Here is a 576716-nt window from a genome sequence, read left to right as displayed (position 1 = left end):
TTTATGTTACAGAGAAGTGATAAATAGCCAGAGATACATAAAACTCCTTCATTGGCTCCTGTTTCGCCCGCCCTTATTGTGCTATTTATGTTACAGAGGAGTGATAAATAGCTAGAGATACATAAAACTCCTTCATTGGCTCCTGTCTCGCCCGCCCTTATTGTGATATTTATGTTACAGAGGAGTGATAAATAGCCAGAGATACATAAAACTCCTTCATTGGCTCCTGTTTCGCCCACCCTTATTGTGCTATTTATGTTACAGAGGGGTGATAAATAGCTAGTGATACATAAACCTCCTTCATTGACTCCTGTCTCGCCCGCCCTTATTGTGCTATTTATGTTACAGAGGAGTGATAAATAGCTAGAGATACATAAACCTCCTTCATTGACTCCTGTCTCGTCCGCCCTTATTGTGCTATTTATGTTACAGAGGAGTGATAAATAGCCAGAGATACATAAACCTCCTTCATTGACTCCTGTCTCGCCCGCCCTTATTGTGCTATTTATGTTACAGAGGAGTGATAAATAGCCAGAGATACATAAACCTCCTTCATTGACTCCTGTCTCGCCCGCCCTTATTGTGCTATTTATGTTACAGAGGAGTGAGAAATAGCCAGAGATACATAAACCTCCTTCATTGACTCCTGTCTCGCCCGCCCTTATTGTGATATTTATGTTACAGAGAAGTGATAAATAGCCAGAGATACATAAAACTCCTTCATTGGCTCCTGTTTCGCCCGCCCTTATTGTGCTATTTATGTTACAGAGGAGTGATAAATAGCTAGAGATACATAAAACTCCTTCATTGGCTCCTGTCTCGCCCGCCCTTATTGTGATATTTATGTTACAGAGGAGTGATAAATAGCCAGAGATACATAAAACTCCTTCATTGGCTCCTGTTTCGCCCACCCTTATTGTGCTATTTATGTTACAGAGGGGTGATAAATAGCTAGTGATACATAAACCTCCTTCATTGACTCCTGTCTCGCACGCCCTTATTGTGCTATTTATGTTACAGAGAAGTGATAAATAGCCAGAGATACATAAAACTCCTTCATTGACTCCTGTCTCGCCCGCCCTTATTGTGCTATTTATGTTACAGAGAAGTGATAAATAGCCAGAGATATATAAAACTCCTTCATTGACTCCTGTCTCGCCCGCCCTTATTGTGCTATTTATGTTACAGAGGAGTGATAAATAGCCAGAGATACATAATGCTCCATCATTGACTCCTGTCTCGCCCGCCCTTATTGTGCTATTTATGTTACAGAGAAGTGATAAATAGCTAGAGATACATAATGCTCCTACATTGACTCCTGTCTCCCGCCCTTATTGTGATATTTATGTTACAGAGAAGTGATAAATAGCTAGAGATACATAAAACTCCTTCATTGACTCCTGTCTCGCCCGCCCTTATTGTGCTATTTATGTTACAGAGGAGTGATAAATAGCCAGAGATACATAAACCTCCTTCATTGACTCCTGTCTTGCCCGCCCTTATTGTGCTATTTATGTTACAGAGAAGTGATAAATAGCTAGAGATACATAAAACTCCTTCATTGACTCCTGTCTCGCCCGCCCTTATTGTGCTATTTATGTTACAGAGAAGTGATAAATAGCTAGAGATACATAAAACTCCTTCATTGACTCCTGTCTCGCCCGCACTTATTGTGCTATTTATGTTACAGAGAAGTGACAAATAGCCAGAGATACATAAAACTCCTTCATTGACTTCTGTCTCGCCCGCCATTATTGTGCTATTTATGTTACAGAGAAGTGATAAATAGCCAGAGATACATAAAACTCCTTCATTGGCTCCTGTCTCGCCCGCCCTTATTGTGCTATTTATGTTACAGAGGAGTGATAAATAGCCAGAGATACATAAACCTCCTTCATTGACTCCTGTCTCGCCCGCCCTTATTGTGCTATTTATGTTACAGAGGAGTGATAAATAGCTAGAGATACATAAACCTCCTTCATTGACTCCTGTCTCGTCCGCCCTTATTGTGCTATTTATGTTACAGAGGAGTGATAAATAGCCAGAGATACATAAACCTCCTTCATTGACTCCTGTCTCGCCCGCCCTTATTGTGCTATTTATGTTACAGAGGAGTGATAAATAGCCAGAGATACATAAACCTCCTTCATTGACTCCTGTCTCGCCCGCCCTTATTGTGCTATTTATGTTACAGAGGAGTGATAAATAGCCAGAGATACATAAACCTCCTTCATTGACTCCTGTCTCGCCCGCCCTTATTGTGATATTTATGTTACAGAGAAGTGATAAATAGCCAGAGATACATAAAACTCCTTCATTGGCTCCTGTTTCGCCCGCCCTTATTGTGCTATTTATGTTACAGAGGAGTGATAAATAGCTAGAGATACATAAAACTCCTTCATTGGCTCCTGTCTCGCCCGCCCTTATTGTGATATTTATGTTACAGAGGAGTGATAAATAGCCAGAGATACATAAAACTCCTTCATTGGCTCCTGTTTCGCCCACCCTTATTGTGCTATTTATGTTACAGAGGGGTGATAAATAGCTAGTGATACATAAACCTCCTTCATTGACTCCTGTCTCGCACGCCCTTATTGTGCTATTTATGTTACAGAGAAGTGATAAATAGCCAGAGATACATAAAACTCCTTCATTGACTCCTGTCTCGCCCGCCCTTATTGTGCTATTTATGTTACAGAGAAGTGATAAATAGCCAGAGATACATAAACCTTCTTCATTGGCTCCAGTCTCGCCCGCCCTTATTGTGCTATTTATGTTACAGAGGAGTGATAAATAGCTAGAGATACATAAATCTCCTTCATTGACTCCTGTCTCGCCCGCCTTTATTGTGCTATTTATGTTACAGAGGAGTGATAAATAGCTAGAGATACATAGACCTCCTTCATTGACTCCTGTCTCGCCCGCCCTTATTGTGCTATTTATGTTACAGAGAAGTGATAAATAGCTAGAGATACATAAAACTCCTTCATTGACTCCTGTCTCGCCCGCCCTTATTGTGCTATTTATGTTACAGAGAAGTGATAAATAGCTAGAGATGCATAAAACTCCTTCATTGACTCCAGTCTTGCCCACCCTTATTGTGCTATTTATGTTACAGAGAAGTGATAAATAGCTAGAGATACATAAACCTCCTTCATTGACTCCTGTCTCGCCCGCCCTTATTGTGCTATTTATGTTACAGAGGAGTGATAAATAGCTAGAGATACATAAAACTCCGTCATTGACTCCTGTCTCGCCCGCCCTTATTATGCTATTTATGTTACAGAGGAGTGATAAATAGCTAGAGATACATAAACCTCCTTCATTGACTTCTGTCTCGCCCGCCCTTATTGTGCTATTTATGTTACAGAGGAGTGATAAATAGCCAGAGATACATAAAACTCCTTCATTGGCTCCTGTTTCGCCCGCCCTTATTGTGCTATTTATGTTACAGAGAAGTGATAAATAGCCAGAGATATATAAAACTCCTTCATTGTCTCCTGTCTCGCCCGCCCTTATTGTGCTATTTATGTTACAGAGAAGTGATAAATAGCTAGAGATACATAAACCTCCTTCATTGGCTCCTGTCTCGCCCGCCCTTATTGTGCTATTTATGTTACAGAGAAGTGATAAATAGCTAGAGATACATAAAGCTCCTTCATTGACTCCTGTCTCGCCCGCCCTTATTGTGCTATTTATGTTACAGAGAAGTGATAAATAGCCAGAGATACATAAAACTCCTTCATTGACTCCTGTCTCGCCCGCCCTTATTGTGCTATTTATGTTACAGAGAAGTGATAAATAGCTAGAGATACATAAACCTCCTTCATTGACTCCTGTCTCGCCCGCCCTTATTGTGCTATTTATGTTACAGAGAAGTGATAAATAGCTAGAGATACATAATGCTCCTACATTGTCTCCTGTCTCCCGACCTTATTGTGATATTTATGTTACAGAGAAGTGATAAATAGCTAGAGATACATAAAACTCCTTCATTGACTCCTGTCTCGCCCGCCCTTATTGTTCTATTTATGTTACAGAGGAGTGATAAATAGCCAGAGATACATAAACCTCCTTCATTGACTCCTGTCTCGCCCGCCCTTATTGTGCTATTTATGTTACAGAGAAGTGATAAATAGCTAGAGATACATAAAACTCCTTCATTGACTCCTGTCTCGCCCGCCCTTATTGTGCTATTTATGTTACAGAGATGTGATAAATAGCTAGAGATACATAAAACTCCTTCATTGACTCCTGTCTCGTCCGCCCTTATTGTGCTATTTATGTTACAGAGAAGTGATAAATAGCCAGAGATACATAAAACTCCTTCATTGACTTCTGTCTCGCCCGCCCTTATTGTGCTATTTATGTTACAGAGAAGTGATAAATAGCCAGAGATACATAAAACTCCTTCATTGGCTCCTGTCTCGCCCGCCCTTATTGTGCTATTTATGTTACAGAGGAGTGATAAATAGCCAGAGATACATAAACCTCCTTCATTGACTCCTGTCTCGCCCGCCCTTATTGTTCTATTTATGTTACAGAGGAGTGATAAATAGCCAGAGATACATAAACCTCCTTCATTGACTCCTGTCTCGCCCGCCCTTATTGTGCTATTTATGTTACAGAGAAGTGATAAATAGCTAGAGATACATAAAACTCCTTCATTGACTCCTGTCTCGCCCGCCCTTATTGTGCTATTTATGTTACAGAGAAGTGATAAATAGCTAGAGATACATAAAACTCCTTCATTGACTCCTGTCTCGTCCGCCCTTATTGTGCTATTTATGTTACAGAGAAGTGATAAATAGCCAGAGATACATAAAACTCCTTCATTGACTTCTGTCTCGCCCGCCCTTATTGTGCTATTTATGTTACAGAGAAGTGATAAATAGCCAGAGATACATAAAACTCCTTCATTGGCTCCTGTCTCGTCCGCCCTTATTGTGCTATTTATGTTACAGAGGAGTGATAAATAGCCAGAGATACATAAACCTCCTTCATTGACTCCTGTCTCGCCCGCCCTTATTGTGCTATTTATGTTACAGACGAGTGATAAATAGCCAGAGATACATAAACCTCCTTCATTGACTCCTGTTTCGCCCGCCCTTATTGTGCTATTTATGTTACAGAGAAGTGATAAATAGCTAGTGATACATAAACCTACTTCATTGACTTCTGTCTCACCCGCCCTTATTGTGCGATTTATGTTACAGAGGAGTGATAAATAGCCAGAGATACATAAAACTCCTTCATTGGCTCCTGTTTCGCCCGCCCTTATTGTGCTATTTATGTTACAGAGGGGTGATAAATAGCTAGTGATACATAAATCTCCTTCATTGACTCCTGTCTCGCCCGCCTTTATTGTGCTATTTATGTTACAGAGGAGTGATAAATAGCTAGAGATACATAAACCTCCTTTATTGACTCCAGTCTCGCCCGCCCTTATTGTGCTATTTATGTTACAGAGAAGTGATAAATAGCTAGAGATGCATAAAACTCCTTCATTGACTCCTGTCTCGCCCACCCTTATTGTGCTATTTATGTTACAGAGAAGTGATAAATAGCTAGAGATACATAAACCTCCTTCATTGACTCCTGTCTCGCCCGCCCTTATTGTGCTATTTATGTTACAGAGGAGTGATAAATAGCTAGAGATACATAAATCTCCTTCATTGACTCCTGTCTCGCCCGCCCTTATTGTGCTATTTATGTTACAGAGGAGTGATAAATAGCCAGAGATACATAAACCTCCTTCATTGACTCCTGTCTCGCCCGCCCTTATTGTGATATTTATGTTACAGAGAAGTGATAAATAGCCAGAGATACATAAAACTCCTTCATTGGCTCCTGTTTCGCCCGCCCTTATTGTGCTATTTATGTTACAGAGGAGTGATAAATAGCTAGAGATACATAAAACTCTTTCATTGGCTCCTGTCTCGCCCGCCCTTATTGTGATATTTATGTTACAGAGGAGTGATAAATAGCCAGAGATACATAAAACTCCTTCATTGGCTCCTGTTTCGCCCACCCTTATTGTGCTATTTATGTTACAGAGGGGTGATAAATAGCTAGTGATACATAAACCTCCATCATTGACTCCTGTCTCGCACGCCCTTATTGTGCTATTTATGTTACAGAGAAGTGATAAATAGCCAGAGATACATAAAACTCCTTCATTGACTCCTGTCTCGCCCGCCCTTATTGTGCTATTTATGTTACAGAGAAGTGATAAATAGCCAGAGATACATAAACCTTCTTCATTGGCTCCTGTCTCGCCCGCCCTTATTGTGCTATTTATGTTACAGAGGAGTGATAAATAGCTAGAGATACATAAATCTCCTTCATTGACTCCTGTCTCGCCCGCCCTTATTGTGCTATTTATGTTACAGAGAAGTGATAAATAGCTAGAGATACATAAAACTCCTTCATTGACTCCTGTCTCGCCCGCCCTTATTGTGCTATTTATGTTACAGAGAAGTGATAAATAGCTAGAGATGCATAAAACTCCTTCATTGACTCCAGTCTCGCCCACCCTTATTGTGCTATTTATGTTACAGAGAAGTGATAAATAGCTAGAGATACATAAACCTCCTTCATTGACTCCTGTCTCGCCCGCCCTTATTGTGCTATTTATGTTACAGAGGAGTGATAAATAGCTAGAGATACATAAAACTCCTTCATTGGCTCCTGTTTCGCCCGCCCTTATTGTGCTATTTATGTTACAGAGAAGTGATAAACAGCTAGAGATACATAAAACTCTGTCATTGACTCCTGTCTCGCCCGCCCTTATTGTGCTATTTATGTTACAGAGGAGTGATAAATAGCTAGAGATACATAAAACTCCGTCATTGACTCCTGTCTCGCCCGCCCTTATTATGCTATTTATGTTACAGAGGAGTGATAAATAGCTAGAGATACATAAACCTCCTTCATTGACTCCTGTCTCGCCGGCCCTTATTGTGCTATTTATGTTACAGAGGAGTGATAAATAGCCAGAGATACATAAAACTCCTTCATTGGCTCCTGTTTCGCCCGCCCTTATTGTGCTATTTATGTTACAGAGAAGTGATAAATAGCCAGAGATATATAAAACTCCTTCATTGTCTCCTGTCTCGCCCGCCCTTATTGTGCTATTTATGTTACAGAGAAGTGATAAATAGCTAGAGATACATAAACCTCCTTCATTGGCTCCTGTCTCGCCCGCCCTTATTGTGCTATTTATGTTACAGAGAAGTGATAAATAGCTAGAGATACATAAAGCTCCTTCATTGACTCCTGTCTCGCCCGCCCTTATTGTGCTATTTATGTTACAGAGAAGTGATAAATAGCCAGAGATACATAAAACTCCTTCATTGCTCCTGTCTCGCCCGCCCTTATTGTGCTATTTATGTTACAGAGAAGTGATAAATAGCTAGAGATACATAAACCTCCTTCATTGACTCCTGTCTCGCCCGCCCTTATTGTGCTATTTATGTTACAGAGAAGTGATAAATAGCTAGAGATACATAATGCTCCTACATTGTCTCCTGTCTCCCGCCCTTATTGTGATATTTATGTTACAGAGAAGTGATAAATAGCTAGAGATACATAAAACTCCTTCATTGACTCCTGTCTCGCCCGCCCTTATTGTTCTATTTATGTTACAGAGGAGTGATAAATAGCCAGAGATACATAAACCTCCTTCATTGACTCCTGTCTTGCCCGCCCTTATTGTGCTATTTATGTTACAGAGAAGTGATAAATAGCTAGAGATACATAAAACTCCTTCATTGACTCCTGTCTCGCCCGCCCTTATTGTGCTATTTATGTTACAGAGAAGTGATAAATAGCTAGAGATACATAAAACTCCTTCATTGACTCCTGTCTCGTCCGCCCTTATTGTGCTATTTATGTTACAGAGAAGTGATAAATAGCCAGAGATACATAAAACTCCTTCATTGACTTCTGTCTCGCCCGCCCTTATTGTGCTATTTATGTTACAGAGAAGTGATAAATAGCCAGAGATACATAAAACTCCTTCATTGGCTCCTGTCTCGCCCGCCCTTATTGTGCTATTTATGTTACAGAGGAGTGATAAATAGCCAGAGATACATAAACCTCCTTCATTGACTCCTGTCTCGCCCGCCCTTATTGTGCTATTTATGTTACAGAGGAGTGATAAATAGCTAGAGATACATAAACCTCCTTCATTGACTCCTGTCTCGTCCGCCCTTATTGTGCTATTTATGTTACAGAGGAGTGATAAATAGCCAGAGATACATAAACCTCCTTCATTGACTCCTGTCTCGCCCGCCCTTATTGTGCTATTTATGTTACAGACGAGTGATAAATAGCCAGAGATACATAAACCTCCTTCATTGACTCCTGTTTCGCCCGCCCTTATTGTGCTATTTATGTTACAGAGAAGTGATAAATAGCTAGTGATACATAAACCTACTTCATTGACTTCTGTCTCGCCCGCCCTTATTGTGCGATTTATGTTACAGAGGAGTGATAAATAGCCAGAGATACATAAAACTCCTTCATTGGCTCCTGTTTCGCCCGCCCTTATTGTGCTATTTATGTTACAGAGGGGTGATAAATAGCTAGTGATACATAAACCTCCTTCATTGACTCCTGTCTCGCCCGCCCTTATTGTGCTATTTATGTTACAGAGAAGTGATAAATAGCCAGAGATACATAAAACTCCTTCATTGACTCCTGTCTCGCCCGCCCTCATTGTGCTATTTATGTTACAGAGAAGTGATAAATAGCCAGAGATACATAAACCTTCTTCATTGGCTCCTGTCTCGCCCGCCCTTATTGTGCTATTTATGTTACAGAGGAGTGATAAATAGCTAGAGATACATAAATCTCCTTCATTGACTCCTGTCTCGCCCGCCTTTATTGTGCTATTTATGTTACAGAGGAGTGATAAATAGCTAGAGATACATAAACCTCCTTTATTGACTCCTGTCTCACCCGCCCTTATTGTGCTATTTATGTTACAGAGAAGTGATAAATAGCTAGAGATGCATAAAACTCCTTCATTGACTCCTGTCTCGCCCACCCTTATTGTGCTATTTATGTTACAGAGAAGTGATAAATAGCTAGAGATACATAAACCTCCTTCATTGACTCCTGTCTCGCCCGCCCTTATTGTGCTATTTATGTTACAGAGGAGTGATAAATAGCTAGAGATACATAAAACTCCTTCATTGGCTCCTGTTTCGCCCGCCCTTATTGTGCTATTTATGTTACAGAGAAGTGATAAATAGCTAGAGATACATAAAACTCCGTCATTGATTCCTGGCTCGCCCGCCCTTATTGTGCTATTTATGTTACAGGGGAGTGATAAATAGCTAGAGATACATAAAACTCCGTCATTGACTCCTGTCTCGCCCGCCCTTATTATGCTATTTATGTTACAGAGGAGTGATAAATAGCTAGAGATACATAAACCTCCTTCATTGACTCCTGTCTCGCCCGCCCTTATTGTGCTATTTATGTTACAGAGGAGTGATAAATAGCCAGAGATACATAAAACTCCTTCATTGGCTCCTGTTTCGCCCGTCCTTATTGTGCTATTTATGTTACAGAGAAGTGATAATTAGCCAGAGATACATAAAACTCCTTCATTGACTCCTGTCTCGCCCGCCTTTATTGTGCTATTTATGTTACAGAGAAGTGATAAATAGCCACAGATACATAAAACTCCTTCATTGACTCCTGTCTCGCCCGCCCTTATTGTGCTATTTATGTTACAGAGAAGTGATAAATAGCCAGAGATACATAAAACTCCTTCATTGACTCCTGTCTCGCCCGCCCTTATTGTGCTATTTATGTTACAGAGAAGTGATAAATAGCCAGAGATACATAAAACTCCTTCATTGACTCCTGTCTCGCCCGCCCTTATTGTGCTATTTATGTTACAGAGAAGTGATAAATAGCCAGAGATACATAAACCTCCTTTATTGACTCCTGTCTCGCCCGCCCTTATTGTGCTATTTATGTTACAGAGAAGTGATAAATAGCTAGAGATACATAAAACTCCCTCATTGATTCCTGTCTCGCCGCCCTTATTGTGCTATTTATGTTACAGAGAAGTGATAAATAGCCAGAGATACATAAAACTCCTTCATTTACTCCTGTCTCGCCCGCCCTTATTGTGCTATTTATGTTACAGAGGAGTGATAAATAGCTAGAGATACATAAAACTCCTTCATTGGCTCCTGTTTCGCCCGCCCTTATTGTGCTATTTATGTTACAGAGAAGTGATAAATAGCCAGAGATACATAAAACTCCTTCATTGACTCCTGTCTCGCCCGCCCTTATTGTGCTATTTATGTTACAGAGAAGTGATAAATAGCCAGAGATACATAAAACTCCTTCATTGTCTCCTGTCTCGCCCGCCCTTATTGTGCTATTTATGTTACAGAGAAGTGATAAATAGCCAGAGATACATAAAACTCCTTCATTGACTCCTGTCTCGCCCGCCCTTATTGTGCTATTTATGTTACAGAGAAGTGATAAATAGCCAGAGATACATAAACCTCCTTCATTGACTCCTGTCTCGCCCGCCCTTATTGTGCTATTTATGTTACAGAGAAGTGATAAATAGCCAGAGATACATAAACCTCCTTCATTGACTCCTGTCTCGCCCGCCCGCCCTTATTGTGCTATTTATGTTACAGAGAAGTGATAAATAGCCAGAGATACATAAACCTCCTTCATTGACTCCTGTCTCGCCCGCCCTTATTGTGCTATTTATGTTACAGAGAAGTGATAAATAGCCAGAGATACATAAACCTCCTTCATTGACTCCTGTCTCGCCCGCCCTTATTGTGCTATTTATGTTACAGAGGAGTGATAAATAGCCAGAGATACATAAACCTCCTTCATTGACTCCTGTCTCGCCCGCCCTTATTGTGCTATTTATGTTACAGAGAAGTGATAAATAGCCAGAGATACATAAAACTCCCTCATTGACTCCTGTCTCGCCCGCCCTTATTGTGCTATTTATGTTACAGAGAAGTGATAAATAGCCAGAGATACATAAAACTCCTTCATTGACTCCTGTCTCGCCTGCCCTTATTGTGCTATTTATGTTACAGAGGAGTGATAAATAGCTAGTGATACATAAACCTCCTTCATTGACTCCTGTCTCGCCCGCCCTTATTGTGCTATTTATGTTACAGAGAAGTGATAAATAGATAGAGATACATAAATCTCCTTCATTGGCTCCTGTCTCGCCCACCCTTATTGTGCTATTTATGTTACTGAGGAGTGATAAATAGCCAGAGATACATAAAACTCCTTCATTGACTCCTGTTTCGCCCGCCCTTATTGTGCTATTTATGTTACAGAGAAGTGATAAATAGCTAGAGATACATAATGCTCCTACATTGTCTCCTGTCTCCCGCCCTTATTGTGATATTTATGTTACAGAGAAGTGAAAAATAGCTAGAGATACATAAAACTCCTTCATTGACTCCTGTCTCGCCCGCCCTTATTGTGCTATTTATGTTACAGAGGAGTGATAAATAGCCAGAGATACATAAACCTCCTTCATTGACTCCTGTCTCGCCCGCCCTTATTGTGCTATTTATGTTACAGAGAAGTGATAAATAGCTAGAGATACATAAAACTCCTTCATTGACTCCTGTCTCGCCCGCCCTTATTGTGCTATTTATGTTACAGAGAAGTGATAAATAGCTAGAGATACATAAAACTCCTTCATTGACTCCTGTCTCGCCCGCACTTATTGTGCTATTTATGTTAAAGAGAAGTGACAAATAGCCAGAGATACATAAAACTCCTTCATTGACTTCTGTCTCGCCCGCCCTTATTGTGCTATTTATGTTACAGAGAAGTGATAAATAGCCAGAGATACATAAAACTCCTTCATTGGCTCCTGTCTCGCCCGCCCTTATTGTGCTATTTATGTTACAGAGGAGTGATAAATAGCCAGAGATACATAAACCTCCTTCATTGACTCCTGTCTCGCCCGCCCTTATTGTGCTATTTATGTTACAGAGGAGTGATAAATAGCTAGAGATACATAAACTTCCTTCATTGACTCCTGTCTCGTCCGCCCTTATTGTGCTATTTATGTTACAGAGGAGTGATAAATAGCCAGAGATACATAAACCTCCTTCATTGACTCCTGTCTCGCCCGCCCTTATTGTGCTATTTATGTTACAGAGGAGTGATAAATAGCCAGAGATACATAAACCTCCTTCATTGACTCCTGTCTCGCTCGCCCTTATTGTGCTATTTATGTTACAGAGGAGTGATAAATAGCCAGAGATACATAAACCTCCTTCATTGACTCCTGTCTCGCCCGCCCTTATTGTGATATTTATGTTACAGAGAAGTGATAAATAGCCAGAGATACATAAAACTCCTTCATTGGCTCCTGTTTCGCCCGCCCTTATTGTGCTATTTATGTTACAGAGGAGTGATAAATAGCTAGAGATACATAAAACTCCTTCATTGGCTCCTGTCTCGCCCGCCCTTATTGTGATATTTATGTTACAGAGGAGTGATAAATAGCCAGAGATAAATAAAACTCCTTCATTGGCTCCTGTTTCGCCCACCCTTATTGTGCTATTTATGTTACAGAGGGGTGATAAATAGCTAGTGATACATAAACCTCCTTCATTGAATCCTGTCTCGCCCGCCCTTATTGTGCTATTTATGTTACAGAGAAGTGATAAATAGCCAGAGATACATAAAACTCCTTCATTGACTCCTGTCTCGCCCGCCCTTATTGTGCTATTTATGTTACAGAGAAGTGATAAATAGCCAGAGATACATAAACCTTCTTCATTGGCTCCTGTCTCGCCCGCCCTTATTGTGCTATTTATGTTACAGAGGAGTGATAAATAGCTAGAGATACATAAATCTCCTTCATTGACTCCTGTCTCGCCCGCCTTTATTGTGCTATTTATGTTACAGAGGAGTGATAAATAGCTAGAGATACATAAACCTCCTTCATTGACTCCTGTCTCGCCCGCCCTTATTGTGCTATTTATGTTACAGAGAAGTGATAAATAGCTAGAGATACATAAAACTCCTTCATTGACTCCTGTCTCGCCCGCCCTTATTGTGCTATTTATGTTACAGAGAAGTGATAAATAGCTAGAGATGCATAAAACTCCTTCATTGACTCCAGTCTCGCCCACCCTTATTGTGCTATTTATGTTACAGAGAAGTGATAAATAGCTAGAGATACATAAACCTCCTTCATTGACTCCTGTCTCGCCCGCCCTTATTGTGCTATTTATGTTACAGAGGAGTGATAAATAGCTAGAGATACATAAAACTCCTTCATTGGCTCCTGTTTCGCCCGCCCTTATTGTGATATTTATGTTACAGAGAAGTGATAAATAGCCAGAGATACATTAAACTCCTTCATTGGCTCCTGTTTCGCCCGCCCTTATTGTGCTATTTATGTTACAGAGGAGTGATAAATAGCTAGAGATACATAAAACTCCTTCATTGGCTCCTGTCTCGCCCGCCCTTATTGTGATATTTATGTTACAGAGGAGTGATAAATAGCCAGAGATACATAAAACTCCTTCATTGGCTCCTGTTTCGCCCACCCTTATTGTGCTATTTATGTTACAGAGGGGTGATAAATAGCTAGTGATACATAAACCTCCATCATTGACTCCTGTCTCGCACGCCCTTATTGTGCTATTTATGTTACAGAGAAGTGATAAATAGCCAGAGATACATAAAACTCCTTCATTGACTCCTGTCTCGCCCGCCCTTATTGTGCTATTTATGTTACAGAGAAGTGATAAATAGCCAGAGATACATAAACCTTCTTCATTGGCTCCTGTCTCGCCCGCCCTTATTGTGCTATTTATGTTACAGAGGAGTGATAAATAGCTAGAGATACATAAATCTCCTTCATTGACTCCTGTCTCGCCCGCCTTTATTGTGCTATTTATGTTACAGAGGAGTGATAAATAGCTAGAGATACATAAACCTCCTTCATTGGCTCCTGTTTCGCCCGCCCTTATTGTGCTATTTATGTTACAGAGAAGTGATAAACAGCTAGAGATACATAAAACTCTGTCATTGACTCCTGTCTCGCCCGCCCTTATTGTGCTATTTATGTTACAGAGGAGTGATAAATAGCTAGAGATACATAAAACTCTGTCATTGACTCCTGTCTCGCCCGCCCTTATTATGCTATTTATGTTACAGAGGAGTGATAAATAGCTAGAGATACATAAACCTCCTTCATTGACTCCTGTCTCGCCCGCCCTTATTGTGCTATTTATGTTACAGAGGAGTGATAAATAGCCAGAGATACATAAAACTCCTTCATTGGCTCCTGTTTCGCCCGCCCTTATTGTGCTATTTATGTTACAGAGAAGTGATAAATAGCCAGAGATATATAAAACTCCTTCATTGTCTCCTGTCTCGCCCGCCCTTATTGTGCTATTTATGTTACAGAGAAGTGATAAATAGCTAGAGATACATAAACCTCCTTCATTGGCTCCTGTCTCGCCCGCCCTTATTGTGCTATTTATGTTACAGAGAAGTGATAAATAGCTAGAGATACATAAAGCTCCTTCATTGACTCCTGTCTCGCCCGCCCTTATTGTGCTATTTATGTTACAGAGAAGTGATAAATAGCCAGAGATACATAAAACTCCTTCATTGCTCCTGTCTCGCCCGCCCTTATTGTTCTATTTATGTTACAGAGAAGTGATAAATAGCTAGAGATACATAAACCTCCTTCATTGACTCCTGTCTCGCCCGCCCTTATTGTGCTATTTATGTTACAGAGAAGTGATAAATAGCTAGAGATACATAATGCTCCTACATTATCTCCTGTCTCCCGCCCTTATTGTGATATTTATGTTACAGAGAAGTGATAAATAGCTAGAGATACATAAAACTCCTTCATTGACTCCTGTCTCGCCCGCCCTTATTGTTCTATTTATGTTACAGAGGAGTGATAATTAGCCAGAGATACATAAACCTCCTTCATTGACTCCTGTCTCGCCCGCCCTTATTGTGCTATTTATGTTACAGAGAAGTGATAAATAGCTAGAGATACATAAAACTCCTTCATTGACTCCTGTCTCGCCCGCCCTTATTGTGCTATTTATGTTACAGAGAAGTGATAAATAGCTAGAGATACATAAAACTCCTTCATTGACTCCTGTCTCGTCCGCCCTTATTGTGCTATTTATGTTACAGAGAAGTGATAAATAGCCAGAGATACATAAAACTCCTTCATTGACTTCTGTCTCGCCCGCCCTTATTGTGCTATTTATGTTACAGAGAAGTGATAAATAGCCAGAGATACATAAAACTCCTTCATTGGCTCCTGTCTCACCCGCCCTTATTGTGCTATTTATGTTACAGAGGAGTGATAAATAGCCAGAGATACATAAACCTCCTTCATTGACTCCTGTCTCGCCCGCCCTTATTGTGCTATTTATGTTACAGAGGAGTGATAAATAGCTAGAGATACATAAACCTCCTTCATTGACTCCTGTCTCGTCCGCCCTTATTGTGCTATTTATGTTACAGAGGAGTGATAAATAGCCAGAGATACATAAACCTCCTTCATTGACTCCTGTCTCGCCCGCCCTTATTGTGCTATTTATGTTACAGACGAGTGATAAATAGCCAGAGATACATAAACCTCCTTCATTGACTCCTGTTTCGCCCGCCCTTATTGTGCTATTTATGTTACAGAGAAGTGATAAATAGCTAGTGATACATAAACCTACTTCATTGACTTCTGTCTCGCCCGCCCTTATTGTGCGATTTATGTTACAGAGGAGTGATAAATAGCCAGAGATACATAAAACTCCTTCATTGGCTCCTGTCTCGCCCGCCCTTATTATGCTATTTATGTTACAGAGGAGTGATAAATAGCTAGAGATACATAAACCTCCTTCATTGACTCCTGTCTCGCCCGCCCTTATTGTGCTATTTATGTTACAGAGGAGTGATAAATAGCCAGAGATACATAAAACTCCTTCATTGGCTCCTGTTTCGCCCGTCCTTATTGTGCTATTTATGTTACAGAGAAGTGATAATTAGCCAGAGATACATAAAACTCCTTCATTGACTCCTGTCTCGCCCGCCCTTATTGTGCTATTTATGTTACAGAGAAGTGATAAATAGCCACAGATACATAAAACTCCTTCATTGACTCCTGTCTCGCCCGCCCTTATTGTGCTATTTATGTTACAGAGAAGTGATAAATAGCCAGAGATACATAAAACTCCTTCATTGACTCCTGTCTCGCCCGCCCTTATTGTGCTATTTATGTTACAGAGAAGTGATAAATAGCCAGAGATACATAAAACTCCTTCATTGACTCCTGTCTCGCCCGCCCTTATTGTGCTATTTATGTTACAGAGAAGTGATAAATAGCCAGAGATACATAAACCTCCTTTATTGACTCCTGTCTCGCCCGCCCTTATTGTGCTATTTATATTACAGAGAAGTGATAAATAGCTAGAGATACATAAAACTCCCTCATTGATTCCTGTCTCGCCGCCCTTATTGTGCTATTTATGTTACAGAGAAGTGATAAATAGCCAGAGATACATAAAACTCCTTCATTTACTCCTGTCTCGCCCGCCCTGATTGTGCTATTTATGTTACAGAGGAGTGATAAATAGCTAGAGATACATAAAACTCCTTCATTGGCTCCTGTTTCGCCCGCCCTTATTGTGCTATTTATGTTACAGAGAAGTGATAAATAGCCAGAGATACATAAAACTCCTTCATTGACTCCTGTCTCGCCCGCCCTTATTGTGCTATTTATGTTACAGAGAAGTGATAAATAGCCAGAGATACATAAAACTCCTTCATTGTCTCCTGTCTCGCCCGCCCTTATTGTGCTATTTATGTTACAGAGAAGTGATAAATAGCCAGAAATACATAAAACTCCTTCATTGACTCCTGTCTCGCCCGCCCTTATTGTGCTATTTATGTTACAGAGAAGTGATAAATAGCCAGAGATACATAAACCTCCTTCATTGACTCCTGTCTCGCCCGCCCTTATTGTGCTATTTATGTTACAGAGAAGTGATAAATAGCCAGAGATACATAAACCTCCTTCATTGACTCCTGTCTCGCCCGCCCTTATTGTGCTATTTATGTTACAGAGAAGTGATAAATAGCCAGAGATACATAAACCTCCTTCATTGACTCCTGTCTCGCCCGCCCTTATTGTGCTATTTATGTTACAGAGAAGTGATAAATAGCCAGAGATACATAAACCTCCTTCATTGACTCCTGTCTCGCCCGCCCTTATTGTGCTATTTATGTTACAGAGGAGTGATAAATAGCCAGAGATAAATAAACCTCCTTCATTGACTCCTGTCTCGCCCGCCCTTATTGTGCTATTTATGTTACAGAGAAGTGATAAATAGCCAGAGATACATAAAACTCCCTCATTGACTCCTGTCTCGCCCGCCCTTATTGTGCTATTTATGTTACAGAGAAGTGATAAATAGCCAGAGATACATAAAACTCCTTCATTGACTCCTGTCTCGCCTGCCCTTATTGTGCTATTTATGTTACAGAGGAGTGATAAATAGCTAGTGATACATAAACCTCCTTCATTGACTCCTGTCTCGCCCGCCCTTATTGTGCTATTTATGTTACAGAGAAGTGATAAATAGATAGAGATACATAAATCTCCTTCATTGGCTCCTGTCTCGCCCACCCTTATTGTGCTATTTATGTTACTGAGGAGTGATAAATAGCCAGAGATACATAAAACTCCTTCATTGACTCCTGTTTCGCCCGCCCTTATTGTGCTATTTATGTTACAGAGAAGTGATAAATAGCTAGAGATACATAATGCTCCTACATTGTCTCCTGTCTCCCGCCCTTATTGTGATATTTATGTTACAGAGAAGTGATAAATAGCTAGAGATACATAAAACTCCTTCATTGACTCCTGTCTCGCCCGCACTTATTGTGCTATTTATGTTAAAGAGAAGTGACAAATAGCCAGAGATACATAAAACTCCTTCATTGACTTCTGTCTCGCCCGCCCTTATTGTGCTATTTATGTTACAGAGAAGTGATAAATAGCCAGAGATACATAAAACTCCTTCATTGGCTCCTGTCTCGCCCACCCTTATTGTGCTATTTATGTTACAGAGGAGTGATAAATAGCCAGAGATACATAAACCTCCTTCATTGACTCCTGTCTCGCCCGCCCTTATTGTGCTATTTATGTTACAGAGGAGTGATAAATAGCTAGAGATACATAAACCTCCTTCATTGACTCCTGTCTCGTCCGCCCTTATTGTGCTATTTATGTTACAGAGGAGTGATAAATAGCCAGAGATACATAAACCTCCTTCATTGACTCCTGTCTCGCCCGCCCTTATTGTGCTATTTATGTTACAGAGGAGTGATAAATAGCCAGAGATACATAAACCTCCTTCATTGACTCCTGTCTCGCCCGCCCTTATTGTGCTATTTATGTTACAGAGGAGTGATAAATAGCCAGAGATACATAAACCTCCTTCATTGACTCCTGTCTCGCCCGCCCTTATTGTGATATTTATGTTACAGAGAAGTGATAAATAGCCAGAGATACATAAAACTCCTTCATTGGCTCCTGATTCGCCCGCCCTTATTGTGCTATTTATGTTACAGAGGAGTGATAAATAGCTAGAGATACATAAAACTCCTTCATTGGCTCCTGTCTCGCCCGCCCTTATTGTGATATTTATGTTACAGAGGAGTGATAAATAGCCAGAGATACATAAAACTCCTTCATTGGCTCCTGTTTCGCCCACCCTTATTGTGCTATTTATGTTACAGAGGGGTGATAAATAGCTAGTGATACATAAACCTCCTTCATTGACTCCTGTCTCGCCCGCCCTTATTGTGCTATTTATGTTACAGAGAAGTGATAAATAGCCAGAGATACATAAAACTCCTTCATTGACTCCTGTCTCGCCCGCCCTTATTGTGCTATTTATGTTACAGAGAAGTGATAAATAGCCAGAGATACATAAACCTTCTTCATTGGCTCCTGTCTCGCCCGCCCTTATTGTGCGATTTATGTTACAGAGGAGTGATAAATAGCCAGAGATACATAAAACTCCTTCATTGGCTCCTGTTTCGCCCGCCCTTATTGTGCTATTTATGTTACAGAGGGGTGATAAATAGCTAGTGATACATAAACCTCCTTCATTGACTCCTGTCTCGCCCACCCTTATTGTGCTATTTATGTTACAGAGAAGTGATAAATAACCAGAGATACATAAAACTCCTTCATTGACTCCTGTCTCGCCCGCCCTCATTGTGCTATTTATGTTACAGAGAAGTGATAAATAGCCAGAGATACATAAACCTTCTTCATTGGCTCCTGTCTCGCCCGCCCTTATTGTGCTATTTATGTTACAGAGGAGTGATAAATAGCTAGAGATACATAAATCTCCTTCATTGACTCCTGTCTCGCCCGCCTTTATTGTGCTATTTATGTTACAGAGGAGTGATAAATAGCTAGAGATACATAAACCTCCTTTATTGACTCCTGTCTCGCCCGCCCTTATTGTGCTATTTATGTTACAGAGAAGTGATAAATAGCTAGAGATGCATAAAACTCCTTCATTGACTCCTGTCTCGCCCACCCTTATTGTGCTATTTATGTTACAGAGAAGTGATAAATAGCTAGAGATACATAAACCTCCTTCATTGACTCCTGTCTCGCCCGCCCTTATTGTGCTATTTATGTTACAGAGGAGTGATAAATAGCTAGAGATACATAAAACTCCTTCATTGGCTCCTGTTTCGCCCGCCCTTATTGTGCTATTTATGTTACAGAGAAGTGATAAATAGCTAGAGATACATAAAACTCCGTCATTGACTCCTGGCTCGCCCGCCCTTATTGTGCTATTTATGTTACAGAGGAGTGATAAATAGCTAGAGATACATAAAACTCCGTCATTGACTCCTGTCTCGCCCGCCCTTATTATGCTATTTATGTTACAGAGGAGTGATAAATAGCTAGAGATACATAAACCTCCTTCATTGACTCCTGTCTCGCCCGCCCTTATTGTGCTATTTATGTTACAGAGGAGTGATAAATAGCCAGAGATACATAAAACTCCTTCATTGGCTCCTGTTTCGCCCGTCCTTATTGTGCTATTTATGTTACAGAGAAGTGATAATTAGCCAGAGATACATAAAACTCCTTCATTGACTCCTGTCTCGCCCGCCCTTATTGTGCTATTAATGTTACAGAGAAGTGATAAATAGCCACAGATACATAAAACTCCTTCATTGACTCCTGTCTCGCCCGCCCTTATTGTGCTATTTATGTTACAGAGAAGTGATAAATAGCCAGAGATACATAAAACTCCTTCATTGACTCCTGTCTCGCCCGCCCTTATTGTGCTATTTATGTTACAGAGAAGTGATAAATAGCCAGAGATACATAAAACTCCTTCATTGACTCCTGTCTCGCCCGCCCTTATTGTGCTATTTATGTTACAGAGAAGTGATAAATAGCCAGAGATACATAAACCTCCTTTATTGACTCCTGTCTCGCCCGCCCTTATTGTGCTATTTATGTTACAGAGAAGTGATAAATAGCTAGAGATACATAAAACTCCCTCATTGATTCCTGTCTCGCCGCCCTTATTGTGCTATTGATGTTACAGAGAAGTGATAAATAGCCAGAGATACATAAAACTCCTTCATTTACTCCTGTCTCGCCCGCCCTTATTGTGCTATTTATGTTACAGAGGAGTGATAAATAGCTAGAGATACATAAAACTCCTTCATTGGCTCCTGTTTTGCCCGCCCTTATTGTGCTATTTATGTTACAGAGAAGTGATAAATAGCCAGAGATACATAAAACTCCTTCATTGACTCCTGTCTCGCCCGCCCTTATTGTGCTATTTATGTTACAGAGAAGTGATAAATAGCCAGAGATACATAAAACTCCTTCATTGTCTCCTGTCTCGCCCGCCCTTATTGTGCTATTTATGTTACAGAGAAGTGATAAATAGCCAGAGATACATAAAACTCCTTCATTGACTCCTGTCTCGCCCGCCCTTATTGTGCTATTTATGTTACAGAGAAGTGATAAATAGCCAGAGATACATAAACCTCCTTCATTGACTCCTGTCTCGCCCGCCCTTATTGTGCTATTTATGTTACAGAGAAGTGATAAATAGCCAGAGATACATAAACCTCCTTCATTGACTCCTGTCTCGCCCGCCCTTATTGTGCTATTTATGTTACAGAGAAGTGATAAATAGCCAGAGATACATAAACCTCCTTCATTGACTCCTGTCTCGCCCGCCCTTATTGTGCTATTTATGTTACAGAGAAGTGATAAATAGCCAGAGATACATAAACCTCCTTCATTGACTCCTGTCTCGCCCGCCCTTATTGTGCTATTTATGTTACAGAGGAGTGATAAATAGCCAGAGATACATAAACCTCCTTCATTGACTCCTGTCTCGCCCGCCCTTATTGTGCTATTTATGTTACAGAGAAGTGATAAATAGCCAGAGATACATAAAACTCCCTCATTGACTCCTGTCTCGCCCGCCCTTATTGTGCTATTTATGTTACAGAGAAGTGATAAATAGCCAGAGATACATAAAACTCCTTCATTGACTCCTGTCTCGCCTGCCCTTATTGTGCTATTTATGTTACAGAGGAGTGATAAATAGCTAGTGATACATAAACCTCCTTCATTGACTCCTGTCTCGCCCGCCCTTATTGTGCTATTTATGTTACAGAGAAGTGATAAATAGATAGAGATACATAAATCTCCTTCATTGGCTCCTGTCTCGCCCACCCTTATTGTGCTATTTATGTTACTGAGGAGTGCTAAATAGCCAGAGATACATAAAACTCCTTCATTGACTCCTGTTTCGCCCGCCCTTATTGTGCTATTTATGTTACAGAGAAGTGATAAATAGCTAGAGATACATAATGCTCCTACATTGTCTCCTGTCTCCCGCCCTTATTGTGATATTTATGTTACAGAGAAGTGATAAATAGCTAGAGATACATAAAACTCCTTCATTGACTCCTGTCTCGCCCGCCCTTATTGTGCTATTTATGTTACAGAGGAGTGATAAATAGCCAGAGATACATAAACCTCCTTCATTGACTCCTGTCTCGCCCGCCCTTATTGTGCTATTTATGTTACAGAGAAGTGATAAATAGCTAGAGATACATAAAACTCCTTCATTGACTCCTGTCTCGCCCGCCCTTATTGTGCTATTTATGTTACAGAGAAGTGATAAATAGCTAGAGATACATAAAACTCCTTCATTGACTCCTGTCTCGCCCGCACTTATTGTGCTATTTATGTTAAAGAGAAGTGACAAATAGCCAGAGATACATAAAACTCCTTCATTGACTTCTGTCTCGCCCGCCCTTATTGTGCTATTTATGTTACAGAGAAGTGATAAATAGCCAGAGATACATAAAACTCCTTCATTGGCTTCTGTCTCGCCCGCCCTTATTGTGCTATTTATGTTACAGAGGAGTGATAAATAGCCAGAGATACATAAACCTCCTTCATTGACTCCTGTCTCGCCCGCCCTTATTGTTCTATTTATGTTACAGAGGAGTGATAAATAGCTAGAGATACATAAACCTCCTTCATTGACTCCTGTCTCGTCCGCCCTTATTGTGCTATTTATGTTACAGAGGAGTGATAAATAGCCAGAGATACATAAACCTCCTTCATTGACTCCTGTCTCGCCCGCCCTTATTGTGCTATTTATGTTACAGAGGAGTGATAAATAGCCAGAGATACATAAACCTCCTTCATTGACTCCTGTCTCGCCCGCCCTTATTGTGCTATTTATGTTACAGAGGAGTGATAAATAGCCAGAGATACATAAACCTCCTTCATTGACTCCTGTCTCGCCCGCCCTTATTGTGATATTTATGTTACAGAGAAGTGATAAATAGCCAGAGATACATAAAACTCCTTCATTGGCTCCTGTTTCGCCCGCCCTTATTGTGCTATTTATGTTACAGAGGAGTGATAAATAGCTAGAGATACATAAAACTCCTTCATTGGCTCCTGTCTCGCCCGCCCTTATTGTGATATTTATGTTACAGAGGAGTGATAAATAGCCAGAGATACATAAAACTCCTTTATTGGCTCCTGTTTCGCCCACCCTTATTGTGCTATTTATGTTACAGAGGGGTGATAAATAGCTAGTGATACATAAACCTCCTTCATTGACTCCTGTCTCGCCCGCCCTTATTGTGCTATTTATGTTACAGAGAAGTGATAAATAGCCAGAGATACATAAAACTCCTTCATTGACTCCTGTCTCGCCCGCCCTTATTGTGCTATTTATGTTACAGAGAAGTGATAAATAGCCAGAGATACATAAACCTTCTTCATTGGCTCCTGTCTCGCCCGCCCTTATTGTGCTATTTATGTTACAGAGGAGTGATAAATAGCTAGAGATACATAAATCTCCTTCATTGACTCCTGTCTCGCCCGCCTTTATTGTGCTATTTATGTTACAGAGGAGTGATAAATAGCTAGAGATACATAAACCTCCTTCATTGACTCCTGTCTCGCCCGCCCTTATTGTGCTATTTATGTTACAGAGAAGTGATAAATAGCTAGAGATACATAAAACTCCTTCATTGACTCCTGTCTCGCCCGCCCTTATTGTGCTATTTATGTTACAGAGAAGTGATAAATAGCTAGAGATGCATAAAACTCCTTCATTGACTCCAGTCTCGCCCACCCTTATTGTGCTATTTATGTTACAGAGAAGTGATAAATAGCTAGAGATACATAAACCTCCTTCATTGACTCCTGTCTCGCCCGCCCTTATTGTGCTATTTATGTTACAGAGGAGTGATAAATAGCTAGAGATACATAAAACTCCTTCATTGGCTCCTGTTTCGCCCGCCCTTATTGTGCTATTTATGTTACAGAGAAGTGATAAATAGCTAGAGATACATAAAACTCTGTCATTGACACCTGTCTCGCCCGCCCTTTTTGTGCTATTTTTGTTACAGAGGAGTGATAAATAGCTAGAGATACATAAAACTCCGTCATTGACTCCTGTCTCGCCCGCCCTTATTATGCTATTTATGTTACAGAGGAGTGATAAATAGCTAGAGATACATAAACCTCCTTCATTGACTCCTGTCTCGCCCGCCCTTATTGTGCTATTTATGTTACAGAGGAGTGATAAATAGCCAGAGATACATAAAACTCCTTCATTGGCTCCTGTTTCGCCCGCCCTTATTGTGCTATTTATGTTACAGAGAAGTGATAAATAGCCAGAGATATATAAAACTCCTTCATTGTCTCCTGTCTCGCCCGCCCTTATTGTGCTATTTATGTTACAGAGAAGTGATAAATAGCTAGAGATACATAAACCTCCTTCATTGGCTCCTGTCTCGCCCGCCCTTATTGTGCTATTTATGTTACAGAGAAGTGATAAATAGCTAGAGATACATAAAGCTCCTTCATTGACTCCTGTCTCGCCCGCCCTTATTGTGCTATTTATGTTACAGAGAAGTGATAAATAGCCAGAGATACATAAAACTCCTTCATTGACTCCTGTCTCGCCCGCCCTTATTGTGCTATTTATGTTACATTGAAGTGATAAATAGCTAGAGATACATAAACCTCCTTCATTGACTCCTGTCTCGCCCGCCCTTATTGTGCTATTTATGTTACAGAGAAGTGATAAATAGATAGAGATACATAATGCTCCTACATTGTCTCCTGTCTCCCGCCCTTATTGTGATATTTATGTTACAGAGAAGTGATAAATAGATAGAGATACATAAAACTCCTTCATTGACTCCTGTCTCGCCCGCCCTTATTGTTCTATTTATGTTACAGAGGAGTGATAAATAGCCAGAGATACATAAACCTCCTTCATTGACTCCTGTCTCGCCCGCCCTTATTGTGCTATTTATGTTACAGAGAAGTGATAAATAGCTAGAGATACATAAAACTCCTTCATTGACTCCTGTCTCGCCCGCCCTTATTGTGCTATTTATGTTACAGAGAAGTGATAAATAGCTAGAGATACATAAAACTCCTTCATTGACTCCTGTCTCGCCCGCCCTTATTGTGCTATTTATGTTACAGAGAAGTGATAAATAGCCAGAGATACATAAAACTCCTTCATTGACTTCTGTCTCGCCCGCCCTTATTGTGCTATTTATGTTACAGAGAAGTGATAAATAGCCAGAGATACATAAAACTCCTTCATTGGCTCCTGTCTCGCCCGCCCTTATTGTGCTATTTATGTTAAAGAGGAGTGATAAATAGCCAGAGATACATAAACCTCCTTCATTGACTCCTGTCTCGCCCGCCCTTATTGTGCTATTTATGTTACAGAGGAGTGATAAATAGCTAGAGATACATAAACCTCTTTCATTGACTCCTGTCTCGTCCGCCCTTATTGTGCTATTTATGTTACAGAGGAGTGATAAATAGCCAGAGATACATAAACCTCCTTCATTGACTCCTGTCTCGCCCGCCCTTATTGTGCTATTTATGTTACAGACGAGTGATAAATAGCCAGAGATACATAAACCTCCTTCATTGACTCCTGTCTCGCCCGCCCTTATTGTGCTATTTATGTTACAGAGGAGTGATAAATAGCCAGAGATACATAAACCTCCTTCATTGACTCCTGTCTCGCCCGCCCTTATTGTGATATTTATGTTACAGAGAAGTGATAAATAGCCAGAGATACATAAAACTCCTTCATTGGCTCCTGTTTCGCCCGCCCTTATTGTGCTATTTATGTTACAGAGGAGTGATAAATAGCTAGAGATACATAAAACTCCTTCATTGGCTCCTGTCTCGCCCGCCCTTATTGTGCTATTTATGTTACAGAGAAGTGATAAATAGCCAGAGATACATAAAACTCCTTCATTGGCTCCTGTTTCGCCCGCCCTTATTGTGCTATTTATGTTACAGAGAAGTGATAAATAGCTAGTGATACATAAACCTACTTCATTGACTTCTGTCTCGCCCGCCCTTATTGTGCGATTTATGTTACAGAGGAGTGATAAATAGCCAGAGATACATAAAACTCCTTCATTGGCTCCTGTTTCGCCCGCCCTTATTGTGCTATTTATGTTACAGAGGGGTGATAAATAGCTAGTGATACATAAACCTCCTTCATTGACTCCTGTCTCGCCCGCCCTTATTGTGCTATTTATGTTACAGAGAAGTGATAAATAGCCAGAGATACATAAAACTCCTTCATTGACTCCTGTCTCGCCCGCCCTCATTGTGCTATTTATGTTACAGGGAAGTGATAAATAGCCAGAGATACATAAACCTTCTTCATTGGCTCCTGTCTCGCCCGCCCTTATTGTGCTATTTATGTTACAGAGGAGTGATAAATAGCTAGAGATACATAAATCTCCTTCATTGACTCCTGTCTCGCCCGCCTTTATTGTGCTATTTATGTTACAGAGGAGTGATAAATAGCTAGAGATACATAAACCTCCTTTATTGACTCCTGTCTCGCCCGCCCTTATTTTGCTATTTATGTTACAGAGAAGTGATAAATAGCTAGAGATGCATAAAACTCCTTCATTGACTCCTGTCTCGCCCACCCTTATTGTGCTATTTATGTTACAGAGAAGTGATAAATAGCTAGAGATACATAAACCTCCTTCATTGACTCCTGTCTCGCCCGCCCTTATTGTGCTATTTATGTTACAGAGGAGTGATAAATAGCTAGAGATACATAAAACTCCTTCATTGGCTCCTGTTTCGCCCGCCCTTATTGTGCTATTTATGTTACAGAGAAGTGATAAATATCTAGAGATACATAAAACTCCGTCATTGACTCCTGTCTCGCCCGCCCTTATTGTGCTATTTATGTTACAGAGGAGTGATAAATAGCTAGAGATACATAAAACTCCGTCATTGACTCCTGTCTCGCCCGCCCTTATTATGCTATTTATGTTACAGAGGAGTGATAAATAGCTAGAGATACATAAACCTCCTTCATTGACTCCTGTCTCGCCCGCCCTTACTGTGCTATTTATGTTACAGAGGAGTGATAAATAGCCAGAGATACATAAAACTCCTTCATTGGCTCCTGTTTCGCCCGTCCTTATTGTGCTATTTATGTTACAGAGAAGTGATAAATAGCCAGAGATACATAAAACTCCTTCATTGACTCCTGTCTCGCCCGCCCTTATTGTGCTATTTATGTTACAGAGAAGTGATAAATAGCCACAGATACATATAACTCCTTCATTGACTCCTGTCTCGCCCGCCCTTATTGTGCTATTTATGTTACAGAGAAGTGATAAATAGCCAGAGATACATAAAACTCCTTCATTGACTCCTGTCTCGCCCACCCTTATTGTGCTATTTATGTTACATAGAAGTGATAAATAGCCAGAGATACATAAAACTCCTTCATTGACTCCTGTCTCGCCCGCCCTTATTGTGCTATTTATGTTACAGAGAAGTGATAAATAGCCAGAGATACATAAACCTCCTTTATTGACTCCTGTCTCGCCCGCCCTTATTGTGCTATTTATGTTACAGAGAAGTGATAAATAGCTAGAGATACATAAAACTCCCTCATTGATTCCTGTCTCGTCGCCCTTATTGTGCTATTTATGTTACAGAGAAGTGATAAATAGCCAGAGATACATAAAACTCCTTCATTGACTCCTGTCTCGCCCGCCCTTATTGTGCTATTTATGTTACAGAGGAGTGATAAATAGCTAGAGATACATAAAACTCCTTCATTGGCTCCTGTTTCGCCCGCCCTTATTGTGCTATTTATGTTACAGAGAAGTGATAAATAGCCAGAGATACATAAACCTCCTTCATTGACTCCTGTCTCGCCCGCCCTTATTGTGCTATTTATTTTACAGAGAAGTGATAAATAGCCAGAGATACATAAACCTCCTTCATTGACTCCTGTCTCGCCCGCCCTTATTGTGCTATTTATGTTACAGAGAAGTGATAAATAGCCAGAGATACATAAACCTCCTTCATTGACTCCTGTCTCGCCCGCCCTTATTGTGCTATTTATGTTACAGAGGAGTGATAAATAGCCAGAGATACATAAACCTCCTTCATTGACTCCTGTCTCGCCCGCCCTTATTGTGCTATTTATGTTACAGAGAAGTGATAAATAGCCAGAGATACATAAAACTCCCTCATTGACTCCTGTCTCGCCCGCCCTTATTGTGCTATTTATGTTACAGAGAAGTGATAAATAGCCAGAGATACATAAAACTCCTTCATTGACTCCTGTCTCGCCTGCCCTTATTGTGCTATTTATGTTACAGAGGAGTGATAAATAGCTAGTGATACATAAACCTCCTTCATTGACTCCTGTCTCGCCCGCCCTTATTGTGCTATTTATGTTACAGAGAAGTGATAAATAGCTAGAGATACATAAATCTCCTTCATTGGCTCCTGTCTCGCCCACCCTTATTGTGCTATTTATGTTACTGAGGAGTGATAAATAGCCAGAGATACATAAAACTCCTTCATTGACTCCTGTCTCGCCCGCCCTTATTGTGCTATTTATGTTACAGAGAAGTGATAAATAGCTAGAGATACATAAAACTCCTTCATTGGCTCCTGTCTCGCCCGCCCTTATTGTGATATTTATGTTACAGAGAAGTGATAAATAGCCAGAGATACATAAAACTCCTTCATTGGCTCCTGTCTCGCCCGCCCTTATTGTGCTATTTATGTTACAGAGAAGTGATAAATAGCTAGAGATACATAAACCTCCTTCATTGACTCCTGTCTCGCCCGCCCTTATTGTGCTATTTATGTTACAGAGAAGTGATAAATAGCCAGAGATACATAAAACTCCTTCATTGACTCCTGTCTCGCCCGCCCTTATTGTGCTATTTATGTTACAGAGAAGTGATAAATAGCCAGAGATACATAAAACTCCTTCATTGACTCCTGTCTCGCCCGCCCTTATTGTGCTATTTATGTTACAGAGGAGTGATAAATAGCCAGAGATACATAAAACTCCCTCATTGACTCCTGTCTCGCCCGCCCTTATTGTGCTATTTATGTTACAGAGAAGTGATAAATAGCTAGAGATACATAATGCTCCTACATTGTCTCCTGTCTCCTGCCCTTATTGTGCTATTTATGTTACAGAGAAGTGATAAATAGCCAGAGATACATAAAACTCCTTCATTGACTCCTGTATCGCTCGCCCTTATTGTGCTATTTATGTTTCAGAGAAGTGATAAATAGCCAGAGATACATAAACCTCCTTCATTGACTCCTGTCTCGCCCGCCCTTATTGTGCTATTTATGTTACAGAGAAGTGATAAATAGTTAGAGATACATAAAACTCCTTCATTGACTCCTGTCTCGCCCGCCCTTATTGTGCTATTTATGTTACAGAGAAGTGATAAATAGCTAGAGATACATAAAACTCCTTCATTGACTCCTGTCTCGCCCGCCCTTATTGTGCTATTTATGTTACAGAGAAGTGATAAATAGCTAGAGATACATAAAACTCCTTCATTGACTCTGTCACGCCCGCCCTTATTGTGCTATTTATGTTACAGAGGAGTGATAAATAGCCAGAGATACATAAAACTCCTTCATTGACTCCTGTCTCGCCCGCCCTTATTGTGCTATTTATGTTACAGAGAAGTGATAAATAGCTAGAGATACATAAAACTCCTTCATTGACTCCTGTCTCGCCCACCCTTAGTGTGCTATTTATGTTACAGAGAAGTGATAAATAGCTAGAGATACATAAAACTCCTTCATTGGCTCCTGTCTCGCCCGCCCTTATTGTGCTATTTATGTTACAGAGAAGTGATAAATAGCCAGAGATACATAAATCTCCTTCATTGACTCCTGTCTCGCCCGCCCTTATTGTGCTATTTATGTTACAGAGAAGTGATAAATAGCTAGAGATACATAAAACTCCTTCATTGACTCCTGTCTCGCCCGCCCTTATTGTGCTATTTATGTTACAGAGAAGTGATAAATAGCTAGAGATACATAAAACTCCTTCATTGACTCCTGTCTCGCCCGCCCTTATTGTGCTATTTATGTTACAGAGGAGTGATAAATAGCCAGAGATACATAAAACTCCTTCATTGACTCCTGTCTCGCCAGCCCTTATTGTGCTTTTTATGTTACAGAGAAGTGATAAATAGCTAGAGATACATAAAACTCCTTCATTGACTCCTGTCTCGCCCACCCTTATTGTGCTATTTATGTTACAGAGAAGTGATAAATAGCTAGAGATACATAAACCTCCTTCATTGGCTCCTGTCTCGCCCGCCCTTATTGTGCTATTTATGTTACAGAGAAGTGATAAATAGCCAGAGATACATAAATCTCCTTCATTGACTCCTGTCTCGCCCGCCCTTATTGTGCTATTTATGTTACAGAGAAGTGATAAATAGCCAGAGATACATAAATCTCCTTCATTGACTCCTGTCTCGCCCGCCCTTATTGTGCTATTTATGTTACAGAGGAGTGATAAATAGCTAGAGATATATAAAACTCCTTCATTGACTCCTGTTTCACCCGCCCTTATTGTGCTATTTATGTTAGTTTAAGAAACTATTGGTAATACAAGAAGTCATGTTTGAATGTTTCAAAGACATTGAAAACTGACCAATACATGGTGGAAATTAATAAGGATGTCTATATACACAATTGATAGAGAACTTCATCAATTTGTATGTTCATCAAAGAGACATTGGTGTTAGAGGAAAGTGTAACTTTGTTATTCTTGAACACAGTAATGTATATTGGTATATATGCATGTTCCCTAAATGTATGCTGAAAACTATGATGTGTTGCTAATGTGTTTGCTCTCATTCTTTCACATTTGTTAACATAAAATAACAAAAGTCTATAATAACATGTGTTTACTTACCTGGAAGAGCATTAAGAAGGTCCCATTTCATCTGTACCTACAGGATTCAAAAGGGAGAAAGAAGTTGGTGATTTATTGTGATAATTATTGTGTGCACCACATTGCAAAATACACTTAAGTTTAATCAGGCTTACCCAAGCGAGCCTAGGTATTATACACGCATATAATTAAGCTTGGGTGGAGGCACATTTTATTGACCCAGTAAGAAAAGGGGTTACAATAATAATAATAATAATAATAATAATAATGTTATTTATATAGCGCTTTTCTCCTAAAAGACTCAAAGTGCTTTACATTAGCCTTTACAGTACAAATAAGTTTAAACAAGAGACATTAGTGAAATGTTTGGGTGAATAGGTCTTGAGTCTATTTTTGAAGGATTCTAGAGTGGAGGCCTCTCAAACTGTGCGGGGAAGTGAGTTCCATAAGGTTGGAGCCACAAAACTGAAAGCTTGACCCCCAGAGGAATTCTGGGAGATTCTGGTTACTGTTAATAGTCCTTCATTAACAGATCGCAGTAGTCGAGTGGGACGGTAAGGAATCAGAAGCTGCTTCAGGTACTTTGGGCCCTGGGCATGTAGGGCTTTGTAAGTTAGTAAGCCAATCTTGAAAACAAATCTCCATCTGACAGGCAGCCAGTGAAGGGAGTAGAGAGTGGGTGTTATGTGGCTAGAACGGGGCTGGTTGGTTAGTAGCCAGGCAGCTGCGTTTTGTACCATCTGCAAGCTGTGTAATTATTTTGCTGGGAGACCGAGGTAGAGGGTGTTGCAGTAGTCTAGGCGTGATGATATATAAATGCATGTATGACTTTAGGCAGATCTTCTGAGGGAATTAAGTGCTTTATTCTGGCAATGTTCCTCAGATGAAAGACTGAGGATTTGATTGTGGCTGATACCTGATGTTTATGTGTCAGAGGCCACCATCCAGGACAACACCAAGATTCCGCACATGTTCAGTGTTTTGATCCTCCAATAGTAAGTCCTGTTGGTTGGCTATGCTGTAGCCCTGTCTTGTGACCTATCATAAGGACCTCTGTTTTATCAGGGTTCAGTCACAGCCAACTGGCACTCATCCACTCCTGAAGCTCAGCTAGGCAGCCACTTAGGGTTGTTATGGGGTACTTTGTACCTGGAGCAAAGGACAGTTACAGTTCTGTACCATCTGTATAGCAGTGGTAGACCAGGCCATGACATTTCTGAAATATAACGACCTACTCCCCCTGCACTAGTGAGGACACAAGTTGTGATGGGTCAGGAAGTGAGGTGATAACTATTAGTAACAAACCTGGTTTGTCTGGAAATATGGCAGATGACGGCGGACACTGGCTATGTTCTGCATCTGCGGCATATTTCCAGGGGTTCCGCCATTGCCTAATAATAACATCACAGGATTTCCCCTTACTAATGGGAAAGTACAGAGAGCTCGGCACTAGAGACAGACAGCAGTAAGTTACACACCTCTGTGCAGTGTTCTCCAGCAAAAGTATGTTCTATTTTTTGGTTGGTGGATCTAATATAACTTACAGTCCCAGTAAGTGTCTCTTTAGGGGCAATTAGCCCATATAGAAATGTAATCTGGCCAGACACACCTTTGGGGACAGTAACACTCACAATATTCCCCTAATAGGGGGGTTTTCAGCTGCCAGGACTATTGTCCACCTTTCCTGGCTGTGGCTGCGTTTGTTCAGCTGCACCAGAATGCAGCCTGACATCAGACATCTAGTCTCAGTACACAGACTATCTGAGTGCTGGTTATTGTGGTGCTTTCCTGATTTCCGCCATTAAGCTTATTACCGCAGCTGCACTTCAGGTTGTAATAAGGATCCCCATAAGAAGGCTTTAATGCATCCCAAGTAACAACCGTAGGGGCGGAACCAGTGTTACCATCATAGTAACCCGACCATAATGCCCCCAACTCAGATCCTGCCCCCATCTGCAATATCCAAGATGGGTGGAATTTCCAAAAGACCTGTCCCCTATCAGCCTCAGTGTTAGAGTGAGGGACAAGAGGGGAATGGTCAGAGAAAGCTCTAGTGTTGTATTATAGAACAGAAATACAGGGCAGCACATGTCTAGAGACCAGGGGCTAAGTCAGTGCTGGGAAAGGAGCGATATGTGTGAGAAACACAAGAGAACTGTGGTGTAACAGGATCCTTCTAATGCCAAGCATCAGCCCAGTCAGGCCCCATACACATACCGCCAGCCCAGGTCCCATACACATACCGCCAGCCCAGGTCCCATACACATACTGCCAGCCCAGGTCCCATACACATACCGCCAGCCCAGGTCCCATACACATACCGCCAGCCCAGGTCCCATACACATACCGCCAGCCCAGGTCCCATACACATGCCGCCAGCCCAAGTCCCATACACATGCCGCCAGCCCAAGTCCCATACACATGCCGCCAGCCCAAGTCCCATACACATGCCGCCAGCCCAAGTCCCATACACATGCCGCCAGCCCAAGTCCCATACACATGCCGCCAGCCCAAGTCCCATACACATGCCGCCAGCCCAAGTCCCATACACATGCCGCCAGCCCAAGTCCCATACACATGCTGCCAGGCTAAGTCCCATACACATGCCGCCAGACCCTTACTACCTTGCCGGGGGAGAGCTCATGCTTCCCCCCATCTGTACAATGTAGGATCTGATACGTTATTAATATCCCCAAGACACATAACGGGGGTGTCAGGCGAGAGTGAAATGTCCTATAACAAATAGTGACAACAGCGCTAGTAGTTATCCAATATATAATTGATATAATTATAAATCAACGTGATGGCTTGGTTAATATATTGAAGAACACTTTATTTGAAATAAGTACATCTGTACTTGATGTGAAGGAATAAAAATATATTCAATAAGCCCTATAAGAAAGTGGCAATACTGTAGATAGTCTGTATGCGTAGTTAGCTAATGGTAGAATGACCACTATTTCAATCCTGTAAAGTTCTTTTTTGTTTTTCTGTTTATCACGTATTGATCTGTCCTGTGATGAAAAAAAATCAGGTGATGGGGACCCTATCTACCTGGTAATATACAGGGATAAATCCAATCACAGTGTTTCCAACCATTTCATGAGATTTCACGACAGTGATCCTAGAAGTTTGACCATTATTGGTCTTGAACACATCCCCTTCCCACAACGTGGAGGTGATGGATATAAAATCTTTGCCGTCAGGAGGTCTTCTGGATGTTTCAGTTGAATACCTTACATACAGAAGGCCTAAATGAATCTATCGAATTTAATTGTATAATCTAGGGCTGGATTTTTCCCTGTATATTACTAGATAGATAGGGTCCCCATCACCTGGTTATTTTTTTTTTTTTTTACAGGACAGATCAATACGTGATAAACATATACTATTCTGGTTATTAATAATAGTTACTACTCATCATCTGTGATATCATCATTATTATATATGCTGTATTCCTCAATTATGATTAGGTGATTTATCCAATTATTATCTAGATATCAATATATCGTACACTGATCAAACACCTCTATGTGTAGCGATACAAGTTTTAGGGGCCTATTCATTAAAGGTAAAAATTCAATGGAGTTCTAGCTAATTATAGGTGGAATTCATCATTCCACCTCTCCATAAGTATCTATTACGAAAAGCTGTCATTTTTGCGATGACATCTTTTCGGGAAATAGATACTTTTCCTGCCTACACTACCTTATCGCGTCTGGAAACAGTGCTGCGCATGCGCTGTTACATCTGTAAAACCAGCGCATGCGCAGCACTGCCTACAGATGCGGTAAGTTTCGTACCCCCCCCGACCCCCCCCATCCCTCTCCCCCCTCCACTCACCTTCCCCCCCCGACTTACCTGTCCGCGCAGCAGCCTCCGGCTCCGTCCTGCTGGTCTGTCATGTGGTTTCCCTGCAGACCACATGACAGATTAGGAAAAAAATTAAAAATTTTTTTCTTTTTCTAAACTTTCTTGTGCTCTGCTGGGGAGCACACATGACAGACCAGCCTCCGGAGCCTGAGGACGGAGCAGAGCGCCGGAGGGACTCGTCGGGGGACCTGCACACGCTGATACAGGTTAGTGGATTCTGCTATTCGCCACCTTACAGTGGCGAATAGTAACTGCATCAAATTCCGAAAATTGATAATTTTCGGAATTTGATGAATACCATAATTTCCACATCCCCATACTAATGTTCTAATGTACTAATGTCCCCATACTAATGTACTAATGTACTAATGTACTAATGTCCCCATACTAATGTACTAATGTATGGGGAGTGTGGAAATTAATGCAGGGGGACTTAGCAAGGAGATATCTGTGATATCTCCTGTGTTAAGTCTGTTCATGAATACCAAAATAACGCTATTTAAGGAAAATGTCCTTAAAAACGTTATTTTAGTGTTGATGAATAGGCCCCTTATTGTTTAATATATCTCATTCGTTCCTTCTATCCTATCCATAAACATGTGACAGAATTATTTTGCTTATTTGTTATTTCCTGGTATTTGATACTAGATTAACACTATTATTATATATATATATATATATATATTGTTTTTTTTTATGTGTTATACTTACTTGTAATATTAGATCTCCATATATTTAAAACAGACAAGGTGTTTAAGTTATTATGTGAATATATATATTATATGCTCTCTGACAGAAACCATTGCATAATCCATAGGTATGATTACCTCCGCTTATATGCATCATCCAGTTATATGCACCATTTATAGGATTTATGTTTTGTATGTATACGGCTTTGTTAATTGTCAGATTACACCTGACGATAATTTACTCATTAGAGTGGCATAAATACCAGCAACCTCTTCAAGGATGTATTTACTCCTGAGGAAGGAATGGGTATGTTCCATACGGAAACGCGTTGAGCCAGAACTATTGGACCACTTGATCCTGTTTCCTGATCTATCTGGATTGTTCCATATTTATTCCGGACCAGTTTACAAAAGGAAAACTTTGCCCGGTCCTACCAGCTATTGCCATCCACCAATTGTTGCAAGGAGTCCTTGCCAAAAGATGTCATTTGCGGACCTACACATTGGGTAATACAGGGGTCTATTTGCTAAGCAGTGTTAGGAGACAGTGAAAAGTGATAAGGTGCCAGCCAATCAGCTCCCAACTGTCATTTTTCAAACATAGCCTGTGAGATGACAGTTGGGAGCTGATTGGTTGGCACCTTATCACTTTTCACTCTGTCTCCTAACACTGCTTAGTAAATAGACCCCACACTCTCTTATTAGTGGATATTACACCGGAAATTTATGGACTATGTTACATGGACTATAAGAGCTTTGCAGGATTGAAATAGTGGTCATTCTACCATTAGCTAACTACGCATACAGACTATCTATTGCCACTTTTTTATAGTGCTTATTGAATATTTTTTATATTTTGTTATTTCTTCACAGCTAGTACAGATGTACTTATTTAAAAAAAAAGTGTTCTTCAATATATTAACCAAGCCGTCACGTTGATTGATAATTATATCAATTATATATTGGATACCTGCTAGCGCTGTTTTCACTATTTTTTATATTGTATATGATCTGAGAGGCTAACGCTCTCCCACAGATAGCTGCTGTTTGACGAGCGCCATTCCTATTTTTCTTTTTTGAGAACGAAAAGCCCCCCAGCTTCCCCATCCCCCCTCACCCAAGGTCTTATTAGGGAGAGAAGTTACCACCTATGAGATGTCTCAGTCAGGCTGGCAATCGCTGCATGGTGAGGAGGGGGATGGGAAGCAGGGGAAACAAGGATCTAGGTGGCACTAATCACACACTCATACACAATATAAGTATATAACAACAATATTTATTGTAACACAGAAAGAAACAATACCTCCCGGGAGGGGGTAAATAGGTAACAAGTCTGCATATTTGGACACTGTTAAAAAATAGATAAATAATTTAGAAGTGCTTAAAGCAAAGTCCATGCTGGCATTACATTGGTCTCAGAAGTATGCCTCAACCTCACAGACATTCATAGTGCCCCATATGTGCCAGGGAGGCAGCTAAGACAGCAGATAAATGACCGTACACCTCACTCTCATACACAGTCTAGTAAGGTCCAGTATGTATGGTGGTAACAAAGATTCTTTTTTGGAGAACAAATGGACAGAGATCTCCTGCAATGGTAACGGATGTGCATGCAGTCAGTGTACAATAAGATCAGCGCCATCCCAGAGACCGCAATACAGTGGGCAGGCGGGCATGTAAAGGCGCTAGTGATATCCACAAGACAGCTGGCAAGAAGAAGCAGCTTCCATCTTCTACGCGTTTCTCCACCAGCAGGGCAGCTTTCTCAGGAAGAGGAAGTCCTGTTATTTCCACAGATGAAGATAAATTCCTGATTGCTGTAGACATTCCAGAGGGGGATAAGCTCCATGTTCAGCTTTATTATTCTGCCTGGCAGCGCACATAACATGTGTACATCAGCTTCTGCAGCACCAACGCATCCTGCCCTCCGCTGCTGCCAGTCCTCCACAGGGCGGCCCCTGTCACATTGCCACTTAAAGACTCCTGAAGCCCCCAAGCACACCTGTGAGCACCGTGCAGCCAGCACAGGAGAGAGGCGCTAGGTCGCAGGCCCCACAGAAAGGACGAGGACAGGAGACACAGGATGCAGCTGCGGGTCCTATGAATGGAGTGAAGCCAGCGCCGGGTCACGTGGATGGAGGCTTTACAGGCTGCACCTCTGAAGAGTGAATAACAGCTCCGGACCACCATGGAGCCTGCCGCTGGTTCTCTCAGCAGATGCACCGCCAGCCAGGGAACAAGTGCAGGTAGGTTAGAGCCGGGTCCCAGGATCCAGGAGGGGAGAGCAGGATAGTAAGCCGGAGACTACCAGGAACCTGCACCTCCATGCCACCTCTGGTAAGTGATGTTAGATATGTGGGGTCATCGACCATTGGTCTACCCCACACAAGGTGGAATATTATGGTGGTATTTTGGTGGTGTATGAGGGGGTCTCACAGGGTATAGAAGAGGTGAAATATTAGGGAGCTGAACCTGAGAAAGTCTCTTAGCCCCCAGGGGTACACACCACCGAAACCATCTCTCTGTAACTGAAGATGACAAAAAAAAATGAATGTTAAAATGTAAATAGATGTTAAAATAATGTAAATGAGTGAGATTTACTATAACTATATATTTGATAACATGAACTCTGGGACTGATACAGCAGAGGACGCAGCGGGCAAAGTCTTGCAGATTTCCGATGGTTTCAAACCCGTGAATGTGCAGGACCCATACTGAGCATGTGCAGTACAGGACTGTAATTCCGCACACAGTCCAGCAGCAGACTATCAGTGATTGACAGCCGTCTGCAGTTCCTGGGCAGGGGGGGGGTGGCGACAGCCGTCTGCCGTTCCTGGGCAGGGGGGGGGTGGTGACAGCCGTCTGCCGTTCCTGGGCAGGGAGGGGGTGGTGACAGCCATCTGCTGTTCCTGGGCAGGGAGGGGGTGGTGACGGCCTTCTGCCGTTCCTGGGCAGGGAGGGGGTGGTGACCTTATGCCGTTCCTGGGCAGGGAGGGGGTGGTGACCTTCTGCCGTTCCTGGGCAGGGAGGGGGTGGTGACAGCCATCTGCCGTTCCTGGGCAGGGAGGGGGTGGTGACAGCCATCTGCCTTTCCTGGGCAGGGAGGGGGTGGTGACAGCCTTCACTTCCCAAAACAGAGGCGTATCACCACCAATGAGGGGGAAGGAGGATCTCCGTTGCCTGCAGAAATTTCCTGGCTTTTTCCGTGCATCTGGTATCGCAGATGATCCGATGCTGCATCCTAGGACACAGTTTGGATCAGTGACGTACGCTGGAGGCAATGCGCCACCTGCTGCATAACCAATCATATTAGTGCGATCGCAGCTGCTGCCATGTTAGCAGCTGCCATAGCAACTCCGTCCCCTGCTGAATCAGGCCCAGTGTGTCACAGAGCAATATAACAGCATCATAGTTGGTCAGAGAATGCAGAGCGTTGTCCCCACATCTACGGAGCCCCTGAGCAGAGTAACTGTACAGCATAGGAACCAGAAACCTGGGCTCCGCTCTGTACAGTCAGCAGAGATCTGGGCGCTTATGTAATAGTCTGCGAGTTGCAGGAATTGGCGCATTCCCAGCGATTTCACCTGTAGAGTTTGGTTTTTGCTTTTTAAATTATTTACGCTTAAAATCTATGGGCTAAGGGCCTGATTCAGAGCCGCTCGTAAGCGGCCGCTCTGAGCGATGTTCGCACATCTGTGCATGCTTATGGGTCGTAATGCGCATTCGCCAACCAGTCAGTGCGGATGGAAATCGTGTGTTCGCAAAATAGTGAGTGCCTGCTAATTTGAGTGACAGGATGAGGCATTTGTGGGTGGTAACAGGGGAAGGTGCTTGAAAACGGGGAGTGGAGATCCGAACGCAGGCGTGCCAAACGGTCAAAACGGGCATTTTAAGGGTGTGCATAATTAACAAAGCAGCGTCATCGATCACGTCACTTGGTTGTCTCTTAGCCTGAACTGTTCGCGTGATTGCGGTAAGAAAATCCAACCACAAGCACAGCGAGCAGTTCAGACGCCTTTCGATGTACTCGATTAATCTAATAAATAGTGAAGATTACATATGATGCGAACGGGCGTCTTTACAAAATAGCGAGCGCATGTTTCGTTCGCTCGCTCAGACATAGAGGCGTCAACAGACCGCAACGAGCGAGCACTCAATTTAAATGGCCGGCCCCTTTTTCTGAACGAGCGAGCGCAAATAGCGTCCGGCTCTGAATCAGGCCCTAAATCCCCAGAATTGAGCTGGTTCCTGCACCTGGCGGGATATTACATAGGGGCCCTGGGGTCTGCGCTATATGCAAGGATCACCTGGCGGGATATTACATAGGGGCACTGGGGTCTGCGCTATATGCAGGGATCACCTGGTGGGATATTACATAGGGGCCCTGGGGTCTGCGCTATATGCAGGGATCAACTGGTGGGATATTACATAAGGGTCCTGGGGTCTATGCTATGTGCAGGGATCACCTGGTGGGATATTACATAGGGGCCCTCGGGTCTGCGCTATGTCCAGGGATCACCTGGCGCGATATTACATAGGGGCCCTGGGGTCTGCGCTATGTGCAGGGATCACCTGGCGGGATATTACATAGGGGCCCTGGGGTCTGCACTATATGCAGGGATCATCTGGCGGGATATTACATAGGGGCCCTGGGGTCCGCGCTATATGCAGAGATCACCTGGCGGGATATTATATAGGGGCCCTGGGGTCTGCGCTATATGCAGGGATCACCTGGCGGGATATTACATAGGGGTCCTGGGGTCTGCGCTATATGCAGGGATCACCTGGCGGGATATTACATAGGGGCCCTGGGGTCTGTGCTATATGCAGGGATCACCTGGTGGGATATTACATAGGGGCCCTGGGGTCTGCGCTATATGCAGGGATCAACTGGTGGGATATTACATAAGGGTCCTGGGGTCTGTGCTATGTGCAGGGATCACCTGGTGGGATATTACATAGGGGCCCTCGGGTCTGCGCTATGTCCAGGGATCACCTGGCGCGATATTACATAGGGGCCCTGGGGTCTGCGCTATGTGCAGGGATCACCTGGCGGGATATTACATAGGGGCCCTGGGGTCTGCACTATATGCAGGGATCATCTGGCGGGATATTACATAGGGGCCCTGGGGTCCGCGCTATATGCAGAGATCACCTGGCGGGATATTATATAGGGGCCCTGGGGTCTGCGCTATATGCAGGGATCACCTGGCGGGATATTACATAGGGGTCCTGGGGTCTGCGCTATATGCAGGGATCACCTGGCGGGATATTACATAGGGGCCCTGGGGTCTGTGCTATATGCAGGGATCACCTGGCGGGATATTACATAGGGGCCCTGGGGTCTGTGCTATGTGCAGGGATCACCTGGTGGGATATTACATAGGGGCCCTGGGGTCTGCGCAATATGCAGGGAATCACCTGGCGGGATATTACATAGGGGCCCTGAGGTCTGCGCTATATGCAAGGATCACCTGGCGGGATATTACATAAGGGCCCTGGGGTCTGCGCTATGTGCAGGGATCACCTGGTGGGATATTACATAGGGGCCCTGGGGTCTGCACTATTTGCTGGGATCACCTGGCGGGATATTACATAAGGGCTCTGGGGTCTGCGTTATGTGCAGGGATCACCTGGCGGGATATTACATAGGGGCCCTGGGGTCTGCGCTATATGTAGGGATCACCTGGCGGGATATTACATAAGGGCTCTGGGGTCTGCGCTATGTGCAGGGATCACCTGGCGGGATATTACATAGGGGCCCTGGGGTCTGCGCTATATGCAGGGATCACCTGGCGGGATATTACATAGGGGCCCTGGGGTCTGCGCTATATGCAGGGATCACCTGGCGGGATATTACATAGGGGCACTGGGGTCTGCGCTATATGCAGGGATCACCTGGTGGGATATTACATAGGGGCCCTGGGGTCTGCGCTATGTGCAGGGATCACCTGGCGGGATATTACATAGGGGCACTGGGGTCTGCGCTATGTGCAGGGATCACCTGGCGGGATATTACATAGGGGCCCTGGGGTCTGCGCTATATGCAGGGATCACCTGGCGGGATATTACATAGGGGCCCTGGGGTCTGCGCTATATGCAGGGATCACCTGGCGGGATATTACATAGGGGCCCTGGGGTCTGCGCTATGTGCAGGGATCACCTGGCGGGATATTACATAGGGGCCCTGGGGTCTGCGCTATATGCAGGGATCACCTGGTGGGATATTACATAGGGGCCCTGGGGTCTGTGCTATGTGCAGGGATCACCTGGCGGGATATTACATAGGGGCCCTGGGGTCTGTGCTATATGCAGGGATCACCTGGCGGGATATTACATAGGGGCCCTGGGGTCTGTGCTATGTGCAGGGATCACCTGGTGGGATATTACATAGGGGCCCTGGGGTCTGTGCTATGTGCAGGGATCACCTGGTGGGATATTACATAGGGGCCCTGGGGTCTGTGCTATATGCAGGGATCACCTGGTGGGATATTACATAGGGGCCCTGGGGTCTGTGCTATGTGCAGGGATCACCTGGCGGGATATTACATAGGGGCCCTGGGGTCTGTGCTATATGCAGGGATCACCTGGTGGGATATTACATAGGGGCCCTGGGGTCTGTGCTATATGCAGGGATCACCTGGTGGGATATTACATAAGGGCCCTGGGGTCTGCGCTATGTGCAGGGATCACCTGGCTGCATATTACATAGGGGCCCTGGGGTCTGCGCTATGTGCAGGGATCACCTGGTGGGATATTACATAGGGGCCCTGGGGTCTGTGCTATGTGCAGGGATCACCTGGTGGGATATTACATAGGGGCCCTGGGGTCTGCGCTATGTGCAGGGATCACCTGGTGGGATATTACATAGGGGCCCTGGGGTCTGCGCTATATGCAGGGATGGAGCTATGAGTACAGTAGGCACAGTGACAGGACTCTTTGCTTTATGCTGTGTGTTGGTGCCTTATCCTATCAGTAATCTACATTACATACATACTGTTGTGAACACATCACATTATTTTGCCCCTAGAGGATTTGGTCCTAGTGAATAACACATATTATCAGACTGTCATAGCGCTAATCTGTATTCTACATCGTCATCATTTAGGCCTATACACAGCAAATACTGCAGTGACATTGTGGTCAGGCAGATAAGCGCGTAGGACGGACGTGAGAGTTGCGCAGTGAATATGACGTATGATACATGAGTATAATTCCTGTGTATACTACACTTAGCTCTGCTGCTTTATCCCTCACTATTGTGCTTTGCAGCTGTGTTGGGCTCTGGCCCATTAAGGAGCAGCAGACACAACATATTAGGACACGAGGATCTTATATAATAGGCTGCAGGGTGCGAATCTCCCGAGCGAGCCTCGATTATTAGTGCCATAATTAAAATGGCAAAACCAGCCTGGTTTTACTTTTAAATGATTACCACTTTGAGATTACAAGCTAACGCCGGAATTGCGCCCGTGGCTGAAGCTCGCAGGCTGGTAAATAAGAGCGAATGTTTTGGATCAGAGTTTTTGCTGTATTTACGGTCAGCTGGATGGCCTTTAGAGCAGCGATGGGCAGTCTGTTACAGGTCAGAGAGCGCATGTCCGGCCTTATGTACAAGTTATAACCAGTTTATTACTACAGATGTGTCCTTACTCATCTAGCCCCAATACGCCATGAAGCGCGATATACCTGGCGTAAGGACACATCTGTATGTAATAATATATTGTGCTATTGAGTATATTCCTATATCTCTTACCTCCGATCTCTTAAGTTGGGCAGTGACTTTAGTCAGGTAACTGATCTTCATCTGTCAGGTGGATAAATAAAGGAGGACCCATGAGTGGCTCAGTAACACTTACATACAGAATATAATATCACCTTATTCTTATACTTGTAGTAACATAATATATTGCTGTGAGCTCTAATAACATTGTATACAGAACAATACATTGGGCCTGATTCATTATCCATCCAATGGAGACGTACAGTGTATATAATGTATTGGGGGTTCTTGGCAGGGATGTAACTAGGGGTGAGCAAGAGGTTCTGCCACATAAAGCACAGGGCTCTGTGGTTGGCACCGTCACTGCCCCGGCGGTCCCTGGATCTGGCTAGCAGGGTGCCCGGGCATCATGCGCTCAGGGCCGTGGCCGGCACAGGGCGCCATAGAGTCCTGTTACTGCGCTGGTTCTTTGGTGGAACTGGGAGGGGGCTATTCAGATGCACAGAGATTGTGAATACGCTCGTACAGAGGAACCGCTCACAAAGTGAGTGACAGGTAGTCAGCCTTTGGGGGAGGTAATAGGGGAGGGGTGGGGCACGTTCTGTTCATGCGGCCACACAAGGGCGCCAGGGCTGTCAGGTGGATGCTGCACAGTGCCCAGCAGCAGCTGCAACTAAGCCGGCTCAGGGATATTCCCGCCCTCCACCCTTCTGCGGGTGTTACTGGTAAGCTTAGGGGGAGGGAGAGGGAAGGGGCAGAGGGGGAGGGGTGGATGGCTCTGGGTGCCAAGACACCTAGCACCGGCCCTGGTCAGACCGTATAAACGCCAGTTAATTAGCTATTACTACCTCCTTCATAGCATGAGAGCTCTCTGCGTGTCAGGAGAGCTGCAGTGTTTGCGGCTGGTCAGACTTGCCGCCTATGCTGTGTGACTGCCCGATGTGCGTCAATGTTACCGATATTTATGCTGTTGTACGTCATTGGATGGATATGAGAAGGCAGCAGTGGGCGTCCCTGTGCTCGGCTGTGCTTTGGAAGGCATTAGCATATTTTAGCTATTGCAATCTGGCAGCTGCCGAATGTCTAACTGAACATGGCCGCCGGTGTTAGTGGAACTGCACCTTTAGATGCTGGCACCAACACACCCGCGTCTGGTCACCAGCCACCCAGTAAACGCCAATCGAGATTACATAAATCTTCATCTACTGCACATGCCGGGTGACCTCAGTATGGAAGTGTGCGAGGACTAACCTTCCAGCCGTAACTGAGGTCATCGGAATGTACAAAGCAGCAGAGTATGTCAGGGTGTCAGGGAGTCAGTGACCGATTCCCTCATGTGGTTATGTTATGTAGGGCAGTATGTTATGTAGGGCTGGGCTGTATGTGATGTAGGGCAGGGATGTATGTGATGTAGGGCTGTATGTTATGTAGGGCTGGGCTGTATGTGATGTAGGGCTGGGCTGTATGTGATGTAGGGCGGGGCTGTATGTGATGTAGGACGGGGCTGTATGTGATGTAGGGCAGGGCTGTGTGTTATGTAGGGCGGGGCTGTATGTTATGTAGGGCGGGGCTGTGTGTTATATAGGGCGGGGCTGTGTGTTATATAGGGCGGGGCTGTGTGTTATATAGGGCGGGGCTGTGTGTGATGTAGGGCGGGGCTGTGTGTGAAGTGGCGCGGGGCTGTGTGTGATGTAGGTTGGGGCTGTGTGTGATGTAGGGCGGGGCTGTATGTTATGTAGGGCGGGGCTGTATGTTATGTAGGGCGGGGCGGTGTGTTATGTAGGGCGGGGCTGTGTGTTATGTAGGGCGGGGCTGTGTGTTATATAGGGCGGGGCTGTGTGTGATGTAGGGCGGGGCTGTGTGTGATGTAGGGCTGGGCTGTGTGTGATGTAGGGTGGGGCTGTGTGTGATGTAGGGCGGGGCTGTGTGTGATGTAGGGTGGGGCTGTGTGTGATGTAGGGCTGGGCTGTGGGTGATGTATGGCGGGGCTGTATGTTATGTAGGGCAGGGCTGTGTGTGACAGGGACAGCGTCTGTATGTGATGAGGACCACGGGGAAAGAAGAAGATAAGAGGTGGCACCAATGGTGCTTAGAATAAATATACACATTACTAGGATGGGGGAGGTAGATAAGTATAAACCCCCCTCAGTGTGGGCTGAGACAGACTTACTGTATATGAGGCACTTTGGGAATATAATGTCCCTGTCCCTGCACAGAGGTATAAGTCATGGCATTGTATATAGACATCTGAGTGATGACAGGGGGTAACACAGTGAGCTGTGTGTCTTTATGGCCAGATACACTAGTGTCTGTGAGTTACCAGGTAACCAGACCACACAGCAGGAGATTACACTACATCATCTACAAAGCATGAAGCTATCAGCAGCTAATTAGCAGAGGCTTCTCCGTGCACCAGACCGTAGGTGAGCACCGTACACTGAGCAGGATGTATAGGTGCACCAGGGACAAAATGGCTTTCTGTGGCCCCCAGTGTATGTGGTAACTGAGGTCTGGTGGAGGCAGCCATTTTGTGGGCTGATCTAATATTCATGACACTGTAACCCAAGTTACTGGGAACAAGGAACTTATTATTTAACATTTATATCTCCATGGTCAATAAAAGTCATCAACAATTTAGTAGAGATCCCGTCTACTGACAAAGCTTGTACCCAATATACCCAGAGGCGGCCTGAGCTGTACATGGGACCACTAAGGCCTTGGACTCACTGGGAAAAACTTCTGGTCATTTTAATATTTAGTTTAAATAAAACAGCAACTCATCAGCGCTTTCTGAAACCACCAAGTATGAGGATCATTGCTCCCTACAGTATGGTATAAATACAGGTGACCAGTACACACAGCCTCAGTGTACGATGCACAAGAGACTAATATTGACCTGGAGAAACTCCATCTCCCTTTTAGCATTTTCCACCTCTTGCTTCAACCTCAGCAGATGTTCCTAAAAATAAAATGTCAGGTGAAGAGCGGTTACGTTACTGATCAGAACAACACGAAACACTTGGTCATGGAAACATTTCTACAGTCAGTCGCTCGGTGCCACAATTCAGTTCAGCCAATGACACCAGACATCTCTTCTCACACAAGGCCACAGAAGAGAGAATCCCCTTATAAATGACGGGTTCTTATTAGGGATGTGCAGGCTCGGATAGGTTCGAGTTTGCACGTGGAGTTCGGATTTTTCCCTCCAAAAAAACGGAACTCAGAACGAGGCAAAACGTCATCTTACATGGACGAACATCATCATTCCTGGTCTTTTGTCCAGGAATGATGATGTTCGTCCATGTAAGATGACGTTTTGCCTCGTTCTGAGTTCCGTTTTTTTGGAGGGAAAAATCCGAATTCCACGTGCAAACTCGAACCTATCCGAGCCTGCACATCCCTAGTTCTTATAGATATATACGTAATACAATCAACACCAGTTCCACCAGTACAATAAGGTAATACACCCAGTGGCATCACAAGGGGGGTGCAGGCCGCACCCGGGTGTCACCCGCAGAACGGTGACGGCAAGATGCAGACTTCCCCTCAGTGACAGGAGCCGGGTGCTGCACTGTAGTAGTAAGTGCTGCACTCGGCTCCTGAAACTGTGAGGGAGCCGGCACTGCACACAGTACAGTCCGCACCACCTGCACCCCCCCAGTAAAAAACACGGAAGTCGGGACTACAAGGTTCGGGTTATGAGACCACGCTCCCTTCCCATGTGGCCACGCACCCTTTTCATTGGCGCACAGCTATGCCACGAGCACAGCATCCCTCCCCGCACCAGGTGACACCGCGGGGAGGGATGTCACTGAATACACCCACCTAACTGGACCTTTCCTGCAATGCCCGCCATGGTCCTGTGATTACCTCTCTCTGACATCATCCTGTTTATATGACAGATGACCGGCAGGGACAGAGACAGAATGGCCAGAATGGGTCAGAACGTGGGTGATCACAGGACCCCAGGTAGGTAACATTCTGTGTAGCTCAGTTGTAGTGGGATAAGCCTCTAAATCATACTTACCTACTTTAATAAACTCCACTCCGGGAAAAGCCAGGAGAGGAGATACAGGTGTTCAGTGATAGGGGGGAGGGCTACTTGTGTCATTAGACTCTGCGTTACCAAAATGATAGCATAGAATCACGTCACTAGTCCCTTCCTCAGTCTTCTCAGACAGCGATTCCAGGTATTTTTCCCCCCCACCCTGTCCTCTAGTTCCCCCTCTTACAGGAGCCAGTGGGACTACCTGAAAATCTGGAGTCTCCCTTAGGTCCCGGGAGAGTAGATGAGTCTGCTCTAAATGACGCTACACATTAGTTGTCCTCACCAGGGCTCTCACACCTATGACCAGCTCTGTACATATAACTGGGGGATTTATAGGCTTATTATAGATGTACACCAGGATAGCAGGCTACATATATGTGGCTATTTATTTCTTACATGTATGAATGTATTGTGTAACATCTCAGTCACCCTGTATGTATAATTACATCATGCTTTGTTACATGTACAATGAATGTGTGAGTAGCTATGTGTGTTGTCTGTACCAATGAGGCCATGTCAGCACAACACATTGGACCCCTCCCCGGCCACCTGTACTTGCACATACATGACCAGATGGCCAATCAATGCACAGTAGGTATTCAGTCCCTTTCAGTGGTGTAACTAGGGTATTTGTAGCCCAGGGCAAATTAAAAAATGGAGCTGCCCCCAAGTAAGTGCGCAGCGGAGAAGTAGTGCCCCCAGTTGTGTCCCTTATACAGTGCCCCCAGTAGTGCACCCTTATACAGTGCCGCCAGTAATGCCCCTTATACAGTGCCCCTTATACAGTGCCCCCAGTTGTGTACCTTATACAGTGCTGCTAGTAGTAGTCCACCCTATGCAATGCCCCCAGAAGTGCCCCTAATATAGTGCCCCTAGTAGTTGTCCCCCCTATGCAGTGCCCCCAACATTGATTCCCCCCTATGCAGTGCCCTCAGTAGTGCCCCTTATATAGTGCCCCTACTCCACTAGTAGTCCCCTTTATGCAGTGCCTCCAGTAGTGGTCCGCTCTATGCAGTGCCCCTGATATAATGCCCCCAGTAGTAGTCCTCCCTATGCAGTGCCCCTTATATAGTGCCCCTAGTAGCAGTCCCCCTATGCAGTGCCCCTTATATAATGTCCCCAGTAGTAGTCCCCCTATGCAGTGCCCTCAGTAGTGCTCCTTATATAGTGCCCCCTATGCAGTGCCCCTTATATAGTGCCCCTAGTAGTAGTCCCCCCTATGCAGTGCCAGACAAAAACACACACAAAAAAACCCCACTTACCGCTCTGCAGTATGGGAGAGACGTCATAGCGTCATGACGTCTCTCCCATCACCCACTGCCGGAGCCGGAAGATGGAGCTCTTGAATGAGCTCCAGCCCGGCTCTGGCAGTGGGCGCAGCAGTCAGTGAGAGTCTGTCTGACTCTCATTTGCTGCAAAAACAAACACACTTCCCCTGGGTGGTACGCGTTGACTACCCGTCGGTGGTGTTTGTTACTGTGTAGTGTGGATCGCGCTGACCAGTGTCCTGGTCCGTGGCCGGCGACGGCGCACAGAGCATGAGCCCTGCTCAAACCCCCCTATTTACGCCGCTGGTTCCTTTACTTCTCACCCTGTGCCAGTTAGAGCTCTGATCGCAGCCACTCTCCCAGCAAGAGGATCTAAAGATGGAGTTACCCACCAGGTTGATGCATTACGGGGCTTAGTATATATGGGAAATGCAGTAAAAACCCTGAAACCTACAGTTTTGGGGGTTTTACCACTTTTATGAGCTTAGTACATCCCACCAGGGCCGTAACTAGGGTAGTGCGACCAGTGCCATGACACAGGGCACCGCAGGGCAGGGGGCGCTGTTTGGGCCTGTCACTTTTCCTGTTTATTATCATTCTCACTTGTAGCTTCCTCTTCTTTTATCCCCAGCATCTCCTGGCCTCCCCTATCTCTTCCCTGGCCCTTCTCCATGAGGCCATGGCCTTTTTTTTGGTGCAATATAATATGTCCCTATTTAAAAAATGGGGGGGTGCCAATAATCTCTCTATGGCACAGGGCACCAAAAAGTCTAGTTACAGCTCTGCATCCCACCTACAGTGCACGGGGCACACAGTGATAGCCAGGGCTCGCCATGCACGTTAGGTTTGCCACGCGCCACAGAGTGCGACTGAAGAGACAGTATAAAAGGACACAGCTGTAATTACATAATGATGATGATATAATATTTAAAGTGAAATCTAATTAAAAAAAACTCAATTTACCTGACTGAGGGTTGCAGACCAGTAAGCCATGGCTGCCAGCACGAACATTAGAAGGACTAAAAATAAGAGACATAAGAAGATGTGTAAGTGTACAGAGAGTAAGTGACGTGCATTGGGGAGTGTGAGTGACATAAGGGGCTGTGTATTGGGGGCACCGTATATATACACACACAAGGACTTACCACAGAGTACAGCCAGCATAATCATGTTCCTGAAAGACAGAGCAGGAGTTATCAGTATATAAATTTACCGGCACATTCATTGCTTTCCTGGTGTGACACCAATAACAGTGACAGATACTTCATATACAGCAACAAGTAACCCTGAGTGCCTCAATGCCTCCAATACCGAGGTACAGCCACTACCTGGATTGTACACGCCTCACTCTGATGTCTGATCTCTCTCTCTTTCTCCTCCCTCTCCCTCTCTCTCTCCCCCTCTCACCTCTCTCTCTTCCCCTCTCACCTCTCTCTCTCCCTCCCTCCTCCCTCTCTCTCTCTTTCTCCCTCTCTCTCTCTCCCCCTCTCACCTCTCTCTCTCTCCCCCTCTCACCTCTCTCTCTCTCTCCCCTCTCACGTCTCTCTCTCCTCCTCTCACCTCTCTCTCTCTCTCTCTCTCTCACCTCTCTCTCCCCCTCCCACCTCTCTCTCTCTCTCCCCTCTCATGTCTCTCTCTCCCCCTCTCACCTCTCTCTCTCTCACCTCTCTCTCTCTCCCCCTCTCACCTCTCTCTCCCCCTCTCACCTCTCTCTCTCTCCCCCTCTCACCTCTCTCTCTCTCTCCCTCTCTCACCTCTCTCTCTCCCTCTCTCTCTCGTGTCTTACATGCAGACAGTGGGTCTATGATATTTGGAATAAACACTCACCTCCTTATAATCCCTATAAATGCAGACCACACACCTGAGGGGAAAACATACAGTGTAAGCTACATGAGACGCAGTGTGCTGGTGGCTGGCAAGGAAAATACACGGACACACAGAAAGGCCGCCCTGTCCACCACCACATGACAGGACAGGACATAAGGATGACAGATAAGCACAGTTTACTTCATTTAATAATTTTTGCTGATTATCTCAATGAGAACTTTTTGGCCCTGGGGTGCCCTGAAATTAATACTGAGACTATAGGGCGCCGTGATTCAAGAAAGTTTGGGAACCACTGATTTCAGGTATGAGGTTTATGTTGACAGCAAATGACCGGTTACACAGCAGGCGCTGCCTTAATGGTACCTAGAGTGGACGTGTGTAAGGAAAATGGAAAGAGAATATATGTCCCTTAGTTCTCAGGCTGAAGTGTTTTTTTTTTTGGTCGTTCTCCTTTGTTGAATGGATATCTTATCTCCACCGAGTCTCCATATGGTTTTTCCCTATGTATGTCTGTCCATACAGGATATGGATCCTTTCCATGCATAGGCTGTTGTATACCTTATAAAATGTATATTATATGTGTCTAATTTTATATTGACTTACATTCATTTAAAATACATATATTTTAAATAGATGAACCAGCCACTTGCACTTTATATACAGTATAATATTTTATTGTTGGATGATATTAGTGATCTTTGCCTGTATCTTCCGCAGAAATTACAAATCACTTAGATCTGGACACCCACCAGTTTAGAACTACAGCAGAAATCCACAAGGAACTACATCCCCCAAAGTCCCTCTGTGCAAATTACCAGCTTGGTAAAGTGCGGCACAAGAAGGCTACAAATCCCACGAACACCTGCGCCACACTTCCTGCCTTCCTCAACTTCCAGGTTGGAGTCCAGTCCAGCGGCACGGCACAGAAGGAAGCTTTCTTCCCACATGGAACCCCCAAAGCATCGGACATTGCGAGTGAAGAAAACACATTGGGATGCTTCAATGGACCACCTCCGGCCAGCAACAGCCAGAACTAGGGATGGCCATCAGTGGTGTTACCACTGATGGTTCCCATCGATGGCAAAATAGCAAGTAGCCATCAATGGCTACAAACAATTCAGTGGATGACCATCAATGGTTTCACCAACCGATGGTCATCCCTGGTTTGTGACTGACTGGACCAAGATGGTCAATAAATTCATTTATATTTTATATGGTGACAATATCATCATTCTTGTTGGAAATAGTTCTCCAAAAACATCCGTCGAAGACTAAAGATACCTTTACAGACGAGACTCCCCTAGTTGAGGGATACCTAAAGATACCTTTACAGACGAGACTGCACCGCATGAGGGATACCTAAAGATACCTTTACAGACGAGACTCCACTACATGAGGAATACCTAAAAATACCCATAGAAGTTTATAGCTGCCAATTCCACTGTGAGTCAGGGTACCATAACTCTTTTATATATGGAGGCGGTCACTATGTCCTGGTATATCTAAATCTGACCATTTGTGGGTTTTCCATGTTACTGATTTTTATTTTGGACTTACTACACATAAGTCATCTTTTACTCACCCGCTTATTGTGTCCTCACATTGAGACCTTGTTATCCATTCAACAAAGGAGAACCAACAAGAAAACAGAACTGCAGCCTGAGAACTAAGGGACGTATATTGTCTTTCCATTTTCCTACACACATCCACTCTATAGATACCATAAAGGGAGCGCCTGCTGTCTGACCATTCTTCTGTCACTTACTGTTTTTATGGGGTTAGAAGGGGCAGACCCCAGAGTTTAGACAGAAGGCGGCCCCCCGATACGAAGCGTCCAGCCGTTCACCAAGGCATTAGAAACCCTATGAGTTTTATTTTGCAATCAGTTACAAATGTTTCTTAGGGCAAAATTTACTAAGCGGCGAGTTCTAAACCCAAGCGGTTTGGCGGCAGTTTTGCTATCTGCAGATTTACTAAGGCCAAAGCCGCCGTCAAAACACATTTTAGAATAGAATAGAACAGGGCTGTCATTTAGAAACTGCTGCATAACCGCCACCAAACCCCCGGAAGTTTAGATCAGAATAGAACACGCCACCAAACCGCCGGGGTTTAGAAACCGCCATTTAGTAAATTTTGCCCTTAGAATCTAAGAAAACAAATTTAATGAATGTATTTAATATGGAACATAATGTGATCTAAGCCATATGAGGAGAAACGGGCATAGCAGGGCTGTCTGTATGTATGTGTTACGGTATTGAAGTGTCTGTCTCACCATCACGTCTGCTCTCCACAATAAGTGCTGGGGTCCTGCGGGGTCTGAAATGTAAAGGAAGATGTGTAAGGAAATGTAACGGGAACAGTCTCTGAGTCACAAACATTCAGTATGTTACAGTACTGCTGTGCTCTACTAACATACATACACTGGTATATATATATATATATATATATATTATATACACATACATACACACGCACAAACATATATATGTATAATTACAGTACTGCCGTGCTGTGTCCTACTAACATACATAAACTGGCCCAGACTTGTATTGTATAGATTAGGTGAGGTCTACGATGGGCTACTAAGATGACCTAGAGCTGTAACTAGACTTTTTTTTGCTCTGGCCTAAAAACAGCACTGACACATTCCTCCTTAATTTTCAAATAGGGACATGAGGCACACGATGAAAAAAGGGGCGTGGTCCCATGCGGAAGGGGCAAGGCCAATCTGATTTGTCCCATATGATGATGAAGGGGAACTACTGACCCCATTCTATCACTGTTATCCAGGAGTCACTGCCAATTACAGTGTGAGTACAATGGGCTGCAGTGATGATACACAATAGTTATGCAGTATAACTGGCCGGAGGTTGGAGAGCGCTGGTGACGCTGCGCCTGCAGCAGGATTTATCCATCAGATCAGCAGAACACAAGGCTGCAGCCAGCAGTGTAGGTCACCAACTGAAGGTATAGAGAGAGCGCTGCTTGTAGTGTCTATGCAGCAACTATCAGGGAGGTCTGTGTATGTACCCTGCGCTGGCAGCTGGACTCACTGGTGTGCTGGTAACAGCTGGGCTGGGAATCGGTGGCAGTATTCAGATGGGGGGGGTTGTGAATGGATGGAAGGCAGCCAGGTGGAGAGGATTGGGGACAGGAAGGAGATATGAGCGGCCAGGAGATGCTGGGGATGAAAGAAGAGGAAACTACAAGTGATTGATGATTATAAACAGAAAATTGACAGGTGCAGCTGAACAGTGCCCCCAGCCCGGCAGTGCCCTGAGCTGTGGCACCGGTCGCACCACCCTAGTTACGGCCCTGCACAGAGTATAATTATTTTTCACATAGAGCATAGATGTGCAGGTTACACGCACACGTATGTGCACATACATAGCTGCATTCCCGGTTCGGCTGGGAGGCTCCTGAATCTCGGGTGGTGGTAATCCTGGCCTCCCGGGAAAGAGAGGACAAGTCTCCCAGAGGCTGCCCTCTTCCTGAGTGGAATGGGTGGTGAGGCCAACCAATGATACGATTCAGGCTGACTGTGCAGAGGTCTGATGGCAATATATACAGGTAATAAACCTAATAACAATACATTATTTATTTATTTATTACCAGTTATTTATATAGCACACACATATTCCGCAGCACTTTACAGAGACCCCGAAGCAATGAAGCAGGACCCCACATTTTTTAATTACCATCTCAGTGTGATCACTGAAACAAATACGCTGTCCTGTATATACAGCGTCACAGCACGCAGCCGCTCATTCATGATGTCACTGTGATATTTCTGGGGGTCAGATGTCTCTGTCATAAATGACCCCACAGAGTATGGAGCTATTTATCTCATATACTGGCTGCGTTCCTGTAGTCTGCATGCAGTGGTATTCAGCATATGGCTCTCCAGCTGCTATGGAACTACACATCCCAGCATGCCCTGAGACAGATTTATCATGCCCTATTAGCAAAACTGTGGCAGGGCAGGCTGGGATGTGTAGTTCCACAGTAGCTGATGGAGAAGGAACAGGGAGACGCAGGGGTATAAATATTAGGCAATGAGTAAAAGACTCTACATACTGCACTGTGTGGGCGCCATGCAACAAATAACAGTACAGAATATATCTATGTCTATTACTGTTATACTCACACTCAGGGCCAGATTAACAATGGGGCAGATGGGACTACAGCTCCAGGCCTATATATTCCCATGACAGCTGGCCACACTGTGGTAGGGGTAGGAGACGCCCACACTGGCCACACCCATACAGCACTGGCCACACCCACACAGCACCGGTCATCACACCTCCTGCCCTTCTCACAACAAGCTTTTGATCATTTTCAGCCCCAGGCCTATGTGGCCTGTAATCCAGTCCTGCTCAAACTATTTCTGTTACATCAGGAAAAGCATTCTGGGTAAAAGACTTCCATCTGTTGCCATTGGACGCTAGTAACTTGCTCTATTTTCACATTATCCAACATAATCTACTTAGCTAAAATGAATGAAACTTACCGCCTATGGTGGAACAAGGCGCCTCCTGCCCCATAATTACGCCCACTCCTCAAAATCATTATAATTCCACTTCAAACTCACTCAGCTGTCAGAAAACGACTGAATTGCTTCAATCTCACACTGACAATGGCCACTAACCAGTCACAACAGCTAATCAGAACTGTCAGCGATGATGTCACAATGGCAGTTTGCAACCACTGACAGCAGTAAATCAGTGACAGTGATGATGTCACAATGGCTGTATGTTACATTGAAGTGAATAATTGAAGAAGAAATGCTTCTAGCCACGGCTACAGTTGTTTCCAAATAGCAGTGAAACGTATTTAGGGTGCACTTACCCTCTCTATCCCAGGTTCTCTCCATAGTCCTGGAATAATATTCCCTGGGGCCCCGATCCTTCCCATCCCTCGTTTTCTTTATTTTATTTGTTCTTTTTTTAAAATTTATTTTCGGTGCACAGCCGCAGGCATAGAAGCCATGGTCAGAGGGGGAAACTGCACCTGCCATAGAGTTGGTTTAAGTTTTGGTGGTGCATCTAAGGACACACCAATCATATAATGCAGAGAGCACTGAAGTGCCCACTATATAATACAGAGAGCACTGCAGTGCCCACTATATAATACAGAAAGCACTGCAGTGCCCACTATATAATACAGAGAGTAATGCAGTGACCACCATATAATGCAGTGACCGCCATATAATGCATAGAGGTAATGCAGTGCCCGCTATATAATGCAGAGAGCAATGCAGTGACTGCCATATAATGCAGAGAGCAATGCAGTGACCGCCATATAATGCAGAGAGCAATGCATTGACCGCCATATAATGCAGAGAGTAACGCACTGTCCACGCAGTGCCCACCATATAATGCAAAGAACAATGCAGTGACCAGCTTATAATTCAGAGAACAACACAGTGACCACCAAATAATGCAGAGAGCAACACAGTGACCACGATATATTACAGAGCGCAAAGCAGTGACCACGATATAATGCAGAGAGCAATGCAGCAACAACCATGTAATGCAGGGGGCAACATAGTGACTGCCATATAATGCAGAGAGCAATGCAGTGACCACCATATAATGCAAAGAGCAACACAGTGACCACCATATAATGCAGAGAGCAAAGCAGTGACCGCCATTTAATGCAGAGAGCAATGCAGCAACAACCATATAATGCAGAGGGCAACACAGTGACCGCCATATAATGCAGAGAGCAAAGCAGTGATCCACATATAATACAGATAATGTAAATACCCCCCCCCCCACACATACACTCAATATTAATACATACACAGGTAGGTAACCCCTCTAAAGGGAGTTATAACCATTACCAATATACTGGATTTAAGTTATGAGAGTAGAAGGTATTTCCTAAATTAAATGTGAACACAAGCTATACGAGTCCCATTTCGGGCCTTTGGGTAAACTTAAACCCTTGCTAATTAGTGCAATTGTGTGGTATATCTAAAGAAGTAATTAGTTACTATATACCTTTCTATATTTTCTTCTTTGTCTTCCTGCAGGGGCTCATCTTGATTTAATTCCAATTTACAGGTAAGTAAGCAGACAGTGACTCTACATGGACGTTTACACTAGATTCTTCTTTTTTAATTTGATATAACTTAAATAACCCTTCACATAGAATTCTATACGCAATGCATACAGCAGAGGTTCCCAAACGCGGTCCTCAAGGCTCCCCAACAGTCCAGGTTTTGGAGATATCCATGGTTGAGCACAGGTGACTTCATTAGTACCTCAGTCAATTTAACCACCTGTCCTCATCCATGGATAGCTCTAAAACCTAAACTGTTGTTGGGGAGCCTTGAGGACCGCGTTTGGGAACCTCTGGCATACAGTGTTCACAATAGAAATTGGTATTAGAGCTGGCATCCCATAGATCAACCATACATTTAGTTATGACAACCAATGAGAACCTACTGTATTCAACAATTAAATTGCAATCTGATATGATACAATATAGGAAATATCTAGTCCCATTCAAGCCCTTCTGTGTCTAGTGTTAACTATATACTGTTGAGGGTACTTCTCTTTGTTTCCCCTTTTTACCAGAAATAGAAATCACTGTAATGGATCCTCTCAGGTGATTATTTTTAATTATGGGTTCTGAGAAACCCCTGACAGCTCTTGAGCACTGATTACTTGAATAATGATCTTCTATAACTATGTAGATTTTTCATATTTAATAGTCACTCGTTATAAATCCATTGCCATCCTCTGACGATATACTTCCTTTTCTTCTCCGCCCTTGTGTAAACTTTCTCCTATGGATATTTGTAGGTAGTAGCAACTAAAGGTTACCTAGCAACGCTCACCATTGAAGTCATAGGTGGGAACCGCTCAGTAGCTGAGAGAAATGCGGAGGATTGTTTTAAACATATCGTATATGTTTACACAGGAATGAATCATAGATAAATAAAACACAGAAATTATCACCATCCTCACGATCAACATTTCATTTTTATTAAAAAATTTTGTCAGGACAAGGATATTATAAAACAGTCTTACCTTTATACTATACAAAAGTCCCCGATGGTTAGAGAGCTGCTTCCCCCATTTGCCGCCCGCCGGGTCCCGGGGACGTCACTGTCATCGCAACGCTTGCGTTACCCAGGAGTCCCAGCGGATGGTGGCCTGTATAAGAAAACAGGAAAGACACCAAGTGCAGTTAGCCCAAACACCACAAGATGGCGATAAGAAATGGAGATAGATAGACATGCAGTATAATTGAAACAGACAATGTTCAACTATAGCACAGGTTCTCAAACTCAGGGCCAGATTCAGAGTTGGGAATAGAGTGAGATATCTTTCTCAACTGTGATCCTGAACAAACCATATTGCAATGCAAGGGCTGTAAATACATACATTTTTTTACATGTGGGGTAAATACTGGCTGATTTTGCATGTAGAGCACAAATACTGCACAGCTTTATTATTACTCTACAATTTAGATGTCAGTTTGGAAGCACTCCTCCCAAATGGAAATCTCTCTGCACATTTTAAATCTGCCCCACCTGCAGTGCAGCATGGTTTCACCAAGATGATCAGTTGAGAGAGATGTCTCACTCTATTCCCAAGTCTGAATCAGGCCCTCAGTCCTCAGGGCATACTTGCCTACTTTTGAAAAAGCATTTCAGGGAGATTGTGAAAGCAGCACCTATGAGTGCACGGTAAAGTGGGCGTGTACTGCTACATCTGAGAGGCGTGTCTTAAAATTGATTTACATCCACATGTAAATGAGCCCCAAAGCAGTCAGTAAGATCTACTTGTTGATGAAAACACACTGATACTTCTCAGAATATACATGTAGCCATAGGGATCATTGTGCCTTATACCCAATGCAGGGAAATTATACCAATGATCCTATTTGAATGTATATATCTCTGCTTTTTCTTTTATATAACAGTGTCATAATGGGAGTAAGGTGAAATGAGGGAGATTGGTAGACTCTTCAGGGAGACAGGGAGATTGCTGCTATTTCAGGGAGTCTCCCTGACAATGAGGGAGAGTTGGCAAGTATTCCTCAGGGTAGGCCCGCTGAGAGCCGCGGCGGGCCTGGGTAATATGGGGTGTGGCCTAATCATGGGAGGCGTGGCCACGCCCCCTTCCCGAAAAAAAAAAAGATTTGCAGCATCGCAAAGTGGGGGGGCGCTCTGGGCCCCCTCAGCCCTGCTCAAAGCCAGGGGGGCGCGATCAGTGTGATCGCTCCCCCCCACAGGCATAGGAGACTGCTGTGGCTGCTGCTCAACAGCCATGAGCAGTCTCCACTGCAGCTCAGCACACGCTGTGTGCTGGGCTGCTGTGAGGGAGAGGGAGCGACGCCGGACCCGGGCCCCCGCCGCGCCCCTCAGGAAGCCCGGGCCCCGGTAATCTGTACCCGATCCCCCCCCTCTCGGCGCCTCTGCCTCAGGGACCCATACAGGGCCGGATTAACAATGGGGCGGGTGGAGCTTCAGCTCCAGGCCCACCCATAAAAACAGGCCCACAGCATCTGTTGTGCTGCTGTACACAGGAATTGTTTTTCCTACTACAGTAGCTTGCCAGTGGCCGTCTGAAGCCTCGCCCGTTGAATGAGGCACCGCCCCTATACACGGTTTTTATACATATTAAAAGAGATCGCTACCCTAATGAGCCGGCCCCAGCTTACATCTGCTCTACCTGGTGGCTGCCCCTCCCCATGTACCAGCGTCCAACTCTGCAAGAGCTCCTCCAACCTAGAAAAAAGCTGCAGCTTCCGGTTGGAGGAGCTGTGCTGTGGATGTCAGGAGGGATGGGAGGAGCTGTGCTGTGCCTGTGGACATCACTCAGGGGATTCTGCGCTGTGTGGAAGTTACAGGAGGCCGGTGGGCATCGGGACTGGAGCTGCTACTGCTCTATTAGGTCAGTCACTGTCTTTGCTTGCTGGGTGTACACACGCGGATCAGTGGTACAACCCCATGCCCTGCAATATGCTGCTCCCCAGATCTGTCACCTGCTGGCCCCTAACTGCTCCCTATGTCCCTGACTTCTCCCTATGTGGCTGACATACCTCTGGCTACTCCCTATGCCCCTGACACATCTCTAACTGCTCCCTATGTCCCTAACTGCTCCCTATGTCCCTGACGTACCTCTGACTGCTCCCTATGTCCCTGACGTACCTCTGACTGCTCCCTATGCCCCTGACTGCTCCCTATGTCCCTGACTTACCTCTGACTGCTCCCTATGTCCCTAACCGCTCCCTATGTGGCTGACATACCTCTGACTGCTCCCTATGCCCCTGACACATCTCTAACTGCTCCCTATGTCCCTGACTGCTCCCTATGTCCCTGACGTACCTCTGACTGCTCCCTATGTCCCTGACGTACCTCTGACTGCTCCCTATGCCCCTGACTGCTCCCTATGTCCCTGACATACCTCTGACTGCTCCCTATGTCCCTAACCGCTCCCTATGTGGCTGACATACCTCTGACTGCTCCCTATGCCCCTGACACATCTCTAACTGCTCCCTATGTCCCTGACTGCTCCCTATGTCCCTGACGTACCTCTGACTGCTCCCTATGGCCCTGATTCAGACCCGGACGCAAGTGGCCGTTCGTACGTTCGGCGTACGTGCCGAAATATGTAAATTCAAGCACTCGCTCATAATTTCGTACGCAGCTAATCTTCCGCCCCAAAGTCTCCCAACCCCTCCTCTAGCTAACGAGCGAGCCAAATAGCAAGCGTACATCCCCAATGTGGCTTGCAGGGAACTCTCGCACAAGTACAAACCGGAAGTGGGCCTGTCAGATTTCGATTACCTGCTCGTTCATTCTGCCTACCTACTTCAATCGTATCATGCCAATCAATATATCAATTAGCTTAATTGCTCTTCACATGTTTTCCAAACGTTTTTTTTTCTTTTTCAATAAACTTTACTCTTGTCCGTGTTTTTGTTTACCCGCAGAATACGTATGGTTTAAAGTAACAATGGTTTTCTTTATCCAAAATACATGTTTGATCCAATTATCAAATTGTTTTCCGTGTTTTTACCCACGCATATTTTACTTGTTTCATTTCTTTATTTAAATTAGCTTACGCATGTCACTGCATCAAGCCTATCATAACTCACAATAGTTTTTTTTGCCTGTAGAACACATGACTCATACACTAACCAATAGAATGGTTCCTGTTAATTTCCCAACTACATTAGCCAATCAAAATTATTTTCTCGTCTTTATTAATACTGTTTTATTAAAAATACACCATTGCCATCATGAGAGCCTCTGCGTTCACCAGGCAGGAGCTTATTGTCCTGACTGAGGTGATGGACCGGTGTATCACCAGCCAGCCTCCCCCAATCAGCAATAGGGAGAAGCGTTCCGCCTATGCGGAGGTTCGCCGCCGCCTGCGTTCCTTCGGCTCACGCCGACAGATCGGCCAGCTGGAGCGCAGGTGGTCCAACCTTCAACGGCGGACGCCCCGCTTGCTGGCATGTTTTCGCCAGCGTATAGCTGAAAGTAAGTTATATTTTGTTTTGTTTTCATGTTTTTATTTTCGGCCCTATCTGCGTGTGCATGTTTTCTTGCTTGGCCTGTTTCTTTTTTTCACACATATCTGCGTGTGCATGTTTTCCTTTTTGTTTGTTAACCAATTAGCGTTTAGAAAGGTGAAATAAAAAAAAAACCTCAATTTGTTATCCATCATTTAGGGGCCGAGCGAAGAATACGGCGTCATCGCCAGCGAAGACATCGCCCCAGAGGATGGACGCCAGTCTGCTACGGGTTGCTGAGGCCCTGGAGCAAAATGCTGCGGCCAACGTGACCATTGGTCAGGCCCTGGCTGAAAATACCAGGGCCAACATCAGAATCGCCAATGCCCTGGAGCAGCTCGTTTGCCAGCACATGGTGGAGCCGACCTCCCTTCCTGCCGGAACATCTGGATCCTCCACCTCTGGCACAACAACAGCCATTCTTCCAAATGTGCCTAGCCCTGTGCCTAGTCCAGAGGCCACAACATCTGCCTCTGGACAGGCCAGCCAGAGGACATCCCAGACCCGGTCTGGCGCCCACCCTACCCCAGCCAAAAGGGGAAAGAAACGATGACAGCACTGGCTACTTTTCCCACACTCCTTCTGTGCTTGCCCCATATTCCTTAAGGGCCAAAACTTACCTCTCCTTTCTTGTGAATTGTTTTTAATTTGTTGCTTTTTTGGGCCCAAAACTGGCTTTTTTTTAAATACAAATGTAAAAAATATTAGTGGGTAACAATGACCCCAAACTTTTAAGGCAAAATGCACATGATTTGTGCAAAAATGTGTTGAGTAAATAAAAAAAATTATAAATGTTCTCAACTGTATTGTGACATTATTTGAAAAATGGTTTAGAGTTAATCCTGTACCACAAGGCAAAAACGAAATCTTATCTTTAAAAAAAAGCCTTTTAAAAAAAGGTTTAAAAAAAAAATGTAAAAAAAAAAGGTTTAAAAAAAAATATTTCTTTAAGGAACACTTTGAAAAAAAAAAAGCAAAATCTCCAGGCCAATGCAAAAGGTTACAATACACACAAACATGATGACAATATTGTTACAATATCACAAAACCATAAAAAAATTGTAAAGAACATACCTTCAAAAATACGCTAATTAATTGTGTAATCCTGAAATTAGCAGCTGAGATTTTCAGCTGCATACGGTTTTGTGCTAACCCCAAAAAAAACAAAAACAACACATTACAAGCTGGTTTTCAATCCAAAGTTGATTGTTTTTCTGAGAAGCCGTGATAAATCGATGAAACATCGAGGAGGCCCGGACCAGAGGACAAGGCCATCGCCATTGTGGTCGAGGAATCCACACCCCAAGCTGTGCGAGCAGTTTGAACGGAAAGAGGATCAGCCAGTGACGTATGACTTGGTACGAACACATATGACGTTGGCATGAGCTAATTTATGTACGCCCCAAAAACGCCTCGCCACGCCTGCGTTTTCCCATCTCCACCCCCGTCAACGCCCAAAAATGGCCTGGTCTGTCAATCACATTTGACATGTCACTTCCTGTTCGCAATTTGCCGAACGAGTGAAAAAAAGCTTGCAAACTGCCGTACGCACATGCACAGTGTTACACCGACGCATGCGCGGTTTCTCAACATCGGAAAGCAATGAGCGTACTGCTGCTAACGAGCGGCTCTGAATGAGGGCCTATGTCCCTGACTGCTTCCTATGTCCCTAACGTACGTCTGACTGCTCCCTATGTCCCTAACTGCTTCCTATGTGGCTGACATACCTCTGACTGCTCCCTATGCCCCTGACACATCTCTAACTGCTCCCTATGTCCCTAACTGCTCCCTATGTCCCTGACGTACCTCTGACTGCTCCCTATGTCCCTGACGTACCTCTGACTGCTCCCTATGCCCCTGACTGCTCCCTATGTCCCTGACATACCTCTGACTGCTCCCTATGTCCCTAACCGCTCCCTATGTGGCTGACATACCTCTGACTGCTCCCTATGCCCCTGACACATCTCTAACTGCTCCCTATGTCCCTGACTGCTCCCTATGTCCCTGACGTACCTCTGACTGCTCCCTATGGCCCTGATTCAGACCCGGACGCAAGTGGCCGTTCGTACGTTCGGCGTACGTGCCGAAATATGTAAATTCAAGCGCTCGCTCGTAATTTCGTACGCAGCTAATCTTCCGCATCAAAGTATCCCAACTCCTCCTCTAGCTAACAAGCAAGCTAAATAGCGAGCGTACATCCCCAATGTGGCTTGCTTTGAACGCTCGCACAAGTACAAACCGGAAGTGGGCCTGTCAGATTTCGATTACCTGCTCGTTCATTCTGCCTACCTACTTCAATCGTATCATGCCAATCAATATATCAATTAGCTTAATTGCTCTTCACATGTTTTCCAAACGTTTTTTTTTCTTTTTCAATAAACTTTACTCTTGTCCGTGTTTTTGTTTACCCGCAGAATACGTATGGTTTAAAGTAACAATGGTTTTCTTTATCCAAAATACATGTTTGATCCAATTATCAAATTGTTTTCCGTGTTTTTACCCACGCATATTTTACTTGTTTCATTTCTTTATTTAAATTAGCTTACGCATGTCACTGCATCAAGCCTATCATAACTCACAATAGTTTTTTTTGCCTGTAGAACACATGACTCATACACTAACCAATAGAATGGTTCCTGTTAATTTACCAACTACATTAGCCAATCAAAATAATTTTCTGGTCTTTATTAAAACTGTTTTATTAAAAATACACCATTGCCATCATGAGAGCCTCTGCGTTCACCAGGCGGGAGCTTATTGTCCTGACTGAGGTGATGGACCGGCGTATCACCAGCCAGCCTCCCCCCATCAGCAATAGGGAGAAGCGTTCCACCTATGTGGAGGTTCGCCGCCGCCTGCGTTCCTTCGGCTCACGCCGACAGATCGGCCAGCTGGAGCGCAGGTGGTCCGACCTTCAACGGCGGACGCCCCGCTTGCTGGCATGTTTTCGCCAGCGTATAGCTGAAAGTAAGTTATATTTTGTTTTGTTTTCATGTTTTTATTTTCGGCCCTATCTGCGTGTGCATGTTTTCTTGCTTGGCCTGTTTCTTTTTTTCACACATATCTGCGTGTGCATGTTATCTTGTTTGGCCTGTTGTTTTTTTAAAAACATATCTGCGTGTGCATGTTTTCCTTTTTGCTTGTTAACCAATTAGCGTTTAGAAAGGTGAAATAAAAAAACCCCCTCAATTTGTTATCCATCATTTAGGGGCCGAGCGAAGAATACGGCGTCATCGCCAGCGAAGACGTCGCCCCAGAGGATGGACGCCAGTCTGCTACGGGTTGCTGAGGCCCTGGAGCAAAATGCTGCGGCCAATGTGACCATTGGTCAGGCCCTGGCTGAAAATACCAGGGCCAACATCAGAATCGCCAATGCCCTGGAGCAGCTCGTTCGCCAGCACATGGTGGAGCCGACCTCCCTTACTGCCGGAACATCTGGATCCTGCACCTCTGGCACAGCAACAGCCATTCCTCCAAATGTGCCTAGCCCTGTGCCTAGTCCAGAGGCCACAACATCTGCCTCTGGACAGGCCAGCCAGAGGACATCCCAGACCCGGTCTGGCGCCCACCCTACCCCAGCCAAACGGGGAAAGAAACGATGACAGCACTGGCTACTTTTCCCACACTCCTTCTGTGCTTGCCCCATATTCCTTAAGGGCCAAAACTTCCCTCTCCTTTCTTGTGAATTGTTTTTAATTTGTTGTTTTTTTGGGCCCAAAACTGGCTTTTTTTTAAATACAAATGTAAAAAATATTAGTGGGTAACAATGACCCCAAACTTTTAAGGCAAAATGCACATGATTTGTGCAAAAATGTGTTGAGTAAATAAAAAAAATTATAAATGTTCTCAACTGTATTGTGACATTATTTGAAAAATGGTTTAGAGTTAATCCTGTACCACAAGGCAAAAACGAAATCTTATCTTTAAAAAAAAGCCTTTTAAAAAAAGGTTTAAAAAAAAAATGTAAAAAAAAAAGGTTTAAAAAAAAATGTTTCTTTAAGGAACACTTTGAAAAAAAAAAATGCAAAATCTCCAGGCCAATGCAAAAGGTTACAATACACACAAACATGATGACAATATTGTTACAATATCACAAAACCCTAAAAAAATTGTAAAGAACATACCTTCAAAAATACGCTAATTGATTGTGTAATCCTGAAATTAGCAGCTGAGATTTTCAGCTGCATACGGTTTTGTGCTAACCCAAAAAAAAAAAAACCCAACACATTACAAGCTGGTTTTCAATCCAAAGTTGATTGTTTTTCTGAGAAGCCGTGATAAATCGATGAAACATCGAGGAGGCCCGGACCAGAGGACAAGGCCATCGCCATTGTGGTCGAGGAATCCACACCCCAAGCTGTGCGAGCAGTTTGAACGGAAAGAGGATCAGCCAGTGACGTATGACTTGGTACGAACACATTTGACGTTGGCATGAGCTCATTTATGTACGCCCCAAAAACGCCTCGCCATGCCTGCGTTTTCCCATCTCCACCCCCGTCAACGCCCAAAAACGTCCTGTTCTGTCAATCACATTTGACATGTCACTTCCTGTTCGCAATTTGCAGAACGAGTGAAAAAAAGCTCGCAAACTGCTGTACGCACATGCGCAGTGTTACACCGACGCATGCGCGGTTTCTCAACATCGGAAAGCAACGAGCGTACTGCTGCTAATGAGCGTCTCTGAATGAGGGCCTATGTCCCTGACTGCTTCCTATGTCCCTAACGTACCTCTGACTGCTCCCTATGTCCCTGACTGCTTCCTATGTCCCTAACGTACCTCTGACTGCTCCCTATGTCCCTGACTGCTCCCTATGTCCCTGGCGTACCTCTGACTGCACCCTATGTCCCTGACTGCTCCCTATGTCCCTGACATACCTCTGACTGTTCTCTATGTCCCTGATGTACCTCTGACTGCTCCCTATGCCCCAGACTGCTCCCTATGTCCCTGATGTACCTCTGACTGCTCCCTATACCCCTGACTGCTTCCTATGTCTCAGAGGCACTGTCTAACCCAGTGTTTCCCATCATTACTGACCCCCCTCACTGTGCCCATATCACTGCCCCCCCACCTAGAATCCACTCAGCCCCTCCAGTCACAGCGATTCCCCCTCATTCAGCCCAGTGTTCCCCCTACCATCCCTTTCTCACTGCCCCCTTTCCATCCTGCCCAGTGCCCCCCATCCAGCCCAGTGTCCCTAACCCTCTCACTGACTTCCCATCCTAGTGTCTCCCCCCTTCCCCCACAACCAGCCCACTGCCCAATCTAACTACCCCTCAGCAAGAACTCCCCAAGCCAGTCCCCCCTCCCACCACCATCTCACTGCCCCCTTCCCATCCAACTAAGTGATCCTGTATATTTAACCCACTGCCTCACCCCATCACCCACTATCTTTTACCCTGTTACCCACTGCCTGTCACTCATTGCCCCTCCCTGTCACCATCTCCTTGTCACCCACTGATTTCCGTCATTACCCTCTGTCTCTCCCCTATGTCATTATCTCCCGGTCACCCTCTCTCTCCTGTCACCTTCTGCCTCTCCAACACGTACCCCTCTGTTTCTCCCTGTCACCTTCCTGTCACCTTCTCCATGTCTCCCACTGCCTCTACCCATCACCCTTGTATATCATCCACTGCCTCTCCCTGTCACCCTTTTCTGTCACCCTCTGCCTCTCCCCATCACCCTTTTCTGTCACCCTCTGCCTCTCCCTGTCATCCTTGTCTGTCACCCTCTGCCTCTCCCGGTCACTTTTCTGTCACCCTCTGCCTCTCCCCGTCACCCTTTTCTGTTACTCTCTACCTCTCCCCGTCACCCTTTTCTGTGACCCTCTGCCTCTCCCCGTCACCCTTTTCTGTCACCAACTGCCTCTCCCCGTCACCCTTTTCTGTCACCCTCTGCCTCTCCCGGTCACTCTTTTCTGTTACTCTCTGCCTCTCCCCATCACCCTTTTCTGTCACCCTCTGCCTCTCCCCGTCACCCTTTTCTGTCACCCTCTGCCTCTCCCCATCACCATTTTCTGTCACCCTCTGCCTCTCCCCGTCACCCTTTTCTGTCACCCTCTGCCTCTCCCCGTCACCCTTTTCTGTCACCCTCTGCCTCTCCCGGTCACTCTTTTCTGTAACCCTCTGCCTCTCCCCGTCACCCTTTTCTGTCACCCACTGCCTCTCCCCGTCACCCTTTTCTGTCACCCTCTGCCTCTCCCTGTCACCCTTTTTTATCACCCTCTGCCTCTCCCCGTCACCCTTTTCTGTCACCCTCTGCCTCTCCCCGTCACCCTTTTCTGTCACCCTCTGCCTCTCCCCGTCACCCTTTTCTGTTACTCTCTGCCTCCCACTACCTATCCCCATCACCTATCTCTCCCTGTCACCCACTGCCTCTCCCCATCACCCACTGCCTACCTCTGGTATCATCCACTGCCTCCCCGTCACCCTTTCCCAGGCATCACCCACTGCCTCTACAATGAGGGCGTGGCCCGTGGATACGGCATTCAATTTGAGGCCACGACCCTTGTTGCAAGGCCACACCCACTTTTACATGAACACAATTCCCCCTGCTCCTTCCCCTGTCATGGTGCCCCCCCTGTCAATTTATTCTGGATCTGCCCTGGCCTAAAAGGATGAGTGCCGGCTTCCTCAGGTTATATTTATATAAGAACCGGTGAGACAGTTTTCTTCAGTGGGTGCACAACTAATAAATCAGATTGCTTAGCCAGCCTCCTGATGATGTCCGATGACGAAACTCGTAGGGACCTGACTTGGCGATCTGACTGTGTGGAGGTGTTCCAGGAAGAGTTCCTAAAGACGTTAGGGTTACCACCCGGGTACATACCTCCACTATATGCTATATGTGTTATACTTGCGGTGGTTATAACCGCTTGCTTCAGTACGTATGCCCTTGCTAAGTGATGTATGGATTGCAATAAATTGATTTTACGGACTACAGAAGGAGAGGTGCTGTGGATGGAGAGCTGCTGTGTACTGGGAGAAGGGGATACACTGGGTGATGCGCACTGTGGAGGGGATGGGGTGGGTGGGAATGGATGGAGAGGTGCTGTGTACTAGGGGAAGGGGATCTGCTGATGCAATGCATTCTGGGTAGATCCGGTTGCTGGGACACAGCCGGGAGCGTAGCGCTCGTCAGCACAAGATAACAACTGCAGCAGGAATGAGAAATCATGTCCGCTATGCTGCCGGGAGTCCGTTTCCAGCAGTGTCACGGTCATTATTTAGTATGCTGCCACCCTGCCGGTCAGTGGAGAGACCAGAGGCAAGGTAAGGGGCATAGTAGTCACTGCGTAAGGCCGTGGCAATTTTATTGATGGGGCCCCCACAACTTATTTTCCTCGGGGTCCCCACAAACCTTAATCCGGCCCTGGGTATATCTATCTGAATTTTTGTTTGTATCCTGAAGATAGTACTTAAAGTACTGAAACATTGATTAGCTACTTGCTGTTTGTGTGATTATTTTAAGAGAGTGCTGCACCTCGGATTATATTTGTGAAGGCACCTCTGCAAGCTGCTGCGCGTTACTAGGGAGTGCCGGACCTCTTGAATGCTATACAGTATATATATATATATATATATATATATTTGTAAACAAATGTACACTATTTTAGTATTTTGGTAACCAATATTAATACACACAGCATTAAAACACCACCCCCACCACAGACAGTATTATAACAAACACCAAACCCCCAGAAGAGAAAATACACCCCTCATCATTGCATAACTATAAATATAATACATTTATATACTATAAATGTTCACACCACCACCGTCCAATATCTGTCCAGAAGGAGGATTTGTTCTGCCTGGTCCATGCGGAGCTCCTGAGTGCTCTGCAGTGCTCTGTGACAGAAAAGGAATACAGTGATAGGCTAGGAGAGAAAGGGGCAGGGACTTGGGATGAGGGGACAGACTCTCAGACAGGGACAGGAGGGAGTAGAAGAATAGATAGGTTAGAGGAGCAGAGAATGGGGGTCTGGGCCTAATCATGATGAGATAAACTGCTGTGGATACGGCTTCCCCCCAATACTTCTTGTTTAGGCCTGTGACCATTAGCATGGGATGGGATACACATTGTTCTGACGAGGAAGCTCACACAGCAGGTTCTGCCCCTGCTCAACAATGGAGAACAGCAAAGGAAGATGGTGGAGCGCTGGTTAAATTAAGGGACCACACTTATATGTATTAAAGGTTTAATAAAAATATACAAAATAGAACATATGCATGAACCACATAAATGATGATAAACAATGAGCACCAGTTGAATATTGGTGGACCGTAGATCAGGTCCCTTATGTGTAGCAATTCATCAAAGTGACTCTGATTGAATATCCGCTCCTGAATAGCAATATTTCCTCTGTCAGGCTGTGAGCCGTATAATAAGAGCACACAGGTGCACCCACAATATGGAGAGATAATCACCTGTAATCTACAGTCCAGATGTATCATAATGATTCCAATCAGTCGCTATTTAGCGCTACAAGTCGCTTAAGAAAGAATAGCTTTCCAGTCTAATCGTGTGCTTCCAAAGCACAAAAGTTATATATGTAACAGGAGTAAAGGTGCGTACACACCGGGCGATAAAGTGGACGACTGAACAATAACGTTATCGTTATCGTTCAGTCGTCCACTTTATCGTCCATTTTTAACACCAAAACGATGAACGATAACGACGATGCGCGTTCCCGCGGGTCGTTCGTCATTATCGTTCATCGAGTAAACATGCAGGCCGATATCGTCAGGTTGCTGCATGTTGGAGAATGGGGGAGAGAGCCCGACGCTGAACGATATTGTTAATGATATCGTTCAGCGGGTGTGCTCAATGTCATGAACGACATTGAGCACACCCTGCCGGGGACACACTAGCCGATGTCGCTCAGGGAGCATATCATTTAGTGTGTACGCTCCTTAACACGATATAAGTTTAACAATTAGAGTAAAAAGCAATATAATACATAAAAGTACAGCCGATACATAAGCGTGGGTACTGGTCCCAGTATACAGTCATCAGTCCTGAAGTCTGCGGTCGCAAAGAAGATGTGTGTATACTGGGGTCAAGACACAAGTTCATATACCTTACAGGTTACAGAGATAACAAAGGACACAAGTTAGCAGGTCTTCATTGGTTCTTGCTTCTGGTCAATCTGGTACTATACAGGTCATTGGTCAGTTCATACGGTGTCATCAGGAGTATGGATCAGTCTTCCAACGGTCCCATTGTGTATCTTTCCTGCCGAAGAACTGGTTAAAACTGGCTACAACACTGCATACAGAAATTACATTCTACTCAATAACTGCCTATCATCCATAACTAGCGCACGCATGGTGCGATCTCTTTGCCGATAGAAACAGATGTCTGCAAATAAACAGGGATTTAGTATGATACCAAACTTGACTAACCACTGTGTTCTGAACCATAGATCTCTCAACAGTACATATTACATCATAATTATTAGCTAACAATACCTTTAATATATCTGGTTATTATCTATAGTGTGTGGGAATCATTTACATGTGCGCCTGTGTGCATGTGTATATGTACGTGTATCCAGGTATGCGTTTGCATATGTGTGTCCGATTCGCACTTGTGCGCATTGGATTTGCACCGACGCAAAGTAGTGTCCAATTAACATGCCATCAGACTATAGACGACTATATTGTCGGATAATAATTGTAAAGCGATCATACCCAATTATTTGACTTTGACAGTCCACCCTTTGATAGCAAACATAACACTATGATATTCTATTCTTAACCTCTTTAGTCAGACATAATACATTATTATTCAATGTTATAAATGGTGTGACACAATTTGGTCACTGAACCTTCAATAATGCACCTCAAGAAGGGTAAAACAACCCTTATACACCATCTGCGGATTGATACGGGACCATTGGTAGGATGTGAGTGTGAGGTTCTGGTTTTGTTGGTATTAGGAGCAGATACTGAAGCAGGTTTAAAGGAAAATGTGGAACTTTTAATGAGTGGTTTAGTAGACATGAATATGGCAAAATAAAAGTCCAGGTAGTACTAAGGTGCACTAGGAAACTGTAGTGAGGCCATGGGAAAAAGTCCAGGTAGTGACAGGCAGGAGACAATCCAGTATTCCAGGTTGTGAGGTTGAAATGAAGTGTAGACTGAAGAAATAATATCCAGTGGAATGCAAGTGGAGGCAAGGTGCAGGGTAACAGGAGACTCAGGTACTCAGGCAATGGGAGAGGTAATTGGAGGAGGCAGGGGAATCCAGCGGGATTGGAGCAGGTCAGGTGAAGCAGGCTTAGGCAATGACACAAACAGACAGGCGTACGAGTACAGGAACTTTCTCTCAGCTATCGTTGAGAAACACATTGCACTGGCAATGAAAGGGAGCTCTGAACTCCCTTAAATACCCAGTGCCCTGCCGTGACAGGCCAGAGAGAGAGCAAGTGACACACCAGGATTGGGTGACTAGGTCACATGGCCAAAGGCAAGATGGCAGCGCCCATGCCGGAGCGGAACGGAAGCACCGCCAGGCCTAACTAGCCCAGAATGACAACATGTCCACACAGGACCACGCACAGCCAATGCTCCCCGCCAGACACCAGCGCCACTGCCAGACACCCCTCGCCATAGCTTCCTCACAGGTATCACCTGCCAACTGCCATGCTGAGAAACCCTGGTCGTGGCAGTACCCACCAGGCTTCAGGATGGGCAGCATGGAATTTCCTGATGAGTGCGGGAGCATGAATATCCCGGGCATTGGTCCAACAGCGTTCTTCCGGGCCATAACCCCTCCAATCCAGGAGGTACTGTAGTCGACACCTGCGGACATGGGAATCCATAACCTTGGAGATCTCGAATTCCACACCTCTTTCTGTCTGGATATGAGGAGGAACAGGGAGAACTTTGCAAAATTTGTTCAGGATTAAGGGTTTGAGTAGGGAAATATGAAAGGAATTTGGAACTTTTAAGTATGAGGGCAATGAAGGCGACAAGCCACAGGGTTGATTACTTCAGTGATGGAGAAGGGTCCGATGAAATGTGGGGCGAACTTTATTGATGGTACTCTGAGCCAGGGCCAGATTTCCCGCCAGGCATCCTAGGCGCTCGCCTAGGGCCCGGCGGATCCCAAGGGGCCCGTGGATGGGCCCCTTTGCCCAAAGAAATCACCGATTACAGTGATGGGCCCCGCACGGAGCTCTGTCTGAGAGACTGTGTACGCGGCCACCTGCGCTTGGAGAAAGGAGGGTGTGCACCGGGTCCGTGGTCCACTGCCCTGTCATCCGTTACCATCATCTGACTAGCCCCGTCTCCTCTGCCCGCCCCAGAAGCCACTCTCCCAGGCCTGCCACCGCCCACAAGCAGCAGCAGTGCTGCACCCATCAAGGCCAGGTAGGACCTGATGAGCTGCAAATTGCTCTATCACTATGTTATATCTCTCTATCTATCTCTCTCTATATCTCTATATCTATCTTTATATATCTATATCCCTATATCTATCTATATCTCTATCTCTATATCTCTATATATCTATCTCTATCTCTCTATAGATAGCTATCTCTATATCTATCTATCTATCTATCTATCTATCTATCTATCTATCTATCTATCTATCTATCTCTATAGATATATATCTCTATATCTCTATATATCTATAGATATATATGTGCATATTATATGCAAATGTGTATCTCAATGCAGCAGTGCTGTACACAGTAAGGCCACTAACTCTATCACTATCTATATACAGTATATATCTCAATGGGAATAAATATATATACAGTCAGGTGCATAAATATTGGGACATAGACAGAATTTTCATATTTTGGCCTCTATTCACCACCACAATGGCTTTGAAATGAAACAAACAAGATGTGCTTTAACTGCAGACTTTCAGATTTAATTTGAGGGTAATTACATCCAAATCAGGTGAACGGTGTCGGAATTACAACGGTTTCTATATGTGCCTCCCACTTTTTAAGGGGTCAAAAGTAATGGGACTATCAACTCAAAAGCTATTTCATGGACATGTGTGAGCTATTCCCTCCGAATAGAGGCCAAAATATGACAATTCTGTCAATGTCCCAATATTTATGCACCTGACTGTATATATATATATATATATATATATATATATATTCTCAGCTAGTGACATTGTAAAAACTCTGCATCTATACAGTAGGTGTCACTAGGTCAAGACTTGACCTAGTGACACCTACTGGATATATGCACAGTTTTTACAATCTCACTAGATTATATATATATTTTGCTATGGATTGTTTGAGAGAGGGGGGCCCTAAACTGGTATCTTGCCTAGGGCCCCATGAGGTCTAAATCCGTCTCTGGGAGGAACACAAGGTTCCATGGGGCCAGAGGGGCACCAGCCTAACCCAGGTCGACAGCCCTTTCCATCAGATCTTCTTATAAAGCTCCGGAGATCAGAGACCCAAAGTTAAATGATGTAACATTATATACACACACACACTAGTATATGAGATACAGCATATACCACATTACATTTGCCCACCACATCCCTCACTGCTATACTTACCTGTTCCTGGTACAATTGTCCTCTTCTGTCTGTCCCATCACTGTGGTGAGAGCCATTTGGGGGGGTCGTGCATCTGTGGCACATGCCCCGACTCCCACTGTGCATGACAGCTCAACCAGCTTAGAGAAAAATTAAATCTATATAATTGAAAATCACCTGGAGTAACAGGGCAATGGAAAAAAAATTACACTATTAGAACCAGCTCATTGGCAATTGTGAGAGCTGCTGTGGTCTGTAAGACACACAAAGCTGCAATCACTTCCATGTTCTGCCGGATACCTGGACTTAAATTTGTTTTGTGAATATTCCTCTTATATGTTTTGAACAACTTACAACATTTTTTTTTTTTTTAACACCGTAGTTTAACGATTGTAAATTCAAAAAATGTGTATGTTGCAATACATAATTCGATACTAGTGACTTTAGATCATTTTAAAATGAATCAAATAAAAATACTATAGAAAAAAATTTAAAAACCCATTAAATTATTTCTAGGTTTTATCTTTACATATTGTATGTAATTATTTGGTAACCTTATACTTGGGAACACTAGACAAATACATTTTCGAGGATTAATTTTAAATTTATTTTTCTTTATTATAACTTCTTATTCTCATATAATTGTGTCTGTTGTTTTCCCATATAATGCACATAAAATAAAAATGTATTTATTTTACCGTGCTAACAAAAAAGCCACCCTCTGTGTACTGTGAATTTTCTGGGATACACAAAGCAGTCGAAAAAATAAAAAAATAAAATCTATTTACAAACACATGAAAACTGAAATGTGATTGGGGCGCACAGGTATAACTACCTATAAGAAATGTATCTGGTCATGAAGGATTATAAAGGGATTAGGGCATCTAAAAGAAATATATCTGAAATGCATGACAAACCTGATTTCTTTTTTTTTTATATATATATATATATATATATATATACTGTATATACTCTTTTATACCATTCAGTCCTAAAATATTCAGCGTCACATGTGCACTTAGTAATGATTTAGGAAACCGTTTGATGCTAATAATGGTAAAATGTAAATGGATTATTTGTAACATTTGTAACATTTTAAATGTATTGTTTGTTTATTACCTTTTATAAATGATTTTATGCTCAGTGCCTCGTGGTTTCTAGTGATCTTATAGGGGGCGATTCAATCACTGGTGAAGTGTCGCCGATCATCACCGCGACAATCTTCTACGCACATATGAGCCAGTTGCGGTACTCCCCGGTATCACAATGTTTCCCTGCGCACCTCCTTGCGATGTGCACATCACAGTCACTGAATCGCCCCCATACACTGTATTCTCATGGATGTTGGTTCAGTCCACAAAATGTCTGCCTCAGCTTTGTGTAAGTGATAGACACTCAAGGTCATATATATTCTGTTTACTAAAATGTGTGTCTATAGAAGTGGAGATGTTTCCCATAGCAACCCATCAGATTCTAGCTATTCTCTTCTAGATGGTGCTAGATAAATAAGTAGAATCTGATTGGTTGCTATGGGCAACATCTCCACTTCTATAAACCCACACTTTAGTAAATATACCCTTAGATATCTTTACGGTAAATGGACTGCCTCTGCTTTGGAGGTTAAAGTCTGTTTTAAAATAATTGAAATGTATTTTACTCTCTCCACACAGGTAATACTGGCCCCTCTTGTTACAATTGCACTAAATCTTTCGAAATTACAAGAAAGAACAGGCCGCACAGCCCCCACGGTCATTACATAAACAGCCGAGAGCCATCGTACCTCAAAATAATCCATTTTTGTTTAAATCCCTTTAACTGTTCTCTACTGTCCTTGTCTTTCCCAATGTGTCCCAACACCATGTCACTTACCAATATGTATGTACCAGGGATGGAGGCTGAGAGAAGTAAAGACATTTGGAAAGCTGAGTTGTATTTTATTCTATGACGACATCCAATGTAAAATTATAAATACCCTTAATCTTAACAGCCGGCAGTCGTTAATGAAATAAAGATGGTGCTGCAGATTGTAAATGGCGCCATCTAATGGAGAATTAACAATTTATGAAATAATAGTCATTTGAAGATGGGTGAGACATTATAGAGGTAATTTACCCCTAATGGCATCATATGAATTATTTATTACGATGATACGATTTGTGAACGGTCTCTTTCAAAGTTTACCTATTTTATGGCTCATGTTACAGGAGTACAGAATTACCCAATTTTCTTCGGCAGACACTAAAATGAAGACTTTGGCCGAGCTCCAGGCAGTAATGAAAGGCCTTCTCGTTGGACCCAGCTCCTTACTGATGACATCATACGTGCATCTAATAGTGCCGCACTGTAATGCCGTAGACCCTAGTCACTTACAATGTCATGTTCTGAAAAAAGAAATCTTCACATTCAGGCCACCAGTGGAAAACATATTAAACAAGGTCCTATTTAGTAATGGAGAGAGGCCACCTTGTGAGTAAATTGTCCTAATCTGCTCTCTCTGCTTCTACTGGCACTGCTGGGATGCAGAGTCACATATCAGCGTTTTCTCCAGGATTAAGGATTAGCTGGCAGGAAAGATGCCTCTATTAGTAGTGATGCCACTTTCTCTGTTTCTCAAAGCACCAAAAAAAAAAAAAAAAAGTGTAATATTTCTTCTGTAATAATTCCCTGTTTTGATTCGTCCATGAGGGACTGACGAACGTCAATGGGAAATCTTCACGTCAGAGGGGCCTATTGTAAATTTCTGGAGGTGGAGGATGCAATCTAAAAACACATTATTCGTATCGTGAAGGAATATATTTTGTTTAAAGGGAACTGTAATGATCAATCAGATGTTGATTGGGGCTCCTTAATAATGAGGACGGTGGAGAATGGTCAGTGATTACGCCTGCGCCAGAGACAAGCTCCCAAATGACAGCGCAATTCTTATCCTGTGATATAAAGTAGTGTTATTATAAGTGTTTATATCTTAAAAACAAAAGGGGGGGCTGGGCTGCACAACCTAATTTAAACATAATAAGAGGTGCTACCTTGCTGAGACCTGTAGTTCTACAGCCAAAAAAGGGAGGAAATGCAGATGCACACTCAAGTGTTTATATGTTATCAATCACTTTTATTTCAGTATTTCTTTGCTTATCTAATCATAGTTCCGGGATACCAGACGTGACTTAGGAAATGGGTTACGTCTTATCATCACATGGCTAAAACCGGGTTTGGAGTTCTGTAAATGCTACACAGGACCTGACCAGAGAAGCCTCATTTTAGGGGTCAAAGTTGCGTTTTTTTTCTTTTTCATATTATTGTATTGTTTCATTATTATAAAAATGTGACTATTGGCTCAGTCAGAGCTTAATGACTTATGTATACAGGGTGCGGTGCGGGTTGACTGCGCTGGCGGAATCCTTGCGACTGTGTCCTGGTATTTTCACTTAATAATAATAATAAAAATAATAATAATGTTATTTATATAGCACTTTTCTCCTAAAAGACTCAAAGTGCTTTACATTAGCCTTTACAGTACAAATAAGCTTAAACAAGGGACATTAGTGAAATGTTTGGGTGAATAAGTCTTGAGTCTATTTTTGAAGGATTCTAGAGTGGAGGCCTCTCGAACTGTGCGGGGAAGTGAGTTCCATAAGGTTGGAGCCACAAAACTGAACGCTCGACCCCCAGAGGAATTCCGGGAGATTCTGGTTACTGTTAATAGTCCTTCGTCAGCAGATCGCAGTAGTCGAGTGGGACGGTAAGGAATCAGAAGCTGCTTCAGGTACCTTGGGCCCTGGGCATGTAAGGCTTTGTAAGTTAGTAAGCCAATCTTGAAAACAAATCTCCATCTGACAGGCAGCCAGTGAAGGGAGTAGAGAATGGGTGTTATGTGGCTGGAACGGGGCTGGTTGGTTAATAGCCAGGCAGCTGCATTTTGTACCATCTGCAAGCGGTGTAATTTGTTTGATGGGAGACCGAGGTAGAGGACGTTGCTGTAGTCTAGGCGTGATGATATATAAATGCATGTATGACTTTAGGCAGATCTTCTGAGGTAATTAAGTGCTTTATTCTGGCTATGTTCCTCAGATGAAAGAATGAGGATTTGATTGTGGCTGATACCTGATGTTTAAGTGTCAGAGGCCACCATCCAGGACAACACCAAGACTCCGCACATGTTCAGTGTTTTGTCATTCTGATCCTCCAAGAGTAAGTCCTGTTGGTTGGCTATGCTGTAGCCCTGTCTTGTGACCTATCATAAGGACCTCTGTTTTATCAGGGTTCAGTCGCAGCCAACTGGCACTCATCCACTCCTGAAGCTCAGCTAGGCAGCCATTTAGGGTTGTTATGGGGTCCTTTGTACCTGGAGCAAAGGACAGGTACAGTTGCGTACCATCTGCATAGCAGTGGTAGACCAGGCCATGACATTTCTGAAAAATAACGACCTACTCCCCCTGCTCTAGTGAGGATACAGTATGTGATGCGTCAGGAAGTGAGGTGACAACTAATAGTAACAGACCTGATTTGTCTGGAAATATGGCAGATGACGGCGGACTCTGGCTATGTTCTGCATCTGCGGCATATTTCCAGGGGTTCCGCCATTGCCTAATAATAACATCACAGGATTTCCCCTTACTAATGGGAAAAGTGCAGAGAGCTCGGCACTAGAGACAGACAGCAGTAAGTTACACACCTCTGTGCAGTGTTCTCCAGCAAAAGTATGTTCTATTTTTTGGTTGGTGGATCTAATATAACTTACAGTCCCAGTAAGTGTCTCTTTAGGGGTAATTAGCCCATATAGAAATTTAATCTGGCCAGACTTACCTTTGGGGACAGTAACACTCACAATATTCCCCTAATAGGGGGGTTGTCAGAGGGGGGTTTCCAGCTGCCAGGACTATTGCCCACCTTTCCTGGCTGCGGCTGCACTTGTTCAGCTGCACCAGAACGCAGCCTGACATTAGACATCTAGTCTCAGTATTCAGACTACCTAAGTGCTGGTTATTGTGGTGCTTTCCTGATTTCCGCCATTAAGCTAATAACCTCGGCTGCACTTCAGGTGGTAATAAGGATCCCCATAAGAAGGCTTTAATGCATCCCAAGTAACAGCCGTAAAGGCGGAACCAGTGTTACCATCATAGTATCCCAACCATAATGCTCCCAACTCAGATCCCGCCCCCATCTGCAATATCCAAGATGGGTGGAATTTCCAAAAGACCTGTCCCCTATTAGCCTCAGTGTTAGAGTGAGGGACAAGAGGGGAATGGTCAGAGAAAGCTCTAGTGTTGTATTCTAGAACAGAAATACAGGGCAGCACATGTCTACAGACCAGGGGCTAAGTCAGTGCTGGGAAAGGAGCGATATGTGTGAGAAACACAAGAGAACTGTGGTGTAACAGGATCCTTCTCACGCCAAGCATCAGCCCAGTCAGGCCCCATACACATGCCGCCAGCCCAAGTCCCATACACATACCGCCAGCCCAGGCTCCATACACATGCCGCCAGCCCAAGTCCCATACACATACCGCCAGCCCAGGTCCCATACACATACCGCCAGCCCAGGCCCCATACACATGCTGCCAGCCCAGGTCCCATACACTCAATGGCGTCACAAGGGGGGTGCGGGCCGCAAATGGGTGTCAACTGCCGAGTGACAGGCGCTGGGTGCTACACTGTAATATTATAATGCAACACTCTGCTCCTGACACTGTGAGGGAGACGGCACTGCTCTGAGTCTGCACCTTCTGCTCCGACTCCCCGTTAAAAAGCACAGGACAATGGGGTTTGGTCCACGAAGCCACACCCTTCCCCATGAGGCCTTGCCCCCTTTTTGATGGCGCAAGCACAGCATCCCTCCCCGCACCAGGTGATGACACGGGGAGGGACGCCACTGCATACACATGGCGCAGCCCAAGTCCCATACACATGCTGCCAGCCCAAGCCCTATACACATGCTGCCAGCCCAAGTCCCATACACATGCTGCCAGCCCAAGTCCTATACACTTGCTGCCATCCCAACTCCCATACACATGGTGCTAGCCCAAGTCCCATACACATGCTGCCAGCCCAAGTCCCATACACATGCCGCCAGCCCAAGTCCCATACACATGCCGCCAGCCCAAGTCCCATACACATGCCGCCAGCCCAAGTCCCATACATATGCCGCCAGCCCAAGCCTTATACACATGCTGCCAGCCCAAGTCCCATACACATGCTGCCAGCCCAAGTCCCATACACTTGCTGCCATCCCAACTCCCATACACATGCTGCCAGCCCAAGTCCCATACACATGCCACCAGCCCAAGTCCCATACACATGCCGCCAGCCCAAGTCCCATACACATGCCGCCAGCCCAAGTCCCATACACATGCCGCCAGCCCAGGTCCCATACACATGCTGCCAGGCCAAGTCCCATACACATGCCGCCAGCCCAAGTCCCATACACATGCCGCCAGCCCAAGTCCCATACACATGCCACCAGCCCAAGTCCCATACACATGCTGCCAGCACAAGTCCCATACACATGCTGCCAGCCCAAGTCCCATACACATGCTGCCAGCCCATGTCCCATCCACATGGCGCCAGCCCAAGTCCCATACACATGCCGCCAGCCCAAGTCCCATACACATGTCGCCAGCCCAAGTCCCATACACATGCCGCCAGCCCAAGTCCCATACACATGCCGCCAGCCCAAGTCCCATGCACATGCCGCCAGCCCAAGTCCCATGCACATGCCGCCAGCCCAAGTCCCATACACATGCCGCCAGCCCAAGTCCCATACACATGCCACCAGCCCAAGTCCCATACACATGCCGCCAGCCCAAGTCCCATACACATGCCGCCAGCCCAAGTCCCATACACATGCCGCCAGCCCCTTACTACCTTGCCGGGGAAGAGCTGACGTTTAATCTCCATCTGTACAATGGAGGATCTGATACGTTATTAACATCCCCAAGACACATAACGGGGTCTTAGGCGAGAGTGAAATGCCCTATAACAAATAGTGACAACAGCGCTAGTAGGTATCCAATATATAATATATATAATTATAAATCAACGTGATGGCTTGGTTAATATATTGAAGAACACTTTATTTGAAATAATTACATCTGTACTTGTTGTGAAGGAATAAAAATATATTCAATAAGCCCTATAAGAAAGTGGCAATACTGTAGATAGTCTGTATGCGTAGTTAGCTAATGGTAGAGTGACCACTACTTCAATCCTGTAAAGTTATTTTTTGTTTTTCTGTTTATCACGTATTGATCTGTCCTGTAATAACAAAATCAGGTGATGGGGACCCTATCTACCTGGTAATATACAGGGATAAATCCAATCACAGTGTTTCCAACCATTTCATGAGATTTCACGACAGTGATCCTAGAGGTTTGACCATTATTGGTCTTGAACACATCCCCTTCACACAACGTGGAGGTGATGGATATAAAATCTTTGCCGTCAGGAGATCTTCTGGATGTTTCAGTTGAATACCTTACATACAGAAGGCCTAAGTGAATCTATCGAATTGAATTGTATAATCTAGGACTGGATTTTTCCCTGTATATTACTAGATAGATAGGGTCCCCATCACCTGGTTATTTTTTTTTTTTTACAGGACAGATCAATACGTGATAAACATATACTATTCTGGTTATTAATAATAGTTACTACTCATCATCTGTGATATCATCATTATTATATATGCTGTATTCCTCAATTATGATTAGATGATTTATCCAATTATTATCTAGTTATCAATATATCCTACACTGATCAAACACCTCTATGTGTAGCAATACAAGTTTTATTGTTGAATATATCTCATTCGTTCCTTCTATCCTATCCATAAATATGTGACAGAATAATTTTGCTTATTTATTTCCTGGTATTTGATACTAGATTAACACTATTATTATATATATTGTTTTTTTTATGTGTTATACTTACTTGTAATATTAGATCTCCTCCCCCATATATTTAAAACAGAATTTTCATTGTATAGACATTTCCTATTTAGCTCAGAATGCATATATTTGAAAATAACTATGCGGTTTATACTTGCAAAGACAGGGTTAATCTCTATACTGTATGTCCAGATGTAATTATCATATACACTACATTTGAATATACAATTTTATTGTGACACATGAAAACTCTCAATAGGGGTCTCTATAGTTATTACACCTACCGTTATTTTCAACTCATGGATCGAGTAATTTACCTTGGACTAATTAAGTACACAGACAGGTACGTTATACTACTATTAGATGTATGACTCGATCCACCAACGAACAGAAAACAATAACCATTATGTCATAGATCACATGATTGGGACTGCTCACGTGTTTGGGAGTGCACATGTGATAGGGTCTACTCACGTGATCAGATCAACATACCGATCGGATAAGGTATTTAAGTTAGTATATGAATATATATATTATATGCTCTCTGACAGAAACCATTGCATAATCCATAGGTATGATTGCCTCCGCTTACATGCATCATCCAGTTATATGCACCATTTATAAGATTTATGTTTTATAGGTATACGGCTTGGTTAATTGTCATATTACACCTGACGATAATTTACTCATTAGAGTGGCATAGATACCAGCAACCTCTTCAAGGATTTATTTATTTTCTCCTGAGGAAGGTATGGGTATGTTCCATACGGAAACGCGTTGAGCCAGAACTATTGGACCACTTGATCCTGTTTCCTGATCTATTTGGATTGTTCCATATTTATTCCAAACCAGTTTGCAAAAGGAAAACTTTGCCCGGTCCTACCAGCTATTGCCATCCACCAATTGTTGCAAGGAGTCCTTGCCAAGAGATGTCATTTGCGGACCTACACATTGGGTAATATATTCTCTTAGTCCATAAAGTTCCGGTGTATATAGGTAATATGTTACATGGACTATAAGAAGTTTGCAGGATTGAAATAGTGGTCATTCTACCATTAGCTAACTACGCATACAGACTATCTATTGCCACTTTTTCATAGTGCTTATTGAATATTTTTAATATTTTGTTGTTGTGAAGAAATAAGTACAGATGTACTTATTTCAAATAAAGTGTTCTTCAATACATTAACCAAGCCGTCACGTTGATTGATAATTATATATTGGATACCTACTAGCACTGTTTTCACTATTTTTTATATTGTATATGATTTAAGAGGCTAACACTCTCCCACAGATAGCTGCTGATTGACGAGCGCCATTCCTATTTTTCTTTTTTGAGAGCGAAATGCCCCCCATTTCCCCCCCAGCCCCCCTCCCTCAAGGTCTTATTAGGGAGAGAAGTTACCACCTATGAGATGTCTCAGTCAGGCTGGTAATCTATGCATGGTGAGGAGGGGGATGGGAAGGAGGGGGAACAAGGATCTAGGTGGCACTAATCACACACTCATACACAATATAAGTATATAACAATGATATTTATTGTAACACAGAAAGAAACAATACCTCCTGGGAGGGGGTAAATAGGTAACAAGACTGCATATTTGGACACTACATTAATAAATAGATAAATCATTTAAAAGTGCTTAAAGCAAAGTCCATGCCGGCATTACATTGGTCTCAGAAGTATGCCTCAACCTCACAAACATTCATAGTGCCCCATATGTGCCAGGGAGGCAGCTAAGACAGCAGATAAATGACCATACACCTCACTCTCATAGATAGTCTAGTAAGGTCCAGTATGTATGGTGGTAACAAAGATTCTTTTTTGGAGAACAAATGGACAGAGATCTCCTGCAATGGTAACGGATGTGCATGCAGTCAGTGTACAATAAGATCAGCGCCATCCCAGAGACCGCAATACAATGGGCAGGCGGGCATGTAAAGGCGCTAGTGATATCCACAAGACAGCTGGCAAGAAGAAGCAGCTTCCATCTTCTACGCGTTTCTCCACCAGCAGGGCAGCTTTCTCAGGAAGAGGAAGTCCTGTTATTTCCACAGATGTAGATAAATTCCTGATTGCTGTAGACATTACAGAGGGGTATAAGCTCCATGTTCAGCTTTATTATTCTGCCTGGCAGCGCACATAACACGTGTACATCACCTTCTGCAGCACCAACGCATCCAGCCCTCCGCTGCTGCCAGTCCTCCACAGGGCGGCCCCTGTCACATTGCCACCTAAAAGACTCCTGAAGCCCCCAAGCACACCTGTGAGCACTGTGCAGCCAGCACAGGAGAGAGGTGCTAGGTCACAGGCACCACAGAAAGGACGTGGACAGGAGACACAGGATGCAGCTGCGGGTCCTATGAATGGAGTGAAGCCAGCGCCGGGTCACGTGGATGGAGGCTTTTACAGGCTCCACCTCTGAAGAGTGAATAACAGCTCCGGACTATCATGGAGCCTGCCGCTGGTCCTCTCAGCAGATGCACCGCCAGCCAGGGAACAAGTGCAGGCAGGTTAGATCCGGGTCCCAGGAGCCAGGAGGGGAGAGCAGGATAGTAAGCCGGAGACCCCCAGGAACCTGCACCTCCACGCCGCCTCTGGTAAGTGATGTTAGATATGTGGGGTCATCGACCATTGGTCTACCCCACACAAGGTGGAATATTATGGTGGTGTATGAGGGGGTCTCACACGGCATAGAAGAGGCGAATTATTAGGGAGCTGATCCTGAGAAAGTCGTTTAGCCCCCAGGGGTACACACCACCAAAACCGTCTTTCTGTAATTGAAGATGAAAAAAAAATGAATGTTCAAATGTAAATAGATGTTAAAATAATGTAAATGAGTGAGATTTACTATAACTATATATTTGATAACATGAACTCTGGGCCTGATACAGCAGAGGACGCAGCGGGCAAAGTCTTGTAGATTTCCGATGGTTTCAAATCCATGAATGTGCAGGACCCATACTGAGCATGTGCAGTACAGGACTGTAATTCCGCACACAGTCCAGCAGCAGACTATCAGTGATTGACAGCCGTCTGCCGTTCCTGGGCAGGGGGGGGGGGGGTGACAGCCTTCTGCCGTTCCTGGGCAGGGAGGGGGTGGTGACAGCCCTCACTTCCCAAAACAGGCGTATCACCACCAATGAGGGGGAGGGTGGATCTCCGTTGCCTGCAGAAATTTCCTGGCTTTTTCGGTGCATCTGGTATCGCAGATGATCCGATGCTGCGTCCTAGGACACAGTTTGGATCAGTGATGTATGCTGGAGGCAATACGCCACCTGCTGCATTACCAATCATATTGGTGCGATCACAGCTGCTGCCATGTTAGCTGCTGCCATAGCAACTCCGTTCTCTGCTGAATCAGGTCCAGTGTGTCACAGAGCAATATAACAGCGTCATAGTTGGTCAGAGAATGCAGAGCGTTGTCCCCACATCTACAGAGCCCCTGAGCAGAGCAACTGTACTGCATAGGAACCAGAAACTTGGGCTCCGCTCTGTACAGTCAGCAGAGATCTGGGCGCTTATGTAATAGTCTGTGAGTTGCAGGAATTGGCGCATTCCCAGCGATTTCGCCTGTAGAGTTTGGTTTTTGCTTTTTAAATTATTTACGCTTAAAATCTATGGGCTAAATCCCCAGAACTGTGCTGGTTCCTGCACCTGGCGGGATATTACATAGGGGCCCTGGGGTCTGCGCTATGTGCTGGTTCCTGCACCTGGCAGGATATTACATAGGGGCCCTGGGGTCTGCGCTATATGCAGGGATCACCTGGCGGGATATTACATAGGGGCCCTGGGGTCTACGCTATGTGCAGGGATTACCTGGCGGGATATTACATAGGGGCCCTGGGGTCTGCGCTATATGCAGGGATCACATGGCAGGAAATTACATAAGGACCCTGGGGTCTGCGCTATATGCAGGGATCACCTGGCAGGATATTACATAGGGGCCCTGGGGTCTGTGCTATGTGCAGGGATCACCTGGCGGGATATTACATAGGGGCCCTGGGGTCTGCGCTATATGCAGGGATCACCTGGCGGGATATTACATAGGGGCCCTGGGGTCTGCGCTATATGCAGGGATCACCTGGCGGGATATTACATAGGGGCCCTGGTGTCTGTGCTATATGCAGGGATCACCTGGTGGGATATTACATAGGGGCCCTGGGGTCTGTGCTATATGCAGGGATCACCTGGTGGGATATTACATAGGGGCCCTGGGGTCTGTGCTATATGCAGGGATCACCTGGTGGGATATTACATAGTGGCCCTGGGGTCTGTGCTATATGCAGGGATCACCTGGTGGGATATTACATAGGGGCCCTGGGGTCTGTGCTATATGCAGGGATCACCTGGCGGGATATTACATAGGGGCCCTGGGGTCTGTGCTATATGCAGGGATCACCTGGTGGGATATTACATAGGGGCCCTGGGGTCTGTGCTATATGCAGGGATCACCTGGTGGGATATTACATAGGGGCCCTGGGGTCTGTGCTATATGCAGGGATCACCTGGCGGGATATTACATAGGGGCCCTGGGGTCTGTGCTATATGCAGGGATGGAGCTATGAGCACAGTAGGCACAATGACAGGAGTCTTTGCTTTATGCTGTGTGTTGGTGCCTTATCCTATCAGTAATCTACATTACATACATACTGTTGTGAACACATCACATTATTTTGCCCCTAGAGGATTTGGTCCTAGTGAATAACACATATTATCAGACTGTCATAGCGCTAATCTGTATTCTACATCTTCATCATTTAGGCCTATACACAGCAAATACTGCAGTGACATTGTGGTCAGGCAGATAAGCGCGTAGGACGGACGTGAGAGTTGCGCAGTGAATATGACGTATATACATGAGTATAATTCCTGTGTATACTACACTTAGCTCTGCTGCTTTATCCCTCACTATTGTGCTTTGTAGCTGTGTTGGGCTCTGGCCCATTAAGGAGCAGCAGACACAACATATTAGGACACGAGGATCTTATATAATAGCCTGCAGCGTGCGAATCCCCCGAGCGAGCCCCGAGTGGTAAATGATTACCACTTTGAGATTACAAGCTAACGCCGGAATTGCGCCCGTGGCTGAAGCTCGCAGGCTGGTAAATAAGGGCGGATGTTTTGGATCAGACTTTATGCTGTATTTATGGGCAGCTGGATGGCCTTTAGAGCAGCGATGGGCAGCCTGTTATAGGTCAGAGAGCGCATGTCCGGCCCTATGTACAAATTATAACCAGTTTATTACTACACATGTGTCCTTGCTCATCTAGCCCTAATACGCCATGAAGCGTGATATACCTGGCGTGAGGGAGCCGTCACGTCCTGTGCAGCTCTGCTAGCGTCTGGGGTCTTTCTGTCCTGAAAATGCATCTAAGTCACATTGTGATGTCACTAGGAAGCACCAGGACACTGTGCTGAGTAATATGATACGTCACACTTGTATATCTGTGTGCGACTGGGAATGTAAATGGCGCTTGGCGTGGAAAAACGCTGCAGCCGCTGCAGTGTAGCACATCACATGCTGATTGAGAGACTCAGCCGCACACAGATATACAAGTGTCACATATCAGAGTAATCAGCACAGTCTCCTGGTGCGTCCTAGTGACATCACATTGTGACTTAGATGCCCAGCGCTAGCAGAGGGTCACACGACCAGTTGCGCCATGAGGGGCTGTTTGACGTGACTGCAGCAAAGAAGAGTAAGGACACATCTGTATGTAATAATATATTGTGCTATTGAGTATATTCCTATATCTCTTACCTCCGATCTCTTAAGTTGGGCAGTGACTTTAGTCAGGTAACTGATCTTCATCTGTCAGGTGGATAAATAAAGGAGGACCCATGAGTGGCTCAGTAACACTTACATACAGAATATAATATCACCTTATTCTTATACTTGTAGTAACATAATATATTGCTGTGAGCTCTAATAACATTGTATACAGAACAATACATTGGGCCTGATTCATTATCCATCCAATGGGGACGTACAGTGTATATAATGTATTGGGGGTTCTTGGCAGGGATGTAACTAGGGGTGTGCAAGAGGTTCTGCCACATAAAGCACAGGGTTCTGTGGTTGGCACCATCACTGCCCGGCGGACCCTGGATCTGGCTAGCAGGGTGCCCGGGCATCATGCGCTCAGGGCCGTGGCCAGCACAGGGCGCCATAGAGTCCTGTTACTGTGCTGGTTCTTGGGGGGAACTGGGAGGGGGCTATTCAGATGCACAGAGATTGTGAATACGCTCGTACAGAGGAACCGCTCACAAAGTGAGTGACAGGTAGTCAGCCTTTGGGGGAGGTAATAGGGGAGGGGTGGGGCATGTTCTGTTCATGCGGCCACACAAGGGCGCCAGGGCTGTCAGGTGGATGCGGCACAGTGCCCAGCAGCAGCAGCTGCAACTAAGCCGGCTCAGGGATATTCCCACCCTCCACCCTTCTGCGGGTGTTACTGGTAAGCTTAGGGGGAGGAAGCGGGAGAGGGAAGGGGTGGAGGGGGAGGGAAGGACGGCTCTGGGTGCCAAGACACCTAGCACCGGCCCTGGTCAGACCGTATAAACGCCAGTTAATTAGCTATTACTACCTCCTTCATAGCATGAGAGCTCTCTGCGTGTCAGGAGAGCTGCAGTGTTTGCGGCTGGTCAGACTTGCCGCCTATGCTGTGTGACTGCCCGATGTGCGTCAATGTTACCGATATTTATGCTGTTGTACGTCATTGGATGGATATGAGAAGGCAGCAGTGGGCGTCCCTGTGCTCGGCTGTGCTTTGGAAGGCATTAGCATATTTTAGCTATTGCAATCTGGCAGCTGCCGAATGTCTAACTGAACATGGCCGCCGGTGTTAGTGGAACTGCACCTTTAGATGCTGGCACCAACACACCCGCGTCTGGTCACCAGCCACCCAGTAAACGCCAATCGAGATTACATAAATCTTCATCTACTGCACATGCCAGATGACCTCATTATGGAAGTGTGCGAGGACTAACCTTCCAGCCGTAACTGAGGTCATCGGAATGTACAAAGCAGCAGAGTATGTCAGGGTGTCAGGGAGTCAGTGACCTGTTCCCTCATGTGGTTATGTTATGTAGGGCAGGGCTGTATGTGATGTAGGGCTGTATGTTATGTAAGGCTGGGCTGTATGTGATGTAGGGCAGGGATGTATGTGATGTAGGGCTGTATGTTATGTAGGGCTGGGCTGTATGTGATGTAGGGTGGGGCTGTGTGTTATGTAGGGTGGGGCTGTATGTTATGTAGGGCGGGGCTGTGTGTTATGTAGGGCGGGGCTGTGTGTTATATAGGGCGGGGCTGTGTGTGATGTAGGGCGGGGCTGTGTGTGATGTAGGGTGGGGCTGTGTGTGATGTAGGGCGGGGCTGTGTGTGATGTGGTGCGGGGCTGTGTGTGATGTAGGGCTGGGCTGTATGTGATGTAGGGCGGGGCTGTGTGTTATGTAGGGCGGGGCTGTATGTTATGTAGGGCGGGGCTGTGTGTTATGTAGGGCGGGGCTGTGTGTTATGTAGGGCGAGGCTGTGTGTGATGTAGGGCGGGGCTGTGTGTGATGTAGGGCGGGGCTGTGTGTGATGTAGGGCGGGGCTGTGTGTGATGTGGCGCGGGGCTGTGTGTGATGTAGGGCGGGGCTGTGTGTGATGTAGGGCGGGGCTGTGTGTGATGTAGGGTGGGGCTGTGGGTGATGTAGGGCTGGGCTGTGGGTGATGTAGGGCTGGGCTGTGTGTGATGTAGGGCGGGGCTGTATGTTATGTAGGGCAGGGCTGTGTGTGACAGGGACAGCGTCTGTATGTGATGAGGACCACGGGGAAAGAAGAAGACAAGAGGTGGCACCAATGGTGCTTAGAATAAATATACACATTACTAGGATGGGGGAGGTAGATAAGTATAAACCCCCCTCAGTGTGGGCTGAGACAGACTTACTGTATATGAGGCACTTTGGGAATATAATGTCCCTGTCCCTGCACAGAGGTATAAGTCATGGCATTGTATATAGACATCTGAGTGATGACAGGGGGTAACACAGTGAGCTGTGTGTCTCTATGGCCAGATACACTAGTGTCTGTGAGTTACCAGGTAACCAGACCACACAGCAGGAGATTACACTACATCATCTACAAAGCATGAAGCTATCAGCAGCTAATTAGCAGAGGCTTCTCCGTGCACCAGAACGTAGGTGGGCACCGTACACTGAGCAGGACGTATAGGTGCACCAGGGACAAAATGGCTTTCTGTGGCCCCCAGTGTATGTGGTAACTGAGGTCTGGTGGAGGCAGCCATTTTGTGACACTGTAACCCTAGTTACTGGGAACAAGGAACTTATTATGTATCATTTATATGTCCATGGTCAATAAAAGTCATCAACAATTTAGTAGAGATCCCGTCTACTGACAAAGCTTGTACCCAATATACCCAGAGGCGGCCTGAGCTGTATATGGGACCACTAAGGCCTTAGACTCACTGGGAAAAACTTCTGGTCATTTTAATATTTAGTTTAAATAAAACAGCAACTCATCAGCGCTTTCTGAAACCACCAAGTATGAGGATCATTGCTCCCTACAGTATGGTATAAATACAGGTGACCAGTACACACAGCCTCAGTGTAAGATGCACAAGAGTCTAATATTCACCTGGAGAAACTCCGTCTCCCTTTTTGCATTTTCCACCTCTTGCTTCAACCTCAGCAGATGTTCCTAAAAATAAAATGTCAGGTGAAGAGCGCTTACGTTACTGATCAGAACAACACGAAACACTTGGTCATGGAAACATTTCTACAGTCAGTCGCTCGGTGCCACAATTCAGTTCAGCCAATGGCACCAGACGTCTCTTCTCACACAAGGCCACAGAAGAGAGAATCCCCTTATAAATGACGGGTTCTTATAGATATATACGTAATACAATCAACACCAGTTCCACCAGTACAATAAGGTAATACACCCAGTGGCATCACAAGGGGGGTGCAGGCCGCACCCGGGTGTCACCCGCAGAGCGGTGATGGCAAGATGCAGACTTCCCCTCAGTGACAGGAGCCGGGTGCTGCACTGTAGTAGTAAGTGCTGCACTCGGCTCCTGACACTGTGAGGGAGCCGGCACTGCACACAGTACAGTCCGCACCACCTGCACCCCCCCAGTAAAAAACACGGAAGTCGGGACTACAAGGTTCGGGTTATGTGACCACGCTCCCTTCCCATGTGGCCACGCGCCCTTTTCATTGGCGCACAGCTATGCCACGAGCACAGCATCCCTCCCCGCACCAGGTGACACCGCGGGGAGGGATGTCACTGAATACACCCACCTAACTGGACCTTTCCTGCAATGCCCGCCATGGTCCTGTGATTACCTCTCTCTGACATCATCCTGTTTATATGACAGATGACCGGCAGGGACAGAGACAGAATGGCCAGAATGGGTGAGAACGTGGGTGATCACAGGACCCCAGGTAGGTAACATTCTGTGTAGCTCAGTTGTAGTGGGATAAGCCTCTAAATCATACTTACCTACTTTAATAAACTCCACTCCGGGAAACGCCAGGAGAGGAGATACAGGTGTTCAGTGATAGGGGGGAGGGCTACTTGTGTCATTAGACTCTGCATTACCAAAATGATAGCATAGAATCACGTCACTAGTCCCTTCCTCCGTCTTCTCAGACAGCGATTCCAGGTATTTTTCCCCCCCACCCTGTCCTCTAGTTCCCCCTCTTACAGGAGCCAGTGGGACTACCTGAAAATCTGGAGTCTCCTTTGGTCCCGGGAGAGTAGGTGAGTCTGCTCTAAATGACGCTACACATTAGTTGTCCTCACCAGGGCTCTCACACCTATGACCAGCTCTGTACATATAACTGGGGGATTTATAGGCTTATTATAGATGTACACCAGGATAGCAGGCTACATATATGTGGCTATTTATTTCTTACATGTATGAATGTATTGTGTAACATCTCAGTCACCCTGTATGTATAACTGCATCATGCTTTGTTACATTAGACAATGATGTGTACTGAGAATGTACAATGAATGTGTGAGTAGCTATGTGTGTTGTCTGTACCAATGAGGCCATGTCAGCACAACACATTGGACCCCTCCCCGGCCACCTGTACTTGCACATACATGACCAGATGGCCAATCAATGCACAGTAGGTATTCAGTCCCTTTCAGTGGCGTAACTAGGGTATTTGTAGCCCAGGGCAAGTTAAAAAACGGAGCTGCCCCCAAGTAAGTGCGCAGCGGAGAAGTAGTGCCCCCAGTTGTGTCCCTTATACAGTGCCCCCAGTAGTGCACCCTTATACAGTGCCGCCAGTAATGCCCCTTATACAGTGCCCCTTATACAGTGCCCCCAGTTGTGTACCTTATACAGTGCTGCTAGTAGTAGTCCACCCTATGCAATGCCCCCAGAAGTGCCCCTAATATAGTGCCCCTAGTAGTTGTCCCCCCTATGCAGTGCCCCCAACATTGATTCCCCCCTATGCAGTTCCCTCAGTAGTGCCCCTTATATAGTGCCCCTACTCCAGTAGTAGTCCCCTTTATGCAGTGCCTCCAGTAGTGGTCCGCTCTATGCAGTGCCCCTGATATAATGCCCCTAATAGTAGACCCCCTATGCAGTGCCCTCAGTAGTGCTCCTTATACAGTGCCCCTTATGCAGTGCCCCTTATATAGTGCCCCTAGTAGTAGTCCCCCCTATGCAGTGCCAGACAAAAACACACACACAAAAAAAACCCACTTACCGCTCTGCAGTATGGGAGAGACGTCATAGCGTCATGACGTCTCTCCCATCACCCACTGCGGGTGCTGTAATATGGAGCTCATGAATGAGCTCCAGCCCGGCTCTGGCAGTGGGCGCAGCAGTCAGTGAGAGTCTGTCTGACTCTCATTGGCTGCAAAAACAAACACACTTCCCCTGGGTAGTACGCGTTTACTACCCGGCAGTGGTGTTTGTTACTGTGTAGTGTGGATCGCGCTGACCATTGTCCTGGTCTGTGGCCGGCGACGGCGCACAGAGCATGAGCCCTGCTCAAACCCCCCTAGTTACGCTGCTGGTTCCTTTACTTCTCACCCTGTGCCAGTTAGAGCTCTGATCGCAGCCACTCTCCCAGCAAGAGGATCTAAAGATGGAGTTACCCACCAGGTTGATGCATTACGGGGCTTAGTATATATGGGAAATGCAGTAAAAACCCTGAAACCTACATTTTTGGGGGTTTTACCACATTTATGAGCTTAGTACATCCCACCAGGGCCGTAACTAGGGTAGTGCGACCAGTGCCATGGCACAGGGCACCGCAGGGCAGGGGGCGCTGTTTGGGCCTGTCACTTTTCCTGTTTATTATCATTCTCACTTGTAGCTTCCTCTTCTTTTATCCCCAGCATCTCCTGGCCTCCCCTATCTCTTCCCTGGCCCTTCTCCATGAGGCCATGGCCTTTTTTTTGTGCAATATCATATGTCCCTATTTAAAAAATGGGGGGGCGCCAATAATCTCTCTATAGCACAGGGCACCAAAAAGTCTAGTTACAGCTCTGCATCCCACCTACAGTGCACGGCGCACACAGTGATAGCCAGGGCTCGCCATGCACGTTAGGTTTGCCACGCGCCACAGAGTGCGACTGAAGCGATGGTATAAAAGGACACAGCTGTAATTACATAATGATGATGATATAATATTTAAAGTGAAATCTAATTAAAAAAAACTCAATTTACCTGACTGAGGGTTGCAGACCAGTAAGCCATGGCTGCCAGCACGAACATTAGAAGGACTAAAAATAAGAGACATAAGAAGATGTGTAAGTGTACAGAGAGTAAGTGACGTGCATTGGGGAGTGTGAGTGACATAAGGGGCTGTGTATTGGGGGCACCGTATATATACACACACAAGGACTTACCACAGAGTACAGCCAGCATAATCATGTTCCTGAAAGACAGAGCAGGAATTATCAGTATATAAATTTACCGGCACATTCATTGCTTTCCCGGTGTGACACCAATAACAGGGACAGATACTTCATATACAGCAACAAGTAACCCTGAGTGCCTCAATGCCTCCAATACCGAGGTACAGCCACTGCCTGACTTGTACACACCTCACTCTGATCTCTCTCTCTTCTCCTCCCTCTCCCTCTCTCTCTCTCTCTCTCTCTCTCTCTCTCTCTCCCTCTCTCTCTCTCTCTCTCTCTCTCTCTCTCTTTCTCCCTCTCTCTCTCTCTTTCTCCCTCTCTCTCTCTCTCTCTCCCTCCCTCCTCTCTCTCTCTCTCTCTCTCTCTCTCTCTTTCTCCCTCTCTCTCTCTCTTTCTCTCTCTCTCTCTCATGTCTTATATGCAGACAGTGGGTCTATGATATTTGGAATAAACACTCACCTCCTTATAATCCCTATAAATGCAGACCACGCACCTGAGGGGAAAACATACAGTGTAAGCTACATGAGACGCAGTGTGCTGGTGGCTGGCAAGGAAAATACGCGGACACACAGAAAGGCCGCCCTGTCCACCACCACATGACAGGACAGGACATAAGGATGACAGATAAGCACAGTTTACTTCATTTAATAATTTTTGCTGATTATCTCAATGAGAACTTTTTGGCCCTGGGGTGCCCTGAAAGTAATGCTGAGACTATAGGGCGCCGTGATTCAAGAAAGTTTGGGAACCATTGATGTCAGGTATGAGGTTTATGTTGACAGCAAATGACCGGTTACACAGCAGGCGCTGCCTTAATGGTACCTAGAGTGGACGTGTGTAAGGAAAATGGAAAGAGAATATATGTCCCTTAGTTCTCAGGCTGAAGTGTTTTTTTTTTGGTCGTTCTCCTTTGTTGAATGGATATCTTATCTCCACCGGGTCTCCACATGGTTTTTCCCCTATGTATGTCTGTCCATACAGGATAGGGATCCTTCCCATGCATAGGCTGTTGTACACCTTATATAATGTATATTATATGTGTCTAATTTTAGATTGACTTACATTCATTTAAAATACATATATTTTACAAAGATGAACCAGCCACTTGCACTGTATATATAATATTTTATTGTTGGATGATATTAGTGATCTTTGCCTGTATCTTCCGCAGAAATTACAAATCACTTAGATCTGGACACCCACCAGTTTAGAACTACAGCAGAAATCCACAAGGAACTACATCCCCCAAAGTCCCTCTGTGCAAATTACCAGCTTGGTAAAGTGCGGCACAAGAAGGCTACAAATCCCACGAACACCTGCGCCACACTTCCGGCCTTCCGCAACTTCCAGGTTGGAGTCCAGTCCAGCGGCGCGGCACAACAAAAGCTGAGATAGGCACAGGTGGGGATCCAGAAGGAAGCGCTCTTCCCACATGGAACCCCCAAAGCATCGGACATTGCGAGTGAAGAAAACACATTGGGAGGCTTCAATGGACCACTTCCGGTCAGCAACAGCCAGAACTAGGGATGGCCATCAATGGTGTTACCATTGATGGTTCCCATCGATGGCAAACTAGCAAGTAGCCATCAATGGCTACAAACAATTCAGTGGATGACCATCAATGGTTTCACCAACCGATGGTCATCCTTGGTTTGTGACTGACTGGACCAAGATGGTCAATAAATTCATTTATATTTTATATGGTGACAATATCATCATTCCTGTTGGAAAAAGTACTCCAAAAACATCCGTTGCAGACTAAACATACCTTTACAGACGAGACTCCCCCAGGTGAGGGATACCTAAAGATACCTTTACAGATGAGACTTCACCACATGAGGGATACCTAAAGATACCTTTACAGACGAGACTCCACCACATGAGGGATACCTAAAAATACCCATAGAAGTTTATAGCTGCCAATTCCACTGTGAGTCAGGGTACCATAACTCTTTTATATATGGGTGCGGTCACTATGTCCAGGTATATCTAAATCTGGCCATTTGTGGGTCTTCCATGTTACTGATTTTTATTTTGGAACGTACTACACATAAGTCATCTTTTACTCACCCGCTTATTGTGTCCTCACATTGAGACCTTGTTATCCATTCAACAAAGGAGAACCAACAAGAAAACAGAACTGCAGCCTGAGAACTAAGGGACGTATATTGTCTTTCCATTTTCCTACACACATCCACTCTATAGATACCATAAAGGGAGCGCCTGCTGTCTGACCATTCTTCTGTCACTTACTGTTTTTATGGGGTTAGAAGGGGCAGATCCCAGAGTTTAGACAGAAGGCAGCCCCCCGATACGAAGTGTCCAGCCGTTCACCAAGGCATTAGAAACCCTATGAGTTTTATTTTGCAATCAGTTACAAATGTTTCTCAGGGCAAAATTTACTAAGCGGCGAGTTCTAAACCCCGGCGGTTTGGCGGCGGTTTTGCCATCTGCAGATTTACTAAGGCCAAAACCGCTGTCAAAACACATTTTAGAATAGAATAGAACAGGGCTGTCATTTAGAAACTGCTGCAAAACCGCCACCAAACCCCCGGAAGTTTAGATCAGAATAGAACACGCCACCAAACCGCCGGGGTTTAGAAACCGCCGTTTAGTAAATTTTGCCCTTAGAATCTAAGAAAAGAAATTTGATGAATGTGTTTAATATGGAACATAATGTGATCTAAGCCATATGAGGATTAACGGGCATAGTAGGGCTGTCTGTATGTATGTGTTACGGTATTGAAGTGTCTGTCTCACCATCACGTCTGCTCTCCACAATAAGTGCTGGGGTCCTGCGGGGTCTGAAACGTAAAGGAAGATGTGTAAGGAAATGTAACGGGAACTAGTCTCTGAGTCATAAACATTCAGTACGATTATAGTACTGCTATGTCCCACTAACATACATTGGTATATATATATTACATACACACTCACACAACAAACATATATATGTATAATTTACTGCCGTGCTGTGTCCTACTAACATACATAAGCTGATATATATATATATGTATATATAGATTATATATACACACACACAAACATATATATGTATAATTACAGTACTGCCGTGCTGTGTCCTACTAACATACATAAACTGGTATATATATATATATATATATAGATAGATAGATAGATAGATAGATAGATAGATATACACACATACATATATATATATATATATATACAAACATATATATGTATAATTACAGTACTGCCATGCTGTGTCCTACTAACATACATAGACTGGCCCAGACGTGTAATGTATAGATTAGACGAGGTCTACGATGGGCTACTAAGATGACCTAGAGCTGTAACTAGACTTTTTGGTGCCCTGGCCTAAAAACAGCACTGACACATCCCCAGCTTAAATTTTCAATAGGGACATGAGGCACACGCTGGAAAAAGAGGCATGGTCCCGTGCGGCAGGGGCATGGCCAATCTGATTTGTCCCGTACGATGATGAAGGGGAACTACTGATCCCATTCTATCACTGTTATCCAGGAGTCACTGCCAATTACAGTGTGAGTACAATGGGCTGCAGTGATGATACACAATAGTTATGCAGTATAACTGGCCGGAGGTAGGAGAACGCTGGTGACGCTGCACCTGCAGCAGGATTTATCCATCAGATCAGCAGAACACAAGGCTGCAGCCAGCAGTGTAGGTCACCGACTGAAGGTATAGAGAGAGCGCTGCTTGTAGTGTCTATGCAGCAATATCAGGTGCAGGTGCAGCTGAACAGCGCCCCCAGCCTGGCGGTGCCCTGAGCTGTGGCACATCGCACCACCCTAGTTACGGCCCTGCACAGAGTATAATTGTTTTGCACATAGAGCATAGATGTGCAGGTTACATACACGTATGTGCACATACATAGCTGCATTCCTGGTTCGGCTGGGAGGCTCCTGAATCTCGGGTGGTGGTAATCCTGGCCTCCCGGGAAAGAGAGGACGAGTCTCCCAGAGGCTGCCCTCTTCCCGAGTGGAATGGGTGGTGAGGCCAGCCAATGATACGATTCAGGCTGACTGTGCAGAGGTCTGATGGCAATATACAGGTAATAAACCTAATAACAATACATTATGATGAGACCCCGAAGCAATGAAGCAGGACCCCACATTTTTTAAATGATGGGTCCCTGGGACCGACGTAATTACCATCTCAGTGTGATCACTGAAACAGATACGCTGTCCTGTATATACAGCGTCACAGCACGCAGCCGCTCATTCATGATGTCACTGTGACATTTCTGGGGTCAGACGTCCCTGTCATATATAACCCCACAGAGTATGGAGCTATTTATCTCATATACTGGCTGCGTTCCTGTATTCTACAGCAGTGGTATTCAGCATATGGCTCTCCAGCTGCTATGGAACTACACATCCCAGCCTGCCCTGAAACAGGTTTATCATGCCCTAATAGCCTAATAGAACAACTGTGGCAGAGCATGCTGGGATGTGTAGTTCCACAGCAGCTGAATGTAGCTGATGGAGAAGGAACAGGGAGACGCAGGGGCGTAAATATTAGGCAATGAGAAAAATACTCTACATACTGCTCTGTGTGGCCGCCATGCAACAAATAATAATACAGAATATATCTATGTCTATTACTGTTATACTCACACTCAGGGCCAGATTAACAATGGGGCAGATGGGACTGCAGCTCCAGGCCTATATATTCCCATGACAGTATGATGATGTCCAGCCACCCAGCTGGCCACACTGCGGTAGGGGTAGGAGACGCCCACATGGCACTGGCCACACCCACACAGCACTGGCCACACCCACACACCCCCGTTCATCACACCTCCTGCCCTTCTCACAACAGGTTCTTGATCATTTTCAGCCCCAGGCCTATGTGGCCTGTAATCCAGTCCTGCTCAAACTATTTCTGTTACATCAGGGAAAGCATTCTTGGTAAAAGACTTCCATCTGTTGCCATTGGACGCTACTAACTTGCTCTATTTTCACATTATCCAACATAATCTACTTAGCTAAAATTAATGAAACTTACCGCCTATGGTGGAACAAGGCGCCTTCTGCCCCATAATTACGCCCACTCCTCAAAATCATTATAAATCCACTTCAAACTCGCTCAGCTGTCAGAAAACGACTGAATTGCTTCAATCTCACACTGACAATGACCACTAACCAGTCACAACAGCTAATCAGAACTGTCAGCGATGATGTCACAATGGCTGTATGTGACCACTGACAGCAGTAACTCTGATGTGGCAGCGATGATGTCACAATGGCTGTATGTTACATTGAAGTGAATAATTGAAGGAGAAATACTACTAGACACAGCTACTGTTGTTTCCCAATAGCAGTGAAATGTGTTTAGGGTTCACTTACCCTCTCTATCCCAGAATGACCGGGAGACTCCTGAAATAGTGGGTTCTCTCCCCAGTAATGGTATAATATACCCTGGGGCCCCGATCCTCCCCATCCCTCATTTTCTTTATTTTTCTTTTATTTATTTTTATTTATTTCCGGTGCACAGCCGCAGGCATAGAGGCCATGGTCAGTGGGGGAAACTGCACCTGTCATAGAGTTGGTGCAAGTTTTGGTGGTGCATCTAAGGACACACCAATCATATAATGCAGAGAGCAATGCAGGCCCACTATATAAATATACTGAAGTAGGATCGCTTGTTTGTGAAGAAAAAACACAATAGCTACTATAAAAAATATTTAATAACAAACAATACAAAATGACAATATGAAAGCAGTAGCGATGCTAAAATAGACTTAAAGCTCTTAATTCTGTATCAGATATTCTCTTCCTATGCACTAGAATATGCAAAAATTAGGTTGGTGGCTGTGTTAATACAGATAGTCCAAGCAATTAAGGAAAGAATGTCCTGCTATTTCCAAATAGAAGAAACAAATGTATCTTCCTATTGTGTAATTGTTGCTGAAATTGCCATAAGAGTTATTATGTGACCATTGCAGGGAGCTGTATACATTAAAGCACAATACCTGTCTGGTACACGCAAACCCCAATCAATGTGTCTGTGGGTTAATGTACTTCACCGCCCAACAGTGGGAGTGTATACTCTGCGTGTGTGGGTTAATAGTTACCATCTTGATCTCCAGTGGTCGATGACCCGCACAAAGATATTGATGTGATGCAGTCTGTAAAGACGGTAGGGTTCCACTGCTCGTCAGCGGGAGAGTAAGTTCTAGATGAATTACCGCCAACTGATCCGTCTCCGCTTCAGACTTGGTGGACACCTACTGATCGCAATGCACGCTCCCTTGCGTTCCCCAGGAGTCCCAGCGGACAGTGGCCTGTATAAGAAAAAAGGAAAGAAAGCAAGAGCAGTTAGCCCAAACACCACAAGATGGCGATAAGAAATGGAGATAGATAGACATGCTGTATAATTGAAACAGACAATGTTCAACTATAGCACAGGTTCTCAAACTCGGTCATCAGGACTCCATACATTGCATGTTATTTTAGGTCTTCTCACAGAATTGCAAGTGAAATAATTAGCTCCACCTGTGGATGTATTAAAATGTGTCAGTGAGTAATTAATACACCTGTGCTCCTGCTGGGTGACCTGGAAAATGTGACCTGTATGGGGTCCTGAGGACCGAGTTTGAGAACCACTGAACTAAAGTAATGGTCCAAAGGTATATACATCATCGAATTAAATAATGCACACATTGTGATAAATGTATAAATACATCAGAAGAATAAATTCTATTAATAATATCTATGTCTTAGAATTTGTCTGACCAAATTTTTTAATAAAAATTAAAATTTGATAGCACGAAGGATACCTCCCGTGGTTAGGTGTGTCACACCTGTTTATAAAAGTCCTGTGAGTGCCACTATCTATTTATTGCTGTATGTTTAACATGGTTTGGCAGCACCCTGGCAAGATGGAATTTTTAAAAGGATGAGTGCCGGCTTCCTCAGGTTGTTATATATATATATATATATATAAGAACCGTTGAGACAGTTTTCTGCAATGGGTGCACAACTAATAAATCAGATTGCCTGGCCAGCCTCCTGATGATGTCCGATGATGAAACGCGTAGGGGCGTGGCTTGGCTTGGCGATCTGACTGTGTGGAGGTGTTCCTGGAAGAGTTCCTAAAGACGTTCGGGTTACCACCCGGGTACATACCTCCACTATATGCTATATGTGTTATACTTGTGGTGGTTTTATATATATATATATATATATATCTACTATATAAAAATGAAAATTTGTCCTTCTGTCCTTCTGTCATCCTGTCTTTCTATACAAATCCGCAGTTTACAAGCCAAGATCGTAAAATTTTACATACGAGCGTATTAAAACACGGCAGAGGCAACTAAAAATTTTTTAAATCGAAATTGATTACTGTTAATTTTTAAATAATTAAAACCCACAATTTTTGCATAGCATTCGCCCCTTACAGGTCAGGTACAGAATTAGAAAATGGATTTAGCCCACAGTTTACAAGCCAAGATCTCTCATGTAAAACACCAAAGAAGAATAAAACCATTGTCCTGTTTGCTTTATTGTTAGATGCAGATTTGGACACCATTCTTCTTGGGCCATCTGCAAGGTCAATAATAAAAATATTAAAATTTTATTTTTATTTCATTTCATAATTTGATTTTATAACATGCATTTTGCTACATACTAAGGAATTATGGAATTTTATTGTGCAGCATATAATCTAAGTCTCTGAACATCATTTACTATGGCTCTCGCATGGAATTTACAGTACCTTTTAAATGCTGTATGAATTTATTAGGGATGAGCGGGTTCGGTTCTCAGAGAACCAAACCCACGCGAATTTCGATCCCTCACCCGAGGCAAAACCTTTCGATGCCGCTGTAGGCTCACAAGGTTTTGTATTGAGCGGACTTAACGCTGATTGGCTGAGAGAGCCGTCTGTCACGGCTCTCAGCCAATCAGCGTTAAGCCCATTTAATATGCACACAGGAAGCAAAAGAAGATGGCACCCGCCATCCCTCGCTGCCTGACACCGCCAGCACCTCCACTGGCAGCATCCCCCGCTGCGGACACCACCGCTGCCGACACTGCCGGTACCCCTGCAATGCTGCCCCACATACTCAGGACACCCTTAGCGACCCCCACACTGCTGCCACTCCCACACTGAGGACACCACCAGCACCCCTGCACTGCCGACACTGTCAGCACACATGCACTGAGGACACCGCTGGCACCCCCGCTCTGCCGACACCACTGGCACCCTGCATTGAGAACTCCCTTGCACTGCCAACACAGTTAGCAAACCTGCACTGAGGACACTGCTGCATACTTGCCTACTTTTGAAAAAGCATATCAGGGAGATTGTGAAAGCAGCACCTATGAGCGCGTTACAGTGGGCGTGTACTGATAAATCTGAGAGGCGTGTCCTAAACCTGACTTACATCCAAATGTAACCAGCCCAAAAGCAGTTAGTAAGATCTGTTTGTTGATGAAAACAGTAAACACACTAATACTTTTCAGAAATTCATAGGGATCATTGTGCCTTATAATAGCAATGCAAGGAAATGACACTAATGATCCCATTGGAATGTATATATCTCTGTTTTTAATATAACAGCTTCATAATTGGGGTAAGGATGAAATGAGGGAGATTGCTAGACTCTTCAGGGAGACAGGGAGATTGCTACTATTTCAGGGAGTCTCCCTGACAATGAGGGAGAGTTGGCAAGTATGCACTGCTGGCACCCCCGCACTGCTGACATCGCCGGCACCCTGCATTGAGAACACCCTTGCACTGCCGACACAGTCAGCAAACCTGCACTGAGGAACCACTATTGATATTAAGCCAGGCTTATTATGCATCTGATTATGGTAAAAATTGCTATCTGCATCCATGAGGAGAGATCCATCTGATTTACAGTCAGGCCCATAAAGATGGCAACTATACTGGGATGCAAAAACGCAGCTCTGCAACACAAATTTTTATTTATACTTGCTCATGCATGAGCTTACACAACTAGATGGTGTCAACAGGATGACCAAACGTTTTTGTCTACCTCCTTGGTTACTGGACCGCACTATGGAACACACAGAGGCTACTTCCAGTTCATTCCTTTGTCAGCCCCTGAAGGGTAAAACCGATTGGATGAATTTTATACACCGTGGAGACCCTGAATGCCGGAAACAGCTGCACAAGGAACTGGAAGTAGTTGCGGAATGGGTATGAAATCCCGATCGTGGATAGGTAAGTATCCACTAACCTAACCTAACCCCCCTAACCCTCCTTAGGGGTGCCTAACCCTAACTTCCCCAAGTGCCTAACCCTAATCCCCCCCTGCCTAACCCTAACCACCCCCTTCCCCGCTACCTAAACCTAAGTCCCCCGGGGGAGTGCCTACCCCTAAGTCCCTCCCAGGGGTGCCTAGCCCTAACCCTCCCTCCCCCTAGCCTAACCCTAACCCTCCCGGGGGGGGGTGCCTAACCCTAAGTCCCCCCCGGGAGCCCTAAACCTAACCCCCCCCCCGCGGCTGTCCGCTCGCGGCGCCCGGTATTACTATGATCGTGATGCCGGGCGCCGGTCTCCAGGCATCGGGGAAATGCAGGCGTCTACATCTAGACGCCCGGCATTTCACCCTTGCCGGGATAAGACAGTCGGGACGCCGGCTGCCGGTATATAGGCAGTCGGCTTCCCGATTGCTTCCCGTAGTTGCTGTGCATTTCATAGTGCGATCCAGCAACCAGGAAGTACACAGTCATCCTGGTATCAGAGCAACAGAGGCTCTTGGCCGTGTTTACACTGTACATCCGACAAATTTTGAATGCTTCTATCTCTGAAGTTTGCTTTACACCGTTACAGGTCCTACTTCCTTCACAGACCTTAGGACTGTGGATGGGGATGTTTGTCACACTTTTCGTGAGGCCTGCCTAAGGAGAGGTTTGTTGGAGGATGATGTGTAAACAAACATACTTAAAATCCCGGGCAACGTCGGGTACTCCAGCTAGTATATCTATGGAGCCTTGATGTGTGGATGCTCGTACTTGCTGTAATGTATGATATGCTGAATAAGATGAATCTGCTGTTTACCACAGTGTTGCTATAAAGCCTTCCTCATGGATTAAATTCATGATACTAATTGAGTGCTGGCCTCGTCTCTGGTTGAGCCCCTGGTGGATCTACAAGTGGACGGTTTGCTATATTGACATTCATTTGGCCTTGCACCTGTTATCAGAACTTCAGGTGTTGTTGTTCAGGTTTTTTGCTTTTTATATATATATATATATATATATATATATATATATATATATTTATTTACTTATTTTTTTATTTTTTTTTTATTGTAACCATATGTACACTATTTTGGTAACAGATATTAATATACACACAGCATTAAAATACCACCCCCACCACTGACAGTATTATAACAAACACCAAACTCCCAGTTGAAAAAATACAACCCTCACCATTGCATAACTATACCACCACTAGATAACATTAGAACATTTTCACACCTCCACCGCCCTTTATCTGTCCAGAAGGAGGAATTGTTCTGCCTGGTCCATGCAGAGCTCCAGAGTGCTCTGTGACTTAAAAGGTATACAGTGATAGGCAAGGAGAGGAAGGGGCATGGACTTGCGATGAGGGGACAAGGTCTCGGACAGGGACAGGAGGGAGTAGAAGAATAGATAGGGTAGAGGAGCAGAGAAGGGGGGTCTGGGCCCAATCATGATTAGATAAACTGCTGTGGATACGGCTTCCCCCAATACTTCTTGTTTAGGCCTGTGACCGTTAGCATGGACTGGGATACACATTGTTCTGATGTGTACCTTAACTTAGTCACCAACATTCCTGTGACCATCCGTATCTGTAGCTTGTGAATACTGTCATATCCATCTTCTATGTCAGAGTTTCAGTGACTGTGACTCTTGTCAATATTGCATAACAGTGCTGTGTCAAGGAAGTATAATTGCTGACATCTTGTGCCTGTAGCTATGATGGTCCCTCTTTGATTTCTCACAGTGCACTTTCTTTTAGCGAATTGAACTCTGTGGCCTTTCTGTTCTAGGACACTGATAGCGATAAGATTTGTTCCCATTTCAGGTACATAAAGCACATCTTTAGTAGCTGAAAGGACTTGATTGTCATTTCCTTTGGTATTGATAGGGTCTCATTTGGTGAACCATTCCTCATTGCATCCGAAATGCCTTGCCCTGAATCAATATACCAGTAATCCCTTTCTGCAGCTATCTGTATCACTTAGGGCTGACCTATGAATTCCTATTAATCTTTATACCCTAAAGTCGCTATTTAGCGTTGCAAGTCGCACAAGAAATAATTGCTTTCCAGACTTTGAGTGTGGTTCCAAAGCACAAAAACGTATTATTATATAAAAAGCATTCAGTTACACACCTTGATCTAAACACAATTTAGTGCAAAAGATTATACATATACCAGGTACAGTCAATACATATGCATGCGCTCTGGATCCAGATTTCCCGGCATCAAATGTGAAGCCTCCGCCAACCAAAAGAAAATGATGACTAACTACCAGATATAGAGCGCTTGTATATATACCCTTACAGAGAATTGCAATACAATAGAACGAGTTGGCATAATCCCATTGGTTCTTGCTCATGGATCTTCCCTTACGAGACAGCACATTGGTCAGTTTGTATTATAGTAGTTCAGCCCTCCAATGGCTCTTTGTGTGTATCTTCCCGCCGAAGAACAAGTCTAAAATGGCTAATAAACATTACATTACAGAGTACACTTCAATAACTTGCAGACGGATGTTGTGATCTCCTTGCCGATGGGACCGGAAATCTGCAAATAAACAGTGGTTTAGAATGGCACCAAACATGGTCTGCTTATTATGTACTAAACCTTAAATACCAAATATATATATTTCACAATAGAATTGATAACGAATAAAACCTTTAATATTAACCTTAATGCTAGGGAACCTTTTGCGTGAGTATGCAATGTGTCAGTGTGGGGATATTAATTAAAGACGCTAGTATGCGTTGTGCGTCTATGTGTTTGTGGAGTACACCGTGGTACGTGCTTTGCGGGGTTGTTCATATTATGTGTAATCGATAAATGTACGTATTGTTTTTGTCAGGACTTTTAACAGTGTTCTATTGCGTGGGAAATGCACAATGCTAAATAACGACATAGCGCCGTATATTACTGATACTGTGTGGAAAATGCAAAATAGCCATTTGCAAAATGGGGTCTTGTAGCCATTCACAAAATTGTGTAGATTTTGATTTTACAATTTAAGTCTCAGCCAACCATCCGGCTTCGATACCCATCTCTGCCATTGCATTTCTTGCTTTGTATAGGATTCACATTCTTTTGTCTACACTCAATTGGTTTGTGACCTATCTTGTGAAACTTGCATTTCAATTTTCTGATTTTTTGTCCCAGCATTCAAATCACAGTGCACACATTCCTGAAACTGTAATAACTTTGATCTGACTGTGTCTATTGTTAACTTTGCTGTGTTCATCACAATCAAGAAGTCAAACTCAGGCGTGAAGTTCTGCAGCATTGCTGTAGCAATCTCTTACTCCAACAGATGTTAGTTAATGTTAGACACACATGATTCTGTCTACTGTATGTATTCACTCATACTGATGTACCACTGATTGTACATGTGTACATGTATTCCTAATTGTACATGTGTATCACTTCATTCAACTTAGTGTTATACAATACACATCTCAAATTTATCCTGCTCTTGAGTATTTCATCTTGACACACTGCCTGCAGTGCTGTCCACATGTCTTTGCTGATTCTTTGCCAGGTATTATAGAGTACACATATTGCTTTACACTTTAGCCTAAGGTTCCCATGGCTCTCTCTATATCATCTGGGCTTCAATCTGCATCTGGTTCTACAGTGACCTTCCACAACCTTTTGCTGTTTAATTGCATTTTCATACCAAGCTTCCAGGCAGTATAACTTTCTACACCTTTTAGCTTGATAAGCCCCAGTATGGGTGTAGCTTCTGTATTTATACTTTATAAGACATTATTATACAACTGCTCTTCTTTAATCAGCTTCACTGCTAATATGCTGCGCTGAAAACACTCTATGCTGTTTTCATTCTGTCTTCTTATGCAGTCTGCATACAGATGTGCTTAAGATGATGTCTGTGCGCTGCTCTGAGCATCTCTAATAGTTTGTATGTCTGGGTACGTGAGCCCATAACGTGTTGGAGAGTATGGGCTCTATTTATTAGCATTATTTTTACTAAAATAAAGTGAAAAAGGGTGTTTTCACACCCTTTTCACATTATTTTTGTTTCACCTAAATTGACTAAAGGGCAATTGGAGTAGAATTCGTAAAATTCTACTCCAAGCCATAATTATTACATATTTTTAGTAAACATGTCGCATTTCCCATAATTGTAATGGGAAATGCGATCTGCCTGAGATTTACTAAATATAAATTGTGAAAAAATACCGGGGGAAGCCCTGTGATAATAACCCCACCTGAAGGTGGCGTTATACATGGTCTTCCCCGGTTACTGGACTCCTGCTCTGCTCTAACAGGCAGAGCAGAGCCCGGAGCCGGCCCCAGTGATCAGCTGTGTGGTCTAAACAGACCACACACTGATCACTGCTAAAATAGAAAAAAAAAGTCCCTGAGTCCAGGGCCGGTGATCGGTACTCCGGTGATGTCCTCCGTGGCTCCGGTCAGCTGGTCTCCCATCCTGCACTGTGACCCGGTCAGCTGATAAGTGAAATTAAGGGGGGGGACAGTTGCGGCTTGTAGTAAATAGAGCCCTATGTGTGTGCAGGTGTTTTTATTGTAGAGTTATGCAGGCACTAGAGATTAATGGTTCCGTTTTTGAGAAAAACAAACTCACCTGAATTTAGGGGGTTCCGAGTGACTACGAGTCCCAGTTTGGGTCTTTCTTCCTATGTGGAGCCATCTTTCTGAAGATATCACTGGAAAGATGGCATTGTCCGATGTGTATAGAGGGGGTCACTGCATGGGCATCTCCAGTGGTCGCTCCTGCAACCATGATAGATACAACACTGACTGTACATGGGTATCTCTCCCTCTTACAGAGGTGCTTTAATGTCACACAAACTAAGGGGCAGATTTATCAAAACTTCTGAAGAGGACAAGCGGATGTGTTCTGCAAAAGGAGCCAATCAGCTTCTCTGTAACATTTATCTAGTACAGGTTTAGACAACCTGAGGCACTCCAGCCTGGTGTGGAACTACAGATCCCAGCATGCCTTGCCATAATTTTCACATGCCCTAACAGAAAAACAGTGTCAGGGTATGCTGGGATGTGTAGTCCTCCAGCAGGTGAAGTGCCATAGGTTGCCTACCCCTGACCTAGTATATTCTATAAAATGACAGCTGGTTGATTGCCAAGCGTACACAACTGTGAGCGACTAGACGTACAAACATATACTGAGGGAATGTCGTGGGCATGTGGGTGGAAAGATGTAACATCGGATCCACTGCGTGATTATCGGGTGGCCATTGGACATCTGAGTAACCCTTTGGGTTACTAAGGATGTCCTGCAAAACCGGCTTCAGCATGCCCAGAAAATGGAGTCAACATTGCAGGACCTGGTCTGCACAAACGCAGAAACAAAGAAAGCTCAGATTTGCAAAAACATCAAAACTACAGTAAATTTCTGAATCAGCCCACAAGACTTCCATAGAACCAGTTCTAATGGGTACACACGGAACAATGTAGGTAACGATACGGTCTCGTTAATGATTTCCCTTGTACTCCTGAACACTCCCGGGCAAACGATATTGTGCCCACACACGGAACGATTGTACAAACGACCAAACGATATAGATGGGTCGTTAACAACTGTAATTCGTTAATGATATATTGTTTGGCAGCAAACAACTTCACGATGCATCTTCTGTTTCCCCGTTGGCTGGCACAAAAATGGTGGAGGGGAGTGGGCAGGAAAAGTGACGACAAGTCGTTCGTCGTACACGAAATCGTTCATCGCGCGTACACACGGAACGATGTGTACCAAATCGTGAAAGTCAGGTCGAGATCTTTCTGATTGTCGAAGAGATCAATGACCACGATCAACGGGAACGCGCATCGCCATCGTCATCGTGCCTGCACTTTTTAAACGATTTGTCGTTCGAAAACGGCAATAACATTTAACAAACCGTACCATGTGTAGGGTCCGTTAGTCCCAATGAACTGTGGAGATTACCTCCGCTCTGCACAGGCCGATACCTGCAACCCAGCAACGCGTTATGCTGCAGGGATAACAGCAGCAAACTGGCCTACTTCTAATTAGCATAGAGGAAGAGGCGTGTGAACATTAACGTCATTCATTTCCATAAAGAACATTATTATAACTAAAGAGCTTATTTTTAGCTATACTTTCCCTATGAATATGTACCGCAGTTAGGACCTCATTCAGAGTCTCTCGCTAGCGCTGTGCGCTCGCAAGCGGCCCGATGGTTTGCGTACGCACATGCGCACGCTTCGTTCTGCGTGTGCGCGAACTACTCTGTGCGATCGCAGGCTGCTCGCTCGCTTAGCAAAGACAGCCCAGTGAAATGAGTGACAGTAAAGACCGTTTGTGGGTGGTAACAGGGGCAGGACACTGATAACGGGGGAGTGGAGGTGCGAACGCAGGCGTGCCAGAGTGTTTCAACACCGTTTTAGAGGCATGCATAAATAACACGCAGTGTCATAGTACACGTCACATGCCTGTTTTTTACACTGAAGCCCTCGCAGTGCTTGCGGTAGGGTAAGACAACCACAAGCGCTGCGATCGCTTCCGATTGTCCTCGATGTACCATTGTTTTAATACACTTCCTGGAGATGACGTGTGTTGGTGGGCGGCTCTGACTGTGTAATTGGGCGTACACTGGCCGCTCGCTAAGACATGGTGGGCGAGCTTATGCCTTGGCGAGCGATCGCTTCCCGTGGCGTCACTTTGACAAATTTGCATACGCCGGGTGCAAGCGATCGCATCTAGCGAGAGACTCTGAATGAGGTCCTTAATGAATGAATGAGATTGAATAGAATTACTGCACCCTTCCCCCAAACCCCCCAAATACATATATCTATAAGCTTTTGTTAACCCCGGAATGACACCTGGAGGGGAGCTATACCAGAAGAGCACAGCGTTCTGGGGGGTGAGCGCAAAGTGTTTGGAGAGAGATGAGCAGATAATTATTTAATTGCGATTTTCTACTTGATGCTGAGGAGATGGGAACTCACATAGAACATTGACGAGTCCACGCCTGGCGGTCACCCACTGCAGCTTTATGCAAATGCCGCTACAAGTCCTTCCCTTTATGCTGAAATACGCCGATTAGATGTTGATTACCGGCGCTGTAACGCAGGGGGGTATGGCTACGATGATGCAATTCAGCATGAATCGCATCATCGGACCTCCCACTTTACTCAGAAGCGAGGCCGGACGCGACTAAGCACCCTGTAGCCTCCAGGAGACTTGAATGCTCTTCCGGTTGGCTGGGAGCAATATCTGAAATTCCGGAGCCTTCCTCCCCTTACCGGGAGAGTAAGTATGGTTCATTCTTGGGCACAGGCCGCAACGTAGAACTCTTCCCTGCACTGTATGTCTTTGCTCTGCAGTGTATAGTGGCACGGAGGCCATATGGCGTTACAGCACAGTGTACAGTACATTAGTACAAGGGATGAGAGAATAAGACAGGTTACAGCAGGCAATAATTGATCTATGTCCCTGGTGCGGATCAGCCCCCTGGCAGTTACACATACAGTAGCTGGGTGTTAGGCTGTTTCCACCCCATCTGTTTACTCTCTTCATACAATAATTTAATTGCATTAGGGGAATCTTCACACCCTGATGTTTACCAGTTAAATATGTATAATTTAGCATTATTTAACTGTCAGGTCTGTAATGAAAAACCTCTTCACATAATGACCTTCCGCACTTTGTTTAATATTTACCCCCGTTCAGCAGGAGACCAGACAAACAGCCGGAGAGTGTATGCTCACCTGACTAGCCCTCGCGCGTCCCTGGTAAACACTGCCCGGGAGTGTACGCTGCTGTAATTAGCAACTGTCACACAATATTCTCTTTTCATTCCCACACACAGTAGATACATCTGGGAAGAGCTGTACTAGCACAAAGGCCTTAATCCTGGGACAAGTTCATGCTAGGTTCACGAACATGAGAGATTGCTGCTCTCCAGCTACTGTCAAACCCAGCCTTTGCTTTTCAGGGCACGCTGGGACTTCTAGTGCCACAGCGACCGGAGACTCAGCTTGCTCTGGGTAGGGGGATAATTTTTTTTTGTATTCCAAAATAATTGCTATCAATAAAAGCACAAATTTAACCAGGGGCCTGTCTGCTCCTAAATTGTGCCCGCCAGGACAACGTGTACTAGGGGCGTGATTCCGATGTGGACGCAATGCCAGTATTTCCCAGATCGCGTGATCTTTAGCCATTGCGCATGCATGTAAGTCGCACTGCGCACACATAGCGATTGGTTTGCGATTACGATCACGCAGAGCATTCATTCGCAAAGTGAGTGACAGGTAGTCAGCGTTTGCGGGATGTAACGGGGGGTGGTTAGAAATAACTCGGGCGCATCTGATCGTCTAAACGGCATTTCATGGGCGTGCATAAATTAGTTATTGCGATCTCCTTCGCAGCACGAGAGCTCTGTGTGTCAGGAGTGTTTAGTCAGACCTGACTAGCAAGCTGCGCGGCGACCGGCATGCAAAGAAATTACCGATGTTTACTCTGGTCTACGCCATTGGATGGATATGAGAAGGCAGCAGTGGGCGTCCCTATTTGGGACTATTTTGGAACCTTTTTCCCCTATGAGGGCTGTCAATACCCCAGGAGAACTAGGCGCTTGCTTGGGGCACCTAAATTATAGTTGCCTATAACAACGAATCAGCTTCTTATCTGTAGAGCTGCTGGCTGCTTCACCATGCTGGTAATGGGCAGCAGAGGGCAATGATGTCACCGCCAGCGCCACACTCCCAAGATTTTGCGGAGTGCGGAGAGGGGAGGGGGCGTGGCCTAATTGTAGTGGCGTGTCCATGCTCCCCTGGGATTAAAAATTAAATCATTTTTGTAACGCCGCACACTGGGGAAGGGGGCGCTGTGAGCCCGGCTCAAAGCCAGGGGGGGGCGCAATCAGTGTTATCGGTTCCTCTCACAGATAGCAGCTGCGAGCAGTCTCCCACTGCAGACCAGCACACAGCAGCGTGTGCTGGGCTGCTGTGCAGTAAGAGGGAGCGGGGGCAGCGCTGGGGCCCTTCAGCAAGCCTGGGCCCGGGTAAATAGCACCCACTCCCCCACCCTCTCGGTGCCCCTGCTTGGTGCTGGGGAATGCCCCAACTGTGTCCCCGTGTACTTATAAACTACAGGAACCTTCCTTCACATTTGGACCCATGGACCTCAGTGTTCCACTAAACTGACTCTGGTAGGGAAAAGTGACAAGTAAAATCGCCATCATTATAGTTGTTTTTAAAACAAAATGTTGACGACCAATTTCCCCGCGATTCTGCTGACTTTCCATTTTATCCATCGCCATCAAAGCATTCAACTTTCAATACTGTTATATGCAGCGGCCCAGAACCTAAATGCCTCTTTGGATCGTGTCCTTATTTCTGTGTAAGAAAGTGAATTATCTGACCCAGAGACAACTTTAGATTTCCGTGATCTCACTGAAGACAATATACATTAGCGTCCGTGTGCGACATTTGTACTGTTTACTATGGAGTGAGGCATACATGCCTACCCTCCCGGTTTTCGCGGGAGGCTCCCGATTTTTTGGGCAACCCCCCGCACCCCCGGAAGGGTAGGCATTTCTCCCGCATTCTGCCCACTTCATAGTGAAGTGGGCAGAATGAGGAGAATTCCCGCGACTATTGCAGGTCTCCGTGTAGGGGGCGGGGCTTAAGATGTGATTCTAAATGAATCACGTCATTCGGCCGCCGCCCCCTATGCAAATTACAGCCAATCGCGACAATTTTGCAGTGAGGGGGCGGGGCTTAATGGCGCGACTCATCAGGCCCCGCCCCCGTTGCCATCCTCCTGCTTCTCTTACCCGGGCTTCTCCCGGGAACAGATTTTAGAAGGTAGGCAACTATGGAGTGAGGTTAGCGGGGCCCATTGTGAGAAATGTGTAAAGGCGCATATCCACTACATGATATAAATGAACAATTGAGCGATAACGCTATTGTTATCGTTCATCATCCGCAATATCGTGCAGTGGATATCCCGGCAACGACCTACGATGCGCGCTCCCGCTGGTCGTTGCCGGTATCTGTCATCACCTGAACCTACTGTCCAACCTGACGATATCGTCAGGTTGTGCATGTTCGGGAACGAAGGAGGGTTCCGGCACTGAACGATGTATCATTCAGCGTGGGCACAATATCCACTGCACAGTATAATGAACGAATGAACGATAACGATGTCGTTATTGTTCAATCACTCATTAATCGTGTAGTGTATATGCCCCATAACATTTTAATTACAGATGTGCAGGGTCATAATTTCTGAAATCCAAACACACCTGAATTTAGGGGCTCCGAGTAGACCTGGGTCAAGGTTCGGATTCACTTTTGTGACCCGGTTCGAACTGAGGGCCCAATTCAGACCCGCTCGCTAGGCTGCGTTCGTACGTAGCCTGCCGATGTTTGCAATGAAGACGCAGTGCACCTGCGCGAACTAGTCCATGCGATCGGGAAGTGCTCGCACACTGCACATAGCCGCCTCACTGGAATGAGTAACAGGACGAGCCGTTTGTGGGTGGTGACAGGGGTTGGTCGATGGTAACGGGGGAGTGGTGGTGGGACGCAGGCATGTCTGAGCGTCTTAGCGCCGTTTCAGAGGCGTGCATAATTAAGACGCAATGTTATAATACACGTCACATGGCTGAATTACACACTGCAGCTCTCGCAGTGCTTGCGGTAGGGTATGGTCAGCCACAAGTGCTGCGTATGGGTCCGATGTTACTCGATGTTACCGATTGTTTAATACACTTCCTGGAGATGATGTGTATCACTAAGGGAAAGTTAGCGTCTTAAGACAGGCTGGTGGGCGACTAAATAGACATCACGATCGCACACCAAGACATAGTGGGCTGTCGCTCCGGGTCTCGCACCAAAGGGGGCGTGCTGTCGATGTTGATTGACAGCGCGCCCCCTTTGGTGGGGGTGCCAGGGACGTGCCTGCCAGACGGAGGCGTTCCCATGGGAACGCCTACCGTCTGAAGCCGGCCCCACTGACATCACTAGTGATGTCAGTGGGAGTGATTTTGGCTCTGACAGAGCCAAAATCACTCCAGGGCTTGCGGCAGCGAGACCCTACCGCAGGGTCTCTGTCGCAAGCCTGATGGTCGCGATGGTCAAGACCATCGCGACTATCATCATGGACGCTCGCTATAGCTGTGGGTGGTAACCCACAGCTATGCGAGCGTCCATGAGGACGCTCCAAAAAAAGGTAGGAGGGCCCTGATTCAGAGCGAGCGCTCTGGTCAGAGCGTTCAGCTCTGAATCAGGCCCCGAGTCCCAATTTGGATCTATTGCCGGTTCAGAACTCCGAATTCAGCTTTGGATTCGGACATTTTAGTTGTTTTTATCGATTTTTATAAAAATTTTATCCGAATACAAAACCAAAACACAAAGATGAATCCAAAACCAAAACATGGGAATCCGCGCACGTCACTAGTTTTAATATACCCAAAACATCTGTGTTTTTCCACCAGCTTTGGGCAAACTGTCTGATGAATTATTTATCTTTGCCTAAAGTATTAGTGAAGTCCTTTCGTGCAGCACAAAGAGTCCCGTGCTCCTGGGGAAATCAGTCAGTGCTCAGCCAGATGGGCCAGGCTGCTTGGGGCTTGTCAACGTTGAGCTACATTACTGAGAAAGATGCAGAGTTCCTGGATTCGTTGCTCCAGAATGTTTGTAGCGATAGTATGTTACACTGACGCTTTTAGTGCTTTATCATTAGTAGTAACTGTCCCTAATGGCTGTACAGCTGCATTTGTGGCTACCTGGAGGGTTCCGTACATAAAGACTTTCTGTATGTTCTATCACACTGCCTCCTACAAACAGCCCATAGGAAGCACCAACATTTCTTTGTGTCTTTCCCGATAATATGAGATATGGTAAGAACTTACCCTTGTTATCTCTATTTCTACGAAGTCCATAGGGTTCCACAGGATACCTTGGGGGTATAGGTGTGACGTCAGTCATCGGGCACCAAAGAGTTAAGCTTTCAGCCTCCCAGGATGCACTAGGTCCCCCTCCTATACCCCGCCCCCGAGCCAAGGCACCTCAGTTAGTTACCAAGCCATAGGCCGGAGGAGGAGAAGGAAGAGAGAGAAAAAAGATCTGGACACACACAAGAATCACATTCTCACCAGAGGGAGACAGAAAAAAACGGTGACCAGAGCAAAGCCCATCTGCAGCACAGGTGCGACAGGGCGGGAGTCCTGTGGAACCCTATGGACTTCGTAGAAATAGAGATAACAAGGGTAAGTTCTTACCATATCTCATATTTTCTACTTCAGGGTCCATAGGGTATCCACAGGATACCTTGGGGATGTCCCAAAGCAGTATCCTTTAAGGGTGGGGACGCTCCTGTGCAGAAAGGAGAATCTGCCGCCCGAAGGAAGCATCCTGAGAGGCGAAGGTGTCAAACCTGCAATTCCTCACGAAGGTATGGACAGAGGACCACGTAGCAGCCTTGCAGATCTGGACTGCAGAGGCACCACGTCGAGCTGCCCACGAAGGACCCACAGACCTAGTGGAATGAGCCTTCAGAGAAGGAGGAACCGGTAGGCCTTCATGAAGATAAGCTTCAGAAATAGCCATACGGATCCAGGCTGCCAAAGTTTGCTTTGAGGCAGGCCGACCCTTTTTACGGAAGCCATAAAGGACAAACAAAGTGTCCGACTTCCTAAACGAAGAAGTGTGGTCAACATAAGTCCTTAAGGCCCGCACAACATCCAAAGAGGCCTCACCCACGGAAAGACCCGGTGAGTTAAAGGCCGGAACAACAATTTCCTCGTTAACATGAAACTGGAAGAAACTCGGGCCGAGTGCGGAGCACTGCCCTGTTCCCATGAAAAACCAAGAAAGGGGGTCTACAAGAAAGAGCCCCTAAATCAGAAACACGTCTGGCCGAAGCAATAGCCAGAAGGAAAACAGTCTTAGCTGTCAGCCATTTAAGATCCACTGAGCCCAGTGGTTCAAACGGCGGTCCTTGGAGAGCCCTCAGGACCACAGCCAAATCCCAAGGCGCCACAGGTGGAACAAAGTGCGGCTGAATGCGGAGAACACCTTGCATAAAGGTGCGCACATCCGGGATTGTAGCAATCCTATGGTGAAACCAGACAGACAGGGCCTAAACCTGTACCTTCAAGAAAGCAAGGCGAAGCCCATGATCTAGTCCCGCTTGTAGGAAGGCGAGAATCTGAGACAGACGAAACTCCCGCGGTGCATAACCTCTCGGTCGACACCACTGGAAGAACGTATGCCACACGCGATGGTATATCCTCGCGGAAGACGGTTTCCGAGCTCGCAACATGGTACGCACAACCGAGCTGGAAAACCCCCGGGACCTCAGCATGGCCGTCTCAACAGCCACGCCGTCAAAGACAGCCGAGTCAGGTCCGGGTGAAGGCAAGGACCCTGAGACAGAAGGTCCGGTCGTATCGGCAACCGCAGAGGACTGTCCACGGACAGACCCTGAAGGTCTGAGAACCAGTGCCGTCTGGGCCACGCGGGAGCTATCAACAGGAGCGTCCCTCCTTCCTGTTTGAATTTCCGGATTACCCGTGGAAGAAGGGAGACCGGAGGGAACAGGTATGCGAACCGGAACGTCCACCGGACGGACAGAGCATCCACCAGAGACGCCCCTTCGTCTCTTGTGCGAGACCCGTACACCGGCAACTTGTTGTTGTGCCGGGACGCCATGAGGTCGATCTCTGGAAGACCCCATCTGTCCATCAGCAGTTGAAAAACGTCCGGGTGCAGGGACCATTCTCCCGGATGAACGTCCTGGCGACTTAGAAAGTCCGCCTCCCAATTTAGCACTCCCGGGATGAAGACCGCTGATATGGCCGGAAGATTGCACTCCACCCATACCAGGATCCGAGAGACCTCCACGAGAGCCGCCCGACTTCGGTTTCCTCCTTGCCTGTTTATGTAGGCCACGGTGGTAGCGTTGTCCGACTGGACCTGTACCGGACGACCCTGGAGAACCCGATGTGCCTGCTGGAGAGCATTGAAGACCGCACGGAGTTCCAAGATATTGATTGGAAGCTCCGCTTCTGTCGGTGTCCACCTGCCCTGGAACAAGTGTGGACCCGAAACTGCTCCCAGCCCCGAAGACTGGCGTCCGTTGTCAACAGGACCCAATTTGGAACCCAGAACGGACATCCCCCGCTGAGATGGGTCGTCTGTAACCACCAGGCAAGGGACAGGCGAACCTCCGGGGTGAGCACAATTGTCTGGGACTTTAGAGACTGCGGCAGCCCGTTCCACTTGGACAGAATCAGGTGTTGCAGAGGTCTGGAGTGAAACTGGGCATATTCCACCATGTCGACCACCGACACCATGCAGCCCAGTAACCTCATCGCCGAGTGTAGAGACACCCGGCGACTGAGCAGACAACTGCGCACCCTTGACTGTAAAGCAGAGATCTTTTCCTCCGTCACAAAGATCCTCTGCTGTTCCGAGTCCAATAAGGCTCCGAGGTGCAGAATCCTCCGAGACGGGATTAGAGTGGACTTCTGCCAGTTGATTATCCAGCCGTGCCGTTGCAGTAGCGCAATGGTCAGGTCCAAGTGGTGTAGAAGGAGCTCTGGAGATCCTGCCACCAATAAAAGGTCGTCCAAGTACGGCAACATGCGGACTCCCTGCAGCCGCAGAGAAGCCGCCATGACCGCCATCACTTTGGTGAAAACACGTGGTGCTGTCGCCAGGCCAAAAGGTAACGCCCGAAACTGGAAGTGGTCGCTGCGGATTGCAAACCTGAGGAACTGTTGATGGCGCAAAAGAATAGGGACATGCAGGTAAGCGTCCTGTATGTCCAATGACACCATGTAGTCCCCAGGTTCCAGCGCCAGAATGATGGACCGTAGGGTCTCCATCCGAAACTTCGGTACCCGCAAAGACCTGTTGAGAGCTTTGAGGTTGAGAATCGGACGATACGACCCATTGGGTTTCTGTACCAAAAAAAGATTTGAATAGAAACCCTGGCCCCTCTGGGAGAATGGAACAGGCACTATAACTCCAGCCTGGAGCATAGTGTGCAATACCTTCCGCAGCTCCGTAGCCTTGTTCCGGTCTGATGGTAGACCCGTGGTGAAGAATCGAGCCGGGGGTCTGTGCCGGAAGGAGAGGGCGTACCCGTGGAACCACCTCGAGAACCCAAGTGTCTGTCGTAGTGACCAACCAACACTGGGCGAACTGCAGCAGGCGGCCTCCCACTTTGGGATCCCCCAATTGGAGGCCCGGACCATCAGGCCGCAGGCTTGTCATCTGACTTGGGGGCCGGACATCTGGTACTCCATGCCTGCTTCCGGGGCTTGGCCGATTTCTTAGGGCCAGCCTGTCGAGGAAAAGACTGTTGTTTGGGCCTGCCCTGGGCCCTAGATGACCGAAAGGACGATGGTCCAGAACCAGAAGGAGCAGCGGCCGACGGGAGACAAGCCGATTTGGCTGCCGCCAGCGTGGCCACAATCTTATCCAGATCCGGACCGAAGAGAACGCCTCCAGAGCCCTTTTGGAATCTGCGTCCGCCTTCCAGGATCGCAGCCACAAGGTGCGACGAGCAGCCACCGCTGCTGAAAAAATTCTAGACACCAGAGTACTAATGTCTAAGGCCACTTCGTTGATATAAGTGGCCGAATCACGGAGATTACCAATCAACTCCGCCTGTTCGGCCGGACAGTCGGATTCAAAAGATGCCTCTAATGAATCCGCCCAGCGCTCCATCGCTCTGGCAACCCAGCAAATGGCCATAGCCAGTCGTGCTGCCCCCCCCGCAAGGGAATAAGCGGACTTCAGGCAGATCTCCACCTTGCGGTCCATAGCATCCTTAAGGGAGGACATGGATGGCATTGGCAATGTGGCACTACGGACCTGTGGAGGGGATTCCCACTTTGCAAAATAATTATCCGCGATCGGATAAGCCACCGCCAGGCGCCTCTGCGGCTGGTATCTTTTGCCAGGCTGTTTCCACGCTTCCTCTAAATGGTCCACTAACTGACCCGAAAGAGGAAAGACTGTGGCATCGCCCTTCACATCTTTAAAAAAGGCGTACTTAGATTTAGCCGCTGGGGGAACTTCGTCCTCAATCACCAAGGCTGTGCGGACTGCCCGAATAAGTCCAGGAATATATACCTTGGACTTAGCGTCAGCGTCCTTAGTATGGAGAGGTTCCTGATCGTAAGGATCCAGAATCTCCCCATCATCAGACGTCCCCTCGTCATCCTCATAAGGAGCCGACAGAGACGCCACCGGCCGTTTATGTGGCCGGATCACAGACTCCCCTTGCAGCACATCCGACAAGTGCTGTACAGAACTCATCAGGGAGTTAACCCACGCCGGCTCCTGAGAAACCGGGAGCGGGGAAATAGGGAGACTGTGGGGTACCACCAATTGTCGTGGGAAACCCTGCATGGGTGACGACACCACTGACTGCTGCGACAAACCCATCGGTGTAAACGCGGGTTGCGGAGCTAACTGGCCCACCAAGGTTGTAAGCGCCTGAGCGAAACAAGCCCAGGGCGGCTCCTGTACCGGTGCTGTAACCGTAAGAGGCCGCGCCATGGACAAACACTGCCAGCAGAGGCCCTCCGCGCTACCCTCCCCCTCCGCTAACGGTACTTTACACGTAGTACACTGTAGTCGGAGAGGAAAATCACTTTCAGACATGATGGCACCAAGTATGTGACCCCTCTCACCAATTATATATCAAATAGGCGAGAGACCACCCTGCAGCACCGCACCGCAAGGGCTTAGCAGAAAGAACAGGGATAGTAATAAAGCTGACAGTTTAGAAGAAAAGTTACAGGCAGCATCGCTAGCACAGTCACATACAATGCAAAGAAATATCAATTCCTGCACTAACAGCGCTGATCAATCAACTACGAAGACACAGGGCCTGGTAGGACACAGCGCAGCATACACAGACCTGACCCAAATCGGAGGAGAGGTATGCGGGGGGACCCAGACCACGATGCTTCCATCCAGGCTTCCAGCAGCGTTCACCATGCGTTCAGAGGAAGATGGCCGCCGAGGAGCAGAAAGGAGGCTGGCCTGGGGGAGGAGCGCTGCCACAGGACCAGTCGGCAGCGTGCAGAGAGGGCTGTGTGCAGCGGGGGAGGGTAGTGGAAGCGCAGGTTGGTCGCCTGGCTCCACGCTGCAGCCAGTCCCCAGGGAGCCCCCTGCCTGGGGACTCAGGACCATGTGATCAGCGGGGACCCACCGCGGGACCCCGCTGCTTACCTTTGTCCCCCTTGAATCCGGCCATGGTCCGGAACATCTGGGGTCACCTCTAGCTGTGACCCCAGATGCTCACCAGCATCCCCGGATCGGTACCGGCGTTCTGGTACTGGCGGGGGTGTAGGGAAGACAGCATGGACGTCAGGACTGACTGTCCATGCTGTACATCCAGATGTGCAGCCACAGCTGCATAGAAGAAAGCTTCAGGGGCTCTTCTAGCCCCCACTCCGACAGGTGCACCCGACTCCGGCCGGGCACCAAACTAAACTGAGGTGCCTTGGCTCGGGGGCGGGGTATAGGAGGGGGACCTAGTGCATCCTGGGAGGCTGAAAGCTTAACTCTTTGGTGCCCGATGACTGACGTCACACCTATACCCCCAAGGTATCCTGTGGATACCCTATGGACCCTGAAGTAGAAATGATTTTTCCTGTATGTGTGAGCTAAGAAGCCCCGCCCACTCCTCCATTCTGTGCCACTCCCCTTGCGCCCTGCAGATCGATGTAGTTTCAGGGCCATCTCTTCCATTGGGCTTGTTGGGCAGTTGCCCAAGGGCCCGAAGTTTGTAGGGGCCCACCAACCTGTCCCTCTGCAGCTGCAGCCAGTTGGTAAATTTGTGATATTTTTATAAGACGGTCGCCGATCTAACCTTCACCACCCCATCCCCCATGACGAGTACTCACCTCAGTCCCAGTTTAATTTCATCCGCCGGCTTCAGACCAGTCAGACAGAGGGCCTCATTTAGAGCCGCATGCAAAATGCGAGCACTCGCTCTGAATGAGGGCGGCCGCATCTAAAAAATGATCCGGCCTCCTGGCCGCTCGCTAGGCTCGCTAGGCTGCGGGTTACCTCCCACAGCTTTAACGAGCGTCCAGGATGATGGTCGCGATGGTCAAGACCTTCGCGACCATCGGGGCTTGCGACGAGACCCTTGTGGTAGGGTCTCGTCTGCCACAAGCCCCAGAGAGCTTTTGGTTCTAATAGAGCTGGAAGCTCTCCCACTGACATCACTGGTGATGTCAGTGGGGCCGCCCACAAACGGCAGGTGTTCGCTTGGGAATGCCTCCGTTTGTGAAGTCACCCCACCACCACACCAACAAAACGGGTCGAGCTGTCGATCAGCCGCCCTTTTTGCAGTGAGCTCCGGCGCGAGAGAATTCCTCTCTCGCTCCGGGGCTTGCGCACGCGCAGTGCGGCTGCTGCGCGTGTGCGCAGCCAAACATCGACCAGCTTGCGAGCGCTCAAGCGCTTGCGAGCCAGTCTGAATGAGGTCCAGAGTCTCTCTGCATGTGTGGGAGGTCTGATGGGCATGCAGGAGAGTTTAAATTTATTGACCATTTCCATTTTTTCCCCCGTGAATGGGTGGGCAGGGGCCCCAGTGCATTGCTTTGCCCTGGGCCCACACTGCTGTTAAGACAACCCTGTGTAGTTTACTCTCTTACCAGGCATGGGTAAGTGGATGGGAGGGAGAAGAAGGGATTACCAGGGAAAGCACAAGGCTGATGCTACTCACTGTCTACAAAATACAGAGAAATATTTTGTGGTTAGTGACCCTTTAACAAACTAGTGGCTCCGATATCATTGCTGGGCAGAGTGTAGCATTACTGGCATGCAGAGCTATGCTGTGTTCGTACTCATGTGTTTTTGTCAGCAAACAAGAGTTTTTGTACTATGGGGAAATAGCAGGATATTTATTATTTATTCATTACTTTAAGATGCATTAGGAGTGGACTGCCCTGTGCTGGGAGCTTTATAGGCCAGGACTCCTTGGATGATAGTAGTCAACCCGCGCCTTTTGTTTCCATCTAACGTACCAGCACAGCCGACACGATATGTCTGTGAACAATGTGGTTCACAGACATATTGCTGGTACACACGGGCCGACGGGCATGTGTGTATCTACATGAGATGTAGATAGATAGATATGAAATAGATAGATATGAGATAGATACTGTAGATAGATAGATAGATAGATAGATAGATAGATAGATAGATAGATAGATAGATATGATATAGATACTGTAGATAGATAGATAGACAGATAGATAGATAGATAGATAGATAGATAGATAGATAGATAGATAGATAGATAGATAGATAGATAGATAGATATGAGATAGATACTATAGATAGATAGATATGAGATAGATAGATAGATAGATAGATAGATATGAGATAGATAGATACTGTAGATAGATAGATAGATAGATAGATAGATAGATAGATAGATAGATAGATAGATAGATAGATAGATAGATACTGTAGATGGATATATATATGAGATAGATAGATACTATAGATATAGATATGAGATAGATAGATAGATAGATAGATAGATAGAAAGATAGATAGATAGATAGATAGATAGATACTATAGATAGATTGATATGAGATAGATACTGTAGATATAGATATGAGATAAATAGATAGATATGAGATAGATAGATAGATAGATAGATAGATAGATAGATAGATAGATAGATAGATAGATAGATAGATAGATATGAGATAGATACTGCAGATAGATAGATATGAGATAAATAGATAGATATGAGATAGATACTGTAGATAGATAGATATGAGATAGATACTACAGATAGATAGATATGGGGAGATGTATCAAACCTTCAAGTGCAGAAGGACATAGCAACTAGGGGTGTGCACCGGCCACTTTTCGTGTTTTGTGTTTTGGTTTTGGATCTGGATCTTTCTTCGTGTTTTGGATCTGGATTGGTTTTGCCAAAACCACCCTTCCGTGTTTTGGGTTCTGGGTTTTGTGTTTTGGATCTGTATTTTTTTTAAAAAAAGCATAAAAACAGCTAAAATCACAGAATTTGTTGGTTTCTCTGCTCCTATGCTATTATTAACCTCAATAACCTTAATTTCCACTCATTTCCAGTCTATTCTGAACACCTCACACCTCACAATAGTGTTTTCATGTCCAAAAGGTTGCACCGAGGTAGCTGGATGACTATGCTAAGCGACACGAGTGGGCGGCACAAACACGTGACCCATCTAGGAGTGACACTGCAGTGGCAGACAGGATGGCAGTTAGAAAAACTAGGCCCCAAACTGTACATAATGCAAAGAAAAAAAAGAAGTGCAAGATGGAATTGTCCTTGGGCCCTCCCACCCACCCTTATGTTGTATAAACAGGACATGCACACTTTAACAAATCAATCATTTCAGCGCCAGGGTCTGCCACACAACTGTGGCTGAAATGATTGGTTCGTTTGGGCCCCCACAAAACAAGCTGGCAATTAATGTGTCCCTGCACAAACTGGCTCTACGGAGGCAAGATGTCATCCTCATCCTCCTCATCCACCGATTCCTCACCCTCTTCAGTGTGTACATCCTCATCCTCACAAAGTATTAACTCGTCCCCACTTGAATCCACCACCACAGGTCCCTCTGTACCTTCTGGAGGCTGGTCTCCCTGGAAGAGCTGATAATTCATTTTGATGAACATCATCTTCTCCACATTCTGTGGAAGCAACCTCCTACGCCTTTCGCTGACAAGGTTCCCGGCTGCACTAAACACTCTTTCGGAGTACACACTGGAGGGGGGGCAACTCAGGTAAAATAGAGCCAGCTTGTACAGGGGCCTCCAAATTGCCTCTTTTTCCTGCCAGTACAGGTATGGACTGTCTGACATGCCTACTTGGATGCTGTCACCGATGTAATCCTCCACCATTCTGTCAATGGTGACAGTATCATATGCAGTGACAGTAGACATGTCAGAAATTGTTGCCAGGTCCTTCAGTCCGGACCAGATGTCCAAACTTGGTCCTGCCTGCCCTGCATCACCGCCAGCGGGTTGCTTAGGATACCTAAGTTTTTTCCTGGCAGCCCCAGTTGCGGGAGAAAATGAAGAAGGAGCTGTTGACGTGTCACGTTCCGCTTCAGCTGACAGTGTGTTCACCAGCAGGTCTTTGCACCTCTGCAGGCTTGTGTCGGCCGGAAAGAGAGACACCACATAGGCTTTAAACCTAGGATCAAGCACGGTGGCCAAAATGTAGTGGTCTGATTTCAACAGATTGACCACCCTGGAATCCTGGCAAAGCGAATGAAGGGCTTCATCCACAAGTCCCACATGCCGAGCGGAATTGCTCCGTCTTAGCTCCTCCTTCACTTTCTCCAGCTGCTTCTGCAAAAGCCTGATGAGGGGAATGACCTGACTCAAGCTGGCTGTGTCTGAACTGACTTCACGTGTGGCAAGTTCGAAGGGCTGGAGAACCTTGCACAACACGGAAATCATTCTCCACTGCGCTTGAGTCAGGTGCATACCCCCTCCTTTGCCTATGTCATAGGTGGATGTATAGGCTTGTATGGCCTTTTGCTGCTCCTCCATCCTCTGAAGCATATAGAGGGTTGAGTTCCACCGCGTCACAACCTCTTGCTTCAGGTGATGGCGGGGTAGGTTCAAGAGTGTTTGCTGGCGCTCCAGTCTTCGGCACGCAGTCGCTGAATGGCGAAAGTGGCCAGAAATTTTTCGGGCCACCCAAAGCGTCTCCTGCACGCCCCTGTCGCTTTTCAGAAAATTCTGCACCACCAAGTTTATTGTGTGAGCAAAACATGGGACGTGCTGGAATTTGCCCAGATGTAATGCCCGCACAATATTGGTGGCGTTGTCAGATATCACAAATCCCCAGGAGAGTCTAAGTGGGGTAAGCCACTGGGCGATGATTTCCCTCAGTTTCTCTAAGAGGTTGTCGGCGGTGTGCCTCTTACTGAAACCGGTGATACACAGCGTAGCCTGCCTTGTAACGAGCTGGCGTTTCTGAGATGCTGCTACTGGTGACGCTGCTGCTGTTGCTGCGTAAGGTGATACATCTACCCAGTGGGCTGTCACAGTCATATAGTCCTTAGTCTGCCCTGTTCCACTTGTCCACATGTCCGTGGTTAAGTGGACATTGTGTACAACGGCATTTTTCAGGACACTGAGGACACTTTTTCTGACGTTTCTGTACAGTCTCGGTATCGCCTGCCTAGTGAAGTGGAATCTAGACGGGATTTGGAACCGGGGACACACTACCTCCATCAATTGTCTAAATCCCACTGCACTAATGGCGGATACCGGACGCACGTCTAACACCAACATAGCAGTCAAGGCCTCAGTTATACGTTTTGCTTCAGGATGACTGCTGTCGTACTTCATCCTCCTCGCTAAGGACTGTTGGAGGGTCAATTGTTTAGTAAAAGTAGTGGTGTTCCTACTTCCTCTCTGGGATGATGAACGACTCCCAGCAGCAGCAACAGCAGCAGCGGCAGCAGTAGGCGTAGCAATGCAGGATCCTCCAGAGGAATCCCGGATAGGAGAGTCAGTCATGCCAGTGACATGGCCTGCAGGACTACTTCCGATCCTGACTAAGGAGGAAATTGACGAGGAGGGAGTTGACGGTGTGGTTTGCAGGCGCTTGGATACAACAGGACAACGGGATTTAGGTGTCCCTGGACTGCTTACGGTCTTAGCCAAAGTTTCTGAACTTGACAGTAACTTTTTATGAACGCGCTGCAGGTGCCGTATAAGGGAGGATGTTCCTAGGTGGTTGACGTCCCTACCCCTACTTATTTCACCTTTACATATGGTACATATGGCAAGACAGTTGTTGTCCGGATTTGGATAGAAATATTGCCAGACCAAAGAGGTGGAATGTTTGGTCTTCTGCCCAGGCATGACCGTGATGGGCTTTTTCATCCCACGGACAACAACTGTCTCCCCCGGAGCCTGATTTAAACAAACCACATCACCATCAGAATCCTCCTCGCCAACTTCCTCCTCAGCGCCAGCTACACCAGTATCCTCATCCTGTTGTACTTCAACAGTGACATCTTCAATTTGCATATCAGCAAGTGGACTGTGGGTGCTCCTTTCAGCACTTGCAGGGGGCGTGCAAATGGTGGAAAGAGCCACCTCTTCCCGTCCAGTGCTGGGAAGGTCAGGCATCGCAACCACCACCACACTTGGACTCTCCTTGGGGATTTGTGATATCTTCTTAGAAAGCACAGTTCTTCGCTGTGCTTTTGCCAGCTTAACTCTTTTGATTTTTTTAGTGGGAGGAGGGCTTCCATCGTCATGTGAAGCTGAACCACTAGTCATGAACATACTAGGGATCGACCTTAACCGTTCCTTGCCACTCCGTGTCGTAAATGGCATATTGGCAAGTTTACGTTTCTCTTCAGCTGATTTAAATGTCTTTTTCAAGGTCATTTTCCTGAACTTTGCCATTTGGGATTGTATGTGCCCTCTACTATGACATTGGGCATCGGCCGTGGCAGACGACGTTGATGGCATGTTATCGTCTATGTCATGACTAGTGGCAGCAGCTTCAGCACTAGGAGGAAGTGGTTCTTGATCTTTCTCTATTTTATTTTTATCGGAGAAAGTTTGGTCCTCCATTTATGTTATATCGATTTGATATATACGTGCGGCTAAACACAGAAAATAATTTTTTTTTTGGTTTGGACTGGAGTGTACTTTCAGGGGTTACAGCACCCTTTAACGGTCAAGCCAGCCTTCCCTTTACTTATGACACAGGCGCACGCTTGGCACTACTTTGTTGATGCACGTGCGGCTACTGCGCACACAATTCACAAACACAGAAAATAATTTTTTTTTTGGTTTGGACTGGAGTGTACTTTGGGGGTTACAGCACCCTTTAACGGTCAAGCCAGCCGGCCCTTTACTTATGACACAGGCGCACTCTTGGCACTACTTTGTTGATGCACGTGCGGCTACTGCGCACACAATTCACAAACACAGAAAATAATTTTTTTTTTGGTTTGGACTGGAGTGTACTTTCGGGGGTTACAGCACCCTTTAACGGTCAAGCCAGCCGGCCCTTTACTTATGACACAGGCGCACGCTTGGCACTACTTTGTTGATGCACGTGCGGCTACTGCGCACACAATTCACAAACACAGAAAATAATTTTTTTTTGGGTTTGGACTGGAGTGTACTTTCGGGGGTTACAGCACCCTTAACGGTCAAGCCAGCCGGCCCTTTACTTATGACACAGGCGCAAGCTTGGCACTACTTTGTTGATGCACGTGCGGCTACTGCGCACACAATTCACAAACACAGAAAATAATTTTTTTTTTGGTTTGGACTGGAGTGTACTTTCGGGGGTTACAGCACCCTTAACGGTCAAGCCAGCCGGCCCTTTACTTATGACACAGGCGCACGCTTGGCACTACTTTGTTGATGCACGTGCGGCTACTGCGCACACAATTCACAAACACAGAAAATAATTTTTTTTTTGGTTTGGACTGGAGTGTACTTTCGGGGGTTACAGCACCCTTAACGGTCAAGCCAGCCGGCCCTTTACTTATGACACAGGCGCACGCTTGGCACTACTTTGTTGATGCACGTGCGGCTACTGCGCACACAATTCACAAACACAGAAAATAATTTTTTTTTTGGTTTGGACTGGAGTGTACTTTCGGGGGTTACAGCACCCTTAATGGTCAAGCCAGCCGGCCCTTTACTTATGACACAGGCGCACGCTTGGCACTACTTTGTTGATGCACGTGCGGCTACTGCGCACACAATTCACAAACACAGAAAATAATTTTTTTTTTGGTTTGGACTGGAGTGTACTTTCGGGGGTTACAGCACCCTTAACGGTCAAGCCAGCCGGCCCTTTACTTATGACACAGGCGCACGCTTGGCACTACTTTGTTGATGCACGTGCGGCTACTGCGCACACAATTCCCAAACACAGAAAATAATTTTTTTTTTGGTTTGGACTGGAGTGTACTTTCGGGGGTTACAGCACCCTTAACGGTCAAGCCAGCCGGCCCTTTACTTATGACACAGGCGCACGCTTGGCACTACTTTGTTGATGCACGTGCGGCTACTGCGCACACAATTCACAAACACAGAAAATAATTTTTTTTTTGGTTTGGACTGGAGTGTACTTTCGGGGGTTACAGCACCCTTAATGGTCAAGCCAGCCGGCCCTTTACTTATGACACAGGCGCACGCTTGGCACTACTTTGTTGATGCACGTGCGGCTACTGCGCACACAATTCACAAACACAGAAAATAATTTTTTTTTTGGTTTGGACTGGAGTGTACTTTCGGGGGTTACAGCACCCTTAACGGTCAAGCCAGCCGGCCCTTTACTTATGACACAGGCGCACGCTTGGCACTACTTTGTTGATGCACGTGCGGCTACTGCGCACACAATTCCCAAACACAGAAAATAATTTTTTTTTTGGTTTGGACTGGAGTGTACTTTCGGGGGTTACAGCACCCTTAACGGTCAAGCCAGCCGGCCCTTTACTTATGACACAGGCGCACGCTTGGCACTACTTTGTTGATGCACGTGCGGCTACTGCGCACACAATTCACAAACACAGAAAATAATTTTTTTTTTGGTTTGGACTGGAGTGTACTTTCGGGGGTTACAGCACCCTTAACGGTCAAGCCAGCCGGCCCTTTACTTATGACACAGGCGCACGCTTGGCACTACTTTGTTGATGCACGTGCGGCTACTGCGCACACAATTCACAAACACAGAAAATAATTTTTTTTTTGGTTTGGACTGGAGTGTACTTTCGGGGGTTACAGCACCCTTAACGGTCAAGCCAGCCGGCCCTTTACTTATGACACAGGCGCACGCTTGGCACTACTTTGTTGATGCACGTGCGGCTACTGCGCACACAATTCACAAACACAGAAAATAATTTTTTTTTTGGTTTGGACTGGAGTGTACTTTCGGGGGTTACAGCACCCTTAACGGTCAAGCCAGCCGGCCCTTTACTTATGACACAGGCGCACGCTTGGCACTACTTTGTTGATGCACGTGCGGCTACTGCGCACACAATTCCCAAACACAGAAAATATTTTTTTTTTTGGTTTGGACTGGAGTGTACTTTCGGGGGTTACAGCACCCTTAACGGTCAAGCCAGCCGGCCCTTTACTTATGACACAGGCGCACGCTTGGCACTACTTTGTTGATGCACGTGCGGCTACTGCGCACACAATTCACAAACACAGAAAATAATTTTTTTTTGGTTTGGACTGGAGTGTACTTTCGGGGGTTACAGCACCCTTTAACGGTCAAGCCAGCCGGCCCTTTACTTATGACACAGGCGCACGCTTGGCACTACTTTGTTGATGCACATGCGGCTACTGCGCACACAATTCACAAACACAGAAAATATATTATTTTTTTAGCACTTGGGGGGAGCACCCCTGATGGACAGAGCACCCCCTGGACAACACTACAGCACTCCTTTAGGACTGGGACACTGCACAGGACTTTGGAGTGGACACAGCCCCTATGGAGAACTGACTGCACAACACAGTCCAGCCAGCCCCTATGGACTTTGAAGTAGTGGACACAGCCCCTATTAACAACAGCAGCACAGCACAACACAGCCAGCCCCTATGGACTTTGAAGTAGTGGACAACAGCAGCACTACACTACACTACACTACACAGCCCTAACTCCCACCCTCCCTCTTCACTGTCCACAGCCGAGTGAGAAAATGGCGCCGACGCGGGTACCTTATATAGGATCCAAAACCCGCGAGACTCGGAAGGCGGGATGATGACGTTTTGCCTCGATTTCAGATCCGAGTCAGGCGGGAAAAGTCGAGCCTGACTCGGATCAGACTCGGATCGGGGGGGTTCGGGGGGGTTCGGATTTCAGAAATCCGAACCCGCTCACCCCTAATAGCAACCAATCACCTTCTAGCTGTCATTTATCCTGTAGAGTCTATTAAACGACAGTTATGCTGGGTACACACCTGGTAGACTTGTCCGCCGACCCACAGATCCGCTGACCGAGTGCCCGATTGCTAAGCCAATACACACTTACCAATCTGCCACTCGATATGTCTTGGCAGACATCACAACTGGGTGGGCATTTACATTTAAATGCCCGCTCAGTTGGGATGTTAGTGTCGGAGGCACTGTGGAGGGTCAGCGGATGTGGGTGGATCTGGGGATTAACAACGTGATATTATCATCGTAGCCCCTCACCCCCACCACTAAGCAATGCAGTGATTACTGCATTGTGGCCGCCTGGGGAAGTGGACGGCCGCGTGGCCCCAGCCTCCGGGAGACTTATCCACCTTTCCCAGGTGGCCAATTTTTGGGAGCCTCCCGGCCGTTCTGGGATGCTAGGCAAGTATGGTGTTATGGTGTATGGACGGGCGGTCTGCAAGATATATATATAAAAAAACACCAGAATTGGTAAGAAATGTAATGTAAGTTAAACTTAGAATGATTGTTGGTGCCAGACAGGTTGGTTTGAGTATCTCAGAAACGACTGATCTCCTGAGAGTCACACAGTCTCTAGAGCTTACATAGAAACAGAAAACATCAGGTGAGCGGCAGTTCTGTGGGTGAAAATGACTTTTTAATGACAGAGTTCAGACGTTAATAACCAGAATGGGTCAAGCTCACAGGACGGTGAGAGTAACTAAAATATCCCTGTGTTGTATGCAGAGCACAGCACATGAAACCTTGCTGTATATGGGCTGCAGCAACAGAACACCACACCAGGTTCCACTCAGGAACGTATTAAAAAGAGGATGGGGCCCGTGTGCATTCCCTATCCCGGGTGTCCTCCTCTCTCCCTGGCGGGCGGCAGCGCACTGACCAAAGCAGTACTAGCATACTTGCCTAGCCTCCCGTTTTGTTCGGGAGCCTCCCGAATATTGGGTGCTGCTCCCGACCCCCGGGAAAGGCGGGCAAGCCTCCCGACTGCTGCCTGCCCCCCCGACTACTAATAGAAACCCCCGCAGCGCGGGGAGGAGGGCGGTGACGCTATTCGCGCTGAATTGCGACATCGTGCCCCCGTCCCCGCTTTGGCACTGTGAAGAGGGGGCGGGGCCACGATTATGCAAGCGCACGGTCCTGCTCCCGCCCCCACCTCCAATGCAGCATAATTACCCGGCCACGCCCCCTGCTTTGCTCAAACATTCAGCTCCCTCCCGGAAGGAGGGAGCTGAATGTCGGCAAGTATGGTACTAGTCTGTGCCCATAGTCTACTACACATGTGCAGGTCACCGGGAAAATGGCGTGGAAGCCATTTCCATTTTCCCAGCGATTTCACTACTGCGCATGCGCAAAACGCTGGGAATTGGCCGTGGCGGCCATTTTCCTGGGGGGGTCTGTGCAACGCTGCTGCAGCTGACACAGGACTTCAAAGAGGTAAGTATTAAAAACTATGGGTGCAGGGTGTGCGTTGTGGGCCTCCCTGGACCCAGGGGCCTGTGTGCACCACACACCTTGCACCCATTATAGATACGCCCCTGGTTCCACTCCCGCCAGCTAATAATAAGGTACTGAGGCTACAGTGGGCACAGGCTCACTAACACTGGGCATTGGAAGATTGGAAACACATCGCCTAATCGTACAACATGCAGATCATAAGGTCAAAAATGTAAACCATCCTGCCTTGTGCCAACGGTACAGACTTATGGTGGTGCAATGGGTGTAGGGCCAAGGGTAGAACTACCGTCGCACCATTGCCCACCGCAATTAAGGGGCCCGCAGCTGACGGCATTATAATGAGTCAGACTGACTCATTATACGTGGCTGTCGCTGTGGGCCGCCATTAACAGAATGAACTGTGTGGATGCAGTCCGGACGGAGGGGGAAAGGGCGCAGGCCCCCCCCTATTCCTCCCCTTATTTCTCTTTGGCCTTGCCCTCTCTGAGGGAGATCTTGCTGCCAGCACTGGGGATCTGATGCCACAATCTTGTGACCGTCCCAAGTGCCAAATGTCTCAGGGAAGAGAGGAGGAGCTGCCCTCACCACACACGGCAGGTATCTGGCATGGCGTGCACTGCATAGGCCCAGGTAAGTTATATCTTTGCTCCGCTGTTTAGGGTATGGTACTGTTTTTAATGGGTTGGTGATAACAGTAATATGGATAGTGTATGGAATTGCATACCTGGGGGCACTATGTTTATAGAAAGAGTATATGACCCTTTTGGGTGAAAGTATTTGCCTAATTTACCTGATATGACCCCTGAAATGCCAACATGTATTAAATATGGTGTATTCAAATTAAATATTGTAGTAATACAATACCAGTATTTTACGTTTGCAGCCTATAGGGCTGAGAGTGGGGCACAAGGGGACTAGGTTCAGCTACCGTTGCCAGCGTTTCTGCTCCGTTACAATGGCAACTCGCCACCTCACTCCTAATTAAATTGACCCCTATGATTATCATCATTAGTATTAGTATTAGTATTATAATTAATTTATTATTACTATAGTACTACTATTATTATGTTAGAGACTACTGTTATCTTTCAATTTTATATTATGTTAATTTTACCCCCCAAAAAAATATATCTTTGATCAAACAACTCACTTTAAAGATAAGTGGTCACCTCTGTGATTTATCAGGTCATCCGAGGACCTCTGGAGACTGCAGAAAAAGTAAATTCAGATCTGTCACAGTGGAGGCCCGTGGCCCAAACGTGGCCATCATAGGCTCTCCGGCAGCCACTACCTGCCCTGACAATCGCAATGCACAAAGCAGTATTACATTCAGCCCTTAAGCATAGAGTTATACATTACATTGTTCATCTGTGTGCTTAATAAACACTGTGTATGATAATAAAGTTAAACTTGTTCAATCCAATCTAGTCTCCGCTGTGCCCCTTGTAGACCGGGTGAAGTGCTCTATTGCCCCTTCATGACAATACCAGCAGTGGCTATACACATGGAATATTCCATAAGAACTAGCAGTCTGTTGCCAAGTAGATACTAGTACCCCTAAACTGTAAATGAGGGTAATTGCTGCCCACATAATGTTTGCTATTGTAACTACACCTAGGGAAAAAAAATCTGTAACTTTAACATAACTTATATTTGCCCGGGGCACCCCTATCATGAAGTGTATTTTATTGAAGAAACACGCGGGGTTTGCCAATTCTAAATGGCAATAAATATTATCTTGCATCGTTGTGCAGTAATAAGGCTAGGGTATTGTCAACATAATTACATTTCAAATCAACCAAATTAAATTCATCTTTGCCTATGATAAATGGCAAGGCAAGTTATTAAAATCTAGAGCCGGGATTAAGGACCCTCAATTGTTTTCACATGATGCAACGCTAAATCCATCTTTTGAACTGTATAAAGTTTCCTCTCCGTTCCCATAAAACTTCAGAAAGTTTGAGTGATCTCACGTTACAGACTGTGACCCAGCGAGTTTGCACTTTTCCCCTCTACCAAGTCTACAGACCTAAAATAATCAAACCCAGACAAGTGAGTGAATATTCTGTGCAGTACACAGAAAAATCCCCCGGGCGGCGAATAAAAAAAAACTTTAGCTAAGAAATCCTTGAAAACATGATGGAAATAAAATAATACGTCTGCAAAGTGACTTCATCGCTGTTATCAGATCTCAGTCAATCCTCAGCCTCTGTTCCTCATCAGTGTAAATAGATTGCAACTTTATTTATTGTACAAATCAGCTCGGGACAAGCAAGCGTTTTCAGTGTTCAAAATAGATTGTCATACATAATGTTGTGTGTATATATAAGGTAAGAGAAATAAACGCTGCATTTCATTCCGTTAGAACAATGCAAAGTTTTGATATAATTTTTTTTATCCAGTTTATTTTTTCTGTGCTGCTCTCCATAGCGAAATGTGTGGAACTGGCCCAATCGGGATTAGGTGAAAGCCGGACCGGACTAGATTCCAGAACGCCGGACTGAGACAGTTCCCTGTAGCGACCTCTACTGCTGAGGAGCTGTCAGCTATATAATGCGCGTCCCCAACACCCCGTCCGGGGGGTGTGTCAGTGACAGGTAGGGATCGATCATTACAGTGGCTCCCTGCCGCACCAGATGCCGGGACGCCGGAACGGAACAGCTCTGCTGTAATGCGCTGTCTGTCCAAGGGAGCCGGCTGTAATCTCTCCCTCCCCCCCGGTGACAGGCTGTCACTACACAACCCCCGGACACAGCTTCTTAGCAGCAGAGCTGGTCCGTTCCGGCGTTCCGGCAGGGAGCCACTATAAAGAACGCTCACTGACACACCTCCCGGATGGGGACTCGGGGACGCGCATTATACAGCTGACAGCTCCTCAGCAGCAGAGGTCGCTGCAGGGAGCTGTCCCAGTCCGGCGTTCCGGAGTCTTGACCGGTCCGGCTCTCACCGATACCCAGCCCAATCTCTTCATTGCCATCACTAGAAAGAGCGACACCTATACGGGCTATAAAACGTACTGCTAAAAATGGGAGGTGAGGAGCGTCATGGCAAACTAGTCAATATGAACAAAATGATGCACTATTTTATTCAAGTGCTGTTGCAAAATATATTTAGAAATCATATTCTGATGCCAACTTCACTATAACCCCCTTGTTGACTACTGGATATCTTTACGCCCTGCATGGACCACAGCTGGATCCAGAGCCGGACCTCATGGGGCCCTACCAAGGCTTTGATTCCTCTCCCCACCATCTCTCTTTGACAAAAAACGCCAACATAAAAACAGGTTACAGTAATCTGAACACCTTGGTGGCCACTGAGACCTAGGCGTATATTTACTGAAGTGCAGGTTTTTAAAAGTGGAGATGTTGCCCATAGCAACCTTGTGGAAGGGTCTCGTCTGCCGCAAGCCCCAGTGAGCTTTCTGCTCTAATAGAGCCGGAAGCTCACTACTGACATCACGAGTGATGTCAGTAGGGAAGGCCTCCAACGGCAGGCGTTCCTTCAGGAACGCCTCCGTTTGACCAGCCAGTCTCGCCTACAAAACGGGGTGAGCTGTCGATCAACATCGACAGCCGCCCCGTTTGTAGTGAGCCACGGAGCGCATAGCGGGTCTGAATCGGGCCCTGTGTTTGCAGAGTTGTCATAGATGCAGGCTGGGGCTTGCAAGGAGGAGCTGGTTTTGCTCTCCAAGTTAACACAGTGAGTCAAAAACACATATTTATTTATTTTTTCAAATACTCCATTAATAGTCTGTATTAGTATACATTGGAGCGCCATTCCCATTTTAAAGGCAAATTGATTTGAAAAATAAACACTATTACTATTTCTAACTAATTTTTAGCATAATGGTGCAGTAGGCGTGGTGTCAGTTTTATCGGTAGCATAGTGGCAAGTGCGGGAGGGAGGATGTCAGTTTTATTGTTGGGAATCCCCACAAATTAGTTGCCCGGGGCCCCCAGAAACCGTAATCCGTCCCTGGGTGTGGCCACATAAGAAATGTGAATTTCGGTGGAATGGCATGATTTGGCCAAAGGAGACTGTCTAGTGTTCCCCAATTCCCTAGTTAGTAATGTTGACAGCTGTGGATACTGTATTAAAGTTAGAAAGAAAAAAAAAATCCAAGGAAATAAATGTATCGCTAGCAGCAATGCTCGGTTTGCCCTCATAAGATGTTTTTGAAAGATTTTCTCTTTCTGTACCAGACAAAAAAAAATGGATGAAATGAATTATTGGAAGAGTGAGCCGGATTCAGAGATGGACGCAAATCCCATCGTGATTGCGATTCTGTACACAGCGGACTTGCAAAAACATGCTAATGACTTAGCACTTACCACCTCTGGCGCCTGACATTCGCTGATTACATACAAAAGTGGAAACATCAGTCGCACATGGAACCTCTGAGTTAACCCTTGTGCGACCGCACTGGTCGAACACCCCTAGAGCCGGCCCTGCGCTCACTGCACATAGAGAGCCCAGCAGAGTGAGTGACAGGGGAAGCCGTTTGTAGAAGATAAAAGGGGCTGGCCATTAAAAACGGCTGGAGTGCAGGTTCAAATGCAGTCGTGCCAGAGCATCTCAACGGCGTTTTAGAGGTGTACATAATTATAAGACAGCATCATAGTACACGTCACCTGGCTGGTTTTACACTGAAGTGCTCGCAGTGCTTACGGCAGGGTATGGTCAACCTCAAGCGCTGCGACAGCATCCGATGTACCGATGGTTGCATACACTTCCTGGACATGACGTGCACAAGTGGGCGTCTTAAGACAGGCTGGTGGGTGTCTGCAAACACTATGTGATCTCGCTCTAAGAAATACTGGGCGTGCTAATGCATTGCACTGCCTACGCAAATTGTATACACATCGTGCGAGCGATCACATCTAGCGAGCTGCTCTGAATCAGCTCCAGAGATCCAAAAAGTGGACCGTGGGAGTCTCTCATCTTCAGAGGAAATGCAGAGAACAGGCTGAATTTGTTACTTTTCGCCCTGAGGATACAACTTCAGAAAAATTTCTTTTATCCTGCTCACTGAAATCATCCACATAGCATCCACCTCATTGTAAGGCAGCGGTACCCGCAGATAGCACCCACCTCATTGTAAGGCAGTAGTACCCACAGATAGCACCTACCTCATTGTAAGGCAGTGGTACCCACAGATAGCACCTACCTCATTGTAAGGCAGTGGTACCCACAGATAGCACCTACCTCATTGTAAGGCAGTGGTACCCGCAGATAGCATCCACCTCATTGTAAGGCAGTGGTACCCGCAGATAGAATCCACCTCATTGTAAGGCAGTGGTACCCACAGATAGCACCTACCTCATTGTAAGGCAGTGGTACCAACAGATAGCACCTACCTCATTGTAAGGCAGTGGTACCCACAGATAGCACCTACCTCATTGTAAGGCAGTGGTACCCGCAGATAGCATCCACCTCATTGTAAGACAGTGGTACCCGCAGATAGCATCCACCTCACTCTAAGGCCGTGGTACCCGCAGATAGCATCCACCTCATTGTAAGGCAGAGGTACCCGCAGATAGCACCCACCTCATTGTAAGACAATGGTTCCCGCAGATAGCATCCACCTCATTGAAAGGCAGCGGTACCCGCAGATAGCATCCACCACATTGTAAGGCAGCGGTACCCGCAGATAGCATCCACCTCATTGTAAGGCAGTGGTACCTCATTGTAAGGCAGTGGTATCCACAGATAGCACCCACCTCATTGTAAGGCAGCGGTACCCGCAGATAGCACCCACCTCATTGTAAAGCAGCGGTACCCGCAGATAGCATCCACCTCATTGTAAGGCAGCGTTACCCGCAGATAGCATCTACCTCATTGTAAGGCAGTGGTACCCGCAGATAGCATCCACCTCATTGTAAGACAGCGGTACCCGCAGATAGCATCCACCTCATTGTAAGGCAGCGGTACCCGCAGATAGCATCCACCTCATTGTAAGGCAGTGGTACCCGCAGATAGCATCCACCTCATTGTAAGGCAGTGGTACCCGCAGATAGCACCCACCTCATTGTAAGGCAGTGGTACCCGCAGATAGCACCCACCTCATTTAAGGCAGTGGTACCCGCAGATAGCACCCACCTCATTGTAAGGCAGTGGTACCCGCAGATAGCACCCACCTCATTGTAAGGCAGTGGTACCCGCAGATAGCATCCACCTCATTGTAAGGCAGTGGTACCCGCAGATAGCACCCACCTCATTGTAAGGCAGTGGTACCCGCAGATAGCACCCACCTCATAGCACCTCATAGCAGATAGCACCACCTCATTGTAAGGCAGCGGTACCCGCAGATAGCACCCACCTCATTGGAGGGCAGCGGTACCCGCAGATAGCATCCACCTCATTGTAAGGCAGTGGTACCCGCAGATAGCATCCACCTCATTGTAGGGCAGCGGTACCCGCAGATACCATCCTCCACATTGTAAGGCAGCGGTACTCACAGATAGCACCCACCTCATTGTAAGGCAGTGGTACCCGCAGATAGCACCCACCTCATTGTAAGGCAGTGGTACCTCATTGTAAGGCAGTGGTATCCACAGATAGCACCCACCTCATTGTAAGGCAGCGGTACCCGCAGATAGCACCCACCTCATTGTAAAGCAGCGGTACCCGCAGATAGCATCCACCTCATTGTAAGGCAGCGTTACCCGCAGATAGCATCTACCTCATTGTAAGGCAGCGGTACCCGCAGATAGCACCCACCTCATTGTAAGGCAGCGGTACCCGCAGATAGCATCCACCTCATTGTAAGGCAGCGGTGCTCGCAGATAGCTTCCACCTCATTGTAAGGCAGCGGTACCCGCAGATAGCACCACCTCATTGTCAGGCAGTGGTACCCGCAGATAGAACCCACCTCATTGTAAGGCAGTGGTACCCGCAGATTGCACCCACCTCATTGTAAGGCAGTGGTACCCGCAGATAGCACCCACCTCATTGTAAGGCAGTGGTACCCGCAGATAGCACCCACCTCATTGTAAGGCAGTGGTACCCGCAGATAGCACCCACCTCATTGTAAGGCAGTGGTACCCTCAGATAGCACCCACCTTATTGTAAGGCAGTGGTACCCGCAGATAGCACCCACCTCATTGTAAGGCAGTGGTACCCGCAGATAGCACCCACCTCATTGTAAGGCAGTGGTACCCGCAGATAGCACCCACCTCATTGTAGGGCAGTGGTAAGCGCAGATAGCACCCACCTCATTGTAAGGCAGTGGTACCCGCAGATAGCACCCACCTCACTGTAAGGCAGTGGTACCCGCAGATAGCACCACCTCATTGTAAGGCAGCAGTACCTGCAGATAGCACCCACCTCACCGTAAGGCAGCGGTACCCGCAGATAGCACCTACCTCACCGTAAGGCAGCGGTACCCGCAGATAGCATCCACCTCACTGTAAGGCAGCGGTACCCAAAGATAGCACCCACCTCATTGTAAGGCAGTGGTGCCCGCAGATAGCATCCACCTCACTGTAAGGCAGTGGTACCCGCAGATAGCATCCACCTCATTGTAAGGCAGTGGTACCCGCAGATAGCATCCACCTCATTGTAAGGCAGTGGTACCCGCAGATAGCATCCACCTCATTGTAAGGCAGTGGTACCCGCAGATAGCACCCACCTCATTGTAAGGCAGTGGTACCCGCAGATAGCACCCACCTCATAGCACCTCATAGCAGATAGCACCACCTCATTGTAAGGCAGCGGTACCCGCAGATAGCACCCACCTCATTGTAAGGCAATGGTACCCGCAGATAACACCCACCTCATTGGAGGGCAGCGGTACCCGCAGATAGCATCCACCTCATTGTAAGGCAGTGGTACCCGCAGATAGCATCCACCTCATTGTAGGGCAGCGGTACCCGCAGATACCATCCACCACATTGTAAGGCAGCGGTACTCACAGATAGCACCCACCTCATTGTAAGGCAGTGGTACCCGCAGATAGCACCCACCTCATTGTAAGGCAGTGGTACCTCATTGTAAGGCAGTGGTACCCGCAGATAGCACCCACCTCATTGTAGGGCAGTGGTAAGCGCAGATAGCACCCACCTCATTGTAAGGCAGTGGTACCCGCAGATAGCATCCACCTCATTGTAAGGCAGTGGTACCCGCAGATAGCATCCACCTCATTGTAGGGCAGTGGTACCCGCAGATAGCATCCACCTCATTGTAAGGCAGCGGTACCCGCAGATAGCATCCACCTCATTGTAAGGCAGCGGTACCCGCAGATAGCATCTACCTCATTGTAAGGCAGCGGTACCTGCAGATAGCATCCACCTCATTGTAAGGCAGCGGTACCCGCAGATAGCACCCACCTCATTGTAAGGCAGCGGTATCCGCAGATAGCATCCACCTCAATGTAAGGCAGCGGTACCCGCAGATAGCATCCACCTCATTGTAAGGCAGCGGTACCCGCAGATAGCATCCACCTCATTGTAAGGCAGCGGTACCCGCAGATAGCACCCACCTCATTGTAAGGCAGCGGTACCCGCAGATAGCATCCACCTCATTGTAAGGCAGCGGTACGCGCAGATAGCATCCACCTCATTGTAAGGCAGCGGTACCCGCAGATAGCATCCACCTCATTGTAAGGCAGCGGTACCCGCAGATAGCACCCACCTCACCGTAAGGCAGCGGTACCCGCAGATAGCACCCACCTCACCGTAAGGCAGCGGTATCCGCAGATAGCATCCACCTCACTGTAAGGCAGCGGTACCCGAAGATAGCACCCAGCTCAGTGTAAGGCAGTGGTGCCCGCAGATAGCATCCACCTCACTGTAAGGCAGTGGTACCCGCAGATAGCATCCACCTCATTGTAGGGCAGTGGTACCCGCAGATAGCATCTACCTCATTGTAAGGCAGTGGTACCCGCAGATAGCATCCACCTCATTGTAAGGCAGTGGTACCCGCAGATAGCAACCACCTCATTGTAAGGCAGTGGTACCCGCAGATAGCGTCCACCTCATTGTAAGGCAGTGGTACCCGCAGATAGTGTCCACCTCATTGTAAGGCAGTGGTACCCGCAGATAGCGTCCACCTCATTGAAAGGCAGTGGTACCCGCAGATAGCGTCCACCTCATTGTAAGGCAGTGGTACCCGCAGATTGCATCCACCTCATTGTAAGGCAGTGGTACCCGCAGATAGCATCCACCTCATTGTAAGGCAGTGGTACCCGCAGATAGCACCCACCTCACTGTAAGGCAGTGGTACCCGCAGATAGCATCCACCTCACTGTAAGGCAGTGGTACCCGCAGATAGCACCCACCTCACTGTAAGGCAGTGGTACCCGCAGATAGCACCCACCTCATTGTAAGTCAGTGGTACCCGCAGATAGCATCCACCTCATTGTAAGGCAGCGGTACTCGCAGATAGCATCCACCTCATTGTAAGGCAGCGGTACTCGCAGATAGCATCCACCTCATTGTAAGGCAGTGGTACCCGCAGATAGCACCAGGATACATGTGTAACTGTGCTGTGTTTTGGGCAGATTCAGGGGCCTATTCATCAAACGATAAATGGCCCAGTAACCATGCGGAAACACTAGCTTCCGCATATTTAAGTTACCGGGCCATTCATCATCAGGGGTCCGATAGGACCCCCTTTGGTATTCAGCAAACTCCGAAAAGTTTTCGGCGTTTGCTGCCGAGAACAATCGCCATCTTCAGACGGCGCTTATTGTCGGATCCCCGCTCCTTCCTATGGGAAGGAGTTCTGGGGATGCGAAGAGGGGATTCCTTTCACCGCCTCATCACCAGCTCCCTGGGGGCTTTGCGCATGCGTGATCAGGACGACGGGGAGCAGGTAAGTAACGCAGCTACTTCTGTAGCTGCGATACTAACCACGGGGACAGCTGCTTTTCGGAGCAGTTGTCCCCTCACAGGAGCAATGATGAATTGCGCCAGTGTCACGTTTCCCCCGCAGCGAGTTCAAAACTTCATCATCGGAGGTCATACGATCTTCGATGATGAATAGGCCCCCCAGTTACTTTGTGTCTTGTGAGTTACAGAGTTTGTACGATGCTGATACTCTCTAAGGGGCCTATTAATCATCACTTCATTTTCACAAAAGCAGGTGAAAAGAAAATGCACATTTACACCTGCAATTGTAAAAATTAAGTTATCGGGCCATTCATCACGAAGGTAAAGCAGGAGATATCACAGATATACACGCCATACACCAGTATCACAGATATCTCCTGCTTACCTTCCTCTCCTGGAATGGCCCGCTGTCCCCATACACTAGTATCACAGATATCTCCTGCTTACCTTCCTCTCTCGGAATGTCCCGCTGTCCCCATACACTAGTATCACAGATATCTCCTGCTTACCTTCCTCTCCTGGAATGGCCCGCTGTCCCCATACACTAGTATCACAGATATCTCCTACTTACCTTCCTCTCCCGGAATGTCCCGCTGTCCCCTTACACTAGTATCACAGATATCTCCTGCTTACCTTCCTCTCCCGGAATGGCCCGCTGTCCCCATACACTAGTATCACAGATATATCCTGCTTACCTTCCTCTCCCGGAATGTCCCGCTGTCCCCATACACTAGTATCACAGATATATCCTGCTTACCTTCCTCTCCCGGAATGTCCCGCTGTCCCCATACACTAATATCACAGATATCTCCTGCTTACCTTCCTCTCCCAGAATGGCCCGCTGTCCCCATACACTAGTATCACAGATATCTCCTACTTACCTTCCTCCCCCGGAATGTCCCGCTGTCCCCATACACTAGTATCACAGATATATCCTGCTTACCTTCCTCTCCCGGAATGTCCCGCTGTCCCCATACACTAATATCACAGATATCTCCTGCTTACCTTCCTCTCCCAGAATGTCCCGCTGTCCCCATACACTAGTATCACAGATATCTCCTGCTTACCTTTCTCTCCCGGAATGGCCCGCTGTCCCCATACACTAGTATCACAGATATCTCATGCTTACCTTTCTCTCCCGGAATGGCCCGCTGTCCCCATACACTAATATCACAGATATCTCCTGCTTACCTTCCTCTCCCAGAATGGCCCGCTGTCCCCATACACTAGTATCACAGATATCTCCTACTTACCTTCCTCTCCCGGAATGTCCCGCTGTCCCCATACACTAATATCACAGATATCTCCTGCTTACCTTCCTCTCCCAGAATGTCCCGCTGTCCCCATACACTAGTATCACAGATATCTCCTGCTTACCTTTCTCTCCCGGAATGGCCCGCTGTCCCCATACACTAGTATCACAGATATCTCCTGCTTACCTTTCTCTCCCGGAATGGCCCGCTGTCCCCATACACTAGTATCACAGACATCTCCTGCTTACCTTCCTCTGGCGGAATGGCCCACTGTCCCCATACACTAGTATCACAGAATCTGCTTACCTACACTAGTATGGGGACAGAATTTATCAAGCTCTGAAAATACAATATTTCTTCAGATGGCGAATGTTCCTGCTCTGGGATCGCAACCCGCTCCTTCCCTATGGGAAGGAGGTCCGGGTTGCGATGAGGGATCCTTTCGGATCCCTCTGCCCCTGTCCAGCTCCTTCCGCCGGACTTTGGGGCTCTTGTACGCATGTGTGACCTGTAGGTCGCACATGCACAGTCCCATCTCTGCTCCGGCAGGGGCTGTGAAAGATTCACTGCTCCGAAAACCGCTCGCAGGGACAGCTGATTTTGCACCAGCTGTCACCGCGCCGGAGCAATGATAAATTGCTCCGGAAGTTGCGGTGAGTTAGAATGTTCATTATTGGGGTCCCCAATAATTAACATTATGAATGGGCCCCTATGCCTGAATCAGAGATGTACGGTAACTCGATGTTAACGCACTTCTCTGATGGTTCGAGATCTGCGCATTCTGCGACATCACTCGCAGTGCCCTGGACACCGCAGCCTGATTGTGGGCGGGGGCAGCGATGGAGAGCATTTGACAAAACGGGGCCATGTCAGCCCTGTTTTGTAGGTGTGCCGTGGCCAGGATTTCACAGTACGTCCTGAGTGACCTAGGGGTTACATAGATGTCCTCGGATGCAGCAGCGGATTGCAGAAGCCGGCAGGAGGCATCTTTTTACACAAGCAGCCTCCTGCAGCAGAGAAACCGAAAGATTGCATAAGAAAAGAGGTGTTTTAAACCTCTAGGATGGGGGCAGGCATGTATGCAAATGACTTGTGGGAGTTAGCCTATGGCAAGCAGGGGCGGGTTTGTAACAGGAACATTATATAGTGGGATAAAAGTGTGGCCAAAGCCTCTTTGTTCCAGATTCCTCCAGGACAGGGAAGTGCATTGTGTCAGTTGTCATTTTCCTTAATAAAACTCTCTTAGTGCTTCTCCTTCTTCTCTTCTTCTCTCCTCCTTTTCCTTATTGTATTTAGTCATTCTTTTCATTTACTTCATATCATTGCTTTTACTTTTCCTTTCTGTCCTCAATCACATTTCTTGTTCTGCTGGGGGTGGGTGTAGCTATGTCCTGCCTAGTAATGAGCCTCCCCAGACCCTGGTCCCTGGCTCCACAGTGCCCCCATGTTATTGGGGGCTGCAGGTGTGGTTCCCCTATTGATAGTTCTATCCCCCCTCAGGCTGCTGCAGCAGCTTTGTGGAAGGTGTGCCAGTGCGGGGGAGGGGTACTTCCCTTCAGTCCTTAATGCCCCTGGTCAATATCATCTTTGTGGCTGCAGTGGCCAGCGCCATAGGCAAATGCAGGAGGGGTTTATGAGTGCCTTGCCTGAACACCCCCTCAGCCCACACCATGATGACTACAATAGAAATAGCCTATAATACTAAAGTTGCATGTTTTTTAGGATCCCCTCAGTGTCACAAATGAAATAACTAGCACTACAGTCCCTGTTGATCTTTTAAATTTGTCAACCAGTAGAAAAAGTTAAAAAGCCAGTAATGAATATTGTTGTGCACCAACTAGATCTGGAAAACATGCACTGTACGGGGTGCACTGATATGGATCACCTATTGGATCAATTATTAATACTGGATAATACACCATCCAGTACATAAGGGGACCAATCTGTGCATCTATGTCCAGGACAGTGCATGGTTTCTTTTTCTGCCCTCTCCCAGATTCCCCAACTTGCTCATATGATCTGTAAAGGAGCCGGCACATGAAATAAAAAGATTCAGCTCAGACAGGATGGCTCTACTTCTACATATAATTGCTTACTGTGTTTGCTGGTCCTGTATATGCCAGAATTATATCATTCAGTACATTCGTATGATGTATTTTATAGCTGGTCTAAGTGCTGATTATGCCTCTTAATGGTAGAAAACAGTTGCAGCAAACAGTGTCAGTATTATGCTGGGCATTGAGGTATCATTGGGGGAATAGAATGCTTTAGTGATGCGTTATCTGACAGTAAGGGGTAATGCCTTTGACACTGCTTTATTTATGTATAGCACCTTAGATCTAGCTTTTATCTCCTTTGAATCATATTATCAGTCAATAGAGGAGATTGTATTATATACTGTATTCTGAGCATTTAACTTACAAAATAGACAGAATACATGTGCTACAGTGAATTTCTACAGGGTGCACAGCTTATTATTGCAATCACTGCCCCAAGCAGCTATCACCGGGAAGCTTCATTCTCAGCTATGCTCCTACTTCGACTAATATACATTGCTGGAGGTCACGCAGCCTTCGCGTCCTGCCTATGAGGGGTACAACGCGAGCAAAGCAGCTAGTTCAGTTCATCAGGGCTAACAGCAGGCGTCTGGGGAAAATGCTTCGCCTTTAATAATTCCACCTGTACGCAGGGACGAAAATGTCGTTTTCGTCACCTCTGCTTGCGATGTGGTGGCAATCACCCAGTTGCCAAGTGTTTCAAGGGGGGTGCCCAGCAGCAGCCTGCACAGCCAGCAAAAGGCACAAGTGCTAAGTAAAGTTCCATCCCCTGTCCGTGTCACAGCGATAGCAAAAACCCGGTTCTGCAGGACGCAGAATTTTCATTAAAAGGCTTCAGTTTTGGTTTTCGTTTACCTATTTGCAGGGATGTCGACTCATATTCGCCTAGAAATTTGAAGTCTGCCTTTGAATTGCCTCACATTCTTAGGGAAAAAGTGGCTGGCGAGGTTAGCGTCAGGCGCATTGCAGGGCCTTTTGCAGAACCCCCATTAGGGATCTTGTGAATTCCCCGGTGGGAGTGGTTCCCAAGAAAATTCCAGGAAAATACAGGCTCATGCAACATCTGTCTTATCCGCCAGGCTCATCAGTAAATTATGCCATACCAGTTGAGGTTTCCTCGGTGGTGTACCAGTCTTTTGACGATGCTTTGGACGTCATTAGGTGTTATGGTCCGGGCGCACTGATGGCTAAGATAGATGTTGAGTCAGCTTTTCGTCTACTTCCTTTGCACCCAGAGTCATTCCAGTTTATGGGTTTTTAGCTTGGACAACGGATATTGCATAGACAAATTCTTGCCTATGGGGTGTTCTGTGTCCTGTGCGTTTTTCGAGCAATTTAGCACCTTCCTACACTGGTGCGCGGAATTTATTTATTTAATTTTTGCGGTAGTCATGGGATAGCCCACTATCTCGATGACTTTCTGTGTGTCGGCCCTTCCGGTTCAGGCAGATGCAGTTATCTTTTGTTTTCTTTACGAGCGCTGTTTTTTCATTTGGAGTTCCCGTTGCTGCGGATGAAACGGAGGGCCCTTCCCCTTGTCATTCCTGGGTATCGAGATCTGTACCTCGGCGGGTTCTTGTCGCATTCCTCTCGATAAGCCTGTCAAGTTGCGTAATGCCATAGCGGAATGCACGGCTTCCAGTAGAATTACCCTGCGGCAGGCGCAATCCCTCCTGGGCCTGTAAAGTAATTCCAATGGGCAGAGCTTTTTCACGTAAATTGGAAAGGGCCACGGCTGGTGTCACTAACCGAGACATTTGCTACGTTTATCCTCAGAGATTAAGCAGGACCTCTCTGTCTGGGTCTCGTTTCTTCGGGATTTTAATGGCGTTCGGTTGTGGATGTCTCCAGCCGCTGACAATTTGCAGCTGCAGCTGTTCACCGACGCAGCAGGCACCACGGGGTTCGGATGTTACCTTGATGGCTCCTGGTGCGTTGTCCGTTGGCTGGAAGAATGGGTGGGAAAGGGTTTGACTAAGGACTTACTCCTTCTCAAACTCTTTCCCATAATGGTTTCCTTGGAAATCTGGGGGGAATGGTTACGCAATCGCAGCATCATTATCAGGTGTGACAACCTGGGCGTGGTCCATGCGATACAATCAGCAGCATGCGGCTTCCCTGCTGGTTTTCCGCTTGCTAGCGCAGCTGTGCTCACATGTTTGCGCTGTAACATCATGTTTAAGGCAAGACACGTTCCTGGGGTGGAGAATGAGATAGACGATGCGTTATCACGTTTCCAGTTGGCTAGGTCCCGATCTGTGGCCCCTGGTGCTGACGTTGTGCTTTGCCCCTCTTATGTTTGGCAGGTGATCGAGCCGGCATGGAGGGCTTAGCAGAACAGTCTCTAGCCCCTCCACGTTGTGAGCATATCGGCAGGCATGGAATGAATGGGAAGATTATTCCCGTAGCAGCAAACAGGCAGGTAAGAGTCAGCATCGTTCGATGCTTTCTTTTATTTGGAGTCTCCGTTTGGCTGGCAGATCCAGGGCTTCTGTTGCACGCTGTTTGGGGGGCATTGCATTTTATTGTAAATTGAAGGGCCAACCTGACTTTACTAAAAGTTTTCTGATTGTGAAGGCTTTAAAGGGTTGGGCACGGGTCTCCCGGCCAGTAGCTGACCGTAGGAGACCTGTGGACGCCCATCTGCTTCCGGCAGTATTAGGGGCGGTTCTCGGAGTGGCTCTTACTGCGTATGAGGCGGTCCTGATTCAATTGGTGTTTTCGGAGGCTTTTCACGGCACCTTGAGGGTATCGGAGCTGGTGGCATCATCCAAATGGGTTGATGCCGCCATGCTCCTCTCGGATATCCTGGTCAGTGAGAGGTCTGTTCTCTGTAGGATTCGGCGGTCGAAGACCGACCAGACTGGTAGGGGTAGGTGGATCTCGTTGGGTCCATCTAGGGACGAACAGATCTGCCCCGTGGCACTAGCTATGCGGTATGAGTTATTGCGGCCGGATGTTCCTGGTTCATGACTCATGCATATGGACAGGACTCCGCTTACCAAATACCAGTTTGGTTGGTTTTTGAAGAGGTGTGTATCAGTTTTAGGCCTCCCGCCTCAAGATTTTGGTACACACTCGTTTCTGATCGGAGCCGCAACTTCGGCGGCAGCTGCGGGTTTCTCGGCATCAGAAATTAAAGCCCTAGGACGTTGGAAATCGGATAGTTATAAAGGTTACATTCGACCTAGGCGTGAAGGCCCTTTGTTTAAAGTCATTTCACAGTCTGTTCCGGTTACGTTTATATTTTATGCTTGCCTGGTTTTTGTCTTGTCTCATGTACTGTCCTGTCTTGTCTGTTACCCCTGTCCGTCCTACTCGGGATTAGCTACTCGCCATTGCTGGCAATGGGAGTCTTGAGGGATTTTACAATTTTTACCTGAACTGACGGATTCAATTCGGCTATTCTCAATCATTTAATTAGGCCATAGTCCATCCCTCAGCAGGTTTTTATTTTACCTCTTGCCGAGTTCACCTGTTTTTTCCCAATTCCCCCCCACCCATTCTTCCCCTTTGTGTCTTCTGTTTGTCAAGCCACTTCAAATAGTAAAGTCGGCGACCAATAGAAAATTTTTCTTTTTGGCAGATACTCACTTATGTTCTATCAGATCCCACTAATACACCATAAAATTTTATTGTTTTATGACAATTACTAATTTTTTATTTACTGCTTTCCTCCACCTTTAGGATTGCTCTTTGACACGCAAGACATTTGGGTTATAGGCCACTCATATATTTTCTGGGCTGCTAGGTTTGAGTTCAGATCAAGCTCCAATTTTTGAATATTCAGCTAGGGTACGTTGGATAGTTTCCAGAGGTATGAGATGGCATTCCTTTTGTCCTAAACTGTTAGAGTATGCAAGGCTTTTTGGTAGGCCGCGTATTTTGGTGGCTTATTTAGGAGGCAATGACTTAGGGCAGAGGTCCACTGTAGAATTACGAGTTGATATTGTCAACGATTTGGCGAGGGTGCTATCGGCCTGGCCCTTGTGTAAATTAATTTGGTCTTGCATTGTACCTCGACAGGTCTGGCGTGGGGTTAGGAGTTTTCCTGCTAATGACGAAGCTAGGAAGAAACTTGATTTCGCAGTTGCCAAATTTGTGATGGCCAATTATGGCCGTGTCATTTACCATAAGAACATTCAATTTCGATTTAGTTATATGTATAGACCTGATGGAGTTCATTTAACAGAGGAGGGTTTGTCATTGTTTATTGGGGATCTTTTTGAGGAGTTGGCGTTATTGGGGTAGTACTTGGTATGGTGGCGGTGCGGCGGTTCTATAAGCAGAACCTTGCTGTGGCGGGAAAGAACGGCAGGTCGCCAGTCCGGGTGCAATTATGATTTAAGGGCGCTCCCTTCGTTGACTGGTAGTTGGCTGTACCAACCTAACGGGGGGCAGTATCACCACCTAAACGGGTGGGAAGTCAAGATGGGGGTGAGCGTTACCTTTTGTTGATGATATGAGTTACATGGTTATGTGTATGCACTCTGGGCGATCTACGCCTGCTATGCCTTTTGTTGTTTGTGTGTGGGCATAGCAGATCTGGCTGATTCCTGGCCGTCCTTTCTTTGCCACCATACATCCTTAAATAAATAATAATTATTATTGCTCCAATAAATCGCCATCAAGTTATCTGCCAAATCCACGTCTCAGTGTCTTTATTTTATGTTAGTATGATAAGTGGTTTGCACACATGACAACACCTCATCCGATAGAAGGTTTATTGCCAAATTTTACACAGCAACTGCGTACAAAGAAGCAATAGCGCACATCTCTGTATCAGGCCCTCTGTCAGGAGGATCAGAGCCAGCCAGTGGCGAATCTTACCTAGGAGCTGCGAGGCTGCAGCCCCCTAGTAAAATCCTCCACGGTTCAGTGAGCCAGTGCAGTCCATGACTGCACTGGCTTCACTGTGACTGGAGGTGGCTTTCTATTGGAAGCACCACCTGCCAGTCACGCTGAAGACAGGCAGCTAGGGGGAGGTGTCTCCTCCCCCTGGGACTGCCAGTCCGGGCTGAGATCAGCAGAGAGCGGCTTCCAGTGGAAGCCGCTGCTCTGCCTTTCTGGCAGCCCTACAGGGCTTCTCGGGGCTGCAAACAATTCAGCCCCGAGAAGCTGGTGTTAGGCGTGCGCATGCGCGGCGCCACCGCCGCTCATGTGCAGGTCCCGATGCCTGCCAGATTCATTGAGCAAGCGCTGGGACCCAGGCCCCCTCAGGTAAGAGGGCAGGAGCCGCTGCTGGAGCCAGCCCTGACCAATTTGTAGCCCAAGATTAGATTTTAACTGATTCCCTTTAAACTATGTGTTTAGGGTCCCAACGTGACAGCTGGGAGCCCCCTGAAGCAATGACACTCTAGGCATTTGCCTCTATGGCTAAAGGACCTTATTCAGCAGTGAATCTGCGCAGGCACTGGACGAGTACTGCGCATGTGAGGTATGGGTCTGCCTGAGCGCACGCAGACTGTCAGTGATTGACAGTCTGCTGCCGTTTGTAGGCGAGGAGTTGGCTTGTCACCACCGTTGGGGGAGGGAAGAGGTCATGATCTTCGTTGGCTGATGGAGATTTCCTAGCCTCTTTTTCTCACTTGTGGTAGCCGGCTTGCATGACCCCATAGGTTACTTAGTCGGCCGATGTTCTCGCAGATTATCCGACGATGCTGCTTTGTACAATGCAGCTCAGATAAGTAATGATGCAGGAAGCGTGATGTCTCCTGCTGCATTACTATAATTGCACGGATGGAATTGCAGAGCTGCTTGCGTGCAGTTTTGCAATTCCATCATAGAGCTGTATTCAATTTGAGCGGACCCGCGATACTTTGCTGCTTCTCAGACTTTTTGCCTACATCGCGTGTTTTGTAGGCGGAAAAGTATCGCGCGCGTGCCCACGTATCCCCGTATTCAATTTGAAAGTATGCGAAAACGGGACCCGGCGAAACTTAAACAAGCGAAAAGCACTGTCAGATTTGGGGAAATCAGCCTGACACCCCCTAAAATATGCTCTGACATGGGGGTTAGGTATGGTACCCCCCAATTTGGCTTGCTGAAGGTATTTTGTGTTTTTAAACGGGCTCAATAGCTGCTAAATAGCATTTTTTGTATAAGTGATGCAGAATAGTATTTCCAGAAAATAACTTATCCCAGCAAATTTGGGGTACTTTAAAATGGGGGTCTGCATATTTAGAAGTTGCTAAAGTTAAGTTGAAAAAATCGTGAAAAATCCACCAGCCGCAAGCACCTGCAATCAAAAAAACACTTGGGGCATATTGAGGACCCCCCAGAGTCAAGTTTGCTAGTTTTAATCTTTGTCCCCCAACTTTTTTTTCTTTCTGTCCCCTTTTTCAAAGTCATTTTTTTGGGTGTCCTTAAGTGTTTTTTTTTCTTAAATTTTGACACAGTTTACCTTTGGGTGACAATCTGAAGGCTGCAGGGGGGTTCCCACAACGTTGCACCCCAAAACCCCAATTCTGCACTTTTTTCCGCTTGCTATTTATAAGCGAAACTTTTTCACCTGGTACATTGCATTGACTCCACCTAGGCGGAAAGTCTTTCAAATTGAACACGGTGTAAAAGCAAAACAGGCGAAAATGACGTCATCGGCCAAAAAGTATCGCGGATCCGGACTTTTCGCCTCAAATTGAATACGGGCCTAAAGCTGAATTAGGCCCAAAGCCCAGGGCTAGCTCTGACGAGGATGCATCCTAGTACTGTTCTGGCAATAAATGCTAATATCTGACATTAGGTACAGGCCTTTGTTTTCAGCTACCTGTGCATTAGTTTTCACATCTCTCTATATTAAATTATACTGTGTCAAAATGATGTCCGATTAAGGTATTGTTACCCGTTACTGGCCATGAATGTTATGTTTAGGGTAAAAAATATTTAACAGGCCGCTAAACCCAAAATGTACATTTCATTACATGAAAGCTTTTTTCAGCAGGGACAAATGAATTTGTAAAAGTTTAAGAGGCTTTGAAATGCCTTGTAATATGTAACTGTATATTATACCAGCCCTGCTGGTCCAGTCAGTATAGTATAAGTGTGTGACAGATTGTCTAATTCACCAGTAGTTTAATAGGTAGCACTTTCTTGGCTCATGTTATAGGTACACGATGTGTCTGTTTTATTTCCTTTGTCTTACTGATGATTTATATGCAGGACAGTCTAATCGCCCAATGCGCCGGTCCTGTTATTAGGAGCACTGGAGAATGTGCTGCTGCTTTTTGCTGTTTCTTTCACTGTTCAGGAAGCAGCAAAAGTGAGGACAACATTGGCCCTCATTCAGAGCCGGACGCTCTGAGCAGAGCGCACGCTCTGAATGAGGGCCGCCCTGCATAAAAATGGAGCGTCCTCCTGGACGCTCGTATAGCTGTGGGTCACCACCCACAGCCTATACGAGCGTGCAGTTTGATGGCCGCGATGGTCTTGACCATCGCGACCATCGAAACTGCGAGCCGGAGCCTGCGGTGGAGGTTTTCAACCGCAAGCTCCGGAGTGATTTTGGCTCTATCAGAGCCAAAATCACTCCCACTGACATCACTAGTGATGTCAGTGGGCCGGCTTCTGACGGGAGGCGTTCCCGTGGGAACGCACCCGTCACGGAGGCACGCCCACCAAAGGGGGCGTGCTGTCAATCAACATCGACAGCACGCCCCCTTTGATCAGACACAACGAGCGAAGGACTTTCCTTCGCTCGTCGCGTCTGGCGCATGCGCACGACGGAGCTCCCTCCGTCGTGCGCATGCTCAGTGCAGAACATAGACCCACTTGGGAGCGGACAGCCGCTCGCGAGTGGGTCTGAATCAGGCCCATTATCTGTAGCTGAAGAGAGGGACACCAAGGGCGGCTCGCGCAAGGACCGGGATCACTGTCTAATTCATGCACACTCACAGGAGAACATAAATACAGGTTTTGGTAAGAGAATATTGGTTTCTAAGGGGCCTATTCATTAAACCTAAAAATTCTCTAGAGATAATTAGGTTTAGAACTCTCATGGAGTTCTACCTAATTATAGGTGGAATTCATCATTCCAGCTCTCCATAAGTATCTATTCCGAAAAGCTGTCATTTTTGCGATGACAGCTTTTCGGGAAATAGATACTTTTCCCTGCCTACACTACCTTATCGCGTCTGGAAACAGTGCTGCGCATGCGCTGTTACATCTGTAAAACCAGCGCATGCGCAGCACTGCCTACAGATGCGTTAAGTTTTGTAGTGTTGATGAATAGGCCCCTGTGTGCTCTATTTATCACAATCCGTATTATCATTGCGGTTGTGATGCGATCGTAACGATTTAACTCGCATTGCGAATTATGCTCTTTTCACATGAATTTATTAAAATTGTGAAGCTGGGACAGAGCTTGCGAATAAGCTGTGTCCCGGCGAATCCCCTCCACAGCCTTATCACTGTATTTTTTGGAAAAAAATTATGTGACAAGTGCCCGCACATGCCCTGACCAGCCACCCACCACCTCCCCTCCCCGCGCGATCGCGACCCCCCCCCCCTTAATTGCACTTACCTCTGGTGATCAGGGATCCGGTGATGTCCTCCATGGCTCTGGTCAGCTGGTCTCCCATCCTGCATTGAGACTCGGACAGCTTGCATGATGGGAGACCAGCTAACTGGAGCAATGGAGGACACCATCGGAGCCCCGATCACAGGCTCTGGACTCAGGTAAGTTTGTTTTTGTTTATTTTGCAGTGATCACACAGCTGATCATTGGGGCCGTCTCCGGGCTCTGCTCTGCCCGTTAGAGCGGAGCAGGAGTCCGGTAACTGGGGGAGACCCTGGATAACGCCACCTCCAGATGTTGTTATTATCACAGGACTTCCCCCGATATTTTTTTAACAATTTGTTTTTAGTAACTTGCAGACAGATCGCATTTCTCATTACAATTATGGGAAATGTGATCTGCTTACTAAAAATCAGGGCTTGGAGGAGAGCTTTCCGAATTCTACTCCAATTGCCCTTTAGTAAATATAGGTGATATTAAAATAATGTGAAAAAGGTGTGAAAACACCCTTTTTCACTTTCTTTTAGTAAAAATAATGTTAATAAATAGAGCCTAAAGTGCTCTGGCTAGGGGGGAATAGAGGAAGAGCATGTTAGTAAAAGAGTTTCAGTATGCGTTAGTGCAGCTTAAGATGCTGGTGTTATTCTTGCGTGTGCAAAGGATTATGGGTTTAAAAGGCATCAGTGTGACAGGAATCTCTCATCACTGCTCTGTGCTGCTGGGGACCCTGCTCCTTCCACTATATAACTTTCAGTCTGTGGTTTCCTGCTGCCTCCATTCCTCTCCTCACATCAGGTCACTGCCCCATCACATGCAGCCCTGTCCTCACTGACACATCACTCATCTCCTGATATACTCTGTGCTGCTGTGGGACACTGCTCTTTCCACTATATAACGCTCAGGCGAATAACGGAGCGCTCGGATAAGCCAGGAGTGACTTAAACCAGAGGGCTGGCTTGGGTGATGATCACATGCTCTCAGTCAACCTATTCCACAGTTAGGGGTGTGGTTTTTGCAGAGTTTATTTAACTGTTGGTTTGCAGGCTTTAGGCCTCTTTGCTGAAAAAAATTTGCCAGGAAGGTGACTAGTGCTCGTGAAATTGTCATATAAGCAGTTTCATCCTTTTTCTACACTAACCCCTTTTCCTGTCTCACATTCCATTCCTGTTCACTCAGCTATTTTCTCTGTACTCTCTTTACCTGCCTGTCCCTTTCTTCAGTGCCTCTGTCCTTTCATACTACTCCTCTCTACACTTGTCCCCCTTTACAGCCGCCATGCCTCACCCCGCCACAATGTGAGATCCCCCCCCCTGCCCGTTTTCTCCCCGGGCTCTTAACTCTGCCTCTGCGGCGAGGAACCTGCGGTAGTGGATGCGACTGCTAAATCCCCCGCTACCCGGAGCTCTCCGGCGGTTGTGGGAGTCGCAGCTTGAGCAAGGTGCCTGATCAGCACTCATGTGTCCAGCGTGGTAGCGCTTTTAGCACCGCTGCTCCCCCAGGAGTTCCCAGCCTATCGGAGGCCAGTAGCGTTGATGGCACTGCCTCTATTAAAAGAGGAGGCAGACGCCATCTTGTAGTTCAGAGGGGGGTGTACCTGGCTGCTTCAGCGGGGCCAGTGTTAACTCCTGCAATGCTGGCACCTGCAGCTGCAGTTCAGGCTTCTTGCAACACCTACATTTAGGGCTTTAAGTACTCCAATGCTTGTGGCTGCTCCTGCACCACAGACTGTGTTTGCCTTATCCACTCCCTTTGAGTGCTCTTGCTCCTCGGGCTGTGGTGGCCTTATCCACTCCCTTTGAGTACTCTTGCTCCTCGGGCTGTGGTGGCCTTATCCACTCCCTTTGAGTGCTCTTGCTCCTCGGGCTGTGGTGGCCTTATCCACTCCCTTTGAGTGCTCTTGCTCCTCGGGCTGTGGTGGCCTTATCCACTCCCTTTGAGTGCTCTTGCTCCTCGGGCTGTGGTGGCCTTATCCACTCCCTTTGAGTGCTCTTGCTCCTCGGGCTGTGGTGGCCTGCACTGTGCCTACACCCCCAGTGCTAGCTGCTCTAATCCCTAATGCCAATGTCCCATAAGTCTGTGCAAGCTGGGCCTCTGACTCCTCCTGTATCTTTGGCTGATAACACTTTGCCTGCTGCGTTGGTGGCCCTTACTGCTGCCGCTTCAACGAGTCCATTATCGCCAACCCGCTTCCTGGGGATTCAGCCCCTCTTTTTCAGTTTCGGACAACGCATCTTGGGAAGCTGGCGAGGAGGCCGCCGGAGGATTACACTTAACATTGTCCAAGGTTCCTTCCGGTGAGGCTTCAGTTTATCTGATTTTCTCTCCAGGTTTCGTGAGGCTACCTCGTCTACATCTGACGATCCGAGCGGCTCTAGTCCTTCTCAGAAGGCACGTCGACGTGCATCATTGTTTTCTAAGTTAGAGGCTGATAAATATGGGCATAGGGAGCAGCGACTTTGCTCTTTTGGCATGTCAGCCTGACACCTACCGATAACGTGTATGCGTGCGTCGTCCTATGTGCTAACGCAGTGGTCTTGCGCGGCCTGACCTCACATTAGGGACAAAATACGTAAAGGACGATATATTGATGTGTTCTCCCTCACCAAAAAAATGAGGAAGGATTTGCGTGCCACGAAGCGCATAGGCGGTGTAGGCCTGGAAGCGTTCCAGTCCTATTCCAATTGGCAGACGGGGATTTTTGTTTTCTTGCATGCAATTTGGAAACTCGCCCACCGAGCACCCAAACATCATCAAATACTTCCACCTCATACATAGCATGTATCGGAGGTAGCTTGGTGGGTGTGTGACGAACAGTTTCTTCCTTTCGATTACAGACTTCGGGTGTAAAGACGTGGAAGTGTGACTCGAGTTTACACAGGGTTCACACTTGTTTTCTGCTGTGGCTAGCCAGCGACGCAAATTGGGCTCATGCCGCTCTGCCCTCTCTAAAGTCAATAGGGGTAAGTGGTTTGCCTTTAACACTTCTTGGTGCCCATTTGGGCAGCTGTGTCGTTTTCGATACCTCTGCATCTAATGTGGATAAGGTCACCCCGCATCTGGCTTCTCAAAACCCGCTGCTGCGTCAGCATCCGGGAAGCCAGCAGGATCCAGGGCTGCTACCTAAAGCCTTTCCCCCAATTACCTTGGACACCATGGTCTAGTGGCTGGCATAGTATCCGAACAGATTGATGCACATTTTCTGAGTGATGGTTTTCAGTTTGTTTTCCATTTACCAGTAAGTTCATTTGTCACAGTCGGTTCTCCAAGGAACCTTAGGTCAGCATGGGAGCTACCGCTTGTAGATAGAGACAAGGGGGTCATTCAGACCCGGTCGTTAGTGCCGATGCGCTCGGACGGGGTCGATGGCCCCCCACAGAGCATGCGCACGACGGCGCCGTCGTGCGCATGCGTGAGACCCGCTACGACCGACAGCGCCGGTCGTAGCGGGTCTCGATCCAAAGGGGGTGAGCTGTCGATGTTGATTGACAGCTCTCCCTGTTTGGAAGGCGGGCCGAGGGGGTGGCAGCCCAAACGGAGGCGTTCCCATGGGAACGTCTGCCGTTTGGGGGAGGCCCCACTGGCATCACTAGTGATGTCAGTGGAGAGCTTCCGGCTCAGACAGAGCCAGAAGCTCTCCGGGGCTTACGACAAGGGAGACCCTACCCTAGGGTCTCGTCGTAAGCCCCGATGGTCGCGATGGTCATCGCGACCATCACCGGAGCGGTCGTTAGAGCTGTGGGTGTTAACCCACAGCCTAACGACCGAAACAGAGGCGGGCGGTCAGGATGCAAGTGGCCGCCCAGTTTCTGAGCGACTGCTTGCATCCTCCGACCGCCTCTGAATGAGGCCCAAGGTCCTTAAGGAAGTGCGGCTGGTTTCGCAGGATTGTACCCTTCTCTGCTCCGCCTCTAGCAGAATTGGTGTTGTCCCCGGTTATTGTAGTCCCTAAGAAGACCCCAGGGTCTTTTAGGCTTATCCGGCATCTATCTTATCCATCTGGGCATTCAGTTAATGATGCCGTCCCTCAAGAGCTTTGCTCAGTGGCCTATCAATCCTTTGAACCGGAGCTCGAGCTTGTCTGGGCCTATGTCCCTGGTGCTTCTATGGGTAGGGTAGATGTCAAATCATTTTTTTTACTGTCCCTGCATCCTGACTCGTTCAGGTACATGGTTTTTTTTTTGCCTGAATGATGGATAGTACATAGACAAGCGCTTGCCTATGGGGTGTTCCGTTTCCTGCTCCTTTTTCGGAAAGATCAGCTCTTTCTCCGCACGGGCGCATTGAGTCTGGGATCGGGGGGCACCGTATCGCGAATTATCTAGAGTCCATCTGATTCCCCCCGCTGCATATACCTGCTGCATTCCATTCAGGCACTGTTTTCCTTTTTGGGGTTCCGATTGCACATGACAAAGCTTTAGACCCTGTTATCTGACTATCCTACTTTGGTATCGAAATCGATACCTTGAATGGTTGCTGCCGCCTGCCAACGGACAGGATCCTCAAGAGATATCATTCAGGTTTGCTTGGCCTCTGGGAAGTTAACGCTGCCTCAGACACAATTTCTTTGGGACTTGCTTCACTTTGCCTGCCGAGTTATCCCCATGGGTAGAGTTTTCTCTCAGAAACTTGAGAGTGCCACTGCGGGTGCCCGTAGGTCGACCATTTTATTTGGCTCTCTACTGAAATCAAAAGGAACCTCTTCATTTGGCTCTCTCTATTCTGACTGACTTTAATGGTGTGATTTTTGTGGTTGCCCCCCAGCTCTCAATTGCAGTTGTTCACCGGCGCCTCTGGCTCCTCTGGGTTTGGATGTTACCTAGAAGGTGCCTGGTGTGCTTCCCCTTGGCCTGCGGAGTGGTCTGCCAGAGACCTTGCTAGTGTTCTTCTGCTCCTGGAACTATTTCCCATTAGGGTGAGGCTGGAACTGCGGGGTTGCAAGTTACATGATAGGAGCATTTTCTTTAGAGGATAACCTAGAAGTGGAGCATGCTATTAGTGGACAATGTGCATCCTCTTTGCCAGCGTGGCGCTTGCTTGCTCAGCTGGTGTTGCGCTGCTTGCAGTTCATCATTGTTGCGCTGCATGTACCAGGTTCTGTAAACGCGATTGCTGCTGCACTCTCACGCTTCCAGTGGGACAGGTTTAGGGTCCTTGCACCCGAGGCTTGTTTGGTTGGTGGGCTTCGTCCTCCTTATGTGGCAGGTCATAGAGCCAGCATGGAGGGCCTAGCTGTGCAATCCCTCGCTCTGGCAATGCTGCGGTCCTATCAGAAAACATGGACGAATTGGGAGACCTACCTCCAGCACCGCAGACACAGAGGTTAGAGCAAGCATAGCTTGAAGCTGTAGTTTCTAATTTTGAGGTTTACCTTTTCCGCACAGCGTTTTCCATGGTGATTTCATGGCGCCTATCCAGTATTGGAGCTAGTTGCTCCTGCTAAATTATCATTTCCCGCCATTCTCTGCTCAGACGTATATGTGTTGGGGAGCATGCAGTGTTGCGCAAAATTAGGCATTCTGAAACTGACCAAATGGGTCGCGGACGTTGGGTCTCCCTGATGGCTTGTGCTAATGGGCATATTTGTCCATTTTCCCTGGCCAAAATGTACTTAGATCTGCGATCAACCATGGGCACTGCATGGTTAATTCATGCTGATGGTTCGCACTTACTAAATATCAGTTGGGTGTCGTTTTAGACGCTGTTTGCTCCACATTGGCCTCTCCCAGAGCAATTTTTATGCTCATTCCTTCGGAATGGGAGCCACCATCTCCGCTGCGTCAGCTGGTTTGTCGGTTCCACAGATCATGGCTCTTGGTCTGTGGAAATCGGCTTGTTATAAACATTAGGTTAGGCCGGTTGCCACTGGTTGAAGTTTTGTCCTCTTGTGCTTAATGGGTCTGATTCAGAGCCGGACGCTATTTGCGCTCGCTCGTTCAGAAAAAAGGGGTGGCTATTCAAATTAACCGTTCGCTCTTTGCGGTCTGTTGACGCCTCTATGTTAGAACGAGCAAACAAAACTTGCGGTCCTAATTTTGCAAAAAACGCCCACTGGCCGCTCGCATCATATGTCATGTCCGCTATTTATTAATTAATCGAGTACATCGAAAGGCGAATGAACTGCTCGCTATTCTTGTGGTTGGTTTTTCCTACCGCAATCTTGCGAGCAGTTCTGACTATAAAATAACCAAGTGACGTGGTCGATGACGCTGCTGTATTAATTATGCACACCTTTAAAACACCCGTTTTGACCTTTTGGCACGCCTGCGTTCGGATCTCCACTCCCCGTTTTCAAGCACCTTCCCCTGTTACCACCCACATACGCCTCATTCTGTCACTCAAAATAGCAGGCATTCGCTATTTAGCGAGCACACAATTTTCGGCCGCACTGACTGGTTCGCGCATGCGTATTACAATCCATACGCATGCGCAGTTGTGCGAACATCGCTCGGAACGAACGAGCGGCCGCTTACGAGCGGCTCTGAATCAGGCCCAATGTCTGTATTGTGGTCCTGTTGGTCTGTCTGCATGTTTGTCTTTATAATTTTTTGTCTCCCCTGTCCATCCTAGTGGGGGTCTTGAGGAATTTTTATTTTTACCTGACTAGATGGACTTAATTAGTCCCAACCATACAGTCCCTCAGCAGGTTTTTGTTTTTAACTATTGCCGAGTTATTGTGTTTTTCCTGAACTACTCTCCCCCCTCCCCTTTTATCCCCCCCATGTACCCCCTCTCCCTCCCTCCCTCCCCTTTATCCCTCCTCTTTCCCCTTTTGTTCTCTATTGCGGTCAGGTTTCTTATTAAAATGACTAATTCGAAGTTTGTTAATTTGGAACAGTTTTTCTGCTTGACTAAAATTAAAATGTTTTACATTTTTATATAATTTCGAATTTAATATAACCTACCTAATAACATTCTTTAGTATAACCTATCTAATAACATTCTTTAATATAACCTACCTAATAACATTCTTTAATATATAACCTACCTAATAACATTCTTTAATATAACCTACCTAATAACATTCTTTAGTATAAGCTACCTAATAACATTCTTTAGTTTAACCTACCTAATAACATTTTTTAATATAACCTACCTAATAACATTCTTTAGTATAACCTGCCTAATAACATTATTTAATATAACCTACCTTATAACATTCTTTAATATAACCTACCTAATAACATTTTTTAATATAACCTACCTAATAACATTCTTTAGTATAACCTGCCTAATAACATTATTTAATATAACCTACCTTATAACATTCTTTAGTATAACCTGCCTAATAACATTATTTAATATAACCTACCTAATAACATTCTTTAGTATAACCTGCCTAATAACATTATTTAATATAACCTACCTAATAACATTCTTTAGTATAACCTGCCTAATAACATTATTTAATATAACCTACCTAATAACATTCTTTAATATAACCTACCTAATAACATTCTTTAGTATAAGCTACCTAATAACATTCTTTAATATAACCTACCTAATAACATTTTTTAATATAACCTACCTAATAACATTCTTTAGTATAACCTGCCTAATAACATTATTTAATATAACCTACCTTATAACATTCTTTAATATAACCTACCTAATAACATTTTTTAATATAACCTACCTAATAACATTCTTTAGTATAACCTGCCTAATAACATTATTTAATATAACCTACCTTATAACATTCTTTAGTATAACCTACCTAATAACATTCTTTATTATAACCTACCTAATAACATTCTTTAGTATAACCTACCTAATAACATTCTTTAATATAACCTACCTAATAACATTCTTTAGTATAACCTACCTAATAACATTCTTTAATATAACCTACCTAATAACATTCTTTAATATAACCTACCTAATAACATTCTTTAATATAACCTACCTAATAACATTCTTTATTATAACCTACCTAATAACATTCTTTAGTATAACCTACCTAATAACATTCTTTAATATAACCTACCTAATAACATTCTTTAGTATAACCTACCTAATAACATTCTTTAATATAACCTACCTAATAACATTCTTTAGTATAACCTACCTAATAACATTCTTTAATATAACCTACCTAATAACATTCTTTAGTATAACCTGCCTAATAACATTCTTTAGTATAACCTACCTAATAACATTCTTTAATATAACCTACCTAATAACATTCTTTAGTATAACCTACCTAATAACATTCTTTAGTATAACCTACCTAATAACATTCTTTAGTATAACCTACCTAATAACATTCTTTAATATAACCTACCTAATAACATTCTTTAGTATAACCTGCCTAATAACATTATTTAATATAACCTACCTAATAACATTCTTTAATATAACCTACCTAATAACATTCTTTAGTATAACCTACCTAATAACATTCTTTAGTATAACCTGCCTAATAACATTATTTAATATAACCTACCTAATAACATTCTTTAATATAACCTACCTAATAACATTCTTTAATATAACCTACCTAATAACATTCTTTAGTATAACCTGCCTAATAACATTATTTAATATAACCTGCCTTATAACATTCTTTAGTATAACCTGCCTAATAACATTATTTAATATAACCTACCTAATAACATTCTTTAGTATAACCTGCCTAATAACATTATTTAATATAACCTACCTAATAACATTCTTTAATATAACCTACCTAATAACATTCTTTAGTATAAGCTACCTAATAACATTCTTTAATATAACCTACCTAATAACATTTTTTAATATAACCTACCTAATAACATTCTTTAGTATAACCTGCCTAATAACATTATTTAATATAACCTACCTTATAACATTCTTTAATATAACCTACCTAATAAAAAATTTTAATATAACCTACCTAATAACATTCTTTAGTATAACCTGCCTAATAACATTATTTAATATAACCTACCTTATAACATTCTTTAGTATAACCTACCTAATAACATTCTTTATTATAACCTACCTAATAACATTCTTTAGTATAACCTACCTAATAACATTCTTTAATATAACCTACCTAATAACATTCTTTAGTATAACCTACCTAATAACATTCTTTAATATAACCTACCTAATAACATTCTTTAATATAACCTACCTAATAACATTCTTTAATATAACCTACCTAATAACATTCTTTATTATAACCTACCTAATAACATTCTTTAGTATAACCTACCTAATAACATTCTTTAATATAACCTACCTAATAACATTCTTTAGTATAACCTACCTAATAACATTCTTTAATATAACCTACCTAATAACATTCTTTAGTATAACCTACCTAATAACATTCTTTAATATAACCTACCTAATAACATTCTTTAGTATAACCTACCTAATAACATTCTTTAATATAACCTACCTAATAACATTCTTTAATATAACCTACCTAATAACATTCTTTAGTATAACCTACCTAATAACATTCTTTAATATAACCTACCTAATAACATTCTTTAGTATAACCTACCTAATAACATTCTTTAGTATAACCTACCTAATAACATTCTTTAGTATAACCTACCTAATAACATTCTTTAATATAACCTACCTAATAACATTCTTTAGTATAACCTACCTAATAACATTCTTTAGTATAACCTACCTAATAACATTCTTTAATATAACCTACCTAATAACATTCTTTAATATAACCTACCTAATAACATTCTTTAGTATAACCTACCTAATAACATTCTTTAGTATAACCTACCTAATAACATTCTTTAGTATAACCTACCTAATAACATTCTTTAGTATAACCTACCTAATAACATTCTTTAATATAACCTACCTAATAACATTCTTTAATACAACCTACCTAATAACATTCTTTAATATAACCTACCTAATAACATTCTTTAATATATAACCTACCTAATAACATTCTTTAATATATAACCTACCTAATAACATTCTTTAATATATAACCTACCTAATAACATTCTTTAATATAACCTACCTAATAACATTCTTTAATGCAATATTGATGTTCTTTCTAATTTCTCCCCTGCCCTCCGTTATAGGTTTGGTTTGTGATGTTAACATACCTCCCAGCATTTGAGTCTATGAGGTCGGGACTTCCATGAAGCGAAGGCGCGTGCTGCTGGGTGTGGTCTGTCCGTAAAGAGGCGTGGACTAACGACACGCCGCGTTTACATCACTAATGGGTGTGCCCAGCATCTCCAAGATGCTGGGTTGCCCACGGGAGTCCTCCCCGCACTGTGAACTGTTCTCTCTCTGCTATGCAGAGCAGCAATGCGTGCTCCTCCCAACTTCCCCCCCACCGCGGGACACTGCGGCCCGCGGGTGGGACAGCGGGACAGTCCCAAAAAAATGGGACTGTCCCGCTGATTGCGGAATAGCTGGAAGGTATGTGTTAAGGATGTGTGGCTTGTGGGTCATTAGTTTGTATTCTGGGCTGCTTGCTGTGGCTGCGATGTCCTTTGTCAGCTAAGACTTGTTGGCTAGGTTTAAGAGGTCTTTGAAACCCAGGTTAGGTAGTTTGGAGTCCCAAAGTGATGGTAATCCATCTAGGTGGGAATGACCTTGGCTCTAGGATAGCTCCTGACTTACGCCTTAACTTCGTGTCTGACCTTCTACTTTTAATGGGTGCTTGGCCGTTCTGTACAATACTGTGGTCTTGCATTACTCCTAGGCAGCAGTGGAAAGCATGCTGGACCAAGGAGTGGCTGCTGCAAAGGGATACTCGCTCTCACATGTCCCGGACGACTACCGCAACTACCTGCGCATGGATGACGCCACCTTCCAGGAGTTGCTGAGTATGGTGACCCCCCACACATCCGGAGGCAGGAGACAAGGCTGCGGAGGGCATTCCCTGCTGAAGAGAGGCTGGTGGCTACCCTGAGGTACATGGCTACAGGAAGGTCAGTGGAAGACCTAAAGTTTGGGACGCTCATCTCCCCTCAGTCCTTGGACGTCATCATCCTGGAGACCTGCAAGGCTATTGTTAAAGTGCTGCAGTACCAGTATTGCAAGGTAAGAAAAAAAAAACACGCTACACATTTGTTTCTTGTGAAAGAAAAACTTTTTATATTTTTGTTTTGTTTTTAACTCTTTTAATAATAGTATTGTCAGCCAATATGGCTGTATTAACAACACTGTGCCTTGTGGATGGGGTACTGGATGGGGGAGTAGCCTCAAACTGGGCTGAGCGGGGGCCTCAAAGAGGCGGTTGGGGCAGGTGATCACATAAGAGAGTCTGCTATATATGTGGAGATATGCAGATTAGAATTCAGAGCCCTAATCAGCAGCTCATAGACCAGCCTCTGGAACTCCCTCTGTGTTTGCCCTATCATTTTCATTATCATTAAAGTCATCAGTATGGTCAGGTTGTCTTGGATGATTCGTTCCGCCTGCTGAAGGAATATGTCCTCTGGCTCGGGGGGTTGCTGTTGCTGCTGCTTTCTCCCCTGGCATTTTTTTTTCTTTGGGGAGGTGCGGAAGATGTTGGGGTGGTTGAATGGTCGGTGGGCATGTGGATGAGGTGTCCACCTCGCTGTCCCCGATCAGACTGATGTCCAGAGTTGTGGACAAATCTGGGTCTTGGGTGGGAGTCTGTATAGGAAAAAAATGGAGAAAAAATATTATGGTCATGTTTTAAACCATTTATTACTATTTTTCTAGTTTCCAATCACCATGAATGAGTGGAAGAGCATTGCTGAAGAGTTTGAACAATGTTGGAATTTCCCTAACTGCAGAGGAGCCATTGATGGAAAACATATACACATCAACCCACCTGCCAACACCGGATCATATTACTACAACTATAAAGGCTTCTTCAGCATTGTTCTCATGGCAGTGGTGAATGTCAACTATGAATTTTTGTTTGTGGATGTTGGCAAGAATGGCTGTGCCTCGGATGGTGGGTCCTTCAAAGAGACGGCTTTCTACCATAGACTCACCAACAAACCCTCAACTTGCCGTCACTGGATGTGACAAATCACGGCCTAAATTACGTTTTCGTCGCAGACGAGGCTTTTGCATTACATGAACATGTGATGAAGCCATTTGCACAGATGGGCCTGACCAGACAGAAGAGGATCTACAACTATCGCCTATCCCGGGCACTGCGCATTGTGGAAAATGAATTTGGAATACTGAGTAACCGGTTCCACATTTTCTACACCACCATAAACCTACGTGTGGACAAGATAGACAGGGTCGTGATGGCGTGCTGTGTGCTGCATAACTTTTTGAGAAGAAAAACTACACAACAGGAGATTGCCCAGTTTACATTAGTGTCTGCACCACCAATTCAAACAACATCGACAGCTTGTGCCAAAGAAGTGAGGGAGGAGTATATGGCCTATTTCAATTAACCAGGTGCTGTGCCATGGGGACTGTCTGAGATAACTGACTAAAGTGGACATTTCGGATTTTTCTAAAATGTTTTGTTTTAAAAAAAAGGTTTTGATGTATGAACTGTGTCTCTACTTACCAAAACCTCCTTAGGTGGTCCACTCACTACTGCCACCTCCTCTTCTTCCTCTCGCTCGGCCATCAAGACCAGAGACTGCTTTTGTTGCTCATGCTCAATTATAAAGGTCTTCAGGTTGTAGTACCACAGTGTGGGCTGACAGAGGTTGTAGGTGTCCGCTCTGGTCTGCTTGGATTCCTCCACTTTCTTCCGTTCCTTTCACGTACACCGTCCTCAAAATTTGCCGCAGTCCGTTTTGATGGTAGCATCCAAACAAAACTTCTTTGTGTACTCGAGCAATTCCTCCAACGCTGCCATTTTTTTGGACTTATTGGAGTATTGTCTACAGCTTATCTGCCATAGACATTCTTTGGACTCCAGGAATCCAGTAACAAATTCTCACTCCTTATCAATAGACAGTCCTAGGAAGAAGAAAAATATGGACATATACAGTTTTAGCAATAATTGTAAATAGTTTTGTGATTTTTAATATTGATATTTTAGGTACATTTTTAAGTGTTTGTTCATGTTATGGTGTTTTAATATGTTTTTTTACAGGGTTTTAATATGTTTGTTATGGTGTTTTAATATGTTTTTTTACAGGGTTTTAAGTAGGGGTGAGCGGGTTCAGTTTTACTCGGATCTTTAAATGGCATTTTATTGGCTGTCGCCTATCATGTGTTTTGGATAGCCAATATAATAAATCCGAATTTGCGGTAAAGTGGCGATAAGAACCGAGTAAATCCGAGTAAAACCGAGCCTGCACATCCCTAGTTTTAATATGTTTGTTATGGTGTTTTAATATGTTTATTACAGGGTTTTAATATGTTTGTTATGGTGTTGTAATAGGTTTGTTATGGTGTGATAATGTTTTTTACAGTGTTTTAATATATTTGGTATGGTGTTTTAATATGTTTGTTATGGTGTTTTCATATTTTCAAGGTATTTAATAGGTGGCCCGTGACATTGGTGGGCAGTGGGTAAGTGGGTGGCTCACATTGGTGGACAGGGTGTATAATGCATGACCCAACCACCGCCCACCTCATATAGGCAGGCGGTGGCTGGGTCATGCTATGTAGGGGGACAGAGGGTGGGTGACATTGGTGGGCACTGGGTAGGTGGGTGGCTCATATTGGTGGATAGGGTGTATAATGCATGACCCAGCCACCACCCGCCTCATATAGGTGGGTGGTGGCTGGGTCATGCTTTATTGGGGGACAGAGGGGTGGGTGACATTGGTGGGCAGTCGGTAGGTGGGTGGTCACATTGGTGGACAGGATGTATAATGCATGACCCAGCCACTGTCCACCTCATATAGGCAGGCGGTGGCTGGGTCATGCATTTGTAGGTGGACAGTGGGTGGCTCACATTAGTGGACATGGGTGGTGCATCAATGCAGCAACAATACTCACCACAACATAGAAGTCCAGACTTGGGTGTGCAGGCTGAATTGCATCCTTTCTTCTCCTTCAAATCACGTTGCTGCACAAGATGGCGATTGGGCGTGTACAGTCAAGTTACGGGACGTACGATAGATCTGCACCACATTGTGTACTAGATCGGCAAATCTGCCCTACAGCACGGCAGATCTGAAGATGCGATGTACGACCTGCGGGGACGCGCATCGGCATCGTGAGTGGACACTCATGATTTGGACATATTTTACATGATTTGTCGTCACGATGCGTCGGAATCGGGCAAATCGTTTAAAATATCGCCAATTGTGTAGGCACCTTTAGAGTTAGGCTATGGGAGGGGATGGTTAGGGTTAGGCTATGAAAGGGGAGAGGCTAGGGTTAGGAGGGATGAGTTAGGGGTAGGGTTAGGGCTAGAATATTCATCATCATGTGTCAGGATGAGTCGGCATTGTGACCGTCAGGATTCTGACCACCGGGATATCGTACCCAACCCAAAGGAAAGATAAAGAGGAAATCAGGGAAAGCTCTAGTAGGGATGGAGGGTAGGGAACGTGAGGGGGGGAAGGGAGGGAATGGGGGGGAAAGAGAACACGGGGGGGAGGGGCAGGTAAGAGGTTTAGGCCATATGTATAGTATATAGCAAAATGGTCAGATAAGTGGTTGTGCTCCTGTTTGTCCACATATTTTCTGATTGGCAGCCACTAACACTGGTTTTGCCTGTCACATGGACCATAAATAATTTGATTTGTTCCTGGACCACCAACCCGTGGCACCACTGCAAGTGCCTCATGTCACCCAGCATGGGAACCACTGCTCCACAGACTCCATATATATGCTCAGAGAACAGAGCTGTGATCTTCTATGGGGTATGTTTACTAAAATGCAGGTTTATAGAAGTGGAGATGTTGCCCATAATAACCAATCAGATTCTAGCTATTATCTTCTAGGAGGTGCTAGATAAATGTTAAGTAGAGTCTGATTGGCTGCTATGGGCAACATCTCCACTTCCAAAAACTCTCACTTTAGTAAATACACCCCTATGACTGGACTATTGGTGAGTGAATGTAAGCTACGATGAGGTCAGCTCTGCATATCACATTGTTTCTGCTTTTAATGAACCATACTGAGGCGTGAGGCTTGGAGAAATCTTATATGATGGGGCGTTACAGCTGTGAATTCAGTAGACATTCATTTTTGGGGGGCATTCTTGTATATCATTACCCCCATTATCATATAAGGCCAATGTTTATTACCCCCGTTATTATATAAGGCCAGTGTTTATTACTGCCATTATTATATAAGTCCAGTGTTTATTATCCCCATTATTATATAAGGCCAGTGTTTATTACCCCCATTATTATATAAGACCAGTGTTTATTATCTCCATTACTATATAAGGCCATTGTTTATTACCCCCCATTATTATATAAGGCCAGTGTTTATTCATTTAAAAAAAATGAACCTCATAATCAGAAAAAAAAAGTTGTCGACACTCGCCTAAGTTAAAGCTGATGCAAGATTTATATTAGTTTCCATACTATGAATGACTTTGCAGATACTTGTTTTATTAATTTCTTAAATTATTTAACTGATCAATTCCTGTTTCTGGAACTAGATATAAGAATTAAAATAAAATAAACACCCCCACCTCCCCAAACAAGGCGCGTACCCCTCAGTACCACCACCAAAAAATGCAATGTATGGGGCAATAAAAAAAGACTGGTCCTTTTGTGATGGAATAAGCCCATTTTCTCTTTAGAGGGGAGCTACAGGAGCGAGAAGCAATTTGACTGCCCCCCCTAAGAGCATAACCTGAAATTCCCCCACTCCTTCCCCCTCCTGCACCTCACAGGAATTTACAATTTGCTGTCATATTTTGAAGATACATTTTAAAGCTGTCCTTTGCGATGTCCCCGGATAGGGGGACTTCCGCGCCTAACACCCAGAAGTCCCTCTGGCATCCTTCTGTATGCGCGGGGGGTGATGGGAGGAATCTTATGGATCCCTCTCAGGAGAGGTGTCCCGAAAAGAAGCCCATACGCCACCTGAAGGTGCTTTTTACATACGTGGTTTGCGGTAAATCCCCCGGAAAGTGCAGTTGCAGGGGTTTTACTGCATTTTCCCCTTTAGTACATCCTGCCCGTATTGAGATATACACTGATTGCTTCTCAAGTCTATCACTTGCGTACAGGGATGCAACCATCGGACGCACATTATAAACCATCTGTGCACCCTTTTGGTTGCGCAGAATGGCCAAGGGTACGAAGATGACAGAGCCGCTTTTACTGCATACGGGATCGCAAATGCAGTGTTCGGCACGCCCCTGATACGGTCGTGGCACACCTGCCTTTGTGCCACCAATCACACCTCACCTCCCACAAATGCTCCCTGACTGTCAATCAAACTGTGTCCAAATCCTCGACATCAGTAATGAAACTTGACGAATGCGCACTGAGACTCATACACTTCCGCAGACCTCCGATAATCGCTCAACCGACATCGACTTTGCGTCCCGCTCTGAATCATGCCCTTAGTGCTGTGATAGCCCATTGATTAACTGAATACAGCGATATTCAGGGACATACAGAGAGCGGTGCAATCATTGCCGCCACCCAGGGCGCGGAGCTGAGGGGACGTCACTGTTGCCTGCTACCTGCCCCAGCGGCACCTGTTCCCAGCTCCTTGAAGAGGGAACAGATGCCCAGTTCTTGGCTCTCAGCGGTGCCGCACATGTGATGTCATGGCGCCATGACACTGTCAGTGTGGTGGAACCAAAGAACGAAAGAACAGCAGCTGAGAGGAGCCCTATGTAAGCCGTAGGTGTCTGAGAGAACTGGGTGGGGGAGGGAGGCCAAAGAGCAACAGAGGGTTGGTGTGGAACCTGGCCTGGCTCGCGTGCGAAAGTGCCTCGGTACGGCCCAGGTGATAGTGCCCCAGTGAATTTATGGGCCGAATATTGATTCTTCCCCCCCCAACCCACAAAACATCTACCTCTGGGGATCTATTTTAATCATAAGATATTTTAGTGCAAATTGTATTTTATTATCGTAAGAAAATTGTCAGAAACAATAAGATAACAGTACAAATACTTAGAGACAATATCAGGGTCATTGTCAAAAGACATAGGGCCTGATTCAGACCCACTCGCAAGCGCACAGCGCTCGCAAGCGGGTCGATGGTCCCCCACTGAGCATGCGCCACATTCAGCATGCGCGAGACCAGTCCAGCAACGGCAGCTCCGTCTACTGGTCTTGTTACAAGATGGGGCGGCTGTCGATGGTGAGTGACAGCTCGCCCCGTTTTTTAGGTGGGTAGGGGGGGGTGGCTGCACAAACGCAGGCGTTCCCTTAGGAACGCCTGCCGTTTTTGGGCGGCCCTACTGACATCACTCGTGATGTCAGTAGTGGACTTCTTGCTCTATTAGAGCAGGAAGTCCACTCGGGCTTGCGGGACCCGAGACCCTACCACAGGGTCTCCTCGCAAGCCCGAGGGTCGCGATAATCGCGATAATCTCCAGGCCGCTTGCACAAGCTGCGGGTGGTCACCTACAGCTTTGCGAGCGGGCTGGAGGAAAAAAAAAAAAAAAAACACGCCCTGATTCAGAGCGAGCGGGCGAGCGGCTCTGAATCAGGCCCATAGTTCAAAAATAGCCATACACTGGAAAAAGTTAAAACTCAATAACAAAAATCGCCAGTGACATCATGAAATATATTTAAAAAAAAAAAAATGGACCCACAAATATAGAAAGATATAAAAAGAAATAAATGAGACACATACAAGAAAAAAACAAAGAAACAACCAGACAATAGGGTGAGGAGAAAAGGGGGGAGGAGGGAAGGAGAGGAATAGATAGAAATAGATCATAAAAAGAGAAAGCAGTTACCTCAAATCAAATAATGTAATCTTGTATTCATCGGTACCCATTAGACAGGGTATAGGGGAAAATAATGCAAGGGCGTAGGTTCTACCACAGGTTGGGTCAGGTCTATCATAAGATATTTTGAGGAGACATTTACCTTTTTATTCAGCCTCCTGACAAGAGCCTCCATACACCGTGTATATTAAAGGCTTCACCACAAATGTACTTAAGGAAGTATAATTAGTACACTTCATCTCCAGCCTGGAACGCTGGGGAACGGACGATAAAAGACGGATTCCTCTTTTATTGCAGTACATATGGTTTTGTTCGACTGTAGAGTTTAGTGATCTCTGGTCCCGAATCCCGGACCTTCCCCCGGGCCAACAGGATTTCTCTCTACGTGTTTGTTCCATCTGTCGGGTAACAAGTTGCACTCGTGCCCAAACATAAGGAGGGCACTGAATGGAAATTCCAGCGGGCTTAGTTAGACAGATGCTACGCAGACCAGGCTGAGCCGCCCCAGACTTTATTTATAGCCCACTATGAACTAATATTTGAAACCTCATTCATCTCGATAAGATCATTGACATGGGAATAATAGGAAAAATCAGGACGGGAAGTCGGTTAAGTGGCTCCGTTGGAAATAAAGAAGAAAAAGAAGAAAGGACGGACGATGTCACAGCTGGGCTGCATTATACAGCAATATGTGTTTTACTTATAACTTGCCGTCGCAGCTAAGAGTTAAAGTGCGCCTGTCGCCTGCACGCAGTGATGGCAGCCATTTTGTGGGCTGGCCCATTATTCGTAAAAAAAATACAATTGGCTAAAAACCAGTGACTCGTGAACCCAGCTGTCTATTAGTGGATCTGGGGGGTCATTCAGACCCACTCGCGAGCGGCTGTCCGCTCGCAAGTGGGTCGATGGTCCCCACTGCGCATGCGCATGACGGAGGGAGCTCCGTCGTGCGCATGCGCGAGACCCGACGAGCGAAGGACTTTCCTTCGCTCGGAGTGTCTCATCAAAGGGGGCGTGCTGTCGATGGTGACTGACAGCACGCCCCCTTTGGTGGGCGTGCCAGGGGCGTGCCTGCCAGACGGAGGCGTTCCCAAGGGAACGCCTACCGTCTGAAGCCGGCCCCACTGACATCACTAGTGATGTCAGTGGGAGTGATTTTGGCTCTGATAGAGCCAAAATCACTCCTGGCCTTGCGGTTGAAAAACCCAACCGCAGACTTTTGCTCACAGTTTCGATGGTCGTTTTGCACGCTCGTATATGCTGTGGGTGGTGACCCACAGCTATACGAGCGTCCAGGAGGACGCTCCATATTAATGGAGGTGGGCCCTGATTCAGAGCGAGCACTCTGGTCAGAGCGTCCGGCTCTGAATCAGGGCCCTGGTTCCTAGCGACTGTATAGGCTGCAGTCTTTATTTGGTCACCAATTGCCGTATTGTATACGACAATTTTTTTAGGCCTCTAACCTGGTTTTGAATACCCCGACAGTTCGAGAACACGAGCACTCATTTAGACAGCTTTGTGGGAGCTTTGGGTGTAACTTTTAAGATTTGTTATGGGTATGTGTCACATTTCACTCAAATGGCAGAAATATGAAAGGGCAAGTGTATATAGATAGCCTGGCTTCCAAACTCCCAAAAGAGCCTGGCAATCTCCTCGCGGGTCGGCCAGACAGACGGAACTCAGGGCCTGATTCAGACCCGCTCATAAGCGCTATGTGCTCGCAAGCGGGACGATGGTGGGGCACTGCGCATGAAATGCGCGTGCGCGAGGCCCGGAGCGAGTTAGAAATTTGCTCGCTACAAACGGGGCGGTTATCGATGTTGATCGACAGCTCGCCCCGTTTTGCCGGTGGGGAGGGGGGGGTGGCTGGTCAAACGGAGGCGTTCCTGAAGGAACACCTGCCGTTTGTGGGCGGCCCTACTGACATCACTCGTGATGTCAGTAGTGACCATCCTGCTCTATTAGAGCAGGAAGCTCACTGGGGGCTTGCGGGAATGAGACCCTACCACATGGGTCTCGTCGCAAACCTGATGGTCGCGACCATCGCGACCTTCACCTGGCCGCTCGCAAGACCTGTGGGTGGCCACCTACAGCTTAGCGAGCAGCCAGGAGGCCGGGCAAAAAAAAAAAGCGGCCGCCCTGATTCAGAGTGAGCGCTCGCTTTCTGCGAGCGCCTCTGAATCAGGCCCTCAGCATGATGACATCATATGTATGCAGCAGTTCCCTGTGTGGGGTAATTTGAATGCCTCCATAGTCTCCTATATTCCAGCTACTAGCATGCTGCATATTCACTTTCATCATTTAGCTTATATTAATAAACAACTGTATAGTTGCATAGCAGTTTCCCTGACTTCCCCCCCCCACACACCCACAGCAGGGGGGGAGGGGCTGATGCGATCTGCCCCATCCCCATGCCAAAAAACACCCCACCTGCTATGACGGCCTGGCTGCCCCGTCCTGGAGCCTCAATGTCGGCAACCCTTGCATAACGTCACCACTTATTATAGCAGGGGCTGGGCCACAATGACGAGATTGCGCGGTCACACCCCCGCTCTGCGCCCCCCCCATGCCGCACAACACCCCACCCGCAATGCCGGCCTGGCTGCACCAACTGTGCTCCCGTCAGGTGTGGTATGAGAACCTGACATTCAGAATGTCAACACCAGCATGTCCACAGGTTCTGAATGTCGACATGGACATTAAATAGACAGGTAATGTGTCGACATTCACAAATGCCAACATATTCCAAATTACCACATTTAACACGTCAATACCAGAATGTGGACAATTGTTTGCATATTTTAGCCTAAACTTAACCCTAAATCTAAACCTTAACCCTAAAAATAACACAAAATGCACTGCAGACATGTTAAGTATCAATATAATGAACCTGTCAACATATTAACCATGTCGACATTTAAGAATGTAGACATTTTTCTTGACTGACAACAATCTGACCGGATCCCCTGCCTTCTCTATTCCTCCGGCCCGCCATCCTCCATCCTCTAACCAAATGTCTACAGAGAAACTATAGTATCTCTATCTGCTGTAGGCAAGACAGTGGTGCATGTAGGGGGGGTAGAATTTGTAGCACACACGTATGAGAGGGCAATGGTGGTGCTTCCAATGACCTGCCAAACCACTTTACTGTGTGTAGCAGGCACAGGCTGTACAGGATATTCTATGACTGCTCCAATAAGACTCTTTACCAGTGAAATTCATGATTTTACTAATAATACAGGTATGGGGATAGAATCTAATGGCACTAACACCTGTGGTTGGGCGTGCCAGTGCAGAGCAGTGTATTTTGGAGTGAGTATTGCCCGCCTAACCAGGGGCGTGTATATAAATGGTGCAGGGTGTGTGGGGCACACGGGCCCCTGGATCCAGGAGGACCCCGCACAGCACACCCTGCACCCATATTTTTATAATTACCTCTATGGAGTCCCACGTCTGCGGTATCAGCGCTGTAAAAATCGCTTAGAAATTGGCCACTGAGGCCATTTTTCCGGTGTTTTGCGCATGCGCAGTAGGGACATCGACGGGAAGATGTCCACGGCGGCCATTTTCCCGGTGACCTATGCATGTACAGTAGACTTTTGGCATGATATACAGCTGCGGTGCTATGCTCAGTGCACTGTCGGCCGCAGGAGAGAGAGGAGGGGGCCCCGGACTGTGGCTGCACACGGGACCCTCCTCTCTTAATGTGTCCCAGTGCCTAACCGTAAGGCGAACGCAGGCTACACGTGTTATCTGAAAGGGAATTCAACTTGCAGTATCATTGGTGTTTTTCTTACACCGCCATTTAAAAGAAATTAATCAGGAAAGCTTTAGAAATTGTGTTACTGTGTCTTTAAGCTGTTTGGTTCTGGCTTTTGATATTCCTATACCTGTTTCTAGATTTGATTACCGCAATTCTGTGTGTATATTCCCCAGAGATCTAATCAGTGCCCGCACTCAGTGACCCTATGAGTTATCTCTCTTGTATGGGATTAAATTAATAGACAGAGAACAGTCAATTTATAATATATATAAACTCTTTGTTACGTTTCGGCTGCCAATCTTCATCCAAAACACATTGCGTGCAGTTACAGCGCCCCCCTACCCCCTTCCTGCACACAAGGGGTACGTTCTGTAGGATTGTACGGGGCAGTAATTACCTGTCATTCCGTCTCCGCGGCCCGTCACTTCATAATGGACATTACCAGACACAATGATTCACTTACTCTTGGAGATATGTTTCTAAAAATTAATTTTTAGTGGCTCCTATTATTTATATGTAGCGTAGAATTGTTTCCAGACAATGTTATAATTATCTCACTGAAGAGATTGATCTGTAAGGTTAGTACTGCTCCCCGAGGGAAAAGTCACTCTTTAAATATCTCAAACCACAAACAAACTGCATGGCGAGTAATAATTGCCCGTTAACCCCGTCACTGCTAGCAGGGTTTTTCTGGCACTCGAAACACGCGGTTTGACAGCGGATTACTAATCCTCAGAACGCCTCGGTCCCCCCTGGGTTCCCATAGTCAGGAAAGATCTCAGTTTGTCATGGTGAATTTACTTTATAGTACACAATTAATGCTATTACACATATAAACTCCTGTGTAGTAAAATAATAATATATGTATAACAGCTGAGATGTCATCACAGTGTTTATTAGAATAATGTATGCATACTTAGAATTGCTCCCCTCCTGCTGTACATTATTAAGGATCTTAGAAGCAGAGGCGTATTACCGCACGTGGAAGCCAGTGTGCAGCACCCTACCCTCCTTACGGGTTGGGTATGATAACCCGGCTGTCAGGATACCGCTGGTCAGAATTCCGACAGCCAGAATCCCGACACCCATAGCAAGCAATGGTAAGTATTTTTCTAGCCCCTACCCTAACCCACCCTCCCCGGTGAAGGACCCTAACCTCCCCCTCTAGTGAATAAACCTAACCTCCCCCTCTCTGCACCCTAAACCTAACACCCCCTCCCCGGTGCCTAAGCCTAACCTCCCCCCAGTTCTTAAACCTAAGCTCCCCCTCCCTCACCCTAATCCTAACACTCCCTGGCCGGGATGTACTAAGGTTGCGGTGACCATTCCACCATATGTACTAACATATGCGATTAGTATTGCAAAGGACAGCTCTTACGATAAGAGCTGCCCTTTGCGAAGCAGCCGACGCCGGGTGACGGGGTCTCCGTGGGACCCCGCCCCCTCCAAGCCCCGGGAGCTTCCTGCTGGTGAGCTGTGCAGGAAGCCCCGGGCTGCTCCTCCTCCTCCTCCACCCTGCACCCGGAAGAAGATTAGGAGGAGGAGGAGGCGGGGAGGACCCAGGAGGAGCGCGGGCTGGCGACCATGGAAAGCAGGTGAGTGGGAGCCAGCGTTGGGTGGCGGCGTCGAATCTTCGGGAGCAGGGTGCGGTAAGAAGCCCATAGGCTTCTATAGGGTAACGCCAGGTTTTTCTGGTGTTACCCTCTGCACCGATAAAAGTGCGGCCGGGTCTTAGTACATATGGAAATGCGGTAAAACCCCCGAAAACGGGGTTTTTAACCGCATTTTTCCTTTAGTACATCCCGGCCCCTACCTGGTGCCTCCCTAACCCTCCCCCTAGTGCCTAACCCTAACACTCCCTACCTGGTGCCTCCCTAACCCTCCCCCTAGTGCCTAACCCTAACACTCCCTACCTGGTGCCTAACCCTAACCCTCTCCCTAGTGCCTAACCCCGCACTATCCCTAACCTTACCCTAAGACCCCGATACTTACCTTCGGGATGCCGGCGGTTGGGATACTGGTGCCGGGATCCTGACCTGTCGGAATATTGGCGCCAGTATTCAGACTGTCAGCATTTCGCACGCCGGGATGCTGACTACATGCCCTCCTTACGGTGAGGCCATCTTTTCAGTTACAGTATATACGGGGCATTGGAGCATGCGCAGAATATAACAAATACTCTGGTAAAAAAGCAGAGTCTTTGCTATCACTGCACGACACCATTTTTGTGAAGATATCAACCAAAAGATGGCGCAGCTGGAACTAGGGAGGTTTGTTACCTGTGCAGGGTATACAAAGCCAGTAGGGCACGCAGGGGGGGTTTCTGAGTACCCAGAACATACTCCCCCCGCCACTAACAGACCTCCCCCCTACAAATCCTACATTTTGCTCTGGGTGTGTGGCCCCCTGGAGCCAAAAGCTTTGCGCTTATTTTTTATGCACTCCTGATTAGTCCACAGATTCCTGACCTGTATACAGCTTTGGGCGGCACTCAATTGATTCCTGTCCCCATCGCGTCCGACGGAGCTATTCAATTCTTGCTCCTGTCGGGCACGATCAGCTGCCAGCGCTACATTTCAGCTCGCAGACCCTGGGGGATGAGAGCTGAAATGTGCGAAAAGTGACATGTTTGGGCGCCCAAACATCACTTTTCGCGATCGCGCCCAGCACTTTGGTCGGGTTTAGCTGCTTTACGCAGCTAAACCCGACCACTTTGGGCGCGATCAGCACGAACATCTGGAACAATTGCGTAGCAGTCTGCGATCTACTGTCACTTTAGACGGGAGATGCGGGCCGCAAAAAAAATTTAAATTTTTCCCAGAGTGCCTTTAAACGGTAATGGGACTCAGAAGTGATTTATAGTATCCTTACCATATGCAGCAAGATATAGTATAGTATCCCATATATCATTTATTTCCAATCTTTAAGTTATGAAGTTGTCAACATAGCGCACACCACATATATATTACACATCAGTCCCTGTCACAATGGAACTTACAATCTGTGGGGTCTATTTACTAAGCCTTGGATGGAGATAAAGTACCAGCCTGTGACAGGGCAGTTAGGAGCTGATTGGCTGGTACTTTATCTCCGTTCACTTTACCTCCATCCAAGGCTTAGTAAATAGACCCCTATATTCCTACATTTTGCAGCAAGCACAGAAGAGTGGAACACTCATTTACTAAGTCAGATTGTACATGTTATATACATCAGATATATACAGAATGTACACACACACACTTACAGTATGTCACCACCCGGTTATAATATACTCCAATCTCTTACCGCTGGTCGTGACTTTACCAAGATCAGCACTCACTTCAGCTTCCGTGATGATAATTATGAGTTAATACACCCCCAACATGACTGGCAATAACCATAATACACATCTATTACACTATATACAGACATAGAACACGACACTCCCAACATGACCTGACCACTGTACATGACCATAATACACATCTATTACACTGTAAACAGACATAGGTCACTACATCCCCAACATGACCTGACCACTGTACATGATCATAATACACATCTATTACACTGTATACAGACATAGGACACTACACCCCCAACATGTCCTGACCACTGTACATGATCATAATACACATCTATTACACTATATACAGACATAGAACACGACACTCCCAACATGACCTGACCACTGTACATGACCATAATACCAGGGTTGCCTACCTTTAATATTCTCTTCCCGGGAGAAGCCCGGGTAAGAGAAGCAGCTGGGGGCCGACGGGGGCGGGGCTTGATGATTTGCGTCATTAAGCCCCGCCCCCTCGCGGTAAAATTGCTGCGATTGGGCACAATTTACATAAGGGGCAGGGCCAAATGCTGTGATTCATGCAGAATCACAGCTTAAGCCCCGCCCCCTTCACGGAGACCCGTGATTGCCGCAGGTATTCTCCTAATTCTGCCCACTTCACTAGGAAGTGGGCAGAATGCGGGAGAAATGCCTACCCTTCCGGGGGTGTGGGGGGTTACCCGAAAAATCAGGAGCCTCCTGCGAAAACCGGGAGGGTAGGCATGTATGCATAATACACATCTATTACACTGTATACAGACATAGGACACTACACCCCCAACATGACCTGACCACTGTACATGACCATAATACACATCTATTACACTGTATACAGACATAGGACACTACACCCCCAACATGACCTGACCACTGTACATGATCATAATACACATCTATTATACTGTATACAGACATAGGACACTACACCCCAACATGACCTGACCACTGTACATGACCATAATACACATCTATTACACTGTATACAGACATAGGACACTACACCCCCAACATGACCTGACCACTGTGCATGACCATAATACACATCTATTACACTGTATACAGACATAGGACACTACACCCCCAACATGACCTGACCACTGTACATGATCATAATACACATCTATTACACTGTATACAGACATAGGACACTACACCCCCAACATGTCCTGACCACTGTACATGACCATAATACACATCTATTACACTGTATACAGACATAGGACACTACACCCCCAACACAGACTTGCCTACCTTTAGGCTGTCCCTTCCGGGAGGGGATAGCCTGGACGACACTCCTCTCACAGCAGGTTGGCGGAGCGGGGGGGGCGTGGTGGCTCAACACGTCATCGTGGCCCCGCCCCCCGCTGTTCAGAGCCCGTAATACAGGCACTGTACTGCGGGGGGCGGGGCTTCGATGACGCGATTTAACGCGAATCGCGTCATCTGATCCCCCGGGCTGCATATTAAGTGGCCGGCAACGGGGGGTGTGGGATGGCTGCGGCTGGTTCCGGGAGACTTGCCTTGCCTTCCGGGTGGTCGGGAGCGGCACCCAATTTTCGGGAGGCTCCCGACCAAATCGGGAGGGTAGGCAAGTATGCCCCAACATGACCTGACCACAGTACATGATCATAATACACATCTATTACACTGTATACATACATAGGACACTACTCCCCCAACATGACCTGACCACTGTACATGACCATAATACACATCTATTACACTGTATACATACATAGGACACTACTCCCCCAACATGACCTGACCACTGTACATGATCATAATACACATCTATTACACCGTATACAGACATAGGACACTACATCCCCAACATGACCTGACCACTGTACATGATCATAATACACATCTATTACACCCTATACAGACATAGGACGCTACACCCCCAACATGTCCTGACCACTGTACATGACCATAATACACATCTATTACACTGTATACAGACATAGGACACTACACCCCCAACATGACCTGACCACTGTACATGACCATATTACACATCTATTACACTGTGTACAGACATAGGACACTACACCCCCAACATGACCTGACCACTGTACATGACCATATTACACATCTATTACACTGTATACAGGCATAGGACACTACACCCCAACATGTCCTGACCACTGTACATGATCATAATACACATCTATTACACTGTATACAAACATAGGACACTACACCACCAACATGACCTGACCACTGTACATGACCATAATACACATCTATTACACTGTATACAGACATAGGACACTACACCCCCCAACATGACCTGACCACTGTACATGATCATAATACACATCTATTACACTGTATACAGACATAGGACACTACACCCCCCAACATGACCTGACCACTGTACATGACCATAATACACATCTATTACACTGTATACAGACATAGGACACTACACCCCCAACATGACCTGACCACAGTACATGATCATAATACACATCTATTACACTGTATAGAGACATAGGACACTACACCCCCAACATGTCCTGACCACTGTACATGACCATATTACACCAGGGTTGCCTACCTTTAATATTCTCTTCCCGGGAGAAGCCCGGGTAAGAGAAGCAGCAGGGGGACGACGGGGGCGGGGCTTGATGATTTGCGTCATTAAGCCCCGCCCCCTCACGGTAAAATTGCTGCGATTGGGCACAATTTACATAAGGGGCAGGGCCAAATGCTGTGATTCATGCAGAATCACAGCTTAAGCCCCGCCCCCTTCACGGAGACCCGTGATTGCCGCAGGTATTCTCCTAATTCTGCCCACTTCACTAGGAAGTGGGCAGAATGCGGGAGAAATGCCTACCCTTCCGGGGGTGTGGGGGGTTACCCGAAAAATCAGGAGCCTCCTGCGAAAACCGGGAGGGTAGGCATGTATGCATAATACACATCTATTACACTGTATACAGACATAGGACACTACACCCCCAACATGACCTGACCACTGTACATGACCATAATACACATCTATTACACTGTATACAGACATAGGACACTACACCCCCAACATGACCTGACCACTGTACATGATCATAATACACATCTATTATACTGTATACAGACATAGGACACTACACCCCAACATGACCTGACCACTGTACATGACCATAATACACATCTATTACACTGTATACAGACATAGGACACTACACCCCCAACATGACCTGACCACTGTGCATGACCATAATACACATCTATTACACTGTATACAGACATAGGACACTACACCCCCAACACAGACTTGCCTACCTTTAGGCTGTCCCTTCCGGGAGGGGATAGCCTGGACGACACTCCTCTCACAGCAGGTTGGCGGAGCGGGGGGGGCGTGGTGGCTCAACACGTCATCGTGGCCCCGCCCCCCGCTGTTCAGAGCCCGTAATACAGGCACTGTACTGCGGGGGGGGGCTTCGATGACGCGATTTAACGCGAATCGCGTCATCTGATCCCCCGGGCTGCATATTAAGTGGCCGGCAACGGGGGGTGTGGGATGGCTGCGGCTGGTTCCGGAAGACTTGCCTTGCCTTCCGGGTGGTCGGGAGCGGCACCCAATTTTCGGGAGGCTCCCGACCAAATCGGGAGGGTAGGCAAGTATGCCCCAACATGACCTGACCACAGTACATGATCATAATACACATCTATTACACTGTATACATACATAGGACACTACTCCCCCAACATGACCTGACCACTGTACATGACCATAATACACATCTATTACACTGTATACATACATAGGACTACTCCCCCAACATGACCTGACCACTGTACATGATCATAATACACATCTATTACACCGTATACAGACATAGGACACTACATCCCCAACATGACCTGACCACTGTACATGATCATAATACACATCTATTACACCCTATACAGACATAGGACGCTACACCCCCAACATGTCCTGACCACTGTACATGACCATAATACACATCTATTACACTGTATACAGACATAGGACACTACACCCCCAACATGACCTGACCACTGTACATGACCATATTACACATCTATTACACTGTGTACAGACATAGGACACTACACCCCCAACATGACCTGACCACTGTACATGACCATATTACACATCTATTACACTGTATACAGGCATAGGACACTACACCCCAACATGTCCTGACCACTGTACATGATCATAATACACATCTATTACACTGTATACAAACATAGGACACTACACCACCAACATGACCTGACCACTGTACATGACCATAATACACATCTATTACACTGTATACAGACATAGGACACTACACCCCCCAACATGACCTGACCACTGTACATGATCATAATACACATCTATTACACTGTATACAGACATAGGACACTACACCCCCCAACATGACCTGACCACTGTACATGACCATAATACACATCTATTACACTGTATACAGACATAGGACACTACACCCCCAACATGACCTGACGACAGTACATGATCATAATACACATCTATTACACTGTATAGAGACATAGGACACTACACCCCCAACATGTCCTGACCACTGTACATGACCATATTACACCAGGGTTGCCTACCTTTAATATTCTCTTCCCGGGAGAAGCCCGGGTAAGAGAAGCAGCAGGGGGCCGACGGGAGGCGGGGCTTGACGATTCGCGTCATTAAGCCCCGCCCCCTCACAGTAAAATTGTCGCGATTGGGCACAATTTACATAGGGGCGGGGCCAAATGCTGTGATTCATGCAGAATCACAGCTTAAGCCCCGCCCCCTTCACGGAGACCCGCGATTGCCGCGGGTAATCTCCTAATTCTGCCCACTTCACTAGGAAGTGGGCAGAATGCGGGAGAAATGCCTACCCTTCCGGGGGTGCGGGGGGTTACCCGAAAAATCGGGAGCCTCCCGCGAAAACCGGGAGGGTAGGCATGTATGTATTACACATCTATTACACTGTATACAGACATAGGACACTATACCCCCAACATGACCTGACCACAGTACATGATCATAATACACATCTATTACACTGTATAGAGACATAGGCCCTCATTCAGAGCCGTTCGCTATTTGCAGTCGTTCGTTTAAAAACAAGGGGTGGCTATTCAAATGATCCGTACGCACATTGCAGTCTGTTCACACCTCTAAGTCTGAACGAACGAGCAAAACATACGCTCGTTTATTTGTTAAAAACGCCCCCTGGCCGCTCGCACCATACGTCATGTCCGCTATTTATTAGATTAATCGAGTACATCGACCAGCGTATGAACTGCTCGCTATTCTTGTGGTTGGTGTTTGCTACCACAAATTTGCGAGCAGTTCTGGCTCTAAAATAACCCAGTGACGTGGGCAATGACGCTGCTGTTTTAAATATACACACCCATAAAACGCCCGTTTTGACCTTTAAGCACGCCTGCGTTCGGATCTCCACTCCCCATTTTCAAGCACCTTCCCCTGTTACCACCCACATACGCCTCATTCTGTCACTCAAAATAGCAGGCACTCGCTATATAGCGTACAAACGATTTTCGGCCGCACTGACTGGTTCGCGCATGCGTACTAAAAAGCGTACGCATGCGCAGATGTGCAAACATCGCTCGGAACGAGCGTACTGCCGCTAACGAGCGGCTCTGAATGAGGGCCATAGTACACTACATCCCCAACATGACCATAATGCACATCTATTACACCGTATACAGACATAGTACACTACATCCCCAACATGACCATAATACACATCTATTACACTGTATACAGACATAGGACACTACACCCCCAACATGACCTGACCACTGTACATGACCATAATACACATCTATTACACTGTATACATACATAGGACACTACACCCCCAACATGTCCTGACCACTGTACATGACCATATTACACATCTATTACACTGTATACAGACATAGGACACTACACCCCCAACATGACCTGACCACTGTACATGATCATAATACACATCTATTACACTGTATACAGACATAGGACACTACATCCCCAACATGACCTGACCGCTGTACATGACCATAATACACATCTATTACACTGTATACAGACATAGGACACTACACCCCCAACATGACCTGACCACTGTACATGACCATAATACACATCTATTACACTGTATACAGACATAGGACACTACATCCCCAACATGACCTGACCGCTGTACATGACCATAATACACATCTATTACACTGTATACAGACATAGGACACTACACCCCAACATGTCCTGACCACTGTACATGATCATAAATTATAATACACATATATTGCACTGTATACAAACATAGGACACTACACCACCAACATGACCTGACCACTGTACATGACCATAATACACATCTATTACACTGTATACATTACATACATAGGACACTACACTCCCAACATGACCTGACCACTGTACATGACCATAATACACATCTATTACACTGTATACAGGCATAGGACACTACACCCCCCACTGGACATGATCATAATACAACCAGGGGTTAAAGTGGGCCGGAACGGGGCGGAAATGCATTCCGTCACTTCTATTTGGAGGCGGAACCAGTTCCACCTCCTCTGTCCCATCTTAGCCCAGCACCGCAGGGAGGCTCCATTTGCCGGGCGCCCGCTGAGATTTTGTTACCAGCGGGCGCCTGGTTCCCTCCCCGCAGCACCAGCCGGAGGCTGGAGCTCACTCCTGAACTCCGGCTTCCGGCTCCCGCAGTGCACTATGAGAGAGACGTCGGCTACCTCAGTGCAGTATGGGAGAGACGTCATGACGTCTTTCCCATAGTTAGAGGAGCAGCCACGCGGACCAGATGGCAGCGGACGCGGGAGCAGGGCTTAAAGTATTAGTGTTTTTATTTTTTATTAAGTGGTTTCACTATAGGGGGCATTACTACTGGGGGCACTACTCATGGCACTCTACTACTGGGGGCATTACTCAGGGGACTTTACTACTGGGGGCACTACTCAGGGAGCAGTACTACTGGGGGCACTACTCAGGGAGCACTACTACTGGGGGAATTACTCATGGCACTCTACTACTGGGAACATTACTCAGGGGACTTTACTATTGGGGGCATTACTCAGGGGGCACTATTACTGTGGGCACTGCAGGGGCACTACAATTACAGGGGGCACTGCATAAGGGGCACCACTGCTGAGGGCACTGCATAAGGGGCACTACTATTGGGGGCACTATTACAGGGGGATTACAGGCACAGCCTCAGGATGACATCAGGAATTACTTCAGGTATGGCATCAGGAAAAGCATCGGGAACGGCATCAGGAATGCGTGCGCTGCATCCATTCACACTCCGGGGGTCCCCAACCTCCCGATTTGACCACCCACGGGCCACTTCGGCCCACAGGTGGAACAGTGGGACAGTATTGTCCCGCTGAAATCAGGATATTGGGGAGGGGTGCACACTTTATGGGTGGCGCCCCTGTGTGACCGCACTGGTCGAAAACTCCTAGAGCCGGCCCTGCCCCCGGAGGGCACATGGACATGTCTTGCATCAGTTTGGACTACGAGTGCCGTTTCATTCTTGTTTTTGTGTGTATATATATATATATATATATATATATATATAATTTTTAAGTGTTTATTTATGATAACATGCATTTTTCCACAGGAAACAAAACCTACGTTATTAACAAGTAAATTACAATATGTGCACTAATATAGAAAATAATTAAATAAACTTTATTGTTTGAGCAAAAGACAGAACCAAAAAAATTATTACCTGAAAAATTCTGTCTAATAGGTTATAAATATTATTGCCCTATTACACCTACTTCTGCTTTGGGTGGCATTAACAATGCCCCGATATCAATGGCGGCTGTTGTTAGTACATAACAGCTGCGAGTAAGCCCATCAGCCGTCTATGGACTAAGGGCCTGATTCAGACCCACTCGCGAGCGGCTGTCCGCTCGCAAGTGGGTCGATGTTATGCACTGAGCATGCGCACGACGGAGGGAGCTCCGTCGTGCGCATGCGCCAGACGCGACGAGCGAAGGAAAGTCCTTCGCTCGTTGTGTCCGATCAAAGGGGGCGTGCTGTCAATGTTGATTGACAGCACGCCCCCTTTGGTGGGCGTGCCGGGGGCGTGCCTCCCTGACGGGGGCGTTCCCACGGGAACGCCTCCCGTCAGAAGCCGGCCCACTGACATCACTAGTGACATCACTAGTGATGTCAGTGGGAGTGATTTTGGCTCTGATAGAGCCAAAATCACTCCGGAGCTTGCGGTTGAAAACCTCAACCGCAGGCTCCGGCTCGCAATTTCGATGGTCGCGATGGTCTCGACCATCGCGGCCATCACAAAGCACGCTCGTATAGCCTGTGGGTGGTGACCCAGGAGGACGCTCCATGAAAATGGAGCCCGGCCCTCATTCAGAGCGTGCGCTCTGCTCAGAGCGTACGGCTCTGAATGAGGGCCTAAGATACCGAGCCGGAAGTCTCGCGTCATTTTGCACTGCGGGGGTTCAGAGATTTTTTTTTTTCAATAAATCTTTATTAGTACATATGCGATCACGTGATCACTGCGGTAGGCTTTAGTACATCCTGGCCAGTGTGAGAGGGGGGATGGGAAAGCACAGTGGGGGATGGGAGAGCACAGTGTGGGATGGGAGAGCACACAAGCCCTAATTCAGACCCAGTCGCAAGCGCTGAGCACTCGCAACTGGGTCGATGTTTAGGCCCGGCGCACGCACAGAGGCCGCACTACGTGCAAGCCCCGGAGCAAGAGAGAAATTCTCTCGCTCCGGAGATCTCTACAAAAGGGGCGGCTGTCGATGTTGATCGACAGCTCGCTCCGTTTTGTAGGCGTGGCGGGGGGGTGGTTTCACAAACGGAGGCGTTCCTTAAGGAACGCTTGCCATTTTGTGGGCGGCCGCACTGACATCAGCAGTGATGTCAGTGAGGAGCTTCCTGCTCGATCAGAGCAGGAAGCTCCCTGGGGCTTGCGGTTGCTGAGACCCAACCTTAGGGTCTCATCGCAAGCCCCGATGGTCGTGATGGTCTTGACCATCGTGACCATCAACCTTGTCGGTCGCTAAAGCTGTGGGTGGTAACCCACAGCTTAGCTAGCGACCAGGAGGCCGCACTTAAAAATACAAGCGGCCGTCCTCATTCAGAACGAGCACTCGCTTCTTGCGAGTACCTCTGAATGAGAGCCACAGTGTGGGATGGGAGGGCACAGTGTGGGATGGGGGATGGGATGGCACAGAGTGGGATGGGGATCGCAGAGGTGAATAGGAGAGCACATTGTGGGATGAGGTAGGTATGAGAGAGTATAGTATCAGATGGTGGAACACAGGGCTTCATTCAGAGGCGGCCGTACGGTCTATGACCGCACGGCCGCCTCGATGTTTGTCCAGTGCGCATGTGCACGAGGGGGCCGGCTCCTTCGTGCGCATGCGTGAGACCCGCTACGACCGACAGCGCCGGTCGTAGCGGGTCTCTTTCCAAAGGGGGCGAGCTGTCGATGTTGATTGACAGCTCGCCCCGTTTGGAAGGTGGGCCGGGGGGGTGGAAGCCCAAACAGAGGCGTTTCCCATGGGAGCGCCTGCCGTTTGGGGGAGGCCCCACTGACATCACTAGTGATGTCAGTGGAGAGCTTCCGGCTCTGACAGAGCCAGAAGCTCTCCGGGGCTTACGACAAGTGAGACCCTACCCTAGGGTCTCGTCGTAAGCCCCGATGGTCGGCATGGTCTATGACCATCGCGACCATCACCCTAGCGGTCGTTAGAGTTGTGGGTGTAAACCCACAGCCTAACGACCGAAACAGAGGCGGCCGGTCAGGATGCAAGCGGGCGCCCAGTTTCTGAGCGACCGCTTGCATCCTCCGACCGCCTCTGAATGAGGCCCACAGTGTGGGATGTATAACAAAATAAATAAAAATTATTTATATAATATACTTATGCAAAGGAGCTAATACTAGCCCCCATGCTGCTTAGGTTAAGTCCTTCGAAAATGAAGTAGTCGGCGAAGTCAAGCCGGCACCGAGAGACGAGAGGGTCCGGCACATGGCGAGCTGAGGAAAAGACACACAAGCAGAGACCGCTGCAGCAGGCATACATACAATGAGGTAAGTGTGGGGCATGGAGGGAAACTGGGGGCTCAGATGTTCCCCAGAAAAACCACACATAGCCATACCCCCCCATCTGTCCCGCTTCTGGCAGCACAGTCCCGCTATTCAGGCACTGTCCCACCCGCGGGCTGCAGTGTCCCACGGTGGGGGGAGTTAGGAGAAATCAATTTCACCGCTGCACAGAGCAGCGGGTAAATAAATGCCGTGCGCATGCGCACTTCATCTCTTCTCTGTGCAGGGAGGGCAGGCTCAAGCAACTGGCCTGTTTCTGCCAGGGACCCTGGAATGGGGGCTCCTAAAAGAATGGCTGTATCGGGCCCCATGATTTCTGTTGCCAGCCCTGGGGAATGATATCAGGAATGGCAACAGGAACGGCAACAGGAACGGTATAAGGAATGATATCAGGAAAGGTAAAACAGCATCAGGAATAGCATCAGTAGGCATCACAACATCAGGAACAGTATAAGGAACAGCATCACAACAACAGGAATGGAATCAGGAACTACATCAAGGACGACATCAAGAACGGCATCAGGGACGACATCAAGAACAGCATCAGGGACGACATCAAGAACAGCATCAGGGACGACATCAAGAACGGCATCAGGGACAACATCAAGAACGGCATCAGGGACGACATCAAGAACGGCATCAGGGACGACATCAAGAACGGCATCAGGGACGACATCAAGAACGGCATCAGGGACGACATCAAGAACGGCATCAGGGACGACATCAGAAACAGCATCAGGGACGACATCAGGAACGGCATCAGGGACGACATCAGGAACGGCATCAGGGACCACATCAAGAACGGCATCAGGGACCACATCAAGAACGGCATCAGGGACCACATCAAGAACGGCATCAGGGACCACATCCAGAACGGCATCAGGGACCACATCAAGAACGGCATCAGGGACCACATCAAGAACGGCATCAGGGACGACATCAAGGACGACATCAGGAACAGCATCTGGGACAACATCAGGAACGGCATCAGGGATGACATCAAGAACGGCATCAGGGACGACATCAGGAACGACATCAGGGACGACATCAAGAACGGCATCAGGGACGACATCAGGAACGGCATCAGGGATGACATCAGGGACATCATCAGGAACGGCATCAGGGACGACATCAGGAACGGCATCTGGGACGACATCAGGAACAGCATCTGGGATGACATCAGGAACGGCATCAGGGACGACATCAAGAACGGCATCAGGGACGACATCAGGAACAGCATCAGGGATGACATCAGGGACAACATCAGGAACGGCATCAGGGACGACATCAGGAACAGCATCAGGGATGACATCAGGAACGGCATCAGGCATTATTGTGCATGTGCTCTATGCACAAATATGGTGAAAACACTGCATGACGAACTACAACTACAATGTATGCTGTGTCCTAAATTGAGCTGCAGTAATTCCACCTTCCAGCTCCAGCCACAAAGGGACAAGACCTTATATATTATATTATACAGCAATATAGTACAAGTTGGTAAATTGAATTTTGAAAAATAAAATGTGTTACAAACCAGAGGTAATGCTGTGATTTGTGGTTTATCCATTGATGAGCTCACACACTCACTGTTACACAGAAATGACCAGACTGATATATGTTGTGGAACCTGCATGCAGACATTGGAAGTGATACCTGACTCTCAGTACAGTCTTGTGTGTAATTTATGCTGCTCTGGGTCATTTAGTACGTGGATCACTAATAATAACATAAAGAAGAACGGGTTGTAGTTAAGAGACGGCCTCCGGTCTCTATACCGACGCTGGAATTCCATCAAGGGAGTTAAGATAGGCATCGAAATACCGACGCCCGGAACCCAGGAGGACGCGTGCCCGAACGAAGGTAAGCCAGTATGCCTGTAGGGTTAGCCGCGGTAGGGGGAGGGTTATGTTGTGGTTAGTTAGCGGGGTTAGCGTTAGGTTTTGGGTGGGGAGGTTAGCATTAGGCACCACTGGGGGGGGGGGGTTGGTTTAGGCACGAAGGGGGTAGACTTAGGTTTAGGAACTAACAGAAGGGAGAGTTAGGGGGAGAAGGGGGCAGGGTAAGTATACTTACCCGACCCCTGTCGGGATACCAACAATTGGTATGCCGCTGTCTGTATTGTGACAGGAGACATCCCGACAGCTGGCATGACATACCCATTCCAGAAGAACAGATAGGACTTTTGTTGGGTTTGAAGATGATCACAAGGACTCATCTCTCTCTCTCTCCTCAAATATTTTCTAGAAATAATCTATAACCCATAGCGCGGATGTAAAACGGAACAGTAGAGAGGAATGCAAATGTGTTAGTACATTTGGATGTTTTTAGGAACAAGCTATCAAAATCTTTTCTTGGAACTCATGAAACCAATAATGAAGACATTTAAAATTCCTCGGATAACCCTTTGCTGGCCATTTAGACTGATCTATGCTTTATGTTGTTGATTACCCTGAGCTGGGCTGTAAAAACGTTACAGTAACGAGGAGATTGGTCTGCAAGAGAAGGTGAGATCCGTCTCCAGGAGAAGGGGGTCTCACAGCAGCCAAATGATCTCATTCTGTATGAGGGATTACTAACAATGCAAAATCCCGGCTATAAAACCCGGCTCTGTCAGCCCTAAAATGTGTTCTCAGGTGGAGCTAAGGGTCCGCTCCGCTGGCTGCACTCATTCCCAGGGATTTCTTTCATGCTGGAATCACTGGAGGAGGAGGAAAGTCGCACATTTCCCGGGTGAGCGTTCAGTATAATCACGAGACGGCCCTGAAACATTTCAGTAACAGCTCATTATTATTATTAGCATTTATTTATAATGTAGCAGAGTATTCTGGAGAACAGTATGATAGAGAGACATGTGGAAATGCAGGGAGCGTACCGCACACCGGATACGCTGCTTCTGGTGAGAGCAGACAGTCCAGATCCCTGAGTCTTACTATAATAATGTCTTTGTGTATCAGCAAGGGGTTGGGTACGGGATCCCAGCGGTCAGAATACCGACAGTGGCATCCCAGCAGTCAGAATCCCGACGCATGCAGGTAAGCAGGGCCGTAGCTAGGGTAGTGCGGCCGGTGCCATGGCTCAGGGCACCACAGGTCAGGGGGCGCTGGTTGGACCTGTCAAATTTCTGTTTAATATCATTTTCACTTGTAGCTTCCTCTTATTTCATCCCCAGCATCTCCTCGCCTCTCCTATCTCTTCCCTGGCACCTTCCCCATGAAGCCATGGCCCTTTTTTGGGTGCATTATGTCCCTTTGAAAAATGAGGGGGGCGCCAATGCTCTTTCTGGCACAGGGCACCAAACAGTCTAGTTACGGCTCTGCAGTTAAGTACCCTAACCCCTCCCCCTAACTCTGACCCACCCCTCCCGCAGGCTAACCCTCCCCTCCCGTAGTCTAACCCTAACTCTCCCCCTAACCCGCCTTTCCTGCAGCCAGGTCAAAGGCAAACGCAGGGGGGGTTTCCGTCTGCCTGGAAACCCACCTCCCCAGCACACACCGTTACCATAATAGAAATATAATAAAATGTTACTAGCGCTGCATGTTCTTCTCAGTATCACATATTAAATGTGTCAGCTAGTAATAAATATAATATTAATTATTAATACTGTATAATAATACACTATCCAGTACATAAGGAGACCAATATCTACATATATATGTCCAGGGCAGTGCTAGGTTCTTCTGCAGCTCCCCCAGGCTCCCAAACTTGCTCCCATGCTCTGGAATGGTTCCCACATCTGAAGAAAAACATTCTGCTCAGACAGGATGGACCTACTGCCGTATCTAATGGCTTCCTGTGATCGCTGGTCCTGTATATGCTGGAATTATGACACACAATACACTTTGTATGTAACATATTAAAGCTGGATAAGTGCTAATTATGCCCTCTTCATGGACTGACCACACACACTCTAAAATCCAGCATTTGGAAACCCCCCTCTAGAAATCCTGCGTTTGCCACTGAGCCTCATCTTAACTCTCCCCTCCCGCAGCCTAACCCTCCCTCCTCCACAACCTAACCCTCCCCCTAGTGGCTAACTGTAACCCCTACCCTAAGCCTAATACTTCTCGCTAGGATGTCAGCAGTCAGGATTCTGGAGCCGGGATTCCAACTGCTGTAGGGATTCCGGCGCCGGGATTCTGACCGCTGACTCCATCCCTCAGCGACATATTCTGCAGCGCGGTACAGTAAGATGACAGCCGGCATGCAATGTAACAACATAGCGACCAACATTGGGAGAGAAGGGGAATAAAGCTAGGTGCACACTATGCAATGATCTGTCCGATTAACCGATTTTCAGATGCTCGGTCCGATAATCTCAGAGTGTATGCACAGGGCCCAGGGCCGATTATCGTTCCAAAAGCAGCCGGATCGGATGATTGGATCTGTCCTGCGCCACACATTTCTCCCACATTATATTGTGCACATTATGTAGTGTCTATACATCCCTAATCATCTCTAGCCCATAGTTCATAAAATAAAAAAAATCACCTTTGTGGCGATTATAGATCAAGTAATTGTTTGGATTGGAACGATAAATCACTAGTGTACAGGGGCATAACTATGGGAGACCATGGAGGTGCCTGCTGCCGGGTGCCAGCTCTGAAGGGGCATCTCCTCCATTGCCCACAACATATTCACCCCACTTAGGGCTGTAACTATGTACCCGCAGTGTACCGTAACGGCTGCCCAATACATGGCACCTCTTCCCCGCACCTGAGAAGCCATTATAGACACTAGTGGAGAGCTCTGTGTCAGACCATCAGCTGCCGCCTCCGTCTATAGTCTGTCCCTGCTCAGCAACTTCTTATATCAGTGTGACACGTCCGGCCCCCCCCTCACTCACAACTCTCTATCTCACTCCTCCCTGGCGGCAGCCTTAGCCTCAGACCCAATGCAGCACTCCCTTACCAACAACTCCCCATCCCACTCCCCCCCAAACGTCAGCCCTAGCCGTGGACCCATGCAACAGTCCCGGAGCTCCCCCTTACTCACAACTCTCCATCCCACTCCTCCCTGGTGGCAGCCTTAGCCTCAGACCCAATGCAGCACTCCCTTACCAACAACTCTCCATCCCACTCCTCCCTGGTGGCAGCTCTAACCACGTAGCCGTGCAGCAGAGTCCTGAGTGACGGGCCCGCGCATAAATGCGGCTGAAGGTCTTCTCTGGATGTCAACAAGGTTGCACTGGATGGAGTAGCAGGTAAGAGGGCACAGGAGGCGGGGGCCTGGGGCACCAGCGACTGTCTGGAAGGCACATCTTTGGTGGAGCAACTTCCTGGCATGTGATGCACTCATCAGTAGACTGGGCATATTGTGATTTGTAGTCCCACCACAGTGGCAGTCTTATAGTATATTGACTTAAACTCAGTCCTCAAAGTCCCCACATCAGGTGGATTTCCCCTCCATCAGGGGTATCAGGAGGGCTCCCCACCCCACATCAGGTATCTTTCATCAGGAGGACTCTAAGGAGCTCATTCAGAGCCGCTCGCAAGCGGTTCGATGTTTGCGCATGCGCCGCGTCCGGCGTGCGTGTGCGCGAGCCCCGCTGAGCGACTAAAGTTCAGTCGCTACGAGACGAGGCGGCTGTCGATGGTGAGTGACAGCTCGCCCCGTTTTGTGGGCGGGTATGGGGGGTGGCTGGACAAACATAGGCTTTCCCTTAGGAACACCTGGCATTTGTTGGGCGGGCAAACTGACATCACTACTGATGTCAGTAGTGGGCTTCCTGCTCTATTAGAGCAGGGGGTCCACTCGGCCTTGCGGCAGCCTAGACCCTACCGCAGGGTCTCGTCGCAAGGCCTATGGTCGCGATTATCGCGATGGTCTCTTGGCCGCTCGCACAAGCTGTGGGTGGTCTCCCACAGCTTTGCGAGCGGCCGGAGAAAAATACAAAATAAAATACAAAACGTCCACAGACCCAGCGAGCGGCCAGCGGCTGCGAGCGGGTCTTAATCAGGGCCTAAGCCTCATGCTCATTGCACCATACAGGTCACATTTATCCTCCATGCGCTACAAGTCGCGTTACACCAAATGTTCTACTTGTCCTCAGCACCACAGCATTGCAGGTACAAAATATAATTACCGGACCTGCACTGGTTATTACCGCCAGTGAGCAGAGGGAGGAGACAAAACGTTACAAGCAGCATTGGGCCAGCCTGATGGTGCCCACATTACCCTACAGAATAAAATCAGAAGTACAGTATCTCCCCCATCCTGGCTCCCACAGATGTGATGACACTCTTGTTTAAGAGGGGAGTCACCTAATTGCTGTGGGTACTGCATTAACAAATTACATTTATTGGTGCTGTAATGTGACCCAAAAAGTGTCAAAATAGGCTCAGTACCGGGGTGAGAAAATCCTACACTTTAAATTACTGGCTTGTACATTACCTCCTGCAACTTTCACTAAATGCACAGATGTATATTCCTTGCTACCTCAGTGCTTTACAGCACAGGCAGAGTTGTTTAATGGTGTTGCCCTTAGATATGACACAGTCCTGCCCTGTCTGGATTTTGAGAGCAGCTTTATGTCATATCCCCGAATACAAAACAGCTCTGCCTTATAAGAAAATGAATGACTAAAAAGCAGAGAAGGCAGCTGGGCAGAAAAGTGATGTATTTAGTTCAAGTTGCAGGAGGAACCATGTAAACGGATAAATTAATGTTATATGAAGGTCGATGAGCCTTTAAATGTCAAAATACACATTTCAGATTTGGTTCGTCATTGATTTGAATAATGCGTAAGTAGATTCTGTTTTCAGCCAGGCGCTCGGTGCTTCTCCAGCTTATTCTAACGCTGCGACCATTCTTTATTTTTAATAATCATTATTTTATCCCATCACTTTAATTGTAACTGTTCTATTAATTGCCTGGGGGCAGTTGTATTATTTGTATTTATTTTATTTACGATGCATGATAGATGTGTGCAAAACAAGGACTGATTTATTTCTCATTCTTCTGGATGAGGCGTCTTTATAAATATTCCCATCTGGGAGCAGCCTCACCATAAGCTAGAAGCATTTGGTAAGAGCTGCTTACTGGCCCAGCAAAGCCTGAGGCTCATTCACACAAGTGCTCCTGCTCTCTGCTCAATTAATGTCCATAACTGAGCCAGTGCCTTAGGCCTCATACCCGCTCAATATTTCCTGAGCCAATAAGTGCTACTACAAGTGTGCGTGATAACTATTGTGCATACCGTGAATTAAATGTGTATTTCATATACAGTTCATGTGCATCTAGGGATAGATTTAATATGTTTATTTACGTGTTGGCCTGAAAAAAACACAAAAAACACGTAAACACTTGTTAAGCGCCTTAAACTGACGAGTTCTGGACCAAGAAGCGGGAGAAAAAACCTGCAACGCAAGGGAATTGAACTTAACGCAGAAGGAAACGCAAATGGGTGTTGTCTCATTGATTTGAATGGATTTAATTTTCACATAAGGCCGGGAATTCGAGCATGCGCACAGGTGCCGTTTCGTGCAGACACGGATTCAGAATGTCCGCAGCTGAGTTGTAATGCGCCCTTAGGTGAGCATTGGAAAGAGGCATGCAATGTTCGCCAACTATTGCAACCTCCGCCATCAAATAATGGAAGAACCATTTCCATAGAGCCGGGAACATTGATGGCAGCTTCCAATGTCCTTTCCTACATCAAATACATTTACATGCTTTGGATTGGCATTAAAAACACCAGTAACCTCGTCAATTCAATGCAAGGGGTCTTGAGGATTTAATCCTCGCTGTCTATATAGACAAAGGCCTGTGCTGTGTCTGCCATTTTCCATCAGGTGATGGGCAAGAAACTAGGTTACCTGATAGAGAAACAGACTATAACAGCTGAGGCAAGCGCCCATATATAGTGGGGTTAACGCGGCATATTAGTAACTGCGATATCGCTCATGTGCTCAGCTCCTAACGCTGGACAGTATGCTTATACATTTTGGGTGCTTCACCTTAACCGTGGGGGTCCTGAGCTCTCTGTTATTCTGTAAAATACTAAAACAAAATCATTATTTTAACTGACTGTGGGGCAGATGTACTAAGCTCTGGAAAGTGATAAATTGGAAAGTGATAAACTGCCGACCAATCAGCTGCTAACTGTCATTTTACAAACACAGGGCCTGATTCAGCAAAGATCGCTAGTCTGCTAATACGCACGCAACGCAGTTGGTAATATCACCGGTGATATGCAAATGATTGTATTCGGATTGCGATCGCAGCCTGCCATAAGGACACCCACTTCCCCTTACTCACATCCGTATACTTTAGCAATATTGCTAAATAATCGGTAACATTGAGTAACATCGGATCCATACGCCCACTTGCACAAGCCCAGACCTTACTCAGAAATTGCTAACAGCCACGCACGCTATGAGGCCTCAGACTTTGTATGGCATCGCAGTGGCTAATTTGTGCATGCCCCTGCAATGGTGTGCGAACGCACTGGCACGCCTGCGTCTCCCCGATCATCCCCCCCGTTACCACCCACAAACGTCACTTCCTGTCAATCGCTCTGCGACGGGTCTGCATAGTCACTGCGATCGCAGTCTCCATCGCAGCGCAGTGTGACACAATCGGCAGATTGCCTGTGTATTCACAGTTGCGTACAATAGTGAGTCAGGCCCACAGTCTGTAACATGACAGTTAGGAGTTGAGTGACTGGTAGTTTACCACTTTCCAATTTATCACTTTCCAGAGCTTAGTACATCTGCCCCTCAGTGCCTGATGCAGAGACGGCTGGTAATGGAGCTGCGGTCGCAGTTGGTCTCGTAATGGCGATTGCATAAATACACAAGTGCTAGTCTGACTCTCAGCCATCCTTATGTGCTCAATGGGGCAATGGCGTTCACGAGTGATGAGACGGACACTTTCAGGCTGCGTGCTCTGTACATTTGCGTAATGAAGATTGTAAACACAACATTGACGCAATATCGGTTGCACTATAGGCATTTGCGGTAGCCTATGGTCTACTCTAGATGCTAACCTCAATCCAACTGAACATGCCCTTGCAGCACTGGATTTGTAAATGGGAACGCAGCAGATTCCCAGACATGGGACATGACACTCCCATAACACGCCCATAACACGCCCATAACATGCCCATGACTCCGCCCCTTTTAGAAATAACTGTAGGTCACCTCCCAGGCTCCACCCTGATACGCCCAGGGATCGCAAAGCCCTTCTCAAGTATTAGCAAAATTGCGTACGGCATAGGACACTTGGGTCATACTTACCTACTCTCCCGGAAATTGCAGGAGGCTCCCGAATTTCGGGTAGCCCCCCCGCGCCCCCTGGAAGAGTGTCCAGATCTCCGGTATCCTGCCCACTTCCTAGTGATGTGGGGAAATAATTGCCGGGAATTGCGGCTCAGTATGGAGGCAGCGGGGCTAAAAGACGTGAAAACATGGGGCCTAATGACATGGGAGCCTGGCCACGCCCCCCGAAGTGGCCGGCTGCGTCTCCTCGCTGCTTATGTATAAATGACATAAAGTCTGATTCAGAAGTGGACACTTATCCCATCCCGCTGTATTGTGTACAGAGGCGCCCACCAGCTGCATCTTTAATCCGACACTTGCTTAGAAAGACGCGTCACACACGACCGTCCGTTGGAACTAAGCCGTCGGGACCAGTGAAGCTAATTACAAAGAAGCAGTCGCTGGCTGCGACGCGCCCACAAAATGGTTCACGACACGCCTGCGTTTGACCAGCCACCCCCGTTACCTTCCATAAACGCACACTGACTGTCAATCACTCTGCGTCCCAATACTCGCTACGACCGCTCGCTGCATGCGCTGTACAAAAAAACATTGGGTACTTGCGCAAACATCGGCAAAGCGTCCACTGGGCCTGATTCAGAGCCGCTCGTAAGCGACCGCTCGTTCGCTCCGAGCGATGTTCGCACATCTGCGCATGCGTATGGATCGTAATGCGCATGCGCCAACCAGTCATTGCGGTCGGAAATCGATCGCTCGCAAAATAGCGAGTGCCTCCTAATTTGAGTGACAGGATGAGGCGTTTGTGGGTGGTAACAGGGGAAGGTGCTTGAAAATGGGGAGTGGTGATCCGAACGCAGGCGTGCCAAACGGTCAAAACTGGTGTTTTAAGGGTGTGCATAATTAACAAAGCAGCGTCATCGACCACGTCACTTGGTTGTTTCTTAGCCTGAACTGTTCGCATGATTGCGGTAGGAAAATCCAACCACAAGCACTGCGAGCAGTTCAGACGCCTTTCGATGTACTCGATTAATCAAATAAATAGCGGAGATGACGTAGGATGCGAGCGGCCAGGGGGCGTCTTTACAAAATAGCAAGCGCATGTTTCGTTCGCTCGCTCAGACATAGAGGCGTCAACAGACCGCAAAGAGCGAGTGCTCAATTTAAATATCCGGCCCCTTTTTCTGAACGAGCGAGCGCAAATAGCGTCCGGCTCTGAATCAGGCCCACTGCTCAATCAGGCCCTTAGATACTGCACATAATAGTTTAAAAGAATAGTAAGAACAACAATAGTACATTTTTGCAGGTTAATGTGGGGCAAACGCGTTCACTGACATCGGAGGTGCAGATAATGTTGATGTCGCATGCAAGCAACGCTTTCAGTCTGCGCATGTGTCCGAGATGCACTACATTAACAAGAGATGAGCAGTAACAAAGTGCATTTCCCAACTGATAATGAGATGATCCGCAATCATCTCTCTCAGCACCTGATCATTGGGCCTCATTCAGAGATGTATGTAATCCCAATGGTTACACACATCTCCGATCTTTTATATCTGCGCAGAAGCCGCACTTCACCTGCGTGTGCAGATCTTGGGCAGCGATGTCAGTCATGCTGCTGGCGTTTGGAGGCAGTGCCAGGAAGCGTTACAGAAAATTGGGGGCGTGCTGAAGCCAGTAGCTGCGTCCCTTGACGCAGCCTCACTGGTGTCGGCTGCGTGCTAAACCCTAATGATGCATCCTCGGAAGCAGCAGCGGATCACAGAGGCCAGCAGGGGGCGTCTTTTACCTCAAGACGCCCCCTGCGTCTTTTGCATATTTTAGCACAGCTGCTGCGTACAAATACGCCGCGGAGGTGCTGATTGCGTCCGTCTCTCGATCAGACCGTATACGCTTGTTCTCTTACGGAAAGCATCAAACACTACTGATTTTCCAACACATGTTAGTTTTCATTCTTCCCAACTATGGCCCATATTCAATTAGAGGCGAAAAGTCGGGAAAGTTTCGCCTGTCCGTCTTTCCGCCTCCTTCACCTGTTTCAGAGGCGGAAAATATCCACGCGCGTCCCCGATTTTCTCCATATTCAATTCCTAAACAGGCAAAAACGGAAAGCGGCGAATGCAGAACAGACGGAAAGTACTGTCAGAATTGGGGAAATCAGTCTGTACCCCCCCAAAAAGATGCAGTAACATAGGGGATCAATGTAGATATGTACTAATAGCCCTAATAACAGTGTTTGGGGTACTTAAGTAGTTTAAATTGCTTCTTATTAGCGCCTTTGAAAAGTGGTGAAGAATGGCATAAAGCTGTATTTTTTTGGTGAAAATAAGTAGTCCTGTCAAATTTGGGGTATCTGACAATGGGTGCCAGCATATTTTTATGCCTGTAAAGTGAACTTTAAAAAAACCCTGAAAAACCACCCTCATACATGCACCCGGAATCCCAAAATCACTTGGCCCCTCCTTACAGCAGCCCAAGAAGTCTTTGTTGCAAGCTTTTATAGTTGTTTCCCCACTTTTTACTCTTTTGCCCCCAAAACGAAAGCACTTTTTTGGGGTGTTCTGAGGTAATTTTTTGGTTGATTAGTCCTACGGGGGGCTGTCCCAAGGATTCTGAGTCGTTTCCCCAAGTTTGCACCCTAAAATAACGATTTTGCACTTTTTTCACCTGCTATTCATAGGAGATACTTTTCCGCCTATTACATTGCAGGGGGCGGGATGTGTTAAAGGAAAACGGGGTTTTTACCGCAGTTCCATATGTACTAAGCCCTGGCCACCCTTTTTTCGGCACGGAGAGTAACGCCAGAAAAACCTGGTGTTACCCTATAGAAGCCTATGGGCTTCTTACCGCACCCCGCTCCCGACGGTTAGCCGTCGCCTCGCCGCCCCGCTGTCGCCCAGTGTTGGCCCCCATTCACCTGTACTCCATTATCGCCGGCCCGCACTCCTCCTAGGTCCTCCGCCTCCTCCTAATCTTCTTCCGGGTGCAGGGAGGAGGAGGATGAACCCGGGGCTTCCTGCACATGTGACCAGCAGGAAGCTCCCAGGGCTCGGAGGGGACGGGGTCCCACGGAGACCCCCTCACCCGGCGTCGGCTGCTTCGCAAAGGGCAGCTCTTATTGCAAGATCTGTCCTTTGCGATACTAATCGCATATGTTAGTACATATGCGATTAGTCAGGTTGCGGTGACTGGCGGAATGGTCACCGCAACCATAGTACATCCTGCCCATTGACTTTCCGCCTAGGCGAAGTCGTCCTAGAATTGAATATGGAGATACTTTGAAAACAGGCGGAAAGTCCGAATCCGCGGAAACTTTTTTCCAAACAGCACTTTTCGCCTCTAATTCAATCCGGGCCTATGGTGGCATCTGCATATTAGAAAACGTGTCCGAAGCAAAAATAAATGTTCCCATCAGATAATATTCTTTTTAAAGGCAGCACTAGGAAGGTGCTGTGAGGATACGTGGCCGCTAGGTGGCGCTGCGCGCACTGCACCTCTCCCCCTGGCTCTGCTGCTGCTGCCGCTTTCCCTGCAGAGAGTTTGGAAAGTGACAAGTGAATGGGGGATGAGAAAGTTGGGAGAGAGGGAGGCAGAGGGAGTCAGAGAGTAAAACCAGCTCCGACCTTTCACAGCCCTCCGGAAAGGAGGAAAATCTTTGGCTCCATAAACCTCATCAGCCAGAGAGACAGAGAAGGAGGCGTGCAGCAGCCCCGGGAACACTGCAGAGACTACCCAGAGGCACAGGGGGGCATCCCAGGGAGAGAGAGGGGACCCTGAATCCAGGCGCTGCGGATGTTTTGTTGCAGATCCACGGGGATGTACCCGGGCACGGAGAGGAGGAGATGCCCTTGGTCATTGTTACTGTCTGCCCTTGTGCTGGACATCAGCCTGGGAGGCTCAAGCACACAAGGTAAGGGGCATCTGGCTGGACAGGGGTTGGTGCTTTGGGGGGCAGGATGCCCTAGGTGACCTGGACCAGACCATATAACATTCACTTACAGGAGGGTCACTCACATAGACAATGATAGGTGCCACCTTTATGCACAATAGATCACTAACATAGACTACATGGGCCAGTCCTGTCCAGGAGGGGCCACTACCAGGCACAGGAACACATCACCCTCCTACTCTCCCCATCCTATGTATGATTCACACAGTGACATGTTTATGAGCAGCTACACTGAATGCTTGTTACAACCTGGGCTCCCAGTCACACAGGGCCCCGGGGCCTCTAACACATCTTTTAATGAGATTTATGTCTGAAATGTATTTTATGCTGGTGCATTTGTCAGCTAACCCCTCTGTGTCATGGCAGTAATCAGATGTGTAGTGTAATTATTGCTAGTTATCAGTTATCACTCTCTTTACATTGTTGTTTGCTGACTGATGAGCTGAAACTTTTGGTGAAGTTGGAGTGTAGGTTGGAGAGTTTGCACCCTGTACAATGATGCATGGGACAGTGGCTGTAGGTTGGAGAGTTTGCACCCTGTACAATGATGCATGGGACGGTAGCTGTAGTTTGGAGAGTTTGCACCCTGTACAATGATGCATGGGACGGTAGCTGTAGTTTGGAGAGTTTGCACCCTGTACAATGATGCATGGGACAGTGGCTGTAGTTTGGAGAGTTTGCACCCTGTACAATGATGCATGGGACAGTGGCTGTAGGTTGGAGAGTTTGCACCCTGTACAATGATGCATGGGACAGTGGCTGTAGGTTGGAGAGTTTGCACCCTGTACAATGATATATGGGACGGTAGCTGTAGGTTGGAGAGTTTGCACCCTGTACAATGATGCATGGGACGGTAGCTGTAGGTTGGAGAGTTTGCACCCTGTACAATGATGTATGGGACAGTGGCTGTAGGTTGGAGAGTTGCACCCTGTACAATGATGCATGGGACGGTAGCTGTAGTTTGGAGAGTTTGCACCCTGTACAATGATGCATGGGACGGTAGCTGTAGTTTGGAGAGTTTGCACCCTGTACAATGATGCATGGGACAGTGGCTGTAGTTTGGAGAGTTTGCACCCTGTACAATGATGCATGGGACAGTGGCTGTAGGTTGGAGAGTTTGCACCCTGTACAATGATGCATGGGGCAGTGGCTGTAGGTTGGAGAGTTTTTGCACCCTGTACAATGATGCCTGGGACGGTAGCTGTAGGTTGGAGAGTTTGCACCCTGTACAATGATGCATGGCACAGTGGCTGTAGGTTGGAGAGTTTGCACCCTGTACAATGATGCATGGGACGGTAGCTGTAGGTTGGAGAGTTTGCTCCCTGTACAATGATGTATGGGACAGTGACTGTAGGTTGGAGAGTTTGCGCCCTGTACAATGATGCATGGGACAGTGGCTGTAGGTTGGAGAGTTTGCTCCCTGTACAATGATGTATGGGACAGTGGCTGTAGGTTGGAGAGTTTGCGCCCTGTACAATGATGCATGGGACAGTGACTGTAGGTTGGAGAGTTTGCTCCCTGTACAATGATGTATGGGACAGTGACTGTAGGTTGGAGAGTTTGCGCCCCGTACAATGATGCATGGGACGGTAGCTGTAGGTTGGAGAGTTTGCACCCTGTACAATGATGCATGGGACAGTGGCTGTAGGTTGGAGAGTTTGCACCCTGTACAATGATGCATGGGACGGTAGCTGTAGGTTGGAGGGTTTGCACCCTGTACAATGATGCATGGGACAGTAGCTGTAGGTTGGAGGGTTTGCACCCTGTACAATGATGCATGGGACGGTAGCTGTAGGTTGGAGAGTTTGCACCCTGTACAATGATGCATGGGACGGTAGCTGTAGGTTGGAGAGTTTGCACCCTGTACAATGATGCATGGGACAGTGGCTGTAGTTTGGAGAGTTTGCACCCTGTACAATGATGCATGGGACAGTGGCTGTAGGTTGGAGAGTTTGCACCCTGTACAATGATGCATGGGGCAGTGGCTGTAGGTTGGAGAGTTTTTGCACCCTGTACAATGATACATGGGACAGTGGCTGTAGGTTGGAGAGTTTGCACCCTGTACAATGATGCATGGGACGGTAGCTGTAGGTTGGAGGGTTTGCACCCTGTACAATGATGCATGGGACGGTAGCTGTAGGTTGGAGGGTTTGCACCCTGTACAATGATGCATGGGACGGTAGCTGTAGGTTGGAGAGTTTGCACCCTGTACAATGATGCATGGGACGGTAGCTGTAGGTTGGAGAGTTTGCACCCTGTACAATGATGCATGGGACAGTGGCTGTAGTTTGGAGAGTTTGCACCCTGTACAATGATGCATGGGACAGTGGCTGTAGGTTGGAGAGTTTGCACCCTGTACAATGATGCATGGGGCAGTGGCTGTAGATTGGAGAGTTTTTGCACCCTGTACAATGATGCATGGGACGGTAGCTGTAGGTTGGAGAGTTTGAACCCTGTACAATGATGCATGGGACGGTAGCTGTAGGTTGGAGAGTTTTTGCACCCTGTACAATGATGCATGGGACGGTAGCTGTAGGTTGGAGAGTTTGCACCCTGTACAATGATGCATGGCACAGTGGCTGTAGGTTGGAGAGTTTGCACCCTGTACAATGATGCATGGGACGGCAGCTGTAGGTTGGAGAGTTTGCTCCTTGTACAATGATGTATGGGACAGTGACTGTAGGTTGGAGAGTTTGCGCCCTGTACAATGATGCATGGGACAGTGGCTGTAGGTTGGAGAGTTTGCTCCATGTACAATGATGTATGGGACAGTGACTGTAGGTTGGAGAGTTTGCTCCCTGTACAATGATGTATGGGACAGTGACTGTAGGTTGGAGAGTTTGCACCCTGTACAATGATGCATGGGACGGTAGCTGTAGGTTGGAGAGTTTGCACCCTGTACAATGATGCATGGGACAGTGGCTGTAGTTTGGAGAGTTTGCACCCTGTACAATGATGCATGGGACAGTTGCTGTAGGTTGGAGAGTTTGCACCCTGTACAATGTTGCATGGGGCAGTGGCTGTAGGTTGGAGAGTTTTTGCACCCTGTACAATGATGCATGGGACGGTAGCTGTAGGTTGGAGAGTTTGCACCCTGTACAATGATGCATGGGACAGTGGCTGTAGGTTGGAGAGTTTGCACCCTGTACAATGATGCATGGGACGGTAGCTGTAGGTTGGAGGGTTTGCACCCTGTACAATGATGCATGGGACGGTAGCTGTAGGTTGGAGAGTTTGCACCCTGTACAATGATGCATGGGACGGTAGCTGTAGGTTGGAGAGTTTGCACCCTGTACAATGATGCATGGGACAGTGGCTGTAGGTTGGAGAGTTTGCACCCTGTACAATGATGCATGGGACAGTGGCTGTAGGTTGGAGAGTTTGCACCCTGTACAATGATGCATGGGACGGTGGCTGTAGGTTGGAGAGTTTGCACCCTGTACAATGATGCATGGGACAGTGGCTGTAGGTTGGAGGGTTTGCACCCTGTACAATAATGCATGGGACAGTAAAGGTGCATACACACTAGACGCTATTTTGCCCGATTTAGACGCATCGGAACGGCAAATCGTGCAAAATATGTGCAAATCATGAGTGTCCACTCACGATAACGATGCCGTTGTGCGTACCCGCGGGTCGTCGTACACGACGCACTGAAATCGTTAAGGACGCACGATAGATCGTTGGTCAGATTGGACACTTTTTAGCAGCATATCGTGTCCTGGAGTGCCGGGGAGCTACCGGGGAGAGTTCAAGGGAAATCGTTCACAACATCGCAGCGTTTGCACATCGTCTAGTGTGTAGGCACCTTAAGGCTACAGCCTGGTGTAACAACTGCTGTGTATTGTCCTCCTGTGATGGTGCTTTCACACTGATGCTGGGTAACCTCGGGGGTCCGTGTGCGCCAGATCATACGTTTTGTTTTATCAGAGACACTGAAAGAGGTCGAATATAGTAACTCCTGATATGTCCAGGGCCCCATCACTACCCGGGGGTGGGGGGCTACAAGCCCACCTGACACCTTTATACACCAGATTTTTCACTCTCCGAGCTTTATCTGCCTTTGTGAAGGCTTGGACGATAGAGATAGATGGAGGTGTCTGTGCATTATATGCAGGCGGAGAGCTGGCTGATTATCAGGGTAAAGGGCCCAGGGATATACACAGTGTCATTTACATTTGTCAATACAGTAATGAGAAGGACAATGAAAGCTTTACACTGTTGTAATGCATAGGTAATGGGGCATTCATAGCTGTGGGATGGTGCAACAGAAAGGCTAATGGGCAGAGTTTGTCATTTGTGTCCTCACTGCGGGGTGCTCAAGCACAATAAGCATTTAAGGCCCCAGCTGAGGTGATCTTTGAAGACCTCTGCATTTATCTGCATGAGCTGACAAGGCATGTCCCTGCTGTTTAGGGCCTTTAAGGTTAAGCACATGATACACTTGCTAACCCATTGAATCAAAGGCAGGCGACCTGTGGCTTTCCAGTTGCTACGGGGTCCCATAACGCCAGTCAGCGGACACCTAAACCTGGACAACGTGAGAAATTACTGGCATGCCAGGCCCCTTAAATCCTTTACTGCCACGGTGATCTCTGGAACCGTATGGAACAACCAGTTTTAGGTTGACGAGGTTCAATGTAGGGTGACAGCGTGCAATATTTATACGAGTCACAAAATAACCGCCAGTGTCATCTGACAGGCCAGTGAGCGAACCCGGTACGCCGAGTATATAGATATATATAGTACAGTCACCGGGCACGTCAAGGGGCATTTATATATCTGTATGGCAAAAGAGTTCTACTGGACGCCATGTTTATAAGGCAGGCTGCGCAGGAAGTGAAAATGTCCTGGGTCCCACGTAATGTGATATAAAGTCAAAGGTTGGAGCATAACAAAGAAGGGGTGGGGCTTATTAGCAAAACGCGCTACGCAATATCAATACAGGGAAACAATTCCAATGATAAAACCGGCACCAGTGCTACGCCAGTTGGTGCGTAGTGTAGCAGAAACACACAGCGCCATTTGGTGGACATTTACGCAAAATTGGCAGCAACGGTTTTACAAATGCTGGACGGCGCAGGCGTTTTTATAAACGTAACACTGTTAGATATTTATTCATGATATTATCGATAGCTCCACAATCTGGCCCAGCGTCCTCGCGCCTACAAGCGCGCGTTCCCAGGCCAATAGCAAAAAAATGCGTGGAATCAGGTGTGCTACGTTGTGTCAGTACACTAGACTCTGTTTATGAAATGTCGTCTTAACGCAAGCAATGAATGATTGATCGCTAACACATTCCGCCCTACGCTTCCCTCCTGCTCTGTATTTAGGGTAAGGAGCAATGTTTTAAAAAAAAAAAAAATCAATTCTGTTCTACTTTACCAGATAAGTTATCTGAACAGATACTGCTTAAATGGGAAAACACAGCGGGGTGAGATTAACTGTCCACTTCTAAATGAATGACCTTTGCTTAAGCCTGATTAATAGTGATATCCTTAGTAATGACTTGCCCCTATGATTTGTGGAATACATTTGAAATAAAACTGGCCTTTAATGGTTGCGGAAGCTGGTAGCGCTGGTGAAATTAGCCAGAGGGATGTAAAATGTTCCTGGCAATAATATTTAAAATAATTTGGGGTAGATTAACAAACGTGGGTCGCAAATGTATTTTTCCTATGTTCGGGTTTTGTTTTGTTTTTGTTTTGTATTTTTTTTTTATTGTAATCCGGCATTAGTGATCTGTTTTGTGTTTTTTTTTTTATTGTAATCCGGCATCAGTGATCTGTTTTGTGTTTTTTTTTTTATTGTAATCCGGCATTAGTGATCTGTTTTGTGTTTTTTTTTTTATTGTAATCCGGCATTAGTGATCTGTTTTGTGTTTTTTTTTTTTATTGTAATCCGGCATTAGTGATCTGTTTTGTGTTTTTTTTTTTTATTGTAATCCGGCATTAGTGATCTGTTTTGTGTTTTTTTTTTTATTGTAATCCGGCATCAGTGATCTGTTTTGTGTTTTTTTTTTTATTGTAATCCGGCATCAGTGATCTGTTTTGTGTTTTTTTTTTTATTGTAATCCGGCATCAGTGATCTGTTTTGTGTTTTTTTTTTTATTGTAATCCGGCATCAGTGATCTGTTTTGTGTTTTTTTTTTTTATTGTAATCCGGCATTAGTGATCTGTTTTGTGTTTTTTTTTTTTATTGTAATCCGGCATTAGTGATCTGTTTTGTGTTTTTTTTTTTATTGTAATCCGGTATCAGTGATCTGTTTTGTGTTTTTTTTTTTATTGTAATCCGGCATTAGTGATCTGTTTTGTGTTTTTTTTTTTATTGTAATCCGGCATCAGTGATCTGTTGTGTGTTTTTTTTTTTATTGTAATCCGGCATCAGTGATCTGTTTTGTGTTTTTTTTTTTATTGTAATCCGGCATCAGTGATCTGTTTTGTGTTTTTTTTTTTTATTGTAATCCGGCATTAGTGATCTGTTTTGTGTTTTTTTTCTTTTCCTGTGTAATTTTAATCACATAAATTGCACGCAGCTTTGAGTGGGTTTAATTATACTGTATAGAAGCTCTTTAATTTGCACGGCGCATTAAGCGTTTCCAAAGATGGTCTCCCAGGGCAGTGATGTGACGTCTGACGGACATCACTTAATATCGCACCTCAGGGTAGGGCCCTTGTCACCTGGATTTGGGTATTTACACTGATGGTGCACTACAAAGAATTCTGCTCTCAGCCTAATCTAATTGACTGAGGTTTAGTTTGAGTAAACCAGGATTTGTGAGCTGTACTATTAAGTACATATCAGGAGCCAGCTGGTACAATCCGGTAGATAAAAGAAACTGTTTAATTATTGCTATTATTCCTGCTGTTAATCCCTTGTGCTCATTTGCTGTGTACATCTCACATAGAAATCTGTCCGTCAGCAGGAGAAGACCATTATATATATCTCTGCTAAGCTGCCAAACCCAAACTGCAATAAAGCAGCTAATTGCAAATGTTGTACATCTGTACATCATATTACTGTCTCTGAGGCTGGAATATGGAAGCAGCCTGAGGCCTTGTTACTAGCCATATTGCAATGAAGTGGGTCGTTTGTGATTTTAAAATAAGTGATCATAGGCCGGATCCTCTTCAGGGTCCACCAAATGAAATGCATGGTGATATAATGGGACATGTTTTATATGTAAGAGTTGCTATACCATGAGATGAGAATGTTATACCCATTGCCTGCTGGGAGTGGAGGCAGCCATCTTGTGGATTAGGATTGATGTGCCTTGTGCCTCAGTCATGAGTACCTAGTGAATTGATATAATAAATATTTGTTTGGCCGGTCCGAATCCACTGTGTGTATGAGCTGGGTGCATGTTACGGCTATTTTCATAGTTTATATATCAGAATATCATCGATAACTTTAGGGGCTTCCATGTGCATGATTCCACAAACCACTTCTTTCTATGAGACTTTTATAAATAGTGATAGATAAGTGACATTATTATATGTATAAACCGACTACAAATAACGTTGATATAATGGATGCTTTGCGATGCTATCGTTATATGTATTATTACATGAATGTACAGAGATGAATTTGTGACATGAAGATTTTACTTACCTGGAGCCAGGTTGTCTGTCTTGCAATAGTGCGAGCAGGGCCTTCCTACCTATATATCTGTCTGTTATTACCCAGTTTTGTTCTATTAATGTATATGCCGTGCTATATAAGAAACTGTTAATAATAATAATAATCCCCCCAAAAATCTGTCACCTGTGTAAACATGTATTTTATTAAGATATATAACTTGGTATACAGTAGTAAAATTAAGAATTCATTAATGAGGAGTTTTTTATTTAACATAATTCATTGTGGTTAGATATAAGAACAACCTTGGTATTTAGCAGATTTTTTTTTTTCTTTCTTCAGGCTGTTAATATTCATTTATATTTCTGCACAGTGTCATGTGACTACCATGACAACCACAGTCACATGATGTATTGAGCTGGGAGGCTTTGGAATGCCCTCTGAGCTCTGTATGCACTGTAAAATCCTCTCCCTCCCCCCTGTGCCATCACATGTGTATGACTGGAAAATATATATTTTTTTGTAACCTCCAGAGACTTAAGGTGGGAACATACTGCAAAGATTTGTCTGCAGATCGAGTGAACGATACGGAACGACCATCATCTTCCAGGCAGCTGCCGGTCCCGCTGGCCCAGGGCAGGTCCACCCCCACCAGACATATTGCTGGTACACACGGGCCGACGGGCACCAGCTATATAGGCTGATCAATTGATCGGCCATATATCTATCAGTGTGTACCCAGCTTTAAACACCAAGTGCAGGGGTGGGGCCTATTGTGGCAGATGTTGAATAATTCAATATCTGTAATGTTAACTATGGCTGCATTCACCATTTGAAGCTGATAGGTGAACCATATCTTCTAAATAAACTAGGGATGTGCAGGCTCGGATAGGTTCGAGTTTGCACGTGGAGTTCGGATTTTTCCCTCCAAAAAAACGGAACTCAGAAAGAGGCAAAACGTCATCTTGCATGGACGAACATCATCATTCCTGGACTTTTGTGCAAGATGACGTTTTGCCTCTTCCTGAGTTCCGTTTTTTTTGAGGGAAAAATCCGAACTCCACGTGCAAACTCAAACCTATCCGAGCCTGCACATCCCTAAAATAAACACGGTGAACTTATCTACTGGAACTTCCCAAATTGCTTCTCTGCCAGCTCTCCAAATATTATGTTGGGACAGCACAGTGGCACAGTAGTTAGCATAGCTGACTGGCAGTAATGGGGTGACGGTTCAGTTCCAACCAGGACTCCATCCTTGTGGAGTTTATATGTTCTCTCTGTGCTCCTTTTCGGGGTGCTCCAGTCTCCTCTTACACCCCATAAACAGACTGGTAGGTTAATTGGCTACTGACAATAATGTATATTAGTGTGTGCATGTACATGTTATAGGGAATATAGATTGCAAGCTCCACTGGAGAAGGGACTGATGTGTGCGCTATATACTGCGTAATATGTGTGCGCTATATACTTAACTGTTAATAGAATAATAATGCTATTCCTGTATCAGTTTTTATGAATTTTAATTTTGTTTAGATCGGTTCTATTATCACTTTTTTCTAGCAAGTTCACTTTGTGTGCTTCCATTTGTATGAGCGTCAACCAGTTATGGTCTAGTTATGTCACCAGCAAGAAATTAAGGGGGAGATTATCAAACCTTGAAGAGAGATAAAGGAGTCTATTCATGAAGCAGTGAAAAGAGTGGAGTAGTGTGCCAGTGGAGAAGTTGCCCATAGCAACCAATCAGCTTTGAGGTTTCATTTATCATGTACATTCTGTAAAATAATAGGTAGGAGCTGATTGCTTGCCATGGGCATCTTCTCCACTGGCACACTTCTCCATTCTTCACTGCTTCATGAATAGACCCCAATGTACCAACCAACAGCCACTCCTAACTGTCACTTTACAGGCTGTGCTAGAAACGTGACAGTTAGAAGCTGATTGGTTGCTATGAGCAACTTCTCCATTTGATCTCTCTCCAAGATGTGCTAAAAAAAAGGAAATAAATCACTTTATGAGTTGTTTTACAGAGGAACGTATCTGCACAAGTTCTGCGTTGACTATTAGCAGAATATGTTACGATGAAGATGCAATCTTGTGTTATGAGTAACGAGTATTGACGTTCAGCAGTTGGTTTGCAGAGGTTGTGCTGAAGACGTTTTGTACTTTGGTGGAAATCCCCCCCAAAAATGTAAAACACTTTTTTATTTTTTTATTCTTAAGACAAAAGTTTTCCAATTACAGAACCATTGATCCGATATTAAAAATTGTTCCATGAGCTGAACACACTTCTATCGGTCATTATTATTGGTCATTATAGCCGTGCACATTCTATAACCTGTGGCCAATTCAGCCTCAAATTGCTTAATTGGTTGCCGGGACCACAGCGGATATGGGCTCCTTAAATTGCAGCAGTCAAGTTGTGCTACGAATAGTTAGTGCTAACAATAGTTAGTGCTACGAATAGTGTTACAAATAGTGCTATGAATAGTGCTACCAATAGTTAGTGCTACCAATAGTTAGTGCTACGAATAGTGCTACGAATAGTTAGTGCTACCAATAGTTAGTGCTACGAATAGTGCTACGAATAGTTAGTGCTATCAATAGTTAGTGCTACGAATAGTGTTACAAATAGTGCTATGATTAGTGTTACATATAGTGCTACAAATAGTGTTACAAGTAGTGCTATGACTAGTGTTACATATAGTGCTACAAATAGTGTTACAAATAGTGCTATGAATAGTTAGTGCTACGAATAGTTAGTGCTACAAATAGTGCTACAAATAGTGCTATGAATAGTTAGTGCTACGAATAGTTAGTGCTACGAATAGTGCTACAAATAGTGCTATGAATAGTGTTAAAAATAGTGCTACGAATAGTGTTAAAAATAGTGCTATGAATAGTGTTACAAATAGTGCTATGATTAGTGCTATGAATAGTGCTACAAATAGTGCTACGAATAGTGCTACAAATAGTGTTACAAATAGTGCTACAAATAGTGTTACAAAAAGTGCTATGAATAGTGCTACGAATAGTGCTATGAATAGTGTTACAAATAGTGCTACGAATAGTGCGCACACAGTGAGTTTAAATGATGATGGGGATGAAAATTAGCGCAGGGTCTTTCGCAGAAATGCGTACAACTCTGGAGATGGGCGAATATGCACATTTAGTTTTGTGCACGCAATGTGGGAGCAATTACGGGCGACTTGAGTTCATATCTACATTAGATGTTATATAAATACTGCAATATAGGCGTTTTTTGTTATCACCAGTCAATGTACAATACGAGAAGTCTGGTGAATTCGGCTTCATCGCCAGCCCCCCCCCCCCCCTCCCTCCCTCCTCGTCATAACGATTATTCTCACTCCGATAATTCCAGAGGTTCTGATAGAAATAAGCCCGGCGTCTGGAGAATGGAGCCTATTTGGCAGATCCTGCTGAATGAAGCTGACGAGTACCATGCTGCTTATATAGACTGATAGAAAGCAACGCGTTTCGTACGCTGCATGTCAAATATTACAAAATAAACAAAGAATCGAGGCAGGACAATTACTCCTTATATGTATGAAGTCAGCCTAATGTTCCCCTGTCTTACTGTACATCGTGTCTTACGCACCAGCAAGCCTGCTCTGTTTTTCCACTTAAGTGGACCTAAAGTGAACAGTAAAAAAAATAAACTGAGGTGTAAAGCTTCAAAATGACATTTGCAGAATAACAAGCACAATAGTTTATTGTGTCCCTACCTCTGTCACCATTTAGTAGCTTGTGTTGGTTGCCTCATGTAGACCTGATTGCTTCAGGCCAGAGGTAAGCAGGGTGTGGCTGTCTGGCTGTTGTGGAACTACAACTACCAGGCTACCTAACTGTATTTCAGGCTGACCTAGTAGCTGGTGTTTAAAACTGATTTGAACATTTTTAGTTTTCCGGGTAAAATAGTTTCATTACACCCATGAGATCTACTTTTGTTCTATAAAGAAAAACAAGCATTCTGCCATTTTCATGATAATTTGGCCACAGGGGGGCGGTGTTTATTTTAACTTGGATGAGAAAGCATTTTGCCGCCTATGCTAATATCACCAGGCAGTTGATTGTTTTTGTTGCCCTCTACACCCTCGGATAAATGGATTCTTCTCCGTAGCCCCATGGCAAAGGGTGGGGGTTCTAGAGACCTCTGCCCCTTATGGGGGATCAGGAATGGTAAATACAGGAGCCTTTTGCCATTTTTTGTGTTTTCTGACCTCCTGTGTATGAAAAACAGCCTAAAAAAAACAAAAAAAACCAAGATTAATTTATTTCTTGTTTATCTGTTCTTATCCAATTGTTTATTAAACAGGTTAAAGGGCGAAAAACATCTGATAACCTTTGGTCGGTTTTCTGGTAACAACATATTTTGCCTTGATACAGACATGAAATACATCTCGTAGTATATATAAAATAGTATCTTAAAAAATGTAAATATTTAATCATCTTGTTTGCAAATTACATGACTCCTTAGAGAAAACAAAAAAAATCACAGAATCAAAATAACCAGTGAAATTTTTTTTTTTTTTTTTTTAGATTTAATAAAAAATAGAGACAATCTTTATATTTGAGTTTTCAATAAGTTTGGTATCTGCGGTCATGCACCGCTGCAGGATGTAGCTGCTGTATAAAGAATTCATAGTAATAATGATATCGAAAATTATTTATTTTCCAAGAACGGCATTTTCTGTATAGAAAAGTGGTGCTTTGTTCAAATGACTGATGCTTAGTAACACAAAGTAACCGTTGTGTAAAATAATGATAAAATGGCCATTAGGTGGCACTCTTCTGTTCCTGCCTGTGAATTATTTTTACCTATTTATTTGTTATAATTTACTTATATAGAGTCAACATACTCTGTTGTACTTTACAATGGGATTTTCAGCCAACATGCTGCAATCATTTCGGTAGGAGAAAATATATACCTAAAGTTCTGTGTGCAGACAATGGCCCTCATTCAGAGCCGTGCGCTCTGAGCAGAGCGCACGCTCTGAATGAGGGCCGCCCTCCATGAAAATGGAGCGTCCTCCTGGACGCTCGTATAGCTGTGGGTCACCACCCACAGCCTATACGAGCGTGCATTGTGATGGCCGCGATGGTCGTGACCATCGCGACCATCGAAACTGCGAGCCGGAGCATGCGGTTGAGGTTTTCAACCGCAAGCTCCGGAGTGATTTTGGCTCTATCAGAGCCAAAATCACTCCCACTGACATCACTAGTGATGTCAGTGGGCCGGCTTCTGACGGGAGGCGTTCCCGTGGGAACGCCCCCGTCAGGGAGGCACACCCCCGGCACGCCCACCAAAGGGGGCGTGCTGTCAATCAACATCGACAGCACGCCCCCTTTGATCAGACACAACGAGCGAAGGACTTTCCTTCGCTCGTCGCGTCTGGCGCATGCGCACGGCGGAGCTCCCTCCGTCGTGCGCATGCTCAGTGCATAACATCGACCCACTTGCGAGCGGACAGCCGCTCGCGAGTGGGTCTGAATCAGGCCCAATGTTTTTTTATTTATGATTAAACCTGGCAAATAATATGAATAAAACACTTAGGGGCATATTCAATTAGTGCGGCTAATTGCTGCGCCAGAACTATTGAATTAGCGGGGATTCTTCACATGCGAGTTCCCGAAACCCAGCGCGCAAGTCCCCGCAGTCAGACTTTACCTTGCAGCTCATGGAGGTGCAAGGTAAAATCCGCGTAAAAACCACCAAATCGGGCTCGCGCGGGGAAAAACCCATTGATTCCTCAGTTTACGCGGAATCAGTGTGTTTTTGTGCGTGGGTCCCGATTTTCGGGGCGGGAAAAAGGCTCTTTAATTGAATAGCTTTTTCCCGAGCCGCTGGAATTTTGCACGGCAATTAGTCGCCCGCGGCTAATTGAATATGCCGCTTAGTTTTCGTGTGAAAACGAAAGGCAATCCCACGCATTTAAGCATAAACCCCCAGTTTTTAAGAAAAGAACTAATCATGAAGGTTAGTATTGTACATTTTATATAATTTTAGAGCTTTATATCAAATTAATCAGCACAGTCTGCTGGCGTGTCCTAGTTACATCGCTATGCGACTTAGACACAGTTTTGGGGGAAAAAAACCGCAAAAAAGACCCCCTGGCGCCAGCAGAGTCTAATGGGACCTTGCACGTCGAGAGGGTCTGTTTGGCGCAAATGCAGAAAAGATGTGTGAGGACGCGTCTTACATTCCCAGTTCACACAGTAAGATCTGGCAGACAGCTTAGCTTATGACTTTGTTGCAACAATGTTACTGCTCTACCCCAATCAGTGGCAGCTGATGCTTTGTACACAAGAGCTTGCACTCACATGCAACATAAAAGCAACCTCTATTAAATGTAAAACCATGTACTTTGTTTTAGCTGAGCATTCAAAGCGCGTACTCGGATCTTCCCTACAGCACAGAGCACAGTGGCCCTCGTTCAGAGGCGGTCGCAAGAAGCGAGCGCTTGTTCTGAAAGAGGGCGGCCACTTGTTTTTTTTAGTGCGGCCTCCTGGTCGCTAGCTAAGCTGTGGGTTATCACCCACAGCTTTAGCGACCGACCAGGTTGATGGTCGCGATGGTCAGGACCATCGCGGCCATCAGGGCTTGCGAAGAGACCCTAAGGTTGGGTCTCGGCAACTGTAAGCCCCAGGGAGCTTCCTGCTCTGATCGAGCAGGAAGCTCCCCACTGACATCATTGCTGATGTCAGTGCGGCCGCCCACAAAACGGCAGGCGTTCCTTAAGGAACGTCTCCGTTTGTGTAGCCACCCCACCCCCACCCCGCCTACAAAACGGGGCGAGCTGTCGATCAACATCGACAGCCGCCCCTTTTGTAGTGAGCTCCGGAGCGAGAGAAGTTCTCTCTCGCTCCGGGGCATGCACACGCGCAGTGCGGCCACTGCGCGTGCGCAGGGTCTTTACATCGACCCGGTTGCGAGCGCTCAGCGCTTGCGACCGGGTCTGAATGAGGCCCAGTGTCCTTACTCAGAGATCGCTGTTGTATTGTATATTATACACATGTGAACACTGCGGGTTAATGCTGACATTGACTTAAAGCGAATGAACGCTTGTCGGTAGGTGTATATGTCATATGTGGCCACGGTAACCATGGAAAACGAGACAACAGTGCTAGGACAGTATCCTTATCTTTAGTGGACAAGCCGAGCTTGAGCCTAAAAGCATCGCTGGTAAGAAAAAGAAAATTACAGGAAGCTCCTAACTACCAAGACACTGGCAGCTTTAGGGATACAGATCCCTTAATGAGTTAATGTCCCAATTAGCCAAAGACACATTTCTTTATCATCAAAAAGTAATTAAATGACTCGGCAGACAGAAATATACTTAGTATTTTTCTAGCTAATGCAGCGCATTTTCCATGCTCTTCCTAAAGGCGTTTCCGCTGTGATGCATTAAAGCGCTGTAGGGTCAGTGCACAGAAAGACCGTCTGGAGGGAAGTATTGTTGGATTTCAATTTACAGCTTGAAAGTGTATAGTATTAGTTGGCTAGCTGTAACTACTCTAGATCAAAGTTAGGTCATATATATTCGTCTACTGTGCATTGCGTCATCATAAGTCCGCCCCCTGCCCACAAATTGAGCGAAAGCTGGCATTTTGCAGTGGGGGAGGGTCCGTGATGATGGGACTCACGGTGCCCCCCCCCCCAGAATTTGACCCTGGGACCAAGTTCACCAGAATCTCCAGGAGGGAAGGTCCAAATGTCAGCAACTATGGTTTAGGTAACCTGGGACTCTACAGTTGTAGAACTACAAATCCCAGCATACTCTGACAGCCTTTAAACAACAGCTAGGGAGCCTTAGGGGTAAATATACTAAAGCGAGAGTTTCTAGCTATTATCTTCTGGAAAGTGCTAGATAAATGTTAAGTGGAATCTGATTGGTTACTACGGGCAACATCTCCACTTCTAAAAACTCTCACTTTAGTAAATTTACCCCTTATAATCCTGGAGCATTTAATTTCCCAATATTGGCCCATGAGCGGTGTGATTTAATTTTAAGTGTTTCAAATATCCCTAATCTGATTCATATATACATATATATGTATATATGAACAAGCAGGAACGGAAGACATTTGCAGTAGAGGCCTGGCAGAGCATCACCAGGGATGAAACCCAGCGTCTGGTGATGTCTATGCGTTCCAGACTTCAGGCTGTAATTGCCTGCAAAGGATTTGCAACAAAGTATTAAAAAGTGAAAGTTAGATTTAGGATTGTTTAGTTTGTCCCATTACTTTTGGCCCCTTAAAAAGTGGGAGGCACATATAGAAACCGTTGTAATTCCTACACCGTTCACCTGATTTGGATGTAATTAGCCTCAAATTAAATCTGAAAGTCTGCAGTTAAATCACATCTTGTTTGTTTCATTTCAAAGCCATTGTGGTGGTGACTAGAGGTCAAAATATGAAAATTCTGTCAATGTCCCAATATTTATGGACCTGACTGTGTATATATATATATATATATATATATATATATATAGCCCTTTCCACAAGTGTTTCAAATATCCCTAATCTGATTCACATATATATAAATATTTGATGTGACACATACTACGTGAAAATGTGCAGAGATAAAGCTAGTCCTGGCTCCGTCTTTATGGCTGCCTGCGTATGATGTATACAGTGATTACACTTTTAGGGGTCTATTTACTAAATTGTGTTAGGAGATAAAGTGAACAGTGTTAAGGTACCAGCCAATCAGCTCCTAACTGCCATGTCACAGGCTGTGTTTGAAAAATGACAGTTAGGAGCTGATTGGCTGGTACCTTATCACCGGTCACTTTATCGCCTAACACAGCTTAGTAAATAGACCCCTAAGTGACACTGGAGAACAACTAGAGTAATATCACAGATGCTGGGTTGGGATAAAACAATGTTACAATTCCCTGACCTCTGTGTCAGGTGTTAGCTGCTTCTTAAGCCAGGTACACGCTGGTGCGATGTCGGTACGATATGACGGTTCCGGCGGAATCGGAACGACATATTGGCCACATCGCTCAGTGTGTATGTCCAATATGCGACCTCCCGCGGACGCTTGCGACATCGTCCGGTTGCTCGTGCTGCACGACTAAGGTATCGTTCCATCGTTCATGACTTCGTTCTAATGTTTACCCAGGATCCAATATGTCGGTCCGGCGGCTGGGTGCTCATCGCTCAGTGTGTACTCAGCATACGTGATGATGATCAATTTATTTTTTTACACCGTCCAGCATTCGCCAGATCCTCCAGCATTATAGGGATTGTTAAAACTCCATGACGTTATAATTATTATGTGTTTTTACTCGTTCCATTTTCTATATTCACATATATAACAGTTTATATGAACCCCCCAGGGTGCTAACAGGTACCATACTGCCAAACGCGCGTTTTATAAGAGAGGTCATGTATGATATCATGTCTGAGTTCTGATGCAGTTATATTTCCAATTTAAAAATCATTACAGTCAAAGGACCAAATCCTCCCACCCCTCCCTCCTTAATTTGGGGAGCTATTAGCTGATAATGCATAGAACGGTGCGGTCTTGAATGTAACCCTTAGGACGTGTCTGCTGTAGCGTAATCGACTTTAAACTCCGATTGCCAGCGCCAATTTCCTGCGAGTTAATCAGGAAACTTTCAGCATATACCAGAGAGGTCTGACCGTCCCGGGCCGGGAGTGAGAGTGGACAGATTAGTATTGGGAAAAAGAGGAAACAGCAAGGGAGAGTTCCAGCAAGATATTACTTACAGAAACTGAGTCATAGGGGTATATTTACTAAAGTGCTGGTTTTTAGAAGTGGAGATGTTGCCCATAGCAACCAATCAGATTCTAGTTACTGTCTTCTAGAAGGTGCTAGTTAAATGTTAAGTAGAATCTGATTGGTTGCTATGGGCAACATCTCCACTTCTAAAAACTCTCACTTTAGTAAATTTACTCCATAGATTACAAATGAGCACAGATATTATATAAGCACATTTTATTGAAAACATTTTTTTTATGCATCCAACAGGGGCTTTGAGCATTTTAAGATGCTCTGTAAAATATAGCTCAGTAGAGAGGCTACTGAGTAAACTATAAATGCGATAAGTATTAGGAGTAAAAGTGAAGTCGGCAATGCAGAAAGGGAATTATTACCTGGTTCTTGGTACAAGTTTATTGGCTGATACATTCAGTAGCTGATTGTCTGTATCTTTCAATGGAATTACTTACAGGAAGTCTGCTGTGTGCAGGAAAATATCTTCCCCATCCAACATCTCAACTTTATTTTAAATATCTTCTATTCTGTTTAGGAATCTCTTTGGTAGCTGATGAATTTATATAAATAAAGTTGTGCGTTAGCATTAGTGAGCCTGTAAGAAATGAAATGTAGATTCCCTGGTTTGGATATAGTGATAGAATATCAATAATAATAGTCTGTATTCCTTATAAAAGTCGTCAAACTGTCTAATAAAGTAAATTGTTATTCTATAAAGTGCTGTATATACTACTGTAGGTAGGAAATGGCCAGGATAGCACATTTTCAGGACACAAAGGGGGTGAGTCAGTTGGTTTGGCTGCCCCCCAATGGGCGTATATACAATTTGGCGCTCGACAGAACAGGTCAATTGTTGGTCTGTACGTATACCCAAAGCGCCTAAAGTGGGTTGGGGGGGAGGGGGGGTGGCACATTTCTTCTCACAGCCTCCTGAGGTGCAAGAAGAAATATGTGCAAAGTCAGTTGTTTGGGCGCCCTAATGGTGATTTGGGCGCTCTAATGGTGGTTTGGGCATCCTGACCACTAGCTTAGACGGGTTTAGCCGCTTTGCGGAGCTAAAACCGGTGCTTTTAAGTGTGATAAATACTAAATGTGCACATGGAGAAACAATGGAATTCCTCCGTTAGGCGCCTGTTCGTTTAGACGCCTAGCTGGGCGCATGCAACACAATTGAACCGCCCCATAGAGCCTGATTGAAATGCCGATGTTTAAGGAATTGAGCAATTTATTTATTTTACTGCGCAGGCGCCTAATTTGCACCGCGCGTGCCTCCTGAATGTAGTTGCGATTTTAGGGGCACGCACGGAAAAGTGCATTGTAAATGTATTGGGACGCTTCATTGCTCACATAGGAGGCCATACTCAGATGAAAAATCTGCACCTGCTGATACAAGTTTCGATGATGCGACCGATGATGGCGTCTAAAGACGTACCAGACGGTAATGCAGCGTCTACAGACGCCAAATCTGTGCGTTTCAGTCCTTGCACATTTGGACGCACTTATGTACACAGGCAAGGACTTTGCAGCGTAATTTGCATAAAGATGCAAACGTGCGATCGGCAAAAGACACGGACATGGCAATCTCCAACTCAGCATCAGGCCCAATATTTGGACAAATTGGACCATGTCCCGAATCTGCCAACTCTACACCCAAATCATTTGTGACACCCCTTTTGGGCGAGATCACACCCCAAATGTGTAATCCTCTTTCCTTTTAGACCTCAAAAATCTGGACAATGGCACAAATTTCGGGACTGCTGACTGGGATGGCGCATTAAATATTGTTTGTTTGTTTTATAATTTACGTTTCTTTCTTTACATTATTCAGTTTTTTTTTTTGCAATACACTTAATGGGGAGGGGGTGTTATATAGGGGGCAGGAGCATGTAGAGCGCACAATTATTATTGGTTTATTGTCATCTTGAATTTTAAGTATTATTCCATTAGAAACATTTATTGATGGCTAGAGACAACCGAAAGCTTCAGAGAGTCAGGCTGGGACGTTGGTTTGATGGATCTGAATGGAGAAGTCATTTTCTGTGTCTGCGGTTGTCCCACCCAGCTGTCAGATTGCATTACATATTGCTGCATTTTACATTCTGTGGTATTATGAGGATATTATTGGATTAGAATTTACCAAATGATAGATATCCTCCTTTAGAGGATTCTCGGCCCTGTGAAGAGTACTTACATGAGCAGCCTCAGCCATGATTGGCGTGTCCTAAGGATGGAACAGCAGCACAGAGCGGCTAAGACCTCAATTACCAGAGGTTTTTTCTTAGTCTGACGCCAAGTGAGATGTGTATCTGTTGCCTACACACAGGAGGCGGCCATTTTGTGGACAGAACCATGAGAGTGTGCGGCCTATCTGTTTTGTATGAACCAGTGACCGCAATGGCACATGAGGGACACATTACATTTTAATGTAGAAAGGGGAGACAGACATGTAGGGCTCTAAAACATTTTCATTTTTTGTCACATTTAGGGAAAAATGCGGTAAAAACCCTGTTTTCGGGGTATTTACCGCATTTCCATATGTACTAACCCCCGGCCACTGTTATCGGTGTGGAGGGTAACGCCAGAAAAACCTGGCGTTACCCTATAGAAGCCTATGGGCTTCTTACCGCATCCGGCACCTGGCGCTTCGCCAGGCCATGTTGTTCTCTGTTGCCATAGCAACCTTAACAGACAGACGCAGCAAGCTTTGGACAGCAGCCATTAGCCAACTAGCCAGAAGTACCAGCCCATGAACCCGTACCTATCGCAGGCTGTAAGAGGTCTCTGGGCAATTCACTTGCGCATTTTGATTCGGTTCCAATATAGTGAAAATTACAATGTTTAAAAAAAGAAAGCAAGAAAGAAGAAAACAAAACCCACAAGTTACCTTAAATTATTATCTATGGTTCTGCTGCCAAGGCAGAGAAACACATAAATACAACGAAGCCATGTCAGCCATATTTATTACAAGTGACCATGATCAGTGAGTAACTATGACTGAATTTCATGTGGTAATTTTTTTTAATTGTAGAACCAGAGATGATTTCTGTAGGAGAGCATTAACCTGACTGAAGTGGCAATCCCTGGGCTAATCCAGTGGTTCCCAAATTTTTTTGAATCACGGCTCCCTAGAGTATCAGCAGTGTTTTCACGGCACCCCTAAGTTTAAGTTTGTTCTTGAGAAATTCATAAAGAAAATGAATAAAATAGTAAAGTGAAGTAAACTGTGCTGACCTGTCATCCTTATGGTCTGTTATGTGGTGATGGACAGGTTTGTGCTACTGTTTGTTCACATATTTACATTACATTGACAATAAATAATTAGATTTGATGCTGAACCACCAACCTGAGGCACCTCTGCAAGTGTCCTAAGGCACCCCAGGGTGCCATGGCGCACAGTTTGGGAACCACTGGCGCTAATCCAGTATCACTAGGAACTGGTGATATATCATTGAGGCATGAGGCATTTTTGCCTCATGCATTGGGCCGAAGGTGAGGTAAGGGGGCTTACATTATGTAGTCGCCTCCACAGTCCCCCCTCCAAGGCTCTGCTCCCCATGAGGGACCTGGAGACTAGAGCGGCATCTCTGGGCCAGGTGACGCTGCCGTTTCTGGCCTCATGCTTCAGAGTTATCACAATTTACTTGTGAATTCATAGTCTGTATTCTCATGAATATTATATCAACTCACACACACAAAAAACTGCTTCTGTTGTGAGTATGGGACAAATACATTTTAATGAGCATCGCCCAGCTCTGGGTGGGGCTGTGGAGGCCGGCGTCAGGGGATGTCTGACTACAGGTCACTGGTTAGAATGTGTAGGTCACTGACTTGCTGCACCGCGTCCTGCAAATCACACAAGGAGCAGCAGAGAGATTAGTTATCCAGCATCCCCGCATGGGGAAAACATTACACGCTTTCCAGGGGGGACATGGAGGGAATGCCTATCTATCTATCTATCTATCTATCTATCTATCTATCTATCTATCTATCTATCTTATCTATCTTTCTATCTCATATCTATCTACAGTCAGGTGCATAAATATTGGGACATTGACAGAATTTTCATATTTTGCCTCTGTTCACCACCACAATGGCTTTGAAATGAAACAAACAAGATGTGCTTTAACTGCAGACTTTCAGATTTAATTTGAGGGTAATTACATCCAAATCAGGTGAACGGTGTAGGAATTACAACGGTTTCTATATGTGCCTCCCACTTTTAAAGGGGCCAAAAGTAATGAGACAAACTAAACATTCCTAAATCTAACTTTCACTTTTTAATACTTTGTTGCAAATCCTTTGCAGGCAATTACAACCTGAGGTCTGGAACGCATAGACATCACCAGACGCTGGGTTTCATCCCTGGTGATGCTCCGCCAGGCCTCTACTGCAAATGTCTTCAGTTCCTGCTTGTTCTTGGGGCATTTTGCCTTCAGTTTTGTCTTCATCAAGTGAAATGCATGCTCAATCAGATTCAGGTCAGGGGATTGACTTGGCCATTGCATAACATTCCACTTTTTAGCCTTAAAAAACTCTTTGGTTGCTTTTGCAGTATGCTTCAGGTCATTGTCAATCTGCACTGTGATGCGCCGTCCAATGAGTTCTGAAGCATTTGACTGAATATGAGCATATAATATTGCCCGAAACACTTCAGAATTCATTCTGCTGCTTTTGTCAGCAGTCACATCATCAATAAATACAAAGGAACCAGTTCCATTGGCAGCCATACATGCCCACGCCGTGACACTACCACCACCATGCTTTACTGATGAGGTGGCATGTTTTGGATAATGAGCAGTTCCTTTCCTTCTCCATACTCTTCTCTTCCCATCACTCTGGTACAAGTTGATCTTTGTCTCATCTGTCCATAGGATGTTGTTCCAGAACTGTAATGGCATTTTTAGATGTTGTTTGGCAAACTCTAATCTGGTCTTTCTGTTTTTGTGGCTCACCAATGGTTTATATCTTGTGGTGAACCCTCTATATTCACTCTGGTCTTGTCTTGATTGTTGACGTTGACACATATACACCTACCTCCTGGAGAGTGTTCTTGATTTGGCCAACTGTTGTGAAGGGGTTTTTCTTCACCAGGGAAATAATTCTTCTGTCATCCACCACAGTTGTTTTCCGTGGTCTTCCGGGTCTTTTGGTGTTGCTGAGTTCTCCGGTGCGTTCTTTCTTTTTAAGAATGTTCCAAAGAGTTGATTTGGCCACACCTAATGTTTTTGCTATCTCTCTGATGGGTTTGTTTTGATTTTTCAGCCTAATGATGGCTTGCTTCACTGATAGTGACAGCTCTTTGGATCTCATATTGAGAGTCGACAGCAACTGATTCCAAATGCAAATGTCACACCTAGAATCAACTCCAGACCTTTTACCTGCTTAATTGATAATGAAATAACGAGGGAATAGCCCACACCTGTCCATGAAATAGCTTTTGAGTTGATAGTCCCATTACTTTTGGCCCCATAAAAAGTGGGAGGCACACATAGAAACCGTTGTAATTCCTACACCGTTCACCTGATTTGGATGTAATTACCCTCAAATTAAATCTGAAAGTCTGTAGTTAAAGCACATCTTGTTTGTTTCATTTCAAAGCCATTGTGGTGGTGAATAGAGGCCAAAATATGAAAATTCTCTCAATGTCCCAATATTTATGCACCTGACATCTCATATCTATCTATCTTTCTCATAGCTATCTATCTATCTATCTATCTATCTATCTATCTATCTATCTATCTATCTATCTATCTATCTTATATCTATCTATCTATCTATCTATCTCATATCTATCTATCTATCTATCTATCTATCTATCTATCTATCTATCTATCTATTTCATGTCCATCCATCCATCCATCTCTCTTCTATTTATCTCATATCTATCTATCTATCTATCTATCTATCTATCTATCTATCTATCTATCTATCTATCTTATATCTACCTATCTCATATCTATCTATCTATCTATCTATCTATCTATCTATTATTATTATTATTATTATTATCCTTTATTTATATGGCGCCACAAGGGTTCCGCAGCGCCTTACACAGTACATAGACAAATAAGCACACAAGAAAACAGAAATTAACAGTACAAACAATACAGGACAGATACATGATGTATATATTGCTGCATAACACTTAGATAAGCAGCATGGTGTCAGCAACCAAGGGTTGGGTGCTGTTGTAAATTAGAGTATAATTAAGTGAAGAATAAGCACATGAGGGAAGAGGGCCCTGCTCGTGAGAGCTTACATTCTAAAGGAGAGGGGGCAGACAAACATGGGTGGCACAGATGGGCTAGATACAAGGGTCACAGTAATCTAACATCTATGGAAAGGTTAGTCTAAACTTAAGAGGAAAAAAACACAGAGAGTACAGAAAACTTGCACCAAGCCTCACTCTATCTATCTATCTATCTATCTATCTATCTATATCATAGCTATCTATCTATCTATCTGTCTATCTATCTATCTATCTATCTATCTATCTATCTATCTATCTATATATCTGTCTGTCTATCTATATCATAGCTATCTATCTATCTATCTATCTATCTATCTATCTATATGTCTATCTATATCATAGCTATCTATCTATCTATCTATCTATCTATCTATCTGTCTATCTATATCATAGCTATCTATCTATCTATCTATCTATCTATCTATCTATCTATCTATCTATCTATCTATCTTATCTATTTCATATCTATCTATCTAATATCTATCTAATCTATTTCATATCTATCTAATATCTATCTATCTATCTATCTATCTATCTATCTATCTATCTATCTTATCTATTTCATATCTATCTATCTAATATCTATCTATCTTATCTATTTCATATCTATCTATCTATCTATCTATCTATCTATCTATCTATCTAATATCTATCTATCTATCTATCTAATATCTATCTATCTATCTATCTATCTATCTATCTATCTATCTATCTATCTATCTATCTATCTATCTATCTATCTATCTATCCTCTTTAAAGCCTATGGAAACAGATTTGCTTCCCATGGCAGTACTGACCTCCATTACCTTTAGTTGATAATCCATTCAGTACAGTCTGTTTAAACGGATTAGACTTTTCCAGCAAGTTACCCAAGTGTTTGTGAATAGTGGGAAAAAGTACATGTTTATTTAGTGCAGTCGGCCCTTTGTCCGCCGGTTCCAGAGCAATGCGGAGCATCAGCCACTGTTTACTTTGCATTGATAAAGTGAGCAGCGATCTTGCAGCTAATTCTATTCACTGTGCATAGAGCCCCGACCTTCCCAGTGTCCCCTTTTATAGCCTGGAGAGGGGACATGGAGAATGTGCTGTTTGCAATGGAAATTTCCAATGCACCATTGAAAGTGCTGTGTACCCAGCGTAACATCATGGAGCACAGGATGAATATGTCAATCAGAGGCTCCTATCTTTAGTGGTTTCTAGGTAACTGCATTAATTACATGCTAGTGGCAATGCTGCTTTATTCATTATCATTATTATATTTATTATTATGATGATGATGATGCTGTATACTAATGGACCTGGTTCTGAGTCACATGCCATATGACATGTTGACATCCACAATATCGACATTGACATAACGCTGCCATTTTCTGAATTTTAGCTTAAAACTAACCCTAATCGCTTGTGCCGACATTGTTACTAAAGGCATGCACTATGTCGGCATTTTGAGTATGTCGACATCATATTGACGATCACATTGTGGATGTCGACATGTTACATATCATCATCTTAAACATGTCGCCACCCCAAGTGTCGACATTCAGACCATGTCGGCATTCAGGTGTCGCCATTTTTATTACCGACATTCTGCATGTCAACATGTTGGCTGGAACCCCCCTTATATGACTTTTACACCCCTACTGGGGACAGACGTATCGTAGTACTTGTAGTTCACTGTAGAAATACGCATCGTTTCTGCGATTTGCTATGAAGACAGTTTGTCTTGTTTGGTAAATCTTTGCGCTTGTCGCTCATCAGCATTACTCATTTACATATAATATGTGCGCAGTGAAAAAGAAATCTATTGAGGTGCATTCATTAAAAATAACAAGGAAATAGAGAACAAAAGCTGGGTGCACACTGGAGCGATGGGCATTAGTTCCGACATCGGAATGAATGCCCTTGAACGGGGATTACCCGTACACACTGGAACGAGTTAATGAAAGACGGAGCAATCACCGTTCCGTCCTTCATTATCTCACCAGAGGTCGCTAGCGATCAAGTCACCACATCAAATCTGGTGATGATCGCTAGGGACTGCGGGAGAAGGTAATCGCCGGTACACACTGAGCGATGTAGATGGTTTGTCATTACGAAACAGCAAATCGGACCGACATCACTCCAGTGTGTACCCAGCTAAAGGCTGTCTGCATATGGAGCTATAGCACACCTTACTGTGCCGTTCACAGGCAAAGGATTAACATTTGTAATAAGGAGCGATCAGTATTAGCAGAACCACCACCAGGGGATGCAGAGGCTTCAGGGGCCTAGGAATGACTGAAATACCATTGGTCCGTGCATGGATGCCCCTCATAATATTGCTATTGGGCCCGGCCATGTATTGTTCTGCCCCTGGGCTGTATTTCCTAAAACCGTGCTGGTTCCCTTCTGTTTCCCACCAGCAGTCTCTCCCTCTCTCTCTCTCTCCTTCCTACACACACTGTTACAATGAGATGCAGCCTCTATATTATACCTGCTCTGCCCTCTCAGTGAATTATCAGCCAGTTGCTAGCTTTTAGCTGTCCCTGCGGAGGTTCTGAAGCGGATAATCACAATAGAATCTGCATCTATTCAGACTGTAGACTTCCTGACAAGTGTCTGACAGTCTAATCTCTGTGAGGGCCACCAGTCACCACTACTGTACTGCGCTAGACTGAGACCTGCTCTTTCTCTCCTGCAACAAGTGGTCCAGCCAATTCTGCACAGCATACTCAGGGGAGACTGCTCTCACTAGAGGTCTTGCAGGTATGCTTTTCCAGCCAGCTATCCATAATGCTTGTCAGAAGGTCTAGGTGGGCCCCCAGGTCGCTCCTGGCCCCAGGAGGAAAATGCCCTCTCAAAACCCTGTCCCCAACGTGGTGTTGTGTAATGCTTAGCACGCCAAGTAGCTTAGACATGCATCTTAGGTTATGTATATCTAAAGAGAGGAAGCCGCGCTTCAGTGATCACAGCGCATATATCTTATAATAAACTACTAGGGGTATATTTACTAAAGTGCAGGGTTTATAGAAGAGATGTTGCCCATAGCAACCAATCAGATTCTGCTTAACATCTAGCACCTTCTAGACCAGGGGTTCCCAACCACGGTCCTCGAGGCACACTAACAGTCCAGGTTTTAAGGATAGCTATGCTTGAGCACAAGTGTGTTAATGAGTACTGCAGTTATTTTGATTTAAGAACCTATGCTCAGGCATGGATATCACTAAAACCTGGACTGTTAGTGTGCCTTGAGGACCGAGGTTGGGAAACACTGTTCTAGAAGATAATAGCTAGAATCTGATTGGTTGCTCTGGGCACCATCTCCACTTCTAAAAACCTGCACTTTAGTAAATACACTCCCTAGAATGTGGTTAATTTGTTTTCATACTCTGTTTTTTTTTTCTTTTTATACATTATTATACATTATTATCACTTTCATTTATTTATGTAACGCCACCATAGTACGCAGCCCTGTACAGGTAATATTTGTCATTCACATCAGTCCCTGTCCCATTGGTAACCCACAGCTTAGCTAGCGACCAGGAGGCCGCACTAAGAAAAAGGAAGCGGCCGCCCTCATTCAGAGAGAGCGATCGCTTTGTAGGACTATTGGACAGATTCACGTAATAAAGCATTGCGGCAAAATCCGTGTTTGCTCTACATGATATTTCTAATTGCAGGGCAACCGCTCCACTGAGATCTGTGAGTAAATACCCTTGTATGTGAAATGTAGTTAACCAATTCATTTCCAGGGCGGATGGAGTTAATTAGGTTTCCACACTCACTCCTCTCCCCTTGTCTCGAAAGCTTTTCTTTGAATAAACTGTGGCTGTGTTTTGGAAAAACTCTGATCTGACCACTACAAATGGATTTATGTTTCCAGCTGGGCAGTTATTTAATTTCCTCTTGGAAGTCTACAAATGTTGGCACCGCTCGCCATCTGGCTGAGCGCCAAACCCACGTAACAGTATCATTAACATGCTATATTCAGGAGTTCAAGACATTTAATAAAAGATCCATCAGGGCTTACTTTTCAGTTCGAACGCTTATTTCTACTATAATCTGCAGTAAAGGCACATGAAAGCCCCGTCTGTTATCGTATCTGCAGATCGCGTTGTAGGCGTCGGATCTGGACGGACATGTTAGGGGCTTATTTCGCATTGCAGATGGGACTTGGGCCCTCATTCAGAGCCGTACGCTCTGAGCAGAGCGCACGCTCTGAATGAGGGCCGCCCTCCATAAAAATGGAGCGTCCTCCTGGACGCTCGTATAGCTGTGGGTCACCACCCACAGCCTATACGAGCGTGCAGTTTGATGGCCGCGATGGTCGTGACCATCGCGACCATCGGAACTGCGAGCCGGAGCCTGCGCTTGAGGTTTTCAACCGCAAGGCCCGGAGTGATTTTGGCCAAAATCACTCCCACTGGGAACGCCCCGTCAGGGAGGCACGCCCCCGGCACGCCCACCAAAGGGAGCGTGCTGTCAATCAACATCGACAGCACGCCCCCCCTTTGATCAGACACAATGAGCGAAGGACTTTCCTTCGCTCGTCGCGTCTGGCGCATGCGCACGACGGAGCTCCCTCCGTCGTGCGCATGCTCAGTGCAGACCATCGGCCCACTTGTGAGCGGACAGCCGCTTGCGAGTGGGTCTGAATCAGGGCCTTGGAGCGGACATGTCACCACCATAGAACATCCAGCTAGTGACGTATGTGTGTGTGAGTATATATATATATATATATATATATATATATATATATATACAGTATATATATATATATATTGATGTATCCACATACATCTTATTTCCTTGTGCGTTAAGCAGCCCTTCTAATTGTACCGTGTCGTGGTGTGACTCGGTAGTGCTAAGCATCTTTTTGTGTGGCTTTTTACCGTTAAATACGTCTTATTCGCACAGTGATGCGAACAGGACGCACAGGCAGCTTCTGCTGATTAAAATGATATGCGGCGTGCCTATATTCTATATTCTGTGTGCGGGTTTATCTGCATGCGAAATGCTACGTTACAGTGTCAGCGGCTGTGATACTGTAACGTAGCATTTCGCATGCAGATACAGTCGCAGTCACACACAGAATATAGGCATGCCGCATATCATTTTAATCAGCAGAAGCTGCCTGTGCGTCCTATTCGCATCGCTGTGTGAGTAAGACGCATTTGAAGGTAAAAAGTTGCACGGCGGAAAGACGCTTGGCCCTGAATTGCGGCTGGGCGGCCTATCACATTGTTCATTTTCCCTCACACCTTATCTGAAGGTGGGAACTGTCTTTAAATCACCATCATCCAAGGGCAGCATGACTGGCTGAGCATGCTGGGGGTTGTAGTTCAATAGCTACAGGTTAATTTAGCCTGCAATTGACCCAGTAACATGCACTCATTTGAGTGAAATCTGCCTCATTACTTAAAAACTAGCCCCTGTGCTTTCCATTAGCCTGGGAGTCAGCGTGATGGCAGGAACATATGCAGCTTCCTATACTCAGGGATTTACCCCCCTCCCACTGCTGTTAGTGAATAAGCGCTGCTGATAATGTTGCGGGGAACAGGAAGCACGGTATGACAAGCTTGTAGCCTGACATTGAGCAGGTTAGGGAAATGGGGACACACTCTGACTCAAACACCAAGACAATGATTGATTACCTCAGGCTGGCTGCAGCTACACCGCCATTCACAACAAATCCCAACAGCTTGAAAATAACAACTTACCTTGGAGAGACTGTGGGAACATGAGGTGGACAATTCGCTCTTTGGTCAAAAAATGAGGAGAAAAGCAAACGAAGGCGCCGAATCTGCGCCTGTAGGGTTTTGTTGGGCATTTTATTCGTAAACCGAATGTAATCCAGATAACGTAGTACTAGCGTGTGCTGAGAGGAGACGTTTCCCTTCCTCCCATGCTTTATAATAACACCCCTCGCCGCTCTTCTCAAGATAATGGCTGCTTTTAAGTCACCTGACCTTGGTATGCGCATTCTACTCAAATGTTACTTATACCCCTTTCACACTGCCATCAAATAACCCGGGTTACTGCCCATGAACGCGCAGCAACCCGGGTTACTGCGCAGTGTGAAGGGACCCAGTTGAAATAACCTAGGACGAGCGACCTGGCATTTCAACTAGGGTAACGATCCAGCTCGCGGTCGAGGCGACCCGGGTCCCGTTCACTGCATAGGGAGAGCAGGCGCTTGGAGCCGCCTTAGCAATAATGCCGGGTCGGGACGCCAGTCTGAAAGGGGTCCTAGGCAGGCACCCAGGATCGACGAATGTGCAAATCCCAGGTGCGACCTGCCAATAGCTATGTGAAAGGGGTATTATTCGTTTTAAAGCACGTTGAGGGAAGTTTATGTACGATAACTCAGAGCAATGGCTTCTTGTACTTGTAGAAAGTAAAAGCAGACCAGACATTGGTTGCTGTGGGTCACAGCAACGTTTTCCTGTGCACCAATATTCAGCAATGTGCCATTATATATAGAGATGTTCTTGTGGAATTAAGGAGATACTTGGTTCAAATGTTGTGAGAGAATTTAAAGCAATTATTTTCTGGTGGCTGCTCATCGAGCCAATGCTCAACTCGCCGGGTATTCAGAACGGGATAGGTACGAGATGATGGCGTTCTGACCACTGCAATCCCATTTGCTGGGATCTTGAACGTATCCCATTCAGAACACAACACAAGTCAGTGCTGAGACAGAATACCACCTATATAAAGACTGTTTTACAAACGTTGAATCTCATTAGTGTAGGATTATCATGGCCACTAGGAGCACTGTTGCTTTGTAGTCTGTGACCGGTCACTCTCTCTAGTAATGTGACTCCTCTGTAAAGTTTGTATTATGACAGTGATGACTCAGCAACAAGAATTGTTGGTGCACAGTGAAATGCGCTTTTCTACTGACTTTCCGGATGTTGCAACGTTTTCTCAGTTCTGTCACTCAAACAAGTGCACTGATTATTTATTTTCCCTTTTTCAGCAATATAAAGACCCCAAATAATTGAATAATGCAAGTGTTGAACTGGTTTAGACAGAAAACAATTCTTATTTATTGACAGTTATTATATAGCGCGCACTTATTCTGCAGCGCTTTACAGAGAATATTTCAGCCATTCCCATTAGTCCCTGCCCCAGTGGATCTTATAATCTATATTCCCTACCACATGGATACACACATACACACATGTACAGGTTAATTTTTGTCAGAAGCCAATTCATTTGCCTATATGATTTTGGAGTGTGGGAAGAAACTCGAGCAAACACACAAACACGGGGACAACATGTAAACTCCACACATATTAGGGCATTGGTGGGTTTAGGGGCTGATTCAGGGTTGCGCACAGCTGCAACAATCCTGCTTGGAGCATCTATAGACGCCGCCATCTGTCGATACTTGCGTGCAAACTCTCTGTCAGAGTTTGGCATCCAATGTGATCTATTAAGCGTCTGATTTTGCAACCTGTTGAGCGACACGCCTGCGACACTCACATAACACACCCCTAAGGCGCACCATCTCCATGCGTCTGATTAGCCCCCTCCTACTCTCCTCCAGCGCATTTCCAATACATTTGTGATACCATGTGTCTCAGTCATTACTGTGCCTCTCTGCGTACACACTATAGGATGTATGTGATACCGTGTGTCTCAGTCATTACTGTGCCTCTCTGTGTACACACTATGGGATGTATGTGATACCGTGTGTCTCAGTCATTACTGTGCCTCTCTGCGTACACACTATGAGATGTATGTGATACCGTGTGTCTCAGTCATTACTGTGCCTCTCTGTGTACACACTATGGGATGTATGTGATACCGTGTGTCTCAGTCATTACCGTGCCTCTCTGCGTACACACTATGGGATGTATGTGATACCGTGTGTCTCAGTCATTACTGTGCCTCTCTGCGTACACACTATTGGATGTATGTGATACCGTGTGTCTCAGTCATTACTGTGCCTCTCTGCATACACACTATGAGATGTATGTGATACCGTGTGTCTCAGTCATTACTGCGCCTCTCTGTGTACACACTATGGGATGTATGTGATACCGTGTGTCTCAGTCATTACTGTGCCTCTCTGCGTACACACTATGGGATGTATGTGATACCGTGTGTCTCAGTCATTACTGCGCCTCTCTGCGTACACACTATGGGATGTATGTGATACCGTGTGTCTCAGTCATTGCTGCGCCTCTCTGCGTACACACTATGGGATGTATGTGATACCGTGTGTCTCAGTCATTACTGCGCCTCTCTGCGTACACACTATGGGATGTATGTGATACCGTGTGTCTCAGTCATTACTGCGCCTCTCTGCGTACACACTATGAGATGTATGTGATACCGTGTGTCTCAGTCATTACTGTGCCTCTCTGCGTACACACTATGGGGTGTATGTGATACCGTGTGTCTCAGTCATTACTGTGCCTCTCTGCATACACACTATGAGATGTATGTGATACCGTGTGTCGCAGTTATTACTGTGCCTCTCTGCGTACACACTATGAGATGTATGTGATACCGTGTGTCTCAGTCATTACTGTGCCTCTCTGCGTACACACTATGGGATGTATGTGATACTGTGTGTCTCAGTCATTACTGCGCCTCTCTGCGTACACACTATGGCATGTATGTGATACCGTGTGTCTCAGTCATTACTGCGCCTCTCTGCGTACACACTATGGGATGTATGTGATACCGTGTGTCTCAGTCATTACTGCGCCTCTCTGCGTACACACTATGGGATGTATGTGATACCGTGTGTCTCAGTCATTACTGCGCCTCTCTGCGTACACACTATGGGATGTATGTGATACCGTGTGTCTCAGTCATTACTGCGCCTCTCTGCATACACACTATGAGATGTATGTGATACCGTGTGTCTCAGTCATTACTGTGCCTCTCTGTGTATACAATATGGGATGTATGTGATACCGTGTGTCTCAGTCATTACTGTGCCTCTCTGCGTACACACTATGAGATGTATGTGATACCGTGTGTCTCAGTCATTTCTGTGCCTCTCTGCGTACACACTATGAGATGTATGTGATACCGTGTGTCTCAGTCATTACTGTGCCTCTCTGCGTACAAACTATGGGATGTATGTGATACCGTGTGTCTCAGTCATTACTGTGCCTCTCTGCGTACACACTATGGGATGTATGTGATACCGTGTGTCTCAGTCATTACTGTGCCTCTCTGTGTACACACTATGGGATGTATGTGATACCGTGTGTCTCAGTCATTTCTGTGCCTCTCTGCGTACACACTATGGGATGTATGTGATACCGTGTGTCTCAGTCATTACTGTACCTCTCTGCGTACACACTATGGGATGTATGTGATACCGTGTGTCTCAGGGCCTGATTCAGAGCCGCTCGTAAGCGGCCGCTCGTTCGCTCCGAGCGATGTTCGCACAACTGCGCATGCGTATGGTTTGTAATACGCATGCGCAAACCATTCATTGCGGTCGGAAATTGTGTTCGCAAAATAACAAATGCCTGCTAATTTGAGTGACAGGATGAGGCGTTTGTGGGTGGTAACAGGGGAAGGTGCTTGAAAACGGGGAGTGGAGATCCGAACGCAGGCGTGCCAAACGGTCAAAACGGGCGTTTTAAGGGTGTGCATAATTAACAAAGCAGCGTCATCGACCACGTCAGTTGGTTGCTTCTTAGCCTGAACTGTTCGCATGATTGCGGTAGGAAAATCCAACCACAAGCACTGCGAGCAGTTCAGACGCCTTTCGATGTACTCGATTAATCTAATAAATAGCGGAGATGACGTAGGATGCGAGCGGCCTGGGGGCGTTTTATATTAAAAATAGCGAGCGCATGTTTCGTTCGCTCGTTCAGACATAGAGGCGTCAACAGACCGCAAAGAGCGAGCGCTCTATTTAAATATCCGGCCCCTTTTTCTGAACGAGCAAGCGCAAATAGCGTCCTGCTCTGAATCAGGCCCTCAGTCATTACTGCGCCTCTCTGCGTACACACTATGGGATGTGTGCGATACCGTGTGTCTCAGTCATTACTGTGCCTCTCTATGGGATCTATGCGCTGCACGCGTTTTTTGGGGAATTATCACGCATGCGCATAATTGCTTATCTCCGTGAAAATTGCGATCGCAGCCTGACTTAAGGACGGCCACTTCCCCTTACTCACATCTGTACACTTGGCCAACATAGCGAAATAATCGGTAACATCGAGTAACATCGGACCCATACGCACAGTTAAGGCAGGTCAGACCTCACTCGGGAATTGCTGACTTCAGCGCACGCTATGAGGCCTCAGGAGGCATCTGGTATCACAGTGGGTAATTTATGCACGCCCCTGCTACGCCATCCCAATGCACTGGCATGCCTGCTTTTGCCTGACCCCTTCCCCTTCACCACCCCAAATGGCACTTCCTGTCAATCACTCCGCCATGGGTCTGCGTATCCTCTGCAATCACAGTCCCGAGCGCAGTGGCCAGTTCGCGCATGCACACTGCGATGCATACGCATGCGCAGTACGCAACAATCGGCCGATTGCGTGCGTATGAGGAACTGTGTTCCCTACTGAATCAGGCCCTCTGGTCTGTATCTCAGCGGTTTGTTGCATGAGCTGAGTGTGCTAGAAGCACCAGAGCAGAGAGTGACACCCCTGGCAGGAAAGAGGAACTGCACGGGTTGTGACAGGTGCAGGGTGCTAGAATGAACACTACCACTTGTTGATAGGTCCTGTTCTGATGTTCAAATTTACCGGCGCAGTTTTATGCAGGGATGTCAGGATCGCAAAACAAATAAATCGCTAGATCAAAAAAAAAGAATAATTCAGCCAGATTCCATACGTGACTTTTTTATTTGGAGAAGACTTAACGTTTCGCCTGTGTATTTTTTTATTCTTAACACAAGCACATGATAAGATCTGTCCGTGTCTACATCTCGGATTCAAAGCTTTCCGGGCTGTACTGTGCTGCCACATGTGTTATCAGTGCAGCAGGTCCGAGCGGGGTGCAGCCTGTGCTAATGCCAACCTTGGCATAGAACACGAATACGCATCACGTGCGACTGGATCTCCACATGTGTGCGGAATGGAGAGCGCCAAACTCCTGCCACGCCTGAACGTTTCCCAGTCCGAGACACCGGCTTCATCACCAGCCGCACTCAATTGGGAAAAGCATTAGCAAAAAAAAAAAATGGAAGAAAATCCAGATTCAGAGCTGGTGGCAGCAGGGGGCTGACGGATGGAAAGTGACTATAATATCCTGCGTAGGAATGTTTTTCATGTAACCTAGATGTATACGGTTTCACAACGTCAGGGAAAAATGTTTTTTTCTTTATTCTAAATGCGTCATGGACAATCTGTACGATAGAAACATTGACAACATTGTAAGTTGTGTTATGAGCGTATTATCACTTTGGCGATTTTTCTGAAGCGATAAGTAAAAGTCACAGCTGAGAATGGGCCTGATTCAGAGCCGCTCGTAAGCGGACGCTCGTTCGTTCTGACCGATGTTCGCTCATCTGCGCATGCGTACGGATTGTAATACGCATGCGCGAACCAGTCAGTGCGGCTGAAAATCGTTTGTTCGCTAAATAGCGAATGCCTGCTATTTTGAGTGACAGGAGGAGGCGTATGTGGGTGGTAACAGGGGAAGGTGCTTGAAAACGGGGAGTGGAGATCAGAACGCAGGCGTGCTTAAAGGTCAAAACGGGCGTTTTATGAGTGTGCATAATTAATACAGCAGCGTCATTAACCATGTCACTTGGTTGTTTTATAGTCAGAACTGCTCGCAATATAGTGGTAGGAAAAACCAACCACAAGAATAGCGAGCAGTTCATACGCTGGTCGATGTACTCGATTAATCTAATAAATAGCGGACATGACGTAGGATGCGAGCGGCCAGGGGGCGTATTTTTCAAAATTTCGACCGCAAGTTTTGTTTGCTCGTTCAGACTTAGAGGCGTGAACAGACCGCAAAGAGCGAACGGTTCATTTGAATAGCCACCCCTTTTTTTTTGAACGAACGACCGCAAATAGCGAGCGGCTCTGAATGAGGTCCAATGTGTAGTATATACAGTATATATATATATATATATATATATATATATATGTGACACTGTTGTTGATGGTGGTCGCATCAGAGATATTCCGCTAGTAAATAAATCTCTGGCCATTGCTGTAAAAAAAAAAATTATTTTGGGCCGACAGTTAAAAAAATGCCATAAGTATAATATTTCTCTGCGTGTGAGATCTCATAAGTAATAGAAAAATGCTCAATATTAAGGGGGAAGATTTATCAATGGACGATGTTGAACATAATTTAAAAATGCTACAAATAAATTCATAATTCACTCTCCAAACTCTCAGATCTTATATATAAAATTCATTGGTTTGTCTGTCTGTCTGGATATGCATTTGGACATCCCTGCACCGATGGGGATGAAATCAACGCGAGGTGGTCCAGTTGGATCCTGGCAAGGGTTTAAGGGGGTTCGACGCATCGGAACGTCAAATCGTGTAAAATATGTCCAAATCGTAAGTGTCCACTCACGATGCCGATGTGCGTAGTTGTGGTTCGTACATCGCATCTGTGCAATAGATAGATTTTGTGCAAGATAGGACACTATTTAGCACCATATCGTGTCCTGGAGTGCCTGCCGGGGAGAGTTCAAGGGAAATTGCTCACGATATCGCATCATGAGCACATCGTCTAGTCTGTTGGCACCTTTAAGGTCCTTGTCGGACCCTCCCATTGGTGTACGCTGGGCAGAACTTTGACCCGGGGACAAATCGTTAAAATCGTCCAGTGTGCACGCACTATGGGCCTGATTCAGAGCCGCTCGATGTTTGTGATCTGCGCATGCGCGAGCCCCGCCGAGCGACTGAAGTTCAGTCGCTGCGGGGCTCATTACAAGACGGGGCGGCTGTCGATGGTGAGTGACAGCTCGCCCAGTTTTGTAGGCGGGTAGGGGGGGTGGTTGGCCAAACGCAGTCGTTGCCTTAGGAACGCCTGGCGTTTGTGGGAGGACCTACTGACATCACAACAGATGTCAGTAGTGGACTTCCTGCTTTATTAGAGCAGGAAGTCCACTCGGCCTTGCGGAAGTCGAGACCCTACCACAGGGTCTCGTCGCAAGGCCGATGGTTGAGATTATCGTGACGGGCTCCTTGCCGCTTGCACAAGCTGTGGGAGTGCTCCCACAGCTTTGCGAGCTGCAGGAGACAAAAAAAAAACCAAAACGCCCACATTACCTGCGAGCGTTGTTCGGCACATCTTCAGATCTTTTTGTACATGCAGGAACGTATGTTAATCTTGTTAACGATTTGCCGCAGATCGTGCAGTGTGTACGCCCTACCAGACAACCTGGCAATATGGCTATATTATATAGTTAATGATCTAACCACCAAATGATGAAAGATATATCGTTTGGACGTTTGCTAGATTGCACAGTGTGTATGCACTAGATCGTTTGCCCGAGAGTTCAAGAGAAATCGTTGACAACATCGCATCGTTTACATTCGTCTAATGTGTACCTAGCTTACCTTATGGATCCTATCATCTACTAAGACGATTGTCAGCCCGTATTGTAAACAAACATATTAATGTTACATTTCAGATACAATGTACATATTTTAAAGCCTTTAGTACAGGAGTTCAAGGCTCTTCCTCTTGTACTGTGTGACATTAGCCTACGTTAATGAAACTTGCAGTCGCATTGTTTGTGTCTTAAACCCTGTACTTCTTGTAACTGAATCCGTGTTGGTGGTCTTGGAGAAAGCCCAAGAGCAGGTTTGCTTGATAATCTATAATATGGCTGCAATTAGCAGCGGTTCTCCTAGATAAAAAGGCAGATAATGAAAGTTAATGGGCCCCACGTCAGGGTCAGCCCTGAATGTTCTCCATCCGTTTTTATCTTCGCTCAAGCAGCCCCAGTGTACGGCTAACCCACAGCTTTACATCCCTTCCTGGAATAAGTAGACGCATTCTCAGCCCACGTTACATTTACAGACACACTTGGGCCAGTTAATTAAACAGATGACATAATCGGACAATTCTAGCGGCTGGGCGTTTTCTGTATATAAGTGTTCAGGTCTGGTAATGATCTAAGATGTGATGTGTATTTTAGGCGATAGACACATTTAGCTGAGATTGTTTGCGGACGTCACAGATTTTAAAGGGACTCTGGGCCTGTTTCAGCAGCGAACGCAACTGCGATTACACATGCAATCGGCCAATTTCTGCGTATGCAGTGCGCTTGCGTGAACACTCCACTGCGATCGGGACTGTGGTGGCAGTGACTACGCAGACCCATCGCAGAGTGATGACAGGGGGTACTGTTTGGGGAAGTTGACCAGGAGGGGGTGGGTAGGCGAAACGTAGGCGTGCCAGTGCGTTTGAACGCTGTTTCAGAGTCGTGCATAAATTATCCACTGTGATGCCATATGCAACTTGGACTTTCACTGCGTGCGATGAGGTTAGCAATTCCTGAGTAAGGTCAGGGCTTGTGCAAGTGTGTGTAAGGCTCCGATGGTACTCGAAGTTACCGATGGTTTTGCAGTCTTGCTAAGCATTACGGATGTGTGTAAGGTAAGGTGGGCGTCCTTATGTTGGCTGCGACGGCATAGCGATCGCAGAGGATTAGTATATCTTCTCAGTGAGACTGTGTGCGTAATCGCTATTGCAATCGCAGTTGCAATCCATACTGAGGGCCTAATTCAGACCCGCTCGCGAACGCTGAGCGCTCGCAAGCGGGTCGAAGTTAGCCCAGTGTGCATGCGCACGACAGAGGCGGCTCCGTCGTGCGCATGCGCTAGACCCGGATAGCGACGGACAAGCCGTCGCTATGGGTCTCGCTACAAAAGGGTGTGCTGTCGATGGTGAGCGACAGCAGGCCCCCTTTGGTGGGCGTGCTGGGGGCGTGGCTGCCCAGACGGAGGCGTTCCCGTGGGAACGCCTACCGTCTGGGGCCGGCCCGACTGATATCAAAAGTGATGTCAGTGGGAGTGCTCTCGGCTCAAATAGAGCCGAAAGCACTCCAGGGCTTGCGGCAATGAGACCCTACCATAAGGGTCTCGTCGCAAGCCCGATGGTCGCGATGGTCTTGACCACCGCGACCATCTTCCTGGCCGCTCGCTATAGCTGTGGGTGGTCACCTGCAGGTTAGACACATTTATACATTTGAACATATCGCAGTGTTTTGTTCTTATTATCATATAGAAATGTCAAAAGGCCGACTATAAACTAAACAACAGCAACGTTACAAGGACTTTATATTGCCCAAGATTATACAGTTTACAGGTGCACCAGCCAGATGTCACAGATCTGAAACTAATTATCATTCAATTGTGGCAGATTTGGCTAAATTTGTTTAAAATACAACACATATGTTTTATACTTCATTTATAATTTGTTGAAATGTCCCTTTCTGTGTTTTGTTTCCGGGTGATGGGATAACTGGATGGTATTTCAGTGTGACAGGTGGCTTAGGACGGTTTCGGCACAATCCCCTCTTTGTGACATGAAGGTTCAAGTGATGATGTCATATTTCTGCAGTAAAATCCACCCCCACTCAGTGTGATCCCCTGGCCCCCTGCATGTGACTAATAGTGGCAGTGGATTCCCATTGGAAGCGCTTTTTGCTAATCACATGCTCTTCTGGCAGTCTCAGGAGGAGGTGTTTTCTGCCCCTGGGACTGCCAGTCCAGACCAGCTAGCAGAGGGCGCATCCAATGGGAAGCCTCTCCCCTGCTATTAGGGCCGCCCTACCTGCAGCTGAAGCAGTCCCTAGAAGCCGGCTCGCTGTTTTGTGCACATGCCCGGGAGCAAGGGGGCGTCTTTGCTTACTTTAGTTTAGTTCCCCTGCAGAAAGAGGTCAAGGGCCACCATTAAATATGACTGTAGAAAAGCAGAGTACTTCCGATATATCCTAAATTGACAATAATAACTGTAGGTGGACAGAGTGTAATAGAATCATAATATTTTGGGGATCATATTATGAAATGACCATTCTATATGTACAAGTGCTGTCCCATATCTAAAAGCAAGCTGATTGCATGAGGTGATGCTATAGGACAGTGGTGAGGAACCTTTTTTTCTGCCGAGGACCATTTTGTGATATATAACACGGAGGAGGGGTCACAATCGCCAGTGATCAGAGCAATGCCATGAGCATCCTGAGGATGCTCCAGGGAGCTGTAAGGGCAGCGATGTGACCGTCTGAAGCATCCTAAGGACGCTCCAGGCGGCACTGCTGCATAGGTTCTGGCTGCAGGGGGCCATTCTAGGCACCCTGCTAGCCAGATGAGGCTTGCAGAAAAAAGCTCCCGAGGGCCAGACTAAATGATTCCGGGGGCTTTATACGGCCTGAGCTTCCCCATCCCTGCTATAGAATGTAAGTTTGCAAGCTGGGCGAGTGCCACTGTCACGGCTTTTGAACACCCTACATGCCCCCTAATTCACCCATAAATCCCCAATACATTGTGCATTAGAGTTTTCAGCCACATACCCACAATTAAGAGCAAACACTGGGCCTGATTCAGAGCTCGCTCTGAATCAGGGCCCTCCTACTTTTTTTGGAGCTATAGTGAGCGTCCATGATGATGGTCGCGATGGTCTTGACCATCGCGACCATCGGGCTTGTGACGGAGACCCTGCGGTAGGGTCTCGCTGCCGCAAGCCCTGGAGTGATTTTGGCTCTGTCAGAGCCAAAATCACTCCCACTGACATCACTAGTGATGTCAGTGGGGCCGGCTTGAGACGGTAGGCGTTCCCATGGGAACGCCTCCGTCTGGCAGGCACAGCCCCGGCACGCCCACTAAAGGGGGCGTGCTGTCAATCAACATCGTCAGCACGCCCCCTTTGGTGCGAGACCCGGAGCGATGGAGAGCCCGTCGCTCGCCGGGTATCGTGCATGCGCACGACGGAGATCCCTCCGTCGCGCGCAAGCGCAGTGGGGGAACATCGACCCTTTTGCGAGCGTACTGCCGCTCATGAGCGGGTCTGAATGACCCCCTCTGTACATAAATCTTTATAAACAAATAAGAAATAAAAAACCTGTTTAGCTATATTTTGCCTCCATACGCTGCTGTATCCCATTGCAGAATACTATCATGTGCAATAATTGGTTTAGGGCTTGTTTGTTAATTACATAGAGGCAGGATTTTCTAAATACAAAAACTAGCAGTGTTTTTTGAATTCATTTATTTTGAAACACTGAGTATAAGGTCGGTACAAGTCGCTGCGCACAGAGTGAGAATAAAACTGGAGGTAAGAATAATATAGGTCAGTATTGTTACCTTGATATCACTACTGTTTGTACGAGAAGTTTCTCTTTTTCTTACTGTGAAAATATGTTGTGGGGCGAAATTCTTGGTAGGGACCGAGGGGCCTTCCCTTGTGTGTAGTGTTTATTAAAGTCCCAGCAAATGGATTTTCCTTCCAGTAAGTTCAAAGCCTGAGGAGAGAGGATTGGAATGATACTTCTGAGAGATCTGAGGAGACCCCGCTGTCCTGGCAGGGGGTAGTTACAGATATAGTGATCAATAGAGAAATGAATTGACGGGTGGGTTTGTTTTGGCTGATTTATTAAAGCTGATTGTGTCACTGTCTTTGCCTGAGCTAGATGTTCCTGCACACACGGCGATCCAGCTGGATCTGTTCCACGTGGACTGAGCCAATCGGACATATTTGGACGTATCTGGTTGTTCGGTAGATTCGCAAAACTAACAAGCCACAATGGCCCTCATTCAGACCCACTCGCGAGCGGCTGTCCGCTCGCAAGTGGGTCGATGGTCTGCACTTCGCATGCGCACGACGGAGGGACTTTCCTTCACTCGGAGTGTCTCATCAAAGGGGGCGTGCTGTCGATTTTGACTGACAGCACGCCCCCTTTGGTGGGCGTACCGGGGGCGTGCTTGCCAGACGGAGGCGTTCCCAAGGGAACGCCTACCGTCTGAAGCCGGCCCCACTGACATCACTAGTGATGTCAGTGGGAGTGATTTTGGCTCTGATAGAGCCAAAATCACTCCTGGCCTTGCGGTTGAAAACCTCAACCGCAGGCTGTTGCTCGCAGTGGCGATGACCATCTTGACCATCGCGACCATCATCCTGCACGCTCGTATATGCTGTGGGTGGTGACCCACAGCTATACGAGCGTCCAGGAGGACGCTCCATATTAATGGAGGAGGGCCCTGATTCAGAGCGAGCGCTCTGGTCAGAGCGTCCGGCTCTGAATCAGGGCCAATGTTTCCTGTATCCCAATAACCACAAACCGGCTGTATTGTTCAATATACACCATGCTTATGCCCAATACAGATGTCTCCTCATAAACTGAGCGTCTTTACGCCAAATGGCTAAAGAGGGCCGGCGCGACCGAGACGAGTAGCGTACCGTATTTGTTCTTTCAACTTTGCATCTTAGTCGCATCGCAGACGCAGCAAAAAGCAGCTTGCAGTGTTCCAGAGCGGCCGGACTGCAACTTTAACTGCGCAGGCATTGGATTTACACACGTACAGATGAAGCACCGGTGATCTTTACGTAAGAAAAAGTTGTGGTCGCTGCATCGGAGCCCTTTACACAGATTCAGACTCAGTCGCACACACAGATGTGCAAATGTCACAAACCTCGGCGTACACTAGCCAAGTACTTTTAATTATGCAAATCATTTTTAGCAAGAAAGACACTGAGCACATGGGTCCTGAGAGGGGATGTAGTTGCCGGCGGTCTCAATACCGACATCGGTATCCCAACAAGGGACTTAAGATAGGCATCAAAATACCGCTGCCTATCTTAATCCCGACGCCGGAACGCCAAAGGACGCCAGTCCGAACTAAGTAAGCCCAGGGCGCCCTTAGCGTTAGCCGTGGGGGGGAGGGACGGTTAGGTTTAGGGCACGTAGCGGGGTTAGGTTTTGGAGGGGGGTTAGGCACCCCTAGGGTGGAAGGTTAGGCACCACTGGGGGGGGGGGTTAGGGCTAGGCACTTAGGTTTAGGCACTAATGGGGAGGTTTAGGGTGCGGGGTAGGGAGGGTTAGGCTACAAAAGGGGACGGTTAGGGGGGAAGGGGGGAGGGGAAGTATACTTACCTGACACCTGTCGGAACAGCAACCATTGGTATGCCGCTGTCGGTATTCTGACAGGAGACATCCTGACAGCGGGCATTACATACCCATTCCGCTGAGAGGAGCTATTTGGCAACACTTGAGCCACAGTATAAAAGGACACATCTGTACCTTCAGATTTTTATTTGATCACCCACATGCTACGATTTCAGGTCATCTCGCTCCAAAACAGCCAGATTGGTCATCAAAATCTCTGCACATTTATTATATATACATGCATTACAGTAGTTGAGTCTCTTATATTTTTCTTTACTGATTTGTTATAAGCAAAGTAAAATAAAAAAACATTTACTAATATATACTTGGCCATACTAAAATGAGCATAGAATTTTGAAGGACCCATTCTAAACTGGGGACTGGCCTCGCTCTTTCCTGACATGGAATTAATTAATAAAAAGTACTTCAGTACAGTTTCTAGAAGTCTCTGTCCTGGATGACCCCCAGTTGTAGGTGATACACATATCAGTCATGGAAAGAATCTCATGTATGAACTAGAGATGTGCAGTTCGTGTTTTCCTGAAAACTGAACACACCAGAACTTTGGGGTTTCGAGTCGATTCAAGTCCCGGCTGGGAGTAGAACCGAGTCTTGGGTGTGCTGTAAGTTCGGAACTCTGATTTAAAAACTGAATTTCGGGTTTGGATTGCATGTAACATGTCCAAATTCCATGATTTTAGCTGTTTTTATCAATATTAATGAAATCCAAAACCAAGCCAAAATACTGGAGGGTGGTTTTACCAAAACTAGAACATTTGAGGGTGGTTTTGCCAAAACTGGGGGTCCGCGCCTGTCTCCAACGGGGGATGGGGAGGTTAGGTTTACGCACCAGGGGGGAAGGTTAGGCTTAAGCCTAACCTTAAGCGGGGTGGGAGAGGGGGAGGGTTAGGATACTGACCGACAAGTGTCTGTCGGAATCCCGAGCACTGGCATCAAGTACCCAACCCAACTGATCAGATGTATCAAATTAACTAGGAGTAAATCTTGTCGACATGTAATGCGCTTATGAAATCTGTAACTCATTGCTCTACTTCTAATATAATTATCCATACGCAATAAAACAAATGGCCCTATTTTCTATTGCACAGTAAAGCATAACAACCAGGTGGTCCTCTGGTAAGCAAGCAGCTTCATCTGTCGAGGTCAGATATTTCCCTGTAGCTTTGCACTCGGAAAAGAAAAAATCCAGGGCCATCTCGCGCAATTCCTAATGCTGCAGGGGCATGCGAATAACTTCTGACCTCATATGAAGGCACTGATTGGCCCAGTGAGCAGGGGAGCCTGCATTGAACAGCCGAACAAAACGGCCTTGTCCTGATTTTCCTGCGGTGCCTCGGATAGAGGGTTTTTTTTTTTTTTTTTTTGCAATTCACAAGGAAAAAGACCCAGTTCTCAAAGGCTGTTGGGTGAGATATTGTTTAGTGAGAAAAAAGCTCTTTTTCCAAAGAAGCCGGGGCCCCCGTTGATTTACTGACCTTGTTGAAAAGGCTAGCGGAGGCAGAATGTCCCTTCGGGTTAAGTGAAGGCAGGTGTTCTAAGCGCATGATAAGCTTTTCCTCAGCAAAGTACAAAAAAATATCTCGTTTCCTGCCTGAGGAGAACTGGGATCTTAGTGTATTCACCAGCTTGTCATGCATTAAAAACAATTAAAGAGCCATTTGGCCAGGGCCTCGCAGTGCATTGTCCTGGTAGCCAAATTTACAGCTGTAAATTATTTAATGGGTAAAAGGACTCAGTAAGTAATTACGTGTGGGTGACACGGCCTATTGTCAGGTACGGAACACAGAGCTCCAATATTAAACACCTCAGTCACGGCAGTGGGGGCTCTGTTAGTGTGTGTGTGGGGAGGGGCGAATGGGGGGATGAGCCATGTTACCCTGTAATTACATCTCTGCACTTTGTTAATATGACTCTCTTAGTGGGACTCCAATTGTTTAGTGGCAGATTATTAACTGACTGGTGGCATAATTATTTTAAGGGCATCTGTCAGTAGATAACATTACAACTGTACTAGAATCCCCAAACAATGTCTAACCTAAAGCCCACACTGCTTTACAATGTTACCTCAGTAAATAGTGAGGCCTAAGGAGTGACACTGATGCAGTAGGGATCATTGATCCCTATGAGTACGCGTCTCTGCAGAATAATGCCTAGTGCAGAGGTTCCCAAACTCGGTCCTCAAGGCACCCTAACACTCTAGGTTTTGAGGATATCCAAGGTTGAGCACAGATGGTTAAATCAAAAGACTGAGGTACTAATTAAGTGACCTGTGCCCAAGCATGGATATCCTTAAAACCTGGACCGTTAGGGTGTCTTGAGGACCAAGTTTAGAAACCTCTGGCCTAGTGGTTCAGCATCTTTTATCCATAAGACAGGATGTGGCATGGGCAGCTTAAAGCAACCCCTGCGTCACGTGCTTAGGCTGCTTTTAGATTTTCCTGCTCACTGTATAGCATACTTGATGACTTTTGGGGATAGCCAATGGGCAAGTGCGGTGCCGATAATTGGTAACGTGATACCTTGACTTGCATCATCACGACTCCGCTCTCCACCTATGTAATTATGTTGCGAATTGCTACATCACACTGCCATGGAGCAGGTCCATTACAGCACTTTTTGCAGTGAATCACATCATCAAGCCTACTTTAGGGCTCCCTCCCCTCATGGGAGTCAGGGAGAGCTTCCCAAAACTCATCAGTTACCTGGACAATCCGGGAGGTTTCAGTATAATTTCACATTTAAGTAGCATAAAATTATTTTACCTCAGACAGGTTTAAAGTGTATTTGTCATTTACACACAGACGGCAGCCATTTTGTGCTCGGAACCGATATTCATTAGATTGTGTTCAATTAATTCAGCAGGCTCCGGTGACATTGATGTTGACGGAGTCTTGCCATTCGCTAGTAATCAGTGATGTCACTGCATCTGAGCGAAGTGATAGGTTGCGTTCTCTCTTACACTGGTTCAACCCAGAAAATGGATGACCCAGCGTGTGAGCTGTTGGTGGTTTATATCAGTCAGTTTTTGCACAGTGTCATCAAGTAGATCAGAACGGATTGGTTTGATATGTTCACTCTGTCATGTGCAAACAAAGCAGATGACGTATGAGTCGCACTACCCATGCATCAAGTTCCGTTACCGTTGTCGTTCGCAGTGATTGACAGGCAGGGACCATTGGTGGTGACCCAAACGCAGACGCGTCGTGACTGTTTTCAGTTTCCCATATGCCCTAAAAAGGGCACCAGCATCTCCGTTCTGGCGGTTGCATTCTGCGCAACCATATGGTTACTCAGAAGGACGATAATCGTCTGATCTGCGACCGAGATGCGCCTCTATACGCAGTTGCTTGGAATTGCGAAACCGCAGGTGGGCGTCTCATTACAAATCCCGAAGGCTGCGACATTGGCATATGATCACCCAGCTGCTGTGTAAATATAGCGTTAGCGTACATCTCTGAATCAGCCCCAAGTTTGCAATCTGTGTGTAGTCTTATTACATGAGAAATCAAGGAGCAACTCAGTGACTGATAGCAGAGGACAACAACTTTATTTTTTTGCCAAATATACATCTTTAGGGATGGTGTTAACAAAACAGCCAATCAGATTCTGTCATTTTGCTAGTAATGAAAGCAAACAATTGGTTGGTTGCTATGGGTTACAGTGAAGCACGGGACAGTTTTCTGATAGAATACCCGAAGCATTTTGAGTTCTGTAGCGATATGTGAAGTTTTTACATACATAGTATTGCACTTTGTGGTATTCGATGGATGATAAATATATCTGTCTCACACCAATAAACGTAAATAAGAAATGTCTGAATATTATATTTATTTTTCATATTGGAGAACAGACTGGAGTATGGATAGCTTTGTCTGCTCCTATTATACCAACATGTTTGTATTTAGAGAGAGTGAGTAAACCTCGGCGCAGGCTGCGGGTCCGGGTGATCTTAAGATGATCTTAAGTGGCCGCCTTGTGTCTCCGAACTCTCCTGACAAAGCCTCTGATGAGAGCTCTTGGCTCAAGGACATTCATACGTTACTTGTTAATCAATTGACCACTAATTTAAAGCAACCCAAAGTCTCTCGTTGGTTCACGTACATACTTCAAGACTATACGAGAGTATAAAAGGTGGGACATAGGACTTGGCCGTGAATCCTCGTGCTACAGAACCTGAGCATTTCTGAGAAATGGTTAATGACGTGTGATCCCCTTGGACTGTTTGGCAGAGGATAATGGGATAAAATCTGAGGGACCAACTCAAACATCTTGTCATATGCCTGGCTTATATAGCGGAGAGGTTACATGGCTTCCGTCCGGCTAACCTGATAGAATGTAGGCCTGGGCCTGTCTGCTGCTTAAAGGGAAGAATTCGACGTGTTGAAATGCAAAACACACCTATCAGTACTGCATGAATGGGGAATTCACAGGAGGAGGGGACAATGGGCCTGATTCAGAGCCGCTCGTAAGCGGCCGCTCGTTCGTTCCGAGCGATGTTTGCACAACTGCGCATGCGTACGGATCGTAATACGCATTTGCGAACCAGTCAGTGCGGCAGAAAATCGTTTGTTCGCTAAATAGCGAATGCCTGCTATTTTGAGTGACATGAGGAGGCGTATGTGGGTGGTAACGGGAAGGTGCTTGAAAACGGGGAGTGGAGATCCAAACGCAGGCGTGCTTAAAGGTCAAAACGGGCGTTTTATGGGTGTGCATAATTAATACCGCAGCGTCATTGACCACGTCACTGGGTTATTTTATAGTCAGAACTGCTCGCAAGATTGTGGTAGGAAAAACCAATTACAAGAATAGCGAGCAGTTCATACGCTGGTCGATGTACTCGATTAATCTAATAAATAGCGGACATGACGTAGGATGCGAGCGGCCAGGGGGCGTAGTTTTCCAAAAAACGACCGCAAGTTTTGTTCGCTCGTTCAGACCTAGAGGCGTGAACAGACCGTAAAGAGCGAATGGTTCACTTGAATAGCCACCCCTTTTTTTGAACGAGCGAGCGCAAATAGCGTCCGGCTCTGAATCAGGCCCAATGATCGGCCACTTTAATGCAGGCATGCGGCCCGTCCCAGGCATGGTGAATGCCTGCCGATCCTGCAAACAGGGCGTAAGTGCAAAGTTTTATTTTAACGGGGGTCTCCACTTTTGATCAACGCTTTCTCCAAAACAACCATGCCTCATATTTTCTGAGTGGAGTGAGAAAAAGTCACGTAATAATATGCGTTTATGTTTAACTTATGAAACTTGTCTTGGGTGGAATTAACTTTTACACCCTTTTATTAATTCCCTCCAATATATTTATGCTTTTCACCTATTTCTGGTGTTGCAAAAGCCACTACTGACGTCCTATTGCATTTAACTTCGGCTACAATTCATGACTCGGGGGTCTCTCTGTCATTGACGCTACGTGGGTGATATCACCTATGATTATGTATCTCTGAATATTGCAACAATAAAATACCGCCACAATTTTCCATGCCAGGGCTCCAAAGAGAACCGTGGCCAAAACTCCCCTCCTCGGCGAGGGAGATTTACCTAACCATGTCGGCCAAAGAGGAAGCACTGGCGCATGTCAGCTGAGGGGACCCAACAAAGCCTTTTTTGGACTCACTGTACCCCCACTGACCGTGTAAGCTAACCCCCATCTGAGATGGCATTGGCTGCAACAAAACGCAAAGCTTTTCGCCATTGGTCAGTCGCGGCCCCCGTAGAGCTGCCTGTAACAAGGGATATGGCAGATAAATCTCTGATTTCTACAGGTTCACCCTTTGCTAAATAGTAAGTCGCATGGATACAGCTATTTGCTGGTATTGTGGCTCTTAACCACTTCTTAAATAGACCCCTAAGCTCTGCATTTCCCTCTCATGTTTGCTGCTGCAGGTTGGAGTTTACGAGGGCCAATGCTGTTTTATATACTGGAGAAACAGATTTATTTGAGAGATGTTTATTACTCGTTGGCTTCCAAGTGCCACGTAATCATTGATTTCATTGGCATTTTATGGAAATCTCACAGGAATTTTACGAGTGGCAAAATAGGACTCTTAAAAGAAGAATATGGATGGCGAACCCCGCGCTAAGGCACTCCTCGGGAAGCGCTCTGGTTTAAATAGGTGTCAGAGCACAGACCGGGATATTTTATTAGTCAACGCGAAATCGTAATTTTACGGCAAGAGCAGAAATGAGTCATTTTACGAGTACAGCGGAGGAGGGTTTCATCCCGGTGTGTTAGCGTGGCTGTTACAGACTCCATTTTCATAGACTTGGATCTGGAACTGCCACGTGAACATGTATCGGAGCCTAACGAATCTCCCGCACAGTGATTAATTGATCAAAGCTCCCAGCACAAGCGCCATACAATCCTATCGCTACATTTATTATACTATAATATCACGTTGCGTCCAGCGGATTATTGTTGCTGGATATAAATACACTGCCTTGTAATCCATGTCTGCAGTCAGTATTCTGCAGTAAAATATCATTCTCTATTAGCCAATTTCTTAATATATTTTATATAAAACCTTCTGTAATGTGTGATTAAGGCGGTAACAATGTTCTGCCAGCTCACTTCCTCTATGGAAACATTTAAGTGAATTTTAGGAGCCAGGAACCTCTAAATCGTATAACTCTGGTACAAGGAGCTTTATGCTTTCTCTCCATTATTCCATACCTTTTATAATAAATATATTTTCCATTACGAATTGGTTAGTTTAGAAGATGCAGCAAGTCCTGGTCTCCTTTGGAGTTACATTGTTTAGTCTCATTACTATGGGTAACAGACAATGCTATGTAGCCTAGGAATAGTCAGGCATGGCTGTTCCCACTTCAGGTTACATTTTGCGTTACCTTCTCTGCGACTGTGCAGCACTGAAACCCTAGTTCAGTGTTTCCCAACGTCGTTCCTTTCATTTTCCCATGCTGAGGTAGAAAGTGTGAACCTGAATACTGAAAATTTGCTCAGCAACTTCGTCTGGTTGCTCATTGCACACTTCCATATTTTTACGAAATGCCAGTGCCACATCACTAGTTGTTAACTGGAAAATAGCAACCTTTAACTTTACGGAGGGGGTTTTCAAACCAAGTAATCCAAGCACCACCAGAGGGGGTGTTGATAAAACCGTGCAACCTTGAATTATCTTATGACCCACGATGCTGGCAGACTTCTACTAGGACACAGCAGCAAGGCCCTTCCTCTATTCCTCTATTGGCTAGACCTGTCCCAACATTATTTTCTGAGTCTGCAACGCTGATTCTTCTACAACACTATCAGCTCCGCAGACTGACATAAATAGTAGCCGGATAGCTGGCCAAAAATAGCCTGTAATAGGTGCATCAAAGGGGAAGATTGTCACGTGCCCCTAGACCAGCCCGTCTCTGCTCTCAACTATCAATAAATTGTCCCATCAGGAGTTATGTTTATAAAATGTGATTTTTATACTTTATATGTCATCCTTTGAAAGCAAAACAGAACAGAGGGCCTGATTCAGAGCCGGACGCTATTTGCGCTCGCTCGTTCAGAAAAAAGGGGCTGGCTATTCAAATGAACCGTTCGCTCTTTGCGGTCTGTTCACGCCTCTAGGTCTGAACGAGCGAACAAAACATGCGGTCGTTTTTTGGAAAACTACGCCCCCTGGCCGCTCGCATCCTACGTCATGTCCGCTATTTATTAGATTAATCGAGTACATCGACCAGGGTATGAACTGCTCACTATTCTTGGGGTTGGTTTTTGCTACCACAATCATGCGAGCAGTTCTGACTATAAAATAACCAAGTGACGTGGTCAATGACGCTGCTGTATTAATTATGCACACCCATAAAACGCCCGTTTTGACCTTTAAGCACGCCTGCCTTCGGATCTCCACTCCCCGTTTTCAAGCACCTTCCCCTGTTACCACCCACATACGCCTCCTCCTGTCACTCAAAATAGCAGGCATTCGCTATTTAGCGAACAAACGATTTTCGGCCGCACTGACTATGCGTATTACGATCCGTACGCATGCGCAGTTGTGCAAACATCGCTCGGAACGAACGAGCGGCCGCTTACGAGCGGCTCTGAATCAGGCCCAGAGACTTTCCAAAAACTCCTCCCCTTGGTTGTACAGTGCAAACCACTCACTTTCAGGCAGAACATCAAGGGAGGTCCCAGGCAGCAAAGGACGAGGGCCTGATTCAGCAAGGATGGCAAGTGCAAAAACTCAAGCACACAGCCGATTGTTGCGTTCTGCGCAGGCGTATGCATTCCAGTCCGTGCGCGCGAAACAGCCACTGTGCTTGGAACTGCAATTGCGGTGACTGCGCAGATCCATCGCAGAGGGATTACTGGAAGTGTCGTTTGGGGGTGGCGACTGGTCGACAGAACACAGGCGTGCCAGTGCGTTTCAACGCTGTTACAGTGACGTGCATAAATAAGCCCCTGTGACGGTATACGCAGCCTGAGCTCTAGACACCGACTGGAAGTTTAGCAGGATGTGAGTGAGGTATGACCTGCCTTATTTGTGCGCGAGGCTTCGATGGTACCGATGTTTTCGCAGACTTGCAAGGTATTACATATGTGAGTAAAGGGAAATGGGCGCATTTATGTTGTGCTGCGGCGACACTGCGATCGCAGTCATTTGCATAATTTAGCAGCAGAACTGCGTACTTGCTTGCTGCACCAATCGCATCAGCGATCCTTGCTGAATCAGGCCCTGAGAATGGTCCAGGAGGGGTAACATTGCTGCCTTGCTGCGCTGGGCCTTGTAAGTTCTCTGCGTGTGCCGTGTGCTGCGCTGGGCCTTGTAAGTGCTCTGCGTGTGCCGTGTGCTGGCTTGCTGCGCTGGGCCTTGTATGTTCTCTGCCTGTGCCGTGTGCTGTCTTGCTGCGCTGGGCCTTATATGTTCTCTGCGTGTGCTGCCTTGCTGTGCTGGGCCTTGTATGTTCTCTGCCTGTGCCGTGCGCTGCCTTGCTGCGCTGGGTCTTGTATGTTCTCTGCCTGTGCCGTGTGCTGCGCTGGGCCTTGTAAGTGCTCTGCGTGTGCCGTGCCGTGTGCTGGCTTGCTGCGCTGGGCCTTGTAAGTTCTCTGCGTGTGCCGTGTGCTGCCTTGCTGCGCTGGGCCTTGTATGTTCTCTGCCTGTGCCGTGTGCTGCCTTGCTGCGCTGGGTCTTGTATGTTCTCTGCCTGTGCCGTGTGCTGCGCTGGGTCTTGTATGTTCTCTGTGTGTGTCGTGTGCTGGCTTGCTGCGCTGGGCCTTGTATGTTCTCTGCGTGTGCCGTGTGCTGGCTTGCTGCGCTGGGCCTTGTATGTTCTCTGCGTGTGCCGTTTGCTTGCTTGCTGCGCTGGGCCTTGTATGTTCTCTGCGTGTGCCGTGTGCTGGCTTGCTGCGCTGGGCCTTGTATGTTCTCTGCGTGTGCCGTGTGCTGCCTTGCTGCGCTGGGCCTTGTATGTTCTCTGCGTGTGCCGTGTGCCGGCTTGCTGCGCTGGGCCTTGTATGTTCTCTGCGTGTGCCGTGTGCTGGCTTGCTGCGCTGGGCCTTGTATGTTCCCTGCCTGTGCCGTGTGCTGGCTTGCTGCGCTGGGCCTTGTATGTTCTCTGTGTGTGCCGTGTGCTGGCTTGCTGCGCTGGGCCTTGTATGTTCTCTGCCTGTGCCGTGTGCTGGCTTGCTGCGCTGGGCCTTGTATGTTCTCTACGTGTGCCGTTTGCTTGCTTGCTGCGCTGGGCCTTGTATGTTCTCTGCCTGTGCCGTGTGCTGGCTTGCTGCGCTGGGCCTCGTATGTTCTCTGCGTGTGCCGTGTGCTGGCTTGCTGCGCTGGGCCTTGTATGTTCTCTGCCTGTGCCGTGTGCTGGCTTGGTGCGCTGGGCCTTGTATGTTCTCTGCCTGTGCCGTGTGCTGGCTTGCTGCGCTGGGCCTTGTATGTTCTCTGCGTGTGCCGTGTGCTGGCTTGCTGCGCTGGGCCTTGTATGTTCTCTGCCTGTGCCGTGTGCTGGCTTGCTGCGCTGGGCCTTGTATGTTCTCTGCGTGTGCCGTGTGCTGGTTTGGGTTTCCTTCGGGTGCAGCGGTTTACTTCCACAGTCCAAACTCTTACTGGTAGGCTTAACTAAAGTGATCCTAGTGTGTGTGTGAGAGCTGGCGGTGGGGGAAATAAGATTGTAAGCTCCGCTGGAGTAGAGCCTGGTTTGAATAACTAAGCAATCCCTGTAAGGCTCAGAGTAATACATAGGTTTATATTTTAACAAATTCCAGATAAAGTGAATTATTTTACCAGTAAAGTCCCTTCAGCAGATTGCCCTGCACAGGCATTAACAGAGTCAGACTGGCTGGTGTATTGCATGGAAATAGCAGGAGATAATATAATGAGTATATGTTAGCTCAGGCCCAGCACGATGTAAATATTCATGTAGGATTGCTGTATGGATGCATGGTACATGAGGAATGCCGGTTGAGTAAACCCCATAATTTGCTGCGACCACAGATAATCATTGATAATGACTGCACAGACCGAGCCTCTGAAATGCAATAACATTCAGGACATGAGGCAGAAAATAGGGAACATTCCTGCACCAAGGAGTCATGGAGAGAGGCAGCGGAGGCTGTGATTTCCAGGAGACACTGCGATAGGGACAATAATATATTCTGGGAAATGTGGGCTGGCAGCACGTACAGTAACCGCTGCACATGGGAGTCCTGGATGTAAACTGCGCCTGGCTGAACCATGGATTTCGCAGGATGGTTTTGACTGTGAATGAGACTTTAGTTTGCCAAAAAAAAATTTTTCTTTTTTTTTTTTTGGTCCATTCTCGGATTCACAAAATAAGTCAGGAACCGTTTGGAAGCCGATGGCTGTCAGCTGATCCCTGTGTCCCAGACTGAGCGACTTTACTCGGATGTCATTGCACATTTCGTACAGACTGATTGTCCACTGCGGCACAATCGTCTCATTGTGAAAGTTTTCATTCAGACGGAACAGTTTCTGGAAACTACATGGGGATCTAAGCACAGAAAAAGTTCTAGCTGGGATGCAATGAAGAAAAGAATGACCCCTTCCCCTCTCTGATTGTTGCGGGTTTGATAATATTTAGTGAGTCTATTAAACTGAAGAGCCAACCAGAATGTTTGCGGGCGAATGTGACAATTAACTGCAAAAGATAAAAAGATAAAGGTGAAGCCTAATTTTGGCTAATTATAGCCTAGCCGAGGTGCATCAGTCACCTACACACTGAGGAGGCAGCCATTTTGTGGGCGTAACTAATGTTAATCCTATGTTTTCACGTAGAGCATTTCCAGAGGGACCAGGCGCACAGTACCCTATGCCTCAGTGAAATCCATAGGTCCTCATGGTGGCATTTATTTTAAATGTATTTCCTTGTTAGTAGTCTGAGTATAAACTTTTATTGATCTAACTTGTTAAATAATATATAAGCACATGCGCAACATTCACAAATCCTCTATATCCGAGCAACCAGACTCCATAACTACTGGCGTATCTATAATGGATGCAGGGCAGGACCCCTGGGTCCAGGGGGGACCACAGTTCACACCCTGCACCCATGTTCTTTAATACCTCTCCGTTGCCCCGCAGCGACAGGGCTGCACAAATCACCGGGAAAATGGCTCAGTGACCATTTTCCCGGAGATCTGTGCATATCATGGCGCCATTTTCTCAAAGACCTGTGCTTGCACAGTAGAATCTGTTACAGCGCCAGAGTCTACTCACTTGTACAGCCGGTTAGAGAGGAGGGGGCCCGGATGAAGGCTGCACATGGCCCCCCTCCTAACTTAATACTCCCTTGCCCCTAAACATCAATAAGGTTGCAGATTATCCTCAGTCTCAGTGAAATATACATTTAACCACAGAAAAAGACACCTCTGTTATTAGGGGGTCTATTTACTAAGCAGTGTTAGGAGACAGAATGAAAAGTGATAAGAAAGTGATAAGGTGCCAGCCAATCAGCTCCCAAATGTCATCTCACAGGCTGTGTTTGAAGAATGACAGTTAGGAGCTGATTGGCTGGCACCTTAGCACTTTCTTATCACTTTTCACTCTGTCTCCTAACACTGCTTAGTAAATAGACCCCCGAGTATTTAAAACAATTTTACCAGCTGTAGCAAACAAATCTGTCAGCAAAGCAGGAAGGGTTTGTAGACCAATATTCCACCATCTCCGTCGGGTACCACAGCGGCCATTTTCTTCACGCCCGGAGAGGCGGGGACCTAGACTTGTCCATGTCTCTGGCTTTGGCGCTGTTCTGTTGCGCTGTTGTATTGATCACCCTGTTTTATGTGGCAGCATTCAGAATGTGGCATGGGGAACCTTTAACATTGCACCCTGGCACCTTAACATTCAAAATACACCCCCCAAATTTCCAGTCACCGCCACTCTTTTAGATTATAGGAAGCCTATTTGACAAGCATGATTGTGGTGTTATTTGTGCATCCAGAAAGTCAGGGAGAACGCAATAACTGACAATGATGTATCATGACTAAGGTGTCAGCTGCTATTGTCCTGGAACAGGTAACGTTGCCTGTATAGTGCCCTAATGCAGCAGAGATGTCACTGATTTCTAGTGAATTGATAGCTATATCCTCACACATAGGGATCAATTCAGGCAGGAGCGAGGAGGCGATTGCGTAGAAACGCGGGCAACGGCAGCTGAACTTGCCCTCACGGCCTGAACTTGCCCTCACGGCCTGATCTCGTCCTGGACTCGTGGATTTTTTAGGGCTAATGTCATCCAAAAAAACATTGATGTTTGAAGCCCAAAAACCATTGATGTTTAGTACCAATGTTTTTAGTTCCCATACCTACCCTCCAGCAGGCCAATGACATTGACGTGTCCATGGTGATAGCAATGCTAACATCCATATTAAGCCATCAGTGTCCCAGCACTAGTGAAGTGTCCAGCCACATCGTACTAACCTACCCGCTGATATACGATGGGTTAAGCAAAAGAATAGGTAGGCAGTCAGCAACAAACTATGGGCCTGATTCAGTGCCGCTCGCGAGCGCATAGCGCTCACAAGCGGCTCGATGTTTCCCCACTGCGCATGCGCGAGCCCCGCTACGGGGCTCGCTACGAGACGGGGCGGCTCTCGATGGTGAGTGACAGCTCGCCCCGTTTTGTAGGCGGGGAGGGGGGGTGGCTGCACAAACGCCTGGCGTTTGTGGGAGGCCCTACTGACATCACTACTGATGTCAGTAGTGGACTTCTTGCTCTATTAGAGCAGGAAGTCCACTCGGCCTTGCGGTAGCCGAGTCCCTACCAAAGGGTCTCGTCGCAAGCCCGATGGTCGCGATTATCGCGACGGCCTCCTGGTTTGAGCAAGTATAAGCTTCAGATCTGTATTTCCTCAATACCTGTCCCGTATCTATGCCCACCAAAATTTTCTCTACCTCTTTTCTATTGCACCAAGGATCCTATAATTTGTAACCATCGATGGTACATAGGTGTGAACGCGCAGTGAGAAGCGGAAGTTTGCGCATGCACAAAGGAACTCTGCTGCAGACATGGCGTCTCTCCTTCCCGGGGTACACAGCAGACTCTTATCCGCCCGTTGGAGTTTAGCGTAAGTGATAGAAAAAGTCCTGCAAAATTAGCACTCACGTAAATTAATTCCGTTTTGTAGCGGCTGGACAGATGCAGAAAATGAATTTCATTTATCCCGTAAATTGCTCCTGTTTGTTTTCCTTGTCGAACAACTGACTACACTGAATGAATAACATTCTAAGCTGATTTTATCAAATATAAGTTTATAAAAACATAAAATCATTCTGAAACTTTGAAACAATTGTCAGTTCCTTCATGAAAAACAGCAGCTTGGCTCCAAATGATTTGTTTAATTTCTTCCGATTTGGAGAGAGGGTAGTAGGAGGGACTGTCAGACAGCCCAAAATGGCTTTTCTGAAGCAGTTTGATCACAGACTTTTTCCTTGTACTTTAGGTGAAATAGCAGCAGGTCGGAGCAACTGAACGTCTGGTGTTTTAAAAACTCTGTGATTAAATTGTACAATAAACAGACAAAAATAAACAAGTTGATCAGAAAAACAAACCGTACATTCCTGGCATATTTAAAAGGGCGCTGTCTATCCAGAGATATCGAAGTTATAATGAAGATAAACATTTAAGAGGTTTTATTTATTTTCTTTTAATAAAAAGTATCCAAACTGGAGCTTTAAAAACTCTCCATAATGGGTAAAATATGATCATCAGATGTACATTTTATTTATTAGTTTTCTACTTTTTGTACAAAAGTTTTGATCCACTTTTTTTTTTTTTTTTTTACAATTTTACCTGTAATTATAAAGGTTTGCACTGGGATTCTGAGGCTCCACCTGTTGGACAATCCAGTTATGTTTTTATAGGACCAGTGTTCAGCTTATGGAGCATACACACAGTCAGACTTGTCAGATGAACGATTTGATCGATTTTACCAAAGTTTTGAACAATTGAACGATTTTTGACTGCATTAAAATGAATGGAATCGTCCAAGTCTGACTGCAAACACATCAGATGTCAGATATCGTTATCTGACAAACGGGAACGCGCATCGTTCATCGTCCATCGTTCAGGCATGTCAGATATGTCAGATTTTCCTTCAGATATGAACGACTGAACGATTTTTAAATCATTATCGTTCAGATCTGAAGGCAAAATCTGACCGTGTGTATGCACCATTAGAGATGAGCAACGTTTTCAAAACTCTCCGCCTTGTTCCGCATTGGATGGTGAAATTTTCCCCAATGGAGTTTGGCCGTCGGTGTTTCCGGTCCTCCCTCAATCTCGCCACACAGCAGAAAGAAATGATCGTTCCTGATCCAGATCTGTTACTGACTATAAGTTCTGTGAAGTGAAAATTTGCACAAAAAAACCCCCTGTGGAACGGCGAGGCAGCACTCAATGGTTTTATTGCACCTCTGCGCAATGGCATGTTGCATAGAGAAACTCAATTTGTGTGACATTTAATCACAACTCCGCTTGTCTCTAATCCTGAGGTACTGACTTCAATGGAAATAATTAACGGTTTAAGCAATAACAGTGGTAGCACCATTGAAGTGTGAAGGAAGCTATATTGAGGCCCAAACCAATGAGCTCGACAATCAATTTTAAGAAGCAAGTGATATTATTTTTTGCCTCATGCGTCAGTGATTTCCCAGTGAATGTTGGTACACCTGCACACACGAAAATGGCACTAAGCAGTGTGGGAAACTGGTACACCTGCAGACGAAAATGGCGCTAAGCATTGTGGGAAACTGGTACACCTGCAGATGAAAATGGCGCTAAGCATTGTGGGAAACTGGTACACCTGCACACGAAAATGGCGCTAAGCAGTGTGGGAAACTGGTACACCTGCACACACGAAAATGGCACTAAGCCTTGTGGGAAACTGGTACACCTGCACATGAAAATGGCGCTAAGCAGTGTGGGAAACTGGTACACCTGCAGACGAATATGGCGCTAAGCATTGTGGGAAACTGGTACACCTGCAGACGAAAATGGCGCTAAGGATTGTGGGAAACTGGTACACCTGCAGATGAAAATGGCGCTAAGCATTGTGGGAAACTGGTACACCTGCACACGAAAATGGCGCTAAGCAGTGTGGGAAACTGGTACACCTGCAGACGAAAATGGCGCTAAGCAGTGTGGGAAACTGGTACACCTGCACACGAAAATGGCGCTAAGCAGTGTGGGAAACTGGTACACCTGCACACACGAAAATGGCACTAAGCCTTGTGGGAAACTGGTACACCTGCACATGAAAATGGCGCTAAGCAGTGTGGGAAACTGGTACACCTGCAGACGAATATGGCGCTAAGCATTGTGGGAAACTGGTACACCTGCAGACGAAAATGGCGCTAAGCATTGTGGGAAACTGGTACACCTGCAGATGAAAATGGCGCTAAGCATTGTGGGAAACTGGTACACCTGCACAAGAAAATGGCGCTAAGCAGTGTGGGAAACTGGTACACCTGCACACACGAAAATGGCACTAAGCCTTGTGGGAAACTGGTACACCTGCACATGAAAATGGCGCTAAGCAGTGTGGGAAACTGGTACACCTGCAGACGAATATGGCGCTAAGCATTGTGGGAAACTGGTACACCTGCAGACGAAAATGGCGCTAAGCATTGTGGGAAACTGGTACACCTGCAGATGAAAATGGCGCTAAGCATTGTGGGAAACTGGTACACCTGCACACGAAAATGGCGCTAAGCAGTGTGGGAAACTGGTACACCTGCACACACGAGAATGGCACTAAGCCTTGTGGGAAACTGGTACACCTGCACATGAAAATGGCGCTAAGCAGTGTGGGAAACTGGTACACCTGCAGACGAATATGGCGCTAAGCATTGTGGGAAACTGGTACACCTGCAGACGAAAATGGCGCTAAGCATTGTGGGAAACTGGTACACCTGCAGATGAAAATGGCGCTAAGCATTGTGGGAAACTGGTACACCTGCACACGAAAATGGCGCTAAGCAGTGTGGGAAACTGGTACACCTGCACACACGAAAATGGCGCTAAGCATTGTGGGAAACTGGTACACCTGCAGACGAATATGGCGCTAAGCATTGTGGGAAACTGGTACACCTGCAGACGAAAATGGCGCTAAGCATTGTGGGAAACTGGTACACCTGCAGATGAAAATGGCGCTAAGCATTGTGGGAAACTGGTACACCTGCACACGAAAATGGCGCTAAGCAGTGTGGGAAACTGGTACACCTGCACACACGAAAATGGCACTAAGCCTTGTGGGAAACTGGTACACCTGCACATGAAAATGGCGCTAAGCAGTGTGGGAAACTGGTACACCTGCAGACGAATATGGCGCTAAGCATTGTGGGAAACTGGTACACCTGCAGACGAAAATGGCGCTAAGCATTGTGGGAAACTGGTACACCTGCAGATGAAAATGGCGCTAAGCATTGTGGGAAACTGGTACACCTGCAGATGAATATGGTGCTAAGCATTGTGGGAAACTGGTACACCTGCAGATGAAAATGGCGCTAAACATTGTGGGAAACTGGTACACCTGCACACGAAAATGGCGCTAAGCCTTGTGGGAAACTGGTACACCTGCAGATGAAAATGGCACTAAGCATTGTGGGAAACTGGTACACCTGCAGATGAAAATGGCGCTAAGCCTTGTGGGAAACTGGTACACCTGCAGATGAAAATGGCACTAAGCATTGTGGGAAACTGGTACATCTGCAGATGAATATGGCGCTAAGCATTGTGGGAAACTGGTACACCTGCAGATGAAAATGGCACTAAGCATTGTGGGAAACTGGTACACCTGCAGAAGAAAATGGCGCTAAGCATTGTGGGAAACTGGTACACCTGCAGAAGAAAATGGCGCTAAGCAGTGTGGGAAACTGGTACACCTGCAGGTGAAAATGGCGCTAAGCATTGTGGGAAACTGGTACACCTGCAGATGAATATGGTGCTAAGCATTGTGGGAAACTGGTACACCTGCAGATGAATATGGTGCTAAGCATTGTGGGAAACTGGTACACCTGCAGATGAATATGGTGCTAAGCATTGTGGGAAACTGGTACACCTGCACACGAAAATGGCGCTAAGCCTTGTGGGAAACTGGTACACCTGCAGATGAAAATGGCACTAAGCATTGTGGGAAACTGGTACATCTGCAGATGAATATGGCGCTAAGCATTGTGGGAAACTGGTACACCTGCAGATGAAAATGGCGCTAAGCATTGTGGGAAACTGGTACACCTGCAGATGAAAATGGCGCTAAGCCTTGTGGGAAACTGGTACACCTGCAGATGAAAATGGCGCTAAGCATTGTGGGAAACTGGTACACCTGCACATGAAAATGGCACTAAGCATTGTGGGAAACTGGTACACCTACAGACCAATATGGCACTAAGCATTGTGGGAAACTGGTACACCTGCAGATGAAAATGGCACTAAGCATTGTGGGAAACTGGTACACCTACAGACCAATATGGCACTAAGCATTGTGGGAAACTGGTACACCTGCACATGAAAATGGCACTAAGCATTGTGGGAAACTGGTACACCTGCAGATGAAAATGGCGCTAAGCCTTATGGGAAACTGGTACACCTACAGACCAATATGGCGCTAAGCATTGTGGGAAACTGGTACACCTGCAGATGAAAATGGCGCTAAGCCTTGTGGGAAACTGGTACACCTGCAGATGAAAATGGCGCTAAGCATTGTGGGAAACTGGTACACCTGCACATGAAAATGGCACTAAGCATTGTGGGAAACTGGTACACCTACAGACCAATATGGCACTAAGCATTGTGGGAAACTGGTACACCTGCACATGAAAATGGCACTAAGCATTGTGGGAAACTGGTACACCTGCAGATGAAAATGGCGCTAAGCCTTATGGGAAACTGGTACACCTACAGACCAATATGGCACTAAGCATTGTGGGAAACTGGTACACCTGCAGATGAAAATGGCACTAAGCATTGTGGGAAACTGGTACACCTACAGACCAATATGGCACTAAGCATTGTGGGAAACTGGTACACCTACACACGAAAATGGCGCTAAGCATTGTGGGAAACTGGTACATCTGCAGATGAAAATGGCACTAAGCATTGTGGGAAACTGGTACACCTACACACGAAAATGGCGCTATGCATTGTGGGAAACTGGTACACCTGCAGATGAAAATGGCGCTAAGCATTGTGGGAAACTGGTACATCTGCAGGCGAAAATGTTGCTAAGCATTGTGGGAAACTGGTACACCTGCAGATGAAAATGGCGCTAAGCCTTGTGGGAAACTGGTACACCTGCAGATGAATATGGCGCTATGCATTGTGGGAAACTGGTACACCTGCAGATGAAAATGGCGCTAAGCATTGTGGAAACTGGTACACCTGCAGATGAAAATGGTGCTAAGCATTGTGGGAAACTGGTACACCTGCAGATGAATATGGTGCTAAGCATTGTGGGAAACTGGTACACCTGCAGATGAAAATGGCGCTAAGCATTGTGGGAAACTGGTACACCTGCAGATGAAAATGGTGCTAAGCATTGTGGGAAACTGGTACACCTGCAGATGAAAATGGCGCTAAGCAGTGTGGGAAACTGGTACACCTGCAGATGAAAATGGCGCTAAGCATTGTGGGAAACTGGTACACCTGCAGATGAAAATGGCGCTAAGCCTTGTGGGAAACTGGTACACCTGCAGATGAAAATGGCGCTCAGCATTGTGGGAAACTGGAGGGCAGCTGTCAAAACATTTTATAGCAAAACCTAACCTAAAAATCAGTTTGAAAGGGTTAAATATGTAATATATACTGATGATTTACCTTGACAGGCAAATGGGATAATATAACTGTGCAATTTTGGTGACCATATCCATTTTCAAATTGAAGGGGCCCCACCCTACATTTAATACTTAAGTTATCCGACGGCGGCCGTCTCACTGGTGAATTAAACCTTGTTTTCTGGAATTAAACAACTTCCAAGACACGTCTCTCCAGTGTAAGACTCCCCGATTCCTCGTCCATCCGACAGACGGGGAGAATTTTTTTGTGTCACGTTTGCTAAGCTGTGGGGGCTTATTGTTTGGCGTGTGGAGCTTCAGCAGACGGCCAAGGCTGTATCAGGGGTGATATTCTGACACATGGGTTTGGAGGGGGGAAATGAATGCAGTTGGTAATGTTCCCAAATTACTCTTTGACTCGTGTTTTCACTGGAAAACAATTAACCGTCCAAGCGCCGGGCAGCTGCAGCCTCCTTGCTACTCATGGTGGGGTCCACTCTATTGAACAAAGTCCCCATGGCCTAGCCGCGTCTTATTAAGGAGTTGGACATGGGATGCTGGCACTCGGCATCCCGACAGGGTTAGGATTCTCAGCCTATTGAGGCGTCTACTGGCAACAGCAACGGAATATTCTATCGCCGCACAAAGACACGCCAACGTGCGCAAAACTGAAGAATGCGCCTACCCAGGTGAAATTTCACCGCCTGAATGCGGCCGCCGGTGCATTTGCACTAGCCGCCAGGCACCCTCAATCGTTACAGCTTGCCCAGGCGTACAGTATATGCGCCTCTTGGCGGGGGCCTGCATCTGCGCACAATTTCAAAAACACCTATTCTGTAGGCAGCCTGTATTACGCTGAGCCCTCCCGCACTCCTTTCCAGTCTCGAGCAGCTTCAAGAGTCGGTGCGTGTAACCGTGCATATGTACATATGTTTGTTGGCTTGCGCAGTAGACATTCGCTAATTGTATGCTATGTATACGTACAATGTAGCGTCAGGCTCAGTATGATTTAGAGATGAGATTGCATGATGAACATTTAATATTGAGTCTATTATTTATGATGTGTGGTGGATCTTGTTATATAAAATAAGGGCACTCCCAGCGCTGGAGAATTGCATTAGAGCTGCCACTCTCTGTGGAGCCTCCAGCCCAGCGGAAGCAGATGACACTGAGTAATGGCACCTTGTACACTGCACACAGTGTCTTCCTAGGCGTGTGCTGGCGGGGAGGGAGAAATAAATTCTGCTTCAAGGTTTCTGCAGTGACAGGGACGCATGGTGCAGCCCTGAACAGCTAATCCGTCTATCTCCCCGGACCTTGGGGCGATGCATTTGATCAGAGAGACTGTTCCTCATGACTTTGTCAGTTCTGTTGACTCACACAAAATATCTTCCAAGGGCCGTCACATCTGATTTATGCAGCTGTCCCCTGCTCCTGCCCCACTATTGTTCCATGAATCAGCGGATATACAGGTGGGCTCTGCCCAAAACGCCTCTGCTGGCCAACTTACTGCCTGGGTGCTTCCACAGAACTGAACAGAGGAACAATGGGCAGCCAATGCCTTACCAGATCTATTATAGCTGTTATTATGCTTTGTTGTTATAGCACCAGCATGCCGATCATTCCTATCCATTACTCCCAGCTCCTATCTAATGGAGACGGACATAAACTGTATATGCACTCACCTAGTCCAATATAGACAGGAACATATATATATATATATATATATACACCAACAAGTAGCAGTAGCTGCGCAATGTGTGATCTAGCTCACAAAAGTTCTTTGTGGAACAACAAGTCCCAGGTTTTGACAGCTAAGTAAATGCGGACGGGTCTTTTGTAGTGAGCTTTCCCTACCGTCCTGCTTGCACTAAGACTATAATAGTCGGCGTCTTCCACTCAGTTCCCGTATTCACTGTTCCGGGTAGTAATACAAGTCTAGAAAACACGATCAAGGGGGCGCCCAATAGTTCATTAAAAGATATAATTTATTAGGCAAGAAGATAAAGCAGAATTCAATTGTGCGTACCGACAGTAAGTCAAGTCAAGACCACCGCAAGTTAATAAAAGCATATCAAGTGTCCGTGGCATACTCAGCTGTTCCACGTCCATTCGTCCATACGCTAGGCCATGCCCCTCCGCGTTTCATCACAAGGTATTCGTCAGAGGGCCCTCTGACGAAGTCCTTGTGACGAAATGCGTAGGGGCGTGGCCTAGTATATGGACGTGGAACAGCTGAGTATGCCACGGACACTTGATATTATGCTTTTTAATTGACTTCTGCTTTATCTTCTTGCCTAATAAATTATATCTTTTAATGCACTATTGGGTGCCCCCTTGATTGTGTTTTCTAGATTTTATATATATATATATATATATATATATATATATATATATATAAAAATGTATAATTGTGATGTCATTATAATTACCTCTCCCCTAAAAAAACCCCCTACTCTTCCCTGCCCTTGTTCATTCAGGCCCACTAATGTATATTTCTGGGGATGGAAACTATCACTCAACAACCCCACAGATTGTCCCTTTTGCCCCCATTTGTACATATTCTTTATTTTTACAAGACTTGTACAATATACCCACTCACGTCCCTTGTTCTTTGTAGGTTTGGGGTTTTTATAGATTAATGTTGCTGCAATAGATAAAACCTCCTGAACCCCATTAGTTGCCATTCTGTATTTTAGCGATTTTGTTTTTTTACATGTAAATAAATATATAGAAAATGTCCTGTTCCTCTCCGTGCCTGGATTCCCGGCTCGCAGGGATCCGTGGGCTGTTTCGGCGTATAAAGGACTATTCTTGCAGGAGATGATTCCTGTGATATGATTTGACATCATAATGATAAGATTGCCAGGCTGAATAGCTTTTGGAGCTCTTTGAAGAAATGAGGATAATTGCAGGTCCCGGTGTGAGAGAGGGACAATGAAACAGTCATATTGGACTATCAATAGTCCCTTTCTTCAGGGAGAGTCTGACACGCTATAGGTTGTACAGTTGTAGTGTTTATTAGAGATTGTAGTCCCATATTAACAGCATAGGGACAGGAGGCAAATACTTGCTGCAAATGACATCCAGGCAACTATATATTCTCCCTATTATTGCTATTTTTTATTGCATTATTATTATTATTATTGCTGTTGATTATTTGTAGACAAAACCGCCTACCCCATAGTTATATAGCTGTTATGGGCTACACGTTAGTGATGCTGAACTGTTTACTTATTTAATAGTAATCGTAGATTTATATATGGAACTGTCGTCTGTTAGCTTTTCAGGAGAACTCTTCCTCTCTAGAGAGGATAAAAGTCTGTAAGTAACGGGGCAATAAAGAGCTGGAAAATGCAATCAACATATATACAAAATGACACTTAGGGGCCAATTCAATTGTTTTGGGTGCCCATAGCGCCCAAACTGGACCTATTCATCTGTTTGCGCGACCAGCCCCACGTTGGTTGCCATGGTTGCATTCTTAGGCCCAAATGAACAGGATTAGCTGGGTAAAGCAGCTTCTTCTCGCGCCCAGGCCCAAAGGACCTACTTTGGGCAGGTTTCTGTTCGCACCTCAGGAGGGAAAATGGTGGTCATTGTAACTAGTCATCATGACGTTAACATTGAGCGATTCTCAGCTGCCGCAGAGGAATTTTACTGGTAAATTGCAGCGACGGGTGATTTTCTGTCGCGTTCAGCCTATTCGCCGCATTTTAATAAATAGGCCTGTTCGTCTTCTGGGAAGCGGATTTTGAGAATTAACGTGGGTAATGGCTCACAAAATGGCTGCCGTTCCTGTGTACGCTCTGACAAAACCTATTTTACATTCCAGACATAACCCGATGTTGATTCTATTTAATCGCTGCATTGCTGTAATTGTCCCGAGACTTCAATACTTTCTACAGGAGTTTAATATGTTTAACATTGTGGGTCACCCTTAATCCCTATGTGAACAGAAAACCCTGGAGTGTCAGGGCCCATAACCTCTGGAGTGTGCTGTGTGTCCCCGAGCTTTAAAGGGAGATTACTGCAATCTACAGTTCTGTGACTAAGGGGAAAGAAAAGACTGACTTTTGGAAGCCAGTGACCCGTAACAGGTAATTTCCTTGCGAGTCCAGTTTCTCACTTTTACCACATTGTGTGTGGATATATAATGTGTGTATCTCTCTCTCTCTACAATACAAGTATAAAAGCATATAGGTACAGATTGAGTCTCACATATCCAAAATGCTTGGGACCAGGGGTATTTTAGATATCAGAATATTCTGTATTTTGGAATATTTGCATACCATGAGATATCTTGGGAATGAGACCCAAATCTAATACAGAATGCATTTATGTGTTATATACACCTTATACACACAGCCTACAGGTCATTATATATACCTTATACACACAGAATGCATTTATGTGTTATATACACCTTATACACACAGCCTACAGGTCATTTTATACAATATTTTCAATCATTTTGTGGCTCAAACAAAGTTTGTGTATATACATCAAATTCATTTATATTTCATTTACACCTTATACAAAAAGCCTGAAGGTCATTTTATACTTTATGTTTTTAATAATTTTACCCCTTAAACAAAGTTTGTGTACATTGAACCATCAAAAAGCAAAGGTTTCACTATCTCAGTCGTGCTAAAAAAATAAATCTGTATTTCGGTATATTTGGATATGGAGGCTCACCCTATACAGGTTGAGTCTCCCATATCCAAATATTCAGAAATACGGAATATTCCAAAATACGGAATTTTTTTAGCATGGCTTGGATAATGAAACCTTTGATTTTTGATGGTTCAATGTACACAAACTTTGTCTAAGGCACAAATTATAAAAATGTTGTATCAAATTACCTTCACGCTGTGTGTATAAGGTGTATATGAAACATAACTGAATTTTATGTATGTACACAAACTTTGTTTGAGCCACAAAATTATTGAAAATATTGTATAAAATGACCTGCAGGCTGTGTGTATAAGGTGTATATAACACATAAATGCATTCTGTTTGTATATTGGGGTCCCATTCCCAAGATATTTCATTATGGTATGCAAATATTCCAAAATACGGAATATCCTGTTATCCAAAATACCCCTGGTCCCAAGCATTTTGGATATCGGAGACTCAACCTGTACTAGTATTCATGCCGTAGCCGGGCACAGAGGCGCCCTGGGCCAGCCCCACCAGTGTATGTGACGTCATGATGTTATAGAACAAGTGCCATGGGCAAAAAGAGATGGGCTGCACCATTATATGTAGCGAGGTGGACCTACAGGCACTGTGCCGCCCTTTCCTAGTGTGCCAGCACGGTTTGCACACCCCTCATTATGGTTCTACTAGTTTTCATGAGCTTACAAAGTTTAACAATACAATTATACAATTATTAGTCCATATAGAAGCACAATGAAGGTGCAAGTACAGCTGTCCTATTTCTGCCTGTTGTTCATTTTTTATATTTTTATGTTTATCTATGTTGACTAATCTATCTTCTATCTATCCATCTCATATCTATCTCATATCTATCTATCTATCTATCTATCTATCTATCTATCTATCTATCTATCTATCTATCTATCTATCTATCTATCTATCTATCTCTATCTATCTATCTCATATCTATCTATCTATCTATCTATCTATCTATCTATCTATCTATCTATCTCATATCTATCTATCTATCTATCTCCTATCTATCTATGTTGACTAATCTATCTTCTATCTATCTATCTCATATCTATCTATCTATCTATCTATCTATCTATCTATCTATCTATCTATCTATCTATCTATCTATCTAATATTTATCTATATATCTTCTATCTATCTATCTATCTATCTATCTATCTATATATCTCATATCTATCTATCTATCTATCTATCTATCTATCTATCTATCTATCTATCTATCTATCTATCTATCTCATATCTATTTCTCTAACTATCTATCTATAGTATCTATCTCATATCTCTCTATCTCTATCTATCTATCTCATATCTATCTATCTATCTATCTATCTATCTATCTATCTATCTATCTATCTATCTATCTATCTCATATGGATCTATCTATCTATCTATCTATCTATCTCATATAGATCTATCTATATAGTTGTTTTGCAGGTATTCTGTGTCACTCCTGTTTGTCTTCCCCTCCCTTAAAGAATGTAAGCTCTTTCGAGCAGGGCCCTCTACCCTCTTGTGCTTCTCCCTACTGTAATCTAATTTATCTCTTACTAGCCACTAGGACAACTAACACCTGGCTGCTAATGCAGGCGTACAGGTTGCTAATATAGCAATGTTTATCCATGTCCTGTACTGTTTTGTAAGTCAATGGGTACTTATTTGTCTATGTACTGTGTAAGGCGCTGCGGAACACTTGTGGCGCCATATATATAAATGATAATAATAATAATAACGATAATAATATTCTGGTTTGAAACACTCTTTATGTAGATAAAAAAAGGAAGCCTGCTGTCCGCGGAAATTTCCTACTATCGCCGTACTTATTATAACACCATGGATCTTGATAAGTCGCCATCCCAACAGAGAAAGCCTTTTTAAGAAACACCTATTTTCGGCAGAAATAGGGATTGTTCCCTTTTTAGTAAATAGAGTCAGAGAGAGAGGGAGAGAGTCAGAGAGAGAGGGAGAGGAGTCAGAGAGAGAGAGGGAGAGAGTCAGAGAGAGAGAGAGGGAGAGAGTCAGAGAGAGGGAGGGAGAGGAGGGAGAGAGTCAGAGAGAGAGAGGGAGAGAGTCAGAGAGAGAGGGAGAGGAGTCAGAGAGAGAGAGGGAGAGGAGTCAGAGAGAGAGGGAGTGAGTCAGAGAGAGAGGGAGTGAGTCAGAGAAAGAGAGGGAGATGAGTCAGAGAGAGAGAGGGAGAGGAGTCAGAGAGAGAGAGAGGGAGTCAGAGAGAGAGGGAGTGAGTCAGAGAGAGAAGGAGAGGAGTCAGAGAGAGAGGGAGAGGAGTCAGAGAGAGAGAGGGAGAGAGTCAGAGAGAGAGGGAGAGGAGTCACAGACAGAGGGAGAGGAGTCAGAGACAGAGGGAGAGGAGTCGGAGAGAGGGGGAGTGAGTCAGAGAGAGAGGGAGTGAGTCAGAGAGGGAAAGAGTCAGAGAGAGAGAGGGAGAGTCAGAGAGAGAGGGAGTGAGTCAGAGAGAGAGGGAGATGAGTCAGAGAGAGAGGGAGTGAGTCAGAGAGAGAGGGAGAGGAGTCAGAGAGAGAGGGAGAGGAGTCAGAGAGAGTGGGAAGGTGGGCGAAAGTGAGGGAGAGAGAATAATAATATGATCATGATAATAAGTGAAACAAATTTCAGGGAAGATCAAGCAAAAAAAAAAAAAGTTGACCCTCTCAAAAAGTGATATTTACAAAAATAATTTTTTTCTTGCTTTGAATAAATTCTAAACCAAAAACGTCTGTTCTGTACGTCCCACCGATAAACTAAATTTACAGTTGCTTATTTATGTTTAGAAATAAAACTATGCAGCTGAACTGGAGATCGGAGATTGATTGTAACTTACATCCGTCTGTTCGCAGATCTGTTTTGGCGAGTGCAGTTCAAGTTTTAATCAGTCCGGTATTTCCTGCTCCTGCGGGCCAGGGGGAACACCTGTGTTTTTCTTTATGGATCTGGGGAGATGGTTGGGGCATCAGTGATTTGTACAGAGACGGTGGAGAAGGGGAATTAATCTTAACCCACCGAATGCATTGTCTTCATAGATGACAGCGATCAAGATTACTCTGCAAATTAAACAGTGAGTTATGGGCTTTGCTAAAATGAATGACTTCTTGGAGTGTATTTGGGGGGAGGAAATTTTCTCCCAATCCTGTATCTTCATTGAGTCCTTCAGAAGAATAAATTTAAGTAAATTCTATTCTATTCTCCATTTTGCTGCACCTAGTTTACAAGGAGTTATACGGCATGAAGACACTAAGGGGCCTATTTATAATGTCTTGCCAAACGTACCTCTAAAATATAATTTCTGATCTCTGCATATCGCGGCAAGAAGACGATCATTCGGCTCTATCTATTAAAAAATTAGATACTATACAACAACTTTACTGCCGTATTTGAACGTGGCATACCTACTGCGCAATGGCGCGTGTGCAAATATAGAACGCCATGTAGGAATCCTAAGATCCCTCTCTGGTGACAATGTAGCCAGCGGCTACAAGGATTGACGCCATGCTTTTGGGGTCAAGCTGTGAAAAGCTTATCTTGGCAAATTGGCCATTTTTGCAGTCCCCATAGAAATCTCTAGGAACTTCTTATGCAAACAAAAACATAGAGCATACTTGCCTACTTGTGATAAAGCATTTCAGGGAGATTGTGAAAGCAGCACTTATGAGCGCGACGGTAAAGTGGGCGTGTACTGCTACATAGGAGGCGTGTCATAAACCTGACTTACATCCAAATGTAAATGAGCCCCAAAGCAGTTAGTGAGATCTACTTGTTGATGAAAACACACTGATACTTTTCAGAAAATGCATGTAACCATAGGGATCATTGTGCCTTATACCCAATGCAGGGAAATGATACTAATGATCCCATTTGAATATACAGTATATATCTTTTTTTTTATACATATAACAGCTACATAATGGGGGTAAGGTGCAATCAGGGAGATTGCTGGACTCTTCAGGGAGTCGGGGAGATTACTACTATTTCAGGGAGTCTCCCTGACAATTCGGGAGAGTTGGCAAGTATGATATAGGGACCCATATGATAAATAGCCCCGATACTTGTGTAGTGCTGTTATCGAAGGATAAGACACAAGAGTGCAATGATAAATAGGCCACTAAAGGAATAAGAAGTTTGCTACGGTTTTGCTACAGTTCTTGATTTTAAACAGTCTAATGTGTGTTAAAGGTGAGGGGGCTTGAGGCTTGTATGACTATTTGTAGAGGCTTTGATGAAAAGTCTTGGGGATTTAAAGGGCGCTTTTACTGTAATAGTATTAATTTAAAAAAAACAGTTCAGTGTACAGCGAGCATGCTCTCAGGTCTGAGATATTTTAACTTAAAGCTATAGCAAGAAGACTACCATGAGGCACAATAACCCAGCCACTAGAGGCGCTGTTCAGCTGCAGTCTGTGAATGGTGTGTCATCTCACCTTACCACTTTAATTAAAAAACTGGCACTGTGACAATCAGTCACGTTGTTTGGCCGCACACCGGACTGGAAGCGCTTTTTTTGTTGTTGTTGTTGTTGTTAATGCTTCTTTTATGATAAACCAGTGTATTAGAGGAGAATTAAGTTATGTATTTTTTTTTGTATTGTGCTGTTCATAGGCCGTGCATGCTTAGCACAGAGAAATCACACTCTGGCGAATTATCGCCATAAGACAAGAACATTATAAAAGTAATATATAACAGCCATTCAGTAGTGAGCGCGGCCCCGGCCTATTTACTGTGTATCCTCCTGTGTCGCCCAGTTATTCCACATCTGCTTTTCATAAATAGGCATTGCCTGACATTGGATCCTCCGTTCTCAAAACATCTCATAAGCGAGAGCAGCCTGCCTGTCTCTGTGATAGCAGCATGCAGCTAGGCCTCTGCTGTTCCCGACATTGTGTCCTTTCAGTCTGCTCTGCATAGTTTACCATCAATACGATACGAAAAAGAAGACAAAAAAAAAAGTCAATGATTGACCAATCGGATGCAAGGCTGAGGAACATCCGCTGGGAGCAGATCCCGGGGCAGCTGCAATGGGCTGGCTCCGAGTTATCTTCTTGGCTGGGGGCTTAGAACAATCTTACAAAGCCACAGAGTGTTTGTCCTGCAAGCATGGACATTGCTAATGTCATATTGCACTACTGCTTAGTCAATTTAAAGTACATTAAGCAGACATAAGAGGCTCGATGAGGAACTGCAAAAAGAATGAGAAAAAACTGCAGACCTGCGCTGCTTTTTATTTGCGCAAAAGGGTAAATTTTTCCGCCAAGAATGGAGATGATGGAAACTGCAGCCACAGTTCGTTAAGTTGAGTTTTGAGCAGAGGTACAAAGTTTGGTGGAGATAAACTTGGTGCGCTGCTTTTGCTGTGCTGTTTTGCAGAACTTATAGGGTCTTCTGTAATAGTGAGATTCAGGCACGGGTGTTTCCTTTTAAATACCACTTTAAAAATATGGCCTAACTCAGCAGAATTGCACCCATGCCTGCATTCTCACAGCCTATAACATAAGGCCCTATAGGGGTCTATTTACTAAGCAGTGTTAGGAGAAGTGAAAAGTGATAAGGTGCCAGCCAATCAGCTCCCAACTGCCATCTCACAGGCTGTGTTTGAAAAATGTCAGTTGGGAGCTGATTGGCTGGCACCTTATCACTTTTCACTCTTCACTTCTCCTAACACTGCTTAGTAAATAGACCCCATAATAGTCCTTAAATCAGGGGTGAGGAACTATTTTTCTGCCGAGGGCCATTTTGTGATATGTAACAATATTCACGGGCCCAGTGCAGGCCATGCCCCTCCGTATGATGTCACACGGAGGCGGGGTTACAATCACCAGTGATTAGGGCAATGCCAGGAGCATCCTGAGGATGCTCCGGGGAGCTGTAAGGCCAGCGGTGTGTGACCGTCTGAAGCGTCCTAAGTACACTTCAGGCAGCACTGCTGTATAGATGCGGGCTGCATGGTGCCATTCTAGGCACCCTGCTAGCCAGATGAGGCTGGCAGAAAAAAGCTCCCGAGGGCCAGACTAAATTATTCCGTGGCCTTATACGGCCCCCGGGCCTGAGGTTCCCCATCCCTGCCCTTAAATAGAACTGGGATGATGTTGATGATGATGGTTAATTCATTTTGCTGCGTGGTGCGGTTTTGGTAGGACCGGGAACATTAGCGGCCGGATTCCACTGGTGGAATGTGCAGGGTCTCACAACGACATACTGCAGAACAGTTCTCTAGCCGAGAGGATTTAAAGGTTCACTCCCACTTCCAGTGCGAACAGGAGATGAGCCCAAATTTGTGTAAAACCTGTTATTGATAATGATGGGACGTCAGGAATGTCGGTCTCATGTGTGTCACTTTTACATGTTTGCTTGTCTCTATTACATTTGTGCTTTTGCCGTGAAAGTACAATAGGAACTTGGAAAATGTGTCGTATTGAAAATAAATGATGAGACCTCTCAGAGGGAATGAAAAAACGAAATGAGTTTGCAGGGAGACGCGAATACCGTGCGTCTGCCCACAGAATATGGGGCATCTCCCGAAATGCTCCCTCTCCACCTTTTTATCTCATGTGGAATGATTTGTCCTGCAGGCCAGTTTTGTGTCTGTGGGTGCATTCCATGGCCTGGAGCACCCACAAACCGTACAGAACATTGGCCCTCATTCAGACCCACTCGCGAGCGGCTGTCCGCTCGCAAGTGGGTCGATGGTCCGCACTGCGCATGCGCACGACGGAAGCATGCGCGAGACCCTACGAGCGAAGGACTTTCCTTCGCTCGGAGTGTCTCATCAAAGGGGGCGTGCTGTCGATGTTGACTGACAGCACGCCCCCTTTGGTGGGCGTGCCGGGGGCGTGCCTGCCAGACGGAGGCGTTCCCAAGGGAACGCCTACCGTCTGAAGCCGGCCCCACTGACATCACTAGTGATGTCAGTGGGAGTGATTTTGGCTCTGATAGAGCCAAAATCACTCCTGGCCTTGCGGTTGAAAAACTCAACCGCAGGTTTCTGCTCGCAGTTTCGATGGTCGCGATGGTCAAGACCATCACGACCATCATCCTGCACGCTCGTATATGCTGTGGGTGGTGACCCACAGCTATACGAGCGTCAAGGAGGACGCTCCATATTCATGGAGGTGGGCCCTGATTCAGAGCGAGCGCTCTGGTCAGAGCGTCCGGCTCTGAATCAGGGCCATTATCCCATTAGAACATGCAAAATCTGGCTCCGCCTTGCACCACGAATCGAGGAGTTTACCAGTAAAGTAAACGTGGGCTCACGACATCATAAAACCGCCTTTACCCCGCGTTTTCGTTAATACGCCTTAGTGCAATGAAACTAAACTAGCGCTAAAGTATATTTTTGTAGCAGCTATCTCACTGAATAGCCATGAGTATACCCCAAGTCAGTGATAAGATTCACTGGGAAGTTAAAGCTTGGTAAGATAAGACATAGGGCCTGATTCAGCAAGGATCGCAAGTGCAAACACGCACGCGCTCGGTCGATTGTTTACGTTCTGTGCATGCGTATGCATCGCAGTGCTAGAAAACAGCAACTGCGATCGGGACTGATATCGCAGTGACTACGCAGACCGATTGCAGAGTGATTGATAGGAAGTACTGTTTGGGGGTGGTGATGGGGGGGTGGTCTGCGAAACGCAGGAGGGTTAGTGCGCTTCAACGCCGTTACAAGGGCGTGCATAATTAAGCCCCTGCGTCGGCATACGCAGCCTGAGCGCTAGATACCGACAGGAAGTTTAGCAGGATGTGAGTGGGGTGTGACCTGCCTTAATTATGCGTGGGGCTCCGATGGTACTCGATGGTACCGATGTTTTCGCAGACTTGCAAGGTATTATGGATGTGAGTAAAGGGAAGTGGGCGTCTTTATGTTGTGCTGCGGCAGCACTGCGATCGCAGTCATTCGCATCATTTCGCAGCAGAACTGCGTACGTGCTTGCTGCCATGATCGCATAAGCGATCAGGCCCATTGTGAAGTAATGTAAGGTAATATAGGACCGACTCATTTCCCATTTGACCACTAGAGGCACTGTTCTCTTCAAAGTATTATTTCATTTGTGGTAAGGAGACTGGATGTCATATTTACATATGCAAATATATTGATTCCTGCCTTTTTGTTTTGGTAAAGATCCATAAAAAAAAAAAAATAATAATAAGTTAAAATCAACCCCTCACGTATAAGATATATTTCCCCAATAATGATAATTTCCTTTCAGGCTTAGCCATATAGTCAGGCTACAAACTCACACATATTTTAGTTTTTGTGTCATGCGGCAACAATGATACTTCACATTACTCGGACATGTATAGACTGCAGCATCGCCTACCCTAAACATCCAGCATCTATACAATGGTTTCCACACTGGGGGGGTAAATTTACCAAGAATCGTGTTCGGGCGAGATTGCATTCTCGTGCCAGTTTAACCTGTTTTCCCAATTCAAAAATTTACTAAGGGCAAACACGTGAGAACTTGAAGGTAATGAACATCAGAACTCGCACAAACTTAAACACAACCAAATACACCATCGGCCAAACTCGCAAGTACTTTCCACCGGAAACAATACAACACGCAAATTTGCCAAGAATCAAGTTTTTGAAACTCGCATGAGAAATGACCAAACTCGCACCAAAACAGACTTTTCAAATAGACGACCTCCTGAGGTGAATGTTTGCATGTGTCCACAGGTATTTCAAGTAGCAATTACTGGGAACGCAATGATGATGCCTATAAAAGGGGCTAAATCGGCTGCATTGATTTGTGTGAGGCAAACATGGCAGAGTATACTACCAGTGCTAGTCACTGCATGTGGCTGGGATTTCAGAGGCTCTACCACCGGGTTGGAAGGACTCAGGGACAAGAAACTGAGCAGGCTCATGAGGTAATGCAGATCCCACAAAGGCTGCGCAGGCCACGTTTGTTTAGGAGGCGTTTGAACCTGAACGCATTGGCAGATGGCGAGGTCATACAGATGTTCCGGCTGAACGGTACCAAAATACTCCATCTGTATGACCAAGTCAAACTGGACCTAGACCCGGACACAGCACGTTCCCACTCTGTCTCAGACCTGTATAAGCTTCTGGCTGTGTTGGACTTTCTGGCTACTGGTAATTTTCAGTCTGTGACTGGTAGAGTTCTCGGGATATCCCAGTCAACATTCTCATGGTACCAAACTCAGGTAATGGCAACATTTCAGCCATTAATGTATAGCTGTGCTGCTTCCCTAGCTTCCCGAGTCACAGTGGCATGCAGTCAGGGTAGCTTTTTATAGCATTGCGGGCATGCCTAATGCCTTGGGCGCTAATGACTGCGCAACCGCCGCCCAGATGGCTTTCTTGCGGCAGGTCCTTTTATTCAAACAGCAGGTGGGGGGATTTCACGACCTCCAACACAGGACCATGTTCTCCTCCACAGAGAATTTCACATCGTGCCCCTTCTTGGTCTTGCCCCTCTGCCTGGGTGCCTCATCACTGCTGCCTGTACTGCTCAACATGGCCTCTTCAGCAGGAACCTCCTCCACCACACTCGCTCCCTGCCTCCCCTCCATATTCCTGACCCCCTCCCTATACAAACACAAAACACACACAAAAAGGCAAACTAACACAAACCTCCTCTCCTACCCACACACACGTGCACACACACACGTGCACACACACACACACAAAACAGTGTCAGAACAAAAGAAAAAAAAACACAATCAAGACAGTGAAATGAGACAAACAGATATATAATAATATATATATATATATATATATATATATATAATATACAATAAATAAGCACAAAACAACTTCCACACACCAAGCAGCAATCGATTCCACTAGCCAAAAACTCTCCTACACCACTAAACACATTCCTCACTGTCCCTCTGCAAATTCCAACCAACTAAACGCTCACAGGTCAGCTGTTTGTGGCAGAACATGTTTCTAGGATGATGCGTGCATGCTCGTGTGTGTTTTATGAACACATCCATTCTCCCACGTGTTTTGACCCAAAAAAAATCGCGCGACAAAACACGTTTGCATCCACCATGGAAAGACACGATTTAGCAAAAGTCACTTCTCAGTAAAGCTGGCCACACATCTAAAGATTATCTGTCCAACCAGCCAACTAGTAGATTGGTTGGAATGAAAATCTGGTAAGGAATACAATCAGCAACTTGCTCCCAGACGCTGAAAAATGGACCAAAACTGTTGTATAAACAAATAGTTTAAATCAAACATTTAACAAACTTGTCTGACGACAATTTTCATCTGTTTTCTGGCGTTTAGGAGTAAATTTCTGATCATCATTTACTCCCATTCCTTACCAGATTTTCATTCCAACCAATCAACAAGTTGGCTGGTTGGATGTAAGTTGTTCTAGTGTGTGGCCAGCTTAAGTCTGCGAGTTTGGTCTGGGAAAACTTGTGCGTGTTTTTGGGAACATGTTTGAGTTCAATCTCGCCCAAATACAATTCTTAGTAAATTTACCCCTGAGTATCTCTTATACATGTAGGGAAGGCTGGAAGCAGGACAGTGCAATCGTGCCTCAGAGCGTCAGCTCTTGTGAATATAATGCAGTGGCTTAATATTAGTAACAAACCAGATAGAACCGCATACTTGCAGTGAACTAGATCACAGATTTATTTATTTGATTTTCCAATCCAGGTAACTTTGCCCTGTGACTGCGATCATTCAGTGCACCTCAATTACCTTGAAAAAAAAAAAAGAATCCTGCATACTGTAGTTCAGAAGTTTTCCCCCAAAAGTCCCCTATGGAGTTTGGGTGTGGATTAAAAGATAGACAGTCAATAGGTCGACTGGGACAAAAGGTCGACAGGGACAAAAAGGTCGACAGACTAAAGATCGACAGGGACAAATAAAGACAGGGTCAAAAGGTTGACAAATAAAATGGTTGACACATTTTTATTAGCCCTAATCTTCACCCTAACTCTCCCTCCTGTTGCCTAACCGTCGGAGTAGGTGCCTCACCCTAAGTGTCCCTTCTAGTGCCTAACCCTCTGGTAAGTGCCAAACCCTAACCCTCCCTCCTGGTGCCTAACTCTAACCGTCAGAGTAGGTGCCTGACCCTAAGTGTCCCTTCTAGTGCCTAGCCCTCTGGTAAGTGCCAAACCCTAACCCTCCCTCCTGGTGCCTAACTCTAACCGTCAGAGTAGGTGCCTGACCCTAAACGTCCCTTCTAGTGCCTAACCCTCTGGTAAGTGTCAAACCCTAACCTTCCCTCCTGGTGCTTAACCCTAAATGTCCCTTCTAGTGCCTAACCCTCTGGTAAGTGCCTAACCCTAACCTTCCCTCCTGGTGCCTAACCCTAACCGTTGCTTCTAGTGCCTGACCCTCTGGTAAGTGCCAAACCATAACCTGCCCTCCTGGTGCCTAACCTTAAACGGCCCTTCTAGAGCCTAACCCTCTGGCAAGTGCCTAACCCTAACCTTCCCTCCTGGTGCCTAACCCTAACCGTTCCTTCTAGTGCCTAACCCTCTGGTAAGTGTCAAACCCTAACCTTCCCTCCTGGTGCTTAACCCTAAATGTCCCTTCTAGTGCCTAACCCTCTGGTAAGTGCCTAACCCTAACCTTCCCTCCTGGTGCCTAACCCTAACCGTTGCTTCTAGTGCCTAACCCTCTGGTAAGTGCCAAACCATAACCTGCCCTCCTGGTGCCTAACCTTAAACGGCCCTTCTAGAGCCTAACCCTCTGGCAAGTGCCTAACCCTAACCTTCCCTCCTGGTGCCTAACCCTAACCGTTCCTTCTAGTGCCTAACCCTCTGGTAAGTGCCAAACCCTAACCTTCCCTCCTGGTGCCTAACCTTAAACGTCCATTCTAGTGCCTAACCCTCTGGCAAGTGCCTAACCCTAACCTTCCCTCCTGGTGCCTAACCCTAACCGTCGGAGTAAGTGCCTAACCCTAACCCTCCAGTAAGTGCCTAACCCTAAACCTAACCCTTAAAATAAAAATAAATCACATGTCGACCATTTTTATGCTGACCATTTTTTGTGTCGACCTGTTGAACAGGTTGACCATTTGTACATGTCGACATTCTTACATGCCGACTTTTAGTGCATCGACCTTTTGTCCCATTCGACATATTGACTGTCTAACATCTGGTGTCTATCTAGACATTGTCGACCTTTTTGCTGTCTATCTATAGTTCGGAACCCGTGGAGTTTGGGGACACATCAGACAGCACCCCTTGCCTACACAAACCACACCCATTTCTGTGGTGGCTGTACGCTATTGGCTACTGTCTCTTGGCTGCTGTATATTTAACATCGGATTGAAAAACTATTAAAAAAAGATAACCGATCCCCCTAGTAGACATGCCATGTCAGTGCATGCTGGCACCATTCTTGAATGCTACATGCACCTGCACTGCTCATGGCCTCAATTTTTGGAAAAGTGTCAGTATGTACTCAAGGGGCCTTTACTATGACCTCTAAATGAAATGGAGGAATGTACTGCAAGAACATAGCATCCCTATGCAAATACCCCTACTATCATCAATTCAAAAACCTTTTTAGCTTCAGGTAGGCTGTCTATATACTCAGAATGGCATGCGGACACTTTATAGGCTGAGCCAGTGACATCACTAGTTCCTAATGAATTGATTGGCTGAACAATGTTTCATCCCACAAAATGGCTGCTGCCACTGTAAGTATGTATATTTTATACAGTAGGGGGCGCAATACTAACATCCTTGACCCCCTTGATGACATATCTCTATAATGCTTATAACACAGGACACTTAGTGCTGATATTTTGTGTGGGAAACTAGATAGTATGCCCTTGTGACTCTCGCCCTGGGGCTAATATTTCAGTTGCACAAATTAGATTTTGCCTTCCCTTTACTTGTGTTCCTTCTCCTGCACTTTATTACAGGCCTTTCAGGGTTTTTTTTTTTTGTCCTCACTTCCAAACAATCTCCAAATTATTAGCAGTGAGGACTCGGAGTCACCTCTGACCTTGCGCAGGAAACGCAGCGTACGGTCCTGCGACGAGTATCTACATCCCCCCTGGCCCAATCTTCAGCAGTGTAACAAAAAGGACAAGCCACATGAAATGAAGTCCTAGCTTACAGCTCCTTGCCTTTGATACTGCTGGGACTTGTGGTACAGGGGGATGAAGTTTCAGTCCCACTACGATTATTTGCCGCCATTTCTGCAGAACTATCCTGGCCTATCCCGGCCCTATTAATAGCATTGGCGCAGAGCGCAGTTTATTAGCCAGTCCGATAAGACACTGGGCAGGTGACGACCCTGACGACCACATGGCGGGGTCTATTTCACATACCCATACAAAGCTCTCATTCCTTCTGTAAATACAGAACATAGAGGGGATGATGCTGATTTGCGCATAATTACGCAATTTGTGGTAATTAAGAAATCTGCTTTTGTACACATATGCGTGCATCCGCTCTCCACGCTCCTGGCCATCCACACAGCCATATCACTTCATGTATGCTACGCCAACTGGAAACGTATCATAATAAATCAATAGGGCTTTATGAATTCATATATAAACGGGGGATTATTGAGGGCTGATTTCTGTGATAGTATTGTGTGAATTGTGTCCTATGTGTTATGTGGCACGTAACATAAAAATCTGATAAGCTGCTTTGCCAGATTTATAGTTAAATATAACTGAGAACACTGTAAGTTGTGTGTTGTGGTGTGCCTGTAGTGACTGGAGGTGTGTGTTCTATCCTGTGTGAATGTATGTTGTGTTTCTTTTCAGCATTATGTGCTCCAGAATGATTTGTGTTGTGGATGGATTTATGTTGTGTGTGCTCCTAGTACATGTGTGCTCTGGGAAGATCCGTGTTGTGTGTGCTCCTAGTACATGTGTGCTCTGGGAAGATCTGTGTTGTGTGTGCTCCTAGTACATGTGTGCTCTGGTAAGATCTGTGTTGTGTGTGCTCCTAGTACATGTGTGCTCTGGGAAGATCCGTGTTGTGTGTTCTCTGGGTACTTGTGTGCTGTGGGATGAATTTATGGTAGTTATGTGACCGGCGGTCAAAATCCCAGTGCTGGAATCTCAATCCGGGGGCCAGAACACCGGCGCTGGAATCCTGACATCAATTGAGATGCCTACGCCAGAATCTCGACAGCCGGCATCCCAAGCGTAAGTATAGCGTCCGGGTTAGCTGTTAGGTGCGGGGTAGGGGGAGGTTAGGTTTAGGCACCACGGGGAGGGGGTTTAGGTTAGGCTGCGGGAGGGGGGAGGTTAGGGATAGTCTGTGGACAGGGGGAGTTAGGTACTAAGGGGGGAGGATTAGGTTTAGGCACTAATAGGGAAGGAAGGGTTAGGGTTGGGGGTGAATTAGGGAGGGTTAGTATACTTACTCAGCCCCAGCGGGATTCTGAGCATCGCAATGCCGCTGTCGGTACTTTGTTACCTGGCATTCCTGACTGCCGGTCTCCCATACCCAACCCGTGTGCTGTATGTACTCCAGGAAGATGAGTGTTGTGTGTGCTTTGGGTACATGTGTGCTGTATGTACTCCAGGAAGATGGGTGTTGTGTGTGTTCTGGAATGTTGTGTGTTGTGTGTGCTTTTGGTACATGTGTGCGCAGGAAGGTGCGTGTTGTGTGCAGGGCCGGCACCAGGGGTCAGAGCACCCTGTGCTGGCCCTCTCCAATGCGCGACCGAAAATGGGGGCGTGGTATAATTACCATAGGCCACGCCCCATATGTGACGTTATTAGGAGGCGTGCCTGCCGCCAAATAACGTCAGGCTGGGGGGAGCCTCATTAGCTAGGGTTCCCCCAGCCCCTCTGCCGTCACTGAATGGATGTTGCGTGCATGCGCGCAGCATCCATTCAGAGTCTCCGGGGTCCGGCACCCCCGCACAGCTGCGAACCTCCTGATTTGACCACCCGCAGGCCACTTCGGCCCACGGGTGGAACAGCGGGACGGTACTGCCCTGCTGAAATCGGGATGTTGGGGAGGGATGCGCCCTATTTGTGTCCTTTGTAGATATGTGTGTGTGTCCTCAGTGGATGTGCGTTTGTGTATTTGGTAGAAGTGTGCTCTGGTTGGTTGTGTTATTTTGTACGTTTGTGGATGTGTGTGCTGTTGTGTGTGCTGTTGGGATTTGTATGTACTTGTCGAATGTGTGTTGCTTGTGCTGGATATTTGTGTGCGGTTGTGTGTGTCCTGGTTGGATGTGTGTTTTGTGGATGTGCGTGTCCTGATTGTATGTTCGTGTGTTTAGTGTGTGTCCTGTGTCGATGGGTGTGTCCTGCTTGTTTGCGTGTCCAGTGGATGTGTGTGTCCTGGCTGGATGTGTGTTTGTGTGTCTAGTGGGTGAATGTGTTGTGTCGTTGGGTGTGTCCTGCTTGTTTGTGTGTCCTGGTTGGATGTGTGTTTGTGTGTCCAGTGGGTGAGTGTGCTGTGTCGATCTGTGTGCCTTGGCCAATGTGTGGTTCCTGTAACTTAGAGCCGCACTGATAGTTCTGCAGGCAGTGTCATTATTACACAGCATCTCTGCTGACTTTTCCATTTGAAACTCTGATCCCTTAAATGTTGTACAAATATAAAGCTCACCCCATCACACCCAGGCGGGCGGCTGTATGTACCACGGCTTCAAGCTGCTTTCATCTCTGTTATTTCTCCAGTACGTCCTCCGCCAGATCACTGAAGTGTGATCCATTTGTTATGTCAGACTTCAGAACTTTCACTCCACAGTCAAACTCTTGTTTAAATAAAGCATATGGAGTCTTTCAGCGCGCGCTGCGGCCGACCGGCCACCTCCTCTGTGTAGCTGACATTTTTTTTTTTTGTGCCACGATGTTGCTGTTACTGCAGGACATAATCTATCGACTGTCAGGGGCCAGACATGGGTTACTGCAAATTTTTGTGGGAATTCATTTAAAATCAGAACGTTCTCTTGCGTTTCACTGACCCGTAGAGAACCTTGTATTGCAGGTATGTATTATCATTCCGTGCTGCCCTCTGACCATGTAAATACATTAATATTTGCTCACGTTGTACTGTGTAAAAAAGTACACTCCTTAATTGTGCCTAAAAACCGTAAAAGTCTGTATATACCCATTCTGGTGCCCTAGTAACACGGCCCCCTCTGACATGCCCTCCATTAAAGATTGAAAGCGCCCTTTGTTCCCCAAGGACGTCTTCAGCATTTATCTGTTATAGCTTCAAATGTAGCAGAGCTTTGTCCAATCCATACAGCCCAGTGTTCCAAAATAAAATAGAACGGGATAAATGGGATTTGTTCTTGATATACCCTCCCTAATCCTGCCAGGTCTATATTACTTAGATGTGTCCGTTCCTACATTATGAAGGGGGGGGGGATTTAATTGTTTGCGCCGGCGGCTGTCAGTGATGGGCGCCTGATGGAGCAATTCATCTGTACCTCCGTTTTGGCGCAAAAGCCGCCAGGGTCGGCATTTCTGAAGTGGCGAGTAGAAGTGTACGATAAGTCAGTGGCTTGGGTGCCCTAACTTGGAATTTAGACGACTTTAGCCGTTTTACAGTGCTAAACCCGGTCTAATTAGGTGCGACAAGCGCAATAATTAATGGGCGGCTAAAAGCAATTGAATTGCTACATTGGGCATCCATTAATTAGCACGGCTAAAAAAAACTATTTCATTGTCCCCTGATTGACCAGATTCTTTTTATTAGAAATAAGGACATAAACTAGGTACACGGATCAGATGAACGATCCTCATTTTTTTTATTTTGTTTTTGCTGACAGCTGAAACGATCAATGGAACATCCGATATCCTCTATACACACTAAGCAGTTATCATTCCTACAAGAAAGATACATTTCCCTATAGATCATTGAGGTGATGTTTTTTACATGTAGTTTGTCAGATGATCTCTGTACACACGGGATGTCGTGCAGCACTCCCCTTGTTGGGAGTTGAGCTGTCAGGTTTATGAACGGCGGCTCCGTCGTGCGCATGCGTGAGACCCGGATAGCGACCGGCAATCCGTCGCTCCGGGTCTCGCACCAAAGGGGGCGTGCTGTCGATGTTGAGTGACAGTATGCCCCCTTTTTTGGGCGGGCCAGGGGGGGTGGCTGCCCAGACAGAGGCGTTCCCATGAGAACACCTCAGTGGGAGAGCTGTTTGAGCCGAAAACTCTCACGGGCTTGCGGCCACGTGACCCTACCACAACGGTCTCGTCACAAGCCCGATGGTCGCGATGGTCTTGACCATCGCGACCATCATCCTGACCGCTCGCATTAGCTGTGGGTGGCAACCCACAGCAATGCGAGCGGCCAGGAGGCCGCTCCATAAAAAAAAAAGGACGTCCTGTTTCAGAGCGAGCGCTCTGTCAGAGCGTCCGGCTCTGAATCAGGGCCAGTGTACCTAGTGAAAATTGGGACTGTTACATTGCATGCAAAAGTAAAAAAAGGGTAAGAACGTCACGCCCTTTAGATGGAAAAATAGCGGCAAGTTTTCATCCACCTGTGGATGACCTGTCTAGCTATTAAAGTGTCGATAAGCCCCTGGGAACTATAATTTGAACTACAATAGTACTTTTTTTACACATTATGGGGCTTATTTTTTCAGGAGCATTTTTTTGCTACTGCCTCTGCGTCTAAGTCGCTCCATACAAAGTTGCAGTTGTGATTTCAGACGCACGCACAGAAAAGGGTACTGAAAATGTAGTAGGGGCGTTCCTGGTCGGTGAGAGGTAGGTGTCTTTGCGCATGGTCTGACTTATGGGCGTGTTGTACACAGATGCTCAATCGCACACATAGGAGGAATTTATTTGGTTGAGAGTAAATTCTGCGCCTATTACATAACATTAGCAGATAATTGATGTAACAGGAATCGTTCTGTATGTAAACTTGTAATGTTTCTGCAGAATCACTTGTTGTAACGTTAAGTGATTGATTGACTGCGAGTCTGTATAGAGGACAGTATCCGATATCCAGGACGATCCGGCACAAGTGCTAAAGAATTCACAGTCTGTTTATGATGGCCGGATCGGATATTAGACCCCGCAGCTTACTGTCTGTGGTTAGAGTTTACTTTTTTTTTTAAATGAAATATACTCAATGGTCATTTATACAACATCCGCTTCCCTGAGCCCCTTTTCCGGCTTCACCTGCTCCTCCTGTAGATAAGAATAATAATCATTGAATAAATTGTGTTTTCAAAGCAGCATATCGCTCACAGTTGCAGCGAGGACACCTGGTATCCCATCCCTGCGACCGACCACGGGGATACAGAGGAGAATGCTGTGTTTGTATTTTGCTAACGGAGTCCAGATGGATACATTGAAGTCTGGAAAGAGGTGTCTTAACTTTCTGAATAGATATTACTCTAATATAGTGGCGTGTTTAAGACAGTGCTTGACACACACACACACACACACACACACACACACACACACACACACACACACACACACACACACACACACACACACACACACACACACACACACACACACACACACTCTCTCTCTCTCTCTCTCTCTCTCTCTCTCTCTCTTTCTCTCTCTCTCTCTCTCTCTCTCTCTCTCATGGCTGTTTAAATTGGCTTAAATATTGAAACAAAAACAATTAGTCTGTTGTGTTTCTCATTAAACAAATAAAGCTCTGCGTAGAAATGATGGGTTCAGGAATTAATGCTCGAATTACGTGTTCAGGAATTGTCGCTCGGTAAATGCACAGATATGATATATTCACTGGTGAACCGCTTTGTCCGTAAAATATATTGGACCTGGTCACCTTATGGGGGGTATCCACTTGTAGATATACAAACGACGGCACGATTACGACATTGCAATCGTGCTGTTGTTTGTATAGCTAGTGATGTGCCTAGACTGAACGTTCACTCAAGATCGTCAGGTTGACCTGCATGTACGGGCGATGTCGGATGTCAGAAGTGACCAGTGGGCACGCGCATCGCTGGTCGCTTCTGACCAAAACATACCCGATGCATGCGCGATTTGTAAGCGATTGCACGATAACGATATCGTGCAATCCCTTGGCTAAATCGCTAAGTGGATACCCCCCCATTATTGTCCCCGTCCCGCTCTATGCTCTGTATGGCCCCAACCCCCTGCTCCACACCCCATTCGCGTGGTGGGTCCTCCTCCTCTCCTGCAGCCGGCTAGGTTCCATCTTCCTCGCCCAGGCTTCCACTGTCCGCTCATTGTGGAGACAGACCTTCTGAATTATATATGTATATATATATAACTGAAGAGTGATAAAAATGATGTCATCATAGTGGAATGTAATGATGGGTGGTCTGAACTCTGACCACTCCCACCAGCACACAGGGATGCTCAGGCCACATACAGTAAGACAAAATAAACACTCAGGAGAACAGGTGAGGACGTCCCAAAGAGTATAGTAGTAAAGATAAAAAGAAAAAAAATAATGCTAAGAATAAGCTATATAATAAAATAAAGGGCTGATAAAAAAAATAGATAAAGGGGAAAAGAGAGATGGAGTAAGAAGGGAAGCTAGAGATAGAGTAACAAGGGGGGGGGGGCTGAAGAGAGAGAGATAAAGAACCTAGGCAGCACCGGAGACAGCTAGTATGCAGAGCCGTAACTAGACTTTTTGGTGCCCTGTGCCAGAAAGAGCATAGGCGCCCCCCCTTCACATTTTTCAAATAGGGACATAAGAAAGTGCACCCAAAAAAGGGCCATGGCCTCATGGGGAAGGGCCAGGGAAGAGATAGGGGAGGCCAGGAGATGCTGGGGATAAATAGGGATATAATATAGTGCACCTGAGAGAGGGCCATGGCCTCATGGGGAAGGGCCAGGGAAGAGATAGGGGAGGCCAGGAGATGCTGGGGATAAATAGGGACTTAATATAGTGCACCTGAGAGAGGGCCATGGCCTCATGGGGAAGGGCCAGGGAAGAGATAGGGGAGGCCAGGAGATGCTGGGGATAAATAGGGACTTAATATAGTGCACCTGAGAGAGGGCCATGGCCTCATGGGGAAGGGCCAGGGAAGAGATAGGGGAGACCAGGAGATGCTGGGGATAAAAGAAGAGGAAGCTACAAGTGAGAACGATAATAAACAGGAAAAGTGACAGGCCCAAACAGCGCCCCCTGCCCTGCGGTGCCCTGTGCCAAGGCACTGGTCGCACTACCCTAGTTACGGCCCTGCTAGTATGCTTATATAAATAACCACATTTGTGAATGGTCTTCATTAATATGTAATGAACGTTGTTGGTAGGCACAGGCTGCCGATCTGGCAATATAGACTTTTTCTATGATCGGCTTGTTTTTTGCTTGTTAAAAATGCTTCTCGAACGTCAGGATCCCAAACAAGATGTTAGAATCAGTCGCAGGCGGCATACACAGGGTGCTATGCAATGATGGCACCAAGCACTAGATAGGTAACAAATGTTAGTTGGTATGGGCATTACCTTTTTATAGAGAGACTGACAGACGTGTTTCCCTCACTAGAACACACTCCGATTACTGCACTGCAGCCAATGACAGTGGTTACCGTTTGGCTAAGTCTCAGTCCGCCGACCTGCAGAAAACCGATGAGCCACAAAGGGCTTTTGGGCAGCCCAAGGAACTCCTGACCGATCCAAATCTTTTATTATATGACAACCTAATTTGTCCAGCCTGCAGACCACCAGGATGTGGTGGCTTTTACACAAACACAGCTGACCGCATGAAAAATGTTGGACCCTGTTGACGTCAATTAAATTGGTTTTAGGTTATTCCTTTTCTTTACCTCATTATTTAATTATTTTTATGAGGGGAAATAATTTTGAAGCTTTCAACATTCACGCTCGAAAAATTAACTTTGTCTTCCTTCAAGACTAAATAATCTCACGTAGCTATGAGTGTACGGCTTGCGCTGAGTTTAATCCACATTGAACTCTCTTTTCTTTATTTTATCTAACTTATTAATGTTATGGCTTTGATTTTCTCCATAGCATACACAAATGTAAAATGCCAAACAAATATATGGAATTCTGTGATAGTCTGCAAAGATGACGGAGTCTTAATAAAATGTTTGTGTTTCTAAGTACAAAGTTACCATATATAGTAATTACTTTCAAACCGTGTATGAGACTATAAAGTGGGCTTGTGAACCTACACACAATGAGAGCAGGGGGGCGCCATGTTTGCGCGCTAAGCTAACATTCTGCAGAAAGCGGTCTATCAATCTACATGGAATATTAGTTTTCCGGTATGCAGTCATTGGACACGATTCAATTCAACGCAAATTGTATAGCGCTGGGAGGGCGCTCCCGGAGCTATTCAATTCAGCGCGCTGTTATGTCAGAGAATGCTCCTTCTCGCTCTTTAAACATGGTGTTTAGTCGCGAGAACAGGCATTCTCCGACTTTACATTCTTCGCGGTCATCGAGAGACGGATATTTTTCACCGAATATCCCGACTTTCGCAGTTTTTTTTTTCACCCTATCCTATTATTTTGGTCGAAATGATAGGATAGTTCTCCCGAAAACACATAGGTGCCGCGATAAGCTTGCGGACCTATGTGTTTTTGCCTTTTTTTCAGGTAAAAAAATGGCAATTATCGTGGATTCTTTTTCGGGACACATCAGGTCCCAGAAAAAAAACCCCGATAAGTGCCGGTCTCAGGCCAACTTCGGAGCTAATTGGATAGCCCCAGGCGAGTTAATTAGCTGTGGTAATTTGCCGCGACTAATTGGATACACCTCTTAACTGCCTGGCGCGATGCTGTTTCCACTGCGCTAAGGGCCGAAAACAGCATCATGTCAGGAGTTTTGTCGGATTTCGTCACAATGTCAACTTTTCTGTGAGGCTCAGGGTCAGCATTAGGGTTACAGACGCCAGCCAGAAGCTGAATTAAGGCGCTGGCCGAGCAGACGTGCAGCCTCGCTCTGAAGCTGTGTCTTGATTAGCCAGCACCATGGTAACAGAGCCCTATCACTAGAGCTCCAAATGCCAGCTAGAATGTGTCCGGACGTTTGACATATATAATTATTACCATACTGTCCATTGTGAACCCAGTGACCCAGACAGGTGCGCACCTTAGGGGATACTCCAGCAGCCTGGTTGAAAACCACTGGAATAAACGAATGCTGGTGGTTAAAGGCCAGTGATGGTTTAAACGCCTTTTAAAGCCAAACTGCAGGTGTATGTATGTTCAAGTTTTAATTCGCCCGAAGTAAACAGATTCATATTATAAATTATATTTCTTGAGACGTTTGTGTTCCAGAAAAACATAATTTCAAAATGTTAAATCAAGCACAATGAATTAAGTGAGGTGAAGTACAGGACAATATTGTACTTACTGTGGTTGAGCCGATCTGTGGGCCTGATTCAGAGCCGCTCGTAAGCGGCCGCCCGTTCGCTCCGAGCGATGTTTGCCCAACTGCGCATGCGTACGGATCGTTATACGCATGCGCGAACCAGTCAGTGCGGTCGAAATTCATGTGCTCGCAAAATAGTGAATGCCTGCTATTTTGAGTGACAGAATGAGGCGTATGTGGGTGGTAACAGGGGAAGGTGTTTGAAAACGGGGAGTGGAGATCAGAACGCAGGCGTGCCAAACGGTCAAAACGGGCGTTTTATGGGTGTGCATAATTAAAACAGCAGCGTCATTGACCACGTCACTTGGTTATTTTATAGCCAGAATTGCTCGCAAGATTGTGGTAGCAAAAATCAACTACAAGAATAGCGAGCAGTTCATACGCTGGTCGATGTACTCGATTAATCTAATAAATAGCGAACATGACGTAGGATGCGAGCGGCCAGGGGGCGTATTTTTCAAAAAAACGACCGCAAGTTTTGTTCGCTCGTTCAGACCTAGAGGTGTGAACAGACCGCAAAGAGCGAACGGTTCATTTGAATAGCCACCCCTATTTTCTCGACGAGCGAGCGCTAATTGCGTCCGGCTCTGAATCAGGCCCTGAGTGCGGCCCCAGCGGCTGTTGTCCCATTCGCTCTCCTGTTTCCTCTTGCATGGCCTGTTTCTAAAAAACAGAGTGGGTCACGATACCCTTACAATGTAATCTGCTATTTGTGTGATTGGGAACGGAGGGGGTGATTGATATCGGGTGCGGATCATTAGGTCTACAATAAAAAAGTAGGCAATGTTTGGGTAAACAATACTAGTTAGACAGGCAATACACAGAGTCTGAAGGTCGACACACTAAAGATCGACTAAGGTTGACAGGGATAGAAGGTAGACGGGGTCATTAAGTCGACACACAAATGGTCAACACAGAAATTGTCGACACATGCTTTTTTTTTTCTAGCCCTGATCTTCATCCTAACCCTAACCCTCCCCTTGGTGCCTAACACTAACCGTCGGGGTAGGTGCCTGACTCTAATCCTCTCTCCTAGTGCCTAACCCTAACCTTCGGAGTAAGTGCCTAACCCTAACCCTCCGTTAAGTGCCTAACTCTAACCAACAAAATAACAATAGCATGTGTCGGCCATTTCTGTGTCGACCTTAAGTGTGTCGACCTAATGACCACGTCGACCTTCTGTCCCTGTCGACCTTCTTACTAGTCGACCTTAATTGTGTCGACCTTCAGACCCTGTCGACCTATTGCCTGTCTAACTAGTATTGTCTACCCAAACATTGTCTACCTTTTTACTCTAGATCTAATGTCCGGATACCATTGATATCCAATGAAATGGGTCTGTAGCAGCCACCAGTGGCCTCCACAAATCCAGAATACGAACCACGAGTTCATATATTAACTCACTGAACACCACCTAAAACAAACTCCGTTGAGATGTTGTATATAATATATTATTTGTGCCTTGGCTAGCCAAAAATAGAGCCATCAGCCCTGCATCCTTTGTTGCCATTTTTATGGAACCACCAAAGAGCGTCTCATCCCTAGTTATATAGTATTGTACGAGCGAACAAAACTTGCGGCCGTTTTTTTGGAAAACTACGCCCCCTGGCCGCTCGCATCCTACGTCATGTCCGCTATTTATTAGATTAATCGAGTACATCGACCAGCGTCTGAACTGCTCGCTATTCTTGTGGTTGGTTTTTCCTACCGCAATCATGCGAGCAGTTCTGACTATAAAATAACCCAGTGACGTGGTCAATGACGCTGCTGTATTAATTATGCACACCCATAAAACGTCCGTTTTGACCTTTAAGCACTCCTGCGTTCGTATCACCACTCCCCGTTTTCAAGCACCTTCCCCTGTTACCACCCACATACGCCTCCTCCTGTCAATCAAAATAGCAGGCATTCGCTATTTAGCGAACAAACGATTTTCGGCCGCACTGACTGGTTCACGCATGCGTATTACGATCCGTACGCATGCGCAGTTGTGCAAACATCACTCGGAACGAACGAGCGGCCGCTTACGAGCGGCTCTGAACCAGGCCCCAAGTTTACACACATAAATACTGTAACAGTATGAATTATAGGGGGACACAGCCCATAAACCAAAGAGATGAGCCCGGTTCTTCCTGCAGGAGATAGCTCACCAAACTTTATGAGATAAATTGCTTTCTCGGACTGGCTTAATAATTGAAGGAACCCCTAATTTGAAAAGCATTTGTCATGCCAGCCATTCACTGTCTCTGGTCACGGAGGAGTGTACGGCCAAGAATTTGACTAATATCAGCTCTCTCTGCTTGAGAGCCTCCTGTGTGATCTGAACATATGTGTCCATGACCTTGCTGAGGCTCTCTATGAAAGTGAAACTTCCCTGGGACACATGATCCCTGTCTTTTGACCTGTGTTTATTCAGCAATCATGAACACACAGGGTACTAGGGGACCGTAAAGTCTTTGAATTCCTCAGTCTTTTTTTTTATTGCTGCTTTGCAGAGATTTATTCCAGCCTTGCTCTAAGCCAGCAGGTCAGAGTATTTGTCAGTGCAGACTTTCACAAGAAACTAGATTGCACAACAGAATGGTCCAATCGCCAATAAGCCTGTGATCTATAGGCGCAAGCTGCCATTTTGCCTTCGTAGGTCATGTTGGGGGTGTAGTGTCCTATGTCTGTATACAGTGTAATAGATGTGTATTATGATCATGTACAGTGATCAGGTCATGTTGGGGGTGTAGTGTCCTTTGTCTGTATACAGTGTAATAGATGTGTATTATGATCATGTACAGTGGTCAGGACATGTTGGGGGTGTAGTGTCCTATGTCTGTATACAGTGTAATAGATGTGTAATATGATCATGTACAGTGGTCAGGTCATGTTGGGGGTGTAGTGTCCTATGTCTGTATACAGTGTAATAGATGTGTATTATGGTCATGTACAGTGGTCAGGACATGTTGGGGGTGTAGTGTCCTATGTCTGTATATAGTGTAATAGATGTGTATTATGATCATGTACAGTGATCAGGTCATGTTGGGGGTGTAGTGTCCTATGTCTCTATACAGTGTAATAGATGTGTAATATGATCATGTACAGTGGTCAGGACATGTTGGGGGTGTAGTGTCCTATGTCTCTATACAGTGTAATAGATGTGTAATATGATCATGTACAGTGGTCAGGTCATGTTGGGGATGTAGTGTCCTAAGTCTGTATAGAGTGTAATAGATGTGTATTATGGTCATGTACAGTGGTCAGGACATGTTGGGGGTGTAGTGTCCTATGTCTGTATACAGTGTAATAGATGTGTATTATGATCATGTACAGTGGTCAGGACATGTTGGGGGTGTAGTGTCCTATGTCTGTATACAGTGTAATAGATGTGTATTATGGTCATGTACAGTGGTCAGGTCATGTTGGGGGTGTAGTGTCCTATGTCTGTATACAGTGTAATAGATGTGTATTATGGTCATGTACAGTGGTCAGGTCATGTTGGGGGTGTAGTGTCCTGTGTCTGTATATAGTGTAATAGATGTGTATTATGATCATGTACAGTGGTCAGGTCATGTTGGGGGTGTAGTGTCCTATGTCCATATACAGTGTAATAGATGTGTATTATGGTCAGGACATGTTGGGGGTGTAGTGTCCTATGTCTCTATACAGTGTAATAGATGTGTAATATGATCATGTACAGTGGTCAGGACATGTTGGGGGTGTAGTGTCCTATGTCTCTATACAGTGTAATAGATGTGTAATATGATCATGTACAGTGGTCAGGTCATGTTGGGGATGTAGTGTCCTAAGTCTGTATAGAGTGTAATAGATGTGTATTATGGTCATGTACAGTGGTCAGGACATGTTGGGGGTGTAGTGTCCTATGTCTGTATACAGTGTAATAGATGTGTATTATGATCATGTACAGTGGTCAGGACATGTTGGGGGTGTAGTGTCCTATGTCTGTATACAGTGTAATAGATGTGTAATATGATCATGTACAGTGGTCAGGTCATGTTGGGGGTGTAGTGTCCTATGTCTGTATACAGTGTAATAGATGTGTATTATGGTCATGTACAGTGGTCAGGTCATGTTGGGGGTGTAGTGTCCTATGTCTGTATACAGTGTAATAGATGTGTATTATGGTCATGTACAGTGGTCAGGTCATGTTGGGGGTGTAGTGTCCTGTGTCTGTATATAGTGTAATAGATGTGTATTATGATCATGTACAGTGGTCAGGTCATGTTGGGGGTGTAGTGTCCTATGTCCATATACAGTGTAATAGATGTGTATTATGGTCAGGACATGTTGGGGGTGTAGTGTTCTATGTCTGTATACAGTGTAATAGATGTGTATTATGATCATGTACAGCGGTCAGGACTTGTTGGGGGTGTAGTGTCCTATGTCTGTATAGAGTGTAATAGATGTGTATTATGATCATGTACAGTGGTCAGGTCATGTTGGGGGTGTAGTGTCCTATGTCTGTATACAGTGTAATAGATGTGTATTATGATCATGTACAGTGGTCAGGTCATGTTGGGGGTGTAGTGTCCTATGTCTGTATACGGTGTAATAGATGTGTATTATGATCATGTACAGTGGTCAGGTCATGTTGGGGGTGTAGTGTCCTATGTCTGTATACAGTGTAATAGATGTGTATTATGATCATGTACAGTGGTCAGGTCATGTTGGGGGTGTAGTGTCCTATGTCTCTATACAGTGTAATAGATGTGTATTATGATCATGTACAGTGGTCAGGTCATGTTGGGGGTGTAGTGTCCTATGTCTGTATACAGTGTAATAGATGTGTATTATGGTCATGTACAGTGGTCAGGTAATGTTGGGGGTGTAGTGTCCTATGTCTGTATACAGTGTAATAGAGGTGTATTATGGTCATGTACAGGGGTCAGGTCATGTTGGGGGTGTAGTGTCCTATGTCTGTATACAGTGTAATAGATGTGTATTATGGTCATGTACAATGGTCAGGACATGTTGGGGATGTAGTGTCCTATGTCTGTATACAGTGTAATAGATGTGTATTATGATCATGTACAGTGGTCAGGTCATGTTGGGGGTGTAGCGTCCTATGTCTGTATACAGTGTAATAGATGTGTATTATGGTCATGTACAGTGGTCAGGACATGTTGGGAGTATAGTGACCTATGTCTGTATAGAGTGTAATAGATGTGTATAATGATCATGTTCATTGGTCAGGACATGTTGGGGGGTGTAGCGTCCTATGTATGTACAAGAGCCCATTATATTGCATTCAAAATGGCTTATCAGTATTTAACTTTTTGTGATAGTATGGATTAAACTGTATGAAAATTGGTTATTTCTTCTAAAATCATTCAGAGATTAAAAAAAAATAAAATAAAATAATTGCATTTGTTTTATAATTGACTTTGAACTGAAATATAGGTTGTAGTTTAACACACTCATACTATTTCCTGCCATGTAACATTTAGCAGAGCTCAGGAGCAGAACTAAACACCATTTAGCATAATTAACAGCATCATTAAGACTAATGATTGTTGAACATAGTGCATACTGTGTGCCCAAACTTAATCCTGCACTTTGTCTTGTGACTGCGGTTTACTAAACACCACGTCAGGATGTATTGCTGCTAATTCAGGATTGTTTCATGACTCTGAATCCTGTTACATTTTTTTTTAAGAAAATCCCATTTGTCCAAACTCTACAGGATTTGGGTTTTGGACATTAATGGACAATGTTGTATATTTTGCAGTAAGATCTCCGCTTGTAAATAATAAATGTCAGTTGCTATGACATCTGTACACATAGGGCCTGATTCGCTCTGAATCAGGGCCCTCCTCCATTAATATGGAGCGTCCTCCTGGACGCTCGTATAGCTGTGGGTCACCACCCACAGCATATACGAGCGTGCAGGATGATGGTCGTGATGGTCTTGACCATCGAAACTGCGAGCAAAAGCCTGCGGTTGAGTTTTTCAACCGCAAGGCCAGGAGTGATTTTGGCTCTATCAGAGCCAAAATCACTCCCACTGACATCACTAGTGATGTCAGTGGGGCCGGCTTCAGACGGTAGGCGTTCCCTTGGGAACGCCTCCGTCTGGCAGGCACGCCCCCGGCACGCCCACCAAAGGGGGCGTGCTGTCAGTCACCATCGACAGCACGACCCCTTTGATGAGACACTCCGAGCGAAGGAAAGTCCTTCGCTCGTCGGGTCTCGCGCATGCGCACGACGGAGCTCCCTCCGTCGTGCGCATGCGCAGTGCGGACCATCGACCCACTTGCGAGCGGACAGCCGCTCGCGAGTGGGTCTGAATGAGGGCCATACTCTGTTGTTCTCTGTAATATAGAGACCATTATAAATGTACCATATTTTGTACAATATCCTCTTATGAGCCTATCTCCGAACCGGTACTAAAACTACAAGTGGTTGGATTGCGCTCTCTTAAGTTTGCGAGCAGGGACCTCTTACCCCTATGTCTGTCTGTTATCTCCCAGTCTTGTTTTATCATTATGTTGTTCCCAATTGTACAACGCAATGGAATATGCCTCCTCTATATAAGTAACTGCTAATACATACATAAATAGTAATTGACGTTTATTACCAGTTATTTATATAGCGCACACATATTCCGCAGCGCTTTACAGAGAATATTTGGCCATTCACATCAGTCCCTGCCCCAGTGGAGCTTACACTCTATATTCCCTAACACATGTGCACACACATACACACTATGGGTAATTTTGTTTATTAGCCAATTAACCTACCAGTATATTTTTGGAGTGTGGGAGGAAAACGGAGTACCCGGGGGAAACCCACGCAAGCACAGGGAGAATATAGAAACTCCACACAGTTAGGGCCGTAGTGGGTATCGAAGTAAGGTGAAGTAATGGGAGGGAGAGCAATCTTCCTGTGCTGCAAGTAAACGAGCATTGGGTCGAAGTTGAGTTACACCTCCTAGCTACCAACTACTAAAGCTGGGTGAGTACATTTTGTTAAAAAAAAACGAATAAAAAATAAACTGTTCCCCTAAGCGTGTGCATGTGAAAAACTCATGGTCATTTTTTAAACAGAAAGGAAACAAACAAAAAAAAATGAATAAAAAAAGAAATAAAACTCGGACTAACGTCAGTTCCCCTTTAAGGCACATAAAAATAAGGAATTTATGCTGCTCAAAAATACAGATTGAAATTTCATTGACCCCTGGAGAATAAGATGAATATATAGAACATTATGCTGCCCCCTGTAGCAGACAAGAATTTAAACATGTGTATGGCTCCCTGAAGACCTTGACGAACGACCCCGGTCTATTTAATGGGAAAGAACAGCAGTTTGCCTTAAGATTCAACTAGTGGCCCTCAGTGCTGCTGCTTTGTGTCCTGACAGCGAGATGTGATCTATCACCAGCCCATCCTCAGCCGCTGAGCTAAGTGTTAGGGGGAAATGAATGGAACAACCAACCAGCCAATTTCTACTGAATTGAGTTCATTGGGTCATGTCTGCTTCACATTTCTCATTTTCACGTTTGGAAGCCCACCACCACCTTATTTTATCATTTTTTAAATATTGATCTGTGTACCGTACAGATGACTGATAAAAGGGAATGTCGCTAGCAGACCGGAGGACGGTATGCCGCCGTTCTGAATCCCGACAGGGGATACCATCGGGATGCCGCTGTCGGTAATTTGATGGGAGGCATCCCGACCACCGGTGTTACATACCTATTGGGATGTAGTTAGCAGACCGGCAGACGGCATGCTACTTGTTTGATACCCAACGGTGGAAGCCTGACACCGCACGAGTATTTCGACGCCTATCTTAATCCCGACGCTGGAATACAGACAGACGCCAGCCCGAACGAGGGAAACCTGGGGCGTCTTAGCTGTTAGCCGCGTTTTATGTTAGGTTTTAGTCAGCATAACGGGGCTAGCGTTAGGATTTTTTTGGGGGGGAGGTTAGGGTTAGACACCCTTAGGGGCAGTTAGGGTTAGGCAGCACTGGGGGGTTAGGGTTAGGCACTAAGGGGGGGGTCAGGATTAGTCACGAAGGGGGAGACTTAGGTTTAGGCACTAGTGGGGAGGTTTAGGGTGGGGGTGGGGAGGGTTAGGCTACAAGAAGGGAGGGTTAGGGGGAGAAGGGGGAGGGTAAGTATACTTACCCAACCCCTGTCGGGATCCCAACCATCGGGATGCAGCTGTTGGTATTTTGGCGGCATCCCGACAGCCGCATTACAAACCCGTTCAGTTAAAAGTAAAGATAGGAGGGACTATGAAGGGTTCCTAATGCCAACGCACAAAGGAGGAAGCCCTGAGGTGTAATTCAGTCCCTGGGCACTAAGCTTGTCCATTCTGTGCCCTCCTCCACCTGATATTGTATTGCAATGTGATGTCGTGATCCTGAGTTTAAACTTGTCATTTTTGCCCCCAGTACTATTACCCCTGTTGTAGTTACTCCTCCGAGGCAGCGATTTAGTTGGCTGAACCAATGTCCGTGATTATGACTGCAGCCTATCAGTGTCCTCATAGGACCTGGTGACATCACTGAGGCTCTTCCTGTGTCAGTGATGTCACTAGTTTCCAATGAATTGATCAGTGCTGTCACTAGCTCCTAGAAAGAACCTGCAGCTAAATTGAGTTTCAGAGCAGTCCATTACCCAGAAATGCAAAGTTCCAGCAATGCAGACTCTGAGTTCCGCCATTCCGTCGCCATGCTGCATGATGTCATTCCGTCACTTCCTGCGAATTCTGACTTCATTGGCTCTTTACTGCATGAACAGAGATGGGATGACAACAGCAAATTAATTCTTTTGTGTGGTGTATATGGGAGCCGGGGAGTCAGGGACACTTCCGGCCATTACACCAGTGATATTTTGCAGTACAGTTTCGGAAATTTCACTCATCCTAGTTGGGTTGAGTCAGTTCATGCGTAATCCCAACCGTGGAAATCCCTAGTTATTTATTGAGTTTATAAACACGATCATCATGAATATTCAACACATAATTTAGAACAAATCCGATTATAATTACGGGATGCAACAATGACCTGTTCTGTTTGGATGAGTGTCCTAAATATTTCCCCCAGTGCCATTAGCTTCTGTTTTACAATTACTTGTAGGAATCTGTTGACTAACTTCAGTTTTGCAGTATCTGTCTGCCTTCCAGATGCTGAACTGATATATGCTGAATATAAAGAGGGTATGGAAGAATTTAGCAAAAATATGGCAGCGTCCACTGAACGACTTCTGAATTATTTCCAGAGTAAACAAAACTTAAGGAGCGTACACACCAGACGATATGCTCCCTGAACGACATCGCCTAGTGTGTCCCCGGCAGGGTGTGCTCAATGTCGTTCATGACATTGAGCACACCCGCTGAACGATATCATTAACGATATCGTTCAGCGCCGGGCTCTCTCCCCCATTCCATAACATGCAGCAACCTGACGACATCATCAGGTTGGCCTGCATGTTAACCCGATGAACGATAATGACGAACGACCCGCGGGAACGTGCGTCGTCGTTACCGTTCATCATTTTTGAGTTAAAAATGGACGATAAAGTGGACGACTGAATGATAATGATATCGTTATCGTTCAGTCGTCCACTTTAATCGCCCGGTGTGTACGCACCTTTATATGGGAACTGTAGTACACAATAGTGTAAGATCTACAAGGTATGAAAGTGTTGTTTTAGCTGATCTTATAGGGGGTACAGCAGGAACAAGTGGAGAATTGTGTGTTTGAAACATATCTAGGATGTGTCTCTAAAGTTAATTTTGATGTGGAGAAATATAAAAGAAACGTTGTATCACACAATCAAATATCTCACTGGATTCCGTTATCCAGGACCAAATACAGTGGAGCGGAGCAGTCTGTAAACACAAAACACCGCCAGAAACAATGTTCAAAGCGAAACGTTTCAAAGCAGTGAGGTCGAACCGATTGACCTTGCTTTAAAGTCCTGTCAATTAATGACATTAGCAATGCTTTAGTTCAAGGCTCAATTAAGCTTTAGAAGCTACAATTACTTGTAAATAGGCAAATTATTTTGTTTGCCTTTCTTTAGATTGTTGTATTTTTTTACTGTCCATGTACTGTTTAAAAAATAGAGATTCATTGTTTATTATCATTATTGATTTGAAATATGTTCCAGTAATCGCAGTATATTTTGTTTATGAAAAGAGCATTTTTCTGACGTCGGCAAAGGAAAATGAGAACTTCTATAAGTATTGTTGAGAATCTGCTGTTCAGTGCCACTCTGCACCATGGGTTTTTCCTAACAAGGACAGTTATTTCCTGGTGCTCTGCATGGACAGGCTTCTCTACAAAGAGGTCTAGCGCTCGCTTCCAGTGCTCCCTCTAATTTATCATTTTGTCTTTGCACTTTTAGATCTGTGCAGGTATGTGAATATGTTTGGAAATACCTTTCACTTTGCTAGAAGTCCAAATTACTTCTAAACATTCCATTTTTTTTCTTACAATACCAGACCTCCGTGAACATGGCTGGTCCTTTCTCCCTCTCGCATAGCAGCTGAGAGACGCACGATAAGAGCCTATTATCTGTATTTTCATATCTGCTGCAATAATACGTTTGACTGAAATGTGAAAATACTGCAGTCTTTAGGACTTCAGATAAATCCTTTGCACTCTTGGAAGATATTAAAACTATGCTTTATCTGGAAGACGTAAGTCAAATCAAAACAGCTCTTCTGTGCACAGCGTCCTGCTCACAGGTCCGACCAGACAAACTGGGAATATTCTTATAATAGGCCCAGTAACAGGTCCTAATACAGCACTGGAATGGGGGGTCCCTCTCGGACATCCTGTTTAGTAGACACTGGGGATTTTGGAGCTCTGAATTCTAATTACAGTGATGTCATCACACAGTGTTACCATTTTAGAAAGGGTCCCAATTTCTGCTCCTGCTCTGCTGCACCTGTTATGTTATTGGCTATAACTTTTTACACAATACGTTGCTTATCTTTGTATCGTCCATCAATGGTATGTATGGTCTTCTGTGTCGTAACCAAGGGACAAAAAAAAATAAATTCTCTGTCCGGTAAAGACATGCCTAAAGTATAGAAGACAGTTTAGTCGAGAAGGCAAAAATGTATTTAGCACATGTTGCAGGAGGGTGTCCTGTACAACTAAATAAATTAATGATATGAAGTGTTACAATAGAACAAACATGATTTATGCTCACATCACATTAAAAAAATAAATGGCTATTATCTGATTCCGCGGGGAAGCACGGCCAGCCTTAGATTTACTAAGTGAGTGTTCTGCTCTGGTTCCATCTTGTTCAGATACAGGGGGGCCGAGGCTTTATAATAATGCATGGTAATGTGTTTGTCTGTGTTTCCTCTCCTAGGAATTAATGGTTTTCCTCTCTATGAATAATATTCCTGCTTGTGATTGCTGAGTATTTAGAAGGGTCTGTCGCTTTCCACTGGCTCTCTCCAAAATGTTTGTTTGGAGGACTTAAAGATTTAAGCGGCGGAGGGGTTAGGTTTCACATCAAATGCCTATCCCAGTAACAGGATTATTTAGACTTTGGCTTGCAGGCCAGAAATGTGGATTTACTCACATTTATTAATATGTTCCTTAATGTGTCCTTAAATAACTCGTAGCCAGGACCAGCAGAGGGGTTAAGGGTTCCATCTTTGTATACTCCTGAACCCACGGTCTTGTATCATAACATCATTAGTAATCTAGGTCTTGTGTTATACAAAACTAATCCCTCTAATTATTTAAGGCTGGCGTTGCTGTGTTTCTGTTCTTGTGAGGCCTGTACAAATTCCTTCTTTATCTACAGCTGGACACCACCCAATAATGTACATCGTGTGCCCTTCCCCTGCCTGCCCTCCACCCCAGTCAGGCAATCATTTGGTGTGATCAAAAATGAAAATCCGATTGATTGGATTTGATTGAGCAGAGCAGAAAGTTGGCCAACCTGGAAGTGGTGGGTGCCTTCCAGACAGGGTCTTTACAATTCGGCCATGCCTATGTGTGACAAAATTGCTCTCAGATCTGGTCATGTAGCAACTGAAAACCTCGACTAGATAAACATTCTGGTCCTATTGAAGATAGTAATATAGCTAAGAGCTTGTAGTCCTGGTGGACGTTGCATTGAGAACCGGCATTGTAGCACCTCCGGTCTTCCGGATTTGTATTACGGGTTTTCTGATGCAGCAATAACTAGTCCCAGAAGAGGGAAGGTACTGATGCGGCAGATGTCCCAGATGAGAGAAGGTACTGATGCGGCAGATGTCCCAGAAGAGGGAAGGTACTGGTGGTGGTACAGGGTGACAATGAGAATTTCCTACAAGTAACTCACATCAATTTAGGGGAAGTGCTGTCTATCATTCCCGAGAGTGAATGATTCTCGGCCACAAGCTAGCAATATTCAGTCCTCCAGTTGGAACTATAAGTTCCGGCAGGCCCAGATTTTCTGTCACTGCTTTTTATTCCCAGGAATATAGTTTATCCATAGGCTCCAATGGGCCTAGTGGCCAATGCATTTCGGTACACGAAAATGCAGGACATATGGTTCGATACAGCAAGTCTAGTTCATTGTAAGTGTCCTTCTTTGACCATTTTACAAGAACCGAGTTATGCATAGAAATATGAACGTCACCTCTTGGAAGATTACAGTCATTATTTATTTTAGAGCCCCCCCCCCCCAGTCCTCCAAATCCCCAGAGTCCACAACGTAATAAGTGCTAAGATTATTTTCCTACAAGACTACATTTCATATTTGACAGCCTTTGTGTTGGGTTTTTGTATGTTCTCAACCATACTGCAGGCACCCAAGAGGTTCTGTCAACACCGTACTTGATGCAGCGAGACCTTAGCCAAGCTAAGTGTAAACAGTCTGTCATGGTTATTTGTCTAGAACTTGCTGAGAGGATTGTAATAGACTAAAACACAAGGGGATGGGAATCGTGAAGAGAATTAGCTCTGGCTGCGTTTAAGGGCTCTAAAATTGTCTGAGAATTAATAAATATTGTCATTTAATAACCAGTTTGGCAAAACAAAAACAAAAATAGCAAAAAGTTTTTTGTCTGTTTTTTTTTTCCAGCAGAATAGTGAGAGAATACTTATGTTTGTTTTTTTCCAGCAGAATAGTGAGAGAATACTTATGTTTGTTTTTTTCCAGCAGAATAGTGAGAGAATACTTATGTTTGTTTTTTTTTTCCAATTATTATTAGGTCTCCTTTTTTAGATAAAATCTGGGAATGGTTTCATATGAATACAGAGGAGGAGGATTCTTTCTCCACACGTAATAAAGAAATTAAATTCAGGAAACTGTCAAAACCACCATAAGACCAACCGTTTTTATGAGACAAAATGCAGGGAGGATGGCCATTGTTAGAATGGTCCCGATAAGATTCAGGGCGGAATATTCCAAACGGAACTCTTTAGAAGTTCTGCAAACAGAGCAGGCACACAAGTGGAAAGACGTGTATTCTTCACAGGCTGTACCCAGTATGTCCAAGGTCTACAGACATTTTTATATGTTCTCTGATAAATTTATCGGAGAATTACTGTGTGTGGCAGTCAGGTAAGCGCCCTAACCCACCCCCTTCCGGGATGCAGTTTATAGACCGGCGGACTAAATGGCACCGGTCTATAGCCCGACACAGGAAGCCCGACGGGGGACTAGAGATAGGCGTCAAAATACGACAACTATCTGAATCCCGACGCCGTAACACCGGACTGCAGCCCGACCGAGGTAAGTCTGGGGCGTCCTTAGCGTTAGCCATGGGCGAGGGGTAGGGTTGGGTTTGGGGAGTGTAGCGGGATTAGGGGAGAGTTAGGATTAGGGTACGGGAAGGAGGGTTAGGTTTAGGCACCCCTGGAGGGGACTTTAGGTTTAGGCACCACCCGGGAGTATAAGGAGTTAGGCACCCCTAAGGGAGGGTTAGGGTTGAGAGGGGAGGGTTAGGGTACTTACCAGCTGGCGTCAGGATCTCCTTCTGTCGGGCTTCTCGTGTCGGCCACCGGTATTACATTACCGATTCCCATCTTGCCCCATGGGATGTTGTTACCCTAATATCTGCACCCATGTCCACTGAGTGCTCGTGAGCGGAACATTGCCGCCCTGGGCCAAAATTCAGGCATTGAATGGGAGGTGAAGGCTGCATTGGATTGGATGAAAAACGGACTTCAGCAGTAAACTGACTGTTATACTTAATCAGATAAAGCAGCCCGTCCAGTTATCCAGCACTTAACTGTGGGTCACATTCGATCACTACCGCTTAGGGCAATAGTGAATACGGCTATGTAGATTTACATGGGTGGAGTAGTTGCAACTTGCGCCAAAGGTAAAATTGACAAAACCCAATTTTCTATTCCTACCCACACTTTAAACTTACCAGATGTGCTGTTTTTTTTTGTCGATGTTCACAATGTCGACATTCATTGTGCCGACATCAGAATGTTGATGTGGTTTTAATATGAACATTGAACATGTCGACACAGATGGAATGTCGACATTGCTAAAACTGTTAACAATGGGCTTGCGCCATGCCTTAACTTAATGGAAATGTTGACATCCTGACAGTGTTAACATTTTACAAGTGCCGACATTGTAACTGTGTTGACAACATTCATGTCGACCTTCTACTGTTGACATTGTGAATGGCGACTTTAACGGAGAAATTCTGACGGCATAGCAGCTCACCACTGCCCCAAACATGATACCAGCATTGTCCCCTGTTATTATTCTCCCATTATACGTCCTATGTACTGATCTTTACGTGTATTGTATTTCATGCTATTCACAGTTATCACTCTCCTGCTGGTGAGCGCGGCATTGTAAACGGGAAGTCTCAAATATTGAGAAAATAGGCACAAAAGCTAGAAAGTGACTTAAAATAGTCATTACTTGTGTGATTTAAGGATTAAAGTTTAAATGAGCTTACGGGAACTTCTCCAATGGAAACAATAAGCTTCAACTGCTGTTAGCTAAATATCGCTTTCCCTGGAATTGTTTGTGAAACTTATTGCAAAGTTATATTTTACTAGACGTGTAACCAGGCCAACCCGTGAAAACCTAGAGAAATCATAGTTTGATTTTAGATGGCCTCTTGTTACTATGACTAGTACATATATTTTACCTAAAGCTTCGTACACACGGTACGATTAAACTGGACGATTTGAACGATAACGATGTGCGGGCATGTATGGACGATATCGTCCATCGCCCGTGCATGCAGGTCAACTTGTTCGATATTGACCAAGTTACTATAGGGGCCCGCGATCGTTGATCGCGAGTCGTTCTAGTCATTGACTTGTTGTGGTGTGCTGGATGATCGATATCGATCGCCCAGCACACCAGGGCGACCAGACGACGATATCGTTATCGTTGTCTGATCGCTCCGTGTGTACGGAATGTAACAATATTCACAGTGATATAATATTGTAGCTTGTTGGCTATTTGTCTGGATTGTTGATGGATTGTTTACTTATTTATTTAGTTCTATTTATTTAGCAGGTGACACTATAAACAAATATATACACAGTACGTCATCTCTCAGTCTCATTATATCACTGCCCCGTTGTGTCATTTTAGTGATTGTACTGGGAAGAGCGAATAATGGAAATCTGGCGACAGCCATGTGTTAAGTGTATTAGGAAGACCCATCGCATATCCTGTAAAACAGAATTAGGGAGAGGAACAACTTCAGTCTCTGAACAGCAGATTGATCATTTAGAGAAGGTGTTTGATGCCTGTGACGCCGTTGGATAAATGTCTCATCTGGTTACTAAGCTGTTCCTTGACGTTTTTTCCTGGAACTAAAATGGAGAGAGAGGGAGACCTCGCTTTAGTTTTGGAAATAGGGTAAAAAGTTTGCCAGCTTTAGGTTTCTCTGAAGATGGGTCACAAGAAGTTCACAAGAAACGAATATAAGGGATATGAACAGTGGCTGTCGCTCCCTGCAGTATAAAATGACATATGAAGATACATATATGCTTTGGAGCAGTCGTCTCTAGTATTCATTTACTTACAGGGACAGAATGGAAAAATATAAATTTGCACAAGCATCAATCCGAACCTAATTTCTAATTTACGTCTTGATGACACAGAAACACACACGTACACTTACTGGTCTTTTTTTTTTTGACCTGCTCTGTCTGTCCCTCAGCATTAATGTATACTAGTAAAGGGCAAATGCATATCACCCCAATCTGCCCCCGCCACCCATTGTCTGCCCCCCCCTGCTCTGACTATTGCTTGTCCCGTCCTCCACTCCCTCCCTCTGCTCCATCCTAACCTACCCTTGCTCCGCTCCATCATAACCGCCCCCTCACTCCGTTGTCCCCTGTTCGCCACCCCCAGTCGTGTTCCCCCCCCCGCCAATGCCCCTCTTCTGCGGCGTTAGGTCTGTCCCTTCTCTCCCTCGCAGTGGGATCTGTTGGAGGGGCACCACTGAGAACGAAGGACAAGCCTTAGGAAACTATTATATACAAGGGTGGTTCAATAAGTAAGGTAACAAGGCCTTTCACGTGTGTAATGTCTTCTTTTCAGGGTTGGACTGGCCTACAGGGGTACAGGGGAAATCCCCAGTGGGCCCCACTGCCTGTGGGCCTACCCTTCTCTCCTAGGTGTCAGGTTCCAGACCTCAAATTATAGATTGTTACTCTAGATTAGTGGTGTCAAACTTGGGCCTTTCAGTTTTTGTGGGACTACATATCCCAGTATGCCCTGCCAAAGTTTTAGCATGCCCTAATAGCAAAACTGTTTCACTGCATGCTGGAATGTGTAGTTCTATTGCAGCTGGAGGGCCCTAGTTTGACACCACTGCTCTAGATGGTCAATTACCTGGAGGAGCAGAACCACTGATAAACATGGGGGCTTGGGTTCCTTCCTTAGAAATTACTGTACGCCAATATTTGATTAATGGATAGACAAGTGTCTGTGGTGGCTGGCCACGCCCCTTAAGCATTGGCCCCTACCAATGCATTTTCCCGGTGGGCTCTTCATGCCCCAGTCTGATACTGCTTCTATTTCATTCTAATTTCCCGCCAGGGCAGGTAGACCGCTGCTTCACCTCACAGCCATTAGACTGTACCTCGTATCAGTCATACTGTCCCAACATCAGTTTTAAGATGGCGGTGCTGGCGGAAACATGGTCACACACTGAGTTGCATAGTTAGGGCCTGATTCAGAGCCGCTCGTAAGCGGCCGCTCGTTCGTTCCGAGCGATGTTTGCACAACTACGCATGCGTACGGATCGTAATACGCATGCGCGAACCAGTCAGTGCAGCCGAAAATCGTTTGTTCGCTAAATAGCGAATGCCTGCTATTTTGAGTGACAGGAGGAGGCGTATGTGGGTGGTAACAGGGGAAGGTGCTTGAAAACGGGGAGTGGAGATCAGAACGCAGGCGTGCTTAAAGGTCAAAACGGGCGTTTTATGGGTGTGCATAATTAATACAGCAGCGTCATTGACCACGTCACTGGGTTATTTTATAGCCAGAACTGCTCGCATGATTGCGGTAGGAAAAACCAACCACAAGAATAGCGAGCAGTTCATACGCTGGTCGATGTACTCGATTAATCTAATAAATGACGTAGGATGCGAGCGGCCAGGGGGCGTAGTTTTCCAAAAAACGACCGCAAGTTTTGTTCGCTCGTTCAGACCTAGAGGCGTGAACAGACCGCAAAGAGCGAACGGTTCATTTCAATAGCCACCCCTTTTTTCTGAACGAGCTAGCGCAAATAGCGTCCGGCTCTGAATCAGGCCCTTAGTTTGTACAGTGCATCATATTTAAGGACAGGGATTCCATTAGTCCCCTTATATACTAAAACATCGGCATTTCTGTAAGGAGTATATTGATCTATTCCTCACTTTTACACCTATTCCGTGGCTGATTAAAAAATACCTCTTATACTTAGTAAAAGTTGCAGCAGGGTGTTACACAAGTCAATGGTCATCTAAACTGGAAACCCCTTTAAACTTGATTAAATTGATTTATTTAAAGTGAGGGTCCACCTGGCGCAGAATGGAAGGTGCCCAAACAATGCAACGCTCGCCGTACAGTCTAATGTACGGAATCGGTATGATTTACCGCTGGACCCATGCCCGACGGTTGGAATCCTGACAGCGGAATCCTGGCAGAGGAGGAAATCCCGATTGTCAAAGGTAAGTGCCTAACCCTAACCTTCACCCCCAGTGCCTAACCCTAATCCCCCCTCTAAGTGCCTAAACCTAACCCCCCCGTCCCCGCCGCCTAAACCTAAGACCACCGTGGGGGTGCCTAACCCTAAGTCCCCCCCGGGGGTGTCTAACGCTAACCCCCCTTCCCCTAGCCTAAACCTAAGACCCCCGGGGGGGGTGCCTAACCCTAAGTCCCCCTACCGGGAACCCTAAACCTAACCCTCCCCCCCCCTACACGGCTATCCGCGCTTGGCGCCCAGCATCCCTTCGATCGGGATGCCGGGTGTCGGGCTCCCGGCGTATGTCTAATGACAGGCGTCAGCATATCGTCGCCTGTCTTTAGACCCTTGCCGGGATATGACAGTCGGGAAGCCGGCTGTCGGGATTAGGTCCACCGGCTTCCCGACTGCATACCTAATGTACAATGTATTTACCAGACATGGCAGAATTTCTGCTAGTCAGCGGTAGGGGATTGGTTTAAACCCCTCACAACACCTTTAACTTAATGGTTACAACCCCTATGCACATAATAACCCATATAACTGATTATTTTATGAAGCTATCCGTTAATTGGGAGTTAAAGGCTAGTTAATATAGGCTTGTGAACGAGTAATGGCTGCAATATAACTGCTTGTTTTAAATTGCCAAGTGAACCTTTCTCAGTAGGAAATGACAGACTGCCCCCAATTACGGCTATAACACTGTTTACTGGTGTTGTTAAACAGAACGGTGTTTGATCTGGATCTCTCCCATATTAGTATTCTTTCATTTAATTACTAATATAATTAAACTGCCCTTAGTACTTTCTTCCAAGAAACACAAAATGAAAAGTGAGACGTCTGTACTTAGGATAATTATTGGTCCTATACAGAAAATTATAGGCCGTTCAGCCCTAACAGGCGGAATCCTTAGGGCACTGTATTTTTTTCCCAGCAGGATCTCGGCGGACTTTCAGGCTTTCAGAGTTTGCGGTTGTTAAGAACCTAGAGAGAGATCACACCTCCCCCCCCAGGAGAATGTATGCTTAAATTTATTGTGCCTGCCATTTGTTTGCGCAGCGTTAATAAATAAGGTTATGAGAGAATCAGCATGCGCTCAGAGATATATGTCTATAATAATATATCTGTGGTTAGGAATGCTGGAAACAGTGGGCCATAAATCTAAGCCATATTTTCTCTTATACATTTTTCTCTTATAATCCGTAAACCCTACTATAAGATGCAGCGGCTATATAATTGTGGCCTTATCCCTCTATTTGAAGGAATTCCATACTGTTAAAGGAAGATTTATTCCAAGTAACATTTTTCAGGAAAATGTAATATAATTAAGCTTTGCAGGCACCCACTTGGCAAATCTTTGCATGTTGCTGAGGGCAGGGGTAGGCACTGTTTTTCTGCGTGGGTGCCAGACGTCCAACATTACAACCCAAAAACATTGCCGGTGTGTCGCCACCGATACAGCATTTATAAACCGTTACAAATAGATTTCCGCCACGAATGTTATTGGCTTCCCTGTACCGACGTACCACACATTAATATCACAGCACAGACTGGGCAGGACAGATAAGAGGGGCAAAGTTAGGGTAACACCCTGAAGCAAGGAGGAGCATACAGGGGCAAGTTGCGTGAATCTATTCAGTACTCTCTGACAGAGGCACAGAGAAGGGGGGGGGGGTACTAATCACCCGGGCTCAGCCTTCCCCCTCCCTCTTACCTGTTAGCAGCCTAGCACACACTGCACAGCAGTCTCCTCTACCTGTGGGGGGGAGCGATCACACTGCTCGCACCACCGCCCTATATTTGCGCCCGGCTTGGGGGCTCAAAGTGCCCCCCTCCGCAGCGCCTCTTTGCGGCACTGCAAAAAGGGTTTTTTTTTCTTAAGAGGCATGACCACGCCTCCAGCGATTAGGCCTTGCCCCCTGCCCTGGGACGGCTCTCTACGGCCCTGATCCCTGATCCTATACCCAAGTTATGGGTGACCAAACAGAGTCAGGGTCACTGAAGGGGAGAAGGGAGCAGAGCGCTGGAGACCTGGATAGTGCAAGAGAGGAACAAGAGGACAGAGGGCCCTGCCCGCATACTTGCCTACTCTTCTAGAAGGTGCGGGTGGATCTCTCGCATCTCGCCCACCTCCCAGTGAGCTGAGCAGGATGGGGAGATAATACCAGGAATCGCGGGTCCGTAGGGAGGGGGCGGGTGAAAATGATGCTAGTTGCGCCGTTTAGTCCTGTCCTCTCCCCGCAACAGTGGCTGGGCCTAAGGTAAAGAGCCCGGCCTCGCCCCCAATGTGGTCAGCTGCATCTCCTCTCTAGGCTTCTGTGCCCCGTGAAGCCAGGTACACACTAGATATGTCGTCTGATACGGCAGTGTGTATCCGCTATGTCACTGACAATGCGCGCTCCCGCGCGTCTTCAGTGGCATCGCCCATCGGACCTGCATGCACGAGACATCGGCTGGGCATACATCGTTGAGTGCGTACCCAACTTAAGAGCTTACCTACTGTACTAAGGGGAACAAAGGGGTAAAGAGCTGGTGGGTGAACTAGGAGTAACAAATGGTGGAGGGGTAGAGGAGAATGGGAAATGCACCCGTATATCACAACTTTCCCGATTTAGGCCACACAGTCCTGATTTTAGGGGATTGTTTTGCTGTCCTGATTACCAGGGATGTGGGCTAGATGTATCAAACCTTCTAAATAGGACAGGTGGAGAAGTTGCCCATAGCAACCAATCAGCTTCTATCATTTAATAGAATGTACTTGATAAATGATAGCTAAAGGCCAATTGGTTGTTCTTGGTTGCTCTACAAAGCTTCTCAAGGCTGTTATTATTATTATTATTATTATTATTATTATCCTTTATTTATATGGCGCCACAAAGGTTCCGCAGCGCCTTACACAGTACATAAATGAGCACACAAGAAAAACAGTTAATAGTAATACAAAACAATGCAGGACAAGGACAAGGTTATAAACTCAGCTGCAAAACACAAGCAGCAGGACATGAGCAACCAGGTGGTAGGTGCCATTGTAGGGAGTTAGGAGTAAATTATACTATAAGTAGGGGGAGGAGAAGCACGTGAGGATGAGGGCCCTGCTCGTGAGAGCTTACATTCTAAAGGGGAAGGGCAGACAGACAGGGGCGACACAGAGGGGTAGATAGTGAAGAAGGAGCATAGAGCAGTGGGTTAGGATATGTGCTGCGGAATGTGTGTGTATAAGACGACCTGTAAGGCTGTGAAGGTGAACTTTCTTATCACAGCTACCCAGCTCTCATCCTAACTCACTGATCCATGCTCCTGGCTCACTGCTCCCCTCTGTGCCACCCCTGCTATGTTTCCCACTCCCCTTTAGGTTGTAAGCTCTGACGAGCAGGGCCCTCTTTCCTCACTTACACCATCATCTCCTCCCCACTGTCAACAGTGGCACCAAACCTTTGTGTTCAGCCGATGCTGCCTATTTGGTTATGTCCTTCAATGTTTTGCACTGTAAGTCGCTTTTTTTCTTATTTTGTTCACCCTTTTTCTATTTATGTACTTGGTAAGGTGCTGCGGACCCCTTGTGGTGCCATAAACAGAAAGGATAATAATATGCACACCATTCTCTACTTGTCCTCTTTAGAAGGATCTATACATTTCCTATTTTGTTACTTTTGGGAGGTATATCCCAATGTTTGATCCCCTTCAACAAATGTTTGGGTCAGCCCAGCCATTTGGAAGAACATGGCGCACCCATGACATGTCCCTGATGGACGTGACCATGCCTTCTATCCTGCTTGCCTTAATTTACATTTTTTTCTGATAGGTGGCACGTGTAACGATGAACTGGTTTTTCTACCCATACTTGCCGGCTTTTTTTTTAATCTTCCCTCCGGGAGATGATATTAGGAAGTTTTTGTAAACAGAAAAGATGTAAGTCCAAGAAGTAAAGTCCAGGCTCTGCTAATCTCATGCATTACAGGTTACCAGCTGCATGGCAGTGTAAATGCCCTCTACATCTAGGCTTGCACTATCATCCCATTAGGGACACATGTGAATTACACGGGTTCTGTGGCTGATTAAAACCAGGTCAAATGGAGGCTTCAAGTCAGCCGGTATCTGGTTGTTTGATCGACCTCAGGGCCTGATTCAGACCCGGTCGCTATGAGCGTACGCTCGCATGATGCGTATGCAAATATTTGAAAGTGACGCGGCGGGGAGTGATCGCTCGCCAAGGCATAAGCAGGCCCATCGTACCTGTACGAGCGTTCGCTTTGTGTATGCAGACTCCCCTTAGCGTATGCAGAGACGCCCACTTCCCCACGTCATCTCCTGGAAGTTCAGGAAAACATTGGTACATCGACCACTATCGGATGTGAACGCAGTGCTTGTGGTAGCTTTTTTTTACCGCAAGCATTGCGAGTAAAACAGAGAACAAAAATGGCTGGTGACGTGTACTATGACGCTGCCTGTTAATTATGCACGCCTCTAAAACGGTGTTAAAACACTCGGGCGCGCCTGCGTTCACATCTCCAACCCACCGTTTTTACTGGCCTGCCCCTGTCACCACCCACAAACGGCCTCTCCTGTCACTCACTCTGCTGGGCTGGCTTTGCTGGGCGAGCGAGGGATCTGTGATCGCACAGTGTAGTTCGCGCATGCGCAGATTAGCAACCAACGGCTATTGCGAACGGACTGCAGATACCGTCCGGGTCTGAATCAGGCCCTCAGTTAGATCGACAATACATACATTGACCACCATACATCGACTCCATCGCGGTCGACAAACCATATATACCGACTGCACCTCTATATCGACAAACACGAGATCGACACGGACATTAGATCGACACTACATATAATCGAAAAAACAAAGCATACTGACAATATGAAGATCGACAACGCATAAGTTAGACATAATAAAAGATCAAAACTAAATAGGTCGTCAGTTAATAGATCGACATATAAATAGATCAACAGTTAATACATCAACAAAGATCGACGAGCCCAAGTTCAACACCAAACAGTTCGACAGTTAATAGATCGACATATCAAAGATCGAGGAGTCCTAGATCGAAACTAAATAGGTCTACAGTTAATAGATCGACAAATAAATTATCGACACGTTACAGTTATACAAAAAGATATACATCCTAGACGCTGCCCCGCTAATAGCGCATCCCCCGCCGCTACTTTCAACCGTGGCACTACAGGTTCCAGCCAGCCCTTTCAATGCAAGCCCCAACATCCACCCTGCAGCCCTTGCCTTCACCCCAACAATAACAACCCGTCTAGCTGAAGACGCTTCCCGCTGCTAGCGCATCCGTGGCACTACACCCTGCAGCCCTTGCCCCTAATTGCTGGGCACCCCAATGCTCTGCAGTGCAGAGACGGGAGGGAATTGATGAAGGGGTGCACTGCAGAGCATGGGGGTGCCCAGCAATTAGGGGCAAGGGCTGCAGGGTGGATGTTGGGGCTTGCAGTGCCAGGAGCGCTTGCAGGGATGAAAGGGCTGGCAGGGACCGGCAGTAGCGGCGGGGGATGCGCTATTAGTGGGCAGCGTCTTAAGCTAGACGGCAGCGCCTTAAACTAGACGGCTTGTTATTGCCGGGGTGAAGATGTGCCCAGGTGCAGGCGTCCAGGAATAGCGGGAACCACAGGGGAGGGGGTTGATGAAAGGGGTGCACTGCAGAGCATGGGGGTGCCCAGCAATTATGAACGAGGGCTGCACGGTGGATGATGGGGCTTGCATTGCCTGGAGCGCTTGCAGGGATGAAAGGGCTGGCTGGGACCTGTAGTGCCACGGTTGAAAATAGCGGCGGGGTGTGCGCTAGTAGCGGGGCAGCGTCTAGGATGTATACCTTTTTGTATTGTCTAACTGTAACGTGTCTATCATTTATTTCTCGATCAATTAACTGTCGACCTATTTAGTTTCGATCTAGGAAGCGTTGATCTATTGTTACTGTCAGACTTTACAATGTCTAACTATTAGTTGTCGATCTCAGTACTGTCGCCCTTTATATATCTGTCTATCTTAGATATTCGATATATTACATATCGACCTATTGTCACATTCGACTATATTACGGTCTAACTAATGCTACTATCGATCTACACACCCTGTCTAACTAGCGTGGTTGACCTATTTATTGTCTATCTATTCACGGCCGATCTAATGATCCACACCCAGCCAGCCAGCCACAGAATCTGTGTAATTCCTATGTGTCCTGCATTACAGGGATGATATGGCACGCCTATACTGTATACTGTATCAGAAAGTCAGTGAAATAATCACAGGTATCTTTTCTCACTTGTTTTGATATTTCAGGTTAAGCAGAATATTTCCAAAGTTAAATATCAATAATCACATTAAACCCTAGATAGGTGTAAAAAACAAAACCTCTTTAGACATCGGTTGGCGCACTGCATTCAGTACTGATCATACCACTGTATGTTTGCCGGTTGTATGTTGTTCCCGTGTTCTTGTGCTCTGACTTCCTACCACAACATAACAATAACAGGTAAGTTAATTTGCTGCTGACAAAATAACACGTGTGTGCGTCCATGTGATAGGGAATATAGGACCTCATTCAGAGCCGGACGCTATTTGCTCTCGCTCGTTCAGGAAAAAGGGGTGGCTATTCAAATGAACCGTTCGCTCTTTGCGGTCTGTTCACGCCTCTAGGTCTGAACGAGCAAACAAAACATGCGGTCGTTTTTTGGAAAACTACGCCCCCTGGCCGCTCGCATCCTACGTCATGTCCGCTATTTATTAGATTAATCGAGTACATCGACCAGCGTATGAACTGCTCGCTATTCTTGTGGTTGGTTTTTCCTACCGCAATCATGCAAGCAGTTCTGACTATAAAATAACCCAGTGACGTGGTCAATGACGCTGCTGTATTATGCACACCCTTAAAACGCTCGTTTTGACCTTTAAGCACGCCTGCGTTCGGATCTCCACTCCCCGTTTTCAAGCACCTTCCCCCGTTACCACCCACATACGCCTCCTCCTGTCACTCAAAATAGCAGGCATGCGCAGTTGTGCAAACATCGCTTGGAACGAACGAGCGGCCGCTTACGAGCGGCTCTGAATCAGGCCCTTAGATTGTAAGCTCCACTGGGACAGGGAGTGAAATATTTTCTGTGCAGCGCTGGGTAGTGTGTGGGCGCTATATAAATAATGGTTAATAAATAAGAATAAACTGCGATTGTACAAGATATTAGGCTGGAAATTGCAGGAGGTATTGGATGTACTATGGGACTGATTCAGCCCCTGGACGCAGTCCCGATTATGTCGCAAATGGACGACGGTATTGGAACCGTGATGCGTCAGGGCCGCAGTGAGCATGTGCCGCGACGTTACTACAACCTCGGTCGTGGTGCGCTCTGCGCTGCAGCTTGATTGACAAGGCGTTTCAGGGAGGAGAAGGGGGCCGTTGCTAAAAACGAAGTGTAAACGCCAAAGCCAGCGGCTGCGTCTTCTGACGCAGATTCACGGGCCTCGGCAGCTCAGATGCAGTGGGCATTCACAGCAACCATAGGATTACTCGGATATCTGATCGTCCGTCCGATGGTGATTCTAAGCTGCATCTTCAGACGCGTGCGGCGGATCTCAGAAGCCACAGGTGCAGGTGGGTGTCCCGTTTCAAAAGACAATACCTGCATCCTTTACATGCCTTCTCGGATCCGCGACTACTGAATGTGCACCACCAATCACTCCTGAGCTCACTTCTGAATCCTATATCCATCTTACACATCGTCTTTCACCCTGAACAACTTAAACACGAGAGGCCATATACAGAGCCGGTATCCGGATACAAAGCACAGGACGGTTTGTCTGGAATACCAGGCTTGTAGTATAAAACAAAGCTGGGCAGCCGGTGAGGCTCTTGTAATAGCTGGCCAAGCTCTGGTCAGCACACAGAGACCAGCAGCCCTGGTATTCCAGCGTGAGGGATGTAAGGGAAGCCAAACGTCCTTGTGTGTCTGTCTTTCCTCATGGCTTTGATCTGCAGATAACACGGGGTGAATCCAAACAGTTACTTATTCATCCAGGATGATTAAAGGGTCCTACAACATCCTGCCAGTGTCAGTAAGAAGCTTCTCCCCTCAGATGATAACCAGAGAGAGCGCATCTTCCATAATTTGCAGCATCAGTCAGAGTATTGGCGCTAATAATCTGATTTATCCGGCTGGGGATGAAAGGAAATGTGCAAAGTTTCTATGGTCTATGAAGATTTAATGGAGAAGAAAGTGTATTAAAAAAGAGAAAATGGACATTTTTAAAGTGAATTTATTACCATGTCATGTGAAAAAGAAAGTATCACTGCATAATATATAATCATCTAGTCCTCACGAATCCTAAAACCGTCTAAATCTAAATCGAATGTGGGATAAAATAAAATCCCCAATTTTTTTGGACTTTGACATTATTTATTCAACTTAAATGAAGCACACCCCTATGGTCCAATATCTTGTAGCACCAATGGCCAGCTCGCTAAACGTCCCATCACAGCATTTCCTTATGTGGACGACTGGACTTTGACGACCATTCAATCTTTACTGTTACAGCTGTTGAGCTGTAGATTTGCTGGTGGGTTTAGGGTCATTGGGCCTCATTCAGAGGCGGTCGGAGGATGCAAGCGGTCGCTCAGAAACTGGGCGGCCGCTTGCATCCTGACCGGCCACCTCTGTTTCGGTCGTTAGGCTGTGGGTTAACACCCACAGCTCTAACGACCGCTAGGGTGATGGTCGCGATGGTCAGAGACCATCGCGACCATCGGGGCTTACGACGAGACCCTAGGGTAGGGTCTCACTTGTCGTAAGCCCCGGAGAGCTTCTGGCTCTGTCAGAGCCGGAAGCTCTCCACTGACATCACTAGTGATGTCAGTGGGGCCTCCCTCAAACGGCAGGCGTTCCCATGGGAACGCCTCCGTTTGGGCTGCCACCCCCCAGGCCCGCCTTCCAAATGGGGCGAGCTGTCAATCAACATCGACAGCTCGCCCCCTTTGGAAAGAGACCCGCTACGACCAGCGCTGTCAGTCGTAGCGGGTCTCACGCATGCGCACGAAGGAGCTAGCTCCCTTCGTGCGCATGCGCACTGGACAAACATCGAGGCGGCCGTGCGGTCGTAGACCATACGGCCGCCTCTGAATACAGCCCATTGTCCTGTTTCTTTATTTGCAGAGGAAAATATAATAATACAAGAACCAGCGTTAAATATACAAAACAATCACAATGGATAAATATAATATAATAAAATAAAATGAACTTCGATGGACAGTTTCATAGCTAAAAATAAAGATATATTTAATGAATCAAAATTATATTAGGCTAAAAACAATACACGCAGTGCCTGATTAAGTATTCACATTCCAATGATGACATACAGAAAACAATTAAAATGCAAAGCTTGCAAATAATAACAACTCCCGAATTAATAATACTGGGATTAGGTCTCCCTCCTAAATGTCCATAGGATAGTATTAAGCAGCACAAGAGATTACCAGTCTGTAGCGTGTATTCCAAAGAGTTAATTTTAGCATCTACTGTGCAGTTCGTACGGTTAATAAGATGGAAACACCCAGGTTTCTATAAGCGCCACAAAGGAACTCTTTGGAATAGACGCTACAGACTGGTAATCTCTTGTGCTCCTTAATACTATCCTATGGACATTTAGGAGGGAGTCCTAATCCCAGTATTATTAATTTGGGAGTTGCTATTATTTGCAAGCTTTGCATTTTAATTGTTTATTATATATCATCAATTAAATGTGAATACTCAATCGCGCACTGCGTGTATTGTTTTTAGTCTATTATTATTTTTATTAATTTAATATATCTTTATTTTTAGCTATGAAACCGTCCATCGAAGTTCATTTTATTTTATTTTATTTATTCATTGTGATTTTTGTGTATATTTAGCGCTGGTTCTTGTATTATTATATTTTTCTATCATCATTGCTGGGACTGACTATCCTTCTACCAGCTGCTTGGTTGACAGCGCGACAGTATCATCTATCTTATTATTGTTTTATTTGCGGAGGTCATGGTGGGCCCTCTAAAACAACCCCAAATCATTACTCCCTCATCCTCCATGCTTAAAGCGTGTTTTGCGGTGATACACTGCGTTTGGTCTTTGCCAAGCGTGGCTTTGTACACGAAGACCACACAATTCCACTTTGGTCTCATCTGTCCATAGGACATTATGGGGAAGATGTGCTAAGCCTTGCAGAGAGAGAAAGTACCAGCCAATCAGCTCCTAACGGTCATTTTTTTAAAACACAGCCTGTAAAGTTACAGTTAGGAGCTGATTGGTTGGTTCTTTATCTCTATCCACGGCTTTAGTAAATCTCCCCCTATGGCAGAAGTCGTGTGCTTCATTCAGATGCAGCTTTGCAAAGCTAAGCTGCACCGCAGGGGTATTCAACATGCGGCCCACCAGCTGCTATGGAACTACTCATCCCAGCATGACTTGCCTCAGTTTTAGCATGCCCTTATAGCAAAACTGGACGGGCATGCTGGGATGTGTACGGCAATGTTTTGTTTTTTTTTGTTGAATTTTGGGGGAGGGATGTTCCCCAGACTACCCATCCATGAAAGCTATACTTGTTCAGTCCTTCTCTAATAGTATAGCCATGAACTTATTTGAGATGTACATGTTTATAGAGGCTTTAAACCCCTTTATGTAGCTTTAGGGTGCGTACACACGGACAGATATATCGTTACGATATGAACGATAATGATATCATTCAACGATATATCGTTCATTTTTATTCAGTGAACGACCAATGATGCGTGTTCCCGCATGAACGATAACCATATCTACGATCGTCCGTACATGCAGGCCAATCTGGGCGATATCGTCAACTTTGCATCTTCAGCGATGTGGCAGGATGAATCACTGAAAGATATCTTTCATGTCGTTGGTGGTACAGATGGTCCCGTGTGTATGCACCTTTAGGGTTCCTGGCAATTTTTTGGAGCACCATAGGGTCTCATTCTGTGTATTTGCTGAGACGCCCTCTCCTGGAGGGAGGCAATCGGGAAGCCGACTGCCTAAATACCGGCAGCCGGCTTCCTGACTGTCTTATCCCGGCAAGGGTGAAATGCCGGGCGTCTAGATGTAGACGCCCGCATTACCCCGACGCCGGGAGACCGGCACCCGGCATCACGATCGTAGTGATGCCGGCGCGAGCGGACAGCCGCGGGGGGGGGGGGGGAGGGTTAGGGTTAGGGCTCCCAGGGGGGACTTAGGGTTAGGCACCCTCCCGGGAGGGTTAGGCTAGGGGGAGGGAGGGTTAGGCACCCCCGGGGGGGAATTAGGGTTAGGCACCCCCCCGGGGGACTTAGGTTTAGGAAGCGGGGTAGGGGGTGGTTATGGTTAGGCACTTAGAGGGGGGATTAGGGTTAGGCACTTGGGGGGGAAGTTAGGGTTAGGCACCCCTAAGGAGGGTTAGGGTTAGGGGGGTTAGGTTAGTGGATACTTACCTATCCACGATCGGGATTTCCAGCGCTGTCGGGCTTCCGCTGCGTCGCACTCTGCTTCTGTCGGGCTGCCGCTGACGGGAATCGAACCACCGGCCATGCGGCCGACGGTATTTCATACAAATTCCCTCCTGGATTGGCAACTGTGCTCTGCAATAATCATTGCTCTAAAATCATAGCATGTGTCTTTTATATTTATCTGTCTATCTGTTATATTTAAAAAAAAAAAACTATTTGTGCATTAGGTGGTATAGAACAGTCAAGTTGTTATTTTTGTATCATTATTATTTATACATTTTGTATATATATTTTCTGTCCTTTGTAAAAAAAACAAATGACACAAACAAGAATATTTAGTATACAAGATTCTACTGACCAGTAAGTATATTGTCATCCAGTTAAAGCGAATTCATAAGCTGATGAGTACTGTAGGACTGACATCCCATGTCTGCTGGAACAGGTGAGGTTCTCCTTGTTTATTTGTGGGGTAGGTTCCTGTGGGAAGTAGTTACAGAGTCGACATTAATGCTGTCGTCCGTCAAAATGGTGGCAGTATTATGTCGAAGGGAGAATGTCGGGACAGACAAAATATTTTACAAAGCATTATAACTGCATCGGCATTGTAGCATTAAACATGATGCCTATTTAAAGTTGTAATGCCGACACGGTTTAAAAGCTTTAAATAGCATTATTATTGCATCTGCATTGTACCCGTCTGCAATGGTGTTGACATTTTGACTGTCGACAAATCTTACGTATGCCCCTTCCTGCGGTTCCCTGATTGAACTATACAGTAGGTAGTCCCAGGTCAGTAGGTTCACCGTTTAAAATATTTTTGATTGGTAAAAGTTGTCAGGCATCCTCTATTTCCCCTCCATAATTTGGGTTTCTGGGGACAGGGCAGAATGGTACTTACCAGGAGCTCCACCCAGCTCATAGTTACATATATGTCTGCTCCCACCTAATTTAATAAAGACAATTGCCAATAAATGTTGTTTTGTGTAAAGTGATATGTACCTCTGTTTAGGGTATATTTTTCCAGCAGATCATTTTTTTTTTGGATACAGAAACTGTATTTGGCCGGAATAGTTTCACAGAGACTGTGGTCTGTGAGCTACACTCAACGTATAATTTGTGTCATGTGGTTTTGTCATTGACAAATCTTCTTAGGTCTTATCAACGTGAAAAGAGGGTATACTATGTCCTTGCAGGGACAACTGCAGAGACTGAGAGAACTATCCCAAAATACGACATAATCCTTGTCTGTCAGTGCCGATCTCCCCACATGATGGTCCAGCGTATATCACATGAGAATATGAGACGAGAGGGATCCAGCAGCATACAAGATCCATCTCCCACGGTCTACCTGATACAATAGTAAATAACAGCTGCGTTATCGATAGCACAGTCCCAACAGGGCACACCGTCCGTGTCGCCCCCATCGTTCCTCTAACCCTGGACATAATCTTGAGGCTGATCGGCAGTTGTTACCACGCTTGTTAGTCTGTCAGCACCCTGGGAAGATGAGAGCGCTTAGTGTCAGATGCATGTCTGTATCATCTTCACCATTGCTGTGGCAAATGTAAGGACAGAAGTACAAAGTTCAGTCTTTCGTCAAGATTTATTCATCTGGAAGTTCCGTCTGTGGGAATCTAGCTTGTGCCTCTAACAAGGCATGAGTCTGTCCTACAGCGCTGATATGAGATCTTACCTGATAACCAATCAGAATTCCTGTTTCCTTATCACAAGCTGAAATAAAGTAGGGCAAGCTCTACTGGCAGTGAGGAGGTACTGCACCCAAACACTGTTTTATTTCTGAATGATGCACTTATTAGGAATAAGAGATCCCTTGTTTTACATGAAAACTGACTAGTGTCACATGACTTTTACAAACTGCGTAGCTCATGTTATTTAGGGATGAAGCTGAAGCTCATATACAGCATCTACAGTATTTGAAATAGTACATAGTATAGTATATACTAGGCAATAAATAGAATTTAAGTTACATTTATTTGGATTTTTGCAAGGATTCAATTGAACAATAAAGGCCACACCTACACACGATAACGCAAACGATCCGACGCATTGGAACGACCAATTGCCAATACCGTTACGTGTGTATGCACTATATCATGCATTGCGTGCTCCCGTGGGGTCGTCAGCCGCGTCGCCTGATCTTTTGAACATGCAGAAGAATCAAGTACAATTTCACACAAGTAGGATTGTGATAGAGTCTGGGTTGCTTACAAATGTCTGTTACAGATAAGAGATTGTTGGTAAAGGGTGCATTGAGAATATGCTGTTTAGGGGCACTCTGCTGCTTAGAATTTTAGGATCATTTCATTGTTTCACATTCTAATCCCCAGAATGCTTATTTTACAGAAGAGTTCTACCCTGTTTTCTGAAGTGTTCTTTGCATTAGGCTATTATTGGTTGGATATCTGCAGAACCTTTGGTTTGTTCCAGCTATACCCTGACAATCGCGTTGCTGTATTTGGCAGAACACCTAATACTTATAGCAGCAATCCCATGAAAAATAAAACAAAAAGTTGCATACTCTTAACGTAAACCACAGGGGCAGACAGTAAGTAGAATGTTGTATTTATTTTCTTTGGTTTCTTTCTTCAGTTTGCTATTATCAGTTTCAAATTCTGCATTGTCATGTGACTACCTTGGCGACCACTGTCATATGGCACATGATGTATTAAGAATATCACTCTAAGGCCCTCATTCAGAGCAGTTCGCTATTTGCGGTCGTTCGTTCAAAATCAAGGGGTGGCTATGCAAATGATCCATTCGCACATTGCAGTCTGTTCACACCTCTAAGTCTGAACGAGCGAGCAAAACATACGCTCTTTTATTTCTTAAAAACGCCCCCTGGCCGCTTGCACCATACGTCATGTCCGCTATTTATTAGATTAATCGAGTACATCGAACAGGATATGAACTGCTCGCTATTCTTGTGGTTGGTTTTTTCAACTGCTATTTTGCGAGCAGTTCTGAGTTAAAAAAAACCAAGTGACGTGGTCATTGACGCTGCTATATTAATTATGCACACCCATAAAACGCCCGTTTTGACCTTTAAGCACGCCTGCGAACGGATCTCCACTCCCCGTTTTCAAGCACCTTCCCCTGTTACCACCCACATACGCCTCATTCTGTCACTCAAAATAGCAGGCACTCACTATATTGCGTACAAATGATTTTCGGCCGCACTGACTGGTTCGCGCATACGTACTAAAAACCGTACGCATGCGCAGATGTGCGAACATCGCTCGGAACGTGCGTACTGCCGATAGCGAGTGGCTCTGAATGAGGGCCTAAGCTCTGTCTGCAGTGTAACATCCTCCCCCTTCTTATCCTACTCTGCTATCACGTGACCTGCTGAGAGCTGTGATCTTGTGAGTGTGCTGGAAGCCATATTTGTCGGCCCTCCAGAGAGATTTTTAAAAAAGAGATAATTTGTAAGAGGACAGCTAAGAAATCTTACTGTTATATGCATGCTGAAAGGTACTTTGACTGTTTATGGGGACATTTTTGATTTTCATTATAGTTGAGCTGGCCTGATTTGTGAACCCAGACAGTGTCATAACCTGCCTGCAAAGTGGACGTGGCTTTGCCAGTATATAGACAATGGCTGAATGGATCTCGTTGGGGTTTGTGCAAGTTGGGGGAGGGGGTGTTGTGGGTGGATTTATGTCCCGATTTTAATTTCTATAGTTCTGAAAAGATAAGTTTAAAACCTGAAACAGTCTAAAAGATGGATTAAATACGTTAACACGTCACTTAATGCACATCTTTCCTTTTTTAAGGAAAGTCTGTTTCTGCGCGTGATTATTTCAGGTGTCGCCCTTATTTGCATCACTTGTTATTCCATTTCATTATATTTATATGTAAAGACCCCGGTGCTCATGCGGAGTTGGATGGAATTTGAGTGTAAGGAAGTGACTTATGGTGGGTACACACTACACGATATGCTCCCTGAGCGCTATCGTGTAGTGTTGTCCCCGGCAGGCTATGCTCAATGTCGTTCATGACATTGAGCACAGCCGCTGAACGATATCATTAACGATATCGCTCAGCGCCGGGCTCTCTCCCCCATTCCCTGACATGCAGCAACCTGACGAGATCGTCAGGTTGGCCTGCATGTCAGCCCGATGAACGATGATGACGAACGACCCGCGGGAACGCGCGTCGTCGTCATCGTTCATGTTTTTGGTGTTAAAAATGGACGATAAAGTGGACGACTGAACGATAACGATATCGTTATCGTTCAGTCGTCCACTTTATCGCCCAGTGTGTACGCACCATCAGAGGCATACGTATTGTTCACGTAGTTCAGCGATTTCTTGCAACTGGGTCGCTTGCGTGGAAATCCCTGAAAAGTTGTACGGCACATGTGTCACACAGAAGCGTACGCATAAATGCGCTGTCGCAGTTGAGATGCGCAGTATTAGACATGTCTTAAAAAAAATGATGGTTATTCCTGGTCGGTGACTGGGAGGTGGCTTACCGCAGGCACAGAGATGATCCATCTTATGGGCGTGTTATCGGCGTGTCTCGGGCGTTTCGCTGATGGCTGTAGTGTACACAGACGCTCAGATGCTCACATGGGGCATACACGGATTGGATTAACTGCACCTGTCATGGAGCCGATGCAAATTTAGATGTCGCAGCTGAAGACGCACCAATGGGATTCATGGAGGCTGACAGTGGACGTCTTGGTACTTGCACATTCGGAGGCACGGATGTACACTGGGGAGGGGCTTTGTAGCGACATTGGCATAAAATCGCAGATGGACAATGACCACCCACCTCTGAATCAGCCCCTAAATTGCAAGTGTAAATGTGTCCTTAAAAAGGTGCAAGATAAAGTGGCTGGAGATAATGAACCAACCAATCACCTCCTAACTGTCATTTTTCAAACACAGCCTGTGAACTGACAGGAGCTGATTGGCTGGTACTTTATCTCTCTCTCAGGCTTTTAGTGCATCTCCTCCCCCCCAGAAAACAGTAGTACATGCCCCTGAGTTGCGTCAGGAGATGCGGCTTCCCAGTGCTAATAGAATAAAAGCTTACGTTACAGTACACAATTCATACATAGTACAGTACATGGCAGGACAAGTGTTGTCACATTTACCATATAAAAGGAAATTAGACCAAGACGCAAAGACAAAATCAAAGTTTGTATTAAGTTCAAATCGCCACGCGCATTACTCCAGTCGCCTTCTTCTGTTATCGGTCGGCATTTTGCGCCAGGGGTCCAACACTGGCATGTGATCCGCATCCTGAAATGTACGACTTTCTTGTAGTCAGCAATGGACGCATTTTACGTTAACGCGCCCTTCCCCCTTAGCGCAAGGAGTCATGGGCAGCACAGACGGTGTCATGGTTAGCGTTACTGCCTCACAGCAATGAGGTCGTGGGTTTGATACCCACTACGGCCCTAACTGTGTGGAGTTTGTATATTCTCCCTGTGCTTGCCTGGGTTTCCTTCGGGTGCTCCGGTTTCCTCCCACACTCCAAAAATATACTGGTAGGTTAATTGGCTCCCAACAAAATGACCCCTAGTGTGTATGTGTGTGAGCATGTGATAGGGAATATTGGGCCTGATTCAGAGCCACTCGTAAGCGGCAGCTCGTTCGCTCCGAGCGATGTTTGCCCAACTGCGCATGCGTACGGATCGTTATACGCATGCGCGAACCAGTCAGTGCGGCCGAAATTCATGTGCTCGCAAAATAGCGAATGCCTGCTTATTTGAGTGACAGGATGAGGCGTATGTGGGTGGTAACAGGGGAAGGTGCTTGAAAACGGGGAGTGGAGATCCGAACGCAGGCGTGCTTAAAGGTCAAAACGGGCGTTTTATGGGTGTGCATAATTAAAACAGCAGCGTCATTGACCACGTCACTGGGTTATTTTATAGCCAGAACTGCTCGCATGATTGTGGTAGGAAAAACCAACCACAAGAATAGCGAGCAGCTCATACCCTGTTCGGTGTACTCGATTAATCTAATAAATAGTGGACATGACGTAGGATGCGAGCGGCCAGGGGGCGTAGTTTCCCAAAAAACGACCGCAAGTTTTGTTCGCTCGTTCAAACCTAGAGGCGGGAACAGACCGCAAAGAGCGAACGGTTCATTTGAATAGCCACCCATATTTTCAGGACAAGCGAGCGCTAATTGCGTCCGGCTCTGAATCAGGCCCATAGAGTGTAAGCTCCACTGGGGCAGGGACTGATGTGAATGACCAAATATTATCTGTAAAGCGCTGCGGAATATCTGTGCGCTATATAAATAACTGGTAATAAATTAAACAGGCGCAAGGTGCGTCTCACTCTGCATGGGAACAGATAACCAGGAATTTTTTGGTGCACAGACGCAGTTAGTAAAAAAAAAAAAAAAAAGGGAATTTGCAGGAGAAAAAAAAAACACCTCAGATCGCGTTTTGCGTCCAACGCTGCATGAGCCCCCTTGTGTGTTCAATCTTCCTGTGTAAGGTAGCACTTGCTGTGTACATTTCAGTGGATACATCCGTACGGCTTGGAGTATATGAGTCCCGTTGCCTGTGACTTGGTTGCTGCCTCGTCATCTATTGATGCCTGTGAAATGTGTCATTCTTCATTGTAACTTTTATTAGCGGCTGTTGAGAAACGGGCAGATGAATAACCCTTTTGTGTACGTTGTACTGTAACGGCCCCTCCTGGGAAACGGGGACAGTGGGAATCTGCATTCTGCAGTAACTTATTATCCCTCCCATCAGTCGTGTGATTGACGGTTATAACCTGTGACAGATACTAACCTCCCTGTGAACTGCTGTGAATTAATCTCTTCATTAAATAGACCCATCGCTGTTATTGAATTACATTACTATTATTTATTTGGTTTTGCTGCACACAAGTCATTGTATTGGTCCATTGTTTGCATCGCAAAGTTCCCGCTGTGAATATGATACCACTGAATGACATGGGATGGATATGAAAATCCTGCTTATGAAATATGCGCGTGATGTGTTTCTCCGTCTGCTCGTTATTAACGGGGAAATGGGTCAGTTGGATGCTTATTAATCCTGGTGGAAGTTTTTCTAAAACTTTTTTACCCACTATAAATATTTGCATATACAGGTATGGGGCCATATTCACTTAGGCTGCGAAAAGCCGTTATCGGCGATACTTTATCGCCCATGACGTCATTTTCGCATTTCTCACTTCTCCCCATATTCAGTTTTTCCGACAATTCTCCGGTGCAGAAAGTCAATGCATCAGACCCTGCGAAAAAATATTACCTACGAACAGGTGGCGAAAAAAAGTGCAGAATTGGGGTTTTGGGGTACAAACGTCCAAAAACCAGTCTGCACCCCTTGGACAGTCCCCCAAAGGTATTCTGTGTAAATTTGTTTTTTTTTAAAAAGTACCACAGGACACCCCAAAAAAGGTACTTTCATTTTGTGGGTGAAAAAAATAAAAGTAGGGGGACAAACTTCTAAACTAGCGAAATAGACTCAGGGGGGATCCCCAAGTAAGCGCCAGGTGTTTTTTTGATTGCAGGTGGTTGCGGCAGGTGGATTTTTCACGATTTTTCAAAGTTCACATTAGCCACTTTAAAATATGTTTGCACCCCTTTTCATGGACCCCAAATTTGCTGGAACTACTTATTTTGCCCCCCAAAAGTTGCTAAATGCTATTCTTCACCACTTTCTAAAAAACGCAAAAACAGCAGCTATTGAGACCGTTTAAAGCCCCCACATACCTTTAGCAGGGCTAATCGGGGGTACCCATAGTGAACCCCCATGTCAGAGCATCTTTTGGGGAGTGTCAGGCTGATTTCCCAAAAAATTACAGAATTTTTCGCAGATTTCCTTTTCGCCGGGTCCCGTTTTCGCCGATTTGAAATTGAATATGGGGAATCATGGGGACGAGTGTGATACTTTTTCGACCTGGAATCCAGCGATGACGGCGAAAAGTCCGGCAATGGACTTTTGGCTCCAAATTGAAAATGCCCCTTAGTCCCCCATATCCGAAATAGGGAATTTTTTGAGCATTACTGAGATAGTGACACCTTTGCTTTTTAATGGTTTAATGTTCACAAACTTTGTTTAAGACACAAAATGATTAAAATATGGTATAAAATGATATTCAGATGTGCATAAGGTGTATATGAAACATAAGTGAAATTAGTGTATGTACACAAATATTGTTTGATGCACAAAATTATGAAAAAATATTGTATAAAATGACCTGCAGGCTGTGGGCCTGATTCAGACCCGCTCGCAAGCGCTGATCGCTCGCAAGCGGGTCGATGTTGGGCCAGTGTACATGCGCACGACGGACCCGGCTCCGTCGTGCGCATGCGCGAGACCCGGATAGCGACGAGCAAGCCGTCCCTATGGGTCTCGCTACAAAGGGGGCGTGCTGTCGATGGTGAGTGACAGCACGCCCCCTTTGGTGGGCGTGCCGGGGGCGTGGCTGGCCAGACGGAGGCGTTCCCATGGGAACGCCTACTGTCTGGGGCCGGCCCCACTGACATCACAAGTGATGTCAGTGGGAGTGCTTTTGGCTTTGATAGAGCCAAAAGTACTCCAGTTCTTGCGGCAGACGAGACCCTACCACAAGGGTCTCGTCGCAAGCCCGATGGTCGCGGTGGTCTTGACCATCGTGACCATCTTTTTGGCCGCTCGCTATAGCTGTGGGTGGTCACCCACAGCTATGCGAGCGGCCAGGAGGCCGCTCTAAAATCAGGAAGGACGGGCCTGATTCAGAGCGAGCGCTCTGTCAGAGCGTCCGGCTCTGAATCAGGGCCTGTGTGTATAAGTAGCACCTGGGGGCACGTCCTACTTACCTACTTATAAGATACACATACTTAATATAAGTGTATTCTGCACTAACATATATCGTGATTTACCTTGCTGAACCAAAAAATAAGTCTTATTTTATTGGCTATGATTTATATGACACCTACATATTACGCAATGTTTTACACAGAATATCAAATCAATCACATCAGTCTTGTTGGCAGGGGCACTTACAATATATATTTCCTACTACACACACAAAATTGGGTTCATTTCATCAAACTTAAGAATTATTTGCCAGTATCTTTTAGACCAGGGGTGGGGATCCTTGTTTTTACCGAGGGTCATTTTGATATATATAACATTATTTGCGAGCCCGGTGCAGGCCACACCCCCTCCCTATGATGTCACATCGCCGGTGGTTACAGCAATGCCCGGAGCATCCTAAGGAAGCTCCAGGGAGCTGTAAGGGCCGCGGTGTGACCGTCTGAAGCGTCCAGGCGGCACTGCTGCATAGATTCTGGCTGCAGGGTGACATTCTAGGCACAGTGCTAGCCAGATGAGGCCAGCAGAAAAAAACTCAGTGGGCCAGACCAAAATGGATCCGAGGGCCTTATACGGCCCCCGTGCCTGAGGTTCCCCATCCCTGTTTTAGAGTCTTGGAGAAAACTGGACCACCCCTGCAAACACGGGGAGAATATACAAACTCCACACAGATAAGGCTACGGTTGGAATCAAACCCATTAGCCATACCTTCAAACCGTTCCGATTTTGGCGGGACAGTCCCGCTTTTTGGACAATGTCCCGTTGACCCACCCATGGGTCGCCGTGTCCCGCAGTAGGGGGGTGGGGAGGTTGGGAGGCCTGGTGAATAGATGCCCTGAACGTGCTACCTATTCTATGGAGAGAGGAACAGGGGTCATGCTTCTGGAGCGCTGGGCGTGCCCCGTGTGACACTCTTGTTTTTAAGCTTAAATTTGTTTATTTTATTCTCTTTACATAAAGATAATTCACTTACAACGTTCTTATTAGCTTTATCAATGCTTATGCTCTGGGAATGCCTCCCCGAGATGGCGAAGTTGAATTATGAAGATAAACTATTTATTGCGGTGAAAAAAAAAAAAAAACATTTTCACAGCTTGATAAATATATTACAATGTACTGCTCCCCTTGGGCTCTATGGGGTCGAATCTGGGCAGCAAGAATTAGGTTATCACTAGTGAAAACAACGTGCGGCTTGTGCAGCAGTAGTGCGACTACAGTTTAGAGGTTGCGACTAGAGTATGAGGGTGATTGCCGGCAGCAGCCCCATTAGAATATGTGATAGAGCAAATGCAAACTGTCATGTCGGCAAAACCACCCATATCTTGTTTTTTATTTTTATGAAGTGACCTGAGGTATAGAGGAGAGGATGCTGCATGTAAGATCTACTTGGTGATGAAAACACACTGATACCTTTCAGAAAATGCCTGTAGCCATAGGGATCGTTGTGCCTTATACCCAATGCAGGGAAATTATACTAATGATCCCATTTGAATGTACAGTATATAGCTCTGTTTTTTTATATAGTAGTTTCATAATGGGGGTAAGGTGCAATCAGGGAGATTACTAGACCCTTCAGGGAGACAGGGAGAATACTACTATTTCAGGGAGTCTCCCTAACAATCAGGGAGAGGTGGCAAGTATGGTGTAATTACTTTCTATTTAGAGGGTACAATATGAGTAGAAATTACTCCCTTATAGCTAGACTTACTGGGCATACATCAGTCACATACTGGGCATACATCAGTCACTTACTGGGTAAACATCAGTCACTTACTGGGCGTACATTGCATACATCAGTCACTTACTGGGCATACATCAGTCACATACTGAGCATACATCAGTCACTTACTGGGCATACATCAGTCACTTACTGGGCATACATCAGTCACTTACTGGGCATACATCAGTCACATACTGGGCAAACATCAGTCACTTACTGGGCATACATCAGTCACATACTGGGCATACATCAGTCACTTACTGGGCATACATCAGTCACATACTGGGCATACATCAGTCACTTACTGGGCATACATCGGTCACTTATTGGGCATACATCGGTCACATACTGGGCATACATCAGTCACTTACTGGGCATACATCAGTCACATACTGGGCAAACATCAGTCACTTACTGGGCATACATCAGTCACATACTGGGCAAACATCAGTCACTTACTGGGCATACATCAGTCACATACTGGGCATACATCAGTCACTTACTGGGCATACATCAGTCACATACTGGGCATACATCAGTCACTTACTGGGCATACATCAGTCACTTATTGGGCATACATCAGTCACATACTGGGCATACATCAGTCACTTACTGGGCATACATCAGTCACATACTGGGCATACATCAGTCACATACTGGGCATACGTCAGTCACTTACTGGGCATACATCAGTCACATACTGGGCATACATCAGTCACTTACTGGGCATACATCAGTCACATACTGGGCAAACATCAGTCACTTACTGGGCATACATCAGTCACTTACTAGGCATACATCGCATACATCAGTCACTTACTGGGCATACATCGGTCACTTACTGGGCATACATCGGTCACTTACCGGGCATACATCAGTCACATACTGGGCATACATCGGTCACTTACTGGGCATACATCAGTCACATACTTGGCATACATCAGTTACTTACTGGGCATACATCAGTCACTTACTGGGCATACGTTGGCCACTTACTGGGCATATATCAGTCACTTACTGGGCATACATCAGTCACTTACTGGGCATACATCAGTTACTTACTGGGCATACATCAGTCACTTACTGGGCATACGTTGGTCACTTACTGGGCATATATCAGTCACTTACTGGGCATACTTCAGTCACTTACTGGGCATACATCAGTCACTTACTGGGCATACGTTGGTCACTTACTGGGCATACATCAGTCACATACTGGGCATACATCAGTTACTTACTGGGCATACATCAGTCACTTACTGAATATACAGGAACCGTATTGATTGTGGGAACAGATAATGGTTAATCATTGTGTATGGTTGGCTACATAAATGTAGTATATTACGTGCCACCGGATTCTTCGTTTTTTTGTAAGTTCCAGCCTCTGTTCTTAGAGGTAAATCTCCTCCACACAGCTCCAAGCTCTCAGTTCATCAATCCACCAGGCAGACCAGACGTCTGTGGAATCTCCGCCCTGACGACGCAAACACTAAACCCCACTGAGGCCGGAATCTTAACCTGCAAAAAAGTCGCTTCTACAGATATAATAGAGTATAATATTGTATTTCTACCCCCCCAGCATGAAGTCATGTGTTTAACTCTTACCAAAAGTTTATGGTCACATTAAACTGTTAATGGAAGTTAGTAATTAGTTACCAATCATGATATTTAAGATTTGCTTTAACTGTTTCACTCATTTGTAAAAGATGAAGTAACAGCCCTATTGTCTGATTGGGAAGAGTATAGAGAAAGCCAAAAAAAACAAAACAACTGCACAACACTTGGTCATGATACATATATTTGTGCCAATTTATGTTCCTGTAAATTGTTTTACTAAGAGCATGGACGAATACATCAAGTGTTTATAAGAGATGTTTTTATTGGATAGAAATTATATTATAATGATATGTTAAGCATTGAATAAGTAATAGACCAATTATGGATCTGTTGGTCTGAATCATAATCGTACGGTTTGCCGATGTTTTTCGCAGTTGAGCGATTGACAATAAGCTGTGCATGCGTCTAGTTGCACTGCATGTGTTATGGTACATTTTCGTAGTCACTCCCAGCGACTATTTACTCGCAGTGTGATTGACAGTGAAGGGTGCACTTGGGGGAGATAACAGCATTTGGCGGCAAGAACGCAGGCGTGTCGCGGGGCATCATTTTAGGGGCGTGTCACATCTTGCGTCTACGATCCAAAAAGAAAAATGGCTCCGGCGTCTCAGTTTCCGCAGCCATTCTGCACGACCATGGAGTTAACCAGGAGATCGATAATCCAATGATCAGGGACCGATGCCGAGTCTTAGTATGCAGATGCTTGGTTCTGCAAAGCCGAAGGTGGGCGTCTCAATACATTCCTCGCCGTCTGCGACATTTGCATATTTTCGCACATCCACTGCATACATAAACACATCAGTAGCGGCATTAGCGTACAGCTCTGAAATGAGGCCCTATTTAAGATGAACAAACGTAAATGTTTCCTTGTTTAAAACGTATCTGTCAAAGTGGGGTCTGACATTTTGCGGGCGGAACTTTGCGCCTCATGCCTCAGTGAGGTCACATGCAGATAATTCATAGGCTGACGGATTGGTTTCGCCCTCTACAGTGTGTAGGCGACGGGTTAAATCCGAATGTACCCAATAATTAATGAGTCATATTTGCACTTACACGGTCTGTAAATGAGCAAGTAATTCCGATGTAATTCAAGTCACTGACTTACTAAACGTCTTCAATATTATTCATATAATCTCATTGCAGGCATGTTATGCCAACGAGCATTAACTGCTGCCTTTCATGCTACGCTAATGGATTTACTTTGGAAATTTGAGCTCCTGGCAGTTTCCCAGCCTCGATAAACAGTAAATATACTATTGTTGCAGAGACTAAAATAAAATTATCACTTTTTACATGTAACCGACAACAAGATTAGTCCATGGAGTCAGCGCGATTGTATAACGCCAAACAGAAATTGTGCCAAAGTAACTTTCTTGTTTCCGAGCGGCAGAATTTAGGCATGTACAGTGACATAGAGAAACCACTGACCCTAATAGGTTTTACAGAGGTGGCTACAAAACACACACACACACACACTAAGAAAAACACACACACACACACTAAGAAAAACACACACACAATAAGAAACACACACACACACACACTAAGAAAAACACACACACAATAAGAAACACACACACACAATAAGAAACACACACACACACTAAGAAAAACACACACACAATAAGAAACACACACACACAATAAGAAACACACACACACACAATAAGAAAAACACACACACACAATAAGAAAAACTCACACACAATAAGAAACACACACACACACACAATAAGAAAAACACACACACAATAAGAAACACACACAATAAGAAAAACACACACACAATAAGAAAAACACACACAATAAGAAACACACACACACAATAAGAAAAACACACACACACAATAAGAAACACACACACACAATAAGAAAAACACACACACACACAATAAGAAACACACACACACAATAAGAAAAACACACACACAATAAGAAACACACACACACAATAAGAAAAACACACACACAATAAGAAAAAAACACACACACACAATAAGAAAAACACACACACACAATAAGAAAAACACACACACACACACAATAAGAAACACACACACACAATAAGAAAAACACACACACAATAAGAAAAACACACACACAATAAGAAACACACACACACAATAAGAAAAACACACACACACACAATAAGAAACACACACACACAATAAGAAAAACACACACACACAATAAGAAAAACACACACACACACAATAAGAAACACACACACACACAATAAGAAAAACACACACACAATAAGAAACACACACACACAATAAGAAAAACACACACACAATAAGAAAAAAACACACACACACAATAAGAAAAACACACACACAATAAGAAAAACACACACACAATAAGAAACACACACACACAATAAGAAAAACACACACACAATAAGAAAAAAACACACACACACAATAAGAAAAACACACACACAATAAGAAAAAAACACACACACACAATAAGAAAAACACACACACAATAAGAAAAACACACACACAATAAGAAACACACACACACAATAAGAAAAACACACACACAATAAGAAAAAAACACACACACACAATAAGAAAAACACACACACAATAAGAAAAACACACACACACACAATAAGAAACACGCACACACAATAAGAAAAACACACACACACAATAAGAAACACACAAGGAAGGAATCCCAGGCGCTGATAAAAACGATCAAATGTATATATTTAGGTTGATTAGAAAATGTATATAAGGTCTGCACTTGCACTTTTATATTGCTTTTTCCCTGATGATGGTTGAGACTGAAACGGCAGTTGGGAACATGCCACCGTAATGGCTATTCAGAACAATATGTAAAGTATGATGTCCTGACAGTCTCTAATATGCTGCTGGAAAAAAAGTTTTGAAATTAGAAATTATTTATGGAGATTAAAAGTTGGTGATATTTTGGGAATAGTGTGTTAGTCTGATCTATGCCTGAGCCCCTTGGATGGATTGTTTGTATATACAGTATATATATATATATATATATATATATATATATATATACAGTATATATATATTTATGGAGATTAAAAGTTGGTGATATTTTGGGAATAGTGTGTTAGTCTGATCTATGCCTGAGCCCCTTGGATGGATTGTTTGTATATACAGTATATATATATATATATATATATATATACAGTATATATATATTTATGGAGATTAAAAGTTGGTGATATTTTGGGAATAGTGTGTTAGTCTGATCTATGCCTGAGCCCCTTGGATGGATTGTTTGTATATACAGTATATATATATATTTATATATATATATATACAGTATATATATATTTATGGGAAGTAGTTAGAGTCCCAACGCACGGGAAGCCGTCTGAAGGAGTCCCGGCATCGAAATCCCGACTTACTAAAGGCAGGCGTGTAAATACCGACGCCTATCTTTAGCCCAACGACGGAATCCCGACAGACAGCTTCCCGAACGAAGGTAAGCAGGAAGGTTTAGCTGTTGGCTACGGGGGGGGGGGAGTTTGGTTTAGGCACCCCCGGGGGGACTTAGGGTCAGGCACCACCCCCCAGTGAGTGTTAGGGTTAGGCTAGGGGAAGGGAGAGTTAGGCACCACCAGGGGGAGGTTAGGGTTAGGCACCCCCCCGGCAGGGTTAGGTTTAAGGTGCGAGAGGGGGGGTTAAGTTTAGACTCCCCGCGGGGGACTTAGGGTTAGGCACCACCCCAGGAGTTTTAGAGTTAGGCACCCCTAAGGGAGGGTTAGGGAGGGAGAAGGGTAGGGTTAGCATACTTACCTGCCCCGTAAGGATTCTGCTGTTTCAGGCTTCCAGCGTCGGCATTTCACCCGGCAGATAATCAGCCGGGATTTCATACCCAACCAGAATATATATATATATATATATATATATGGGATTAGTCATGATCCTGGCTGACGGGACGCCGGCGCTCAGAATGCTGGCGCTGGAATCCCGGCACCAGTCAAAATCCCGGTGCCAGCATCTCGACCGCTGACATCCCGACAGTAAGTATTGAGGTTAGGCTGTGGGGGGTGGGGGGTTAGGTTTGGGCTGCGGGGGAGAGGTTTAGGCTTAGGCTACAGGGGGGGGGGAGGGTCAGGTTTAGGCTGTGGAGAGGGAAGGGTAGGGTTAGTATACTTACCTGCTTGTTTCGGGATTATAACCCTGTCGGGATGGCGGCGTCGAGATAAATAATGTAGAATGAAAGTCAGTATATAGCGATCTTTGATAAAGCTTCTGCAGGAGGCGGCAATACTGGTCACAGGAACTATCGGGGCACTTCTGCTCACTGATTCTATGATCACTTACTGCGGCAGTTGCCTCTTTCTGGACTGAGTGTTGGTGCAGGATACTTTAGCACACCGTTGCCGCAGCTGGCGGTTACAGCTGTTACTGGAGCACTCGCATTACCCCTGTGTGTATTCAACACCAATGTCGGAGGCATCTCCATTTGAGTGCCGCAGTAGGGCTTGTTGGTGTAGGGGCACCTTGCACGTGCATGCCGTGGTCATAGTGGCTTTTCCGTATGCTGAGCAGCGCTGTGTGAGGTGGCCACCATCTTGTATCTGCTGGAACCGAAAAGAGTGGTAACTGGTAACTAAACATCCACTCTAATCGTGTCCGGGAACAGACTGTTTTATTACTACCGGCTACAGCTTCTATTGGGACTAATTAGTTCCTGCTATATACACTGAGAGCAAATTACATTCTCCTCAAAGGGAGAAAATTATATATATATATATAATATTTTTATATACATATGTTCAGAGATGACTTCAATCATAATTTCCTTCAAGGCACCTTATACAAAGAACAGTTTTAGATCATACTTGCCGACGATCTGGATGCCGTCTCCGGGAGGAGGCAGCCAGGTCGGCACAGTGGGGCGTGTGGTGCGTACTTGGGGTCAGAGTAGGGGGCATGATTGTGTCAGCACAGCCCCACCCCCACTACACAATGCCAAAATTACCATCGGCTCCCCCATTGGACCACCCACAATAAGTAGGTGGCAGCGGGGTGGAAGTGGACAGTGGCGGGTGGGTGTGTGGGGGGGGGGGCGGCGGCCGGGAGAGTTGCCCACTCTTCCAGGTGGCCGGAAGCTCCACCCATTCCGGGAGAGTAGGCGATATGTATTAGTTCTATTTCTTTTGTGAAATTCCACTTTTTGATTATAGTTTATCTGGATTACCTACAGTTGCATCTCTTAATCATAAGAGCATGTTTTGCTTTCAGCAGGGGTGTATCACATATGATATAGATATATTCTGTTCCTGAAGTTTCCATGTATTTGTTCAATACACATGTGCATATAATTAGTGTGGATATTATTCGTATATTGCCTTTTATTCTTAAATAAATTTTTATTTTCATCGTATTTTTGTAAATATACTGTGTCCAAAAGATTTAAGTGATCATTAAACTGAAATACAAATTGGCTTATGTAAAAGAGCAGATAAAATTATATATATATATCCCAATGTGACCAGTACTCCACCATCGTCCATGGAAACAGCCGTGACTGACCCGACGTGTGTCATACTTGTGGCGGCGCATCACCAGATAAAGGACAATTCAGACATTCCAGTCGTTTGTAATTATATATGTAAAATATTCATAAATTTGAAAGAAATTATGATTGAATACAGTCACCTCTGATCATATGTATATATATATATATATATATATAATTTTTTCCCTTTGAGGAGAATGTAATTTGCTCTCAGTGACTAATAGTGTCAAAGCAAGAAACCAAACGCAAGCTGCGATTTGTGCAGGAAATGTTAAACAGTTAATTGACAAATTGGAAATGATTCAAAGTCCCAAGCCCCGGGGATAAGTACATATTTTAACTGTGGTAATTTCATCCACCCTTCATGAACTCATCTCATGATGTCATTTGTTGATGCAATATGTTTTATTCCACTGATAAGAAAAATAAGCATCTTTAACTTATTTTGTTATAAAAAATCCTGAAACACAGGAAGAGTGAAGGGGGTCAAAAAGTAATTTTACTGAGAAAAAAAAAAGGAAAAAATCTAAATATATATTTATTTATTTATTTTATTTGCCCCACAATAAATAATTTATTAAAATGTGTACATAATTATAGAGACTTATATCAACGATGAAGAACTTAATAAATCTTGTAATAATGGTTCGACATAATTGTCAATCCCTAATTTAACTTCCAAGGACAGTTCACAATTTTGAGAATTGGTCCCTGAAAATTTCACCGTTGTTTTTTCTTTTTTTTAAACAATGACCAGTTGAACAGTACAATGCAAATGCAATAACTAGGTTCACTAAACATATAATGAAGAGGCTTTTAGAGCACAATGGCCCACTTGTGTCCTGTCCCCTCCCCCATATTATATCATCATTTATATAGATATAGCATTAAATATCTCCTATATTGTGCTCCATCATTCTCCCATATAATTATTAGTTGAGTTATATAATTAATAATCTCTTATATAGTATCCCCCATGAATCCTCAATATCAATAATCCACTTTTTATATTTAATAATCTCTCAAATAATATTCCCATCAATCCCCCATATCATTATTATCAATCCCACTTATATTAGTAATCCACCATATAATGTCCTACTCAATCCCTCATATCATTGTCATCAATTCCATTTATATCATTAACATTCCCCATTATAATGTCCTCATATCACTATCATCAATCTCCATAAAATGTCCCCCATCAATCCCCCATACCATTATTATCAATCTTCCTTATTATACATCCCACTTATATCATTAATAATCCCCCATATAATGTCCCCCTCAGTCCCTCATATCATTATCATCAATTCCATTTATATAAATATTATTAACCCTTTTAATGTTCTCATATCGCTATCATCAATCCCCCATATAATGCCCCCCCTCAATCCCTCATATCATTATTACCAATCTTCATTGTGTCATTATTATCACTCCCACTTATATCATTAATAATCCCCCATATAATGCCCCCCCTCAATCCCTCTTATCATTATCATCAATATTCCTTGTGTTTATTATCAATCCCATTTATATCATTAACAATCCCCCATATAATGTCCCCCTCAATCCCCCATATTTTAATCAATTCCATGTATATCATTAATAATCCCCTTTATAATGTCTTTATATCACTATCATCAATCCCCCATATAACATCCCCCCTCATTCCATTTTTATCATTAATAATCCCCCATATAATGCCCCCCTCAATCCCCCATATTATTATTATTATTATCATCATTTATTTATATGGCGCCACAAATGTTCGGCAGCACCTTACATAGTACATAAACAAGTTGTAGACAAGCGATTTACAGAACAATACACTACAGGACCAGGACAAGGATAATATATATATTGCTACATTAGTGACCATAACACCCAGATAAGCAACAGAACATAAGCAACCAAGTGTTAGGTGCCCTAGTAGGGAGTAAGAAGTAGATGAAAGTAAAGTAGGGAGAAGCACAAGAGGGTAGAGGGCCCTGCTCGTAAGAGCTTACATTCTAAGCATCATTATAATCAATTCCACTTATATCATTAATAATCCCACATGTAATGTCCACATATCACTGTAATCAATCCCCCATATAACATCCCCCATCAATAATTCCATTTATATCATTAATAATCCCACATGTAATGTCCCCCATAGACTCCCCATATTATGACCCACATAAATCCCCCAATACTAACCCAACATGTCTGCCATCATTACCCCATATCATTGCCTCCATTAATACCCGTTATTGTCACGTCCCACATGAATCTCTCACATTATTGTACCGGGACAGCCGCCTGCCCCCTCTTGCTGACTGCATTCCCTGCTCAGTGAGGGAAGAGAACGTCAGAGATCCCGGCCCCTCTGAGCGGAATATCATTTTGGTGCCCTAGAATGCTGACTCACGCACTGCATTCTGGGACATCCATTGCCCTGTGGTGTCTGCTGCCACATCAGGGAGCTCATTAAGCACATACTGCGCAGGGGCCCTGATGGTTCCCTCCTGCTGCCGTGCCCAGTAGCAACGGCTAGTCCTGCAGTTACGCCTACGGTACCAACATAAATCGTCTATGAATAATCATACAAATCATCCAACTTCCAATAACCTACAACAATCAGTGACCAATAACTTAGCACACAGTCATGATAACAAACATCCATTACTCTCATTATATTAGTGTGTATGTGCACATCTGTTAGGAAATATAGGCCCTGATTCAGAGCCGCTCGCTATTTGCGAGCGCTCGCTCTGAATCAGGGCGGGTCGGGTTTTTTTTTAACCCCGGCCTTCAGGCCGCTCGCTAAACTGTGGGTGAGCACCCACAGCTTTAGCGGGCGGCTTGGCGATGGTCGCGATTATCGCGACCATCGGGCTTGCGACGAGACCCTTGTGGTAGGGTCCCGTCCATCGCAAGCCCCAATGAACTTTGGCCCTCATTCAGAGCCACTCGCTAGCGGCAGTACGCTCGTTCCGAGCGATGTTCGCACATCTGCGCATGCGTACGGATCGTTATACGCATGCGCGAACCAGTCAGTGCGGCCGAAATTCATGTGCTCGCAATATAGCGAATGCCTGCTAATTTGAGTGACAGAATGAGGCGTATGTGGGTGGTAACAGGGGAAGGTGCTTGAAAATGGGGAGTGGAGATCCGAACGCAGGCGTGCTTAAAGGTCAAAACGGGCGTTTTAAGGGAGTGCATAATTAATACAGCAGCGTCATTGACCACGTCACTGGGTTATTTAATAGCCAGAACTGCTCGCAAATTTGTGGTAGCAAACACCAACCACAAGAATAGCGAGCAGTTCATACGCTGGTCGATGTACTCGATTAATCTAATAAATAGCGGACATGACGTATGGTGTGTGCGGCCAGGGGGCGTTTTTAACTAATAAACGAGCGTATGTTTTGCTCGCTCATTCAGACTTAGAGGTGTGAACAGACTGCAATTTGCGAACTGATCATTTGAATAGCCACCCCTTGTTTTTGAACGAACGACCGCAAATAGCGAACGGCTCTGAATCAGGCCCTTTGTGCTCTAATAGATGTCAGTAGGGCCGCCTGCAAACTGCAGGCGTTCCTAAGGGAACGCCTCCGTTTGTGCAGCCACCCCCCCGACCCGCCTACAAAAATGGGGCGAGCTGTCGACCAACATTGACAGCCGCCCCGTCTTGTAGTGAGCCCCGAGGCGAGTGATTTCTCACTCGCTCCGGGACTTGCACAGTGCGCACACTGCACGTGCGCACTGCCTGGCCATCGACCCGCTTGCGAGCGCGAGCATGTCTGAATCAGGACCATAGATTGTAAACTCCACAGATATCAGTGGCGCTGCGTAATATGTGCGCTATATACTTATCTGGTAATATATAAATATTACAAAGGCTGTGGTAAAATGCAAATCTTCCCTCATATATCTAACATTATAAAGTAATGCCGTCTCTCCTCACTAATCAGAAACCACAGGTAAAATCAAAGCAATTCCAGATATTTCTGTTTGTGCTTTGTACGATAATGAAGATTCTTTTCCTGTTTAATCTCTTTTATGCCTGGGGGATGATTTTACCCCTCAGCCCTCCTGATGCATTACCTGCGGACATCATATTAGAACCAGCTTCCGCTGTCAGATCCCCGCTGCTGGGTGGTCACGTTTCACTTTAGAAATGGTTCCTAAATATAGATGGAAATCTTCCACGTGGGAATGTAAATTCAAACAACACTCAGCTCATCTAAACAAGCTGGAGCTGCCTATAGACCAAGACAAGTGTGTTCCCATCTCCAAGTACCTCTGCTGTTTACAGTCTGTGAAAGTGACGCAGCCACAGATGTACGATGTCAGCTTCGCTGGCCCTTGTTGTCCAGCTAAAGGCAGGAAACTCTGAGATCACAATCTCGCATGACAAATGATCAACACTTATCATGACATTGTTTTACATTGTAGAGGATAAACTTTGTGTCTCCTTTGTGTCTTGTATCTGCCATCTTTTCATTTTGTTTATTCTGAAAACTGAGCTACAACTGGTAACGTGAAGTCTGCAGTCTATACACGGCACCAATGGCTTGTTCCTGTGCACCGCATACAGGGCCTGATTCAGAGCCGGACGCTCTGACCAGAGCGCTCGCTCTGAATCAGTGCCCTCCTACCTGAAAATGGAGCAGCCTCCTGGCCGCTTGCATAGCTTTGGGTGACCACCGGTAGGGTCTCGCTGCCACAAGCCCAGGAGTGGTTTTGGCTCTATCAGAGCCAAAATCACTCCCACTGACATCATTACTGATGTCAGTGGGACCGGCTTCAGACGGTAGGCGTTCCCATGGGAACGCCTCCGTCTGGCAGCCACGCCCCTGGCACGCCCACCAAAGGGGGCGTGCTGTCAGGCACCATCGACAGCACGCCCCCTTTGGTGCGAGACCCCGAGCCGAGCCGAGCGCATGCGCACGACGGAGCTCCCTCCGTCGTGCGCATGCGCCCAACATCGACCCACTTGCGAGCGTCCTTTGCTCGTGAGTGGGTCTCAATGGCCCCCACAGTAACACAATACCGCTAACTCTGCACCGCATACAGTAACACAATACCAGTAACTCTGTACAGCATACAGTAACACAATACCACTATCTCTGTATCGCATACAGTAACACAATACCACTATCTCTGTATCGCATACAGTAACACAATACCACTATCTCTGTATCGCATACAGTAACACAATACCACTATCTCTGTATCGCATACAGTAACACAATACCACTATCTCTGCACCTCATACAGTAACACAATACCACTATCTCTGTACCTCATACAGTAACACAATACCGCTATCTCTGTACAGCATACAGTAACACAATACCACTATCTCTGTACAGCATACAGTAACACAATACCACTATCTCTGTACAGCATACAGTAACACAATACCACTATCTCTGTACAGCATACAGTAACACAATACCACTATCTCTGCACCACATACAGTAACACAATACCACTATCTCTGTACAGCATACAGTAACACAATACCACTATCTCTGTATCGCATACAGTAACACAATACCACTATCTCTGCACCACATACAGTAACACAATACCACTATCTCTGTACAGCATACAGTAACACAATACCACTATCTCTGTACCGCATACAGTAACACAATACCACTATCTCTGTACAGCATACAGTAAAACGACACCGTTAACTCTGTACTGCATACAGTAACACAATACCACTATCTCTGTACCACATACAGTAACACAATACCACTATCTCTGTACCACATACAGTAACACAATACCACTATCTCTGCACCGCATACAGTAACACAATACCGCTATCTCTCTACCGCATACAGTAAAACAATACCGCTATCTCTGCACCGCATACAGTAACACAATACCACTATCTCTGTACCACATACAGTAACACAATACCGCTATCTCTGTACCGCATACAGTAACACAATACCGCTATCTCTGTACCGCATACAGTAACACAATACTGCTATCTCTGCACCGCATACAGTAACACAATACCACTATCTCTGTACAGCATACAGTAACACAATACCGCTATCTCTGTACAGCATACAGTAAAACAATACCGCTAACTCTGCACCGCATACAGTAACACAATACCGCTAACTCTGTACCGCATACAGTAACACAATACCACTAACTCTGTACAGCATACAGTAACACAATACCACTATCTCTGTACAGCATACAGTAACACAATACCACTAACTCTGTACAGCATACAGTAACACAATACCACTATCTCTGTACAGCATACAGTAACACAATACCACTAACTCTGTACAGCATACAGTAACACAATACCACTATCTCTGTACAGCATACAGTAACACAATACCACTATCTCTGTACCTCATACAGTAACACAATACCACTATCTCTGTACCTCATACAGTAACACAATACCACTATCTCTGTACCTCATACAGTAACACAATACCACTATCTCTGTACAGCATACAGTAACACAATACCACTATCTCTGCACCTCATACAGTAACACAATACCACTATCTCTGTACCTCATACAGTAACACAATACCGCTATCTCTGTACAGCATACAGTAACACAATACCACTATCTCTGTACAGCATACAGTAACACAATACCGCTAACTCTGTACCGCATACAGTAACACAATACCGCTATCTCTGTACAGCATACAGTAACACAATACCACTATCTCTGTACAGCATACAGTAACACAATACCGCTATCTCTGCACCGCATACAGTAACACAATACCACTATCTCTGTACCGCATACAGTAACACAATACCGCTAACTCTGTACTGCATACAGTAACACAATACCACTATCTCTGTACAGCATACAGTAACACAATACCACTATCTCTGCACCTCATACAGTAACACAATACCGCTATCTCTGTACAGCATACAGTAACACAATACCGCTAACTCTGTGCCGCATACAGTAACACAATACCGCTAACTCTGTACCACATACAGTAACACAATACCACTATCTCTGCACCGCATACAGTAACACAATACCGCTATCTCTGTACCTCATACAGTAACACAATACCGCTAACTCTGTACTGCATACAGTAACACAATACCACTATCTCTGTACAGCATACAGTAACACAATACCACTATCTCTGTATCGCATACAGTAACACAATACCGCTAACTCTGTACTGCATACAGTAACACAATAGCATACAGTAACACAATACCACTATCTCTGCACCGCATACAGTAACACAATACCACTATCTCTGCACCGCATACAGTAACACAATACCGCTAACTCTGTACCGCATACAGTAACACAATACCACTATCTCTGTACCACATACAGTAACACAATACCACTATCTCTGTACCACATACAGTAACACAATACCACTATCTCTGTACCACATACAGTAACACAATACCACTATCTCTGCACCGCATACAGTAACACAATACCGCTATCTCCCTACCGCATACAGTAAAACAATACCGCTATCTCTGCACCGCATACAGTAACACAATACCACTATCTCTGTACCGCATACAGTAACACAATACCGCTATCTCTGTACCGCATACAGTAACACAATACCGCTATCTCTGTACCGCATACAGTAACACAATACCGCTATCTCTGCACCGCTTACAGTAACACAATACCGCTAACTCTGTACCACATACAGTAACACAATACCGCTATCTCTGTACAGCATACAGTAACACAATACCGCTATCTCTGTACAGCATACAGTAACACAATACCGCTATCTCTGTACAGCATACAGTAAAACAATACCGCTAACTCTGCACCGCATACAGTAACACAATACCGCTAACTCTGTACCGCATACAGTAACACAATACCGCTAACTCTGTACAGCATACAGTAACACAATACCACTATCTCTGTACAGCATACAGTAACACAATACCACTAACTCTGTACAGCATACAGTAACACAATACCACTATCTCTGTACAGCATACAGTAACACAATACCACTAACTCTGTACAGCATACAGTAACACAATACCACTATCTCTGTACAGCATACAGTAACACAATACCACTATCTCTGTACCTCATACAGTAACACAATACCACTATCTCTGTACCTCATACAGTAACACAATACCACTATCTCTGTACCTCATACAGTAACACAATACCACTATCTCTGTACCTCATACAGTAACACAATACCACTATCTCTGTACAGCATACAGTAACACAATACCACTATCTCTGCACCTCATACAGTAACACAATACCACTAACTCTGCACCGCATACAGTAACACAATACCGCTAACTCTGCACCGCTTACAGTAACACAATACCGGTAACTCTGCACCGCATACAGTAACACAATACCGCTATTTCTGTACCGCATACGGTAAAACAATACCGGTAACTCTTTAGTCTAGGGGCAGAAGGCTTTTGACAGTCAAATTCCATGTCCACACTTTATAAGCAGACAGTCTTGTTCCCCCTTTTGGATCTGATAGGAGTTAGGGGTCACTTAGTTTGGGGAATGTCCATGACAGGTGGGGGGACGACTGAATGAACGGGCTCCTGACTTAGGTGGATCTAGCCGTGCTCTTTTTTGTCCATAGGAATCTTTTGCAGTGTTTTTTTTTTTTTTCTTTTAATCTTTTTACAAATTTCTTAAAAAACTGGGTGAAATTTTGACTATCGGCTATACTGAGCATGCGTTCGTTGGTAAACTGGCACGCACGTACGCACATCTGCAGAGATAGACCATGCAAAGTACATTGGTAAATTGCAACCATTTTTTTTTTTTTATTGTGTGGGAATAAAATCGTGATTGTCACCTCCATCTGGACTGTTAATGATAAATATGCCACGCAACTTTGTTATTTGTCCGAATTACAGGGGTTTTTTTGGTGGGGGAGGAGCAAAGAAAATATCTCCAATCTCGCTATGCGGTGTCCAGGTGTCTATTTAAAAAAAAAGCTTCATAGTGTATTTATTTTGGTTTCAGAGGCCAGGTGCACGGAGCATGTCACAGGCATCATTCCCCACGTGGGAGCACAGCAACGTACATGTTTATGAGCTGATATCCTGAGCTTGACGTTCAGGTGGCTGGGGTTGAAGTGGGACTAACAAGCATATATGAATAGCTGGAACACTGCATGTGCGCTAAGGAACATGTCTGTCCAGGTGCAATCTTACACTAAAATCTCTCTCGTGTTGGAATAACACCAGAATGTGTGAGTTCTCTTCAATATATCACAACCTAGTACATTTCTCCATCTCTGAATATCCTAAACATGAAGAGCATACCCCATCCCCCCAACTTATTTTGGCATGACGATCTCAATTTGCGTAACTCAAAAGGGGTGGAGATTGGTGGAAAATTGGGCAGATAGGGGCAAGGTTTGGGTGAATCGTTGCAGGATTTAAGGCAGATCGATACATAGCTTATTTTTAATTCCAATATCACATTTGTAGTGCCGAGAGGTATGAAATTGCACATATGGGCCCTGATTCAGAGCCGGACGCTCTGACCAGAGCGCTCGCTCTGAATCAGGGCCCACCTCCATAATTATGGAGCGTCCTCCTGGACGCTCGTATAGTTGTGGGTCACCACCCACAGCCTATACGAGCGTGCAGGCTGATGGTCTTGACCATCGCGACCATCGCCACTGCGAGCCGGAGCCTGCGGTTGAGTTTCTCAACCGCAAGGCCCGAAGTGATTTTGGCTCTATCAGAGCCAAAATCACTCCCACTGACATCACTAGTGATGTCAGTGGGGCCGGCTTCTGATGGTAGGCGTTCCCTTGGGAACGCCCCCGTCTGGGAGGCACGCCCCCGGCACGCCCACCAAAGGGGGCGTGCTGTCAATCAACATCGACAGCACGCCCCCATTGATCAGACACAACGAGCGAAGGAAAGTCCTTCGCTCGTCGCGTCTCGCGCATGCGCACGACGGAGCTCCCTCCGTCGTGCGCATGCGCAGTGCACACCATCGACCCACTTGCGAGCGGATAGCCGCTCGCGAGTGGGTCTGAATCAGGCCCATGATCTGGACAACATTTAGTAAGTGAAACATAACTACATCGTGACAATAGCCCAGTAATAGCAGAATAGACGGACTAAACTGCATTTTCGGGGGTTTTACCACATTTTCCCCGTTAGTACATCTCGGCCTTAGAGAGCGATAAAGTTGACAGAGTTAAAATACCAACCAATCAGATACTGTTATTTTTTCAACCACTGGGTCTGATTCAGAGCCGGACGCTCTTTGAGAGCGCTCGCTCTGAAGCAGGGCGTCCCTGTGATTTTTTAAAGACAGCCTCCTGGCCGCTCGCTAAGCTGTGGGTGACCACCCACAGCTTTAGCGAGCGACCAGGTGATGGTCGCGATGGTCACGACCATCGCGGCTTGAGACGAGACCCTTGTGGTAGGGTCTCGTTCCCCGCAAGCCCCAGTGAGCTTTCGGCTCTAAAAGAGCTGGAATCTCACCACTGACATCAATCGTGATGTCAGTGGGGCCGCCCCCAAACGGCAGGCTTTCCTTTGGCGCTGGCCGGGTCTTGCGCATGCGCAGTGGGGGACCATCGACCCGCTTGCAAGCGCTGTGCGCTCGCGAGCGGGTCTGAATCGGGCCCACAGGCCCTGATTCAGAGCTTGACGCTCTTTGAGAGCGCTCGTTCTGAATCAGGTCGTTTTTTTTTTTTACACCCCCTCCCGCCTCCAGGCTGCTTGGTAAGCTGTGAGTGACCACCCACAGCTTTAGCGGGCGGCCTGGCGATGGTTGCAATTATCGCGACCATCGGGCTTGCGACGAGACCCTTGTGGTAGGGTCTCGTCCACCGCAAGCCCCAGTGAACTTCCTGCTCTAATAGAGCAGGAAGCTCACTACTGACATCACGGGTGATGTCAGTAGGGCCGCCCACAAACGGCAGGCATTCCTAGAGGACCACCTCCGTTTGTCCAGCCACCCCCCCCCTCCCCGCCTATAAAACTGGGCGAGGTGTCAATCACAATCGACAGCCTCCCCGTCTTGTAGTGAGTCCCACAGCGAGTGAAAATTCACTCGCTACGGGGCACGTGCAGTGCGCACGCGCGTGCCCGGCCATCGACCCACTTACGAGCGCTATGCGCTCGCGATCGGCTCTGAATCAGGCCCACAGTCTCTACAGTGCCAGTTAGGAGCAGATTGGTTGGTACTTTATCTGCATCAACTTTATCCAAGGCTTAGTAAATTGACCCCTTAATCTGGTAATTAATGCTGCTTTCTGCTACTTGGTCATTAGCATGAGATAGAGGGAAGACACAGAACCCCCATGTGGTCTGTAGTAAATGTTTGTATTATAAAGCACCAACATTTTACTCAGCGATTCGCAGTGAGTCTATAAATTATCTCAGAATGATACTTGCACAGTTATCCGGTATGCCCAGGAGACTCTACAGTTATATGGATCACGCTACTAATTATTGTATAGTGGGCAGGACCTTGATGTCACAGCTTATTCCTTATGTCATGCGTCACATCACGTCACTCCTCCTGCTGTTGCCTCTTGGGTCTATCCTCTGGGAAAGTCCAAAAAGTAGGCAAGTGTGGTATTCTTAATTTATCCATTTGGTATGTAGCGCCTTGAATCTTATTGGAGAAAAGCGCTATAGAAATAAAATAATTTTTATTATTAGTATTCAATCTTTGAACTATTTAAACGTTTTGTTTAGGGGCTTTCCTCTTCCTTCCTTGGCGTATACTTGAGGTGACGTTCTGGACTGAGCTTCAGCTGATACTCCGAGCCTGAGGCAACAGGAGCTGTGAATGAATTAGTTACACCGCACACAGAAGGTTGTCTGAGCTATGTCAAGCATCCAGGCTCCTGTCTTTGAGTTTCAGATGTGACCTGTGAGGTGTATGGGATCAATTGCTTCTAAATCCCTCACCTTTGAAGGCGCAGCTACTTGTCAGCTCTTGCAGAACTTTATTCTCCTAATAAAGATTGATACAGCTGTTTCTCGCTGTTAGTCAAAACCGATGGTTCTTGTGCTCTGACAATCCATCATGTCTCTAAATGTTCACTGTTCAGAAAAACAAACAGGATGAGAAAACAAACAATGGGACTTTATTACATCTAAGTAACCTGCTGTCACTGTGTGCTGCCTGTGTAGTTAGTACATCTCTCCCCATCACTCAGGCCTGCTCATGGGCACGTGTACAAGAGGTCCACACACGTGCTGATGTAATAACACGGTCACAGGTGTCGGTACGATGAATGCAGTGCAGCACAATATGCTGTTGGGATAGGATGGACACCAGACCATCTCTTATCACACAATGATCTCTGTATTCCCCTTCCCCCAGCACTTGACTTTGGTTACATAATAGGACAATACGTATATTCCCTCCTGCACGGTGCTTATCAGAATGTCATTACATGGCCCTTATGACTGCTGAGCATCAGCTCCTTATTCCACCAGCACAGTCTCTCTGCTCTCACTCTGCTGTCCCAGCAGTGACTCCCCCTCCCTGGCTGCTGAGGATATTCTGCAGGGGGCTCTCCCCCTCTTTTGTAGTCTATGGAATTTGGGGACCAGTAACATAGGGCTCTCTGACATGGGCTCTCTCCCCTCTTGTGTAGTCTCTGGGATGTGGGGACTCTACCCCCTTCCCATAACATGAGACTCTCTGATGTGGAGACTATCTCCTCTTTCTCCAGCCTTTATTGATACCACCATTCTGGCATGGGTGGTTCCCTTGTATACTTCTGTGCTGTCTTTAGGGCTCCATGTTGTAGCCACCCCAACCTGCCCAACTCTAGGGGAGTGTAGGAATCATATATATTCTCATAAATATTTTTTCAGCCTCAAACTTGCAGACAACTCGTAGTGCCCCAATGTCCCTTATTTTCATTCTTGCGCACTTTCTTTTCACCAGAGTGGAGGTCAAAGGGGCAAGTGTGACTGGCTTGATGATGCAAAAGTTGCCCCCCACCACATTGTCGCGGTTCATTATGCAGCAGGGTAGGGCTGTCGTGATTCCATTTGCAGTGAAACGCGTTGTTCAGGGTCTGTCCACTTCTCAAGAGATTCAAGGACTTCCTGAAATTCAGGAGTCTCAAGCGAATTCTGAGAGAGTAGGCCCGTATGCTTAATATATTATTTTGGGAATATCATAAACACTGGTCCATGCCACAAAATAGGTTCCTCTAGCAGGGACTCAATTATATCACTGGTACCTGGTAATTGCACAAAACATGACTTATTCCCCTTTTTTCGTGCACGACAGGTCCACATAAATAAATAGAAATATGCAGAATTTGCACAGAACAGCTGCTCTTGCTATAATGAACATATACAGTCAGGTGCATAAATATTGGGACACTGACAGAATTTTCATATTTTCGCCTCTATTCACGACTACAATGGCTTTGAAATGAAACAAACAAGATCTGCTTTACCTGCAGACTTTCAGATTTAATTTAAGAGTAATTACATTCAAATCAGGTGAACGGTGTAGGAATTACAGCGGTTTCTATATGTGCCTCCCAATTTTTAAGGGGCCAAAAGTAATGGGACAAACTAAACAATCCTAAATCTAACTTTCACTTTTTAATACTTTATTGCAAATCCTTTGCAGGCAATTACAGCCTGAAGTCTGGAATGCATAGACATCACCAGACGCTGGGTTTTCATCCCTGGTGATGCTCTGCCAGGCCTCTACTGCAAATGTCTTCAGTTCCTGCTTGCTCTTGGGGCATTTTCCCTTCAGTTTTGTCTTCATCAAGTGAAATGCATGCTCAATCAGATTCAGATCAGGGGATTGACTTTGCCATTGCATAACATTCCACTTTTTAGCCTTGAAAAGTCTTTGGTTGCTTTTGCAGTATGCTTCAGGTCATTGTCCATCTGCACTGTGATGCACCGTCCAATGAGTTCTGAAGCATTTGACTGAATATGAGCATATAATATTGCCCGAAACACTTCAGAATTCATTCTGCTGCTTTTGTCAGCAGTCACATCATCAATAAATACAAGGGAACCAGTTTCATTAGCAGCCATACATGCCCACGCCATGACACTACCACCACCGTGCTTCACTGATGAGATGGTATGGTTTGGATCATGAGCAGTTCCTTTCCTTCTCCATACTCTTCTCTTCCCATCACTCTGGTACAAGTTGATCTTTGTCTCATCTGTTCATAGGATGTTGTTCCTGAACTGTAATGGCTTTTTTAGATGTTGTTTGGCAAACTCTAATCTAGAGATGAGCGGGTTCGGATTTACTCGGTTTTACTCGGATCTCAAAACGGCATTTTATTGGCTATCGGCTATCACGTGTTTTGGATAGCCAATAAAATAAATCCGAACTAATTCGAACTTGCGGTAAAGAGGCGAAAAGAACCGAGTAAATCCGAACCCGCTCATCTCTACTCTAATCTGGTCTTCCTGTTTTTGAGGCTTACCAATGGTTTACATCTTGTGGTTAACCCTCTATATTCACTCGTGTGAAGTCTTCTCTTGATTGTTGACTTTGACACATATACACCTACCTCCTGGAGAGTTTTCTTGATTTGGCCAACTGTTGTGAAGGGGTTTTCTTCACCAGGGAAATAATTCTTCTGTCATCCACCACAGTTGTTTTCCGTGGTCTTCCGGGTCTTTTGGTGTTGCTGAGCTCTCCGGTGCGTTCTCTCTTTTTAAGAATGTTCCAAACAGTTGATTTGACCACACCTAATGTTTTTGCTATCTCTCTGATGGGTTTGTTTTGATTTTGCAGCCTAATGATGGCTTGCTTCACTGATAGTGACAGCTCTTTGGATCTCATATTGAGAGTCGACAGCAACTGATTCCAAATGGTAATGTCACACCTAAAATCAACTCCAGACCTTTTACCTGCTTAATTGATAATGAAATAACGAGAGAATAGCCCACACCTGTCCATGAAATAGCTTTTGAGTTGATAGTCCCATTACTTTTGGCCCCTTAAAAAGTGGGAGGCACATATAGAAACCGTTGTAATTCCTACGCCGTTCACAAGATTTGGATGTAATTACCCTCAAATTAAATCTGAAAGTCTGCAGGTAAAGCACATCTTGTTTGTTTCATTTCAAAGCCATTGTGGTGGTGAATAGAGGCCAAAATATGAAAATTCTGTAAATGTCCCAATATTTATGCACCTGACTGTATGTTGAAAAAGAACACCATTAAACAGCATTATTTCACCTACAAGCCTCTGCCTTAAAGAACAAAAAAAAAGGAAATGGCTGCTGAATACCTGATGACATGATTATCTGCCTCCTTCCTCATGTACAGTAAGTACCTATGAACAAAAACTGGATTTTGTCTTCTTCCCTGAAGACCTAACACATTGATTTAACTATGTAAGCGCCAGATCTGCCACAATGCAGCTATTCAGAGCTAACTCCTGTCTCCTATGCCATAGATCCACATTTTCCGAGAACAGTAATTTCCTCTTTGACCTCCACGGACATTAAACGCGGAGAGTACAGCTATAAAGAAAAAAAAATTGTTGAAATCTCATTGCATTAAATAGTGACACATAAGCCAAGGAAAACAGGGCTGACTTGTGAAGAGCTCTGCACCTGAATACTTAATAAAAAAAAAAATTATGAAATTTAAAAAAAAAACAAAAAAAAAACAGCTCAGAGTATGTATGTATCATGCACATGTAATAAACCACCATTGACGAGACAGGTTTATTAAAACAAGCACAAAAAAAAAGACAATGGCCCTGATTCAGAGCCGTACGCAAGTGGCTGCTCGTTCGCTCCGAGCGATGTTTGCCCAACTGCACATGCGTACGGATCGAAATACGCATGCGCGAACCACTCAGTGCGGCCGAAAATCGTGTGCTCGCAAAATAGCGAATGCCTGCTATTTTGAGTGACAGAATGAGGCGTATGTGGGTGGTAACAGGGGAAGGTGCTTGAAAACGGGGAGTGGAGATCCGATCGCAGGCGTGCTTAAAGGTCAAAACGGGCGTTTTATGGGTGTGCATATTTAAAACAGCAGCGTCATTGACCACGTCACTGGGTTATTTTATAGCCAGAACTGCTCGCAAAATTGTGGTAGCAAAAACCAACCACAAGAATAGCGAGCAACTCTTACCCTGTTCGATGTACTCGATTAATCTAATAAATAGCGGACATGACGTAGGATGCGAGCGGCCAGGGGGCGTATTTTTCAAAAAAACGAACGCAAGTTTTGTTCGCTCGTTCAGACGTAGAGGCGTGAACAGACCGCAAACAGCGAACGGTTCATTTGAATAGCCACCCCTTGTTTTAGAACGAACGACCGCAAATAGCGTCCGGCTCTGAATGAGGGCCAAAGTTGCCAAAACACATTCACACAATGGAAAAAAATAAAACAGTGTAGACCCAACTATTGCCTATTAACACACCTGCTTGTATTATACATAAATATATCCTGTTAACACTACAAAACGGCAACTCAACCCTTTTTTTTTTTGTGTTACGGATTATTTTCAAAAGTTCTTGTTGACGCTCAGTTTTTATTACGGTTTTATACGCTCGGATTTGTACTTGTAATTATCTGAGCATTTCGCAACTTAACATGTCTTCGTTTTTCAGTCTCTAACGGCAAATGCATTGTCATCAGTTTCTCCCCCAAAAAACTGAGAAGGTACCTGGAGCTGCCTGTGAAAAGAATAAATCTCCTAATCCTTCCAGGGTTCTTGAGACAGATTATTACTTGTGGTCTTGGAATGAAAACATTTAATGGAAATTTAATGCCCAGGAAGAACACTACCCAGGAATTCTTGCTCAATGTGTTATTGAAAAAAAAATATAAGAAGGAAAGATTCAACTGAAGTGGTGAAACATGAATTTGGCATATAGGACATGTACCATCACGTAATTAATTCTGCACGAGAATTACGAGAAGTGATCGTTCCGCAGCCTCGCTGTTATTCTATATATGTGTCAGTGCAAATTATGACTTTAATCATCACAAATTGCTTCAAATATTTGGAATTGGCCAGAAATTCTCATGATATCATTTTTTGGGTAGTTTTAAATTAAAGTGGAATGGATGTAAGTAAGTAAGAGATGTAACCTTATCTGTTGATATATGGGAAAGTAATAAACTTATATACCAAATTATTATTATTATTATTATTATTATTATTATTATTATTATTATTATTATTATTATTATTCTAATAGTGCAATTTACTGCTTAAAATCAGTGATTAGTGATGTATGGAATTTCAGAAAATTTGGCATCTTGCATTGGGCAACCTTTAAATTTTGTTTTCATTTTTTGATTAATCAAAGGAATTAATTTGATATGTGGTAGAAAAGCTGAAAATGTTCCTTCTTTTCTACTACATATTAAATTAATTATGTGTAAAGTCGTTTTGAACGACTGAACAATAACGATATTGTTATCGTTCAGTCGTACACTATATCGGCCAGTGTGTACGCTAAAACGATGAATGATAACCAACGATGCACGCTCCTGCGGGTCGTTGGTCATTGTCGTTCATCGCCCGAACATGTAGGCCAACTTGACGATATTGAAAACAATTGACTTCGGCGCTAATCTAGCTTTATTAAAGTCTATATTTGTTCTATTATTTAACTATATCCACAGATTAAATTCTGTAATTAACATACCAGCTGCTAGTCCACATTATCAGGGTGTGTGTACACCCAAAAGAAGATAAACCACAAACTACAGATGGGACTGCGCTTATTTATAGAGCCCAGTTGTGAGATGGCAGAAAAGTAAAATAGCAGTCGGGTTTCCCAATAACATTAATTTAATCACAAATTACAAATTAAAATATACATATATCACAATACACTTCAATAAATATCATTAGTATTTATATTACATAGGGGGAGATGTATCAACGGCGAAAATGCGGTAAAACCCCCAAAAATGCAGTTTTCGGGGTTTTTACCGCATTCCCTGTATGTATTAAGCAGCAGAATGCTTCGCGTTGAAGGTGGCGTTACCCAATAGAAGCCTATGGGCTTCTTAGCGCGATGCTCGGGGGCTGGGAGGGATCCAAACGGATCCCTCCCATGAGCCCCCGCGGCCCACGTCCTTCTGCGCATGCGCAGAAGGACTTCTGGGTGTTAAAGCCGGAAGTCCCTCTGCCCGGCAGCATCGCAAAGGACAGCTCTCATCGAGAGAGCTGTTTTTTGTGATATTCTTAGTATATACTGCGGTAATTAACCGCGGTATGTATGCGAAGTCGGGGGGGATGTACCGCAACGGCGATGTCGCCGATGATACATCTCCCCCATAGATCACAATATGGATAAATCGATCCATGTACTTGCATTCAATATATTGAATAAAAACAGTCCCGAAAAAAAAAAACAGCTGATGGAACAATTAAATATTGCTGATAATTAAGTGGTGCTCCACTTGCATATTTATATGTGGAAAGTATCCCGTGCAGAAAGTTCTGTGGAAATCACACATGCATAAACAGTTCCAAATAGGCAAAAGATGCAGGTATTTGTTTTATATTGCTCTTGATGTCACAAGCTATTGCCGCACTTGGTGTACCTGAACCACGGGGTTGCTCTGGGAGATAGCCTGACTCAGGCAGCCCTGCTCCAGCAATATCATCGGGCTCCTGTGTAATCCAGCTCTAATCCAGCACTAAGTGTCCACCGGGGTCTCTCACTCCAGTGTCTTTAGCTCAGGTCAAAAAGTGCTGTAAACGGGGTCCTCTGACCGGTTTCGCCCCAACATATAGGGCTTTATCAAAGGTATTGTCAGGTTGTTGCATGTTCAGGGATGAGGGAGGGTGCTCGGTACTGAACGATATCATTCATGATATCGTTCGTGTGTGTGCTCAATGTTGTTAACGACATTGAGCACACCCCTGCCGGGGACATGCTAGACGATATCGCTCATGGAGTGAATCGTCTAGTCTGTAGGCACCTTAATGGGCTTATTTCCTCTATAAACTAAGGCTGGGTACACAAGTAAAGATTTTCTGTCCAACCATCCAACTAGTTGATTGGTTGGAATGAAAATCTGGTAATGTATGGGAGTAACTGATGATCAGCAATTTGCTCCTAAATGACAGAAAACAGATGAAAATGGTCGGTCAGACAAGTTTGTTAAATGTTTGATTTAAACAATTTGTTCAAACAACAGTTTTTGTCCATTTTCCGGCATTTGGGAGCAAATTGCTGATTGTCATTTACTTTCATACCTTACCAGATTTTCATTCCAACCAATCAACTAGTTGGCTGGTTGGACAGAAAATCTTTATGTGTGTGTGCGCCATAAGACTTGTTGTTGGAAATAATTTTTCCCTTGAGAGAACCTATGGCTCTATTTTTTTTTTTAGTGGTCCCCAGCTATCCTGATTTTCTCCCGAAAGTCCTCAATTTTTGCACCAAAGAGGACAACTTTTATTCATTTGGATCCAACCTTTTTGTAGTCTTCACTCTCCTTCCGTAAATATGTTATCATTTGTTGCAAATGTTACAAGATTACTTTTTATGTTATATTGTATCACATTCTATTTTGAGTTTAGTGTTCCTCTAAGATAGGTAGTAGTAGAAATTAAGGCTTGCGGCCAAATCTTCTTATGGAACGTCATTAAGGGCGATTGTTGGGATCTGCAACTTGTTACCAGTCACTGTAACAACAAAACCTTTAGATAACCAGCGGCTGAAACACAGAATTTACCAAGGACAGATACCATTATCTCAGCGCTTGGTGCATTGTTAAATGACGATCACAGGGTACAGATATCAGTACATTTGTTACAAGTCCTCCAACTAAAGTCAGATATCAATTCTCAGCAGTATCTGCAGATTGCTTCCTTGGTTTTTCACCAGGGATTGAGAGCGTACGGGGGATGCAGGGTCTGAGGGAGACGGCAGTGATGTTGTTGTAGAAGGTTTCCAGGGAATGTGTTGCTTTAAATATGTGCTACGCATGATTTTGCTTTAGGTGATTAACATTCTCTACAAAGCTTATTGCAAACTAGAGCAGCAGTTCATCGCTGGTCACAGGGGTTTACTGGTGGGACAGATTTACAAAGACATCATCATATGAGTGGCCTGAGATAAACAGGAGATTTTCGGGTCCCAGAATGCATGAATTGCAAAATAAAACTAGATTATAGGTAGAGTTTATTTGTTCTTTATATAGTGTTCACTGTAGCTCCGGCGGCAGGCAGGGCGCCGGAGCTAGAGAGGGCAACCATGTGCGCGCGGCGAAGGAGCGCGCCCGAAAAGGGGGCGTGGTCATGAAAAGGGGGCGTGTCTATAAGACACGTCCCCTTTTTGTTAAACTTGGGGGTGTGCCCGGCACTTACGGAGACGCCGGGCAGCCCCCAAGCGTTGCAGAAAGGGAGAATAGATGCCGGGCGCATGTGCCCGGCGTCTATTCTCCGGCGGTGACCGGGTCACCGCACGTTTCTCCACCCGCGGGGCACTGCGTCCCGCGGGTGAGGACGGCACCCGCAGGCTGTGAGGGCAGGGTGCTTTTTGCCCTCCTCCTGGAGGGCAGGGTGCATTTTGCCCTCCAGAAGGAGGGCAGGGCGCCGCGCCCCGCTAAAACAGCCTAGCGGGAACGCTACTTTATATATGGAGTAATACACTCCCCAGTGTAAGCGATGCGGTTATTGGAAGTCTCAGCAGGCCCTGTTACTCTAGGCAGTATGCTCTACACAGGGCTGGTGCTAATATTAGATGAGCATAGATATTTACCACGGGCTCCAATAGGTAAAGAGTACTTACTATGCTTAATGAGTGACACTAAACTGACTGCCGGCCACTGACATGCACCAGAAGCAGCCAGCAGGATCTTACATGTGATGTTACTGCAGCGGCGGAACTAGTAAGTGATGGGGCCTGGTGTACCCCATTCCCATCCCAACTACTTTACTTATTTACTCCCTCAGTGTATGCACTGCTGCGCCACTATAGGATGCAGTAGGAATGGCCATTGACCATCGATAGTTAGCCATCATCAATGGTTAACTGTTGATGGTTTTGCCATTGATGGCAGAGAGCTAATGGTTCTCTGCCTTCGATGGACGAGTGGGAGGCGATGGTTATTTTTTTATTTATTGATGTAATGGAGCAGTGGTGGCCATCGACTGGTGAAAACCATCGATGGTTCACCATAGATGGGTTTTTGGTGCCATCGATGGTAATCACAGATGAACCCATCGATGGTAGCCATCAATGCACACCCCACTGAGAGCGATCACTAGGGGGCAGAGTAGAATCTATTGCGTAGATGACAGCAGAGCTCAGTGTCAGTGAGCTGCTCTGTGGAGAGTCTGAGTGGTTGTGACCATTCCGATGATCTGATCAGCTGAGTGCGGCTGGCCCAGGGACAAATGCCTCACCTCCCCCCTCCTAATATGGCTCTTGGTGCTACAGCAGGCCCCTGAGTCCTCAGAGGCTCCAGCGCGGTGCACTTGCTGCGCTGCCAGTAGTTCCGCCACTGAGCTGTCCTTCTATGTCATGGTTATGTTGTAAGCATGGCACTTGGCTCTGGTGTCACGACACTTACAGTCTTAGGAGCCGACGATGTTGCCCATGTTGTCCGCACCTGCAAAAGTAAGAAGCGGCGAGGGAGGGTGCACAAGCTATGGGGGTTATCCAGTCCTATCGACTAATCCATTTATATGACATCTCCCAAAATGCCCTGGAGCATATGCCTGAAACTCTGGAGAGAGATAAAGTACAAACCAATCAGCTTCTGTCATATTGCTGGCTGTGTAAGAAGCTGATTGGTTGGTAGTTTATCTCTCTCTAAGGTTTAATAAGTATCCCCCTCTTCTGTGAGAACAGCATCAGTGGGCAAAGACGTCACGCTGTATAAGACAGCGCTATGGATGAATCTATCGTGAAACTAGCAGCTTGTGAGAAGAAACATTACCAAACACAAAGGAGTATGGCCCTGATTCAGACCCACTCGCAAGCGGCTGTCCGCTCGCAAGTGGGTCGATGGTCTGCACTGAGCATGCGTACGACGGAGGGAGCTCCGTCGTGCGCATGCGCCAGACGCGACGAGCGAAGGAAAGTCTGATCAAAGGGGGCGTGCTGTCGATGTTGATTGACAGCACGCCCCCTTTGGTGGGCGTGCCGGGGGTGTGCCTCCCTGACGGGGGCGTTCCCAAGGGAACGCCTCCCGTCAGAAGCCGGCCCACTGACATCACTCCGGCCTTGCGGTTGAAAACCTCAACCGCAGGCTCTGGCTCGCAGTTTCGATGGTCGCAATGGTCACGACCATCGCGGCCATCAAACTGCACGCTCGTATAGGCTGTGGGTGGTGACCCACAGCTATACGAGCGTCCAGGAGGACGCTCCATTTTTATTGAGGGCGGCCCTCATTCAGAGCGTGCGCTCTGCTCAGAGCGTACGGCTCTGAATGAGGGCCTATGTTTATTAAAGCTTCAAAAAGAGACAAGTGGTGGTGTTCCCCATATCAACCAACCAGATTCTGTCTGTCATTTTCTAGGATGCAATAGAGAAATGATAGCTATAATCTGATTGGTTGCTATGGGCAACACTTCCATTTATTCATTTTTAGAAGTCAATGGGGTATATTTAAAAAGGTGCAGGGTTTTTAGAAGTGGTTTTGTTGCCCATAGCAACCAATCAGATTCTAGCTATTACCTTCTAGAAGGTGCTAGATAAATGTTAAGTAGAATCTGATTGGTTGCTATGGGCAACAAAACCACTTCTAAAAACCCGCACCTTAGTAAATATACCCCAATGTACCCAAAACTCTGGAAAGTAGTTCTCTTTACAGCTGGGGTTCCCAACCTTTGCCTCAAACACGTCCCAAAAAAAAGAGAAAAGAAAATCTAAGGCCCACAAATTCCCTCCTGCAACCTCAGTAATAACTGCAATGAAACACATATTTAATCTTGCAGTATAGTTCATTGCAAATATTTGACACCATCCATGGAGGAGATTTTTACAGTATGTACCCCCAACATTGTAACTCAGTTCCTCAGCACAGTGAGATCGGCAGACGCACGGCCGCTTGGAAGACCATGGCCACTAGAGTAGAATAGTCATCTGCAGGTGGGTATCCCATCTCTCCTGCCCCCCCGCCTCAAGCTCTGCTCTGTTGGAGTTGTTTTTAAAGTTCATAGTCTGTCAATCTTCTGTTATTTCCATTGCACAAAGTTTTAGAGACTTTTGAAGTAAATGTAATAACAAGGAGGAGCTGTCACCCAGCTGGGGAACTGCCCCAGGAATTGGCTTGCCTTGGAAACTGTTGTTTCATTTTTTTGATTTTTTTTTACTTTTAATGGAAAATACATTTCATACAGCTTTTGAACAAGATTGTGCTGTAAACAGTTTTTTGTACAAAAAGGCCAGGGAATGGTGTTAGACACCCAGACTAAGGGCATGTGGCCTAAATGCTAAACTTTCCTTCTAAATGCCAGGATTTGCGCATCAAAGCCGGTTAGGTGCAATTAGCCGTTTACACTTTTCCCCTTACAGTATAACCTGGCGTATCACGTTACTGAGAGTGATCAACTCATTCATTCTAAACTCATCCTGTATAGGAGCAATTACCTGAACATATGTTCATATTTACATCACCATCTGCATTAGTTTAGTGGCCAGGCATTTTTTATCATGTGACCTCACTGCCCAATGAGCTGTGTAGATATCCCGTGTCCACTAAATCCTCCAAACTCTTCCATTTTGCCACAGTCTCTGACAGTCCGATGTGATAGAAGAAATGACCCTCTCTGAATTGTCCACTCTCAGAGTAATAAGCAGACAATTCTGCCATGGCGCACTGTGGAGCTTAATGTCTGGTGACAAACTGAAACCAAATATTAGGTTCTGGAAACATGTTATAGACGTGACTGTAGACAGGTGATATGAATCCGTCATCTTGTATCCCTCCCAGATCTTGTTTAAACAGCAGACCCATCAAGGATCGAGCATTTAGGTGCATAAAATACCAATACAATATTAGTCAAATAAACGTAAAATCAGTGCAATTCTTCAGAGAGAGTTTTGTTGCAATCTACAGTCATTATAGTTAAGATAACACAAATATTGGCACACAACTGATGAGTCCATCAATTGCCTACACACAATGGGGACATGAGTTACGTAATGTATAATATAACTAGTTTCTGTTTCAGCCAGTTTGTGCCTCATGCCTCAGTGATGTCACTATCCCCATGCATCAGTGATGTCACTTGTCTCATGCCTCAGTTTTGTCACTAATCCCATGCCTCAAAGTTGTCACTAGTCCCATGCTTCAGTAATGTCACTGGTCGAGTAGCTCAGTAATGTCACTGGTCCCATACCTCAGTGATGTCACTAGTTCCATGCCTCAGTAATATCACTGGTCCAGTAGCTCAGTAATGTCACTGGTCCCGTACCTTAGTGATGTCAGTGGTACCATGCCTCAGTGATGTCACTTGTCCCATGCCTCAGTGATGTCACTTGTCCCATGCCTCAGTGATGTCACTGGTCCCGTGCCTCTGTAATGTCACTGGTGGTCCCATGCCTCAGTGATGTCACTGGTCCCATGCCTCAGTGATATCCCTGGTTCCGTGCCTCAATGATGTCACTGGTGGTCCCATGCCTCAGTGATGTCACTGATCCAGTAGCTCAGTAATGTCACTGGTCTCATGCCTCAGTGATATCACTGGTCCCTTGCCTCTGTAATGTCACTGGTGGTCCCATGCCTCAGTGATATCACTGGTCCCATGCCTCAGTGATATCACTGGTCTCGTGCCTCAGTGATATCACTGGTCCCGTGCCTCAGTGATGTCACTGGTGGTCCCATGCCTCAGTGATATCACTGGTCCCATGCCTCAGTGATATCACTGGTCCCATGCCTCAGTGATGTCCCTAGTCGATTGGCTTACTGATTTGAGAAGTGATGTCATTGTGTTAAGGGCTGTCCACTTTTGTTGACTATTTTAAGGGTTAATCATGCGGAATATCCCCTCGACGGACTTCTATGTGTACTCCTGTGCTATATTCACTATAGTAGTGTACAGTATATGAAAATGATCTATCTTGGAAGTTTCTGCCACTAACATCTAGTACATGATTGGTCCCCCCATACTCTTCTTTATAGCCTCTCTAGAACTTACCAGGTAGCCAAAACTATTGTTACTGCTTTACATTGTTGCCACAATGTTGTACAGTAGTTATCTGCAATGCAGCTTACCCTCAGCGCTACATAGAAGCTGACAGTGTTACATGTCGTTGTTATCTTGTTAGAATAGAAGTAGGACTACAGGAGCAGAGAAACGAATAAACATGGCAAACAAGTCATCTTAGTAACAATTGGAGGATGTGTGTATATTCAGACGTCAGTACGTGTACTTACTGCAGGGGAAATATGAGAGTGTGACCTCAGTGCTCGCTTGCCTGTAGATGTAGCTGACGGCAATATGGCTGCCACCGTAGATGGGTTGTAAGCGTAATAATAAGCTTTTATGTCACGGTAGGTAGCCCTTTGATAACTGAAAGCCCCGGGACACACTCAGTAATTCGGGCATAGCTAATTAGGAATGTTTTGCATCCTGATAATTATGTGCCTTCAAGGATCACTAGTGTTATTCAAATACTAGAGGTACTTATTGGAAAAAAATGTTTCTCATGAAGGTTGATAAATATCTCTGTACTCTAATCCTAAAATATATACTATTATAAGTGATATGAGTATACTAAAATAATAGGGTAAAGGGTGGTGCAGAGGTTTACATTGGCAACGTTTGGGAGAGGATCTAAGTAGGGTGGGGAGGCTTAGAGCAAGGGGGCGGATATGTAAACCAGCAGTCACATGGTTTTAATACAGCAGTAGCACAAATATGCATTTCAAAGGGTGTATGGCATGGCGTGCTAACCTCGCAATGACAAAATGACAACACTTGCATAGAATAATTGAAGATGGGGGAAATTCATCAAAGATTGTCGAGAGATAATGTGGAGAGAGATAATGTACCAACCAATCAGGTTCTAACTGTCATTTTTCAAACACAGCCTGTAACATGAAAGTTTGGAGCTGATTGGTTGGTACTTTATCTCTCGCCACTTGATCTCTCTTCAAGCTTTGATAACAGTGCACACGGAACGCAGGGGTCTATTTATAAAGCAAGATAAAACTTTTTCCATAATTTTCAACAGAAAAAAGGGGGTTACTGCTGTTTCTTGCAAATATGATTTTTTTCATGTGGTCCCTTTAAGTACGGACTCGATGGTGCCCACGCAGTATGCTATGGGACTGTGATCTGCATGCATCCAAAAACTGTAATAAGGCTAGGCTTATTACAGTTTTTGGAGCAAACATAATGTCATCTCACAATAACGTTATACTTAAAGTGCCCATCCACTAGAAGATCAGGGAAAGATGGTACTATTATGACATCGTAATTGTACCGTTGTTCCCCTAGGGCAGGGATGGGGAACCTCAGGCTCGGGGGCCGTATAAGGCCCCCGGAATCATTTGATCTGGCCCTCAGAGACTTTTTCTGCTAGCCTGATCTGGCTTGAAGGGTGCCTAGAATGGCTCCCTGCAACCAGAATCTATGCAGTAGTGCTGTTTGGAGTGTCCTTAGTACGCTTCAGATGGTCACACCGCTGCCCTTACAGCTCCCCGGAGCATTCTCAGGATGCTCTGGGCATTGCTGTAATCACTGGCGATTGTGACCCTGCCCCTGTATGATGTCACACTGAGGGGCGTGGCCTGCACTGGGACCGCAAATAATCTTATATATATATCAATATGGCCCTCGGCAGAAAAAAGGTTTCCCATCCCTGCCCTACACTGAACGATTCACCAATCATCCCCGAACATGGCCAATCTGTCGTTATCGGCAGATTGGACTGCATGTTCGGCCAATGATTGATGTCGGAAATGACCAGCAGGAGCGCGCATCGCTGGTCGTTTCCGACATTTGGATGCACGATTTGCGGTCGATTACTGAGTGATTGCACGATTACGATGTCGATTAGTGGATGGGCACCTTTACTGACCTTAACAGAAGCATGCAGGGGGTCATTCAGACCCGGTCGTTAGCACCGATGCGCTCGGACCGGGTCGAAGGCCCCCCACAGAGCATGGGCACGACGGCGCTGGTCGTAGAGGGTCTCGATCCAAAGGGGGCGAGCTGTCGATGTTGATTGACAGCTCGCCCCGTTTGGAAGGCAGGCCGGGGGGGTGACAGCCCAAACGGAGGCGTTCCCATGGGAACGCCTACCGTTTGGGGGAGGCCCCACTGTGATGTCAGTGGAGAGCTTCCGGCTCAGACAGAGCCAGAAGCTCTCTGGGGCTTACGACAAGGGAGACCCTTCCCTAGGGTCTCGTCGTAAGCCCCGATGGTCGCGATGGTCTCTGACCATCGCGACCATCACCGGAGCGGTCGTTAGAGCTGTGGGTGTTAACCCACAGCCTAACGACCGCAACAGAGGCGGGCGGTCAGGATGCAAGCGGCCGCCCAGTTTCTGAGTGAACGCTTGCATCCTCCGACCGCCTCTGAATGAGGCCCGCAGTGTCTTACAATGTACTACGTGGATGTGCAAGTACAGCAAACAGGGGCAAGCTCTTACTGGGCACGTATCCTTATCAGAGCACGCACACCCAGTATGGAGGTGTGCAGAAAGGGTAAAGCTGGGTACACACTGGACGATGTGTACCCTTCGGGGCCGATATATCGTACTGCGGGTACACATTGGAGCGATATCATGAATGACTGAATGATCACTCGTTGCGTCTTTCATTAAAAAAGAATGGGGGCTCTTGCGATATCGTCAGGTGTAATGTGCAGCGAATCAAACCCGACGACGTCACAAGCGACCGCGTGAGCGAACATATCGTGCATACACACTGCGCGATATGTCGTTACTATTTGGCCAAATCGTACCGACATCGTCCCAGTGTGTACCCGGCTTTAATTCGCACCTGCAAACTCTCCAGTCTGGGTGTACGCAGTTAAGGGGGATAGTTATCAAAGCTTAGAGAGAGATAAATAATCAACCAGTGTGGAAAGAGATAACAGGTGGAGGGGGCACTTCTTCAGGGGTGTGCCATTTGTACTCTGCAAAAGGACTTGAACTTTGCCCCATCCCTCCCTCCAGCGTAACATGGTTTTGCCAAGGTGTAACTTTGCGCCTCTTTTTTTTTTTGCATGTGAATCAACCCCTCCGTGTATACGGAAGATTGTACAGTACCACCTCTCGCCGAGTATGGTGCTTGGTATCTGCTACTCTTTCACGCTATAGGTACAGTTGCAGCAGTTAGCAAAACACGTTATATACACGGATTCCGTGTATGTATATAACGTAAAGAGAATTCCATGTGTTGGGTTGTATGTGCTGCTCGCAGCATCTGGTACAAACTCTGTGTGGTATTTATATTCTTCCCTAACCTGCAGGATCACATCTGCCGTCTCTGAGATTCACAAAGACAGTTTTGTTACTGAGCCTCTCTTGTTACCAGACCTTTGGCAGACATAGATGTTAAGCTAAAAGCAGAGAAACCTATGAGCAGATTTATTTAAAGGGCCACATAATTTTTTATTTTTTTTTAAATATAATTAACTTTAATCAAAATATCTGTAATTGACGTCCACAAATTATACACCTGATTTAATTTCTCTGCCCTAGAATTATAAAAGCTTAAATTCTTATGCTGATAAAAGGGACCTATGCAGAACTGCACAACAGAACAGTGCGTACGCAGGTTAGCCGCTTCCCGTACATCACATCAGTGTGCGTGCGACGTCAGCCGTCTGCCGAACATCACACCAGTGCGTGCGCGACGTCAGCCGCTTGCCGTACATCGCACCGGTGCGTGCGTGAGGTCAGCCGCTTGCCGTACATCACATCAGTGCGTGCGTGAGGTCAGCCGCTTGCCGTACATCGCACCAGTGCGTGCGTGAGGTCAGCCGCTTGCCGTACATCACACCAGTGCGTGCGCGATGTCAGCCGCTTGCCGTACATCACACCAGTGCGTGCGCGACGTCAGCCACTTGCCGTACATCGCACCAGTGCGTGCGTGAGGTCAGCCGCTTGCCGTACATCACATCAGTTTAGAAAACAAATTTGGAACATAAAAATAAGTCCCACCCACAATCCACACAAAAAAACATCCTGCATTGGCCAAACCCCTTCCACATCCATTTGCAAAACATGCTCAAATAGTCACACCCACGTTCTGATAGAACACACCCTTTGAAGTCCAATAAACTGGGCCACCCTGCTTACAGTGGGTCTATTGGGGTTGCAAACTTCTGCAGAAGTATCGAAAAACGTCCTGAGTGTTAATAAGAGGGAGCGTTATATGTATATGGCTGTATCGTGGTCACGGTGTTTCTGGGGGACATTATACAGCTGTGAGAAGCCGGCTGCTGATTGGTCTTCATCGATCACATATCTCAGACAGTGATGGTCAGAATATAAGAGAAGACGAAAGCGGGAGATGAAGGAAACTTTACAGACAAGCACAACATAGGCCAAAATAACCTGTTTCTCAGGCACAATTCTGTGCATTGAGCAAACCTTTAAACCTTATACAGTAGGTATTATTATTTTGTTGTTCCTGTTTTTTATGGCCATATGCACAGAGTAGTGCAGGGAGGTGGCTTCAATCGCTCGGCATTATAGGCCAGTCCATGCTGGGATTAGGTTGCTCCAATATGGGGTTGCCAGGTTCCCCTCTTGCCCCTACATGCAGGAAATGGCCACCGCAGCACTGAAAGAGCTGGGACGTGAATGGGTTAAGACTCCAGGGTTCGAAAATGTACTCAGAATTGGTTTAATGAATGTATATTATTAGTGTCCTCTTTTATAAGGTTCCACAAGGGTTCCGTAGCACAGTACAAAAGAGATAGAACAATAAAACAAACCACAAATAGTATAAGTACAATCTGATACAGACAAATCCACGGCACATAATGACAGTATATTTGTGCTATGTGTGGGCTCTGCAGCATCAGCACCCAATAGGGTGTGCCGGCTGCACAGATGTATATGTGTGTAATTGTAAAATTCAAAAGAATGCTTTTGATATAACCAAATGTATATTAAATAACAATATGTATGATTACTTAACTGAGTGGTCCAGTGGGGATCCAGGGTTTCTTCAGCAGTGTTGATCCCATTCATCGAGATCCGAACATTGTGGGGCCAGTTAAAGGGGCTGTAGAAACCCCTCCTTTTGAGACATAGCTTGCTCCATCTAGGTGCGTTCCCTGGGGGATTCTCTATGACATATATTCGTTCCCTGGGGGATTCCCTATGATATAAAGAAGGGTCACAAAAGTGGTATTTTAAGAAAATTTTAAAACAATGGGGTTGTCCATTTGAGATCGCCACTTTCAGTGAATGTCCTAATTGTTCAGCCAGGAAGTAAAGATGATCGGTTCAGTTTTGTCTCAGATCTTCCCGCCAAGGTTGGATCTCACAATGAGGCCAGAACGAGGCAAAACGTCATCGTATGAGCTCAAAACGCCATCTTTCTTGGTCAGTGCCGAACTTGGCGGTAAGATCCTAGCCAAAAAACGAACCGCTCATCTCTACAAGGAATGTTTCAAACAGACCACAAATCTGCAATGCATTCTGCAAAGTCCTCGTCCCCACTGATCATGATGCCCTCATCCGGTCCCCCCCCCTTCCACCTCCCCTCTTGATCCTATCCCCTCCCACCTCCTCCACTTCCTTTCTCTTTCTGCCAGCTCCCATCTTGCCCATCTCATTAACCTCTCCCTCTCATCACTGTTCCTTCTGCATTCAAGCATGCCCTTGTCTCCCCCATTCTTAAAAAACCTACCCTTGATCCTAACCTTCTTTCTAACTACCGACCCATCTCTCTTCTCCCTTTTGCCTCCAAACTCCTTGAGCGGATTGTCTACAAACTCCTTACCACTTTTCTTTCCTCCCACTCCCTCCTTGACCCTTTACAGTCCGGCTTCCGTTCTCTCCACTCCACTCAAACTGCCCTCACCAAAGTCAGCAACGACCTCCTTGCTGCCAAATCCAAGGGCCACTACTCTCTTCTCATTCTCCTTGATCTCTCTGCTGCTTTGGACACTGTGAACCACCCTCTCCTGCTGCATATCCTTCACTCCCTTGGTCTATGTGACACTGTTCTCTCTTGGCTGTCGTCCTACCTCTGTGACCGATCTTTCTCAGTTTCCTCTCATGACTCCTTTTCCCCCTCACAGCCTCTTACAGTAGGTGTTCCCCAAGGTTTGTTCTGGGACCTCTCCTATTCTCCCTCTATACTTCCTCTCTAGGTGAACTAATCAGCTCTTTTGACCTCCATTATCATCTCTATGCTAATTATACTCAAATCTACCTTTCCTCCCCTGATCTCTCCCCCTCTCTTCTGACCCGTATCTCCAACTGTCTCTCTGCTATCTCTTCCTGGATGTCCCACCGATTTCTTAAACTTAATATGTCTAAGACTGAGCTGATTGTCTTCCCACCCTCCCACATAACCTCACTTCCCACTATTTCTTTATCAATTGATGGAATAACTATCTCATCTAGTCTCAAGATGCGCTGTCTTGGAGTTATCCTGGACTCATCCCTCTCCTTCAAATCACATATCCTGAACCTTTCACAGTCCTGTCGTTTTCATCTCAAAAATATTTCTAAGATCAGACCCTATCTCACCCAGGATGCTCCTAAAACCCTCATACACTCACTGGTCATCTTCAGTTTGAACTACTGTAACCTCCTCCTATCTGGCCTCCCCAAATCCCATCTCTCTCCTCTCCAGTCTATCCTTAATGCTGCTGCTCGGCTCATCTTTCTCTACAAACGCTCTACATCTGCCTCCCCTCTCATACAAGCCCTCCACTGGCTCCCCTTCCCTTTCAGAACCCAATTTAAGGTTCTCACGCTCACTTACAAAGCCCTCACCCAATCTTCTCCCATATACATCTCTGATCTCATCTCCCTTCACTCTCCGCTCGGCTCTCTTCGTTCAGCGAATGCACGCCGCCTTTCATGCCACCTGATTACTTCCTCCCACTCCCGCCTTCAAGTTTTGCCGCACTGCTCCTCACCTCTGGAACTCTCTTCCACTCCCCATCAGACTCTCCACCTCTTTGAAATCCTTCAAACGGGCTCTTAAGACCCATCAAAGCCTTCCAGCTCTCATCCTAACTCCCTGCTACATGCTCCTTCCTCCCCATCTGTGTCACCCGTTTGTCTTCCCCTCCCTTTTAAAATGTAAGCTCTTACGAGCAGGGCCCTCTACCCTCTTGTGCTTCTCCCTACTTTAGTTTCATCTACTTCTTATTCACCACTAGGGCACCTAACACTTGGTTGCTTATGCTCTGTTGCTTATCTGGGTGTTATAGTCGCTATTGTAGCAATATATATTATCCATGCCCTGGTCCTGTAGTGTATTGTTCTGTAAGTCGCTTGTCTACAACTTGTTTATGTGCTTCGTAAGGCGCTGCGGAACATTTGTGGGGTCATATAAATAAATTATAATAATAATCATGAAAATGAGGAATTGCTTCCCTCACCTTTTATGTGGTGCAGTAAATTTGGTGCAATTGCGCATAATTATTACACTGCGGGCCTCAATGTTTATGTCGGGGATGGGGCGGTGTTCTTAAATGACCCCAACTGCTTTTAGGAAATCTGTCTTTGTGGTAATGTATATGTGTAACTTTACAAGAGTTTACAACCAGCGCTGCAGTAAATCATTAGTACAATGTGTAAAGTACCTTTCAATGCACTTAACGTGTTTCTAACTCTCCCCTGAAGCTAGAATGGGGTTTTGCTCCATCCGCTTCAGTGTTTTGACAATACAGGATTGAGCTCATTCCTGTAACACACAACAAGTCTGTTTATATCTTTGCTGCCTCTTTTTACTAAGAAAACATCAACCGCATGAAAGGCCTTCAGGGAAATCTCTTTATTCTCTACATAAAGAAACTTGCACAGTATTTGTGGAATTAGATGTTCCTGCTTCTCACTCCTGCACCTGTACACCACATAGAGGTGCCCATTCTGAGAGCCCATCCAATCTGAGAATGCAGCTCGGGAATTCATTAGGTACCTGCAGCATCTTTGAGGTACACAGTACAAGCCACCATTTTGTAGGCTAAACCCAGTGGTGCAAGTAAGGTTGTACGAGCCGGTACAGCGTACCATCAAGAAGTTAGTAGTAGGTTAACCGGCGAGCTAGTCACTGTGCTCGGTGCCGAGTGGGACTATGGGCCCTGAGTAAACGGTGGCAGCTCATCGGGAGCTGGGCATGACCTCTGACGAGAGACATGTTGTGTGGACACGCCCTTGTGCCATGTGGCCACGCCTGGTTTTGATGCACCCGCCTTCGGCACGCGCGCAGAGTACTCAGGGAAAAAAAATCTTGCATTACTGGCTAAACATAGTAATTAAACACATTTACTTATAAAATGTTTGACAGGAAAAACTGCATTCTGGGTTCTGGGTCAATGAAGACTGCAAAGGAGGCAGACATGTTTTAGGCTAAGACAGAGGTTCCCAAACGCCGCCATTACAGTCCATGCTTGAGTCCAGATGGAAAAATAAAATTGACTGAGGTATTCATTAAGTCACCTGTGTTCAAGCATAGATAGCCTTAATACGTGGACTGTAGAGCTCCGATGGTTAGGGGTGAGCGCCTGCACATGTGCAGAATGGGTCCTGCGATTGCGCTCGCAGATCCCCCCCGCCCAAACTGCAACATGATTGACATGCTGTGGCGTTTCTTTGGGGGGGAGGTGGAGCGGGACCATGCCTGGTCACTGTTCCCGCAAACAGGGACGTGTCTGGGAGGGACGAGGCCAGGGACTGGATCGGCGGACGCAGATTCCTGAGGGTATATTTACTAAAGTGCGGGTTTTTAGAAGTGATGTTGCCCATAGCAACCAATCAGATTCTACTTAACATTTATCTAGCACCTTCTAGAAGATAATGGCTAGAATCTGATTGGTTGCTATGGGCAACAACTCCACTTCTAAAAACCTGCACAGTAGTAAATACAGTGGTGCTTGAAACTTTGTGAACCCTTCAGAATTTTCTATATTTCTGCTGACATTTGGCCTAAAACTACCTCAGATTTTCATACAAGTCCTAAAAGTAGATAAAGAACCAAATTAAACAAATGAGACAAAAAAAATAGACATGCTCATTTTTTTTCATATTTGTAAGTGTCAAAAGTATGTGAACTTTAAAGGTGCGTACACACTGGACGATTAAAGTGGACGACTGAACGATAACGATATCGTTCAGTCGTCCACTTTATCGTTCATTTTTAACATAAAAACGATGAACGATAACGACGATGCGCGTTCCCGCGGGTCGTTCGTCATTATCGTTCATCGGGTTAACATGCAGGCCAACCAGGTTGCTGCATGTTGGGGAATGGGGGAGAGATCCCGGCGCTGAACGATATCGTTAATGATATCGTTCAGCGGCTATGCTCATTGTCATGAACGACATTGAGCACAGCCTGCCGGGGACACACTAGACGATATTGCTCAGGGAGCGTATCGTCTAGTGTGTACGCTCCTTTAGGCTTAGCAGATATTTGGAAGGTGAAATTAGAGTCAGGTATTTTCAATCTATGGGATGACAAGCAGGTGTGCGTGGACAACCTGTCTTTTTAAAAGAACAGGGATCTATCAAAGTCTGATGTTCACAACATGTTTGTGGAAGTGTATCATGCCATGAACAAAGGAGATTTCTGAGGGCCTCAGAAGAGTTGTTGATGCTCATCAGGCTGGAAAAGGTTACAAAACCATCTCTAAAGAGTTTGGACTCCACCAATCAACAGTCAGACAGATTGTGTACAAATGGAGGAAACTCCAGACCATTATTACCCTACCCAGGAGTGGTCGACCAATAAAGATCAAGGCGTCTAATAGTTTGCAAGGTTACAATGGAACCCAAGGTAACCTAAGCAACTGAGGGCCTTTCTCACATTAGGTAATGTTAATGTTCATGAGTCCACCATCAGGAGGACACTGAACAACATTGGTGCATACATGTCTACCCTCCCGGTTTTCGCGGGAGGTTCCCGATTTTTCGGGTAACCCCCCTGCACCCCCAGAAGGGTAGACACTTCCTAGTGAAGTGGGCAGAGTGGGGAGAACTTCCGCGGTGATCACTGGTCCCCTTCCTTATTTATTTGATTTGGTTCTCTTTATCTACTTTTAGGACCTGTTTGAAAATTGGAGGTAGTTTTAGGCCAAATTTCAGCAGAAATATAGAAAATTCTGAATGGTTCACAAACTTTCAAGCACCACTGTATACCCCTGGCCTCTGAAGTGACCAGCACCCCGGTCAAGCGGCGGGAAGCTTCAGCTCTCGCAGTCTGACCAAAGGAGCAACCGGTCGCGATGGTTGTGACGATGATCACAAATGCAGCAAGGAGGTGTCTGCATTAAGATGGACGGAATTGCAAATCTGCTGGTGTGCGGTTCTGTCATTCCGTCCATCTCTGAATCCGCTCCTCAGTCCTCAAGATACCTTAACAGTACAGGCTTTAAAGCTATCCATGCTTGAGCACAGATGGTACAATCCCACTGACTGAGGTACTAATTAAACTACCTGTGCTTAAGTATGGATATCCAGAAAACCTGGACTGTTAGGGTGCCTTGAGGACCGAGTTTGAGAACCACAGGTCCAAGGTCTCTATTCTAGTCATTTCAATGCCCCCATGGCACCCCCTACCGATGGAGCTCTAGCAGGAAGACATGCAGAAGAAGCAGCCAGCAGTTACTTACATGTGAAGCTGTTACAGTGGCTGGCGCGTGACTATGATGCAAAACCCCAAATAAAACAATCCCAGTCTGTTGAGCCAAAAATGCCTCCGCATGCTAAGATAGAGAGCAGTGGTGGGGGTGCTGCTTTCGAGTTAGCGGGCGCCACTTTAGTGTGGGTGTGTGCTGCGTCGGTTAACTCTTGGGTTTGCACTGACCGTGGTTGAACATTATGAACTATGGTGTAAAAAGCAAGTTATGTTATTAAAAAAAAAAATTATAGTCAAATTGGACTCATTTCAAATTGCATTTCATGCGAAATCAGTTACAATAAAAATAAAAATTCCTGTTACTATTATGTTTTGTCTCTTTATAACATCCAACGTTGGGGTGAGATGGATTTTCTAAATATTTAATAACGCCTTAACTGCCAAATCCTGGATTGGGGAATTGCTCAGTATGCACAAACGGTGCCATACTGTCTTTCCAAAGTGCCAAATCAAATTCTGAGAATATTATGTCATCCCCCCGGCTTATTAATGCTGAAGGTAAATATCACTGTACATCTTGCCTGCCCAAAATCACAAAGACAGTGTTGGCTGGGGTTGGAGGATGAAGGAGCTGGGCCTATAAAGAGCGGTGATATATCTGAGGGGTGACTTATACGCATAGGCAAACTCAGGGGGGAGTTCCATCTGCCTGGAAACCCCCGTTCCCAGCCCACACCATGACAACAATAGAAATAGTAATATAATATAATTTTACTAGTGCTGCATGTTCTTCTCAGTATCACAAATGAAATAATTAGCAACACCTGTGGATCTTTTAACATGTATCAGCCAGTAATAAATAACCTGTGCACCAACTAGCAGATCTAGAAACCATGCACTGTTAGGGATGTGCTGTTATAGAGCCCAATATGTACATATATGTCCAGCCCAATATGTACATATATGTCCAGTTTATTCTGCTGCTCCCAGACTCCCGGACTTGCTCCTATGCCATGGAATGGTGCCCACAGCTAAAATAAAAACATTCAGCTCAGGCAGGATGGCCCTACTGCCGCATCTAATGGCTTACTGTGATCGCTGGTCCTCTATATGCTGGAATTATGACACACAATATACTTTGTATGACACATATTAAAGCTGGTTAAGTGCTAAATCTACCCTACTTATGGACTGGCCACACTCACTCTAAAATCAAGCATTTGGAAACCCCCCTCTGCAAATCCTGCGTTTGCCACTGATACTTGTGAGGGAGGATCTGGTAGGGGAGGGGGTTAAGACAGGGACATAAGGGAGACTGGTCATTGGTGCAAGGGGGGAACTGTGTGTCTCTCCTACACTGTTCAGTACATGGGGTTTGGGCAAGCACATTCAGGGCTCCATTACGTAATTATATTACTGTGCAGATGTTTCCTCAGGGATGTGGTGCTATGGATGCATGAGGAGCCAGTGCCCTCTGGTATAGAGTGCTATGGGTGTATGCAAGGGTACTGTGAATAAGCTTGCTGCTGTACATTCGTACCAGGACTGTAACTAGGGCAGTGCGCCCGGAACCATCACACAGAGCGCAGGATGCTCTGGGGGCGGAACTGGCCTCCGCCGTAATCTCCATCTACCGGGCGCCTGCTGGAATGTTTTAGCGGTGCGTCTGGCTTCCTCCCTGCAATCTCCTGAGCTCACTCAGAAACTTAGACTCCTGGCTCCAGCACAATGAGTAGGACGTCTCTCGCACAGTACTGATCAAGGAGCCGTTGGGTGGCGTCTTGCAAAGTGAGAGCCTGCTTCAGAGATACAGACAGTGACATTGAGGCTGAGCTCACAGATTGGCGTCCGGGTGAGTGCTGTATATGGGAGCTAGAGAGATACGCAGGGGGGGGAAATATGCTAAAGCATAATGTGTAAGGGGCATTACTGTGTGGCATAATGTATAAGGGGCATTACCTATGGCACATTGTTTAAGGTGCACTACTGTGTGGCATAATGTGTAAGGGGCATTACTGTGTGGCATAATGTATAAAGGGCATTACTCTGTGGCATAATGTGTAAGGGGCATTACCTGTGGTACAATGTTTAAGGTGCACTACTGTGTGACATAATGTGTATGGGGCATTACTGTGTGGCATATTGTGTAAGGGGCATTACTGTGTGGCATAAGGTATAAAGAACATTACTGTGTGGCATAATGTGTAAGGGGCACTACTGTGGCATAATGTGTATGGGGAATTACATGTGGTACAATATTTAGGGTGCACTACCATGTGGCATAATGTGTAAGGGGCATTACTGTGTGGCATAATGTGTAAGGGACTTTACTGTGTGGCATAATGTGTAAGGTGCACTACTGTGGCATAATGTGTATGGTGCACTACTGTGTGGCATAAAGTGTAAGGTGCATTACTGTGTGCCATAATGTGTAGGGGGCATTACCTGTGGCATAATGTGTAAGGGACATTACCTGTGGTACAATATTTAAGGTGCACTACTGTGTGGAATAATGTGTAAGGAGCATTACTGTGTGGCATAATGTGTAAGGGGCATTACTGTGTGGCATAATGTGTAAGGTGCACTACTGTGTGGCATAATGTGTAAGGTGCACTACTGTGTGGCATAATGTGTAAGGGGCATTACTGTGTGGCATAATGTGTAAGGTGCACTACTGTGTGGCGTAATGTGTAAGAGGTATTACTGTGTGGCATAAAGTGTAAGGGGCATTACTGTGTGGCATAATGTGTAAGGGGCATTACCTGTGGATAATGTATAAGGGGCAGTACCTGTGGTACAATATCTAAGGTGCACTACTGTGTGGCATAATGTGTAAGGGGCATTACTGTGTGGCATAATGTGTAAGGGACATTACTGTGTGGCATAATGTGTAAGGTGCACTACTGTGTGGCATAATGTGCAAGGTGCATTACTTTGTGGCATAATGTGTAAGGGGCATTACCTGGGGCATAATGTGTAAGGTGCACTACTGTGTGGCATAATGTGTAAAGGGCATTACCTGTGGCATAATGTGTAATGGGCATTACCTGTAGCGTAATGAGTAGGGGTACTACTGTGTGGCGTAATGAGTAAGGGGCACTGCTGTGTGAATTAGTTTGAATAAGGGACACTACTGCGTAGCGTAATTTGAATTGGGGGTATTGTTGTGTGGCCACGTACCTTTACTGCGAGACTATGCCCCTTTTTGGGTGAGCTGTCTCTATTGAAAAATAGGGGGGGTTGGGGCACCAATGCTCTTTCTGGCACCGGGCACTAAAATGTCTAGTTACGGCCCTGAATGATGACAACTGCAGACGGAAAAACAATGGGTGACCCAGTATTCCGGATGAAGACAGACGGATAAACGCCATAGACTTGTGATTAATTGACTGGCATAAGGTAGTAAGCAGGCTGCTGTGGCAGGATTGGAAAAGTGGCCGCAAGTAGCACCCCATTCAGAATCAGTCTGAATCAGACAGGCAGTAGTGTGAATATATAGTTTATGTAAAGGCAGTTTCTATAGGATAGTATCTGTGGACTGGGATGTGATAACATGCATGATTGGACTGTTGTCCCATGATTGCCACCTTTACAACCTAAATAGGTGATGAGCGAATGAGCAGTCAGTGTTTATACATTCTTATCTCCCAGTGTACAAAGGGAAAGTAGAGATCTATGTAATGCCTAGCGCTCCCAGTCATTGTGGAGTTATATGTATGCAAGGGGCGAAGCATATGGGATGTAAATGATCTTTCTGCCTCCTTTATCCCCCAGATGGGCTCATTCGCAGGGTCTGTTCTTTTTTCTTTTCTGACAAGACGCGCAGAGATAGGAACGCTCCTCCTGTAAATGTTAGCACCTGTGACCCGGCGTGTATGGGGGGGCACGTGGCCTGCAATTACAGGAAAACTGCAGCTATAGTACAGCAGGGCATATTATGGCTCTTATATAGGAAAATTTCCATACTTAGCAAGAATTTCACTTGCTCGCTTCCTGTATAGGGATTTATATTTTTCCTGACCGGTCCCATATTTGCCAAGCAAAATCTTTGTTAGAGCGTAACAACAGCTCAAGCTCTAAGTATACGTGAGAAACTATACTAGGACAGACAGCAGGTGGCGCTGTGTCTTAAATTGTTGCTGTTGTAGTCTCAGGGCTTGATTCAGTACGGATCGCAACTGCGAGTGCAACAGCGATTACACACGCAGTCCGGGACTTTTCACCGGCAATTGAATACGGCCCTTAAACGTGTATGAGGAAGCAGAGCTTTGTTAAAAATGTACTTGTTGCGTAAACTGGTATTTTCAGTGGGAAGCTGCCGGGATACTTGATTGAAAAGTGGTTGGTGTGCATTACTGATCCGTCTGCTATGTACAAAGCAGCAACATGAACTATCAATATTAACTTTAACAATCCAGCAGAAGTTAATTTACCCCCTTGTTGTAATTGACTTTAATATCACTTTCTGTATGACATGTACAAAAAAACATAGAGCCTGATTCAGAGATGTGCGCTAACGTCATTTCAGCTGCGATCCCGTACGCAGCTGCCGTGCGCAGATAGGCAAATGTTGCAGATGCCGGGGGTTGTACTGAGACCCCCACCTGCAAGCTTTGCAAATCCCAGCATCTGAGTAGAAGACTCAGCATTGGTCGCTGATCCTTCCATTATGGTTCTTTTGGGTAATCCTGCGGTCGCGCAAGAATGGCCGCGGTTCTAAGTCGCTGGAGACAATTTTCTTTTTGCATACGGGATCCTAGATGCAGGATGTGACATGCCCCTGAAAGGGTCGCAACGTGTCTGCGTTCTGTGCCGCCACTAACCGTTACCTCTCACAAATTCCCCTTGACTGTCATTCACACTGCGAGTTAATAGTCGCTGCGAACCACTACGGTAACGTACCTTGACGCACTCACCATGCGACTCGCATGCATGCGCAGATTGCCGATTATCGTTCGCCTGCGTGAATATCAGAATAGCGTACATCTCTGGATCAGGTTCGTAGTCAGTAAAAATAAAATATATATACCTTGTGTGAAATAAAGTCACCTTTTTTTAATTTAATTTTAACAATTATATACACTGTATTTTTTCATTTTGAATGTTTTTTTTTTAATTTTTATATGAGTTCGAGAATTTAGTGGACACAATGGCCCTCATTCAGACCCACTCGCGAGCGGCTGCCCGCTCGCAAGTGGGTCGATGGTCCCCACTGCGCATGCGCACGACGGAGGGAGCTCCGTCGTGCGCATGCGCGAGACCCGATGAGCGAGTGTCTCATCAAAGGGGGCGTGCTGTCGATGGTGACTGACAGCACGCCCCCTTTGGTGGGCGTGCTGGGGGCGTGCCTGCCCGACGTAGGCGTTCCCAAGGGAGCGCCTACCGTCTGAAGCCGGCCCCACTGACATCACTAGTGATGTCAGTGGGAGTGATTTTGGCTCTGATAAAGCCAAAATCACTCCTGGCCTTGCGGTTGAAAAACCCAACCGCAGGCTTTTGCTCGCAGTTTCGATGGTCGCGATGGTCAAGACCCACAGCTATACGAGCGTCCAGGAGGACGCTCCATATTAATGGAGGTGGGCCCTGATTCAGGGCGAGCGCTCTGGTCAGAGCGTCTGGCTCTGAATCAGGGCCAATGTCTCCTATGAGCAGGTGTGCTAATGATTAGTGATTTATAGGCTGTGGAGCACTGAAACCAGGATTCATTATTATACATGTCTTGTACGCCTCCCGCTGCCAGCGCAGTGCTTACAGAACGTTACACAACACAAAGAGAGCGAATGCCTGGGCACACCTCTTCATTTTCAGAACGTCTGACGTCCATACGTATTTAGCTGTAACCACCATTCATTCACGGGGGTTAAACCAGAAGTCATGTATTTACTGTGTGGTTTAAATAGGACCACAACATTTCAAAATACTCTGGTTTCACACATGAAGGAAAGCTTCCAGTGTTATATAAGGGGGTCCCGGAGTTTCCAAACCTATTTTTCTCATTTTAGAAATCAGAATTACACATGCAAATCTTGCCTAAAATAAGCCAATTCCATGGATTAACATATTATTAATACATCTATTACTATAATGAATAACAAAAATGTAGAAACAATTGATATAAGTAAATAATAAAATTGACTGCTGATAAAAATGTCATGTAATGACAATTGGGAAGACCCCTTCCCAGCAGTGTCAGTGATGCACAGGAGAGAGTAAGGGGGCGGTGATAGTGAGAGTCAGTGAGCTGAGGAAGGGGAGAAACTTTTGGGGTAGGCAGGAGAAAAAAAGGGGGGGGGGAGAGACAATGGTGGTGATAAAGTGTATCGGTGAGACAGAGGGCCTGATTCAGAGCCGCTCACAAGCGGCCGCTCGTTCGCTCTGAGCGATGTTCGCACAACTGCGCACGCGTATGGGTCATAATGCGCATGCGCAAACCAGTCATTGCGGTCGGAAATCGTGCGCTCGCAAAACAGCGAGGGGCTGCTAATTTGATTGACAGAATGTACCGTTTGTGGGTGGTAACAGGGGAAGGTGCTTGAAAACGGTGGAGTGGAGATCCGAACGCAGGCGTGCCTAACGGTCAAAAGGGCGTTTAATGGGAGTGCATAATTAGTAAAGGAGCGTCATCGACCACGTCACTTGGTTGTCTTTTAGCCTGAACTGCTCGCAGTGATAGCGGTAGGAAAAGCTACCACAAGCACTGCGAGCATTTCGATGTACCCGATTAATCTAATAAATACCGGAGATGACGTGTGATGTGAACGGCAAAGGGGCGTCTTTACAAAATAGCGAGCGCATTTTTTGGTCGCTCGCTCAGACATAGAGGCGTCAACAAACCGCAAAGAGCGAGCGCTCAATTTAAATAGCTGACCCCTTTTTTGGAACGACCGTCCGCAAATAGCGTCCAGCTCTGAATCAGGCCCAGAGTGTGGGGGGGGGGGGGGGGGCAAAGAGAAAGAGAGAAAGGGGGGTGAAGAGAGAAACAAAAACAAGCATTACAGCTATAGTATATATAACTTTAAAAAAATACAGCGCAAAATGAAAATAAAAAATAGGATATACCTACCGTAAGGATAAACTGACTTTATTTTAATAATAGGAAATGGAAGTGGATCATATACTGTATAATATAATAGATACACATAATTTAGTGATAAATATCCAACATAAATACAGTAAGAAGTAAGATTGTGATATTGGCAGAAGATGCATGGCATCCATTGAATGTATGTTTTTAGATTATACACAAATAATAAGTGGCATGTTCATTATTTGATTATAAACGTGTTTAACAAGTCCAATGTTTGTTTAGTTTTTGATTTTGTACAGCTAATGTAAGTTTGTGTAACGGTGGTTTTCAACTTCTTCTTATTTTGTTGGCCGGGAACCCAAATTATGTCTGGGAGTCAGCTCCAGGACAATTTTGGAATTAATAACATATTTCCTTCTAATTACTGCTGGCTTCGAGTTAAGCATTTGCCTTATAAAATTGTAATTGTTGGGAAATTAGGTACTTGTACTTATCATAGATAATTATATTTTATTAGTTTGTAGTACACAATGTTTTATGAAAATTGATGATGATGGCGACGAGCGGACAGCTGGAGCGTTGCACATAGGTTAATAGGGCGCACTTTTTATTCCCACGCTAAAAACAAGGCAGAAGACACTAAAAATAAAATCCACCGATAGTAAATGCACTGTTAATCCGATGTACAGCATGGATAATTAAGTGTATGCACCATACACATGTAACGATTTTTTGAACAATTTAACTATAGCGACGTCATTTAAACAAATGATACAGATATGAAATAAAAAGTGTCAAAAGTATGTGAACTTTAAAGGTGCATACACACACAACGATTTTTTGAACGATTATCGATAAACAATATCGATTATCGTTCAACATTGAAAAAATCGTTCACTTTCTAAGTTATAACGATGAACGATTATCGTTCATGCGCATTCCCGTTTGTAGTTCATTCTGACTGACCAACTGAACGATTTTCATTAAGGAAAATTACAAAAATCGTTTGTAGTTCAAAAAATCGTTCATTACATTTTAAAAAATCTGATAGATAATCGTTCATAAAATCGTTCATAAAATCGTTGGTAACAGAATCGTTGTGTGTGTATGCAGCTTTACAGTATAATCAAATATATTCATGTGACAATCTATAATCACTGCTGCAGATGTAGCCTTTGGTATCCTATGCGGATATCGCAGACGAGGCCGCAGGGCGCTCAGGACTTTGCATCACGTCGGTGCGGTCTGGGAGATGAAGATCTCATTCCTTCCAGCCGCCCCTCACAGACCAGACACCCTGACACTTGTGTAAACATTCTCCTGCTCTCTCCAGATGGTCTGCTGTCCTGCTGCCCCTCTTACGCTGGACAATATGGCCCTTGTATGGAAATCTTGTGTCACGTCAGATGGTGTAGAAGATAATAGGCGTGCTGCCATCACTCAGGAAATGGGCTAAGTAGCTGATGTGCCCTATATGCAATAAGTGCACTTATCTCTGACAGCAAATGTCATATATTTATTGTGAACACAATTAGGAAAGTTAGATCAGAAAGTGCACAGACCATTATCGGGGGGCAGGTGCAGGCTGGGGTGGGTGGGATTTCAAAGTGTATGGTCATCACAGCACACATCTGTGTGTAACATAGAGGACTGTTTCTCTGCATCACAGAGGCTGGAGACAGCTACCTGTCTATCGGAGACAGCTACGTGTCTATCAGAGTAATCTACGTGTCTATCAGAGACAGCTACGTGTCTATAAGAGTCAGCTACGTGTCTATCGGAGTCAGCCACGTGTCTATCAGAGTAATCTACGTGTCTATCGGAGTCAGCTACGTGTCTATCGGAGTCAGCCACGTGTCAATCGGAGTCAGCCACGTGTCTATCGGAGACAGCCACGTGTCTATCGGAGTCAGCCACGTGTCTATCGGAGACAGCTACGTATCAGTCAGCTACGTGTCTATCAGAGACAGCTACGTGTCTATCGGAGTCAGCCACGTGTCTATCAGAGACAGCCACGTGTCTATCGGAGTCAGCCACGTGTCTATCGGAGACAGCCACGTGTCTATCGGAGTCAGCCACGTGTCTATCGGAGACAGCTACGTATCAGTCAGCTACGTGTCTATCAGAGACAGCTACGTGTCTATCAGAGTCAGCTACGTGTCTATCAGAGACAGCTACGTGTGTCTATCACAGACAGCTACATGTGTCTATCAGAGACAGCTACGGGTGCCTATCAGAGACAGCTACGTATGTCTCGGAAACAGCTACATGTGTCTCGGAGACAGCTACGTGTCTATCGGAGACAGCTACGTGTGTTTATCAGAGACAGATATGTGTGTCTATCAGAGACAGCTACGTGTGTCTATCAGAGACAGCTATGTGTCTATTGGAGACAGCTACGTGTCTATCAGAGACAGCTATATGTGTCTATCGGAGACAGCTATGTGTCTATCAGAGACAGCTATGTGTGTTTATCAGAGACAGATACGTGTCTATCAGAGACAGCTATGTTTGTTTATCAGAAACAGCTACGTGTATCTATCGGAAACATCTATGTCTGTATCAGAAACACAGCTACGTCTGTATCAGAAACAGCTAACTGTGTCTATCAGAGACAGCTACGTGTATTTATCGGAGACAGCTACGCGTGTCTATCGGAGACAGCTACGTGTGTCTATCGGATACAGCTACGTGTCTTTATCGGAGACAGCTACGCGTGTCTATCGGAGACAGCTACGTGTGTCTATCGGATACAGCTACGTGTCTTTATCGGAGACAGCTACGTGTGTCTATCGGATACAGCTACGTGTGTCTATCGGAAACATCTATGTCTGTATCAGAAACACAGCTACGTCTGTATCAGAAACAGCTAACTGTGTCTATCAGAGACAGCTACGTGTATTTATCGGAGACAGCTACGCGTGTCTATCGGAGACAGCTACGTGTGTCTATCGGATACAGCTACGTGTCTTTATCGGAGACAGCTACGCGTGTCTATCGGAGACAGCTACGTGTGTCTATCGGATACAGCTACGTGTCTTTATCGGAGACAGCTACGTGTGTCTATCGGATACAGCTACGTGTCTTTATCGGAGACAGCTATGTGTGACTATCACAGAGACAGCTATTTGTATCTATTAGAAACAGCTGACTTATTAAGGTCAAACCGTCCTACTTATTGACTATAGAATTCAGAACCCACTATTGCCAACTATACAGTCCATATCCTACTATTGTATGCATCTATTATCTACTATAAAGGTCTGAAACTACTATTAACTATACTATTAACTATAGAGGTCAGAACCTACTATGTATCAACTGTAAACTTTGGAACTTACTATGTTGTTATATTATTATTATTATTATTATTATTATTATTATCATCTTTTAGTTATATGACAACACAAGGATTCTGTAGTGCTGTACATAGGGATGGAACATACAGAAGAATTACATGCACTGACGTGCCAAAAGTCATAGGATAGCAGTATGTATAGGTAATGGTAAATGGCGTCACCGTAATGTGACATCTTGGAAATGCCCAGACCTGCATCAGCTCTAATCTGACATCTCATGAGTCAGTTTGAACACCGGCTAGGCTGCTCATGGCAAGGTGATGTGAATACCTACTGTACTAACTATTGACTATAGGGGATGTAGTCAGCATCCCGTTACACGGGTTGCCGACGGTCTATATACCAGCACCGGAACCCGGATGGCAGTCGGGATCCCGGCTCCAGAATAAGGGAGGGTCAGGTTTAGTGTTAGGGGTTAGAGTTAGGCACTAGGGGGAGGGTTAGGCACTAGGGGGAGGGTTAGGTTTAGGATGCGGGGAGGTAGAGATTAGGGTTAGGCACTGGGGGGGGGAGGTTAGGGTAGGGAGAGGGGTAGCATACCGAACAACAAGTGTTGGTATGCTAGCATTGTCGAGAAGCTGGCGTCGGGATTCTGCCAGCCGAGATACCGAGCGGCGGCATCCCATTCCCAACTTAACTATAGAGGCCAGAACCTAATAACTATGGGCCTGATTCAGAGCCGGACGCAATTAGCGCTCGCTCGTCCAGAAAATAGGGGTGGCTATTCAAATGAACCGTTCACTCTCTGTGGTCTGTTCACACCTCTAGGTCTGAACGAGCGAACAAAACTTGCGGTCGTTTTTTTGAAAACTACGCCCCCTGGCCACTCGCATCCTACGTCATGTCCGCTATTTATTAATCGAGTACATCGACCAGGGTATGAACTGCTCGCTATTCTTGGGGTTGGTTTTTGCTACCACAAGTTTGCGAGCAGTTCTGGCTATAAAATAATCCAGTGACGTGGTCAATGACGCTGCTGTTTTAATTATGCACACCCATAAAACGCCCGTTTTGACCTTTAAGCACGCCTGCGTTCTGATCTCCACTCCCCGTTTTCAAGCACCTTCCCCTGTTACCACCCACATACGCCTCCTCCTGTTACTCAAATTAGCAGGCATTCGCTATTTAGCGAACAAACAATTTTCGGCCGCACTGACTGGTTCGCGCATGCGTATTATGATCCGTACGCATGCGCAGTTGGGCAAACATCGCTCGGAGCGAACGAGCGGCCGCTTACGAGCGGCTCTGAATCAGACCCTATTTACTAAAGAGGCCAGAACCTACTAACTATTGACTAGAGAGGTGAGAACCTACTATTGACTAGAGAAGCCAGAATCTACTAACTACAGAAAACAACAGCTACTAGGCATTTGTTATGTGTCTACCAGAAAGACCACTTTTTAATATGTACAGTATGTAGCATAAGGGCCATTGGGGTAGATGTATTATAGCGGCACGTATCGTGCTGCTATAACGCTTCCCGCTTCGCCTCTTTACCGAGGCGAAGCAGGAAGCACTACCGATGAGATGTAAGAACATCTCATCGGCCGGAGAGGGGGAGCGTTAACTCCCCTCTCCGGCGCTACCCGTTAGAGACCGCAGCGCATCAGCCTAGTGCTGATGCGCTGTGTCTCTTCCCGGCCGGCTCCACTGAGCATGCGCGGGATCTCGCAAGTATCGCGAGATCCCCGCGTGGAGCCGGCAGCCGCCGCGGCAGGGACAGCGCTGTCCCTGCTGTGGGGATAGGCTAGCGCCAGGCTGTAGCTGTCGATAACGACAGCTACAGCTGGCCGAACGGTCATGCGTTATGGCGCTGCCGCTTGGCGCTGCTATCTTGTAGATAGCAGCACCGATAATGACAGGGGCGCATAGCGCCCCTGTCATTTACCGCCCAGACCCCCGATCATACATCGGGGAGAAGCGGTATCAGCGCACATAACGTGCACTGATACCGTTTCTGGGCTTCGTACATCTCCCCCATTGTCTATTATTTATGTTATAGTCAAGTTATTAGAGACATGAACTTATGGACTGAATATACTATAGATTCCAGTATCTAACCCTAGAGATCATCACTTACTATGGGTAGTAGTCATGTCTGCTACTTTATGCTAATGCTACTAACAGCCCTTCCCCTGGTGTACAAGCGTGCGTCTGACCGTGCAAGAACTGAGCGCCTGCAGACGCTGTAGCACCACCTGGTGCGTCCATCGGACGCACCATCAAAATATGCACCAGACCTATGGCAGGTGCAAAGTTCCTGTTTCAGTATGGCATCCAGTGTGAGCGATTAAGCATCTGGGTATACAACCACTATCAGCGGCACCCTGTGACCCTCCCATAACACGCCTGTAAGACGGACCATCTCCGGGCATCTAAACAGCCACCTCCCAGAAACGTCCAGCGCCTTTCCAATACGTCTCACTCGCAATTGCGCCTATGTGCGTACACAACAAGGTACACATCATGCGCCGTGTGACGCTTTAGTGATTTAGATGCATGAATGCGCATTAAAGATCAGCCCACTCTGTGAACATCAACATTGCGAGCGATGCATCACATAGGTCAGTATTAAGTACTGTATATAACACACAAGTGGTGATAATTTATGTATAAGCTTTTTGCAAAAATATCATGCAGTATCCCAACCTGTGCATTACCAGGAATCACTCTCTCACTACTGTATATTGGCGAAAATTGCTGACTAACGATATAGTACTGCCGCCTCCCACCTTTATATCACCATGGAGACTTATATTTACATTTCATCAGAGGGTACATTATCCCACACATATCTACTAAAGAGTCATATATACATTAGAATAGTTCGTTTTAGCTGCTGCGATGTTCTTGTCAACAGAATTTACTGAAAGTCATTCACTGAGGCTCACAAGAGCCGTGAATCAGCGCAGTTTCCGCTGCGGCCATGTCGTGTGTCTCGGTGTGCGCACGTGTGCCTAGAGCAAAGTGGTTTTGATTTGCGCAAGGGCAGAAGCTTGCACAGGCAAGCAGAGGTGGTGCCTTCCTTTACAGCTGTGGTTCTCAAACTCGGCCTTCAGGACCCCACACAGGTCACATTTTCCAGGTCACCCAGCAGGTGCACAGGTGTATTCATTACTCACTGACACATTTTAAAAGATCCACAGATGGTTATAATTATTTTACTTTTAATTTTGTGAAGAGACCTGGAAAACATGCACTGTGTGGGGTCTTGAGGACCGAGTTTGAGAACCTGTGCCTTACAGAGTATGGAGTAGGCACTCGGAATTGTGGAATACTGTGAAATGAAGATTTAGGCCCATGGAGGCCATTACTTACTATTTATTTTATACTATTTATTTTATGCATTTTATTTTATACTATTTATTTTCTGCTATTTATTTTATGCTTTTTATTTTATACTATTTTATGCTATTTATTTTATACTATTTATTTTATGCTTTTTATTTTATACTATTTTATGCTATTTATTTTATTCTATTTTATGCTATTTATTTTATACTATTTATTTTATACTATTTATTTTATACCATTTATTCTATTTTTTATACTATGACTGGAGCTCTCTATGATCGCTCTATAAACCATTTCTTTAAAGTTGAATCTCCTTAAATACAGAATAGACAGTCATCCATCTGCAGTCATCATGAATGTCTAAGCTTCCATTTATCCAACCCACTGGTTTCCTAAGAAGTTCAGCAATAGATTATAGCTGGGACCCCTCAGTCCATGGCCACGGTGAGCAGCAGTTTGAGTCTGAATTATACTTTATAATGTGTTTATATCTGCACGTTTCCCCCACCTGTAGGAGAGGTCACCCCTCCTCATACATAAAGCATTGGAACGTAGTACTGTGGATTTTCCTTCCCCGCCAATATATACAGTGATATCTGATACCTGTGTATATAGTATAAAGATCAGCATGAGCCATTATTCCTCCTGTAGCCCGAAAATGGATGGAAATCGCAGACCTCTGCCAATACCGCAAACATTCATATATTATATCGTAAGTTAAAACAATGAATTCAGGTGATATATCTCATTGACTACCTAGCTTATGCTTTATAAGGTTTTGCTATTCCGTCAGAAGGTTATATGCTGAAGTAAAAGACCCAAAAAAATATACTGTATATTAAGCTACGAAGTTTGAATAGTAAAACTTAAAATATCTTCAAACCAATAACATAATTGGATTAAAAAAAAGAAGTGCATAGTATCGGATAAAAAGAAAAACAGCATATATAGCAGAAGTATCCTCTTATAAGTAATGCAGAAACTAAGGACCTAATTCAGAGCTGCTCCCAAAAAGCGAGTGCTCGCTCTGAATGAGGGCGGCCGCTTTTCTTTTTTAGCCGGCCTCCTGGCCGCTCGCTAAGCTGTGGGTGACCACTCACAGCTTTTGCGAGCGGCCAGGTGGCGATTGCGATGGTCGCGACCATCACGTCCATCGAGCTTGCGGCGAGACCTTTGTGGTAGGGTCTCGTCTGCTGCAAGCCCCAGTGAGCTTCCTGCTCTATTAGAGCAGGAAGCTCACTACTGACATCACTGGTGATGTCAGTAGGGCCGCCCACAAACGGCAGGCGTTTCTTCAGGAACGCCTCCATTTGTCCAGCCACGCCCCCTCCCCGCCTACAAAACGGGGCGAGCTGTCGGTCAACATCGACAGCCGCCCCATTTGTAGCGAGCCCCCCGGAGCGAGTGAATTTCTCACTCACTCCGGGGCTTGTGCACGCGCATTGCTCACGCCGCGAGTGCGCAATGCCCCACCATCGACCCGCTTGCGAGCGCATATCGCTTGCAAGTGGGTCTGAATCAGGCCCTAAGTGTTTAAGGGGCACATTCAAATAGCTAGGGGTGGGTGGTTACCGTGGGCGTATAGCCTCAAACATGGCTAATTGAATATACTCCCCGAAAATCTGGCTTAAAAAAGGGCTCCTTGTATGCTCTATTAATAAATTATGGGTGATTTTCTTGTGACTTTGGCCTCCAAATCGTAGGATGTTTTTGGCTGCTATATGGAGGCGGAGTTGCCAAGCTGCCAGTGATGTGCGGAGGGTTATGAACCGAAACATCTACGACTTTCTGGTTTCTTTTTAGCTGTATGTCAAACACCTTCCCCTCTGCCTGATAATAAAATACAACCAGAACTAGTGCTTCAGCCTACATTGGTTTTGGGAAAAGTAGAGAGAGGAAGGGGGGGCACTAAAAAGAGGATCCCGCTGAAACTTCTAACAATAGGTATTACCAGCCAGGGTGGCACCATAGTGTTTCTTTGCCTCATGTGCTCATGTGTAGCTTATAAACAGAAAGCCATTAAAGGGGAACTCTACCATCTATGTGGGAGACTTGTATAGTGTTACTACCATTTGATATGATAAGAAAGCTCCTATGGAAATACAATTTGATTCTATACATGCTTGTGCGTATCTGTTGTAATAGCCAACGGCAACACAAATAAACAGCGTAAAAAAGACTAGTCAGTGCTCTCTTTATGTAATATCTATCGATGCGTAGCGGGTATTATAGGCCATGTACAGGGCTCTATATAAAGGGCCTCATTCAAAGGTGCACGTTATTACAGTGGCGCCTGCATATTTTTTATGCCAAAGCCGCAGTCAGTGGGTTCCTACCGAGATGCCCACCTTCCGCTTTGCTACTCCACGCCATTAGTCGCATCCATCGTAGATTGCATCGGCCCTATGGAGGTGCAGTTTCTCTGTCTGAACATGGCCGTCAGGGTCAGTGCAACTGCGTCTATGGATGCAGTCGCTGACTGTGACACCAGCCCGTCTGGCTAGCCAGACCCTCTTTACCTCCCTGAAACGCCCCATGTCTGCGTCTTAGAGCAGTAACCATTGGGATACAGGTGCAGGCTAAAAAAATATTGCCAACTTGCGTGCGGTATTGGCAGAGCGTGCAAGTGGGTGACTTTCTGCTTGGCACAGCGCCACTTTTATTATTCCAGCATTACGTCCCAACCCAGCGACTGACATTGAGATTTGTGCGAACGCTCATGACTCCGACTTTTCTGAACTCTCATTTCCCCCGAAAGTGAGAGACTGACAACGCAGAACTGCACGAAAAACTGCGGAACGTCCGTGCTCGTTCGGAGCGTGCAAACGGAGATGGGGTGTCTGTTACTGACAGATCTTGTGCATGGGGTATCTGTAAGTCCCGATACAAATAATGATGGCTATATCTACGTACAGAAAATCAGTGGGCGGTGCGGCCTTGCGCATGAAGACGGTCAGATCATGGCATAAACGGGTGGATGCTGGCTTTTTTTGTGTGCAAACCTCATTTTAGGATTCATTTAGTAACTTTGTATGTGCTAGATTCTCACCAACCTACCACAACCAATCAGCAATGATGTTTTTTTTATCTTACTAATGCAAATTGCACAATGAGAGGAAATGTTAGCTTGCAGTGGGTTAGAGCATTGTTTGTATTTGTGCCACGTCCGTAAAAGAGCCCCTGTGTCTTACACATATTTTTCTTTATTACGATTCTCTTGTAGCTTCCAGCTTCATTGTGTTGTTTTGTTTATCAAGGCCAAGAACAACCTTCCACTTTGGTCTGATCTGTGTGTATGGAGTAAATAAATATACTACGCCCACTCGCAGCACATAACTGATTTTGATAATGTGCACTGAAGAAATCTATAATACACTTTGTGAAATGCGTCTAGTTATAAGCAGGGTCAGTGCCAGACAATGCAGTTGCCACGATCGGAATGGGTATGATATACCCGTCAGCGATTCCCGTCAGCGGCAGCCCGACAGGAGCAGAGTGCGACGCAGCGGAAGCCCGACAGCGCTGGAAATCCCGATCGTGGATAGGTAAGTATCCACTAACCTGACCCCCCTAACCCTCCTTAGGGGTGCCTAACCCTAACTTCCCCCCCAAGTGCCTAACCCTAACCACTCCCTTCCCCGCTACCTAAACCAAAGTCCCCCGGGGGGGTGCCTAACCCTAAGTCCCCCCCTGGGGTGCCTAACCCTCCCTCCCCCTTGCCTAACCCTCCCGGGTGGGTGCCTAACCCTAAGTCCCCCCCGGGAGCCCTAAACCTAACCCTCCCCCCCGCGGCTGTCCGCTTGCGGCGCCCGGCATCACTACGGTCGTGGTGCCGGGCGCCGGTCTCCCGGCGTCGGGGAAATGCGGGCGTCTACATCTAGACACCCGGCATTTCCCCCATGCCGGGATAAGACAGTCGGGAAGCCGGCTGCCGGTATATAGGCAGTCGGCTTCCCGATTGCTTCCCCCACGATCTTAGGGAGGTTTAGGTTCCAAAACAGTTTATAGTACAGGTAGAAGATAGAGTAGGTCACTAAAATTACATTGACAGCCATTGTCTATGCACAGGGTGGCCGTTTTGCCATGAAACCTTGACCAGTCAATACCTACAAGCCATACCCTTTGTACATGGTGACATGGTATTACACCCATGGTGTTATAGCGAGGTCCAGCCCTCAGCATCACCAGGGTGGTCTTATGTATTTTCTTCAAGTCTTTTCATAGAATGTAGTCTCAGATCAAGATAAAACCTTCAGGCATGAAGCCAACATCATGATAAGATCACAATGGGAAATGTCAATAGGGGACCTATACAGATAAAGAGAACATTACACATGGAGGCTGGAGAGAGAGGGAAACCTCTGTACATTTGTTTTCTCTGCAGAACGAGATTAATGTTTCGTTTATTTTGATAGAGTTGGTGTTTATTTAGTTTCTTCCTGTTTACCAAGTTGAAACAATGTATCCAGGATTGCAACTTGCTGAGATTACGCGTTTCATTGTGACATTCTTTGGATCACTTGATGATTTAATGTTGAAATGTAACATTGAGGAACAAGATTATTATCCATCCTGATTTGTCTCTAATGGAGCATACACACAGTCAGATTTATCAGATTTGTCAGATGAACGATTGAACGATTTGAATGATTTGAACGATTTTACCAAAGTTTTGAACGATTTGAACGATTTTTGACTGCATTAAAATGAATGGAATCGTCCAAGTCTGTCTGCAAACCCATCAGATGTCAGATATCGTTATCTGACAAACGGGAACGCGCATCGTTGATCGTCCATCGTTCAGGCATGTCAGATTTTCCTTCAGATATGAACGACTGAACGATTTTTAAATTGTTATCGTTCATATCTGAAGGAAAAATCTGACCGTGTGTATGCACCATTAGCTTGATTTTTGTAGGTTATCCCCTGCTAATATCAGTAATGGGCTAAAAAATGGGTGACCACAACATGCCGACACATGTCCAAGTTCAGCTGAGCAGTAATAGTTTTGTCAGTGCTATGCACACGAAAGTCGGTAAGCAATGCCCCTTCCAGACATAAAAAAAATCAGGACTGTTAGAGGTTTGGAAATGTTCTTAAAGGACCACTGACGCCTTATGTAGTGGAGCTACTTATAACAATCACTAATATATATGTAAAAATTCCCATGAATTAACAGAAGTTGAGATAGTTGAAATAATTGCATTTGCTAGTTATGTCTGAGCTGTTGTTCTCTGTTACCAGCCATTTTCTGCTGAACAGACTGACTGGGATGTATGTAATAGTATTACTGACAGGATGTCTGTGGGGAAAAGAACTGCCACAACCTCATCTCAATTACTTTAATTATTTAAAAGGATACATTACAGCTGTGTAATAGTTGTCAGTGTTGAAACATCTGCAAATAGGATTTTTGTCTTCTTTTAGCAAACTAAAGAATGTTTTGATTTATATGTATGTATGCATTTATTTATTTGAATGTGTCTACTCTCATATAAAGCATGCACACCTAAACTCCACACTCCCTATATTTCCTTTACATTCTGCCAGGGTATATTTACTAAGTGACCGCTTTTCTGCGTTTCTGGTCACAGGATTGAAAAAGTGCATTAATAGTAGATGTAAAACCAGGAGTGCTTTGCATTTAACATTATTGCCCTTTTAATTTCTGTGGTCAAAATCACTGAAAAGTAAATATATCCTTCGGTCTTATTGAAACCTAATTGGCTGTAAATTACAGCATCCATGGGCCCCAATTGACCACTGTTCCTGATCAGCAACTGCCTGCAATCAAGATTTCTGCTGGTGGATGGGTGGGGATGGGGGAGGGGATGGGGGGAGGCCATACTCCGTCGACCTTTTGTTGAAGCGGTGGCACAAGCCAAGAGGAGGGGAGGTAGTTACAGCTCCGCTACATTCCCAGGTTCAGAGAGTGTTAAATGCCGCCCACACGGCTCCCCTGAAATCAAGTAGATGTTGGTCGGTGCAGCCAGTAACTTCTTTGGACCAATGACCACATTGCCGTCATTGTGCAGTACTGCCACTTTAATAGCGCTAGCTGGGTCTATCAGATGTGACCTCTGCCTATGCATGGGCACTTTAATGGTCAATATGAGATGTAGTTATGAGACCGGCGGCCGCGATGCCGCCGATCTCAATACTGACAGGGGAATCCCGACAAGGGACTTAAGGTAGGCGTCAAAATACCGACGCCTATCTTAATCCCAACGCCGGTACGCCAGGCCGAACGAGGTAAGTACAGGGCGCCCTTAGCTGCGATGGGGAAGGGTTAGGTTTGGGAAGTGTAGCAGGGTTAGGTTTTGGGGGGGAGGTTAGGCACCCCTAGTGGGGAGGGTTAGGCACCACTGAGGGTGGGGGTTAGGCACTAAGGGGGAAGGGTTAGGTTTAGGCACGAAGGGGGGAGACTTAGGTTTAGGCACTAAACGGGAGGGTTAGGGTGTGGGATGGAAAGGGTTAGGCTACAAGAAAGGAGGGGAAGGGGGGAGGGTAACCCGACCCCTGTCGGGATACCAACCATCGGGATGCCGCTGTCGGTCTGAGAGGAGGCATCCCGACAGCCGGCGTTACAATCCGAATCCGTCTATATACAGTATGTGCATCTTCTTTATACTGCGTCATAGACAATGTATCCCAAATTCTATTAATGGTGGATTAAGATCCATACACTGTGAGATCTGTGGACGGCATTATTGGTCCTCACCATATTTGTGAGTGTGTGTAGGCGGTTTAAAGGGCCAATTAAATTGGATGTTACGGCGCGATGTTCGTACTGGAAAGACACGTCAGCTGTCAGCTATATTGCCACGCATCCCGTACAGTTGTGCAGAACAGTTGACGGTGTTGGTCTACTGTAATATACAGTAATGTCTGCACCCGCACATTGTGCCCAACACTACCCTAGACTGTCAGAATGTGACCGTTTTACACTAAAGATTACTTAACTCTGGCTGTTGCAGATTCTGGGCGTGAGTCAGACCAGCTCGCAAGCGCATAGCGCTCGCAAGCGGGTCAATGGTGGCCCAGTGCGCACACGAGCCCCGGTGCGAGCGCAAAAACCAGCTCACCCCGTTTTGGAGTCATGGCGGGGGGGTGGCTTCACAAATGGAGGCGTTCCCATGCGAACGCCTGCCGTTTGTGTGACATCACCAGTGATATCAGTGGGAGAGCTTCCGGCTCTATTAGAGCCAGAAGCTCTCTGGGGCTTGCTGGCACGAGATCCTACCACAAGGGTCTCGTCGCAAGCCCTATGGTCGCGATGGTCTTGACCATCGCGACCATCATCCTGGCCGCTCGCAGTAGCTAGGAGGCCGCTCCAAAAACAAAAAGAACGCCCTGATTCAGAGCGAGCGCTCTTTCAGAGCGTCCGGCTCTGAATCAGGGCCTCTGTCCTTTACTTTTTAACTAAAATGTAAAATACGAAATAAATACTTAATAGCAAATTAATGTTAAATCTGGTAAGAAAAAGCACTAATTACATACAAGTCATTGTGGATAATTGTAGATGAACTTTAAGCTCAAAGTATGGACTCTCGTGAGGCGTTGGTTATTTGGGAACATTATTGATGGGAATATGAATATTAATTAGATGTGAAGATTTTGCTCACACTTATCTACTGCTGGGAATGCACCCAAAAATCATTTCATTTAGATGACTTAATGGACAGTTAAAGAAAGCAAAATAACGTGAATATTTGGGTGGGAAGCTGACTGTGGCAGCGATATTTGCAGCCATTTAGGAAGTGAAAAGCTGCTCTCCTGTGACGTCAGATTCCTGGGAAGCCTGATGAGGGTTCCTGGGCCCAGATGTGGTCTTCTGTCAGCAGCTATTTTCACCGGATTATAGATGTTGGTTATCAAGAGTGTCGCTTCCTAACGGGCTGATTCTGAGCAAGTCGCAATGTGTCAATAAAGAAATCCGCTTATGCGCATGTGAAATTGGCGTTTCTGGGTAACCACGTGATCGTGCGAAGAGTGCATAATGATCTCTCGCACCCAGCATGGGGCTGGTCTAAGTCCAGTAACTAACGATGAGGGCTGCGGCAAGCCGCTCCGTGACCGGTGACGTTTTAAAAAAAATATTTGACCCTCTCCCCCAGTGTCAAATTATTTTAATGGGGCATTACCACCCATCCCCAGAGAAAGTAAAGCCCCCTCTGGTGTATTAACTCTCACTCCCATGGGGCATTGCCCCTCCCACTCCCCCTACATGCAGAGCGCAGCGGAGCATGTGTCAGGGGTGACTGATGATCGAATCTTTCAAATCAGGGGCTGTTGGCAACTATGCAGAAACACAGTAGGTACACATGCACCCCTGCTTGCCTTGCCCCTGAACTGCCCACACTGCACACTCATATCCACCCAAACCACGTCTGTCAAGACCATGTCACCTTGCCAGGAAGGCCGCCAGAATGTCTGCAACCTCCTACTCTCCGGTCTTCCCCTCACCCAACTATCTCCACTCAAGAATCTCTTAAATTCTGCTGTGAGACTGATCTTCTTCTGTTACAATTCACATCCGCTGAACCGTTCTGCAAATCCTTACACCGGATCCCCTAACCTCCAAAATCCAATTTAAGCTGTTCAACCTCAACTTCAAAGCCCTCAGCAACACATCCCCACTTACTGCATTGAGTACATGGTGAGATGCTCTCCCTTAGGTCTGCCTCTGACCTGGACACTCTCCTCCTCTCTGACTACCAATTCTCACTCCTAACCTAAGGACTCCTCCAGTGCTGTCCTCTTCTTCAGAAACTCTCAACCCTGTGTGACCAGACTCTTCCCCCAGTCTTCAATCTTTCAAGCACTCTCACAAAACTCACCTATTCACTGTAGCCTATCCTTCCCCACCTGATATAGTACTAATGCCCTCTACGCACTACCAGTTATCATTCCATTCCTCTAGCCCCTATTGTCTCTTCTCTTCTCCATTTAGATTGCAGGAGCAGGGCCCTCTCTATACTCTGTCTCCAATCTGGCCTTTCTTGTCCCTCTGTCTCCTATCTCATGACCAGGGACATCTCTATAATCTGCCTTATGTCTGTCCCTTTTCTGGTGCTATGTATTATCAAAGCTCCGCAATGGTTTCACAGTCAGTACAAAAATCATTCAACAACAACTTTTTGTTGTTGAATGATTTGTGTACTGACTGTCAAACCATTGCGGAGCTTTGAATCACCTTAGAAAAAAAATATATAATGACGATGGTGACGGTTGGCAGGTGGGCATATAATGGCAGCAGGACAAAATCGTATCTGACCTTCTTGGCAGAGACTAGTTTTTAAAATGCACAAAATTATTAGGAAACGTCATATTTCATCTCTAGCCTTTATGAGTTTTGCTATGAATATTGTTTTATGCGTCTGTAGCGGTATTAATTCTTCCTGGCCATTAGCATGTGAGTTATTACTCCGAGAGACGTATATTCAGGTTTGGCGGCAGTCTATAAATTGAAACATTTTCGAAGGGTCTCTTTTTGTCCCACACAGGAACGGAACTGACAGTTGCGGCGGATTTAAAACCCACCTCGCCATGGAACTCTTCAAGCGACCTCGACAAAGGTACAGGAAAGCAAACAAATCTCTACGTCTTTGATGTGACATATTTCATTACAATCTAATATATAAGAGAAATTGCCTTCGTCTAGTAATCGCTTTGACATTTAATTGCAGAAATTTTTGGAGATTTGAAGAATGTTTTTTTTTTCGTCTGCCTATAAAATGTTCCACATGGCAAAAAATGTTTCAAGATGTCTTTTGCCTTAGAAGGCATCCTCCATCATGCCATCTACAATACTGACACAGTCGTTGCTCAGTGTGAATTTATAATTGAAAGAATTATCCAGTTGTGATGTATTTAAGGTACCAGAAAAGCCAGAATTTAAATCTTTTTTTTTTTTGATCAGCTGCCTTGAGTAACAAAGCCTGAGAAGCTCTGCTGGAGACTTTGCAGTTTCGTCATGAAAGGCTGGAGATCCTCCCATCTATTAGATACACAAAATGCAGCTAAACAAGCACCTCCCCATATCTCATAAACCCCACCCCCTGATCCTTTGTGACCAGATGAGTTTACTCTGCCAGTCGGTACAAGTTGCAGAGAAGGTCATTCAACTTCCTAAACAAACCGATTGGGCGCACATCACCACTCCTGGGATAAGGGACGGACTGGGGCTGTATATCAGCCCTGGCAGTTCGCCCTGCACTTCCGTGTAGAGGGGGGCATGGTAAATGCAAGGGGGCATGCCGTGAGTGACGGGGGCTAGCCTCGCGGCACGCTCCTGTTTCTTTTCGGCCCAGCACAGCCGTCGCCGGCCCGTACACGCCTCCACCCCTTCTGGCTCCGTGAAATCTTAATGATTTCGGAGCCGTTGGGTGGAGGACGGGGGTCTTTTCATTCACCCCTCCTCAAGCCGTTCCTTAGGCCATCGGCCCTTCTGCCATATGCCAGAAGTGCCCGATGGCCAGTCCGGCCCTGCCTGGGATACAGGGATTGTCTCTCACCGTCAGTAACAGCTTTTTACTGACTCCTTCCCACTACATCGTATGAAGGAAACTCGCTGGTACCACCAGATTCTACACCTCAAAGCACCTACTTCTGGGTATATGTGGTCAAGGTGCTGCAACACCTGATAGGTGGAGATTAATTTCCCAATGGCCGCTTACTATTGGCCAGATGTGCGCTTGGTATAAGACAGATTAATGAGCTTGGAGACACTGGGCTCAACCTTAGGACGGCTGGAGAACAGATAAGCATTTGGCACCTATCTTGTAGTCACAGAATACAAGCAGATACAAGAGTCTTGAAGCAAGAAAATATTAAATAGCTCCAATAAAGATTCTTTAAAAATACAATTATTCCTAGCTGAAGGTACTTGGAATGTCATAGTATATAGATGGTCTTGGAAGTACAAATGTAATACAACGTTTTGAGCAAACAGTGCTCCTCTTTTGTACAGTAAAAGCACACAATACAGCAGGAATAATGCAGCCCCTATCTCATTAAACCAATCCAGCTAAATGCAGCAATGCTCAAGTGCATGGAGCTGAAGAAGTTTCACACATTTTAAAATTGTGCCATTAGATAGAGGCCCTGGTTCAGAGCCGGACGCTCTGATAGAGCGCTCGCTCTGAATCAGGGCTGGGCTATTTTTTTTTTTTGAACGGCCTCCTGGCCGCTCGCATAGCTGTGGGTGACCACCCACAGCTATAGCGAGCGGCCAGGAAGATGGTCGCGATGGTCAAGACCATCGCGACCATCGGGCTTGCGACGAGACACTTGTGGTAGGGTCTCGTTGCCGCAAGCCCCAGAGAGATTTCAGCTCTAACAGAGCCGAAATCTCTCCCACTGACATCACGAGTGATGTCAGTGGGGCCGCCCCCAAACGGAGGCGTTCACATGGGAATGCCTCCGTTTGGGCAGCCACTCCCCCAGCCCGCCCACCAAAGGAGGCGAGCTGTCACTCACCATCTACAGCTCGCCGCCTTTGTTGCGAGACCCGGAGCGACGGATTGCCCGTTGCTATCCGGGTCTTGCGCATGCGCACGACAGAGCCGTCTCCGTCGTGCCCATGCGCACTGGCACACCATCGACCTGGTTGCGAGCGCACTGCACTTGCGACTGGGTCTGAATCTGGCCCTGAGTACAATGTATCCACTGCTCTGTGCACAAGGCTGCTTGGGGAGAACTGCTCAGCCCTTGGCCACTCCCATGCGTCTAGGACGGAGATTATCTCTACATCTACTGCCTAGAATACTGCTCCAGATCTGCTACGGGCAGCTGGGAAAGCATTCCTGTTACTGAGGCTGGAGCCCTTAGGGCTTCAGTGCAGTAGTTGGCTCATTGTAATCCCCAGCTCTCCCTGTTCCTTCTAAATTCTTACAAACTCAGCAGGCTGCAGGGGAAAAACGCTCCAGCAGCTCACTGACTGTAGCTGTATGTGGGGATTACCTGAACCCAGAGGCTGCTGTTGCAACCACCCCACTGGACCATTAGGATAAGGTAACCTACATGTTTTCATTAAATATATATACACCAATTAGCCATAACAATAAAACCACCTGCCTAATGTTGTGTAGGTCCCCCTGTGCCGTCAAAACAGCCCTGGTCCATCGCAACATGGACTCTACAAGACCTCTGAATATGTACTGTAGTATCTGGCACCAACAGATCCTTTAAGTAGTGCAAGTTGCGAGGATCCTTTAAGTAGTGCAAGTTGCGAGGATCCTTTAAGTAGTGCAAGTTGCGAGGTGGGGCCTCCGTGGCTCAGACTCACTTTTATAGCACATCCCACAGATGCTCAATTGGATTGAGAGCTGGGGAATTTGGAGGCCAAGTCAACACCTTAAACTCTTTGTCAATTTTTGCCACTGCCATCAGATTATGCCGTCACCATGAAGGGGTGGACTTGGCTTGCAACAATGTTTTGGTAGGTGGTACATGTCAAGGTAATATCCACATGAATGGCAGGACCCAAGGTTTCCAAGCAGAACATTGCCCAGAACATCAAACTGCCTCCGCTGGCTTGTCTTCCTATAGTGCAACCTGGTGCCATCTCTTCCCCAGGTGAATGACGTGGTAGCTCTTCTGTGGGATCAGGCCAGACATTCTAGCCTTTGCTCCCCATGTGCATCTTTGAGCCTTGGCGTCCATGACCCTGTTGCTGGTTCACTGGCTTTGTTTGGAGGTAGGTTGGATTGTCGGTTGAGAGGTAGGATATATTGTAGGTTGGAAGGTAGGATGGATTGTTGGTTGGGAGGTAGGATGGATGTCGGGTGGGAGGTAGGATGGATTGTTGGTTGGAAGGTAGGATGGATTGTAGGTTGGGTGGTAGGATGGATTGTCGGTTGGGAGGTAGGATGGATCGTAGGTTGGAAGGTAGGATGGATTGTAGGTTGGAAGGTAGGATGGATTGTCGGTTGGGAGGTAGGGTGGATTGTAGGTTGGAAGGTAGGATGGATTGTAGGTTTGGTGGTAGGACAGATTGTAGGATGAGAGGTAGAATGGATAGTAGATTGGATTGTAGGATGAGAGGTAGAATGGATAGTAGGATGGATTGTAGATTGCGAGGTAAGATGGATTGTAGGTTTGGCGGTAGGATGGATTGTAGGTTTGGTGGTAGGATGGATTGTAGGTTGAATTGTAGGTTAGGTGGTAGGATGGATTGTAGGTTTGGTGGCAGGATGGAAGGTAGAATGGAAAGTAGGATGGACTGTACATTGGAAAGTAGGATGGATTGTAGGTTTGGTGGTAGGATGGATTGTAGGATGAGAGGTTGAATGGATAGTAGGTTGCGAGGTAGGATGGATTGTAAGTTTGGCAGTAGGATGGATTGTAGGTTTGGTGGTAAGAGGGATTGTAGGTTTGGTGGTAGGATGGATTGTAGGATGAGAGGTAAAATGGACAGTAGGTTGTGAGGTCGGATGGATTGTAGGTTTGGTGGTAGGATCGATTGTAGGTTTGGTGGCAGGATGGATTGTAGGATGAGAGGTAGGATGAGAGGTAGAATGGATTGTAGGATGAGAGGTAGAACAGATAGTAGGATGGATTGTATGTTTGGTGGTAGGATGTATTGTAGGTTTGGTGGTAGGATGAGAGGTAGAATGGATAGTAGGATGGTTTGTAGGTTTGGTGGTAGGATGGATTGTAGGTTTGGTGGTAGTATTGATAGTAGGATGAGAGGTAGGATGGATTGTAGGATGAGAGGTAGAATGGATTGTAGGTTGCGAGGTAGGATGGATTGTAGGATGAGAGGTAGAATGGATTGTAGGTTTGGTGGTAGGATGAGAGGTAGAATGAATAGTAGGATGGATTGTAGGTTGGGAGGTAGGATGAAATGTACAGGTAGGATGAACATGTAGTACGGGTACATGAATTAAAAGGAATTTGATCCTACAACTAAACTCAATGCTCATTAAGATGACATTGTAGATCTGCTGTTGCTTCTGGCATCTCTGTCAGCGTTCCTTCAGTGGAACATGCGTTAACATCTTGTGAACCTCAACAAAGTAGAACATAATACCCAGTGATCCCTATCTTTCAGTGTAGCAATAAACATGTGTTCAGTAGGGAATCATACATTCTATGTCGGGGCAGGACATGCAGATGTTTGTTATACGATAACTCTGAGCTGTAGTAAATTCCCCAGCTTATGGGAAGTTCCTGCAAAGGTCACAAGAAACCCAATGAGTCGTCTGTCTAGAAACAAATCACAATTTCAGTGTTTCCGTTTTTCTCCAGAAATACAGCTGGATTTAGCCTCATTTGTGCCTTAATTTAATCATGAGTGAGGGGACATCACGACTCTCATTATTACCTGTGTTACTTTTGTATCTCTGAAAGCTTTTTTTTTTTATTCATTAGTCAAAAATGCACCTAGGAGTGAACCTTCCCGTATGAAGTGACCCAGCAGGGTGTAAAAGCCGTTGTATAGACTGATTCCCCAGCGATATGTATATTCAAATCCCTTGTCTTGGAGAAAAATACTTTGTGCCTCCCCCATTCCATTAAACAGGGGACCCTCTATAACTTCAAATTTGCACTTTGAATCTCATTTTAATAACCTTCTCCTGCAAAAATAAAATCCCATTGTTCACGCAGGTGGGTAAGTGGATGCAGTCATGTGTCTAGTCCACACTCGGGCAGGGGGCCTCACTTAGCCCCTCTCATCACAAGATGCAGTAACTTTCACCACTGCAGACACCCAAATTTTAATCTATGTTGAGTCTCGTAAAATTTTCATTTGTGTAAAAATGAGGACAAATGGTATTTGCAATGCATATATGCCGACTTTCGAAAAAAAAATAATTTCAGAAGGATTGTGAAAGCAACAGCTATGCGCAGAGGGCGGGTTCTGCTGCGCCTGATGGACGTGTCATAAAATTAACACCCAACGGTAAATGAGCCCTGAAGCAGCTTGTTTGGTACACAGAAACGTCATACATAACATTAAAAACAATGACAGGCGAAGTGTATAACATTGATTGTCTCATTACAATGGCACCTGTCATGGGGTTGGATATATTAGTCAGCAAGTGAACAGTCAGTTCTTGAAGTTGATGTGTAGAAAGCTGTAAAAATGAACAAGCTAAAGGAACTGAGCAACTTTGACAAGAGTCAAATTGTGATGGCTAGACGATGGGCAGAGGATCTCCAAAATGGCAGGTCTTGTGGGCTGTTCCCGGTATACATTGGTTAGTACCTACCAAAAGTGGTCCAAGGTAGGACAGCATATGAACCGGCGACAGGGTCATGTCCGCCCAAGGCTCATTGATGCGCATGAGGGCGAAGACTGGCCTGTCACCTCCACTCCCACGGAAGAGCTGTGGTAACACAAATTGCTGAAAAAGTTAGCGCTGGCTATGATAGAAAGGTGTCAGAACACCCAGTGCTACGTAGCTTGCTGTGTATGGCACTTTGTAGCCGCAGACTGGTTAGACTGCCCATGCGGACCCCTCTCCACCACCGAAAGTGCCTACAATGGGCACGTGAGCGACAGAACTTGACCATGGAGCAATGGAAGCAGGTGGCCTGGTCTGACGAAATGGCCTGGTGTGTTTGTCATTTACCTGGGGAAGAGATGGCACCAGGATGCACTATTTGAAGAGGGCAAGCCGGTACGGAGGCAGTGTGATGCTCTGGGCAATGTTCTGCTGGGAATTCATGTGGACGGTACTTTGACATGTACCACCTACCTAATTGTTGTTGCAGTCCAAGTAAACTTTATGGCAACGGTACTCCCTGATGGCAGTGGCCTCTTTTAGCAGGATATTGTGCCCTTCCACATTGCAAAAACTATTCAGGAATGGTATGAGCAGCTCTGAATCAGGCCCAGAGTCCTTTAGTCTAGTGGTAATAGCACTGACACGTTGGCTCTTCGTCAGATACAGGAGCAGCAATTATTCTGGTTTTTAAAGCCGGATGGAAATTGGACGCAGTACGGAAATTAAGTATTCACTGTACAAATACATCACGTTTTGATTACAGTATATTTCTAGCCTGAAATAGAAACACATCCAGCCTGGTAATTTCATTTACTGATTAGTTTTCACACAGACCTCTGCTTACATATCAATAAGTTGCTTTAATGTTTCATGAGACTCTGAAGACAGAGGGGTAATAGTTTATGTTCACTGATGTGCCATAGGCGTGAATTGTCCTGTTCCGTCTGCGTGTGTGAATAAAAAAAGTCTTAACAACTTCAGTGACTGTTTTAAACTTACTCTAATAAAAATAAAAATAAAAAATGGAGGGAAATACAAAAGTGAGGAAAAATGTCACAAAGAAATGGAACTAAACTAAACAAAAAAAATAAAAAAGGATTAATGCACTTAATGCATGTACAACCCAGGGGAGCAACACTCACCATTAACTCATAGCGGCTGATTCCCAGCCGTAATGAGGAGGATCTGTGATACCAAGAATCGGTGGGAGCTTTAAACCACGTAGAGCGGGAATGTGTAGCGAATTTGTGGCCTGATTCAGACCCGTTTGCAAGGCTTCGTTCGCACGTAGCCTGCCGATGTTTGCAATCTGCGCAGGCGTATAAGACGCAATGCGCGTGCGCGAACCAGTCCAAGCGATCGCCCCTTGTCCATAGTACACTCGCTAGCTTGAGTGACAGGACGAGGCGTTTGTGGGTGGTAACAGGGGTTGGTCGGTGGTAACGGGGGAGTGGTGGTGCGAACGCAGGCGTGTCTGAGCGTCTTAACGCTGTTTCAGAGGTGTGCATAATTAAGACGCAGTGTTATAATACACGTCACATGGCTGAATTACACACAGCAGTAGGGTATGGTCAGCCACAAGTGCTGTGTATGGGACCGATGTTACTCGATTTTACCGATTGTTGAATACACTTCCTGGAGATGACGTGTATCACTAAGGGAAACTGGGCATCTTAAGACAGGCTGGTGGGCGTCTAAATACACATCACGATCGCACGCCAAGACATAGTGGGCGTGCTAATGCCTTGCCGTGCGATCGCAGGATTTGCATACTTTGGCAGCGTGCAAACGCATCTAGCGAACGGGTCTGAATCGGGCCCTTGGCTCCTTATCGGACATTAAAATGCCACATTCTAAATACACCTCTCTTGCCCTGAATAGTTGCAGCTGTTGTAAGGTAACCGTGGGGAAGTGGTTCCCAATCTGTGCGCCGTGGCACGCTGGGGTCCCTCGGAACACTTGCAGGGGTGCCTCAGGTTGGTGGTTCAGCACCAAATCAAATTATTTATGGTCAATGTAATGTAAATATGTAAAGAAGCAGAAGCTCAAACCTGTCCAACACCACATAACTGACCATAAGGATGACAGGTCAGCACAATTTACTTCACTTTACTACTTTACTTCATTTTAAATTTAGGGGTGCCATGAAGACATTTCTGATTCTCTAGGGCGCCGTGATTCAAAAAAGTTTGGGAACCACTGCCGTAGGGGTTCTTGTAGGGCACTGTACCTACTGCAACTGGCAGCTATAATGATGATCTCTCACAGTCGGAGGCACCTTTACTTATGTACTAAGAGGAAAGAAAATTGTGTGTTTGAACCCTCTGGTGCACAGTGTAACAATTGGGTGGGAGGGTGTGACAGTTCCTTGTTCTTGAACTCTTATGCTGGGCACACATTAAACGACCTGGCAGACTTGACGATGGTCGGGTCGATTACCCTTCGTCCCGAAACCATGCAAGATTGCAGGTACACATTAAAGGATTTAATGATCGATGGAATGATCACTCGTTCCCTCCATCATTAATATGCACTGCACCGCATGTGATATTATCGTGTGATTGCCAGGGCAGCACGGCCAATCACACGACGTCGCTGACGACAGACGGGGGACGCGCATTAGAAGATGTGGACGATTTGTCGTTCCAGTTCGTCTAAAATCCTCCACTTTATCGTCTAGTGTGAACCCAGCTTTAGGGGATGATCCAATTGTTTTATCGCGTCCAATCTCCTGTCTAAAGTGACGTGAGATCGGGGAGCGATATTCAGTTGTTTTTGAGAGGCCCATGCCTTTTTGTGCAAGTCGCTCCCAAATAGACCAGGTTTAGCTGTGTAAAATGGCTAGACCTGTCTGAAGTCCTGGTTAGCGTTCCCAAACAATGGACTTATCAAACATTACTGTTCGCCACCTCAGTATGGTGCCAGCAACAATGGAATTGCTCCGTCGGGTGCCCATTACTCCCAGCAGTGGGTGAAGACAATTGAAACACCACCTTAAAATCGAGATCGGTATGAAATACCGGGTATGAAATACTGATCGGTATTCAAATCCCGACGCCGGAAGACTGGCAAACGAAGATCCCGATAGGTGAGTATTTTTACTATTACTAACCCTACACCCCCCCTAACCCTAACCCTTCCTTTGGGGTGCCTAACCCTAACCTCTCCCCTAAGTGCCTAAACCTAATCCCCCTTCCCCGCAGCCTAAACCTAACTCTCTCTGGGTGGGGTGCTTAACCCTAACTCCCCCCCGTCAGCCCCTAACCTAACCCTCCCCCCACTACGGCTGTCCACGCCCGCCACCAGGCTTACCTTTGTTCGATATGCCGGGTGTCGGGCTCCCGATGTAGGGATAATGACAGACGTTGGGATTTCGACGCCTATCATTAGACCCCTGCTGGGATTAGACAGTTGGGAAGCCGGCGTGCGGCATTTTGATCGACGGCTTCCTGACTGCATCCCTTAAAATCTGGCCATGCTATGGGTCTAACTTACCTGAGCAGAGGCCTCCAAATACTTGGCTGCTTAGCACATAAGCTTCATACACGTCCTTGGGTCTCTTGACCTCTTCGTATCACATCTCCAATGAACAAAAAGCTGCCCAACAAGCCAGCAACCATTATTAATATAATGTGTTAATTAGTTATTCATGAGCACACAGCTGGATAAATTCATCCCATTCCCTGTAGGGTAAAGTTAAGCCATGACTTGGGACCGTAGCTCTGGATAACGTGTGTGCTTTTACCCCGTGATTTGTGATACAGTATTTGGCGTCCTATAAATATTCATAGACAGGTTGTTAAAAAGAAAAAAAGGATCATATAAAATGCAGTTTCAACTACTCCTATGGAAAAGAAAACACAAGGGGTAAATGTACTGCATCTAGAATAATGTTTAAACAAACTCTCTGTAATTTACTGCCCCGGGCTGGAAGTCTCAAAGTCGTTAGTGGGCGCGATTTACTAAATGTCTGGGGATGATGAGGGAATAAAAACAATGAAGACGTTAATTGCGCATTTGTGGGCCAGTAAATCAGGTAAAAGTCATTTATTAACAGGCGAGTCAAAGGTAAGCATAAATTACCTAAAAAGTTTGTAAACATTGAAAAATATTCAGAAATACAAAAACAATGTACAGTATATTCAACTTAATTCCCACCCCCAAAAAAAAAAACTTACAGAAGAAAGACTGGAAAAGTACAAAAGCCTTAAGGTGCATACACGCACAACGATTTTTTGAACGATTATCGATAACAATATCGTTTATCGTTCAATCGTTGATAAAATCGTTCACTTTCTGAGCTAAAACGATGAACATTTGTAGTTTGTAGTTCAGTCAGACTGACCACCTGAACGATTTTCATTAAGGGAGTATGCAAAAATCGTTTGTAGTTCAAAACAATTGTTCATTACACTTTAAAAAAATCTGACAGATAATCTGACAGAAAATCGTTCATAAAATCGTTGGTAACAAAATCGTTGTATGTCTATGCAGCTTAATGGAGCGTACACACGGTCAGATTTGTCAGACTTGTCAGATTTGTCAGATGAACGACTGAACGATTGAACGATTTGAACGATTTTACCAAAGTTTTGAATGATTTGAACGATTTGAACGATTGAACGATTTTTGACTGCATTAAAATGAATGGAATCGTCCAAGTCTGACTGCAAACACATCAGATGTCAGAAATCGTTATCTGACCATCGGGAACGCGCATCGTTGATCGTCCATCATTCAGGCATGTCAGATATGAACGATTTTCCTTCAGATATGAACGACTGAACGATTTTTAAATCGTTATCGTTCATATCTGAAGGAAAAATCTGACCGTGTGTATGCACCATTAAGCTGCATACACACACAACCATTTTTTTAACGATTATCGTGAACGATATAGTTTATCATTCAATCATAAAAATCGCTCACTTTCTGAGTTAAAACGACGAACGATTATCGTTCATGCGCGTTCACGTTTGTAGTTTGTAGTTCAGTCAGACTGACCAACTGAACGATTTTCATTAAGGGAATATGCAAAAATAGTTTGTAGTTCAAAAAAATCGTTCATTACACTTTAAAAAAATCTGACAGATAATCTGACAGAAAATCGTTCATAAAATCGTTGGTAACAAAATCGTTGTATGTCTATGCAGCTTAATGGAGCGTACACACGGTCAGATTTGTCAGACTTGTCAGATTTGTCAGATGAACGATTGAACGATTTTACCAAAGTTTTGAATGATTTGAACGATTGAACGATTTTTGACTGCATTAAAATGAATGGAATCGTCCAAGTCTGACTGCAAACCCATCAGATGTCAGAAATCGTTATCTGACCATCGGGAACGCGCATCGTTGATCGTCCATCATTCAGGCATGTCAGATATGAACGATTTTCCTTCAGATATGAACGACTGAACGATTTTTAAATCGTTATCGTTCATATCTGAAGGAAAAATCTGACCGTGTGTATGCACCATTAAGCTGCATACACACACAACCATTTTTTTAACGATTATCGTGAACGATATAGTTTATCATTCAATCATAAAAATCGCTCACTTTCTGAGTTAAAACGACGAACGATTATCGTTCATGCGCGTTCACGTTTGTAGTTTGTAGTTCAGTCAGACTGACCAACTGAACGATTTTCATTAAGGGAATATGCAAAAATCGTTTGTAGTTCAAAAAAATCGTTCATTACACTTTAAAAAAATCTGACAGATAATCTGACAGAAAATCGTTCATAAAATCGTTGGTAACAAAATCGTTGTATGTGCTGACCTTGTGGGTGATTCAGTTTAGGACGTAAATGCAAAACTGCACACATTCAGCTTTGCAATTCCGTCTTTGCTAATAGACAAATACAGCAGGAGGTGTATTGCGATCCCAGCACTGCGACCGTGGTTGCAGGCTGGGATCAACATTGCGACCATCGTTCGCGGTGGTGGACGCCACCAGCCAGCTGAGTGAGCCTCAGCTTACTCAGGTTGGCTGTTTTGCGAGGCCAGGAAACTGCGTCTGTGGACGGAGCCCCTGGCCTTGCCACTCCCGGAAAACGGGGTAGACACGCCCCGTTTCCAGGAACGCCGGTCATCCCTGCCCCCGGGCTGTCCCTTAATTGCCTCTGCCTATTAATCAGGCAGAGGCATAGCAGGGGCTGTGTGGGATAACATAGGATGCGTTCTGCACATTCACAGAACGGGTCCTGAGCACGCGCAGATTAGCGATAATCGGGAATCTGCGTTCAGCAATGTACTTACGTGCAATGCTGGATCAGCCCCATTGATCGAAAGCGCACTTGCTTGATGAAGATATAGATGTGTTCTCATACACCGTAGCCCCTCTCAGCGCACCAAGGCCCTGATTCAGAGGCGCTCGCTATTTGAATCAGGGCAGGATGTGGTTTCTTTCACCGGCCTCCAGGCGGGCGGCCTGGCGATCGTCGCGATTATCGGAACCATCGGACTTGCAACGAGACCCTTGTGGTAGGGTCTCGTCCACCGCAAGCCCCAGTGAACTTCCTGCTCTAATAGAGCAGGAAGTTCACTACTGACATCACTGGTGATGTCAGTAGGGCCGCCCACAAACGGCAGGCATTCCTACAGGACCGCCTCCGTTTGTCCAGCCACCCCCCCTGCACGCCTACAAAACGGCGTGAGCTGTCAATCACAATCGACAGCCGCCCCGTCTTGTAGTGAGTCCCGCAGCGAGTGAAAATTCACTCGCTACAGGGCTCGTGCATGCCGGGCATGCGCACTGCCTGCCCATCTACCCGCTTGCGAGCGTTATGTGCTCGCGTGCGGGGCTCAATCAGGCCCGAAGTCCCACGTGTCTTTTTTGCTGAAAATATGCATTTTATTTTGCGTAATTAAAAAAATTAGAAGCAACAAAACTACATTACTAGCATACACTGACCTCTGGCGATTGTGGCTTTTGTCACTCAACATCGACAGCACGCCCCCTTTGATGCGAGACCCGGAGCGACGCATTGCCCGTCGCTATCCGGGTCTCGCGCATGCGCACGATGGAGCCGGCTCTGTCGTACGCATGCGCTCTGGGCCACCATCGACCCGGTTACGAGTGCTCAACGCTTGTGACCATGTCTGAATCAGGCCCTCGGTCACAACGGGAGTCTTGCGCCATGCTTCACAAAGACGCTTAATGTATGAGAAGACATCTGTAGGACTCTCCAGGATGTACCGGCCCATTGTGATCTCCCCAGATCTAACACCAGTAACCAACATCCTGCTTTTTACCTCAGCTTTGTGAATTAAGTAAAAGGTACATCTCCTATTGCTAATTTTCCATTAATTAGCAGTGAATCACCTGCACACCTCCTCCTAACGGTGCCCATTTGTGAACTATAAAAGGGATGGAGCTTATACGGAAGTGGACCAGGGGTGGGCTTTTGGGCGGTTACATGAATGCCTCTGTTTTATCTCTATAATGTATAAATGTAGTGAGGTTCTCTGTGTAGCTATTCTTTTTTGTATACATCCTACTGATACCATCCAAATATTCATTACCTTTCTTCTTTCTGACATTTATTAATAAAAAATATTTGCTCACTCTACTAATTTGTTTTTGATCTAGAGAATTTGTCTTCTTGTAGCTTTCTGTTCAGCTGTATATAGTAAGTATTTTGTGCAGGGCTTATACAAATTCCAATGCCGGCTAATGTTTGAATCTCAAGTGATTAGAGCATTATTGGAGATAATGGTAGATGCAGTTATGATAGCTGCCAGGGTGCAGTAGGTGGTGGGTATTCACCTGGCGTGTGATAAGTTGTGGTGGTTTGGAGACAGCAGGTGATGCACCAGCGATGTTGGGCAAAGTGAATCTGAATAAATTCAAATTGTTGAAAGTTAGAATTTCAGCAGTTTCTTGTCCAAGATAAACAGGTATATATTACCTGGAAAATAGCTATAGATGGATTCAATGACAGGCTGTTATCTTGTGTATATTAGATTGACCAATAAAGTGGCTGTCACTACTGGACCTCATTTACAAAGTGCGCTGGATATGCACCGGAAACTCCAGTAACGCGTTTTGCAATTTATGTCTACTCTCTTGCAAGGCAGAAGGGTGCTTGGGTCTTGTGAGATGGTAAAAACTTCAGAAAAAAGTCTGCGAAAGTTTTAGTTTCCATCAAAGCCCATCCACTGCTATCTCCTGTAGGGGGGAATCGAAGTGGCCAGTGCATGGTGATGTGGTCCGAATAATCATGGCCCTGCCACCAATGTGCAATCCCGTGATTTGCCTCATCATGTAATGAGTCCCCGTCCCCCATGTACAATTCCCTAAGAAACTGGGCAGGATACAGGATGGATCAGATCTGCATGAGTGGGTGAGTCTCCCGGACATTCTGAGAGAGTAGGTAAGGATGCTTTCATACAGCCCCTTTTATTAAATAAAACTTTAAAGTTTATTCCTGAATTGCAGCTGTGCTCAGTCTCATTTACAGTTTAAGTTATCCAGTAGAACAAGGGGATGTCAGTTGCTGTTTATTACATCTATCTATCATGTTTTTGTGCGGTTGAAGCTTATTGTTACGTTAGGAAAAAGGCCACTAGAAAACACTTTTCAACTGAATGTAACCTAGAAGGAGTGCAATAATACATCCCATTACAGGACGCGACCCGACCTCCCCTGCAGCTCAGAGCAGTCAGGTCCTTTTGCGGAGTGGAAATGGCCGCCTGCCCTCCAACACAGGAAGGAATGCTGCTATAGACGCATCCTGACCACTCTGTGACCTTCTTTTTGTAATCTTGCTCAGGAATATGAAATCCTATTTTTGCACTGCTCCGTAAGGTGGATAAACGCTGTACAGATGTATCTGCAGATGATGGTCGTTCATACACACTGAATGGCCATCATCTGTGTCTGACTGCAGGTCCCGACGGCCATGGGGGCGTGTCAGGGGCGTGTCCCAGCAGGCGGGTCCCGCCCCCCTCCTCGCGGCTGCCGCTGTGAGTGTACAGGCGGTCTGCAGACCGCCCGTACACACCTGCCGATGGACAGATACAATATGTCTGCAGACATATCTGTCCATCGGCTGTGCAGCACAGCCAATGCGATATGTCGGTGAACGCCGAGGTTCACCGACATATAGCGGGAACACACTGGCCGACGGGCAGCAGATATATCAGCCGATCATTTGATCGCCCAATGTATCTGTCAGTGTGTACCCAGCATTAGACTAGGCGTTCTGGTGCGCCTAATGGGAACGTCCAGTTCTTTTCGCCGGCCTTTCTCAAACTTCTGCTACTCTGCAAATGCCAAAGTGGGGATAGACGGATGAGTGGGAGGCCAGGAAGGCGGCGTTTGCAGTAGGCAAGGTGGGAGACAATGGGGGAGTGAATGAGAGTTTCGGTAGTATCAAGGGTGAGAAATGGTCTTTATCCAGGCACTGTTAGTAAGATAGAAGCACCAGAACTGGGAGAGAGATGGGATGGGGTGAGGGAAGAAGAAGGTGGACATGAAGAACAGAAGTCAAGAAAGTCTCCATTAAACTGAGATTTTACCCCAGTAAGGTTATGCTGTTGTTTAAATAGCAGGTCTTGGAGGGCCATGGCTGGGGTGTGAGTGTAGGAAGGGACGGTTGCGTCTAGAGTTGTGAGTGCGGCTATAGAGAGCATGATAGAGTGGTGATAGGACAGAGGAGTAAGTGAAAGAGAAAATAAAGGTAAAGCTAGAAGCATCAAAATAATTCTGAGTGTACATGGGAGGAATATTTTTGGGTCAGGGGGTGTTTTGTGGCAAGAGTAAAGGGTATCGCCGGTGATAGCCTCATCGGCTGCCTCTGGCAATAGCTTCCCCATGCCAAGCATGATGAAGCCTACCTAACAAGGACAACTGGTGAAACATGTACCACCAGCCGCCTTCCTCTCGCCGTTGCCACCATAGGATCGCGGTAGCCGCAGTAATGCTTAATAATTAACATAAAGCATTTATTTTTTAAGTATTTTTTTTAAAAAGCAACTTTTTAAAACTTTTTTTTTAACAAATTTTTGTTTCATTTCCATTTTTTTTTTTTTTACATTTATTAAATCTGCTACTGAAAGTGTGTGTCCTGCATGCCTGTAAGGGTTTGGGACTTGCTGGTGAATCGGCAAGTCTCTTCTTACCCCTGCCAGCCAGTAACCCCAGGGAGCCTTGCATTACGCAAAGAAAAATGTGGGGATAAATTGTGGCGATAGCAGATTTTTTTATTGCTGCAAATTAATACATGTAATAAATAGACCCCCCACAGTGGGTAAGCAAGGGGCAAAGGACAGACTGTAGGAAGTTGGGTTAGGGTAGTACAACAAGTGAATTTTGGGGGAACGGGAGAAGGGGTTGGTAAGGATGGGCTGGAGCAGAGAATGTAGAGGTAAGTGGGATGAGGAGAGAACAGAAAGGTGCAGGGAAAGCAGGGATGGAGTCAGGAGATTCGGGAAGAGAGGAGTCAGCATTGTAGGGCAGGATGAAAGAATGTGGAGCAGTGAGCAGTAAAAGGTAAGTGTAGAATTAAGCAAGTGATAGAGTATGGCGTAGAAGAGAAGCATGCGGTGTATAGAACGTCAGGGTAATGATTCAGGGAGAAGCACTCATACAATAGCGGTGGGGGCGATAAGCATATGAGCAGTGACAGGCAGCTAAGCGAGGAGGGATGAGGAGTGAATGTGGGTGAGAGGGGTTGGTCTCGGCTTGTGTAGGGCAGTGGGTGAGTTGGCTGCAGAGCAGGAAATAGTGATGGAGGAGGGAGAAATAGGTTGGTGGAGAGAAGAAAAGTAGATAAAGTAAGCCCATACATGGAGGAGTGATGTGAGCGTTGCGGATGCATGTGGGCTATTGGGGTAAGTACTGACAGGGAGGGCAGGGGCAATTGATCCATGTATTACAGTGCAGTGGAGGAGCCGCAGTTGCTTAAGATCTGATTTTATCCTTTCGGAGCGGAATAAGGACCTGATTCAGTGACAGATGCAAATCCCGTTGCGACTGCGTCTTTGCGCGCAGCAGCTGTGCGAAAATATGTCGCAGCTGCCGGCGGCTTCGCAAATCCAATCGATTGTGCACTCGGACGCTTGTCTGCACATTATCGAACTTCTGAGTATACCTATGGTTACTCGGAATGGAAGTCGGAGCCACTACAACTACGTACAGGGATCTCGGGGGCCCCGAGAATGGTCACAACACGTCTGCGTTTGAGTCCCGTCCCTACCACTGTCGCCCACAAACGACTCCTGCCTGTCAATTACTTAGCGAATAAATCCTCAAGCGACAACAATAATCCATTGGGACGCAGGCGCCTTGCAACTCCGACGCAGGCGCAGTCATTAAGACATCGTCCATTTGCAAAAACATTGGCAATACGTCTATGACCTAACCCGATGGTTTATGTACTGACCCGATGGTGGGTGAAAGAACCTTCTAATCACGCCCGGCAGCCGCAGCCTGATTGATGGACTGCTGCTGTTCGGGGGCGGGGAGGGGGTGCTGCCAGTCTGCATTCCCGGAAAGGGGGGGTGGGTCGCCCCATTTTCTGGGTGTTCCAAGGCCAGGGTCTGCGACGGAAGGCACAGGTTTCCTGGCCTCGGCAATGCAGGTAACAGGGCCATTCTGAGTAGCCTTTGGCTTTATCAGACGGCCTGAAGCGGCAGCCATCGCGACCGATAGATATAGTGGTGATCCGAAGTTGAGTCTTCTGACAGAGCACTCGGATCTGCAATGCCGTCAGGGGGCGTCCATTTCCTTCAGATGCCTCCTGCAGCTTTAGGATATTAATCACAGCAGCCGCGTCCACATCTGAACCCGGCCCTAAGTTGCCCCTGTTGTGAGTGCGCGCCTGCGGATGAGTACTTCGATTGTGAGCTATAAATTGGCGGTTTTAGATGCGTCTGATTAAAATTAGTTAATTGTACAACACTGTGGTGTTGTGTACACACTAAGGGCCGAATTCAATCACAGGCGAAAAGTCCGGTTTGGCGAAAAGCGCAATTATTTTGCCTCGTTTGCCTGTTTGGACGCGATGTTTTTGCCATGCGCGTCCCCGCTTTTCGCCCTATTCAATTCCAAAACGTCCGAAAACGCGGATAGGTGAATGTAGTGAGTAGCGAAAGGAGCGAAAAGGACAGCACATTTTGGGGAAATCAGTCAGTACCCCATAAAAGCCTCACTGACCCTGGGTATCAATATAGAAGAGTATTAATAGCTCTAATAAAAGTATTTAGTGATCTTATATTGAGTCAAAGGGCTGTTATATGTATGTTTGCATAAGTGTGGAAAAATTATATAAAGCAACGTGTTTTTTTGAGAAACATAAGTACCGCAGATAAATTTGGGGTACATGTAAATGGATACTAGTATATTTTGGTGTCTCTAAAGTGAAGATTTAAAAAATCTAAAGCATACATCAGCTGCAGCCCCCTGCAATCCTAAAAACACCTGTCTCAACCGTATAGCCCCCAAAATACCAGGCCCCCTACTTTTTTACCCATTTTCCAGCACTTTTAAATTTTCACCCCCAAAAAAGTAGTTTTTAGGGTGTTTTAAGTGATTTTTTGTTGCCTTATTAGTCATTGGGGGGGTGTCCAAAGGGTTCTGAATCAAGTCCCCACATTTGTACCCCAAACTAGAGTTTTTGCACCTAAATTCGCCTGCCTCTGGGTGGAGAACTTATTTGCCTGTTTTTGCCTATGCGCGGAGACATCCTGGAATGAAATAAGGTGAAAAACGGACAGCAGGCGAAAATAATCGGCAAAAACTTTTTGCCAAACCAGACTTTTCGCCTCTAATTGAATTCAGCCCTAAATTAAAAATAAAATAAAAACATTGCGTAAGTAGCTCTCTTCCTAGCTGCTTATATTGAATAAATGTTACCATGCGTCTATGGTCCCGGAGATACCGCAGTGATCTAATTTATCAAAACTGAAGTTAGATTGTGAAATCTCTGAGAGGGGGCTGTCAGCGCCTGGGATATTAAACACCTTTCTTCTGAGCGTCCACATGCTGCGCTAAGTAAATACCACCTAATGCATCATTAAACCTCCTCTTAATATTTTTGTTATCATTTCAGCTCCTAAGATGACCCAGATGGGCCCTATAGCTGGGAATTCCAGCTGCTCCCTGTCGTAAGCTGCGTCATGACAGTTTTGCTATAGTTCCCAATTATGAACATTTATTAAGCAAAATAAATAAAAAATAAAATAAGAAAAGAAGAAGGGGGAGGGGGGGTAACCTCATTCAACCTAATAGCGTTAGACAGATAAAGGGGTCTGTGTTTGTTTCATCATGAACGCGCTGACTGGCAGGTAATGGAAAACGTTTGTTTCCACATGCATGTCAGGAATTCTCAGGCTCCTAAACTTCTCATATTCATCATAGCGGGGGATAAATTATACACAATTCCCCAATGCTCTTCCAGAGCTGCCTCTCTGCCTGCGAGAGATAAAATAACAGAGGTTCCGTCTGGAAGGCCACATCTGCACATGGGGTCCGGTAACTTGTTCTTGCGCTAGCTCTCCGGATGGTATCATTTGGGGCGCTCTAAACGCTATTTATCAAATAAGGCCTGAAAACACTGGCTCTCTATCACGGCAATTAAAATATTTTTCGAGCCTATTTTAACACACACACAGAAAAATTGCCGTTGCAGTTGAGCGATGCTACGCTACCCGACTATACGGAAAGGCAGAGACTAACTGCATCATCCGGGCCACTCTGTGCATGCACAGCATGATAAATATATATATATATATATATATATATATAGTCACACAGTGTGAAGCGGCACTCCTGGTACAAACAGCGGCAGATGCATAGCGTTATAGGTCAACGTTTCAAAGCCTTTAATAGTGCTTTTTCATCAGTCCTGATGAAAAAGCGCCATTAAAGGTTTTGAAACGTTGACCTATAACGCTATGCATCTGCCGCTGTTTGTACCAGGAGTGCCGCTTTACACTGTGTGACTGTTTCCCATTTTTTTAGCGGGCACCCGGTCAAGTAATTGGAGTACAGGGAGTGCCGGACCTAACTGTTTGTTATATATATATATATGTTTATATACCTTCATCAGCCATAACATTAAAACAGGTTGCCAGCAGTCGGGATCCCGCTGGCGAGATCCCGACCGGCTTAAAATGCAGACACTTGTTGGTCGGTATGCTAACCCTCCCCCTCCCCTAACCATCCATTTTTGGTGCCTAACCCTAACCTGCCCCCCTAGTGCCTAAACCTAACCCCCCGCACCCTAAACCTAAGCCTCCCCCCTTAGTGCCTAACCCTAACCTTCCCCCTAGTGCCTAACCCTTCCCTTACCCCCGATACTTACCTTTGGGATGCCGGCAGTTGGGATTCTAGAGCCGAGATCCCGACACTGTTGGGATTCCGGCACTGGTTTATCGACCAACGGCATCCCACACTCCGGGATGCAGACTACATCCCCTTTAAAACAACTGACAGGTGAAGTGAATAACATTGATTATCTCAATACAATAGCACCAGTCAAGGGCTGGATAAATTAGGTAGCAAGTGATCACTCAGTTCTTAAAGTTGATATGTTGGAAACAGGAAAAAAGGAGAAGCGTAAGGATCTGAGCGGCTTTGGCAAAGGCCAAATTGTGATGGCTAGATGATTGGGTCAAAGCATCTCCAAAACTGTAGGTCTTGTGTGGTGTTCCCGGTATGCAGTGGTTAATACCTACCATGTGCATGTGCGCAGACCAGTATTGCGAACACACTGTGATCAAGTACGCAGAGTGATGGGACGTCAGCATTTGGGGGTGGTGACGGGGGAGTGGTCTGAGAAACGCAGGGGTGCCTGTCCGTTTGAATGCCGTTTCCTGGGCGTGCATAAATCAGCCACTGCAATGGCATATGCAGGCTGAGTACTCACTGCGTGCGACGAGACTTGCAATGTCTGAGATAGGTCAGAGCTGCTGTAATTCTGCGTGAGTGGCCGATGTTACCGATGTATCCACAGGACTGTGAGGTCTTACGGATGTGAGAAAGCGGTGGTGGGCATTTTCGCAGCAGTGCAGCTTTTCTATATATATTATACTCCACAAAGCTGCAGTGAGAGTGCTTCTTGTGATGTCGCGTCCCTACCCTTATTATACTACACAAAGTTGCAGTGCTGCAGTGAGAGTGCTTCTTGTGATGTCACATCCCTACCCGTATTATACTACACAAAGTTGCAGTGCTGCAGTGAGCGTGCTTCTTGTGATGTCACATCCCTACCCGTATTATACTACACATAGTTGCAGTGCTGCAGTGAGAGTGCTTCTTCTGATGTCACATCCCTACCAGTATTATACTACACATAGTTGCAGTGCTGCAGTGAGAGTGCTTCTTGTGATGTCACGTCCCTACCCGTATTATACTACACAAAGTTGCAGTGCTGCAGTGAGAGTGCTTCTTGTGATGTCGCGTCCCTACCCGTATTATACTACACATAGTTGCAGTGCTGCAGTGAGAGTGCTTCTTGTGATGTCGCATCCCTACCCGTATTATACTACACAAAGTTGCAGTGCTGCAGTGAGAGTGCTTCTTGTGATGTCACATCCCTACCCGTATTATACTACACAAAGTTGCAGTGCTGCAGTGAGAGTGCTTCTTGTGATGTCACATCCCTACCCGTATTATACTACACAAAGTTGCAGTGCTGCAGTGAGAGTGCTTCTTGTGATGTCACATCCCTACCCGTATTATACTACTCAAAGTTGCAGTGCTGCAGTGAGAGTGCCTCTTGTGATGTCACTCCCTACCCGTATTATACTACACAAAGTTGCAGTGCTGCAGTGAGAGTGCTTCTTGTGATGTCACGTCCCTACCCGTATTATACTACACATAGTTGCAGTGCTGCAGTGAGAGTGCTACTTGTGATGTCGCATCCCTACCTGTATTATACTACACATAGTTGCAGTGCTGCAGTGAGAGTGCTTCTTGTGATGTCGCGTCCCTACCCGTATTATACTACACAAAGTTGCAGTGCTGCAGTGAGAGTGCTTTTTGTGATGTCGCATCCCTACCCGTATTATACTACACATAGTTGCAGTGCTGCAGTGAGAGTGCTACTTGCGATGTCACATCCCTACCTGTATTATACTACACATAGTTGCAGTGCTGCAGTGAGAGTGCTACTTGTGATGTCACATCCCTACCTGTATTATACTACACATAGTTGCAGTGCTGCAGTGAGAGTGCTTCTTGTGATGTCACATCCCTACATGTATTATACTACACATAGTTGCAGTGCTGCAGTGAGAGTGCTACTTGCGATGTCACATCCCTACCTGTATTATACTACACATAGTTGCAGTGCTGCAGTGAGAGTGCTTCTTGTGATGTCACATCCCTACCTGTATTATACTACACATAGTTGCAGTGCTGCAGTGAGAGTGCCTCTTGTGATGTCACGTCCCTACCCGTATTATACTACACATAGTTGCAGTGCTGCAGTGAGAGTGCTACTTGTGATGTCACGTCCCTACCCGTATTATACTACACATAGTTGCAGTGCTGCAGTGAGAGTGCTTCTTGTGATGTCACATCCCTACCCGTATTATACTACACATAGTTGCAGTGCTGCAGTGAGAGTGCCTCTTGTGATGTCACATCCCTACCCGTATTATACTACACATAGTTGCAGTGCTGCAGTGAGAGTGCCTCTTGTGATGTCACATCCCTACCCGTATTATACTACACATAGTTGCAGTGCTGCAGTGAGAGTGCTTCTTGTGATGTCACATCCCTACCCGTATTATACTACACATAGTTGCAGTGCTGCAGTGAGAGTGCTTCTTGTGATGTCACATCCCTACCCGTATTATACTACACATAGTTGCAGTGCTGCAGTGAGAGTGCTTCTTGTGATGTCACATCCCTACCTGTATTATACTACACATAGTTGCAGTGCTGCAGTGAGAGTGCTTCTTGTGATGTCACATCCCTACCCGTATTATACTACACATAGTTGCAGTGCTGCAGTGAGAGTGCCTCTTGTGATGTCACATCCCTACCCGTATTATACTACACATAGTTGCAGTGCTGCAGTGAGAGTGCCTCTTGTGATGTCACTCCCTACCTGTATTATACTACACATAGTTGCAGTGCTGCAGTGAGAGTGCTTCTTGTGATGTCACATCCCTACCCGTATTATACTACACATAGTTGCAGTGCTGCAGTGAGAGTGCTTCTTGTGATGTCACATCCCTACCCGTATTATACTACACATAGTTGCAGTGCTGCAGTGAGAGTGCTTCTTGTGATGTCACATCCCTACCCGTATTATACTACACATAGTTGCAGTGCTGCAGTGAGAGTGCTTCTTGTGATGTCACATCCCTACCCGTATTATACTACACATAGTTGCAGTGCTGCAGTGAGAGTGCTTCTTGTGATGTCACATCCCTACCCGTATTATACTACACATAGTTGCAGTGCTGCAGTGAGAGTGCTTCTTGTGATGTCACATCCCTACCCGTATTATACTACACATAGTTGCAGTGCTGCAGTGAGAGTGCTTCTTGTGATGTCACATCCCTACCCGTATTATACTACACATAGTTGCAGTGCTGCAGTGAGAGTGCTTCTTGTGATGTCACGTCCCTACCCGTATTATACTACACATAGTTGCAGTGCTGCAGTGAGAGTGCTACTTGTGATGTCACGTCCCTACCCGTATTATACTACACATAGTTGCAGTGCTGCAGTGAGAGTGCTTCTTGTGATGTCACATCCCTACCCGTATTATACTACACATAGTTGCAGTGCTGCAGTGAGAGTGCTTCTTGTGATGTCACATCCCTACCCGTATTATACTACACAAAGTTGCAGTGCTGCAGTGAGAGTGCTTCTTGTGATGTCACATCCCTACCCGTATTATACTACACAAAGTTGCAGTGCTGCAGTGAGAGTGCTTCTTGTGATGTCACATCCCTACCCGTATTATACTACTCAAAGTTGCAGTGCTGCAGTGAGAGTGCCTCTTGTGATGTCACTCCCTACCCGTATTATACTACACAAAGTTGCAGTGCTGCAGTGAGAGTGCTTCTTGTGATGTCACATCCCTACCCGTATTATACTACACATAGTTGCAGTGCTGCAGTGAGAGTGCTTCTTGTGATGTCACGCCCCTACCCGTATTATACTACACATAGTTGCAGTGCTGCAGTGAGAGTGCTACTTGTGATGTCGCATCCCTACCTGTATTATACTACACATAGTTGCAGTGCTGCAGTGAGAGTGCTTCTTGTGATGTCGCGTCCCTACCCGTATTATACTACACAAAGTTGCAGTGCTGCAGTGAGAGTGCTTTTTGTGATGTCGCATCCCTACCCGTATTATACTACACATAGTTGCAGTGCTGCAGTGAGAGTGCTACTTGCGATGTCACATCCCTACCTGTATTATACTACACATAGTTGCAGTGCTGCAGTGAGAGTGCTTCTTGTGATGTCACATCCCTACATGTATTATACTACACATAGTTGCAGTGCTGCAGTGAGAGTGCTACTTGCGATGTCACATCCCTACCTGTATTATACTACACATAGTTGCAGTGCTGCAGTGAGAGTGCTTCTTGTGATGTCACATCCCTACCTGTATTATACTACACATAGTTGCAGTGCTGCAGTGAGAGTGCTACTTGTGATGTCACGTCCCTACCCGTATTATACTACACATAGTTGCAGTGCTGCAGTGAGAGTGCTTCTTGTGATGTCACATCCCTACCCGTATTATACTACACATAGTTGCAGTGCTGCAGTGAGAGTGCCTCTTGTGATGTCACATCCCTACCCGTATTATACTACACATAGTTGCAGTGCTGCAGTGAGAGTGCCTCTTGTGATGTCACATCCCTACCCGTATTATACTACACATAGTTGCAGTGCTGCAGTGAGAGTGCTTCTTGTGATGTCACATCCCTACCCATATTATACTACACATAGTTGCAGTGCTGCAGTGAGAGTGCTTCTTGTGATGTCACATCCCTACCCGTATTATACTACACATAGTTGCAGTGCTGCAGTGAGAGTGCTTCTTGTGATGTCACATCCCTACCCGTATTATACTACACAAAGTTGCAGTGCTGCAGTGAGAGTGCTTCTTGTGATGTCACATCCCTACCCGTATTATACTACTCAAAGTTGCAGTGCTGCAGTGAGAGTGCCTCTTGTGATGTCACTCCCTACCCGTATTATACTACACAAAGTTGCAGTGCTGCAGTGAGAGTGCTTCTTGTGATGTCACATCCCTACCCGTATTATACTACACATAGTTGCAGTGCTGCAGTGAGAGTGCTTCTTGTGATGTCACGCCCCTACCCGTATTATACTACACATAGTTGCAGTGCTGCAGTGAGAGTGCTACTTGTGATGTCGCATCCCTACCTGTATTATACTACACATAGTTGCAGTGCTGCAGTGAGAGTGCTTCTTGTGATGTCGCGTCCCTACCCGTATTATACTACACAAAGTTGCAGTGCTGCAGTGAGAGTGCTTTTTGTGATGTCGCATCCCTACCCGTATTATACTACACATAGTTGCAGTGCTGCAGTGAGAGTGCTACTTGCGATGTCACATCCCTACCTGTATTATACTACACATAGTTGCAGTGCTGCAGTGAGAGTGCTTCTTGTGATGTCACATCCCTACATGTATTATACTACACATAGTTGCAGTGCTGCAGTGAGAGTGCTACTTGCGATGTCACATCCCTACCTGTATTATACTACACATAGTTGCAGTGCTGCAGTGAGAGTGCTTCTTGTGATGTCACATCCCTACCTGTATTATACTACACATAGTTGCAGTGCTGCAGTGAGAGTGCTACTTGTGATGTCACGTCCCTACCCGTATTATACTACACATAGTTGCAGTGCTGCAGTGAGAGTGCTTCTTGTGATGTCACATCCCTACCCGTATTATACTACACATAGTTGCAGTGCTGCAGTGAGAGTGCCTCTTGTGATGTCACATCCCTACCCGTATTATACTACACATAGTTGCAGTGCTGCAGTGAGAGTGCCTCTTGTGATGTCACATCCCTACCCGTATTATACTACACATAGTTGCAGTGCTGCAGTGAGAGTGCTTCTTGTGATGTCACATCCCTACCCGTATTATACTACACATAGTTGCAGTGCTGCAGTGAGAGTGCTTCTTGTGATGTCACATCCCTACCCGTATTATACTACACATAGTTGCAGTGCTGCAGTGAGAGTGCTTCTTGTGATGTCACATCCCTACCTGTATTATACTACACATAGTTGCAGTGCTGCAGTGAGAGTGCTTCTTGTGATGTCACATCCCTACCCGTATTATACTACACATAGTTGCAGTGCTGCAGTGAGAGTGCCTCTTGTGATGTCACATCCCTACCCGTATTATACTACACATAGTTGCAGTGCTGCAGTGAGAGTGCCTCTTGTGATGTCACTCCCTACCTGTATTATACTACACATAGTTGCAGTGCTGCAGTGAGAGTGCTTCTTGTGATGTCACATCCCTACCCGTATTATACTACACATAGTTGCAGTGCTGCAGTGAGAGTGCTTCTTGTGATGTCACATCCCTACCCGTATTATACTACACATAGTTGCAGTGCTGCAGTGAGAGTGCTTCTTGTGATGTCACATCCCTACCTGTATTATACTACACATAGTTGCAGTGCTGCAGTGAGAGTGCTTCTTGTGATGTCGTGTCCCTACCCGTATTATACTACACAAAGTTGCAGTGCTGCAGTGAGAGTGCTTCTTGTGATGTCACATCCCTACCCGTATTATACTACACATAGTTGCAGTGCTGCAGTGAGAGTGCTTCTTGTGATGTCACATCCCTACCCGTATTATACTACACATAGTTGCAGTGCTGCAGTGAGAGTGCTTCTTGTGATGTCACATCCCTACCCGTATTATACTACACATAGTTGCAGTGCTGCAGTGAGAGTGCTTCTTGTGATGTCACATCCCTACCCGTATTATACTACACATAGTTGCAGTGCTGCAGTGAGAGTGCTTCTTGTGATGTCGTGTCCCTACCCGTATTATACTACACATAGTTGCAGTGCTGCAGTGAGAGTGCTTCTTGTGATGTCACATCCCTACCCGTATTATACTACACATAGTTGCAGTGCTGCAGTGAGAGTGCTTCTTGTGATGTCACATCCCTACCCGTATTATACTACACATAGCTGCAGTGAGAGTGCTTCTTGTGATGTCACATCCCTACCCGTATTATACTACACATAGTTGCAGTGCTGCAGTGAGAGTGCTTCTTGTGATGTTGCATCCCTACCCGTATTATACTACACATAGTTGCAGTGCTGCAGTGAGAGTGCTTCTTGTGATGTCGTGTCCCTACCCGTATTATACTACACAAAGTTGCAGTGCTGCAGTGAGAGTGCTTCTTGTGATGTCACATCCCTACCCGTATTATACTACACATAGTTGCAGTGCTGCAGTGAGAGTGCTTCTTGTGATGTCACATCCCTACCCGTATTATACTACACATAGTTGCAGTGCTGCAGTGAGAGTGCTTCTTGTGATGTCGTGTCCCTACCCGTATTATACTACACAAAGTTGCAGTGCTGCAGTGAGAGTGCTTCTTGTGATGTCACATCCCTACCCGTATTATACTACACATAGTTGCAGTGCTGCAGTGAGAGTGCTTCTTGTGATGTCACATCCCTACCCGTATTATACTACACATAGTTGCAGTGCTGCAGTGAGAGTGCTTCTTGTGATGTCACGTCCCTACCCGTATTATACTACACATAGTTGCAGTGCTGCAGTGAGAGTGCTACTTGTGATGTCACGTCCCTACCCGTATTATACTACACATAGTTGCAGTGCTGCAGTGAGAGTGCTTCTTGTGATGTCACATCCCTACCCGTATTATACTACACATAGTTGCAGTGCTGCAGTGAGAGTGCTACTTGTGATGTCACATCCCTACCCGTATTATGCTACACATAGTTGCAGTGCTGCAGTGAGAGTGCTTCTTGTGATGTCACATCCCTACCCGTATTATGCTACACATAGTTGCAGTGCTGCAGTGAGAGTGCTTCTTGTGATGTCACATCCCTACCCGTATTATACTACACATAGTTGCAGTGCTGCAGTGAGAGTGCTTCTTGTGATGTCACATCCCTACCCGTATTATACTACACAAAGTTGCAGTGCTGCAGTGAGAGTGCTACTTGTGATGTCACATCCCTACCCGTATTATACTACACAAAGTTGCAGTGCTGCAGTGAGAGTGCTTCTTGTGATGTCACATCCCTACCCGTATTATACTACACAAAGTTGCAGTGCTGCAGTGAGAGTGCTTCTTGTGATGTCACATCCCTACCCGTATTATACTACACATAGTTGCAGTGCTGCAGTGAGAGTGCTACTTGTGATGTCACATCCCTATTCTTGTGTAAATTCCATCCACAAAGAGGGCACCAGCTAATGGACGGTGGATCGGTGCCATTACTCATGGAGTACAGATCAGCCGCAAAGGTCTAATCTAATGAGATTGGTGTAGAAGAGGGTCTAATGGACAGCAAGTCCTGAAAGGATTCAGCTGTGGTAACGCCATCTAGATAGTGCAAAGGAGATACTGAAACTCAACATGCAAACAACAAGCTCCTGTAAGAAATTATTTCCAGGAATGGAATCCTTCTTACAAGTGCAGATGTTTTAGCAGCAAATGATAACTAGGAAAACAGCATTTACACTGCAGAATCATATGGCGAGGGGCAACTTCTATGTCTTTAGGAAGAAATCTAAATATTCTGCTAAAAGCAAGGACCAAGGTAGGAGCTTCGGCATACTCAGTGGTTCCCCAACCCAAACCTCTTAGGGTATGCTGAGACTTCTGGTTCCACAGCTGCTAAATATTCCTGGATTGCCTCTTTAGTGGGGTGAATTGAAGTCTGTCCTCTTGGAAGACTTATAGAAAATTGCACCCTTGGAACCCATGTAAGTTGAGTAATGTACTTTCTGCCACTTCTTCTAAGCAGCCAATAAACCAAAGATTTGTATTTTCCTTTCACACATAAATCCGTTAATTGGTAACTTAATATTGTGTTTGACATTTGTGTTGTATGTAAAGCTCAATTTTACTTTTCATCTCACCTAGTAAAGTTCTGCTCTGTTCCCTAATTCACTCTCCTGACTTCAATCCCAGCATCTCATAGGCCTCTCACTATATATATATATATATATATATATATATTATATATATATACAATTACAGCCGCTCCATACAAGAAAACATGTCTTAGATAATACTTTACATCTTTATACTACTGCAAGTGCTGCAGGTATATGTAAAACCTCTTGTAAACATTATAAACATTGAGTTCTGATGTTGTTGCTTATAATCAGTGAGTTGTGATGTCATCAGTTCATCATTATAAGGAAAAAGCAATGAAACAATCTGCCTATAAGAGTCTCTGCTGCTGGGGTACATATCACAACTATCTCTATATCTGCGGGAGAGTCCTGAGTTCAGGGAACTGTCCTGCGGTCAACATTTTCCTCTCGACTTGTGGGACGTTTGGCGGTTTATCTCAGCCAGGGGTCTCTAGTGCGTGCGGCCATTAAATGGTGTTTGCAAGGGATTGTAGTGGATTGGTTGACGGCATAGCTGTTCAGACACTGCCCCAATTTGTACTTTGCAAATGCTGTGAGCTATGGGCCTGATTCAGCGCTGAGCGCTCGCAACCGGGTCGCTGGTGGCCCAGAGCGCATGTGCACGACAAAGCCGGCTCCGTCGTGCGCATGCTCGAGACCCGGATAGCGACGGGCACTCCGTCGCTCCGGGTCTCGCATCAAAGGGGGCGAGCTGTCGATTTTGAGTGACAGCTCGCCCCCTTTGGTGGGCGGGCCGGGGGAGTGGCTGCCCAAACGGAGGTGTTCCCATGAGCCGTTTGGGGGCGGCCCCACTGACATCACGAGTGATGTCAGTGGAGAGATTCCGGCTGTGTTAGAGCCGAAATCTCTCTGGGGTTTGCGGCCACGAGACTGTACCACAAGGGTCTCGTCTCAAGCCCGATGGTCGCTATGGTCTTGACCATCGCGACCATCATCATGGCCGCTCGCAATAGCTGTGGGTGGTCACCCACAGCTATGCGAGCGGCCAGGAGGCCGTTCTAAGAAAAGAAAAGCCCGGCCCTGATTCAGAGCGAGAGCTCTGTCAGAGCGACCGTCCTGAATCAGGGCCTATGTGGTATAAGGGTACAGAGGCGGATGCCATTGGTTTCTTTTGAAATTATTAAATACATAAATAAATATTAGTCATACCCACGCCATACTCAGCGACTTCGGCAAGATCTTCGCTGTGACTTCCCAGGGGAGGACCGCCCAGATGGGTTCGATGGGGTCAGCGCTGAGAATATCATCATCGCAGCCTCACCTCCTATGACGTTTTGCCAGGTTTTCCAGCTTTCCGTAGCTTAAAGAGGGGCCACCTCATCACTGCCCCTTGTACCGCCCACTTGAGGGTAGGGTGCAGGAAAGTGGCCCACCTTTCCAGGAGCTGGGAAACTTGCAGTTTCCTGGCAGTCACACATGGCCCACAAAATGGCCGCCCCATAACATACAGTATATACATTTCTTTTAACAGTTCTTGTGGTGACGCACAAATATTCTGCAGCACTTCAGTCATTCACATCAGTCTCTGCCCTAGAGGAGCTTGCACTCTATATTCCCTACCACATGGTCACACATACACACAATCAGGGCCATAACTAGCTATGGGTGACCGGTGACGTCACATAGAGCGAAGAGGCTCTGCGGGCGGCATCGTGGCCACCACACGGCCCTTGTTCCTGGCTAGCAGGGTGTATGGAACGGTACTCTGCAGCAAGGATTGCTGCTGCAGCACCCACGGAACGTCCTGTGGACGCTCCAGACAGCCTGGTCAGAGCTGCATTTACTGGAGCTGACGTTCACACCCCCTTCTGCCGGTCACGTAATGGGGGAACAGCCCAATTACGTCTCTGCACGCAATGCAGTATGTTATTGAATTGTGGAAGAAAACCGGAGGAACACCCGGTGGAAAGCCTTCGCAAAAACTGTGAGAACGTACAAACTCCACACAAATGGAGCCTTGGTGAGAACTGAACCCAAGACCTCAGCACTGTGACGCAGTAACCACTACACCGACATAGTAAAGTGTTTCTCGTTGCCCATTAGAATACAAAATGGACTGAAGCAACCGTAATCACCCAATCTCAGTCAGATCAGTCTTCATAAACTTGGGACTGTTTTTGATATCGGTAAAGTTGGTCGGAGACATTTTCCTCCCCGCTGATATTTTGCCAGCTCACACAAAACACATCATAATTCACCCTCATAATTCACATAACATACACTGTATACAGATCTGAAACGCATGTACTGTGCAGAGCCATCGAAGGAACAAAAACATTTTCTTAACAGAACACAGATTTTGGAACAAATTAAGAATGGGATCGGGTAAATAAAATGTGCAGTATTAGATTACGGCAGGGATATTTACTAGCAGATGAATAATGTTTCCTGCGTTCTGCAAGCTGTTGTATGTAACACTGGTGACAATTGTTGATGCTATTTCACTCTCAAATTAACCTATTACGGGCCTGAATCGCTGTGACTGCTTTAGCGTCCATTGTCGGAGTGGCGTATCAGCATTTCCACTGGTGTATAAGCGTGCGTCTGAATTTTCAAGGACGGAGACGCCCAATTCGAGCGCCTGTAGACGCCATAATACCGCCTGGTGCGTCTTTACACACCATCATGGGTTGCACCATTGAAACTTGTAACCAGTTGGTGCAGATTTCCCGTCTGAGTACGGCCTCCGATGTGATCGTCTGTGCGTCTGTGTACACGAACACTCCAGCGAAACGCCCGCGACAAGCCCATAAGACGGACTATCTCCGTGGGTCTCAGTCACAACAAGCGCCTCCGTGCTTACACACCGTGGGGTGCATGCGCCTTTACGGGCTTTTGGTGATTTTTGCCCACGCGCAGTAGCAAAACGATTGCTCAACTTCGTGAACATTGGTCTCGCGTGCCCTTCAGTTGTCTAGTATCTTCGTGTTAGGTGACTGATTTTATATTAGGGAACCTGTCTGCCAATATTATACATATAATAGCCTTATATTAAGCCTTTAGAACATTCCTTTAACCGTTTGTATCATAAAGAAGGTTTATACGAGGCTAAAGTCTTGCAGAACATCTCCCAGCTGTGGTCCTGTAGACCTCACCCCTGTTGATCCTTTGTAGATGCTCAGAAGTCTCTGCTTGACACATTCAATGTTATTACACCGGTATGCAGTCGGGAAGCCGGTGGACCTAATCCTGACAGCCGGCTTCCCGACTGCTTAATCAGGGCGAGGGTTAAATGACAGGCGTCTAAAACTAGACGCCTGTCATTTTACCGACACCGGGAGACCGGAATCCCGATCGAAGGGATGCCGGGTGCCGAGCGAGGATAGCCAAAGGGGGGAGGGGCTACGGGAGGGTTAGGTTTAGGGTTCCCGGGGGGGACTTAGGGTTAGGAACACCCCCTGGGAGGTTAGGGTTAGGCTAGGGGAAGGGTGGTTTAGGGATAGGCACCCCCGGGGGGGACTTAGGGTTAGGCACCCCCCGTCGGGGGACTTAGGTTTAGGCGGTGGGGAAGCGGGGATTAGGTTTAGGCACTTAGAGGGGGGATTAGGGTTAGGCACTGGGGGGGGGGGAAGGTTAAGGTTAGGCACCCCTAAGGAAGGGTTAGGGTCTAGAATTAGGTTAGAGGATACTTTCCTTAGGACGATCGGGATTTCCTCCTCTGCCGGGATGCCGCTGTCGGGATTCCAACCGCCGAGTATGGGTCTGGCGGTAAATCATTCTGATTCCATTACACCAACCCTGAGTTTCTAGCGTTTTGGGATGTTTTTGGCTTTGTGAAGTTATAGTTTCATTATACGCCGATGTTTGCCAAATATTGCAGACAAAAGTGCATGTTTTAATAAAAGGGCATCTGTGTCCGTTATATATTATCACATAGGCTGCTGCCATATTGTAGCAGATGTCACTGACTGTTTGTTTAGCACTTTTTGTTTCCAAATATATTTTATGGAATTTTCAGGATACAGATGCGCCCAGTTACATTGTGGCTGATCATGCCACAGACGTGCGCACGCGTCGCACCATGCAATTCCCCGCGCCTGCATACGGAACGCTATGGCATGCACTGCGATCGCACCATGTATTCCTATGGAGGTGCGGGTGGGCACGCAGTACACGTATCCGATTGCGGGAGTGCGTCTCGCTCTATGCGTGGCGTGTTTTTCCGCCACGCACTGATTTCCGTCTGTTGTGCAACGTCTTTTTATTCCTGCAGATTTGATGCATTCACGTTTATGCCACATTAGATAAATCCATTTTCATCATATAACAGATCTTATGGTGAGAAATGTAATAGCCTGCGACTTGCATCATCGGCGAGATTCTGGTGAGTCCGCTAGATGTTTTAAAGTTTCAAACATTTAAAAAGCAAAAACAGGTTGGTTTTGCCTTTTAAATGATTGCCACTTTAAAACATTGGGCAGAATCGGTGACATTTCGCTTATGCCTGTAATGGTGCATACACACGATCAGATTTTTTCTTCAGATATGGACGATAACGATTTAAAAATCGTTCATATCTGATGGAAAATCGTTCATATCTGACATGCCTGAACGATGGACGATCAACGATGCGCGTTCCCGTTTGTCAGATAACGATATCTGACATCTGATGGGTTTGCAGTCAGACTTGGACGATTCCATTCATTTTAATGCAGTCAAAAATCGTTCAATCGTTCAAATCGTTCAAAACTTTGGTCAAATCGTCCAAATCGTTCAAATCGTTTAATCGTTCAGTCGTTCATCTGACAAATCTGACAAGTCTGACAAATCTGACCGTGTGTACGCTCCATAAGTTGCAGACTGTTACATTTCCGCCATGTGTATGTTTATGCAATAATTTAACCCATTGTTTGTACATTGAGCACTGTTGTTATCTACATTTTTTGTTTCCGGTGAGCACTGGACTAATTTCATCCGCGGTTTCTGTGGTACAGTCACAGGAATTACTTTGCGACATTAGATAAAGGCATATGTAATGTGACCCGTCTCTAAACCACGGCGCAAGCAGGCTTCTAAGTGTCACTTTCACTAGAGTTTATTTTACAAACTGGAAAATATGAAACAACTGCAGAGCATCTAATTTTGCGCAAATATTCATTCTTTATTCAACTGCGTCTGTACACAGATGCTACTTCTCCATCCCATTAATCTAACTGAATTGTCTAATTCTGCAATACAAAATTTAGTTTTTGCATGTGGGCGTAAAATGACTGCAGATTCAGGGCCAGATTCAGACCAGTTCGCTAGATGCGATCGCTCACTTCCAGCGTATGGAAATTCGGCTAAGTGACAGCAAGGCAGGCGATCGCAGGCCAAGTCATAAGCACGCCCACTATGTCTTGGCATGTGATCAATTTGTGTATGTAGACACCCACCAGCCTCTCTTAAGACACCCATTTGCGCACGTTATCTCCAGGAAGTGCTTTAAACCATTGGTACATCGAGCACCATCGGATGCGATCGCAGCGCTTAAGGTTGACTATACCCTGCCGCAAGCACTGCGAGAATTTGAGAGTGAAATCCCACCACGTGACGTGTACTATGACGCTGGCTTTTAAGTATTCACGCCTCTGAAACGGCATTGTAGTTCGTAAGCACGCCTTACATTCGCACCTCCACTCCCCCGTTATTAGTGGGCTGCCCCTGTTACCACCCATAAACGGCTTGACCTGTCACTCATTCAACTGGGCAGTCTCTGTTGGACGAGCGATTGCTTTCCCATTGCTCGTTCTGGTTCACGTACGCACATACGCATGCGCACATTGCAAAACACCGAGCGATCGCTTTCTAGCGAACAGGTCTGAATCAGGCCCTCAGATAGGAGCATTTCCGGTCCATCCAGCTCCTCCCAACAGGCTGTACTGTGCCCCTGTGTAGTTGGGATGCTGACGATTCCTTTTGCGTCACATAAAATCAGGAAGATTTAAGTAAAAAAAAAAATAGGGCGTAACATCACTGTGATTTACAGAGAGATTGGCGCATTTTTTTTACACTTTATTCAGGATTCCTATTGCGTATAGGGGATCAGTGAACCTCAATGGAATTGGATTTAAGCAGATAGTGGTGGTGGTCACTCGCTGCTTATTCCTTCATAAATGTCCAAAAATCGTAATAAAGTATCATATATTAAAAAAGATTAAAGACAGGAAACATGTAAAAAGAAGAAAAAAAACATTAATAGGGAAAATTGGAGGAAAAATATAAATGCTGCTCTCCCATATGACAGGAAAGGGGTGAGTTATGGTAGACAGCGAGGTGGGAGTTAGTGCACAGAGTATACATCTTTACAGTCACTGACCACGCTCTGCGTTAATCAGCATTTTGCTCCTCATTATTCTGAATCGCAGAACTGCATTCCACCGGCCTGGGAATGTCATCTGCGAGCAGAATACACACAGGACTGAAATTATGGGGTGTAAAGAGACGTATCTGCTGTGAATATTTATTGTTAAATGCCAGATACATAGATATATCCCTATTTACGCAGGGTATCTGTAAATGGGCTCTTGTTACTTATTCCCATCATTCGTGTCTTGGAAATGTTTTCAGAGGCGGACGGCAAATCTCTCATGTCCTGTAGGTGAGGGATGGTCACTCTACGCCTTTGATCAATTCAGCCTGAAGGCCAATTCTTCTACTTAAAAGGCAATTAATTATTTGGACATTATGGTGAGAATTGAGTAGAAGAACTTAGCTATGGAGGTGGGAGATCTGAGGTGTGCCCCCTTATTAATATTTCAGGGTGTATGGAATGTGTCTTTAGAAATTTATTAGGGTTATTAAGGTTATTTTATGACTATATATATTATGGAACTCATTCAGAGGCGGTCGTTAGTTGCAAGCGGTCACACTGAATCAGGGCGGCTGCTTGCATCCTGAACGGCCGCCTCCTTGTCGATCGTTAAGCTGCCGTTTACCAACCACAGCTTAATGACCGACCAGGTTGATGGTCGCGATGGTGATCACCATCGCGACCATCGGGGCTTACGACCAGACCCTAAGGCTGGGTCTGGGCACTCGTAAGCCCCAGGGAGCTTTCTGCTCTGATGGAGCAGGAAGCTCCCCACTGACATCACTGATGATGTCAGTGTGGCCGCCCACATTACGGTAGGCATACGTAACGGAACGCCTCCATTTTGGAAACCACCCCCCCGGCCCGCCTACCAAACGGGGCAAGCTATCGATCAACATCGACAGCCGCCCCTTTGGTGGCGAGCCCCGGAACAACAGAGTTTCTCTGTCACTCCGGGGCTTGCGCACGCGCAGTGCGGCCGCTGCACGTACGCAGGACAAACCATCGAGTCGGTTACGAGTGCATTGGCGCTTGTGACCGACTCTGAATAAGGTCCTATGTTTTGTGACGTTTTAGAAGATTTCAAACTATGGGGGCCATTCAATTGGTTTATTGCGCCCGATCTCCCGTCTAAAGTGACGGGAGATTGGGGCACGTTATTCAATTGTTTTTGAGCGCTAATGCCTTTTTGCGCATGCCGCGCCCCTATAGACCAGGCTTAGCCATGTGAAACAGCTAAACTCATCTAAAGTCGTTGTTAGTGCACCCAAATCCAGAACCTATTGTACATTTCTACTCACCACCTCAAATGAATCGTCGCCTAAACGTATACACATTTATGGGATATATAGAATTTTTGTATTTCTTATTAATATAGCACCTACACATTCCATTAATTCCAATAAGTAATATTTATATGGGGACGTGGGCACAGCTCTTTATATAGTGACCTATATATGCCTACTTCAAAATAAGTGTGGTCATATCCTCAGGAGTGTGTCTAGCGCTTCTGAAGCACTAGGTAGGGATGGTCATTGAACAGTTCTCCATTGATGGTACCATCAGTGTTTGCACCATCAATGATCATCCTAGCTTGTGAAAGACGACGGGCAGCGGACCAATCTAGCAGGGTGGTAAGGGGCAGAACTATGCGACGGGAAGAGAACGTTGCCGTGCCCTCGATGGTGTAGAACAATTGAACCTCCTCCATCAATGGTAAAACCATTGACTATCGGTGGCTAACCATCGATGGCCATCTTTAGCACTAGGTTGCCCACAAACATCTTTGAATCGACACCATGGAGAGCAGGGATGTACCTTTCAATTTTCCGCAAATTTCTCAAATCGGGACTATCCCGCCAAAATCAGCAGAGTTGGTATATCAGAACTTTGGGCCTGATTCAGAGCCGCTCGCGATGTTTGGCATGCGCAAGCCCCGCCAAGCGACTGAACTTCAGTCGCTGCAGGGCTCGCTACAAGACGGGGTGACTGTCGATGGTGAGTGACAGCTCGCCCCGTTTTGTAGGCGGGTAGGGGGGGTAGCTGCACAAATGCAGGCATTCCCTTAGGAATGCCTGACGTTTGTGGGAGGACCTACTGACATCACTAGTGATGTCAGTAGTGGACTTCCTGCTCTATTAGAGCAGGGAGTCCACTTGGGCTTTCGGCAGCCGAGACCTTACCCCACAGTCTCTTCACAAGCCCGATGGTCGTGATAATCGTGACGGTCTCCAGCACGCTCGAACGAGCTGTTGGTGGACACCCACAGCTTTGCGAGCGGCCTGGAAAAAAAAAAAAACGCCCTCAGACCCTGCGAGCTACCTGCGGCAGCGAGCGGGTCTGAATCAGGGCCTTAGTGCAGAGACATCTAGCGGCTCTTTCTGTCTAATTTTCCTACCACAAACACTGCACCAGGTAGATCAGCAGTGAGTGACCGCACCAGTATGACTCTGAGGGGGGAGTCCTGCACAAGCACAAGGATCACTGCCTGCCTCAGAATTAAAGCCAAGGCAAAGTGCTTCAGGGTTCCAGCTAGATAAGTCCCATGCTCGAATAAAAGAGGGCATGCTGGTGTTACAGGGGTGTCATCACTCGTCTTCTAATGCACCAGACCGCCCAGTTCCCTTCCCACTGAATGGCGCACACTCCATGTCAGGTTTGAGTAGCCTCTATTCACTCCTGCTAAATTGGAGAGATATCATTCATAATTAGCAGCAGTGAATGGGACTTACCTCTCCAAAAGCCTGGCCAATCGGGAGAGTGCAATCCCAATTGGGAAGGTGGGATAGACCCGCCAAATAAAGACATTCCCGCCAAAATTGGGACAGCTGGGAGGCATAATGTAATCGTACATAATTTGTCATCTACTAAATTGGTTTAACAAATAAAGTTTTGACCTTTTTATAGAAAAAAATAAATAAATTGCACTGAAAAAAAAAAAAAAAAAAAGGTCTGGAATTGGATCCCCAAACAGAAAATTCACTTAATGCATTTTAATAACTCACATATCAATGCAATAATATAATTTTACAGCATTGCACAAACACCTTTATATCAGTGTCTCTAATGGCTACTGGTCAGGGCTGGTTCCAGAAGGAGCCTGCGCCCCGTGCGACGAGGGACCCTGACACCCTAAATCTTGCACGCGGTGCCCTGAAAAGGGGTGTGGTCTATTTACAATAGGCCACACCCCCTAAATGATGCTACCCGTGTGGCACGTCTCCCATTTAACATCAGGCTGGGGCGAGCCCAGCACTACGTCAGTAGCTGGGCTGCCCCCCAGCTTTCTCCCTGCACTGAATGGATGCCATGAGCATGCGTGCGTCATCCATTCTTGTTCCCAGGGGCCCAACAACCCGACCGCCTGTGGTACCCTTAGTCCCATGGGTGGAACAGCAGGGCAGTGCCCGAAAAGCGAGACTGTCCCGCTGAAATCGGGAATGGCTGGTTGGGGTGCGTCCTCTATGAGGTGGCGCCCTTGTTCGACCGCACTGGTCGAATATGCCTCGAGCCGGCCCTACTGCTGGTCCTTGTGTATCTCTTCCTATGGGCCTGACTCACAGATGTACACTAAATCCATCTCAGGTGCCAACCCGTTGGCAACTGCTGTGAGAAAATATGCAAATGTCGCTGATGCCAGGGATTGTATGGAGATGCCCACCTGCGTCTTTGCAAATCCCAGCATCTGCGCACAAAGACTCGGCATCGGTCGCAGAACATTCGATTATGGCAGTTCTGCGTAACTCTATGGCTATGCAGAATCGCCGCGGGCACTGAGTTGCTGAAGCCAACTTTACTGTGTGCGGGATCGAAGATGCAGTCTGGGCCACGCCCCAGAAACGGTCACGAGTCACGACACGCTTGCGTTCTTTGCTGCCGCTTCCCCATTACCTCCCACAGGTGCTCCCTGACTGTCAATCGCACCACGGGTAAATATTCGCCGTAAGCGAATATGGTAATGTACCTAGGCGCATGCGCAGTTTACCGATAATCGCTCAACTGCGTAACTATCGGCATTGCACGCATCTCTGAATCAATCTGCCTTTCTGATGAGTGGAAGATTAGAATCCCCAGAATGCTTTTCAGCTCTGAATTTTTTAATACTGTACGTCCCTCCCAGCCTTCGCCTGTGGGCCCCAGCTCCTTCCTCCCTTATTTCCAGTTCTGTTTTATTATAGCTTTTAACATTGGGGGCAAAATACCGTCTGACATGTTTTTACAGATAGATTATTTGATAAAATGTCTTGCTTTAAATCAGGGCTCGACAAATCCCGGGCGCCAGGTCACCATGGCTAACAGAGTTTGCTGCCTGGCTACCAGATTTTGCAGTGAGGGAGGAAGCAGATCCTCATCAGCTCTGGTGGAGATTCGTGCCTATAGTATTGCAGTGTTCATATAATGCACAGGAGTGCATGCGCTGAGTGTTGCCTGCGGTGACTGCTGTGCCTGTGTCCGTCCCGGCCTGCATTGACTCCTCCTCTCCATCCTGTCCTGCTCTGATCCCTGCTGTCTGTCCCAGTCTACGCTGATCCTCCTGTACGTCCCGGCTGTCTACTGTCTCCTATCTCCGGCTGCATAGAGCTCTCGAGTAGTAGGGTCTATGAGTGGCCAGGGATTGCAGAGCGGCTTCAGAGGGATAGTGGTGTGACCACGAGGGGAGGGGGGTTTTGTTGTACTTTCTGGCACAATTGTTTTATGTGAAATGTGGTCCGTTATTACTGGAGGGTGGGGGGTGGAGCAGGGGAGCTATGCAGAGCAGCAAGGGGGCCTCCATGTTACTGTATCCATTCAACTGTGACCATTTTGTGGACTAGTATAGTGTGTATAACAGTTGCATAACACACAGAGCTGTGCTCCTCACTCACTCCTGTAATTTTTTTTGGGGGGACAGCAGTCTGGCTCCTACAATTTCATCTTGGCTCCTAGATTTTAGAAAAGTGTATCAAGCCCTGCTTTAAATTATTACTGCGGTTAAGGGTAATGTGCGGCCCCCTTATGAAAGTTAGTGGGTCCCCTTGATCATGGCTCTAGCCCTTACATTCCAGCAGCATTGCTGCAAGTCATTGACTTGCAGAGTTTTCTTGGACACAATGAGAGTTCAGCAGCTCCTGGAGAGCCACAGGTGGCCTGAGGCTTTCATCATGTATAGAGCATAGCGCATCCAGCTAATCTGCACATTAACCATTGTGATTTGGCAGCGAGCAGATGCCTCAGTTTATACGTGATGGACGACAGCCCTTGTAGAGACCCTGGCTCCTCCCCAGCTACACATATTTCTTTGTTTGGGACGCCCTGTTGTTTCACAGCTTGTACTGACAGCCTCAGCATTGCAGAAACGCTCTACTGTCCCCAGCTCGCTGGTTAATGTTTTCACTTTGATTCCAGCAAGGAACTGATTAAGTGTTTACAGAAGCATAGAAAAAGCATCACAAAAGGACTGTTGGCATTTCAGCTTCACCTCTTCCATAAGAGCCACGATAATTCCATAAATTGAAAGGGTAAGAGCTAACTTGAATCACATACTCCCATCAGAGCCAGATTAAGATCCCTATGGGGCCCTAGGGAACAGACTGGTTTGGGCCCCATTCCTAACTCCATTAGTAAAAAAAAACAACATAAAAACGGATTATGGTAATTTGGGCCACTCAGTGCCCGTTGGGCAGTAGGCAGGAGCCATGGCTTCCATCGCCTATCACTCGTCATACTTTCAGCGCAAGGCACTCCCTGGCTAGTACCTTCTATAGGAACAGCATTCATTATTCTTTTCCTAAGGAAGTAACACCGTCCAGGATTGATACATTGTAAGGAAATCGTTCTGTCCTGCGCTGCTAACTTGATGGGCCAAGGAAAATGTTAAGCAAACTGTTAAAAGAGCCAGTTTTTAAGAGCAGGACCAATTCCAGAAATAAAAGAACTATTGGGAACACTTTTCTCATTAGTAAGGAAAAAAAGCCCATTCTCCTCGTTCGCTCTTATAAACTCCCACCTCGCCTTGTGCCAGCGACAGTTCTCTCTCCCAGCATCTCAGACATTGTGCTTGCTACATTTGCAACCTTTAAACAATATTTATGTCCACTGTTATAGAAAAACTATACATGAGAGGACGATAAATCTCGCTGTGCATCACCAGCTATTAATGTTTACTATATATCTCTCTTATTCCAGGGTTCCCCTTATTTTTGGACACCAGCTTTATTTCTTCACAGGCTTTAACAACCGACAATGAAGCAAATGATATATATATATATATATATATATATATATATATATATAAAAGTAGATATTGTCCTGGCGGGGCACGAGCCAGAGAGCACAGGTTTCTAGGGCTGAATTAGGTGAAGGTGACGGAATTATGGAAACTCTAGATTGGGCTGTGGACGTTATACTCATAATCAGGTCATAATCCTATTGGGCCTTAGGCACGATATACTTTATTGGCTAATATTGTATTTTGCCTATCTTCATCTTTATTGGGTATGGCGCCGGTCCTGTGACCTGATAGAAGGATGTCACTGCTATTTCAGACCTGAGGCTTCTTCTTTAGGTGATCCAGATCTGATTGTCCCCCAAAAATTGGTTTTGGCAATACACGTATTAAAAAAAAAAGTAGAGTGAAGGTGGTACAGACAGAATAGATACGGTTTGTGGTCATCCCTCTCCTTCTGTGCTACAGATAAATAGACTTTACCTTTTCAGGGACTGATTCAGAGATGGACGGGATTGCAGAGCCGCACACAGGCTGCGCAATTCTGTCCATCTTAATGCAAATGCAGAAGGAGGTTCTCAGACACCTCCTTGCTGCATTTGCGAGCACCATCGTGACCAATGGTTGCTCCTTCGGTCACGCTGCAGGAGCTGAAGCTTCCGCAGCCTGACCTGGTGCTGGTCACTTCAGAGGCCAGGAATCTGAGGTATACAAATGCTGTATATACACTGATGTGAGATGAGGCATACAGATGCTGTATATACACTGATGTGACATACAGATGCTGTATATACACTGATGTGAGATGAGGCATACAGATGCTGTATATACACTGATGTGAGATGAGGCATACAGATGCTGTATATACACTGATGTGAGATGTGACATACAGATGCTGTATATACACTGATGTGAGATGAGGCATACAGATGCTGTATATACACTGATGTGAAATGAGGCATACAGATGCTGTATATACACTGATGTGAGATGTGATATACAGATGCTGTATGTACACTGATGTGACATACAGATGCTGTATATACACTGATGTGAGATGAGGCATACAGATGCTGTATATACACTGATGTGAGATGTGACATACAGATGCTGTATAAACACTGATGTGAGATGAGGCATACAGATGCTGTATGTACACTGATGTGAGATGAGGCATACAGATGCTGTATGTACACTGATGTGAGATGAGGCATACAGATGCTGTATGTACACTGATGTGAGATGTGACATACAGATGCTGTATCTACACTGATGTGAGCTGAGGCACACAGATGCTGTATATACACTGATGTGAGCTGAGGCACACAGATGCTGTATGTACACTGATGTGAGCTGAGGCACACAGATGCTGTATGTACACTGATGTGAACTGAGGCATGCAGATGCTGTATGTACACTGATGTGAGATGAGGCATACAGATGCTGTATGTACACTGATGTGAGTTGAGGCATACAGATGCTGTATGTACACTGATGTGAGATGTGACATACAGATGCTGTATGTACACTGATGTGAGATGTGACATACAGATGCTGTATGTACACTGATGTGAGTTGAGGCATACAGATGCTGTATATACACTGATGTGAGATGAGGCATACAGATGCTGTATATACACCGATGTGAGATGTGACATACAGATGCTATATATACACTGATGTGAGATGAGGCATACAGATGCTGTATATACACTGATGTGACATACAGATGCTGTATATACACTGATGTGAGATGAGGCTTACAGATGCTGTATATACACTGATGTGAGATGTGATATACAGATGCTGTATGTACACTGATGTGAGATGTGACATACAGATGCTGTATATACACTGATGTGAGATGAGGTATACAGATGCTGTATATACACTGATGTGAGATGTGACATACAGATGCTGTATATACACTGATGTGAGATGTGACATACAGATGCTGTATATACACTGATGTGAGATGTGACATACAGATGCTGTATATACACTGATGTGAGATGAGGCATACAGATGCTGTATACACACTGATGTGAGATGTGACATACAGATGCTATATATACACTGATGTGAGATGAGGCATACAGATGCTGTATATACACTGATGTGACATACAGATGCTGTATATACACTGATGTGAGATGAGGCTTACAGATGCTGTATATACACTGATGTGAGATGTGACATACAGATGCTGTATGACCACTGATGTGAGATGTGACATACAGATGCTGTATGTACACTGATGTGAGATGTGACATACAGATGCTGTATATACACTGATGTGAGATGTGACGTACAGGTGCTGTATATACACTGATGTGAGATGTGACGTACAGATGCTGTATATACACTGATGCGAGATGTGACGTACAGATACTGTATATACACTGATGTGACATACAGATGCTGTATATACACTGATGTGAGATGAGGTATACAGATGCTGTATATACACTGTGAGATGTGACATACAGATGCTGTATATACACTGTGAGATGTGACATACAGATACTGTATATACACTGATGTGAGCTGTGACATACAGATGCTGTATATACACTGATGTGACATACAGATGCTGTATATACACTGATGTTAGATGAGGTATACAGATGCTGTATATACACTGATGTGACATACAGATGCTGTATATACACTGATGTGAGATGAGGCTTACAGATGCTGTATATACACTGATGTGATATGTGATATACAGATGCTGTATGTACACTGATGTGAGATGTGACATACAGATGCTGTATGTACATTGATGTGAGATGAGGCATACAGATGCTGTATGTACACTGATGTGAGATGTGACATACAGAATAGATACGGTTTGTGGTCATCCCTCTCCTTCTGTGCTACAGATAAATAGACTTTACCTTTTCAGGGACTGATTCAGAGATGGACGGGATTGCAGAGCCGCACACAGGCTGCGCAATTCTGTCCATCTTAATGCAAATGCAGAAGGAGGTTCTCAGACACCTCCTTGCTGCATTTGCGAGCACCATCGTGACCAATGGTTGCTCCTTCGGTCACGCTGCAGGAGCTGAAGCTTCCGCAGCCTGACCTGGTGCTGGTCACTTCAGAGGCCAGGAATCTGAGGTATACAAATGCTGTATATACACTGATGTGAGATGAGGCATACAGATGCTGTATATACACTGATGTGACATACAGATGCTGTATATACACTGATGTGAGATGAGGCATACAGATGCTGTATATACACTGATGTGAGATGAGGCATACAGATGCTGTATATACACTGATGTGAGATGTGACATACAGATGCTGTATATACACTGATGTGAGATGAGGCATACAGATGCTGTATATACACTGATGTGAAATGAGGCATACAGATGCTGTATATACACTGATGTGAGATGTGATATACAGATGCTGTATGTACACTGATGTGACATACAGATGCTGTATATACACTGATGTGAGATGAGGCATACAGATGCTGTATATACACTGATGTGAGATGAGGCATACAGATGCTGTATATACACTGATGTGAGATGTGACATACAGATGCTGTATATACACTGATGTGAGATGAGGCATACTGATGCTGTATATACACTGATGTGAGATGAGGCATACAGATGCTGTATATACACTGATGTGAGATGATGCATACAGATGCTGTATGTACACTGATGTGAGCTGAGGCATACAGATACTGTATAGCAGACATTGTGTCCCAATTTGTAGAGTTAAGGCTCCTACACACTACATGATATTGTTAATGATTTGGCTGATTCCGACGCATCGGAATGACAAATCGTTCAAATCGTGCAGTGTGCATGCTCTATATCATGCAGTGTCCGCTCCCGTGCAGTGTGTATGCACTATATCATGCAGTGTCCGCTCCCGTGCAGTGTGCATGCTCTATATCATGCAGTGTCCGCTCCCGTGCAGTATGTATGCTCTATATCATGCAGTGTCCGCTCCCGTGCAGTATGTATGCTCTATATCATGCAGTGTCCGCTCCCGTGCAGTATGTATGCTCTATATCATGCAGTGTCCGCTCCCGTGCAGTATGTATGCTCTATATCATGCAGTGTCCGCTCCCGTGCAGTATGTATGCTCTATATCATGCAGTGTCCGCTCCCGTGCAGTATGTATGCTCTATATCATGCAGTGTCCGCTCCCGTGCAGTATGTATGCACTATATCGTGCAGCGCCCGCTCCCGTGCGGTCGTAATTCGCATCGTCTGATCTTTTGTACATGCAGTCTAATCAGGCGATGTGGCTGGCCACCCTATGCGATGGGGGTCAGCATGTCGGGCACCGAACTGTCCGATATGTCGGCCCGTTGGAGTGGGGCATCGCTGGGTACACGCGTCGTTTAGTGTGTACCCAGCTGTACAGTGCTGGGAGGTATAGCCTATGACTATGGGCCTGATTCAGAGCTGAACGCTCTGACCAGAGCGCTCGATCTGAATCAGGGCCCTCCTACCTGTTTTAGGAGCGTCCTCATGGACGCTCGCATAGCTGTGGGTTACCACCCACAGCTTATGCGAGCGTCCATGATGATGGTCGCGATGGTCAAGACCATCGCGACCATCGGGCTTGCGACGGAGACCCTGCGGTAGGGTCTCGCTGCCGCAAGCCCTGGAGTGATTTTGGCTCTATCAGAGCCAAAATCACTCCCACTGACATCACTAGTGATGTCAGTGGGGCCGGCTTCAGACGGTAGGTGTTCCCATGGGAACGCCTCCGTCTGGCAGGCACGCCCCCGGCACGTCCACCAAAGGGGGCGTGCTGTCAATCAACATCGACAACACGCCCCCTTTGGTGCGAGACCCGTAGCGATGGAGAGCCCGTCGCTCGCCGGGTCTCGCGCATGCGCACGACGGAGCTCCCTCCGTCGTGCGCATGCGCAGTGGGGGAATATCGACCCGCTTGCGAGCGTACTGCCGCTCACGAGCGGGTCTGAATAACCCCCTAAGTTCAGTAGAGTTCTGCAAGTCTTGTATAGCCCACAAGCAGAAGCCACAATGGGGTCCGGCCTCTGCTTAATAGTTCACCAGAGCCTGCCGCCTTCAGTATCTGAGCTGCACATGGTAGCCAGGACTGCATTATTGTCTTATTTTAACTATTTAAATTTCACAATACAGAAGCAATTGGTATATACGCAACGGTTTTACTTCTCTGTATTATTTGTGCGTTACCCGGGCCTGAGGCGCAGAATATAGCTGGCAGCAGGACGCTAGATTGAGTGGCAGAAACTGTGTGTTTCTGGCTGGAGACAGAGTCGCTGGAGCCAAGCTCACTCCAGCTGCTGCTGAGAGCGAGGGAGTGAATAAGAGACTGTACATTATAGCGCTAGCATTGTACAGAACAATGAGCCAAGGAGTTCAATTGCTGCAGATGACTTGGATGAGGTTAAGGTATATACAGCAAGGAGAATGTCTTTAACAAAGTGGTATTGGAAGGTTATCAACCGATTAACCCCCTAGCAGCCCTCCTGGCTCATAATACATGCTGTTTAATATTGCACGCCGTTCGAGAAAGCGTTATTGATTTATGGGTTTTAAATAGGCTTTATGACAGCATTTTGGCAGAACATCATCCATTTTGCAGTACATGTGCCTATAGAAAATCCATATTTTATAATAACGTATTTAGTACAGACTAGCGGTTTATTCTAATATGGAATAGCCTTCAGTAATCTACGCTCCCTCTCAGTAATCTACTGTATACATAATAATGTTAGTTTTTTTATCAGACATGCCTCTTGTGGCAACAACCAGAATCGTGGGGTAACATGACAGTATCTCCCCCTGTAAACGTTTCCTAGCTCTCCTTTCCTTGCCAAATATAAAAATAATTGGATGGGTTGGAGGAAGGGAGGGGGGGGGGGGGGGCAACTCTTGCCCAATCAACATTCATGTCAGAAACTATCACAATGCGCTTTGTAATTAAATGAATGCTAGCAGTCAACTCAGGAACAGGAATAGTTGCAACGCTAATGGGGGTCAGTTCTCCCAAACTGTGGGGGTCACTGGTGCAGGACCCCCACAGCTCTGCAAGTTGGGTGGAAGGGAGAAGTCAGCGGGGAAAATCATTTTTAGCAGGAATTATCCTCCGACATCCTAGCTTGTCCGGAAATACATGTGCTGCAGGGTTGCTCTGAACAGCAAATCATCAGTGCGGTTCTTCAGTTATTCTTATTAGACTATGATTTCAAGGGGTCTATTGATGACCCATCTGGTCCCCACTGAGAGTTAGCTGGACTGCAGTATTCTGTGTTAGTTTGCCCAATGCAGTAGTGATCTCTAATATTTCCTGCTTTTGTTCAATTGCTGCTATGCAAAAATTTTCCCGCACCATACGGACACGGCCATTTCTCTCCCCACGGCTTCAGACTTCATAAATAGGCTTCAATTCCAGATCAATAAACTTTGAGGGAAAATGCAAACGTGTCTGATCCAGCAGCAGGCGTCATGAATAGGCCTCTTTAGCGTTCATTTTCAGATCACTCTACACTGAGACGCCATGCATGGACGCCAGACGGGGAGAACGCTGCAATTTATCTGGAAAAAAAAAATTATAGGTACTTGTTAAAAATAAAAAGGTGAATTTGTAATAGGAGAGATTGTAGGCATTTTTGGGGCTGTCACCCCTGCAAGACCTCCCTAAAAAATCACCCCCCCCCCGAAATAAATATAATTTACATAAGGCAGTGGTAAGATATTTTTTTAATACATAAGTGTACACAAGATTTTCTGTCTTCAATTCTATTGGAGGGTACTTTTCCATTTCCTATAGCTTTTCTGGGGGATGGCCATACTGAACACTTTGGGCCTGATTCAGAGCCGGTCGCTATTTGCTCTCGCTCGTCCAGAAAATAGGGGTGGCTATTCAAATGAACCGTTCGCTGTTTGCGGTCTGTTCACGCCTCTAGGTCTGAACGAGCGAACAAAACTTGCGGTCGTTTTTTGGGAAACTACGCCCCCTGTCCGCTCGCATCCTACGTCATGTCCGCTATTTATTAGATTAATCGAGTACATCGAACAGGGTATGAGCTGCTCGCTATTCTTGTGGTTGGTTTTTGCTACCACAATTTTGCGAGCAGTTCTGGCTATAAAATAACCCAGTGACGTGGTCAATGACGCTGCTGTTTTAAATATGCACACCCATAAAACGCCCGTTTTGACCTTTAAGCACGCCTGCGATCGGATCTCCACTCCCCGTTTTCAAGCACCTTCCCCTGTTACCACCCACATACGCCTCATCCTGTCACTCAAATTAGCAGGCATTCGCTATTTTGCGAGCACATGAATTTCGGCCGCACTGACTGGTTCGCGCATGCGTATAACGATCCGTACGCATGCGCAGTTGGGCAAACATCGCTCGGAGCGAACGAGCTGCCACTTACGAGTGGCTCTGAATCAGGCCCTTTATCTAAAGGCAGCTCTCACTGCAGCTTCTGTTTTCTGGGAGTGGCAAGGCCAGGATCTGCGTCCACGGATGCAGGTACTTGGCCGTGCAAGCCAGCCAATAAGCTGAGGCTTACGTTGGTCGCAGTGCTGGGATCGCAAATGCAGCAGGAGGTGTCAGGTTCCTCTTTCTATATTTGCAAGGATGGAATTGCAAAGCTGTATTGATAACCTCCTGTTCAGTGCAACTCTGCACAATGGATTTGTATACTGACTAGATACATTTTTAAAGCTTTTGGTATGAAATTGCTCAATTTAGGTGCAAACAATCCTTGTCAACCCTTCGTTACCTGTTCTGCTTAGATGAGAAGTCTAATACAAAAAAATATACATTTTTATTAGCAGATGTCCTTCCCATTTGCAGTACATTATCTTATGATAATGAAAAAAAAAATAAGTATATTTTAAAAGTCTTTCTTTTTATTGCCTTACAATTACAAGACCAATATTAAATCCTACCAGGTTTTACCATCTTGGTCTTCCTGATGAAGCCATCTTTTTGACTAGTTCTTAAATAGGTCTGGTGGCAAATAGTGCCAAAATCATGGCTTATTACCGTTTTACAAGGCTCATCCAAGCCAAACCAAAAGTATTAATTTCCTAAAGAATAGTTGGATATTCACATGAAAGGGACGCACATTGTAACGGCAGCTGAACAATGCGCGGTTCTGCCAAAGGAGAGAAAAAGCAAAAATCGTTTTTGTTTCACAAGGTTCTGGAATGCTTCTGTTTTTATATGGTTCCTGCTTTGATGTTATATCTAGAGGCTGACCCATTAGGTTTCTCTTGGCAAACACAATGACTGCCTTTAAAAACACAACTGATAGCATAAATTAAACAAGGATAGCTTTTATTAGTGCGCTCCAATGTTATTTTGAGTCTTGCTATGAAGATTACCGCCATCAAATAAATGTTATTAAGCGTCTTCCAGAAGAAAAGTTTTAAAATAACATATTTCTAAACGATAAATAAAAAAAAAAAAGGGAATTACACAGAGGATGGATGTCTGATTGAGTAAAACACAAAATATTTTGTTTAAAGGTTACTCCTAAAGCATTATCACGATAATGTTGACACTGGGTGGCGCTTCTCCCTTGCTGTCCATTGATAAATATATGTACAAGGCAATGTATAAAAACACAGGAGTGCTATCCAGCATTGGCCTAGATAAGTCTGATCTTCTAATATCTTGGTAACAAACAGAAAGCTGACGGAAGAAATGGCAGAGGGGGGACCGTGTGCACGGGATCATTTATCACCACTGTCTTCTGGTGTAAGATAAACTCCACTATCCATGGATGGGAAATGTTTGGTTGATGCTGAAGGCAGGGCCGTAGCTAGGGTAGTGCGGCCGGTGCCATCGCACAGGGCACCACAGGTCAGGGGGCGCTGTTTGGGCCTGTCAAATTTCTGTTTATTATCATTCTCACTTGTAGCTTCCTCTTATTTCATCCCCAGCATCTCCTGGCCTCTCCTATCTCTTCCCTGGCCCTTCCCCATGAGGCCATGGCCCTTTTTTGGGTGCATTATGTCCCTTTGAAAAATGAGGGGGCGCCAATGCTCTTTCTGGCACAGGGCACCTAAAAGTCTAGTTACCGCTCTGGCTGAAGGTGATCCGTGAAAGACAGTAAATTTTATGTAGCTCCATTGGTCTAGTGTTGAATTTCCTCTAAGGGTTCCATCTGTTATCACTTCTTGCCAGGAGTCAATCGTAAGATTCTCAGCGCCTTAGCGGATTGAAAGTTGGGTCGCCATATAACGAGAGGATGAAGGAGAAGCCCTCTGTCTTACAACGCATGGGAGAGTTCGGTATATTAGAGGGTATAACTAAGAATCGAGTCAAGGGATGGCGTAGAGTTCCAGACCAGAGCCGCTATTTGATGCCCGTAATGTGTGTGTGGGCTCTCAATCGGGAATGAACGTGGATACTGTGCAGTTTTTGCGTAGATCAGGGTCACATACCCTGAGCATGGGCAAAGTCATTCAAAGATGATTTATCCAATGGGGTTTGACCACCTAAATATCTGCAGGGCCAAAAATAGATAAACTTTACAAATAAGTAAACTTTTATAATATTGCTCATTTCGAATCCAAGAGACAGTTGTTAAAGCCCATTTCTAAATATTGGTTTTATTTGTGTACCATTGGATGGGTTGGAAAATGAAGGCATATAATTGAATGAGATCAGGCATATATTATGGCTAGTGGCCCAATGGACACTGAATGATTAGAGTCCGTACGTACTGCAGGATAAGGAAACATTTTTGGCACGTACCATTATATATGGAGAATTTTTGGAACAGTATAACATTTATCTGGATGCTACTAGAGTAGAGGGCAATGATCGAAGTCATCATATGGGGCCCAAGATATGTCCTCATACACCCAGCCTCAGTACGCCATGCGGCGCGAGGCTCCTGGTGCCAGTGAGCCTCATGCGAATCGACTTGCGCCAAACCGCTTCAGGACCCGTGCGAATCGACTTGCGCCAAACCGCTTCACGAGACTGCGCTGACTAATTTGAAATGCGACACTTGTATATCTGTGTGTGACCGCATATGTATACGAAGCACAATGGCCCTTGGCGTGGACAGAAGCTGCTATGTATACACATTCAGACTCCGTTGCACACAGGTATACAAGTGTCACATATCAATGAATCAGTGCAGTCTCGTGAAGCAGTTTGTCGCATCTGATTGCGACTTAGGGGGGAATTCAATTAGACACGAAAAAAGTGAAAACTCAAAGTCTGCAAAGTTTTCGCAGAATTCGCCTGTTTTGGTGCAATATCTTTGCGTCTATTGTCTATGCTCGCTCCCGTTTTTCGCACTATCCTATTACAAAAGACGTGAAAGCGCATTCACATGGAAACTGTTCATGGAGTAACCAGCGAAAAGTACAGGTGAATTTGGGGAAATCTATTTGGGGAAATCTGGGCCTGATTCTGACCCAGTCGCGAGCGCTGTGCACTCACAACCGGGTCGATGGTGGCCCAGAGCGCATGACGGAGCTGGCTCCGTCGTGCGCATGTGCGAGACCCGGATAGCGACGGGCAATCCGTGGCTCCGGGTCTCGCACCAAAGGGGGCGTGCTGTCGATGTTGAGTGACAGCTCGCCCCCTTTGGTGGGCGGGCTGGGGGGGGTGGCTGCCCAGACGGAGGCGTTCCCACGAGAACGCCTACCGTCTGGGGCCGGCCCCTCTGACATCACAAGTGATATCAGTGGGAGAGCTTTCGGCTCTGTTTGAGCCGAAAGCTCTCTGGGGCTTGCGGCAACGAGACCCTACCACAAGGGTCTCATCGCAAGCCCGATGGTCGCGATGGTCTTGACCATCATCATGGCCGCTCTCTATTGCTGTGGGTGGTCACCCACAGCTATGCGAGCGGCCAGGAGGCCATTCTAAAAAAAAAAAAAAATCTGGCTCTGATTCAGAGCGAGCGCTCTGTCAGAGCGACCGGCTCTGAATCAGGCCCTCTGTCTGTACGCCTTAAAATAGGTAACTGATATAGGTAATAGAAGTGTATTAGCGACCCTAATAAAAGTATTTGGGGTTCTTAAATTGTGTCAAATGCTTCATGCATATTTGTGTTTTTGACAAAATAAATGATGCAGTTACATTGGGGGTACATTAAAAAGGATGCAAGTATTTTTGAGTGGAAAAAGTGCACTTGTAAAATCTTTTAAAAATACACCTGCAATATTTAAAACACATGTCGTCCCATCCATGCAGCCCCTCAAAATACCAGACCCACTACCTTAAACCCATTTTCCAATACTTTACATTTTTTCACCCCAAAATTTACATGCCATTATTGGCCAAATTAAGGTAATGAAAAAATATTTTTTTTTGCCTAATTTGTCATTAGGGGGGGGGTTTGCACAACTTTTCACCGGCTCTGAGATGGTGAAATCAGTTCACTGTTTTTTTGTCAATAAGAGTTTTCAAAAACTTTGCCAATAGGATTGCACGCTACGCATTTTTGTCCAAAAAGTTTTTGCCAAACCGTGGCTTTTCGCGGCTAGTTGAATCCTGCATTGAGACTCATTGTTGTGCAAAAGAAAAACGCACACAAAAGCCTAGTCTGATAGGACCTGGCCCGCCGAAGGCCACATCTGTGTTAGGTAAACACAGGAGTCTCACAGTGACGGCCAAATCCCACTTGGTGAAGAATGATAACTAAGGATTGGCCGAAGTGGGAGGAGGAAATAGGCGAAGATCATCAAAAAAGTTTTTTCCCTAACGTTCAATAGGTACATTCCTCTTATGGGTGTGGATTTGTTAATCATATAATGGTGAATGTTTTTTTTTTGAGTAAGGATCAAATTATCTAGTTTGAATCAAATTATCTAGTTACAGTATTATCTGGCCTCTGATATTTCTGCCCGTAACAGCTTTTGCATTCTTCTGGCGATGGTTATACTATGCGCGTCACTGCTTAGAGCGTATGCACTTAAGGGTGGAAGGGGGCGAAGCCTCTGGGAATGACGACGGAGTCTTGCGGCCACTCTGGGCCTGATTCAGAACCGCTCGTAAGCGGGCGCTCATTTGCTCCGAACGATGTTCGCACATCTGCGCATGCGTATGGGTCGTAATGCGCATGCGCCAACCAGTCAGTGCGGTCGGAAATCGCGTGTTCGCAAAATAGCGAGTGCCTGCTAATTTGAGTGACAGGATGAGGCGGTAACAGGGTGGTAACGGGAAGGTGCTTGAAAACGGGGAGTAGAGATCCGAACGCAGGCGTGCCAAACGGTCAAAACGGGCGTTTTAAGGGTGTGCATAATTAACAAAGCAGCGTCATCGACAACGTCACTGATTTGTCTCTTAGCCTGAACTGTTCGCATGATTGCGGTAGGAAAATCCAACCACAAGCACTGCGAGCAGTTCATATACCTTTCGATATACTCGATTAATCTAATAAATAGCGGAGATGACGTATGATGCAAGCGGCCAGGGGGCGTCTTTACAAAATAGCGAGTGCATGTTTCGTTCGCTCGCTCAGACATAGAGGCGTCAACAGACCGCAAAGAGCGAGCGCTCAATTTAAATAGCCGGCCCCTTTTTTGGAACGAGTGGCAACCCACAGCAATGCGAGCGGCCAGGGGGCCGCTCCATAAAAATAAAAAAAAGTCGCCCTGATTCAGAGCGAGCGCTCTGTCAGAGCGTCCGGCTCTGAATCAGGGCCTTAGTTATATTCATTATCCTCTGGCCACGAACCTGGGAGCCTCCCAGACCACCTTCAGGAAAGTTTCGGGTATACAGGAGCTGTGGGCAAAATATGAATCAATTATTACCGCTTCGTCTACAGTGAAGGGTCCTCAATCAAGGAGTTATTTGGCCTCAAGCCTGTGCCCGGGGGGACAGTGGGCCTGATTCAGAGCCGCTCGTAAGCGGCCGCTGTTCGCACATCTGCGCATGCGTATGGGTCGTAATGCGCATGCACCAACCAGTCAGCGCGGTTGGAAAACGTGTGTTCGCAAAATTGCGCGTGCCTGCTAATTTGAGTGACAGGATGAGGCGTTTGTGGGTGGTAACAGGGGAAGGTGCTTGAAAACGGGGGGCGGAGATCCGAACGCAGGCGTGCCAAACGGTCAAAACGGGCGTTTTAAGGGTGTGCATAATTAACAAAGCAGTGTCATCGACCACGTCACTTGGTTGTCTCTGAACTGTTCAGACGCCTTTCGATGTACTCGATTAATATAATAAATAGCGGAGATGACGTATGATGCGAGCGGCCAGGGGGCGTCTTTACAAAATAACGAGCGAATGTTTCGTTCGCTGGCTCAGACATAGAGCGAGCACTCATTTTAAATAGCCGCCCCCTTTTTCTGAACGAGCGAGCGCAAATAGCTTCCAGCTCTGAATCAGGCCCAGAGTGAATAGAAAGATACAGGCACATGGTCAGACACCGTAATGTTGCCTATTGAGGAAGCTTGTGGGAGGAGGGCACGTGGAAGACAGAAATAACATATATGGGAAAGGTTTAGTCTCTGGTGTTCGGGTTATTAATGCGCCAGACCTTTCTTCATATGTTCTCTACAGACCAAGGCCCTCATTCAGAGCCACTCGCTAGCGGCAGTACGCTCGTTCCGAGCGATGTTCGCACATCTGCGCATGCGTACGGTTTTTAGTACGCATGCGCGAACCAGTCAGTACGGCCGAAAATTGTTGGTACGCAATATAGCGAGGGCCTGCTATTTTGAGTGACAGAATGAGGCGTATGTGGGTGGTAACAGGGGAAGGTGCTTGAAAACGGGGAGTGGAGATCCGAACGCAGGCGTGCTTAAAGGTCAAAACGGGCGTTTTAAGGGAGTGCATATTTAATACAGCAGCGTCATTGACCACGTCACTTGGTTTTTTTTAACTCAGAACTGCTCGCAAAATAGCGGTTGAAAACACCAACCACAAGAATAGCGAGCAGTTCATACGCTGTACGATGTACTCGATTAATCTAATAAATAGCGGACATGACGTATGGTGCGTGCGGCCAGGGGGCGTTTTTATCAAAAAAACGAGCGTATGTTTTGCTCGCTCGTTCAGACTTAGAGGTGGGAACAGACTGCAATTTGCGAACGGATCATTTGAATAGCCACCCCTTGTTTTTGAACGAACGACCACAAATAGCGAACGGCTCTGAATCAGGCCCCAAATGTACTGAAAGCTCTCACCACAAATAAAGGGATATTTTCCAAATCGATCGACTTGATCAAATGTTTATAGGGGAAATCAATAACCAGAAAACACATATTATTTATAAATCCGTTGCAATCGGTTAGTACCTGGCTGTAAACAATCTAATGCATGTGGATTGCATAAATTGCTGATTGCTTGGTGAACAAAGCGTATTCAGTGCCTGATTCACTACCGATCGCACTACTGCGTACGCACGCAGTTCAACTGCGATAGCAAGCCAAACCACTGTGATCGCAATGCAAACTCAGCGCCACATAATGGCGCCCATTTTACCATACGCACATCCGTAATACTTAGCAGAATAGTGAAACCATCGGTACAGTCGAGTACCATCGGACCCATACGCACACCTGCACAAGCCCTGACCTTACTCAGAAATTGCTAACAGCCACGCACGCTATGACACCACACACTGCGTATGGCTTTCGCAGTGGCCAATTTATGCACGTCCCTGAAACGGTGCGAACGCACTGGCACGCCTGCGTTCAGCCGACCCCCCCCCCCCCATAAACGACACTTCCTGTCAATCACTCTGCGATAGGTCTGTGTAGTTATTGGGATCGCTGTCCCGATTGCAATAGCTGGTTTGCGCACTGCGACGCATACGCATGGGCAGAACGCAACGATCGGCCGATAGCGTGCATGTTGGCAACTGCTTTCCTTGCTGAATCAGGCCTCTGTTCTCAGGTGCAAATCCATCTGCTAAGCACCAAGTAGCCGGTTCTGTGCCAGAGATATTAAACAGTGACCGAATTACAAAGTATATAGGCCCTCATTCAGACACACTCGCGAGCGGCTGTCCGATCGCAAGTGGGTCGATGGTCCCCACTGCGCATGCGCACGACGGAGGGAGCTCCGTCGTGCGCATGCGCGAGACCCGACGAGCGAAGGACTTTCCTTCGCTCGGAGTGTCTCATCAAAGGGGGCGTGCTGTCGATGGTGACTGACAGCACGCCCCCTTTGGTGGGCGTGCCGGGGGCGTGCCTGCCAGACGGAGGCGTTCCCAAGGGAACGCCTACTGTCTGAAGCCGGCCCCACTGACATCACTAGTGATGTCAGTGGGAGTGATTTTGGCTCTGATAGAGCCAAAATCACTCCTGGCCTTGCGGTTGAAAAACCCAACCGCAGGCTTTTGCTCGCAGTTTCGATGGTCGCGATGGTCAAGACCATCGCGACCATCATCCTGCACGCTCGTATATGCTGTGGGTGGTGACCCACAGCTATACGAGCGTCCAGGAGGACGCTCCATATTAATGGAGGTGGGCCCTGATTCAGAGCGAGCGCTCTGGTCAGAGCGTCCGGCTCTGAATCAGGGCCATATTTTGTTGTCATACAGTTATTATTTCCTTTCAATGTTGCAATAGTTTATTTTCATCTTTAATGTTTAAGAATGTCTGTAATTACAAATGCATAGATTTTTTTTTTTTTTTCCCTTATCATTATTTTTTTGTAATCTATATCCTTTTGTGTCTCCCTGGCAGATATTTATTTGATGCTCGATGAACCTATGAATAATATAACAACATCGCTGGGTCAGACAGCAGAGATGCATTGCAGAGTTTCGGGGAACCCCTCTCCTACCATCCGATGGTTAAAAAACGACGCCCCTGTCGTACAAGAGCCCAGAAGGATATCCTTCCGTGCGACTAATTACGGCTCCAGACTGCGGATACGGAACCTGGACACCACTGATACCGGATATTTCCAGTGTGTGGCCACTAATGGGCGCAAAACCGTCTCCACCACTGGGGTGCTGTTCGTCAAATTTGGTGAGTTTTAGAAATACTATATGGAGAAATTCAATATTTTGTAAAAAAAAAAAAATTACATTCAGGGGCGTAACTAGAACTTTGTGGGCCCCATAGCAAAATTTTGAAGGGGCCCCACCAACTCAGGTCTCAATCAGAGTGTATACATATATAAATGTATATACGTGTATCTATATATACAGTATATACAAATATACAGTATACAGTGGTCGCGCAGAACTAAAAAAGTTCCAAGGACCACTCGCTTTAAAAAAATTGGGTCCTACTCCAATATTTCTGGGTCCCATTACATATTATGGGGGGTGAAGGCAGGCAACAGTTGGGACAGTGTTGGGGGTAGGTAGCAGTTGGTATAGAGTTTGGGGGTAAAGGCAGGGAGAAGTTAGGGTAGAGCTGGGGTAGAGGGGAGTAAGAGCAGGCAGCACTGAGGACAGGGAGGGGGCAAGGGTAGATTTCAGCTAGTGCAGTACTGGGAGCAAGGAGGGGCAGGCAGTGCTGGGGGTAGGGAGGGGGTAAGGATAGATACCAGCTGGTGCAGTACTGGGGGCAAGTAGGGTGTTAGGTGTAGGCAGTGCTAGGAGTAGAGAGGGGGTAATGGTGAATAGCAGCTGGGGCAATACTATGGGCAAGAAGAGTTTAGGGGCAGGCAGTGTTGGGCGTAGGAAGCGGACAAGGGTAGATGGCAGCTGAGGCAGTACTGGGGGGTAAGAAGCAGGTTAGGGGAGGCAGTACTGGGGGTAGGGAAGGGGTATTTATAAATAGCAGCTGGGGCAGTACTGAGGGGGCAAGGAGGATTTTAGGGGCAGGCAGTGCTGGGGCTAGGAAGGAGGTAAGGGTAGATAGAAGGGCAGCTTAAAATAGTAGTAGTCCCGACTAGGGAGTAATGACAGGCGTCTAAATGTAGACGCCTGTAATTTGCCCAACGTCGGGAGACCGGCGCACGGCATCCCGATCGAGCGGATGCCGTGCGCCGCAGCGGACAGCCGCACGGGGGGGGAGGGTTAGGTTTAGGGCTCCCGGGAGGTTAGGGTTAGGCAGGAGGGTTAGGGTTAGGCACCCCCCCGGGGGACTTAGGGTTAGGCAGCGGGGAAGGGGGGGTTAGGTTTAGGCATTTAGAGGGGGGATTAGGGTTAGGCACAGGGAGGGGAAGTTAGGGTTAAGCCTTACCTTTAGGACGATCGGGATTTCCTCCTTTGTCGGGCAGCCGCTGTTGGGAACTGGCCATGCGCCCGGCGGTAATACATATCACACCCGCAGCTACCCTCCCCAACCCCCACAGTACCAAAGAGACAAATTTACTTTTGTGCAGGGGCCTACCTCCCGCCTAGCGCTGGGGCCGTCCTGCCGCCGGGTCCTGACACTGGTTGCCGGGGCCGTCCTGCCACCAGGTGTCGAGGCTTACCTCCTGCCTGCCGGGCCATCCTGCCTCCGGGTGTGGGGGCCAGCCTGCCGCCGGTTATCTAAGCCGCATGCTGGGTCCGTCCTGCTGCCGGGTGCTGGGGAAGCGGCCACTTGTCCCTGCAGTGCGCTGGGGCCATCCTGCCGCCGGGGACTGTCACTGGTTGCCGGGGCCGTCCTGCTGCCGGGTGTTGAGGCCTACCTCCTGCCGGGCCAGCCTGCCGCCGGTTGTCTGAGCCGCATGCCGGGTCCGTCCTGCTGCCAGGTGCTGGGGAAGCGTCCGTTTGTCCCTGCAGCTGCAGTGCCGGAGAAGCGGCCCCTTGTTAATGTGTAGTGCTGGGTGCCGGTGTACACCTTGACCACCCCGTAGTTTCGCCTGGGTGCAGGGGGTTGCTTGCTGGGCCTGAGGGCCCCATAGCAAGCGCACCCCCTGCACCCTCTATAGTTACGCCACTGATTACATTAATAGTAATATATGATTCTTCCTCTGTTTCTTTAGTTCATACTTACCTACTCTCCCTGAAGTTGCAGGGGAGACTCCTGATTTTTCGGGTCATCCCCTGCACCCCTGGAAGATTGGGTGGATCTAAGAATACCTATAATTGAGGGTGGGGCTAAAATTTAACAAATGGCATAATTTAGCCCCGCCTACTCCCCAAGGACCCGCAAAACGTACCATTTTGCCGCAAGGGAGTGAGGCCTAATGACGTGACAGCTCTGCCCCTGAAGTAGCCCATTTTATTATCTCCTCTCCCGCCAGTATACTTTAGTTATTATGTATTTCAACTTTTAATGAGGGCAGAAGCTCCAGTAACACAGATGTCATGTGATCATTCAGAGCCAATGTAGTGAGAGCTGGCAGCTGAATGATGTCACAGGATCATTCTCAGGGACACAGGGCCTGATTCAGCACGGAACGCAAGCCTGCATACGCACGCGCCCGGCCGCTGCGAGAATATGCTAATGAACCCAATCGCAATGACACCGCTGCACCATAACCAGACGCCCATAATGCCACCCACTTCCTTTTACTCACATCCGCAATACCTCGCTATACAGCGAAAACCATCGGTAACATCAAGAACCATCCAACCCATTAGCATAATAGCGGCTGACCTCACTCAGGATTTGGGCCGCTACCTGTGTGCATCTGGAGCGCTGACTGAGTCTTCCATCGCACGTTCTTAATTATGCACGCTCCTGTAACGGTGTTCAAACGCCCAGGCACGCTTGCGTTTCTCTGACCACCCCCCAGTCACCACCCACAAACGGCCACTTCCTGTCAATCAATGTGTGCTGAGGCTGCGTGCTCCCCGATCGCAGCGCCCAGTTCGTGCACGCGCACTGCGTGGTGTGAAACAATCGACCAGGTGCGTGCGAATGCAGCCGTGCGATCCAACCTGAATAAGGCACAGAATGTTGATGCTACAGACAGTACATGGCTTGTTCACTCTCTCATCGCTTGCCCACAAGCTGACTGGCTTCATGCTGACACAAAGGTTAACATGGGAGAAACTAAACAGCTGTAACACACATTAAATGTAACAGGTACTCTTGCAAAAGAAGGATGTCCTGAGTTTGTCATATACTGTATCTGTGTACTACATTTCAAATTAATATGGAGAGTCACCTACAAAGCATAAAATAAATTATACGTGACGCCTATTCATAGCGCAGGCCGCCATTTGGTAGACTGAAGTAACATTCAGGATGAATGTGGTTGTTGCTGATCCTTTCACTAAAATCCACCACACTGATCACTGAGTATGAGTGAGGACCTTTGGCTACAATCCCCTAGGATTAGGCTGGACACTGTGGGCCTGATTCAGAGCCGGACGCTCTTTAAGAGCGCTCACTCTGAGTCAGGGCCTTTTTTTTTTTGTTGCGGCCTCCTGGCCGCTCGCTAAGCTGTTGGTGACCACGCACAGCTTTTGCGGGCGGCCAGGTGATGGTCGCGACCATCGCGGCTTGCGACGAGACCCTTGTGGTAGGGTCTCGTCCGTCGCAAGCCCCAGAGAGCTTCCTGCTCTAACAGAGCAGGAACAGGAAGCTCTCCACTGACATCACTGGAGATGTCAGTGGTGCCTCCCACAAATGGCAGGCGTTCCTTCGGGAACGCCTCCGTTTGTGTAGCCACCCCCCTGCCCCTTCGACAGCCGCCCCTTTTGTAGTGAGTCCCGAAGCGAGAGAATTTCTCTCTCACTTCAGGGCTTGTGCATACGCGTGCCGCACGTGCGCAGTACCCCACCATCGACCCACTTGCGAGCACTATGTGCTTGCGAGCGGGTCTGAATCAGGCCCTGTGTTTGGAGCAGCAATGCTGATGAATGTCATACAGTTTATCTTTTCATTAAAATAAACATATAGGGGTCAGTTATCTCGCAATAAAGCAGACTGCCAAGGTTGCTTAATTATAAGAATGTAAAAACATAAATACTTACTATATATATATATATATATATATATATATATATATATATATATATATATATTATTACTCTTTGAACATTCACAAGCTCATACCTCCTGAAGGTTAATATTTTGGAGATGAGACCATTGTCCTAATAGTGTAATAGTGTGTCCCAACGGGGGATTGGTCTGCCAGAAAGTAGGTGTGGCTTCACAGTATTTTGGGTGTGGCTTGCAGATATAGGTGAGGTGAGGGTTTTGGATGGTTCAAGGAGACTGGGCCTATATTTTTGCAATTTTGCTTTGAAAATATGTGTATCGTATGAACACCGATGAAATCTGACTAGATCTATTGCTGATTTAACACACGTTATTTATTTTAATTCCAGGTCCTCCTCCTACAGCAAGTCCAGGATCTGTGTAAGTAGCTGCTGATTGCTCAGCTGTACCATAGAACCAAAATGGTATTTAGTAACTTGTGTATGGACTGTTCAGTGAGGAAACCTTAGCTGCTGATATTACCCGTCACCAACATACAGTGAAGGCAGCTATTTTTGAACAGTGGGCCTGATTCAGAGCCGGACGCTATGACCAGAGCGCTCGCTCTGAATCAGGTCCCTCCTACCTAAACTTGGAGCGGCCTCTTGGACGCTCGCATAGCTGTGGGTTTTTTTTTTTAAGCGGCCAGGAAATGATGGTCAAGACCATCGTGACCATCGGGATTGCGACGAGACCCTTGTGGTAGGGTCTCGTGGCCGCAAGCCCCAGAGAGCTTCCGGCTCTAATAGAGTCGGAAGCTCCCCCACTGACATCACTGGTGATGTCAGTGGGGCCGCCCACAAATGGCAGGCGTTCGCTTGGGAACACCTCCGTTTGTGAAGCCACCCCCCCGCCACACCTACAAAACAGGGCGAGCTGTCGATCAACATCGACAGCCGCCCCTTTTGTAGTGAGCCACGGAGCGAGTGCTTTTTGCGCTCGCTCTGCGGCTCGCGCACGCGCAGTGTGCATGCCGCATGTGCGCACTGGGCCATCGACCCGCTTGCGAGCGATATGCGCTTGCGAGCGGGTCTGAATCAGGCCCAGAGTCCCAAAGTCGTGTCTGCCTAAATTTATTTGTAGATAGGGCTAATGTTTATACATTCAACAAAATAGCCACATCCTCTGTGTGTAAGTTATTTCACTTAGACAAAAAAGTGTCTGGAGTTCCCCTTTCGCAGCCTTTTTTTGTTACACCGTTCAGCAGGCCTCCCAACTGTCCCCATTTAGGTGGGGCAGCACCAAATCATGTCCCCAGAGGCAGAGTCTCCCCCAGAAATGAGTGTAGCTGGGTAGTATTGCACGGGGATTGGGCAGACCTGGCCTTAGTTTGGGTGGATCGAGGATTTAGGGCCTGATTCAGAGCCGGACGCAATTAGCGCTCGCACGTCCAGAAAATAGGGGTGGCTATTCAAATGAACCGTTCGCTCTTTGCGGTCTGTTCACGCCTCTAGGTCTGAATGAGCGAACAAAACTTGCGGTCGTTTTTTGGGAAACTACGCCCCCTGGCTGCTCGCATCCTACGTCATGTCCGCTATTTATTAGATTAATTGAGTACATCGACCAGGGTATGAACTGCTCGCTATTCTTGTGGTTGGTTCTTGCTACCACAATTTTGCGAGCAGTTCTGGCTATAAAATAACCCAGTGACGTGGTCAATGACGCTGCTGTTTTAATTATGCACACCCATAAAACGCCCGTTTTGACCGTCTGGCACGCCTGCGATCGGATTTCCACTCCCCGTTTTCAAGCACCTTCCCCTGTCACCACCCACATACGCCTCATTCTGTCACTCAAATTATCAGGCATTCGCTATTTTGCGAGCACATGAATTTCGACCGCACTGACTGTTTCGCGCATGCGTATAACGATCCGTACGCATGCGCAGTTGGGCAAACATCTCTCGGAGCGAACGAGCGGCCGCTTACGAGCGGCTCTGAATCAGGCCCTTAGTTTGTTCTGATTTGGGATGTCTAACTGTTGGGAGGTATGGTCCATTGTTATCACTAGTTATAGGCTGTATACTCCTAAATATTGCTTCTTCCAGTTCAGTGGCACCTTCAGGGTCTAGATTAGGGTTGGGCACTAAGCGTCCCCCCAGCTGTTGCAGAACTACACATCCCAGCATGCCTTGCCAGTTTTGCTATTTGGCTATGCTAAACCTGTTGCAAGGCATGCTGGGATGTGTAGTTCAACAACAGCTGGAGGACTGCTTATTGCCCACCCTTGGTCTAGATGATGGATTCATTTAAACTGGCTCTCAGGGTGGACTGTTGTGTGAGATTTAGAGTAACCTGTGTGACAGTAAATGTGAGGTGAGGGCACAGTGTAATATCTGCCGCTGTCCCCCCCCCCCCAGCTATTGCCTTTCTTGCCCTCCTGTTCCCCTTTCTCTTCCTATAATGAGAAAAATCCTCTTGAAGTGGTTACTGAGCTGCCAAGCTCGCTGCCTCCAATGGCCGACTCTAGAACATTTTCTTCCTTTAATATCCTGCCAATTTCTCTGGCACCGCCGGAGTATCATTCTCCTTATTTTTTTTACAAATATGGATGTATGTTTTAGATTTTATGTTTCCTACTGATGCCCAAAGTGCTAAAACTGACATATACAACACATAAAAGACATTCTAGACTAGTGTCAGAGTCAAAAGCCCTTAATAGCTTAATACAGATGTTTCATAAATCATTTGGTGGAACTTCGACTTCTTCCATTTAACCATTACCCGGCTAACATCCCCTGCAGGGTAACCGTATGGCGGAGCCGGCAATGAATAGGAATTCTCTGCTGGTAACGTAGACTTCATTCTGGTCCTATCAACCTTCAGTCTATTCTGGAACAACATAGGGGTCTATTTATTAAGTGCGAGAAGCCTAAACTGCGCAGAAAGGCTCTGTCGCCGCTTTCCACCATCTACGAGGCAGTATCGCTGACATATGCAGATTCGTCGCTAATGGTGAATAGGTCCTCATTCAGAGTTGTACGCCAATGCCAACGTTTTCGCAGATGGAGCGATTTTTCTGCGGCCAGTCTTTATTTGCAGTGTGATTGATAGGCAAAGAGCATTTGCTGGAGGTAACAGAGGAGAGTGTTGGTTAAAATCTCAGGCGTGTCTCCACCGTTTCGGGGGCGTGTCATATCCTGCGTCTGCGATCACGCACGCAGGAAACAGGGCTTCGGCGTCTCATTTATGGCAGCCATTCTGAGTGACCACAGACTCACGCAAAGAGTCGATGTTTGCCTGATCTGCGTCCGATGCTGCCAATGTGTACGCAGTTGCGATGGCACCGGTGGGCGTCTCAGTAGAAATCGCAACCTCAGCTGAAAGATCTGCAGGTGCAGCAGCAATAGTGTGAGCCAGGCCCACGGGCCATTTACCCTTCATATAATCATCTCCAATGGTACGTTATTCCAATACCAAGCACAGAACTATTTATCTGGATGACATTCTCAGTATCTGTCCTTACAATATGTAGATATGGTATGCACAGTACAATTCCTCTTGATTTGTATGTCCAATGCCATTCTCAGTTATCTTACATGGATAAATGCACAGTACCACTTCTCTCATTCTAATTGTTGTCAGCGTTCTCACTGTGGACCTCATTCAGAGCCTCTCGCTAGCGCTGTGCGCTCGCAAGCGGCCCGATGGTTTGCGTACGCGCATGCGCACGCTTCGTTCTGCGCATGCGCTAACTACTCTGTGCGATCGCAGGCCGCTCGCTCGCCCAGCAAAGACAGCCTAGTGAAACGAGTGACAGGAGAGGCCGTTTGTGAGTGGTTACATGGGCAGGACACTAATAACGGGGGAGTGGAGGTGCCTGAGTGTTTCAACGCCGTTTTTAGAGGCGTGCATAATTAACACGTAGTGTCATAGTACACGTCACATGCCTGTTTTTTACACTGAAGTCCTCGCAGTGCTTGCGGTAGGGTAAGGCAACCACAAGCGCTGCGATTGCTTCCAATTGTCCTCGATGTAGCAATGTTCTAATACACTTCCTGGAGATGACGTGTTGCTGCTGGGCGGCTCTGCCTGCGCAATTGGGCGTACCCTGGCCGCTTGCTAAGACATGGTGGGCGTGCTTATGCCTTGGCGAGCGATCGCTTCCCGTGGCGTCACTTTGACAAATTTGCATACGCTGGGGGCGAGTGATCGCATCTAGCGAGAGACTCTGAATGAGGTCCTGGGTGTATTTTGCATGCACAGTATGAACATGTGCACAGAACCACTAAACTTCTGTTATGTCATGGATGTTATTTCTAGCATTATATATATATAGTGCGAGCAGATTCCGTAATGCTTATATCACCCTCAGTAGCTGTGTTTATGCTGTATGTAAGGGTAATCGCACATCATGGGGCTGATTGGTGGAACGCATCCGCGTGTACATGTTTTGCAGGTGTTGCGTGTGCGACTTTATGCTAACACCACTACAACCACTCCTCCGGTATACATCCGTGCGTCTGAATGTGTGAGACCCGAGACGCCAGCGGCCAGCGTCTTTAGATGCTGAAATACCGCTTTAGACGCCACCATCGGTCGCACCACCGAGACTTGCACGAGCCCCCATGGCAGGTGCAGATTTGCCGCCCGCCCTAGCCTCCTATGAGTGGCTGAACGTCTGTGTCCGCAAAACACTTCAGCGACACTTTTCCAAGACATTTCTGACACTGTGCATCTGAATCGCAACAGCGACTTTGTGCGTATGCTCTGTGTAACGCAGTGCGCCGTAGGAATCTGCTACTATGAGCGCAGTAGCAAGTACATTTCTAAACTATGGGAACATCGGCCTCGCGTGCAGCCCAGAATCAGACTCTACAGATTCAATTGTTTATTCATTTAAAGTATTTATCATTTTGCAATGCACGGACAGCTAGTGCAGCGTCACGTATCTTGAAGCTGAATGCAATTATCAGTAGAATATATGAATACTATAGTCCAGTCACAGTTATGTTTGTGCATCCAGCACATCAATCAGTAAACTCTCTTCTCCTCTCCCCTTGGAACTTAATTGCTTCCTAGCCTGAGACCCCATACTTCCTGCCAGTCTCTGGGAGAGAGACCTTTGTACTCAACTAATAAATTAGGGTGTTAACTCATAATTTATTACTGACATATAAACAGTCTGCCGTTGAAATCCTATTTTGCACACCTCTATTTATACCAGATATTGACCGTGATATTTATAGGGATGACCAGACTTTGTCTGAGGATTATACGGGTTTCAATAGTTTTATTGGGGCCAGACAATCAGTTTGCAAAAGTTGAACAGGAATTTGAAACATAGGCCCTCATTCAGAGCCGCTCGCTATTTGCGGTCGTTCGTTCAAAAACAAGGGGTGGCTATTCAAATGATCCGTTCGCTCATTGCGGTCTGTTCACGCCTCTAAGTCTGAACGAGCGAGCAAAACTTGCGGTTGTAATTTTCAAAAATACGCCCCCTTGCCGCTCGCACCATACGTCATGTCCGCTATTTATTAGATTAATCGAGTACATAGAATAACGTATGAACTGCTCGCTATTCTTGTGGTTGGTTTTTTCAACCGCTATTTTGCGAGCAGTTCTGAGTTAAAAAAAAACAAGTGACGTGGTCAATGACGCTGCTGGATTAATTATGCACTCCCTTAAAACGCCCGTTTTGACCTTTAAGCACGCCTGCGCTCACAATTCCACTCCCCGTTTTCAAGCACCTTCCCCTGTTACCACCCACATACGCCTCCTTCTGTCACTCAAAGTAGCAGGCATTCGCTATATAGCGAACAAACGATTTTCGGCCGCACTGACTGGTTTGCGCATGCGTATTACAATCCGTACGCATGCGCAGATGTGCGAACATCGGTCAGAACGAACGAGCGGCCGCTTACGAGCGGCTCTGAATGAAGCCCATAATCATCTTTCAAACTGTATATTTGACCCAACTGTTATTTTATTTTTCTTACCGGCGGTAACATTATAAATAGATGGTAAAACTGAAACGTACCATTAATATGTCCTGATCTTCCACAGTTTTGAAAGATTTGTAAAAAGGTTAGCCAAATTAATCTATTGGCCGATATTGTGAATTCCCCTGCAAACCGGACATGGGGAGTTTTGTAGTTATCTAGTAGTTAGTTGGTTCCACACAAAATGTGGGAGCAATATACCAGGAGATTCTCTCTCCACATTTACCCAGGGACACGATAATGTACTACACACTCCCAACAGTGCCCAGCATTTCTTAAAAGAATTATTAGTAGCTGACATGACAGTTAGTCTGTCTCATGCTGTCAGGTTCTACCCCTATGTGAGAAGTTTTATTTATTGCTTGTAGGAATTGCAGTAAAACATAAACTCTTTAACTCCAGCTTTTAAAATGATACTTTTTACTGTGTTTTGTTACTCAGGTGATTTTATCTGACTTTTGTTACAATGTTTTTGTCTGTGTCATTGTTGTTTTTTTATGCTTGGTCATGCATAGCGGAGATCCCCCCCCTGATGTGAGTGAGCGAATAGCTGTCAGATAAGCAGAAGAATTTATAGCACATTATTACTGAATGACTAAATAGTTTTTGTTTCGAACAAAAAGAGACAGTTGTTATATTTATCCGATTATGGCCCGTATTCAATTTGAAGCGTTAAGTCCGGATCGGCGTTAAGTTACCGCCGATGACGTCATTATCGCCTGTTTTGGTTTTACCCCGTATTCAATTTGAAAGACTTTCCACCTAGACGGAAAGTCAATGCAATGTAATAGGCGGTAAAGTATCGCCTATGAATGGCAGGCGGAAAAGAGTGCAGAATTGGGGTTTTGGGGTGCAACGTTGCGGTAACTCCCGTACAGCCTTCATACAGTCCTCCAAAGGTAATCTGTGTAAAAAAAAAAAAAAACTTAAGGACACCCCAAAAATTTACTTTGAAATAGGGGGCGAAAAAAAAAAATTGGGGGTACCATAGGGAACCCCCATGTCAGAGCATCTTTTGGGGGGTGTCAGGCTGATTTCCCCAAATCTGACATGTTTTGCCGGGTCCTGTTTTCACCTACTTTGAAATTGAATACGGGGATAAGCAGGCACACCCGTGATACTTCTTCGCCTGCAAAAGACGCGATTGAGGCGAAGGAGTATCGCGGCTCAGCTCAAATTGAATACGGGCCTATATATAAATAAGTGTCTTACAACTAACAAGTCTCAAGTGTCAGTCATCCGCTGGATTTATTGCAGTCACAATATATTACATTTGCCAAACAGTCCCTATTTTTCGGTATTTGCTCCCGGGCGTTGTTGTTCCTAATAAAGGCCCTGATGGACAACTAACTGTTTACGCCCTTAATGGCGACCGTTTATTTAGTTACATTAAAATATTGATCTCCCAACCCGGAAAATCCACACTGTAAGGGTGATATAAACAGGAAGGTGATGGATGTGTAGTATTATTGTGTAGCCCCCTGCATGTCGTGTAATGTGCTAAGGCCCTTATTCAGAGCCGGACGCTCTGAGCAGAGCGCTCGCTCTGAATGAGGGCCGTCCTCCATAAAAATGGAGCGTCCTCCAGGACGCTCGTATAGCTGTGGGTCACCACCCACAGCACATACGAGCGTGCAGGATGATGGTCGCGATGGTCTTGACCATCGCCAGTGCGACCAGAAGCCTGTGGTCGGGTTTTTCGACCACAAGCCCTGGAGTGATTTTGGCTCTATCAGAGCGAAAATCACTCCCACTGACATCACTAGTGATGTCAGTGGGCCGGCTTCTGACGGTAGGCGTTCCCTTGGGAACGCCTCCGTCTGGCAGGCACGCCCCCGGCACGCCCACCAAAGGGGGCGTGCTATCAATCGACATCGACAGCACGCCCCCTTTGATCAGACACAACGAGCGAAGGAAAGTCCTTCGCTCGTCGCGTCTGGCGCATGTGCACGACGGAGCTCCCTCCGTCGTGCGCATGCGCAGTGCACACCATCGACCCACTTGCGAGCGGACAGCCGCTTGCAAGTGGGTCTGAATGAGGCCCTAAGACTGATAGTCTGTTACAGGGCTGCAGTAGGTTCACTTACAAAGCGCTTTTAAATATGCAAACCGCTGTGCTGTAACCAGCAGGCTGAAGAGATTCAGGGCTACAGAGCCAGCACACCAGGAGCCAAGGGGTGTATACAGTGTCAATCAGTTTTAGATTGCCGGATAGGAACGTGCGAATAAAAACAAATGCTCACTATGAGTGGGGGGGTCATAAAGGGTTTCTTTATTACACTGTAGGACCCATGTAGGTAAGATCCTCCTCTAGCAAAGACGGCTTTCACAGGTGTCCGGGAACGTAGAATAGTAAAAGTACTGTATTGTGTAGGCCATGATCCCGCAATGTAAAAGGTACGAGGAGCTCATGGCATGCAACATACAGCCTATAGACCTGATTCTGAATTGTTATCAGCCTGTACAATCCGTTGCAGCCGCCAACCGGGTGTGGGACGCATCTCAGTCCCTTCTCGCCGACGGCTGATTGGGCGTTAAGCTGCCCTAGGAACACGCTGCCCTAGGCATGTGCCTAGATGAGCTATATAAAACACATACACTCCTGTGTGTGGCATCATCAACCTATTATTACCTTGCACTAGTAGCAAAAGTTCTGCAGTCTAGTATTTCTATGCGTATTGTTGTTGTATATGTGATATCAGGATAGAGGGCGCCGTTTACCCTGTGTGCTAACAGGATTAGTGAGGGGAAAAGCAGAAGAGCTGATATTTGAGTTCTTTGGGGTTGTTAGTCCACCGTATGGCTGGTTATATGGCGGGTAGGTATAGCACAGAACATACTGCTCCAGCAGTTTCATACACCTCCTGGTATTCAGAGTCTTGTGCTTCACATATAAGGCCCATTGCGTGAAGGCTCTCCGCTCCTTTTACATGCATTTCTACATTTGGCCAAAAGGGGCGCTTGTGAAACACATTACATGCCCTACGGACGTATACACGTGACAGAACGTTACTAAATACGTTTGTTATATCCTAGCTTAATGAAACTCTGTCTGATGAGTCACTGTCAAAACAAGGTGAAGAAACATGGTGGGGGGGGTGTTAAAAAAACAAACAATGTGTTTAGTAAATGTTGTAGTAGTGAACTTTAAGCCAATAAATAAAAGATTAAAGTCATCAGAAAGTGAACTTTATAAGCTTTATAAGCATTAGAGGGAACTGTCCTGCCAGGATGCTGGCAGGAAGCTGACGGACGAAATGCCGACCACCGGCTTCCCGACTGTTCAATCCCGGCGGGGGTCTAATGACAGGCGTCGAGATCATTTTACCGACGCCCAGCACACCGATCGAAGCTAAGCCGGGTGCAGACAGCTGCGTGCGGGGGGGGGGGCTTTAGAGGCTCCTCGGGGGACATAGAGTCAGACACCCCTTGGGAGGGTTAGGTTTAGGCTAGGGAAAGGGGGATTAGGGTTAGGCACCCCCCCTCCCCGGGAGACTTAGGTTTAGGCTGTGGGGAAGGGGGGGTTAGGGTTAGGCACTTGGGGGGGAGGTTAGGTTAGTAATAGAAAAAATACTTACCTGTCAGGATCTTCACTGCCGGTCTTTAGCTGTCGGGATCTTCACTGCCAGTCTTTAGCTGTCGGGATTCGAACATGCGTCCGGCGGTATTCCATACCGGTATTCCATACCGATCCCGTCCTGCCATGTGCTTCCACCTCCTGTTCTTGCATCAGATTTCTTTGTGACTGGTAACTGATACATTTCTTTGTTTCTAAATCCTTTTAAATTCAGGGCAGTAGCATTAAGTGATGACTCACAAGAGCTCTCTTCTTATGCATTTAAATACGCAAACAGGGTACTTACAACATCCAAAATCCTGTTGTGATGGAGAGGGTATGACTGCACCATGAGTGTGAATGGGTTGGGTACAGGACGCTGGAGCTCAGGGTCCTGGCAGTGAGAATCCCGACAGCGTTAGGATAATGACACCCGTTGTTAAGTACCCTCACCCTACCCCTAAACATAACTTCCCCTCCCCGCAGCCTAGCCCTCACCCTAGTGCCTAACTCTCCAGGGGCACATCCAGGGGTACTTGCTGGGTACCCTCCACCAAAACAGCAGTGTTCAGGGGAGATCCTGCAAATATTACTTGATAAATAGGACCCCTAGAATTAGAAGGTGGGTGTATTTGTAGAGAAAGACCAAAATGTGATTTGGCGAAAAGCACCAAGGTTGGTTTTGCATTTAGAAAAATCGTCGCTTTAAATCCTGCGCCGAAAAATCTGCACTTTTGCCACATTGGAACCTGTTACATTCTGGCTTCTCGCTCAAGGTTAGCAAACTGCAGCGTTTTCAAGTATACAGAGAAGGAAATCATTTTATTTTTGAAGTTCTGGTATTTTTTTTTATGTCCAGACAATACGATATATAAATATATATATATATATATATATATATAATGTTCAAACAGTTCTTATTGAAAATAAAATATCTAGCAATATATCTCCAGGGGACTGCATTTATATATTCACATGTTCACAGTCGTCTCCTTCACCTTAAAATTAATGTTTCATTTTTTATTTCTGTTTAGCTACTTTCAGATGTAATTAATCTGAACCGTGTGCACCGAGGACCACCTGGGCACGGGGCAACCTAATACGGGGCTGAGGAGGACAATGAGCATTTTGATGTAACAATGCAGCTCATTGTTGCGGGTATGTGTCAATCACAGCGGAGGGACCGCGCATCAGGACTGTTTCCACATTCTGTGGGGCAGCCAGTGACTCCAGTCCCGGGGAACGTGTTTATCTAGCCTAATAAAAACATTAAATAGGGAAATAAATCTCTTCTACCCAATATACTTTTCACTAGTGCCGTAAATTTTAAAGCATTTGAAAAACAAAAAAGCTCTTAAGGGTCCATAACAATATAATTTATGTTGTGTTCTTGTTTTTTTTTTTTCCGCTAAGGTTATAATAGTCGCAGATTGCTAAATTACAAATTGTCCTATCTCATTTTAAATCATTTGAGAGGAAAACCAGAGAGAGCGAGAGAGAGAGAGAGAGAGAGACTCTTACGAGGTGTTACATAATAAAGTCTTCTAATTAGAACCATACAGAGCACCACAGGCGTATTACAGAGTGTGCTAATGCCCCTTGTCCCAAATGCTCGATAGAAATGGTATTTAAAACGTGTTGGTTTTATTGATCTTGTTAACAACGGGGGGATTTGGTTTTGTCTGTGGTCAAGGAAAATTATTTTTACATATATTTGCTCTTGTTTCCACTGAACCACAATGAATCCACGTCTGGAACTCACACACTTACACTGGGAATGGAGGCTGTTTCTCTGTACATTTTGCAGTGAACCATTAACGGACATGGGGCCTGATATAGCAGTGCACCGCTGAACGCAGATTCCAGATGTTCGGGAATCTGCGATCTGCGCAGGCGCATGACCCGTGATGCCTCCTGCTGCATTACCATATCTGCAAGGAACGCAACTGCAAAGCTGCCTGTGTGCATACATCATATCTATAGCCTGCGTGCACTACATCATATCTATAGCCTGCGTGCATACATCATATCTATAGCCTGCGTGCATACATCATATATCTATAGCCTGAGTGCACACATCATATCTATAGCCTGCGTGCACACATCATATCTATAGCCTGCGTGCATACATCATATCTATAGCCTGCGTGCACTACATCATATCTTTAGCCTGCGTGCATACATCATATCTATAGCCTGCATGCATACATCGTATATCTATAGCCTGTGTGCATCCATCATATATCTATAGCCTGCGTGCATACATCATATCTATAGCCTGTGTGCATACATCATATCTATAGCATGCGTGTATACATCATATCTATAGCCTGCGTGCATACATAATTTCTATAGCCTGTGTGCATACATCATATCTATAGCCTGCGTGCACTACATCATATCTATAGCCTGCGTGCACTACATCATATCTATAGCCTGCGTGCATACATCATATCTATAGCCTGCGTGCATACATCATATCTATAGCCTGCGTGCATACATCATATCTATAGCCTGCATGCATACACCATCTCTATAGCCTGCGTGCACTACACACTACAATATATGCCTGTGTGCAGCTTTGCAATTGCGATCCTTGCTGGATCAGGCCCATGGTCTGCAAAGGCCCGATAATATTTACCTATTGCACAAAAATACTTATAAGCCAAGCAATTTCTTATTACTTATCATCCCAGCCATCTAACCCTCCTGAGGCCACTCCCCACACTCTACAGTCATTGTGACAGTGTTTAACAGCGGAACGAATATGAGAACTATAAAGTCAGAGGATATACTCTAATATAATGAAACATATAATAAGACCTATTTGCATATAATAATGGTGCGTACAGAAAGGAGGATGGACAACAATAACGATATCGTTGTACGATCTCCCAGATGTGCTGGACGATCGATATCGATCATCCAGCACACCACCAACTCACCAAAGTCTATAGCGACCCGCGATCAACGACCAGGTTGGCCTGCATGCACGGGCGATGGACGATATCAATATCGTCCATACGTGCCCGTGCATTGCAGGTCGTTGGGCATCGAAAAATGCACGATATGATCGATATCGTTATTGTTCATATCGTCCATTTAAATCGTACCGTGTGTACGCACCTTAAGACCTACTCTCTTGGAATGTCTGGGAGACTCCGAATTTTGGGGAGCTCTCCTGGGAGTGTAGACCAGTCTCCCAGATCCTGCACGCTTCCCCAGGGTTGATATCATCTTTTCAGAAAACATCATACCTACCTCATCCACATATGCTTCACACCCTAGCACCATTTCTCTAATAAGTCTACCACTTATACCCCTTTTACACCAGAGCAAAAACCTGGGTTATTGCTGGGTCTACCAGGGTCGCAGCTCAGTGTAAAAGGGTCCCTGAAAAATAACCCCGGTCAAGTGACCCAGCAACACAGCGCAAGTAGCTACCAGGGTAGGACCCAGGATAGACCCTGGTAATGGTACAGTGTAAACGACGCGACCCGGGTTATCCGACCTGGGTCATGCCTAAAATGTGCTGATTGGTGGTTGTGGAGAAGTCACCTCCTACCTTTTATGACCTCACAGGTTTAGCAGAGCAGACCTGGGTTCAGTGTGAACGGGGCTGACATGGGAATAGCCCAGATCGAAGGTGCAGTGTAAATGGTGTCTGACCTGGGTTGGAACCATGCCCAAAAACCAGGGCCGGCTCCAGGGTTCTGAGCACCCTGTGCTGGACCCTTAGAGAGCGCCCTAAGATCGCGTGCGGCGAAGCAGTGTGCGACCGAATTTGGGGGCGAGGCCTTATTACCATAGGCCACGCCCCCTGTGTGATGTTATTTGGAGACGTGCCTGCATGGCACGCCTTCAATAACGTCAGGCTGGGGGTAAAGCCCAGCACTCCGTCACTGGCTGGGCTTCCCCCAGCCCTCTCCTGTCAGTGAATGGTTGCCACGCCGGGGGTCTGGCACCGCCGCACAGCTGCGGCGGTGGGGGTCCCCGGCCTCCCAATTTGACCACCCGCGGTCCACTTCGGCCCGCGGGTGGAAATCGGGATGCTGGGGAGGGGTGCCACCCCTCTACGGGTGGCGCCCTTGTGCGATCGCACCGGTCGAACACCCCTAGAGCCGGCCCTGCCAAAAACCCAGGTCGGACCCGGGTTTTTGGTGGAAAAGAGGTATTACATAAAATCCCAATTTCATTCAACACTGCCTGAGGAAGCTGCAAGGTGATGTGAAATGTGTTGCAATTTTAAGTGAGAATTTTCCTTATGCTTAATCATTTAGGCCAGATCTGTGATACTGTGTTTTTAAATTATTTTTTTAATTATTTGTATTTTTAATTAATCCTTTAACCATTGTTGTCCACAATAGTGAAAACGATTATTATTTTTTAATTTTGTTTATACATGAAAATAGTGAGTTGTACTATGATGCCATTTTTCTAACTAATGAATAATTTGATTATCGTTTACCTATTTGTTGTTGGGTCATCCCTTACGTGCCAATTGCAGCCCATGTTTCATGTTTGGGTAAGAGTGTGTTTGACCACTTATAGCTGAGTTGACATTCATTACAGATCGCTGTTGCGATTACGCACGTAGACGGCCGATTGTTGCATACTGTGCATGCATCGCAGTGCACGTGCGCGAAGGCTTCACTCCGATCGCAGAGACCACGCAGAGTCATCGCAAAGTGATTGACTGGGGCGGTACAGCTGTCAAACCCAACGCAGGTGTCCTAAGGCGAGCTCAGGGAGGACAGAAACCTACCGTGGAGCAGAAGGGCACTTCCTAGTGAGCGTTTGGGGGTGTTGATAGGAGGAGGTTGTCGGTGAAACGCAGGCGTGCCATTGCGTTTGAACACCGTTAAAGGGGTGTGCATAAATTAGCCACTGCGACGGCATACGCAGCTTGAGCTCTCACTGCGTACAAAAAGGTTAGCAATTCCTGAGTGAGGTCTGATCTTGTGTAATTGTGCGTGAGGCTCCGACGGTACCAATGTTTTTCGCAGACTTGCAAGGTATTACGGATGTGAGTAAGGGGAGGTTGGCGTCTTTATGTTGCAGCAGATCTGCGTGCATAATCGCAGCTGCAATCGCAATAGTGATCTGTAATGAATCAGGCTCACTATCTTTAACATAATGGGCCTGATTCAGACCCGGTCGCTGAGCTGCAAACGCTCGCTAGGGGCGATAATCACACATATGTGTATGCGTCAAAGTACGCATGCGCGAACCAGTCACTGCGGCCGGGAATCGTGCGCTCATAGTGCACAGACTGGACGCTACCTTGAGTGACAGATAGCGCCGTTTGCGGGTGGTGACAGGGGAAGGTGCTTGTGAATGGGGGGGTGGACGTGCGAGCGCAGGCGTGTCTGACCGTCAGAATCGCGTTTAATGGGTGCGCATAATTAGCAAAGTAGCGTCATTGTACACGTCACTTGGTTGTTTTTTTGCCTCAATTGATCGCAGTGCTTGCGGTGGGGTAGGGGCTACCTCAAGCGCTGCGTGCAGCTCCGACGGGTCGCGATGTTTCCGTTTAATCATACACTTCCTGGAGATGACGTGTGCTAAGAGAGAGAGGTGGGCGGCTTTATACTCCTGCGTACGCTCACTAACGTTGCCCTCTTAGACATACAAGGCGTCCTTAAGCCAGACAGTGCGAACGCGGGATTTGCGTACCCGGCCCCTTTTGGCAGCGAGCATTCGCAGCTTAGTGACCGTGCCTGAATCAGGCCCAGTGTTCACTCCAGGTCCGGCTCTGGGCAGGGCGCCAGACCTAGAGACGGGGCGTGGCCAATGAAAAGGGGGCATGCCTTTAAGATGCGTCCCCTTTTCGTCACTCTTGGGGGCGTGCCCGCCACTTACGGACTTGCTGGGCTGCCCCCAAGCGCTGCTGTCAGTGCATGCGCCTGGCATCCATTCACCGGCGGTGATCGCTACACCGCAGTTTTCTCCACCCGCGGGATACTGCGGGTGAGGACCGCGCCCGCAGGCTGTTTCAGTGGGGCGCCGCATCGGAGGGCAGGGTGCTTTTTGCCTTTTAGAAATAGGGCAGGGAGCGGCGTGGCGCCCCGCTGAAGCAGCCTAGTACATCACCTATCGGAGACCCCATTGAAGAAGATAGGCAAACATTCGTTTTTATTTTATATTGCTGTAGCACACCCAAAACATATTTTGGGGAGATTAGCCTATAACTGTTAATATTTAGAAAAGTATCAACAATTCCAACACTGCATTCTGGCCCTGATTCAGAGCCGCTCGCTCTGACATAGTGCTCGCTCTGAATCAGGGCCGGGCTATGTTTTTTTTTTTGAACGGCCTCCTGGCCGCTCGCATAGCTGTGGGTGACCACCCACAGCTATAGCGAGCGGCCAGGAAGATGGTCGCGATGGTCAAGAGCATTGTGACCATCGGGCTTGCGACGAGACCCTTGTGGTAGGGTCTTGTGGCCGCAAGCCCCAGAGAGATTTCTGCTCTAACAGAGCCGAAACCTCTCCCACTGACATCACAAGTGATGTCAGTGGGGCCGCCCCCAAATGGAGGCGTTCACATGGGAATGCCTCCGTTTGGGCAGCCACTCCTCCGGCCCGCCCACCAGAGGGGGCGTGCTGTCACTCAACTTCGACAGCACGCCCCCTTTGTTGCGAGACCCGGAGCGACGGAGTGCCCGTCGCTATCCGGGTCTCCAGCATGTGCACGACGGAGACAGCTCCGTCGTGCGCATGCGCACTGGCCCACCATCGACCCGGTTGCGAGCGCACAGCGCTTGCGACCGGGTCTGAATCAGGCCCTCTGTGTGGTGAACGCTAACTGGATGATCTGTTTTGACCCTACAGGTAAAATAATAGTTCTGGTGCATACTCTGCTCTGACATGGTCCTGCACAGGTACAAAACCCTGTGTAGCGGTGTAATATGTTACTGCAGCGACACGTCACAGGGGTCCTGGGACCCCATAATATCTAGTACCCCTCGCTTCTTCACTGATGGCATAGCAGAAAAGACTACCTTATACGGACAGAAACGAGCAGAAGTGTTTTGCTTTTAGTAATGTCTTCTTTACCAGTGTAGGAGATTCACCTACAGGCAGCAAAACTCTCCCAGATATTGTGCCAAGGACACAGAACTCGGAGAGAGATATAGCGCAGGCCGGGGAAATCTCTGCGCTGAGCCCAGATTCAGAAGCTCATTATAGATCAAGAGTTGGATGTACACCAATATCCACAGACAAAAGCCAGCGCAACACGAGAGAGGAAGCCGCTATCTATATATGATGCACAATTTACAAAATATTATCCCCATGAGAGGTATCTACATCACACAGCTGCCAGCAGCATCTCAATTATCTGCTTTACATTCCTCCCTATATCTCGTCTGTATTATTACTAGCCCAGTATTCACATGCACAGAAATATCATAGAGGAACAACTAGCCTCAGCAATTCATTTGTGGCTGCTCCTAGTGTGCTTCTTCACTGCTTCAGTACAGTATGCAGTCAGGAAGCCGACGTTCGAAATGCCGACAGCTGACTTCCCGACTGTCAGATCCCGGCAAGGTACTAATGAAAGGCGTCGAAATCCCGACTCCTATCATTAGCCCAACGCAGCGAGACCGACGCCTGGCATACCGAACGAAGGCAAGCTGGGCAGCGGCAGCGGACAGCCGCGGAAGGGGAGGGGTTAGGGGCTCCTGGGGGGGACTTAGGGTTAGGCACCACCGTGGGAGGGTTAGGCTAGGGAAAAGGGGGGTTAGGCACCCCCGGGGAGAGGTTAGGTTTAGGCACCCCCCCGGGAGGGTTGGGTTTAGGGTGCGGGGAGGGGGGTTAGGTTTAGGCACCCCTGGGGGGAGGTTAGGGTTAGGCACCCCTAAAGAAGGGTTAGGGGGGAGGAAAGGTTAGGGATAGATGAGATACTTACCGTGTCGGGATCTAGTCCTGCCGAGCTTCCGGCGTCGTTATTACAGCCGCCGGGATGGCGTCCAGCGGAATTTCATACCGATCCCTTCAGTACATGGGGGCTGAGGATGTTTAGCATAAAAATATGCAAATTTATACAAATGCTCACAAAAAAGAGAGCCAATACCTCCTTATGCGGATCTGACACTTGCTCCTCCTTTTGCTAGAAATGGGGAGAGAAGGAATAGCCAAATGCAGTTTGAGTATCAGAAGGTCATGCTTGTATAATTGCAAACTCAGGCACACCGTCACAGAGCCTGGCAGAAGCCTTATACCAGGAGGGGATGTAGGGGGTTTACAAAGTAGCTGGCACCTGTCCAAAGGCCCAGGCCAGCCAAAGGGGCTTATACTTTGTGACCTCTCCCTGCCACCACTGCTATGCCTATTCAAGGCAGCTCAGCATATCCATAAGAGTCTGGTAGGCATGATGCCAACCCCAGTTGGCCAGGGCCCCTCAAAGCCCGACCGTTCATGGCAGCGCTGCGTATCATTTGGGGGTGGCTGAGATGCCGACACACACTGATGATGATTACACTTGCCAGCACTGGCTAGCTGCTTCTGATTGGCTGATGGCAGATTCACCTCTGAAGCTGATAGGTGCTTTCCTGGTAGCTCCTGCCTATATTATATAACTTTGTGGGCGTCACCTCTGAAGCTGATAGGTGCTTTCCTGGTAGCTCCTGCCTATTTTATATAACTTTGTGGGCGTCACCTCTGAAGCTGATAGGTGCTTTCCTGGAAGCTCCTGCCTATATTATATGACTTTGTGGGCGTCACCCCTGAAGCTGATAGGTGCTTTCCTGGTAGCTCCTGCCTATATTATATGACTTTGTGGGCGTCACCCCTGAAGCTGATAGGTGTTTTCCTGGTAGCTCCTGCCTATATTATATGACTTTGTCGGCGTCACCCCTGAAGCTGATAGGTGCTTTCCCTGGTAGCTCTTGCCTATATTATATGACTTTGTGGGCGTCACCTCTGAAGCTGATAGGTGCTTTTCTGGTAGCTCCTGCCTATTTTATATGACTTTGTGGGCGTCACCTCTGAAGCTGATAGGTGCTTCCTGGTAGCTCCTGCCTATATTATATGACTTTGTGGGCGTCACCTCTGAAGCTGATAGGTGCTTCCTGGTAGCTCCTGCCTATATTATATGACTTTGTGGGCGTCACCTCTGAAGCTGATAGGTGCTTTCCTGGTAGCTCATGCCTATTTTATATAACTTTGTGGGCGTCACCTCTGAAGCTGATAGGTGCTTTCCTGGAAGCTCCTGCCTATATTATATGACTTTGTGGGCGTCACCCCTGAAGCTGATAGGTGCTTTCCCTGGTAGCTCTTGCCTATATTATATGACTTTGTGGGCGTCACCTCTGAAGCTGATAGGTGCTTTTCTGGTAGCTCCTGCCTATTTTATATGACTTTGTGGGTGTCACCTCTGAAGCTGATAGGTGCTTCCTGGTAGCTCCTGCCTATATTATATGACTTTGTGGGCGTCACCTCTGAAGCTGATAGGTGTTTCCTGGTAGCTCCTGCCTATATTATATGACTTTGTGGGCGTCACCTCTGAAGCTGATAGGTGTTTCCTGGTAGCTCATGCCTATATTATATGACTTTGTGGGCGTCACCTCTGAAGCTGATAGGTGCTTTTCTGGTAGCTCCTGCCTATTTTATATGACTTTGTGGGCGTCACCTCTGAAGCTGATAGGTGCTTCCTGGTAGCTCATGCCTATATTATATGACTTTGTGGGCGTCACCTCTGAATCTGATAGGTGCTTTCCTGGTAGCTCCTGCCTATATTATATGACTTTATGGGCATTACCTCTGAAGCTGATAGGTGCTTCCTGGTAGCTCCTGCCTATATTATATGACTTTGTGGGCGTCACCCCTGAAGCTGATAGGTGCTTTTCTGGTAGCTCCTGCCTATATTATATGACTTTATGGGCGTTACCTCTGAAGCTGATAGGTGCTTCCTGGTAGCTCCTGCCTATATTATATGACTTTGTGGGCGTCACCCCTGAAGCTGATAGGTGCTTTTCTGGTAGCTCCTGCCTATATTATATGACTTTGTGGGCATCACCTCTGAAGCTGATAGGTGCTTCCTGGTAGCTCATGCCTATATTATATGACTTTGTGGGCGTCACCTCTGAAGCTGATAGGTGCTTTCCTGGTAGCTCATGCCTATATTATATGACTTTGTGGGCGTCACCTCTGAAGCTGATAGGTGCTTTCCTGGTAGCTCATGCCTATATTATATAACTTTGTGGGCGTCACCTCTGAAGCTGATAGGTGCTTTCCTGGTAGCTCCTGCCTATATTATATGACTTTATGGGCGTTACCTCTGAAGCTGATAGGTGCTTCCTGGTAGCTCTTGCCTATATTATATGACTTTGTGGGCGTCACCTCTGAAGCTGATAGGTGCTTTCCTGGTAGCTCTTGCCTATATTATATGACTTTGTGGGCGTCACCTCTGAAGCTGATAGGTGCTTTCCTGGTAGCTCATGCCTATATTATATGACTTTGTAGGCGTCACCTCTGAAGCTGATAGGTGCTTCCTGGTAGCTCCTGCCTATATTATATGACTTTGTGGGCGTCACCTCTGAAGCTGATAGGTGCTTTCCTGGTAGCTCCTGGCTATTTTATATGACTTTGTGGGCGTCACCCCTGAAGCTGATAGGTGCTTTCCTGGTAGCTTCTGCCTATATTATATGACATTGTAGGTGTCAGCTCTAAAGCTGATAGGTGCTTCCTGGTAGCTCTTGCCTATTTTATATGACTTTGTAGGCGTCACCCCTGAAGCTGATAGGTGCTTTCCTGGTAGCTCCTGCCTATATTATATGACTTTGTGGGCGTCACCTCTGAAGCTGATAGGTGCTTTCCTGGTAGCTCCTGCCTATTTTATATAACTTTGTGGGCGTCACCTCTGAAGCTGATAGGTGCTTTCCTGGAAGCTCCTGCCTATATTATATGACTTTGTGGGCGTCACCCCTGAAGCTGATAGGTGCTTTCCTGGTAGCTCCTGCCTATATTATATTACTTTGTCGGCGTCACTCCTGAAGCTGATAGGTGCTTTCCCTGGTAGCTCTTGCCTATATTATATGACTTTGTGGGCGTCACCTCTGAAGCTGATAGGTGCTTTTCTGGTAGCTCCTGCCTATTTTATATGACTTTGTGGGCGTCACCTCTGAAGCTGATAGGTGCTTCCTGGTAGCTCCTGCCTATATTATATGACTTTGTGGGCGTCACCTCTGAAGCTGATAGGTGCTTCCTGGTAGCTCCTGCCTATATTATATGACTTTGTGGGCGTCACCTCTGAAGCTGATAGGTGCTTTCCTGGTAGCTCATGCCTATTTTATATAACTTTGTGGGCGTCACCTCTGAAGCTGATAGGTGCTTTCCTGGAAGCTCCTGCCTATATTATATGACTTTGTGGGCGTCACCCCTGAAGCTGATAGGTGCTTTCCTGGTAGCTCCTGCCTATATTATATGACTTTGTGGGCGTCACCCCTGAAGCTGATAGGTGCTTTCCTGGTAGCTCCTGCCTATATTATATGACTTTGTCGGCGTCACCCCTGAAGCTGATAGGTGCTTTCCCTGGTAGCTCTTGCCTATATTATATGACTTTGTGGGCGTCACCTCTGAAGCTGATAGGTGCTTTTCTGGTAGCTCCTGCCTATTTTATATGACTTTGTGGGCGTCACCTCTGAAGCTGATAGGTGCTTCCTGGTAGCTCCTGCCTATATTATATGACTTTGTGGGCGTCACCTCTGAAGCTGATAGGTGTTTCCTGGTAGCTCATGCCTATATTATATGACTTTGTGGGCGTCACCTCTGAAGCTGATAGGTGCTTTTCTGGTAGCTCCTGCCTATTTTATATGACTTTGTGGGCGTCACCTCTGAAGCTGATAGGTGCTTCCTGGTAGCTCATGCCTATATTATATGACTTTGTGGGCGTCACCTCTGAATCTGATAGGTGCTTTCCTGGTAGCTCCTGCCTATATTATATGACTTTATGGGCGTTACCTCTGAAGCTGATAGGTGCTTCCTGGTAGCTCCTGCCTATATTATATGACTTTGTGGGCGTCACCCCTGAAGCTGATAGGTGCTTTTCTGGTAGCTCCTGCCTATATTATATGACTTTGTGGGCATCACCTCTGAAGCTGATAGGTGCTTCCTGGTAGCTCATGCCTATATTATATGACTTTGTGGGCGTCACCTCTGAAGCTGATAGGTGCTTTCCTGGTAGCTCCTGCCTATATTATATGACTTTATGGGCGTTACCTCTGAAGCTGATAGGTGCTTCCTGGTAGCTCCTGGCTATTTTATATGACTTTGTGGGCGTCACCCCTGAAGCTGATAGGTGCTTTCCTGGTAGCTCATGCCTATATTATATGACTTTGTGGGCGTCACCTCTGAAGCTGATAGGTGCTTTCCTGGTAGCTCCTGCCTATATTATATGACTTTATGGGCGTTACCTCTGAAGCTGATAGGTGCTTCCTGGTAGCTCCTGGCTATTTTATATGACTTTGTGGGCGTCACCCCTGAAGCTGATAGGTGCTTTCCTGGTAGCTTCTGCCTATATTATATGACATTGTAGGTGTCAGCTCTAAAGCTGATAGGTGCTTCCTGGTAGCTCTTGCCTATTTTATATGACTTTGTAGGCGTCACCCCTGAAGCTGATAGGTGCTTTCCTGGTAGCTCCTGCCTATATTATATGACTTTGTGGGCATCATCCCTGAAGCTTTAGGCGTCACCTCTGAAGCTGATAGGTGCTTTCCTGGTAGCTCCTGCCTTTTTTATATGACTTTGTGGGCGTCACCCCTGAAGCTGATAGGTGCTTCCTGGTAGCTCCTGCCTATATTATATGACTTTGTGGGCGTCACCCCTGAAGCTGATAGGTGCTTTCCTGGTAGCTCCTGCCTATATTATATGACTTTGTGGGCGTCACCCCTGAAGCTGATAGGTGCTTTCCTGGTAGCTCCTGCCTATTTTATATGACTTTGTGGACGTCACCTCTGAAGTTGATAGGTGCTTTCCTGGTAGCTCCTGCCTATATTATATGACTTTGTGGGCGTCACCCCTGAAGCTGATAGGTGCTTTCCCTGGTAGCTCTTGCCTATATTATATGACTTTGTGGGCGTCACCTCTGAAGCTGATAGGTGCTTTTCTGGTAGCTCCTGCCTATTTTATATGACTTTGTGGGCGTCACCTCTGAAGCTGATAGGTGCTTCCTGGTAGCTCATGCCTATATTATATAACTTTGTGGGCGTCACCTCTGAAGCTGATAGGTGCTTTCCTGGTAGCTCCTGCCTATATTATATGACTTTATGGGCGTTACCTCTGAAGCTGATAGGTGCTTCCTGGTAGCTCTTGCCTATATTATATGACTTTGTGGGCGTCACCTCTGAAGCTGATAGGTGCTTTCCTGGTAGCTCTTGCCTATATTATATGACTTTGTGGGCGTAACCTCTGAAGCTGATAGGTGCTTTCCTGGTAGCTCATGCCTATATTATATGACTTTGTAGGCGTCACCTCTGAAGCTGATAGGTGCTTCCTGGTAGCTCCTGCCTATATTATATGACTTTGTGGGCGTCACCTCTGAAGCTGATAGGTGCTTTCCTGGTAGCTCCTGGCTATTTTATATGACTTTGTGGGCGTCACCCCTGAAGCTGATAGGTGCTTTCCTGGTAGCTTCTGCCTATATTATATGACATTGTAGGTGTAAGCTCTAAAGCTGATAGGTGCTTCCTGGTAGCTCTTGCCTATTTTATATGACTTTGTAGGCGTCACCCCTGAAGCTGATAGGTGCTTTCCTGGTAGCTCCTGCCTATATTATATGACTTTGTGGGCGTCACCTCTGAAGCTGATAGGTGCTTTCCTGGTAGCTCCTGCCTATTTTATATAACTTTGTGGGCGTCACCTCTGAAGCTGATAGGTGCTTTCCTGGAAGCTCCTGCCTATATTATATGACTCTGTGGGCGTCACCCCTGAAGCTGATAGGTGCTTTCCTGGTAGCTCCTGCCTATATTATATGACTTTGTCGGCGTCACTCCTGAAGCTGATAGGTGCTTTCCCTGGTAGCTCTTGCCTATATTATATGACTTTGTGGGCGTCACCTCTGAAGCTGATAGGTGCTTTTCTGGTAGCTCCTGCCTATTTTATATGACTTTGTGGGCGTCACCTCTGAAGCTGATAGGTGCTTCCTGGTAGCTCCTGCCTATATTATATGACTTTGTGGGCGTCACCTCTGAAGCTGATAGGTGCTTCCTGGTAGCTCCTGCCTATATTATATGACTTTGTGGGCGTCACCTCTGAAGCTGATAGGTGCTTTCCTGGTAGCTCATGCCTATTTTATATAACTTTGTGGGCGTCACCTCTGAAGCTGATAGGTGCTTTCCTGGAAGCTCCTGCCTATATTATATGACTTTGTGGGCGTCACCCCTGAAGCTGATAGGTGCTTTCCTGGTAGCTCCTGCCTATATTATATGACTTTGTGGGCGTCACCCCTGAAGCTGATAGGTGCTTTCCTGGTAGCTCCTGCCTATATTATATGACTTTGTCGGCGTCACCCCTGAAGCTGATAGGTGCTTTCCCTGGTAGCTCTTGCCTATATTATATGACTTTGTGGGCGTCACCTCTGAAGCTGATAGGTGCTTTTCTGGTAGCTCCTGCCTATTTTATATGACTTTGTGGGCGTCACCTCTGAAGCTGATAGGTGCTTCCTGGTAGCTCCTGCCTATATTATATGACTTTGTGGGCGTCACCTCTGAAGCTGATAGGTGTTTCCTGGTAGCTCATGCCTATATTATATGACTTTGTGGGCGTCACCTCTGAAGCTGATAGGTGCTTTTCTGGTAGCTCCTGCCTATTTTATATGACTTTGTGGGCGTCACCTCTGAAGCTGATAGGTGCTTCCTGGTAGCTCATGCCTATATTATATGACTTTGTGGGCGTCACCTCTGAATCTGATAGGTGCTTTCCTGGTAGCTCCTGCCTATATTATATGACTTTATGGGCGTTACCTCTGAAGCTGATAGGTGCTTCCTGGTAGCTCCTGCCTATATTATATGACTTTGTGGGCGTCACCCCTGAAGCTGATAGGTGCTTTTCTGGTAGCTCCTGCCTATATTATATGACTTTATGGGCGTTACCTCTGAAGCTGATAGGTGCTTCCTGGTAGCTCCTGCCTATATTATATGACTTTGTGGGCGTCACCCCTGAAGCTGATAGGTGCTTTTCTGGTAGCTCCTGCCTATATTATATGACTTTGTGGGCATCACCTCTGAAGCTGATAGGTGCTTCCTGGTAGCTCATGCCTATATTATATGACTTTGTGGGCGTCACCTCTGAAGCTGATAGGTGCTTTCCTGGTAGCTCCTGCCTATATTATATGACTTTATGGGCGTTACCTCTGAAGCTGATAGGTGCTTCCTGGTAGCTCCTGGCTATTTTATATGACTTTGTGGGCGTCACCCCTGAAGCTGATAGGTGCTTTCCTGGTAGCTCATGCCTATATTATATGACTTTGTGGGCGTCACCTCTGAAGCTGATAGGTGCTTTCCTGGTAGCTCCTGCCTATATTATATGACTTTATGGGCGTTACCTCTGAAGCTGATAGGTGCTTCCTGGTAGCTCCTGGCTATTTTATATGACTTTGTGGGCATCACCCCTGAAGCTGATAGGTGCTTTCCTGGTAGCTTCTGCCTATATTATATGACATTGTAGGTGTCAGCTCTAAAGCTGATAGGTGCTTCCTGGTAGCTCTTGCCTATTTTATATGACTTTGTAGGCGTCACCCCTGAAGCTGATAGGTGCTTTCCTGGTAGCTCCTGCCTATATTATATGACTTTGTGGGCATCATCCCTGAAGCTTTAGGCGTCACCTCTGAAGCTGATAGGTGCTTTCCTGGTAGCTCCTGCCTTTTTTATATGACTTTGTGGGCGTCACCCCTGAAGCTGATAGGTGCTTCCTGGTAGCTCCTGCCTATATTATATGACTTTGTGGGCGTCACCCCTGAAGCTGATAGGTGCTTTCCTGGTAGCTCCTGCCTATATTATATGACTTTGTGGGCGTCACCCCTGAAGCTGATAGGTGCTTTCCTGGTAGCTCCTGCCTATTTTATATGACTTTGTGGACGTCACCTCTGAAGTTGATAGGTGCTTTCCTGGTAGCTCCTGCCTATATTATATGACTTTGTGGGCGTCACCCCTGAAGCTGATAGGTGCTTTCCTGGTAGCTCCTGCCTATATTATATGACTTTGTGGGCATCTTTTTCTAAACATATATGTGCTAGTGAGCCCTAATTCACAGACCGTATTCACTGACAACACTGAGTTACTGTTGTGTGTCCCTTGAGGTTCGGAAACCTCAATTATTTTCCAGTGTGAATACAGGTATTAGTAGGGGGGTAGGCGTTTGCCCCAGCATGAGCTAAAGGTGCAGTCTGGGTAATTTCTGGAAGAAACAGTTTGAGTTGTGCGTTTAATAAGTTATAATCAATGGGATGTGAAGTTCTCCCGCACACTCATTCACTTGTCATTGGGGGAGCAGCAATCTCACGGCAGCTCTTTAAAAATTGGAGCGCAGATGAATTCCAGATGTGGAGCGGCCTCTAATTGACCAGTGGCTGCGGCACCGTTTTGTTCTGTAACTGTCCTCAGTGTGTTCATGGATGTAAACATTTCAGGACAATGCGCCTCTCATTTAACCCCTGGAAAGTCACCATGAGACCACCACAACTCTAATAAGAAAGAGAGACAGCAATGTCACTGCATTCACAAACGCGCGTGTCCATCGGGGCAGAATTATGCATACTAATAATAATAAACCACAAACGTACTCTGCTCGCCTTTAGGATGGAAGTCAGTAAGTCACAGGGGACATGCAACAGACATTCTATTCTTAGCACAAGGGTTTAATATAAAGTTTAAGAGGGCTAGTTAACAATTACCAATGTTTGACCCCTTCAGTTATAATTTCTTATACTCGCATAACACGGAGATATGAAAGAATTTATCTGCGTTATTTATCACAATACCCATTACAGGACACCGTCTCTGAATTTGAGCCTGCCCCGGTGAAGAGACTTCAATATCTCTGATATCTGTTGTCCCAGATCTTTGTCCTATGTCCATTCCTTCTAACATCCTAAAAGCCTTAATCGTTGGGCAGTCCCCTCCAATCGGGAGCGTCCCATGATTAGGACATTCGTCCAAATTTGCACTGGCGACCTATGGTAAATTAATAAAGGACGGAACAGTGGCCCTGATTCAGAGCCGGAATCAGGGCGTCTTTATTTTGCCACCCACAGCTAATGCGAGTGGCCAGGATGATGGTCGCGATGGTCAAAACCATCGCGACCATCGGGCTTGCGATGAGACCCTTGTGGTAGGGTCTCGTGGCCGCAAGCCCCAGAGAGCTTTCGGCGTAGAGCCGAAAGCTCTCCCACTGACATCACTTGCGATGTCAGTGGGGCCGCCCCCAAACGGTAGGCGTTCTCATGGGAACCCCTCCGTCTAGGCAGCCACCCCCCCGGCCCGCCCACCAAAGGGGGCGTGCTGTCACTCAACATCGACAGCACGCCCCTTTGGTGCGAGACCCGGAGCGATGGATTGCCCGTCGCTATCCGGGTCTCGCGCATGTGCACGACAGAGCAGGCTCCGTTGTGCGTATGCGCTCTGGGACACCATCAACCCGGTTGCGAGCGCTAGGCGCTTGCGACCGGGTCTGAATCGGGCCCAGTGATCGTTGCGTCGTTCATTAACTCATTCAAGTGTGGACGGGCAATCCCCATTCAAGGGCATTCATTCCAACGTTGGAACGAATGCCCATCGTCTCTGTGTGTAGTAAATGCCCCCTCTCTCCCCCCTAACCCTCCCTTAGGGGTGCCTAACCCTAAACTCCCGGGGTGGTGCCTATCCCTAACCTCTCCCAAGGGGTGCCTAACCCTCCCCCCTAGGGGTGCCTAACCCTAACCTCCCCTCAAAACCTAACGCTAACCTTGCTAACTGCCCTAATCCCCCCCACGGCTTACAGGGCGGGCGCCCTGGACTTTCCTAGTTCGGGCACGCATCGTCTTGGATTCCGGCATCGGGATTATGATAGGCGTCGGTATTTAGACGCCCATCATAAATCTTTTGCCGGCATTCTGCAGCCGGGACTGTGAAGGTCACATGACTACATCCCGTAGGCAACATGCGGCTCGACAGCTGCTGTGTCAGGGTATGCTGGCATGTGTAGTTCCACAGCAGCTGGAGGGCCACATGTTTAATAGCCCTGTTCTACCTGTCTTAATCCAGGTCTGTTAAACAGCGTTTACTAGGACAACTGTAGTATTCTCATAGTGTACAGCCATGACTGTGACTCATTATAAGCAGCCTTCGTGCCACGACAGAAAACAGGTTTGCCAACATGAGCTAAACGGCTTAATGGGATGTGATCAATTGTGGTTGGGTCTTTTGTGGTTGGGTGGGGAAAAAAAGAAATCACCCTTTAAATAGTCTTCTCATTTACAAAGAAAACATGTTCTTAATATGATCATTAATATGAGACCTGCTCCAAAAATAGAATTTACAGCCTCATTTACACGCTGCAAAATGACCCTGTGTAAATAGCAGCTTCACGCTACCAGCAGGCTATGAGCACTTCATGTGGTTGGAGGCTGGAATTAATAGTTGTTTCTGTGCTCTGTACATATGGCCGCAGCAGTGTGGGGGGCTCCTTCTTATTGATACAGCGTAACTTTTATACCGTACGGGGCAATAACAGGTGCATATTGTTTATATTCACAGTGTTATTAAACCTCAGAGTGTTAGTTACTGACAACTCCTTTCATAAAAAAAAATACATCTAAAAATATATTAAAATGAAGAGAACATCCATCCTAACCTCGACAATTCCTCCTCCCCTAGGCCAGCATTCCCAGGGGACCCCTGCAATTACTGGTGTGCTCACACCCACTCCGCCAACTGCCAGACAACTCTCTAAAAATTGGCACCCTGGAAAACTTTGCATGCTACACTGAGTTGCAGATTAGAAGCGCTGCAATGCTGTTATTTTTTGTTTTTAAAGCTTTATTTACAACATGGTGTTACAAAACTGCACTGTACCCCATAGCAACCAATCAGATGTCACCTATCATTAAAGGGAAATGGGGCATATTTATAGGACACAATTCTGATTGGGCATATTTATATTTTATGAAGTTTTCTGAAAAACTTTATTAAAAATGAAAGGGGGGGGGGACCTGGAGTCCAGTGAGGTGCGGTGAGGTCAATGGCCGGGGAGACATACATGGAGATGAGTCTGAGGGCTTTATTCAGAGGCGGCCGTATGGCCTACGACCGCACGGCCGCCTCGATGTTTGTCTAGTGCGCATGCCGGCTCCTTTGTACGCATGCGTGAGACCCGCTACGACCGACAGCGCCGGTCGTAGCGGGTCTCTTTCCAAAGGGGGCGAGCTGTCGATGTTGATTGACAGCTCGCCCCATTTGGAAGGCGGGCCGGGGGGGTGGCAGCCCAAACGGAGGCGTTCCCATGGGAACGCCTGCCGTTTGGGGGAGGCCCCACTGACATCACTAGTGGAGAGCTTCCCCACTGACATCACTAGTGGAGAGCTTCCGGCTCTGACAGAGCCAGAAGCTCTCCGGGGCTTACGACAAGTGAGACCCTACCCTAGGGTCTCGTCGTAAGCCCCGATGGTCGCGATGGTCAATGACCATCGCGACCATCACCCTAGTGGTCGTTAGAGCTGTGGGTGTCAACCCACAGCCTAACGACCGAAACAGAGGCGACCAGTCAGGATGCAAGGGGCCGCCCAGTTTCTGATCGACCGCTTGCATCCTCCGACCGCCTCTGAATTAGGCCCTGAGTGCTGGGAGCCTGTCCCCCTACTCACTGTAACTCTCCCCTAATTACTCTAAGCTGTCCCCTAATTATTCTAAGTGTCCATTGATTCTCTTACCTGCATCACAGTGTCTTCTCTTGCTGCTGCTGACTGAGTTCCAATCTCTAAACACTGCAGTGTTAGCTCTCTTTCTGTGCAGCGTACTGCCCGTGGTGTGGCCCCGTCCCCAGCTCTGCAAGCAGTGTCTGACTATACAGAAGCGAGGCTGGGCTGTTGCTGCCTCATCTCTCATCTCCCAGTAGTCCCAGTGAGCTCCATAAAGCTGGTGAGTGATACCTATAAAAATGATTACAATAAACAAAGAAGATATTTACAAGTTATAAATATCTTTTGTGTATTATTCTAATTATTTTTCTATCAAATATCAGGAGTATGACAGGGGAGGCTCCGCCTCCCATGCCTACCCGGACTGCACGTCCCTGCTGGAGCCATATCGAGATTGGATGCCGAGTTCCTGTGATCAGTCATCCATTGTCTACGATGGAACTGTGCCCCTAGTGGACAGAGCATTACCAGCGCACACGCTATTGTCTTCGGAACATTAGAAGGAATACTATATCGTAATGAAGGCTTAGCAGAACATTCTCTCTAAACATCCGAACGGTTTTCTTCTATCAGATTACTTTCCAGTGGACTTTTAGTGTTATTTGTCATTAAGTTACGTCTGACACGACACCAGTGTCAAACAATAAACGGTCTATCAGCATAATAAATGAACAATACTTATTGACTCCAAAGCAGAACGTTTCCTGGGCTTAACATGTCACCTCCACCAGCCGCTGTTTACGTCTCGTTACTAAATCTGACTTGTCTCACCACAAGTCCGATCTAATTAGACCTGACATCATACAGTTCTAATCAGTGGGCTACATTACAGCATGAGAGAAAGAAACGTCTATCCACTGTATGGAGATCTGCTCTGTAATCAGCCAGGGGGGCTATTATGAAAATCGTCATTTTGACATTTTTCTACATTAAAAGCACCGAAGACCTTGTAAATCAGAGGCCGAGTCTTATAAATTACAAAACCAAGGAGCTCTACCTTTTGCACCGTCGTAGGGATTAGTTACAAAAAAGGCGGGCGCAAGGATCAAAACCACAACGGGCTCGGAACAATGGAAAAGTTGTGGCCCTCAACAGACGAACCGTACAATTCATGTAGAAAATCAGCCTAACCTAAATCACACAATAAAACATATGACAGCATTATAACTACCTAAAAGCACATTGGGCCTGATTCAGAGCCACTCGTAAGCGGCAGCTCGTTCGATCCGAGCGATGTTTGGCCAACTGCGCATGCGTACGGATCGTTATACGCATGCGCGAACCAGTCAGTGCGGCCGAAATTCATGTGCTTGCAAAATAGTGAATGCCTGCTATTTTGAGTGACAGGAGGAGGCGTATGTGGGTGGTAACAGGGGAAGGTGCTTGAAAACGGGGAGTGGAGATCCGATCGCAGGAGTGCTTCAAGGTCAAAACGGGCGTTTTATGGGTGTGCATATTTAAAACAGCAGCGTCATTGACCACGTCACTGTTTTTTTTTTGAGCCAGAACTGCTCGCAAAATTGTGGTAGCAAAAACCAACCACAAGAATAGCGAGCAGCTCATACCCTGTTCGATGTACTCGATTAATCTAATAAATAGCGGACATGACGTAGGATGCGAGCGGCCAGGGGGCATAGTTTCCCAAAAAAAGACCGCAAGTTTTGTTCGCTCGTTCAGACCTAGAGGCGTGAACAGACCGCAAACAGCGAACGGTTCATTTGAATAGCCAGCCCCTATTTTCAGGACGAGCGAGCGCTAATTGCGTCCGGCTCTGAATCAGGCCCATTGTTTTAACTGTATATAATCTACATTGGAACAACAAAAAATAAAACTGTTCAAAGGGTCTAGTGATTGCTAAGGGCCGGTTCTGACCAGTGGCAGATGTCACACTGAGTTACAGCTGATAACTTTTTTAGACAAATTTAAAAATATCTGACCTGAGCCAGTATTGCCCTAATTTTCTGTTATAATGATCTTTGCATCTACTTTATTCTGAGTGGTAACCCAGAAATTAGTACAATGTTAAATGTCTCAATTGTGCTTTAGGGCTCAGGGCCGTTGAGACAGCCGGGTACTAAGGGGGGCGTGGTCAAATGTGGGAGACATGGCCACGCCCCCTCCAAACAAAAAAAAACCCTGATAATTACTATGCACGGTACCACACACTGCAAAAGGGGAAATTTGTTCCCATAAGCAGCAGGCCCAGGACCCCTCAGAGAGGCCCGGGTAATTAACACCCGCTCCCCCCTCAGCGCCTCTGTTCGGGCCTGATCCCGTCTAAAGATGTGGTTAGGGCACCCAAAACAATGGACTTTAGACACATTTTTTTTCGCTGCGACTTTAGGCATCCGAACGGAGCAACAATTGAATTGCTCCGTCGGGCACCCAATTGTATAGACGGCCAGTGGGGGGCGTCCAAAACAATTGAATCGCCCCCTATATGTTAGGGTACAATTTCAGGTGCAAATGTCCATTAAGCCTCCATAGATGTACTACATGCACTAGAGCAGTGGTGGCCAACCAGTGGCTCTAGAGCCACATGCGCCTCTTCCATTGTCCTGACGTGGCTCCCCTAACACTGACTGTTGGAGTGACACATGTAGAGGCTGCTGTTGTGACACGTGATGGGCTGGAGTGACATATGGGGGGTCTGGATTGTATTATGTGAATCTGTTGTGGACGTGGCTTTTTCAGTGCATTTTATGTGGCTGTGGCTATTTCAGTGTATTATTTGTGGAGTGGTTTTTAGTGTATTTTATGTGGATCTGTTTTTTTCAATGTTTTTTATATTGTACTGGCTGTTTCTTTCCCTTTAACAGTTACTTCCACGGTGATTGTGTGCATGCGCTTTTACATGCTCCTACAAACATCATACCAGGGGTGTGGCCTAGCTGGCCCAAAGCCACACCCCTTTTTGTATGTGCGCATTCGGAGCGCACATGATTTCGACTCTTTGACATACCTACAGATATCGTTGGGCACTTGGGGACTCTGACTGGTTGGCCAGGCCTGCACTAGAAGCATAGCAGTGGCAGATTGTAGCACCAGTAAATGTGGGAATATTCCCCGGAGCGTCTGACATACATTAAGCACATTTTTTAATGACATTACAACATAAAACTGAGGTTCTGCAGGCTGAGAAAAGTGTAGATAAAATATCAAGACATAAAACGAGCACTTTTCACTATCAGATTTTTCTTATGACTATCGCGGCTGTTATCACGGTATCGCTGGATTAATAATGTGCATAGTCTGCTGAAAGCTAACACATTGCTCCTTAGACCCATCCAAGAAACGTCAGCGATCATCACCCACAAACGAAAACATGTGGATCGTATCTGAGTAATGCTCGCAGTTAATTTGGGCATTAAACTATATTGATGCGCGTTACGTGTATTTATGTTTGTTCATTAGGAGAGGATTGAAAGCGAGGAGTTACAGCTGTGAGTGAAGAACTTGCAGCCACTAAATGTTAATATTAATATCACAGATAGATAGTTGTGTAAATATCACACCTTCATTGGCTGGAAACCTCCTAGGCCTCGGGCCTCTTCTGTCTTGTTTAGGCCTCGTCTCCCAGACACAGAATCTTGGAGCCTGGAACGCGCTAGTTCTGCAGTTTTCCTATAATCAGCCCAAATCACAAAGCGCCATCTATGAGATGAGGAGCAATTAAATCTGCTGAAAGGAATGGGCTTATCTCTGCCCTGGTACATTCCACGTTGATTTTTAATTTAGACAGATACCTCTGTCAGCAATTCCATGTTGATGTATGATTATGGTAAATAAGATGATAAAACCCACATATCATACGTGTCTGGCTGGATTATCAGTGGGGTGAGCGGGAACGAGATAATTTTTCCCATCATGCATTTTCTACCTATCATGTAAAGCTTAACCCTATGTATTTTGTCTGGTATATCTCTCCGTAATTGAATCATTCAAAATACGGTATATTTCTCCGACTGTGGCACCATTACTGCATACCTGCCGATTTTTGCCAAAGTGGCAAATGTAGGTGGCGTAGTGGCGCGTTTGGCGTCAGCATGGCCCGCCCTCTGCAGCGTAATGCATCAACCCCAGTTCACTTCACTATATAAGGGTGAGGGGTCTGGGAGGGTTTCCTGCTCTCCTGGGGGTCTTAGAGAACCCTTGGAAAATCATGAGTCTCCCAGACATTCTTGGAGAGGAGGCAGCACGGATGTGTCCATCTATATGTTTACTGCAGTCACGCTAAAAATCCCCGTTCGGCTCGGCGGGTTCCGTGAGACATTGCTAGGGCCGGGCGTCTTTTTGCCGAAAATGCAAAGTCGCAATGTGATGCGACTGGGACGCACCAGCAGGCTTTGCCGATTAGTTTGACATGTGACACCTGTATATCTGTGTGCAACTGAGTCTCTGAATCTGTATACACAGTGCTACAATGTAGCGGCCGCGTCATTTTTATTCCAAGTTCCGCTGTGCTTCATATACAGACTCAGGGCCTGATTCAGAGCCGCTCGTAAGCGGCCGCTAGTTCGCTCCGAGCGATGTTCGCACATCTGCGCATGCGTATGGGTCGTAATGCGCATGCGCCAACCAGTCAGTGCGGTTGGAAATCGAGCGCTCGCAAAATAGCGAGTGCCTGCTAATTTGAGTGACAGGATGAGGCGTTTGTGGGTGGTAACAGGGGAAGGTGCTTGAAAACGGGGAGTGGAGATCCGAACGCAGGCGTGCCAAACGGTCAAAACTGGTGTTTTAAGGGTGTGCATAATTAACAAAGCAGCGTCATCGGCCACGTCACTTGGTTGTCTCTTAGCCTGAACTGTTCGCATGATTGCGGTAGGAAAATCCAACCACAAGCACTGCGAGCAGTTCAGACGCCTTTCGATGTACTCGATTAATCTAATAAATAGCGGAGATGACGTATGATGCGAGCGGCCAGGGGGCGTCGCTCAGACATTGAGGCGTCAACAGACCGCAAACAGCGAGCGCTCAATTTAAATATCCGGCCCCTTTTTCTGAACGAGCGAGCGCAAATAGCGTCCGGCTCTGAATTAGGCCCTCAGTCACATACAAGTGTCACACATCACATTACTCAGTGCAGTCTGCTGGTGGGTACCAGTCACATCGCAACTTAGATGCATTCTTCGGGCCAAAAAAGACGCCCGTTGATAGCAGAGTTGCACGGGACCTGGCAAGTTGTGCCACGTGGTGTATTGAAGATAGATAAAGGTTGCATTAATTTCCTCACATGGGTCCAGTTAGCCCTATCTTGTTTGTCATCCTCCTTTAAAATACATATTTTTACGCAAATTGCACTCGATTTAATGAAATACAAAATTGGGACTGTTGCATGCAAAAAATAAAATCTATCGACGCGCTTCTGTTTTTTGTAGATGAACTTGGAGTAGCGTGTATTTTAACGTTGTATATAATCGTTTGTAAAAATGTGGCAATCATCGTCTACTCAGAAACTTGTGCCAGGCCTAATGCTGGGCATACACGGCAAGATAAAATGTCTGTCAGACCGACAGACATTTTATCTGGCCGGCTGCCAGCCGCAGATGTCCACGGCATACACTGTGAGAGAAATCTCAGTGTATAGCCCGACATCTGCGCTCCGCCCCCGGGGGAGGAGACATTTCCCTGTTCCTGTTCCTTCCTGTTCTGTCGGCCGCGCTGGGCATACACTGCCCGATGCGGCTGACAGTTACCGGGTAAATATCGCATCGGACTGGCATGCTGGACAATCCAGCATGCCCGACCGAGCAATATTTAACCCTCGGTCGCCCCCCCCCCACGCTACAATTATCGCGGCGATCCGCCGATATCGGGCGGATCGTCCCGATAATTGCAGCGTGTATGGCCAGCATAAGGGAAGTGCTGAGAAACTCCACCTTAAAGGTATACAATACAGATATGCGTTACTTGGAATCGGTCACAACTTTAAGGGGAATAGTTGACTTGTATTATTATTAACCTTTATTTATATGGTGATAAAAGGGGTCCGCAGCCCTCTGTACTGAGCTTACACATAGACGTTTCAGACCTGCACCTGCAAATGTGTACTCATCTATATAATAAGCGAGATAGCTTGTCTGCCTGTCCTTTATGCGCGGCCAGAGTTTTGGACCTAGCTCCACCAAATTTGGCATGGTGCTGTAGTTTGACCAGGATTTTACCTAGGTTTGAACTTCATTAGGGTCACACACTGTCACACAATCCCTACAAATTGCACAGGTTCCGGGGCTGGCTCCAGTGGAAATTGGCAGTCTGCCAAAAACCTGTGTGAAAACTACAAAAGTATCCATTTCATCTCACAGTGTCAAACTTTATGATTCGTGCAAATTCATATTAAATCTAGAGTTAGGGGTCTATGTACTAATAATCGCAGCACTGCCACGATTATTATGTATCCATCTCGCCTGGAATATTTTCATTTTTAATGAAAGCATCCCCGCTATGTACCAAGGGGAACTCGCAGGGACGGTGGTTGCGGTAACCGCTGTCCCTGCAAGTTATATCCCAGGCATTTAGGAGAAGACGTCTCTGGGGGAAGCTGACACTGTACATGCTCCTGGAGCCTCCATAGACTGAAGATGGTGTAAACTACCGGGGGTTAACCTCGGAAAAGCTTTGCTTTTTGGAGTTTAGTACATAGGGGGACAGATCGTAGTCCCCATTGACAATTATGGGGACTGCGATTTGAAGCTCTTAATTAGCACTTTGCCTGAGATTTCTGTGAAATCTTCTGCATTGTGCCACTAGTGCACAGGTTCTCAAACTAGGTCACCAGGACCCCAAACAGTGCATGTTTTCCAGGTCTCCTCACAGAATCACAAGTGAAATAATTAGTTCCATCTGTGAATCTTTCAAAATGTGTCAGTGAGTAATGACTACACCTGTGCTCCTGCTGGGTGACCTGGAAAACATGACCTGTGTGGGGTCCTGAGGACAGAGTTTGAGAACCACTGCACTAGTATATGGGAACGATACATAAAATTATGCAGAAAGTGCATCATTTTATGTAAAAATCAGCTTGATATATATATGCTCCTTGGTCCTCTTTAAAGGGATTATATATATTATTAGTCACCCCTCTGTGTTTGCATGCAAGGGTGTAACTTCGGGGGCCACATAGGAAGATCTTAAAAGGGTCGCCCCAGGTGAAAAACCCAGATACCTCTGCCTCCACACAGAGCCCATTCATGTTATGCCACACAGTAGTATCCCTTATACACATAGGACCTCATTCAGACCCGCTCGCAAGCTCTGAGTGCTCGCAAGCGGGTCGATGCTTAGGCCCTGCGCACGTGCAGCGGCCGCAATGCGCATGTGCAAGCCCTGAAGCGAGAGAGAAATTCTCTCGCTCCGGGGCTTACTACCGATGGGGCGGCTATCGATGTTGATCAACAGCTCGCCGTTTAGTAGATCAGAGCAGGAAGCTCCCTGGGGCTTGCGGTTGCAGAGACACAACCTTAGGGTCTCGTCGCAAGCCCCGATGGTCGCGATGGTCTTGACCATCGCGACCATCAACCTGGTCGGTCGCTAAAGCTGTGGGTGGTAACCCACAGCTTAGCTAGCGACCAGGACGCCGCACTTCAAAAGACAAGCGGCCGCCCACATTCAGAGCAACTGCTCGCATTTTGCGAGCGCCTCTGAATGAGGGCCATTATGCTACGCAGTAGTAGTGCTCCTTATACACTATGCTACACAGTAATGCCCCTTTCACTACACAGTAATGCAGGGGCATAATAAGAGAGGAGGGGGCCCTTGTGCAGTCTCCCTCTGGGGCGCCCTCATCTCTCTCCGGCAGCGCACTGAGCGCAGCGCAGCAGCAGTTGACTCTAGGCACTAGTGTGTATCCAGAGTCTATTATTATTATCAGTTATTTATATGGCTCCACAAGTGTTCCGCAGCGCCTTACACAGTACATAAATAATTAGGTGACCAGTGACTTACAGTAAAATACAATACAGGACATGGATAATATATATATTGCTACATTAGCGACCATAACACCCAGATAAGCAACAGAGCATAAGGAACCAAGTGTTAGGTGCTCTAGTTGGGAGAAAGAAGTAGATGAAAGTAAAGTAAGGAGAAGCACAAGAGGGTAGAGGGCCCTGCTCATAAGAGCCCATGCGCAGGTCACTGGAAAAATGCCACGGCAGCCATTTTCCCAGCAATTTCTCTACTGCGCATGCTGCGGCGGCCATTTCCCAGGCGATTTTTACAGCGCTGATAGCGCTAACGTGGGGGACTCTGGAAAGGTGCTATAAGTACTAAAAATATGACTGCAGGGTGTGTGATGTGGGCCCCGCACACCCTGCACCAATTATAGATACGCCCCTGCAGTAATGCCCCTTACACATTATAAAACACAGTAATGCCGTTTACAGATTATGCCACATTGTAGTAGTGTTCCATATAACACATTATGCCACACAGTAGTGCCCCTTATGACATTATGCCACACAGTAATGCCCCTTACACATTATGCCCCCACCAGCAACTCACCTCCCCTTGTCCCTCCAGCAGCCTCTCGCCTCCCCGTGTGTCCCATCAGCAGCCAGCACGTGTGAATTTGGTGTCGTGCCACCAGCTAATTACAGCAGGCACACCGGCAGGCAGTGGCGGACATGGAGACAGCACCGGCGCCATTTGAATTTAGCACCGGTCACGAGCTAAACAGCTTGCAGACCGGCAGCCAATCAAGAGCCGCCACTGTTGATTTGCTGATGGTCCGCGAGCTCTGATTACCTTGCAACCTGCGGCGCTGTCTCTCCGTGTCTGCCAGCCGGTGCGCCAGCTATAATCAGCTGGCGGGCCGGCACCAAAAACACAGCTGACAACCGGGCCCCCCTCGGAGGCCCTGACTGGATTGGCCCATGGTAGTTACGCCATTGTTAGCAAACAGTGGGGTCCTTTTCAGGATGAATGGAATGGGGTAATAGGAATGGACAATGTAAACATATAAAGGCTTCCGGTGTCCTTCAGGAGTCTTCAACCCGGGCAATGCCGGGCATACCAGCTAGTCTCCGATATAGGGCCAGATTCAGAGATGTATGCTAACGCCACTGCAGTTACAAATTTGTACGCAGCGGCTGTGTGATAATACGCTAATGTCGCACCCGCCGGGACTTGCATTGAGACGCCCACCTGCAACTTCGCAAATCCAAGCGATTGTGTACAATAACGCAGCTCGGTCATAGATCATTCAATTACTGGACTTCTGAATAAACCCCTTGGTTGCACAGAATGGGCGCGAAACCCATTTTCACGGCATACAGCGATCGCAGCCTGAGACATGCCCCAAAAATGGTCGCGACACGCCTGCTTTGAGACGCCGCCTCCCCGTTCCTGCCCACAACGGTCCCTGCTTGTCAATCACTTTATAAATAATACTCACTGCGAGCGACAACGAAAACGCAACTTGTAACAGTGCGCAGTGCGACCCACGCACCTGTGCACATCATGGATAATCTCTCAAAATGTGTAAACTTCGGCATTGCGTCCGTCTCTGAATCTGACCCATGGTTGCGAGATGTGTACATGCGATTTGCAACAAACGGCGCAAATAGATTTACGTCCAACCCTAAATCAGCCCATTCTGTTATATTACCTTAGTTATCATTGTAGCTCCCTTCACCCAGCGGTATATCAGCAGCTCATCACATGCTACCAGAGGGCCTTATTCACTATGGATCACAACTGCGATGGCGGCTGCGATTACGCATGAAGTCTCACTGCGATGATATGCTAATCCACTGCGATCGCTATGCCGTCGCAGCACAACATGAGGTCGCCCACTTTCCCTTACACACATCCCTAATCCTTAGCAAGACTGTGAAACCATCGGTAACAGTACCATCGCAGCCTCACGCACACTTGCACAAGCTCTGACCTTACTCAGGAATTGCTAACCTCGTTGCACGCAGTGAAAGCCCAAGCTGCGTATGGCTTCGCAGTGGATAATTCATGCACGCTCCTGCAACGGCGTCCAAACGCACTGGCACGCCTGCGTTTCGCCGCCCCCCCCCACCCCCCCCGTCACCTCCCACAAACGGTACTTCCTGTGATGGGTCTGCGTAGTCACTGCGGTGGGCAGTCCCGATCGCAGCGGCTGGTTCGCGCACGCGCACTGCGATGCATACGCATGCACAGAACGCAACAATCGGCCGATACCGTGCGTAATCACAGTTGCGATCCTTGCTGGATCAGGCCCATAGTCTGAAAATGCCCCAGATTGGAGGAGAAGGCAGGAAGTCTCTGACATTATGGTAGCACGGTGTATGACTAGGACAGTCTGATCAGCCATAGACGTGGCTCACAGAAGTGGCTCTGTGGTACAGCGGTGAGGTTACATAGAGATGAGACTGCAGGGTGCAGAGTGCAGCGCTATGTAAGATGGATTTGCGTCCAGGCAGATTGGTTCTGCATTAATGAAAGAGTTACTTTAATTCCTGCATGTGAGGAGGGTTAGTAATTTGTTTTGCTATGTTTTTCAGCTAGACTAATTAAGCACATGACCTCATCACTGTGAGTGTGTACATCCTGCACGGTGACATCATTCGCTGAGTTATGCCAGCAGTCTGTACGTGTGCCAGTGGCTAGTATTATCTCACCTTATATAGCTTTTCTTTCTGCTGTTTTTCTACTGTACGTATAATGTTTGCTTTACATGTGATGTATAATGATTGGTTTGTGCTATATTAGTTGAAGCTGTATACGTGCCTGTTTTTCCTTTTTCTTTGTACACTGAATTTTTTTTTTAATTAGCGTCCGTGTTGCTGTGTGGCAACATGTATGTATGTGTGATTGCCTAGCAACATGTATGTCTGTGTGTGGGGGTTACTGTATTTTGCTTATGTGCAGTCCACCTGACTGAGGGCCTAATTCAGAGGCGCTCGCTGTTTGTGAGCGCTCGCTCTGAATCAGGGCATTTTTTTTTTTCGACCTCCAGGCCGCTCGCAAAGCTGTGGGTGACCACCCACAGCTAGTGCGAGCGGCCTGGCGATGGTCGCAATTATCGCAACCATCGGGCTTGCGTCAAGACCCTGCGGGAGGGGCTCGGCTCCCGCAAGCCCAAGTGGACTTCCTGCTCGGGCTTGCGCAGGAAGTCCACTACTGACATCACGTGTGATGTCAGTAGGGCCGCCCGCAAATGGCAGGCGTTTGTGCAGCCACCCCGCCTACAAAACGGGGCGAGCTGTCGATCAACATCAACAGCTGCCCCGTCTTGTAGTGAGCGACGGAGCTGCCGCCGCTCGCTGGGGCTCGCACATGCGCAGTGGGGAGACATCGACCTGCTTGCAGCGCTCGCGAGCGGGTCTGAATCAGGCCCTGTGTTCACTGCAGCTCCTACGGGTTCGGTATGGGATCCCGGCGGTCAGAATACCGACAGTCAGAATCCCGACACCTTGAAGGAAAGTTTCCTAACCCTCCTGCAGCCTAACCCTACCCCCTCTCCTCCCTCCCCTCCGCCTAACCCTCACCCCCCCTGCAGTTTAACCCTAACCCTCCCCCTAGTGCCAAACACTAACCCCCTAACTCTCCCCTTAAGAGTAATCCTGCAGGGGATGGTGGCGTTCAGGATCCTGGTGCTGGGATTCCAATACTTGTTACTGTTGGAGTAACTGATGAAAGTCCTTAAAATAATAGATTTTATGCCTGAAATTACCCGTTGAAAACTCAGAAACACACTGTGATTGGGAAGCGATGGGAGGACAGGAGCAGACTGGGAGGTCAGAATATACGGTATCTTATACCTGTACACTTGTGTCGCATGAAACAAGATTAAAACCTAGCGTCATGCGCGGTATGACCCTGCAAGTGAACAACCTGGCGGCCATGGTTACGACATTTATTTGAAGGGCAATTTGCGGTATTTGCCTGCAGCATCTATGGGGAATCTCAGTCTGCCGCTTTGAAATGATGTGACCCGAGCTAGTCCATGTCGGAGGCTGATCGATGACCAATCGTATTAATACCAGGGAAAAGATTGGATCTCTTGAGTCTGGTTGGCTCTCAGCACAGCTTAGTAAACGGGGCGGTTATAGAACTTACAGAGAATTTAAATCAGATGTTCTGGCTCTTACTCCTGTAACATGGAGGTTTGCAAGCTCTGTCTTACAAATAATTAGCCATTTGTAGTAAAAATGATTGCCGGGATTTGGCATCCCTAATCACAGATGGTAATCAGGCCGCAAGAGCCGCCATATGAAAATGCAGGAATAAAACTATAAATGTTTAGTGGGCGTAATAGCAGATAGGTGACATGGAGGCCCCATACATTCAGCTCTGATCCCAATCTATACGGAGTGGATTTACTGAAGTGTGGATTATTAAAAGTTGAGATATTGCCCATAACAACCAATCAGATTCTAGCTACTATTTCCTAGAAGGTGCTAGATAAATGATAAGTAGAATCTGATTGGTTGCTATGGGCAACATTTCCACTTCTAAAAACCCGCACTTTAGTAAATATAGCAGTAGGTGTTCTTGTCCATTGATAGTACTGTAGATTTGTGTTTGTTTCTGCAGTGTAATAATACATGACTTTCTGGCAGATGTCTGCTCCTTTACGAGCTGGAATATTGCACTTTATAAAGCTTTCTGTAATAGGTGTGATGTAAGAGATAGACAGTAATTAGATAGACAATATCTAGGTAGACACCAGGGGGGTATATTTACTAAAGGTCGATTTTGAACGATTTAAAATGGATGAAAATCGAGCAACATCGATGTTGTGTGCCTGGGGCAAAATCACACATTTACTAACAGACAATTTTTTTTATTTATTTTTTTAAGTATTAGTAAATATGTGATATAGCCCCAGAAACACAACATCGATTTTGATCGATTTTAAATCGATCAAAACTGATTAAAATCGACCTTTAGTAAATATACCCCCTGATGTTAGACAGACAATAGGTCGACACACTACTTCATTCTTCTTGTGCCTTATGCACTATTATTTTAAGAGTATTATTAATAAATTGACATTTTAATTAATTAATTTACCATATTCATTGTAATTTAAAGAGTGCCCCACGCAATAGTCTTCTTTAGCCTGCCCGTGCAGGATTTTTTCTACTTTGGTATTTCCTGACTATTGGGCGCACCACCAACAAAATTTAACTTGCACGGGAATATTTATTCCCCATAACATATATTGTGGTTGGTTAATTCCATACTGATAACTACATACTCGTTTAAACATATTGTCTTCCTGTGCAGAATCTCCTCCCACAACCCCCTCTCCCTATTTTTTTGTAATCCCTAATCAGCCTGCTTCTCAGGCTGAAAGGCCTAACACCTGAAACGGCCCTGTGGATGGAGCCCTCCCTTCTCTCTCACATCCATACCCCTAGGACCCATAATCCGGCTTTTACCAAAAGCCGATACTCAAATCTGTTTGGCAAAACAGACTTTTCTTGGGGGTTTAAAACACGAATGACAAAAATCTTGGACACATATACACGCCATCCCTAACTTCTCCAGTGCTTCTATCACACTATATATATACAGTATATACCGCTCAGTGTTGTAATTGCATAGCCGCCTCACACAGACATATACACTGTGCACCCCACCACATACACATACACACACTAATGCTTCTCTTGTACATTTGCCCAATACTAACAATCTGAAATATCTGACATTATTCTTACCGTCTATGTGTGGACTCCAGCCAAACCTTTGCAGAGCCTTGCTGGAGCTACAGTCTTTGGCTAGAACGAGTAAATAACCCCCCACCCCAAGTACTCACATCACAAAGCACCCTCAGACTTGTGCGTCACACTCATGCGTTTCACTCTCAGGAGAGCCAACAGACAATGTAATACGTTGGGGCGCTCGGGATGTATCTGGCATCTCCTGAATGTCCCTCTTTTATGCCTTATTTGTGAATATCAGTGGAGTTGGAGGTAGACGGGCCTTTGTGCTAGTGTGCTCTGTATCACTATTAGATGTGGTTACCTGCACTGCTCAGGACGCAGTTACAGTACAGATGCGTTAACATGTCAGCCAGCGCACAACCTTTTCTTAGTGATTACGGAGACTTGCTGTAAGATGAGCGATGGTTTTAAAGTAAATGTAAGGTGGGTCTCCAGCTGTTGTGGTACTACAAGTGCATGCATGTCCTGCCAGCCAAAAGCCGATATTTTGCAACAACTAGAATCACGGGATGTTATAGATTATCTACGTCTCAATGTTTGGACGCTATAAGTGCAGGGATGGGTGTAAGGGACATAAACACCCACAAACTGACAGGTGAATTTGCTTTACACACATAATTGTCCTATGAGGAAGGAAGAAATCAGTGATTCCACGGAATTGTCCCTGGAGCTGTGTGTCCTTATTTGTTTTCTTAATTTAGACGCAAGGCCTGATTCAGGTTGGTCCGCAAGGCTGCGTTCACACGCACCCGCTCGCTGCGAAAATATGCTAATGAATGCAATCGCGCGGCAACCACAGCACTATACCAAGACGCCCATCGCTGTATAAAGCCGCCCACTTCCCATGACGTGCATCCGCAAGTCAGCATAAACATCGGTAACATCGAACCCATACGCACAGTTGTGGTTGACCATGACCTGCCAGGCAAACTGCTAAACTTCCTGTCGCCAACTAGATCTCTGTCTACGCATACAATCGCAGGGGCTTAATTATGCACGCCCCTGTAACGGCGTTCAAACTAGGGGTGAGCGGGTTCGGTTTTACTCGGTTCTTATCGCCACTTTACCGCAAATTTGGCTCGATTTTATTCGCTATCCAAAACACATGTTCGGCGATAGCCAATAAAAAGATCCGGGTAAAACTGAGTAAAACCGAACCCGCTCACCCCTAGTTCGAACGCACTGGCACACCTGCGTTCGCCCGATCCCCCCCCCCCCACTCCACCCCCAAACGGTCACTTCCTATCAATCACTGTGTAATGGGACTGCGTGCTTACTGCGATCAGCGGCCGGTTTGCGCTCGCTCACTAGGATGCATACGCATGCGCAGAAAGCAAACATCGGCCGGCTGCGTGCGAACGCAGCCTTGCGAACCAACCTGAATCAGGCCCCCAGTGCACCATATAGTTTCCCTTATGCCGTATTTTGGAACCCGTCCTATTGGTACTTATTTCCAAGGCTTTAAAAGTTCATATTTAAGAGAAGTGAATTGGATAAAATAGCAGCCATGCTCCGATGTACATGTCACGGCGGGTGTACACTGACATGCAGAAATGAGCAGGTGCTTGTTCCAATGACATCCACCCAATTCACAGTACTACAATAAACGGATTATATCATTTCCCCCCTGACACGCTTATGTGACACCTGCATAAGCCGCCAAAGTAGAATATGGCCCCTGTACCACTTGGGTGTCAGTTTACTAATTGTAGACGCTAGTCATTTTACCAACCCCGGGAGACCGGCGCACGGCATCCCGATCGAAGTGATGCTGGGCGCCGCTTCGGACAGCCGCGGTTTTAGGTTTAGGGCACCCGGGAGGGACTTAGAGCTAGGCAACCCCCCGGGAGGTTAGGGTTAGGCTAGGGGGAGGGAAGGTTAGGGTTAGGCACCCCGGGGGAGACTTAGGGTTAGGCACCCCCCCCCCGGGGGACTTAGGTTTAGGCGGCGGGGAAGGGGGGGTTAGGCACTTAGAGGGGGGATTAGGATTAGGCACTGGGGGGAAGGTTAGGATTAGGCACCCCTAAGGAGGGTTAGGTTAGTTGACACTTACCTGGGGACAATCGGGATTTTCAGCCGTGTCGGTCTGCCGCTGTCGGGATTTGAACAAGTCCGGCGGTAATTCGTATGTATTCCGACTCCTTGGTGTACAGCATAATACAACCATTTTAACTGGCCCTAGGCTTTTTGTGCTCTGTAATAAATATGCCCCTTGGTCTGCTATAGCAGTGGCACAATGATTAGCTTGCTGTCTCAAAGGTCTTTGGTTTGATTCCCACCTAGGTCCTATCTGTGTGGGGTTTGTACGTTCTCATTATGTGTGCGTGGGATTCCTCTGGGTACTCTGGTTTCCTTTCACAATATAAAATCATACTTGAAGGTTAATTAGCTCCTGACCCAAAAAAATAATTCATAGTGTGTATGTGTACGTGTTGTATGGAACATAGGACATGATTCAGACGCGGTCGCTAGGATGCGTTCGCTCGTAGCTAGCATTTGTTTGAAATCTGCGCATGCCTATGCATCACAATGCGTGTCCGTGAAGCAGTGCTAGAGTTCGGGAAGTGACCGCTTGTTGCGCATAGACTGCCCAGCAGAGTGAGTGACAGGAGAAGCCGTTTGTGGGTGGTGACAGGGGCTGCCCATTAAAAATGGGGGAGTGGAGATGCGAACGCAGGCGTGCCTGAGCGTCTCAACGCTGTTCCAGAGGTGTGCATAATTGAGAGGCAGCGTCATAGTACACGTCACCTGGCTGATTTTTACACTGAAGTGCTCGCAGTGCTTGCAGCAGGGTATGGTCAACCTCAAGCGCTGCGTTCGCTTCCGATGGTACCCGATGTACCGATGGTTGCATACACTCCTTGGAGATGACGTGCACAAGTGGGCGTCTTAAGACAGGCTGGTGGGCGTCTGCATGCACAGAGCGATCGCACGGCCAGACATAGTGGGTGTGCTTATTCCTTGCCGTGTGATTGCACGCCTTGCCGTCACTTAGCCGAATTTGCATACGCTCAGTGCGAGCGTACGCATCTAGCGACCGGGTCTAAATCAAGCCCATAGATTGTAAGATCCACTGTTCTAAGCATTCATGTGAATGACTCAACATTCTCTTCTAAGCGCTGCGGAATATGCCTGGGCTATATTAAAAAACTGCTAATAAATTAATTGTGTTGGAGTGGGATATAGACAGTGCTTTAGGATATTAGAGGGTCTATTTACTAAGCAGTGTTAGGAGACAGAGTGAAAAGTGATAAGAAAGTGATAAGGTGCCAGCCAATCAGCTCCCAACTGTCATCTCACAGGCTGTGTTTGAAAAATGACAGTTGGGAATTGATTGGCTGGCACCTTATCACTTTTCACTCTGTCTCCTAACACTGCTTAGTAAATAGACCCCTAGGTGAGAGCTGCTGGACTAGATGCTTTATGCAAATTCCAAAGAGACGTTATCTCACAACCATTTTATATATATATAAAATGGTTGAGATAACGTCTCTTTGAAATACATATATATATATATATATATATATATATGTATATATATATGAGAAATCACTAAATTGTAGAGCCTTGTGATTGTAGGCATACTGTTTAGGACTCGTGTGGAACAAGACCTCACACTGAATTGTCTCACTCGATTTCAATGTACTGTTTTATGGCGCCCTCTGTTGGCTGACTCACATAATTTTTATTTTGTATTTTCTAAAATCAGGGACGAGTTTGAGGAAGATGGCTATTGCCAGCCATACAGAGGAATAGCCTGTGCTCGCTTTATTGGGAACCGCACCATCTACATGGAGTCTCTACACATGCAGGGAGAGATAGAGAACCAGATTACAGGTACTGTACATAAACGGGAAATCTGCATAGTTTATTGTCTGCAATCTATATTGACATCCATGTTTGCTGGTGTCCCATTTATGAGAGGGGTGTAGTGCGGCCGGCGGTTGAAATCCCAACAGCAGAAGCCCGGCAGGGTTGAAGATCCCGAACGTCAAAATGTAAGTATTAACTAACCCTATTCTACCCCCTAACCCTCTCTTAGGAATGCCTAACCCTAGCCTCCCCCCCAAGTGCCTAACCCTAACCCCCCTCTAAGTGCCTAAACCTAACCCCCCCTTTCCCCACAGCCTAACCCTAAGTCTCCCGGGGGTGCCTAACCCTAACCTCCCCCCTGGGGAGCCTAACCCTAACCCCCGTCTAAGTGCCTAAACCTAACCCCTCCCTTTCCCCACAGCCTAACCCTAAGTCTCCCGGGGGTGCCTAACCATAACCCCCCCTTCCCCTAGACTAACCCTAACCTGCCCCCGGGAGTGCCTAACCCCCCCTTCCTCTAGACTAACCCTAACCTCCCCGGGGGGTGCCTAACCCTAAGCCCCCCCCCCCCCCCGGGAGCCCTCTAACCTAACTCTCCCCCCCCCCCCCCCCCACGCGGCTGGTTTCCCTTTGATCGGTATGCCGGGTGTCAGGCTTCCGGCGTAGGACTGATGACAGGTATCGGGATTTCGACGCATGTCATTAGTACCACACCGGGATTAGAAAGTCGGGAAGCCGGCGGTCGGGATTTAGACCGTCGGCTTCCTGACTACATCCCGTATCAGAGCTGTAAGGAACCAGTGTAAGATTGTACTCCACTCAGGGAACAGTACCGAGTATATGTAAGAAATACTGGGAATGGAAATCTAATGCACATTTGCAATTGAATGCTGTATGGTAGCTGTAAATATGGTTGGAAATATGATATAACCGACTGTAATCAATCAGACATTTGCTTTCATTCATCCGACTTTTGCTCGGTTGATGAAAGCTAATATCTGATTGGTTGTGGTTAAACCACTGTGTGACAATGTTAATGAACAAGCCTTTATATAGAAGTTAATTATTGGAGTACCATGTCGCATTCACTGTTCATTACAATCTTCTTTTTTTAAAAATAAGATGTTCTCCTAATTTGGCTTGTATTGGGCTTTTGTTACCCCTTGTTTTTGTGTTTATTTATATTATGCCTGACCGCTCAAAATAAAGATTTATATAAAAAAAAGAATAACAAACAAACACACCACCAGGAATACTGCTACGCAAGATGAGCTGGAGTTAAAGCATTCAAATCACATTAAATATAATTATTATTTGAAATAAACAGGATATATCAAGTAATGCATTTAAATATCCAGTCCTGTCTCGTATTCAAGGGCTAGTAGTAACAGAAAGAAGGCACTTTTCATTTGGCTACACCATCAGCTTGTACCATACTTGCCTACTTGTGATAAAGCAAATCAGGGAGATTGTGAAAGCAACACCTATGAGCGCGGTGGTAAAGTGGGCGTGTATTGCTACATCTGAGGGGCGTGTCATACATGTGATGGGCGTGTACTGCTACATCGGAGAGGCGTGTTACAAAATTGATTTACAGCCAAGTGTAAATGAGCCCCAAAGCAGTTAGTAAGATCTATTTGTTGATGAAAACACACTGATACTTTTCAGAAAATGCCTGTAGCCATAGGGATCATTGTGCCTTATACCCAATGCAGGGAAATGATACTAATGATCCCATTTGAATGTATATATCTGTATATACCTGCTTAGTGCAAACAGGGAGATTCCTAGGCTCTTCAGGGAGTCAGAGAGATTGTTACTATGTCAGGGAGTCAGAGAGATTGTTACTATGTCTGGGAGTCAGAGAGATTGTTACTATGTCAGGGGGTCAGAGAGATTGTTACTATGTCAGGGGGTCAGAGAGATTGTTACTATGTCAGGGGGTCAGAGAGATTGTTACTATGGCGGGGGGTCAGAGAAATTGTTACTATGGCGGGGGGTCAGAGAGATTGTTACTATGTCGGGGGGTCAGAGAGATTGTTACTATGTCGGGGGGTCAGAGAGATTGTTACTATGTCGGGGAGTCAGAGAGATTGTTACTATGTCTGGGAGTCAGAGAGATTGTTACTATGTCAGGGGGTCAGAGAGATTGTTACTATGTCAGGGGGTCAGAGAGATTGTTACTATGTCAGGGGGTCAGAGAGATTGTTACTATGTCAGGGAGTCAGAGAGATTGTTACTATGTCAGGGAGTCAGAGAGATGGTTACAATGTCAGGGAGTCAGAGAGATTGTTACTATGTCAGGGAGTCAGAGAGTGTTACTATGTCAGGAGGTCAGAGAGATTGTTACTATGTCAGGGGGTCAGAGAGATTGTTACTATGTCAGGGGGTCAGAGAGATTGTTACTATGTCAGTGGGTCAGAGAGATTGTTACTATGTCAGGGGGTCAGAGAGATTGTTACTATGTCAGGGAGTCAGAGAGATTGTTACTATGTCAGGGAGTCAGAGAGATTGTTACTATGTCAGGGAGTCAGAGAGATTGTTACTATGTCGGGGAGTCAGAGAGATTGTTACTATGTCGGGGAGTCAGAGAGATTTTTACTATGTCGGGGAGTCAGAGAGATTGTTACTATGTCAGGGGGTCAGAGAGATTGTTACTATGTCAGGGAGTCAGAGAGATTGTTACTATGTCAGGGAGTCTCCCTGACAATCAGGGAGAGTTGGCAGGTATGGCTTGTACCTATTATGGTATAGAAACTTACACTACCATTACTATCTTTTACATACAGAGTGCCAAGATACTACGCAGTGCTGTACAGTCAGAGACACACAAATGCATATATCAGTAATTGTAGTGTATAATGTGCATCGCATTAATACAACTTTTTATGTTGGTTTGTGTAAGAAATGAGGAGAGCGCCAGTTTAGTTGCCCTGTCTGTGCCCACTCAAAGGTTCCGTTAGAGCAGCGGCCCATTAGAGTTATGTGGCAGTGTCTCTATTTACATACGTTCCAACATTCTCAATGATAAAACTGGGGGAGATGCACTAAAGCCTTGGAGAGTGATAAAGAGAGGGATAAAGTACCAACCAATCAGTTCCTAACTGTCAGTTCACAGCATACTCTCCCGATTTGGCCCGGGAGACTCCCGAAAATCGTGTGCCGCTCCCGGCGCCCTGGAAAAGTAGGCAATCCTCCTGGCCCCTCAAATCCACGCTGAATCACGTCATCATGACTCCGCCCCCCTGCTTCACAATGCCGGAAATATTGGCATTGTGTAGCGGGGCGAGGCCAAAATGACCACGCCCCCAAGCCCCACCCTTAATTTACTTGTCATTTGCCAAGCCACGCCCCTCTTTGCTGATCCCGCCCCCCTGCTAAGCTGATCTGCTTGCTCCCTCCCAGAGGGGGTAGCCAGGATGTCGGCAAGTGTGGTTTACAGTGTGTTTGAAAAAATGGCATTTAGGAGCTGATTGGTTGGTACTTTTTCTATCTCCCCTTTATCACTCTTCAAGACTTAGGGCCTGATTCAGAGCCGGATGCTATTTGCGGTCGTTCGTTCTGAAAAAAGGGGTGGCTATTCAAATGAACCGTTCGCTCTTTGCGGTCTGTTCACGCCTCTATGTCTGAACGAGCGAACAAAACTTGCGGTCATTTTTTTGGAAACTACGCCCCCTGGCCGCTCGCATCCTACGTCATGTCCGCTATTTATTAGATTAATCGAGTACATCGACCAGCGTATGAACTGCTCGCTATTCTTGTGGTTGGTTTTTCCTACCGCAATCATGCGAGCAGTTCTGACTATAAAATAACCCAGTGACGTGGTCAATGACGCTGCTGTATTAATTATGCACACCCATAAAACGCCCGTTTTGACCTTTAAGCACGCCTGCGATCGGATCTCCACTCCCCGTTTTCAAGCACCTTCCCCTGTTACCACCCACATACGCCTCCTCCTGTCACTCAAAATAGCAGGCATTCGCTATTTAGCGAACAAACGATTTTCGGCCGCACTGACTGGTTCGCGCATGCGTATTACGATCCGTACGCATGCGCAGTTGGGCAAACATCGCTCGGAACGAACGAGCGGCCGCTTACGAGCGGCTCTGAATCAGGCCCTTAGCAAATCTCCCCCACTGTCTAAAACTAGGCCAGCCCCACAAATCCAGCTAAACAACACCCAAATGAAGACATGCTCCTTCTGATCGCTGGATATTAGTCGTGTATTACAAGCCTCAGAGAAGAAATAGTAGTTATCATGCAGGTATGCAGTCGGGCTTCCCGACTGTCATATCCCGGCAAGGTTCTAAAGACAGGCATCGATATGCCGATGCCTGTCATTAGACATACGCTGGGAGCCCGGCATCCTGATCGAAGGGACGCCGGGCGCCGATAGCAGTGGGGGGGGTTAGGGATCGGATTCCATCATGCATTAGGACATATCTGGCAGGTCATGATTTGCTTCCTCTATATCCCTTCCCATAATTGTATAGTGCTTTAAGAGTAATGGTTGATTGCTGCATTATACAACAGTTAAGTTATGCGTGCAAAAATGTACCAGCTGTCTGTCCACCAGTTATGATATGATCTTTCTCAATCCGATGTTATCGCTCGTTTCAGCTGCCTTCACCATGATCGGCACCTCCAATCACCTATCAGATAAGTGCTCTCAGTTTGCCATCCCATCCCTTTGCCACTACGCCTTCCCGTACTGCTCCGAAACCTCCTCATCTCCCAAACCGCGAGACCTGTGCCGCGACGAGTGTGAGATCTTGGAGAACGTCCTGTGTCAGGCTGAGTACATCTTTGCCAGATCCAACCCCATGATTTTAATGAGGTTGAAACTGCCCAACTGCGAGGACCTTCCCCAGCCAGACAGCCCTGAAGCCAGTAACTGCATACGGATCGGGATACCAATGGCAGAGCCCATCAATAAAAGTAAGTGCAGATCGGTGGCTTCGCCAGAGAGGCAAGTACCCAACTCCCTACAGTTCATGTCAAGGTTTTCCCCTCTCCGCATGCCAACAAAAATTGTATTGGATTTAAACTTAACTAATTACACACGGTCTTCTGCCAACGTGCCGACCACACTGAGACGCGAGCCAGGCTCCCAACCTCACAATTGTGTTTTTATACTCGGCTATTTTTTTTTTCCAGCGGCTCACATGGCTGATTTATTAACATGACGCCTCATTTAGGTTTGTCAAAAGGTATTTGTGGACGCTTCTACTTCTTGTCCACTCCAAACGTGGCTTTGGTAAATCGACAGCATTATACCATCACTATCCACAAGGTAGCCTGGAAAGAGCCCAATTCTCAGGAATGTCCTTATTTTGTCCAGAGCAAAAAGTTTATTGAAAAACCTAAAAAGTTTTTTTTTGTTTTTGTGTACCCTTCTGTAATTACATCGGCACATCGAACGTTTTTAGATATCTTCTGGTCATTGTAGATAGTTTAAATTTTTTATGACCTCTGAACATTTACAGAATGGCTAAAATATGTATTAAATGTCTCATAACGTGTCTCTGATACAAACCACCAGATACGTTTCGCTCAGTTGTTTTAACATGTTACTTAATCAACCCGGTGTTGCAAGTGCAATGTGGGTTTTTTTATGCTTCCCATCCCTCCGGTTTGTTAATATTTTGTTAATATCTGTGGAAAGATTTTAGTCCAGGTTAAACCTGTTTAATAATATAATAAAAGACTCAGGGCCTCATTCAGAGGCGGTCGGAGGATGCAAGCGGTCGCTCAGAAACTGGGCGGCCGCTTGCATCCTGACCGCCCGCCTCTGTTGCGGTCGTTAGGCTGTGGGTTAACACCCACAGCTCTAACGACCGCTCCGGTGATGGTCGCGAGGGTAGGGTCTCCCTTGTCGTAAGCCCCGGAGAGCTTCTGGCTCTGTCTGAGCCGGAAGCTCTCCACTGACATCACTAGTGTCAGTGGGGCTTCCCCCAAACGGTAGGCGTTCCCATGGGAACGCCTCCGTTTGGGCTGCCACCCCCCCCGGCACGCCTTCCAAACGGGGCGAGCTGTCAATCAACATCGACAGCTCGCACCCTTTGGATCGAGACCCGCTACGACCGGCACTGTCGGTCGTAGCGGGTCTCACGCATGCGCACGACGGCGCCGTCGTGCGCATGCTCTGTGGGGGGGCCATCGACCCGGTCCGAGCGCATCGGCGCTAACGACCGGGTCTGAATGACCCCCTCATTCTCAACAAATCATGATATCATGGAGCAAAATTGAGATATTATAATAAAATAAATAACATTTAATCATGAGACTGTAGGTAACGTGTATATAAAGTATTTCTTGATAGACTATAGTGTTCATAAAATGTTCCTATTCCCATTGCAGATCATAAGTGCTATAACAGCACCGGAGTTGATTATCGAGGCACGGCGAGTGTCACCAAATCGGGACGCCAGTGCCAGCCTTGGAATTCCCAGTATCCACATACCCACACATTCAATGCCATGCGTTACCCTGAGCTCAATGGGGGACATTCCTACTGCAGGAACCCCGGGAACCAGAACGAAGCTCCCTGGTGCTTCACATTGGATGAGAATTTTAAACATGAGGTGTGCGACATTCCTGCCTGCGGTAAGCATGAATTAGTATAGCGTTATCTGTACCGTGCTGTATTATCCAACCAGGCAGTATTCCTTGTACATTGGCCTTTGTGGTGGTAACATACCTACATGATGACTGTGCAGGGGCAGTGTAAGTTTAGAATCAGATTATTAATCTGTGTGTGCGCGTTTGCAAATTCGTCAGCTCCGCTATGTTAAATCGCCAGCGTTATATAGATCTTGCTATTTACAACCACTGAACAAATTGATTTCTCCTGTTTGGCTTTCCAAGTGTGTGACCAGATTGGGCAACAATCCATTTACTTATCTGCCAAATCCTAGCACATTGGCCAATATAAGGGTAGAGAAGACCTAGTTGCCATCTTGGGTAGCAAAATATCTCCTCTCTCTTTGACTTCTCACATGTAGTGATACAAATAAGGTGAGTGCAGAGGGGGGCTATGACCAGTATAAGGCTTTATTGCCTTTTACATGCATTTATGCTACAAATACATTGATTTTCCGTCTAGATTCCTTTGCAATCTAGCCGGGTATTTCTATCAGTTCATATTTTGGGATGTAACACTGGGCCTGATTCAGACCTGCTCGCTAGGATGCGTTCGCACGCAGCCGTCAGCTGCCAAAGTATGCAAATCCGGCGACCGCTAGCAAGACATTAGCGCGCCCACTATGTCTTGCCGTGCAATCGCGTTGTGTATTTAGATGCCCACAAGCCTGACACAAGACGCCCATGTCATCTCCAGGATGTGTATTAAACAATCGGTAACATTGAGTAACATCGGACCCATACGCAGCACTTGTGGCTGACCATATCCTACCGCAAGCACTGCGAGTGTTGCTGTGTGTAATTCAGCCATGTGACGTGTACGCTGACGATGCGTCTTAATTATGCACGCCCCTGAAACGGCATTCAGACGCGCAGACACGCCTGCGTTCACACCACCACACCTACATTACCATCGACCACTCTGTCACCACCCTCAAACGCCTCGTCCTGTTACTCATTCTAGTGGGGCGTCTGTGTACAGGGTGCGCGCGCTCCGCGATCGCATGGACTGGTTCGCGCACGCGCACTGCGTCTTATACGCATGCGCAGATTACAAACATCGGCAGGCCACGTGCGAACGCATCTTAGGGAACGGGTCTGAATCAGGCCCACAGTCCTCTGCCTTAAGAATAATTCAGCCTCGCGTCGTATCCTCAGGGTAATGGAGATGAACAACTCTGCCTCTAATAAAACATGGCTTAAGAAAAAAAAAAACAGAACAAAAAAAGGGAAGAAAATGCAAAGTATTTTAATCATTTAGTACCACCCAATAAGTGGAAAACTAATGCTGGCCATACACGGTGCGATGCACCATGTAGTGCGACTGCCGATCTGTCACCAGGCGGATCGTGCTGTCATTGCCGGCCTTCGTGCGGGCCCCGCAGACCGCACGATGTGCCGGCTCCCCCCTCCACCGTTTGAATGGGATCGTACATCGCATCCCAGGTCAGATGGTTTTGCAGGAAGACCTGGGGATGAGATGTACGACCCCGTGGGAGCGCGCAGCACGATATCAGGTATGATATCGTGCCCATATACGGCACGATATAGCACATATATCGTGCCGATCCGTCGGATCGGCACATATATCGTGCCGTGTATGGCCACCTTAAGAGAGTTGATTAAGCTGAAAGAATATCTCACACAACAGACCTACCAGTTCATGCAAAAACAAATTGTGTATGTTTGTATATGTCTGAGCCTGGAGAAGTCGGAGTAGGTTGCAGTGAAAGTAACTGGAGAAATGAGCGTATTATTTGTAGGGGAGGGGGTAAGAAATGAATTGGTAGAGACTAACCAATGGGAGGTGATACCAGACCCACAGTCACAACAGGCCTATGAAGTCTGCTACAGTTCCTTGAACCTTTAATCCAGCATGTGGGAGAATAGGGGAGGCCAGTCCAGGCGATGGGGCCACCCCCTGTATCCCACCGATAGCAAGCAGCATCGGTCATACCCGGCAGTATGATGGCTTATTGTGGGGAGAGGGAGGCCCTGTTTCATGTTAGCAATGCTACTGTGCTGTGCGATCCGTGCGCCCCTGGTTACAGACTGCCTTTGTAGTAGGTGAAAAATGAGCCCAGCAGAGGAAGACTGCACAGCCTGAACCCAAAGCCACAACATCTCAAACAGGAAATTCCCCAACAAGGCTGACTTCTCCTGTGCTGCACGAGTCCAGCCACTCCAGCAATTACAGCAAATGCTCTCACTGTAACGGTTTACATGGAAAGAAAATATCCACAGTGGTAGATCAGTTCCAAAGCCTTTCTGAAATTGCGGAAGGGCCCTAGGTACGGCACTAATTGGCCCCATTACTGTCCTTTGCTCACCTGTAACCCTGCGGTTAGTAGTTAGAATGCTGACACTATACTGGCTTTACTCATTTGTCATAGGACGTGTTCTTTTCTTGTGCAGCAGACCTGCAGCAATTGCTTTGTATTTTAGCGTTTCATATAACTTCACTTGGCAAAACCGACGAGAACTTTTGCGGAACTACATATCCCAGGATGCTCAAAACATCGTCTGGCAGGTGTTGCAGGCACATAGCTACATTTCTTGCCCTGTCCATGCCACACTTCCTGGGCCTGGCCTATCTGTTGCCACAATGTAACAATAATATTGTATATGTTCCTTAGAAATGACAAAGAAAAATGACAAATGCACAAATTTTTGTTTTTTATTTCACACAATTGCAAATCTATATCCGTGAAAAAGGCAAATTAGTGTTCATTCGAGGATATTAATTACACTGCACTGTTTCCTGCGCCCAGCATATGGGTCGGTCAGTCGTGGGTACACACCGGCAGATGTGAACGATAGATCTGCAAGATATATCGTATCTGCCGAGCTGCACGGCCGACGCGATATAACTGTGAACTACAGATATGTGCTTGCTCATCTAACGGCGTCTTTTTTTGCCGACTGGGACGCTCCAGGAGACTGTGCAGATTAATTTGATATGCGACACTAGTATACGAGTATCTGTGTGAGACTGAGGGCCTGATTCAGAGCCGCTCATAAGCGGACGCTCGTTCACTCCGAGCAATGTTCGCACATCTGTGCATGAGTATGGGTCGTAATGCGCATGCGCCAACCAGTCATTGCGGTCGGAAATCGAGCGCTCGCAAACTAGCGTTTGTGGGTGGTAACAGGGGAAGGTGCTTGAAAACGGGGAGTGGTGATCCGAACGCAGGCGTGCCAAACGGTCAAAACGGGCATTTTTTAGGGTGTGCATAATTAACAAAGCAGCGTCATCGACCACGTCACTTGGTTGTCTCTTAAGGAGCGTACACACTAGACGATATGCTCCCTGAGCGATATCGTGTAGTGTCTCCCCGGCAGACTGTGCTCAATGTCGTTTATGACATTGAGCACAGCCGCTGAACGATATCATTAACGATATCGTTCAGCGCCGGGCTCTCTCCCCCATTCCCTGACATGCAGCAACCTGACGAGATCGTCAGGTTGGCCTGCATGTCAGCCCGATGAACGATGATGATGAACGATCCGCGGGAACGCGCGTCGTCGTTATCGTTCATCTTTTTGGGCTTAAAAATGGACGATAAAGTGGACGACTGAACGATAACGATATCGTTATCGTTCAGTCGTCCACTTTATCGCCCAGTGTGTACGCACCTTTAGCCTGAACTGTTCTCATGATTGCGGTAGGAAAATCCAACCACAAGCACTGCGAGCAGTTCAGATGCCTTTCGATGTACTCGATTAATCTAATAAATAGCGGAGATGACGTAGGATGCGAGCGGCCAGGGGGGCGTACTTACGAAATAGCGAGCACATGTTCGTTCGTTCGCTCAGACATAGAGGTGTCAACAGACCGCAAAGAGCGAGCGCTCAATTTAAATATCCGGCCCCTTTTTCTGAACGAGCGAGCGCAAATAGCGTCCGGCTCTGAATCAGGCCCTGAATCTGTCAACGGAACTTGACGTGGAAATAATCTGCGGCCGCTGCATGGTAACACTTTGCACGCAGATTGAGAGACTCATTCGCACAGAGATATACAAGTGTCACATACCAAATGAATCAGCACAATCTCCTCATGCGTCCTAGTCACATCACATTGAGACCTGACACATTTTCTGCAAAAAAAAACCCAATGCAAATAAGACGCCCAGTGCTAGAAGAGGCTCATGGGACCAGGCACGCCTAGAGCGACTGTAGCAAAGACGAATGAGGACACATCTGTACGTCGTTTACAGATATATCAGGTGCAAACACGATCCCACGGTCGGGACAATATATCAGTGTATACCCAGCATAACCTCCTCTTCACCTGCAGCCATAGTTGTCGGTAGACTTCGCAGCGGACATCTAGCATTCTAAACAAGCGTATGGCGTATGAACATGACAGCCACCGAGCTTAAATAATTCCCGTTAGCATTTATGCAAATGTACAATATTTGTGCTGAATTAACCTTCTTAACCTCTGCTGGTTCTTATACTGTATGTAATAGGCTGCGAGTTGCAGGTAGTTGCGAGATTTCTTCCATTTAGCCGCAATATTTAAAGCAGCAATTTTTTTTAAAAGGCAAATCCAGGTTGGTTTAAATATAGCAGCTAAATCGCCGAAATCTCGCTGCTGCTTGCAACTCGCAGGCTATTACATATACCCCATAATCACACTACGGGAAATCTGAATGATTATTTTAGTGAGTGTCACAGGTTAAAAACTAATGATATTCCCAGGACCCTACCGTCCTGGGTATCCGGTCTATAGATCTACAGTAAGAAGGTAGACAATGTCTAGATAGACACCAATGTTAGACAGGCAATAGGTCGACAGAGACAATAGGTGGACACACAAAAGGTAGACATGTAAGAAGGTACAAATGGTCAACAGGGTAAAAATGTTGACATGCAAATGGTCGACATGAAGATGGTCAACGTGATTTTTATTTTTTGTTAGGGTTAGGCACTTACCGGAGGGCTAGGCACTAGAAGGGACGGTTAGGGTCAGGCACCCACCCCGACGGTTAGTGTTAGGCACCAGGAGGGAGGGTTATGGTTAGGTACCAAGGGGAGGGTTAGGGTGAAGATTAGGGTTAGAAAAAAATAAAGTGTCGACAATTTTCATGTCGATTTTATTGTACCTGAGGGTTAGGGTGAAGATTAGGGTTAGAATAAAAAGTGTCGACCATTTTCATGTCGATTTTTTTGTACCTGTTGACCTTCTTATATGTCTACCTTTAGCGTGTCGACCTATTGTCCCTGTCGACCTATTGTCTGTCTAACATCTGATGTCTATCTATACATTGTCTACCTTTTTATTGTAGATCTATCAATCCATAACCCTGTCCTGGGGATAAAGTTGCCTCTTGGTGAATCTAAAAGAAAACTGATAATTTATTTCCACAACGGCAACAAGATTCCCCAGGAATATTTCAGGATCTGGCAAACAAAAGAGGCAAAATGAGGTCCTATAAATTGATGCTTATGTGATTACATCAGTTTATTTAGCAAAGATGACAGCTGTGACACACAACCCGATGGAGAGTGTCTCCGTCACACGGGAACATCATAGCTCTTGTGGCTATAACTACTACCTACATCATATCCTCCCGCTGAGAGTTATTGTTCAACAACATTGAGAGACACTTAAAACTGAAATGCATAGTCACAGGAGAAAGTCTGATCATATGGGATATTTACTAACAACGAAAATGTGCGGTAATATTATAGCAACACGTATTACAACACTCTTTATTTACAAATTGTGAATCTGCGCCCTAGTCCACCTGTCCTACCTTGCCCTTTTAATTGCAGTTAACTTTGACGATCCTATACTGTACCGTACATAAACATAACTGCCGTGGCCTACACAGCAACCAATCCACAATGAGTCCTCATTGCTCTAGTGCACGTTAGACAATGAATACAAATGCCTGGTTGGTTGCTGTGGGTGACTGTAAATTATAGGACATTTAACTAAAGTGCAGGTTTTTAGAAGTGGAGATGTTGCTTATAGCAACCAATCAAATTCCAGCTATACATGTTAAGTAGAATCTGATTGGTTGCTATGGGCAACATCTGCACTTCTAAAAACCCTCACCCCCTGGTGTAGAACAGGTAATGTTTCTCACAGCAACCAATTCCACTCTTATTTTTCAAATCGTATTGGTTGCCATTGGAAACGCATACTTTCGAATTAATAGTGGCCCAGATATTTCGATTTCTGTCAGAAATATCCCTTGAAGCAATCTTTAATTGCGAGCAATGACCTTATGTGTGCTTGTCACCTACACATGAGAGGCGGCCATTTTGTAGGCTGAACCACTATATAAAAAGGCAGACTAAATATTCAGACGCAATGAACTCACTGAAGCTTAAGATGAGTGCGTCCTTCCACATTCGTGTCTTGTTCCATGTTAATTGATACATTGCTATATAATCTATAATAGTTTAGTATGTAAAATGGCTTCTGCGGGGTGTTTATGGGTGATGGGTCTAGTACACCTAATAGGTACATCTGATGACTTAAGGGCCTGATTCAGACCCGCTCGCGAGCGCTATGCGCTCGCAAGCGGGTCAATAGTGGCCCAGTGCACATGACGGAGCCAGCTCTGTCGTGCGCATGCACGAAAGCCGGATAGCGACGGGCAAACCGTCGCTCCGGGTCTGGTACCAAAGGGGGCGTGCTGTAGACCTTACCACAAGGGTCTCGTCTCAAGCCCAATGGTCGCGATGGTCTTGACCCACAGCTATACGAGCGGCCAGGAGGCCGTTCGAAAAAACCAGAAGGACGGCCCTGATTCAGAGAGAGCGCTCTGTCAGAGCGTCCGACAATGAATCAGGCCCTAAATTCTTTTATCTGCCTGCCACCATCACTGAGTTGCCAACATTTTCCTTAGCGTTAGTTCAGACAATAAAATCAGAACAATTTAAAAATGTGAATGTACATATTATATTGTATTTATTCAATTTCTCACTTAGATGTACTGCAACTTCTGTACACATTTTAATTTCTGTATTTTAATATATATAATCTTAGATACTCAGGACTCTAAAGAGAAAAACAAAATGGAGATACTCTACATCCTGGTCCCAAGCGTCGCAATCCCCTTGGCGATTGCTTTGCTATTTTTCTTCATTTGCATCTGCCGCAATAACCAGAAGACGTCATCTCCGGCAGTGCCGCAACAGCCTAAGCATGTCCGAGGGCAGAACGTGGAGATGTCCATGTTGAACGCTTATAAACCCAAGGTAAGACTACACAGAGTATATAATGTAGTTGTTTGTTTGCAGGTTACTGTGTTTTTTTGTTTTTTTTTTATATTTATTAATGAATTATTGATTGTACTTGTGAAAACATGTTTACAGTATTTAAATTAGTTTATCCATGACAATATTTTGATGTATTAAGATGCCATTTTTAAATTATCTTGTTTATTTACATGTTTTTGGCCATTCCTACCTGTTTATTGCAGCTTACATCTGTATTAGTGAGTAAAAGGCTTGTGACCGTGTGCATTACCCAATATGAAGTTGTGATATTCTTTTTGAGCAGTCCCAGAACACTGATTGGCCAGTGCCAGAACACTGATTGGCCATTGCCAGAACACTGATTGGCCAGTGCCAGAACACTGATAGGCTAGTGCCAGAATACTGATTGGCCAGATCCAGAACACTGATTGGCCAGTGCCAGAACACTGATTGGCCAGTGCCAGAACCAGAACACTGATTGGCCAGTGCCAGAACTCTGATTGGCCAGTGCCAGAACACTGATTGGCCAGTGCCAGAACACTGATTGGCCAGTGCCAGAACACTGATTGGCCAGTTCCAAAACACTGATTGGCCAGTGCCAGAACACTGATTGGCCAGTGCCAGAACCAGAACACTGATTGGCCAGTGCCAGAACACTGATTGGCCAGTGCCAGAACCAGAACACTGATTGGCCAGTGCCAGAACACTGATAGGCTAGTGCCAGAACACTGATTGGCTCTCCTTCACAGGTAGTAAGGGACCGTTCATTCATGCTGTACCTGTTTATAGGTTTAAACATTACACACTTCTTTGCGCCGGAGATACTCCCATTTAATTTTAGCTCCATTTTGAGATGTACGTTATAGGGGGGGATCCAATTGTGTTTCTCACGCCCATAAGTAATGTTCAATTGTTTTATCGATGGTCACAAGGGCGCCCATTACTTATCGAGCATGTTGCACTCAAGTGCATCAGGTTTAAACGCATAAAGCGGCTAAACCCATGCAAAGTCATGGGCGCCCAACAGCCTGACTTTTGGCAGATTTCTCCTTGTCACCTCTGGAGGTGGAAAGCAGAAATGATGGTCCCTGCAGCTCTCACACACATCAGCATAAAAAAACTAAACAGCTCCCGGTCACTTTAGATGGGAGATCAGGCGCTCAAACACAACTGAATTCCCCCCAATAAAATACACACGGGTGCATTTGGCCTTTTGCTAAGTGGGGTGAGCTTGTGTGTGCACCAGATGTAGGGAAATTAGGGTGTAAGTTCCACTGATGCAGGGACTGATGTAAGTGTATAAATATTACATGACTGACCAGCATAGCATAATATGGTCATATGTTGGTGCTATATAAATATTAGCACAGCTTTACAAAGCATTAGGTTAAGAAAATGTAAAATGTACATATGTGTCCACATACATCTATCCTCCATGTGCTACAAGTCACGCTACACGGAATGGTATTGAAATACTGGCTGCTGAAGAGCCGCCGATTCTAATCCCAACCCTGGAAGCTCGACTCTTCAGAATCCTGACGCTGCCCCCCCCCCCTCCCCCTAACCCACCTGTCGTGGTGCCTAAGCCTAAAACTTCCAGGGTGCACCTAACCTTAAGTCCCCCCTTCCCGCACAGTGAACCTAATCCTCTCTAGGGGGTGGCTAAACCGGTATACCCCGCCGGGAGGGTTAGGGTCAGGCTAGGGGAAGGGGGGGTTAGGGTTAGGCACCCCCGGGGGACTTAGGTTTAGGCAGCGGGGAAGGGGGGGTTAGGTTTAGGCCCTTAGAGGGGGGATTAGGGTTAGGCACTTGGGGGGGAGGCTAGGGTTAGGCACCCCTAAGGGAGGGTTAGGGGAGTAGGTTAGTTAGTACTTACCTGGGGACGATCGGGATTTCCAGCGCTGTCAGGCTGCCGCTGCCGGGATTCGAACTGCCGGCCATGCGGCCGGCGGTATTACATACCGATTCCGGCTAAACCTAACGCGGCTAACACTTACCGGGCTCCGGTGTCTTACGATCGGGATGCTGACTGTCGGGATTCCGACGCCGGTATCCTGATCATAAGGGGGCTAGCGGCATCTGTATTTTGCAGTATATCGACGGCCGGCATCTCGTCCGCTGGGATATACACTACATCCCTGCTACACATATCATGGGAGCTCCATGTGATTCTGTAGCGCAGGTCGTCTTTTCGTGCAACTGCTGATTAAAACGATATGCGGCATGCCTATATTCTGTGTGCTAGTGCGGGTGTATCTGCATGCCAACCTCTATGTTACAGTGTGACAGCCGCTGACACTGTGACGTAGCATTTCACATGCAGGTACACCCGCACTAGCACACAGAATACAGGCATGCCGCATATCGTTTTAGTCAGCAGATGCTGCTTGTGCTAACTATTCACATCGCTGTGTGAATAAGAGGCATTTGAAGGTAAAAAAGTTGCGCAAAAAGAACCGAGCCACGGCATGGCATGACTAGAAGAGCTGTTTATCGCGCAAGGAGGCTAGATGTTTGAGGACACATCCAGTGTTCTTCCCAGGCTGTTTTCTGCGGGTGCATCGCCCGGCACTTTTCCCCGCGACCCCCGCTGTGGAACACTAGCCTCTGAAGTGACCGGAGGCTAGAGGAACCTCCCGATCGCTGCAGAGGCCAGCGTTCCCAGTGATGCACTGCGCGGGTGACGTCATGACGTCACCCGCGACGTGAGGAGCCTGCCCCGCCCACCTGCTGGATCTAGTTAGATCCAGTCAGCGCGAGCAGCCAGCAAGTAAAGGTAAGTGCTGGGCTGGGGCCAGGACCAGTCCGGGGGCACTATTTAAGTCTGGAGGCACTGCATAAGGGACACTATTAAACCTGGAAGCACTGCATAAGGGGCCAGCCTGGGGGCACTGGATAAGGGTCCAGTCTGGGGGCACTATTTAAGCCTGGGGGCACTACATAAGGGACTAGTCTGGGGGCACTACCTCAGCCAGGAGGCAATGCATAAGGGCAAAGTTAAACTACAGGGGGCAATGCAGAAAGGGGAAAACTACAGGGGGCACTGTATAATGGGCAATTTTGACCGAGAGCCAGTGGGGAAGCAGTCTGAGACCTGTCCGGCTGGATTGGTAAGGGCTACTTTTGGATGCCACCCGGCTGGAAAAAAAATTCTGAGGAGAACACTGACATCTGTACGTACAATTAATTTTTTTTTTATATTTATATATATTTTCGGATTCCCTAGACTAGATACTGTACCTAATAAATGCATCTCTCTCTGTCTTCCAATAAACTGTAGATACTGATCGCAAACTATTAATGACTGGTTTCAATTCTCGGTTATAGACTGTTTATTTTGGCTCCTTCCCTGCAATTGTTTTACACTATTGTACAAGGTTGTAAAACACGTACTTGTCAAACAGACCTGGTCACGTTCCGCGGTGCACTGGGTTGGGGAGACTTGGCAGAGGCAAATCTTTACGGGTTAGTTACATTAATAGGGGCAGTATGAATCCGGGTGAAGCAGGCAGACCCCGCACACAGGTCAGGCGCAGGTCATCTCGCTTTCATTACGGGGATATAATTTACTATATGGCAGATCTAAACAAGTTTGGCCTAAAGGATTTGTGTAACGCAAACCATCTGGGCTCCAACAACACAGCTAATTTCCTGCCATTGACATACGCACATTTAACTGGCTCCATATTTCAGGGCCTTGATTTGATATCCCTAGCAAGCTAGCCGTAACACGGCCATTGTCTTACTGGGGTATTGTTACATTGTGCCGATATTTTAGTAATTGGAGAACAATTGGATAATTGTGTTTTGATACTTGTGGCTTTCTCAGATTTATAGGTGTTATAGTGTTTTGTTTGTTTTTTTTAAGCCAACTTGGTAGATAAAATAACTGTTGCTACGTCTGACTGTAAAGTAGTACTGTACTGTTGTAGTCATTTGTTTTCTTTTAATTAATATTCATGGGAACAAATGGAAGCAAAAAAAAAAAAAAAAAGATTTTGCACCCGAATAATTCTTTTGTATAGGTCCTGCCCCCTTGTGTCACATAGCTCATGTTGAAAGAATTCCTTAATGACCTACGTATCTGCTTCTCCAACCAAACTACAATTAGAAGTGATGATTAGATTGTGCTTACAATTTATTTCCTTAAGCTGCCTATCCACTAGAAGACAGGCAAAAGACTTCACAATTACGACATTGTATTCGTACGACATTGTAATCGTGCGGTCGTTTGTCAGTCTGTGATGAGCCTGCACTGACCGAGCAGTCGTTCAGTGCAGGCTCATCAATCATCTGCAAACATGCTGAACCTGACGTTATCGTCACGTTGTACAGCATGTTTGCCCGATGATAAAAGTCTAAGAGGGGTATTCAATATGAAACGTAAACTTTGCTGTCGAAGTTTACGCTGCATATCAGAGATTTTCCTGGGATAAAGTATCGGGCGCGTGCCCGCTTTATCCCCGTATTCAATATGAAAACTACGAAAACGGGACCCAGCGAAGTAGTATCGGCAAAAAAAAACTAAATTTGCCTGGAATAAATTGTAGGACCCCCCTAAAGCTGTAAAAACATGGGGGATCACTATGGGTACCCCTGTTTTAGCCTGCAAATGAAAGTCGGGGATTTAAATAGCTGCGGCAGGTGTTTTTTTCCCGACATTGAAGAAGTGACGCAGAAGAGCACTTAGGTTATTTTTTTCGTTTTTTTAAGTGGTCCCATCAAATTTGGGGTACATGAAAATGGGTACTAGCATATTTTTATGTCCCTAAAGTAATTTTTTTTATATTCTGCAGCTGTGCACCTGCCGCGAATCTATTCTAGAATACACCTGCCGCATACTTGCAGAATAGCCAGGAACCTATTTCCCTAGTTTTAAACAATTTTTTCCCATTTTTTTTTCACCCCAATTTTTAAATTAATTTTTTGGGGTGTCCCTATTTTTTTTTTTACTTTTTTTGACACAGTTCTTTTTAAAATGTCATTCCCAGGGGTGCAGGCTATTTTTTTTAAGCCTGCACCCCTATACCCCATTTCTGCACTTTTTTTCGCCACCTATTCAGTGGTTAAAAGTTATCCCCGTTTTTTTTCAAAGACTTTTCGAACCTTCGAAAAGTCTTTGAAATTGAATACGGTGTAAAACCAAAACCTGTGAAAATGACGTCATCAATGCGAAAACATCGCAAAAACTGAGTTTTCGCTCCATATTGAATACCCCTATAACTGTCTAAACGACCAGCGGGAGCGCGCATCACTGGTCAGGTTAACCAGCATGTTTGCACGATGATAGATGTCTAAAAGACTAATTTTTTAAACAATCTGCAAACGATTTTCAAACTATTATCGAACGATATCGATATCTTTATCGTTCAATCGCTCATTTGAATCGTTTAGTGGATAGGCACCTTTAGATATGCTCCTGAGGAGTTAGACCCCTGCCTCAAGTGAAGCAGGGCTGTAATATTTCTTTATGCAGGTCCAGGGAGATCCTATCATCTGAACTTAGTAACCAAATTGTTTTGCAAGCTTGTGATATACACCGTAGATGCAATGTAGTAAATCCTTGGCTCTAGGGCAGACAGCGAGGGAGGATTTGGGTCTTTCCAGTACTCCGCAATGAGAGACTTAGCCGCATTGCAAATATGGAGGAGCAGTTTATCTTGGCTTTTAGAAATCCCAGGTGGAGGGGCATTCAGTGGGGCCACCTCAGGTTCTAGAGTTATCTTAGTCCCAGAACTGCAGCAGATCAGAGCGTGGGCTTGATCCCCCAAAAATAGGGACAATTGGAGGGACATGTCCTCCACATGTGGGCAAAAAGGTGCCTTCATCCCCACAGAGTCTCCATCATGAAGTAGATGTAGCAGGGAAAATGGAGTGAAGTTGAGGGCTACCAGGTACCATCACGGATGACCCTGTTTGTAGCTGGCTTTAGTCTTTTCAAAAGTTAAAGAGTCTGTATTTTTTTCTTTTTTACCTGAGTGCATTTTAAAATATCAACAACAGTGTGTCCTCATTCACCTCGCCTCAATACCACTTGCGTCCTGAGATGCCTGGCGCGAGTCAGCTGTGCCGAGCGGTATAGCGGAAACTGCTTTACGAGACAGAGCTGATCAATTTGATATGCGTTACGTGCGACGCAGTATGAATTTTGGCGTGAAAAAAACCTGCTGCATCGTGACACCTCACATACAGATTCAGACTGGCCAAACGGTCGCACGGGACCTGGCGGGCTGAGAAGGGCTTTGGCGCAAGTGCGGCAATGGTATTTGAGGATACATCTGTATAATAAGAATCTTGGTAACCTCAGTTTGTCCTTGGTTTCTTACTTAGGCTTTTGTGAATGATTTATAATTATGCACAGTGCGGCTGATTCAGCAAGAGACACATGTGAGAGATCGCACGGACCGGCTGCTGTGTGTACATGCTAATCAGTGTACACGCGCGGCATCCACAGCACAAGGATGCAAGCGCCCAGAACTACAGAATGCCGCCCATCTCCCATTACTCAGTGCTCAATCTGTACGCTGGATAGCGCAAACATCGGTGACTTCGAGAACCATCGGACCCAGATGCACAATAGAGGATGACCTGACCTGGCGCAGGATTTAAGCCACTTCCTGCGCGCATCGAGTCGTCTGGCAGCGTATGCCGCTGCACTGCCTTAACGGAGTCCCAACGCACAGGCACGCCTGCGTTCGTCCAACCCCCGTCACCACCCACAAACAGCACTTCCTGTCAATCAATATCGGAAGGGGCTGCGTATACACTGCGTGTAATCTCCGTACCCTTGCCCGATCGCACTGCCTTGTTTGCGCACGCGTATACGCATGCGCAGTGCGAAAACATCGGACGAGTGCGAGCCTTCTCTCACATGCGTCCCTTTCTGAGTCAGGCTCAACGTCATGAACTACTAAATAAATGTTCTGAATAAAAATGAACGTAGACCTAGATATTTACACTTGGCTACAGATAGCAGGTTGGTCATGGTTACACTGAATTTAAAAACCCAAACAGACATTTTAAGGATAAGAAGGAAGAAAATAAGGGTAAGAGGTGAGTCTATAAGGGATGTAGTTATGATGAGTCCGCTGGTCTCAATCCCGACACTGTAATCCCGGCAAGGATTTAACATAGGTGTTGAAATACCGACGCCTATGTTAATCCCGATGCCGGAACACCGGACCGATCGTCCTCTGCCGGGGGTGTGCATATACTTAGCCGGGGGTGGGGGGGTTAGGTTTAGGGTGCGTGGAGTGGGGGTTAGGTTTAGGCACTAGGGGGAGGGGGGGGGGTTTAGGCACCACTAAGGGAGGCTTAGGGGGAGGGATAGTATATTTACCTGCGCTGTCAGGATTTTCACCCATTGGGCTACCGGCGTCGGAATTTGAACCGCCGGGCTGACGTCCGGCAGTCATTCATGCTGATTCCGTCTATAAGAGGGACAGCTGGGGTTGGGGGGTATGTATATGATATTTCCTAGCTTCCACCATTACCTCATACTTGAATAATTATCCCAGAGACAGGCAGCTTCCATAGTATATTATATTGTATATACAGGAAGAGTTCACTGCAAATCTGATGTAAAACTGATTTTTGAGCAGCAGCCAGTACAGTGGAATCTGTTTGTTGATACAGTGGATGTGAAATAGTTTCCAGCCTTAATTGCACGCAGTGGCTGATCATATCCTATTTATAGTCACTCAGGAATGTGCCCATGCTATTTATGGCAACTTTCACTAAATGTGCGAGTAACTGTATGTACTCAGGTGCTATTCTTTTGTTTTATGAAATATATTAGTGTTCCCACAAGACCGGAGGCAGGGCAAGGTGCTGAGGTGCGGGTAGGGCCTCTCTAGGCGTGCTGAAAGAGGGGGCATGGCCAACCGCGGAGGGGGGCGTGTCACTGTGACACACCCCCAATTCATCACTGTTGGTAGGCGTGCCAAGCACTTACTGAGGTGCTGGGCTTCCCCCTAAATTCTACCTCTCACTGTGAATAGATGCCGCATCTATTCACCCAGCGGCGATCGGAAACTGCAACTTTTCCCACTCACGGGGCACTGTGGCCCATGGGTGGGAACAGCACAGGACAGGCTGCTTTAGTGTGGTGCCGCTGTAAGGGCAGGGAGCTTTTTGCCACTTTAAATCTGGCAGGGCGCGGCGTCCCGAAAACAATAGCCTAGCGGGAACACCATATACAGTCAGGTCCATAAATATTGGGACATTGACAGAGTTTTCATATTTTGGCCTCTATTCACCACCACAATGGCTTTGAAATGAAACAAACAAGATGTGCTTTAACTGCAGACTTTCAGATTTAATTTGAGGGTAATTACATCCAAATCAGGTGAACGGTGTAGGAATTACAACGGTTTCTATATGTGCCTCACACTTTTTAAGGGGCCAAAAAGTGTCCTGGCTATGAACTATAAATCCCCCCAACCCCTCCCCCCCGGATTGCCATTATACTGAATGATAAAGTGTTATTAGAGTACAGTATATAAGCATGCTATACATTCAAATATAAATACTGTATGGTACAAGCAACATGTGTTAATCTCTCCGTGCTTCTCCTTTACAGACCAAAGCAAAAGAGCTCCCTCTGTCCGCGGTGAGGTTTATGGAAGAATTGGGCGAATGCACTTTTGGAAAGATATACAAAGGCCATCTATACCTCCCTGGAATGGATCACGCCCAGCTTGTCGCCATCAAGACACTGAAGGATTACAATAATCCACAGCAGTGGTCAGAGTTTCAGCAGGAGGCTTCTCTGATGTCTGAGCTACATCACCCCAATATCGTGTGCCTTCTCGGGGTGGTAACTCAGGAGCAGCCTGTGTGCATGTTGTTCGAATACATGAATCAAGGAGATCTGCATGAGTTCCTCATTATGAGATCTCCTCATTCTGATGTTGGTTGCAGTAGCGACGAGGACGGCACGGTGAAATCGAGCCTCGATCATGGAGATTTCCTTCACATTGCTGTTCAGATTTCAGCTGGAATGGAGTACTTGTCCAGTCATTTCTTTGTCCATAAAGATCTGGCGGCCCGAAACATCTTGGTCGGAGAACAGCTTCATGTAAAAATTTCCGACCTCGGTCTTTCTAGAGAAATATATTCAAGTGACTACTACAGAGTACAAAACAAGTCTCTTCTTCCAATCCGATGGATGCCTCCAGAGGCAATAATGTATGGGAAATTTTCCTCCGATTCTGACATCTGGTCCTACGGGGTGGTACTCTGGGAAATATTTAGCTTCGGCCTTCAACCATTTTATGGCTTTAGTAACCAAGAAGTCATAGATATGATCCGGAAAAGGCAGCTGCTGCCATGTTCCGAGGATTGTCCCCCCAGAATATACAGCCTGATGACCGAGTGTTGGCAGGAGATACCATCTAGGAGGCCTAGGTTCAAGGATATCCACATGAGGCTAAGGTCATGGGAAGGACTTTCAAGTCACACAAGTTCCACCACACCCTCAGGGGGTAATGCAACAACTCAGACAACATCTCTAAGTGCTAGCCCTGTTAGCAACTTAAGCAATCAAAGATATCCTAATTTTATCTTCTCGGCGCAAGGAATGCCACAGGCCCAGATTACTGGTTTTATTGGGCCACCATTACCTCAAAACCAGAGGTTTATACCAATCAATGGGTACCCTATCCCACCGGGATATGCTGCTTTTCCTACTGCTCACTACCAGCCAGCGGGGCCGCCAAGAGTCATTCAACATTGCCCACCACCAAAGAGCCGCTCGCCAAGTAGTGCAAGTGGATCGACTAGCACTGGTCACGTAACCAGCTTACCTTCTTCAGGCTCCAACCAAGATGCAAATATCCCCTTACTATCCCATATGTCTATGCAGAGCCATCCAAGTAGTATAGGAGTACAGTCCTTTGGAAGTAAAGGTAATAAATCCTACAAAATGGACATGAAACAGTCATCCTTACTAGAAGACTGTGATATCCATGGACATAACGACTCAATGATTTCGGCAGAGTTATAAAATTTACAATGCATTTGTATATACTATATGGAGGAATTAACATACAGACATTCAAAAACAAAAAAGTTTTATATAAAAGATTTTTTTATTGAACTGATGTCATTTTAGATGTTGAACGGACACTTCCTTCAGTATCTTCTGTGACGTTAGATTATATACCTAACAGATGGACGGGTCACCAGTTCGGAATGTGGCAACCACGGATCTATAGTTTGATGTCAATTTCAGACATATTAAACAAAGAAGTTCACTACAGGGCCAGGAGGTAGCTGTCAACGTGTGGTATCATTTGCTTCCAATTCATGATGGTCACATTTATATATAACACAAAAAAGAAAATATATATGCATCCATTATTCTACCAAAGATCACTAATAACTGTATAAAGCTGCTGACTAGTCAAATTTTCCATTCAGTGTGACTTCTTCTACATTGTACACAAACAATATCAGAACAACGTAAATATCAATATCCGTGTAATGATATAACCCAAAGTGAGCATAAAATAATGAGTTGTGTAGCTGCCGTTGATTCATTAAGTTTGTGTGTGCGTTATGCAAATAGCCTAGGGGCAGTGGCGTCCCTACCTCTAGTGTTACCTGCTGCAGGTAGGGGTGGGCAGGCTGCAAAAAACAAGGGCCTGGCCTCGTGGGTGGGGGCGTGGCCTCGCTGCCTGAACTCTTGTTTTTGTCACTCCGGGAGTCCGGGAGATGCGGGCTGCCCCCGGGGACCAGTCTGTTTGCAGTGCCGGCTCCCTCACTGTATCAGGAGCCGAGTGCTGCACGTAATGCTAGTTTTTACCCTCTTTGAGCAATTTGCTATAGTAGGTTAGGTGTATCTTTTGCACCTGGGATCATAAACCGCTTCACAAGATGTGCACAGATATGTTTGTGCTATGTATGGTTCAAGTGCATAAGTCAGTATATATTGTATACGAGATTGTCTTGATCTGTATATCTGCAAGGTAAAAGGCAGGTGCCTCTACAGCAGTGGTTCTCAATCATTTATTTGTACCCCCAACATTTGCATAGAATACATTGTTAATAAATACAATTGCTATTATATAAAATGATTACATGTTGTTATATAGAAAAGCAATAAATATGCTATACAGTAAACGAGATTTAAAAAAAAAATACACATTAATAGAATGAATTGTACATATATATATTTCTCACATATTACGATCTATGAAAAATTTCAAATTGACAATAAAATGATAGTTCACATATTCGTTCTTCTACAGGGATACTACCGGGATAGACTTTCTTCATGTTATTATCGGGGCCTTTCTGTGATGCATGGGGCTAAGTCACTGCTTTCCCTACGTGTCCTTAAGTACCCCTAAACGTCACAGCCAGTACTACTGGGGGTACATAGTGTTCACTCTGGCTCCGGCGGCAGGCAGGGCGCCTGAGCTAGAGAAGGCACTTCCGCACACGCCTTTGGGCGCACCTGAAAAGGGGGCGTGGCCATTGAAAAGGGGGCATGTCTATAAGATGCGTCACCTTTTTGTCACTCTTGCGGGTGTCCCCGGCACGCCGGGCAGCTCCCCAGTGCTGCTGACAGGTAGAATAGATGCCGGGCGCATGCGCCCCACCCGTGGGTTGCAGTGTCTTAGCGGCACCCGCAGGCTGACGGCCCCCGCAGGCTGTCTTAGCGATGCGCTGCGCGGTGAGGGCAGGGCGCTTTTTGCCCTCCAGAAGGAGGGCAGGGCACAGCGCCCCGCTGAAACAGCCTAGCAGGGAACTCTAGGTACAATTACTCCAACTTGAGAACCACTGTTGTACAGGAAACAGACATGCTGGCGTATATGTACCGTAAGTGCCAGAGTGGGTTCAGGGTTATCACAATGGCAATAAACGTTTTCACTCTTTAGTGCTGCTCGGCCCCCTACTGCGTCTGACCCACAAGACAATTTATTTTCATTTCACTTTTAGTCAAATTATTTATTAATACACTCTGGATGGAAATCTGTGTCCCATCATTATTTAAAAGTCAGCGAGATTAAAGGGAAAGATCATCTTTTATCACATTAAACATATCTATATTGCTGTTTGTTAAATCAAGGGTTCTCCCATAAGTTTAAAGGTGTTTTCTACCACTTTACGTAACTCCCTGTACTAAATCCCCTCCCTGCCCAATAATAGGACTTTGGTGGGGGTCCCGGGGAAGGGATCTTCACAATTCATTCCTTTAGCACAAGCTACTTACCTCTACTGACCACTTTCTGGGCTGCTGATCTCTCTATATAGCAGCAAAAATACTGACAAAGCTTCAATAAGGATTTTTAATTAGAGCCACTGCAGCTTCCACAGTGATTGACAGAAGGTCCTGGAAGTGCCGGAACCCTGCTAAATAGAACAGACAGTGGCGGTCACTTCTGGGACATAGTATAATTTGGTAGAGGGCCCCGATGATGACTGTTCATCCCCTGCCAAGTCTCCAGCGATGCACTTCTAAATATATGCAAGGGTTGGTGCATGCATTGTGAAATTGAAAGCCAGCATCGCCAGGCCCTCCTCACTCGTTAGTGGTTACTGGTTTCCTGCCTTACTATTAGACAATGAAGGGATTTAGGGCCTGATTCAGAGCCGGACGCTCTGACCAGAGCGATCGCTCTGAATCAGGGCCCTCCTCCATGAAAATGTAGCGGCCTCCTGGCCGCTCGCATAGCTGTGGGTGACCACCCACAGCATATGCGAGCGGCCAAAAAGATGGTCGCGATGGTCAAGACCATCGCGACCATCGGACTTGCGACGGAGACCCTGCAGTAGGGTCTCCCTGCCACAAGCCCTGGAGTGATTTTGGCTCTATCAGAGCCAAAATCACTCCCACTGACATCACTAGTGATGTCAGTGGGGCCGGCTTCAGACGGTATGCGTTCCCATGGGAACGCCTCCGTCTGGCCGCCACGCCCCCGGCACGCCCACCAAAGGGGGAGTGCTGTCAATCAACATCGACAGCACGCCCCCTTTGGTGCGAGACCCGGAGCGATGGAAAGCCCGTCGCTCCCCGGGTCTCGCATGCGCACGACGGAGCTCCCTCCGTCGTGCGCATGCGCAGTGGGGAACATCGACCCACTTGCGAGCGTACTGCCGCTCGCGAGTGGGTCTGAATGACCCCCTTAGTGCAGCGATTAATTAAAGAGAACCACTCTTTTTAAAAGGTTTTATTTTGATGGTGGAATCTCTTGTGTTCTATCCACCATATGCTGGCTACACACTTTGACGTTGGATCGGTCAGTCAGAGTGGCTATGCTCACTTACCAACCGTCCACTCCATGTGTCTGGCCAGAAACCACAACTGGACGGGCATTTAAATTTGCTCGCCCAGTTGAGATATCAGTGGCTGCGGTCCCTATAGCCAGTGTACGAGTGGTCGGCGGGTCGCCCGTGCACACATGCAGAGGGATGCCCTGTGCTGCAGGGCCGACCTGATATATCTGTAAACAACGTCGTTTACAGACATACTGGGTTTACACACCCGCCGATGCACTCGCGATGCATCACTCATCAATAGAACGAGCTTGCGATATATATATATCGCCATGTGTGGACCCAGCATAACAGGCACCAACTCAGAGCACAGTTATAACAGGGGAAACAGATAAATTAATTTGCATTAATTAATTTATTTTTGTTCTGGTTGATTTACAAAAACATATTCCACCTACATAACAAAAAAACAGCAGTTAAGTGGTATTGGGATTTTATACTCAAGCACAGCCTATATAAACAGTTCATACTGCCCGTATAATGAGCACGTTGTAAACAATAAAACTATTAGTGAACGGAATACTCTCCTTTAATCATTAGGAACAACCACATAACAGCGTATTATAGAAAAGATGCTAATTTGCTTTTCAAGTTTACATTAAACTAAAAACACAGCTATCTCCAGTTCTCTGGTCTCCGCCGAGTATTCGTTCAGCTGGCAAAATGGCCGCTTCCGCTGCGTGTAGATCACAGGTCCGCTTACAGTAAGCTTAATTTACAGCTGCAGATACGACCGCTAACCTGGGAACTATTGTTCTGTATTCTTATATATTGCTCAGTAGTGCATTGTGGAAACCCCTCCAACATTCAGATCATTCAGTTCTACAATGTTTTGTTCTTCCTGTGGAACTTTATATTGGTAATATTCTATAACAATATATATATATATTTTTTAACTCTAAGACATTAATTCCTTTTAAACATTTTTCCCACAGTGCGATGAGATGTAACAGTTATCGCTACGCGTGCTACACATGAGACATCTTAAGTAAAAGGTTTTAATTGAATAGGTCCTAAGATATATAGGGGTAGATGTATTCATTTGCGTTATGGAATTTAGGGGTCTATTTACTAAGCAGTGTTAGGAGACAGAGTGAAAAGTGATAAGGTGCCAGCCAATCAGCTCCTGTCATCTCACAGGTTTGAAAAATGACAGTTGGGAGCTGATTGGCTGGCACCTTATCACTTTTCACTCTGTCTCCTAACACTGCTTAGTAAATAGACCCCTAAGTGGTATTAGCGCACGCTATGCCGCCTCTCCCCCATGTATTAATGTGGAAATGTATTTGAAATGACTGGGTGCCCCTGTCATTTTTGGCGCTCCTGTTTACATGATGTATGCCTATGTATGAAAACTCGTATAAATGGGAGTTTTGCAGTGTCCGTTCCGATACTCGCCATTATTAATTTCGCCAGGTCAGACTGGCGCTGCTGCAGTTTTCCCCTCTTTTTTTTTTCATTTGTTTGTTTGTGGCCAATAAAGCTTTGTTTGTAGCACGCAAGCGCAGGGGCCGCTGGGAGGAAGAGAGGCGGGGCCTGCGCAGTGCAAACTGAAACGCCGAACAGGACAGCCGAAAATGAGAGGGTGCAGATCACCAGATAAGTCATTTAACACTCTCCCAGTTTGAAACAACCAAGATTAATACATGTGGCCGTTATCAGGACCTGCTCCGCCACGATCCGGGTCCACACAAATAAAGCCCGTTTATCTGCACATTAATACATCTCCCCCATGGTTATTTAAGTAAAAAAAATGTGATCGTCCCTATATTTAAAGTTTCCCCAATCTATGGGGTAGATTTAGTAAAGCTTCTAAAAATAAAAAGTGTTGGTGTTGCCCCTAGCAACCAATCAGATTGTAGCTATCGTTTCTCTACTGCATTCTAGAAAATTTCAGAATCTTTCATATTGAGCAGATGTGGATCATTTTGTATGTGTATAAATCATTACATGAAAAGGTCGCTTGTGAAAAGATCTTATTGTTATTGAAAAATGTTGCGTGCGTGAGCGATTTTTACAATTTTTGAGCATGTACAGGATTTCTCCGTAGCCATCACATGAATGCCGGCTACACCTGGCCGATGCCTCCTTTGTGTCTTCTGGTAATTACTTGTATGAATACTTTTGAACCATTAAAGTTTAGTAAATATGAACTGTCTATTTTGAAACCACTTCAACATTTTACAAAAAGTTTTTTATTATTATTATTATATTATGCTATTCACACTGTCAGTCTGTGTATATAAATACTAGTTTTTTTTTTTTAATAATTGTGGTTGGAGAAGAAAAAAAAACAGTTGTTTCCTAAAGTTACAATTTTGTATTATGAGTTTTAAATGTACAAATCTTTTGCACAAAAGTGTTATGTTTTATACAGAGGAAATGAAAATACATCTCTGCCTATTATGTGTTTGTGTGCTACTTCGTGCTTTTTTGTATTCTAGATAACCTAAAAATTTACCTATCGCCTACTCATGCCAGTGGAGGCTGCTGGTTTGTGAGCACTTTGTCCCTCAAACCCAAGTAAAGGAGTCCATCCACTAGACAATTAAATTTAGCGATCGAACGATATCGTTCATATATCGTTTGCAAATCATTAAGAAATATGTCTAAAATGACCAGCGATGCACAGTCCGCGCGTGGTGGTTTAGACATTTATCATTGGGCAAACATGCTGTACAACGGGACGATAATGTCAGGTTCAGCATGTTTGCAGATGATTGATGAGCCTACACTGAACGACTGCTCGGTCAGTGTAGGCACATCACAGACTGACAAACGTCTGCACGATTACAATGTCGTAATCGTGCAGTCGTTTTATGTCTTTAAGTGGATGGGCACCTTAAGGTCACTGGTTCCTAGTGAATTGATGGCTGCAGTTTCAGGAATGTTGGCTCTGACCAATGGCCACCTTGACTATGTGTAGAGCAGTGGTTCTCAAACTCGGTCCTCAGGACCCCACACAGGTCACGTTTTCCAGGTCACCCAGCAGAAGCACAGATGTACTCCTTACTCACTGACATATTTTGAAAGATCCACAGGTGGAGCTAATTTATTTCACTTGTGATTCTGTGAGGAGACCTGGAAAACATGCACCGAGTTTGAGAACCTGCGGTATAGGTGATAGGTCCACTGCAAGTTGGGAATAAAGTAAAAAAAAAAATGAAAACACGTCAGACCTGCGGGACCAGGGTGGTAACTACGGGTAAGTGACCAGTGCCGCAGCCCTGGTTGCCTGTATTTGGCATACATGGCGTTCCTGGAAGGGCACCCTGTAGCCTGAAGAGCCACTTGGTGCATACTTGTGATGTCATATATACTGGGGTGGGCACTGGTCCTAATACAACACTGTGTGGTACAGAGCAGAATTTGGCAAGAGAATAAAATATACCCAACGTGCTGTTACCAGCAGCTGGAATGGGGGGAATGGTGATGTCAGACCCAATGGGCAAAAAGCCTAAAAAAATATAAGGAACCGGTGCTTGCAAGTGTCAATTAAAAATAAAATGGTTGGACGGATAAAATATAAAACAATATTCACGTTTATTAAAATACAAATAAATTATACCTTGCATCTATATTGGTGTCGGATATTGATTATTGGAGATAAAGGGCCTGATTCAGTATGGATCACAACTGCCATCGCAGCTGCGTAATTGCACGCAATGAAGCTGCGAAAATGCCTGCCGCAGCTCAGACACCCACTGCTGCTTTCTCACATCTGTAATACCTCGCAGTCCTGCGTATACATCGGTAACATCGAAGCACATCAGCCCGTCACGCAAGTCTTGTCGCACGCAATGAGTACTCAAGCTGTATAGGCAATCGCAGTGGCTAATGTATGCACGCCCATGCAACGGCGTTCAAACGGACAGGCGCGCCTGCGTTTCTCCAACCACTCCTCCGTCACCGCCCCCAGACGCTGCCGGCCTGTTACTCACTCTGCGATTGATTCCTTTCTGTGTGCGTATTTGCAGTGAGATGCATGGGCAGTACTGAACAATCGGCCGATCTGCGTACGTAGTTGCGATTGCGTACGCTGCTGAATCAAGCCCATAGGGGTAAATTGATTAAAGTGAGAGTTTTTAGAAATGGAGATGTTGCCCATAGCAACCAATCAGATTCTAGCTATTATCTTCTAGAGCAGGGATGGGGAACCTCAGGCCCGGGGGCCAAATAAGGCCCGCGGAATCATTTGGTCTAACCCTCAGAGCTTTTTTCTGCTAGCCTCATCTGGCTATAAGCATGCCTAGAATGGCACCCTGCAGCCAGAATCTATGCAGCAGTGCCGTCTGGGGCGTCCTTAGGACGGCAATTGTGACCCCACCCCTGTATGACGTCACATGGAGGGGGCGTGGCCTGCACCCGGCCCGCGAATAATGTTGCATATATCAAAATGGCACTCAGCAGAAAAAAGGTTTCCCACCCCTGTTCTAGAAGGTGCAAGTTAAATGTGAAGTAGAATCTGAATGGTTGCTATGAGCAACATCTCCACTTCTAAAAACTTTCACTTTAGTAAATACACCCCTTAGCCTTAACATAGAATCTTTTGAATACACGCCAATTTTAAACATTGTTCCAGATATATGGTCTATTGTCATTTTTCCCCCTATAATTTATCTGTATTTCAACACATTTGAATATTGTTTTATATTTTATACATCCAACCATTTTAATTTTAATTGACACTTGCAAGCGCTGTATTGGTATACAGAATTAGGCAAGCTTGGGAGAATGGTGGCATTGCCCGTTTCCCTCTAAGTAGGAGGCATTGATTCAAGTTGTTATATGTTGTTAGATCTACAATAAGAAAGGACTATTTATCAGACCACGGTGAAATTTCCAAGCAAATCTTGGGGTTTGGGGGGGGGGGGGGGGTTGTATTATTTTTGCCTTTGTCCCTTGCATGGAAAGCAGTTGAGAATGGTGCTTTATTTCTGCACAAACATTTCTAATTATTGTTGCCACTAGTTCTCTTTGAAAAGAATAACATTTACCTCATGGTTCAGAAAAAAAATGTTGATTCAAAAATGAGGAAGGTTCCATCAACTAAACCTGGTGATACAGGATACATAATGCACATACAACACATTACATCAAGAAGATACATAAAAGCCATTTAATCACAAAAGTCATATCCCCTTAGAGCCAAATTAACCTTTTGCATTCAAATCAGATGGTCATGGTGTAGTTGCATTGTATACAACCAGTACACAATGGTGCCCTGTGCCAGAAAGAGCATTGGTGCCCCCCCCATTTTTCAAATAGGGACATTACGCACCCAAAAAAGGGCCATGGCCTCATGGGGAAGGGCCAGGAAAGGGATAGGAGAGGCCAGGAGATGCTGGGGATAAATAAGGACATAATATAGTGCAACTGAGAGAGGGCCATGGCCTCATGGGGAAGGGCCAGGGAAGAGATAGGAGAGGCCAGGAGATGCTGGGGATGAAATAAGAGGCAGCTACAAGTGAGAATGATAATAAACAGAAAATTGACAGGTCCAAATAGCGCCCCCTGCCCTGCGGTGCCCTGTGCCTTGGCACTGGTCGCACTATCCTAGCTACGGCTCTTTGTACAACTACACTAAGGTTTAAATCAGCAATCCCACATAAAAGTTGAAATTGTTTTTACTTTAAATAGCAATGTTAAGAACTCTTTAAGCATGCATCTGATTTTACAGTTGTTCTCTTGTAATTCCTTTTCAAAATCTCTCTTTTGTATGGCTACCTGTCACACATGGATACAGCATGTCATGTAAAGGCGCTGGGGGGGTGGGGGAGATAAGCGGGAGCATTTCACATTACACAGAGTTCAGAGGGACATTATAAAGCCTCTCTGCTGACTCCATGTGACTGTGGTTGCCATCGTAGTTCATGAAACTGGGTAGAATCATAAATCATTAGTAGTACACTAAAGACACATATAAAGCAAAAAAATGTAAATGCCTATATTCTTTTTACAGCCTGCCACTGTGATTTATGTTAGTAATGCCTGGAAGTATTTTGTTTTCCAGCTGACCATAATAAATAGAATGGGTTATTGGGTATTTTGTATACGGCATTCCCAATGATTAAATTCATTTGCTAACAGTACATCTGTCACTTAAAATACATTTGTGCCCCTATTGGAAAGCAGCTTATTCATGCTTTGCAGTAAGTTGAAGTCAACTCTATGACAGACCATATTTCAGCATATAAATTGCTGATAAGACACAAGAATGATAAAAAAAAGTGTATTTCCTGCCTTATAAACCTGAGTGTGAATTAGTTGCACATTTATAGATCCCTAGACCAACCCTACAAGGAAACATTGACGCGAGGCTCCGGCCTGTGGCATCACTTGAAAAGAAATTGGTTTAGTCGAGGTTCAATTTTTTATTTTTTTTATAATCTGCTCAAGAAGTTTAGAAAACCACATCCAAGGAAGATTACAGTTGTCCAAAACAGATGTATTGATCAAAGCTTTTTCAGCAGCTCTCCTGTGTTATATTAGGTGCTGGTCAATGTGTCACTGTTAATCATTTCCTCTCATCTAGTTTGTTTGTTTCAGAATAGTTCGCAGAACGACCAGAATGGGGTTATTTACGAAAAAAAAAAACGATAGCAGCTAATAAGACATTTTCACGTAATAACCTACGCACTCGTTATCTAAATATTACCTTGATTACACGTCGCTTTGTAAATAAATAATAACAATTGCCCAAAGTTACTTATTGTCTGGTTCCCGGGCTTATTGCAAATTTGAACCCTGACAATCTTATAGGGGGTATCCACTAGACGATAAAGTTGAACGATAACGATAAAATCGTTCGATAATCATTTGAAAATTTGGTCTTTTAGACATCTATCATCGTTCAAACATGCTGGGCAATCTGACGATAACGTCAGGTTCAGCGTGTTTGCAGATGATCGATTGTGCCTGCACTGAACGACATATCGTTCAGTGTGGGCACCCTGCAGTGTAGTGAACGACTGAACGATAACGATATCGTTATCATTCAGTCTTTTCACTGTCGGGTAGTGGATACCCGCCTTTACTCTATTTATAAATCCATTAATAATCTGCTGTTTTTATTTTGTCATCACTTAATGAATCACAATTAAATGCTCAAGTCATTTTTCACCTATGTAGAGTAGTATTAACATAAAAAATTATTTTAAATCTATAAACACATTCGAAGAACAGTATTTTTAGTAACCATTTTACTTAAATCTGAATTTTTTTTATTTAAATCAGATTTTTTTTTAAAATTAAATTGTTTTTTTTTATTTAAATTGGATTTTTATTAAAAAAAAATGATCAAGTAAACAAATAAACTAAGTAAAAACAATAATAAAAAGTTCTTTTAAAATACTGTAACTTTAATATATTTAATTTAAATGAATTGACAGTGTCACCATGAATCATGGCATGGCACAGCAAACTACACACAAATCACACAAACTGCAAAAGGAAAGAAACAGCAATGATTTTAAAAGTTACAATAGTTGGCAATTGCCTTGCCTGATGTGTAAATCTGAATAAGCCTGTACATTAGGTTTATTGAACGCCTTAAAAAGAAACACAAGTTTTGCAGCTTTGTCAGTACCCAAGCGGTTTCTCAGTTTTGACTGAACCAAACCAAATATTGAAAATATTCTTTCTACTGAAGCTGGTGATGCTGCAGCTGTTAGAAATTGCTCTACTCCTACCATTATATTTTCATTACCAGCTACAGTTTCTGAACCAATGTGCATTTTCCACCTCTCTTGGTGCCACTGTTGACACAACATCCTGGTCAAACAAGAGGTCACAAAACGGGGTTGCTTTTGCTTGGAACTTGCCTAGTGTTGGTAGAAGGATATTTGAATGTGGATATTTTTCTTTGGCAAACTTAAGAGCTTCTAACTTTTCTTCTGAAGTTAAACAACTACCACAGTAACGTGGGTCCATCAAGTAAGCTAGAAAATGTGCAGATCCCAATGCTTGATTATAGCGGTCCAAAAATGTCTTCATGCTTGGTTTGTCCAGATTTAATTCCTTCAAACTATCCTCTAATTCTTTCCACAATAGCAATAGCCATAGATACAGACATTTTATTAGCTTATCAAAGGTGAAAGTACTATGGTCCATATTGCACAGTATGCCAATTACCAGTAAAAGCTTGGTGAAAACATGGATGTACACTCTAACTCTACATCCATGGTAAAACAAATATAATATATATTGAATTCTTGAAACACGTCAAAAATGTCAATTATCAAAGTCAGTTTTAACAATACATTAAACGCCTTGATTTTTTTTTTTTTTTTTTAAATCATGTGAGTACACCCTGCCTCTTTATGAACCAATAAATTTCGACCAGATCACTAAGAGGATAGAAACTTAAAGTTGTAATGAAAATAACTTAGCAGTGCTTTAGAGGACAGACCCTGATTATGAATGTAGTACTGCGGTGATGCAGAAGAATCTGTCTGACAGAACCATTTGTACTGTCCCAGCTGCAGATTGATTACCTCTTATTAGGAAATGGACATAGGTGTAGAATGTTGGTGTAAAACATAGGACATAGGAATGTAGGTGCAGAATGTAAGGATGGAGGTGCAGAATGTAAGAACGTAGGTGTACAATGTAGCAATGTAAGTAGATTAGGTATCTTGGTGTAGGGGTTGGGTATGATATGTCAACAGTCATAATGTTGACATTCATCATCATAATTTTAATGTTGCCCATGTCAACATTCATCATGTAGTCAATAATGAAATGTGGACATGGTAGAATGTCGACATATAGTCCCTGGTGGCCCAGTAGGTGTAGAACGTAGGAGTGTAGGAACACAGATGTAGAACCTAGTAATGTAGGTTTAGAATGAATTAATGTAGGAAGTTAGGTGTAGAACATAGCAAAGTAGGTGTACAGTAGAATGTAGGAATGTAGGAAGTTAGGTGTAGAATGCATGAATGTAGGAAGTTAGGTGTAGAATGTAGGAAAATAGGTATACAATGTATGAATGTAGGAAGTTAGGTGTAGAATGTAGGAAGTTAGGTGTAGAATGTATGAATGTAGGAAGTTAGGTGTAGAATGTAGGAAGTTAAGTGTAGAATATATGAATGTAGGAAGTTAGGTGTAGAATGTAGGAAGTTAGGAGTAGACTGTAGGTGTAGAATGTAGGAAGTTAGGTGTACAATGTATGAATGTAGGAAGTTAGGTGTAGAATGTAGGAAGTTAGGTGTGGAATGTATGAATGTAGGAAGTTAGGTGTAGAATGTAGGAAGCTAGGTGTAGAATGTATGAATGTAGGAAGTTAGGTGTAGAATGTAGGAAGTTAGGAGTAGAATGTAGGTGTAGAATGTAGGAAGTTAGGTGTACAATGTATGAATGTAGGAAGTTAGGTGTAGAATGCAGGTGTAGAATGTAGCAAGTTAGGTGTAGAATGTATGAATGTAGGAAGTTAGATGTAGAATGTAGGTGTAGAATGTAGGAAGTTAGGTGTAGAATGTATGAATGTAGGAAGTTAGGTGTAGAATGTAGGAAGTTAGGAGTAGAATGTAGGTGTAGAATGTAGGAAGTTAGATGTAGAATGTATGAATGTAGGAAGTTAGGTGTAGAATGTAGGTGTAGAATGTAGGAAGTTAGGTGTAGAATGTATAAATGTAGGAAGTTAGGTGTAGAATGTATGAAAGTAGGAAGTTAGGTGTAGAATGTATAAATGTAGGAAGTTAGGTGTAGAATGTATAAATGTAGGAATTTGGGTGTAGAATGTATAAATGTAGGAAGTTAGGTGTAGAAGGTAGGAAGTTAGGTGTAGAATGTACAAATGTAGAAAGTTAGGTGTAGAATGTAGGTGTAGAATGTAGGAAGTTAGGTGTAGAATATATGAATGAAGCAAGTTAGGTGCGGAATGTACAAATGTAGGAAGTTAGATGTAGAATGTATGAAGTTAGGTGTAGAAAGTATAAATGTAGGAAGTTAGGTGTAGAACATAGCAAAGTAGGTGTAGAATGTAGGAATGTAGGTGTACAATGTATGAATGTAGGAAGTTAGGAGTAGAATGTAGGTGTAGAATTTAGGAAGTTAGGTGTAGAATGTATGAAGTTAGGTGTAGACTGTAGGAACTTAGGTGTACAATGTATGAATGTAGGAAGTTAGGTGTAGAATATATGAATGTAGGAAGTTAGGTGTAGAATGTAGGAAGTAAGGAGTAGAATGTCGGTGTAGAATGTAGGAAGTTAGGTGTACAATGTATGAATGTAGGAAGTTAGGTGTAGAATGCAGGTGTAGAATGTAGCAAGTTAGGTGTAGAATGTATGAATGTAGGAAGTTAGGTGTAGAATGTAGGTGTAGAATGTAGGAAGTTAGGTGTAGAATGTATGAATGAAGGAAGTTAGGTGTAGAATATATGAATGTAGGAAGTTAGGTGTAGAATGTAGGAAGTTAGGAGTTGAATGTAGGAGTAGAATGTAGGAAGTTAGGTGTAGAATGTATGAATGTAGGAAGTTAGGTGTAGAATGTAGGTGTAGAATGTAGGAACTTAGGTGTACAATGTATGAATGTAGGAAGTTCGGTGTAGAATATATGAATGTAGAAAGTTAGGTGTAGAATGTAGGTGTAGAATGTAGGAAGTTAGGTGTAGAATGTATGAATGTAGGAAGTTAGGTGTAGAATATATGAATGTAGAAAGTTAGGTGTAGAATGTAGGAAGTTAGGTGTAGAATGTACGAATGTAGGGAGTTAGGTTTAGAATGTACGAATGTAGGGAGTTAGGTGTAGAATGTACGAATGTAGGAATTAGGTGTAGAATGTATGAATGTAGGAAGTTAGGTGTAGAATATATGAATGTAGGAAGTTAGGTGTAGAATGTAGGAAGTTAGGAGTAGAATGTAGGTGTAGAATGTAGGAAGTTAGGTGTACAATGTATGAATGTAGGAAGTTAGGTGTAGAATGCAGGTGTACAATGTAGCAAGTTAGGTGTAGAATGTATGAATGTAGGAAGTTAGATGTAGAATGTATGAATGTAGGAAGTTAGATGTAGAATGTATGAATGTAGGAAGTTAGATGTAGAATGTATGAATGTAGGAAGTTAGTAGAATGTAGGTGTAGAATGTAGGAAGTTCGGTGTATAATGTATAAATGTAGGAAGTTAGGTGTAGATTGTAGGAAGTTAGGTGTAGAATGTACGAATGTAGGAAGGTAGGTGTAGAATGTACGAATGTAGGAAGTTAGTTGTAGAATGTATGAATCTAGGAAGTTAGATGTAGAATGTATGAATGTAGGAAGTTAGGTGTAGAACATAGCAAAGTAGGTGTACAATGTATGAATGTAGGAAGTTAGGTGTAAAATGTAGGTGTAGAATGTAGGAAGTTAGGTGTAGAATGTAGGAAGTTATGTGTACAATGTATGAATGTAGGAAGTTAGGTGTAGAATGTAGGAAGTTATGTGTACAATGTATGAATGTAGGAAGTTAGGTGTAGAATGTAGGAAGTTAGGTGTACAATGTATGAATGTAGGAAGTTAGGTGTACAATGTAGGAAGTTAGGTGTAGAATGTAGTAAGCTAGGTATACAATGTATGAATGTAGGAAGTTAGGTGTAGAATATATGAATGTAGGAAGTTAGGTGTAGAATGTAGGTGTAGAATGTAGGAATTTAAGTGCACAATGTATGAATGTAGGAAGTTAGGTGTAGAATGTATGAATGTAGGAAGTTAGGTGTAGAATGTACGAATGTAGGGAGTTAGGTGTAGAATGTACGAATGTAGGGAGTTAGGTGTAGAATGTATGAATGTAGGAATTAGGTGTAGAATGTATGAATGTAGGGAGTTAGGTGTAGAATGTATGACTGTAGGAAGTTAGGTGCAGAATGTACGAATGTAGGAATTAGGTGTAGAATGTATGAATGTAGGAATTTAGGTGTGGAATGTAGAAAGTTAAGGTGCCCATACATCTGACCGGTATTTCCGCGATCCTGCAACGCGATCGGAAATGCCGATCTGCCGGGTGGAAACGCTGGCCAACATCGATGGTCAGTGATCTGTCGCAGGATCGTTGAAATATTACATGTTAAATATCCCCGATTTGACGATCGCGATCATATTTTGATCGCCATCATCAAATCGGGAAAATCCAACATGTTGGATTTCTGTGATCCCGCAATGCCGGGTTGCAGCATCGTGGAAATCCATCGCTGATGGATGGGCCCCATTAGTTGTAGAATATACGAATGTAGGAGGTAAAGTGTAGAATGTGAATCTATGAAGTTAGATGTAGAATGTATGAATGTAGGAAGTTAGGTGTAAAATGTAGGAAGTTAGGTGTAGAATGTATGAAGTTAGATGTAGGAAGTAAGGATTCTGCCTTTGAACCTCTATATACCCCTGCCTATAACTTCTAATATCCTGCCTATAAACCTCTAAGGATGACGCTAATTTGCGTACGCAGTCATACAGTAAATAAAGACTATAGACCTAGAATCTGTGGCTCCAAAGCACAAAGTATTATTCAAGTAAAAGTACAGCAGTTACACGCTATGATCCTCATATAATCTTAGCGCAAAGAGATTATACAGACCCAAGTACAATTATACATCCGCAGCACTCTCTGGTCCAGATGTTAGGCATCAGCAAGAAACCCCTCGTCAATCAGCATTCAGCACGAAGACTAGGAACCCAGGGTCAGAGCACACATATTTATACCCCCCAGAAACAAACAACAAAATAAAGAATTTTGTTGCTAATACCATTGGTCCTAAAGGAGAGGGCATATGTTACAAGGCATTTAACAGGTTGGTTCAAATAGACACGATCCAGCCTCTAACAACTGGTGGTCTCTGGTTTCCCGCCCCATGCAAATCCTAACAGTTGTTCATATAATGTACATTTTGTTGCTTGAAGTCTCTGCGGTCCATAAGTTGAGAATGCATGTTGCGATCTCTCCATCGATATTACCGGAATACTGTTGAGAGAGCACGCATCAATACAATACCAAACATGGCTTACTTATCACGTGTAAAACCTTAGTTACGAAATAATCTTTATTTCCTAACAATTATAATAAATGTGCATACTTGAATGTTATACCTTAAAGCTTATGGAACCTTGTATGTGAATATGTAATGTGTGAGTAGGTGGGGTTTGATGTAAAGACGCTAGGTAACTTGGGGCAGATGCGTGTGCGTGAAGCTAACATTCAGCGTTTTCATACAGGGTCTTATGCATTCGCTAATATGCGACTAGTTAACAGCGCAATTGTGCGTATTAATGTGTGTATGAGAACACCTAGCAGTGTGGAATGCTGAGCATTATAGTTCCATGACTTGCTCATGCCCCAGCAGCCCCCACCCTTTTCAGGCTCCAAAATACTGGTCTTTGTTCTCCCAGGGCCTGTGTGGATGCAAATTAGCACAGCTACAAGACCCAAACCTCAGATAACACTCTTGGCTTTGAATGTATTTTATTGTAGGAAGCCTGCTAATGTAAGGTGCTACAAACAACCCTCTTGCTGTATTCGAGCAGGGCCACCTGGAGTGAGAGCAGACGTTATGTCCATGAAGCTTGTCTTCACAGGCTAGTTGCCACGTGGCCATTTGCTCTGTTTAGCTAATGCAATCCAATTTTGACATACTGTACAGCCATTTCTGAAATATATCCTTTAGGGGAATTATAATAATACACACACTTTATCCAGAGCACCCAAACTACGTAAAGTCATGAAATGGGCTTTTGAAGAATCGCCGTAACTTATGGCGATGGTCACAGATGCAATCGCATGATGCTAATAGTAATATCGCCACATGTACTAAAGTGTGAGTTTATCTAAAATGGCGCTTAGGCGGCCATTCGCAAAATGGCGTCTTGCAATCTCATTTCCAAGATGGCGTCTTGCGGCCAGTCGCAACATGGCGTCGCTGCGATCCAATTTTAAACTGATCTTGTCTCAGTCAATAATCCAGCTTCTGATTTTAAAATATAATTTAGACTTACATTTATACTATTTAGTGTTATTATGGGATGGCACAAGGTGGTTCTTAATCCATCAATAATGTGTCTCTGAGTGGGGACATAAAACTACTATTATACGCAAACCGCAGATCTTGGAAGATCATGTGAAAGGTGTGGGGATACACCAGTCCTATAAAGGCAGTCTTGAAGGGGAAATTTGAGACTTTACATTATCTGAGGTGTTTTAAAATAACATTTCAATAATACATTCTATGCATGTCTAAATATAATACATTAAATGATGGTATTTCCTAGTTCAGGGTTGTAATGCAGTTCTGTATTTACCTCAGTATTCATACTGACCACCATCATAATTTCGTTCTACTCTATTTTTACGTTTTCCACACTTCAACACAATAGGAACACACCGGACACATATTCCAATTATTAAGATGACAATCAGTATAAGGATTAAGAATTTGCCAATGCTGGCGATCACTTCCTGGACCCATTCCCCTAGACCTGAGAACCATTTCACTGGGTTCAGCCATGAAACCCATCCTTCTATCTTCTCCCCTACTTCAGCCACTGAAGCATTATGGTTCTTACGAAATTCCCATTTTAGCTGCAGAATTTCATCCATCTTCCGGTCTATCACTTCCTTAGGGTCGCTGGTATCATTGGTGACATAGGTGCAACATTTTACTCCAAATTGGGTGGCCAACGTTACGCAATACCCTCCAGTAACAGCAGTTAAATAATTTAACACTAGCCTGTGTTGCACCAGTTCTTTCTTGTACGCTTGCAATTCTCTCCCTGTATACCTGAATGTGTCATCGTACATCTAGGTGATATTATCTACCAATTTAGCAAGTTCCTGAATATATCTAAAGTTTAATGTACCCGAGCGATCCTGGTGGGATCCAATGCGACTAAAACTTGAAAGCCACTTGTCTCACTAATTAACTAAGTGGCTTTGTGCACGTCACCAGGTATCATATTTCGTTTGCCTCTGTGTTCATATTGTGTGTGAAGATATGGTGACTGTGTGTTTTTATGTATACCAAGCATTTCAACATGTGTGAGGGTCATAACTTCTGGGACTACTCTTCCCAGGTAACACAAACCTTCGGAACTCGGGTAGAGCCACTTATACGCTTTTCTTCCACATATAAAATATACATTATCAGGGAGAACATAAGGAATGGTATGCATCATTATCATTAAGCACATTTCCTTTGTAAACAATCCTATTTCTGGGTCTTCCATCTGGTACATGCAAGTTTCTGGCTGTATTATTTTAGCACAATAACCATCTGGCACCTAACCAATAATTTCTTTGGTGGAACTCAATGCATACCGGTACCTAAAATGTCTCCCACTAGATTTAATTGAGCGTAACAGACCATGGTTTATGGACTCATCAGCTCTTTGTGAGAAGGTCATCGTCTGATTATTCCCTGTCACTTCCCAACTCCCGTGTTTATTGGGGTTGGTTATGTTTAAACACAAAAGTGATCTATCTACTTGGAATTGATAGAGTTGGAAATGAGGTGGTTTGGATGAGAGGAATTTTCCATCCAAGGTTTTCCCTTTCTGTAATCCTAAAATTTCCGTGATATTCAGCAGAAATGGCACCAACCCTACATTATGCTGTCCCTGTGGTACATGTGAACATAACCAGCAATCAGTTTGATTTAACACTTTGCCTACCATGCTGTGATAATACTCTAAAGGATACCCACCCCAGTACGGGTTATATTTAGGCTGGCACCGCTGGATACAATTCTCATCAACTAGGGACCCACAAAGCTCACAAATACAGGAATCTTCAGACGATAAACCTCCACACCGTCCCCGAGTATCCGGAATAACAGCTCTCTTAACAATAACAGTACTAAGATTGGTCAGACACTCCCCTGATTGGCATTGCACTCCTTCTGACTCCACTCCATCAGCGCTGCCATCAGCTCCCATCTCCTCTATCGGTCCTCCATCACAGAAACTGGGTATCCCCAAACAGATCATCACGACAAAAACTCTGGAAGAAAGAACTAGGATGACCACAGCAGACCACTCCATTGCTGGGAGCACTGATCTACACATTTCTTTAGCTCAGGTATCTCACCGTCACCTTTTTAATCCTTCCGGCACAAGCTCGCAATTGACGGGTCCACGTTATCGGCCTCGTCTCCGCCTTGTATCTCCACCGGTTGGTTACCCTCCCTATAGTGAGTGGAATGGACGTATCTTCCCCGGCCACCCTTTGAGGATGTGTTACTTCGTCAACAATCGTCAGATACGGACCTTTCCACCAATCAGTCAAACGACCTGAGCTAAAAAAATTCGGATCATAACAAATTCCCCAGGTTTGACATCATGACAGTTTGCATTAGACATGTTAGTTAATAACACTTTCAATTTCTGTTATTCTTATTCATCTTCGTATCTCAAAGGGGGGACAGATAAAAGAAATGACAGTCTGGAACAATCTTGGTTGTATTACCCATCACCTTACACATGTTCTGGGAAACGTCACCTGTAAAATGAGTCCCCCTATCACTTTGAATAATTCTAGGGATATAGTATCTGCATACAGGTTCCTGCAATTAAATCTTGTTATTAATAGCTACTGCTCTAAATAATGCCTGGGCCCCTGGGTTGGATAGTATTCCGAGTATTTGACCTCAGCCTGGCATGGCTGCCGTTTATCCTTAGCAACCTTGTGTCCTGTGTGTGAGAGATAAAGCACAACAGTTAAATATCATTTAAACATGACCTAAATACAACAATAAATCGTCCACATTTTACATTAGAACAGATCCATTGGCAGGTTGAAAAGATTGTAAACAGTCATATAAGGCCTGGGAGAAGATAGTGGGGTTGTCTATGAACCCATGGGAAACCCGTGTTCATGTGTGGTGTTCTTCACTTTGCAGTACTTACTTATGTGTCCCACTGGATGACAGTTAAAACATCTTTTTTAACGGGGTGGATGAAAGGATTGTTGTGGGAGTTGAGCAAGAGGGAAAGATGGTGGGTATGGGTACGAATATGGAGAATAAGGGTATGGTGGGAGGTATGAAATTTGTGGGTAGCATGGGACCTGTGGTTGTGTATGATATGTGGGGTAAGGATGTGTTTGCTGTGGTGTGGGATTGGTGAGGACGTGTAACTGTTCAGGTGCAGGTGTGTGTGTATAGTGCAGGTGTGTCTACTGGCTGTGATGTTACAGTCATTCCTTCCAGAGCTTGGATACTGACAGCCATTAGTTTTTCGCTCTGGGTCTCTCTCTTCTTTGAGATGTTTTTATCATGTTCTATGGCAGATTCTATGAGGATATCTATTGTGACTCCCCTCCAGCCAGGCTGTGAGGTCTGAACCCGGGTAATATTACCTTGGTTTACTTGGTCTGTTAAGGGAACGTCACCATCCAATACACAATCCGTGACAAATTTTGTCACGTCGGTATTGCGTGGTAGACAGGCCCTTAACACCACACGCCAATCTTTATTAGTTGGATCATGAGAACTACCCAAATTCTTCAAAAATCTCTGACATTTGGCTAGTTCCTTTTTGGGATCGGGGAAATCACTGATGATGGAATTTAGTTCTGCTCTTGTCCAAGGACAATGCATTACCACTTCCCTTGTGGGCACTACACCGTTCGCATCTGCATTTCCATTCGGAACAGTTGTCCGAATGGGATGCAGACCGGAAGCGCTGCTACCTTTGACCTTGTTACTTGGCTGGGGGTTTAATCTGTTGCTGCTACGTATGGTATTAACAACTTCCTCTATGGGTGCAGAGGGTGTTAGCACTTCCCTTACTGTTACTGATGGAGATGACGGCACCACTCGTGATTGTTGTGATGCAGCATCTATCATCTGTACAGCATGGGAAATGGCAGACATTACAATAGGCTCATCATCCACATCATGAACATTTTCTTTATAGTTGCTTAAGAGAGGGTACAAATTGCTTGTTACATTTTTATGGGTATTTTTGATAACTGTACTTGCACCTCCATCCACATAAGGTGGGGGTGATGCGTGTGAACTGCTGGCAATACCTTCCACAACACTACCTTGCTGCACGTGCGCGCCATTTTGCGGCTCGCCCGCATTGCAATTCAGCGTCGCGGATGTATTCTCCGGCAATGCGCTCGCAACGCTAGTTTGCGCTGCTTGCGCATTTTTAAGCCATGCATCCCCTTCATGCTGCCACAACTTTAAACATTCATAATATTTGACCTTTTTCTCTCTGGAGCGCATCAGACTGATGTGATCCCAGACATTATCTAATACATCTTTATCAAAACTACCAATTCTGGGAAACGGTCTAACACTCTTCATTGTCATTTTAAACCATACATCACAATACCTTATTGCATAAGTACCGTACTTAGTATGCATAATACGACGGGCAGATCCAAACGGCGCTTAAACTTTTTCCTCTCTTGTCCCTGGACTCTAGTCAGTGTCCCTGGCTCACACGAAAACGGGTAGCGATCTCTCAGCACCGAGCGGTTGCAGGTAAACCCTGCATGTGGCCACACCACCCTTTGGTGAGAAATCGATAATCGTAAGTGCCGTGTGAGTGGGTAAGTGACTTCACTATGAGCCCCCAAGGATTCTGCCTTTGAACCTCTATATACCCCTGCCTATACCTTCTAATATCCTGCCTATAAACCTCTAAGGATGACGCTAATTTGCGTACGCAGTCATACAGTAAATAAAGACTCCAGACCTAGAACCTGTGGTTCCAAAGCACAAAGTATTATTCAAGTAAAAGTACAGCAGTTACATGCTATGATCCTCATATAATCTTAGCGCAAAGAGATTATACAGACCCAAGTACAATTATACATACGCAGCGCTCTCGGGTCCAGATGTTAGGCATCAGCAAGAAACCCCTCGTCAATCAGCATTCAGCACGAAGACTAGGAACCCAGGGTCAGAGCACACATATTTATACCCCCCAGAAACAAACAACACAATAGATAAGTTTGTTGCTAATACCATTGGTCCTAAAGGAGAGGGCATATGTTACAAGGCATTTAACAGGTTGGTTCAAATAGACACGATCCAGTCTCTAACAACTGGTGGTCTCTGGTTTCCCGCCCCATGCAAATCCTAAAAGTTGTTCATATAATGTACATTTTGTTGCTTGAAGTCTCTGCGGTCCATAAGTTGAGAATGCATGTTGCGATCTCTCCATCGATATTACCGGAATACTGTTGAGAGAGTACGCATCAATACAATACCAAACATGGCTTACTTATCACGTATAAAACCTTAGTTGCGAAATAATCTTTATTTCCTAACAATTATAATAAATGTGCATACTTGAATCTTATACCTTAAAGCTTATGGAACCTTGTATGTGAATATGTAATATATAAGTATGTGGGGTTTGATGTAAAGATGCTAGGTAACTTGGGGCAGATGCGTGTGCGTGAAGCTAATATTCAGCATTTTCATACAGTGTCTTATGCATTCGCTAATATGCGACTAGTTAACAACGCAATTGTGCGTATTAATGTGTGTATGAGAACACCTAGCAGTGTGGAATGCTGAGCATTATAGTTCCATGACTTGCTCATGCCCCAGCAGCCCCCACCCTTTTCAGGCTCCAAAATACTGACCTTTGTTCTCCCAGGGCCTGTGTGGATGCAAATTAGCACAGCTACAAACCTCAGATAACACTCTTGGCTTTGAAGCTATTTTATTGTAGGAAGCCTGCTAATGTAAGGTGCTACAAACGACCCTCTTGCTGTATTCGAGCAGGGCCACCTGGAGTGAGAGCAGACGTTATGTCCATGCAGCTTGTCTTCACAGGCTAGTTGTCACGTGGCCATTTGCTCTGTTTAGCTAATGCAATCCAATTTTGACATACTGTACAGCCATTTCTGAAATATATCCTTTAGGGGAATTATAATAATACAAACACTTTATCCAGAGCACCCAAACTAGGTAAAGTCATGAAATGGGCTTTTGATGAATCGCCGTAACTTATGGCGATGGTCACAGATGCAATCGCATGATGCTAATAGTAATATCGACACATGTACTAAAGTGTGAGTTTATCTAAAATGGTGCTTAGGCGGCCATTCGCAAAATGGCATCTTGCGATCTCATTTCCAAGATGGCGTCTTGCGGCCAGTAGCAATATGGCATCGCTGCGATCCAATTTAAACTGATCTTGTCTCAGTCAATAATGCAGCTTCGACAGAAGTTAGGTGCAGAATGTACGAATGTACAAAGTTAGGTTTAGAATGTATGAATGCTGGAAGTTAGGTGTAGAATGTATGAATGTAGGAAGTTAGATGTACAATGTGTGAATGTAAGAAGTTAGGTGTAGAATGTAGGAAGTTAGGTGTAGAATGTATGAATATAGGATGTTAGGTGTAGAATGTAGGAAGTTAGGTGTAGAATGTAAGAATGTAGGAAGGTAGGTGTAGAATGTATGAATGTAGGAAGGTAGGTGTAGAATGTAGGAAGTTAGGTGTAGAATGTATGAATGTAGGAAGTTAGGTGTAGAATGTAGGAAGTTAGGTGTAGAATGTATAAATGTAGGAAGTTAGGTGTATAATGTATAAATTTAGGAAGTTAGCTGTAGAATGTATGAAAGTAGGACGTTAGGTGTAGAATGTATGAATGTAGGAAGTTAGGTGTAGAATGTATGAAGTTAGGTGTAGAATGTAGGAAGTTAGGTGTAGAATGTATAAATGTAGGAAGTTAGGTGTAGAATGTAGGACATTAGGTGTAGAATGTATAAATGTAGGAAGTTAGGTGTAGAATATATAAATGTAGGAAGTTAGGTGTAGAATGCATAAATGTAGGAAGTTAGGTGTAGAATGTATAAATGTAAGAAATTAGGTGTAGAATGTAGGAAGTTAGGTGTAGAATGTATGAATGTAGGAAGTTAGGTGTAGAATGTATGAAGTTAGGTGTAGAATGTATGAATGTAGGAAGTTAGGCGTAGGTGTATGAATGTAGGAAGTTAGGTGTAGAATGTATGAATGTAGGAAGTTAGGTGTAGAATGTATAAATGTAGGAAGTTAGGTGTAGAATGTATGAATGCAGGTGTAGAATTTAGGAAATTAAGGGTGTACAATGTAGGAAGTTAGGTGTAGAATGTAGGAAGTTAAGTGTAGAATTTAGGAAATTAGGGGTGTAGGAAGTTAAGTGTAGAATTTAGGAAATTAAGGGTGTAGAATGTAGGAAGTTAGGTGTAGAATGTAGGAAGTTAAGTGTAGAATTTAGGAAATTAGGGGTGTAGGAAGTTAAGTGTAGAATGTATGCATTCCTACGTTCTACACCTACTTTAATATGTTCTACACCTTAGTTCCTACACCTACATTAATACATTTTACGCCTACATTTCTTTGTACTACACATACTTTATGATGTTATATGCCTATGTTCCTACATTCTAAATCTACATTCCTACATTCTAGACCTACATTAATACATTTACACCTACAATACATTCCTACGTTATACACCTAACTTCCTACATTCATACATTCTACACCGTCATTATTACATTTTACACCTAACTTCCTACATTCATACATTCTACACCTACATTCTTATGTTCTATACCTATGTTCCTACATTGTAAATCTAAATTTTTACGTTCTACACCTACTTTGCTATGTTCTATACCTATGTTCTTACATTCTACAACTACATTCCTACATTCTACACCTACATTAATAAATTTTACATCTACATTCCTAAATTCTACACCTACAGTCTACATCTACATTCCTACGTTCTACACCTACTTTCCAAAAGTATATGCTGGCTCATATGTCTGCCGCCAGGATTTTACACTGAAAATAATAGTGGAGATACAGGTTCATAACTCCAGATAGGGTTGATAACGTTGAGAAAAGCCTAAACAATTCGATCAAACGTAATCTCGCCTAGTAGTAGTAATGATCCAGCACTGATGTTGGAGGTCCTGATTAATATCCCCAGGCAGGTTTACTTTAGTAGCTTTGATGTTGCATTAAACTGATTGTTGACATTGAGAAAAGCTTCCTTATATGCTTAGATTGAGTTGTCTCATTGACCAGTATCCAGATGATCTGCAGGAAATAGTGTTGGAAGTCCTGGCTCAAATCACCAGTCAGGCTAATTTTAATACCATGGATGGTGCACCAGGCTGGTTGATGACTTTGTGGAAAGTCACCTTACTCAGCCAAAGCACAGGCTGGCTCAGTGAACTAGTAACCATGTGCTCTACTGAGAAGCTATGGTGGTTTGAATTCTAAGACAAGCTTCGCTTTTAGTATCTTGGATGCTGCGCCAGACTGGCTGATGAGATTGAGAAATGTCTCACCACATAAATCATGAGCTAGCTCCTTCAACGTGTAGCCAGCCAGGGTTTTGCTCCATCTAACAGCTGGCATAAATAAACATAACCAATGCACATATAACCAATGCACTTTATTGTAATATATTGTCTCATGACTTTTCTGAATTTCACATATGGTATATATTCCCATACACTGGGTTTTACCTCTACAATTATAAAGAGTTTTACAAGCCTTAATAAATTATTTTTGGCATTATATATTTCTGGCTCAATGTTTTTCAGCTGTCCTACACTGTTAAAGGATTAAGAGAAGTATATATTAGCACTGCTTGTGCCAAGATTCTCATCGCTCCCAGGCACATGAAACACAGACCTGTGCCAGTCACCATTACCCTCTGTCTGCATTTCTCTTATTTATCATCCCTCTGCTGGTGATGGTGCATCAACGCCACTTCATAGCAGCACTTTTCACCAATTAAACCACTGTGATTTCACATAGCTGAGATACATTAGTTTCATATTGGAACTATGAGACTTCTACCTGTAACAGCAAATGTTGTTCCATGTTGCTGTGAAGGGAATGCCCTTATGCTGGGTACACACTAGGATGACGAATCGGCCTGGATGTTAGTTTGTCGCAGACAGAGCGTGCATTCCATAATGTAATACACTCAGGGGCAGAGTACAGGGGAATCCCCCGGTGGGCCCTACTGGCTGAGGGCCCACCCCCTTCTCTTAGAATCTGGTTCAAGACTGCACTTGAACTATACATTATACATATGTTACATTATACTGTACAGGACTATGGTCTATTTTCTACAATGCATTGCTGTTAATAATCTGGTACAATATTATGCATGCACTAGCAGTATATACTAAACATACATTTTTAAAGGGGCCCAGTCCATGCACTCTCTTCTGGCTAGTCAAGCCTCTGTGGAGGTTGGCCACACCCTCTGGAGGCTGGCCACACCTCTAAGTATGGGCCCCCATCACTGCATTCCCCCAGTAGGCCCTTCATGCCCCAGTCCAACACTGAATACACTCCTCCTAGAGATACTATACTCACAGGTTCGGTTTACCTGAATGTGGTAGGTGAAGAGATATGTTTATTCTTCTAAGATCTTTGCTTTTGTCTTTTACCTTTATATACCCTTCCTTACTTTCTACCAATGACAGAGAGGCAAGGCCCCCTATTCTCTGGGGAGGCAATCGGGAAGCAGACTGCCTAAATACCGGCAGCCGGCTTGTCTTATCCCGGCAAGGGTGAAATGCCAGGCGTCTAGATGTAGACGCCCGCATTTCCCCGACGCCGGGAGACCCGAGCCCGGCATCACGATCGTAGTGATGCCGGGCGCCACGAGCGGACAGCCGCGGGGGGGGGAGGGTTAGGTTTGGGGCTCCCGGGGGGACTTAGGGTTAGGCACCCCCCCGGGAGGGTTAGGGTTAGGCTAGGGGGGGGAGGCTTAGGCACCCCCGGGGGGGACTTAGGGTTAGGCATCCCCCCGGGGGACTTTTAGGCAGCGGGGTAGGGGGGGATTAGAGTTAGGCACTTGGGGGGAAGTTAGGGTTAGGCACCCCTAAGGAGGGTTAGGGGGGTTAGGTTAGTGGATACTTACCTATCCACGATCGGGATTTCCAGCGCTGTCGGGCTTCCGCTGCGTCACACTCTGCTTCTGTCGGGCTGCCGCTGACGGGAATCGAACCGCCGGCCATGCGGCCGACGATATTTCATACCAATTCCATTCTCTGTGTTTGTGTACTTCTCTCTATTTAGAGAAACCCAATACAAGCTGACTATTGCTTTGTTTGCATTACACTTCTCAATCTGACTTGATATCATACATTCTATTCACAGGATAGTTTACACATAGTAAACATAATGGATGTAAATAAATTATCTTTATTTTTCAGGCACTCTTTACTGAACAGCTTTCACGAAGGAGCTTTCCTTTTGGATTACTTTTATAGTTAAACTGGTATATTATTTTAAATTCTTACCATACAATTTGTCACCTTATTTACAACACACAATATGGGTTCACTACTTTGCAGAACTGCACTAAATTATACGTATATGGTTTTTCTTAAGAACTCCCTTGCAAAACTATTATTTACTATATCTAACTCTAAAATACAAACACAAGAATGCAACCTAGATAATAATGGTACACATTACTAGCTTCCACATTAAACACTAATTATTTTATACTGCAGTGTAAACTCTCAGCTCCAAATACATATTTGTCCTCTAGAGTCTCTATGTAGGTTATAACCTTGTTGGTGCACATATATTCCTTTGGTTATGGTAGTAGTTCCTGAATAGCTACTTGGCTGACTTAAAATTGTAGCTTTACTTGAATTAAGATGGGGTTTGAGGAGTTGCTGTTGCTGGTTTGCAGCTCACACATTGGGTTCATGGACCATAAGACGCTATGGACCTCATTCAGAGTCGGTCGAAGCGGCCGCACGGTCGTACGCCACCGATGTTCGCTATACTGCGCATGCGTAAAGTTCGCAATGCGCGTGCGCAAACTAGCCGCTACGATCAGAAATTTCTCTCTCCTTGAACACAGCCAGGTCGGTAGTTTGAGTGACAGATTGAGGCGTTTGTGGGTGGTAACAGGGGAAGGTGCTTGAAAACGGGGGAGTGGAGATCCGAACGCAGGCGTGCCTCATTATGCGAACAGCGTTTTATGGGAGTGCATACGGATTATGGGAGTGCATAATTAACAAAGTAGCGTCATGGCACATGTGACATGGGAGGTTTTTACACTCATGATCGTACAGCTTAAGAGAGGGTATGGTCAACCTTAAGCTCTACGACCAGTTCCGATGGTTCCCGATGGTCTCGATTAATCCTTATATGCCCGGAGATGACGTGCAATGCGTACGAGAAGGGGGCGTATTTTTTTGTCATCCGACCTCTTCCTCCCCTTGGTCGGCCAACTACCGATCCGAACTTAGGGACGCAACTTGCGAGGGAATCATTTGAATATCCGGCCCCTTTTTCCGTACGACCGTGCGGCCGCTTCGACCGACTCTGAATGAGGGTCCAATGTGCTGTGCAGTATAATTTAGCAGCAGTTAAATAAGTTATTACAATCTCTTTATATGAGGTACTAGAGATTATTCTATGGAGGGGAGCAATTATACACCCTGGCTGGTGATATACTGTATCATCTGAATTCTAATAGTCTGATAGCTGTAGTCTATAAGTCCCCAGCTTTATGTGTATGCCAGTTGTACATAGGACCTTTCCTTCCTGTAGGTGTAAATGCCTAGGCCATATTACAGAGTTGGGCTCTGGTTTAATCTCTTTCCCTGTCTGGGATAAAATGTCTTTGTCTTTCTGATGACATTGGGCTCAATTCTATTTTGCGCAAAGTGAATAGCCTCGGGAATCAGCTACCGGAGCTATTCAATACACCGCGCAGCTAAGCCCGACTTAGGATTTCTTCTCGCACCCCTCTGGGGATGCGAGCAGAAATCCAACAAAAGACCCGGCGCGGGGCTGTTTTCTGCCTTAGCGCTGGGAAAACAGCATCGCGCCGGGAAGTTAAGTCGGGGAATGCCCGTTCTCACGCCTAAGCACCCTGTTTAAGGCGCGAGAACGAGCCTTCCCCAACCTAACATCGCGATGGATTGAATAGCTCCGGGAGCTATCTCCCGGTGCTATTTACATCGCGGTCAATTGAATTGACCCCTATGACTGAGATGCCATTTGCTATCCAATCTGTCTATGTTAGTAGTCTCTGGCAAGGATGTATGTAGTTGCGACTTCTATTTGGGCACTTCTGTACGACTATTTCCCTGCTGCACTACTCTGCTCAGGCTTCTGGGAGGGGTGTGATATGTATTACCGCCGGCCTAACTCTAACCTCCCCCCCGTGACTAACCCTAACCTCCCCTCTAAGTGCCGAAACCTAGCCCCCCCTTCCCCGCTGCCTAAACCTAAGTCTCCCGGGGGGGTGCCTAACCCTAATCACCCCCCTGTGCCTAACCCTAACCCCCCCCTGTGCCTAACCCTAACCTCCCCCCTGTGCCTAACCCTAACCTCTCCCCCCTGTGCCTAACCCTAACCACCCCCCCTGTGCCTAACCCTAAGCCCCCCTCTAAGTGCCTAAACCTAACCCCCCCTTCCCCGCTGCCTATACCTAAGTCCCCGGGGGGGGGGGGTGCGTAACCCTAACCTCCCCCCACGGGTGCCTAACCCTCCCTCCCCCTAGCCTAACCCTAACCTCCCGGGGGGGGGCCTAACCCTAAGTCCCCCCCGGGAGCCCTAAACCTAACCCTTCCCCCCCGGGCGGCTATCTGCTGCGGCGCCTGGCATCGCTTCAATCGGGATGCCTGGCTCGGGTCTCCTGACGTCGGTCAAATGACAGATTTAGACCGTCGGCTTCCGGACTACATCCCTCTGGGAGGGTACTTAAGTTTTTTCCACCTCTCACTTAAATGAGATGTTCTCTCTGCTGCTCTGCTGATACTCTATGTCCCAATACCTGCCCCCTGTTCCTCCTCAGGTAGCAGGATCAGCCCTCTCTGCTCTCCAGGTCATACCTCAGCTCTCTCTGACTGCCATTCTTCCACTGTTACTGACCTTACCACCTGACACTGGTCATGTGACAAGCTTCTGACTACTTTAGCAGCTGCAGAGGTTGCTGGGAATTGTGATCTGCCCAGTGTCAGATTTAATAACTCACATAGTGTGGTATTACAATAAGGCACATTTTAGTGTTTTGGAGGGCATGTGATGTGTCTGAAGTTTGCTGGATTGTGGGGCATGTGGGTAGGGCCAGCTAAAGAAAGTAGAAGGAGAGAAATATACATATAGTTGTGGGTTTTGTATGAAAGTTTTTTATGGCGACAGGTTGTGGATGTTATTGTCAATTTATAGAGATAATAAATAGCTCAAGTGTGTTCACAAGAGGGGAATAGATTATTGGGGCTGCAATGTGTACAGAGGGTCGAGCTGCAGGGAGAGTGAAGGATGTAATAGCCTTATAGAAGATATAGAAGATACCATGGAGTGAAATAAGAATGAATTTTATTTGGGTCATGGTAATTTAGAATAAAATGTGAAATTCTTAAATACTACATAAATATAATTTTGATTTAGAAATTACCTGCTCTTAGATGTTGTTCAACTGTTTTGTTAACTGTTCAGTTTGGATACTTTGTGAATAGAATACTTCGTGAATGAAAAGCACAGCTCAATTCGATCACAGCTCTCTTAGATCTGTCTATTAGGACAGTTGGGATGTAGGAACAGCACTGATCTGCTTGTCAGTTGGGATGTATGAACAGCACTGGTCTGCTTGTCAGTTGGGATGTAGGAACAGTCTGCTTGTCAGTTGGGATGTATGAACAGCACTGGTCTGCTTGTCAGTTGGGATGTATGAACAGCACTGGTCTGCTTGTCAGTTGGGATGTAGGAACATTCTGCTTGTCAGTTGGGATGTATGAACAGCACTGGTCTGCTTGTCAGTTGGGATGTAGGAACATTCTGCTTGTCAGTTGGGATGTAGGAACAGCACTGGTCTGCTTGTTAGTTGGGATGTATGAACAGCACTGGTCTGCTTGTCAGTTGGGATGTAGGAACAGTCTGCTTGTCAGTTGGGATGTATGAACAGCACTGGTCTGCTTGTCAGTTGGGATGTAGGAACAGTCTGCTTGTCAGTTGGGATGTAGGAACAGTCTGCTTGTCAGTTGGGATGTAGGAACAGCACTGATCTGCTTGTCAGTTGGGATGTAGGAACAGCAGTGGTCTGCTTGTCAGTTGGGATGTATGAACAGCACTGGTCTGCTTGTCATTTGGGATGTAGGAACATTCTGCTTGTCAGTTGGGATGTATGAACAGTACTGGTCTGCTTGTCAGTTGGGATGTAGGAACATTCTGCTTGTCAGTTGGGATGTATGAACAGCACTGGTCTGCTTGTCAGTTGGGATGTAGGAACATTCTGCTTGTCAGTTGGGATGTAGGAACAGCACTGGTCTGCTTGTCAGTTGGGATGTATGAACAGCACTGGTCTGCTTGTCAGTTGGGATGTATGAACAGCACTGGTCTGCTTGTCAGTTGGGATGTATGAACAGCACTGGTCTGCTTGTCAGTTGGGATGTAGTAACAGTCTGCTTGTCAGTTGGGATGTATGAACAGCACTGGTCTGCTTGTCAGTTGGGATGTAGGAACAGTCTGCTTGTCAGTTGGGATGTAGGAACAGCACTGGTCTGCTTGTCAGTTGGGATGTAGGAACAGCACTGGTCTGCTTGTCAGTTGGGATGTAGGAACATTCTGCTTGTCAGTTGGGATGTATGAACAGCACTGGTCTGCTCGTCAGTTGGGATGTAGGAACAGTCTGCTTGTCAGTTGGGATGTAGGAACAGTCTGCTTGTCAGTTGGGATGTAGGAACAGCACTGGTCTGCTCATCAGTTGGGATGTAGGAACAGTCTGCTTGTCAGTTGGGATGTAGTAACAGTCTGCTTGTCAGTTGGGATGTATGAACAGCACTGGTCTGCTTGTCAGTTGGGATGTAGGAACAGTCTGCTTGTCAGTTGGGATGTAGGAACAGCACTGGTCTGCTTGTCAGTTGGGATGTAGGAACAGCACTGGTCTGCTTGTCAGTTGGGATGTAGGAACAGTCTGCTTGTCAGTTGGGATGTAGGAACAGCACTGGTCTGCTCATCAGTTGGGATGTAGGAACAGTCTGCTTGTCAGTTGGGATGTAGGAACAGTCTGCTTGTCAGTTGGGATGTAGGAACAGCACTGGTCTGCTTGTCAGTTGGGATGTAGGAACAGCACTGGTCTGCTCGTCAGTTGAGATGTAGGAACAGCACTGGTCTGCTCGTCAGTTGAGATGTAGGAACAGCACTGGTCTGCTCGTCAGTTGGGATGTAGGAACAGCACTGGTCTGCTCGTCAGTTGGGATGTAGGAACAGAACTGGTCTGCTCGTCAGTTTGGATGTAGGAACAGCACTGGTCTGGTTGTCAGTTGGGATGTAGGAACAGCACTGGTCTGGTTGTCAGTTGGGATGTAGGAACAGCACTGGTCTGCTTGTCAGTTGGGATGTAGGAACAGCACTGGTCTGCTCATCATGCCAAGAGCTGCAAGGTGCTGTTGTCACTAGAATTACATTTTAGATAATCAAGAAGTTAAAGCAAACTAAAACACAAGATTTAAGTGAGCCATGCATTACACCCCACATTTCCAGGTTAGAATAACTTTATAACGTTGCAATCATAAAACTGGATCCCGGCCGCCGATATACCGACCCAGAAATCCCGACCTCCGGGAAAATGCCGACACCGCTATCCCGAATGATATCAGGAAACTGGTGTTGGCATCCTGAACGTCTGGATGTAGATATTAGGGTTAGGCACCCGCCAGGGAGGGTTAGGCTTCGGGGAGGGGGGGGGGGGGTTAGGCACCCCGGAAGGTTAGGGTTAGGCACACCCCCTCCCCAGTAGGGTTAGGCTTAGGGTGCAGGAAGGGGGGGTTAGGCACTCATGGGGGTAGGTTAGGGTTAGGTACTGGGGTAGGTTAGGGTTAGGCACCCCTAAGGGAGGGTTAGGGGAGGGGGAGGGATAGGGTACTTACCTCCCCTGTCGGGATCTACAGTGTTTGGGGTTCCTGGCATCGGGATTTGAACAGGCGGCTATTGAGCCGCCGGTATTTCATGCCACTCCCCATTTATAGAGGTAAGTGCCTAGCTTAGCACACCAAGACAAAGGGGATTGTGGGGTGCAAAGGCCTGCTCCTTGTGACAGGATGAGAATGGCAGCTCCTGGAGTTCCATGCTGAATAAGGGCTCGCTGTAATGATTTGCCTCTATTGTACCCACATGCTAAAACAGGATTTTGTATTATGCAAAAGATATTTCGGGAGAGATGTGGAGTTGTTGCCCATATTAACCAATCAGATTCTACCCATCATTTTATAGAATATACTAATTAAAAGGTAGCTAGATGCTTTTGGCAACTTCTCCACTTGTTCCCTTTAGAATGTTTGATACACCTCCCCTTCAATTAACTCCAAATATCTCCCAAGTTGACCCATCTGCTCAGGTGCGGCTAAAGAGAGGAGGGGGTCTGTGTACAGTCTCTGTGTGGGCCCCCTCCTCTCCGGGCAGTGCAGAAGACTCGGGCTTTGTGCCCAAGCCTATTGTGCATGCGCAGAACCCTGGAAACGTCTGTAGTGCGCATGCACAAATAACCTGGAAAATGGCGCTGTAGCCAGTATGCAGCACTGAGCGACGCAGGACTCCGGAGACGTAACTATAATAATCATATGGGTGCAGGGTGTGGGCAATGTCGGACTGGTGCATGAAGGGCCCATCGGGGGAGGGCAGTGGTGTGGCCAGCCTCCATAGGGGTGTGTCCAGCCACCGCAGAGGCTTGGCCTACCATTATAGAGTACATAGCCTGCAGACAACATGGATACTACACTGCATGGTCTGTTCATCCATGTTCCTACTCTGCCAGGTAACTGACTCTGTAATAGAGTAACGATGTATAATTCAAGTGCACTGGCTGAAACGTGACATTAGAAGAGGAAGTGAGGCCCTCAGGTTGTGGGGCCCACCGGGGGATTTCCCCTGTTGCCCTGTGGGCCAGTCCGACCCTGGGTGTGGGCACCTCTGATATGCCAATGCCTCTGCTGCAAATCTTTGATCTGTAGTATTACCGGATCCCCTTCCTGGGACTTTTTATGGGATTCCCTTCCTCAGAGATTTCTCATCTTTTCAGGAAAGCTTTTTACACTTCACCCTCTCACCTCCCTGGTCTATTCTACTTGGCTACCACCTCATTACACCACTCACTCAAACTTGGGGGTATGTATACTAAAGTGCTTTTTTTCTTTTTCGAAGTGGAGATGTTGCCCATAGCAACCAATCAGATTCTACTTAACATTTATCTAGCACCTTCTAGAAGATAATAGCTAGAATCTGATTGGTTGCTATGGGCAACGTCTCCACTTCTAAAAACCCCACACTTTAGTAAATATACCCCATAGAGTTATTTTCCTTCTATATACAAACTACTGGTGCTAATTTAATTAATGTCATTTACTAAATATTTGTAGTGCAGTATATATGCTGCAGAGAAATTGTAAGCATTAGAGGATGGTCATAAGGAGAGGACATTTACTTTAAAGTGACATTGGTAGATTTGCCGGGTGTAATCACATCAAGGACCGAGGGGTGAATGTATGAAGCAGTGAAAAGACTGGAGAAGTGTGCCAGTGGAGAAGTTGCCTATGGCAGCCAATCAGCTTTGAGGTTGCATTTATCAAGTACTGTGATACTTGGGGTAATTAGCTTGGTAGACTAGAGTCAGTGGTGCAGAATCAGACTCCACACATGGCATTCCAGTAAAACAAATGAACGTGGTGCTTTACTTCCAGCATAATCAGGAACAAACAGAAAATAATAAACGCCTAGCCCTTTCTTAGGGCACTAGCTCACTTCTTGAACTCTCTCTACAGAAGCAGCTACTCTGCATGAAAGTCTCTCACCGTCTCTGAGATTGGTGGTCCTGACTGCCACATGCAGGACTGGACACTGGCCTCCTGGCCTGGTATAGCTTCCTTAGCTTGCTGGCTGCCGCCTCTCACAGTCTGGCCTGCTTCCTTGCAGGTACCATAGCTCAGTCCTAGAGTTGGTTAGCCTTCCCTGTATCTCACAGGTCTAGGCTCAGGCCACCTGGCCCTTACTGGCTTGCTAGCACAGTGAGCTCTGTCTGACAGGTCTGCCTCAGTCCTCCCTGGACTAAGGGCCTGATTCAGAGCCGCTCGTAAGCGGCCGCTCGTTGGCTGCGAGCGATGTTCGCACATCTGCGCATGTGTATGGGTCGTAATGCGCATGCGCCAACCAGTCAGTGCGGTCGGCAATCGTGTGTTCGCAAAATAGCGAGTGCCTGCTAATTTGAGTGACAGGATGAGGAGTTTGTGGGTGGTAACAGGGGAAGGTGCTTGAAAACGGGGAGTGGAGATCCGAACGCAGGCGTGCCAAACGGTCAAAGCGGGCGTTTTAAGGGTGTGCATAATTAACAAAGCAGCGTCATCGGCCACGTCACTTGGTTGTCTCTTAGCCTGAACTGTTCGCATGATTGCAGTAGGAAAATCCAACCACAAGCACTGCGAGCAGTTCAGACGCCTTTCGATGTACTCGATTAATCTAATAAATAGCGGAGATGACGTATGATGCGAACGGCCAGGGGGCCGTTACAAAATAGCGAGCGCATATTTTGTTCGCTCGCTCAGACATAGAGGCGTCAACAGACCGCAAAGAGCGAGCGCTCTATTAAAATATCCGTCCCCTTTTTCTGAACGAGCGAGCGCAAATAGCGTCCGGCTCTGAATCAGGCCCTGAGTTCGCTGGGCAGCCCTTACACACTCTTCCCAGAATCCTTTTCTTCTCTGTGTGGGCGGATCTCTCCTGCCCCACACAGAATCTGCTGCTCACCAGCGCCATCTCTGGTGATACTGCCACAGTACATTCTATAAAATAATAAGTAGTAGCTGATTGGTTGCCATGGATAACCACAAGAGTGCCCGTGCACTCTGGAGTCTCTGGAGTCAGGCAAGAAAGGAGGCTCAGTAAAGACAATCGGTGAAGGACGCGGACGGTTATGGTTTCCAGCAGCTGAATGTTTAATGATTTCCTCATTGACTAATGCATGTTTCGTGTCTTCACCTCACACTCTCCCTGCTCATTTCAACTGCACCACAGCACTGCTAGCAGCACGGAAATGCCAGTCGCTAATGGTTGCAATTTATTGGGGGCTGATAACACTGCTGCCTTACAGGAGCCCCCGCACGTTCCCCACCAGTAACTACAATTGGTACTTTGTTGCATTATATGTTATGTGTTCCCCACGCCTCTAAGAAGTTCATATGTGACGGGCCTCCTGTAACTCTGTTTTATGTCATGTGGCATAGTGGTTAGCATTGCTTGCTCACAGTGCCGGGGTCATGGGTTTGTTTCTCTGATCAAGGCCAAATCTGTGTGGTGTTTCTATGTTCTCCCTGTGTTTGTTCCAGTTTCCTCCTAAACTGTAAAGATATACTTGTAGGTTCATTGGTATTTCACAAAAATGAATCTTACTGTAGGTCTGGATCCTATGAGGAGCACAGGGGTGAGTTGCCGTTGCAATGACATAGAAACACAGCCAGATGGCACTGCAACTTGCCTCCCCCCTTCCACCGTGGTTCGATCTTGTCCCGGACTTTAGTGAGTCCAGAGGTACCGTAAGTGTGGCATATAGGCCCTCATTCAGAGGCGGTCGGAGGATGCAAGCGGTCGCTCAGAAACTGGGCGGCCGCTTGCTTCCTGACCGGCCGCCTCTGTTTCGGTCGTTAGGCTGTGGGTTTACACCCACAGCTCTAACGACCGCTAGGGTGATGGTCGCGATGGTCATAGACCATCGCGACTATCGGGGCTTATGACGAGACCCTAGGGTAGGGTCTCACTTGTCGTAAGCCCCGGAGAGCTTCTGGCTCTGTCAGAGCCGGAAGCTCTCCACTGACATCACTAGTGATGTCAGTGGGGCCTCCCCCAAATGGCAGGCGTTCCCATGGGAACGCCTCCGTTTGGGCTGCCACCCCCCCGGCCCGCCTTCCAAACGGGGCGAGCTGTCAATCAACATCGACAGCTCGCCCCCTTTGGAAAGAGACCCGCTACGACCGGCGCTGTCGGTCGTAGCGGGTCTCACGCATGCGCACGAAGGAGCCGGCCCCCTCGTGCACATGCGCACTGGACAAACATCGAGGCGGCCGTGCGGTCGTAGACCGTACGGCCGCCTCTGAATGAAGCCCATAGTCCCCTTATAGTACATTAAGCCAATTTGCACCTAATATAAGCCCTTAGCGTGTTTGTCCCAGTGTACTAGAGAATATAGGACCTGCAAATTTGCACAGAATGCAGCTGCAAAAATATGCTGATGATTGCCAAAGCTGAGCCGGTATAAAGACGCCCAGTACTGCTGCTTTCTTACATCCGTCCAATGTCGCTCTTCTGTGTAAACAGCGGTACCATTGACGCACACCGGCCAGTCACGCAGCATTTACACCAGGTCTGACCAGCCGTAGACACTGCAAGTCTCCTCGCACGCAGAGAGTTCTCATGATGCCTAAACAATTGCAATGGCTAATTTATGCACGCCCAAGAAACGGCGCTCAAACGACAGACATGCTTGTATTTTTTCTGACCACCCCTCTGTCGTCACCCCCAAACGCTGACAGCCTGTTACTCACTGTGCGATGGTTTCCTCTGTGCGTCCGTAATCGCAATGCAATCGCTGTGCACGAGCAAGTGCGGTTTATACATTCACTACTGAATCAGGCCCATAGATTGTAAGCTCCAGTGGGGCAAGCACTAATGTGAATTGATTAAATGCTCTCTGTAATACACTGCATATTATGTAGGTGCTATATAAACCTGTGTAAGCTCCTTGTGTCACTTTCCCCGGGTGCTGGGTGCACACAGGGGCGCCGAGAGGGGGGGAGGGAGCGAGTACTAATTACCCGGGTACGGGCTTGCTGGAGGGGCCCGACACCGCTCCCCCCTCTCTTGCATCACAGCAGCCCAGCACACGCTGCTGTGTGCTGGGCTGCACTGGTAGACTGCTGGTGGTTGCTAAGGAGCAGCCACAGAGGTCTCCTATGCCTGTGGGGGGAGCGATCAAGCTGATTGCGCCCCCCACTGATTATGCACCAGGCTGAAGGGGCACACAGCTACCCCCTTGCCAGAGCAACTTTTCATTATTATTTTTTTTTTATCTAAGGGGGCATGGCCACACCTACTGCAATTAGGCCACGCCCCCTTTTACACAGGCCCGGCTCTTGGCGGGCCTGGGTGCGCAACTTGCAAGTCAAAAGTAGACTGTGAGATCCCTGTTTTGAGTTGGGATAACATTAATCTCAAGATCTGCTACAGCGTAGTCAGCCAATAAAAGCAACAGTGTGTTAGAAGACATTTAGGACCTCATTCAGAGTTTCTCGCTAGCGCTGTGCGCTCGCAAGCGGCCCGATGGTTTGCGTACACCTCATTCTGCGCGTGCGCGAACTACTCTGTGTGATCGCAGGCCGCTCGCTCGCCCAGCAAAGACAGCCCAGTGAAATGAGCGACAGGAGAGGCCGTTTGTGAGTGGTTACAGGGGCAGGACACTAATAACGGGGGAGTGGAGGTGCCTGAGTGTTTCAACGCCGTTTTAGAGGCGTGCATAATTAACAGGTAGCGTCACAGTACACATCACATGCCTGGGTTTTACACTGAAGTCCTTGCAGTGCTTGCGGTAGGGTAAGGCAACCACAACCACTGCGATAGCATCCGTTTTTGCCCGATGTTTTAATACACTTCCTGGAGATGACGTGTGCTGGTGGGTGGCTCTGCCTGTGCGATTGGGCGTACGCTGGCCGCTCGCTAAGACATGATTGGCGTGCTTATGCCTTGCCAAGGGATCGCTTCCAGTGGCGTCACTTTGACAAATTTGCATACGCTGGGGGCGAGCGATCACATCTAGCGAGAGACTCTGAATGAGGTCCTTAGTTCCCAATTGCTTTCATATTCTTTCACCATGTATCCACTGATATCAAGGAGGGAAAATAATTACTGTGTTGCTATAAAATGAATCAATAATGCTATGTATGAAGAAGGTCTGTATTGCGCTACAGTGTAGTAACTATAGGTACCTTCTTTTTTTTTTTACTTTCAGCTAATTTCAATGGCAGCTACAAATGAATACTTGCAGATTTTCTAACTGATGTCCTCCTGTGAAAGACACTTCTGTTTTGAGAAGGTTTTATTTCTTTTTTTAGCACTACTTTTGGATACCCTACGGTGCCATTAAGCACATAGGATGAATAGCAAGAGAGATGAAAACAAAAATGTTAACAAAAGATTAATAGAAAGTTGTTAATTAATGATAAATAGCACATGTGACCATGCCGTTTTTACCTAGAGAACAGAATTAGGTAATTTATGTGCTAGTTTTAGTTACATTAACTTTTCAGACTAATAATATTTACTCTAATGGTGTCACATAATATTAAGATTCAGCCCGTGGTTGATTCACCTTTAACTGACTGTACAATGAATGGGAACTTTGAAATACATTCTGGCTCCAGATTTCACAGCCAGCCCTGTTAAAGGAAATTTGGAAGCTGTGGCGCATTTTTCTGCACAGAGCTGAAGGGGAAGAAATACAGGCCCGAGTGTTGCAGGAGATTTATCCATATTCATAAAACCATACTGAAACGTTATGTGCAGAGAAAGCTCGCTGCGTACGGTAAGGCATCAGATCATATAGCATTCATTGCCGAGGATCAACATGGTAATAAACTGCAGCATATCCCATAACACCTCTTAATGAGCACGATGCAAAGAAATATACACATTGAACACACATGTATATATCTTCTAAAAAGAGAGGGAGGAGAAAACCTTTTCTACATGAGTATTTTGAGTTCTCACGAAAGCTGTATCTATACTAATATAATAAGAACGTTGCGTGCGTCTGTTTGTTCCAAGTTGGCGCAAAAACTATTGAACCGATTTTCATGAAAATTGCGTCATTGTATAGTGGAAACTCCTAGGAATAACTGCAGTTTGTTTCATCGTAATCCGTCAAATTAAAGCCGAGTTAAAGGAGAGGTGCTTTGTGCTCACGGTCATTTGAATAGTATAGGCTACATAGCAGTCTGTGCACAGGGCACACAGTGACATTGGTGTGAGTGGTGGGTGAATAGGAAACGTTACATAGCAGTCTGTGCACAGGGCACACAGTGACATTGGTGTGAGAGGTGGGTGAATAGGATAGGCTACATAGCAGTCTGTGCACAGGGCACACAGTGACATTGGTGTGAGTGGTGGGTGAATAGGAGAGGCTACATAGCAGTCTGTGCACAGGGCACACAGTGACATTGGTGTGAGTGGTGGGTGAATAGGATAGGCTACATAGCAGTCTGTGCACAGGGCACACAGTGACATTAGTGTGAGAGGTGGGTGAGTAGGATAGGTTACATAGCAGTCTGTGCACAGGGCACACAGTGACATTGGTGTGAGAGGTGGGTGAATAAGAGAGGCTACATAGCAGTCTGTGCACAGGGCACACAGTGACATTGGTGTGAGTGGTGGGTGAATAGGATAGGCTACATAGCAGTCTGTGCACAGGGCACACAGTGACATTAGTGTGAGAGGTGGGTGAGTAGGATAGGTTACATAGCAGTCTGTGCACAGGGCACACAGTGACATTGGTGTGAGAGGTGGGTGAATAGGAGAGATTACATAGCAGTCTGTGCACAGGGCACACAGTGACATAGGTATGAAAGGTGGATGAATAGGAGAGGCTACATAGCAGTCTGTGCACAGGGCACACAGTGACATAGGTGTGCGTGGTGGGTGAATAGGAGAGGTTACATAGCAGTCTCTGCACAGGGCACACAGTGACATTGGTGTGAGAGGTGGGTGAATAGGATAGGTTACATAGAAGTCTGTGCACAGGGCACACAGTGACATTGGTGTGAGAGGTGGGTGAATAGGAGAGGCTACATAGCAGTCTGTGCACAGGGCACACAGTGACATTGGTGTGAGAGGTGGGTGAATAGGAGAGGCTACATAGCAGTCTGTGCACAGGGCACACAGTGACATTGGTGTGAGTGGTGGGTGAATAGGAGAGGCTACATAGCAGTCTGTGCACAGGGCACACAGTGACATTAGTGTGAGAGGTGGGTGAGTAGGATAGGTTACATAGAAGTCTGTGCACAGGGCACACACTGACATTGGTGTGAGAGGTGGGTGAATAGGAGAGATTACATAGCAGTCTGTGCACAGGGCACACAGTGACATAGGTGTGCGTGGTGGGTCAATAGGAGAGGTTACATAGTAGTCTCTGCACAGGGCACACAGTGACATTGGTGTGCGAGGTGGGTGAATAGGATAGGTTACATAGCAGTCTGTGCACAGGGCACACAGTGACATTGGTGTGAGAGGTGGGTGAATAGGAGAGGCTACATAGCAGTCTGTGCACAGGGCACAGTGACATTGGTGTGAGTGGTGGATGAATAGGAGATGTTACATAGCAGTCTGTGCACAGGGCACACAGTGACATTGGTGTGAGTGGTGGGTGAATAGGATAGGTTACATAGCAGTCTGTGCACAGGGCACACAGTGACATTGGTGTGAGTGGTGGGTGAATAGGAGAGGTTACAAAGCAGTCTGTGCACAGGGCACACAGTGACATAGGTGTGAGTGGTGGGTGAATAGGAGAGGTTACAAAGCAGTCTGTGCACAGGGCACACAGTGACATAGGTGTGAGTGGTGGGTGAATAGGAGAGGTTACATAGCAGTCTGTGCACAGGGCACACAGTGACATTGGTGTGAGAGGTGGTTGAATAGGAGAGGTTACATAGCAGTCTGTGCACAGGGCACACAGTGATATTGGTGTGAGAGGTGGGTGAATAGGAGAGGCTACATAGCAGTCTGTGCACAGGGCACACAGTGACATTGGTGTGAGTGGTGGGTGAATAGGAGAGGCTACATAGCAGTCTGTGCACAGGGCACACAGTGACATTGGTGTGAGTGGTGGGTGAATAGGAGAGGCTACATAGCAGTCTCTGCACAGGGCACACAGTGACAGTGATGTCAGTGGTGGGTGAATAGGAGAGGTTACATAGCAGTACGTGCACAGGGCTCACAGTGACATTGGTGTGAGTGGTGGGTGAATAGGATAGGCTACATAGCAGTCTGTGCATAGCAGTCTGTGCACAAGGCACACAGTGACATTGGTGTCAGTGGTGGGTGAATAGGAGAGGTTACATAGCAGTCTGTGCACAGATATTGCAAACATATTTATTTTATATAGAATCCGGTCACTAATGCACTCAATCCCCCCTTTCTTCTTTGTTTCTCTCTTTGGGCATATTTATTATAAAAGGCGAATATTAAGAATCCTAACTGATACATATTGCACCAATAAGGATTCTTTATTCACTTGAATGTATTCATTTAGGTCTTCTGTATGAGCTCGTATTAGATCCGCGTTTATTTTACTTCCACCTATGGGCCCCTTTGCCGCAAATGCAATTTAGCATTTTCAAGCTTGCTATGCACAGCAGGATCCCAGTCAATGGGCTACTGCACAGGTTCTCAATCTCGGTTCTCAGGATCCCAAACAGTGCATGTTTTCCAGGTCTCCTCACAGAATCACAAGTTGAATAATTAGTTCCAACTGTGAATCTTTTAAAATGTGTGCGTAATGAGTACACCTGTGCACCTGCTGGGTGACCTGAAAACGTGCTCTGTGTGGGGTCCTGAGGACGGAGTTTGAGAACCACTGGGCTACTGCCATCTGCAGATGGAATAGCCCAACCAGGCAAGATAGCAAATCTTTGCGGATATTGGGCCTGATTCAGAGCCGGACGCAATTAGCGCTCGCTCGTTCAGAAAAAGGGGGTGGCTATTCAAATGAACCGTTCGCTCTTTGCGGTCTGTTGCCGCCTCTATGTCTGAACGAGCGAACAAAACATGCGGACGTTTATTTGAAAAATACGCCCCCTGGCCGCTCGCATCATACGTCATGTCCGCTATTTATTAGATTAATCGAGTACATCGAACAGCGTATGAACTGCTCGCTATTCTTGTGGTTGGTTTTTGCTACCACTATATTGCGAGAGGTTACATAGCAGTCTGTGCACAGGGCACACAGTGACATTGGTGTGAGAGGTGGGTGAATAGGAGAGGCTACATAGCAGTCTGTGCACAGGGCACACAGTGACATTGGTGTGAGAGGTGGGTGAATAGGAGAGATTACATAGCAGTCTGTGCACAGGGCACACAGTGACATAGGTATGAAAGGTGGATGAATAGGAGAGGCTACATAGCAGTCTGTGCACAGGGCACACAGTGACATAGGTGTGCGTGGTGGGTGAATAGGAGAGGTTACATAGCAGTCTCTGCACAGGGCACACAGTGACATTGGTATGAGAGGTGGGTGAATAGGATAGGTTACATAGCAGTCTGTGCACAGGGCACACAGTGACATTGGTGTGAGAGGTGGGTGAATAGGAGAGGCTACATAGCAGTCTGTGCACAGGGCACACAGTGACATTGGTGTGAGAGGTGGGTGAATAGGAGAGGCTACATAGCAGTCTGTGCACAGGGCACACAGTGACATTGGTGTGAGTGGGGGGTGAATAGGAGAGGCTACATAGCAGTCTGTGCACAGGGCACACAATGACATTGGTGTGAGTGGTGGGTGAATAGGAGAGGCTACATAGCAGTCTGTGCACAGGGCACACAGTGACATTGGTGTGAGTGGTGGGTGAATAGGATAGGCTACATAGCAGTCTGTGCACAGGGCACACAGTGACATTAGTGTGAGAGGTGGGTGAGTAGGATAGGTTACATAGCAGTCTGTGCACAGGGCACACAGTGACATTGGTGTGAGAGGTGGGTGAATAGGAGAGATTACATAGCAGTCTGTGCACAGGGCACACAGTGACATAGGTGTGCGTGGTGGGTGAATAGGAGAGGTTACATAGTAGTCTCTGCACAGGGCACACAGTGACATTGGTGTGCGAGGTGGGTGAATAGTATAGGTTACATAGCAGTCTGTGCACAGGGCACACAGTGACATTGGTGTGAGAGGTGGGTGAATAGGAGAGGCTACATAGCAGTCTGTGCACAGGGCACAGTGACATTGGTGTGAGTGGTGGGTGAATAGGAGAGGCTACATAGCAGTCTGTGCACAGGGCACACAGTGACATTGGTGTGAGTGGTGTGTGAATAGGAGAGGCTACATAGCAGTCTGTGCACAGGGCACATAGTGACATTGATGTCAGTGGTGGGTGAATAGGAGAGGTTATATAGCAGTACGTGCACAGGGCACACAGTGACATTGGTGTGAGTGGTGGGTGAATAGGATAGGCTACAAAGCAGTCTGTGCACAGGGCACACAGTGACATTGGTGTGAGTGGTGGATGAATAGGAGATGTTACATAGCAGTCTGTGCACAGGGCACACAGTGACATTGGTGTGAGTGGTGGGTGAATAGGATAGGTTACATAGCAGTCTGTGCACAGGGCACACAGTGACATTGGTGTGAGTGGTGGGTGAATAGGAGAGGTTACAAAGCAGTCTGTGCACAGGGCACACAGTGACATAGGTGTGAGTGGTGGGTGAATAGGAGAGGTTACATAGCAGTCTGTGCACAGGGCACACAGTGACATTGGTGTGAGAGGTGGTTGAATAGGAGAGGTTACATAGCAGTCTGTGCACAGGGCACACAGTGATATTGGTGTGAGAGGTGGGTGAATAGGAGAGGCTACATAGCAGTCTGTGCACAGGGCACACAGTGACATTGGTGTGAGTGGTGGGTGAATAGGAGAGGCTACATAGCAGTCTGTGCACAGGGCACACAGTGACATTGGTGTGAGTGGTGGGTGAATATGAGAGGCTACATAGCAGTCTCTGCACAGGGCACACAGTGACAGTGATGTCAGTGGTGGGTGAATAGGAGAGGTTACATAGCAGTACGTGCACAGGGCTCACAGTGACATTGGTGTGAGTGGTGGGTGAATAGGATAGGCTACATAGCAGTCTGTGCATAGCAGTCTGTGCACAAGGCACACAGTGACATTGGTGTCAGTGGTGGGTGAATAGGAGAGGTTACATAGCAGTCTGTGCACAGGGCACACAGTGACATTGGTGTGAGTGGTGGGTGAATAGGATAGGTTACATAGCAGTTTGTGCACAGGGCACACAGTGACATTGGTGTGAGTGGTGGGTGAATAGGATAGGTTACATAGCAGTCTGTGCACAGAGCACACAGTGACATTGGTGTGAGAGGTGGGTGAATAGGAGAGGCTACATAGCAGTCTGTGCACAGGGCACACAGTGACATTGGTGTGAGTGGTGGGTAAATAGGAGAGGCTACATAGCAGTCTGTGCACAGGGCACACAGTGACATTGGTGTGAGTGGTGGGTGAATAGGAGAGGCTACATAGCAGTCTGTGCACAGGGCACACAGTGACATTGGTGTCAGTGGTGGGTGAATAGGAGAGGTTACATAGCAGTACGTGCACAGGGCACACAGTGACATTGGTGTGAGTGGTGGGTGAATAGGATAGGTTACATAGCAGTCTGTGCACAGGGCACACAGTGACATTGGTGTTAGAAGTGGGTGAATAGGAGAGGTTACATAGCAGTCTGTGCACAGGGCACACAGTGACATTGGTGTGAGAGGTGGGTGAATAGGAGAGGCTACATAGCAGTCTGTGCACAGGGCACACAGTGACATTGGTGTGAGTGGTGGGTGAATAGGAGAGGCTACATAGCAGTCTGTGCACAGGGCACACAGTGACATTGGTGTGAGTGGTGGGTGAATAGGAGAGGCTACATAGCAGTCTGTGCACAGGGCACACAGTGACATTGATGTCAGTGGTGGGTGAATAGGAGAGGTTACATAGCAGTACGTGCACAGGGAACACAGTGACATTGGTGTGAGTGGTGGGTGAATAGGATAGGCTACATAGCAGTCTGTGCACAGGGCACACAGTGACATTGGTGTGAGTGGTGGATGAATAGGAGAGGTTACATAGCAGTCTGTGCACAGGGCACACAGTGACATTGGTGTGAGTGGTGGGTGAATAGGAGAGGTTACATAGCAGTCTGTGCACAGGGCACACAGTGACATTGGTGTGAGTGGTGGGTGAATAGGAGAGGCTACATAGCAATCTGTGCACAGGGCACACAGTGACATTGGTGTGTGTGGTGGGTGAAGGTGTAATGGTTAGCATTACTGCCTCACAGCACTGAGGTTGGGGTTCAATTCCCACTACGGCCCTAACTGTGTGGAGTTTGTATATTCTCCCTGTGCTTGCATGGGTTTCCTCTGGGTGCTCCGGTTTCGTCCCACACTCCAAAAGTTTACAGGAAGGTTAATTGGCTCCCAGCAATAATTAACCCTAGTGTGTATATGGTGGGGAATATAGAGTGTAAGCTCCACTGGGGCAGGGACTGATGTGAATGGGCAAATATTCTCTGTAAAGTGCTGCGGAATATGTGTGCGCTATATATAATTAACCGGTAATAAATAATAAATAAGGTGCTGCTGGTCACAGGGACCACTCCCACACCAGGGCCCCTATGCAAAGCATCTCAAATAAAATAATGTTGGCAGAAGCGATTTCATCGTGGGTGAAGTCACGGGAAACAGCTAGTACTGTATATCGCGTACATAAATATATCTGAATACAAATAAGATTACATAATGCATCAAATAGTAATATTAATACTGCAGAAATTATGAGATTTCAAAAAAAACTTTTAAATCATAAGCCCAGAGGGATGAGGCGAGTGTGAACGTCAGGGTAAAAGCATGTACTGGTCTAGGGGCCTGATTCAGACCCACTCGCGAGCGGCTGTCCGCTCGCAAGTGGGTCGATGTTCTGGACTGAGCATGCGCACGACGGAGGGAGCTCCGTCGTGCGCATGCGCCAGACGCGACGAGCGAAGGAAAGTCCTTCGCTCGTTGTGTCTGATCAAAGGGGGCGTGCTGTCGATGTTGATTGACAGCACGCCCCCTTTGGTAGGCATGCCGGGGGCGTGCCTCCCTGACGGGGGCGTTCCCACGGGAACGCCTCCCGTCAGAAGCCGGCCCACTGACATCACTCCGGAGCTTGCGGTTGAAAACCTCAACCGCAGGCTCCGGCTCGCAGTTTCGATGGTCGCGATGGTCATGACCATCGCGGCCATCAAACTGCACGCTCGTATAGCCTGTGGGTGGTGACCCACAGCTATACGAGCGTCCAGGAGGACGCTCCATTTTCATGGAGGCCGGCCCTCATTCAGAGCGTGCGCTCTGCTCAGAGCGTACGGCTCTGAATGAGGGCCTAGGTTCTTTAGTGTAAATATATTTTCTATTAAGGATGGTTATCAGCACTGATGCGGGAACGTTGCACAGTCTGAATTTCATCTGTATGCATCAAACGGACTACCTGGACTTCGTTGTAGGTCCACGGAGGCCAACGTGGTCTTCTCAAGAGGTGACAGGTCCAAAGAGGTGCTGAGCACACCGCCAGTCCAACTGGTAGGACGTTGGTGGTCACTGATCTTTTCTTTCAGGTGATTCTTAAAGTCTTACCACCTCTTCTTGATCTATGTGTTGTTATGGCCAATAGGTGCCACCATGTTGATCTGGTGTGTTTTATCCTCCCAAATTATGTTTGGCCCCAGCTGTTAGCTGCCTGGTCTTATCGAGCAGCGTCTCCACCATGTTGCTGACCAGGACCTCAGCTTCTACTCTCCCAGCTAGGGCCAGTCTAATCCTCAGCAACGTGTTGTTGTCACATGCTTTGGTTTTAAAACTTTTCTCTTAGTATATGCTAACTTTGAAAGGAATGGATAATAGTTCTGCCCTACATATATAACCTTATGTATAGTATTTGTAGTTCTGTTCTGGTTGGGTTTTCAGCAAGTTCAATAAACAGGAGCTGTTGGTCCTCGTAGTGGGAAATGGACAAGTATTTCAGCAGCAAGATGCCCGTCACAAAGCAAAAATATAAGTGCGGTTTTCGTCAGGTCTACTCATTAGATTATTCTTCCCCAGTAGAAATTTGTCTTTTTTACTCTGTATGCAAACATCTGTCTCTGTCAACATCCTTTCTCTATCTCCCCTTTGGATTTGTTTCTCTATCTACAATTTTATAAATGTACCTGGCTCTCTCTGTGTGCCTCGGTCTCCCCATTTGTAAGGGAGCCTTTGTGTGTGTGTGTGTGTGTGTGTGTGTGTGTGTGTGTGTGTGTGTGTGTGTGTGTGTGTGTGTGTGTGTGTGTGTGTGTGTGTGTGTGTGTGTATTACAGCAAGATATATTGTTCATGTTTTCTATAAGTTATCGCTGGAGCTTGGTGTAGTCGCAGCACCGGACTCACATCACAGAGATCTTATTGATTATGATGAAATGCATTGGACGTGATTTGGGAATGACTCACGTGTAGTAGAAAATGAGGCTGGAGATCTCTGTGACGCAAGTTTGTCGCTGTGACCGATGCGGCGAGACTACACCAAGCCCCAGGGATAATTCACCATCGTGCAACCCCTAACTCTGTCCTTATATAACTAAATAGTTAGGGCAACTTACATCTCTTTCTCCAGCTCTATCAAGCCTGAGATAGGGCAGCAACTTTGTATGCTTAAACAAACAATGCAGTGGGACTAGACATTTGGAGTGCTGCTCTCTTGCAAACATATTTATTTTATATAGAATCCGGTCACTAATGCACTCAATCCCCCCTTTCTTCTTTGTTTCTCTCTTTGGGCATATTTATTATAAAAGGCGAATATTAAGAATCCTAACTGATACATATTGCACCAATAAGGATTCTTTATTCACTTGAATGTATTCATTTAGGTCTTCTGTATGAGCTCGTATTAGATCCGCGTTTATTTTACTTCCACCTATGGGCCCCTTTGCCGCAAATGCAATTTAGCATTTTCAAGCTTGCTATGCACAGCAGGATCCCAGTCAATGGGCTACTGCACAGGTTCTCAATCTCGGTTCTCAGGATCCCAAACAGTGCATGTTTTCCAGGTCTCCTCACAGAATCACAAGTTGAATAATTAGTTCCAACTGTGAATCTTTTAAAATGTGTGCGTAATGAGTACACCTGTGCACCTGCTGGGTGACCTGAAAACGTGCTCTGTGTGGGGTCCTGAGGACGGAGTTTGAGAA

At 45.9% G+C, this 576716-nt stretch overlaps 1 protein-coding gene and 1 long non-coding RNA gene across 4 annotated transcripts; one reads left to right on the top strand and one right to left on the bottom strand.

The window, feature by feature from the left end:
* Positions 1 to 200287: 200287 nt before the first annotated feature.
* On the top strand, positions 200288 to 528455 carry ROR1 (ROR family WNT receptor 1). 3 transcript variants are annotated; one of them, XM_088447812.1, is made up of 9 exons: positions 200288 to 200500; positions 395592 to 395663; positions 452600 to 452887; positions 457084 to 457114; positions 503497 to 503624; positions 508221 to 508538; positions 509961 to 510206; positions 517249 to 517460; positions 526042 to 528455. In XM_088447812.1, the coding sequence occupies exons 1-9, from the start codon at positions 200383 to 200385 to the stop codon at positions 527464 to 527466; spliced, it is 2838 nt and encodes a 945-aa protein (XP_088303938.1). In that variant the 5' UTR covers positions 200288 to 200382; the 3' UTR covers positions 527467 to 528455. The 3 variants fall into 3 exon arrangements, with proteins under 3 accessions (XP_088303938.1, XP_088303939.1, XP_088303940.1); XM_088447813.1 differs by lacking the exon at positions 395592 to 395663; XM_088447814.1 differs by lacking the exons at positions 200288 to 200500; positions 395592 to 395663 and adding an exon at positions 436076 to 436242.
* On the bottom strand, positions 212150 to 244738 carry LOC148505685 (uncharacterized). The gene is made up of 3 exons (XR_015869856.1): positions 244684 to 244738; positions 241389 to 241546; positions 212150 to 212376 (listed from the first exon to the last, which is right to left on the bottom strand). It is a non-coding gene; the product is annotated as an uncharacterized LOC148505685 (long non-coding RNA).
* Positions 528456 to 576716: the final 48261 nt, after the last annotated feature.

The sequence above is a fragment of the Taudactylus pleione genome, unplaced genomic scaffold (assembly GCF_031769625.1).
Source record: "Taudactylus pleione unplaced genomic scaffold, aTauple2 ptg000442l, whole genome shotgun sequence".
Classification (NCBI taxonomy): domain Eukaryota; kingdom Metazoa; phylum Chordata; class Amphibia; order Anura; family Myobatrachidae; genus Taudactylus; species Taudactylus pleione.
This window is presented reverse-complemented; position numbering and strand designations above follow the sequence as displayed.

Bases quoted from the DNA above. Each gene is read 5' to 3' on its own strand.
- ROR1 (XM_088447812.1), top strand. From the start codon at position 200,383: ATGTTTTGTTGCAGATCCACGGGGATGTACCCGGGCACGGAGAGGAGG. The intron at 457,115-503,496 runs GTAAGTAGCTGC...TTCTAAAATCAG, and splicing joins ACAGCAAGTCCAGGATCTGT to GGACGAGTTTGAGGAAGATG. The intron at 510,207-517,248 runs GTAAGCATGAAT...ATATAATCTTAG, and splicing joins GTGCGACATTCCTGCCTGCG to ATACTCAGGACTCTAAAGAG.